The following is a 535,843-nucleotide window of genomic DNA, read 5'->3' on the forward strand; positions in this document are numbered from 1 at the left end:
ACATAACTGAAGACTTCCCTGGGAAAACTTTGGAAGAAATACTCCAAAGTGCAATACATTTATCACCAGGTCTAAATTTTATGTAATTCGGGTTCTTTATGATTATATTTCACTTGTTATACTGCCAGCCTTGTGCATTTTGTTCAGTGCCTGCCCATTTGAATGTTGTGTAATTGGAAAGCAGGATGAACAGTGGGGAAATAACTGTTACACTGGTGCTTTTATGGGCTCTGTATCCGAGGAGAAGGCAGCCATAAGGGACTCCCCCAGTGCCCTTCCTACCTCAGAAGAAATGTTCCACAGGGGTTGGTGGAGGAATGATGCAGATCATCTGTATTTTGTGGCCAAATTTAGAAAACAAAGCTGAAATATTTCTTGGATTGTCTTGCTGTAGTGAGGAAAGTGAATGAGGACTTGGGAAGGGCTGAGTTTTCTGTGGAGGTGCTGAATAATGCTGGGAGAGTGGGACAGTGCTGTGCCTGTTGCTGCCAGGGGGGATGGCCCTGAGGGAAGGGGGGCAGAGGCAGAAATTCCAGGGCAGCAGAGGGGCTCTGCCTGCCACTTCCCTGTCACTGTGAAAATGCTCAGCTTGTTCCTCTTTTACAGAGCTGAAAACAAGTAAACACATTTAAGAAGGCTTCTTCTCTTGCACTTAAGAGATACTTAAAAAAAATCTTTTTATGATCAAAAAGTTTGTCAAAAATTTGTTGTTTTCCACTCAGAAAGAATGGAAAACTACTGAGAGCTCTGGGTATAAACAGACAGGAGGTGGTCATACAGTGGCTTCACTCAGACATGGCAGATGCAGAGGTGAGAATTAATAAGTTTAACAAGAAATAGAAGAGAAAATGTGAGGACCCAAGAGTCTATGAGACAGTGTGGCTTACAGGGATGGGGAGGGAGGGGGGCTCTAGGGGAGAACAGCTTGGCTGTGGAGCTTCTGCCTTGGATCTGTGGGGCTGAGATTGACGGAGCTGGATGAAGAAGGGGGTGATGGAGAAAGAAACTGAAGAAGCAGTTATAGATATAATTTGAGGCATTGGGAGGCTTTGCAGGTATAGGGGAAAAAAGATTAGTGCTGGTTTGCAGAGAAATAAAAAACAGTCTAAAAGAAGGAACTCAGTTCAAGTTCATGCAAAGAGATGGAGAGGAGGGAGAAACACAGCTGGAAAAGTGCTTGGGGAAGGGAGGAAAAGTAGGAAAGGAGGTCCTGATGTTCTGCATGAGATCCCTTTGGTACAGGGATAAAACCTAACAGCAAGGGGACATTCTGTGGGACTGCCAAAGCTGCCTTGGTGGGAGGCACAGAAAGAGTGAAGCTACAATTAAGTTTGTAAGAAAATGTACAAAAGAAGGAGAATTCCTGTGGAGGCAAGAACAAAAGTGAACAGACAACAGAGCTGCACTGAATAGGTGAAAACTGCTCCCTTCTGCATCAGCTGTTCAATGGCACATTTTCTGTGGCACTGTAAGGAACACCTGCTCTGCTCCCCTCTACTCGTGATTTCTGTTTGAGGAACCACAATGCACATCAAAGGTCCTTTATAAGTGACCAATTAGAGGACAAATAGAAACTGTTTTCCTAGCAGAAGTGCACTTGAACTGCAGGTTGAACAGAATGCTCTGGGAGGGATACCACTGTCTCTGGAGACAGGGACAGGCTAATGGAGATGGAGCATTGCTGAGCAGCCCCTGCCGTGTGGGGAAGGGCAGGATGTGCATGTGGCTCTCCAAAGCCATCCAGCTCCATTCATGCTTCTGAGTTTCTACAGGCATCATTATTTTAGAATATATTTTTAAGCTAATGGAAAGGTTTTTAAAAATCTGTTGGGATTTGCAGACTTTGAAGAGAGGTTTCCAAGAAAGTAATTGGCTTTGCCTTCCTTCAGACACTGAAGCTCAATTTTCGGTGCAGGAGAGCATTAAAAAAAGCAAAGAAAAATGGCTTAGGTGCATATAGTTGTAATACATGCTGCATTTGTAGCATCCCCAACAGGATACAAAAACAATATAGCCAAGGCACTTTGCTAGCATGAAAGAGCATCATTCCTTTGGTATTAGTTTATAGCACATGGAGTCATCTCTCACTTGCAGGAAAAGTCACTGAAATAATTTATGTCACTATTAAACAGCTTCACTGCTGATCCATTGCAGCCTCAGCACATTAACTATATTTACCATCTAAGATACAGAAAGGATTCTGTCCTATCTGACGAGGAAGCAATAAAGTTTTAGTGAAATGGATGTAAATCAAAGTTTAAGTTTGCCCAGTAAAAATACATAAAGCTATGTTTCACATCATGTTTTATGCATGGCAGTATTCTGCATATATGAATAAAACCTGCATTTGTTGGTAAATACTGCTTCCATATTGTTGATTGTTTTGGTCTGTAAATTAAACCTGTGTACATGCAATGATCTAAAGAAAAATGCATTTTTTGGCCCATAACTGTTTGTAAAAAAGATGCATTGATTGGTAGGAGGAGGAGAGGAAACAGCCTAAATATGTAAAGCATTCTCTTTCTGGCATCTTCTTGGTTTCAAGTGCACAGTTTGCTGCATATACCTGAATTTCTACTTTTCTTTTTGGAGCTTGAGCTTTTGCGTTGAGCTGTCATTTTATTAAAATCTTGCAGAGTGTCTCTGTACGTGTCAGACTGGCCACAGGATGGGGTTTATTTCTGGAAGCGCTTTCCTGGAAGTTGATTTGGCCCCCAAGAACCCTTGTATGTATAAGGTAATGACACTTTTCTTGGTCACAGGGGAACATAATACATAATTCTTCTGTCCTTGCTTTGGTAATCCTGAAATTATCATTCACTGGCTGCCTTTGCTCAGACAGTTGCTGAAATTCTGGGATAAGAGCTGGTGGATGGCTGTGGCTGTTGCAAGTCAGGCCCAATGTTAAAATGTGGCTCCTTTCAGTGATGCCAAGGAGCAGCAGGTCTGGGGAGTGGGATCAGGCCTGGGTGTGCTCCAGGGTGGAGGGGCAGTGCCCTGGAGATGGATTGCAAAGCTGATGGGAGCAGAGGGCTGGGCGAGGCCACGGAGCTCGGAGGAAGTGCCGTAGGGAAGGCAGCAGTAATAGGTGTCTAAGGTCAAGGAAATTTCCTTTTTTTTCTCCATGTAATTATTTTGTAGTGTGTTTGCCAACTTGAACCACACAATGTGATAACTGCTGGCTCTCTGCGGCATTACCATCACTGTTTTAAACGTGGTGATGTGCTGGATGTTCTTCCATCCCACAGAGAGGGAAGAAAAGGCCAACCAGTGCCTAGAGAGAAAATCTAGGCAGACAAAGGGCTTTGTGTAATCTCTTGAAGAAGAAAGACTGTTCTTATGTGCTGGCCCTCACCTATCAAGGTAAGAACTGGGGAGGAATAGGATGCTTAATTTTGATACTATGTGATATTTCAATATAATCTATCATGGTTACTCTAATATATCCTTTTTCTGTGTATCTTGAAGGTTTAAAAAGTTTTCCTGAGACATATCACCAAGATAAAAGAAATGCTGAAGGAGGCAGGTGTCAGCTGTCCCAGAAAAAGGATATTCAGAATCCATCAGAATCTGTAGCCATCACCTTTTATATGGACAAAGTTACCATGCCTGGCAGGCTGTCTCACTGTGTCCAATTGTCTGCTTTAACAAACACATCTTTAGGCTTCCAGAAAAGTAAGGTCATTGCTTGGATGAGTAATCTGACACTTGGAAAGAGATGCAGTGGGATAGGTCTACTGCTCTCCAAACAGTGTGCAGAAAAATAATGGTAAAACTAAAAGATAACATATAAGCAATAAAAATAGCAGGTATCTCTTCCTAGGCACATCAATCCCGGCATCATCAGCCCAGCCACGAGTTAGATGGTGAGGGAAAAACAGAGACAAAATGTGTCTCATTTCAGCACTGAAGATTACATGCCATCAAAAAGATAAAATTACCTGAGACCCTTCCAGATCACCTAAAAGTTGGGGTTGTGTATATGCAGCACATTGGAAAACTAGCCCAATTTATCATCTTTGCAAGAAAGCAAATACTTGGCAGGTTTTGTATTTTAAACAGCACTCAAAGTGCATGAAAATAAATAAATAAGGTAACCTTAAAGTCTAAGCCCAGGAATGAAAATCTGAGCAGACTTCAGCCTTCATCATCAGCTTAGCTCTCTGGGTGTGACAGGCAATTTTCCTTTTTAATTTTCTCCAGCAGTAAGGAAGCTAATGGTACATCTTAAAAGAAATGACCTTATCCTTGTAAAGCTACCTGAAGCTTGGCAGAAAATAGGATGGCCACACTGTATAAGAAAGGCTGGCTTGAAGGGAAAAATTCCCTTCTTTCTTGCATCAATGGGCTGAAGAATGGGAGGGAATATTTTATTCTTGTACACCATTTTTATTCTGCTCCAGATATGATCCCTTTGGTGGTTTTTAGAGGTACTATTTTATATATTTTTGTATTATGGATGCTCCACATAGATAGATATGACTCTGTTTGGCCAGAATAAATATTGTTAGGGCCAATTTCTCAATAGCATACCTAGGTGCAGATTGTTCCTCCTCACAGTCTTCTTGAAGTCCACAGTCCGATGTGCATTCATAAAGCTGTGGGTTTGCTGGGCTTTAACATGGCAAGGGTTTTGATAAAATAAAAAGTATAAATTGCAGCCAGAGCTATTTCAGTGAGCAATCTGTCAAAATATCATTGGTGCTCCGAATCTGTCATAACTGTGGTGAGAGAAAATAGTAAATTCTGCTGGGTTTGTTTCTGTAGGGTTGCTGACCTGGATACACCCACAATTCATTGGTAAATGATACATACAACTGTATTAATTTTATATACATACACAAACATCCTTCTCTATCATCCTCTGGGGTTTTTAGCAGAACCAGGCATTTCCCCACTAGTTTTTGGCAGTAGTTACTCCATTATCTTATTATTTCATCTGCTGTCAGAAAATTAAATGTTTCACACCATGAAATTCCTTTTTTAAGATGTCATACAGGACAGAGCCCAGTCACAGGGCTGTAGTTACAGGATGAGTGTATTTTCCTTTCACTGCTCAGCTCTGCTGCTGTCCTGCTTTTCATTTGTATATTTTCATTAGAAATGCAGTGTTGCATCCTCTCATAATTCATGGAATTAATGAACTCTGAGACCTTGGTCTGTGCAAAGAGTACAATCTGGTACTTTGCAAATATTTTGAATGGATTTCCAGTCTTGTGGCCAAAAGCTGGGATTCCATGCAAATCCAACTGTAGATGGCAAGGGAGAGCAGGAGGCAGAGCTCTGCCATTCTGGCACCAACCAACCCCAGGTCCCTGTTGGGAGGAGTGTGTGGTTTCAACCTTCTGCCAAACAACTTGTCCAAATTCCCATTCTCTGTGTGCCTCAGCAGAAAACTAAACCTGAGCATCACAAATGCCAAAATAGTGATCTAATCATTGGACCGTGTGTCCTCTGTTTAACTTGACTTTAGGATTTGCACTCTGCTGACTCGATTAGGACAGCTCACACGTCCAACTACTGTTATTACAGGTGCCTAAAGACTTGAGCACACATTGATGCATTGCTTTAAACTCATTTCACATTTCAAAGGTTTGCTTTGTGATCAAAGGGGCTGGAAACTTCTTTCTAAATGAAAGCAGACATTTTGGGACTATTTTGTCACTATAGCCACCACTGAAAAGAAAAGGCTGTGAGGGAGGAGGGGGACTGGTAATCAAGTGAAAGCAGGCTTCTTTTTTTCTGGTCTGGCTCTGCAAGGCTAAGACTTGGTTGGAAAAAGGAGTATCTCCCCATTCTCTAAGTTTGTTTAATCAGGAAGATTTTGAAATGCAACTGGAAATCAAATGGAAATGAGAGTGCTTCTAATGGATCCAAAGAACACTTTTCTGTAAGAGAACTTAGTTCTCTTCTCTTAGTTGAGAACCTCAACTACAACATTTCAGAGCCTACCCCACCAGGGTAGGAGTTACTAGTTTGTTACCCATTTTCTTGCCTAAACTATCTGAAATGTAATGCATTTTCTTCATCCAAGGGCAAAATTTGCCCACTCTGGCTGGACTGGGTCCATGTATGTGATTCTTTCCAGTTTGGAGTGGATCTCCTGGAACCCAGGTGGCCTTCTGGCTCATTGCTCTGTTTGAAGAGCTCTCACGGATCTGGCAACTGTTTTTCATGACTGGTATCAAGATGATCTGTAGAGATATCAGGCAGAGAGAAGGAGAAGATTCAGATGCTGTCAGGGTGTTTGTTTATTTGCTTTAATAGTTGCAGTGGATGTTCTGGGTCATTAGTCTCAATTCAGGAAGATTCAAGCTAAGGTCACTTAGCCCAGCTGGAGACAGCAGCTCAAGCTGTTTGCCTCCACATGTGGGTGGTACAGAGGCAGATGTTATTTTGGATGACTTTAATGTTAGTTCTGCATCCTTGAAGCTTTGTAGTTTTAAGTGTCTGAAGTGAGTGAGTGTCCTGGTGCAGACCCTTGAAATTTATGGCATCTGAGGGTCATGGTTTGAAGCACGACTCTATATTATCTTCAGAAACACAAGGAAGAGATCTCCTGGAGATAATGTTTTGTCAGACAATAATAATTGACTGGACCTATCAACACTTGTTTGCTCTCTGACTGCTAACCCTGACTATTACTGATCATGTAGCATGTTAAAGCTGATGTCTGACTTGAGTGATGTATTGATAGGGATATTTCAGTGGCTTTGAAGTCTAGAAGGGTGATGATTTATGGAAGCTGTGCCTTTAGAAAGGGAGGAACTATGTTGCAACAACAGAAGCTCTCAGAGTGTGGGGTCAGTGGTTGTCACTCATCCCCCAAAGTCCCATTATTTGTGCCTTCTTCCAATAGCTGAGGCCAAATGCTTTCAGATATTTTATACCCCAGGACAAGCCTGTATTTTGGGAGCAAAAGTGAGTTTGGATGAGTTTCTGGGTTTGTATTTGCAATGCTCCTAGTATGAGAATCCTTCACCTCAGGTTACCTTTTGCAAGTGATCTGTGAAAAATTTGAATATCCAAGGACTATTGTAAAGAGTGCTGTGTAATGCTTATGAGCTTAATCCTTAGTATAATCCCTAAATTTAGTGTATCCTGGCAAGTTTCCTTGAATAAGTGTACTTTGCAGCTAGATCCAGAAAAAGAATAAACTCCATGAGTTAAGCAGAATGGCCAATATTCTCTTTTGAAATCAATTCTTGCTTATGTGGCTCTTGCATGGCAGCAGTTGCCTCTGCATTGAGTATTGAAAAAAATAAATGTTTTAAATCCCTCAGAATCTCTAACAATATTTCTGAAAATTAATGGCTTCATTTTTTCCTCTTTCTCTTCTGTTTTCTGCCACCTTTTCTCACATCTGTCTTAGTGGGCTTGTCAGAACTCAAGAAGTCAGCCAGTACAAGTGGGAAAGGGAGGCAGGATATCAAGGAATGTCTTTAGGACTTGGTAGATATTTAGTTGGAATGCTTTACAGGTGATTTGATGTGAGAGTATGGGTTGGTGCTTGTCACTTTTGATCTGTGAACAAGAATACTTGTCATGAACACATCAATCACTTGGAATAGGAAGTTGCAAAAGAACTTGATCTTCCTTTGAAATACCAGTTCAAAGCCTTATTGTTCCCCAAATTATCCTTAGGATGGAAAAAAATGGTAAAAGATGCTTTCCTGGTTAATGATAGGTAAAACTGAACTATCATTTTCCTTTTTTTAGAGCTTTGAGATAGATTTCTGGATGTATTGCCTGATTTCTTAATGTATTTCCAAATTGCACAAAATCTTACATATGGTTCTGGTTTTTAAACATCTTCATTCCGTGCTGGCCAGATCAATGCATCAATTCCATGAGCACAGAATTTCCTCCTGAAACACCAAGATCAGAAGAGGGTCCTAGGAGGTGGTGGCTCAGACCCTTTTGGGGGGAAGGGGGAGCACACCCTTGGCAAGGGGCTGGCAATCCTTTGCCTTGGCACAGTCTGCACCAGAGCTCTCAGGATATTGTTCTTAGTGAGGACAGTTCAACAAACAAACACCACAACTGACAGGGCAGAGCAGCTGAGCAAACAGACAAGGGTATAATTTATCCCTTTCCCTGGTTTTCAGTGTCTACTTAATGCTTTAGCTAATATGATCCTAACTGTGTGATGTCAGTTGTGACAGAAGCAGCCTCATCTGTTGTTTTTAGCTTGGGTTTAATTTAGCACAAAAGGAAGACATGGCAGGAGGTGGAAGGGATGGCACAAGAGAGGAAGATGGGAGGGCTGGGCAGAGAAGAGAGAAAGGGCACTGTCACCAGTGACTGTGGGACAGAGAAGTCTCTAATAATCTTGTCTAGGCTTTAATTACTTGTGCCTTGGCTACAGCAGATAATTTTCTCTGACCTTGACAATTGTAGCTGTGCCAAATGCCAACTCCTTTCCTATCCCCTTGGTCACGATGGATCATCTCTGAGGAGGGACAGATCATCCCACATCCCACAGCACCAGCCTGCCTTTGTTGCACTTACAAACACAAGGTTTTCTCTCAAAGTGCCTTCCCAAGTCTGAAGACACATCTTGGAAATGTTTTTGTTGCCATCCCTCACATTGCTCCTCATAATTCCTTCCTGATGGAGCCTGTCTTGTTCTATTGCTTTTCTGGCTTCCTCCATGGTAGGTCCTCTTTGACTTTGGGGCTGAATCCATCTTTTTATTATTTGTTTACAAGGGGTTTAGCAGAATGGGATTATCTCCCATGACAAGGGTTTTTGCACACCATGCTGATAAGCATGACAAAAATATATGAAAAAATGCATTGGCAAACAGCTTTTCCTTGTATTTTAGTAATGTTTTTGGATATCTCTGGTACCAATAACTCCCTCACAGTTAGGTGATGACCTCCAGGGTCACCAATACCAAATGCTTTTTTGTTTCATTTGGCTGAAGGTGCCACTGAACCTGGCTGCTATTACCACACTATTTCCATGTGAGTGCTTCTGCAATAACTGTGATTCACAAGCACATGCTAGGACACTGGAGAGCTGGAAAACTACTACCTATGAGGAAAATGAGAAGAAAAATTTCTGCCTTGAAATGAATTTATCTGATTCCTGTCTTCCTCAGATATACAGATTGAGCCTTAACTACACAGAGGAGTTTTTTATTGTTTCTGTCAAGGAGGATGAAGTAAGGATTCTGATTGAATAAATGATGTGTGTGAGGCATGTCTGATGACTAGCAATCATTGATTTACCCAGCTTTAGTTTTCAAACACTGCAATTGTTTCCCTATTTTGTGTCCACTGTCTCTGAAACTATATTATAGGTAAGTACTCTGAATATTTTATATTGCCATGCTTCTTTTTCCCCATGTTTCTGCCTCTCTTCTTTTATCAACATTGTAATGGCCTGGGCTTTGAATTGTTTTATCACTTTAAAAGAGATTGACTGAACAAATAATGTTGCTCTTTTGTTGATTGCCTTGTTGTCACTTAAATACTATTCCAATATAATGGGTAAGTTATTACTTCTAAGACAGATTTGCTACTACATTTTCTTTCTCTGGTTTTGAGAAGAAGGAAGTTATCTCAGTCAAATCTGTATTTCTTAGGAAGGAAGAAGATACTGTGCATTTGAACCTCATGAGAATAGTTGATTTTCAGTTTAGGCTAATACAGTCTTTAATTAATGAAGAGGAGACTTTCAAAGGTGAAAATGCAAGTGAGGCTCATGGTAATCCCTATGGTTTCTCTTTTTTTCTCTCATTGTATGACTCTGCACCTTTTTTGACTAGTGGCCCAATAAATAAATACTCTTTCATCTATATTGCTCTGATTGTCTATAACAGGAGGAATGCAGAGCATCCAAGCAGGAGGGGACCAAGCCAGCAATTCCAGCTCTCATTAGTGATGTTTGGCCACACAGGCTTTGCCCCAGCCTTTGAAAGCAGTGCAGTTACTCTGAATTTACTGTAAGGAATTTGCCACAATGAGCTGAGACAGAATGCAGGTCTCTATTAGATGTGTAAATAATTGCACATTTGTCACATGTGGAAAGCTGGCTTGATGTATGTGTAGAGATAACTGTTTCTTGATGAGCTCAAGTCCTTGAGTTTTAGTGCTTTAAGAGATTTATGGATAGTTGGCTGAGACAGCACAATGTCTGTGCTTGGAACAATGTACTTTTAGAACCTATGCATGCAGGTAACAGGCCTGATATTTACATCTAAGGGATACACCAAATGAATGCTGTAATCAATACCAAATCTGAAAGGTCAGCATCTCTGAAAGTTAATGCCCAGAAAGAGAAGCAAGTGGTTTTCCTTTTGTGAAAGAAGAAATCAAGAAATAAAATACAGAAAAGGAAAGAAGACCAAACAAAATCTCAACTCGCCTCTGCTTTTCAGAAAATAAGGGGTTTGTAAAAAAAAAAAAAAAATCTTTTTTTTTTTACCATTTATGTCTCTTCTAAGTGTGAAGGACCAGCTACGAAGAGGAAAATTCCCAATAAAAGGTGTCATATGTGGGAGAAAAGGAGTTGCTTGTTTTCAGGCTGAAAAGGTAGAGGTTAAGTGATAATTTGAAAACAGCTGACACTCATTCTATAAAAATCAGTGTTGTGTACTTATTTGGAAAGGAAAAGAGTCAGAGAAGAGGTGGTAATTTTTTTTTCTCTTCAAGGAAGAGCTATGTCTAGCCTCCTGTCAAAAATAATTAATATTGTGTGGCATTAAAAAAACAAAAGAACCCTCAGAACCCCCAAAATGTTCTTTGCTTTGTGGCTGCCTGTATCACAGTGCCCTGTAGCAGAAGCTGAGTGAAATCAAAGGCAGCTGTAGTGAGATTTGCACAGGGAGTGAGGCCATGGTAAAAAGGTGCATCAAGAGGGAAGGACCTCCTGCCTGGGTCAAAACAGCCTGAATCAGCTGCAGCCTCTCCAAATCGATATCCAGGATGATAAGGGGTGTAAAATTTCTAGTGTTGGCCTGAGGAAATAGTAGGAGCTATCAGAGTCCACCTGGGAGGCAGGTGAGCAAGAACAAGAGCAGTGGCAAAGGAGCTGTGCTTCCCTGATGAGGAAAGGGGGTGGCCCGGGTGAGAGGCCTCCCACAGTCACTGGGAAATGTCCCAGGAGGATGCAAGTACTGGTTCTGTGAGCTCTGCTCCACTGGTGAGGACCCTTTGGGTAGCTGATGGCACTGGGAACCCCAGGTGACTCTGACAAAGTGGAATTGCTGCCCTGCTCAGGACCCAGGATGCCAGGCAGTGGTTAAAGATGGCCACGAGGTTCCTTGTCCTGTCCAAAGCACATGGAGAGCATCCTGCAAACCCCTGTTTCATGACTGTTTTCATAGAACAGGATTTAATTTACCATGTGGAAAGCAGGAATGTATTATTGGGATAGGGTAACAGATGAAGAACACATCTATGAACATGAATGTAGAATTATATAAAAATAAGGTTTAAGGGGAAAAAAAAAGCAAATAGATATTAGATGTATTGCAATTTTCTTTTTAGTATAAAAATTATGTACTCCCTGCTGGGAGGGATTTTATTAGTCTATTTAAACTGAAGCTTTGCAAATTAATTATGGAGGCAACTTCTTTGAATGCAGCTGAGAACTGCTGGAGCTTGCATGAGTCTTTGTGTCTCTTGCTTGATTTTGAAAAGCTATCAAAAAGCAAGCAGTCATTATAATTTATAGGTAACAGTGTACAGAAAAGCTCATTTGTTGCTACTCTGCAGAGTTATATGCTAATTGTCAGCCACACTCTTTTCTCCAAAATATGAGTCTGTCTGTCTAACCACAGTGTGGCACTAATGGTATAAATGCAGCAGAACACAGATGGAAATTAAACAGCAGCTGGGTAATCATCTTCATAAATGTAATATTAAAAATATCCCAATCCTTTAATTTTTGTTCTGCTTATATAAGGCAGAGCTGCATGACAAATAGCTATCATAACTTTACTGAGAGAAATGCAGCTTGTGACTGCTTTAAACCAAATTACTCTTTTGCCCTGCTGTCCTCACTTGAGCTTTTGAGTACCAGTATTTGCAATCTGGTAAACACCAGATCGGGGTCATAAGCATTCATTAGCCTCTGAGAGCAAGGCCCCCTCTGGTTTGTTGAATATTGATTAGGAGGCACCAGAACATACCAGTCTGAAGCCACCAGGGAAGATGCTGAACATCTGAAGCATTCCCTCTGCGTTTCATGAAGCTCTGGGTCAAATCTGCTGTGACCACTTTCATTTTTATTTTTACTGACCACCTTCTTTGTCCTTCTGCTGTTCTACAGGGCTGGGCACTGTAAAAAGCTGATTGAACAATAAACAGAAGTGTTGCTGTCACCCTGAGCCTCTTGTGGGATGGAGGAGTACTCTGACAACTTAACTTGGCTTTTCCATCCCTCATGGACAAGCCTACTTCCTTTCCTTCCTCTGATGCATTGCAAGTGTAATGTGTCTTGTTCTGCTGCCAATACCACCACAATAGATTGCAGTGCTTCTCTGAATAGAGATACTGGTGAGTCATTTTCATCCCTACTGAAATTAATTCATACATTTTCCCCCCAGTTTGCATCAAAATCAGGTAACTTGACTGATTTAGAGTCCAAACTCGCAACTGGTAAATAGAGAAATCCCTTCTAAAGACAGTTTCTTGAAATTGGTAGCATAATGGTAAATACTGTTGAAGATGACCTTGAGGTAATAACTTCAAAAGCTGATAATAGGATTTATGCTCTGGTAGTAGAAGGTGTTTAAAAATTAAACAAGCAAAACATTGTTTCAGTATTAAAAAACCTCATATGTTGTCTTAATATGTGCTATAATCCAAGCCTGACTGTGCATAAGAAGCTTGTAATTCCATTGATCCATTGATGGGGAGATAACAAACCCCTGTAAATGGCAAATGGCTGGTGTGTGAGCAATGGGATATTGATGGACCTGCTGCAGTGCTGTAACTTTCTGTGTCTTGGCTGTGTCCCCATCCTGCCTGGGGCTGCCCTGCCTTGCTCAGTGCCCTCAGCAGGCTAGAAAGCCAAGCAGGGAGGCTTTGCAGAGGATTCCACCAGCTCAGGCTCTGCTCTGCCTGCACTGGCAGCCCTCACATCCTGTGGGTGTGCAGACAGTGATTGGTGAGCATGCAGAGCTGCATTAAGGGATCCATGACTTGTTACCACACAGGAGCCACACCAGTTCCTTGTGTTGATTGAAGTAATTTCCCCCATTTTTCCCTATGCTCAACAAGAATTTTCAAGGGGTTGACATTTTATGGTCATACACACACAGTGTCATAAGGGAGGTGACTTTTTAATGTAAAGTTAAACATGAATGCTGAATAAATCTGGGATATAGATATAAATGTTAAGTAAAGGGGAGTGTTACAGTTAAAAGGAAGTGTTTAATATGGTGAAATTAGTGGCAAAGGGAGGGCAAATTGCTCCTCAAATCATCTCACTCCCACAAAAAACTGCATTTAAGGCATGATCCTCCACTGTTGAAGTCAATGACAAAAAGAAAAAAAATTCCATACTTCTTTGATAAGTGAAGGTTGAAGCCTTAAAAGAGCTTTAATATCATCTTGCCCATAAGTTGTTTTGGAAAATGAAACAAGCTCCTTTAGACCTCTCTTCACATCTCCTATAGCTCCAAAATCAGCAAAAGAGATTATGGGCTAGAGATACAATCTCACTTCTCCTCTGCTGTCTAGGAAGTCCAGGGTTGTCTTTGCCCTTATGAAGCACAGCCCTACAGAAGAGGGGAAAATCTATTTAATTTTGTTTTGCGTTATACACTCCAGAAAATGCAACTTTATCTGTATAACAGCCTATGATGAGGCAGAGGGAAGGAGTTGGTCATCTAATAAAGTGCTTGTTTCCAATTCAGAATCTTGCCACACTTTCCTGAGGCAACACTGATCCAATCCATCCTAATTGCCTCTCTTAGCTCAGTGTGGACTTCATAAAAACTAAATATTGGGTTCATGCAAAACAAGTTTTGCTTTGCTGAGCATTAAAGTCTGCCCTTCTGATGCAGACCCTTATTTTTATTCAGAGAAAGTCAGTGGATGAGGCTCATAACTTTTTGGGAACATTTGTACCATCCATATGGTTGTTTTTTTCTGAAGAGCAATATGACTGGAGTTAAGGCATTTGCTGTTAAATAAATGTTTCTTGTTTTAATTTCTCATCACTCCCAAAGAGTTGGGATGGAAATCATAGTGCTTTCATACAGATGGAGCTCAGAGGTAGATTGCTGCAGTGATGAGGAGATATTATGGACTCCTTAAATGGTGTGTGGGTGTCTGGGGAGAGTGAGATACAGTCTGGTCTGGAGCATCAGACAAGGTGGTGATGCCAAGAGCTCTGGTTCTGGGCCCAGAGTAGGGGACACCAGCTGCCTTCTGCCCAGATGCAGGGGCTGCTCACCCTGCAGTGCTGCTGTGACACACTGGTCACCCTCTAGCTCAGTCATATGTGTGTTTAAGCACCACCTTCTTGTTAGGTTGGTGCAAGAGCCTTTATTTCCCAAAAAACCCTCACTGTCTCTATAATAAAGATTTTAATTCAAATGGAGGCTTCATTAACTGGGAAGTCTAGTTTATATATTTGAGCCCCTCAAGATGTGGAGAGGAAAACATTTGTCAAGGATTATCCCCAGGGCAGGATGACCAACGGGAGTGAGAGGGGGCACAGCTGAGATGCAGCAGAGATGCTTGGAGGGGTCCCTTGGATTCAGCTGGGTGCTCTAGACCCCAGCCCAGGGCTGCTAATGCCCAAAGGACAGCAGTTCCTCATTTTATGACCTCTTTCCTTTGGCTCTGGGGAAGGCTCTCCTGGGGCTGGCAGGCTGGGAGCTGCCCTGAGCTCTCCCCTGTGACTGCCCCTTGGGATGTGTCTGTTGAGGGGGACATGTGCACACAAATGAGAACTACAAATACACCAAGATGCAAAAGGTGAATCTTGCAGTCTGTGTGCGAGCTGTGCATACCTTGATATGATAAAGTGAAGTATTGCAGTGTTCAGATATGAGTTTGGTGGGAGGGGTTTAGAACATTTCAAATTAATGCAGTGTCAGTGACCTGTAACTCAACACTGCCAGATCATCTTCAAATCACAGACCTCAACCTGTTTTCTGTTCAAGATAAGCCTGACAGTTTTCAGTCTAAACTGTTTGTTACTTCCCTTGCCAAGATTGTATCCCACTAAAAATAGAGTTTATAATAGAAGGTACAGCTTTTAGCTATGAGGCCTTCAGGATGGCTCCATTATATTGCAGTTCTTTAAATTAAAATGAAGGGCGAAAATACATATAATAGGCTTGTGCTAATAAAGCATGAAATGAACAGTCTTACCCTAAGACACTGCTCTGTTTTTCCTCACTGTGTGAGCAGTTGTCTTTGTCTTCCTCAAAATACACTGAAATTGAGGGACGATTTTTTTTTAAAAGGAAACTTTTAAACCTTCCTATGCACTGTCATTCTGGCACCCCCTGATTTGTCACATAATTGTGTTTAGGCATCTTTGGGCAGTGGATGGGAGCACAGTGGAGCCTGCTTGAATAGGTGCTTCATGTTGAATTCAGATTGCCAAGTGCTACAGCCTGAATTGCTGGAGCTGCTGCATTAATAGGCTGGGATTTTTTTTCCCCTATGTGCTTTCAGGAGAACTTGTACTGAAAAATAACTTTCACTTCTCACCTTAAACCTGGAGAGTTTCTCCCATAGTCTGTGGTGTTGTAAATCTGCAATACAATTGGTAGACTCTTAATAGTGATCATAATGCAGAAGCAAAGCTTTTATATCAATATGACTATACCAGGAAAGAAAATTGAATCTTTCCTCATGTTTTCTGAATTAAAATTTAAAACATGCAGCAGCAGTGTAGATCTAGAAGCAGTAGGTGATGTTGAACTCCAATCTTTGAGCATGATATTATGCCCCCAGCATTAAGTTTTTTTGCATGATTGTACCATATTTAGCTTCATTCTTCACATGAAATCTATGCATTTATATTTTTTACACATTTCCACCCAACAGAATTGGAGCTCTTATGCAATGGATTGGAGTGACATCAGGTGTTCACAGGGTTGGGGACAATCATGGCTGCATTTAACACCATTTAAACATTTTATTTTGCTAATGCTTTGAAGTATTTTGTATTAACGTGAACAATGTCCACAAGAATATTGGTTTCTAAAAGAAAGAAATAATGCAGCTGTCAGGTTTAAATAAAAAGAAAGTTCATGCAGAAGTCAAGTTTGTGCAGGCTCTTTCCAGGAGAATTCAAAGGTGAGAGCAGAGCCCAGGGTTCACATGGGCAGAGTTGCCTGGCACTGAGTTGTCCATGGGACTTCTGCCACTGACAGAGCCAGCACAGCTTTCACATGGGCTATAAAATCCTCAAAGCAGAGGCAAGATGTAAAATATGTTAACTTCTGTCACTTGCAAGGCTCAGAGACACCACTGTAGAAATAAAAAGTAATATTCTGAGTAAACCAAAATGACAGAACATGCATTGCAAAGTGCTGCTCAAGCATATAAAGTGCAATCCAGCCACTAACTCGAATGAAATATTCTGCAAACTGTTATTGAGCACCAGCCTCGTGCCACAGAGTGTCTGCACAGAGGAGCTCTGGGTAAGAACTGGAAAAAGTTCTGATAACTTATCCAAAGAAGTCATTAGAGCTAGTAAAGTAAAAATTTTTGGAGTATAGCTGATCAATCCATCTGAAACTGCTGCTAAAAGGAAACAAAAATATATTTCTTGGTAGGAGTTTTGATAGCTGAAGTGAGGTTTTTCCAGAGTTGAAATGCATCAGGTTTCTGATAGCCATTATTAGATGAAATACTGTTGGGAGACTTCAGCTCTGAGCTGATCTTGTCCCATTTCACCAGAATTAAAGGGTGATTTGTGAGGTTGCTGTGGTGGGAGCAATAGCAGTAATTTTTTGTTGCAGGGTTTAAGATTTTATTGGGTGTTGTGCAGGGGAAAATGAAAAATCTCAATGTATGTTCTCAATTCTACATTTCTAAAATGTGTAACGATGGATCTTAAACTGGGCATTGCTTTTGGTGTGTGAATAGTGAAGAAAAGTCAGATTTTTCATCATGTACTGCCTGTGAAATATTTAAAAGTAATGAAAATAGTCTGGATAAAGATTTTAATCTCAAATATTAATGAATGTCTATATATTTGTCTGCTCAAACTGAAATTGGATATTAATAAAAAAAAACGAAACTCCAAACTTTCTAATCCTTCACTGGTAACAAGGAACGTGAACAGCACAGTGGGGCTCAGGCAGAGCTGGGCTGAGCAGGGACAGATCCACCTTCTCCCCACCAGGGATGGGACACAGCTGCAGCTCTTGGTGGCACTTGCCACCTTGTCACAGCTCCTTCCTGGGCTAAATCTCCCTTGCAGTGTGTGTTCTGTGTGAGCAGGACTGAATCCACTGCTTCAGGCTGCCAAGCCAGTGGCTCGTGTGACAAAGGAGGGTGACTGCAAGCCAAGCTTTTCTCTGTGACTGAAAGCAGAGAGTCACAAGTGGAGTTTTGGAGTCTCTTGAGAGCAGCTGGAGTTGTAAATGGGATGTGTCTGATGCTGTGGTGGGAAATAGACCCAGAATCTCAGGCTTCTGGGGCGAGACATCAGTCTGTAATCCAGTCACTAGGGACAGACATAATCACACACATTAAAGACTTATTTTATGCCACAGACTGTGTGACTAAATTGGCCTGACATGTTTATCTAGATCCTTGTGCTCACATTGCATTTCAGCTGTGCTGAGAGCTGCCTGGGCCCTCTCCTTGTCCCTGCAAGGCGCTGCTGCAGGCTCAGTGTCCTGACAAGGACGCCTGCCCTGCCTCTGTCACACATTTGATTTGTACCTTAAACTTGTGGGGTTAATTTCCACTGAGCTTTTCCATTTGGGTTGACATTTAGATTCTCAGCCAGTGCTAACTGGGTGTTTCTGCAGTTGTTTTAACAATGTTTTTCTTTGTGCAGTTTTTCCAAACCCACCTCAGGGATACAGATGAGATTTGAAACTGGGAGCCGTATCATTTGAGAAAAATTCAAACCCTTCAAAATGAAAGAAACAGCAGGAATTATTTGATTTTCAAATCATGTTAGAGGGAAAACTTTATACAACAAGAACAGAAACAAATTTGTTTGTATGTTTGGTGGGGTTTTTTTGCCAGGCCTCAGATTCAGGGTATCGAATGGATTATTATTGGTTCTTATCTAAGTTTAGAAAGAGCTGTGAATATATAATGAATACAACAGAGAGATTTCAGTGTTTATTGGTTTACTGGTTTATTGATGCTTCACTTGCCTGTCTTTGCAAGATGTGCCATTTATGAATACTTGGCTAATCTCCAAAGACAGTCGAGATTTGTTCCATTTATTGCTCTTCTGAGTTTGCCTTTTGGCAAAAAGTCTCAGCTCAGGAGCCGTTTGCATATCAAGGCTCACAGGTCTCCTTTGAAAACCTGCCAGGTCTTGGAAGTCATGAAGCCTCTCACTTTAAATTAAGGGAACAATAATTGAATGTATTAATTCTAATTCTTAACATTGTTTTTGTAACAGGCATACTTAATTTTGCCATAACTTCATGTAACTGAGTCAAGATGGCATGCACTGTTCTGTCTTTCACTCAGGGGAAGTACAGGGAAATGCTGCAGAGGGGAGATCTTTTGGACATAAGTTACAGCTAAGTTTGTGTTTATTATGCTGATAAGGGAACAGCCAATGGAACACTGGTCATGCTGCTGGTGGTGTCCATAGGGAAAGTCAGGCACAGTTGTTTCATCCCTTTCAGAGGGCTCTGAAGCTGCTTCATAAATGATGGTTTATGTTGGTCAGTGAAGCAGGGATTGCTGCACAGCTTAATAACAAGAAGCAGAGCGGGAGGAAAATGCCTTAAACATCTCTGTTCTTGGGTGGAAGCAGTCTGGCAGCAAAGAGAGCAGTGGAGCAAGCACAGCGTGGGGTTGGACTCATTCCCCTGGAAGCTGTGGGCTGGCTGGGCCTGAGCAGGCTGGAAGCACCTTGTGGCACTGGCCTCAGAGGGGTTAGCAAAGGATGGCTTTTACCTTCCCTAAGTGCCTAATTAGAAACATTTCTCCTGAAGGAGCTTCAGCCTGCAGAAGGAGAGGGAAAGTGCTGTGCAAGGAGGGGTGAAGTGGTGGTGATGAGCAGAAAAAGCAAGGATTGGCAAATAGTGGGAGCTGCAAAGGCACAATCAAATGCTTGTAAAGGGCACTCTTGGGTTTGAGAACAGGAGAGGGGGAGAGGATCTCCTGGAGGCACTGCTCAGGGAGCTGATCCACAGTCATTGAGAAGTATCTTTGCTGGCTACTTGCTGAAAACAAGATAGTGCTGCCTCTTGCCATTTTAGAAAGCAGGAACTGAGCTTCTCTCTGTCCAGCACCTCCTTCTGTTCCCACATCCTCGTTTGTGTCGCAGGAGAGCTGGACCTGTGGTTACAGAAAACACTGGGAGTACTCATCAACTCAAGCACCCACAAACCACTTGCCACTCTCCACAGCTCAGGGAGGATTGATGCCCAGGAAAACCCATCAGTCCAGAACAGCAAGGCAAACAACAGCCCCAGCTGCCCTGACTTATTTAATATTTATCCCAGACCTGTGCAGTGCTCCTCCCTCTGGAGGTCAATTCCAGTTTTTGCTCATTTGATCCATCTTTGAGCCAGAGGTGTTCTTTTAAGGGGAAAAAGAAAATGAGTGCCATCAGTACGGAGCTTGATGGCAAATGTGCACCTCAGTGTATTCCACTGTCTGTTCTCCCAAAAATCAATCTATGAGTGACCTTTCCCCTTTCCACTCTACTCTATAGTAGAGTTTTGATTTTATAAGCTGACCAGCTTCTTTCTGTTTCTCAAATCCTCCTATTGTGCTGTAACTGCCTTATTAAGATTTCCATGAGCATGTGAAATGTTATAATAAGTTCCTCAATATGAAGTTCTAGCAGTGACTATTCAGTTCTGTAGGCTATAGATCATCTCTCATATGCTTTTGAATCAGGTATTGATGTTGCTCTATATTATAATGGGGTTATATTTCATTTTCTTAATGTCACATTTTTATTAATTTCTGATATTGGAACCATACTAAGTATCTTATTCAAATGAGCACAATCTCTTAGGTCGAAGATATAATTAAATATGCACCAGAAAGGTGTGGCTTGCATCTTGATACTGAAAATGACTTCTAATCTTTATAACTACTACATATCTTATGTTTCATAGACAGGTGTGTCATATTCCACTTAATGCTCTGACAGTGAGGTTCTTCAGTTGTTGTAAAGTATTTTTGTGTATTCTGTATTTCCTATCAGTCTTAAAATTGCTGTTCCTTTCACTTAACATCTTCTTTTTGCTTTGCCTCAGAATTTCTCCCCAGTCTATGAATATATTGATTCTGTCACTCATCCTTTATTACCTAATTAGTTTTAGTTGCATTGGTAGGACTTACATACTAATTGTAGTCTCCTGGATCAGCTTTTCCAATGTGACACTGCTACTATGAAGGCAATGCTTAGCAGGAGAATTCTAGCAGTGGAAGTCACATGGAAGACTTGAAACAGTGAAATGCAAAGTCTCAAAGTCTGGGGAGCAAATAAAACCCCCTGAAATTTCAGTTTTGATGTGAAGGACAGCCTGAATTGGTGTATGCTGCCTCCTGTTATTGCAATAATACTGTGGGAAATAATGCTGTGAGTGACTTTCCTCTGGAACTGAAAGCAGGAAAGATGTCTGAGTGCAAATGGATACAGCTCCTGTTAGCTGCTGGTGGGCACAGAGGTCAGGGGAATTTGCTTGGTACAAGATATGGTTTATGAGACTTGTGATTTCCTGCTTTGTGTAGTTTGCCTTGCTTGGCATCTTCTGCTAAGATTAAGGGAGGGTGCCAGGTAGCTAAAGCCAAAATATCAGTTGTGTGTTTTGGAAAAAGGAAACATTGTAAGACTAAAATACTCTTACTTTAATAGTAGCTTTTTATCAAGGGTATAAGAAAGCCAGGCCTTGCATAGGGAGCTGGGGTGGAATATGGTCAACAAGGTTCAAAATTGTAAATTGGCTGAAATATGGAGCTAAATCTTGAAGTTTTCTCTCTGAATAACCTATTGTAATGGTCTGAGTGTCAGCTGCATAAAGTTTGCACTATTTTCCTCTCCTCAGACTCCAGCGATGACAAATGGTCTTACAAAGCTTTTGTTTTTCCAAATAGAAAAAGAAGTAATGTAGTTTCCCAGGATCCCTTTAGCAACAATAATGAATCCTCTGGCACTCCTTACAATGCATTTAATGTTCAAGTTTACCTTTCACCCTTAAATCACCTAGACATTAACTGATCTATAAAATTCACTTGAGGATTCATTGTCAATTATAAAACTCCTGTTCTGAAATGTAGACTTTTTTCTTTACATTAAAACATTTTAGTCAGTGAAATATCTTCATGTCAAACAAATGATGGATGAATGATTGATTGCCAATACATCTGGTTCATTCAGTTTTGTGTTTTATTACTTTGTGGACCAGGCAGATATTATCCAAATTCTTCTGTCAATGACACCAATGGAAACCCTGACTAATGGTAGTAGTGAATGGCACCGATCTGCATTTTCACACATCATTGACCAAAACACAGCCCAGAGCACAGAGGAAGAGGTGGCACTCAGGGAAAGCTGTGAAGGATACAATGCCATAAAGCTCAGAGCAACTGGGCTTAGTTAAAAATCCTTGGAGCCTTGCCTTGCTACAAGCAGATTTGATTTTCTATTTTTCACTGTCTTTTCACCAGGACTGAATGCTGCTGCTTGGTGGGAAACATTTGGTTTGGTCAGGGGCAAGCTAACACCCGTTCCTTGATGGGATTTGCACAGAAATGGGCTGGTCCTGATGTTCTGTGAGGAATGCAGCTCAGGGGGTCATCATGGAAAAGTCAAATCCTCTTCTTCATCTAGAATGAGAGGAAAATGTGGAAGCCTTCTGCTCTGTTTTTTGGTAAAAGTCTGCTGACATGTTTTATGGACTTGGAGGCAGATATGATAAGATTAAAAGGGAAAAGAAAAGTAAATGGGGAGTCAAGGGAAAGCTGCTTTTTGGGGCCCCTGGATAGGAGAGGAATGTTTCATGAACTGCTGTAGGGTGACAGTGCAGTCCCAGTGTCTGGCACTGCCCACCTCAGTCGGGTGTTGGCCCATTCCATCAGCTGCCACATGCACAGCCAGCCCCATCCTTGGGGCTCTGATGTTATTTGGAAGGAGCTCAAGGGAAAGCATGGTCAAGGCTCCTGTTTACCTTGAGGAAGGAGCAGAAAGAAATGAGGTGAAAGCTGTATTTGCAATGAATCACTCCCAGAAAATGGTTTATTGCAGAGATATCTATGAAGGGGAAGGCAGGATGAGAAGCACATGTATGAGCCCACCAGATCTATTAACTGAGGTTGTGCAGGGCAAGAATCAACAAGAGAAGATTTTGCACTTATTGCTGGAAAATATGTCAGCATCCCCTCGGGAATTCCAACTGCCCTTTGATAATAACTGCTAAAACCCAGTGTTTTCAGGATTTGCAGGTGTCAATCTAACTCATGTTTTTTTCTCACCTGTGATGTAGATTTCAGTTTATGTTTTTTCTCAAAGTTTCTTTCAATGTGCTGCAAAAAAAAAACAACCCAGTCCAAAAAGCGCAACACTGTTTAACCAACAGACATCAGCTACGTAGATTTTAAATGTATTTGCATTACACAGTTAAGCATAAAATGGGTTTACTCATGGTCTAGAGTGTTCTGAATAATAAATTTTAAAAATGCTTTTGTATTTTCTGGAGAATGAGGCCACAAAGGCAATTTAGATGTTTCTTTATGATGGTTTATCTCAGTATTTTAAAGAGGTGTATCATTGTGTGAAGGCTTTAAAAAAAGCCAAAACAACAAAGGAAAGCAAAGCATGGTAACCTCTATTTGTAGTGGCTGATGACAGTGAATTGGAAATGTTAAACAAGAAAAAAAAAGGCTGCAGTGTTCTGTGATAGTTCTGTGTATATTCTTGACAAATGCTTTGATGTTGAAAACTCCCATTGTGATATTTTTCAGAAAGGAACACTTCATTTTTTTATTATCCAAACTGCTTTAAAAGTATGTCATTGTTTCCATGTTTACACTTTATGTAGTCTAATAACAATGTTTAGGGAATAAAAGGCACCAAACACCTTCTTGTAGGGGCCAGAGACATTTCTTGAGAGTGAGTATTTGCAATATTAAACAGGTATTTTGCTTTGAAATGGGGAAGAAGAAACAGTCATTTTTGGGTTTTACTGTGAAAAGGGCAATTTGGCATTGGGCAACTAAAATACTGGTTGTACACCCATATATCAGTGAAATAGATTCTACAGCTGCTTTTCAGCTCTTGGTGCATAGCCAGGCTATGATAATGCCAGGAGTGCTTACCCTGCAATGCTGTAAACTCACCTGAGCTGCAATTACACACCTGCTTCCCGATGCTGCTGGGCTTAAAATCACCCTGGCTGCATCCTCTATGCTAACTGGTGTCTTAAATATGGGTATTTTTCAGTCTTTGTGGAGGTTTGTGCAGCTTTCCCTCAGGCCAGGAGCCTGAACACGGCTCCTAAATGCTGCAGTCTGGAAGTGCCGGTGGTATAAGTGCCTGTCATGAAACACAAGTTGCATTTTCTCACCTTGCTGGTTGATGTCTGTCAGAGCTGGAGGTTCAGCTGGAGCCCTGCACGCTGGGAGAAGTTGGAGCTGGGTTTGTTGGGTTTTTAGCTCTGGCTGAGAGGGTCTAAATGTTTCCAGAAGGAAATGACAGCCTTGCTCAGGGCTGCTCTTACACCTTGGAGCATCATGGAGCTCCCCAAAGTCAGAAGGGTTGTCCTGGATTTATACCCTGGTTTTCTTCCTCTGTTACACTCGAACTCTGTGTAGGTTTTGAATAGCTGTAGGTAGAGAAATTCACCCCCAAAGATGTTCTTTCCTTTGTCTGCAGAAGTTTCTGTCTTTCAGAGAAGGCAGGTACATTACCCTGCCTAAACAACGTCTTTGAGATTGACTGTGAGAGTACACTGTGAGGCAGCACTGAAGACACTATAAATAGTGAATCATCTGTCGAAGACAAACCAGCTCCTGTAATGGAATCACTTGGATAGGTGCCATTTATCCTTATCATTTTTCTAGTGAGAGTTTTACATTAGGGGAAAAAGACACGAAGAAATGTTTTCTAGCTGCCTGCCCGTCATCCTTGAACCAAGATTTACACAGGAACTGATCTTTGTATTTTTTAACATTTATTGGTATTAACAACACAGGAGTGTAACAAATATTCGGACTCACCGTTTTTACAAGATATCAGAGGTCAGGAATAATTTTTGTTTCTTTTTTTCTTTCTTTTTGGAAGTCACAAGGTCATTTATGAAATAATATTCAGGAGGAACATGAAGAAAGTTAGAAAAGCTGCTGCCTGTCCTACTAAGCTATTTAGAAAGATTTACTAATGAGCCACAGTGAAAGAGACCAGATGAGCAAGAATGCAATTATTTACACTAGATTTGCAACACGAGATGTGTAACAGCTACACCAGCTTAAGGAGCACCCAGCTGCCTCCCTTTGTCTCGGTTGGTGAATTCCCACCTGTGCTGTGGCTGTTCCTGCAATTGTTCAAGCGGCAGCACAAATTAGAGCAATGAAATTACCTGGGTGGGGTAGTTTTTAGCCTGGATAATTTTACTGGTCTGCAGTGTGGCACCACAGAGGGGTGGCATCACAGTTTGGTGGCAGGTTGACATAGAAATGTGAATGAACAGTTGAGAGCAGGGAAGAAGAGTAGAAATTTAGATTAATTTTGGTGCAGTCTTGGTATGTCCAGACCTGGCATAATTGATTAGAAGCACATGAACTAAATTCTCTTTCACTGTTTCATCTGGTTTCTTATTTTATTAGTCCATGTAGCTCGGAGTGAATAAAACCCAGCAGTTTGTCTCTAAATGCTGTAATTGTTCACTCTACCATTCCCTATGTATTGGAGTTAACTGTAACAGCCTGGTGGAGAAAGTGGTAGGAAAACCTGGATGAGAAAGATTCAAAACCAGCAACAGGGGGGGAGGAACTACCTCAGAAAAATAAGGTACTGTAGGAAGCTGGGTTTAAACACAAGTCGAGACTGATTTGCTGGCAGCAAAAAGACAAGGAAAAAACCAAATGTGAGATGCAATAAAAAACCAATGATGGCGAAAGTAAAACAAAACTGTTTTCTGACTTAAGATCAGTCATTTTATTGATTTTTAAAATAAAAGCTCTATTTTCTTATGTGTGCCTGAATATACCAGGCAAAACCTAAACCCTGAAATGCTCACATAGCCTCAGGCAGCCCCCAGCCCCCTGGCCAATAACTCTTGTCTGGCTCGTGCTGCACGTACAACAGTGTGTGTACTCTGCAAGGTCGTTTATCCACAAAATCCCAGAGAACTGCATCAAAAGGGTCAAGAACAAGCTCTTTTGGATCTACACTAGGCAAATCACTGAATTTTTGTTAAGACAATTGTAAAAAATCACGGAGAAAGTTAAAAAAGATCCAGAGCAAAGGCACATGATTACTACTGTGTGTGTCTAGAATTTGCTTCTTAAATGTACTTCTGCAGCAGTTAAACACTAAGGTACCCCTGGAGCTCACATTTGTCTGACAGAGGAAATCAAGGGATAAAATCTCTTTTCAGACAAAGCCATACTGAAGCCCATGAAAGAAAAATAAAGACAGATGATGCTCATTGGGGGTGTCTAGAAAAATATTAATATGGTAATGTCTTTATATCTATGGATTGTGCAATTCCATTGCCTTCAGTAGAATTACACCAGCTTAGCCTGCTGAGCATTTCAACCAGCACACCCAGCTCTGCACTGGATGAATCTCCTGATAACAGATTGGAGAGGTGTGATTCAATATCTCCTGCTCTCACAGGCGCCAGAATTCTTGTAGCACATCTGGGAATGCAGGGCACTTGATCCTGCCAAGGAGCCCTTGCTTCTGCTGAGGGAGTTGCCAATATAATTGCAGAAGGTGAAAGGGGTTAAGTCTGTGAGAGCTGATCACTTGAGCCCCCTTAGGGAGGTGAGAAAGGCACCGGGTGGAGAGGCACTGGCTCCACTCCACCCCAGAGGTGTGACTTGGCATCCCAGTGTGGCTGTGGCATCTCAGAACTGATGTGAACGTGATTCTGATTTCTAACCAGGTATTGATTGAGAAAGGTGGAGCCATGGGACAGCTGTGCTCATTTGGAGCAGCTTCTGGCTGCTGATGGGGTGGATTGGGGTTGGGAAAGAATTTGGTGTGGCGCCACTTCTTGACTGAGAAATGTAGACTTAACCCCACTAATTGTTCTAGTGCCCTAATTGTTCCAGTGCCCTGGGACTTTTTCTTTCCTGGGCCTCATTTTGACAGCAAGAGTCCTCTGTGTAATTACAGAGAGACAGAGTGACACAAACCCCCTTCTGCAATTGGAGGAGGAAGAACAATACATACGTGCAATTTCCATACAATCCAGCTCTCTCTGGTTGTTCTGCTTACTCCTGGGGCTCTGAATTGGAAACTTCTGCATTTAGGCACACACTGCAGTATTTTAGCAGTTATTTCAATTTCTTTCTGGATTTGCTTATACACGAGTCTTATTTTGGTTTTGCACTTTGCACAATATTTGAAGAAAACAGCAGAAAATCCCAAAGCCCTTAATGTTTCACTTTGGACTCTAAAATTAGCTTAATGCATTTCATAAAAACATCATTTGAAAGTGAGCCTTGTGCTGAGCAAAAAGTGAATTATTTTAAGTGAAAAGAATAATATAATGATTCTATTTATCGGAAATGTATGTATAATTAGTGCAAAAATAGATATTTATTGATGCTTTAGCTTATGTTAAAAAAGGGAATTAGTAGGATTTATAGCGATTTGAGAATTTTTCTTAATTTTGAGTGATCCTTGTAATAAGAATTTATTAGGGTTTTCTTCAAATGTATCAAATTGATCAAAATAAAACCAAAGGCTCTTTGGTACAATTCTCTGAGTAGGCCTAAGACTACTTAAGATTAGTACTTGTAACCAGCTTTTTTCCCTGTTAAATACTGAGGGCAGTTCCTGGGATCCCAGAGACAACTTGCTGTACCGTGCTTTCTTCCTGACACTGTGCATGCATTGAGTCACAGGAAGCTAATCAGATACCCTAATAAGCCATGATAGAAAATCCTACATGAAATCCTTATCAGAACACAGCTTAAAAACTGAAGCCCTTCCTCAGCTCAGATGGAAGCTCTGATATCAAAAGGAAATGGAGTAGAAATCTTTCCATGGGCTCTGTTAGACCTGGCTGCAAAGTACTCTGGAGGTACCTAAAAGTTAGCAGGCGTTGCTTTCTGGCTGATAGCAGAAAGAACAGATAAGTAAGAAAGAGTCATGGATGAAAGGGGGAAAAAGCTTCTTTCCATTTCACAAGATAGTGGTATTTGTTGGTGTAACTACAGCACCCTTGAGTAAGAAGAATGGCAATGTTCCTTGATAGTGCCCAAGACCTAAATTAAACTGTGCTTTGCTCAGGGAATGAACAAACTGAAACGCTTCTCTATTAACCATGGGCCATTTTGCTTGGCAAACTGCCTTGATATTTAAATGGTGAAATACTTGATAAGACCATGCTTTAGTCGGGTAGTGCTTCGATAAAATTAACCCATTAGTCAGCCCAGGACAGGCTGTCAGTCCCTCTGCAGTGATGGGACTGGTGTTGACTGCCAGCAGCCTCATCACTTCTTTTTCTTGTGCTATTCTGTATTACAAGAGAAAGTTAGCAGTTGAAAAGTTATTTTTATGCTAGTGCAGAGGCAATATCTCAGAAGGGAAGCTTCTCCTGGAATTTATTTTGCTTATCTGAAGCGAGATGTCCCACTGCAGAGCAGAGCAGCCACTACCTGTGTTTCTGTAGCATGGATGAATGTGTCAGTCAAGATAATGACTATTCCAACACAATCTGGTCTCTTCATTTCTCCGTCCCTTTATTCCTTGACTTGTCATCATACCCACGCCTAGAAAATCCAGGTCAGCCCGGCTCCTTTCAGGCAAAACAAACCCAGTAACAACCCCCACACTATTAGCAGGGGATGGGGACAATTTCTTGACGTGTGAGGAAGGTTCTCAAAATTCTCTTCCTTGTGAGTCATCGCGGAGAAGACCAGCATGAAAGGTTGCATGGCTCCCACACCCCCACCCCCCAGGCTCTCTTGTACAGACTCCTCATTAATGGAGGGATTGCGTTAAAAGGAATAAACCTTCCCTCAGAGGATCAATTAGCAACCTTAAAAATAGAATAAAGGAAGACAGAAGCCCTTGCAGAGCCTTTCTGCCAGAAGCTCTCCTTCGCAGTGAAAAATCCAGGAGTAAGCAGGAGTGTGACAGATGATGGAGAGGTTTCTGTCCTCGTTCCCTTTTAACACTTCCCTCTCTGTAATTACTGGAGTGTTACTGGTCACAGCAATGCAGTTAGAGCCGCAGCAGCTCTTCCATTAACAGTGTCTATTTCCAGGGCTTTTCTCTCAGCTGTAAATGCGCGCTAACGGGGACAGTTTGGCACACAAGGCCTTCCTGAAGGCACAAAGTTCAGAATGTTTTTTCCATGCAATTGTTCTAAAATCTCAACATTTCATTACTGCAACAAAATTACAAGTGTTGCAACAGTGTCTGTGTCTATGACTTCGGGTGAAGAGTTCAGATATAAAATCCAATCCATCCCTTGGATCTGCCAGAAATACCCTATTATCTCTACCAATCAATTGGCAACATCTTGGGAAATGAAAGTGTTTTGATAATTAAATATCAACGTGCAGCTGCAAAGGAATACTGAAATCTTTTTGATATGTATAGCAAAGGCAGAAGACTTAAAGTATCCCTGGAAATGTCCAAGGCAGACTTCTTTATTTAGGAATTCATCTAAACAGTCACATCTAGGTCACAACTAGATAGCATTGCCCAATGTGTCTTTAAAATTTCCTGCTATTTCATTTTTACTTTACAATTCATATTACTGCCCTCCTACAATTGGCCTTAAGTGTTACGCTTCTCAAAAATGTGAAATGTATTTTTCAACACCCTTTGCTATCAGTAATTTGACACAAAGGACACAAAGCAAAGATTTCACGAAATACCCTTGACTTTATCACATTTCATTATATAACATTTTGTGGAAGAGAAAAATGATTAAAATGTCTCAGTCCAAAAGCAGTTGGAATAAGTTGCAGATTGTGTATGTTCAGCTGCCCTTATACAGCTTTGATTTGTGTGGCCAGCACTTACTCAGCAGTTCAGTATAACTCTTATTGACCTTGGCAGCTGTCACATCGCTTGCTGGATTTTATGTCGCTGGAGGTGTCAGTGTTCAGGGGAAAGATGTGCAGAATATGCGTGGTTTTATTTGCAGGCGGGAATGAGGTAGAACCCAAACTGCATTTCCAACAGCATTATTTCACAGATGACAGTCACAGGAGACCTGTGACCAACTTTAACCTTTTAATAGTACGCATAAATTAAGGCTACGAGAGAATACTGAGCTGCCAATTATAGAAGCTGTAGTTCCAGGGTCTCTGATTAGCATATTCTTCCCTACTTGCCCCATGACAAAAATGAATACAGAAGCTTTATGAAACATTTTCTGAGAGCAGAAACTCATAGAAACTTATCTCCAAATAAATTTAGTGTGCAAAGTAGGTTAGTAAAGCTTCCATTAGCTACTAAATACCCAGAGTGAGAAGGTGGAGCAGAGTGTAGACTGAGGTGCCTGTTTCCTTTGTTCCTTAAACAAATACCTGATGGGTTTTTATTGGCCTACAACACCTCCTGCAGAATGCAAAGAACAAAGTCTGAGGTTGACCTTCCCCAAGGCAGCCAAGTTCATCCTGAATCCTTATCTGCATAATGGTTCAGCAATAAACAGATGTGGCTTTGCAGTATTTGTAATATAAAATGTAATGTTTTCTGAATGTCTTGGATGTCCTCTTGAGAGTGTTCCCGGGTGAGTTTGGATTTCAAGTCTGAATGCTGTTGCACCTCAAGGCTTTCTTTGGGAACATGTTTCTAGATGGTGTGCAAGATTCTTGGTGTCCACAGCCTGGTCTGATCCTTGTGTGCTGAGAAGGCTGAGCTCTGTGGGTTTGGGGGTTTTTTCTCGTATATTTTTCACTCTGTTGATCCATCAGACCTGTTGGTGCATGTAAACCACTGCTGGGCATGAAATATGCCTGAGAAACGGCTTGTGGATGCAGCCTGTGGAAGCTCCCACAGAAATGGCCTCAGCAACAGCAGCTGCAGCATCGTGCCAGCTCCTGCAGTAACTCTTGGTGACAGATGTCACCTTTTTGGAATGTCCAGAGCCATCTGTGACACTTTTATTTTGACCTTGTATTGATTAGCCCTTTGTTTTTTTTAAAGTTCCAGCAAATAACGATGCTAATCCAGATAAACCCAGTCACAACTGCAGGTCAGCATTATCTACATGTGAGTCCTTTCCTAATGGGAGCTGAAATGGCACCTGAAAGATTTTATGATTTTAGTGGGCTTTTAAGAGGGACTAATTTATTGACATAATTCCGTAAATGGTGATTTCAATCACTGTAGTTAATTGTGCATGGTTTCCCAATAGATTTAAACCCACAACATTTCATAAAAAATGAGTAAGTTGCAAAAATTTAGAAGCCTCAGACTGATTTCAATTGGTGTTACACCAGAGCATTTTTCTTGTATCTTGTGTTTACAAGTATTTTTTAATCAAGTATAGAATAAAAAGCAAAATAGCATGAAGACACTGAATATGACAATATAAGAAGTGCACATGAGCCACTGATTTCTACTACATGGGTAAAACTGAACAGTTCCATCATGCGTTATATTTTTAGTATTTTTAATGGCAGATATTGACTTAATTTTAGTGTGTGTGCTGTGAAAAGTATCTAGACCATGTCCTTGCAATCCCAGACATTTCAGTCTCTCAAACAAAGCTGAGAGAATTGCAGACTGATACACAAGTTTTGCACTATTTCATTGGAACTAACTTTTCATTGACCTTTGGCAGAGAAATCTCTTTAACTACAGTCTGGTCTTTTATTTCCTGGAGAGCTGGAATCAGAGTTAATGAGTGTATATTGAGGTGAGAAACCCTGGTGCCCTTTTCTTGGAAACTTGCTCCCCTCTCTACTTACCATTACAGGGTGGCTATTAGGAGAAGCACACCAGCACCACAGAAATAAAGAGCAAAGCAGATGCTCTCTCTTGCTTTCTTTTGGACAAGGAATTTTCAGTCTAATCCTAGTTTGGGGTTTCCTTTGTTTTCCCTTTTATTACAGAGAGGAGTATATTCAAACACATTCTCTAAGACCAAAATATACAAGGTTTTAGTTACCATGTTTAAACAAAGCTTGGGAGCCTTTTCTGCCCTTTTGCTGTACAAATGATGCCCTCTCTCCCCTTTCTGAACTGCTCCATGAATGCCTTGGCTGTTCAAGGCCGTGAAAAACAGAGTGGGAGATACTTTGAGCCTCACCAGCAGTGCTGTTGGTGTTGAACAAGATTCTGCCATTTGCTGCTGCCCACTGCTGTGCTGTAGGTGTGCCCCAGACACTCAATCAGACACATCCATTGCAACTGCTGAGTCAACAGAGTCGGGAGGCACAGGGTGGCTGTGTCATACTAAATAGTTTTCTTTGCAGATCCTTTCCTTCCTGAGTCTCTTTGTACCCCTGAGCTTATCGATTGAATTGGCTCTGCTAATTTAGCAGTCCTTTGGGCTGATGATCATAATTACAACACACAGCACAGCTTGAGTAAACAGGTCCATTGCAGCCCCAACGTTTTTGGCTGCCCGATGGCAAATAAACACGTTTGGCAAGAAAGTGCTTCTTTAATGACTTTCACTGGTTGCTACAAAGCTGGAGGAGCTGTTGCAGTGTTATGCAGAAAGGGGAGCTGATCTGTATAAAGTTCAGCTCCATACACTTTTCCATGCAGCTCGAAAATTGTTGTAAGACTGAGTTCTTTTGAAGCAGACAGACATTGACAGGATTCAAGATAATTTTTATTTTGCCTACCTAACTACAATCTTTCTATTGTTAATAATGAGGTAAATATTTATGCTTGATTTTATTTTGACAGCTATCTCAGAGTAGATGTGTCATACAGTTGGCAGAGTAGATTTTAAATTAACATGTTTGCTTTAAAGTTCAGTGGTAAAATGTAACTGCAGAGCAGAAAGTTGCATATATTATAGACAGTAATTGGAAATAATTATAAAATTCTCTGCTAGAAAATTGTGATGAAAGAACACTTAGATGAATGACAAATGAGCTGTTCAAAGTTCCAATGATGACAAAGGTAAGGCTGTGTGGGCAAGGTTAATTCTCTTCCTTTGTGCATGTGCACTGCAAGTACTAATGATCCCCCCTTGCACCTTGAAAGTTTTCTGCTGCAATCAGTGGGCAAGGCCCACACTCTTTATTATTTTATTCCTACCCTTGAAGGTGTAAAACCCAGTACCATTAATTCCATTTGGGGTTACAGTGTGCCCTGGTGCAGGCCCTCAGATTATCTTCATTAACTCAATACCACAACAGAACCTGGGCCATAAGCAAAAGCCCTTATTTTCATCATTATCTATTCCTATCCCAGTCACTCTTCCCTTAATTTAGCTTCAAGGTACAATAAATAATTCTGCTTTGCAAAATAAATGTTGTGAATTGGAGGGATTTGTGTTTTCCCTTCCTGGCATGCATTGCAGCCCCTGCCAGGGGCAGTTTGCTGGGGGTGGCCGGGGCACTCACCAGGTGAAGCTCTTGGTCCTGGGCACCCAGGTGACCACCCAGGTGAGGCTGATGCCCACCAGCTGCTGCCCACTCTGCCAGGTGGGTGAAGGTTTGACAACAAACCCACCCTGGATCCAGGGATTCAAGCCTTTAGCATTCCAGATGAAGTCCACAGGCACTTTATAGAATGTGTCAAAATCACCTCTTGAATTATCTTTAAAATTAATTTAAAACTAACATGCATTCAGTTCTTAAGTAGCACAGGTACTTGTAGGCAAGTATTTGAAAGGAATTTAGTGATCCAAGATATGTTTTTAGGATGCAGCAAGGAGGAGTGATCAGTGTTGGGAAACAACTGATGTGATCAGTTTTAGCAGCATATTTTTCTGCCAGTTTTATCCATGCAGCTCTTTGGATAAAATAGATTTAGTGGGAGTTCTGGGCATACTGTGATTCATCTGGCTGGAGCACTTAAACATGTCTCAGCAATTTGTTTTTAGTTTAAACAGCATTTAAACTCAATCTTTTAAGTAGGTACAGACATTATTTGTACATTATTTAATCCTATGCAAAAATTTCTTCAGTTTATTGCTAGCTGTGATACCCAAATCAGTTTGCTGCCAGAACATCAAGTACTGTTTGATCTAATACAGCTTTATTGGATGAAGATTATACTGTAAGTTAGGTTTACTTGTGAAAGCCTGTCTTTCCTGTAGACAAATATTTAATATCTGCACTCACTTGTAAAGCTCACTTTACAAGAGAGGTACTTCAGAGAAAAATGTTATCACCCCCAATGTGACTTTACCTGCAAGGAAAGAGCAAAACTAGAAACTGTAAGAAAATGAACAGAAATAGTGTTTTCTCTTGGGTGTGATCCTAAGACAAGTGCCAAACTGGGAAAGTCCATTTCTGGGCAGCTTTTGTTTTATTGGGATGTGGCTGTCGAGCTCTTGCCCCCGCTGAAGCCTGCAAGTAGGTCAGAGGGATTTTCCATTCCTTGGCCTTCTCTTGATTTGTGGACTGTCGAGGTACAGTCTGAAATGTGACAAACTGGGTAAGGAGTTTTTGGGCCACAGTAAGCTCTATATTTTCCAGTTAACCTTTTACTAAGTGTGAATCTACTTTTGGCATGATGGCCCTTGAGTAATGATCAGATCACTGTTATTGATCACTGCATTTTGAGGAAGAGTTCCTTTCTGGTTTTTTTGGGCTGAGTAACCTGTCTCTGTGAGCTGCTGCTTTGCAGAAGAAGAATCTGTGAGATCATGACATATATAGGAGCAAAAAGAAGAAGTGTTTCAAGAATGTCCTGCTGTGGCATTATCTTCCCTGCAGAAGACAGCAGCTGAATTTGCACTCTGTCAGGGAGCTGAGAAGTCAGGCTCTTTCATATGACCCACAACAATTTCCAGAACAGTCTGAAGAGCAAAAGGTGATTTTTTTTTTGATTCCTTTTACCTGGATGACAGGATGCAGACAGCCCAGCACAGATTTAGGTTTATGTGGAGGCATTCCCAGGCAACCAGGTACACCCTTTGTTTTTAGCCCTTCCTGCTGTTTGCACTCCTACACGTTTAAATGAGCAATGCATGCCTGACTGAGGAGCAGCAGAGAAGCTATCTGATATAAATGAGGTTTCCTCTCTCCTTTCTTTCCTGCCTGGAGAAATCTAAATGAAGGATCATCTTTGTTATTATGAGACAAGATGTGCCTGGTTGTTCTGCAGGATTATTTATGAAGTGAATGCCAACAGGAGAGTTAGCTCTCTGAGGATCAGTGCTCAGGTCTGAGCTACTACCTTTGGCACAGTAATAACATCACTGTCAAAAAGTGGAGGGTTTTTTTCCCCTTCAACCTACAAATTACTTACAGCACATCTTTTCTATTATTTAAATTTTGGTATGATGTAACTCAGCTGTGCAATCTTCCTTGTGATTAGGCCCTTAAATGCTTGGCAGTTCAACTTTAAACTCTGGGAAAAGTGTAGGCATCAAAACATTTTCATAGAGGGAGGGAAGGTTGGTGAATATTAAAGCTGTGTTGAATCTGTAGTCACAGGGAAGCCCTGGGATGCTGTGGATACAGCCCAAGGAAGAGTTCTCAGAATTATTGATATTCAGACCAATAAATGTCTGACATTTACCCCTTGAGAGGATGGTGACTCTTCACCTTCCAGGTATGCTGCAGCTGGAAACCTTATGCAGCCACTTCTCACAGAGAAGATAATTGAGTCACATTAACTTCAAAGGTATCACTCGCATCAGAAAATGAGATTTAGTGCAAGGTTTATAAATATGCTGTAATTAGACCATTAATTGTGTCATCTTTTTGGCTCAGCAGTTGGCATTGCCTGTTCCTGTAAGTATGTGTTATTTCATAGTTTGATTTTAACAATTGTTTTGCCTCACACTGAGGAAGTTTGACATATGCAATGCTGACGATGTGGAAATAAGGCAAATCTAAGAAGACATGGGCTGTGCATGGTAGTTAATTGCCAAATGTTTTTTTAGTTCCTTATTGCAAAAACTCACTTCTAACAATTATTAAAATTGTGTATTTCCACTGACTAAAATATTTGCTGGATGCCAAATGGATATTAGATCAATTTCCTATTAAATGAAGAAGAATGAATCTGAGTATGCAATGAGACTAGTGAGCAGCAGGGTTTATTTTTAGATTATACTTTTAAAGCAAAACACTATCTTTAAGTCCAAAAGGAATGTGCCATTTCTTTCATTACTTTTTTACACTTGATTTCTTTTGGCAGGTTAAGACAGCAACTTTACATGAAATGGATGATTGGTTGGGAGATTGTGAATCCTGGTTTCCAGGTTATTTCTTTTCTAATAAATCATTTATAGAAAAAGTGGTCTTCTGAAGTTGTCTCATTAGTCTTCATTTTTTCTGCCTTTTCTCGATTTTCTTTTAAAAAGACTGGTTAAATAACCACCATCCTCTTTCAAATTCATGGGTGCAACTAACCCCTCAAAATGAACAAATGGCCCCTCTTTGATCATTGCTGTGGTTGAGAATTTAGATTTCACTATGAATATAATACTGAAATCCTTTTTTCTAAAGCTAGAGATGAGTCCCTGCCCCTTACTAAGGTCCCTTTTTGCCTCCTTCAGTACCCAGGGCGTTCATCACTGGCTGTGCACAGGTCCTGCCCTCTGCAGTAGCTGCTGCAGCCTGTGCTGCAGTGATCCCAGGCTGGGAAATGTTCTCTGGAGCTTGTCAGATCTGGAAATAATTTACTGTGCTGAGGGTCAAAATGCCTTCTCACTGCCACTATGGTGGTGAGCACAAATGAAATTTTAAAACTACCTTTGTTCTGCTTTCCTTAGTAGAGGCACTGGAATCCAGCCACCTCAGGCCCTAGCCCAGTGTGTCTGCCATTTAGAAAGCCATGTAGGGTTTTTCTTTCGTTCATTTTGCTGCCAGGAATCAAATATTTAATTATTTACAAGGATCCTTTTCAGATTTCTACATGGATGAGAAGACATCAATCAAATTATGAGCACTTGCTGGCAATTATATGGACTTGATCTGCCTGCTAAGAGGAGCATGAATGAATTTAGAGTAACATTTAATGGCTCAGAAAAAATTTCTGTTTTGGTCATCCCCACATGAAAATGTTAGTGTCTGGATTCAGGTAAACTGAATAGTTTGTGACATTCTCTTCCAATTTCCTTTCTCCTCACTGTGTTTGCTCTTGAAACTGAAGGAATGAAATCTACAGGAGTCTCAGATTTTCTCTAAAACTTCAATCTATTTAAGCCAAGGTACCCTTTGTAGGAGTTGGGGGAGCACTGAGTTTCCCCTGATTTATTTTCATTTGGGCTCATGTAGTTCTAGATACAAAACCAAAAAGAAACATGTTTTTAATTCCTTCAGCACTGTTGTATTATAGCTGAAAATGGTGTGAAGTGAAGAGAAGTTGGTGGCTTGTTGTGGATCAGCCCTTTCAAACTGCAATTGTTTGTTACCACTGTCTTACTCCCTTGCCAAGGTGAAGCCAATCAGACCCCATTGCTGGCTACAGGGCTTCAGAGAGGACCATAGGAGACACAGAATGGTGGAGGCTGCTCTAAATTTTGTCTGGCAGTTGGGAGTGTTTGAAGGTATAAAACCAATTTGGGGCTTCCTGCAGCTGCTGGCAGCCTGAGGTGTTAGATGGGAAAAGTATTTATCAAGGAACAAATATTTTTTAACTGAATCAATGCCTCAGAAAAGAGAAAGTTGGTTTTGAAGGATTTCTGATGACTAGGAATAAGTTTCAGGGAGTCATGGAGGAAGGAAGTCTTTACAAAAAAATGTCTTACATGGTAAAGAAAACCATTACTTCTCTGGAGCAGCTGGGAACAACCCACCTTGTCTGATTTCCTCTGGGGACTTTTATAAGCAATTATTTTATTCCAGGTATGAAATTCCTCATCAGTTGCTACTGAGATTTAAATATATAGTTAAGTTTCCATCATTCATGTTTGAATGAATGATAGCATTGACCCTGTTCTTGCTTTATTAATAGATGAAAGTTTTACAGCTTTGATTTGTTCATGAAAGGCAGGGTGTAGATGTTCCTCCTTTAACATGATGGAGTCAGATCCACTGCTGATAACTGTAGAATAACAGAATGGTTTGGGATGGAAGGCACTTTAAAGACTTTCTCATTCCAACCCCCTGCCATGATCAGGGACACCTTCCACTGTCCCAGGCTGCTCCAAGCCCTGTCCAACCTGGCCTTGGACACTTCCCGGGATGGGGCATCCACGGCTTCTCTGGGCAACCTGTGCCAGGGCCTCCCCACCTTCACAGGGAAGAGTTTCTTCCTAATCTCTGATCTAATCCTGCCCTCTGTCAGTTTACTTCCATTCCCCCTTATCAATTCAGCCAGGGATGTGGCATTAGAGCTGTGCTATGCCTTTCCATATCCTGGAAGCACGTGAGGATTTACATGAATTGATCAATCTTGCATAAAGCCCACTGGCACCAGTAGCACTGGTTCACCCCTTCAGGTGTTTTGCCCAAGGGATGCAGGTGTACTTTGGTGGGTTTTTGTTCAGAGGCTACCTTAGTGTGTGTGTTACAAATGTCATTTAACTTCAGAGCAGGGGATCACCAGTCAGTGAGGGGTGTTACCTCATCTACTCAGTAAAGGTAAATGCACATGTACAGCACAAAAGCTGAGCAAATGTATAATTTTCCCACCTCTTTACATCCACTTCAAATATTTTGGTATTGCATCTTTCATTAAATGTTGTTTAAATCATCTTTTTACTGTGTAAGTTTTCGTAGGAGTGAGTTTTAGCAGGTTGCAGAGAGGCTGCAGAAAGGGAATGTTTTGCCCTTCAGACTGGTGAGGAAAGGCTTGTGCTGCATAAACAGGAGAGGGAATTAAGCCATGTCCCAGAGCTGATCCCAAAGAAATGAAGTTGCTTGTATATGGTGTGGCTTACCTGCCCACACTGCAAAATGAAACCTTGGCTCTGGTAGGAGCTCCCTCCTACAGGCAGTGAAACCTCACACCTTACACAGAGCACTTCAGTTACCAACAACAGCTCAGAGTTACATGAAACACAAGTAGGGGGGGAAATCTCCCTTAGCCTGGAACTTTGAGAGAATATAAATCTTTTTCACTTGGAGTAGTATTATACTTCTTGTGCTAGTATTTTTCTGGTCCTTAGCACAAGAGATGTCTTACTGATCCAACCAGGGATATTCTGTCTCGTATTGTCTTTGCTGGTGGCAGTGAAGGTGTTATTCAGGGAGTGCATGAGTGCCCTGCCCTCCTATGTGATCATTCCTCTCCTAATTCTCCAGAATAATTATTTGTGAACATTAGAGCATGATTTTAAACTGAAAATAGATGACTCTGCTATAAAATATTACTTATTTTGATACTGCATTCGTATTTGCAATGCCATCCCTTTCCACCCCAAATAAATAAAATCTGTTCACATGGGAGCTGTAAATATTGGGGATTTGTGATGACCCACAAAAAAGTGACAACCAACATCCACAATTAGTGATTGCTCATCATAATTTCATTTAAGTATACCTTTATAGTAACTGCTGTAACATGTGCATTCTGAAAATTATTATGTCATGGGTGATACATTAGGTGAAAGCTATCACCTATCTTAGAGGTGGGAAATGTGGGTTCTGTTGCAGAGCTTAGAGACCTATGCTAGATTAGGAAAACCCCAAATTGTAGGTAGTTTAATATTATTTTTAGTTAGCACAGATTGCAACTGGTGAACTACCATTAGTTGTCATTGGCTCACTGATGAATTCATGTCCTTTTAAATGATTTTTGAATGTGTGCCTACAGGCTCTAACAGGCTCCTTTGAGCAATATAAATGAATAAATCAGCAAGAGGTACCCACCAAACTATTACACCAGGGGGTGTAAATGGTTTAGAAAGGAAGCACTTACTTAATATCAAATATTTGTCTTAAGCTGCTTATAACTTCTGAACAACTGACTCTACAGCTGCTGTTAAAATGCTTATTTTTGTGTTGTAGACAGGGCCCAGGTATCTATGTGAAAACTGAAATGGATGTGGAGAAGAGCTTGTGACCCCTATGAGTTAAAAATGAAGTTTGGGGTGGGAAACAAAGAGAGACATTTTAATCATGGTTGCTGCTAGGGGATCCCCCCCCCCCCTTTTTTTTAATCTGAGTCATTGGGAGAAAAATGACATGATGACAGTTAATTATAACTAATCCTGCAGTGCTTCAACACAGACTAATATAAAGTTCAGAGAGTTCCACCAGCAGTTAGTTATATCCTTAGGAAGCAATGAGGTTTTGCCTAAAATAGTTGTATTGTTTCTTGGCATCTGAAAAGACCCCCACAATGTGCAGTAAATTAGTCTGATATGGTGCTGAAAACCAAGGATATAGTGAAAGAAGTGATTTTTTTGCATATGTATGTAGGTTCCAGGACTATGAAGTGTCTTTTAAAATAGTTTTTGTTAAAAAAAAATAAATTAGAGAAATGTCATTCAAAAATGAAACCCAGCAGTTAGTAAGACCATGGGTCAAGTGAACTGTTTCAACTTCTATAGGCATCTAGAGTGGAAAAGAAATAACTGCAAAGCAGAGAAAGAAAAACTAGGTGAGTATTCAGAGGAAGGAAAACATTAACATTAAGTTAGTAACTATTGCTTTAATCAGTCAGTAATATTAAGGCATTCAACACTCTGTGATCTTTGCCTTTAGAAGAGTTTGGGTCCATTATTCCCCATCCTGTTTCTCCTCCTGGATGTGCTGCATAGGATGGCATTGTGGGAGATGACTTGTCATGGAAAAAAAGAGGAACAAATACACAGAACTAAGTCCTAAATGCTGTTAGGAGGCTGCAGTGTTTCTCTGGCAGGACAGCCTGGGTGGGAATGATGTGCACAGCAAGCAAGCCTTCAGGAGAAATGGGCCTAAACCCCTGGCTTCCCTGGAAGTGTCAGACAAATTCACTATCACCCTTAAATACAGAGGAAGAAAAACACTGGGGATTTTTCAAACCTTCCTTAAAAAATGTAGCAAAAATAGTTTCTAATGTTTTGTGGCTGTTCTTGAACTTTAATTGAGCTCTTTTCTACATATATCCCACTTACACAGATATGAATGATGTTTGAATTGAATCTTTACTATTGAATTGAATCTTTACTGTTGGAAACTGGTTAAATTTTGTATATTATTTTCTATTAAAATTGCAAAAAAGTGCAATTCTAGAAAGTTATGAAAAGCTTGATAAGGTGACAGAAAATTGTGTACAATGCATTTATGGTGTTTGCACGTATAGACAGAGAGGACTTAGGTATTCTAAGTGCTTTTCAAAGGTACACAAGGTGCATACAAATGCTGGAGAGTGCTGTGATGTTTAGTCATTAAACAGGTAGCCCCTGGAGAAGGAAAGGGACCTGGTGAGAAGGGAAGGCTTTTAGCTGAGTTGAACATCCCTCTCATCTTTGGTTCTTTAGGCATAAAGTGATGACTGCTTTCTAGTACAACAGAAATCAGAGAAACCTTCTGAAAAATGTGGCTGAATATTAATCTGTTGGCTGAATTTCTGTTTGTTCTTTCATCCCATTTCTGTTCTGTGATTTTAATTTTTTTTGTCTTAAAAATTGCTGCCATTTATAGAGTGAACATTTTCCTATTTCATGGGGCTTTTTTCACGCTTGACAGGGAATTTAACAGCAGTCAATTGAAATAATAAATTGCATCAAGGTAAATGTTTAAGGCCAGGCTGGATGGAGCTCTGAGCAACCTGGTTTAGTGGAAGGTGTCACTGTCCATGGCAGGGGCTTGGAACGAGATGATCTGTAAGCTGCTTTTCACCCCAGGCCATTCCAATACCATGAATCTGTAGCATTATCAAGGCAGATTTTTTTGTAGTGTTAGAAGTACTTATGTGTACTGGCTTTGTAAAACATTCATGAGATAAAAGCAGCCAAATCCAGTGAAGTATGATAGAAATTGAAAGCTGCTCATTGTGAGAGTGGCTGAGCCAAACCAGATTTCTGCAGAGAGGCAAAAAGTGCTTACCACCACTGGCACGTTTGGAGGGACCATTCCTCTCTTCAGTGGGTCCCCAGAAGAATGCAACAGGATCCAACCTCCTTGAGACAAAGTCCTTCTTGGGAACCTCCTGTGCTGGCATGTATCTGCAGAGCCTAAGGTGTGACTAAGGATGATAGGCAATAACTAAGCAGCATGTTAAAAATAGCAAGTCAATTTAAAATCAGCATCAGAATGCCATTATTGATTGTGTAGAGCAAATCCCCTACCTTGTACTCAACACTTAATTAAAGCAGTGGAACAGAAGCACTAATAGAGAGGGAAAAAAAAACCCCCAAAGCAAAACCATAATGATTAGAAAATATCTTTAATTTTAGTGTTCTGCTCCATAGTCATCAATAGATTTCAAATCTAATTACTAGTCACTAGCATGAGCCTTCTTTATCTCTTGTTATCACTTTTTCTACTAAACAAGCAGTGCATTGGGACAAAAAACCCTTAACATTTGACAGGTTCCCAGCTGCTAAATTATTGCCAGTTACTATTTGCAGGGAGACCCTTCTTTGAGTAGGTGCTTGCTGCTCTTTCTGTAAAGCAAGACTCCAATCAGGAAAGGTTAATAGCTTGTGAAGAGCCTCCATCACAGCTTTTCTTGCCCTGCCATGGCTGGTGAATAGGTGGCAGATGCATTGCTTCATGCTGCACCCTACTCATGTTTTTCTTTAACCTGCACACCACAGTACTTTAAAAGGACTTTCTCTTACTCACAAATGCAACTGTCGTGTTTCTTCAGGCATTAACAAGGGTATCACAGTTTTAAGCTCTGGGGGCTCTAGCCAGCAAGATAATTGGTCTTTTGTAGGAGATCTGCTCTGTGCTTTAATTTGTAGTGATTATTTATTTGGTAAGTGTTCCTCCATCTTCAACCCATCACTGGCATCAGAAGGTCTGATCCTGCATTCTCAAAAATAACACTCAACAGGATCTTGATATTTGAACAGGACAAATAATTCCAATTTACACCCTCTACTACCTGTGCCTTGAACTATGGTGTGCAGTAAGGTCATGTAAAAAGGAGCTTTGTGTCCCTTGAGAAACACTTGCCACTATTTGAGGGGCAGTTGGGTGGAGAAGAATAGGAAGGGACAGCTGGGTTGTGGGGAAGAGGGGGCTGTTGTGCTGATCAGCCCCTGCAGGTCTGTGCCACAGGGAGGATTGATTTCAAAGCCTGGCTCAGAAGTTATTTCAGGTTCAGGCAGGGATGCGCACTGGGATTTGGGTACTGTGCTCACTAATGGGTGGTGGGTTGGGATCCAGCATTAACACTGGCTGGATCTATTCACAGAGGTGTGCTCTAACTAGAGTGTTGGTAAAGGTAGATATCCTGCCTGAATGCATTTCTTCTGTTGCTAAAGAAGTCATCATCTAAGGATATGATCACAACAGGGCTGCCATCAATTATGCTGGTACTCCATAATTAAAAATAAATTATGCTTGGTCCTTAATAGGACTAGTATTAAACTGAATGCCTGTTTAATCTCTGTTAAATCTGCCACAAAGAAATGACACCATGAGAAGTGTGAATGAATATCTTTTTTTTCCCCTTCCCTGATTCTAATTACACATGATGGCACTTGCAGTGTCCCTTGTGAATGCACAAAATTGGTGCAGCAGGGGAAATGCAAGCTTCCCTGTGCTGCAGTCTGTTCATTAGCATCGATTTCTGAGGCATTGCCCCTAAGGATGAGAGGATAATTTCTTTTTTCAGTTTCTCATGATCCCAGCTTGTAGTAGACTATTAAAAAGAATTTCTAAACCTCAGTGTAAGTTCTGGAACAGTGAGAGATGTACAAAACTCATAACCCTCCTTTCTATGGAACATTAATGCTCAACTAACCACTCCTACTTTGTCCCTGGCCTGTAACACTTACCTAAAGCTGTGCCTTTGAGCTCCAAATCCATTGTGTCAGCCTTTCATTGTCTGCTTGGTTTTCTGCTGCTTTTCCATGGTGCAGTATGAAAACTGATACAACATTCCATATGGAAAAAGCTGTCATTTATTTGGTTAAGTTATGAACATTCTGGTAAAGTTCACATAGTTCAGATTTCTTCTCCTGAGTTGTACTGGCTTTTGTGGTACAGTGTAAAAACATCACCGTGACCACATTTACAAAGTCTTCACTATCAGAAAAATAGAAACCTGATCTATTCATCCAGCTGGCTTTGCTCTGATTTGTACAGTCCCTTCTATTAACTTGGGGCACATGAATAAATGCTGAGTATTGATGAAAAGAGTCCCTATTTCCTGAGTTCCACATTAATTATTATTGCAAAAATTGCACCCAAGACACTTTCCCTAAGTTTTTTTTTTAATCTTTCTCTTTTGAAAAAAATGGCCACTGCAGAAAGAATAAAATTGAAGTCCAACTAGCTTCAGTAACAAATCATAGTGTGCATATTAATGATAAAGACTGAGAGAACAAATCATAGGTGCACCCTAATTTCGACAGCTCTTCATCCACATTACTCTAGTAACTACTTTTAGATAACATAAAAAGTGAATTATGAAAGTATTAAGAAAGACTTCCTAACAAATGCAGAATATAGGGACACTCTGTAACAGTTTGCTCACTGCCCATTACGGCTGCAGTGGGTGGCTTGTACCGTTTTGCTCTGAATCTCTGCTCCCTGAGAAACAGACAAAAACTTGGCGCCGTGTTTTTATGCAAGATTACCTCTTTGTTTTTAAGCCTGGAATGCCATGTTTTGAAAGTGCTCTCTGTTCCTGCCTAAGCTGTATTCCAGATGCTGTGCAGGCAGGTTGGTTCAGGTCCCCATGGTACCGAGGACAGGAGGAGGTGGCTGCTTTGCCCATCTTGCTGAAGATGGACCTGCCTGTAGTCTGTGGCTTTCTGCCCAGCTCTGCTGGAACTGGCTGTTGCATCGCAAGCCTTGCCAAAATTTTTCACAATAACAAGCTCCAATCTACATAACACCTGGCCTGTACAAACCAGGTCATTATGAACTTGATCCAAGCTGTCATTCAAGCAGCTTTGTTATTCCCTTCTTAGCCTGGGCCAGTCATCCATAAGCAGGAGCTGGCTTAAACCTCCCAGGCCTCGCAGCACTGGGGTTCCTCCTTTCTTTCTTTGAGCCCCACCAAGCAGGAGAAACCCACAGAACAAGAGGATCACAGGTAGCAGAAACATGAAGAAACAATGAGTGATGTGGGCTAAAACCCAACCTAACAGGTTACTCTGAGTTCCAAGCTCCTTCCTCTCTATTTTTGTGCTTTTATTTTCCTGTTGCTGCTTCTTGCTCTCATCCTTCAGCCTTTCTATTCAAATTGAACAAAAAACAGGTTTTACTTCATGTATTTCCTGCATATTCACTCTGTATTCATTTCCTACGCATCTTTTAGGTATATGCAGTCATCCATGAACATTTTGAGGTAAGAGAAAGTCCTGAGGAAGAGAATCAAAGGCCAAATGTGTGTGATGAAGGGAGCTGGCACTCAGCTGGCTGGAGAGCTGTGAGGACTCTCTTGCCCTCTTGTGCTGCCTCTTCTTTTCATTAGTGCTGCTCTTGGGGCTGCAGGGAGGAGCTCAGGCTCCCATATCCAGATGCTGGATTAGCTGCATTAATGCAAACTCTGCATTGGCAAATTAAGCCAAGAATTGCAGCACTGCAGTTCCATGTAGGCTTCAACTCCAGATCAAGCAGGAGGGGCAAAATGGGGTTATTTTTAGCAGACAACACCAGAAGGGCTGTGAGGAGGCAAAGAGAGTGCAACTGCCCGTAGTCCAGAGCCAGTCAGGAAAAAGGAAGTGTCACTTGCAAAAAACTCCTGACATTTCAAGAGGTGCCTCCCATTCTGTATCAGGCAAAAATGAGACCTTTAAATTTTTTTCAGTGGAAAAAAGAGAGCAGTGAAGCTGGGGCTGGTGCAGCCCTGGTGGGTGCCCTCTGCCACTCTCTCTTGGGGGTAGGGCTCTCTGACCTGGGAAAGAGCCAAGAAAAAATCTTCTTAAAACCAATCCTCTTTGGCCAAGTGTTTCCACTTTGACAAATACAAATTTTCACACAGAACTTTGTTTGGAGCACTCCTGAGCAGCTGTGTTCAATCTCTGGTGAACTCTCCTTCCCCAGCAAATGTCCAGGATTTTATAATTCATGAGAGCAATGGGACAGGCTGAACCTGGAGCCAGGAAGTTTGTGTTTCAATCTCTGATCAGGATTTCATATCTTATGATATGTATCATCTATCTCTTTGCCTTAATTTCTACTCCTCTGTCTCCCATCTTTGTAAGGTAGAACTCTCTGAAAGTAGAAACACTGTTTTTTTTAAAACATCATCTACTACAATGAAGTTCTGGTTTAATTTTGAGTTTGTAAATGATGTGAACAATCCTTGCATGAAGATTTGACATTTCTGTAAACAGAAAATAAACTGAGGATCATAGATGATGCAACCATGTCTGTTAAAATACTATGTATGTTGTTCTTGTTAAATGGAAAATGTCTAAGAGAAACTTGACTGAGTAGGCTATCCCTTGGGCTCTTTAACACACAAGGGATGTTCTGTTCTTTAACAGAAATAAGAACTGTGTGAAAAGTAGGAATAGATACTGTAGTAATTTCCTTGTGCACACACAGTCACCTCTTACTGTCTGACTTAGATATAGGCATTAATTTTTCCTGAATAACTCCTAAACTTTATGACTGTCAAAAAAAAAAAAAAAAAAGAGGTTCTGCAGAATAATGCCTATTTGAATTTTTAAATAGTGCAGATAAAGTAAACTGAGACCATTCACTTCATGTATTTAAAAAGTGATGGACTCAGTATCCTCCCTGCAATCAATATATGTTCTTTCCTTAATCGAGGATTTCCGCCAGTTTGGTGATCTCTTGCACTAATTACTTCCCTCAAAAATATGACTTAGATGAATTTGAAACTAAATGGGACCAGTGTTGCTTGGGCAAAGATGGTGATTCTGTGTTCAGTTGTTGGCCCTTCATTTCAGGATGGACATTGAGGGGCTGGTGCATGTCCAATGAAGGGAAAGGAGCTGGGAAAGGCTCTGCAGCACAGGTCTGATGGGGAGCAGCTGAGGGAGCTCAGCCTGCAGAAAAGGAGGCTCGGGGGGACCTTCTCAGTCTCTACAACTCCCACCTGGTGCAGCCAGTGTGGGTTGGGCTCTGCTCGTGGGTAACAAGTGGTAAAACGAGAGAACATGGTTTTAAGCTGTGCCAGAGGACCTTTAGGTTGGCTATTTGGAGGAATTTCTTCACGGGAAGGATTGTTAGACATTGGAACAGGCTGCCCAGAGAGGCGGTGGTGTCACCATCCCCGGGGGCGCTTGAAGAAAGCCTGGATGTAGCACTCAGTGCCATGGTCTGGTTAACAAGGTGGTGATCGATCACAGGTTGGACTCTATGATCTCAGAGGGCTTTTCCAGCCCAGTCCCTTCAGTAATTCTGTGATTACCTGGAGCGGTTACAGAAGCACTGCGAGCACCCTCAGCACTCTTCGGCGAGCAGCGGGAGGAGGTTGGTAACAACGCGCTGTTGGGAATCCGGTGCGGGGTAAACATACAACTAAAACTGAGCTTGACTAGTTTTGTAGCGCTGGGGCGTTTTTAACAACACCCGTGGAGCCCCCGGTCTCTGGAGCAACTTCCCGGCTCCCCTCAGCGCTGGGCCCTGTTCCGGCGCCGCCCGGCAGAGGGCGCCGCGCGCGCCGCTCCCGCGCGGGGCCGGGCGGGGGCCGGGCCGCGCCTCCTCCATCTTCGCTCCGCCCGCGGCCCCTCCGCGCCGCGGGGCCGAGCGGGGACCGCGCGCCCGTCCCGCCCCGCTCGCCCGCGGCGCCGGCTCCGCAGACCTCCCGCCGCAGCGCGCCGCGCCGGGCTCCATGCCGCGCTCTGGGATGCCAGGAGGTGCGGCCGCCCCGCTGCCGGGGGAGAGGGTGGGTCCGGGGGCTCGGCTCCGCGGGCGGGGGTGCGTGGATGGACGGACGGACGGACGGACCCGCCGGGTCGCGCCGCGCCGCGCGGGAGAAGTTGCCGCGGGTTTGGGAGCGCTCCGGCCGGGATTCCCGTCTCGCTGCTGGTGGCATCTCCCGCGCTGGTCCGGCTGCTCCGAGCGCCCCGGCTGTGGGAGCAGCGGGCAGGGCGCGGAGCCGGCACCCCGTGAGACCGGGGAAGTTGGGATAGGCACGGGCAGCGCCGGCCCCGGGCACCGCGGGGCTCGGTGCGGGCACCGCCGCAACTCCGCCGCGCCGAGCAGCGCGGAAAGTAGCGCGGCTGCCGCGGGCAGCGCGATCGCGGCTGCCTCCGGGCTCTCTGTGTCGCAGGTTGGCTTCCAAACCCCGACTTTTTCACCTGCCCACACACCCCCAGTCGCAGCATCGCAATGTGTTTGGGTTGTCTTTTCCCCTCCGTCGGTTCTTCAATCAGTGTTTTTAAACAAGGCACGCTTATACGCTCCTTCATTAACCATTCATTACTTTGATCGTTCGTTCTTAATTTGTGCTCGTCCTTGTATTTATTTTGCGTATTATTATTTATTCAAGGTCAAACCGTATAGAGTTGGGACTTTATTTATGTGAAGATATGATGAGGAGTCTGTAATGCTGTTCCTTTCCTCCTCCTCCTCTCCCTCCCACTCCTGTGCCTGCCTGAGCGTTTCTGTAGAAGGCTTTTAAAAGAATAGATGAGGGTCATAAAAAAGTACTTGCTGACCACTGCCTCCAGTTTTTTTTGTATAATTGAAATAGATTGGTGAATTCCTCTAATGAAAACAGAGAGCCAACTTAAAGAATTGATTGCCTGAGGATGTAATTTTTGGAACAAGTTGTAGAGGAAATGTCTGTTGTGTGTGCAGGTGAGTGGCGTAATCTACCTGTTAGAACTGGGTACCACTGAAAGTACCTGTGAGAGGATGTGATGGCAGAGAGCTGCTGTTTGTGCCTTGTGTCGCTCAGGTGCCTTGTATGGCTGCTCAGCTTGCTTGGTGAAATCGTCAAACTTTAAGGAAACTGAAAGAAGTAGTGAGCTCTGAAAAGATTCCAGTGGAGTTTAGGTAATGGCATGTCAGAGGTGAGAGAGATGGCGTTAAAGTGAGGTGCTGGAGTCCGGGGATGCTTCTCAAGGAAGGCAGATAGGGCTGGGTCGGGATGTGTGAGGTGTGCGGGCTCCGCTGGTTCTCGGCTGGTCCAGGGGGCTGAGACCAGCTCAGAATGCACAACTTTGTTTCTTTGCGGGGGCAGGCTCGAGGTGTTAAGTGCTGAATTTCCCTGAGGACACAAGCAGGGGGATGCTGTGCCTGCCTGTACCTTACATAGTGCCGAGCTGGTTTTAGAGCATTGTGCAAGTTGCTGCTTTTACTGCTGCGAACATCAGCAAGGAGAGCATGACCCTGCTGTGAGTTGTGGCAGTTTTGCTGCTTGCTTTGGTGGGACCGCATAAAGTTTCCATTGTTAATTATTACAAAAATTATCGAGACCCTGTTCTCAGCAGTCTTTTCTGCAGCACAAGGAAAGAGCAGGAGATTGTACACTCTGCTTTTTTGTCTTGGTTCTCTGAGGGGAAGCTGCATCTGTCTAGTCGTCTTCCTTCATGAAAACAGAGGATTCTTTTTTTTAGATCACAGCATTGAAAAGCATTTTCTGAAGAATCAGAAGTAAACATCATTCATTAGTAAACTTCCTCTTCTGCTTTGCCTCGATGGTGTTTCAAAGATCCCATTTCACTCTGGTAATGGAAGACCAAAAGAGCTGTTAAGCTCCATCTGTATGCATTAGGGTAGGTGGTTGATTTGTACCCTGGGGCCATATTATCTGCTATTTCATTACTTCTGGATCAGTAATGATATTCAGGAAAACGGTGTTTGTAGTGGCTGCTTTCTAGGGATGCCTGCTCACTAGAAAGCCTCGCCGATAAGATCGCGCCGCGTGTTTGCTGACGTGCTGCGCTGGCAGAGGCGCCCGGGCTCTGCCTTCAGTGGCACACAACTTCTGGGCTTTCTGAGAGAAATGGGGATTCCCAGGGTCTCTTTGCTCCTTAATAGAATTTTTTTGTTTTTGCCTAACCAGTATTTGGTGGCTTACATGCCCTGAGATGAGCTGAGCTCTTGTGCGTGTTTAGGCGCTTTCTCCTTTAGTGTTTGGGCACGTCAGCAACTACCCCAGTGGCTGGGAGCAGAGGAGAGAACATCAGGAGCCTGAGCTGGGCAGGAGAAATATCCCAGATGCTGCAGGTACCCTGTGCCAAGCTCAGTGCTGAACAATAGCACAAAGGTAGCCATGTAAGAGTGGTTCTGGGCAGTGGAAAACCCAGGTGGTGATTGTACTTGGAAAGCTTTTGCCTGCCTGTTGGTAGGTGAGCAGGGGGGTTGTGGTGGAAGATGTGCTGTGATGTGAGTGGTTTCATCCAGGTGTCCAAGGCAACTAAGCTTGTCTGGCTTTGTAGGCTGTAAGCAAAGAGTGGGATAAGAAAATACCGAAAAATAAATTACCCTGAGTTGACAGTGCTTCACTGACACCACAAGTACCTGTGTCTGCTGTGCTTCCCTGCCCTGCACTGCTGCTGGCATCCCTGTGCCTTAACTGGAGTGGGCTATGAAAGCTGAGCAACAGGGATGCTGTTTCAGATTAAAGAGGTGATGGAAATGCCCCCAGGCTGTTGTTCAGGGAGGTAAGTTTTTATTCCCCATTAGAGGTTTATGCTGGGCTTTAAAGGGTTGTGCTCACTGCTGTGGATGGGGGAAAACAGAGACCTGTCTGCTTGAGCCACCTGATACAGAGCAGCTTTGGGGAACTTCTCCAGGCGTTTTGTAGGCGAGGGAAACTGACCCGATGGACTGGCTCAAAGTGCATTCAAAAACTGTGTCTGGCTTGTCAGTTCTCAGGAACTTTATTGAATTTCGGGGGGCTTGTTCCAGTATGGTGAGACAAAAGCATTGTTTTCACAAGACAGAGCTGCTCTGTGGTTTGTTAAGGTAATAGAAAATGAAAATTTGTCTGGTTCTGGCAGCAGTTCACAGGCTCTGGTGCGGCCGAGGATGGGGAGTGCTGCTGGGGCTGCCGAGGGGTGAGAGCTTGTGTGTTTTCCCTCTAAACCAGAGAAGCTGAGAAGCTGTGGATGGGCTGTCATGCCTTGTTATAAGTGAGTTTTATGATACAATGGCATCAGACTTCATGGCCAAGCTCTGTGCAGTTATGGTGTGTTTCTCTGTGTGTTCTAAGTCCTCCCACACTGTTGAGTTTTTGCCCACACATCATCGCTTCAGTTCTTTACCTGAACTTTGAGAATATTGATTTTTTTTTTTTTTTAACTGAGATTGCGTTCCAGCTTTTCTGTTATTTGCCCCAGTATCATGTAATGGAAAGAAGGTGTGAAGGTGGGGTGTGAAATGGGGATGTGATTGCCAGGGGACACCAGGATGGAGCTGAGGGATGCTGAACTCTGCTGGGCTCTTTATGGAAGCTGGGCATCCCATCTCATCCAAAGCTGCCTCTAGGGTGATGAAGTGAGTGCTGTGGGAGGAGAAACAGATAAAGCACCACAGGCAAAAGAAGTACACTGTTTATTTGAAGAAAAAAAGAAAACCCAGGAGTTTGTGCCAGAGGATGAGAGCCGTGTGGGTCACTTAGAGCCAGGAGCTCTGCAGGGAAGGCAGGTTTCTCTGCTTGCTCTGTGCGGCTGCAGAGACCCAGCCTCTGAGTCACTGCTGACCTGTCCTACCTCACTCCTGTGTCTAAGCACAAGTGCCCACTGTCTGCAGTCTGGTTTGGAACAAGAGAGCAGAAAAACACTGTGCTTTGGACTGGCAAGCTTATCAAGAACATGCTGGTAATGCTCTTTCTGCTTTGAATGCTTCCTTATTGAGTCATCTTCAGACATTCTTTTGTACTTCTGCTGTACTTAGTTAAAACACTTGAGTATTAAGGACATGCTGCATCATTTTTGTTGGGAATGCTTTTAGTTGTGCTTCTTTTCCATTGTGGTTTTTATTTGTTAAGCTTTTGTTCTGATTGAAAGAAAATCTTCTGCAAATTTTTTTTATGGAAAAGCATCTTAGTTTTTCTTTTCAGTCCCATCTCACTAATTCTGATATTTGTGTCTTAAAATAAGGTAACTACTTTAAAAGGGGATTGTTTTTATTTTTTCTACACTGCCTGCACTGACAGAACAGGCAGCTGTTTTGAGAAAGTGCATGGAATGGGTAAGGAAAGAGGCTCAAGGGCCACCAAAAAGTGAACAAAAAGCTGTATTGGTGATGCAGGACCAGAATGTGTGTGTGATGTGTGGTGTCCATGTGTGTTCCAGGCAGGTGGGGAAGGAATCCCACACAAGATGAGCTGCTGGCTGACCCCTGTGGTGGCTCCCTTGGTTGATAAAGGCAGAATGTGCAAACCCATTTACAGTGCAATGAGGCATCTCATTGTAACCTGAAAAGATAGAAGCAGGAGAGAGGGAAAAGGGTTTTACAGGTGAAATGAAGATTTAAAGGTACTTAAAAACTAGGAGAAAATGGAGAAATAGTCACTTTCCTGACTCAGTTGCTTAAACAGAAAATGTTTGTGCAGGAAAGGGCTATTCTCCTAGGGAATAGTGGATATTTTTGAAAGGTTGAATGTAGGATAACTCAATGTGGCAAACTTTTGATCCCAGCCTTGTTAGGGACAAGGAGGGATTCCTTATGTGTCTTGAGGCTGCCAGGAATGGACAGAAAGACACAATGTGCCATTTGGCTCTGTCAGACTGGCATAGCCTTCCAAAAGAAAGATAAATGAAACAATCTTTTCTCTTGTTAGATATAATTGTGGCTGTTTCTGATCCATCTCCCACAATAACCTGTAATTCACGTTGGCATTGTTTCAGCACATGGTGACAGCAGTGGGGAATTCTGTCTGCTGTGTGTTCAACAGGGATTTCTGGAGAGGATCAGTTGCCACAGCACATTGTAGGATATATAAGTGTGTGTGTATATATATATAGATGTATAAATGTAATTTTTTTGTCCATGTATGACAGGACAGTGATACTGAGTCTTTAGATAGATGTTTTTATCTTTGCTTAAGTATGTGTTTTAACTGAAATGCTGGGTTTTCATTGCAAAATTGATGTCAGCAGATAGCAGAGAACAGAGCAGAGAGCCTGAGGGCACTGCAGTGTGGGGGAAATGACTCCTGGGCATTAACATATGCCTTTTGAAACACTTCTGAGAGCTGTAGGCTGCAAATATTTATGGTTCTGTAATTGATTTCAGGTATCTGTAGTAAATAGGATATACACCTTTGGTAAAGGAGGAAGCAGCAGTCTCTGTGATTGCCATTTTCTCCAGCAATGGTGCAGTTTATGGAGCATCAATTTTTAGTGAGTGGTATTTATTCAGGAAAGAAAACTTAGGTGGTGGGAGGCTTGACAGTCATGGCAAACTTTATTTTACAAAGCCCATCCTAACAGAAACATGCAATAGGATTTCTTCTTGTGCTGCCTTTTTTTTTTTTTTAAATCTGTGTGTGTTTTGTTTTCCTATTAAAAAATATCTATGTTTTGAAATAGTCAAAAAGATCACCTGTCCTGTGTAGGAATATATATTGAATTAAATGACAGTTAATAAAGCAGAGAATACATCAGCTGTAATGGATGGAGGAGCAGCCTGAGGATGTGGCACAATCAGGGTGAGCACAATCCCACTGTTAATGAACGGGATTAAAACTGGCATTTATGGGTGAGGGATGGAGTCTGTTCTGTGCCTGGCTTTTTGTCTCCAGGGGCTTGGAACAGAGCTCTCTCCCAGAGCCTTTCTGAAGCTCAGCACACATGATTTGTGTTCTCCCAGAGAGTAATTTGTCAGGAGATGAACAGCAATATGCTCAGTGTTTGCTGCAATAGGAAAGACAAGTCCAGCTAAAGACTTATTTCTTGGAGTAAAGTAATTTTTAAACTTTCCATCATAAAAAAAAGTCATAAATACCCCTGCCTGGCCTAGATTTTTTTCCATCTCAAATACTTGGTGGCAAATTCAGGTGTGCAGGAAATGAAGCAGCCCAGAGCTTCCAGCTGGGGAGGACACAAGGTTGGTCCCATGGCTCATGAGAGGTCACTGTCTCAGAAGTCAGATGATTTGGGAACTTGGAAAATTTGTCTAGACTTTGTGGTGTATTTTTAAGTAAAACTTTGATGCAAAATGGAAATTGAAACAAAATAAGCAAAAGGTTAATTTTCCCTGAAACAAAGCCATAATTTTTCTGTAATAAAACTTGGCTGACTAAATGAAAGCTTTACTGTTGATTTCTAGCAGAGGCAAAACCAAAATAAGCATTTTATTCTAGTTCAGTTTTTTTCTTTTAGGAAGGGAGGTGTGAGGTGTGTTGCACTTTTTTTCCTTTTTTCTAATTTTTTTTTCATTAACAGATATGCCAAATCACGTCCAGCTCTCTGATCACTGAGGATTTCTGTCTTCCTGTTGCTTCTTTGGGGCAGAGCTGGGAATAATTCTTCTTCAGTACCTGTGTAAATTAGGTTTTATGCCCAGGTTGGATGGGGCTCTGAGCAACCTGATCAAGGGGAAGGGCTCCCTGCCCATGTCAGGGGGTTGGAGTGGGATCATCTTAAGGTCCCTTCCAACCCAAACCATTCCATGTTTCTGTGATTCTATTGAAATTTGGTACTGGGACCAGGGAAAAGGGATGTGTGAGTGACAACCAAGAGAAGATGGCAGCTTGGAGTGGAGCTGTGATGTGATGGGAAGGAGATTTGGGGAGTGCCAGTGGGAACAAGAGAGGCAGGCAAGTGAGCTGGTGTTCAGGAATGGATTTGGGCTGTAAATGTGTTCAGAAAGCAAGGGGCCTGAAGCCTCTGATTGGCAGGGAGGGAAGAAAAGACATGAAAAGGAGACATGATGCAACTTCGATTTTAGTTATCTGCAGCAAAAAAAGGATGTTTTGTGCCACTTTGACTGTGAAGGAAATAGGAGCCAGAAAGGAGAGGTTTAATGAGCAACAGGATGGAGACAGACATGATGGAGGCTTGTCAGGGTTTGTTTTTTCCCTTAAAATCTGTAAAACCCTATTCCCATCCTTCAAAAAGCCTCTATATATTTAGGAACATCAATGGTAATATATCATGTCAAATTCGTTTGTTATATCTGCTTCTATCATGTCTAATTTTGGCAGGAATTATAACACTAATTACATTTACTGTCAAGCTGATTGCCCCTTCCCTGTGCAGCTCTAGCTGAGCCTGTCTTGCTCTCTGTTTGAATAGGTATAACTTTTTTCCCCTGGCTATTTGGAAGAGTCTTGGCTGTGGAATACCCTTTCTCTGGGTCTAGAGAAATATCAGCTTGTCAGTCTTCCAGATGAGCTGTAACGACTTTCTTATCAGGGGAGGTTGAAAGCAGAAAGGTATTGATGGACTAGTGTTATCAGATTTCCTTTTTTTTTTTTTTATTTAATTTGAGAGAGGGATTGGAATGGACAGGATATATATATATATATATCTATATATATATATTTCTTTTGGAATATGTGTATGAGGTATTTGCCACCTTGTAAAAGACCACCATGTGTTAATTACTCTAATTACTCTTTGAAAACAAAATGCAAGATGCTTTGTGGGGCAGTTTTGAACATGACATGTTCTTGGTTTTTCAGGGCATCAAATCAGCCTCTGTGTTTGACTACTTAAAATACAGATTAGATGACAGTGAGTAGTAGATACATTATTTTGATTCTGGGATGCTCTTTATGAATATTTCTGAAAGAAGCAACAGGGCAGCTGAGTAAGAAGCTGTGGGGAAAAAATGTGAGGCAGGAATGTTGAGTGGGGAGTGATGTGAGAAGGAATAAAGAAAATGGAACTTGGCACTGTGGCTTCACTGAAAATAATCATAGCAATAGGCATCCTCCTGCAGAAGATGATGAGGGGGGATGCAGCATGGGATGCAGAACTTCTATGGAAGCATTTTCAAAGTGTTTTGCCAAAATACCTCTGGAAGGCAGAACGTGAACTGCAGTAGTTTGGAAGGACAGAGTTTGGGAAGCATCTGATCTTGCAGAGGAGCACATTTGGAAGTGAAAAATTTGGAAATTACTTTTCCAAAATGAGCTCCAGTTTGAGGTTAGGATTAATGCCTGTCTGTCTTTAGGAAGATACAAATAGTTACTATTTTCTGCTAAAGTTGAAAAGAAAAATCCGAATAACACTACTGGGACAGAGTTAAAGGTCAGAAACTCTGAGTAGCAGCATTAATTGCTCCCTTTAAAGGATATAAAGGATCAGAGTCTTTCAGGGCTTGCCTAAGGAGGAGAGCAATATTAATGTCAGTAAAGGATGATGCAGCAAGACTCAAAAAGGGGAGGGAGGGAGGTTTTTTCATTTGTTACTCCAAAATAAGATGAACCTACAATTTACTTGGGTGTAACTTCTGAAGTATTGCAGTGTTGCTTCAGTTGTGTGTTGTGTTTAATACTTTTTATTCCATTGAGCAGCATCAAAGTGAAAGAAATATTACCAGCAGGATTAGATGTTGCAGTGCACACAGGATTGCCTTGGCCCATCCAGTGCAGTGAACTTATTTCTTTATTTTTTAAAGGTTTAAACTCTTTGTTGAGATTGTTATCACAGCCTTTCAGCAAATGATGCCACACTTGATTTCCCGCCTTTGTAATCTTCAGGTTTGACCCAGTCTTTGCAAGTTGTGCTCCATTCTCTTAGGTGGTGTTTTAGTGTTACTGACTAATTAAGAAATATGGGGTGCCTCAGAAAAAATGAATTATCTTATGCGTACTCCTACTGGTGCTGACCTCTTATCAATAGTTCAGGCTATGTGGGAAAAATGTAAATATTGAGGGAATCAGTGATATATGATAGAACTTGTTGTTGAAATGGATTATGCATTTTTAACATGGTGATAATTTTTAAGGAGCCCGGGTTTCTACAGGTGCCTGTGAGATTCTATATAATGATAATGAGGCTGTTTCTGCTTTCCTTCTCTCACTCATATATTCAGAAGATTACTTGGTTTTTCATGCAAGGAAGGGTTTGGAAATCAGAACTTCTCAGTGCTGAAGAAACAAATAAAAATCTTTGTTTTATCTACAGTTAGATTTGCAAAGGAGTCCTTGTTGTAAAAGCACTTGATGCTAAAAATGTTGTTGGGTTTTTCTGACTCGTTTTCTTTGCATCCCCTGCTACATCCTTTAGGAAAAACCCTCCTTTCTCTAGGGAATGAGGAGAGTTGAGGGGAAATTATCTTAATTTTCAAACAAGAATGCTTTTAAAGTATTTACATTTGTTTAACTTCATAGCCACGGGTGGCAGATTTCTTTTTCTTCTCTCGATTTCATTTATGCTTCTTGATGATCTGTTGAAAAAGATTCAGATTTGGCTTTTTCAGTTAAAATAAGAAAAAGTATTTGCTTGCTGACTATTTTTTGTTTAACTTCTAGGAGCTTGCCTTCACTGGGATAGATTTTAGATTTTGTAAGCAAATCCTGTTGGACTATGCAATGATGTGTTTGGATTAAGTTTCCTTCCTATTGCACATTCTAAAGGAAAATGCATTTTCTGTTAGTCTGGTAGATGGTTGTATAGGATAGATTTTGATTGCTTCTGAAACAGCAGAAGTCTCCTAGGCAATTCTATTAAATCCCAGGTAGTTCACAGGAGGGGAGGGAAAGGAGTTCACCTCCTCCCTTTTTCCTGAGGCTGGGCTCAGGTGAAATGTGTGTAACGATAAGAAACTTCTGATGCTGAGGATCTGGCCTGGAATGTGGTAAGTAAAACATAAGGTTGCATACAAAAGATGGTTAAAAAGTTGTATCCAATAGTTCCAACTCTTTGAATATACTTTGAGTACTTTAAATATACTTTTAGTATATTAGTACTTTGAATATACTTTTAGAGTTCTTGATTTTTGCATTTTTCTCTCTAGTTTTCTGAGTTCTCTAAAGATGGTGTGAGCTTGGCTGTTGGATCAAATAACAATGAAGAAGGGAAACAAGATTAAACTCAACTTTAAATACTTGAAGTATTTAATTATAGTAAGTGTATTAAAAAAAGTTCAGTTGATATTTGGCAGATCCAAGAGTTACATGCTTAGGATGGACAGTGCAGACATCAGGCAGGTGTTCAGGATCTGGTGTTCTCCCTGTAGACTGGATTTTTGTGCTAACAACGTTTGCAGTTATGCATTGTTGAAAATGCTTGCGTTTTCTGTGGATTCAAATCCCTGAAAACAAATGGTTGCAGGTTGAAATATTGGCAGCCTGGCAGGGTATTTAAGCTTGCACTGTAGATTACTGTTATATTTGTTTACTATCTGGGGATGCTGCTTGCAGAGCTAAAAACCCTCTGAGCTGATCATTATCAAGCTTGTAAAAGGAGTAGCAAAGGAGGAGTGTCAAATTCTGTCTGACATATGAATAAAGGATTTTGGAAGTGAACTTATCTAAAACCTCAAAAAATAATACAGTAACTAATGCCTGACCTTTTAATTAAAAGTTCACTACTTTTTTCTCAGGAGTTAGTTCTGTCAAGATACTTTTGCAGTGTAATGCTCTTGGTGGCAGAGCTTTTTGTATTCTCCTCGACGGATGAATGATTAATGATCTCACCACTGCCTTCTGGATCACCTTGTAAGAGGTCTCCTTCATCAATCTGGCAAGGGGATTGTATGGCAGTTTGCACCCTAATTACAGTCCCCAGCTGGGGATGTGCTGCTTAACAGATTACTTGCAGCAGAACTGGAGTCAGTGCAGATATGGATGGCCGTGGAGTTGTTTGATGCCGGGCTTCTAAAATTAGATTTCCTTCTGGAAAAAACCACCCACTTCATATAAGCAGTGCAGCAGATAAAAGCGTTTAGCTGGAATTAACTCTGTAACTTAAAGGTTTAATAATAACAGCGCTTCTGTGTTTCCCTGTTTTCATTGTTTCCCTTCCCTTCTCTTGCGGTCTGATAGACCAGGGCAGTATTGCAAGCCAGAAATTTTATTACTAGTGGAAACATTAAGGTATTCCACAGGGCAAAGCAAAAGTGATTCAAAAGGTGCTTTTACAGATAATAAGTTTTAGCGTTGAGCAGTTTACCCAGAAGGCAACAGATTATTTCTAGTGGTCTGTCGTTATTGTTGGCCTTTTTTTCTGGCTCATTTGTGGTGTAATGCTGCTGCTCAATTAAGATGTATTTCGGTGAGAACCATGAATGACAATGTCCACCAAGCATATTGCTAAGCATATACATCCCTGCCTGCTGCTCAGGCTGACAACTCTGAGTGTGTTGCTGAGAAACAGCTCATTTAAGGACTAAGGCAAGGAGGAAAACTTGCGCAGGATCCAGCCAAACACTAAAGCAAAGTGCCCATTTGGTGTTTGAAAATGGCAAGATTTTAGGCTTGGGAAGGATGTGATTGCCAAGTGATTTTCCAGGTACGTATCAGTGTTTTAGGAGTCAATATTGCCAAAACAGATAACATTGTGAATATCATGAAAATCTGGGAAAAAAATCTAAGTAGGTTTTTTTTTTTTTTTTTTTTTTTTTTAATGATAGGAATTTATTTTCATGGTCTCAGGTCTGGGCACTGGCAACTTCCCACTGGGTGATATGTATTGAAAGGATAAAGGCAGTGGAGAGGGGTACCAGTAGACTAAGAATGGAGGTGGAATATTAACTCTTTGTGCTTATATCCTGAAGAATATGAAGATTGAAGAGATTGATATTTGTGTTTAGGACAAACCTTCAGTAGTGCAGTGGCTGCTGTGAGGATATGGGAGTGAATGTTTGACATCATCTAACTTGAAAGAGGAAAAGAAGTCTTTACTACTCGGTGAAAAATTAGATGACTGTGGCTGACCTGTGTTTTAATGCTGTGGAATGGCAGAGAGTCTGGAATAATCTTCTCCCTGTCTGGGAGCTTGACTCTTGGAGTATGAGAAGGAGCTGATAAATGTGTGTCAAGCAGGAGTTTATCATGGTGTTATCCTAGGCTTGGAAGGGAATCTCTGAAGTTTTTACTCCTAGAGATGGTCAGAGATTGTTTGTGCTGTATTTACTCTTTCTAGGTTTCCCTCCCCCTGAGAAATGGAGGAGTTGACTGTGGAGTTGTACTGTCTGGAAATCACATACACTCTATGGTGAAAACACTTGCAAGAGATGGTTTGGAAGGCTCTGGTTTCTGTGACCCAGGTTTGCCCTAGGCTGAGACCCAGGGCTTCCCCTGCTCTGCTTCCCTCTTGCTCCTTTGACTCCCACCACAAGTGAACAGTCCTTCAGTGCTCCATCCTCTCAGCTCAAAACTCAGGGCTGGCTCTTCAGCTTCTTTTATTGTCTTGTTAAAAAGCAGATGCAGTGTTTCCTCCCTATCAGTCTTTTAGATGGGGGAGCAGCGCGCTTTGGTGTTCTGGTGAGCTTCATCTCTCTTCTGTTTGCAGAAGCAATTGGAAGGAAATGATCCAGGTCGTCGTTATTACTCATATTTTGTTTTTTTCCAGTTCTGCAGCTTCAGCTCCTTATTTGAGCTGCGTTGGCACGTCATGAAGCTCCACATTTCGGTCTGTAGTCGTGCATATTAATAGCCCAGAGCTGCACAGCCTCTCCCCGATCTTGGTTTTCCATGGTGGCTCTCTCAGGTTTTCTTCCAGGACGAATACATTGTAGGTACTCGAGAGGAAAACATTTTCTCCTAAATTATTTTAGCAAATGGAAACCCTCTTTTACTCTGGCTGAAGACTTTGTCTTGGCTGTAAGCCTGAGAGATTTAAACATTTGCAGTTCCTTTTATTGTTCAAACCTGTGCAGCATATTTTAAGTGAGCGAGCAGTCTGTCAAGTTACTAGAAATCATTACTTTGCCAGAGAGTTATCGAATGGATGTGAAAACAGGTGTTTGTCAGATTTTTACCTTCTGGCCTGAATATTTTTGATGTTTGGGAACTTTTATCTGTAGTCAGCCATTGTGCTTTGGAGAGGAGAAGGCTTAATTCAGATTATCTGAGCAATCAGGGAGCAGAGATGCGGGTCTGTGATTCATAATTGAAATTTAGCCTTTAGATTAACTTCATTAGTATGCTGTTGAACAAGGACAGGGTGTTAATAAATGAAAAAATCCTTCTGGGTTTAAGCACCAAGAGCCGCAATAGGGCTTTGCAGTTCATGAGGAATTTTTATTTTTGCTGTGACAGCGTTATTTTTGATTTGCCCATGCTCTTTTTTGTCTTCATTCCTCAAAATTTTACAGAGATAAAGAGAGAAAAGTTTTATCTGATGTGAGATTAAACCCAAAATTCTTCTAGTAAAGCCACGTTCATAAGCCCCCTGAGATCAAGAAAAGGAACATTAAAAAATAGACTTCAGTTTCCTTTCTAACTGAGGATTTAGAGTAATGAGTGAAACCTGAGTTACGTTCTTCAAAGACATGAAACTTTCTGACGAACTAGCAACTACAGAATCTCCAGTCATTATCTTATAAATGTTTATAAAATGTTTATTCTACTGAGATGACAAATACTGATTTCTGATTACTCTGTAAATTTTTGATTTTGAATTTAATTAAAGACCTTTTCCAACCTAAATGGTTCTGTGCACATCTCACAGTAGTCCACGGGCCATCAGCATAGAAGGAAGTATTCAGACTTCTCCAAGCAGAATTTTCTTGCATGAAATGAAGGCTAATGTAGTTGAGTTTTAAATGACTATACTGTAATGGAGGAAGTTATAATTGGTTTTATTTGTAAGAGGTTTTTTGCATTTTCATGCAATTTTTTTTATGCTTTTCATGGTTTTATGAAAGATTTTGATAGATTCTCATTCATCAGTTGTAGAGCACTACTAAGAAAGTAGGTTCACAAAAAAAAAAAAAAAGAAGAAAAAAAAGCCAGTTACCAGAATTGAAAAGAAGATATTAGGGATTTTTGGTTCCTTCCCATCTTCACAGTTGCTCTTGATCTGCCTAAAACCTGTAGCAGAATATTTTGAGTTGTCTGTACATTCTCTCTTCGGTGGAGAGTCGTGCACTTGATGTAATCCTCTGTGCTTTGAGGTGCTGAGGCATCTGCTTCTGCAGGCAAGGATTATGGATGTGGCTTTTCTTCCTGCATTCAGCCTTGAGGGAAACACAGATTGCTGAACAACAGAGCAGATTGGTGTCTGCTGCTTGAAAGGCTGGGAGCTGAGTTTGAACTCCTGCATGGAGCCTGTGTGGGCCTGCAGGGTTTGGGAAGCTTTGGGAATTGCTGCAGCTGAGGGTCTGGGATGAGGGCAGTTTGGAAAAGAGAAGTGAAGAGAAGAGCAGAAAGTCTGTATTATAATGAATAATATGTGGACTCCTTCAGTATTTCCTTCCGTACTAGGAAAAGCACAGATGCTGATCTCACATACAGCACTGGGTTATGTTGCATTTTTCCACAGGGCTTGGCATGGGGGAACACATGCTGAAAAAGTTCTAGAAAGTTGTAACTGAGAAAACGTAGCTGATATGGGGCAGCTTAAGATATATGGAGTCTAATATCTTCCATTGTGTATCCCTGTGGAAGATGAGTCCTAGCCAGCAGACATAGCTCACATCCCAAAATTTCTTAATTCTCACAAAAAGCTGTTGGGAAACCTTGACTTGAGATACACTGCTGGACTGCAGTGGGGGAAAATGGCACCATCAGTGGTTTCTATCTTACTACAAACACTCAGTAGGAGAATTGAAATGATCCAGGCCCAAAAATATAAATAAAAATAATTGTAAACATGCCTCCTGTATTTTTTTTTAAATATTTGCTATGTCTCTGCGCGGTGCCCAGAATATAACATATTGTGTTCAGTTTAAGTAGAGAAGCCTGATCTGTAACAGTTTCCATTTTTCTAAGAGAAAATGATGCAGAGGGAAAGAAGAAAGAGAGAAAAGGGAGTAAATTGGAGAACTATGGACTTTAGATAACATTCAGCTATAGTCCAATAGTACAAAGTTTGAATGATGAACTACCTGCTTGAAGACCAAAAGATAAACTCGATCTCCCCATAGTCATTAACATTACACCTGATAGATCTGTGAGAGCAAGCAGTGAAGATACTTAAATAAGGGATGATGATGGCTTTGATTCACTTAGTGAAGTGGGGTTTCCTCTAGGAAGATAGTGTGAGAGAAATACATGACATGTCTGAAGAGATTGGGGAAAAAAAATATTTGCTTTTCAGGGCACCACTGTTGATGTTTCATTTTGACAAGATGCTGTAAATAAAGTCCCTGGAGATGCTCAAGAGTCAAATATGCTTTTCAGTGTTTTGTTTTCTATAATTGAGAGCATTTCTGGTTGCCAACATTTTTTTATTCATCTTGATCCTTAAGTTGGGTGGAATCCCCTAACCTTGGCAGCACCAGCAGGGGAATGTGTTTAGCCTTTGCACACTCTTGGAAAACTTGGGTCTGAGCAAGGGCAACCACTGCCAGGTCTTGGCTATCCTCACTCAATAGATTTGCCTTGCTGAAAGAGAAATACATGAATTAGAGATCATGCTTAGTTCCAATGGCAAAATGCAAACAGTCATTTATGTACAAGATCTGAAATAGTGAAATCCTGGGTGGAGAAATGAGAGAAAATCTTCACTTCCTCGTTCATTCGCAAAGGTTAAAATGGGAAGGTTTGTCAGTGTTTGTCAGATGTGTTGGAGCCTCTCTTGATGTGATAGGGGTCAAGTGTTCCTCTTGCATTCTTGATGCTTCCCATAGTGTTAACTGGGGAATGTTCATGAGTATGCTGGTGTTTATAGCCAGTCTGATGAAAGATGCAGACAAATTTAACCTTTCAACTATAATCAAGTTTATTTTTCTTACTCAGGGGTTAGCGTGACCAGTGAACTAAAATAGATTGTGCTTTTTCTTTTTATTTATGCAGGGGAGCGGGCTTGAGGAAATGGTCTTAAGCTGAGATGGGGGAAATTCAAATTAGGTATAAGAACAAAGCTTTTCCAGTGTTAGGGTGGTCAGGCATTGGAAGAGGCTGCCCAGGGAGGTGGTGGAGTGACCATCCATGGAGGTGGATGATGAGGTTTGGTGGTTTAGGGGCACAGTGGCAGTGCTGGGCTGATGTTGGACTGAATGATCTTAAAGGGCTTTTCCAACCTTGACAATTCTGTGATCCTTTGCAGATCCAATGTGTATAATTTTCTATATTTAAGTGATTATTTAATTATTCCTTGCCTCAAAGAAGGATGAAACCCTACCCTTCTGCTACATCTCTGACTGTCTCTGTATAAGGTGTCTCCTCTACTGAATCTTGTACCTTGCTGTGCAGAAACTGTGATTCCAAACACAAATACTTAAAATACTCATTGCTAATTACTGGTCCTTGATTGACACCATGTCTCAATGACAAGTACCTGATGTAGAGTGACTGACCCAGTCCATAAAACCTCTAAGAAGCCATAACACATGGATTTCCTTATTCTAATGAAAAATTATGGTAATAAAGTTTAGTTTCTGTAAGACAAATGTGTATGAAATATAACCACAAGTGGAGACCTTTCAGTGAACTGACAGCTTTTCTGCTCTCTCCTCATTCTCTGTGCCATTTTTTCCCCTCATCACTTCTTTTCATGGACACATCCAAAAGATGAAATGCAAAATGGGAAAATGTGGAAACCCACTGAAGTCAGTATGAGATTTCTTGTTGACCTAAATGGGAATGCAAAAGCTAGAGGTCCTTAGCTTTAAATAAATTTCCCCCTGTATGGAAGCACTGTCTGGAAATAGACTATCAACATGCCTTGAAAGAATTTAAACAAAAATGAAAAAGCAAGAGTAGAGCCTGCTTACAGCTTTTAGTATAATAACTTTGATATTCCAGATTTTCATATCATCATTTTCTTCAGCACTTCACAGAATCACAGCCTGAGTTTTCCAAACATCTGCTCGTTTGTGGAAGGTATCCTGGTAGGCTGTTTCTGTTGAAACAGAGCTTAATCTCTGGCTTCACTGATCCTCTCTTTTAGTCAGAGCTGTCACTTACTTCAGGTCAGTTCAGGCACACTATAAATCAGGACCTTCTCACTAGTCAATCAGTGATTGATTTAGTTTTGCAGCACTCCAAAGGCAGTCTTTTCTGGTTTAAAACTGAGTTAATGTGGCCTAACATTAATATGGGGTTGTGCACATGGCTGGGAGCTTGTGGGTTCGGGAGTCAGGACTGCTTTGTTGCTGATTCACAGGGTGGGCACAGGCAAATAATTTTATGATTTATTGTAGCAATACTTGCTGTGCTTCAGTCTTTGTCTTTTCCCCCACTCTGTGTTAACTTGAGTTCTTTAAGGCCCTGGAGTTGGAGTGTTCAGAGTTATGTGGCCTCCCTAGTACCTGGAAGTACGTGGAGATGGAAAACCATTTGCCCTGGTTTGTGCCTCAGATGGAGACATTTGTGCTAATGGAGCTTTAAAAAACAAAAAACTATGTTTGCAAAGGCCTTTAACACTGTTGCAGAATAATTGAAAGTAAGACTAAATGGAATTTTTATTTTCTTTTGAAGGTGTGGAAAACCTTCATCCCATTCCTTGCCCTGTTTACACCACCACGCAAATATTGGAAACCCTCAAATCTTTTGCGGTCCTGAATAGTGGACAGCAAGTGCGTCATGATGGGACTGAACTCTGCATGATAATATTTAAAGTACTTGGGAGGGACCACATTCTCTGATGTGCAGTTTTGATTTCTGTGCTTCATACTGGATAAAGACTTACTCTCAAATCTTGGTATTCCTGTGGAGGGAAGAGCTGTGTGTGATACTTGTGCCTCTCTGGGTTTCAAAGTTATCTCATGTGTATGTTCTGTAACCTTTCCATAATCTCAGAAAATGGGAAAGCACTGCTGGTGTGAAGATGCTAAACATTTCAGTTTATTAGTAAAAATAAAAAAATCTCTTGAAAAACATCCACCTTTTAAAATGCAACAAAGTTCAGACTTCTGTAATTGTTTCAAAATTTAATATGCTTTATAAGTAATAACAAATGAAACCTGTTTTCCTGAGGCAGATGAAACTGCAAGGATAACCTATAGCAAATCAAAAGAAAGTAGGAAAAGACTTTCATCCTGCTATTTCCCCTCTTGCAGTCTGTGGGTCTTCCGCTGTGGTGTTCTCCTACTTTGAAATTGCCCCAGTTAGGTTGGTCTGAAGTTATTGTTGCTATGAGAGAAATGTTTTTTACATTACAAAGGTGTTTCATTTGACTAGCCTTAGAAGGTGGGTATTTTTTCAGTAGTAGTTCCATTTCCAAAAATACAGCCATCATCTCAGTGAGGGCAAGTAGGGAAGTCTAAGAAATACATTTTCTGACAGTACGTGGTATTTTTTTGTTTTTCAGGATGACTCTAAAATTCTGTTCTCTTGAAATAACAATGAGGAAATACTTCTGGTTTTTTGGTTAGGAAAAAAAGAAGTGAACTATTCTGTCTGATCTGTGGAATATAGTTGGAACAATTCCAGAGCAGTGAGGGATGCTGTGGGCAGCGAACAGGATCCTGCAAGGCAGGCTGCCCTCGGTGTTCAACAGAGCATCTCTAACTTGTTTAGCTCTTTTATGTCTCAATATTGGGTGTTTGCTGGGGAGTGATGGCTGCTGTTGTGTGCTGGGATTGCTGCTGGTGTCACAGGCAGCTGGATTGATGAATCAGGGCTCCCTGGAGGGGCTGTGCTCCCTGGGCCAGGCTGACATGCACACGCAGCCACATCCTCCTCCTCCTGCAAGAGCACAAGCAGAGACTCTGGCAAAGCTGCACATTAGTCCAGAAAGGTTCTTTCTGTGCATCTTTAGCTTCTTTAGATATATGCCTGTATTTATGCCAGAGTTTCCAAGTAATTATTCTGTTAAAACATGAATATTTGAAGAAACTAAAACAAATGAGGTGCGATAACGTGAAATACAAAGGAATTTGCATAATCTGTTTAATAGATAGGAATTGTTACTGTGTTTAGTTTAATTTGTCATCATTTGCCCTGCTTTACTATTGTTTTGGGTGCAAAAATTTTCATGTCTAAGTACTTACTCTTCCACAGAGGCTTAATGGCATCCATAAGGGAGTTGGCTGCCTGACTCAGGAATTTGTCTGCTCATGTTTCCACCTCACCTTCTCTTTCCTGGTTCCTTCTTGCTACTTTAGACTTTGACCACGACGGTACTTGAGTGGCAGCAGCTGTAGAGATGAGAATGAACTGAAGCCAACCCTTGTAAAGCAGGGAGTTAATAATATATTTATAAGGACACTATATATAGGTGCTTTGGTATCAATATATACTATTAAATAATGTATAAGGTATTTACAGGAAAGAAACTTCAGTTCTGCAGAAGCAATTGTAGATACAATTACATGGCAATAAGCATCACATGCTCTGTTGTAGGTATAGGTAGTGTTAGACTGTTTAAAAACAAGTGGAAAATTGCTCTAAAAGTCCAGAATGGGCTAAATGCCATGGCAGATCTTGAAGCAGGTTATAAAATTGTTCAGAGAAATCTTTGGAGGTAGTAAACAGAATTTAAAAGCTCCACGTGATTTTGAAGTTGAGAATTGGAGCATCTTCTGTGAGAGATTTGTCGGTGTGGGAGAGCAGTGTTTTAGTGAGCTGCTCCTAGAATAGATCCTGTGGGGAGCTCAGGATTATTGCAAACCTCTCCACCAAGTGCTGGGAATATTTGTTTGGCCTCACCTTCTTTAATGGAAGAAGTAAATGGCTGTGTGATAGGACTTTGGAGATTAAATAATGGTTTTTGATTATATGGAAGAAAATGGGAGCTACTCAGCAGTGTGGAAGATTGGTCTTCAACTCCAGTAAGACATGTGGCAGAAATCCCTGTGTAAATGTTAACACTTAATAAAATCAAAGCTTTTCTTGCTGTAATTTCACCATGTTTACAGTAGAAAGGGGAAGAAGAGGTTAATAATTTATAGTATGAACAATATGTTGGCTTAGAAGGCAATTTCTGTTCAAAGGCATTAAGGCATGAGTGTGTGTTCTGCTTTCATACTTGTAATCAAAACCAGATTAAAACAAAAACACAAACAAGCAAGCAGACCCCCCAATTCCCCCTAACAAATCCCAAACCAAAAAAAAAACCCTGAAAATCAGACCCAAAGGTCTGATAGATAGATGTCTGCTTTGACCTGGGAACTCTTGTCCCATGTCCCATCACCTCATATTTAAGCTGTTTGTTTTTACAGACATTTTTTTGAGATTGTTCTTGCTTGGAATAATATAGTAAGTAGTAGGATGAAAAGTTAAATATGGATAGCAGAGCCAAGAGGAGCGGTTGAGTTTAAGGGAGGTGGGGCTCCCTTCCAGCAGAGATGTCCCAGGTGAGCCCTGTGCTGGAGGCAGTGCTGGACACGTGCAGGAGATGCTCTTAAGGGCACATCCCTCTCCTGGGGCTTTGGAGAGAAACTCCTGCCCTGGTCCTTCTGCCTACAAAGTGCTATTGCCAAACCTGCTTGTTTTTGGGTCTGTTAGGAGGAGAAGCCACCTCAAAGAGCTGCTGGCAAGCAGTGCTATCTTCCAAGTGTTTCTTAATGAATTCCCTCATTTTTCTGCCACAGCTCCATCCTGGTAACCTCTGACAGGGATCCTTCCCCCCAAACAGCCTGACATTGAGTGAGGATAATACACTGCTCAACGGTGGTGATGATAATGGATGCACTAATGTTATTTGACATGTATTTCATGTTAAAATTAATGTTGTCTTTGATGTTGTGAAGGTTGAATTCAGAGAAGATAATTGATTCTTGAGCTGAAAAGATGTCCTCAGAGTTGTTGGCAGTTCCTGGTAGTTCAGGTTGCAGGTGTGTCCTGGCTGTCATTCCACTTGCAGACTATCCTGCAGCCTGGTGGGTCAAGTACCACAAGTGGACATGTCCAACACAGAGAAACAGCATAAACTCAGTGGTTTGAGGAGTTTTTTTGCCTTTATGCGAAAACCTCTAGGGTTTCTTAGAGTTACAAAGTGCCTGTATCATCTTTTTTCATTTAGAGCTATGTAAATTAAAATGTGTGTGGGAAAGATAGATAACTGATTTGCAACTAGTACTAGATAATTTACTAATTACTTGTGTTTTCCAGTGTGTAGGATTATCATTTTAGAATTAAAAAAGCTGCCTCCAGAAGCACTTTTGAATTTGATTTTCTAGAAGATAGTGAAGGTTTAGGTATTCATCTCTGGAAATTCTTTTCAAGGCGATGGAGCAGTCCTGAAATGAAGCAGTCCTTCATCCTCTGATTCTGTGTAGAAATACCTTGGATTGCTGGCTGCTGTGTTAGTTACATAATCAACAGTTTTTAGCCCAATAGCAAAGAATTCTGGCACTAACAGGTCCAATCTGTATTGTTAAAGCTTTTTGTGGTGGAAGCTATCATTCTTAATGTGGAATTGCCTCCTGCTGCTACAGCACTGGGCATGTCATCAAAATAAGAAAGAATCTCCAAATAATACTAGCCATGACATATTAAAAAGTTTATATGATGTTGTAGTTATTTAATAAGTATTTAAGGTCTTTCAAATGATACCTTTCACTATGAATGTGCTATGACAGATTTAGTTATTTAATAAGTGTTTGAAGCATTTTCAATGATACCTTTCACTATAAACATGTTATAAGAGAATAAATGACATCTTTAACATTTTGTTTCAAAGTTCCTCTCTATTTTCCTGAATAACCAAGTGTATTTTCCTTGTTACTTGATTGAGACCAGCAAAATTATTATTTTAATCCATTTTTGGATAAAGTAGTGAGACTGTAACATGCAGCAGTCTGACAAGATGTTAATTCATTGTAATATTGTTATCAACAGACTTCTAATAACTTTAAATACACCTTTGTCATATTAAATGTTCATGTGGAGGTAGAATGGGAAAGGTTGTTTTCAAATTCAAGGAAAGTGCAAAAGAGTGCTATTTGTCCCTAATTAAATATTGAGGACTTTTGTATTAAATATTTAATTTGCCAGCTGTACTGCAGTGGAGTGGTGGAGAAATGATAAAACCCTGCATTTGCACTTAAAGACTGTTTTTGGGCAGTCAAGTGACCTTTTGTTAAATGAATTGGAAGGAAGGAAGGGACTTAAATAAAAATACTTTTGGTGTGTTTCCCACCACTGCTGATCCAGGAAAAGGGCCCTTGATAATCATCATGTGGCTACACCAGGCCACATTTTATATATAAGGGCACTGAGGATCTGCTTCTGATTTCTGTTTTCTGAAGGAGTCCTGGAAGATTGGAAGGTCTCTAAGGCAGAGGAAAGCAGGAAATGCTCCTTCTGTGTGATAAGTCTGTATGAAAATTGGTATTAAACCCATGCAAATGGAAATGGTTCAGGTTGATGGGATCTTTGTCAGTTTTACAGACAACTTTGAAGCAGACAGTTACCAGAAGAAGTGAAGGTGTTCTTTCATGATGTGTAAAGCAGTCCTTGTCTGTTGAGGAGAAAGTGTAAAATTAAAAGAATTGTATCAGCCAAAACACTCAGGTCTGTTTTGAACACTCCACAGATCCAGTTCAGAACAGGTGACTGCACTATAAAAGATGCAAGGCAGAGCTTTAGACATGGCAAGGGACTACCCCTGTGAAATCGTGGGTCCATAAGGAAAATCAAAATGTACACGTGGTGTGAGGCTGTGCCACATTATCTGTTGGTCCAAAGCCCTGGAGTTTGGGGTTGTATTTGCAAGATTAAGTTCTGTGTTGCAGTAATCATGGAAAGTTTTGGGTTGGAAGGGACCTTAAAGACCTCCTGGGTCCAACCCCCCTGTCTGGGCAGGGACAAAAACCATATTATGAACCCTAGCAGTTGTTCCTAAGATGCCTTGAGGAGTGTATGTGTTGGGAACTCTGTGTGTGTGTCAATCCAGGTGTCATGAGAGGTGATGTGGTGGTTCTGCCCTATTTGCTTATCCTCCCTCTTCCATCCTGTCTCCTACCCCTCCATAAATTACTGATAAGGTGAAGGAAAGATCAACTCCACATCTCAAGATGAATGATGTGACAGCAGCTGACTTGGCACACATTTGTCAAAAATTATTTTAGCCTGGAAACTGAACCTTTAAACTGTAATGAGAGATGTCCTGGAATGAATGGAATCTCAGTCTGAGAAATTTTGTATCTGAAATCTCTCTGCTGCTGTACCCAAGGGAGTTTCACTTTGAGTCCATGGATTTTTGTGGGGTTTGGTTATGTTGTCTATGGTGTGTTAGATTTAGGTCACAGCAGATGTGTGCTGGTGTCTCTGGGCTCAGTTTAATTGGATTATGAGGCTTTAGGAGTGGAAAGCATGTTCTTCTTGAGCAAAGAAGGTGAGATTTTTGGCTTTCTTTGTAGCACATGGGGTCATGCTTGTTCCTGGATCGTTTGGGTGTTTGACCCAACGGATGGTGATGCCCATGATCTGTGTGTGCTTCTGTTTCACTCTGCTGCCCTGACTGCTGTGCTTTACTCTGGGCTTGGTTTGTTACTGGTGCTTGAGCTGCTGGTGGTGTTTGAGGAGATGCAGAGATGCTTTATGGTTTACCTGCAGGTTAAACTTCCCCCACACCTCTCTGGCTCTGGGACTGAGCTCACTGGTGCAGGCAGTTCTTCCTTTCTTATGTTCCTTGAATACATTAGCCAGAGTTTTTTCCAAAAGTGGTGCTGTTGTTAATTACTATTGTAATAAATGTTGGCGTTGAATTAACGAAACCTAAAAAGAATTCCAGATTTCATTGGGATGTCATAAAGCTCCATCTTTTAATAAGTGTGAATTATTGTAAAAAGTAGCAAGACTTAGTAAAAATGAACATAACACTGTGCAAGTGTGCTAGCATGCTATAAATTCTGCCAGTGTGTCACATCCTGACGTTTAGTAGTTTCATTACTCTGTTTGTTGGCCATTTCTGAGCAAAGAGTATTAATGAGAGCTACATGAAATGTTTTTTGTTAAAGACTGGTGACCACTTCAGTCTTGTGAGGCCACTTCATGTACAGGATTTGCACACTCTTTTTAGTCCTTTTTTTAAAACTAGTATTTTTCACATACTCCCTCTGAATATTATCAGAGTGTGTGTGTGATAATTGTTTTTGTATTTTAAATTATCTAAGTTTTGTCACATATAGTGAACAAGGTGGTCTGGGGTTCATAGCACAGACCCAGAAATGTTCAGTGAAGACTGTTGTGTGTCAGAGAGAAGAAGAATTGTTTAACACAGCAAATTGTAACTTGTGCTCATTCCTTGTGTGGGAAACTGAAATCCACTGAGTGGGAAAGTCTACCCAAGATTCATATTTATTTTCATAATACTATGTTAAGAGATCTGTCACTTTGTGAAGATTGTTTGTATTGCAAAGTGAGTTTCAGTTCTTCCTCTGACTTTACAAGTGATGAATCCTTCCTCCCCATTTCTGAATTGCATATGTGCACCCACAGGGACAGATTCCATCTTTTGAATGTCTAAAACTTTCCCAACATCCTCATGCAAAATACTTTTTTATCTGAAAACTCTAATTGCAACTGAGACTCCTTAATGAAATATTCTGGTCTTGATTGAAGTTCTTCAATAATCTTTTCATGTTCCCAGTGGAATTTCTGGTAATTCACCATAGAGACTGTAGTGGTAGGATGGGGGTGGAGATTTAGATTTACTTGGGATGAGGGATGCCTGCATTCAGATCAACTCTTCCTGGCTTCGTTCAGATCTAGGACTTGGATTAGTATTTGGGGATTCAGTTGAGTATTTTGAATCAGGAGCTGTGGTGAGGTGCATCTCTCTCATGTTTTTGATGTAAAATATATGTGAGAAGGATAACCTTCATAATCCGCCAGAATATTAAAAAGTTACAGGATGAAATAAACCACTCCAGTTTAGTTTTAATGACAGTCATGGATGAAACCTGCAGCTCCTGAGTGCATAAGGCAAGACTTATAACTGGGAAAGCTGCTTTAATTTGGCCTGAAATGTGGTCCATCAGGAAGCCTTATAAGCAACTTTAACTGTATTATGCAATGGAAGGAAGCTATTACTTATCTAATTGCCTGGATTTTCATTAATAATGTAAAATTCCCTGCTTTTTTATTCCTCCAGGTGATTAACTGAAGATTTTTCTCAGCAATCTCCCCTCTGTTTTGAGAGAGGAGCAATGAACAGTCCAATAGATCTTTATCTCTGCTTTAGAAAAAAGGAACTGATGTGATTAACCTTTAGCAAAGATACCATGACTGCTAACATCTCCTGTGGTAGCTGTGCTGAGCCAGTGCTGAACTGATGGGAAGAAGGTTAATGACTGATCCTCAGGCTCTAAAAGACTTTGGAGCTCTTCCCAGTGCCTGAAGGGGCTCCAAGAGAGCTGGGGAGGGACTTGGACAAGGGCATGCAGGGGTAGGACAAGGGGAAATGGCTGTACACTGACAGAGGGCAGGGTTAGGTGGGGTGTTGGGAAGAAATCCTTTCCTGTGAGGGTGGTGAGGCTCTGGCACAGGTTCCTGGAGAAGCTGTGGATGTCATGGAAGTGTTCAAGGCCAGGCTGGATGGGGCTTGGAGCAACTTGGGATCATTGAAGGTATCCCAGCTGATGGCAGGGGAGTTTGAACAAGGTTTTCTAAGGTCCCTTTGAACCCAAAGCATTTTGTGATTCTAAGTTGATCTCCCATGAATTAAATACAGTTGGAGACTGTTGGGTTTTCACTGCTTTTAACTTTTGGTCTAAAACAACAGCAAAACTTTGGTGACAGAACCTGCACTGAAATCATTAAATGCTCACTCAGAGTTACAGATGTGTGATTTTAGTGAGATACTGGGATAATTTAATAAATGATAACAGCAAAGCTTGAGTATTTAATGTGTTTACTGGAAGCTGGAGGTGGTGTGGGATGGTGGAGATGGTTGCATTATCTTAAATATGTTGGCTTATACTTAAATTTCACCTGAAAAGTGTCCCTGGATTGTGCACTGCTGTGATGGGTTTTTTAGGAGAGCAGCAGTTTGTTGGCTGGGTTGCTAATGGCCATGGTGGGATCTTCCTTCATGAATTACCTTTCTCTCTCTGGGTTAGTGCCATTACCTTAACAAAGCATGAAAACTGCTAATTGCTAGAACTAACAGCTCACCTTTGTGAGTAGCCACCAAAGAAATGTTGTGTATAAACCAAATGTGGTATGTTGTGGCATTAATTGGCTTTTATTGGTTTATCTTAATGATAGTCCATGGTTAACATAATCCCAGGAATCTTTTACCTGAATAAAGGCTGGGAACCATGAGCAGAATATCTGAATACAGGCATGGGCTGCTGCTCCCATTCAAAACATTGCTGCGCTCCAGCTGTCACATAAAAGACAGAATTCTCAAATGTAATATTTCTTGGAATTTATTTTTGTAGAATTGTTTCTATGGCAGTTGTTATTTTCTGTGCAAATGGTGTGGTGAAAGTCAAATGGGTGACTGTTTCCTGAGGCTGAAGAAGCTTAGCAGAGCAACTGTTGCTGACTTTAGAACAAAGCAATCAACATCCATAACTAATGGCTCAACTTTTTAATGTGATTTTTAATATTTAAGTAGGAAAAAAATGCTGTGAGATTGGATAATCAATGCAACTGATAGATTTTAAGAAGTAATATTTTATTGAAAGTACTGCTTTTTTTCAGGTTTCAATCCATAATCATTCAGTGCATTGTTTTTTCCATAACCACATGTTCATTATTTTGTTCAGCCAGCCTTGAACTAAAGGGTTGATGGATTAAACCTAATTCTAAGCTACTGCTTTATTTTTCTAGATACAATGTTAAATCCAGGGATACATTTTAAGTGCAGAAAGTTGTGATTACCATGGTTGTCAGAATCAAAGTAGCGTGTGCATTCCAAAGTGAGCTACAACTTTAAAACAACTTTATAATTGCTGTGATTTTGCTGTTCAGCTGTAAGAGGGGAAATCTTGACAGCAGGTCTGTGGAAGTTTAAAAAAAATAAACTGAAGCTTATACTTAAGCAGTGGCAATCACAAACCAATTTATTTTTGGAGGACATCCCCTGGGATGCAGGAGGACATCCCTAGGATGGGTTAATGAGTGAGATCTGCAGAGCCTCAGTGCTGTGTGCACATTTCTGTCCTGGTGCCTTGGATCAGTGTCCTTGTACTCCCTGCAGTGCTCTGGGTCTCCTCCAGCTTCCCCTGTGTGCTCAGAAGCTGCCCTACAGAAGGGCTGGGTTGCTGTTTCACAAAGGTTCAGTGTCTTCCTTGCCCTGCTGCTTTTTCCTGGAGGGAGTGCAGGGGTCATGGAGCGAGTCCAAGGACAGGGAGCAAGTCAAGAAGATGCTCTGAGTCCTTGGGCACCTCTGCTATGGACAGGCTGGAAGAGCTGGGACTGTTCAGCCTGGAGAAGAAAAGGTTCCAAGGAGACCTTAAAGCATCTTCCAGTGACTAAAGAGGCTCCAAGAGAGCTGGAGAGGGACTTGGGACAAGGGCCTGGAGTGACAGGAAGGACCAGAGTCACTGGAAGACACTGCCCAGAGAAGCTGTGGCTGACTCACCCATGGAAATGTTCAAAACCAGATTGGATGAGGTTTGCAGCAACCGGGATGGATGAGGTTCGCAGCAACCTGTTCTAGAGAAAGGCATCCCTGTCCATGACAGGAGGTTGTAACAAGATGAACTTAAAGTCCCTTCCAACCCAAACCCTGCTATGAGTCTGGGATTGGATTTCTTGGAATATAAGGTCATCTGTTGTCTTGTCCTCTCTTCTGGAACATTTCCAGCCTGATTTTCAGCTGGATAACCTTCCTTTCCAAGCAGGGTGGTGGCAGTGCCTGTTGCTGCTGCTGTCCTGCTGCAGAGCTCTAACTGTTTTTGTACAACAAAGTGTAAGTAAGATGCTGTCTGTGTTTTTTCCCAAATGACTTTAATACTCTGGGAAGCTCAGTGGAGAATTAGGTGTTTATGCATGGATGGGGAGAAGTTTAATGAAGAGGAAAACTACAGTCTTTACTCATTTCAGACTTTCTACTGTTTTTCAAATAAATCCACAGAGAAGTCGCAATATTAACAGCATGCACCTATTCTTATTGTACCTCTCAGCACTTTAGCATAGAAATTAAAGACAAATAAACCCCTCCAAACCAAACCCAGAGCCAAGCTTTGAAAAATGATAATGGGAAAAGGCCTCAGAGCACTGTGTGTTTCAGGCTTTACAGAGCAAACTTTTTAAAAAATGAGGGACTCCAGGGCTATGGTGTTGTAAAGTGAACCTCTGCTTTAATTTTAATTGCCCAGGTGTTGAGAAATGAGAAAAAATTTGAAAGCAGGGGTTTTGCTCGGGCACAATCTTGAAAATAAATAAAATAATACAGAAATACACACACATATCTATATGCATCAAGTGTTTAGTTGCTGAGGGCAAGACTTAAAATGCTGCTTGGCTTTATCCTGTTCATCTCCCTGCGCGCATTTTGCTTCCCTGACCGCATGTGAGAAGGGGCAGCGGGAAGGAACTTATTCCATAGCATTTATATTCATAATTTATGCCTGCAGCCTTGAAATAATCTCATTTGTCTTCCACTGTTACCGGAACAGTTTTGCTAGCAATGAAGAATGCTGGGAGCAGTGAGGGATTCTGTTGTTTCAGCTTTTCATTTGTCTTCTGTAAAGAGTGGTTTTGAATAAAAAGATGAATTGGGCAGCGCTGTGTAATGCAATTGCCAGGACGTTCCCAACCTGATTTTGAGGAGGCTCGCAGGACTCTGGCTTGTCTGTTCAATAGATAACCAGGTTTATTGGGCAGATAATGCATTTCTCTGGGGCCCAGGGAGGGCGCGTGTCAGACACCTTCTCCTGCCTTTCCAGGATGGGCAGTGCTGGCAGCAGGACTGGAGCCGGCCGTGGCTTTGGTGGGGAAGCAGAGCAGGATGGAGGGAGGCTTTGGGTCCCTGTGTGTCCCCTGCAGCAGCGTTCATCTGCCCCAAGCAAAATGCAAACAGAAAGAAGGCAGGGCTGTGATCCCACTTGCAGCTGGGAGTCATTCCTAAAGTGAGCTCAGATCAGGCAAGGAGTGATTTCTGTAATGAGCCCTGACCAGGAGGAAGCCCTGCCCTGTGCACCTGAACAGTGGCTGTGTCAGAGGTGACCTGGGGGACAGCTCTGCTTCACCTGTGCTCAGGCACAGAAACAGCCACACAGACTTTAACGTGAGCCAGCCAAACCATTAGCAGTCTGTCAGCAGCACTGTGGCACTCTGCGTGGATTAATTTTCCCCTCTTGTCAGTAGTTCTGTGATTGTAGAGCAGCAGTGCCCTGTGCCTGCAGTTTTTGTAGGTTAAACCAGCAGGTTGCAGACTGCACTGCAAAGTGGTGAACTGAGTCTGTAGAGAAAAAATGATTTAAAACTTTGCTCGAGAGGAATTTACGGAAGATTTTGGCTATTACAAACCCAGGAAACAAAAACGCTTGTGTTAGGCATTTTGTGTAACTTCTTACCTTGTTTACTCTGGAGTATATCTGAGTGAGTGCTCATGATTTAGGATCTATTTGGTGTAAATTAGATTAAAAGTCACCCTTGGGGCCTAATTAAGCCATGTTATAAACAGGGCAGTAAGTTAAACACTTGCAGTAGATTTTGCAGATAACAGGTACGAATAGATGCAAATAAATCTAAGTTTTCATTGATACAGGAATTTTAATTGCTGTTGTTGGTTGATCTTGGGGTGACTATTAAGAGCTCAGAACTGTGAGGCTGTGCTGCTGTCCCTGTACAATCCATGCCCCCCACCTCTGCTCGCTGTCTTTCATCTTGTGCTGGTTGTTTCCCCTTCCTCCTCTGCCATTGATACAAAAGAACATATAAATGCATTTTTTTGGTTAGTCTAAACAAGGGGATAAGATTGAAGAAATTTTCCTAAAGACTTTCTTGTTGTTGACAAAATATTTTACAGACAGGCTTTGGTTTCCCAGTTGTACCAAATGCAATCACTTGCTGACTGATTAACTATAAATTCTGCAGAATTGATTATTAACTCTAATGTAGTATCTTCTACTTTGTTCCTGATAGCTAAAGGCATCTGTGGGAAGTTTTTATCCATCTTCCCTTCTGTGTTCCTGTTGGATGTTTCTGCAGTCAGGGCTAATGTGCCCTGTGCCATCAGCCAGGTCTCACACACAGAGGCTCTGCTGAACCCTCAGCAGAGTCTCATTAGCTTGCCACATACTTATTGGGGGGCACAGAGACCTCACAAATGTGTTATTACTGTGCTTAATGAAGGAAACCACCCCTTGCTAGAGCACTGGCAAGATGTCTGTGTTTCCAGCTTGGTTAGTTTTATATTCTGTTAAATTTTAAATATTGCGTTGTTTTTTTTTTTTTAACTAAAGGCTCTATGGAAGTAATAGGGAGCTTGCATTTTATTTTGTTTGATTGGATCTTGAATTCAATGCTAAAAGTGCGAGATAAATTTGTATTAAAATCTCTAACTCTTTCCCCTAAGGAAATTTGATAACTAAACTCCACATATTTTCTTCTTGTAATAGCTGTCTGATTGGCTTTTAATAATCAGAGTGTTTCTGAACACTGCTCATGTAAAAGAAGAAAGTTGATAACTTTTAAAAGTATTTTTATTTACTTTCAGAGTATGATTGCTGCAAAGTGCTTTGTGCAGGTTTATTTAGTGTCACCTTGTGGTTACCACTGTTCCAGGAAGTTTGCATCTGATAGATTGATCCTGCTGTTGTTGGAGATGACAGCAAAACCTTTCCAGAACGCAGCAGTTCTGTAGCTGGGACAGGTGACATTTGCTCTGATGGCTGATTTATGGGCACTGAGGCCTCTCCTGCCCAAATCAGGGCAGGGGGCTGTGAGTGGTGGTGTGGTTTGTTGAGTTGTGGTTTGTTGAATTTGAGCTGTACTCCCTCTCCCCCACAGCAGAGCCCAGAAGTCCTTAGCTGTGTGTGTCTTCTCTGAATCTTTTCCCCAGGAACAGCTCTGTTGTTTTTATCACCCCTGTGCTCCAGTGAACGTGGCAGAGGTTCCTAGGGCACTGAGCTGCTTTCCCTTGCCATAAAAATAAAAGAGGGCCTGGGGAGCCCCTGTGCAGCAGAGGGGATGCTGTACCAGTGTGCCTGACTCGTCCTGGGAGCTTTTCCTCTGCTGTGAGTCTGTGCAGGTGTGCAGCAGCTCCAGCAGTGCTGCTGTTGGTGAGCTGAGCAGAAGGTGAGAGCAGGCATGCCTGGGGAGGTGGAACACCCCGTTCTTCTGGAGGCTCCCAAGGTGTGCCAGTCCCGCTCCTGTCCATCAGTGAACCCCAGACAACCAGCTCCAGGGCTGGGGACCAGAACCAGAGCAAGCCATGCTTCTGTGTTTTACATTTTCAGCTAAAATTGAGCAAAGCAGCAAAATTAACTTCCTCAAATCAGACCACAACCTAAAGTCTAACTTCTGCAGCTCTCCCTCAGTTTAAAGCATTTGCTCTGATTACCTGATTTGGAGGGCTTCATGGCTGATCCATTTTCTTTATTTGGATTAAGAGAATAACTGAAGCGAATCATTGCCTATAAGATATGGAAGTTCAAGTTTAGTTCACGTTTAAAAGGGTTTATAATGAACTTTGTTAAAACTATCTACTGATTACTCTGGTGAACTGAAGTGCATATTATTAAAGCCGCTAATTTAAAGTCCATCTTACATAAGCTTATATATTAAGAACTTTAAAGATTTTTTTCAATATAAATTTGGACCAGCTCTTAAAGTGAGATTACACTCTGGGTTTTTAGGATGTGGAGATTCCAAAGGTGTGCATCTGCACATTCTTTCAGATGTCGTTGTAGACCAGAAATCCTGTCTCTTAACTCCTAAGGAAGATTGACTTTATCTGTTACATAGGTAGAGATTTCCCATGAAGTTTCCTGGACACACATTACTCAAAGGGACTTGCCACTGTCCCTGCTTTGAAATGCTTCAAAAACCTGTGGTTTGACGTTAAGCAAAGGGCTGAATTCCTGCAGCCAGGCTCTGGCAGGAGTTCTGCATTCCCTGGGGTGGGTGTCACGGCACATGCACAGCTCCTGAGCCAGTTGTTAGGCTTTGCTCAGGAGTGGTGGAGCAGAGCATCGCCTGGTCCCTCGCTGTGCACTTCTGTGAGCTGCACCAAAATAGCCGTGTCTGTGTTCAACAGTAACAATTTCTGAGCTGTGCTGGGGGGAGTCTGCTGGAATAGAGACCTGCAAACCTTGGAAGAGCTCCTTGTGTAGAAGTCTGTCTGTGTGTGTGGGTTTCCCTTCCCTGTGGGGACTGTCTGTGCCTCAATGTGCTGGTGTTTGGAGCTGTAAGCCCAGATCCCTGGGGGAACAGCAGCAATTGATGCTGCTGTACTGCACAATGTCTTGTGGGAACACAACTTTGTCAAATGTAAAGCTTTAAGGCCAATGGCTCTAATTTATCCCATTTCCTTTTCACCTCAGGGATTTTTTTTGTATTTTTATTTTTGGAGTAAGCCTAATACTCACGAAGTCTTACAGAAAAATGGCTCACAATTATTTTATGGGTATCAAACACTGCAGAAGGAGTGTGATGATTAATACTGAAATAGTGAAACAACTGGGGGCCTTGTACCTTGGCTAGAAATAATGGACTCATTAATCTTAACCACCGCATGGGGGTCAAACATAGTTTAATCCTAATAGGTGGGAATATGCCAGATTACACTCCAGTTCTGACAGTTATTCTTCTCCCTGGAACATTTGCTAATATTTTTACAAAGAAATTAGGAAGAGAGTAGAAGATACCAAGCAAGGTCTAATACATATACTGAGACAAAACAGCAGTGAGGCAGAATTTAAACCTTTACAAATGGGATTTTGAGGAATATTAGATGAGAGCCAACAAATGAGAAAAAGAAAAGGGAAGGATGTGCCTTTTTTGGAATTTGATTTTGCCCTGTGCTGGTTGGATGCTGGTCAGTTTCTTATCCCATTCAAAATGGTTGTTCAGCCACCTACTTGTGAGTCTCTACTCCCTGAGTGAGATGCTTAGTGCTGTACCTCAGTTCAAAACAGTTTTTAAACTTGAATTTGTCTTCTATCAAATCTACATGTTACAAAATGCCACATTGCAATGTAGTGGTTGTTGACACGGTATTATAATTTAAATAATGTTTCTAACCATTGGCAAATACAGCTCAGGGTCTGGTAAATAATGGATGGAAATTACAGTCGAAATGGGAATGTTAAATAGCCATTCTTAACAGATGGTCATCAGAAATCATTCAGCTTATCTTTTATAGACAGCACAAACACAGATATCTGTGCTTTTGCTGAATCAATTTTTACGTGAGCTCCTTGAAATTGTGGAGCAGAGTCCCAGCACTAGTGGCAGCTCTGGGAAGTCCAGGTGATGGGTGGGTCTGTGTGTTCACTAGGCACTGAAACACGGATCTGAGCGTGGTGGATTGTGGATTCCTTGCCTTCAGGCTGCTGCTGTCAAACCTGTGTGAAAAGAATTGATTTTACTGAAGAGAAAGTCTTGGGCTGTGGGCTGAGTAAGAGAAGAGAAAGGTTTGTCCTTCCTCCTGGCCCTCCTGCTCTCCATCCTGGAGCAGAGGTGCTGTGTGTGCTTGGGCTGAGGAGTTGGGTATTACAGCCACATCTTCTCTCATAAATCAGGGATGATTGACACCTGAAACTGCTCCATGGCCACCAGTGGTGTGTTATGCACATGTTGAACAAAAACTGGCAGTAAGCCCATCAGGCTGGATTTCAGACTCCATGTAACAAACACTTCCCTACATTCCTGTGAAGGAAGAAGCTGCTTTAGAGCTCTAAGTGTATTAGTTACTGCAGATGGATTCTCCTTGAAAAGTGCTTCCCAAGCTCTGGTATACAAACTGTTTCTGTCCATGGCTGTGCAAGCAACTGGTTCTTCAGTCTGTATTAAATACAGATTTGGGGGTTTTTTTGGTGTGGCTGTTTTGGTTTTTTTTGGTTAGATTAAGAAGTTTGGAGAAAGTAAATATGAGCCATGACAGGGAGAGGAATGGTGTCTGCTAGACCTTTACTTTAAAAAGAGACAGCCAAAAGTAGGAGAGCACGGAGTTATCATGTTCTTGTTATCTCCATATGTATAGTTATGTGCCAGGATTGTCATTAAAGGTCCCAGAACAACAGGAGGAAGAGCCTTAAACATTCTGTGCTGCCTCAGATGCTCAGTGACTGCAGAAGTTCTTGGTGCTTTTGCAGATGTGAGAAGAACAGGTCCAGTACTGCCAAGAGCTCTGGTAATGATACTGCAGGTGCTGGTAGCTTTAAGCAAGTGAAAAGGCTGGGAAAGTTTTGTGCACTCTGTAGTATTGCTCTCATTTCCCCCAGACAGCTCGGGTTATACTGCAGCTAACCAGGGGATTGTAGGGACAAAAATGCTTCTGATCCCCAGGTGGAGCCAACACAGGAACATCCAGCAGTACAATGTGGTTTTAGAGATGAGCTTAAGGACTTTGCAGAGAAGCGTGAGTTCGGACATGTCGTTGGTAGTCACCATTATTTTTAAGCCAATAAAGTAATGAAGAAGGTGTTGAAATATAAAAATGCCAAGTGAGACAGGTTCAGAATGAGATCCCATTTAGCAGTGTTACGCTGCAGAGAGATGCCCATGGAGCAGGGGCTGTCAGCTGCTGGCACTTCACTCGACAGCAAACTGAAAGATGAATGCCTGTGCTGTCTGATACTGATGGTGGAGTCATTGGGGATTACAGATGTATGAAGACAGACATGAAAAAATCAATATGATTTGGGGTTCCAGAAGTTGCCACCACTTCATTAAAGTGATGCTCTGTGTCTCTCAGGAGGAAGAGGCAACTTCAAGGTCACCGGAGACAGCTGCTCCATGCTGTGGTGTGATAGGTGATAACACATGTGGATTGCAGGAGCACAGGTGATAGCTCTTGATGTCTCATGGGTTCTCCAGAGCTCTGGTAATTTGCCATGAGAAATGTTAAGGCTTCAGGATTTAACACAACTCAGACAAATAAATATGTTCTCCAGTGAGGCTGATTTTCAGGAGTGGAATTTTATCCCAGGAGCAGCCTGAGTCTCCTGAAGGACTAGCTGATTATTGTTGGCAAACTTGTGTCATAGTTTGGGTGTGCCCATTTAGATGGTCTGTATTGCTTAGTTACAGAAAGGAAAACATGGTGATAATTCTTGAGGACAGGTTCTGCCCATCAGGGCTTTCTCAGAGAAAACCCCTAAAAGGCATCAGAGATTGGACACAAAATACATCAGTGCTTCTGCAAGAAGGAGAAAGCAGTGAATTATCCCTGGAAGTGGCCAGATCTTTCCTCGATTTTGTCTTATGGTTCCTTGCTCTCAGCACAGACATACATTGTCAGAAACACTGATATCAAGTGAATCATCTGTGTTGTTATATAGCAAATAATTTTTGAGTAGCTAAAACAAGCTCTGTGCTGTGAGTCTAGTCAAACATATGTATGTCGACAATGATACATGATTACTGTTAAACTTTATAAATCATTTGTAGTGAGGTAAATGAGCTAAAACCAGGCTGGAAGAAGAATGCAAATTAAAAGTAAAATGGAAATGAAGAAGGCTAGAAGGGAAAGATACCCACATTTGTGAGAGTGCATTAGAAGAGGCTGTTCTTGTATAACATTTGAATTTGTGTAATGCAGCTCTGAGAATGGGGGATGGGAGATATTCCTTATTGTCCCAGCTGTCTGGGCAGCAGGCTCAGTGAGGATGAGGAGCCTTGCTTTGATTGGAGAGAGGCAGTGGAGATAAAAGCCAGAACTGTTGTGAGCAGCTCCATCCTCAGGAAAGAAGCATCAGGTGCCCAGCCCCAGCAATACCCCAGTCCTTGTCTCCAGCTCAGACGTGGTGCCTGGCAGGACAGTGCTGGGAAGGGATGGGTTTGGTAATGGAACTCTGCAGGGCAGAAGTGCTGCTGAATTCATCTTCGCTGCTGGTAGCTCGAAGATGCTGTGAAAGGAATCTGCAGCTAAAGAAGGACTAAAATTTTAGGTACACTTTGATATTTTTCCTTTGTGACACGTTTCAAGTGTGACCATTAAGCACGAAACCTTGACTAGTGTCAGCCTGACATTTTGTTCCCTGCCTGGTGCTGCTAATGGAGTGGTGATGGGCAGATCCTGCTGCAAGGGATGGCTCATTGCTCAGGGAGCAGGGGGACTCTCCTTCCCAGAGAATGGCATCTCACACCAGGGTTATGGACTCTCAAAAGCTGGAAGAACTTTTCTGTGAACTTGGGAGAATGGATCAGACTGAAGGATGCCTGCTCCAGCTGATGTAAGCCATTGGTATTCCAGCAATTGTTTGGACTGGCTGATGGGAAGATGGCCAGTGGCTTAGCTGGCCATATCAAGAATGACTTCAGAGAGATGCTAATTTTTCTTATGCATGTCACCCACAAGTTGAAGAAACTGATGTTTCTTCAACTTGTATTGAATCCCATCAATCACATCAGTTTATCACATTAAGGTGATAAACTTTGGGAGGAATGAAGGTGCCCATCAGCTACTGGAGGTGCTTCGAAGACTGAGCATAGTTCTCAGCTGGTGTAGTTGGGTTGTGAGATTTTGCATCCCCTGAGGAACATAATCTGCAGTGAGGGAAGGCAGATAAATACAGTGTGCCTGTAAGCTTGTGGCTGGTGGTTGGTCATAAGATGGGAACTCATCTAGGACTGTCACTACTGGCATTTAACTGGGCAGGAACCTTAATCCAACGTAAATTGTTATGAGGCTTTCAATTCCCTCAAATTAAGGCTTCAGCAGTAAGTTTCTTTCAAAAGACAGGAAGATTTCCTGGCGCTGCAGTGTGTGATGCATTATTTGTCTGCCCTTATGATCCAATTTTCTGTGTGCTGCTCAACTGCTGTGAGGAGCTAGGGGAAGCAGTTTGGTGTGGGAGAGCTGCTGCAGAGCAGGTTGTGCTCAGGCACCCCAGGAGCCCCAGCTGGGGCTGGCAGAGACAAAGCCTGGGTTTGGCTCACTCATGGAGCTGCTGCCCCGGGGTGGCAGCAGGGTCCCTGCAGCAAGGAGGCTCCAGGGCACCCAGGTGACAGCCTGGGGAGCTCCTCCATCCACCCCATAAAGCAGGTGTGCAGGGGCAGGGCTGCTGCTGCCTCCCTCAGCACCCCAGCAGTCCCAGGTTTGGGTTTTCTCTGTTGAGCTTCACCTGCACCAGCAGATCCAGGAGTGGATGTTCCTGCAAACCATCTGTGCTCCTACGGCTCTGTGGGGCTCTGGACCCTGGCCTGGATGCTCATTGCCATAGTCCTGTCTTGCAGTTTTGTAATGGGTATTTTAATGTAAAACATCAGGTTTGTATTAAAAAATTTTCCCCTCTCTCCCCACACTGTGCTCTTCTAAACATTAAAATGTGTTCAGGTGCTTTTAATTTTCTGTTGGATTTCTGAGCATCTCTTAGGATGCATTAAAGGTGATGTTTGCAGATTTTATGTTGCCACCATGAAAGAGACAAAACTTCTTTTGAGATAAAGGAGATTCTGATATAATAGCAGAATTTACAGATTGAATCCTTAAGGAAAAGAAACAAAGTAGTGGTGCACCGTAGGGGGAATATGGAGGAAATATTTTTCCTGTTGTAGTAGGAATGATTAATTTTAATTGTAGGTCTTGTACCGTGCCAGTTGCAGACAATCAATTTTGTATAAAATAATATAGAATGTGTTGCCAAATTATAAATGCTAATTGATTATGAGCTTGTGTGTAATGTGCTATTAAATTTTATTTTTAGCCTGGACTGTGCGTGCCTGTGTTCTGCTGCATGGTCTGAACCAAATTTCATGGTGGTAGGTGTGCCCAAAGGAATTTCATTTCTGTAATTGTGGAGAGGGGGCTGCTGTCTGCCTGGAGCAGGCACAACCTCTCTGCTCCCACGGGTGGGAAGGCTGCAGCATCCCGTGTGTGGTGGGCATCCCATCCATTGCTGCCACCTGAGTGGAGAGTGGGGGTGTGAGGAGGAGTTTGAGCTGATGAACCACCTGAGGTTGTGTTGGAAACTGGAGGGAAGCATCCTAGGGAGCACCCATACACATCCAGGCTTCAGTACATCCATGAGGCACCTCTTTAATTAGGTGAAACCATAAAGGAAATAAAGATTTACATTTTTCTCTCTGATGGGATTGTACTTGAGTTAATTGCTTCTAAAATGAGACCATAACTTTTAGCAAGGAGGATGGGTAGCTACTGTTCAGATTTCATTTTGATAATTTTCTTAATACTTTGTTTTACATCAGAAACCTAGTTTGAGATTCAAGAGGCCACTTTTATGTTTGAGCCACTGGCGCACTGAGAAGTCATGCTAAACAAAAGTCATGCTAAACTTGATTACTGATGGATTTTTTTCCTTCCATCTTTGCCCTTGCTGCAATACACGTGTGTTTTCTTGCTGTGATGTTTCTGAGAGGCTGTGGGAAATGGGGTTATTAATAAACACTTTCAGTAAGTACATTAATGAGTGTATTTTATGTATATGACTGCACATCTGCATACATTACATGCTCCAGGGCTTTATCCAGAAAGGCAGTTTTCCTTCTGGAAATAAAGTGAAACAAGTTTTAACCAAGGAATTTGTTTTAAGTGGATTAGGTTGCTAAAAAATTTCATTTGAGTTCAGTGATGGCAGACTCAGGTCCAGTATTGTAATACTTCATATCAAATGGCATAAATTCCTTTGATACAGGACTTATCTAGTAGTCCTTGTAGTCTTTTAAAGAAAGATTTAGAGAGAGCTTTTAATTCATACTGATTTTCTTTCTTAAAAGAAGTTGATTTTTTTGTCATGAAAAATTCATATATATTACACTAATTAAGAAGTGCATGCACCAGATCTGTCTAGACATAATTTTTGTAGGTTTTTTCTCCTTCCTCTTCCACCTCTCCTCTAGTGCAGACTTTTTGAACTGGCTCCTTTCAGAAGAGAGTCACTTCTTTACAAAAGCTTAGGTGTTTGCACAGGCTGGGCTTTTAAAAAACATTTTTAATCTATCCTATTATTTTCCATATCCTATAGCAATATATAATGGCCTTTATTAGGATGGTTACAATGTCTTTTTAAATCCCCAAATAACACTTGGCATGTCAGGATTATATATAAGCATAACCTTTTTTTTGAGCGTGTCTGGAAATCACAAGGAGCCTGATGGACGCTTATTTTTCACAGGCTGCTGTTCTAACCCCCCTAAGGCAATCAGGAGAGAGCTTGCAGTAGTGTATGTAATGTGAATAATTTTGGATACATTTCTTTTTCATTTCTCTAAGATGCCTGTAAAAGAGTCAGGCTTCTGGAGCTTCTCATCACCTGCTTTCTGCAATCCCAGCCCATTTGCTGTGTCTTGTAAGGAGCACCTGAAATCACTGGTCACATTTGAGGGTAGTCCTAAAAAGGTTAGAATGATTTTTCTTTTTTTTCCCCCCAGTTATTTTTTCCCATCAGTCAGAACTCGTACTGCTGTATTGGAATGGAAATGTACAGAAGAGACAGGGTTCACTGCTTACAAACCTGTTTGTTTGTTAATTTGGTTCTTTAAAATTCAAATTTATAGCTATAAACGATGCTTAACTGCAAGAAGAATTTACATAAATACACAATTTCTTGTTTCCCTACTCTTAACGCTTTCAAAGCAAAATGAGATCCATGTTTAAAGTACACATCATAGCTTCAGTAGAAGTTTTGGCATGCATACGTGTATTTTCAGGATGGGTCTTTGGTCTGTTTAATGCAGGAAGTGCAACAGTGATCTCCTTAAACTCTGTCAGTGTTTATTACAGAAAATAAAATCACAAATTTTGGGGGAAAACAAGCTCTCTATTTGTTCAAAAGTTAATTAAACAGTAGCAAACAACCTTTGAATGGGTTTTGAATTTACAGAAACTTTATTAGAATGGAAACAGGCATGGATGTTGAGCAGATTCTGGTGGGTGTGTTTGAAGAGCTGTTAAGGTATGGACTTGCATGAGGGTACTTAGAGAAGTGTATATGTACAAAAGCAGAAAGAGTTACACTGCTGTAACTTCATTCCCAATTAACCTGTTTTCTTGGAATATTATGTTTATTTTTATCTCTGAGAGCAACCCTGTCTTTTCTCTCATGAGAAATGCTATGTGAGACAAAAGGGAAAGTCGACTTTAGACTTATTTCTCTCTGCAAGTTGTTTTGCATTAATAAACAATGATATTTAATACTGGAAATGTGTGAAGGGAGGAAATGAGCAGTGTTTTCCCTGTGTTCCAGTGTCTGTATCTCAGTTTGGGTGCATAAGTGTGCACTGAAATTCCACAAAAATGGAAACATTTGCTCTGTCTCAGATCATGGATTGTGTAAAGGTTCGGTGTTAGCTGGTGGAGTGTGCAGGGCATGGCAAGATTGTGTTAGGCTGCCAAGAGATAACAAAACCATGCAGGTGAATGTTTAGGAGATTCACTGGAGCTGGTACGTGACTATTTACAGGCACTTCCATCCCTGAGAGGCCTTGAGAGGTTTCATTTCAAGTGATGCTCCTTACAGAGGGTCAGAGTCCTGATGCAGAGAGCTTCCCTTGCCTGGAGCAATGCTCTGGGGGTCTCGGTGCCTCTCTGTACCACTTCAGCAATCTGACAAACTGACCTCAGAATGAGATGGCTTTGCAAAGTCTCATTCTGATGCTGGCACAAGTTTTGTTAGAGATCGAATAATTTCCCAGGGTCGTCATTCAAACAGCAATTGGCCTAATCCAGAAGTAGAGGAGAAAAAGTCCTTTTTTCTTGTTGGGGTAGGATAGGCTATCAGTGTCTCTGTAATGTTCCCTCATGGATTAAGTGCTGCTCCCCTGTAGATACACCAGACATCAATCTTGCCAGCAAAGAAGGGAAGCACCTCTGAGCTGGCCATCAGTTCTGGGTATATGCTATCATCATTTCACTCTGGGGAGATGTGACATCTGTCACTTTTTCCTGTGGGATTTGGGGACTATTGAGTGTTGAGAGTGACAGCTGCTTCAGTGAGCCTGGCAGCATTGATCTGAGCCTGGAGAGTCCTCGTGGCTTTGCTGAGGTGACCTTCTCCCAGGGTGGGCTTTGCAAAGGGATCTGCAGCTTCCCTACGTTCTGTGTCGTTATGAACCTGCCTTTTCTTCTCCCTGGTGCTGACAGCTCGTTCATCTGGAGGTAGGGCACACATTGATATTCCAGTGCAGCTCTTCAGCTGCTGGAGGTGTTGGCACATCACAGGGATCTGTGGGAAACCCTCCCTTTTGTATGTGTGTGTGTGTGTGTGGGTTCCAGCCTTGCCCACGGAGCCACTGGCACCAGCCAGATCCCCCATCTGCATCCTGCACCCTCATCCCTGTCAGCGGCTTACATCACTGACAAACCTCCTCAAGTGGTTCCCTAAAAGCATTTTTTTTAAGCTCCTCCCAAATAAATTCCTTAAGATTAAAAATATATGGCTTGTAATAATGTCTCTATCTATTTTGTATGAAGGTGGTGCATAGCTCTATCTGCCTGCTAAATGCTGCATATTGTTTAAAGCCTGTCTTGTGCTTTTTCTTATTGATTAATCTAAAATACAAATTTACAATTGATTCTCGAGTCTTGGATGCTGCTGAAAACCTCTGCTAGGAATAGATTTATATAGATGATATTCACTGATGTTTCCAGCACATGGAAATATACTGAAGCACTATTTTTAGATGTTTTATATGCAGTCAAAAGCTTTTTGCTCACCCTCTCTCCTGTACTTTTATTTCTTGCAGTTTGGAGAGTTTTGGATTAAAATAAAGGGAAAATTAGGAACAACAATCAATTTACCCTTAGCCTTACAGTCCCTTATTACAATTGCTAATTTATCAGTGGGTAGGTACCTCTCTTTTGTAATGGATATTGAGGGTAATTTTAAATGCAACTCTTAAGCTTAACCAATTTACATAGTACTCTGGGAGATTAGTCGCTTCTGCATAAAGAGCTGTGTGCATTCCAGGGGTGTTCTGGAGCCCTCTTGTGTGGTTTTTTGAATGTTTGTTGTAATAATAATTGATTTCCCTAGCAAGGTGTTGACCTCTAAGTAAGTATTGTAGATGGAAGCAGTAAAACTTTGGAAAATTGCTTGGAAGTTTTTGGTTGGAGCAGTTTTTCTCAGCTCACAATTGTGTTGTGTTTGAAAGATGGGGTTGGGGTCCAGGAAAAGTGTTGGATTTTATATTCTGTGCAGGCTGGTTCCATTCTTCTGAGTTTGAGGTTCCTTGGTTTTGGTTGGTGTTATTTTGGTTTTTTTTTCTACCATCAAATGATTTTCAGTGAAACAGAAGCTGTATTTTCCTCTCTTCTGTCCTTCCCTTCTATCTCTGTATATTTACTCTCCTTGTTTTTTCAAGCCATTAACATCGTTAGCATCAGGACAGAAAATGTGAGAGCCACTAAATAGGATTATGTTAAAATGATGATTTAATTGAGCTCTTACACAGGATAAGAAGATTGTCTTGTTTTGCTGAGCTGCAGTTTATGGAGGTCCTTGGCAAGAGGAAGCCAAGTTGCTTTCGGCATTCATTAGCACCAAATCCAAATCACTGCTAAATTTGTTTAGCAGGAAAAGTAACAAATAGAGGAAAAGCAGAGCCCATGATTTTAAGTGTATTTATATTTGCAAATATGTGTTTTCCTGCAATTCAGAGGAAATTCTTCCCACAGGACAAAAATTCTTGGTTTTTTTTTCCCCTTTCTTTTAGAGTTGAAATGGTCCTATGAAACATTTGCTGGCATGACAAAATCCCACTCTTGAAAGTAGGACAGGAGACATTTTCCACTTTCTACAGATCAATCTTTTTGTATAACTCAAAGCAATTGCAGTCCTTTAAAAAAGGACTCAGGTACTGAGTAAAAATTACATAGTAAGTGGAGTTTAACTCTAGTTGTAACCCAGTTCCCTGCTAGTTTTACCACATAAAGAAAAAAGTATCCACAGAATTATGACCCAGCTCTTGTACCAACTCTGCCAAATATTGCCTGGTAGGCCAATTTTTAAAGAAATGCTCAAGGCTTGCAATATATTTATTTCTGCCATTTAAATTCTAATTTAATTTTAGATTTGTTTATGTAATCAGATATATTGGATTACTGCTGCTATCAAGTCCTGTATTTAGTTCAGACTCCCATCTTTCTGAAGGAAGAAAATGCTGCAGGAATGTAAAATAGTTCAAATAATGTGGAATTCAAGCCTTTGGGAGTAGATGCAGCTTTTAATACTGAGAGCATTTGTAAAAGAAGTTCTAAATACTTTCAGTTAGCAAGACTATTTTATTCAGGTATAAGTACAGCTTTTTCACTGCAGAAGCTGTTAATTTCTCTTAGTGTGAACCCACAAAGAGAGCTTCTGCCAGCACTGATTTTTCCAGAAGGTTGGCTCAAATTTTATTTAAATTCTGAAACACATAGAAGGGAAGGCTGGAGTCTGGTAAACATCCATCTGGGTGTGCTTTTACAGAAGGCTTTATGCATTAATTGACTTATTAATGCAGCTAAAGGGGAAAAGTGTAAAAAATGAGCAGGGAAACCTGCAAAAGCCTGATTGGTTTACCTTGGCTAGTGTGACAGATGTGTTTTTGAACATCTGTCTGCTGTAACCATCCCAAACTTCAGTGGACAAAGTGCAAATCAGGAATGGATAATTGGAACTGAGGAATTTCAGCAGGTTCCTCCTACTGCTGGGTTCCTAAAATACCCCTGTAGGCCTGTCTTGGCGCTGGAGTTGTTTTCCATCCTTGTCCTGAAACAGTGTTTTATATGCCTTGCTTGCAGCTTACAGGTGTGCCCTGTAGGACTGTCTAGAAATAGTTATATATGTTATATATATGGTATATGTATAAAATATATCTGTTTTACTTTGCTGTTAAGGCTGAGATGCAGTTTTAAATCAAAAGTAGCCAGTGAACATGACTAATTTCTCTAGCAGCATTTATTGCATAGGCCATGTCTATTCTTCCTTTAACCAGATGGAATCTAGTCCATACTGTGGTTATCAAATTTTGAGTTATTTAACCCCGTACATTTAAATAAAAAAGCCTTTTTTTAAATGGTGCACATAGCTGCTAAGAGTGAAGTAAATAACATTTTTTGTAATTGCAGTTATTGGATTTATAGGTACTTTCTGCCTGTTTCAAAGAGAAGGATGAGTAAGGCTTTAAGAGAGGGTTGAAAGCAAGTGTGATGAATAGATAAAAGCAAGAGAAGTCAAAGATAGATTTAAATTGTATTTTAATATAGACTTTAGTAATATGGTAAAAATAGATATAATCATGAAACCTGACTATCTTAATACATTCCTGCAAGGCAACCTTAATTCCAGGATTTCTTAAATGCTGATTATTTGTAACTGTAAAATTGCTATAGTATCCTCTTTTGGATATAATGTATTGTGTCTAGAGTTTCCTCTCCAATCGTCTCCAAGGGAGGAAAAAAAGGCAAAAAACAATAGAGAAGAATATGTGAGAGTGATGAAAATGACTCCCAGGGAATTAGAAAATAGAAGAGAAATGCAAGTGAATAAAGGGCTAGTTAGGAGAAGGAACAAAATGCTGTAGGGTGAGAAAAGGGGTAAGAAAACAAGCTGAGAAAAGGTGGTAGATGTAATAAAATTATATCTGTTGCCATTTGGAAGAAATCAGCTAGTTTAGTATGGGGGAGAATTAAGGGCAAAGGATAGAAAGGATTTGAGGATTAAGGACAAGGTGCTCAGGAGGCGATGTGCAGCAGGTGATGAAACAGGTGGCAGAACTGAATGGAGAAAGGAGAATGTACTGAGATGGGGAAAGTTCTGATTGTGGGACTTGGATGAGGGCAACCACAGCCTCAGATCTCATGTCAGTTTGCATGAGCTTGGCAGACTGAGCTCTGCTGGCAACAGAAACAAAACAGAATTTGGGGACAGGGTCAAGTGCCTTGTGAGATTCACAGCTCTCTGGTCCTGCTTTGAGCAGAAGGTTTGGCTGAAGCAGGGATGTGCCAGCCTGTCCTGTCCTGGGGGTGAGGAATGACCTGCCCTGGTGACTGTACCCACAGGGAAGAGTGGTCAGAGCAGGCAAGCAGCCTTTGGGGCAGTGCAGATAATTGTGTGATGGGAAAGGAGGTGGCTCAAATGAAGCTGTGAATGTGGAGCTGTGGGAATGGGCAGCTGTGTAAATTCACTGTGGTTCACTGATCACCTTGCAGAACTCAGGGAGGAAATGTATCTTCCTTTTTCCTCCTCTCATGCCTATCGTCTTCAGCAAATCTGTGCCTTAATGATATTAAGGAGACATAAAATAGAAAATTGTATTTGAAATCAAATTAATGTCCTATTTCAGTGAATGAGATTGTTGAAATAAAGCTGCAGAACTCATAAGGACACTACAATCACTGGGCAAAAATAAATCCACACAGAGCCATATCCCTCAGACACAGTCCCTGTGAGATCCAGTGGTGGAATAGGAGATGGAAGGACTCTGGGTGGCTCTGAGTTTTTGCTGATGGAATACATGTTCCTAAAGCAACAGGAGAGACTCAGAGGATAGGTGGAAGTTAAGGGAAGTCTCTGCTGGAAAGGTGCAGAAGGAAATGGAGGGAGAAATAAAATTTGAGCACCGGTGAGCAGTGTGTCCTATGGGGCAGGGAGACAAGACCCAGGCTGACACTGTCTGCAGTAGGAGATTTTGGTTTTGTGGAAGTGTTTCATCCAGGTTTGATGTTTGTGTGTATTTCACTCTGCCTGAATTGCCTCAGTAGTAGTTTTGGCCTGTTTTCTCTGCTCAGGTGCTTAATTTTTTAGTTCAGACCAACCACTGCTGAATGCATGAATGGAACCATTTTTTTGGTGGAACTGGCAGAGAGAAAATTCAAAAAGATTAATCCTTTTGGTGTGGGAAGGGTTGTTAATCAGGGACTCACCAGGAAAAGTAGTTCTGAATCCTTGTGGGCAGCACCAGCAGGGAAACCAGACAACAGTTTAAGTTGCATGTTGAAGCTCTGAAATATAAAATTAACTGATAATTTTCATAGGTCACGCTCTTTCCCATAAACCAAACTCATCTGCTCTCCTGGAGGGAGACAGAACAACTGGTCTGACTTCTCATTATCTCTTCCTATGGCGTTCCCTTATTGAATTACTGCCGGGTAGAGGCAGCAGATGCTCATCAAGCCACTGCAGGACTCCTCTGTTAATTGAACTGTGATGGGGATGACAGCAGGGAAGGTCAGGATGATGGCACCAGTGATGTAACGTGAACTCTGGTAAGAACAACCTGCACAGGCAATTGACCTTGCTTAAACAGTGTCACAACGAGGTCTTTTAGCAGTTCATATAATTATGGTTATTTTTTGTATCAATACTGCTATAGTGTCAGGGTCCCCTGTGCGAATCGTATTATATCGTGTTCAGGACAAATATATTTTTCACCCTAAAGAGATAAGATTTTCCGATGTGGTAAAATACAGTGAGGGACCATAGCCAGCAACAGGAGAAAAGAAATGGGAATGGGAAAGGCAACAGAATCACAGAATTCCTGACCAGATCTATGGTTGTACTCAGCTGTTGCTCCAATTGCTTTGACTAGTAGTGTCATCCTTTCTAACCACCTGTGACAATGTGGAGCTTTTTGTTGCTGCCGTGCATAGTTAATCCTGGGTTTAAAGCAAGTTCACTTTTAAATAAATGTGCAGGTATTATGAGTGGGTTCTGATAGGAAACCCCACATTTTTACACCAGGTTCTGCAGCTCTTGCCAAGTGCCTGGGAATGCCTGAGTTTCGGGCACACATCCCAGGGCCAGGTGCTGACCTGGAGCAGGTGCCTGGTGCTCTTCCCTCCCTGGAGGGGGTGATGGGGTGTGCTGCTGTGATGGGGCACTTGGCTACTCTGTGTGTCTTCTGGAGAGGCAAATCAATCCTGGGTGCTGCCATGGAGGGGGAAAGGAGGGCTGGAAAACTTCCCTGGAGTCCTAAATGTGGCAGTGTGAGGAAACTTGGTAAAAGGAGCAGCTTGTGCATTTCTGAAAATGAATTCCAGCTAAAACGCAGATGCTGCTTCTCAGTACAAGCCTTATACCACTGCACTGTGTTTCTCTTGGTGAGTTGGAGTCTGTGTGGCAATCAGTAAAAGCTGAATTCAGAGTGCAGTGTGTGCACGTTGGCATCTGTGTGTGTGTGTGCAGGAAGCAAATTTTACAGGTTCTTTATACCAATATTTGGGTTTTTTAATATGTGTTTTTTAGCTTTCACTAAGGCTTTATTTTTTATCTTTATTTTTTATTTAATTTTTAATCTTTATTTTTTAATTTTAGCAATATGGTTTTTGAACCCTTTTGTTACAGTGTCTGCCTGGCCCACTAACATCAATGCTGCAAAGTAAATAGAAGGAGCATCAACAAATCAGTATTAAGGAATCACAAAATATTTTTTTATTAATTTTGACAAATCAAGGTATAATTTTTTAAAATACATGTTCTGACATGGGACCTGACTTATACAGGGTTTTATTTTGTAGCAATGATAAAGCCTTGGTTATAGGAGACTTCATCACAAGGTTTTGTGGATGGTGCTTGATAGGAAATGAAGAGATCCAGTGTCAGAGCTTGATGAACTCTGTAGAGCCTGTGTTCAGTGCTTGCCATGCATTGTGCTCTTCATTTTGCTCTTTATTTTCTCCTTTCCTATAAGTTTGTTCCTTGGTGCACTGAAATAAACAGCTGATGGCAGAGGACGCATTGGAATAAATGTTTATTTCAGCACTTTGGAAATGAGTTTTTTGAAATGGGATCTATTTTGTGGATGTGTGTGTGTGTCTCTTCTTATTAGCTCATTTGGGTATGGGCTACAGCTAGGTAGTGCAAATGGCAAAATGCTAATGACTACCTACAAATAGAGGTACAGATCTTGTGGGAAATAAATTATTCTTAGTGTGTGTTAGAGCAGGAGGAAAATTATACATGTAAGAAGTACTGAGGGTGGCCTCTGCATGTTTGGCTGGCTGTTTTAGCCAAAGTCACCAGTGGTTAGAAGTTGAACACTGAACCCCACATTGTCTCCCCAGAACTGATTAACAGGTAAAACAGTCAGATTTTCTGCCTATTTGCAGTGGTTTCTTTGGTGAGGGGTTTGGGTGTGTGCATTGCTCTGGTTGATGTGTGGAAGTGCAGAATGTAACAATTCAAATTGGAGATGAGCTTCAGCTACGCCAGTCCTGTGACAGGGAGGCAGATGGTCCTTCCCTGCGAAGCAGAGCCCAAGTCTTTGTGAGCTCATATGCTTGATTGTATTATTCTGACCTTGTGTTCAAGATTGATAAACTCTACGTGGTGGCCATATTCCAGTGAGGAGAGGAAAAAACTCCCTGACCTACAGCCTATGATGCTGTACTAATGTCAAATAATATAAAGTAATATCAGAATGCAGAAGAAAATCACTGCAGTAAAGCAATTTAATTTCTGAACTGAAAGCACTTTAATGGAAATGCTCAGGAAATCTGCCATTGTTCTAGCAGCAGAGGTTATGAGGTTGTTTATTCTTTTTTTGAAACTCTGCTGCCTTGTAATTGGTGACTTTGAACCTTTCTGTTGTTTTCCATGTGAATGGTCCTGCTGCTAAAGTAGGGACATGGCTCTCTACTCACTCTGATTTCCAGGTTTGCCTTTTAAAGGAAAATAATTTCAAATACTAGTTTTCAAATGGTATTATAATGCTGAATGTGCATTATATGCAATGCTTTGCCAGTGAAGTGAGAGTAATCCTCTTTGAACAAAAACTTGCAATAGCATTTACTGAAATGGTGTTGGAAGTATTGCCAGCTCCCTTTGCCTTTGTTTAATTGCAATTTAACAGTAATCCAAGATCTGTGCAACTGTGACAGCAATTCTTAGATACAGCTGAGTTTCAAAGGACCTTCAGTTCATCCATTGCCAATGATAAAAGCTTCAGCAGAGCAGTGTATTGATAATAGACTCAAACTTTTCTCTAGCCATTGAAAAATAAACAAAAAGAAACTTTTTTTGTCCCTCAAAGCTATGAAGTTTTGTTGTTACAGAAAGGATGTTCTATAATGTGAAGAAATCACAGAACTTCCAGGCTGTGTTCTGCTGTGCTGGCTGAGAAGGCTGGCATGAGGCATTCAGCTATAATGTGTAAGGGTTGTAAACATAACCTAGATAAAATAACCCCCCAAAATTATTTATCCCCCAAAAAATGGGCCTTTGTAAGTTTCTAGGGTGACTGTTGGTGTGTTGATGAGATGTTTGATTTGAGTTTCTGCAGCCTTTTTTTTGTATTTAATTAAATATATAAAAGTGCACGAGCAGCCTGAAAAGGTTACTTAAAAGTTGTTGGACACTTTCTCTGTTCTGCTGCTCAGAAAAAAATAAAATCAATTCCTGAGTTCAGGAGAGAAGCCTATTGACAGACTTGAGCATTTTGATCTTAATTGCTCTGCACTTGTTCCTGCTGCAAGGGGTATGATAATGGCCTGAAGCACATTTGTGAAGGTAAATTACCCTACTTTGAGTGCTGATACAACACCAAAAGGTCTGTGGCTCTTAAATCCCATTGAGAATTCCAGGGACTGGATTTCACTCGGGTCACACTGAATGCAGTGTGTAGAGGGAGAGGTTGGGGAGCTCTTGGTTGTTGAGCATCATTTCTGCTCTCAGTGGGCCTGGGGGCTGTGGGTGGCTGTGTCATGGACAGGATGGTGCCTTGCACAAATTCCTGAGTCCTTGCCTTGGAAGTCTCCTGCCCTTCTGAGGGAGTGTGAATCACCCATGTTTGTGTGCAAACGAAGCAAGTTTTGCTTCAGCTGTGTTTAACTGAACCAGGTTCCTGGGAAGAGTCTGCAAACCCCATTCACTTTATATTCTTGAAAGTCAAGTGTGTTCCCGTGGAGTCCATTGGAAGTACTCAGAGTGAAGGAGAAGTAAGAGCAGCATTGTTTAACTGAGCAGTTCTGCTCCAGCACTGTTGTAATTAAAGTTGTTCTACTGATGGAAAGTCTATTCTCTGGTGTTTTCCTTAATGTAGTCATAATGCATCAGTCTGAGCTCCCTTGCTGGAACATCTTTCATTATAATCCACTTAGCTAAGTTTATAATTAAGCTTCTAAATTCAAACCTGCTTTTGTTACATTTTTAGGTTGTGCAGAGACTGAAGGAGGAAAACTTAGGATTCGTGTTTTTTACCCCAAACAGGTTGATGTAAGTTAAGAAGCAATTAATTGGCAGTACAGTAGTTTCATATGTTTGCTTTTAAATTCCTGGGTCTTCTATAGCTTTGGAACAAGAATTGGATGCAATTGAATAGAAGAATAAAGGAAAATATTAATAGATTCTTACTGTTTTGACTATGGACATCTCTAAGATACCCAAGCTTTCAAAAATAACTGGTGATGATAGTCATGATTTACTGAGCTTTCTAGCAGTGGATTTTCGAGGAAGGTTGTTGAAGTTTATATCTGAAGATGGACCATGAAATTTCTATTGAGCTTTGCAGATTTGGAGGTTGTGCAGGATTCCTCCCACGCAAAGCAGGCTGGTTGAGACTGTCTGCTCATTGTTTGGAATGATCTTCTCTATGAAGATGTGTGAACACCAAATACTTTTTCAGATATTTTTTATCCTTACAGTTATTGTAGCAAATTACCAGAGAACTGTGCAAATTAATGTTTGGATAATATTAAAAATATCTGATCTCTTGAGAGTCACTTTAAAAACTTTAAATAAGTGACCACTTAGGACAAAAATGATAAAGGTGCTGTCAGCATTTGTCCACCTGATGTATAAATCTCGCTCATTTGCTCTGTATGTTTTTAACCAGGATTTTCTCCAATGCTCCTGGAAGAAGGGCAAATATTCTCAGTAATGTTTGGAGGTGAGGCAGTAGAGGTATAGAAAATGAAGCTGTCATTCTCATATGTGCAAAGTCACTCTGCTGAAATCACGGGGAGCGCTTGCAGAATCGAGTTTTAGTGTCGGAGCGTGACCTGGGGTGACTTTTTACACTGGAAGCTTCTGGCAGAGTTGGAAGTGGAAGTGGAGTGACCTTTGGGTGCCTCTGCTTTAACCAGAAGATTGTTTCCCTCCAAATGTGTAAGGGGAGAAATGTGTAGGGTGTGTTTTAGGTATAGAAGTGTAAGGGAAGTTTAGTGTAACTATGTTCATCATTAAATAAAAGACTGGGCACGTAGGTACTTATATTTGAGTGCCTGTTCCTAGTTTGGCATATGTGATTGTCCAAACATTTCTATTTTGTTACACTCCATGCCTTTTACACTATAGCATTTGTGGTTTTTTGGAGATCTCTCCCCAGGGATGGTGAGCAGTTCTTGTCTGTGGTGATCAGCCTTTGCTGCTACAAGCCAGGCATTCTGCTGCTTTAGAACAGAATAGAATTAGCTTTTTGGATAACAGCTTTCTGAGCAGGCAAGGCAGACTTTATCTGAGGATAAAGAATATGATATAAACATCCAGATTATCTTGGGATATCACAGGCAGTGGGTTTGTGTGTAATAGGCAAACAGTTGCACAGTTACTACTTACATTTGTATTAAGGAAATTTATTCATGATTAATGATGCTTATCTTTGTGCTAGACACCTGCCAAATGATTTATAGCCACACATATCATCTGTAATGGCTCTTCTTTTTTGTTGTTGCTATTCAAAGTATTTGGGATTATTCTAATTGCATCATGTGTTGGAAATGGAGAGAGCTACCCAGGTGTCCTTGTCAGCATTCCCATCTCATACCAAAAGTAGGTCAGATTTACCCATGATGGGAAAGGTCACAACTCCCAGTGAAGTCAGGGGGAATTGAGCTGATGTATGACAAGCTGAAATCATGTCTCAGGTTTGGATCAGTTTAAATTGATCTTTTTCTAAATTCAGTATTAAATATGTTGTAAATCCATGTTGGAGCAGAGCCAGGCTGAGCTTCCCTAAACCATACAAATGGAGTAGAAGGATTGGAGAAACCCCTGTCCCTTGGAGACCTGGAGAAAGAGCAACTGGTCCCTTCTTTACAGTGCATTATGTGAGAGTGCACAGTCAAATTTGGACCATCAGTCTTTTATTTTTTTAGTGTTGGATGATTTTGAGGACTCTGATGTGTCTTGGGCTAGCACAGTGCCTCCAAACCTGCCTTTTACTGCTCAGCAGTGGCTGGAAAATGGGAAAAGTTTCCCAGAGGCTTTTTCCCCTCTCTAGCTAAGCAGGGATTAGACTGGAATTTGGCTGTTGGATATTCCATTGAGGTTGAAAATTAAAATAAATTTTGATCACTTCAGCAATAAGATACTTGTCAGCTGCGTACATGTTTACTTATTTCCAACATTTTGTCACTGGAATGCCCTGTTTCAGCAGAAATGCAGGTTTTTAAAATAAGTTCGCTTTTCAAAACTAGTTTGATTTAATTCTGTCATTAATGGAATTAGCAGTGGATTAGAAAATGTAAATGCATGGTTATGATCATTATAAAACTTGCACGTGTCTTTTTCAAGGCTGCCTGGATATTCCCAGCCATTACAGCTAATGATGATATCCTTGTTTTTCTAAACAAGATTCCAGACCAACCAAACAAAGTGACAAGGATGCTTGTGGCTAATCCTCCAAATATCAAAACAACACCTCATTATTTAATTTAATTTCAAGGGAATCCATTAGTGCAAACTATGAACTGGCCAGGCCTGGATTATAAGGGATGTTGACTAAATCCAGATAATTTTGGAAGAGGGAGATATTTTTTCAGACTAAAGCACATATCTTGAACATATTTAGGAAATAATATGTTAACGTGAAGGTGGTGAGGCCCTGGCACAGGGTGCCCAGAAAAGCTGTGGATGCTCCATCCCTGGCAGTGCCCAAGGCCGGGTTGGTTGGAACTTGGAGCAACCTGGGACAGTGGAAGGTGTCCCTGCCCATGGCAGGAGTTTGGAATGAGATGAGCTTTAAAGTCCCTTCCAACCCAAACCATTTTATGATTTTATGATATTTAAGCAATTCCATGAATTTAATGACTAGTCTCGATGAAATCAATTTTTTAAATATAAATTTCATTTTTTTTTCTCCTTTTTCATCTGTGTTTGCCAGTTTACAGCTAGCCATTCTGACACATTTGGGAGCTGAGATATCATGTAACTAAATTTGATGTGAAGTGTTGGTGGCCTTCATAATGTAATTTATTCATGTTTCTGTAGATAGCATATGTTGCCTGTGCAATAATTTTTTATCATATCAGGACAGAACAGCTACTGTTCCAAACTGTGTTACACAAACCTAGACACACAGACAAATTTTCATTGTGCATTGCTGGGGTGCAAATCAGTGGAATCTATTGAGCTCTGCTGGGGTGGAGGAGATTAGAGCCCATGGCATGGTGTCTAATTTATTTCTGTTTTTTCTGACTTAATGTAATCTCTGTTCTTGCTCAGTGGGGAGCAGCAGCCGGTTATCTTTGTAGTCCTGCCCAAAGAATGAAACCCCTTGTTTTGGGCAGGAGGCTGCTGCTCCCAGGGACGTGCTGCTGTTTGCTGAGGTGAGGGCAGTGCATTCAGAAAGCAGCTCCTGAGCCCTACTTGTGCTTCATTAAAAACCTCAGCATCTTTATCAGCTGTTATCTGAGGTGGCCTTGGATTTGCCCATTTCACACCCCTTCCTGTTTAGGTTTTGGTGTTTTTAGGGCATTTTCTGGCCCTGGAGGGCTGCCCTGCAAGTGCAGTGAGTGCTGTCTGCGCAGGGCTGGGCGTGTGGCTCCCCTCCAGTGCTGAAATCTGAGCATCTGAATAATCTCTTCCCTGGTTTTGTGTTTTTGTATGTGAGACCTACAGAGCTGGTGTTGGAGCCAGTGCCACTAACTGCTTGTCCTTCCCTTGGCAGAAAGCTGGTGACTCTGTTGTCCCACCGCCATAGATGGTGACGGCGATGCTGAAGGCACTGGCCGAGTTGCTCCTCCTCAGCTCTTCTGTGTGAGGTGAGCAGCCATCCTGATGGGCAAAAAATGCTGAATTGCAGGGTTTCTGAGGGCCCCTTCTTCCCCACACCCCAGGACTTCACTGCTGCATTGGGTTTCTGAATGACGCTCAAGATTTCTGGGCTCGTGTGCTTCCTGTGAAGCCACTTGTGGTCTGTGTTACATTGCCTGGGTGCTGGGACTTGGTGGGCTGCATTCTGAATTAAATGTGAATTCTGAATAAAATTAACCCAAAAGACATAAGCAAAGCATAAATGTGGTCCCTTGCCCACGTTATTTGGTCAGGTTGGTGGATTTTTAGCTTGTGCACGAGATGCTGTTCATCTGAAATGCAGGAATGAGCTAAACCTGATAACAGATATTACATTGTATCTCCCACTGTAGTTAGTCAATATCTGATTAAATGTAATTGCATGAATTTATCATGATAGAAACTGTTTCAAAGTAATTTGAATACAGCCTGGAATTAAAAGCTCTACTGTGTATTCAGTGTGTACAATTTCCAGATTTATCTTCAGTTTCTTATCAAGAATGATGCTGTGTATTATGTGCTATGACAATGTTGCTTTTCATAAGGTTAGCAATGTAATAGAATTTTCTGGACTGAACCTCTAATAACTGATAATTTTAATGAAAATCACCAAGATTATGCCCGTGAAGACAAATCTTGAAGACAGGTATTATCTCCATCCTTATGCAAGTAGAGATGTGACATTTTTACCTATAAAAGTAGGATTAATCACTAATAACTAGAACTATGTGGAGAATTTAAGTATGGTATAAATACAAAAGCTGTTGCATCAGAAAAATTAATATAAATTAATGTAAATTTACATCAGAAACTTGTTTGATGTGGAAGTACTATGAATGTTTTTTGAGATTTCTAAATTGTTCCCACCTGAATGTGGATGAATCCAAAATAACTTCAAACTCAAGTAAAGTCTGCCTAAGTGTCTAGTTGGCCATCTTGTGGAATGAGAGACACAGAGATTGGAATTACTGGACTGAATAGGAATTTTTAAGATCTTATTTTATTGTGTGAGTTTGTTAATCTCTGCTGTTTGAAGCTTTTCTGTGGTATATAAACCATGTGGGTGTTTGCTGAAGCTGGCATTTAGGAGTTGGTCTCCTGCTTTGTATGGGAGACCCAGAGGAGCATTCCTCCTTGCTTCCAGCACCACTCAGTGATTATCTTAATGAATTGTGTAGTGTAAAACTGCTGCAGCAGCAGGACTGGATCCACTCCAGTCTCGTTCACAATGTGCCTCTGGTATTTGTCTGAAGTGTCGGGGAGCCTAATTAAAATCCCTTAGTCAGAGAGACCTCTCTGGAGTAATTGGTTGCTGACCTGGAGCTCAATGATCCAAAGGGACTTGAATGAGTGTCCCAAATTCCACAGAAATGCCTGTGTAGTGTCTGGTTTTCCCTCTCAAGCTGGTCCATCATGTGCTAATAAGCAACCCCTGCTTTTCCTGCTGCATTTCTGTAGTTGCTCTTGTGTATCCCATGTTTACACAGGGTTTGGAGCTAAAACACTTCCAGGCCTGGATCTTAAATGTAGGGCATGGATTTGGAGCTGAATTTTGTTCATGGAATCCATTCTCACTTTGGTTTAGTCTGCCTGTATCAAGATACCATTCCTGCTAAAGCTAATAGAGAAAAGAAGGCACACGCCACACGCTGCCCCTGGGTTCATTGCCATTTATTGCAATGGCAGAATTCTTGCTAAGAGCCTGCTTGAAGCATTTACAGTGGCTTTGTAGGGTGGGACTGTAGGTCCTCTGGGAGCTGGCCCCCTTCCCTTCTCTCTTCCCTTCTTCCTTTTCTTTTCTCCCTCTCCAAGTGAAGCACTGTAACAGACTTGTCCTCATCCAATCCACAGTGGCCACCAGGTTACCCTTAGGCTGAGCCTGTTGCCTTGGTGGTCTAAATATTTTAACAAGCCTTCTCTTTTGGTTTTTTCTTTTGTTGTTAATTCTAGGACCAAAGAATACAAGAGACTGAATTATCTGAATTATGCTTCTACAACAGAACTGGGTTTCTCCTCATTGGGCATGGCAGAGCCTGGGGAAGCCCTTCCTTTTGTTTGTTTTCTTAATGTTGCAAACAGCTGATCTGCAAGCCAGGAGAGGTCACCAGTTTGTCTGGAAAACAGGTAGGAAAAAGATATGTTAGCTTCTCTACTAGATGCTTGCTGTATTAAAGGATGACATGATTGTGCTTTCTGTTTTGCTTCAATAATAAGTTTTAAAAGTCTGATAATGTCTTCTGTTCTAATTTTTTTAAATTCTGAAAAATAGAAAGTTAATTTGTGTTTGACATTAGTAATCTACATGTCTGTTGCAATTATCCACCCAGAGCATAATTCTAGACTCCTTAATGCTTTTCATCTTGGAGTATTTTTACTAGATTATTATCCTAATATTGCTTTCTTTGAAATATTTAATAATTCTCTTTTAATTTTTGCATGCAAGGGCCACAGCAGCATCTCTCAGGATGAACTGAGTCAGAAGCCCATGCTGTTGGTCGATCTATTTGTAATTGCATTGGTGTATGAATTATTTCTGTCCCTCAGTCAGGCTGGATACATGCAGTGATTGAATGTGTACAAGGTTGGAAAGCTGTGAAGATGCTTTGGTGCTGGAGTGGGTGGGTGGGGTGGGGTGGTACAGCTGCACAGGACCAAGCATGGTGCATCAGATGTTTGTTTTGCAGCCCAACACACAACTGCAGAGAATGTTCAATGAAATGCAAAGATTGGTTAATTTGGGAAATGTTTACTTAAAGTGCTTAATCAAAAATACCCAACTGAACCAGGGGTTTCATTGCTCAGGATCCCCTTGAGGTTTGGCCTTTTGTGACTGAGCAACACAGCAATTAAATGTGATGGAAAAATAATTTCCCTCTTTTTTTTGTGTTTTGTTTTGGAGAGGTTCTTTGGTATTTTGGTTATTTATTTTTTAATTACATTTCTGTAGAAGGTAATAGACTGAATTAGTGAAATAATGAAGCAGTTTTTCTGGGAGAACTCCTGTTTTTCTGATAGGATCAACACAAACTTGCCTGGCTGCTGGTGTGGGAATGTGGGGAAGGGCTGGTGAAGTACAGCATGATACTGTATTATAAAGACTTTTTCTTTACACTGTCTAGCATGTGAAATGAGGAGGAAATAAACAATGACTCTCTTTTCTCCAATTCACTGTTATTTACATGATTTTTGAACAAGCTTTGAAAGGTAGAGTTGTTTTCTTAAAGACAAATTAGAGCCTTCGATGCTGTCTGTCTTCTCTTCAGTCATTAGGGCTGTGCGTTGTAAATCATAAAACTTTAATTTGACTCAATGATTCCAGCTGAAAATAAGGAGCTTTCAATGTTTCAAAGGCATCTGGGGCAGATGTAATTAGAGCTAAGAAAATTTGGTGTCCAGGATTGTGTGGGCACCATGCTCTGAAAGCCCCACAATAGGATTGTTGTTAAGGCTCCTCTTCCAGATGCACAAGAAAATTATCAGTTCTTGTGACTCCCACAGTGCATTAAAAATATCCGATCTCTCAAGAGTCACTTTAAAAACTTTAAATCCTAAGAGTATTTTGATGTACTTTCTCTGCATATGGAGTGGCATGAGGTAGAAAACAACTTTGACTGATATGTTTTCCAAATGAAAATACCTTGTGAGTTCCAGCTAAATGTATTGTCCCAACTGAAGAAAAAAGATTTTTCTCCAATATTTGTAAACATTACCCCTCCCTCCCTTTTTTTCCCCACTGAAGTATTTTGTTGAAAGTCAGATAAAAGTTACATCTAAGCCCCAAATGTTTAGTTCCAGATTGAAATGAATAGTATGTTCACCCAAAACATTTTGTTTTGCTGAGAAACTAAGTATAATTTGTGAAGCTCCTGCAGTAGTAGTGAAGCATCAGCATTTCTAAATCCTGAATCTTTTGTTTTTGTAGTTTTCCTGAGAAATAACAGAATGGGCAGTAAATGGCAGTCTGCTCTCAGGGTGGCATATGGGGCTTGATTTTGTGAGCATTTTCATACCTTACCTGAAAAGGTTTGTCACTGTGATTAGTCACAAAGGTGTGTCTTCCAGAAGATGAAAAGGAAGTGTTTTGGGAAGAGAGGGGCGGTGACTTAAATGGATGGATCTGGAGAGGTAGAAGAGTTAACATAACTCCTTGTGGTAAGATATTAATAATAAAGCAACTCTGGGATGTGGATCATGGAGATCTTGACATATTGAGACCTGTGGCTTGTATAATAATTGTATAAAAATCATCCTATATTTTGAGGACTTTTGTACCCAATACAAAATAATAAAAAGTTAATAAAAGCACAGCACAGTGAACCTAAATTAAGTAACTTCTAAAATAAAAGCTGAGCAGATCCATTCCAATAGAATGAAAACCTGCAGCTGCTGTCCTTTTTCTTAATAAAACAATCTGATGAGAAATGAACAGTCCATAATGGGAAAGGGGATGATCTGTTCTGTTTTTAAATCTTGAATTGTCTGTTGTAAGCATGGCAAGTTACTTACCTGCTGGGGAGAAATTCAACTTCTTATTGAAATGTCATGCTTTATAATTAAATAAGATTATGCTACTGAAAGCTCTGACTTTATGAAAATGAATTTTTATGTACTGAAATAAATTTTCCTAGCACACACAAATCCAGGGAGGCATCCCTAATATGGATGGGGCTGGGGAAAAGGAAAAAAAAATCATATAATTGCTGCAGTTCATAATACAGACCTTTTTTCAGGTAAATCCTTGACACTGTCTAATGAAGACTTGTACATTTTCATTCTTGGCTTGGTGGTCTTGGTCTAGGGGAAAACAACAGTACTGAAATCACTGTATCCAAAAAATCCCCAGGCTCTGAAATTATAAAACATGAAACTTTGGCAGTGTGAGGTAATTTTATACTCTTCCCTCAGCTATTCAGAGGGCTATCACTTGCATGTTGCTTATTTGTGACCTGTCTTAAAACCATTTATTTGGAGCTTTTGGCTTCTAGAAGTTACAAATTAATATCTGTACCCTGTGTCTTTTGGTTTTCAGACATTTCCTGTCAGATGCTCATTTAGTGGCCACTAAACATGAAAACAATAATCATATCAGCTAAATTACTCAGCAACATCAAATAGCTGAATAATTTTCTTGCACTTGCAAAATTTAATTGGACCTAAATTCTTGTAAATTGATAGTATTTAATGCAGTTGCCAATTAGCAATTTGAATATTTCACCATGTTAATTTTCTCCAACACTTGGAGTAGCCCTAAGAGTTCCTGGAGTGCCAGTATGCCTATGCTTTAGTGATTGCCATTCAGGCTTTTAAAACTGTGTATAGAATAGTAACACACACATAGTCCACATCATAATTCTAGGTGTTTTTTCTTTTTTTTTTTCTTTTGGTGACTCTCTAAAATCTCTAAAATTTAGCTCCAAAATCAGAATTAAGTGCAAGAAACAAGCTAATATTTTGAGTACTTTTCAGGAAGGGGCTGATAATTAGGGTTACAAGGTGATGGAGGGTCTTTTTCCAGATACTCTTTTTATAGGTCTTGGACAGGTTAGGCTCCCCTTCTCTGCTGGTGTCTTCAGCTCCTCCATAAACTACACCCCAGGCATGTGCTGTTTCCCCCAAAATACAAACAGAATGCAAGATATAAGGGACATAGCCCATAAAAGGCTCTCAGACCTAAAGTAATGGCATGGGTTTATTTTTTAATGAGGGAAATACTGTAAAAAATGTATTTTTCTAGATGGAAATGCGCTGATTTTTAGAAAACTGGTTCTTTAATCATGGTAGAAATGCTATCTATCATGGAAATAATCCTCTGTGTACTATGGAAGGGAGGAAGGGGATTGTTAGAAACCCAGATGTTGTGTCCCAGTGAGTTTTCCTGCTCTAGAAAAAAGGAATCCCGATGGCTATTTAGCCCAGCAGGGACATGCTCCCTGATCTGAGTGGAAGAGCACTGAAAGTGAGGTATCAGACTGGGAAATGGGTTTGTAATGATTCTGATCACAGCAGAGAGATTTTTACCTGAGGAAGAAACCATTAAATGTCTGGAGTTCGTGGGCTTTTGGGAGCCAGGTGTGTGAGCTGTAAGTACTCCTGCCTGAGGTGAACATATGAAAACTTTAATTTTGGAGTTACTCCCTGTATTTGAAAGTTGTCCTTAAAATAGGGTTAGCAGATGGGTTTTGATCTTTAGTCGTTCTTCAGAAACAATCCATAATGGAAAAGGGACAAAATGAACTTTTCAGAGAACAACTTCTAATGTGGAGGAACCTTTGAACCACCCGTGAGTGTGGGTGAGCTCGGCCCTGGCTATGATGAAAAAGGCCTTTTGTTCTCTGTTCTCTGATAATGCTGCCATAAAATGCCCTTTCTCAAGATTGTAATTTCATGAAGGTCAAGTGCTGGTTTGGAAGTGCCTTTGACCTTATGTCTTAAAAGACGAGCTTTTACCTACGTACACCAAATGTTAAAAGGAGTCCAGGTCTTGAAAGGACAGTAGAGCTCAAACCTGCTGAAAGGAGACTCAAAAATAGCTCTGCAACAAGTGAGGTATTCCAAAAGCTCGACCAAATGAGGAGTGATTATCTGTCCTAAATGAAGTGGTTTCTTTGTTGGATGGGACAACAGCTCATGAATGAAGCACAAATCCTTTTTAGTGATCTTTGTGTGGTGTCTGGAAGGTTTGTGGTGTATCTGACTGATGCTTCCAAAGTTCTCATTGTGTGGTAAACATTCTAATTGTGGCTTGTTCTTACTCTGCCTTGGTGGATGGAGTTTTAAATGCTGAAACTTTGAAGTGGAAATTTAGCCTTGATTTAATCAAACTTTGTATGATTCAAAGGTTCTTCACTATGCTAAGAGTGAACACAAGTGGTGCTCCTGGGTTACAGATTGTAGTCATGTAGCATTGACAGCAGAAGCAGTAAGTAGTTTAAAAAAAACCTATTATGTTCTGTTCTCAAAATAACCGGGGCACTGGCATAAACCTGATAATGAAAAGTTGTTCTGAAATGAGAAATCTTGTTTTTACCTTTATTCATGGTCAGTTTATGCTTGTTCCTGAGCCAGACTACTCTTTAATTTAAGTAATTCTTCTTTTGATCATTGCTGCTAATGTATTTATGAATTGAGGATACCAAGCTTCTGGACCTCTGTGAGTAAACGTATTTCTTAGAACTGGTTGGTCAAATGAAATCTTTTATTAGCACTGCTCCTCAGAATTATATCAGATCTCAATTAAGATTTTGCCTACTGATGTTTTACTGTATTTAATTGGAATTATAGATGTCTGGCTTAAAATATCTCAGAGTAATTTTTGAAAACAATGAATGGTTTTTGTAAAGAACAGTTTCATTTGAAGCAGTGTAGTTGTTTTTAATATGTTGGCGCAGTTTCATTATGTAGCTGTTAAAAAAGTGATTTAAATAAAAAAGTAGTACTTTAATTCTAAATTTGTCTAATATAATTACTTACAAATAATATTTTATGAGACAGTATAAATTATGCTTCTATTTCTACCAAACATTAAAAAACAATAACATTTGAAGATTCAAAGGAAGTTGTTTTGCAAAATTTTGTTAGGAGCAAAATTTAAAATGCTGGTTGATATTAGTCACTGATATTTGAGAGCCTTTAAGGGTGGCCTCAAAGCTAATCTCACATTTCCTCAGACAGAAATGCAGCTGTTTCAGATTGCTAAATATTTGGTTTTCTTTCTTCTTTGCTCTTTATAATTTCCTATCCACATTTCCACCCTTCTGTTCCATGACTCTCAAAATTTTATTACATTTGTTTCTGCTGCTCCATCCATCCTAATTCCACTTCTGATATTGTTATCATCACCTGGTCTTATTTTCTCAACAGCTGAATCCAGCTTGTCTTGGGATTGTGGAGATGCACCTGTTGCCTTAATTTATGACCCTTTTCAGGGGTTGGTCAATTCATGGTTAGGTGGGTGAGACTTTTCAAAGTTGGTGCAGACCTTGTGTCCTCAGCCAGGAAATACTGGGGAGTTTGGCAGAGAACAGGACCAGAAGAGTTCCATGAAGGCTGGAGAAGCTTTCTTATGCTGGAACATCATTTTCCAGCCTGGTCTTTTCTCCAGCTGCCTGAGGTTGGATAAATAGGAGCTTGAGGTGTCTGCTTTTGGGTTGGATAAATGCCAGGGCAGCCCATGGCACTCCCACCTGGATCCTGTCCTTATCCCACCAGACTGGAAACCTCATGTGTGGGACATGGATGAAGGATAGGGAGCCAGACAGCATCAGAGATGTTGGAATAGCTCCTGGAGGAGTTTGGATGCTGGTTAGAGATACAGGAATACTTAAACTTTTTTAAACTTTCCTTGTCTGTAAAACTTGGCTTGTTTATTAGCTCTGGTTTCCCGTGAGGAGCTGTGGACAGCAGAGGGAGGTTCTTGGTGGCACTGCCTAAAGAAGGAATCCTTGGGTTATGATATTTTCCTAGAAAAGCACTCCAGCAAGCAGGATGGGCAGCACAGAGTACAATCCAACTAAAAAGGCAAGCAGAGGAGCAACTGAAAGAGCCCAGAAATAAATGCAGAAATTAACACTTGATGTGCCTGGAGTAGGAGTGCTGAGCCTGGCTGTGGGCTGGCTGCCTTCAGGGGGGAGCTTTTGCAGCATGTGCCCAGTCATTTTGTTATTGTTGGGCGTGCAAAACTATTTCAGCAGGCCTTTTACAGTAAGGCTGCCTGCTTTTAGCAAACATCTTTGTCAACCAGCATCAGATGTTCAGTAGGTGGTGGTTTAAACTAGATTACACAGGAGATTCACACTAATCTTTTAATGTCCCTCTTCTCTTCTTGAGAATAATGGTTTTTGAGAAGAAGGTGCTTTCTTCTGTTTTTTTGTTGGTATTGGGAAAAGTATGTTAGGCTTCTCATCCTTTTCTTTCCTCAATAGTTACTATGGGAACAGAGCTGGGGGTCACAGGGGAAAATCTGCAAAAGTGGTTTCTTTTAAATAGTTCGTTTAAAAAAAAAAAAAGATAGCTTCTTATTGGAATTGTGGTACTTTTCATTCAACTTTGGATTGTATTGTTGTACATATTTCAGTCACAAAAGAAGCACAGTGAGTGGCAAGAAAAACAGATTGGGATATTTCTGTAGTTTTTCCTTGGGGTTAATTTTTTTTTAATTGAATGCAGCTGTTGGAAAGATTTCTGTTGTTATGTATAGGTGGAGCATTAAAAATGGATGATCACATTTCCAGCCTGTTTTAGTGGAGTACTAGATTTAATTACTCTGCTGCCCTTGTTCAGAACCCTGCAGGTTTTTTTAAAATAAGTATATCTTAAGGGTTTTACTTTGCCACTTAGTTGAATGGCCTCAGTATATAACGGTAATCACATCCTCATTCAGCTCTTGTGTTGAGCACAATTGTGGTGAAAATAACACAATTTTGTATTAGAAATCCCTAAAATACACGTTGTTCTCAGTATGCAAGTTATGCTGCTGACTCTTTCTAGGGACTCTTCATGAGGTTTGGGAAGTCTGCCCTCTGATACCCTTATTCCCTAGATGTTTTTTTTCTTCTGCTGCTGTTTTTGAGAATAATCCTGCCATTATAATTTTATTCATGTTTCTTTTCTTTCCAAAAAGAAAAAAAAATTACTTTGCATTCTTTCTTAGTTTCCAAAAATGTGGATGGCAAAAGCCAGGAACATGAAATAGAGAAATTGGAAGGGATATTTCATGATAATCCAGGTTATTTCCATAGTCTTGACATTGTTTAATTCAATCACCCTCAGCCAGTGGATAGATGTGATGAAATAACCACTTAATTCAGGAGTTTTGAATGTCAGAGCTTCAGTTTGCCTGGACTGAGACCAGTCCAAGAGCAGGATGTGATTCCAGGGGCACTGTCTGGTCTCTGTCTCTGCAGAATTCTGCAGTTCCTTCTTCCAGGGCCCTTTTAAAGCTCGTGCTTGGATGTGTCTCCGTGTAGTGCTTGCATGTAATAGTGATTTAGGATTATGGAGCTAAGTTTGGAAAAGCATGTTAAACCCTCATTATAGTGGTTCTAAACACATTGGTTCTGTGTGCTGGGGGTGAGTTGTAGACAGTTGCTGAAGCAGATCCAGCTTTTGTGTGGCATGTCCTGCAAGGCCAGCCATGAAAAATCACTTTTCAAATGAGAACTTAATAAAAACTTTGCTGCTCTGAACGCTGAGCCCTGCTCCCCGTGCGATTAGTGGTTTCATTTCTTTCCCAGCAGTTGGGTAATGATTATGGCTCCAGATGCTGCAGCAGTGATAAAGAGAGTGATTAATTTCACTTGAAAGGGCATGTGTTCAAAGAGGAGCCAGCCCAGGCTGCGGAGCGCGTGTGCCCTGGTACCCAGCTGATGCAGGCACAGCGCCAGGCTCCCTCCCTGTCACCCTCAGCTACACATTTGCTGTTGGTTGTTGGATTATTTTCCCAGGGTGTGTTTAGAAGCCCTGCACAGCTCTGTGAAGCAGTGCTGTCAGATTTGCAGCTTTGGGGAGGGGCTGATGTCACCAGCACAGCCCCAGGGCTGTGTTCATACCCTGCACAGAATTAAGTGGTAATGAAGGGTTCGTGTTCCCTGGCTTAGTCAACAGCAGCTTTAAAGGTGTTCCTACGCTTCATTTGCAAGAATAGTTCACACTGTATGCCTCTGAAAAATTCTGACATTTAAAGCATTATATTTTCAATATGCTTAAACATTAAATGGGCAAGGTAGATATTTCTTTTAGTCTCTATCAGGACTTTTTTGACCCATTGAATAAGTCAACAGAAATATGAAACATGACTGGGCGTGCCACCCATGGGGTTAAATCCAGGGGACATCGGGTGTTTGTGTTACCACCTGAAATTTTTCACTGTTTCGTGTCTTTTTGGGTTTATTCTGTCACCCCTGAGATCCAAAGACCTTCAAATTTCAATAGTGTAATCATATCCACCTACATGTGAGGCATGTTTTACTTCTCTACGTGGTGACATTTATAATCATAACTTTCACAGGTTTGAAACTGCTGAAGGGAAAACTTCAGTACTTGTGACATCTTTAACATCTTTTGACCCATTAGTTACATTTATATCACTCATCTGCTTCTAAGCAAAATAAACACTTTTCTTCTATCTGTTGAAGTGGAAATGCTGGATAGAGAAAAAATTATTTCTATACTTTAAATTTTCTATGCATTCAATAGATTTTGGTGTGTATTAGCTGCAGAGTTTTGAAGCAGCTTTCTGGATGGGGTACAGAAGTAGAGTTTTTACAGACAAGGATTAAAAGGAAGCTTTATGGATTAAACACCAGAAATTTTCTGGAAGTTCTGTTATTAACTATAGTACTCATAAGGTAGCAGTCATGTTTTTATTGTCATTCCCTTAATATTCTTGGTTGCATTAATAAAATAATTCTGTATCCAAGCAGAAGTGAAAATGAATTTCAGTGGATTGTTTGCAGCTCTGTGTATTAAATGCATATGGTATATCACTAGAATAACTTATCTAAACTTCAGTATTTTCAGTTAAACTAACTCAGTACATCTGTTTTTCAATTGGCATTAAATATTTCATAACTTCTGTGTAGCTATATCTTGACTTGAAATGTTCTTAGTGTGAAATTTGTGATTCTGCAGATTGGAGGTTGTGTCTGCATTTAACAGGAGGCTCACTTGGATTCATGTTGAAGTTGTAAAAATCTGATAATGACAGTTTATCCAAACTGTTAACTGTTATTGATCCCACTTTTCTCTTAAGGAAATACCAATTCTCTATCTTCTGCATTCCTCTGCAAAATGCCAAGATGATCTTGCTTTTAGGATTGTCCCCAAACAATTTTAAACACGAGAAAATGTGCAAAACGACCTTCCCCAAACCCTGAGTACATCCTTGCCTGCACAGCGCTGGGAAAATTATCCATGTGTCTGAGTGTTAAATACATTGCCTAGATGTCAGTGCCTGTGTGTGTTTATGTTTATTTTAATTTTTTGCCTGTGTTTTATGCCACCCGTGTATAATTACAGCGTTGCCACCCAGCCAGGGGCACTGGCATGGTGGCAGAAATAGAAACAGAGCTGCAATGTTTTGAGAAGGCTGGGGATGGATCAAATGAGAGACAGGGAAGTCAGAGTAAATGATGACAGTAATGTTATTGTGCCCTAAGGGTCTTGCAAAGTACAGTACTTAAAACCCAATTTTTTGCTTTGTAGATAAGTGAGCGTGTCTCGGTTAAATCAATATACGTGTGCAGTAGATGATAAAACTTGGTATTACATACCTCCTTTGATATTTTTCATACTTAGTGCTTTAAAGGTAGCATTATATTTATGTTCAGAACACTCCAAAGTACTTTTTGCCTTTTGTTATGAGATTTCTAACATGTTGCTTGGTTCAGTAATGGGAGATCAGGCAGTCTGAAATTGTCACTCTCATGTTGGGTGTTTATTGATGGTTAATTGACTGCTGACCTTTGCCAGGACTCTCTTCAAAGAGCAGGGAGTGATACCAGGGGATAGTAAATCATGGAAACTGAAAAGCAGGTGAGAAAAGGTAATTCTATGCAGTTACATTTAAATTTTGAAGTTTTTTTTTTAGATAAAAACAAAGGTCAAAATCAAACAGCTCCTCACCCCCGCTGCTTTTCCCATAGATATTCCAATGTGCTCCAATATAAAAAAAAGTTTTACTTACTCTTCTTCTTCACTGTGATTTACTTGTCCTTGATTGATTTTTTTTTTTAAATGGATGAGCCAGCTTTCAAAGTCTTCAGAATGATTTAATTATTACAGCACACAGGGCCCCAAATCAGATTTAAGGTTTTTTTGATATAGTTTATGGAATAAACCAGCAAACAGATGCCGAGGATGGAAAGCTGCTGGTACTCAAATCAACTAGATGATTCTGCAGGCAGAAGATTCCCCGTAGACCTTAGCTGAAAGGTCAGGAGGCAACCTCAGTGTGTGCCATTTAATCCAATGTCATTGGGATAAATGTGTTGTAACTGTGTGTCTGTGGTGTATCAGGAGCTAAGGAACTGGTAAAACTCACAGTGTTCTGACTACATTGCCAAATAAAGCTATGCTACATTCAATAAAGCAATTACATAAAAGGCATTATAGTCAGCTTCAATTCCAATACCAGCAGCATGATCAATCATTTTCAATCCAAGGGATGGTCTAATCGCTTTTCATTGCTGCTTTGAAAGGTTACATTACTCAGTTATCTTGCAGCTGGGCAACCTTTTCATGTTTGCTTCATGTAGGATTTTATAAATGTTCTTTCTTTTACTCTCAGTGTTTTGGTATGGCCTGTCTAAGTGAGAGTTTAAAAATTTCCTTAACCTTTCTGTGGAGGGATAGAATGTAAGAAAATCAAGATAGTGCAGAAGGTGGTCTCACACCTGAGGAGTTGCAGCTGTGCTAATCACCAAAGATTAGAAACAGACCTGCCCTTAACAGGCCACAGCTGTGTCCAATAAGAACATGAGTGCTACAAAAGGGTTAGCTGGTTGAGAAGAGAGTTGGAGTTTGTTGGTTGTGCTGTGAGGAAGAAGAAGTCAGTGCTGTGAGGAGTTGCCCATGAGAAATCACCAAGAAGGTATGAGAGCTTTGCAGTAAGATAGCAACACCTTTCCTCATCCCAATGACTTTTTACAGTTCTTAAACTTTTTTGGAGTAGAAGACCTACTTGTCATAATCAACAAACATTTTTTTTTTCAATCTGTTTATGAAATCCCCTTTTTTCTCCTGGTGCTGGTGTTGCCACTTCTCTTTCAGTGGATCCTGCATAAGTAATCTCATCTGGCTTCATCCCGTGCTTGCTGCTGTGCAGTTCAAGGACTTCTCTCCCCTTGGCACAGTCCAGCCTGGACTCAGGCTGTTGTTCAGGGTCATTCCTGTCACCAGGAATTGTTTCCCTCTCTGTCTCCCTCTCCTCTGCTTCGCTCTCAGCAGCATGGGCAGCGCTCTGCAGGCTCTGTTACTGATCCTGCCTGTGGGTATTAATGGATCCTACCTGGGAAACACTATTGAATTCCTTCGTTAATCAGCTAATTTGGGAAGTAGTTAAGGACAATTGGGTTATCATAATTAGGGCAGTGCTAGTGAGTTGATACTTCAGTGCAAAGACATGAGAGAATGGGGAAAACATTTCCATCAAGTTTTCCTTTTGCTTTGCCTCTCAAAGATAACAGATGTTGGACTGATAAAGTGACAGATGATCCAACTTATTAACTTTTTTCCTTTTTTTTTTTGTTTCCCCAGAAGTCTAGATACTTTGTGAAAGACCCTTATTTTCAGGTTTTGTGGAACCAATTCTAGCCAATACTTTTCTTTGCCACTTAGACAGTATTACTCACAATGCAAAAGATTAACTTTTAAGCAAAAGGATACCTCCTTTTCTTAGAGACAAACCTGAGTAATAGTTACTTGAATTACTGTACCCTGGATGCTGCTTGTTGGCCCATAAATTTGTTCCCTCCCTAGACCAGTAAAATAAATGTATTTTGCATGAATGAGAGCTGAAAGGTCTGTAGCATTTTAGTTGTTTTTTTCCCACGTAAATAGCACTCGAAGCAGCTGGAAAATTTTAGCTTAAGAATAAATTATCAGAGATTTGTTCCTTTTTATGTCTTTGGTATTGGCAAAGCTGTCTTGTCTGTTAATGTATTGCTAATGGATTTTTCATTTATTTATTCACTAAATCCTAGCAGTTTCCTTATGCCCAACTCAAATACACATTTTGGTGCCAGAAACTGGTTTTTTTTGTGCTATGGACACACAGACAGGTGTTCTGTTCTCCTTATCTTTAGGTAGCTGTTAACATGTGGAAGATACATACATCTGAATGAATGTCTGGTGTATTTTTATTTTTACTCTTTATCAGAACAAATTTATTCAGCCTGACTTCTATATGCATTGAGCACTGGCAGCTGCATGGAGGTGCCATAGAATGTCACAGGAATCTGCTGATTGTCAATGTCATGCATTATTCTGGATTTTTTTATTTTGTTCTTGTTGAACTAGGCTGGTAAATGCCATATGTATAATTTCTTAGCTTTTCCATAAAACCCTTCTAGTATCTTTCTGGAGACTCTGTTGATAAACCTTCCCTTAAGCTTACATACAAATTAAATGTGAGAACCTGCGGCTAAAAGAAGTTGCTCCAAGGCAATGATTCACAAGGATGAAAAATCAATAAAAGTTTCATTAAGAAAAGGGAAGGAAGTTTAGACAGGCTGTTTGCTTTACTTTCCTGTGAGAAACCATTTTATTCAACTTTATTCTTAGAAATAGGGATCACAATGTGTATGGGGCTATTTTGGAGTGTGCTGCAAGTGGAATTATCCTCTGGAGAAGCTTCCTTGGCTGGTGGCTTGGAGCCTGTTCAGGTGGGTGTATTTCTGCAGGAGGCTGCAGTGCAGAACTGCTGCCACAGGGAGATGTGTCCTGTCCTGGGCAGAGCTTTGCACCCACATCCCCACTCCTCACGGCTCAGGTCACATCACGCTGCTGGAGGAGCCCGTTTGAAGCCTGATGTGAGGAAGCTGCATTTCCCCCTATATTTGGGAGGATTCTCTGTTGAATCAGCAGTGTGCAGCAGCTGAGAGGGTGAGCAGTGGGAGGGCAGGAGGGGCAGAGGGAGCTGGGGCCGAGGTGTGCGCGCCAGCTCTGGCACAGGCGCCTGCTGGGGCTGTGCGTGGGAGCTCCTCCCTGCTGGAGTGTTGTCTTGTGGAAGCTGGACTTCTATAGCAACCATATTTCCCTGTCATAACTCTCAATCTTTGTTGTTTTTTTAGTTCTGCTATTAAAACTTGGTGATGACACATGTTAACAGTCTCCCGGCGACGTTCGGCAGTTGTACATCTGTTTGTTTTCATTAAATACTGTTTTTTGAAAAGTTTAAGGGCTGATCCGATTAAAACACAGTTAGGATGGAAAAGCTGGCGAGGTTCTCGCGGCCAAGAGCGAATTTATTTCTCCAATCTTGTTTAAAAAAGCAGGAATGCTGGCAGGGTTGAGTAGTAAATATGAGCTGTACATCTTGTTCAGTGAGCTTTTTCTGGATGCCTTGCGTGAACCCAGCAAGTGAGTTAAGTGAAACACACGTGACTGAGGCTGTGACAGGGTTGTGGTGACGGATTAAAATCAGATGAGTGAAGCTGCTGCCACCCCAGACCATCTGCCCCACTCTTTGTTGTGCATCCCAGAACAGCAATATTTGGTCTGTTCATGAATCAGCTTTTAGAAAGCAGAATTTAGCCTGGAATTTTAAAGTCATCTGAACTGCGGCTGGTTTGCTTTAATATGCTTCTCCTAAATGGTTTTGGGGAGCTTTCAGACTGGCCCAACTGTTTGATAAGGCATGCTAAAAATGGGCTGTTGTGTGTATTTCTGACCTGGGTAATGTGCTTGTGCTGCTCCCCCACTTCTCCCTGCTCTGTTGCTCTGTGGAAGTGCAAATGTGCACATTTATGTGGTTTCTTTGCTCTATGTCGTGTCCACAGCCCCTTGAGTGTCCCTGTGCCAGCACTGCCTACCCTGGGGGTCAGCACAAATGCTGCTCTCAGGCTAAAGTTTACTCAATCTACACTTGTTCACCATTCCAATCCCATGGAACCTCTGTGCAGCTTGTAAATATTATACCTTAAGAGCAAGCTGCTATTTTTTGCTTAAATATTTGTCTGATAATGTGCAGTGAGTGATTGCCTAACTTGCATCTTCACCTGAACTGTAATTTGAGGAGAAGTTGCTTGGTTTTAGAGCAGAATTGGATCAAAGTTGATTAGCTGGAGCAAATGTGGTGTACCATGAACTGATGCTGGGTTGTGTTGAAAGCAATAAACAGGAATAAACAATGTATGGGGCTGGAAATCCCCTGCCTGCAAGTGCCATGGGCTCCAGGGCGACCTGTTCACCTTTCCCAGGTTTTGAACAGTGGCAAATGAACAGATTGGATCAGATCTTGTTTCAGCATCATCTGTTTCCACAGCTGAAGCTCCCATATGATCAGATCCTATAAATTATTTAAGACACAGAAGCTGTGTAACCAGAGTCTCCCATAAAGGTTAAGGCTCCATCTGTTCTGCCAACCTCCAGGACTGTGCATTTCATGCCATTATCTCTATTGCTGGGTGGCATTAGGAAAGTCAGGAACATTCAAACCTTGCTTCCTATTTGCTGCACAGCACTGAAAGCCTCACTGCATTAGCACCATGCACCTGAGGTGCTCTTGGCCCATCTTCATCCTCAGTCAGTGAGAAAGGAGCTGAACTGGGCTGTGCACATCATCAAGAGATCTGAGAGGTTCTTGTACAAAAAATAAATAGGAAAACCCAAAAAAATCCAGTCTTTTGTGTTACTCTTGTATATAATCTGTCTTGTTCAAAACCTGCTTTCAGTTTAAAATCTTACAGCTAATCAGTATTTCAGTTATACTGCTCAGAAATGAGACCAGCAGAATTTCCCATATAACACCACTAAATGAAATGATTCCATGTGCAAGTGATGAGGAGGATAAGAATGAAATTTTGGAAATTGAAACTCCTTTTCCAAGTTTTTTCCTTTCAAAGAGCAGGAATCGAATTTCTGAAAAGGTCCCTGCATTTTTGCTTTGTGATAGTAAAATGAAATATTGACATTGTTTTCTGGTTTCTCCTCCAACCCAAGTGATATGTATATTCCTAGGTAGTTTATTCTGCATATATATATAAAATCCTCAGAGAAATGTATGCTCTTAAAATGAGCATAGCTTGAGGAATAGGCAAAGGAGTCATTGCAACTATCACAGCTGTTTAGACTGAAATTATGGGAATGAGGAAGGATGAAGTTTGGTCTTGTGGAGGAAGATGACAAACTTCTAAAGCTTGATTTTCAGAGCTTCATTTTCTCCTGTTCAGGTTATTGTGACCCTTCCTGGAGTCTCTTTCTTAAAGCTGGATGATTTCCTTTCAGTTGGAAACCAGGTGGGATTGTAGATAAAATATCTTCTGGGTAGCTCCTGTATAATTTTTCTAAGTATAATAATTATGTTTCAGTCTTGTATTCTTCTGATACAAAACCAAACCCCAGGTAGTGTTCCAGCTTTTTTTTCTGTGAAAATATAAAGCTTTAACAGGCATGGTGGTGACAGCTGCCTGGTACCTGTGAAGTTACTGGTTGTTAGAAATTGTGTTAATGGGCTCTGTTCTGGGGAAATTTATAGCTCAGTTTTGGGAGAGGTGGAGAACAACCAAAGCTAAATAAAGTAAGTTGTTTTCTTTTTTCTTCTATCTAATTTGAGAAGATTTTGTGGCAGATTATGTTTGGCAGGCTGGTCTGGCCTCATCCAAAGCTTTTTTTGTGTGAGTGTGACAGCTCAAAAGTGGAATGATTTAGACCCCCTTGCTGTCATATATTAGAGCTCAGCATTTTGCAGCTACTGAGGACAGATCAGACAGAGCTGATGTGCTTGGGTAGAGAACTCAGGTGGGAATTTATGTGGTTGCAGCAGCACAGGCAGTGTGGATCTCTGGAGAAATCCTGTTTGTGTTGTCTGTGGAGACCCTGCTGGGGTGGCCAGGGAATTGGCACCATGCCTGGCATCTCTGGGCCCTGGTCCTGGAATGTGTTTGGGCTGGGCTGTGGTGAGAGCCCAGGAGCTGTGCAGCACTTTCAGGGGGTGTCCCAGGTGTGCACCCCTACTGCAGAGCGGGTGAGACACTCAGTCTGCATCCAGGATTTATCTCAGAGCTGAAAAAACAAATTAAGAAGAGGCAGTTAAATCTCTCTTTATGCTTTCTGACTTTATGGGATTTCTTCCTTCTGTGCCATGACTGAGGTTTTTTGAACTGAATGCTGAAAATAGAACATAAAAGCTCATAAATTTAACAGAAGGTAGAAAGGCCATAGAATGAATAAATACATTTGCCTTCCAGGAAATACCTCAGCCAGGAATTTCTCTTCGTTCAGGTTGGGCTCCACCTTCTCTAGCATGTAAACTCCTGTGGATCTTGTTTCCAGAAAGGGATCTCTCCCAGAAGGCTTTGGTGGCTCCTTGGAAGGGAATTAACTAATCAGGGCAGGTGGGCATCCTTCCTAATTTTAATGAAATCACTTAGCTTCTTGATCCTTTTAAAGAAAGGGAAAGAGTGAGAGTGGCCTAGAGCTGCCATCTCTCTTCTCTCTCTTGCCCCTGTTTCCTGCCTGCTTTGTGTGGACCTGTCCTGTCCCTTTCCATCAGGGAAAGAGGAAAAAATCAGGTGAAATGAAGGTTAGTGGTTGTGCAGGACACACTGTGCTGAGGGCTCTGATGGAGGGGGAAGAAGGATGTTTGCCAGCAGGTTACTGTGCTCAGGGTCATCAATAAAAGGAATTGTAATTGTCACTTTTCTTTTACAATACTTTCCCTTGAATTGTTTTTCCCATTTCTCTGAATTCATAGCTGTGACAACAAATGCTGTTTACAGGGACCAGTCAGCAGAGAGTTAAACTCTGGTAAATGGTCTATAGTTCACTTAGGCTTAGCAGAATTGCAGGAAAACAGAATTTACAGGAGAAAACGAACAATAAAATCCAACATAACAAATTGGGAGTTGCTAGCTGCTGCTGTTGTGCAGGCATCCTCCTGCACTGTGACCTGCCAGGTGTTCTTTGTGCTGCTGTGAGTACCTGTCTCTCTGGAGGGAAAACAATTCAATGAACAGACTGAGACAGAAGAGAATATCTGTGCTTTTAATAGTTTAGACAGGCCTCTGCTTATTCTTAGATAAATTCTTTAATGGAAGAAATAATAAATTTGATATTAAAATGCATCAGCTGCCCAAAAGCACAGTGGGCTTTTATGTATCTGAAGAGTGGTCAAGCTTACCTGAAGTCAACATGGCATTATTTTTGCTCATGCAAAGATATTTTGCTCCCTCTAAAATACTTTTCTCCCTGGTCAGTCCTCAAACTGATCAGTAATTTCCTTCAAGGGGCTGAATTAGCAATAAAATGTTTGCAAGTACAAATTTTGTGGAGCATATTGTTTCTCAATTTGTCAGAAAGACGGGCAGGGAAGGCTGTGACACCTTCCTGCTGCAGCAAGGAGCTGCTCAAATAATCCAACATGAATCAAATCAGGATCAAAGCACTTCATTGATTTATTAATGGGATGTAATTAACCAGCAAGCAGTGAACTGTATGTTCAGGGCCAGTATCAGTAATGCACCAGCTGAGCTGCAGTACAAGAGGTTTAATATCACTTTATAAACACCTTTCAAGTTATAATCCCAAAAAGTTTCTAATCACCATCCCAGCTCCTGGTTGTGGGTGGGGTCTTCTCCCACAGATGATGTGGATGTTGTGCCCTGTGCTATCTGCCTCCCACAGCTCTCTCTCCTCTGCTATAAGAAGGAAAATCATGCCTTTTAAAATACTTTTCAAGGAGATTTCTTTCTTTGTTTCAGAGGTCTATATAATTCTTTGGCTGCTAGTTTATGGTCATCCTCTTCAGTGTTGGACAAGCACCTTTTTTGGCAGTTTTGGGTGCTCACAGTGGCATACAAAACTCTGATAAACTACATCTTGGAGTGGTTCTTGGAGCTGCTTTTTCTGCAGACAATATTGAAATCCCAGCCTTGGGATTACCTTAATGTACTAAGCAATGTGATACAGCTGTGGCTGCTCATCTCCCCACTTATCTCCATTGGCTTTGCAGCTGTATCCATTTCTGTTATTTGCTAAGTGGCCTTTCCATTTATAAGGGAATTCAAGAATAGATGAGAAAACACTTGCAGTTTTTTGCTGTATTATACCTCGCAGTAAGAGACCAAATACCATTTTCATTTTAACAAAGAATACTTAGTCATGTCCATAGCTGGCTTCCTCTGGGTAAATAGGCAGTTTGTCTGTAGTAATTTCAGAGTGATGGAGCACTCAGATAAATTTTTGGTATTTTGTTTAGTTCAGCTGATGTAATCTCCAGTCTCCCACTCTGTTTTAAACCAAAATATTATTCTGGATATCAGTTTATATTTCTGGCTTATTAAAGAAACAGAACGTTTCTTGGCAGGCTATTGATCTGTTGCCAATTTGCCTTTTCTTCCCCTTTTATTCTCCACGTTCACAGTGCAGCAGAGTTCTGTGCTCAGAGTTGTTGCTGGTGGGAAGGAAGTGTGGCACTGAAACTCTCACAGTGTCTTGCCAGTGCTGCACTTTGTGCACTGACAAGGCTCTTTGAAACATCAGAAACAATGGTAGGAATAAAATATATTTTAAAAAAGCTTTTGGTGCAGGGCTGTCTGGGGTTTCCAAGAAGAAATGTGTGGAGCAGAGGCTGTAATCAGGGCAGTGCTCAGGAATATCTGATATCTGTGTGTGTTCTGGCCACTGGGGTGTCCTTCAGGGCACAGTGGAACCGAAGTGTTCGATCCAGGGCAGGGAATGGATCACTCAGTGTCTGAGGGATGGGGTGAGCTTGTCTAATGGCGACTCTACAGGACCCAGGAGGCACTTCATCATATTGTTGGCAGCATTCCTTTGGCTCCTGATATTCTTGAAACCTCATCTGTTTCTTAGCCTTCATTCTAACCAGCTTGCCCATCTTTTTCTTTACTATTGTGGTAAGTTATAAAGGCTAATCTGTGTTAATTTTTTTATCATTTACATCTCTTGTAAAGATTTTGTTCTATTTGATTTGGAACAAAATAGTTTCACATGTACAGACATCACCCTTTTAACAACAGTGTAAATAGATATTGAGTTGGTAGGCACTTCAGTTCTTTTACTGATGATTTTGCCATTAAGTCAGAACTACTCATAAAGCATAGGCTGCTGCTGTGTTGGAGTTTCCTTCTATTCTTTCTGGTGCAAATACCAGTAGCTGAGGCTCTCCTGGTAACCCCAAAATCTGTGGAAGAGATATCTGAAATATTTAATCCAATTACTGAGTTTTTAAAGAAATATTTTACAGGCAATTAACCATGACTACCAGTAATTTTTTGAAGTGTTATGTTGTTTTGACTGCATACCTAATGATGTTTTAATAGATGTCAACTCCTATGCAAATACAAGAATTAGAGACAAGGGTGGATTTTTCAACAGCACAAAGGATAATTGGGTGTCTGACTCATATCAAAAGTTAATACAAGTTGAGTGCCAGGCCCTTTTTGTGCCTCTGACTACCTCATACAGAAACAAAACTAGTCAGTGCTCCCACTATATGACCCTGGAGCAGTTATGTGTTCATTTAAGATTAATTTCTATTTTGGTTTTCTAGCATTTTTCAAACTTAAATGTGCATGAGTTGACTGAAGTGAGTGACACTTTTGTGTGTGTGTGGAGTAAGAAGTGTCCTGTGGGTGTTGGCTGGGGGTGATGGGTACAGTCAGTACTGCCAAGGTGCTTCTAAAATCCTTGTTGGGAGTGTCAGCTTGAAGACATACTCTTGGTAGCTCCTCTCAACTAACTACAGGCATTTCATTGAAGGCTGAACATTTTGATAGCCAGGTGTGTCAAAACTGATCAGCTGCAAAATTGCTATTTGCGTGTGTTTCTTGAAAAGTGGTGTTATCTAAACTTTTTTATTTTCTAAAATAATGCTGTTAAAATGACTCAGCCAAAAGAACCCTCTGCTGACAGTAAAAGGAAAAGCCAGACTTTGAGCCTTAGATGACATTCCTTGTTATGGTACAGGCTTTGTTTTGGACTTCATGATTTCGTGATGCCTGTCAGAATTCACTGTGTTGTTCTTTTTTTCTCCTTCAGTAATCAAGCTGGAATCTCATTTGACCAAGAAGTTAAACAATATTTCCTCCCTCAAGCTGTATAACCACATCTTTTTGTGGATGTGCTGGCTCTGGTCCAACGTTTGAGTCAGCAAGAATTTCCCCTGACTTTGTGTGAGGTCTGCGGAAACGAAATGATGAACACCACAAACCCAGGCACAACTTCTGACAAATGGTGTCCCAGCAGACAGCTTGATTGCTGGGAAACATTAATCACATAAATGCTTCTTTGTAGTTTCTTTGTTGGTGTAAGGCCAGGAGATGATCTATGTGAGAGCAAAGGTGTGTTTCTTGCTGACCTTCAGCAAACCTTTGTTTTCCCCTCTGTCCAATGAGTCCAAGAGAGCAGCAGGGGAGGCCAGCCCAGAGTGCCCCAGTGGCTGCCCCTGTCCCCAGCACTGCCCACGCTGGCTGCCTGTCATCCTCTGTGAAAATGGGGAGAAAATAGAAACTTTTTGGTGTCCCCTTGCACTTCTGGCAGCCTGGAGCTTTAGGACGCCCTGAGCTGCGCCATTGTGAGGGATAATCACCTTCACTGCCCTGATGAACTCTGCCATGAATCTGCCTAAATGACTCTGGAAACAATTGGTACTTCTCACATCCAACCATCTTAGAGCAGCAAGGCCCAAAATTTAATTCATTGCTATCCTGCTGTGGCAAGGCTGAAAGAGAAGTTTTGCTAACTGTATCATTTGGGCTAATAAATCATCCTTTTCCTTACAGGTCTTTCTTTTTAACTGAATTATGCCTCTCATTTTTGTAAGGTTTTAAGAGTGCTGCCTATCAGCTAGTGATGCAGGGTTAATATTCCTTTTTTTTCTTTTCCTCTTAGTGGTTCTCATATTGCATACCATAGGCAGTATTTGAAATATTCCATCCTGAAAACCTGAAGCATTCAGTGGCACTGAACGTGGGACCCTGAGATGGTTTTTCCCTCTTTTATATAACCTCAGCAGCAATCATAAGTACCAAAGCCAGCTCTGAAATTTGTTTTAATAAGTCTTTAGCTGTGTTGCTCCAAATGCCCTGCTATTTTCAGAGCCAGGCAAGCAGCACTGGCATGGTAGGAGCTCTGCTGCAAGGCTGGGAATGAAAAGGGGAATTGTCTCCCCAGGAAACAGAGGATGCACTGGGAATGCTGCACAAAGCCAAAGCAAAGGTGATAAATAGACTCCTTGAGGCCCTGGATATTGCATCCTAAAGCTGAAGTCCTCCAGGGCTGTGTAGGTAGTTTGGTAGCACAGCTATGCTCTTCTTAAACATTAATTGAATCTACTGGCAACTTGCAACGTTGCAATTTTTGTTTTCCCATTCTCTTACTTGGGAAATCTGTTACATTTTCCCTACATCTCTATCTCTGGTTCTGTCTCTTAAATATGTACGTGGCTGCTTGCTGCCAAATTACATGTTTAAGAGGTGAAAAGAAAACTCAATATCAGCCCTGTCATGGACCTTTTCCCAACCTTGCTGTGTAATGCCCATCTGTTGACCAGACTGATGGAATGAATGATGAGAGATAACCCTGTGAGATGTGTCAAGCTATTGAAAAACATTTTTTCCTGTTTCCCCTTATTGTAATAAAAAAAACAAGATCATTAAAACTGTTTTATGAACGTGAATGAGCTAGAAAATATTATGACAATGAAAGTTACTGAAGATAGAGAAATGAAATTTTAAGATGAGATTTATCTTCTTACTCTAATTTGTACTCCTGCTGTACTGTAAATGTAATAACCATCAAAATGAAAAATGCAACAGATTGATAATACCATTGAGTTTTAATTAAACCACTGAATTGAAAAGGGCCCAGATGGATAACTGGAAAATGTAGTTATAAGCCTGGTATGAAAAATGCTGGATTGCTAGCAATATGTCTTACAAATAAATGCTATGCCAAAAATAATCTCATTTTTAGAACATCTTCCTAAAATTAATCATTAAAGTTTCTAAAACAGATGGTTTCTAGATTTTATTTAATTTGGCTGCCAAACAGTTACCCCAGATCAGGAGTTGTGCTTTTAACAAATCCCTGTCTGAGAGGCTTGTCCAGTGCTGTGGGGTCCCAGGAAACACAGAGTAGTGCCAAGGAATGGGAAAACTGCAGTGAGTAAAATCATACCTTAAACTATTTCAGTGTGAAAATTGCATTGATTTGGCACTCAGAGCTTGACACACAAAGTGATTTGACATGAGATAGTGCTAAACACTGCCCAAGCAAAATACATCTTTTACTCCTGATATTTATAAAATTGTCATTTCAGTGGAGACTGCTAATCAGAGGTGGCTCCATGCTGAGACCTCCCTGGCCCTGTGTCCTGGCACATTATTCCAGGTAATGTTTTTTTTGCCACTAAACAAGCTGGTGTGTGAATTCATACCTGAGTGGGCGTGCACAAGTGAGTACAAAACCCTGGAAGTTTTCCTGATTTTATTTTCTGATGGAGTCTTCTGAAGTTATTGTCAAATGGAATCTTCATCCTCAGGTTATTTTTGAGATACCTTGAAGGGAATCTTCATCCTCAAGTTATTTAGTAGATATCTAAAAGTAAAAAAGCACCAGTCAAATTAAATTAGCTGTGATCAAATCCTAAAATTAGCATAGAAAGTCGCACTAATCAATATCTTGTTACCTTCAAAGCTGTTATCTGTACCTTCTCATGAATTAATTCTAGAAACTTTATGCTAAATGATGTAAAAATTGATCTAAAGCTAGAAAAAAAAAATTAGTGATCAATAAATTTCTTCTAGGCGGAGAGAAATTCATTAAATTCTATAGGTATTACATTGCCAGATATTCTTACCCTGCTCTGTTCTAATCACTACATTATTCTTGACTGAAAGCACATTAGCTGTAAAAATTCATGAAATGAGAAACAGAACATTATAAAGATTTTCTTGGGATTTTGTCAGTAATGAGTTGTGCAGAAAAGTGGAACACACTCTGCTTGCCAGTGAAGATGTGCTGGGTCTGGTGCTGCTTTGCACTTCAGCATCACTGTGCCTTTCATCATTGCATAAGGAATTATTTCCTGATAAATTTGGAGAAGCATAAAATACCCTTTTCTTTTTCCTACCAGAGAGATTGAGCTTGTCTTTCTCTACCTAAATATATTTCTTGTAATAAAATTGGGGCAGGAGTGATGAGGTTCAGCATGTCATTCAGAGGAGTGGTTGATGAAATACTTGTTACTTTGTTGGCTTTCCCTGTGGTGATCACTTGTATAATTTTAGCCAGGTTTTAGTGACAATGGGACACCTTTTTTGGGCTGAGTCACCTGTTTCAGTTGCTGCCCTGTGCTTTGGCTGCTTTTTGAATTATCAAGTTTTATTTTCTGGCCCTGTGGCTGCTGTGTCTGTTCTCTGCAGCTGTTTGGAGCTGGGTTGGGATTCCTTTGCTGATCAGCAGAGGTGCCCTGTGCTCCAAATTAAATCATGTTTAGGAGCCCCCTGGCTGGATACAGTACTGGGGAGCACATGCCTGTGTGTGTGCTCCAAGGAAACCCCTCTCCTCTATTAATTACCATTTTCTTACCCTCTTTTACCTGATGCCAGATGTTTTTCCTATCATGCTGCCTGCCCTCTGGCCTTTCTTCCCCTGTTCTTTTTGGTATTATTTTTCAAAACTTTGGCTTCTCTGTGGATGTCACTAGGAGTGAAAAATAGGAGTTGTTGATATTCATGTAAGTCACTTCCCTACTACTTCAGCTTATTTTGATGATTCAGGAGAGCCTACACATTATGTAAATTGAATAGCAAATATGAATTCCTATTGACAAGACAGGAGAGGTTCAGTCTAAGAAAAAATGTAAAGCATGTGCCAAATAATAAATAATTGAAAGGGACTGAATTGTCAGAAAATACTGGTTAATAATTTTTGACTGATGTGTAGTACTATTGTAATGAAGAAAATTTCTTTTTTTGTGCATTGTGTGTCATAGAATAGACACATAAACGCGAAGGTCCTATTTAAAGCACATATATTAAAAAGCCCCAATTTGACACTTTGCTCACAAGTGGGTGCTGGTTAACTGATGTTATCCTCTCAGAGCAGTTAATAGAGAATAAGATACAATGGTAACATGTGAACTTTATCTTTTCCTGAATCTTGTATGTTTTTGTTTAAAGAAGAGCTGCAGTGTGGGTTGAAGTGAATTTACTTGAGCAAGTCTGATTGAGATTGGATGAAGCCCAATAACACTTGTTATGTCTGTGACAAATTTTGAGCAGTCACACTTAAATTGTCACAAGAAGTGGCCTTCTCTTGTATATCAAGGTTTCTAATGGATTTGCATCAGCAGAAATGAAGTGGAAAAATTCACATTTTTAATCACTGGAATCAACTTTATAAAGGAAAGCATTGCCATCTGTTAGCAGTTTTATACTCAAAGCCCCCTGGTTGAGCAGAGGGAGATGCTCAGTGTGTGCTGAAACTCTTATCCTGGGGAAGCCTTCACTGGCATTTACCAAAAGGGCTTTTTATGACCCAAAGTATTTCAGTACCTGCGAGCCCAAAGCTGTGCAGTTTTGTACTTCAGAATATGTGTGCTACCTTTATTTCATAAACCAAGCTAAATTTATGCCTGAAGTGCAGTGACTTTGAGAATATTTCATTAAACCCCTAGTTTTGTAACAGCCCAGTCTCACAGATATGTTTTTAAATGTCTCACAGGTTGTTTCATGCAGCTTGTGAGCAGAAGGCAAATCCAGTCTGTGAGCATTTCACCCCAGCAGATCTGGATCTCCCTGTCTGCAAGTGAAATGTTTTCCAAGGGTAGATCTGAGGTGCCAGCCACAGTCTGCCTCACATCATTCCTTCTGTAACTTCAAATTAAGCTTGTGTTTAGTTTCCCAATGATTAAAGTGCTGAAATATTGATATTATAGATGCAGTATTTAAAAATTGCAGATTAATTATTAAGCTGAAACTTTACACTCTTCCTCCTTCGAAGCTGAAGTGTGTGGTGAATGAATTGCTTTTAACAAGGCCACAGTTGTATGTTAGCCTGAGCCAAAAGTTTGACAAGACGCATTAAAAAAGCACCTAATTACCCTGTAATTCAAACAGTATTATGGAAAGCATTTTCTTATTTAGACTCTCTTACTGTGTTTACTCATCCCACTGCAAGTTCACCAATGCATCATTGTGCCCTTGCCCTGGTTAATTTGTGCAAACATGGCTTTGAAGAACACTTTCAGAGGATGAAGGTTATTAAGGCTTGACAATTTAAATGATGTTTACTGATGTACTGCCATTAGTGTTAGACATTCCTATATTACAGTGAAAAAATTATTTTTTCATGCATATTCTGTGGGGCTTTTGTAGTGTCAGAGCACATCTTATCTTGCGTCCTGCTCGGTGTTTTGGGGTTTCCTTGTGCTTGCTGTTTTTCCATGGGATTTGGGAGTTAATGTTACTGTCAGCCTCTTGGAGTTCTTATTTATCTTTACTTGGAGGAATGAGGGAGAGAACCTCTGTGTGTCACCTCGCCTCTGATAGCAACACACCTCTAAATTTACTCTGAATTTACTCAGATGTAAGTGCTGCACTCTTTCAGGTTATGGAATAATTTGTAGCTTACAGACAGTAAAATTTGGCTTTGAAAATTTTGGTTTTTGACCTTTCAGGAGAGTAGTGTGTGCTTCTATGTATTCCAGGTGTTTTAATACAAATACTACAGTGTTACAAGCTCTTGTAAAATAGTTTTATCGCGAATGTAAGGAGGTGATGGGGATGGCTACAGCAGGATGCACCTGCTGGGGGGCAGTTTTGATATAACATGTAGCTCAGTAATTTTGCAGAAATTTAATAATGAAAGCGTATTCTGTCATTCTCTGTTCCCATGACATTTAAGCCCAGGAAATAAAGGCAGGCATTTAGTCCTTCATACTTCAGAACACTCTGTGGAACCACTGCCTGGTGAGAATGAGTTGCCTTTAGGAGCAGTGAAATGACTGAACCTCTGAGTCTCATTATTTTTTTTTTTGCCCATGATCTTCCACAGCTATTGCTGTTTGTTAATTCATTTGTAAAGCAGGTGTCCTGTCTGAAATTTTCTGAACAGCCCATCTAGTCAAAGATAAAATCAGATATGAAATAGCTGTACTGTGAAGTACAGAAAACTTTTATATGCAGTAAAATTTACTGATAAAGCTGGTGGTAGGCTTAATAAAAGGCAGTTGATGAAAGGCAACATGTAGTCTCTGATATATATGAGGGAAAGTGATAAAAAATGGTGGCTTGTAAAATACTCTAAGGAGGTCTTTTCCTGCATTGTGAGGAGCAGCTGGGCTTTGCATGCTTCAGGGCTCCCAATCATCCTCCTCAGAGCTGTAGATGAGGGGAGAGCAGCATTTGGAGAAATCTAGCTCCAGAGTGGCAGCATCCTAAGGCTTTTCCCATTGTGAGTGGGGTTATCCTGCAGTATCCACCTTGTTCCAGCTGGGACTGATGGTGAAGCTTTGGCACCTGCAGCTCTGCTGCCATGCAGGGAGGAGCACTGGCTGTGGGACCAGCCCTGCAGCAGCAGGAGATTATTGTCCCTTGAGATTATTGTCCCTATAGCTGCTGGTTTGAGTTTCTGCAGTCTCTTGTGTATGGAAGGGGTGAGCTCACACGAGTGTGGTAGCAAATATGTGATGGATCTCCCATTCCTGGATGTTCTTCCCTCCATGGAAAGGGAAGCTTTGAGCAGAGGTGTGTGCTTTTAGTATATTCAGGGCATTTCTTTGGAGAATTAAAGTTCTCTGACATTGCAAAATAATTGCATTAATGCCTCTTTTTAAGAAGAAAGCAATGTTGCGAGAGAAGATTATTTGTGTTTTATGCAAAGTTTTGGTCCAAGTGTAAAGTGGCAAAATATTTGTAGTAATTCTCCATCTGTAGTAAACTTTTATAACCAGTGACCCATCTGTTTCAAGCTGCTGCTTTGAAACTTTCAAAGTGCTGCATCTCAGCCAGAGCCAAGACACTTGTGCATTTATAAATTCAAGAGTTTTGCATGATGCATTCAGTTAAAGAAAGGCACCTGACTTACTGGGTTCTTATTTTCCCCCTGTACTGTAATGTTTCATGGAGTTTATTAATAAATAGCATTTTGTTACTTTTTGCTGAACATTCAGTTTTTGGGGAAGAAAGCAACCATTTCTAATAAAAGCAGCTGATTGTGCTTTGTCTTGCAGTTGTGACAGGAGTTCTGAACTGCTTGAAGGGAACAGTGCTGGGCCTTGTTATTAGCATGGAAAACCATAATTATGTTTGCTGAATTTGAAGTCTGAAGTTCTCAATTCAAAATCCAAGGGTTTTTTTTTTCTTTTCGCCTAATTTATGAAAACCTCATGGGAACTCATGCTTCCATCTTCTCTTTGGTTCCCCCCCAATCTGCATCATCACAGTTTTGCTCCATTTATTTCCAGAGTTGTTCTTTTCTCCTCCTTTTGCTTCCTCATACCTAGAGTTCAAACATAAAAAGTTCTTTTAGTACTTCTTTTATGAGCTCTATTTTTGGTTTTCAAAGTTTTCAAGGACTCACCTGCACACCAGACAACCTCTTAATCATTTTCAGTTTTGTCTTCCAGTCATTACAATAATGAAAGATTTAGGAAATGCCTCACCAGCAGCATAAGCCATCAAGTCCAAAGATGTAAACACATTACAGTTTCACCCAATGTCAGCTTTGCCTGCTCCACCAACATGCTATTTTACACCAGACTTTGGAAATCATTTAGTTGATTGATACAGCAATAAAAAGGCACTTAATAGCAGCCAAGATAAAAAGCTTTGCCTGATGTTCTTAGTCATGTGATAATGATCCTCACAACATTCCAGACCTCCTTAAATGATGGAAGTATTGTACATAAAAATGCTGGTGGAAAAAATTGACAGTTTTTTCCACTCTGACAATTCCTGCTACGCTGAGAGGACCAATTAAAAAAGTTCCTGTTTCCTCTTGTGACACCTGTCATTGCAGGAGAGTTTGGAATTGAGTGAAATTAGAGGAAAATGAACTTTGGAAAAGTGCACCTTTTTGGGGGTGCAGTTATTTCCTGCTATTATGCACTGAGCAGAAAAGGTTAAACAGCAGTCAAAATAAGGCTGAATGTTGCATGATCTCTATTTATTATATCTATAAGTTTGGTTGAGCAATACAAGCATTACTTTGCCATAAATATTTTCTGGGTTTTTCTGTCTCAGACTAGATGCAAATGTGTACTTTCTCCAGAGAAGGGGCTGGGTGTGGAAACACAAAATTGTGGATGGTTGAAGATTTCTGTTGAGGCAATTTTCACTGTTTCAGGCAGTCCCCTGCAGCCATGGCCAGGTGGGATCTCCTTCCCAGTGAAAATGAGGTGTTTGTTCCTCTGTACTGAGCTGCACTTCATGGTGAAGAGCAGGGAATGAGTTTGGAGCTGCTGTGTGTGTCTTAGGAACACATTATAGGCTGTGGAAAATATTGAATGAAGGGCTTAAGAGATTATATGTATGAAGGGGAAAATAATCAATTTAAGATGCAGAATCAGGGATTTTGCTATGCTGGTGTATTCAGTTGATCTCTGCTGGTAGCATATTTCTTGCAGGATTGGGGCAGTTAAGATAGAAACAGTGGAATATTAGTGGACTTTTTCTGAGGGGCAGACAGAGACTGAGAATAGCACTGCTAGGGCAGAACTGTGGATTAAATCTGTGCTTTTTAATTAGGAGCTTATTGTTTGGTGTGGATGGGTAGTGGCAAGATTGCAGAAGTGAAAATCACAATTCAAACTCAGATTCAAGGAGTTTTGACTGTTTGGTTTCTGCTCAGAAAGCTGTTCACAATGGAAGTCATGTGCATGTTTTTCCTTTTTCTTTTTAACCTGGTTTTCTATCTTGTAGTAAATTAAGTCTTCCCCCATCTATCCCCATGAACCTGCCCAGTTTTCAGCATTTTGTGGCTCAACAGACCATTTTGGTACCTACTTCTCAAGGCTCAAAAACATTCCAGGCAATTAATGGGATATGCCTCCTGAAAGTAAGGATTTCCCAGGTAATACCTACAAAATACCCTTTGAAAGGTGGCTTAAATGTGTATATTCCTACAGAAAGAGTGGGAGAATTCAGAGCTTTATGTAAAGACAATCTTTGCCCTCAGCTGTGTCTGTGTGTTGACAGAGGTGCTTCTCTGGGCAGAAGTTCCACATGTGGCCATGACCTGGGTGCTCCCTGCTTGCTGCTGGAAAAGCTGATTGCTCTCAATTAACCCTTGAGGGCCTTTGTGACCAGTCAGGGCATGTTCGTACCCACCCCATCCTCCCAGCAGCAGTGTTTTGTTCTTACAGAAATACCACAGGTATCTATCACAGGCTTGTCTCCAACTCCTGACACCTAGTCAATAAAAATTAGTTATGTGTGATTCCTCCTCCATCTGCACTCTCATTTAAGCCAGTTCGCAGAAAATCTCGAACAAAAGTGAAATTGCAGGGCTGTAGGTGGCTGCAAATTCCCAAATATCAACAGAGGACATTTAAATATAATATTTTGCCCTTTGAAAACACTGGTTCACTTTTGTTTCTACACTACCCACTACTACAAGGTGATTTCCATTTCATAGGGAACACATGATCTGCCCAAATGTGGGCTTGGAAAAACTCTTCCCTTTGAACTGATATTTGTGGAGTTGAGTATCAAACCAGAAGGAAAATGCCTGAGGTGTTGGTGTCTAATTGACACTGAGTCACACTGCAGGCATAGAATTTTTCTTTTTTTATCATAAAAATAGAGAACAAATATATCTAAGCATTCCAGTGACTTTCACAGGCATTGACTCAGACTGTACAGTGTTCCATTTTGGGATGAAATAGTATTCTGGTTCAGAACTGGCACCAGTCATATTTAAAAAAAAAAAAAAAAAAGTACTAAAGTACTTAACCTGCCCTTAAAGTGTCTGCTGTGCAGAATTATCTGAGACTTGAAGTCTCAGATAATTCTTGAAGCGAGTGTGTATCCTGTGCTTAGACCTCCTCATATATGAATATATATATATATTTATATATATAGATCACTGATTTATTAGTTCTGAAATGTTTAAAGATCAAGCAGCATTCTAATTGTTGCAGTTCATAATTGACAAGTGTGATTAACAGCACAACAGTGGTTAATCCAGATGCTGCTGCCAGTGCAAGGCTTGGTGGGTGTATGAGCTGCTGCAAATAAATTGACAAACACAGGCAGTGCTGATTTATTAGAGGAAGCTTTATTTTTATTTTTATAATAAATATTTGAAATTAGTAGGTATTCTATATATTGCAAATGACTGTAAACTACTGTTCTGGGACACAAGGTGCCCAGTCTTGGGTGTCCAGTGGGGCTGGAGAGTTTAAGCATCACTGCCTTGAGCTAAGTGGCCTTGATCCAAGATGATTTTGGTATTCTTTCCAGAGAGTAGAAATTAAAATATATAATGTATAATTTAATAAGTGATTCCCCATCCTTCTCTACCCATCCGTGCTTCCCCTCACTGAGCTGAACAGTTCAAACTCATGAGGATACGGAGCCCTGCTGGATGAGTAGAACAGCAGAGGGGAAAAATAAAAGGTTTGGCAGTTAGTGAATTAGCACTGGAGATGGGAAATTATTGCCATTTCAGTTCTTAAGTTGTCACTGGAAAACAGGATTAGAGGGGGAAGGATTTCTCTAAGCCTCGGGAGAAAAGCTTTTGCAGTGGAATATTGAAGCAGGAAGCAATGCCTGTAGTCTGTGCTATTAAGCACACTTACCAAATTGTTCAGTGCCAGTCACAGTTGGCTCTTCTGATGTTTCTCTTATGTAATTCCTGAGAACAATCAGAGGAAGCTGGTTTGTATAAAGTCTGCCTTTCCCTACTGTGGCTCTCCTTGGTGCCTGTGAGGAGGCTGATGGCAGTGAAGGTGTCCTGGCTCTTTGTGTCCCTGCTTGTCCCTGCTGCTGGAAGGGCTGTCCTGCTGTAAATATCCCAGCAGAAGGGTGGTGCTGGCTGGCATTTTCCTGATCTGCCTTTTATTCCTCTTTTTTTAGGGTACTTTATTTCCAGTTTTTGTGTGGCATATCAGATACTGGGTCTCATTCATCAGAACTACAAAATGCTTAAACAGTGTGGTGCAAGGAATAGTGGGATGTTGTCTGTATTGTTTGGAAACAGCTGTGCAAACAGACATCCAGTGTAGATTGACTAGCTAAACATTATTTCTCAAAATTGAACATTTTTTAGAGTACTATAGTGGAATTTGGAGCATGCTGTATTATCTTGGTTAAATGCTAGATGGTAAATCAAAAGGCTCTCTTAAGGGGGAGCAAATGGGGCTAAACCAGTGGCAGTGATGAGATGTTCTCACTGTGATTACCTGGGTTCTCAGGGGAAACTGTGGGGAACTGTGCAATGGAAATAAATCACATTGTGGCACCCATCAGTGTGCTGTGTATTGCTTTTCTAAAGCAGGGCTTGGAGTAAGGAGCAGACTAAACCCTGTAAGGCTCCTGTCTGGGCAGAGAAAGAAAAGGAGCACCTTCAGGATGACAATAGAGAGAGTGAGTGACAGAATGGGGAAGAGAATAATTTGTTTTACCAGCACCGAGGTGGAGGTATTCTAAAAATGTATAAAAGAACAGAATAAGGTGTATGTACATAGAATCCATTCATAGGGACTTCTTATTGTTTTTACCTTCCAATCTCCATGTTAATACCTTTGGGTGAAAGAATAAATAATTATTTGTGCTGTGGAGAAATGGTTTTTGGACTCATTTTAATGGGAAGTGTCACAGTGTTGTGGAAGGGAAAGAATTAGAGGTGTTGTGTTAACAGGGTTGGGAAGCAGAGGCAATGGCCCAGAGAGCTATTTTGGGACTGGGTGATTTCACCCAGGAGGAGGAAAAGGCTGCACAATCCCTTCCCCAAAGAGGTGAATACAGAGGAGCCAGAAGGAGCCCAAGGATCAGTTCATTCTGCCACTTTTAACACAAACTGGTTGTTTTAACTCAGGTATTTACAAAAAAAAAAACGATTGGAAAATTCATGCAATTTGCTTTAATTTTATAATTTGGAGTAATTGTGATCAATAAGCAGGCTGCCTTTTGGTTATAAGCTCTCATCACCAATAAAAATTACTTTGTATTGTTCCCCTGGGGTTTTAATTGCATTAAGAAATGATTGGCCCTAATAAACTTCTCCAGTCTGTGATAATTATAATCAAATAAGATATCCATATAAAAGCACAAAATTATGCTGGAGCAAATGCAATCTTGATCATTAATTAGTGAACTATCAGAGGCCTTGCAGATGGTGGTAGTTTGGTGTTTTCAGAGTGAAGCCTGACCATTGCAGCCCCAGCTGTGTGGTGTAAATTTCTCTTTCAGTTATTCCTGCATCAGTAGATGCCTTTGGCTGTGTTTATATGCATGTGCTGCATGTAGTTCCCTGTTGTTTTTCATATGTGGAAATGTCACCAGGAAGGATGTTGTTGTTTCAATAAGACTGTGACCCTGCACAGTGCTTTGCAAAGCTGAGAAAGGGATAAAGCTGCAGGTAAAATATAGAACAGCAATTCACAGGTAATGGTAAAGAAGAAGATTGGCATAAGCAGTGTCTTTCTGTAGAAACTGCTGAATTTTTGGGGTTCTGTGAAGCAGAGGAGTTTGTATTTGGTGGCAGATTGTGCCATGTTTCAGTGGCAGCATAGGAAAATGAGATTTCTTTCCTGTGAGGGTGGTGAGGCCCTGGGACAGGTTGCCAGAGAAATTGTGGATGCCCCTGGAAGTGTTTTAGGCCAGGTTGGAGCATTGTGATCTAGTGGAAAGTGTCTCTGCCCAGGGCAGGCGTTGGAATGAGATGGTCTTTAAAATCCTTCCAACCCAAACTATTCTATGATTGTATGAAAGGATGAATGAGGAGAGAAGGAAAAATGAGGTGGTCTCTGTGTTTGGCAGCCAGCAGTGAAATCAAAGCTGTGCTCTGACTGTGCTGGGACACCACGTTTGGTTTTTGTTTGGCCTCCTCAGAGGACAGGGTGGGAGAATGGATGTTTTTCAGCTCTGGGCATGTTGATTCCAACCCAAATTCTGCCAACATGGAAATATTTGAAATGAGGTAAAAGTTTAAAGGCACAATATGCTTCCTACCTCTGGAGTCCTTGGAGAAATACTGGACCTACAAAAAAACTGAATCCAAAGCATTACCAAGGGCAGGTGAGCTCATCTGCCAAAATCCTGTGAGATGCTGCCACCAAAAGTGTTGAGAGTAAAGCTTTATTTACAAAGAATGCCAACCAGCATTAAAGATCAGGAGCATCATTAGAACAAATTATCTTAATCTAATGACACATGGCTCTCTTGTGAGTGGTATCGAGATAGAATGTGACATTTTTGTCTTACAGTAAGTTCCCCTCTAGTCAAATGGGCATCTCAGCTGTCTTTGAGTTGCAGGAAGACTTTGATTCCTAAATCCCATAAAGTGGATTTAGGTCCCAGTTTGCCTTTTATTGATTAAAAAGTTAAATTTAATTGCTTACGCAGTGTTTTTTTCCTATTTTACACATTTTATCAGTGAAATACAGGCCCGCATCTTTGACTTCAAACAATTCCATTTACATAATCAGCACATTTACCACTCTCCCTCACAGTTTACATATTGGTTGAGCTTGTCTGCCTGCAATGTGATCTGACCACAATGGCTAACCACTCCTCAGAGATAATTTACATTATTATTGCAATATGGATTAGGCATCAGTGGGAGGCGAGTCTGAGTCGATACAGAATTCTTTCCTGTGACTTCTTGAAAGAAATTACATAACAGCCTGATACCCATTTGGAAATTCAAGGAAGTTACTGAGAAATGTTTCTTGGCAAGCTGAAGTTCATCAATGAAACCTAGCAATTAGTTCAGCATCCAAAATGTAGGAGAGAGTTAAATGAAAAAAAGGTAGGAATGAAATGAAAAGCAGAGTAGGAATGCAGACTCTGCTCACCTCAAATTGACAAAATAGAGACCAGTTTGTCCCTGTTTCCCTTTGGAAGATGATGCCATGGATGCTTCTGTCAAGTGTCTGCTGGTCCTGACACTGCAAACCCCCTGAGTGAAGAGCGTGGATGTTGCAGGGGGAGATATTTATTCTTGCTGTAAAAGTGTTTTTCTCCTTGAGCTGGCAAACACATTTGCTAAAATAGACTGGAAAAAACTGAATTCTTGTGCCTGCCCAACCAATTTATTTGTCTGGGGCTTGAATTCCCCAAAGAAAGGAAATATGATGGATTCTGCAGGAAATAGCAGCTGTTATTCCTCCTCCCTGGGGCATGGTGATCAGTAAACCCCCCTTACTTTTTATCAGTGTGATTGGCACTGGTATCTTGTTCTAATGGTCCAGCTGTTGAATGCTGTAATCCCTGCTGGCCTGATGGCACATGGTGTTGTTACTGCTGCATGCCCTTTATTTATATTCTTGATGCTGAGTTAATAATTTAATGTAGCTTGTATAAGCAATTTCATTATAATTGAGTGATTTTGAAGGGTTTTTTAGGGTGACCATAAAAAGGTGTTTTCAAGCCTCACCAAAGCTTCGTTAGGGAAAAATCTGTTTTTCCCATAAATTATGAATATAGAAAGCCCTACAGACTTGTTGTTATGGATGGGTATATTAACATATGAAACTTGAGAAGGGCTTTAGTACATCCTTAATCTAAGGAAGAATTTATAATATGTTCTGATTAGTTGGTATTTAAAAAAAATTAAATCAGTTCCTATCATGTGTCTTTGTTATGCATAGTGTTCTTTGGCTATTACATGTGAAATGGAATGAATTATTTGAAAAGATTAAGGTCTGTTGCAATACCCAAGACTCTGAACTTTGCAGTCAGGGAGCCACAGTGACTTGTTTTTCCAAGGCATTGCAGTATCTTATAAATGTAAAGACAGTGAGGGCTGATGCAAAATATCTTTATTTCTACTTACTAAGGCTGATTTATTCCCAGGACTCAGGATTTGAATGTGTTGCATTACGGATTCAGGCATTTGTGTGTTTACCAGTGTTGTGGCCCAGTGCTCTGCCTGGGCTGGTCTGGCAGAACCTGGTTCCCTGTTCCTGGTTCATTGCAGTCCCGGTGGGATTTGGGATTGCAGTTTCAGGAATAAAACCACTCAGATCTGCATGGGCTGAGAAGGAGAGTCCATCTCTTAATATGGGTCCAAGTGTTGCAAGGCAAATTTTTTCTCCTCTTGGTCAAGGAGGAAGAGATAAGTAAAGCCAGTTAATTAATGGTAGTGTGGCTGAAGCTGTGAGAGGGTCATCAGTGCTAGACCAGATCTAATCCTCACAGAGGAGAAGAGTAATGCAGTTATTGTTGCACAGCTCCCATCCTGTACACCTTTCCTGTGTTACTGTCCCCTTGCTCCCATGCCTCCCAAGGCTGGGGGTGTCACCCTGGGGAGGTGATGGGTTGTCAGCCTGGAGTCTTCTCCCAGGAGAAATGTGATGCTCATGTTGATGGTTCCTCCTCTAGGATCCTGTGGATGCTGTCCTGAAGGGCCAGGAAAGTACAGGGCAATGTAGGAGTGCATATATTGTTTTATTTTCTCTTTATTGCAAAGTTTGGTGTGAGGCTTTCTGGACACATGGTGGGAAGCTTCTGCTCTCATAGTCTAGTGCAAACTGATGGCTTGTGGAAATAAATAAGGCTGTCTGTGGATATGGTGTGTGACCACACATCCGTCTTTATCAGGGGAAAATTCTTTGGGCAGCAACTGTTATAACCAGGCAAATTTAGATAAATGGAAATGGTGACTGAGTAATCATTAATATTCTGGTTTTGCATGAGTAAAAATGACTGTGGAAAGGTATTTAGTTGCTTAGTTTGCCTGTCAAGAGTGTTTATTGGTTTAAGTTAGAATACTTGGGAGAATGGGAATATGGTACAGTGAAGTGGTTTGAGAAGAGTGATGGGACAACAAAACTGGCAGGTCTTTGAGTAAAAGAACCTGTGACAATGCAGCCTTACAGTGACCAAGCTCAGAGGTCAGGAGATGTTTTCCTCTTCTCTGTTCTTCAGGCATTAAAGTAGAAACAGTTTAAATTTAGCATACCAGCTTTAAGAAAGGATTTTTAAAAAACACATCCTGTGAACAGTAAATATTGTCTGAAGAAAATGGAATTTTTGTTTGTTTTAAAAAGACCTGAAGTTCATGCAAATCATTAGCCATATACAGCCTGCTTTTGCTTTCTGTTTATGCTTTTTGGAACACCTTTCTATATGTGCAGCAGTATCAAGATTAGATATAGACTAAAAATCTTTCTGCATCATTGCAGAAGGAATACAAGTCATTTAAGATCAATTTTCAAAGATGATGAATATCTTGAATTTCTAAACTTCAGATAGGGCAGACTGTAAATGTTTAAAACATGTAATGAATATGGATTGCATTTTCTTAGCTGCCTTTTCTTCATTGATTTTTACATTTGACCAATAATTTCTCTTTGTATATGTAAAATATATGGCTTACTGTTCAAAGGATCCCAAATCAAATTGCCTTTATTTACCTCAGAATATTCTGAAATATTGTTATGGGAGTCATAAGAAAGCAATAGACATTTATAATAAAATACTGTTTTCAAGTGGCTTCATTGAGTTAAAGAATTCCTGGTGGAATTAAAATTCAATTAAGAGCAGTTATGTCAGTATCCTTAGTGGGAAAGCCAATTTTTTTTTATTTCAGAGAAGTACCACTCTGATTTGTCTGCAGCTGAGTGTTCCCCATCTGCTGTGGGTGTAGTCAGGTTTCTGTGGCTTGTTGATGGTTACACAAACTCTGCTCTGAACTTTGCAATTCTTTAAACCAGGGGAGAAGACCAAGAGCTGGATATTTCCTTCTGGAAGAACCCAGATAGCCCTTGCCATTTCTTAAGGAATTTATTCTGTAGTAGTTTATTGTTTTCTTGTGGTGATGCTGAATCTTCATGTACTGGTTAATGAAGCAGCTGGGGCATGCTAATGAGCTGGTTCATATGGGAACAGCTTACTCACATAAAAGCAGCAAAACTAAAAGCCACTCGAAATCTGTGGTTCAGGATTATTAGCTAAGTGTTTTTATTGCCCTGTTCCCCAAAATCACTCCTCATTCTGCCTGTCTGCATTCCTCTCAGGGGATTTGGAATAATCAGGTTACCAGATTTCAGTGTTTTGTCCATTGCCTGCCATAATCTGATTTTCAGCAGTATCCACAGCCTCCATCATGACCTCCAAGGCACTGTGGAAGGGTTAGGAGCTGGCTCCAGTATTTCAGAGCCCATGGTATGGAAATCATGGCATTTGACATATGCTGTGGTGTGTTGGATGCAGACTGAGATGGAAAACACTGGTTGATTCCAAAAGGTGAGCAAAATGGGATAATTTGGATATAAATATCTCACAGCTCATACTTACATGTCTGTCTGTGTGTGTATTTAAATCTTTGACATCAGTTATGTACATTATGCAGAATCACACATATATCCTTTTCCTTTTATGAAATAATTTCTGATTTTTCTTAATCAGATGTGCCTTAACCTATGAAGGGGAAAGGGATATTTGTCTTGGCTTATCTTTTCTGCCATTCCTGAGCTTGAGCAGGTGTTGGAAGGTTCCTTTGATAGCATCTCCTTTCAGTCAGGACTTTGGGCTCATCCACTCCTTTGATTAAACACTGGGGCAGCAACATCTCCTGTCAATATTTGGTAAGTTGAGGGATTTCAGGTGCTATCTGATGAACCTAAATGTGACCTAAATTGAACTGAAAGCAGCTGGAGGCAGGAATGGCCTTTTATCTTCTTGAATCGTGTTTGAAGTTGTGCTAGTTCTTTGAGGCGTATTTAAATTAATAACCACAGCATTATCTTGACAATACTGGTAGAGATAATGTGGGATTTTCATTATTCTGGCCTGGTTTTTGATCATTTCCCAGTTACAGTGAGGATGATGAATGAACATCACCAAGAAATTATATTTTAAAACATTAGTTTTGCCATGTAGTGCCACAGAGGGCCAGAGATGATTACCAGAGCTGATGTTTAATTTAGAATTATCTAAAAATTTTTACTTGACCCCTTTATATCAAGGTGAACCCGAGGCTGGCTTAGTTTATGCAGGTATCTCAGGCAGTCATGACATCAGTGTAAGTGTTAGATTTATTGTGCAGGCTAAATTATCGTTTTATATATTCAATAGAACCACTCAGGAGTACAAAAGACGACTCCTTGCAGTTGGGTTTTCATGCAAATATCTTTATTTGTAGTGTAAAACAGTAGAACAGATAGGTGCTCTTGTGCAAATTGCTAGCACTGTTTGTAAATATCTCTGCAATTGAAAGCAGCAGAAGTGCCAGATGTGCAATTACATTAGCACAGATATTCTACAGAAAGCTGCTTCTGTGAAACAGAAACAAGCTTAATGTGAAAATCTTTGCTTTTGAGAGCATGCATGCTATGCACATCATTAACCTGTTAATTAAATCTATTAAGGGCTGCATTTCTGAGGCCTTGTTAAATGATTACTTATGTGTAAGAACGTCTGTTTCTAAAAAATCTTCAGTTGCAAAGTGTGGGCTGGCATTGTGGTGGCAGATGCCTTTGTTTGGATGTGAAATACATGTATACCATATGTGCATCCATAACTGATATTTTCCCATGTCACCATTCTTTTATTTCAGACAATCAGGGTGTGAGATCTTTTATAGCAACAGTGACCAGATTTCTGAGTTCAAGATTGTTCATCTCTGCTCAGCAAACAGAAAACCTGAGTGCTGCCTGCCACATCTGGTAGTGGTTTTTGAAAGAAATATGGGGCTGTGCTAGCAAAAGCAGCCTCAGGATTAGGTATTATCAGCTGTTTAAACATCTCAGAGGAGGTGGTTTTATCCCTTGTGCTGAAGCTGTGAAAATGTGAGTAAAGGTGTCCATCTGTTAGGATTTCAGTGATAGATGAAGGCTATTCAGAAATGCAAAACCACTATAAATTCGGGCTACTGTGAGCAGAACACCTGCCAAAGAGGTAGTGAAGATCTGCCAGTCGGGTGAGGCTGACCCCTAAGTAACTTCAGGGTGCAGTTTGATGTTTGAACACTTCCATCTTTGACTTACTGGAATTGATGCTCTACTTTCAGCTTTCTTTGTTTCAGAAGTGCAGATACTGAAAAAAATCATCCCAAACTCTGCCCCTTCCCCCAAAGTGCTTTTTCCCAGCCCAGACTGTGGGTTAACACCTTGCAGAACTTGCAGCTCTTGAGCTCCTGACACAATTTGTGGCCCAAACTATGATACTCTCTTCCCTGTTTATCCTTAGGCATTACTGGCTTTTGCTCTGTGGAATCAATCTCAGCTGGAAGAGGACAAAAACTAAATTAAAACTAGTAGAAAATTTCATGGGTTAATACAACCCCTTCATATGATCCCTGGATCTCAGTCTGGCCTGATGTTCAGATCTTAACCTGACCATATTTTGCTCTCCCTTACCTGCATGTGCAGTCGTTTGGAATGATGCCTGGCAAAATCTGCCTCCAGATGGGATGGAGATTTTTCTTTCTTCACATACTCATTCAGATATGATGTGCTTAGTTATATTTTGTAATTCTTGGCACAGGATTCCCAAGACTTTTCTTATCTTAACACCTGCAAGCCTGAATGAGGTAATGTAATCATGCTCCCTGAGTGCAAACTGAAGTATTTTAGTATTCTGTTCTGCTGTCAAGAAGCAGAATTCATGATGTGATGGGAGTTTATTTCGATTAGGACATTATTGTCTTTGTTTTGGTTTTCCTATTACATTAATTAAGGAATTTTTGTGAACTAGATTTAGTTGTTGGATATTTTTTTATTTTTTTTTATTTTGGATTTGTTTGTTTGTTTTGTTTTAGTATGTGCTATATGCCTGTCCTTCTTCCCTGAAGGGAAAACCAGTGGCATATCAAAACCTTTCCCCCTACTATGCACTGGAAACTGCAGCTCTTTGAGAGCTCTTTGAGTTTTTGCTCAGCCACCCTCCTGTCAGCAGCCAGTGCTCCCAGTGTGTGTGGGACAGTGAAATTGATTTACTGCTGGAGAACACTTATATTCCACATTTTGGCATAGCTTCTCATTTGATTTATTCCTGCACAGCTATTTTCACACAACACAGAGAGTTGTGCTTTTCCAAAACGCTTTCCCTCGAGAATATGGAGTGTCTAGAGTAAATGGAAATTTAATTATTAATAATTGAAAGGGGGTAACTAAATATGGACGGTAAAGAAAGTGAAAATGCCCAGTAAAAGCAGTTTGTAGAGTTCTACAATAACCTCTGTCCAGTTTTGATAGAATTGATAATGCACGTGTTTAAAAATAGAACTTTTCATATGAATTAATTATGCCGTTGCCAGGCAATCGTTATTATAGGTGTTCTCCATCTTTGCAGAAATACTAATTAGCAGCAGTTGGGCTCCATGGGGCTCCTGCCCATTGTATAGCTCTTCTCTAATGTTTATTAGGAATAATGAGTGGCCCATATGGTTGGGAAGGTATTTCTGTAGCAGTAATGATGTCTGTGTTTCATCTTTTCTGTTCCGAGTGCTGTGGGCAGCCCCACTCCTGCCCCAGAGCAAGGGGACAGGGGCTGCTCCAAGTGGGGCTCACCAGAGGTCCCACCTGGAGAACTTGCCCAGGAGGACACATCTGCAGGTGCATCAGCTCTGCAGGAGGCTGAGGGACAGGTGAAGCAGCTCCTCTGTTCCACCCCAGCCAGACTGGGTAGCTCCTCCATGTGCAGCTCTGGATTTCCATCCCTTTACCATCACATATTGATTGCTGCAGTAGCTGAAAATGTTTGTGGGCTTCTGGGCTGAGGTGGGTTATAAAATATGTAAGTTGGAAATAGGATGAAGCTAAGCAGAAAAATTATAGTTCTTCCTTAAAATGATGTCTGGAGGGGGATGCATGCGTTTCTGTGATAATGTGTTTGCGAAGTAAATTTGGATACTTCAGAAAGGTTCTGCAGGTGTGCAGATTGCTATATTATTTCACAACTTTTTTCTCTGAAACAATTTTTTAATTTTGCTGTTATTTTAATGAACAAACATAATTTAAGCTTCATGAAAGAGTAAGAAAATTAGAAACTGCAGTTGCCACAATTTGGAAGAGGGGTTGGGCTCTGTCTTTGGTGTCTGCTGGGTAATGAATTCTTACAGAACTAAAATAAGGATTCTCTGTGTGTCTTGAAGCTCGAATAAGCAGATGTTGAGCAGCTGCCTCCCCCAGCTGTCCCACCCAGGCCTTGTCTCAGAGCAGTGAACCTTTGGCAGAAAGTTTCCTGCTGCGGTTCCCTCAGGAATCCATGAGTGGCAATCTCCCCTGTTCATGGGTTCTTCCCTGTGAGGGGGGTGAGGCCCTGGCACAGGGCCCAGAGAAGCCATGGCTGCCCCATTTCCCTGGGAGTGCCCAAGGCCAGGTTGGACAGGGCTTGGTGTTACCTGGTCCAGTGAAAAGTGTCCTTGCCCATGGCAGGAAATTGGAATGATATGGTGTTTATGGCCCCTTCCAACCCAAACCATTCTGTGGTGTGTTTGTTGAGGTTCCTCGTGAAGAGGCAGATGAGGTGGACTCTCCAGAGCTGAGGGCATCCCAGCTGGGCTCTTAGAAGAACATGGGCATGGGGTGAAAGGCTTCAAGCAGGCTTTGCATGCTTGAAAAATATCTCAGAGTGACTGCCTCTGTAAAGGGCAGCAGGGGAGAGGCAGTGTGTGGGAAAAGCAGAAAAAACTCTGTGTGAAGCTTGCTGGTGTGAAAGCAGTGGTGTAAGGAGCTGCATCCAGTGGGAGAGACTTCTGAATCACCCAGTTCCTGGAGCCAAGTGAGAAATAACCCCATTCACAAATCTCTCTCTCTTCCTTCTACTTGCCTGCAAATATCAGAGTGGACCTCCTCAAGTTCTTGTTTCATTGTGCTTGAAGGGATCTGAGATTTCCTGTGGAATGGGGAAAGGATTGAAGTGTGACTGGGGGCTCAGGAGAAGGGGCTGCTGACAGGGGTGTCCAGCAATGCCCAGGATTTCCCCACAGCCCCACTGGTAAACTGGTGGTTTGTGTTACAGGAACTGCTGTGTAACCTGTCTTGTGTTGATTCTGGGTTTGGTTTTATTTCCCACTGAGAAATAACAGTTCCTGTTGGGGATTACACACCCCAGAGTCAAGCTGGAGTGACTGAAGAAACATTTCTTTTGCTCTTAAGGTTACATTTGCAAACACCTCACCTAGGCTATTATGTTTTAAAAAGAATTGGTTTCCATAGATGTTTGGAATTCCAAAAAGGCCAGAGTTTGATTATAGCTATTTATAATCCAGCACTGAGGTGGTTTTAATCTCATATGCAGTAAACAATTTAGAGTTGTAATCTGTTGATAAGATCTATTTATTCTTTTTGTTTTTCAATGCACAAGCTTATATACATTACTTATTACTAGGTCTCATGTCCTATTTTCCACTGCTGTCAAGGCCAGAAATCTGTTCTCACAGACCCTCAAAATGTGTTGGATGAATATGACAGAAGTGTTTTGGAATATGTAGGGGTATTTTTTATTTTTCTGTTTTTAATTGAGAGTTGAAAGGAAAGAATATTTTTCCCTGGGCTGTCTCCAGGGTGTGGGCACATGATTGAGTAGCTCAGCTAATACCATTTACATTAGTTCTTAATATTGGGAAATCCTGCCTTCCAGTGCCAAGGGGTTAGTAAATCTCTGTATTTTCATAAACAGCAGTGTTCATTACATTCTGCTGCAGAATGTCTTTCTTGCTGGAGTGTGTCTAGAGTGTTACAGCATATGGATAATAAAGAAAAAACCTGAAATGTAAAATGGGAACAAACTGCTGCATGCCTGTAAGTCACTAAATTTCACATTTATTCAGATCTGAAATAAGATGAATAACTAAGCTGCTGAATTGCTCGTTTGTGTAGGTCATGAAAGTTTAAAAAAGTGCTGCATATATTTAAAATTAATCCCAGGAATCAGAGGAATTTTTTATGCCCTGCATGACACTCAGCAAATAGAACAATAGTCTTTTGTATAGGATCTTTCATTCAGATTATAGTACAAAGGGATTTAATGAATTGCTGTTAATAATAAATAGGAAAATAATTGAGACAGTTAAGAATAGGCACGGAAAATACTCTATTTTGGCTGAGATGTGGCAGCAGATGGAGGGCTCTTTCAGAAGGCAAGGGAATGGGCAGTTCAGCCAACTACAGCCATACTAACCTTCCTTTGTATTATAAAATACTGAAACATCCCAGATCTGGTGTCCTAGACTCCAAAGATTTTAGCCTCTTTAGTCTGCAAGAAAATATGTGGCTGTAGGATCCTTATCTAAATCTTTAGAATTATTTTTCTTGGCATAATGTGCCAAGAATCCCAGTGCCTTTGTATCATGCCAAGAAAAAAAAATATTGGTGAGGACCTATGTTATAATTTGTGTGATCTTCAACAGCTTTGGCATATGAGAAATAAATATACCTCCAAATCTCATAAAACATGCATAATTCTCATAAAATTACATTAAAATTACATAAATCTCATAAAACCTTCTCATAAAACAACCAGTTATTTTGGTGAAACATATTCAGTGGAATTTATTTTTTCTGTCTTACTAATGGTGAAGTTTAATTAGCTGTAGTGCCATTAGGAATAAGGCTCATGTGTTCTCTGAGTCAGTTGTTACCTGTTCTCAGAATTCACAGGCTGAGTTGGAGCTCTGCACTTCCCATAGCCATGCTCTGGTGGAAGGATGACATTCAGAGGGCTTCTGGGACATTTCAAACAGAAGTATTCAATTAAAGTGGATGCTGCAGGGATTTTGGGGAGTTATGTCCCGTCTGGTGGAGTTAGTCCTCAATAAATGAAGTTGTACATCTTTGTTATGATGGATAAGAATTAGCAGGTTCTGTTCAAAAACAAGTTTTTAAGGTCTTGAACGATTGCTCCTAAATTTGATACTTAAACTGAAAAAGAGGGTAAAAATGGGTAGAAAATAGGACTATTCCAATGGTTGTCTATTAATTTTTTCAGTGTTCCTTCAGTGGGGCATATCTCTTATCTGATACAAATTACTAACACAATATTCTGTTTTACTGATTGCTCATCTTCTGCTAAGTTTGCAAATCAGAGCATAGCAACAGGGACAGAGTCATTGTGGGAGATGCTTATTATTGAATGAATTCTCTGACGATGAAATGGTTTCAATTAAGCTAAAATGTCACAATAAACAGAGCATAATTATTCTAGCAGTTCTTATAAAGCAATAACATACTTACTAAGCAGCTCTTACTGGGATTCCTCTTGTAAGTTTGGTGTTCAGTGGTGTTTTATTTTGTCTGTGAAGTGTAATTATTATCTGTATAGCCTGCTTGCCTTCTGTGTGTGTGACCTGCGTGTCAGAGAGCAGATGTCACTGCATCCTTTCAGACACAATTATGGTGCACTTGTAGGTAGGTCTTGAAGGCAGGAAAAACAAATCAGTGCACAGTGCATCAAATAAACTCCAGTTGCTGTGCTATTGCATGTTTTGAAAGGGGTTAGAGAAGCTGAGTGGGGTGATAGTACAGCTCCTTCTGGCTGATCAAAGATGAGAAACAAAACAATGTGTAATTTTGCTTTAACAGATTGTCTTGACTTATTAATCCCTTTCATGTCATTGCTTGTAGTGTTACAGATGCTCTGGAAGAAACAGTGGGGTGTCTTTGTTCACAGTTGTTCCCAAACAAAGACACTTCATCTGCCTGTTACCTTTTTTGTGTGAGCCCAGCAAGTTTTGTTTCACTTTTCATTTTTGGAAATAGTGATTTGGTTGAGCTTCTCTTTAGCTTGGTTGATAATGGATTTATTCATGCTGCTGTGTGTTTATTGGTACTTTGCAGATCTCAGTGGTATTTATTAGTGAAAACCTTTTTTTTTTTTGGCATTCTTCTGGAGAAAGCCTTGCTGTGAGTCAGATGCTCCTACGCAGAGAAACCCAGGTGGAAAAGGACCACAGGAGCTCATCTGGCTGAACCTTACCACAGAGCAGGTTCAGCATTGAATGCACACCCTGAGGTTCCTCAGGGTTTGCTCAGTCAGATCTTGGAAACCCCCAGGGATGACGTTCTGTTGTCCTTTGGGGCAGCCTGTCCCCAGGGTTATCCTCACAGCAGTGAGGATTTTCCTTACACCCAGCTTGGAGCCTCCCTGTTTCCATGTACATCCACAGTCTGCGTCCTGCTGTGATGAGATCAAACATCCATCCAGCATCTGATTAGGGTACAATCCATAGGAGACAGACTGTCAAGCCTTTATCTTCATATTTTTGTACTTTCTGTAGACAGATCACTGTGAAATTAATTTCCTCTTATTTAGTTTTCTTCTTTAATTACCAAGCAGCCTTCCTTTCTAGATGGGGAGTTGTAAAGCATGCTTCTGCAGTTCAGGCTTCTGATGCCTGAATTCCAGTGGGTTTATAACACAGTTAATATTATAATTCACATTGTGCTGAGATGTTTCTTTTAATTGACTCAAATAGATTTTGAGAAAAGTGTAAATTTAATAGGAGCCTTCTAAAAATAATTAAATTCTAATTACAAAGCGGACCATTGACTAGAAGTATTTGCAGCATTCTCCTCATTTGAGCTACTGAACAGGATATTTAACCAAGCAGTGAAACACTGTGGATAAGTTTACTGCCATATCCTGAGGAGATTGTCAGGAAGTGAAAAAAATCTATAGTAATGGGTTTTGCATCTGATTTTTTTAACCTTATTTTTCATGCTTCTTTTTCTGGTATGCCAAGAGCTGGCTCTGTTTTTAGCATGTTTGCCAGGGAATAATTGCAAATTATAATGTGTCTAACGACAGTGTAATTACTTACAAGTTCTTGCTTGGTGGGTTTTTTTTTTTGATTTTTAGTAATTTTAGATAAAATGTGAATTCTAAATTCACATCTGACTTTAAATAATGGCCAGTTCTTGCTTTCTGGCTTCAGCTGAGTGTCTCTGTATCCTGTTAATGTTTGAGTGATCATTCTTCTGTTCATGAGTAGAGCAGTTCATGAGCAGCACCCAGGAGAGTTCTGTGCGGTGGGGAAAGAGCAGTGCTGGGTTTGATGAGTGATCTCTGCTGCAACTGCTTGGCATTCCTCCATGGGGGGAGGGGGTTAATGCTATTTTAATGCAATTCACTGTCTTAAGAAATAGTAAACCCTTGATTGGTGTAATGTGTTTCAAGGTCTTATTGATGTGTAAAATTTTGTTCTGTTTAATGCTAAAGGGATTTTTTAAAAAAATTTTTGCTTTAAATAAAACTGATGAAAATGGAACTTCTTCTGTACAGAAACTTCCACACCTCTAAAAACTAAACTGTCTTTGCTAAAGTGCTGCGCAGAAATAAATAAGTTCACGATACAATTATTTTGTGATGCTTAATCATTGTTACTTTTCTCTGTTATAGAAAGCCACCCAGGATTTGAGGTCTGAATTTTGACTATTACCTTTAGATGATAGTAATTGCATAATCTGATGTCTGGTTTCAAATCTTGGTGGCAGTAGAAAAGATTATTCTGTTAGATCAAGGTGAGGTATCAAGGACGAATGTTTAAGTTGTCAATGGAACTCTTCCCTGCAACTGAACTTCAAAAGCATATTTAAAGGTTAATTTTTTTATTACTTAGTTTTTAAGCACACTGGATTCTGCTGAAAGCCTGTCATTAGTGTAGGACAGCTTGTAGAGCACACGAGAGTTTGATGCTGCCTTTTCCCATTCACGGTACCTGTCATGACTGAGTCCTTACCTTGGGCTGATGGCTTTTGGTGAGAAACAGGCATTAAAAGGACACAGATTTCTGCACATAGCCTGAGGGATTCAGCAAAAGCTGCAGCTGTCCAAACCTCGAGGACTCTGCCATCCCCTCTTGCCCCAGCCTGTCCACCCCTGCAAAAGGTGCCTGACTGAGGGCAGAGCTGCAGCCCTGGCTTGGAAGATGGGGCAGGAGGAACAGGAACTATGGGATCTATTGGAAAAGAAGTTTAGTTATATCCAGTTCCTATCTGCTTCTCTCCTTTCCTAAAAATAAAAACATCAGGAGTTTTTATTTATTTATTTTCATTTTTCATTACACAGTGTCAAGCCCCTGTCTCTGGAGGATCAGCTCCTCTATTCACAGAGAAAGAACAATGGGATTGCCAACAAAACCACCATGGCCAGAAGAAAATACCTGGGATTATAATAGCAGCTGTTATGGGACTGGTTTTGGTTTTTGTGTGTGTTTGGACACCTAACTGATTCCGGTAGTTTTAAAATCAATTAAAAAAAAAACTGACTGCAGTAGCATTGCTTAATATAAATCGACTTATTTGTTGCAAGTTCATTTTCTACCTTGAGAAAACAGAAACTATAGTGCAGTTGCAGTGTATTTTCAGGCAAGGATTACATATGCAATGTTTGTAGTGAACAAAATGGCTCTTTTATGAGGTATTGGAAAGTTTTTAAACTTAGGAACGAGATAACACCCCCTTGAGAGGATCATCAAAATCCCTTTAATAGTTAAGATTCGGCCTGAGTGCTTTTCTCTACCTTTGCTCTTCAGTTTGCCGGCAATTTTGTACTTTATAGCCCTCAGTATTCTTTTGATTTGGTGGATTTTTATTGAATAATATTTTCACAGACAAATCGTTCTATTTAGCCTTGTCTGATTGCTTTCACTTGTAAATCCTCAAGTAAATTTCATACAATTACGTATGTCTGTTGGTGTGCTCCAGAACTGAAAACTACATTGCTGGGTTTTATTTTGGTTTAATTTCTCCTCCTGGATGATGGCTTTGCTGTGTCTCATAGTGCCACGTGCTGCAAGTGGAAACGATTTACTCAGTGTACCTTGAGGGTGATTATTTTCATGTATTTATCCTCACTGTTTTATCCCTTTGGATGATGACTCTGCTGCTTCCCAGTGCAGTTTATTCTGTTGACTAATTGCTCTATTAAGACTATTTTCCTCTTATCTAACTTGACTTTCTTTTCCTATTAGATGATTGTTCTTTTATGATCATTTTTATATTAATTTGTACAAATGAAATTAAATATTCATTTGGGATGAATTTTACTGCTGCAGAAATTAAAGGCTCGCCTTTAATTTGAAGCACTGTGAGGCATTTTCTTTTTTCCCCAAACATTCTCCATGTGAGTATACTGGGAGAAGCGACTCGCAGCCTTTAGGAAGTACTTAGCCAATTTTAGCGACCAGCTGGTAGTTATTTGCTTTTTAATACATGATGGGATATGGCTTATATTTTATATAGGTTTTATATTTTTTAACATGGGCAGATAGTGATAGGAGAAGGAGGAACATATTGGAACATGGAACATATGCCATTAAAAGAGGCAGGAGGGGAGAACATATTGCAATGTGGAACATATTGGAACATGGAACATATGCCATTAAAAGAGGCAAGATTTCGGTGAGAAGTTAGGAAGAAATTATTTAATCAGAGGGTGGGGAGGCCCTGGCACAGGGCGCCCAGAGAAGCTGTGGCTGCTCCATTCCTAGAAGTTCCCAAGGCCAGGTTGGAGGGGCTTGGAGCACCCTGGGACAGTGGAAGGTGTTCCATGGCAGGGGGTTGGAATGAGAGGAGCCTTATGGTCCCTTCCAACCCAAACCGTTCTGAGTTGATGCCTTAGGGGTTGTGTGATGTTATGCCGGTGTCAGGAGGATCTGCAGGGCAGCATTGTGTGCTATTTCTGCTGGTGTCAGGAGGTTGAAGATTTTGCAGGGCAGCATTGTGTGCTATTTCTCACCAGCCCCTCTCTTGCAGGTCACTGGGGCCGCTGCATCGGGGACTGCGGCTCGGGGGGCGTTCGCAGCCGGGCCGTCTGGTGCACCCACGCCGAGGGCTGGACCACGTTCCACGCCAACTGCGACCAGCAGGACAAGCCCGAGAGCCAGCGGAGGTGCTTTAAAGTGTGCGACTGGCACCTGGAGCTGTTCGAGTGGGAGGTTTCGGGATGGGACAGGTGCGGGCTGGTCCCGGCCGCGGGCGCTGAGGCGGGGGCCGAGGCCTGTGTCACCGCTCAGCACGGGCTGCAGCGCCGCAGCGTCCGCTGCCTGCAGAAGCTCAACAGGACCGCGGTGTCCAGCGAGATCTGCGAGCACTTCAGCCCTCAGCCGCCCGCCGAGCAGGCCTGCCTGGTGCCCTGCCCGCGGGACTGCGTGGTGTCCCAGTTCTCGGCCTGGTCCCCGTGCGGCCCGGGCTGCGCCGGGAGCCTGCAGCACCGCTCCCGGGCCGTCATCGCTCCCCCGCTCTACGGCGGGGCGCCGTGCCCCAACCTGACGGAGTCCAGAGCCTGCGGGGCTCCCGCCTGTCCGCTCGGGGAGGAGCAGCACACCTACAGCCTCCGCCTGGGCCCCTGGGGCCAATGCCGGCTGCCCCATCCTAGAGACGCGGAGCTGGCGGGCAGGACGATGCTGGATTTGGGCTCGGACTCTGGAGAGCGAAGAGCGGCCGGACTCGGCGGCTCTCATCCGCAGCAGCCGGCCGGGGAGGTGGAGATCGGGTACCAAACCAGGCAGGTGCGCTGTGTGCGGAGCGATGGGAAGCACGTGGAGCTCAGGTAAGGCTGATTGCCGCTCCTGGCATCCCCGCTGCCTTTGTGTGATGGAGCCCTGGCTCTGCCTGGCAGCGCCACGGTGAATGAATCCCGTTCTTGAGTTTTAAACGCAATTTTTAATGTGTTTTCTTTATGAGCCTTTTCTTCATTTAATTCCTTTCTAGCATACGTTGAGGATTTTGCATTCTTCTACGATTTGTGACTGTTTAAATTCATTTTATAATTTTTAATAATTCTCTTCTGGGTCTCTTTTTTGTTGTTGTTGTTTTGAGGAAATGGAATTATATATCACTTTGTGCTGTTGCTGGGCCCTGGCTGTGGGAGAGGGAGGATCCATTCTCGGTCATGTACTGCATATATTTGGTATAAGAGGCTAAAATTGCGTCAGCTTAAACTCCTTCATTCTTATGAATCAATACAGGGTAAAATAAATCTCAGATATTGTGAATGTGCTAGAAGGTATATTTTGGAAAGAAATCATTGAGTAAACCTGGGATTGTTATTTTTATTGAGGAGCCTTCCTGTCTGGATGTAACTCTTGGGTGCTGGTACAGCACAGGTGACTGGCACGTCCATCTTGGATACAGGTTTTTGATTTCTGTCCTTATCTAATGTTTTATCTAATGATTACTCTTTGTCCATATATATATAGGCTGCTTTGCTGTAATTTGAATGTGAAGGTTACAGTAATGTTCAGCAAATAATGGAAAGATTTATTCTTTCTATTTCTCACATAAAAATTTAAGCTGAGCTCTGCTGTTTGACTTCAGGTTGGATTTGGGAAGGTGCCAGTAGCTACAGATGACTGATAAATTGATTGACTTATGAGAAAGTCAGAATTTCTGGAGATCGTACTGTGTTCTGTTTTTCAAGGAAATTAGAAGTTCTTGAAAAATCCTTCTCTTGAATTTTGCAGAAATCAATCTGTTTCTCAATAATTCATAGGTCCTGGCACCTGCACAAACTCAAATGGCAGAGAGAAGGGGTTATTTTACATCCAATTCTCTACCCCTGTTAATTTCTGCAGTGTTTTTGCACACACACTGAGGTGAAAATATGAATTCTAACTGTTTTTCTTACCCACTTCTATTACACCCATAACCAAGTATGAAGTATTTTTTTTATCACTTGGAAAAAAGTCAGGCTTTGTGAAATGTTCCAGCAGTTTCTAACATCTTGACTTTATTACTCGTCTCTTATTATATGCTGATTCTAAATATACAGATTTTATGCTCATGTAGCTGCTTGACTTTAATGAAATCACTTGTGATTTATTCCACAGTGTGACCAGCAGCAGCTTTATGTCTGTTAACACTTGTTAGCTTTCTCCTGCCTCTTGTATCTCATTTCTTATCAGAGGCTCTGGGAGGGCAATCCTGATTTTGTTAAAATTTCACTTGGTCTGCCCTCACACACTCACTGCTATATTTGCTCTAATACTGGAAATGGAAACTTTCTATAAATGTTTTCTGTGTTATACACTGAGTTTCTGGATGACAGTGCAGAGTTTTAGTTTTAGTGACAATCCCTGATCAAGCTGTCTTTTTCCTTGTTCCTCTCTGAGTTTTTTGCTGATCTAGCCCCCTTTTTGGGAGTGTACAGCTCCATTAGCCACCTCCTGGCAGTCTGTTTCTGCTGAGCTTGTGTCTCAGATTTACTGCAGAGCTGGGCCTGACCCATCCTTTACTCTTACTCTAAATGCAAGAGCAAAGCCCATTGATTGAGTAGAGGAGGAAAGGTCATGTCATGTTACAGCATCCAGACACTCACACACTTCTCCTTTCTCCTTTTGGGCCTGAAATTCAAAGCTAAAAATCCAGCCCAAAATCCACTCCCTGTTTGGTTCCAGGGCTGGAGTGTCACAGATATCAAATCCTCCTGACAGTGACTCCCTTTAAGCATCCCCTGGTGGTGTCCTCCTCGTTTTGTTGTGCAGCAGATTTGCTGCCGTTGTTGTGAAGAGCAGCCCGATCTTACAGATGTTGCTGTACAGCACCGGTGGTGTTTTGGCTACTGATAAAGAAGAGTAAATGCATTTGCATAACCCCGTGGTGGGGACTGGCAGGCAGCCAAGTGTCTGCTGTAAACCAGGGGAGAAGTGCCTTATTTGTGCTCCTGCATTTTCCTGGCTGATGTTTCCCTTTTTTACTAACGTTGCTAACTAAGCAAGCACCACTGTAAATTAAACTTGTGGAAAACTGAGGGAAAGGACAGGAATATCCCAAGATGTGCTTTAACAGCGGGGTCTGAGCTGCTGGGCTTTGCCTTCCACCACTGCCCAGTTCTTGCAGGAGAGATCAGCTAACCACCACCAAGGGCCACCAGAGGAGAGGGGCCACGTCCTCATCCTGCCTCCTAAATCATAATGAAACGGCAAAGATGCCCAATTTATTACCAAGGTTGTTTAATTTGCTGGTGTCTGACTGCAGAGCTGTAAATAGGAATTACTGGGAGAGGAGCAGGAGCATGTGGAAAGCTGGACATGCCGTGCCAGGGAAACAGAGCTGGGGATGTTTTTGATCAAATATCTTTTCAGTCTGGAGGTCCTGCATTTCTCAAAAGAGAAGGAAAAGGGACAAAGGAAGAGGAAGGGGAGGGACAGACCTTTTTGAAAACACCTGAAGTGACAACAATTGAACAGCCAAACATCAGTAGGCTTTGAGAGGGTTTGCTTTTGCTCAGAAACGATTTTGGTGTAGAAACGTTATATTCATGAAAATAAAAGGGGTAACATCAAAATAGAATGATGTTATGGATCTGGTTTGAACCTTTTAAAGTTTTTTTTTATTTAAAAAGTTAGAATTTTTTTCATACTACTGCAGATAGAATTCAGGTTTCATTTTAGTTCAGAAAAACGTTGTGGTGTTGCCTTAAGCCTTACATTCAATAACAGATTCAAACACAACCACTTATATGCATTAAAAAAATAAAAAATCTCTGAAAAAGATGCAAGAAATAAATGTGAAAAAAATGCTACTATTTTTGCATTCCTGTCTTGTCACAGTTGTAAAAATCTACAGAATAATGAGACAAAGGCACTTGAGTTCCTTTCTTTTTTTTTTTTAGTAAAAGGTTGTTTAGGTTAGATACTAAATTGCAGTTTGGTAAAATAAATGTGCATAGTTAGACATTGAAATTCTAAATAAATTTAACCTGATTTTCTCATCTGATGTGTGTGCTCAACTAAGCATACTGAGAAGTTAAAGTCAGGAGCAAACACTTAAAAGGTGGTTTTTTATTATTATTATTTGTATTAGGAGTCTTTTATGTATGTATTTCTTAAACTCTTCACTCTATGTGTAAGATGACAACAGTGATATAATAGAGTTGGATTTGGGTTTCTGTTTACTTTACTTTGTAAGTGAAAATTCAGGTCAAACTCAGTCAAGGGACAACCCATCTGTCAAAGTGGAGGTGGAGCAGCATTCAACTCTTTTGTTTGCCTCTGTAATTTAAATTTCCATTATCCATTTCCTGGTGGACTGTGCTTAACCACTTTGCTGTTGTATGTTTTTAGGAAAAAAATATTTGCAGTTTCAGTGTTGACATTCTTCTGTTCTCTGGATGAATACAAAATTCTGCAGTCCGGAGGTGAAAATGCTGTGCTGTAAAATGCTATTTGATGGTTGTGATTCTGATCTGGGAGAGAAATTCTATGTTCACATTCCTCCTGGCAGATGTAGGAATCAAGCCTCAGTGCTCAGGCTTGAAACAAATCCCTGAGCTGTTGGAGAAGAAGAATATTCTTTTCAAAAGTTTTGTCTCTCATTTCTTTTGCTTTTATTTAAAAGCACAAGAAACAAAGGAGCAGTGATGGCTTTTTTAATTTCCATGAGTAACAATTTATTGGCCAGGCATTATAGGCTGCTCAGGGGATGGTTCAGAAGGTGTGTGGATGTGGCACTTGGGGATATGGTTTAGTGGTGGACCTGGCAGTGCTGGCTTCATAGCTGAACTCAGGGATCTTAGAGATCTGTTCCAGCCCTAATGGTTCTGGGGTTCAGTGATTTTAGAAGTGGTGTCCAATAATAACTGTGGTTTTTCTCTTGTTCCCAGACTGTCCTGGGAGGCAGCTGCCTCTGTAGCCCCAAGATGTCAGAGTCTGCCAAGGTAGTGCAAATGGAAGCCAGCATTTTATTTTTAATTAAAACAGAGGATCTAGTGCATTAAATTCTGGAAACACCAAAACTTTGACATCTTTACTGATGTTTGTTTGGATTATAGGTCTCCCAGTTCCCTTTCCCTTAGGTCAGTTTTGTGGCAGGCAAATATTCTCCATCTTCACCAACCTGGTGCAAAAGGGGCTGATGTTTCTTCTGCCAAAGAAACCTCTGCTGCACAGATTGAATATGTGGCATCCAGAACAGTCTTGGCAGCACTTGAAGACCCTAAAATACATTAGGAATTCTCAGAAGTGTATTAGGAATTCTCAGAAGTGTGCCTGTTAACACTGATTGCCAATTTCTAAGGGAAATAAGTGTTTCAATGCTGTTAGAAGCATGGCAAGACTGTCCATTATGAGATGTTAATATTATTGACCATGTGCAAAGAGCAGGCAGTGTGAATTCCAGCAGCCTGTAGGGCTGGGTCTTTAATTACAGAATAGGAGACAGTGCTGAAGAAGAAGGAGGAAAAATGGAAATGGGTTGTTAACTTAGCTCACTTCAGGATTGCTCTGCAGTGGATTGGATGTGGATTTGAACACAAGTTCCCTGGCCAGGCATGGGACTCCCCAGGAGCCTTCCTGAGCTGCTGGGGACAGCCTGGCTGTGGATGTGGCACCCTGTGCTCCTGGTGCTGCCCCTGTGCCAGCAGCATGGCCATGGTGACAGCTTCTTAGTGCGCCCAGTTTCTTTGCAGAGGACGCTTTCAGTGTGAAAGGTTTAACAATAAGTGCCTGTCTCATCCTGTAAGTAAGGAAATGCACTCACCTGTGCTTCTGAGTGCCTTGGTACAGCTGGGAAGGGAAGTGGGGGTGACTCCTGTGCTGTGCCCAACCTGATTTACTGGTGCACAGCTCCAGGGTGGTGTTGCTGCTTTTTCCAGCTCATGGACCTGTTCCCACTCATTCCCGTGTGGTGGATGTGATGGCTCTGTGACTGCAGGGCATGTAGCACAGGCACTGAGCTGTTGGAAAATGTGCTATTTTTGGTGAGCTGCTTTTTGTCCAGAGCAAGAAGGAGGTGTGGTTCAGCTCAGGGCTGCACAGCTCCTGTGTCTCATGGGTGTGTGTGTGGCTGGAGATGGAGGAGATCAGTGGTGCTGCTCTGGGGGCAGCAGCCTCAAGTGACGCAGCCCCAGGGATGTGGAGCTGCACAGTCAGGGTGGTGCCCTGGGCTGCCTTCCTCCTCCTCTGCTGCTCTGCTCCAGGACTCTGGGAGTGTGAAACAGACGTGACTAGGTTTCCTTCCTAGTGCTTTGTGTTTCTTTAATAAGTGGTTTATTGCCCTTCAGCACATGAGAGGCTTAGAGGGCACTGTGCCACTTGAGCGAGCTGTGCTCTGTGCTGCTGCTGGCTGCTCACTAATGGATCCATCCTACGCCGCAGACGCCGCAGCGTGGGCTGGGAAACAATTCCTGGGGTTTTACAGTGTCAATCCAAGCATGTAACACACAAAAAAGCAGCACTTGTGTAAGTACTCTGCTGTATCACCGTTACCAGATCGACCCCCAAGTAGACAATCTAACCTGAGACATGAATATGTCAAAAATCAGTTTTAAACTGATTTTAGTCTATCACCAGGGCTGATAGAGTACCTCCTGTCCCCAAGACCTCGTTCCTGTCCCTGCTGGTCTGGACACAACCACAGCAGCACAAATCTGTGTCTGGTTTGCAGCCCCAGATCAGCGAGTGTCTCGCAGGTCTGGGCTTTATCTGTATTAGATCGTCCTAAATACATCTGCGACATGAAAGGCTGTGTCTGAATTTCATGCAAAAGAGTGTTTTTACATTTGTCTTTGTGTTGCTCAGTGTCACAATTAATTTGACTTGGAGGCTCTGAATGAGTAGGTACAAGTTAATTAATTTTCTTTCTGTTCAGCAGTTGCTTGTAATTCTCCCTCAAAAGCCTACTTGAACAGGGTGGAAATTGCCAGCTCCATGTCTCATTCACCTTGAGGTCAACAAAGTTAGCATCTTGTCTTTTATAGCAGGAGCGGTGGGGGAGATTTTCAGGGAAAGGAACAGCTATTCAGCCTCTGGCAAAGGCTTTTGCCAGTGCAAGGTGATTTCTGGGCAGGGGTGGCTTTCCCAGCCAGAGGATTGGCACAGGTTTGGAGAATCCATTAGGGCAGGTATTGTCTGGCTAAGAACTGGGACTGGCAAAGATCATTTGAACCAAGACTCCAATCCAGATTTTTAAAGGCTACATTTTAGTTGGTGTTTCAATAAAGATCAGGCAGGACTGAAGTCTCTTTGGCAGATTTTGGTGCAACCCCAATAGTGGATTTTGCTATTCACACTATGGGGAGTTTTGATTGCTTTGAGAAGCAAGATCAGTTACCTTCCCTGCCCACACCATTCTGTGTTCTTAGACAAACTTCAGTTTTCTGGTACCATCAGTTAGGACAGTGTCTTTTATGTGCTACTGTTTTATCTACTGAAAATCAGGAATTATTCTTCCTTGTTAATGTTTTAGCATAGGGGGCTCCCCTTTTGAAAAAATATTAAAAAGGAAATAAAGTGGCCATTCATGTGACTGCACCTAACTTAATGTTCCAAAAATCACTCAAAACCCCTGTGTTAGTAGATACCTATATAATGATTATTACTTTCCAGGACCTTGTTTTGATAGAACTGACATTTTGTACCAGAGATAGCTTTGTAATCAGTTCAATTTGACTTGTAGTAGAGAAATGAGGCATGTTTTGCAATTGTAAGCAAGAATAGTTTCATTTTGAAGGGGTTACATCACAGGCTGTTTGTACTTGTTGAAGTTGTTTAAATAAGCCTCAGTAAATTCATCCTCACAGCACCTGTGAGATTACTGAGTTTTATTCTGGGTGAAGAAATCAAGACAAAAAGTTGTTACAGGTTTTTTTTTGTTTACTTTGAAGTTCAAATAGAAGCCACTAAATGCTCTATTTTGCTGGCGATTGAGGGTCTAGTCAAATTGATGTGTTTCAATGGGAATATTCCTGTTGACCAATGTGAAAAGGGGACCACTTTCTGGACTGGAGAAGGGAGTGAGTGCCCTTTATCTTCTCTGCTCTCCCCGTGAGGCTGCCCAGCAATCCTGACATGATTGCCCCAGTCTGTTTGGTTTAGAGGGAGGTAGTTTGGCCAAGCTGTGCTGTAAGGAATAGCAGGAGGGGTAATGGCTGCTTCCCTGGCAGCAGCCCTGGATTTCACACCTTTTAAGTGTACCTGTGTTTGCTCCTTACGGCTGGCAAAAGCTTTGACCACAAGCAGCTGGAGGCTGGAGAAGAAAAATTAGAGTTCACACTGAGTTCATCAGGTGTGGTCTTAATTTCTGAGGCCAGTTTGCACTGTCCATATAACACTATACAGAAGTCAAAATGTGTTGTAGAGTTGGAACTCTTCAAAGTGTTATTCTGGGACTTTGTATCTTGATACCAAGTCTCATCAGTTGGTAGCCCTTAGAATTTGGTTTCCCATTGTGTTTGGCCTAAGGCACCATTGAAGTGTTACAGAATGAATGAGATCATGTCCTGATGTCAGCAGGAGTAATTGAGTCCCAAAATCCAGCCCCACTTGCAGCATTCCCGAGTCTCTGGTTATCTAACAGGTTAGAAAACCCTCTGACATTGTTTGACAGCACGTGTTTGATAACAGCCTCATGGAACTGAGACCTTTCTTATTAGTGTGGGATTAATTAGGTTTTGAAAGAGCAGAGTTGCTCGGATGGATGGATGGAGAGATGGAGAACATCTAGTCCTGTGTGTGCGATGTTGGATTGGTTACCTCTGGCAGTATTTCTCTTGGGCTTGGATTTTGTTTTCCATCCAGGATGAACTGTGAAATTCTGGCTACACAGGTGCAAGTATAATACCTTGTGCATCTGTTTTAACTTGAGATAAATGAGATACAATATTTACAAAGTACTCAGCATGCAAGTTTGCGCCCAGAGCTCATTGGAAATGTGTTATATGCCCTGCATTAAAACTTCTCTTATTCCCATTGCACTGGTGTTGATGTAGATCTTCTGACTGAATGACCATGGATTTCTTGTTGGGGAGTATGGCACGGAAAAGAATCTCATTAAGCGAGACCTCCTCAGCTGTTGTCCTGTGTTCTTACCACAGCCTCTGCCTGCCAGACCCCGCGAGCCCCATGACCTCCAGGTCCTGTGTCGTCCCCAAGGACTGCGCCACGTCCGAGTGGTCGCCGTGGAGCCGCTGCTGGCGCAGCTGCGGCTGGGGCAGCGTGGCCGCGGGGCTGCGCAGCCGGCGCCGCCGCGTGCGGAGCGTGCCCGTGGGCACCGGGGCGCCCTGCCCGGAGCTGGAGGAGAGGGAGGCCTGCTCTGGAGGAGGGAAGGCACCGCTGCAGCCCTGCCCCAGGTATGGCCAGAGATGCTTCTCCCCCAGTTTTGGAGGTAAAGAAGCCCCTGCAGATCCTCCCTGCTTGGTTTGTGCATGGAGAGGGGTGCAAGTGGTGCTTTCTCCGTGTCGGAGAGGTCATCGATTTGGTCATTGTTAGCTGTGATTATTGGTATTATTTATGGTTACTAATACTCTCTTTCAATTATTGTTATTTTCATTATTCCCATTACAATAATTACAGTTAAATTTATTTCTACACATGAATTAGACCCATTTCATATGTAGTTTACATTTATCATATTTTAAAAACTGAGAGCAGTCGCTCTTGCTCTCTGAAGTGGCTTTTGGCCTGATTGCTGTTTCAGAGAATTTCATCAGCTGTGCAGAGACTGGGCAGGTATAGCCAGAGATGCTTCTCCCCCAGGTTTTGGAAGTAAAGAAGCCCCTGCATTTCCCCCCTGCTCGGCTTGTGCATGGAGAGCAAGTGGTGCTTTCTCCGTGTCGGAGAGATCATCGATTTGGTCATTGTTAGCTGTGATTATTGGTCTAATGCTCTTTTAATTATTGCTATTTTCATTATTCCCATTACAATAATTACAATTATGTGTAGAAATAAATTTGAATTGGACCCATTACATTTCATATGTAGTTCCCATTTATCATATTTTAAAAACTGAGAGCAGTCGCTCTTGTTCTCTAAATGGCTTTTGTCCTGATTGCTGTTTCAGAGAATTTCATCAGCTGTGCAGAGACTGGGCAGGTCTCCATGGCTGAGCTTTTATTGGCTTTGAAATTTTAATTTTTACATAAGATTTAATGATTCGTCTTCATCTCCCCATAAAAAAATCCCAGTCTTGTTTGAGGAAGATGGGAACTGCTCAGAGGTAATAGATTGGACTCAGCTTCCCTCTGTGTGCTTCCTGAAATGGGAAACTTGGCAGTCCCTGAGAGCTTGCTTGGTTTGTGGTGTGAAGGAGAGGATCTCACCTTTCTGGTCTGCAAGTCCATGCCATTCTGCTTGGCCAGGCTAACAGAGGAGCTCGATAGTGTGCTTTGCAAAGACAATAAAATATTGCTTGATTTTTCGTGAGACATGCTCTGAGATTGACTGTAAAATGCTTTGGGATTGATAGAATTTTATATGCATGCAGAAAAATCTCCCTGTCTGTGAATGAGTGTGTTTAATAGGAGAGCTGTTCAGTGCTCAAGTCATGAGTTTCTGGGGCTTTTGCCAGATACTGCCAAAACCTTCTATAAAGCCTTTGCAAGATACATTTCTTAGAAAGGCATCACCTGTAAAAGTGTCTCTGTATCACTGGGCTCATTCAAAATCAAATGCTGATCATTTTTATGCACCCTGCTAGCAGAAGAGAGGAAGTATAAAAAAATATTCTGTTGCTTGATTACATTCTAAGGAAAGGCTCTTACAGAGTGATTTTTGCTCCTGCCCAAGTGCACATCAATTTCAAAGACAATAGATTAACACATTGTCTTGCTGATTTTGTACAGGAGCGTGGGTGCAGGTGATTCCTGATGGGGGGAGACTGGCTGGAAGTTAATCAGGGAGTGAACAGACATGGGTCTGTCCCTAGTTTCTCACTTCCCCTTTTTGACATTGCACTGTATTGAAGGGCAAACGGTTGTGTAGAGCCAGGAGAGCACAAAAGGTGAGAACCTGCAAACCACTGATAATTTTTGTAGGTGCCTCCCTCTCTGTATAGAAGGAAAATCTGTTCTTTCAGTGCATTGCTGCTGTGCCCAGGTTTTCATGAGCCTGTGAGCTCTGAAACCTTCCCCATCCCATTATGCCTCCCTACCTTGAGGCAGCACCTCCAGGGCAGCACCTGCATGAGGGAAGATGAACTCTAATGTGCTAGCTCAGAAAAATAACATTAAACTTGCAGGTTAATAGAGCTACTTAGCTGAAAATATTTAAAAGTACAACTCTGGTATTTAGTTAATAGTTATTTCTAGGGATGTAATATCTCAAAATGCAGGTGGTAGGCTATGACCTTCTCACACAGTGCAGAAGAATTTTACAGCAGTGCCTGGTTACTAGACTTTGATTGATTCACTCAGTATAAAGAAACAAGCGAGAATGAAAATCCATAATATTGCAGTATGTGCTGTGTCTACTGGATGTAAGGCTGTGGGGACCAGGATTTTGTATTAATGAATAGAAGTAAGAAAAATGTATGTTATTTAGGTTTCAGCAGTTGGTAAAGGTTGCTATTGGTCCATATTTCAGTTTGCAGCCTGGTGATTTGGTGTTGGTCCTTGGGAATTGGTGACTGAGCTACTGGAAATAGCTCAGATTGGAAATCAGTAGCTTTCCAGGCACAGAGATGTAGTGTTAATCCTTGTGAAATAATACAAGAAACTTTAGCTGTTTCTATGCTCCTTATTTGACCACATTCTATTTGTAGGGTATTACCTAGAAAATTATGCTTTTTCCCCATTAAATATATGCCATTTCATCTGTAGTTTGCTTAGGTTTACCAAACAATGATCTTTTCTTTTTACCCCTTAAATGATCATGATGACTTTAAGGAGCTTCAGTAGCAGAAATGAAAGAGGCTGTCCTTCATTTGTCTGGTCTCAACACAAACCACTCCTTCTTTTTTTCTGTTTGCCTAATCAGATTAGGTTTTAAATCCTTTAAGGTAAGACTGCTGTTTACTTTCCAAGTTCCTAGAAAACATCTCTTTTTTTTTTTTTTAGGTTGATTTGGAAACAAGTAGCCTTTAGTTTTAGGGCAAGAATTTTCCACAACATGCTTCAGCCACAGCAAAGAGAATGGGCTAGGAGATAGATCAGAACAAGTTGCTGAGCAGAAGGAATGGGATTAAGAAGAAATTAATATTATATTTAGAAGAATATTAGGAAGTAATTCTTCATTGTGAGTGTGGTAAGTCGCTGGCATAGGGTGCCCAGCAAAGTTGTGGCTGCTCCAACCCTGGAAGTGTCCTAGGCCAGGTTGGATCAGGCTTGGAGCCACCTGGGATAGTGAAAGATATTTGTGCCCTTGGCAGGGGGTTGGAATGAGATGATCTTCAAGGTCCCCCTCCAGCCCAAACCAATCTGTGATTTTTATGATTTTCTAGAGGCTGTTTTTAATGCAGGGGCAGAGAGCACCCCTGACAGCATGGAGGTACACACTGTGGCCTTCATCCACTGACATAAAAAAGCAGCAGCTTAAGAGGTTGCAGAGTTGTACTCCTCAGAGGGAGGTGGGTGAAGTTATATTCCAGTCTCCTAAAAGGCTCCAGAGATGACAAAAATACTTTAAGCCTCGGAACTGCTCAGTTAAATATAACCTCTATGCCCCGGGCAAAGCTACAAGTTAAAGGTCCCATCACAGGTAGGTGGCACAGGTGTAAATTTGCTGTTAAATGGGAAGGGCTTTTAATTTTATGGCTGAAGTTTACAATAACATCTATAATCAATAGTCTAAATGCAAGAAAATAAAACACTTTAACTGCATATAAGACTCCAGAGCTTTGTGCTTTGTTTTACCTTTGGTTATTTGTTCTGAAAGGATTAAGTGCTTAAAAAGCTTAAACACATAGGAGGTGATTCTACTTTCTTTTATTGTGATATAAATTTGGGATAGTTCAATTAAAGTGAATGGGTATATACAGGTATAAAACTTGTGTAAACACTAAGAGCATAAGTCCTGCAGACTAAAGAGACCGAGAGGTTGCTGTAAATCGGAAAGATATTGAGCCCTTGTTTGTTTCATAACTGTCACCGAGTCATGAGTTTTAAAACAATGTATTATATCTTTTTTATCCTTGATCTGTTGCTTTCATGTTCACTGGGAATAGATAGATTTTCCAGAATTATGATTATGTCTTCATATCATTCATTTTGGTTGTGGTTGCTACGTTACGAGACAGGGATATAGCAAAAACTCTCCTTGCTTTGTTGGAAATTCAAAGCTTTTCAGAAGTTAAATGATGGAAAATGGGAATGTTTTAAGACTTGATTCTTTAAAAAAGGCTTATTTCTGAGATACAGATATGATGGTATTACTCTGTAAATGAGGTTTATTATGCCCAAATTAAAGATAAGGCATTAGTGTGAAGTAGTAAAGACTGGAGAGGAAGTGCAGTGAACTGTGCTGAAAGGCTCTGGAGTTAGACTTGGGCAGTGCCCTTGAGCCCTTTGACCTCCTGGTGGGCTTGTTAATGGCTATGGAAACGTGTCCCTTTTTATGCCTGGAGGTCAGGATTTGTTTTTGGAGCACTGGACATGTGCAGGTGGGAGCAGACAGGGCTGAGGCTTGGAGCTGGTGCCAGTGGTGCACTGGAGGGCTGTCCTTGCACATGCCCGCACAAGTTACTCTAGGAGAATATATAAAGGATTTTTTTTTCTTTTTAATTCAAGAGCTGATGAAGTTTAATTATCTCTCTGAGCTCAGATTTAGTTATTTTGCATAATTTTAATCACCGATGGCCTAATTTTCATAGGTGTTAATTCCCGCAGCTCACACTGAATAGGAGAAGCAGATGCTCACACCTCTGGAAATGAGTCTTTAGGATCTAGAGTTCACAGCTGACTTCCTAAATCAGATATTGATAATGAGTTTTACCTTAGTCCATTTTTGTTTTAAGAAATACTTCTTTAAAACAACTATTTCCATGGCTGTGGAAAGATGCATGTGTTCTATATTTAAGATTCTAATTTCAAAAGTAGACCTGAAAAGCACAGATTTCTGAAGGGATGTGGAGGAGGAATCCCCTTCACCTGTTTTTTTCTGGAGAGCACTCTTCATTGCCTTTATGGTTGCATTTAACACTGCAGGCCCAAGAAATGGGATTAGGAATTCCCAAAAGGAGCTAAGGAGAAGAGAAATTCATGACTGTGCTTTATATGTTGTGGGAGTTAGGTATTTGATACTTGTCATGTGAAAAGTGTGCTCTTCATTATTTTCTTTGGGGGTAATGAACCCTGTGAGTGTATCCAGATTTGCACAAGATGCTGTGAGTTACTTAAGAGAGCATGACAGCTCATCTGAACAGTACTTGTAAATGCAAGTAATTGGCAGTATTCACAAATATTTTTCATGAATACATTACAAAACTTGGGGCTAAAAAAAAATCATTCACAAAAAAAATTCATTCACAAAGTAAGTTGAGAGAACATGTGTACTCCAACTAGTGTGTTTATTTTTCATATAGTTTTGAGATGCAGGTTTGCTTGCCATAGCTGTCAGGAGCAGATACTGTGGAGAATAAACAGAATTATGATGTGGAAGGCTTTTTGTGCAGAGACGCCCCACTGTGTTTGAGTTTACAGTGATCAGTCAGCAGTTAAGGAACATATGTAGTTTTAACAACTGTGGACCTGCTGTAAAAGGAGAGAGTATTTGTCTTGAGAATAAAGGAAGGAAATTATTTTACATAGTTTACATTACACAAAACCCAAAGATTCTGTGGTAAAAATAAACTAGGAAATTTAGAGGAGTGGAGGCATAAAGCAGCACAAGTGTGAACAGATTGGTTATAAAAACAGTATTGCCTGAGCTTTGTGTTTGGGAAGCTTGGGAAGACTTTGGGCTCTTATTTATTTACTCCTCTCAGACTGTGACCTGTGAATCAAAGCGAACTCTGCCTGTGGAAACAGTTGTGTTAGAAGTATGCTCTGCGTTTTCAGTCATGATGGGGCAATAAATTCTGCTTTCCATGGATAGACAGCACTGTTTTCCCTGTGGTTTTAGTAAGTTGTTCCTGGCATTTAAGCTGATACACACCAACAACTGTTGTCTGTACAACATTCACCTACCTGTGTCCCAAAATGTTGCAATTCCTTGAGAACCTTTAATGATCTTTAGGTGTGAGTGGAACACAGAATGAAAGCATTTTTTGTTTTGTGCTTTCTATGTTTCACAACTTGTGGAAAATGGAATTAACTGAGATGCTTTAGCCAATCCCTTGAAGGAACTGGCAGGACCTTGGGCACATAGAAAGGTGCCCCCTGTGGAAAAGCTGCAAGTGCTTGGAGCTCCATTACAAATGCAGGATTTCAGCTGTTAGAGGCGTTTCAGAGCGAGGTGTTCAGCTCTTGGCAGAGAGGGGTGGTTTAGTGCTTTGAGACACATGTTTGAAAACTGCTGTTCACACTTAATCAAACCTCTTAATCTTCACTCATTTTTTACTCTGTGCTCAAAGGTGCTGTCAGGATGATTTAGTGCTTCAGAATGCTTTGGAGATTGGTGCTCTGTCAAAAGTTTTACACAAGTGCTCCAGACAAATAGCACACACTTAACCTATGTAAATTTAACACTCAAAATGTTTCCAGACATTCCCTGTTTTGGATAGGAAAGTGCTGCTATAAAGATTAAACCCAATTGTATTTTGTTATCTAGTAAAGTACCTCTCCCTTCCTGTAGTCTTCAAGAAACTAATTTTACCTGTTCTCTTTCTATTCCCAAAGGTTTGCCTGGAGGACTTCTGAATGGAAAGCTTGCCAAGTGTCTCTGCTCCTTGAGCAGCAGGACCCTCAGCAGCAGAAGCAGGCAGGGCTCTGTGGAGGTGGGATCCAGACCCGGGTGGTGTACTGCGCCCAGATCGTCGCGGAGCTGGGGACACACCGGCCCAAGGAGGGTGCGTGTGCAGGGTCGCTCTGAAACGCTGGCCTGAGTGCATCTCAGTGGCAGAAACAGCAAGAAAAAAAGTAAAAAACGTGGGGTCATTGGTAGCCTTTAGCTTGCTGGTGCCCTCCTTGTGTCCATGCTCCCACAGGGAGGTGCTGTGGGCACCAGAGGGAGCTCTGAGGAGCTGCCAGGAGCCGCAGCCTCCGGGGATGAATTGCTGCCAGTTCTGTTGTTCGCTTCATTGGGAGAGTTACAAAGGATGAAGGAACTAAATTATGCTTGGAGTTGACTTTTCTTCCTCTGTCATATATCAGGAAACCCAGCCCCTTGGTAGCTGAGTGCACTTATCTTAGTGTAGTCTTAGTTTAGAATATAAAACAGGTTGTCACACACCATTCCGGATATGGCTTTAGCCTCTGCTTCAGGTTGATACACAATCTTTCTTGTGATTTGAAGGGGAAAGCAAAAATAATATTGTCACAACTTTTGAGCAGACAGACGGGTTTTGGACACTGGAAGTGAGTTATATTTCCTTTAGAAGAATAATAAGTAGTTACAGATTCACAATGAATAATTCATCATAGGCTGTTTTATTTACTCAATGTGGTGCTCTTGCAGAATGTGTTTTTGAGCAGAGATGTAAGATAATAACAACACAATATTGTATCTTAGATTTTTTTACTTAGAGAGGAGAAGCAAGAGTTTCCTGGATGCCCAGTGTGTGTCCCAGCATCCCTCACAGACTCTGAGGTCATGGAAAACCAGACCTGTTTTAATCTTTATTCAGTCCATGCACAGTGGCTGATTCACCTCTCCCAGACATCTGGCACTCCTGTGCTCTCCCAGCACAACTCCTCTCTCTTGTTCCACCCAAGTGTGGACTTTCAGAGTTGGAAAGGGCTGTTGATAAAAGCTGTGTGGCATTTATTGACTTTCTTCATCCTTCTGAGCCTTCCTATGTTCCTTGCAGCCATTGTGGGGCAGGTTGATGAGCAGAGAGCTTGAACTGACTTCATTCACACTTTATTCTTTGTCAGAATTGTGAATTTCTCAGCAAGACTAGAGGAGTGCCTCTGAATTCCTTGAGCATTTCTGTATCTCATGACCAGAGTGGTGCTGCATACCCAGTGTGTGACCCACCTGCAGCTTTTTCCCTTGCTCAAAGTTCAGTTCAGCTTAAAAGTTGCCAGCCCTCTCCTCAACTAAAAAAACCCCACAAACCAAGCAATACCTCTTCCTTGTATTTACACTTCTAATCTTTAAAAAAAAAAAATTCATATAGTCAGCTGGAAAAACCCAGCTGTGCAGAGCAATTGTACTAGTTATAAACTATTACTGTAATTTCAGAGCAGTAGTGCAGATGTACAGTAGTGCTTGGAAAGTGAATATCCCCTCTACTGTCAGCACAGTAACATGCAAATGGAACAGGGAAAGCCTTCCCTGTTATCCCTCCTCATCCAGTGATATTCAGTGTGTCTCATTTACTAGCTGAATAATTTTTGTTCTTTGAATAAATAAAGAATTACATATTTTTTTGCCTTTTTTTTTGGCAATCAGAACTGGCAGAATACTTTTATTTATCACTATCTCATCTTTTACTGTACCAATTTTTCAGGGATGAGAAGATGAAGAAGTTAATTCTCTATGTATAAGCAAATATAGTGTCTAATTGCTACCATCAAAAGCACAGTAATTTTTCTTTCTTCACCTCTTGAGTGTCCTTAAAGGGATCATTCAGGAGTCAAACAAGCAAGTCTAATGGAACATTACCATCCATCATAGTTGTTATTCTTCTGGTTACTTCCAAAGAGAATTTGGAGCTGGGCCCAATGACATATGTGAAAGAAGATTTTGTCCCGTGGTCTCTCCAGTAGCATTCTGGGATAAAATATGTTGAATCCTAGTTGGAGACAGGTACCATCTGTGATGTGTTTATACATACTGCTCAAAGCTCTTTTATCCCCCAAGGATGTCTCTCCCATTTTTTATTTGCCTAGTCTTCCCATCTATTTCTTCTTTTATTAAAATGTGTGTTTGGAAAGGAAGCACCTGTTTCCTTGAGCCCCTATATATCAGCTGTTCAGAAGGTTAAGTCGACTGAAATCTTTCTGTATTTTGATTATAAGGTTCCAACTTGAAGACACTGAAAATGGAAAACTCTCACTCAGGTATTACTTTGAGAAATGCATTGATAAGATTTCGTATTTTTCTCCCCCAAGAGATGACGTAACTAAGAAATCCCTGTCTTGTTCCAAGTGAAGTTATATGTTTTCTAAGCCTTGAGGAGGATGTTCATACTATTAATATGAGTATTTGGAAGGAAAAGATATTGCAGTCTTTGAAGTGCTTGGTAATATTCCTGCCTTCTGAGGCTGTTACAGCTAAATTTACATTTTACATTGGTAAATGTGTAAAGTGCTGTGCAGTTCAGAGGTCTGTGAATGTAGATAACCCTAAGTGAAGAGACTCTGCTGGTTTTAATGCTGGCTGTTCTGTCCAAGGAGTCCAATCCCTCCTCACCTGGGAGGCTTTTGTTAATTTAGGCTGAACTTTAACATGATTACCTTTTACAGATCCTGCTGTCTTTAAGTATCTCACTGAATTTTAAGGTTTGAATTTATAATGCTTAATTTTCACAAAGATGTTGTAATCTAGTAATTCCAGAGATGGAAGTAGCAAATCTGCATGTTTGAAATGATGTTGCTTTTAAAGAGGAGACACATTTTGCACAAAAAGTAGCACAGAATATGCAAGTGAGCTGCTTGTGGTACAGCCCTTTCTGCCCTTCAGCTGTGATATTCCTTCATCCCTGTGCCTGGAATCCCATTTTTGGAACAAACTGTAGGCGTGGTGGTGACCACCCTTCTTTGTACTTCTTTTTAAAATTAAGTCTGTTCACTCATATGAAAACTCTCTTAAGCAAAGTAGAAATACACATCATTAATTTATTTTCAAAGTCAGACACTGCTACCATAGGACACACATGCTTTCTTCTCCTCTATAAGTGGGCTTATAAAAAGAGAAAAGATTTTTGGAGTTTTATAAAATTTTAGCTGAAATATATTGTTCCATAATAAATTTTAATTGATCTGGGTGAATATCACTAACTAGCAATCCCCAACAAAAAAGACATCTGGTAGGGAAGAATATTATGCAACAATCTGTTTATGAAACCTCTCCTTGTTTGGCAGTACAACTCTCCTCTCAATAAATTATTCCACTGATATGGGAATGAAAATTTCTCTTAGAATCTGGGACTGGTGTCTGTATTTATGTTCAAAAAGTTAGCAAACCTATGTAGTTCCTAGATTTAATTTTCTACCTCATGATTTTTTTACCTTCTTTTCTGAAGACCAGGGAGTATCCTTCTGTTTTCTAATTAATTTTGCTTTTTGGCTTTATCTGGAAACTGTATCTCATTCTCAGTAGTCTGGGAGATGGCAGTCTTTATAAAATACTCCAGAAGTATTTCTTCTCTTCTCTGAACTACTTACCTGCTGTCTCTAGTGGCTGGGATTGCTGCTCTTTCCATATTTTCTGTAGTTTTCTAACTAGGGTTCTGTCTGCCCTGTCATTCTTTCATAAAATTTGTGCCTTATATATCTTGACATTTTTCCTTTTTTACTTGTTTGAACAAAATCCAATTCACATCTTTGCTTTCAGAATTTTCTTAGAGTGTTTTGGGAGCCTGTCTGCTTAAGTTTTAATTATAGGATTGAAAAGACCTTTGTGAAATAAGGCTTTGCTTCCTTGAATCTTCTTTGTTGTTTACTCTGCATAGTAAATTTGGCTAATAAAATGTATCTCTTACTACCTGCTCAGCAGAAATCATTGCAGGTTCCTATCTTCTTAATCTTTGTTATTACATCTGAAAATCCACATAAAATTCTCATACCTGTACAAGGCTCTAAAGTTTTATTTGTATTTTTTTTGCTTAATGATTTTCTCCATCATATTTGTCTCCATATATTTGTTTTTATTTGAGCTTTAATTTCAATAGCAGGTATGTGACACAGCTGTGCCTTCACTGTTTTTGGATAGCTTTTCGTGTTACTCTTCAAAACTCTTTTGTGCAGAAGTCTCTATTATTTTTATGTTCCTCTTTCCTTTGAGAGACATTCAACCCTCACCTGTTAGCAGACATAGTACCTTGCCTTACTCCCCTGCAGTTCCCCAGCCTATCCTAATTTTTGCTTTATTTTTAGGATACAATTCCACCTGGTTCATTTTACATCAGATTGGTTTTTTATAAACTTGTGTGTTGCCAGCTGTAGTAGCAAAACCTCCTTTAGTCTGTTTACAGCTGAGGACTTGGAAAATCCTCAAGTACCTGTTCAGGTCTAATGGTTACTCTCTGATCCATCCCTCTGTGTATTCCCTTATGTAGTTTTGTCTTACAAGCCCCTTTACTGACAGAATCACAAAATGGTCTGAAGCTGAAACTGGTCCCCTGCACTTTCATCTGAGTCCTGCTTCTACAAGTCTCAAAATGATTATTTTATGGCCTTTATACATTCTTGTTTTCCTCAAAATATTGAACTTTCTCCCTACTGCTGATAGACAAAAATGCCTATTCCTTTCTTATCTGATGAGTGGTTTTTTTAGACTCGTCTTGATTCCCATATGGGAAATATTTTGGCATTGTGTTTTGTTTTTCAGATGTTGGTGCCATTTTAGACTTGCACAGAGATTGATTTGAAGAGTCCTTTCGTAGATATGTTATTCTCTATTTATTTTCCTCCCTTTCTTTCTGCCCTATTGTCTTATTTAGCTCCAAAATGTGCTGTTTTACCTCCTTTGCTCTGTTTCCTAATGAGGGTGCCGCAATTTTTTCCCTGCTAGTTCTTTGTTCTGCTCTGAATCATGACCTTCCAATGTGTGTCTCCTGGGGGATTAGTGTTTCAAACTGGTGCATGTGGCATCTGTTCAGTAAACTCTGGTTTTGGGAAGGGGACAGTGCCAGTGGAAAGCCCAGTTTGAACATGCCACCATCCCTTTTCTTGTGGAGCACCAGGTCCAACTCTTCAGGAAGTGGAAGTTGGTTGTGCAGGTTGTTGTCATTTATGGCTTTTGCCATACTGCATGTTGGATGTACCTCCTGCATATAAAGGACTGTGTTGATGAAGATAAGCTGCCTGTGGAGTTTAGGAGTTGATGCAGGTTATGCCCTGTTGGAGTGAACCCTGTGGGGAGTATGGGCACTATATTAAATGCACACTTCTTCTTTTTTTTTTTTTTTTTTGTAAATTTATGCTGGTGAAACTGCAGGAATGAGAAGATTAATTTACTCTACGGAAATTAGAATTTTAGGACTTTGATGTTCAAATCCTGTTTTCCTTGTCTGGTTTATGAAATTGAAAAGGAATAGGTTAGAATATATTAGTAATGAGAAAACTTGACTAGGACTGTAGGAGGGAGAGGAATAATGGTCAGCAGTGGTGTGAAAAAAGCTTTGTTGAGCTGCTCCTGGTGCAGCAACAGGAGCATCCAGCCTGGAGCTTAGCTGACCTGAATCAGCTAGAAGCCAGATTCTCAGGTGGAACCTCTCCCCCCCAAGGATCCCTCTCATCCCAAACTAGTTATTTATCACTGGGATGGCTGTATTGGCTTGAAAAGATAAGAAATACACCTCTGAAGTGTGAAATATATTCAGGGAAGTCTGTATCAGATTTATATTGCTGTGATGCCAAGTTATTGATCTGTAAGCTCACCAAATGCTGAGCAGATTTATGAGATACAACTCACATAATGGAAAAATAAATATGTAACAGCTGGCTTCTTCAGGGGAAACCCTGTAGAAGCAGGAGAGGAAATGATTTTATTCAGATTGTTGTACTGCATGACAGTGGTATTTAAATGTGCAGTTCAAAAATTTGAGTTTGAATCCATTAAGAAAGAAAAACCCAACATTTTCCCTAATGTCTTTCAGAGGTCTAATACTTTTAATTCTTTCATATCTTAAAACTGATTAAACTAAAATGAAGTGAGTAATGTTTAAAAAGACTTTGACAATGAAAAGAAGTGAGCCTTTTAAGAGGTGCCTTATAAAAAATAGGCCTTTTTTTTTTTGTCAGTAAGCTATTTGCTATGACCCTGCATAGTTATCACTTTATAAATGCCTGAATTTGTTTAGCTGGCTGTGGTATGCAGCAAATAATGTGTTGCCCAGTGAGTTCACGAGAGATTCTAGGTTTTAGTCCAGGCTTTTATCTTTGCAAGCTAACATTTTAATTGCATCTGTGTTTTTATAATTATTTCCTGCCACTGGAACTGGATTAATTCCCTCCCAGACAGTGATGGTTTGTTCTGTGTAATTTTGTCCTGCTGCTGTTCTGAGGCTGGGGAGCTGCATTGTGTTCAGACAATAACAGGGAGAGAGATGAAAAATTAAAAGGATTTGTGTGCACGAGGCTGCGCCACAAACTGGGACATTGGGGAGAGAGGAGGGAGCCAGAGGTGTCTGGAGCAGGGGACACTGGAGATAAATGCAGTTTGTGTGCCAAGGCCAGCCTGGCTGCTCCCAGCATCCGTGTCACCAGCTTAGCTTTTTTAGCCACATCCCGGTGTCCCAGGCACATCCACAGAGGGGCTTCTGTTGTGCCAGTCACAGAAGAGGTTCCTCCTTCCTGGGGAATGAATGCTGAACACAGCAGTGGGCAGAGCTCACACTCTTACAACGATTTCATGAAGTTTTCATGGATTGTCTTCCTGTTTCGTAGGTTTTCTTCCTTGTTTTCCTTGTATTTTCTCTCACCCTGTCTGGTTCCAATGATTTTCAGCATTTTCTGGCTAACAGCCAAAAGGCTCAAATATCCTGCAGAATCCTTTTTTGCTTTCCATCATTGGCTTTGCTGCCATCCCAGCATCCCTGTTGCCTCTGCTGTTTTTCCTGGACACTCTTAATGAATTGTCACCTCTGATCTGCTCAGTCATGTGGCTGCTGGTGGGGAGCCCCGTGCTCACTCTGAATGTTTGCCAGATATGTAGAGTGTTGTTAATCTCCACAAGTTCTGCTGTAGCAAAACAATGCAGTATCCCAGCTGAGATCATAGTCCTGTTGAGCAGCAGAGGGAGGACACAGGGATACTTTTTGTCTGTGTCACTTTAATAAAATTGTGAGGATTTTTATTGTTCTGAAATGCATTAAGCCATTGTTGCTCTTGGCAATCCACTATTAACCCTCTTTCATGCTGTGATTAGCTTTCTATTCATACGTTGTTCCTTGTCTATTAAATGGATTTTAATTGAAAATAGGCCTCCAACTTTGTACTTAGTGGCTTCAAAACTAATTGATTTTTCCTGAACCCATAAAGGAACCCTTTCCATCAGACATGGGGTGCATTAGGCCCTTAATGGAGGAGTGCAAGGGACTGGGGTTGGTGCCATTTCCAGGCTGGTCAGATGGCATTCACCACTTCTCCCTTGTGCAGTATTTTGTTTTTGCTATAAAAATGTCTTTCAGGTTAGAGAAATTGCTTGCAAATGTTGTGCTGGGTTTACCCCTATTGTGTTTTACACATGAAGGTGTTTTTATAACATAACTCTCTCCTTTGTGGTTTTCTCAAGTAATTTCCCTTTGTATTGATCCAAGTGTCTTTGGTTTATAAGTCCCAGCAAAGGCAGTAAGAGCTTTCACAAGGATATGCCATCCCTTTCTCATAGCTGCCTTGTATCCTGGCAATCTTCAATTTGGATTAGTTTTGCCATATGGTAAACATTTGGATTTATTGCCTTGAGAATTGAGTGAGTATTACCTGAAATATCTAAGAGGCAGACCTGATAATCTTTGTGTGTATTACAGATATATTAGTGATATTTAGAAAAATCTCATTTTAGTTTTAGTTAAAAAATACTTGGGTTTTCACTGTAAAAGGAAAATGTAGTTAAAGTCCAGGAAAAAAGTGTTATTTACCTCCTGAGGAGTTGAAAAACCATATTTGACAGGACCCCCTGCAAACAAAATGCCATCCTATGCATTTCTGCCTCTTGTTTGGTCAGCATTGCTTTTAACAGAGTGTGAGTATGTGTGCCTGCAAGGATCTGTCCACATGGCTCTATTCAAAGATAATTTATTTATTGGCTTAAAATTGCATTATGGAAATAATCATATCAGAGCTGATTTCCTCTTCCTCCAAATCATTACCTCAGTAAAAATATATAGGGAAACAAGACACTTTAGAACCCAATTTATTATCTCCTGCTGGTAGCAATAACCTGAAAATAACAGCAAATAGTAAAATTCAAACTTGAGGCAAGACACTGGTGCTGGGAACAGCTGCAGTTGCATTTATGAAGGATAGATTCAATATAACAGCTATAGAAATGTGCAATGTTTCAGAGGCTGCCAGATTAGTACTTGATTGCTTTTTCAAGTTTATTCTATAGATTGGAAAGAACACAGGATTTTAAAAGGTATGAACAAGTGTCATAAATAAGCTGCCACTTGAATCAGAGATGTTTCCTCCCCCTCCCACTTTGCTTTCCTGGCTTCTGCCTTTCACCAGAAACATGGCTAAGGTTGTTCCAAGGAAAATAATTACACAAAAAGCACTTTTTCTGTATGAATGCAGGAAAATGCCACTACAGAGTCAATTATTGAACGAAATCAGAAGGCTGGCCCATTCCTAAAGACCTTCCTGGCAGCTCTGGTCATTTATCATAGGCATAATGTCAGGTTTGTTCCCTGAGCAGGACATGCCCAGCCAGGCTGCCTGTGCCATTTGGAGGCTGCTGTGTGTGAGAATTTTGGCATTTAAAGGGTTCACAGAAACATTTCCCCTTATCATTCCTTTATAATTAAAAAAAAGACAAATTTGTTAGAGTATAAAAGAATGACACTGGAAAATCACATAAAGCTCTGAAATAAAGCAGATGGAAATCAGAGTTTTTAATCAAATGACTGAAGAAGAATGAAATTCTGTTTTAAGGAGGACCCTGCTGGTTCATCCTGTCACTCTGGGTGGAAACTGTCTCTCTACACCTGCCAGGTGTTGGAAAAGGATGGCATTGTATATGCATTTATCATTACAGCTTGGGCTTTTTGTTCTGGTCTTATTCCTGAAGACTGACTGGAGGACTGCAGTCAGTATAGAGTGAGGAGCAGAAGCTGGCACTGACTTGGAATGTATTTGGATATTTGATCAGAATGGTATTTTCTGATTTACCTTTTATAGAATGCAAAGAACTATGTAAGGAAGTGAGCAAACAAGCAGCCTTATTCCAGTGCCAAATGGGAAACATTTCCTGGGAAAAGAGCTTCCAGTGCTAGAATTAAACAGGGCATCAGCCCAAGGGAGGAAGAGGAGCAGGAGGGTGGTTGGCAGGGAGAGGAAGGCAGGAATTTCCATCAGAATGGGAAGAAGTCATCCATGAATGTGGGATGAGTGGTAGCCCCTTTGACTTTTTGTGATCAATTTTTCTTGATTTTTTAATCCAAAATCAATTTAAAATCATCTTGGGTGCACTGGTTGGTTTTCAAAGAAGGAGAACCATCCAACTGTATCTAGCCTTCCACATTTAAATAGTTAAATTCAGTATAGAAACAAGCTAAAAATCAATGGGGAGGGAAGAGCCATTCCTGGCAACAACACCTTGAGTTAGAGCAAAGCAGGACTGGACTTTATTCCTTGGGCTGACCATTTGTACTCATTTTTATTTCCTTTCATTTCTCTGAGTGAACTTCCAGAAAACGGATACAGTTTTGTAAAGCTTGATGCTGAGAGGCAGGTTAAGCCATGCATGAGACTTCTTGGTAAAATAAATATCTTATCCTTAAAACTCTAATATTTATCTCGTTCTGTCTGTCACTTCACTTGCAAGGTTTCTAGAAAAGGTCTCTTTATGTGAGCATTCAGGTGAATTGGATTTATGCCACCTTGTTCTAATCTTTAAATGAACATGTCAAAGGCCTTACAGGGTCTGAGAAAACATTCAGAAAATGGTCTTTTTTACCAATATATTATCTTTCAGCTTAGAATTAAATCACACTGTTGTTTAATCCTATTATTCTGATGAGTTGGAATCGTAAGTGCTGATCTTGGTCTGAATATCACTTTAGACTGATAAACTCAGCTTCAGGATGTGCAAATCAGAATTCAAGGTTGTGAATGTTAAATTCTTGTGTCTAAAACAAAAAAAAAGAAGTGTTTGTCTTCAAATGATTAATTGTGAAGAAAATGGTGTAATATCAGAAAAAGGAAAGATTACTCATATGTTGGGCATGTTTTTACAAATTCTTTTAAAATCAATTCCATGCATGGAAGCAAAGAAAAACAGACATGAAAAATAAAAATGAGGATAAAACAAACTCAGTAGCTATAAAAATTAATGAAGTCTTGGTAATGCCATGGCAAAGTAAACTCAAACAAGCCTTTGCCTTTTGAAAGACTGCTTTGATATTGATTTATCTAAAGAGACAGCCAAATTCAGCCCATAATGTAATTGAAATGCAATATCATATAATGACTCAGAGGACAGATTTAAGAGTCTTTCTTTCCCTTTCTTTTCCTTCCTCCCCCTGCCCCAAATAAAAAGGTGAGAGAAGTTAATTGAATCTAGAAATCTCTTATGATAAATGAAAATACAAAGAGAGTCACCTTTCCAAATCCATTGTCAGTATCAACTAAACTGGAGCTTGGCAGGGTTTGGGATTGGCTCATTTCTGGGATAAAGAGGATTGGAGATCCATGGGTGCAGGCAGCTCAGGTAAATGTCTCTCCTCCCATGCAGCAAAGATGCTTTGTGCTTGAGTCTGTGTAGAAGAATCCGAGAGCTCTGCTCAGTTTTAGTGAAAGGAGATGAAAAAATTCCAAGGTCTGGACACTGCATCCATAATCCAGAGATGGCAGGGCCCTGAAGGGCATGAAAATTGGGAGAATCCCCTGTGCTGGGGTTTTACTCACCTGCCTCTGCCTGGCTCCCAATTGCAGTGGGAGTTTTGTGGATTCCCTGCTTAGGTGTCTTTCTCTTTAGACCTCTCTAAAGAGGTCTCCTTGGCCATAAATGTGGGGATTAGATCCTGGTTTGTTACTCCAGCACTGCTGAAAATCAGCCCTCAATCTAGTTTTAAAGCACCTGATTGCAATTAAGCATAGTCTCAACTGGCTTGCTGAATAAGGGTCGTTTAGATAAAACTCATAAGTGCCTTTCTAAACACAGGATTAACTTTTTGCCCTGGGAGATAAGACCCTGAAAAATCACTGGATTTTGGTGCATTCTGGATAACTAAGTCCATCAGGACAGAATTACAGCCTTGATTTTCTTTTTTCCTCTTTTTTCCTTTCCCTCAGTTGCCAGACCCGTGGATGGGAAGCTTTGCCAGGGTGCTGCCCCTGGCAGCTCCCAGCTGTGCCAGCTGCCGTGCCGGGCCGAGTGCGCGGTGTCCCCGTGGGCAGCGTGGGGTCCCTGCCTGCCCGAGAGCTGCCAGCACCGCCACGGAGGGAGAGGTGAGCCGGAGTCCAGCCTTGCACAGGGACTGCAACAGCAGGGCTGTCACACTGGACATTGGGGCCTAATGTGCTTTTTAAAAAAATTAATCTAACACAGGATGAAGCTCTTGAGTGTGTGTAGTGGAATCTGACCTTTAAAAGGTTTTTGCCATAATTCATGTGAGAAGAAAAAGTAAGATTTTTTTCCAAGCTGATTCAGGTGCTTTTGTCCTGCACTAAACCTTGTGCAGGATGATTTCTTGGGCCAGCAGCTGCCAGGCTGCCCCTCTCTGATCCCCTTGGAAATCCTACTGCATGCCTGGGTTCCAGGGCAGTGTATCAGGATGGAGGTGCATCCCACAGCCCTGAAATCTGGACTCAGGTGGACCCAAGAGATTGTTCTTATTGTTGTGGGTTTTGGTTTAAATTCCTGGAAGAAGGATATGCAAATGTAATTCAACCTCCCCTGGATTTTAATTGAAAGCTATACATGTTTGTTACTGTGACACATTGAGATTCCTCACAGAGCCTTTCCTAAGGCTCTAAGTTGCAAAGATGGTTCTTGGAGTGCATGTCAGGGAATGGATATTGTTGTTTAGAAATTAAGCTCTTCTGAAAACTGCTTAAGTCTGTGAAATGATTTCAACTGGTCAAAAACTTTCAAACAAAAAGCGATATAATAAAAAATAATAATAATTGCAAAAGCATTTCATGTTTAAATTGTTTTGAATAATTTCTTTTTGCTGATTTGAGAACTGGGGAAGTTTAATCTGTTATATTCTCTGCAATGTGTTATTTTTAATTTTATTTTCCGTTTCATGACCAAAGCATTTCCATGAGGCTTCTACTAATACTGTATATTTGCCCCTGCTCCAAGACTGTCAGAGGAAAAACACTCATGTATTTTTTTCTGCCTTTTTCTTAGAATTCTGTGTCATTTACATAACAGAACTGGCTGAAAGATACTTGTGTATTAGTTCTGCATTGTGTATAGCAACATGACTTTTGGTTTTATTCAGGAGGAGGTAGATTATGTAATCAATTCTATGATTATTTCTGTAACCTTTTTCTTCCACTTTACATTTGAATCTTCCAGTTTAATAGGATGTCATTTCAAAGAGGTCTGATATGTATTATGTATCAGAAAACCTTATGCCTTCATGAAACAGAATACTAATTTCTTAGTAAACTGTTCTGCTGTGTCTCAAAACAAATCCTTTCGTTAGGGGATTCCCAGGCAGAATGGAGATGTCATTTATATCTTCAGTTCCTTAACTGTTCCTCTCTTTTTATGTTAATGCTGTTATAACATTAATATATGCATTGCTGGTAGATTTCTATATCCTGACATGTGTACTTCTATCTAATGCTGATGGAAGGGGAAAAAAATGTGAAAAATGTGAGTTTCTGGAATTCTTTGCACACTGTTAGATTTTGCATGCCTGGACACCTACAGTGCTGTCCCAATCAACCCAGTTTGTAAATATTGTTCACTTGTTTGTCTTTAAATCCCCCAGCTCCAGATGCCCCATGTAGTCCTCTCGCTACTAAATTATTGCATAAATATTTATTTCTGTTGTCCAGTTAATCCAGCTGTGCTTTTTCCAGGCTTCAGGATGAGGCAGAGGCAGGTGGTGGTGGATCCAGTGGGCGCCCTGGCGGGCTGTCCTCATCTGGTGGAGTCCATCCCGTGTGAGGACGCGCGGTGCCACGAGTGGGAGGTGTCGGAGGGAGCCTGTGTGACCGACCGAGGGCACTGTGGGCCTGGGCACCGTGTCCTCAAGGCTGTCTGCAGGAGCAGGAAAGGTGAGCTGGGCTCTGCTCTTAAAAACCCCGTGGATTTTTGTGCCTCCTAAAACAACGTTTTGTTCCGGAGCAATTGGCGCTTATGTACCATGGCTCCTTACTGAATTTTTTATGAAACTTTCAGATTTTTGAGTTGGCTGTTTTGCTCCTTAAAGCCTGGGGCTGGTAGAACCAAGGATTTTGCCTGGAGCCTTCTGTTCCATTTTATCCTAAAGGGAATGGCTCACCAGTGCAGGTTCTGTATTGTCATTTCTGGCCTTATTACCACAAAAGTGGGATATTTGTACTAAATCAGGGCTCTCACTGAGGTCAGCAGCTCCATGGTCATTTAGAATATCAATCCAGCTCCCAGAACTCTGGTTTTAGCCTGTGGTCTGAATAATTCTCTCATTGGGATAACACTGTTACAGTCATGAGCAGGGATGCTCGGTTGTGCTGCCAGAATTAATACAGGTCTGAGATGTAAATGAAATGATTGTACTGAGTAATCCTTCCCTTGGCAGCAGTTTGAGACCTGCAGAGTGTTCAGTGTACAAGTTGCTAATAATGAATAAGTACATTTTTATGTGACGTTTACAAACAGCCAGCAAGATGTTATTTCTTGTGTGTGGTTTGAACCTCAGCCAAAAGTTTCATTTCTTGATAAGGTCACTGTTGTCAGATCTTTAGATTCAATTACATGGAGCACAATTTTGCAGTCCTTAGTCACAGCAAGACTGTGCTATCATCTCAAAAGTGGCAAAACTGTACAACTTTAGAGCCTGACGTTGTATCTGCAATGGAGAATTCCTCTTTTACAATTTCAGGGTGATAACAAGTGGTTAATTGATAAGTGGTTAATATAGTGGGTTGTTTATAAGGCACTAAAACCTGGCAGAAAGAAATAATGGCTGCTTTGTCTGAAAAGCACAGATTCCCTTGAAATATATTTAAATCTGTGTGGTTTTCTTGTCAGTTTGTGAGAATGGGGGGAATAAAAGAAATCTTCAACTGCTACAAAATGACACAGAACATCAAGGAGAGCAAAGAGCTCACTCTGGATTTTGCCCGAGTGGTCTCTGCTGGTGTGTGATGATTCCTGTAGGTCCAGGCCAGCAGGATGAGTGCAGGTGGAGGCTGGCATTGCTGAGGAGCACCATGCACATCACAGTGCTGAGGCTGTGCCAGCATCCATCTCTGTGCCCCAACTTGTGCTGGGGACAGCAAGTGTGTTCCATGGCAGGTGCTCACTGATCTCTGATCACACTGTTCTCTGTGGCTATGATCCTTCAGAAGCCAGGCCTTTGAAGTGTCTCTCTTTCACTCAATTGTTCAACAAGGTATCGGAAGTCACAATAGGCTTTCCATTTCAGTTATTCTGTGCATGTTCTAGTTACAAAAAAAAAATATTTGGTGGGACAGTCTTCCTACCCCACCAGTCTGAGACAAACATTGTTACTAGATGTGATCAGGGTTCACTTAAAACTGAGAAGGTTTCACCAGGAAATGTGAAGGGAGGTTACCAGGCAGGTTGGAATCACTGCTTAGTATTATTCTGTAGACTTTCTGGAGTCTTGATTGAGTATGAGAGGTCTGGAAGAGTCCTTACAGTTGAAGCTAGAAAAAGAGTCAAATTGTTTCTTTTCTTAATTCACTGACGTAGTTGCTTTGTTCATAACCTTATTTATTTCCTTCTGTAACATTCTTTTACCTAGATTTCCTTTGCAAAAAGTAGTCTGCTTTGTTTTTGGATAGAAGTTGGAGTAAGTGTCAGCTTTGCTTAATGTGTTTTACCTGGAGTAGCTGGTTAGTTGGCAGTAGGAGGTCAGAAGGGAATTATGTTAAACTGAGATGTGTCATTTACAGGTGAAATAGCATGAGGCCTTTGTCCATGCTTAGCATTGTACACATGCTCAGTATTCTGTGCAAGCAATGGCCCTGCTGAAAGCTGTGTTGTGTGCTGCTATTTTCATTTACTTAAGCGTCTTTTGTAGAATTCAGCTCTAAAATCCATTGATTTATCCAGTCATTCTGTCATCCATGCTTGGCATTATTGCTCAGCATTCCTACTGAATGCCTGAAGGGATGAAAAAAAAAAATTTGGAACCTGTTAAATGCCAAATCCAGTATATCATCAACTTAACAGTTCATTTGGGCCTGGAGTGTGTTGGTTAGGGTACTTTGGGTTGTCTCTGTATCCCTGCCAGCAAGATGCCTTCATTTTCATGTAAATGCCAAACTTTGTGATGTGGTGCTCTCCTCGTGTTGCTGCAGTTTGCTCCCTTCTCTTCATGAGCAGCTTCAGTACTGTTGATGTCAGCTGTGCTGCAGAAGGGTTTTCCATCAGGCTTCTTGTCCTTCCCTCCCTTCTCCATCCTCAGTGGCTGAACCTGTGTCCTTTGCCACCTGTGCTTTTCTGTGTAACACTGGGCTCTCCATGGCTCAGGCACAGGAGGCCTTTTCCATGTGGAGTCTGTTTTTTCACTTGCCAAAAAGGAGCTTTTGGCCACCACATTTTCCTTCTTCCGTGTACTGTCCCCGGTTCCAGCCCATGCCATGAGAGAGGTGAGTGGGGTGCAGGGGCTAAAGAACTTCTCTCACCAGCTGAAGCCTCACCTTTGAATCCCTTGTAGTCTCCTGTCCTTCCATGGTAAAGAGCCATCACTTCTGGTGAGATTGTTACACTGGGCTGGGTAACAAACTGCTGCTGGCCTGAGCTGGAGCTTGGGCAACTTGGGAACAAGTCACAGCTGGGTCAAGCTCTGATTTGTGGGGTTTCTCTGAAGGCTTCCCTCTCTGTGTAAGGGCTTGTGTGAAGTTCAATGATATAACACTTGTGCTCAGCCCAGAGGTACAGAAATGACTTTTTGCTTCTTAAGTAGGTTAATTTGTAATGGTGAAGTGGTTCCACAGAGCACATACTATGGCCAACAGGGTTTTATGTAGTAGCTGGAGTCTGTAATTTGTGATTTGCAGTGCTTTAGCGCAGATGAGGAGTAATGAGAAGACAATAGTAATCTCATTACTTTGTCATTATTAGGTGTCTGCTCCCACCTAGGAGTGTCTCTAATCTCTGTTAATAAGTTACTGAATGTGTGCAAGATACTCTTAGTGTCTGGTCCATATCCCTTGAGTGCTTCTCTTCTATATCAAGAAAAGGCAGTAGTGTAATAAGTCAAATTAAATTAAATACTGTGTAGAAACACAATGTCAAGTAATGCATAGAATAGAAAAAGAGTTCTTTTGTATGCTTCTTATAAATAAATTTTTTATGGATGGTATCTTTTATTTAGCTGGTGAAGGTCAATAATAGATATATTTGGGAAAGTCCGTGAAGCCAAAACAGTATAGGAAAATTGATGATTGTACTAAAAATTGGACTGTGTGTGTCATTGGCCACATTGATCTATACTTCAGATAAAAGAATTTATTTGAAAGCTCTTTTTTTATATTTGCAGACACCTCAGGAATTATTTGTGATTTTACTCAGAGCGGGTGTTTTTGGTTGTTCAACAAGGAATTGAATAATTGCCAATTGCCTTTTTGTAATGTGTTCTTGGGCAGATAGCTGCAAGTGTCTGACATTTGATTTTGGGCAGCCTTGATTAACACTGACAAACATTATTGTGCATTGACCAGATGAAAGGAACTCCCTGAAAACTTTCCACTTCACAAAACATGAACGTGGTCAAAACTTTTTCATTTTTAAATGCAGCTGTGCAGTAGCCAATGCTTATTGTGTTTCATTTTTTTTTAAGAGAATGACCCAAATCAGCTTTTGCTTCTTTTGTCTTTGTAAGTGGTACAAGCACTTTGAGTGTGGTGGGTCAGGGGGCATTCAGACAGCAGGGCTTGATTCAGGGTCAGCAGGCAGAACTTCAGTCCAGATAGGAGTGCTTGTCCTTCAGAGGTAATTTCACAGTTGTTTGATTTAGGTGCTACAAAATAGATAAACATGTTGGGTTCAGTCTGATGGAGGAATTCGGACACTCATTTTATTGGCATTTTCCCATATCTGTTTTAGGCTGCATTGATAACAGAAAATGAGATTGAAGCAAAACAAATGTGGAACCAGACCTTGTTTTTAGAAATGCCTGTTGTGCAGCTTGTGCAGAGCAGTCATTATGGTAAGGAGTACAACCTGAGAACACATACGTAAAAGCAACTATAACAATAAACTCATGAAATAACAAGTCTGACTCATAAAAGTAACAATTCATTTTCCAAGCATTTTATAAATGTTTCTGACGGTGCCATAAGCAAATTCCTGCCTATTAGCAGTGCTCTTGAGTAGGTCGTAAAATGTTATTATTCAGAATCATACCCACAAGTCATCAATCTATTTCAGTGGAATTCCCATGTCATCATTTATTAATTCGCTTTTGCTTGTTCAGATTCCTACCAGAAGAACTATTAGTAGCAGAGAGGATTTCTCTGAGACAGAGAACAGCGTGGTATCTAAGTAATCAAATATATGAAATCAGTCATACCCAAAGGCTTAATTGTTTTAATCAGAAAATTATTAGCTCAACAACAGGGATTAATGCAAAGGTCATGTGATTTTGCTGTATTCAGGCTCTTCTACTCTACTCCTGGTTAACAAATCTAAGCACAGCTCAAAAGCTGCTGAATATTTGCTTCCCTGTACTTGGGTTTCAGGGTTTCTTTTGTTTGTGGGAGTTAAAATTCATAGAAAGGTTTGAGTTGGAAGGGACTTCAAAGATCATCTCAGTCCTCTCTGCCACGGGCAGGGATGCCATGAGTTTGGACAAACAATCCAGACTTGTTGTAAATGGTGTCTTCATTTTAAGGACAGTATTTATAAGAGTGCTGAATAATCTCTCTGTTCCTTATGCAGAGTTCAGGCAGGGTCAGGGAGGTGCAGGTGCTGAGGCAGAGGAGCAGAGCCCAGAGGGGCCTAGGATGCTGCTGACTCTCCCCTGCAGCACTTGAAGGGCTGGTGCTGGGGCCTGTCACAAAACCTCCATCCTCAGCACCTCCTGCCTCACCTGGAGCTCTGAGGCACCCTGGGCGTGTGTGTGCATCCTCCCCAGGCTCAGCTGATAAATGAACAACACCTGGCAGCTCTCAGGACTCACAGCTGGGGGTGTGAACATCCCTGCTATGTTCCATCTGCCACAGGGGCAGCTCAGGAGTAAAACACTGCAGCAAGAGGGCTTCTGGCAGTGCTGCTGAGAGGAGCTTCAGCACAGCAGTTCTGGTTTGTTTTCCTGTGCCATCTCTTTGGTTCTAGGCAGTTGGAATCTAGAACCTGCTGCTTGCCAAGGAGAGAAGAGGATTTTTGTTTTTCAGTGTTAATAAGTTCACTGAAAAAGTACATTTGGGTTGAAATACATCTGTTTCTGAGTTTCTGTTCCATCTGGCAGTTTTATTTGTAAAATTGGGGAATAGTATTTCAGAGACAAAATGTTTTCTTTCAGCATTTTTTAGATCAAATGATTAATGTTTTGGGGTTTTTTTTGGCAAATGAACTAGTCTTGAACAAAATTAAGAACTCAAAATATTTTTAAAAGAGGTTGTTAGCAAAAGCAAAATATTCCTTTCAGATTAAAGCAACATTTTGCCTTACATTGATTATTTTTCCCTAAATCCTCCCCCAATCTCTCTTCAATTCCACTTTAAACATTAGTTTTAGTTTCCTTTTCCCTTTCCCTTTTTTTTCTCTCTTTTTTTTTTTTCCCCTTGGTTCAGTGCCCAAACAGAAATCCATTATTCACACAACTCAATTGCCAGAGCAGACACTGAAATCCTGTTGGAATTGAAGCGAGGAGTAAAGGGAAGTAAGGTAATCAAAGCAGTGTTAGTTTAAGATCCAATATTACATTCTGCCAGGGCTTGACAGTGAAGCTCTGCACTTGGAGAAGCTGAAGACTCTTTGTGGGTAGAATATCAGCAGTGGTGTGCTCAGCTTGCCTGTCTGTGCTTCCAGGTCAGTGCCAGTGTGTCCTGTGCTCCCCAAGAGTGTCTGTGATCCCTGCTCTGTGCAGAGCATCCCAAGGGCTGGAGCATCCCCACCAGTGAGCCTGAGTCCTGCAGGAGGAAGGGGCTGCAAGGGCACAGGGCAGATGCTTTTCTTCCTCCTTCAGGGCATTAGGGAAGCACCCACCTGACCAGTCCTGTTTTAACAGGAGTCATAGAATCACTTAGGTAGGAAAAGACCTCTTAGAGTCCAGTCTCAGCAAAGCCAAGTTCTTCCCTGGGTAGAGTTCATGATTTTTCATTTTGCTATGGATTGATGATGTAAAGTTAATTTGCAGATTCTATTCATGCTTCTCAGAGAAAAGATATACCATGTTCAATGTACTGAAAATAAGTTTGAAAAAAGTTCTTTCCTCTTAGTTCCTGAGTGTATCTCACTGTACCCTGTCACTGAAGCAGCTGATCCCAAACCAGTGTGTTTTCCTGACTTTTAGAAATGCAGATCCTAAAAGGCAACATGCAAAGGTTTCTAGCAGTTAGGCAAGATCCATATTTCTCATTTAGCAGCCATGCAGGAAGAAGGATATTGCAGTGTAGTAGCAGGGCTGAGTATTATGAGTGTTTGAGGAATCCTGAAGCATGATGTGTGAGTTGTTCAGTGGGTTTGGGACCTGTGTTTCTTGTAGTCATAAAGGTTGATGTTCTTTTTGAGCAGGCTGGTTGTTAACGAGCCAGGTGGAGTGGATTTAGTTGCCTCCATCAAGCCTTACCTTCCAGCAGCTGGTACCATGCCAAATATTTGATGTCTCCTGCTGGAAGCATTTAAAAACTCAAAATGCAGATTGTGCCCTGCTCTAGGACTGGTGCACAAGCACTGTGAGGACAGACACTGCCAGGTTCAGGAGAATTTACTGTCTTTGAATCCTCTGCTGAAATTGATGTCTGCAAAAGAAGCAGAAGATCAGCTTCAGGTTGATTTTAAGGTAAGCTGCTGGAAAGTTAGAGCTTTCTCTGCTTAGTCACACTTTAACAGTTTTATTTCATTCAAGATTATAGCAAACATGTGGCCTGCCAGCCAAGGAAAAGAGAAATGGAAAAGTCTGTAAATGATTCTTGTAGTAGCTGTGTGTGTGTAAATAACTGTCCTGCAGTCAGGAATATTTCTCTAAAGTACAGGGTGAGGTATCTAATGCTGGACAGGTGGAAGGTCGTGGGCTGCAATTGTGAGGTTAAACTCAAGCATGCTCTGATTTATTTTCTTTATCTTTGGTTGCAGATATGTTGCATGATTTCCAGCTAAGCTGTGGCTGTGCTTTTTCAAATGCTGGTGGTGTGTCTTGTGTCAGTCACCCAGAAGGCAGCTGCAGTTATATCCAGTGGTAATTTTAGCTCCTCATATTTGGCTGATGGAGATGTAGTGGGGTTTATCAGGAATAAAGCCAGCTTTCATCCTTCCTGTGCTGTCACTATAAGGTATTACAGCCACCTGTGAACTTATTTTTTTTTTATTACCAGCTAAGTGTGAGCTTGTGGTCAGTGCAAAATGCCCCCAAATGAATTGCTATGCAAAACCACCATTCTTTTCAGTATCTAGTGCTCCTTTTTGATACACTCTGTCTCCAAGAGATGTTTTACAAGACTTCAGAGCATTGCTGAAATGGTGAGCGCAAAGGCTGCTTCTTCCCTGTGGCTGTTTCAGCAGAGAGGAGCTGGATTTTCAAATACCCAGCTCCCCCTTTGCACCGTGAGAGGGAGCAACAGGTGCTGATGTTTTTTTAAAAATTAACCTGAGCTTCAAACACTTGTAGGTCAGGAACAAAGGGTCGAGGTAGCCCTTTCAGAAATGGGAGCTGTAACATTAAGAAAAATATAAACATCAGTTAATATGGCAAGATCTGTACTGCCCTTTCTTTTTTAAATGTTAAGGAATAAGTTTGACCTATGTTGATCTGAGCCTTGTGATAAAGGTTACCTAAAGAGCAGGGGGGTGTGTGTGACCTGTAGGTCTGTTACTTTGGCGCAAGTGCTTTGAAGAAACTTCATGGAAGGATTAGCATTTATATACCAGGCTAGTGCATATATATGTAGATTAAAACTTTTTTTTAATCATCTGCTTTTAATGTCTTGGGAACCTTTATGGAGTTTGATGCTTTCTAACCTTTTGATTATGAGACTGAAATAAAGTTCTTGTATTGTATTTTGTAATTGCTGAAGTATTTAATTTTTTAAGTCTGGAAAAGGAATTGCATAATAGTTTTCTTTGAGTTTGTCCCTATTGTATAAGAAAAGCCCAAGTTGTTTCAGTACAAAACTAGAAAAATACCTGTAAGTACCAACAGGAATTCCTGTTTTCTCAGTGAAATGAAGCATAAAATACCAGCTTGGCTGTTTTCTTTAAACAGAGCAAAACTTCACATACAGGTAGTTCATGTTCTTTTTGGAGGGTTATTGCATTTCTTAGGGAACTGTGATTCAGAAAAACATGTGAGTGAAATGGGATTGTTCTAGAAGGGTGTTAAGAATGTAGATTGATGACAATTCTAAAATTAACTAAGTGGGTGAAAGAGGAAGGAGGTTGGAAGGATTTGTTTGAAAAGTATTACTAATGACAAAATTCTGCATCTGTGACTCAAATGTGGCTGAATGCACCAGGAGGAGCAGGTGGAAGATGTGACAGTGAGAGTTCATCTCATTCATAAACGTTCTGTTTTCTTGGATTAAGTGGGTTCCAAAGGGCATTAAGGATTTCCTGGCTTTTTTGCTGAAGGGTTTCTCATATGTAGATATGATAGATGGCAGACCGTACTCCTTGACCATGATTTGAGACTTTAGAACTCACAGCTTCTTGGGGAATATGAATAATGGGGATACTTCATGTCATCTTTTCATCCTTCTCATCCCCAGTGGAGTTTCTAAGGCATTTGGGTTACTTTAATAAAATGTTTCAAAATTTTCTGGGGTGCAGTTAATGGAGAAACTGTACAATGGCAAATTCTGATTTTCTTAGGTTGCCAGGCTGAATCAAACCAGAAAATAGTATTTGGCACATGTGATATTTTTTAGATTCTAATAGAGAGAAAATTGCCCAATTCACATTTCAAAATTATTTTAGCCAGTACTTTTTTTCCTAAGAGAAATAGTCAGGACAGTATAAAAGGCTTAAATTAAACAGGAGGTCATTAGGGTGAAGAAATGACTGGCTGTATTTTATTGCATTCTGTGTATGAGGTTTAGTGGGATGGAGTGCAAATCCCATGACATGACTCATGGAAGAAAAAATGTTTCAAAATAAGCCAGTTAAGTCCTGTATGAAGTAGAAATAAACTGAACCTGATTCTGCAGGCAGGAGGCTGGTAGTGAGTATGTGTAAGAAGTGGGGCTGGGGGCTGCCCTGCAGCACAGTCTGCAAGGGGGGTGGGGTGAGGGAGAGGAGGGATGTGGAGGAGGAAGGGTTGGAGCAGCCAGGGGGTCTCAGTGCCCCCTGTTCCTCGGGCAGGAGCTGCGCCCTGGTCTGGCTCTGTGCCTTGCTCTGGGTGTCAGCACCAACCTTCTCCCGAGGCTTAAACAAGGGAACAATTCCAGTAACTTCAATAGACAGCTCCTCACATTGATCCCTGACCACAGCCCTTCAGTGGAGGGAAAAAAGCAGGGATTTTTTGTGTATTTAATCCTTCCCTGCTGGGTGGCCCTACAGAAAGCTTTTTCTGTAGCTGAAACTCCTTCGGTGCTGGACAGGAGTGATTGTGAGAGCCACCTTTGTGCACTAGTTCTGAAAGCTGTTGAGTGGAAATGAAAGATAAGTCTTGTACTTTCTTTGAGTTTTTTTTTATCAAGCTGTTTATGAAGTAGAGCTGATTTAAAAACAATTTAGTCACTTGTTTTGAGGTTAATGGATGCTGGAGGGGAAGGCTCCTGACATAAAATAAGAAGTTTTGACAAACTTTTAATTAAGAATTTGGAACGTGGAAATTTTGGGGTAGTTCTGCACTACTGAGATTGGCTCTGGGGCATATTGGTTGGTCAGGTTTTTAAAGTAAATCTTCCTCTTAATTCTAATTAAGTATTGTAATGCCAGCACTCTTCATTAGGCAGCAGTTTGAGATTAGTCAGGTGGTAGTAATGAAAAGAGAAAAACACATATGAAGTAGTAGAGAAGTTGGAGAGCAGGGAAAACAGCTGTAAGATGTGGCTCCTAAATGTTCTTCAGCATTCCCTTGTTGGCAGATTTCCCACGGAATTCAGTGAGTTCTGTGGGACAGGATTCAGTCCTCACACAGTTCCTGCCTTGTGTGGAAATGCAACTTCAGAGCACCTTGATCACACAACCTCAGCTCTGAAGTTGTGACAAGAAATGATGCTAAGAACAGCTATAAAGAGGGAAAACTCCTTATTACCCCCAAAACTTTGAAGCCAAGCTATTATTTTAAGTGTAGATTACGTTATTGAATTGTTTATCTGTGGATTGAATCTCGTATTTAATAAATGGGAGCTGTTGTGAAGTGCTGGAGTGAATGTGAATTAGTGAGTTGAGAAAGATTAGCTCTGTGAGGAGATTGAGAACAATTTAAAATTCCATTGTGTGGTGTTTTTCTTTCTGTCTGCATGAAGTACGGCTGTAATTGCCTCAAATTAGGTACTGCCTTTGTCTAGGAGAGTTAAACAAGTAACAGGATAAGATATTTCATGGTCCTTTTCTAAATAAACAGCTTGTTCAGTTTGTATCTTTAGGCAGCTTGCAAATGTCAGAGCCAAGTTTGTGGAGAGAACATATATATATATATATATATATATATATATATATGAGGTGGAGTTTCCTTAGAAACAGAATCATCCTGGATTGTTGGGATGCATTTTACAATTTGAAGCCTGGTCTTTCCCTACTGTGTAATTTTAGAGTCACCTTTTGTCATGGTTCTTAAAATAGATGCTTTATTTAAAAATTCCTATGGAGACTGGACTGTAAGCACGAATTTCCCCAGCTCCTTTTTGATAGCTGAGGTTTATATTTTGCCATGAGTTACCTGATGGAGTTGTTACCAATGAACCCTCACATTGACCTTGTAATTATCAAGACCAGAAAGAGAAAAAACTGATAAAAATGAGCCACCACATCCCCATGGACTGGGGCAGTAGCACATTGACAACACTGCTTTTTCCTTTCATATTACTGAGAAGGAAAAAATAACCCCACAAAGTTCTTGGGTTGGTCTTGTGGGCAGTGCTGTCCATGGGGATTCAGGCACTGCATCTGGAGTGAGATGGTTATAAAGTGACTTTTCTGGAAGGAGGGAGAATCCTTATCTGGCAAGTGAGCAGGGAATTTTCTGGGTCTGGATGAGCCCAGGGTGCTTTGCTGGAGGAGCAAAGTCACTTCCAGCTGGTGTGAGGTTCATCTGGCCCCTTCCACATCTCCTCTGGTGCTGTACCTAGGTTTGTCCCTGCCCTGGGGGTTGTTTCCATTCATTACTGGCAAATGTGGTCAGGACATAAACAACCACATTGGTTTTGTACTGAAAATGTAGCAGAACTCGAGAGTCCTCATGAACCTGATCAGTGTTGGGCAGTTCTGTAGAAAAGGCTTCAGAGCTGCTTGAAGCAGGGAGGAGGTGGACCTTGGCTGCCCACTGTATATTGTAAAACCCAACATCCTGTAAGTTCAAATTGCATTTTTTGTTGCCACATGCAGAATTTCCATCACTCCCCTGGCCTGGTTTCAGCGGATTTCCCGTTTAATACCAAGTCTGCACTGTTTGTTGTACACTTACTGCTGTGTCAAAGGGGACTTAGAGCCAAGAGGGTGTTTTTTTCTGTTTCATGGTGTTTGCAAATAAAGCTGAGTGCTTTGGTAACTCTCTTGGAAACTCCAAGTTGGGTAGAGTGCTCTCTGGGCATGCATAGATCTAAGGATTTCACTTTCTTGCCTATCAGTAAGTATCTTAAGGCTTTAACTTTTAATGCTATATATGACTAAAGTCCCAAGGAAATAATTCCACTACTGCTGTTCATTTATATCATTGGAGTCTGAATTAATTCAGCCTAGGCTAGGTTTTCTAATACATTATTTATTTAGGCCTTCAAAATGTCTGTGGTGCTGCATGTGGTTGACAGAGCATGTTCTTGTTTGTTAATATTATATGGCATCCCGTTTTCCCAAGACACTTCAATAAATGCATGTCTGTGAATAAAGCTGGGATTTTAACAGGCATTTTTTCCTCTTGTGTTGCAACTGTAGCTTCCCAGATTCTTAGCTCTGATTTCTCTTCTCTACAACCACCTATTTTAAACAGTTCTGGAAAGATCTGCACTTCTTTAATGTTTGTTGTTGGGTATTTTTTTCTTTTTTTTAATGCTTGTTTATTGTTACTGATAGGTAAGGCTTTATAAAGTAACAGTTTGTGTCTTGATTCTAAATATCCCACTACCCCCAGGCAACAGAAGTGTATAAATACCCTTAAATTCAATTAAAAAATCCTTGACATGAAGGGTGGAGCACTGAGCTCATATTTTCTGACAGCCCACAAAACTTACAAATCAAAAGACATGAGTGCTGTGTAAGTGAGGGTGAAACAAATGCAATACAATACCTGGAAATGAATGAGTCCTGTGAATGAACATTGGCATGTACATCCCCAGCCCCATATGAAGATTAAAGTGACTTGTCTGCTCTAAAATTGCATAATTGCTTCTGTGACTGATTTGGTGCTGCTCCATAATAAGTTGTGAACACTGTATGCTGACCTGGTTAATGGGATGTTTACTAAATGGATATATTTGTGTAGTTTAATAGGAGGATGCTTGGAAAAATTAGCAGGATGAGAAAGAATGGCTGGAGAGAGTAATTTTTCAGCAAGTGCTGGCTTTGTGAAGAGGAAGGCAGAGGCTGCCTTGCCATTGGCATGTGGGGGCTTGGAGGGGGAGATTGGGTGGGGCTGGATCCCTGATTTTCATGGAGCATCCTTGCCCTGAATTCCTGCGGGAGTGGCTGCTCCAGCTGGGGTACCCAGGCTGTGCCCCCACTGAAGGTGCTGCCCCGTGGGGCTGTGTGTGCCCCTGGGAGCAGCCTCATCTGCTGCCCTAACAGCTTCATTTGCTGAACTATCTTTCTGGAATTCAGCTGTTTTAAGTACTATAGACTAAGATAATTATTTCATGAAGTAATATTATCTGTAAATTAACCTTGGATCTCTGTGGAGGTTCAGAAAGAGCAAGATAAGGAGTTTCATCACAAATTGCAGACTTACTGGGTTTAACGTAAAGGCTGTGGCAAGTAATACATTTAAACTGCATTTAAGTAGTAAAGACCAGAATATCAAAGTCTAAAAGCAATAAACATTAAATTATTCAGAAAGTTTTTATATTTTCTTTCTAGTTTATATGTTCTTTTCACACACTGTCATTTAATGAGGTTATATTCTGATTAAAGTAGAAAAATAAAAAAGTAAAATGTTTTATTTCAGCAGATAAAAATGTAGCTTTTAAAATATATCAGCTTGCCCTGTGTAGTCTGAGCTGACTGTACAATTTCCCCTTCGTTCAGCATGGTTGCTAACTAACGGATTTTGGGGGGAAAAGTGCCCCTTATATAGAGTTTCAATTGAAATCCATATTTTAATTTTAAGTGACAACTAATACATTTACTGTAATCCCTTTCAAATACTCTCTGGCAGGGTTCCCAGACATATATTTTTGAAGGTTAAATGGTTTAGGATTTATGTATTGTACTATGTAGGTGTATTGGCTTTGAGTGTCAAGGTTTTGGTAGCAAGTGAGCTACAGGGGAGGAAGAGAAAATCAGGATTAAAGAGAAGCCTGGAGGGGAGGAAAAGCGCTTTAAGATTTGGGTTTATTTCTCATTATCCTGGTAATTAAATTGATCTCCCTGAGTGGAGTTTGTTTTGCCTGCAACTGGTGAGTGATCCCTCTCTGCCCTTAACTCACCTCATGAACCTTCCCTGATAATCCATGATAATCTCTCCATGCCCAGCTGAGAGGGGCAGTGGCAGAGTGGCCTTGGTGGGCCCCTGGTGCCCAGCCAGAGTCAGCCCAGCACAGCAAGTCAGTCTGAACAAGGTACTGAGTTTATAGGGCCCCCTCATTGCCAGAAAGACCAGTTTGCGGCTCAGAAACACCACAGCTGCAGCAGCAAAAGTTCCTCTGGCTAATGACCTGTGTTTTGAGGGGCCCAGGGTGAGGTGCTGGGCTGAAAAACTGCATTTTGCTCGTTGCAGGGCTCTCTTGGGTATCATTACACAGGGCTGATTCATGTAGTGTGGATGTACCTTTCTGGCAGCTCAGAGTTTTGACTGTCCAGAAACACTTCTTTTTTTTTTTTTTTTTTTTTTTAATAGGCTGAAATTGGCATGAATAAGCGGCAGTAATTGAAATAATATTCCACAAGGTTTGCATTTTAGTATGGCAGTGTGAGTAGAATTGGTCCTGCCTTTTCCTCTCCCTGGGGAGCCATTGTGTGCTCCATGGCTAATGAAGTGGAATGAGCACTGTGATCAATATTTATGGTATCACTCTGGGCACCTGCACTTCTTCCAACCCTTCTTGCACTGAAAAGCTGGAGTGGAGGTTCCTGACTCGAGCTGTTCATGGCTCACCTGCAGCTTGAGGAGAAGGCTGCAGAGACTGCTCCTGGTAGTGTTTCTCATGAGGGTCTCATTCCACCTGCACAGATTTGTTAGTTCTCATTACTGACTGACAGAAGTAGGAACTTGATTTTCTTAGTGATGTGCCTTCATGTCTTCTAGTCATCCTTTGGTGTTTGGGTTCTCCCTGTGTTGGGAACAATGACCCTTGGGGTACTGTATTTTGCCACTGAGCACGCAAATAAGATGACATTTTTGGACGTCATCTTATAGATGACAGAGTTTATAGACTTTTTGCACTCCAGTTTGCACTACAGGTTCTGTATCTGCTGAGTTTATAGGCTTCTGCCTATGACTTTTCCTCTTTTTACACCCCAGTCTGCACTACAGGTTCTGTATCTGCTGAGTTTATAGGCTTCTGCCTATGGCTTTTTTTCTTTTTACACTCCAATCTGCACTACAGGTTCTGTATCTGCTGGGGACGGTGTTTGTTGAATTCCAGCATGATGCTGTGGAATATCTACCCTGCACTTTTGCACCTTGCCAGTTTGAGAGCTGCTCCCAGCTGTGCCAAAATATCTTCCTGCAGCTGATTATGAAGTCTGCAGACTACTTTCTGTCCGAATCAGCCCTGAACTACTTTATTTTCTTGTTTCTTGACCTCTTCAAGGCTTTCCCCAAATAACAATATCATCTCTGAACTCTTGGTGGGTTGGTTTGTTGCAAAGTTTGCCCATTCCCTGGCAGTGACAGCAGCTGGAGGCAGTCCAGTGTAATTAGTAAGTATTTTGGAGACTTTGCCTTGGCAGCCCTATTAAATATGTGCAGTGAAAGCAGGATTAGGATGTGGCCTTATCTTTTTTTTTTTTTTCTCATTAGGGCATCTCGATGATCTGTAAGCTCATTTAATTGGAAATTAGCCATTCTTATTAACACAGGAGATACCCTGACATTGGATAAATGTATATAGTTTCCACTAAGGAGGAAGAAAATGCATCCATATACTCTAGGGTGGAAATTTGCCCTTTTGTGTCCAGTGCAGTTCTCCTGGAAGAGAATTTCATTTTCTAGTAAAGGCAATAAATTTTCACTGCTCAGATAAGTGACTACAGAGGTTCATCATCAGGATTTGAAGAAATAAGCCTCCTAAGAAGATGGATGATGACAAGGGGAGTAAGAGTTGTTATCCAATCATTTGTCATGGTCCAGAACATTAAGATGTATTGGTAAGACCCCAAAGGTGTGTAGAACTTCCTTTTTTCCCGTGTGTAATAAGTTACCCTGTGCAGTCAGCCAGTATTGCACTGTCTGAAAACTCATTCTGCATCTTTTTGTATACACAGCACACAAGTGTTAAAATCCTATATATTGCTGGGAAGTATTCTACACGTCATCCAGATGTGGCCCCACAGCTACTGAAGAGAGAGGCTGATTTCCTGGATCCTCACTTTCCTGCCCTTCTCTCCCTCCACCATCCCACTCCAGTTGTTCACATTTCTGCCTTTCCTCTTTTGCTGTGAGTGTTCTGCTCCAGGCTTTCTCCAGAGACTTTTCCCTCTGATTTTTCTGTGGTTCCCTGCTCTGCAGCCCTTGCCTTCTAGTTCTTCCCTTGTCTCAAAGCTTCAAAACCAGAGAGCAGCCATGGGGGATTGTGTCAGCTAGTGAAAAACTGGATTAAACATTCATGGCCGTAGGAGTGCTTGTTAGCTTATATGTATTAATTCAACATTTCCTGCTGGTTTTCAATATGTTGGGAGGTTGTGTTGCCAATGAGGTGACTTAAAGTCTGTAATGGAATAGGTTCCAACTAACTGCTTGAGACCAAGTAAAAATTTTGTTCTGCTTGTCTGGTTTCAGAGAAAAACCTTTCTCCTTACTTTTTAAAAGAGTATTCCTCTCTAAAGCAGACATGGTTGAGACTACCACATTTCTGAGGTTTTTGTTGAATTCTGGAGTGGTAGCTGGGATAGCTGATTTTGAAAGTCCACCTTCATATAGGAGAGACAAACCATGGTAGTTTGCTGTGGTGAGCTGCTCCCTGCATTGCTCTTTGGTGCTGGGAATTTGTGCAAAGATGAGGTTTGACTTGTCTTGTCTGGGCTTTTTACACAGAATGGCTCAGTAGCTTAAATTTGATCTGAAATTGAGAGCTGGCACTGCCTGTCTCCAGGAGGACCCCATGAGTTTGGGAGCCGTTTGCACCATTTCTGGCAGCATGTCTTCAGGTCCTGCAGGCATTCTGCAAGCTGGCCGTGGTGGGGAGACCTGTTCCTGTGGGTTGAGGTGTTAAACACATGGCTGTGTTTCCAGGGAAGCAAAATGTAGTTCTTCTGAGTCCCAGCCACATAATTACAGCCACAATAATAGCTATCATTTTTGATGCCTCAGTGCCAAATGTAAAGGTTGTTGTTTCTGTTAATGTTTTCAGAGGACTCTGTTCTGCTGCGTTTTCCCTATTTGTGCCTTATCTGTGACTGAACAATTACCAGGAATGTGATGAGGACATGGTATGCAGAAAGTCACCCCCTTGTCTCTCTTGCTGATGGCTCAGAGGAGTGTGCAGTGCTGCTATCTCAGCTGCTAATCAATGGAGCTGGAGCTAATGTGCGCAGTGACCTTTGCAGGAGAGAGGAGCTCTGCCAATACTGCACTTGCAGTTTGACTCAACTCTTACACTTTGTCATCCACTCGACTGCAGGAGCTCCTCCCTCACCTGGATTGCTGGGTCAGTTGCTGCTCTATCTACCAGGTTAAGAGATGCCCCAAATTTCTCTTGTGTGTTAGTCCTGATGTTTTCCTTGGCCAGGTGTCATTGCTTTATGGGTGACCCCTCATCCTCCTGGTCTAAATTCCTTTTGTGCTTTGTTAAGTTCAAAGTGATCCTGCATAGCTGAACACTTCACAGTTTGGGGAAGTCAGTGAGATTTTCACTGCTGGAATTAGACACAATTTACAGCAGCTCATAGGTGTGCAAAGGCTCTTCTCTAGCATTTCCCCTCTGCATTTTTATAGTGCTTAGGAGTCTGATGGATGGAGCTCTCAATTATTTAGCATCTATCAAGTTTTTGCTTACAACACCTAAACAAACACTAATATTACATAATTTTTTCTGAATATATAAGATATAATTTCTGCTACAGCAATTTACAAATGTATGAAAAACACATACTGTTGCTTAACCATCTCTTTTAAGGGAATAGCTTTTGGATTGAAATTTTAAGTATGCATGAAGACAGTAAGATACCATTTGCACGCTTAGGATTTCAATAATGTATGGAATTAGCAGAGCTTTATTATATTTCTGTGCCTGCATGCCCTTCATAGAGTGAAAGTTGTAATAAATATAAGTTCAAAGGTAAAATTTTATTGCTGTGCATGAGGGGAGAGAAAATAAATTAGAATAATATAATCATGCTCATATATGTTATGAATTTTGAACAGTGTCTATTAGAAAGTTTGTCAAAATGTGCTTAGCTTTGAAAATACAGATTAACGCTGAAGGTTTTAATATTGTTCTTCCTTATATTCCTATTCCTTGCAAATATAAGTGTAAAATATTTCCTGCCGAAAGCAATTGTCGTGAAACGACACTTTCCTATTTTAATAGCTGAATAATCAGAACAAAAATATTTTCTAAGTTGCAGGGAGGTTATTGCTTTTTTCACACAAAGAAATTTAGTGGTAGAAAACCAAATTTTAGCCGGATATTCTTTGCTTTTTGTCTTTCTATTCTTATATGTGAAAAGTGTGTCCAAATGTCTCCTGACAGCTTGACACTTCAGGGTGATTAAAAATGGGGTGAGGTGTGCTCATCTGATTCCATTTACTGATTCTGTATTTTCCTTTAATCTGATAGCAAAGTTAAAATAGCAGCTCTCCAACAGGACCTGGAAAATCTGTTTGGGGGGAGGATTGGTTGGTATCAATCTGGACCCTTTGGGTTTCTTTTTTTTTTTTTTTTTTTCTTTTCTACTTTGGAGCAAATAAGGACCAGGTCAGTGTGGGAGGGCAGCTGCTGGCACTGAACCCAGCAAACATCAATCATCAATTGTCTGAGCTCCCACCTCAGCACATGGTCCTTTAGCCAGGTTGGGGAAATTTTGACAACAAAGGCAGTTCCTTCTCCTGGGTTTTATTCCCTCACATTCCTTTTTGTTGTCCTCTGTCATCTCCCTCTCTTCTTCTGTGAGCTCTGGCTGCACCACGAGGGCACTACAGAAGCATTGGCAATGACCTTTTTTTGACATTTTTTCATACAGTCTTCAGGTGTTAGCTCTGTCACTCAGTTTGGGGAAATTGAGCAGCTATTGGTGCACACACCCCCTATTTTTTTAATGTGTTTTGAACAGTTTGGATGCTGAATAATTGGGAAAAACATTGGTGGATTTTTTTGTTGTTTTTTTGTTGTTTTGTTTTGTTTTCTTCCTGAAAGCAACTGTCACCTTTAAATCTATAGAAACTTTCTGGAGAGAGAAAATATCAGGAAACTTTTCTAAATAATCAATTTTAGGTCATAATAAGTGGTTCCTGCCTTTAAATTCTTCTGTTGATGCCATGGCAGCTGAGATGCAAGCAGGATGAGGCTGCTGTTCCAATATAATCAGTGAACCAGTTCCAGAGGGTGGAGCAGTTTAGAGACCAAATGCAGTTTAAATGGCACTAGAGGAATGATGCACTACTGTCTGAAAATGCAGGCATTGTTATTAATGATGCAATTAAAGTTCCACCTCATAGGCAAAGTGGAAGCACACAGAAAATATTGTTAATATTGTGTTTCCTATATTTGATTTATCCCCATTTTAAGTACTAAATGAAGTATGCAAAACACAGTGGGAATTAAACACTCTGCCTAAAATTCACAGCTTTATTATGTAAAAATGGTTCAAGCAGAGGTCAGGGTACATTAGCCAGAAGTAACTTAACCCAGCTGAAAAATGTCTAATGCACTTTACATGCACAGCTGCTCTTGGCTAAACCTGGGTGTACAGTGGGAAGTTCTCCTCAAGAACCAAAGGTCATGGCTTGCTGTTTGTGTTGCTTTGGTCAAGAACAGATCTCAGGCATTCATCTAGACCCTTCACTGATGATCATCTGTGCTACTGGGTGTATTTTCTTTATTGCAATTTTTAAAAGCTCAGTTCTGAGATTTGTGGATCAATTAGAGACAAAATTGAAAAAGATAGTAGTAATAATAAAAATAAAAAATAGCCTGGTATTTGGTCCTGCGGATTCTGAACATTTCCTGATGGATAGTGGGAGCTCTCAGAGTTGCTTTATGAGCTTAGGCCAGACTCTACAGCTGAACTAGAACACATTTTTGTGTTAACTGCTTCTAAATGAGCTCTTAGTTTAAAGTAGTTGGCATAAATCTAATTTTAATTTACTGTTTTCATTTTCTTTTGCATTGATCCCCTTTTTTTGTAGAGATTCAATTGCAGACTTGGAGAAAGAGGTTTTTTAAAGAGTCCAGATGGTATTTCCAATTATTTATTATCATTAGCATTCACTGTATCTGAAAACAAGACTTTTGCCAACTTAGATCAACCTCATCTGCTGCACTATTGTTTATGAATTTTCAGTGTCCTGTGTTAATGCCAACTCACTTTTGGGGTAGTTTCTGGGGCTACAAGAGAAAAAGGGTCTGCTATTGCCAATATATTGCAAATTGCCAATTTACTTTGGGAATATCACTTGGATAACAATCAGTGATAGGTTTATCATGCTTACAGGGAAATGAGCAGGGCATGTCATAATTAAGAGTAGCATAATCTGAAGAAAAATCATAATAATCAAACGAGAAGGTACAAAAGATTTACATTTTTCCATGTCTGAACACAAAAGTTTTCTTTTTGGGGTCAATGGCTGTGTGAGAGCATAATTTGTTTTCCCTTTGTAATAAGCCCCTTACAATTTTTTTTCAAGTTTTGACATTGAAGATGGCACCTTAAGTTGTCAAAAATAAAGAGTTTGGAAATTCACAGGTGTGATGCCTTGGGTATAGAATGCCACCTTCCCTTTTTTTTTTTTTTTTGAGCTAAAATGCCTGAATTCTTCCACTAAAATTACTCTCCCCAGTACAAAGATGTAAGATGAAATGGATCCTGTACACTATTGGAGTGAACAAGTCCACTTACATTTTTTTTCCTTAAAGTTTTGAAAATATATGTATATTTTATAATATTTAAATACATTGAAATTATTTGCGTGATTAGTTTCTACAATATTTTGTGTTGTTTAGCATTTGGAACAAAGCAGTACAGAGCAAGAAATAGAGGGACACCTGTTTCAATTACACCACAGCAGCAATTTCAACAATAAATCTTAATTGCAATCAGTCTTGATCAACCCACCTGTGTAGATTCTCTCATTTACAAGGAAGAGGGATAATGGAGAGAAAATAAGGAAAGAATTGAAAAGAAATAGAGGAAAAAAAAAGCCTGCAGAACACTAATATGGATTATGTTATGTTCTTTAAGTTTTCAGATTGCTCTGCTATGTTAATTATTATGAACAGCAGCCTGAATTTCCCTGCTTTTCTCTGGGGATACAGTCAACCCTTGTTTACTTTCAGCTGCCACTTGAGCAATTTCTCTTCCATTCAGGAGGGATTGTGCAAACAACCACGAGGTACAACTAATTCTGCTTCTATGCCCAAGCTCAGCAGGTGAAGGTGCAGCAAATTCCTTTGTTGAGGAACAAGTTGTCTTTCTTGTGTGGGGTAGGAGGCACAGCAGAGCTGATGTCTCTGTGGGTTCCCTCCTGCAGGTGTGTTGGTTGTTCTAACCTTGAGTTTGGAGATGCTCTGCCCTGAGGTGTTCTGGGACCTTCTCTGCAGGCCTGGCAGCTGCTCACTGACGTGTGCTGAGCTTCCTTGGACTCACAAATGAGTTTTCTTAGGTGCATTTGCATAAAGAGGGAAAAGAATTGTGGATAAACAGTCCAAATTGCAGTAGAGGATGTATAGGGAAGGAAAACAGATACTGCTTTTTTTTCCTATACTCGTCATCATCTTTGTCTCATAACCTCTGTAATGATCACTTGGACATAGGTAAGGGACAGGATTGTGGCTAATTATGCAGGGACTTGAGATTTTGTAACATTTTTCCAGACATACATTGCTTTCCATATTTATTAACATTGCCTCTGTTCCTTCTTTATCCTTTTTGCTTTTACTTTTTCCTTATACTCCTGCATTGTTATTCCCTTTTTCTTCATTGTGCATTATGTGATTGAAAATGTTTTTGTAGTGGCATTTGACCAAGTCTTTTGACTCAAAACCTTAAGGATTGTCTCATCTCTTTTGTTTTCTTCCCCCCCTAAGGAATGTCCAGGTTTATTTATGTTTGTTTCCTCTTGGCTGTTGTGAGTAGCTTGTTCTATTTCACAGCTTCACCTTCTTTCACGCTCTCGACCTCCCTTCCTCTTCATCTCTTTTGCATCCTCTTCCCCTCCGTGGGGCTCTGGTAATCGTGATGGACCAGTGCAATTAAATTTATTCCATACACCACTGCTTTCCCTGACAAACTGACACCTCTCTTTTCTGCTGTTCTTACCTGTTGACTGGCATTAAGCAAAGTCAGCCAGGAGCCACGATTGCAGTGGAGTGTGACATTCATCTGTGGAGATGACTGAGCATGGCAAGTCCTGGATGCTTTCTTGTCTAAAGCTGGCTGTGCAATGTGGGAAAAAAAAATAAATCTGTGATGTTGTGATGAGATGAAGATGTTCAGGAGGGTTGTAAGAAATTTCTCCTATTGCAATTTGGTTGTTATTGCATTTAAATGTAACATTTTCCTTAATTGATGAGATGCCCAGGCCAGGATCCTGCCAGCACACAGTTTCTCTGCATGCAGTTGCTCTCAGCAAACTGGCATGCAGTCAATAGGAATCCCTCTGAATTTACTGCTGTCTGTTGACATCTCACTCTGTTACAGGCAAGTATTTAATCAAAGTTTATTGTCATTCTTTTCTGAGATTTAAGTGGGACGTAAAATTTTACGATACGTATAGTATTTTAGATGACAGCTTCATTATTTCCACTGAATAATTTGAAATGCTACAAGGAGAAATATTGATGGCAAACTGGTAATTGTCATTAAATATGCAGCATTTTTGCAGCAGTCACTTGTGCAAAAAATAAATTTTCTGAACTTCTAGGTAGCAGTGCAGAACGGTCTGAAATGCAATTCCTGTCTTGGGTCTTTTCCCATCATGGAGGTCACTTGAGGCTCCAAACATGTTCAGACATGAAAACTTCAAAGTGACTTTGCAATTTTTCTTTCTAAAAAATGAGCATGGTATCATATTATTGAATGTCAAAAGGAGAACACTCGGTTTGTTATTGAGTTGATCTTTTGGTTCCTGCTGCCTGATGGGATTTTTATTTTTGCTGCCTTAGTTGTCTCCTGTCCAGTGGACATTCCCTTTTTCCTGAGCCAGGAGGGATGTCTTTTGCAGGAGTAATTAAAAACTGTGTCATGGGAGGTGGGCATAACAGGTCACTGGGAAGAATGAGATAGTGCACCAGAGCTGCATGGCAGAGTGTAAAACAGACAGGTGCAGTTTATTATTGGAATGATTCCAAACAAAACATTCCTGTTGGTTCAGTGCCTCACCGTGGAGTGCATTACTCAGGACTGTGGGAGTGGCTTCTCCTTCTGGAATGCAAAAGACAATGAAAAAAGAAATTAAGTTTCTGGAAAAAAGCCAAGCTCTTCAGTTCACGGAGGGTTTTAGGTCATTCCTTATTTTGTTTCTCTTGTTGGGAAGAATTTAGTTTGCTTTTAGGTGAATGAAAAAGTCTGCTCAGGATGGTGCTTCTCTGTTTCTTTGTTAAAGAATTCGAGTCAGAGACCAGTACATTAGGTCTTTCTTAGCATTTGTGAGCAACTTTGTTAGCAAATATATTTACAAAAATGCCATGCTTGTCTTCTCTTTTGTAATTACTATGCCCTGACATGAAAGAAAATGGATGAAATCTTTCCTGTAAAATGCTATCTGTTTGGTGTATCTTGAGTATTCAGCTTTATAATCGCTAAACTGTTCAAGTACAAGGCAATCAGTTTAAAAAAATGCCATTAGAGTTGGTCAGGATGCTTGCAATAAAGCATTTTGAATAGAAAACTGTAACATTTTTCTTAACTACAGCTTCTTTTAAGAAAGCAAGCATTCAGTGAGGCTGAGAACAATCAGTGTTTAAGGCATGAAAAAAGAGCATGTGAGGGGGATCAGCTGGCTCTGAGGATGCTGAGGGTGCTGTTGCAGTTCTTATTCCTCAGTCAGATCAGAAGCTGGCTCATGTGGGTTGTGCTCTCAGGTGATGCTGTCTGGTTGTGCTCTTTCAGCTGGTGCTGGCCAGCACCCACAGGTGCTTTTCCACTGGGCACCCTCCAGCCTAGAGAGGTGCCTGGGTTTTGTGATCCAAGTGCAGGACCCAGCTCTTGGCCTTGCCAAACCTCACACAGCTGCCTCAGCCTTGGATCCAGCCCGTCCAGATCCCCCTGCAGAGCCTTCCTGCCCTCCAGCAGATCCACAGCCCTGCCCACTTTGATGTTATCCATGAACTTGATGGGAGTGCCCTTGATCCCCTGGTCCAGATCATCAGTAAGGATGTTAAACAGGGCTGGGCCAGTGCTGGGCCCTGGGGAGCACCACTGGTGACAGCCCCAGCTGGATGTAACTCCAGTCACCATCACTCCCTGGGACTGGGTGTCAGACAGGCTTTTACCCAGCACACTGCACCACCATGAGCAGTTAGTTTCTCCAGGAGAAATCTGTGGGAAGTGCTGTCAAAGGCTTTGATAAAGTCCAGAAAGACTAAAGATAGATAGATCCATAGCTGTTCCCTCATCCACTAAGTGGGTCACCTTGTCATAGAAGGAGACCAGGTTGGTTAAGCAGGATCTGCTTTTCCTAATGCATGGTGGCTGGGAATGATCCCCTGGTTGTGCCATAGATGCTGTGTGATAGCAGTCAAGATGATCTACTCCATCACCTTCCCTGGTACTGAGGTCAAGCTGCAGGCCTGACGTTCCCTGGATCCTCCTTCCAGCCGTTCTTGTAGCTGGGTGTCACATTTCCAGTCCCCAGTCACCTCGGGGACCTCCCTGGATAGCCAGGAATTCTGGTCAGGGATGGACAGTGGTGTGGTGAGCTCTTCTGCCAGCTCCCTCAGTCCACTTGGGTGGATCTCCCATCTGGCCTCACAGAACACACTTGTGCATGTGAAGATTATGGAAAGGCCAAGAAAGATTATTCAGCCATATGTGAGATAAGAATTACACTTGCAAGGTACTGAGTGGACAGCTTGGAAACTCTTGAGAATTTAATATTCCCTTTAAATCTGCGACAATGCATAAAGCACACTTCAGCTATGTCCTGTTCTAGTATTTTTTCATGGAAAATTAAAGATTATTGCCTCCCTTTGTAGTATAGAGTAGTTTTCTGAGAATTCTCTGCCAGGCAGCTGGTACAGAAGAAATTCCCCTTCTGCAGTAATAGAAGGCAGTTATTAAACCTGAACACAGCAAATGGAGCTATAAAGTAAATCAAAGTGAGTGTTGAATTGTGCCTTCGTGCACCCGGTGGTAAACTCCTCCTAACAAAGCACAAAGCTTCCTTTCTTTGCCCAGGAACTGTGAATTGCAGCCTCTGTTTGCAGTGTTGCTGTCACCTGCTGTAAATCCAGTCTGAAAAGAAACTGTGGAAGGAAGAAGTTGAAAGTGTATTTGTCCCCCTTCCCCACAGGGTGGTCACCCCACAATATGTGACATGTGAGCTTATGAGTAGCAAAAGCCGCCTCAAAGGGGCCCCAAGTGTTTTAAATCCTCTTCTGAGAGGAGTGGTTTGAGTTTTTAAAGGTCTGATTAAATCAGTGTAAAGGCTCTCTTGGCTTTCAACAAGTAGTTCTTCTCTGATGCTTAGATCTGTAGCACAGTCTGATTGGTGGAAAATAAAATGGCCAAATTCAGAATTTGGTGAACATCATGGCACTTTCTGGCCTTGAAGTCCTGATGTAGCAGATACCCTGAGCTGTGGATGGAGGGACGGGGCTCATGCTTTCAGGGCCAATGTCCCACCTCGTCCTGCCTGGTTCTGAAGCTTGTCCCTGGCTGTCCTGTCAGTGATGGGAGAGGAGGACAGGTGTTTCACCCTGCTTCACCAAAGCATGTAATCTCTTGGTGCTGCTGCACCGCTGACTCCTAAAGCAGCCTGCCCTGGCTGCCTTGCTGCCCTACAGACAAGCTGTCAAACCTTAGCAGGGATTTTGATGCTTAGGTGACCTGGGAAGACAGCTGGAATAAGCCTAACAGGTTTATTTGCTGTTTTCACATTGGTTTTTTTCTGAAGGTAGTTTTCAGCATTAGGTGAGCATCCAAAGCAGCAGTGCTGATACAGAGGCTGCTCAAAGTGGATTCAGCTCAGTTTTCCTTGGGATGCCAATTGCAGCACCGATGGATGGGGGCTCTGTGTAGAGGGGTGGCACACTGAGCCTTCCAGGTGAGCACAAAGGAAAGGGAGCATAAAACCAAAGTATTTTTAACCATATCTTGCAGTCTGATTGCCTGCTGGATCTGCTGTTCCTTCTCATAATACGCTTGAAAAGTTTTATCTGTGCCTCGAGGGTGATGAGCCTGTCTTCATTTAGGGATGCAACTGCAGATAATAGCACTGTGCTCTTGACAGCTTTATGTGCTCACAGCCTGCCTCTCTTATTTACTCACTTGTAGATGTGGGCTCTTGTAAAAGCAGCTCAGTTTTCTCCCCTCCCAGTTATAATTGCTTCCTGGGCTGCCTTGTTACAGAGCCTGTTACTGGAGCGTGAGGTGAAAGAGGCACTTTCTGCCAATAGAATTTTTTTTTTTAAATGTATAATTAAGGCTGGATAGTCATTATGGTTTTTTTCCCTAGGTTCATAATTAAAGAAACCTTGAAGGAGGGGTTTGTAACTATTATAGGGGCAAAAGAGGAGGTAACATGTGATGGGACCCTTTTGTTTATAAACAGTTGAGCTTCTAGAAACTTCAGATGTAGCTGAAGTTTCTTGAGGGTCCAGAAGTGCTAAGTAATTGAATAATGTAGCAAAGTCAGTCATGACTGTTCATCACTTAAAACACATTTGTAAGACACTGGGTGTAATTCAGTACTAAAAGAGTTATATTTTATGACTTTTTATGAATTATAATGTCCTTGTAAATTCTATGTAATTACTCAAATTTCTTATTAAAAATAGTTTATTTTATTTTCCTTTCTAAAAACAATAGTTCCCTGTGTTGTATTCCACATTACATCCCTCATGTGCCTCCTTTTGGTGCTGATTCTGGCGGTGATTCTTTTGGTTGGCAGGTTTTCCTGACTGTCCTTGTTGAAAGGGCTTTTGGAAAGATGCTTCTCATCAGAATGTCTGCTTTGGTCCAGTTCTCTTGGTTCTCTGCAGCAGAAAGTATTTCTCTCTTGGATGGTGGTGGCCCAATAGATTCATAATTTTAGATCTCCTAGCTTTTGGGTGAGAGGCAAGAGTCAGAAATAAGAGTGGCTCATTCTGGTGAGGCTGAAGGGGAAGGACCAAAACTTCTCTGGCCTACAGGAAAAAGTAATCTGACTTTTGGGGATCTGCACAATTTGTACTGTGGAAAATAAGTTCTGGAGGTAGGGGTTGCTAGAAAATGTGGGGCAATTATCATTAGTTCTGTTGAGATAATTTCATCAATAGAAAGCTGTAATATCTCATTCCTTTTGCTTACCTCCTTCAGAGAGTGGACTGCAGCCAAGATGTCACACACTGAGCTTGAAACACATTTTTTTCTTTGCTTTCCTGAATAAATTTTTAAGATAATTGTTCAAGTATTGCACTTTGCAGCCTGAAGCCTCACCCCATGCTGTTCTGTAGCATATTCCTCCACAGGCAGGTGGACGTGTGACATCAAGTCAGTCTGTTTGGAGCAGGCTGTGGGTATTGAACCAGGCTGTGCCTCCCTCCATGTCTGTCTCGTTTCATTTGCTCCAGGTGAAGAAGTTCCACATCACTTCTGCTCAGAGCTTCCCCATCCCGAGGTGGTGGCTTGTGAAGTCCCTTGTGCCAGGGACTGCGTGCTCAGCGAGTGGTCCCCGTGGTCCCCCTGCTCCCACTCCTGCTCCAGCAGAAACGCCGAGGGCACTCAGAGCAGGAGCAGGTCCATCGTGGCCCTTCCAGCCGAGGGTGAGTGCTGAACGTCTCTGGATAATCACTGTTCCTTTAGTGCTCTGACTCACTTTCCTGAGCCAAGAGCTAATCCCAGTTCCTCGGGAATCGGGGACAATACTGAATGCTTGTCTCTGCCAAAAGACTAAGAGATCTTGATGGGCTGGAGTTCATGTGTCACTTGGAGAAATTCTGTCACTGCTGAAAACTATTTACTTCAGCCTCTGAATTGCTGTCTGTTGAGGGCCTGTCTGGGTGTGAATTTGGTTCTGGAGAGCTTCATGCTCTACCAGTAAAATTGCTGCATGACAGAGTTGTCATGCAAGTGTCTTTATATGGGAACATATCAGTAATGATTTAAAAGCAGTGAGCTGTGAAAAATGAGAAAATGGAAAAGGACTTGCTTATTTATTTATTTTTTAATGTAACACCTGGAAAGTGTTGACCTGCTTGTTGTAGTAAGTAAATAGCTCTTGATAAATACATGTCATTTCTTCTTGATCTTCATGGACGTATGATGTATCTGTTTTTTTGCATATTAACATCACTGATACAGCTATTTAGACAAAGCTTTTTGTATTAGAGGTGTAGTCTTCTAATTCAGTTACACATATGGTAATTAATTTATGTGTTGGTTTATCTCACAGGATTTGGAAGGTCTTGGATCAAGTGCATAAAAATTCATAGAACGTGAAGAGGTCCAACAGACTAAAGCCTTGTTGACATAAAATACTTGCTAGTGCCAAAACTAGGTGCAGTTAATGCAGCAGCAAAACACTTTTAGATGCAAATCTAGTCCAGGACAAGTTCTGTTAAATGCTATTTTGTAAATTATAATTAAAGCCACCCACTGTTTCTGGACTAATGTAAGGACTTGATCTTGCAAACCCTTACTCATGTGAAAGGTCTGTATTCACATAAACATCCTCATAAGCACTTGTGAAGAAAATTGGGACCCTTCAGGATGAAAATAATTGTTGATTGAATGATAATAACTACTACTAAAAAAAGTCTATGAGATAGAGAATAATTAAAATGAAAATACAGGTGGTCTCATATTTTCCATGGATATAATGAATCCAAATAAAAGGTAAAACGAGAGTGAAATGGTGAAGAAGTGAATTCTGGAAGTACAGAAGCACAATCATCTTAGCCTGAAAGGCACTAGCCTAAAAATGGTGTACTCTGAATACTTGAAGTTTCTCTGAATTGAATACTTGAAGTTTCTGAGGAAGGAATAATTAACTATTAAAATCAAACTCCCTGAGTTTTCTGTGCATCTTTAGCAATGATTTCCTGTGCAGAGTGCACATCTGTGTTCAGATAGTGACTGAAATTTGGGAGACTGGAAGTGGAGTTAATGCCATTATCACTGTATTGTTAAGGCAATTTTGAATTACCTGCTTTCTCTACCTTTTCCATACCCAGCTCACCCCTGACTTCTACAGAGTTCTGGTACCTTTGCAAGGGCCATTTTTGTCCTCTGTCATTGGAGGAAGTGTCAGCTGTGGCTCTACTGTTGAAGGACTTATGGAAATCTTTTGCCATTTTCTCCAAGCTCTTTACCTGCTCCCGAAATATAACCAGGAAGCTATTGATGAAACCTGTGGGACTGGATTTCAATCAGGTTTTAAAGGATAATTCTTTACACAGCAAGTCTGAAACTTGGTACAAGAGGATATAATGGAGCAGACACTCCCAGCAGGTGTAAAATGAATTATAGGAGCTGCTGAACATCATAAATAATCTTTAAATGGCTACTGGAATGGCCAGGCAAGGGCATGCTCTCCTGCTTTCTTTGTACAAAAGTTATCAATGAAATGCAGAAAGTGGCCAGGCCCTTGTGGTCTTTACAAAAACAGCATCTCCTGCTTGCAGTGTTGCAGGCAAGTTTGGATAAGACATTTTCTATGTGTTAAGTTAAATCTGCCTTGTTTAGAAGAGCTTCATTAACATATTGTAACTAACATAATATTAAAAAAAAAACCACCCTAATTTTTCCCTGGGAAGTTCAAAATTTGAGTTAGAAATGTTTTTTAGTTTTGCTTTTTTTTTTCTTACAAATGGATCAGGCATTTTGCCATTTGCTTGTTGCAATTTTTTAAGTTGTATTTCAAACACACAAGAAAAAAGAACTGGTTTGTGTTTTTCCTGCCAAGTCAGATTCTTCAGGAAATAAGCTACCTGGGACATTTTCTACTTCATCATCATTCTAAACATTTCTGAGACTGAGCTCTGTGTGGAGCAGTCCATTTTCATGAAAAGATGAATGGTAATGTGACATGATTATCCAGTGGGTTAGGCAGTTTGTCTCTTTTTCTTTTCTCACTGCTGTTCATTGTGGCCATTTGGGGCCTTGCCTTTTTTCAGGAGGGTCAGTCCTGCAAGGCAGTAGGCATCCCTTTGACATCCCTTCATCTCCTGTTGATTTTGGTAGGGTGTAAATCTGCTCTGAACCTTGTGGCATCTGTCCTCAGCACTTCAGCTCTTTCAAAACCTCCAGCATTTTGGCTGTGTCCCAAGTTCGCTGGGTCCTCCCTACTGGAGGAGAATGATTTTGATTTTGGTAATTTTTTCCTCTTTCTTCCTAAAATGACAATGCTTACTGTTAAATTTCACTGCATTACTCCATAGCTTTTGAGCTAGGATCATCTGCTTTTATGGATAAATTCAGGCTGCTGGCTGAAGTGTTTCAGCTTCTGGGGAGGCTCCTCAAACTCCTCAACTTTAGGGCTTTGTCACCAATTGCTGACAAAGTGCAGCAGTTTGGCAAAATCTTTGGACATGAGTTCGAAGCATGGTCCTTCAAAGAAGTGAAGGCTTCATGCTCAAAACGTGTCTTTAAAGTTTTCTCCTTCCTTGATTTGCAGATGTGGGTTTCATTTGATGCATCCTGCTGTCATTACAGTTCAGCTTCCTCTGCTGCTCAAATCCTTAAGGGAACACGTGAATAGAGTCCAAATATGAGAGAGAGATGTTCCTTCTTGGGAGATTAGCAAGGAGAATGAACATAAAAATAATGCTTAATTCGTCTTTAAACCTGATTGCATGTTTGCTGAACGATACTGGCATTTAAATGGAATTAACTTGGCTGTGTGTAGGAGTTATTGATAAAGTAACTCAGAAATACACTTTGCCTGTTTTTGTTTCCATTATGCATTGGAATACAATTTTATGCAAGGCTAGTTTAATGAGGAAACAATATTTTAGAAGGTTGTTATTGCAGCCATAAAGGTCAACAGCTTTATTCAAGCTTTATTTATTTATTTACTTATTTCCGGTGGGGGGGAAGAGAAGGTATTGTGCAAACCTGACTTTTTAAGAACATGAAATGAGGATGTGGTGTTCTCTTGACCCTTTGCAGGTGGAAAGGGCTGTCCCCCTGAGCGAGCCCTGCGGGAGCAGCGGGCCTGCAACGAGCACCCGTGTGTGCCTTTCTTCTGGGACGTGTCCCCCTGGAGCTCCTGCTCCGAGGACGTGCTGGGCACTGCCCTCAACGCCACCTCCAGCTGGAGCGGGGAGCCCGCCTGTGGGGTGGGCATCCAGACCAGGAAAGTCTTCTGCAGGAAGAGCAGCTCTGGCCAGGTCACTCCCAAAAGGTATTTAAAGAAAGCTTGCTAGTGTTTGTTTATAATATACATGATGTGTAAAGGCATTTTCAGCAAGTGTGTGGACTCTGCAGCGTTGAAATAATTTCATTTCGGGACTAACTCTCCAGGTAGTACTCCATCACTCTTGATACAGTGATGTAAACAAACCAAATATCCAGCCCATTTTAACTTTCCATGTAAATCCAGGCCAAAAACATGCTTTCAGTGGTGGAGATTTTTTGCTGTAGCTCCTCCGCTACTCTAATTTACAGTTTTCTGCAAATATTTTCCCCGAAGGACGGGTGTGAAGAAAATATGAAATACATTTGAATATAATGTTCAGCAACTCCTTATTAGCAGTGCTCTAATCAAATAGAAAAAGTAAATAGATTTTGCATTATATTTACACTCCAATAAGGCAATACCATATGTGTGATCTATATTGTTCACTTGTTTTATTTAGCTACCATAATGTGATAGCAACACAGCAAAATTACGTATTCTGCAGTAGAAATATCCCAAATTTTGCTTTGCTTTGCTTTACTGAATGAGGAAAATAAGTAGCACAGATGTTTTCCTTAATATCGAAAAATCAAGACGTTGCTAATTATTTTTGCACCATTAATGAGTCTAGAGACTGAGAACTGAGTTTCCTTTCCTGTTGTAACTCTCAAAACAATGCTGTTTGTGTAAGCAGACTGCGCTGATTTCAGTAAAGTTAATTAACATTCTTGAGGTTAATGGGGTTAATTAAATAAAAGGAAAGAAATCTGGTATTCATGTATGTCTCAAATGCATTGATAAGCTTGAACTTTACCTAATTAAACATATTGTTTATAGAGTTATGTAATGCCTAAAATAGTTGTTTGCCCCCTCCACTCTGGAGGTGGTGTAAGAAGAAATGGAGCTGAAGGGGGTAAGTAAACACTTAAGTAGCTGAATCATGGTTTTAACATTTTTTTTCTTGTATGGATTAATGGCACAGTCCCCCTTCAAATGGGATCATTTTGGGTTGCATGCATTACCCAGTATTGTTGAGTGATCTTTTTAGTAGAAATTAATAAGGAGTAAGAAAAATTAATTCCCTTCCTGTTCATCCACTTGATCTGCAAGATCTGACAGATCCCATAAAATTGTCCCTTTTCTGCTCTTCAAGTCTTCATATATTTACTGTGTCTGAAACTTTTATTAGAATGTGTATGACATGTTTTCCATGTAGGAGTTAAAATGAATGAAGAAAATCACAGAGCTCTTTTTACTGTATTGCACTTGAAACTATTTTTGTGTTCCTTGGAGGTTGAAAGTTGAGGAATATGTCATCAGCCCTTACAGACAGGTGGTTTGAAGGCTGTTGCATGTTGTGCTAAAACAGGACTACTTTAAAAACATAACTACTCACTTTCTTTGGTAATAAATATATCTTTTTTTAGTCCCATGAGCTTTGTGGTTTTGATGTCACAGACAGAGCTACATTTAGCCTGTAGTCATCTAGCCAAGCTCCCCATTTTTTAAAACAATTATTTTTTTTTTCAAATTCTTGAAACATAATAAACTCAGCTGAGTTGCATGAGTGAAAAGAAAAATAAGGCTTGCTCTGGCCAAGAGTGGTATCTTTGATGTGGCAGTGTGCTCACAGCCTTGTGAAAGTCTCAGGAATGAATCTTTCTCCGTATTTTTAAGTTTTTATTGTGTTTTATCTGCAGGTGTCCGGAGTCCATCCGGCCCGAGGCAGTGCGGCCGTGTCTCCTGCCCTGCAGGAAGGACTGTGTTGTGACACTGTTCAGTGAGTGGACACCCTGCCCCACAGCCTGTCAGCCTGGTATGCCCTAAAGAAGTCAAAACTTGGGGGGAAAATTGGAGCATTGGCCTAGAAACCTGTGGCAGATGAAGTTCACACCAGTCTAGTAACTTTTAGGGCATTCATCTGTGTGAATTTTGGACCTAAGGACTTTGGACCTTGACTTTTGAGTTGATGTTCTTGGGCAGGTGGGATCCTTGTGAGCAGCTTTGGACATGTGAATTCTCTTTGCCTGGAAAAAATTCCGTCTGAGTTTCTGCCTTCAGAGTCACAGCTCCAAGGCCCCTGTGCTGTATGGCTGCACATGGAATTGCACATTGCTTATTGCAGTTACATATCAAATGTAATTTTCTCAACCAGCCTGGGTGTACGTACAGGGGTGTGCAAGTACCTCCTATGCTTTGTTGTTTTTCAAGGGCCAAACATCTTTGATCTTGTTGGTTAACTTTGAGGCACAACGAGTGTTCAACAAAGTTTCTTTATAATCATATAGTGTTGGGTTTTCTGACGAATTTGTGTTTCATTAATTGTTCAGATGAAAGTCTGCTCAGTTATCAGAATACTTCATTATTGTTGGTAGTTTCCTTGCCCTTCAAAGATTATCAGCGGATGCTTTAGTGTAGTCCTTGTTATATTTTACAGGAAAATGAGTTGCTTTCTAAAACAGTGAATCCTGTTTTAATTAGCAATTTATTTTTAGACTTTAAATGAGCTGCCTATGAAGGAGTAGAATAAATTACCTGGTAAATTACTTTGTTTATTAAATAATAGTCTACAATTAAAATGAGAAGAAATTAATTATTTAACCTCCTTGGCAGTGTTATCATTTTAATATAATTCTAAATTAAAACTTCTTAGATGAGGGAGTTTGTTTTTTGCTAAATCTGTTATTGATATGGCTGCATTGCAAGATTTTTTTTTTAATTTGCATTGCACAATTAAAACCTCAGCATGATAATGAAATTTCAAAGCCACTATACATACATGAGTTGTTAGGGGTGTTGTGGTTTTTTTATAGAAAAGTTGTATTTAATGAAAGCAATATACAGATGGTGAATTACTAATCAGATCAAGCAGGAACAGGTATTGCCTGGCAGATTTAAAATTAATTGTGTACCAGCATAAGATCAGAACTTAGACAAACATGGTATCACTAAATCAGCTTTACACAGAACTTTACCAGTTGAGCTGTTTGTAGTTTATCTGAGGAAATACATCCAAGTTTATCATCTCACAGTAAAAAAGCCGACATTTTCCCTACATTTAAATGTCATCAGACAACCGTCTGTCTTCTGGCAGAAGATTATCTGCTGCCTCAGGAGGGCAGACAGCACTGAACTCAGGGCGGTAACAGATGGGTGGACAACATAATTCACAAAGGAAGTGCCACTGAGTCCCAGCACCTGTTGGGGAGGCAGGAGCAGGGAGCTTGTTGCAAGTTATTGATTCTCTGCCATTTCAGATACTTACAGGTGGCAACTGTCTACTGCAATCTGTCTGTTTTACCTGGGCTTTGAGGATGGATTGAAATCAGAATCAAAGGAGCAGTAGGGTGGTGGATATGAAGTGGTTTGAATGAGCAGCAGGTGGATTTTCCTCTGTCACTTGCTTTCCCTGGGGTGAAGGTGGCCTGGAGAGGTAACTGCTTTCAGCATGGATGAGGTACTCCCTGGTCTGTCAGCATAGATTTAAAACAGGGAGATTAAAAAAAGCAAACAACTAACAATAAATAACATTTTTCATCTTCCTTCTGAAAATAGATGGTACCTGTAAGTACCTCTTCTCTTCTGGGCATTGGCTGTCCAGGAGGAAGGTTAGAAATTTCAGTTACTTAATTCTCTAAGCAAGTTTACATGAAATGTTAGATAGTAACTGTGTTATTTTTTCCCATGCCTTAAATCAGATTTGAAATGAGATGGGGTAAAAGTGGATAAGATGCATGGTGTGCCACAATAAGAAATTCCAACAACCTCTACCTTGTGTCAGAGAGTCCATGATCTGCCACTTCCAATCCTCATAAACACAAAACAAGAACTGGTCAAAGTGGAAGACTTAAGAGCTCTTATCTCTACAAAGGTATTGGAGATGGCACTGATTTTGGTGACTAAAATCCCAGAAAATCTCAGAAATTTTGTCCATTTTTTTTGTGTGAGCAGAATCTCATGTTGACCAGACTCTGGCTTTCCATCTCCTCAGGATCAGAAGCTGGATGTTTTCTGGGGAAGCTGGACCTGGTACAGCACATGTTCCAGGAGTGAAAAGGGATTTTTTTTCCTCACCTGAGAATGGTGGTGCAGCTCTGTGAGCCCTGGGGGTGACAGGCAGAGGAAGGAAGGATGCAAGATCAGGGAGGAGTAAGAGTGGGTTTGGTAGGAGTTGTGTGGCTCTGTAAGGGAGGAGAATGGAGGCTGGTGGCGCAAGAGAGGAAAGTGGAAGCAGAGTTAAGACATCCCTGAAATTCTCAAACAGCATTATCTGAGTTGCAAAGTCAAGGACAGAGAAGTTAAGATGGTCCTAAGATCTTGAGGCTTGACTTTTTTTCAGGAGGGCAAACGGTCATAGCCATGCTGGAAATCAGTTTGGCTTTAAAAGGACAGACCTCCATAGTGCTGGTACTCTGGAAAAATCAGGCAGTTTTAACTGAAATATAGAAATTATGCTCATTAGCATTTATAAGGAATGCTATCGAAAAGCCAGGGTGGAAATTCAATTTTGAAAATGGGGTTTTAGTAAGGTGCAATAAATGTTGAGGATAATTTAGTTTCTTGAGGTGGAGAAAATGACTGTGGGAAGCTCATTTAGATTTGGTACTGATTAATAGGAAGGAAATGGGTAAGATTCAAATGGTGGTAGATAATTTGAATGAAAATCATCACAAAGTGATAGAGTTCATGGTTCTTGGAAAGGAAGGATGGCAATATCAACAAGACATTAGAAAAAAAAATAGACTTCAACAAACTGCAGAAATTGGTATCTACACCTCTTGGAACTTGTTCTATGCAGACAGGAGTACAGAAGACCTGGAAGCTCCAAGAGAGCTTCTCCAAGGGGCTGAAGCCCTCCTGGACTGTAGCTCCTATTTTGAAACTGTGCTAATAGCAAGCCAGTAGCACTGGGAGCAAGGCATGTGTAGGTCTGTATGTGATTTGCAAGTTTCAGGTTCAAACCATCAAGAGGAGCACCACACACATCTAGAGAAGCTCTTTTTTGTCTTACTGTCAGAGCTGTTCAGGATCTGGTTTCCTTTTTGATTCTCACTGTGTTTCACAAAGATTAGAATTAAGAATGCAAACTAAGCTGGAGGATATTAGACAGTGAAAATTGCATAAATGGATTAAAAATCAAGGGGAACTGAATGAAATGTACATTCTGAGAAATGGGGGAGGTACAACATGGGGAATGTGGAGTTGTTGCCATTGTTTCCTGTCTGCAGCCAGGAGAAAAGGAATGTTTCCAATGAGTAGCTGTTCCCATGTCATTGGGGTTGTGTGAATAAGAAGGAAGTAGTAAAGTAATGCCAGAGCATCAAGTGACTCTCTCATGGGTGAGAAATTAAGTCATAAAAAACTAAAACTCAGTAATAACATGGCAGACCGAACCAAAAGTCTCCCTCTCACCTCTGCTCCTCCAAAAAAAAAGGTCAAGAAAATTGTAGATTACTCACCCTAGCTTTGTTATGTAGAAAGCCACAAGAGCAAGTTATTACTCAAGATATAAACATTTCAAGAATCAGATTGTAATAAACTGGCCAGTAAGGATTTATTGAGCACAAATTGTGCCCAATGAATTTAATCTCTTCTTTTTTTTGACAGAGTAGCTGTTCTAATTAAGGGAAGTGGTAGATTTTTGACACATTAAACTTTTATCAGGAAGCTGAGGAACAGTGACTTAAATTAAATCACTCTTAAATGGGTACTCAGCTGCTTGAAAGATATCACAGTGAAAGTAGTCTGTGTCTCCTTTACTGCCTGTTGTAGTGTATTGATACACACTGATGAGATCCTGTGAGCCTTCTCTCCAAGCTGAAGAGTCCCAGCTTTCCTGGTCTGACTCTGTGTGTCACATGCTCTGCTCCCTAAATAGTCTTTGTGGCCTCAGGCACCTCTGGAGATGTAATGGACTACAAAATGAATGGAAGTCAGCAGTTAGAAATGCTGACACTCACACCAGGCTTGTCAAATTCCAGGCATGTTGTATGTGAGACCCCTGAGGGGTCACTGCACTGTGCCCTGGGGAGGCTGCAGGTCCTTGGGCACAGTGTGAAAGTGAGCAATGAGAGGAATTGAATTGGATCTACAAAGCTGGATTTGCTTAGTTTAGAGAGGGGAGCACTTAGGATGGATGCAAGCCGTTGCAATTTTGTAAATGTTATGCATTAGTTGACAGGTATAAACTATTTTCTTCATGTAGTGGACAGAAGATGAAAAAGTTTAATTTCCAGGAGTGATGGTGTGGGCTAGGTTTTAAGAACAGGCTCTTAGTGAGGCTTTACAGGCAGCAGATCAGGCTGTGAAAGGAGGCTGTGGAAGCTGTAGAGCTGCCTCAGGTATGGCTGTGAAAGCAGCAGGAGAGGATCTCTCTGGATGTGCTTTTCCTGCACCAGGGCAGCAGCTGTGCTGAGCAGCCTCCTGCCAGTGCAGTGTCCCTTGCAGTGATCTCTCAGGGGTGGCACATGTGCCAGTGGAAGCTTGTGTGACTTGGTATTTTTAAAGTCAACTTTTTTCTTGGATCTGTGCTTGTTCTTTGTGTTCATGATGTGACTTCTAAGTTTTCCTTCCATTCTACTACATTGTTATTTTGCTGCTGCAACTTTGGCTGGAAAAATAATACTCACAGTGGTCTTATTGGCCCACTCTGCTTTCCTCTTTCAGACATATTTGATGAAGTCCATTATTTAAAGCTTTTTACAGGGTCTGTAACATCCATTAAGGAGTTCTCCTGAGATCCCTTTTCACTTTTCTAGCACCTGTTTTTGAAGTGTGAGTACAGTACCCAGAGAATGCCATATGCACTGGTTAACCCAGCTCTCATTTTGCTCTTACCTCTTACACAGCCAAGGATTGTGTTTCCTTTAGCTGTAGAGACAAATAAATAAATCTTGTTCTTGTCATTCCTGCTGCATTCTGTGCATGGATTTTGTGAACTGTGTTCCTAGATGGATTGGTCTTGCATCAACTCAGGTTAAGTAGGGAGTTAGCCTCTGTTGGTTGCAATGGTTTTCCCATCAGAAGTTATCATCTCTGATTTCTAGAGCCATAAAGATGGGTTACTGGTAGCAGCCTGAGACCCCCAGAATGTGTTCTTAGAAACAAAACCTTCCTTTATGACAGTTTGTTTCTTTGGCTTTTATTCTTTTTTCAGTTAAAGTGTTTATTTTCTTATTTATTTATTGTCTTACTTGATTTGGTGTTCTGTTAAACAGATGCTTTTTGATGCATTTCTTAGGCTGTTGATTTATCATCCTTCCAGCTGCTGTCCTGCTGAACTACTGATAATTTTAAAGGGACAAATGTTAGAATGCTCATAGTTTCAAAATATAAATGAAACATAGAGCATGTTTCTAACCAAGGCAGCTAAATCATTAACTTGGGATGACAACTGTGTCTGAAAGACAATTTATTTTTTTTTGTTTTTGCTTTACAGGCAATGCCACTGCAGTTAGGCAGTCCCGGTACAGGATCATCCTTCAGGATTCTGCGAATGGGGGACAGCCATGTCCAGACACCTTGTATGAGGAAAGAGAATGTGAAGATGTTCCCATCTGTCCAGTGTATAGGTAAAAACTGTTAGCATGGAATCTGTCTCTAGGGGGTGTTCCCTTCTCCAGAAACGACTCTTGTCCTGCACAATTTTCACCAGAAAATAACACAATTTTGGAAAATGCAGAGTTTAAAACAAATAGTGTACCTTGCAAAATGTGTAAAAGTAGAGCTCAAGCTGGAGATTTCAGTAGATCTGACATCATCAGAACAAGCACCAACAGACACAGCTCCTAGAAATAGTAACCTCAGGGTCTGATCTGTGTAAGGAAGCTGTTACTGGGAACTCCCCCCTCATTGTATCTAAAAATCAACGTAAGCTATTTTGGGACCACAAGCCCTAGAGTGCCTGAATCATAATTGCATGGTTATTGCAAAAACTCTTGTCTTTTCCCCTGGTACTCTCACTCCAGTGAATAGTACACACTTAAAAAGTTCTAATTAGACAAATAATACTATAGAGCAGTTACTCACTGCTCTTCATTAAGATTCTGTGGTCCATCTGTTGTGCAGTATTAGTAAATAGAAAAGCCATTATATCTTTGCATATGAATCTCCAGCCTGCACATCCCATGGAAGGTGGTCCTGGAGCAGAGTGTGGAGCTGAAGGCAGTGCCAGGCAGGGGACAAAATGCTCTCCTCTGCCTGATGCCATGGCTGTGAGCATGGAAAGCAGACTGGGAACAACATCAGCTGTATGAGAGCAGGAGGACAGCCTGGTGACAAAGCCCACTGGAGCTATTTCCTAACTTTGTATGTTACCTAACTTTGAAACATGCCCTGCAAGATGAGAAAGGGGAACCTTGTTGGACAAGGATGCGACTTCCTAGAAGGTGAACCTGGCATCTGAAATCCAGTTCCCGGTGCTTGTGTCAGGAGTAATTACAGCTTTGTGACTCCAAATGATGGGTAACTGGATTTTGTGCTGAGATTTGTTCCCTGTTTTCCAGTTTGAAGTGCTTCATTGTTGGCTGTTCTGCTGCAGGTGGAAGAGCCACCGCTGGAGCCCCTGTGTGCTGGTGCCAGCCTCGGTGCGCCAGGGCCCGCTGGGGCAGAGCGAGGCATGCGGGCACGGCCTGCAGTCCAGGGGTAAGAGTCTCCATCCTGCCCCCAGAGCTAAAGGTGCTGCACATGGCATTTGTGTCTTTGCTCTTTTGCAGTAGGTAATTTGGAAATTAACTGAAGTACTTTACTCTTCTGGTTCAGGGCAAATTTGGGAGAGAACCCCCAAACGGGCTCCTCTAGGAAAGCAGATTCAATTGGCCCCTCCTCACAACCAGTCCGAGAGAAAATACTTCTTTGGAGAAAAGTGAAAAAACCTGTTTATTAAGCAATAAAACCTAATCAATAAAACCCTTTGCTGCTCCAAAAGAGATGACAAACTGAGGAAATCCCTCCATGGGCTGTAGCTCAGCTCACTCAGTCTCTGATCAGTCCCTCAGTGCTGGAAATGTCGCGGCCCAGGCCCGGCCCAGTGGGCCTCAGGTGGAGCTGCCGGTGCTGTGCTGGTGTTCAGTCCAGAGCAGCTTTAAACAGGTCCAAGGAAAAGGGAAAAAGGAAAAAACTACAGTCTAGGGAACTTCTTTGCCTCAGCTAGCTAAACTAACTAACTGCAAAGGAGAGCTCTGTCCCGCTGTCTGTCCATCCACAGACAACAGTCAGGAGCAGGAATGTGGAGGAGTGAGTGCAGTGTATGAAAACAAACTGCTGCTTCTTCTCTCCCCACTTTGCTCTCTGGAAAACATCTAAAGGTGCAAAACTTATTATTCAGCATAAACAGAACATGACAATTGGGGATAAAAGCATCATATAGTCAACCTAGGACATTTAGAAAATAAAGTGTTTGGAACTGCTTCCTTTATAGAGTTGTTCTGCTGTTCTGGGCATTAAAGTACCACTAACACAATAGCTTGGAGTATAGGAGGAGATCTGTGCTTGATGTTCAAATATCTTAACCTGCTTTTCTGCCTAAAGCTGAAGTGTGTGAGCTTTAAATGAATTATCTATAGGCCTTTATGAAGTAATCCATTCTTTGTGCTAAAAATGGAAAGGATAATTTCCTCATGATTTTGAATTTTACTAATGATTTGCCTGCGGCCTGATTTTCATTAAGACTGTTGAAGAAATTCAGCATGGGTAAAGGCTTTGGGCTCCTGCCCTTGGCATAATTAAGCACTTAGAAATTAGTGGTCCCATTGTCTGAGCAGAAGTGTTGAGAAGAATGTTCAGAGTATGCATCAGTCTGTCGTGGTGCCTGCAGATGGCTGGAGATGTGGTTGTTATCATTCTCCTGGAAAATACAATGAAACCTTTAACAAAAGATTATTTTTATTGAAAAAAAATTGCTATACAGGTATGCTAACTGAGGAAACTTGACATAATAATTAACTCCTTCACAAAGGCAGAAGCTATTCTTTAAAGATGAAATGAATTTCTTATATAATTTGGAAACAAAGGAAAAGAAAGAAAAGCCCTGACAGTATGTGGGATGTATCTGGAAGAAGAAATGTGTTTTAAACTAAAACTCAAAGGAGTAAATATCTTTAACTAGGTTTTGACCACAAACCTTTCCACAAGGTTTTCAAATCTGTAAATTGTATTGTTCAGTCTGTGTGGAGGGATGGTAATCTTGATGTTCTAGTAGGTGCATGAACTTTGTGTTAATCTTACTATGACAGAATTAGAAGTATAATAGAAGAGTATCACACTTACTTTTACTGTATGGAGAGCCCTCCAGTAATTACCTAGGCTATGTGCTGTTCTAGGGTAATTGTGAAAAACCTACCTGGGTGAATTTAAGCAAAAATAGTTTCAGTGCCACGTTCACTTTTTTGTAATTAACTGTGGCTTTTGTAACAGCTTCGGTTTTCATAATTACATATAGTGATAGAACCACTCTTCTGGGTATTATTATAGATGAGTGAGGTCTCAGAAAAAGGAGATCTCTGATGAAACCAATGGAAGAAGATTTTTAAAGATATTTTGTATGAACAGGAGGAGTGATCTCCACAGAGAAGGCAGCTGAAACCCAGCTGCTAACTCTGACCATGCTGTGTCAGGAGAAGAAGCTGCTGGGTTTTCAGCAGTTCTGTATCTTATCTGTAGAAGTGTTTAGTAAGAGAAAATTTCATAAAGGTTTTGTTAATACCTCTCCTTGCTGGTACTTGAGCTCCTCAGGAGTGTGCAGAGGTGCTCTGTGTTGTCAGGGAGCAGTCCTTTAGGCAGGGGAGATGTTTGCTTACATGCCTTGCAGGGGCTCTTCAGCTTGTAAACCTCGACCCTGGAGGACTTCTGATCCTGTCATTCTTCACTGGAAGGGGGTTTTGGACAATTTTTGAATTACCATGTGAGGTGAGGCTGGGGATTTCGGTTTATTCAGCCTGGAAGAGAGTCTAGTGTGGAGTTCACAGGTGAGATGGAGCCACACTTACCAGAGATGCACAGTGGATTAACAGAAGAAAAGTCAGAGGCTGGAGTGAGAGAAACTCCCAAGTTACCCAGAGAGACTGTAGATATCTTGGAGATACTGAACACTCAACGAAAAAAGGTCTTGAGCAGCCCTTTCTAACTTGGAGATTGACCCTGCTTGGAGCAGGCACTGGATCCTCAGAGGCCCCTTGTGTCCTAAATTTCCTTGTATGATACTGTGAGTCTGTGGATGTTTGAGGGGAATCTGGGCCATCACTGGAAGAATCCCAGGTGTAAGAGATAGTTGCTGCCTTCCTGCAATATTCAGGCATCCTGTGAATGAGCTTGCATTCGAGGTATCACCACCACTCCACACAGTAATTGCATTACATGAAATACAGCATCTCTAGCCAGTAAGTGCTTCTTCTCCAAAGAGTATTCATATGAATTTGGCTGGTTCCTTTTTTGCTGTGTGACAGCAATTACCCTTTTACTTCTGAAGATAATCAGTCTCACTGTTCCTTGGAGCATCCATTTTTAGCTTTTTTTTTCTCTCCATACCCTGTCGTATAAAAAAGAGGATTTTAGTTTTCAGTGACTGTCATATCTAGCCAATTATATAAGAACGTTGAATTCATATAAATTATTTCTAAAGGAAAAAAAAAGTATGTGTTTATGTGTACCTATTTAGGACAATTACTGTACTGATGGAAAATGAGGTTTGAAATGACTTTCAAGCTCTGTTCTTTCTCTTGGCTAGATTCTGAGATAGTTACTTAGAGATCCTGTTCCATGAGCATTTTCACTGAAATTGCAAGTAAACGTACTGCATAATATGCAGAAGATATCGGAGTTTGTCTGTGAATAATAAGCAGAATAGCCAAGGAGATGACAGATGAAGCTGCAGTTTTTTATGGTTTTTTCTTGGAAAGATATTACACTAATTACAATAGCCTTTCATTTTTTATGTCAGCTTCAATGGACTAACTTATTCAGCAAGCAGTGCCACAGGAAAGAGAAAGGTAGCCTTTAGAACTAATAAATATAGTTATTTAAACTTAGTTGAGGCATGATTGGCAAAAAGCCCCCAAGATAGGGCACTCAAATAAAACAGGGTGAGGATGTTGCTTGACAGTTACATAAGACAACATTACTATCAGTAAATGAGGATCTCTGCAAGCTTTTGTGTTGCTGTACAGCTGTCATTTGCCTCCACCAGGGACTAATTTACTAGGAGATGTCAAGATTGTGAGAAAAGGTCCCACACAGGGGTGAGGACAATCCCAAGCAGAAATACAGGCTGGGTGAAGCATGGAGTGAGAGCAGCCCTGGGAGGAAGGACTTGGGAGTGTTGGTTGATGAGGAGCTCAGAGATGGCAATGTGCACCTGAAGCCCAGAGCACCCAACCTTGTCCTGGGCTGCATCCAAAGCAGTGTGGGCAGCAGATGAGGGAGGGGATTTTGCCCCTCTGCCCCACTCTGAGACCCCACTTGGAGCTCTGCATCCAGCTCTGGGTCCTTGACATGAGAAGGATGTGGACCTGCTGGAGCAGATCCAGGGGAAATCACAGAGATGCTCAGAAGACTCAAGAACCTCTGTTATGAAGGCAGGCTGGGGTTGGTCAGCCTAGAGAAGAGAAGGCTCCAGGGAGATGTTGGAGCCCCTTACAGCCCCTTCAAGAGAGGTGGAGAGGGTGTGGAGTGATAGGGCAAGGGAGAGTGGTTTTAAACTGACAAAAAGTAGAGCTGGAAGAAAGTCTTACCTTTGAGAGTGGTTAGGCCCTGGCACAGGATGCCCTGAGATGTTGTGGATGCCTCCATCTCTGAAGTGTTCAGAGATCAATCCTGGAATAGTGGAAGGTGTCATCGCCCATGGCAGAGGTGGAACGAGATGATCTGGATGGTTTCCAATTCAGACCATTCCATGGTTTCATGAGAATTGCTGCTTCTTCAGGTGCTGTTTGGTGACTTTCCCTTGTTTTGGATATTTGTGATGGAGGATCCTTCAGGAATGACCTCTCCTTTCAGTGCTGGCATGAAGAGCTACCTGGGACACACAGTTTTTGGGGAAAAATGTGTTGCTGATTACAAGGGATTGTTCAGGTTTAATTAGTGGATGGAAAGCCTGTTTTAAGCAAATGTCTTTGAAGGTTGCTTCAAACGCCATTGGTGATGTAAACAGACATGTATTAAAGACCAGACGGGTCTAATGAGACTCTGCTTTAAAAACTGGTCCTGGAAATACACTGACAACATGATGATGAAAAAACAAGCTGTTTTCCAAAAGCAGGGAGAAGGTGCAGCAATGGAAAATGCCATGTCTTATTTCTCCTGCTCCTGCCACTTTGCTTTGATTCATTTGGAGTGTTTGACCATATTTCCCCCTGTTAATGAGACAGTAAGTCCTTCTCAGAGCTGTAGCTCCCCATCTCAAGAATACAGAAATGCTGTGACACAGAGCAGGAAATATTTTTAGAGATAGTTTATTGATTTATGTACAGGAAAACAACAATGCACACTCACCAATGCAGTAATAAGAAGCTATTCCTTACCTTTGGAGAACAGAACTCTCCCTGTCTCACCGGAGGTCACGGGGCAGATCAATCCTGGAAAGCCCCATTGAGCATCTCTGGGGTGTATTTCATTTGCTTGCTCTACTGTCAGACCACACAGGATGCATTTCCTTTCCTGCTTTAGCTGGGTTGTAAATTCACACCACATGGATTTTGCGAAGATGGTTAGTGTTAAATATAATCTGTTACAGTTGAAAAGTTGATGTATGAATTGACAGTGAAAACGTGGGATGCAGGCAGCACCAGACTTGGGCAATTTAAGATTCCTGTCTCCTTCATTGCAGGTTTCTGGCTCTTGCTCTGGACCTTTCTGATAGCTGTAGGGACATTGCAGACCAGGCTGGTTTTAGGCTGATTCAGACCAAGAGAAAATAGTCATAAGAAAAAAATGGTAACAATCTGCTATCTGAGTTTCCTGAGTATGTCTAAATACAGTGATAGTTCTAGTGAAGTCTTATATAAAACTTAGGCAGTACTGTGATCACAAGTCTAATAGTGACCAAGTTAATGCATCATATTAAGCAAGATGAAAGGATGAGTTTAGATATAGCCCGTTAAGATGGTATCTACAGAAATATTTCAAACAGGCATCCTTTAGCTATATTATCTGATGTATTATCCACAAGTAACTCAATATAATGGCCATATATACTCTTGTTGTTTCTCCTGCAATTATTTTATGGTAACCTCTTTATAATGAGATGTGCCATCAAAAAAACATCAGTGTTACTTTTTTTTTTTGCTCATAAGGTAAGTCACCGAACAGTTCTTATTTTCTGTTTTGTAGATTGTTAATATAACTGCTGATTAGCTAAATGAACACATCAATGTGATTTGAGTTGCAGAATGCTTTTGCACAGAATTACCAATTTCAGGAGGTACCTATTAGAATCTTGTGACAGTTTACAGGCTGAAGGCAATGTGATAACCTGAAGTTTACAAGGAATGCAATTATGACAGTAAACGTGGCAGAGACTCACCTGCTTCAGTTTGGTGGTGATGTTTTTTGAGCAGGGCTCTTGGTGCAGTCCTGTGTCACTCTGTCCAGCTGACAGCAGCTCACCTGTCACCAGCGGTTCCCTCCAGTATTAGGGAGCAGGTAGGGCAGGTAGGACAATGGCACCTTGAGCTTTATTCTGAGGAATGCTGGGTGTTCATTTGTTGGTCAGTGTTTTTCCTGGTGGTTCTGGTCTAGGGTGTAACAGGGGTTACAGGGACACAAACAGAGCTGAACTTGAGTGGTCCCAGCCACAGTCCTGGTCTGGAAGACACCTGCCTGGCAGCTGGTGGCATTGGGAGCAAATAATTGAGGGGGGAAATAATTAACAGTCAGGAGCTGAGTCTTGTTTGAGATACATTTGAAAAGAACGTGAAGCAGAGTTTACCTAGGATGGCACTGAGGCTTAGGAAGGAGATTGTCTTTCCAGAATGAAGAGCCTTGGTCTGTTTATCAGCCATGCCTGCCCTGTTGGCTTCACCAACACTTTACAGATATAATTCCTCTATATCATATTGCAAACTCACAAAGATGTGTTGTGTTGTTTTCCTCTTCTTGCTGATAATGCAATTTTTAGCTTAAAAGCACACGGAGAGTACTTGGAGGGTAAGAAACAGCCAAACTATAATTGATTCACTATTCTTGCTTTTGATAATCTGAGTTCTTTCCTAGACAAGGCAGTGGGCTGGAGGTCAGGCAGTAAGGTAAGTGAAAAGCAGCACAGATAATATTCCTTAACTTCAGGAAGACATTGAGTCCAGTCCCACATGAAACCCTCCCATGTGCAGTACCAAAGTATGACCTAGAGAAATGCAGGGTGAGGTGCTTGTGCAACTTGTTGAAAAATCCCAATCCAAGCTCTGTTATCAGCTATTTGCTGTCAGTCAGGAAGGCTGTTTCAGATGGCTTCTGATCAGATCCTGACAGCTTCCCACGGGGCACACACACCCTGGACTGCCATCAGTGCTGTCACTAACAGTGTGGATGATGAACTGGAGAGCACATCTGTAACACATCTGGGTAACTGCAAATCATGTGTACTTTGAAGGGCAGACCAGAAATACGTGTTGGATAAATTTGAGCATGCTCTGAAATCAGAAAAGTGAAATTTTCATTAAAGAGAAAAATGTAAAATGCAGCACTTGCACTGTAGAAAGGTGGGCAGCAGTACTGTAGAGGAAAGTCTGGAATTCAGACTTATATTTGGCATTATCCTGTGGTGAAAGAACACCCATCATAAAATTATGTTTTGCTTACATTTTCCTTTGCATCTCCAAGTTCCTGAAATTTATTCTTCTGTTGCATAAAACAGAATCTATTTTATACGCAATCCGCCCTTTTATTTTTGTTCCATAACACCTTCTGCCACTATAAGTAATGACAAACAGTTGAGGTCAGGTAAAAACACCAAAACTTTCTCTTGAGTAATTCCAATTCCTGGTTTGCCAGTAGATTCAGAATAGATTAGAAACCTTTTTTTTTCAAAATATCCAAATTTCATTAACAGAAAGAAATTAAGTATTTAGAAATCTACCTCTGGTGAATAGCACTGAACAAATTAAAATCTCTTGAGCTTAATGAAACCTTACCCTTGGTTTTGCATTTAAAACTAATCTTCATTCTCAGTGAACTGTGTATATCTGCACACAGGAGATGGAGAGAATGATCACTGCAGTATGGATGTGGGATTACATGAGTCCAGATTGCTTGTGTCAGATTTCTGTCAGTTTACATATAAGCTTTGGTCTGTTTTTAACTGTAGATTTGATAATAGATTTGCTTCATGCAGAAATGTCTGTCAGTGTTTCACAAAGGGGGAAACAAGGAAAAATTGAGGGGGAGACAAAAATGCCATACTAATATCATGCATGTATATATGTATGCATTCTTAGCCTTCCCTGCACCAGTGGAATGAGGAAGGTATCCTCTCCCAGAGAGACTTTCCATGGGATTAATTTCAGTTTTGTAGCATTAGAATTGGCTGGGAGCAGGAGGGGAGGGGAGGGTGCAGATGAGGCGATGTAAGGTATAGTGGACCAGTCTCTCTGAGCATTTTGGCTGCCTTTGATATTCCTATAGTTTAATTTATGAGAAATAAAATCACCTGTTTTTATAGAAATCATTCTGAGCAAATTTCTTAAAACCTGGTGCTGTGGCAGAGGTGTCTATGCTAATGTGCATGGGCACTGCAGTGGGACATGGAAATTTGTCCTCATATTGTATTACATCCCACTGATCTTCCAGGTAATATGTTCCTCTAGATCAATTTTTCTTTCTTTGGGTGTGAGTTGATAGGACAAGGGGAAGAAAGATTGATACTGGTTTGCCAGTGACAGGTTATTCACAGAAGAGTGATGGTGGACTGCCCTCCTGTTTTTAATGGGGGATATCAGCAGGCATCAGAGGACACTTAAAACTATATTTCAGCCTGGGTCTGCCCAGCTTCCACCTCAGGTGCAGCTGCTCTAAGAGTATTTCATAGGCAGGGGGAGAATTGGCAAGACATTGCTTTATAGACGTGAACTAATAGCAGGAGAGACTCTGAGTCATTTCTGTCACTGTAGCCTTATGCCAGCAACATAAAAATTGAGGAGACTCTTAGAGAATTTGTCCTGACAGCAATCTACAGTGCAGCATTTTATCCAAAGGCAACTCAATGATCTGTAGACTTTCCGTAAAATAAAGATGATGAAGACTGCATCAGATAAATTACATGTATTTGATTTCCTTCAAAACCAGGACAGTATATTCCACTCTGCAGAAGGGAATGAGCAGGCTCTCTAGCTTAACTATATATCTGAAAAACAAAACAAATATCAGCCTCTTAGTGCCACACAGAGCATTTGTTTTCTGGGGGAAAGGAATAAAAAGCCTTAATCAAGTACAACAGTCTTTTGAAGCCAGAAGGCACGAACCCTGAAAATGTACACTAAGGGCATGTACCAATAGAGGGATTGTTAAAAGATCAAAATAATGAGAAGTAAAGCAGAGGGACATCAAAGCTTGCCAGGCTGTGTATTTCTGCCTTGATTAGGAGGAAGGAGGGAAGAAGGGGGGAAAAAGGGTTTTAGATCAATAGGAAGTGGCCCGGTCACCTCAGACAGCACCATACAAATGTGTACAATTTACAGGAATTGCTGGAGCATCTCAGTCATAAAAGTCCCACAGGATCTGACAGTGCTCACACCATATTTAACAGGCACAGAGGGAGAGAGTTGAGATCGTCTTATCTGAAGGAAACTCCTTTTTTAAATGTAAGGGTAGATAGATTTTCATTTTGTCTTTCATCCCTCTGATTAAGTTCAGCTCTCTTTGGTCCTCCCAAGATTTCTTTTATCTAGTGTGGAGTCTGTATGATCTAAGAAACTATCGTTGGCAAAAGTCGTTTTTGGGGTCCTTTTTTAAATGATGGATTGTCATTAAACAGAGTAGAGTAGATGAAAGAGGTCCAAGGAGATCCAAACTGTGCTGAGACTTACTCAGGAGGATGAAAGGCATAATGAGAGACATAATGAAGGGCAATCTCTCCCTCAAACTGGAGACAGGCCCTCTCAATTATGGCTTGTTTTTAGCACTAGCTTCCAGTGATTTAAAATCCTAGTTATGAGCAGTTGATTCAGACTTGGCACACAAATCCTGAGAAATTAGTATTCTGTGAGCAGTAGGCCTGGGTGGTGAGACGTCATGGCTTGTGCAGAGGATGTTACAGACTGAAACAGCAATCTTTTCTGTGGCCATGGGTGGGTTGTAAGCAGACCTGTTCAGAGAGTCTTCTGTGTGCTCTTTATCAGAAATACAGGAGCCACTTCATCCGAAAACACTGTTTTCTTCACTTAGAGCCTGAAACATGAAGGTTTCTAATCCTTAATATTTTAAATGAGCTCATTTTAGTTGCTGGTTTTTGGCCACTATGTGTGTCTGGCATACCTCAGATCAATGGGGTAACCCTGCAGTGAGCAAACTAATTCTAATTTCTTGATGATTTTCAATTTAATTGAATCATCCTTTGTTCTTGAGGCATTTGTGTCCTGGTTGATCTCCCTTTTTGTTTGCTATTTTATATAACACTTTCACATCCTTCTTGTTCACCTCTCCATGTGGAGGCAGGCTCATTCAGTACTGATTTAGATCTATTTTTGCTTTTATAAAATTTTAATTTCCTGTATGTCACAGTTGTGCTGTTTACAACTCCAAAGACAATTCATGCCAAAGCTGCTGTGGTTCATAGGGAAATTGTTAAAAATTCATCTGAACTGAGCAGGATAAGATCCAAGGTCTCTTGAAAATGGCCTTAAGGAGAACTTTTTTTCAAACAGACACTTTAAATAGAAAAGCTTGAAACATTACCAAAAATAAGCAAGTTTAATAAAAAAGCTTTTATACTATTAGTTGTCAGGAAAACACTAGAGATGTTACTTTCACAGTTTTTAGCCAAATAACCTCTTTCTTGTCCATAATGGTCAAGTGGATTATCAGTTTCTGAGACAGTCAAGTGGATTATCAGTTTCTGAGACATTCCAGAGCCATTAATTGGAGGAATGAAGACCAGTTGTTTATTCTTACAGTATGGTAGAACCAAAGGGGTTTAATTTGAGATATAGACAATACTGGGTTGAAATGTTGATCCTGTTTAAATCAATGAAACATTCAAGGACTCTGTCAATTGTTTTGACTTCCCCCTCTTACCTCCTGGGAAAAAAACAAAACAACAAACCCAAACAAGTAAACAACATCCCCTCCAAAAAACCCTGAACGAAAATTCAAACTAGCAAACAGAAAAACAAATCAACAAACAAACCCAACTGTTGGTGAAAGGAAAATAGGGATGTTGAAAGGAATGCAGAGTTTGATTTATAGCATGTATTGTTCATTGTCAGACTCCTGAGGTTTGACCTGTCTGGGGAATTTCCTTCAGAGGAACGTGATAAAAGTCTCAGTTTGCATTTTCCCTTTTTCTGCATTACTTAGAAAGCATTTCTTAATGGAAATTATTGAGTGAAGTTTCTTTCAATAATTAAGAACTAATACTCACCATGAATATTAGCATCCTGAATGACAGAGCTCATCAATATGGCTTACCATAAATCTTCAAGCACAAGATTTTTTTGAAGTGTCATGACACAAAGGTGTAAAAGGAATCCTGATGTCATGTTTGTTGACTCTGAATTTGTATATTAATGTTACTCCAATTGCTTTATGTCTGCAGTAGAGGTTTTAGACATCAGTTTTCAATTTCAGAATAAATGAATAACCTTGAATCAAACTGTCTTTCAAAATTCCCAGCATCTGTCTTTCAAACAGGTGCACTAAAGTGACAGAACAGTAACTGGAAGTGACAGGGATGCTTATGAAGTGCTTGCACTTGTGAGAATACAGCAGGTGTCTGTGAACTGGTCGATATTACGTTTGCTGTGGGTGTCCAGTGGTGCTCCTTTCTGCTGCAGTTTCTAAATACGTTCAGAAATATTAAAAATTCTGAGTGGTGTGTTTAGCACTTTCTAAACCAAGTCTGATGATTGCAGTAGTAATACTTCCAAACATTTTTCCTGTTGGAAACAACCCTTCTCCACTTCCCTTATTGTCATCCATTTGGTTCTGAAGAGACTCAGGAGAAGATTCCGTTTTCTTTATTTTTAATAAATCAAGTGAAACTTCATCCAAAAAATTGGAATTCCCCTGGAATAAAATTACTACAGAAGAAAAAGCCATCTCTATACCTTGATGGCAATAGATAGTAATGAAAAATATGTCACCTTCTAACAAAGGTTTTTCTAAAGTCAATTTTTTTGCTGGCAGCTGCTGGTTTTACCAGGTGCTTGCATCATTTATTAAAGGATTGCTGATATTGGCTTTGTGAAATAAGGAAAGCTTTGAATAATATATTCTGGTATTTGATAGACTTCTCCTGAAGCAGAGTATTTTGTAGTGTTAAATTTGGATCTTGGATGTGAAGCCTTGTAGCAAATGTTACTTTTTACCGCTTTTGTGATCAATTCAGGTCAGTACTATTGTTTCTTTTTGACAGTTCACAGAAGTTTCAGCCCTGCAATCATATATTTGTTTTCTTTGATGTGCCCCAAGGTGATTGAAGTTATATCTTTCCCACTGTCTTTTAGATATCAACTTTCTGTATCTAAGTTTTTATCCCAGTCTTTGTGTATGCAGAGGAAGTGCCTGAACTCGAGGTATGCAGTATGAGGGGATCTTACCAAGCTATTAAAATGTGATAGGCTTGTCCAAGGCCATCTACTTTAGCCTGTGTTTAATTCAGGGTGAAGGAGATCAGCGCATCCTCGGGGGATGCGGGACGTGCCGGGCAGCGCTCCAGCTCCAGTGGCCTTCCCCAGCCACTGCCCTCGCTGACCACGGGCCTGTGCAGCCACTTATTTATTCGTTGTGCTCCTGGAGGGCAGCTTCATAATAGGCACTTAACAGCATTTGAGAAAATCAAGCATAAATAGGCCTGCAGAAGTGAGCAGCTACTGCAGACATGAACTCTTGAGGGCATTTGGGCGATTATCTCTTCTGTTGCATTTTAACCCCAGAATACAGGATGTGGTCACAGACATTCACTGGTCAGGGCACAGTGGAGAATTTGTGGGACTGATGCCTCAGGTTTTAGCTTTTATATTTTTCAGATTCTGTGCTGCTTTAGTGTGTACTTCTGAGCTTCATATTAGGGGATTGTGAGCTCTCTTCATAGAGTAGGGAGACAAAACAACATTCTCTAGCTGGGGACCAGGGACAAATGATTCAAATTTCAGACCCAAGAGCACAAACAACGTGGGCTGGAGAGGAAAAAAACAAGGATGGGACTTCATGAACTAAAGCTGTGATTGGACAATTAACTCCAGTGTGCAAATGGAGCAGAACTTATAAAAGTGAGAGACCCCGTGACTGATCACCCATTTTGTGACATTTTGGTTCATCTTGGGTGCAGCCCTGGCTGGGCTCTTGTGCTGCCCAAGGTGAATCCATTGAGGCCTTCTAATAAATCCCTACTTTATTCTTTAGCTCTGCCTAGTCTCTGTTCTAGCTCAGCCTTCACAAGGCATCAGGACAGATCAGAACTGCCCTGTTGGTGATGAGTTGCTTTCACCAGTAGGTGCTTTTTCAGAACCTTTTTACAATGTTTACTTCATGGAGCACACAAAAAGCAGTGCTGAGCTCAATCCTGTGGGATTGGATGGGTTTTCTGCAAGCCACATTGCTGATGTAGTTGCATGTGAGCAAACCTCCAAACACACAGGGACAAATTTATGCTTCATGGATAAATACATACCTTCAGTGCCTGGTTTCATGGAGTACAAATTTTCCTGTAATCTAAGCACATCTGCTCATTATAATTAACTTGTGTGATGTGTGAAAAGAAGAGCTACATCAGCTCTATGGCATGGTTAGATGGATTGCTTCCTCTCTGTTCATCACAATGATTAATTGTAGCATTTATAGGAAGATGGCTGGTTTTTTATTAATTTTTGGATTTAGATTATATATCTGGCCCTTTTTAAAAGCTTGTTTAAATGTTAATACTCTGCAAATCTGATATAAAAGCATAAACTTTGCAATTTTAAATACTTTGATGAGAAACAGGGCAAAATATGTCTGCTCAAATTGTCTTATCTGAAGCCTTTCAAAGATGCCTTTCCTTGTTAGATGAATTTCACAGGTAACTGTAAATACTGGAGGCAACCATGAAAGAAATGTAGAAGGATTATGGAGTTTCATTTGACCCTAATTGCTGGTGTTTCCAAGGGGCAGACTTAATAATATTGAAACATACTATCAATTTGCAGATGGTTCTGTGGTTTTGCAAGTATTACATTTTTGCTATGAATGAAATAATCACCTAATGTGTTTCCAGAAGTTAAATACACTTAGTTCTTGGGCTGTATTTGAATAAAATTTGATTATATGCTTTGTGGAATGTAAATGTTCAGGCTTGCAGTGGAATAAGTGATGGGTACACGAGTACAGCTGTCAAATAGGTTGATGAGGGGAGCCCAATGATCCTGTTGTATTTTCTCCCAGTGCAGTCATTGTCATCTTCCATTACTTGCAAACGAGTTAATGTGTTCTGTAGATGGAATTCAGCCACAGGTTTTTATTGCTGTTGAGTTTGCACAGTCAGAATGGCAGAAGCAAAAGAAATGATGTGTGGAGAGTATTGAGCAGAAGCCTGAAACTTGGGTAAAGTTGCAGGAGGAGTGAACAAAATGTAGCTTACTATTAAAAAATCTTTCTGGGTTGCTCAAATCATATTGATTAAATGATAAACAAAGCACTTTCTTGAAATCTCAGTTAACTGGCATAAACACCCTGATTGAATTATGCTGCAAACAGAGCACCATAAGGGAAAATGTCTTTACCAGTTACAGTTATATCTTTTTTTTTTTTAGGATTTCTTATTAAAAATTTCATCTCAGGGTTTGCTCAGAAGATAAACTAGACTCAACAAAGAAGCTAATGCAAAAATAAGCTATTGCAGTGGCATCAATGAACAGATACAATAAGCAAATAAGCAATTTGCAGATAGAGAGTCAACATCCCATGAAATGTTTATAAAGGTAATATTTAAGATCTCATAAAATCAAATTGTATTCAGATACAATAACAAAATTCAGTAATAAAACAGTGGTGAATAGTCAGAGATTATCATAAAGCAAAAGGCTGTATTCCATTTCAGAGGTTTCCTTTAGTGCTAAGCATTCTATGTGTTTTTATGTCAACTCCACCCAATCTTTGCATACCCAGTTACTCCTGGTTAGAGTGTGCACATCTGAATCAAACTCCTGAAGGCATGTGCTTTTTGGTGCAATATAATTTAATTACTAAGGATGTCATTTGGGGTTCACGGTACTGATTTTTAGGATTTTTGTCTTTAGGGAAACAAACTATTCTAAAATAAGGTCATTGTTCTTTTTGTTTCACTGTGTCCATCAACCTAGTACAGAGAGAAAGTTGATGTATTTAATTTTTTCTTTTTTTTGGCATAGCTGTCCCAAATGTTTTTGTGCAAATCAAAAATGAGCTGACACATGGAGATCCGTTCTTCTAAGTTTGCTAGAGCCAGGATTCATTAGAGCAGACACTTTTGGAACAGCTGGTTTATCCTTGATAGCCCTTTCCCTGTAAGGAAATCCACTCCCAGGAGTGCAGCTGTCCTGGCCTGGGGAGGGTGGTGAGAGCCTGGGCCAGGTTTCCAGGGGTGGATGGCACAGTGGAGAGTGTCTGGCTTTTTCCAGAACATTTGCAGGAGGATCCTTTGTTACCTTTAATGCCCATTGCTAATTCTGATTTTGCATATTTGTGCTGCAGCCTTCTGCTAATCCACAGGAACCTGACCTAATTTTCACCTTTTTTGTTGTTGTTGTAGTTCCAAGGGCAGTGAATAACTTTTGGCTGAGCTCAGCTGATCTCTTATACTCCAGATTATCCCCATTGTGGTTGTGCCCATTCCGTCATAGGAGAGCTTTCACTTTGATTTTTCTATTTTTTTTCTGAGTTGCACCTTTCTTCAGTTTTCCCCGCCAGCCCAGCTTTCCAGTATGCCTTACTAAGTTTTAAAGCAAATATGTTTATATGAATGTGTTTGTCTACGTGCCCATCCCAGCTGGTTCCTGCTCATGGCTTACACTCTATGCTGAGTGAAATTTACTCTGTCTCCACCCAGACACACCAAATTTTACCAGTCATTCTCTAGAAACTGTTTCAAAGATGGAAAAGATGTAAAATTTCTAGATAAAATACTTTTCACCATCATTTACATGCCCTTACAGAAGTGCTGTACCCCCTTATGATACTATTCCAATCATGTGAATTCACCTGTTAAATATTGGCTGCAACAGGGTTTCACCCCAAAAAACATGTTAGTGTGATAACTGTGTAAAAATTTTTAGTCTGTTTTTAATTAAATATGTTCATATTGTGACACCTTAGTTATCTGAGATGAACAGTGATGTGAAGATGATGGAGGAGCCATCACAGTTTGGCAGAGGGATTTAGGTGTCTCACCTGGCCCTGCCTCTGTATTTCACAGTGTGGGTACATTGGGCAGCCTGTGGGGCACAAAAATCAGGTCCCACTTTTTTATTTCCTCATGTAAATTGCTCTGAGAAGAGTTGTTTAACACTGGTAGCAGGTGACTGTTTGCTGTTCATTCAGTGTTTCTGTAGGTGCAACAGATTTTTGGTTGATAAAGAATAATTTGATTTTGGGAGGTGATTCTATATAACATGTTTGTTTGAGGTTGTTGCTGAAGACTCACACTGTAGCTGTAATAGAAAGTGTATTAAACTGCTTTTTAAACATATACAATAGAAAGGTAGATAAGCATTAGAGAGTTAAATATTTCCTCACTTCTTCACAATCTTTGCTCAGGCTTTTACTATGAGAGAACCAATAGAACCAATCTTTTAACTTAGATGTAACCCATGTCCTTACTTCCAGTGAACACTTATGTTTTTTAGAATAATTTTATGTAGCAATGTGAAACAAGCTGTTGTTATATGGGACAAGACAGGATACAAGAATCTGTTCAAAGCACCATATGAATCTCAGGGGTTTTTGTGTTTTTACTGTATTGGAAAACATGGGAGTTTCATCAAGACTTCTCATTTATTGATAGACACATCAGTGTTGGTAGTTCATTTTTTTCCTTTTATTAGGAAAAATTGCATTTACTAAGTTGAGCAGAGAAAGAGATTACATCCTGTGTATGTAGTTTATACAAGTGCACAGTTCTCTTCACTCCCAGGAGATAATGGGGTTTGGGGTGGGATTTTTTAAAATTTCACTGTATTTTTACAGTTTTATAAGTACCTAGGACAGTGGGTTAATAGTTAACATAGCCATTTTATGGATTTCTTTCATGATTTTCAGCAACTAGAGAAAAACTTTTTTTTCATCTTGATGTAATCAGTAACTCTACCAATAGTACTTTTGATACCTTTTCTTTACCTTTAGACAAAGTCCAAATTTGTATGTGTTAACCGTATACATCCAATATATGGTATTTAATACAATATAGGATTATTCTTTTTCTTTGGAACCTTACATGGAAGCCTGTGAGGATGTCTTTGGTTCACACACCAAATGCTTTATGAGACAAAAAAGTAATTCAGGCTCTGTAGTTACCATGCTACGTAATGACTGAGTCATAATTTTTGAATTGACAGTCAACATATATTAAATCAGATCATCTATTTGAAACAGTTGTATTTCATAAGCTGTAGCTGACAGTTTATTATCTTATCTGGGAGAACTCCTTTCTTCCTTCATCTTGCCTCAAAACTAATACCCGTAGAACTGAACTTTTGGTACAAGTCAAGGTCACAGCTTTGGAATAAAGTTATATATGGGAATTGCCTGTCTTCATGTTGAAAAGGTGAGTAAATCAAAAGTACTGATATGGTAATCTTGCAGTGTGTTCTCTTGCATTTTATTGAAACAAAATAAGAAGTTTTCTTGACTTTCAAAAACTGGTCTTGATGAAACTTTCTTTAGAAAGCATCTTAATAAGCCTATTTCAAAATGCCCTTAAAAAATAAATTTTAAAAAATCAAGAATGGCAGTAAATTATAAGATGTGTACCTATATATCTTGATGCCAGATCACTCAACTTTTCTGGAAGGACAGGAATCAGGAGCTTGAGGTTGTGATCCTCTCTGGGTGGAAGAGGTGTGCTTGGAGTTGAGCAAGGGACTGCTGGATGCTCCCAGCCTGTCAGGCTCCAGTTCCCATTCAGATTCTTTATTATTTTTCTATGTTTCATCCTTTCCACTGCTGGGTTTTTCACTGAAATTTTGAACTGTGGGCAAAATTATTTTCAAAAACTGGCTCTCATTCAATTCCTTCTTACTCCCTTTTTTTTAGTACACAGCAGTGAAATCTGCTGATGTGAGCTGAAGAGTCAGTAAAATAGAAATCAAATCTGCCTCTGAGGATCTTCCTCTTCTTTATTTGTTGATCCAAACTTTCCAGCTTAATCAGTTTCTCTCTTATTCCTTGTTGGCACCAACCTTATAGGCCTGAATGAAGGCAGTGGTTTTCATTGCTTCTAGTATGTTGTTGCTAAATTGTTCATTAATTTGCAGTGAAGAGCCTGTACATTATATATACACATACAATCTCCATACTTCCCCATTAGTGCTGCCTTGATCAGTTGAAAAGTAGTGTTACAGTCAAGGGGTTTTTATGGGGAGGTGGTGGGGGAAGAAAAAAATGTCTTAAATGGCAAGATTTTTTTTTCTGAAATGAATTATGCATTATTCTGAATAGGTGAGGACCGTGGATGAAAGATTGGCATTTAATAATGTAATGCCAGAACCTCCTGGCATAAAGTTCAGTAGCTAGACCAATATTTAAACTGTTGAGCAACGTTATTGCTCTACTAAACCTCATCACTTCACATTTCTCTCTGCAAGACCTACTATTGCCTCAGGCTGTAAATGGAAGATGAGATTTTATTATAAGTCTCCTGGATTAGGTACACAGGAACCACACTGGTTGACACTGGCTTTGATATATATGAGCAAAAGTTTATATAGTAATTTTTGCTGCGTTTCCATTCTAAAAGTTAATTAACTGATAAGATATAACCCTGGAGCGTGGGCCTTCTGACAGGACAAGACAAAGGTTTAGAGAGAAATTGAGACAAAGGTCTGATGCAATGAATGATGGAGGAAAGGCAAAATGCCAGTGCAGTAGCTCAGAGAATGTCTCACTTCTGTGTAGCTGTACAATCTGAATTTATTTGCCTGTGCCATGTCAAACTTGCTCATAGAAACAAATTACTATGAATTCCTGCTATGCTGTATTTATGCTTTCATTATAGCAACAGCAAGAGTTGTTCTCCCAAGTACAGCACATTTGTATGGAAAGTTCCCTTTCCTCTGGGCTTCTGATGAATTAAAAAGCTGCTATTTACTGTTTCTTTGAAATACACAGTTAAAATTCCAAATACCAGTTCTTGCCTCTGAAAAGGAAATGTGATGTGAATCGTGATGTATTTTCAAAGTATTCAGCTGGTTTTGCATTGAATTTTGTTTCCTAAATAACTTATACTAAAATGGAAGAAATAATTACTGCTTTGGGAAATTTTGGAAGTCCCTCTGGTTATGTTCCCTTGTTTTTAAGTGTCATGGTAGTGCTGGGCATGACTGGAGATAGAATTTTTTCCCTCTTCAGGAAGGAAGGGTCAGATGTTCCTCTGGGGTTCGTGTCACTGAGGCAGCCTCAGGTCTGGGTGTGCTCCTCAGGGATGCCCTCCCTGGCTGGGTCCTGCCTCTCCAGAGGGGAGCACAGCCCCTGCTGCTGCTGCTGGGCTGTGAGGGGAATTTCTGCTCTTAGAGGAGGTGGAAGCTGATGATAAATCCTTGTGGCCCAGCCACTCTGAAATGAGCATGTGAGGTAAATGTGGGTCTGCTGTTGTTGCAGTGGTGCAGTGTGAATAGCCACCTCCACTTCTACAAAATTTTATTCCAATTTAATTTCCAAAGATGACCTTCCCCTGCTTTAAGGGCTCCTCAATTTGAACCTCTGATCTTGTAATGACAGTTGGCAGAAACCTTCTGCATCAGGAAAGATTCACACAGAGAGCAATTTTATGGGGGAAACTGCTCTGAGCTCCAACAAAGATGAACAAAACTTCACAGGTGAAAAGAGGGTATAAGCTGAGAGTCTAACTGGTGATTTATTATAGCCAAGATTAAAATGATTTGTACTGGAAATACTGTAATAAAAGAAAATGCAGCATAGTGCAGTGTCCCAGGCTGTGGTTGCCTGGAATGAAGATTACTAATCCTAATAATCTTTCAGCAGGGTGGAAACTATTTCCAGGTCTGGTGCAATTTATGTTCTATTGTATTAATTTTTTTTTTTTGCATTTGATTGCTTTTTTCAGTTAAGTAAGCCATCAATTCTGTTATCTGTACAAATGGTAAAGGAATAATGATAGAGAACTTTCTGTGTCCAAATGTTGCATTTGGTATACATGACTAATCCTATTGTGATCAGTGTTTGGATTGTGTAATTTCTTTAGAAACAAATGCTTGCAAACAAATGTTTTATTCATAGACGAATCATTAAAAAGAAAATATAATAGGGTCTGTTGTTTTCCGGTTGAAATAATTGTGAGTTTTCCCATTGTTTCAGCAGTAATGCAATCTGCTTTATAGCCCCCCAATTATAACAAGTTAGTGAAAATTTAAGATGAGTAGCAGCAGCCAAATAAGAAATGTTTCTATTTTTTCTGCCCATAAGAAAGGAAGAGAAGATCATTGCATGAAAACCTCAAAGTCCTGTAAGATATCTCCCTTTGCATCTTCTCTGATCTTCTGCCTTGTTTTCAAGAGATGAGAAGGAAAAAACAGATAGTCCCTTTAGATCTGTTAGCTTCAAAAGAGAAGTAAAAAGGAATGTACTGGCAGTGAGAATGGTCTGAACAGCAAACTTGAAGGAAGATGGGTGTAATTATTTTTATTATTTTTAAGAGGCAAAGCTATTGGATCTGCTTCATTCACACATGAAGTTCATTTAGCATGAGCCAAGGGAATGCCACTCCTAATACTTATGGAAATCAGGGTCTTTTGCATGCCCAGTTTAGAAATACAGCCTTCTTGGACTATTTGTCTCTCCTGGGGGATTTGGGTGTCTTTTTTGGTTTTGTTTGTCTTCTTTTTTGTTGTTTTTTTTTTTTTTTTTTCCCCTGATGAAGAATGGATTCCCTGACATAGGGTTTCCAAAAAACACTTTTCCCCTGCGCCGTAGGAATGTTGGGGAAAAAGTAGGAAAAGCCATTCTGGATGGATAATTTACATATTATGTACATATGCATGGAACTCCCACACATCAGAGTGTGACTCTGCTCTTCCTGGGATTCCAATCTGCGTATTTAGTTTTCCCACTGGGTAAATCTCCTGAAAACTCTCAAACATTTCATTTTTCAAGGCTGTAGGAGGGAAATTTTTCACATTCTCTTTCACATTCTCACTGCCTCTGTTACCTTTAATCTAAATACAGTGTCTTTACTGTACTTACACTGTGCTGACCCTTGAATCTCAAGTCCAGTATCTTTATTTTTCTCTCATGAGGTGGACAATATTGTATGATGGCTGAAAGATACTTAATTTAGATAACATGAATTATTTGAGTATGCGTTTTTATTAGTTTCAGTCAAAGTAATTTCAGTTGCATTATCAGTTTTAGACTGGAGATGAGTAGCCAGACTTCAGACCTCAATGCGTTTAGTATTCTTATCTATTATTTTATGGTAGAAAAGTGATAGTTAGAGTGGAAAGTTTTATGCAGGGCCGTATATATAAAATCCACTGGTATTTCAGAAAACTTTGGGAGCACTTTCCATGAGGTGAATGTAGATTAGGATGAGTTGAAAAGCTGTTGAAGGGCCTGTGTATGTCCCAGTAGCTTTAGCTCCTGGTCCTGAACAAGGGGGCAAGAGCAGTGTGAGTTTGGAATACCAAAATGGGAAGAGCCAGAGCTGGGGAATGGGGAGCTGAGGAGGAAAGGTGGACTCAAGTCTTGAGGTGTTACCTTGGACCATCATATTTTAAATCTAATGTTGGAGCAGTAGTGAATATGTGGGTGTATTAGTGTTGTTCTGGATTTAGTATCTGTGCTTCACTGCAGTGGAAGTCAGTGCTTGCTTAATCAGCTGAGTAATTTTCCAGCTTGAGTTACTAGAAATACTGTAATGTTGTGTTTGTTTTCCATTTTCTCTCTCTCTCGTATTATTTGGCATATTTGATTCTCTGTATTTACTGTCATCTCAATGCATGTATTTATAGCAGGATGGCTTAGTCTTATTTTCAAGTTGTGCAATAAATAATTCATCTTAAATATAACTTGATGATAGGCGCTACAAAGAAATTGAACTCAAGTAATTTTGGTAATTGTGGGCCACAGAAAGAGGAAAAAAATTAACATGTTTTTGTATTTTATGTTCTCAGAAAGGGGCATAATTTCTATCATTAATCATCTAATGCACTTCCATTGATTTTCTTTTTAATAGAAAATGAAAATAAAAGCAATTCAAAACCTATAATAATGTTTGGGGGAAAAGGGAAAAATTGTGAAAGATTCTTTAGACTGATTGCATAATGTAGAAGCACTCAGATTGCAGCTATTCTCTGGACAAAGTAAATTTGAAACATTAAAAACTCATATTATTTTGCCTTCCTGGCCAGGCAGAGTCTGAACCACTTAGAATATGAAAACACTTGTATAAAAATAGTTCTCAGCATTAATTTATCAATCCTGTGTTCTGTATTCAGTGTGTGGGTGGGAGGAGGAATGGGCTTTACAGCAATGCACTTCTCTCCATCTCCTCCTCAAACAGTGGGCAGTTGTGGTTCACAGATGAGGAAAAATAAAACCTCAAGTCACACAGCTTGGCAAAATTGGCATGTGCAGCTCAGCCCTTAGAGCAGTTCAGATCCTGTATTCCCAACCAAATAATCGATCACCCACTCCAAATTAAAATGGCACTCTGAGGAGTTATTTTAGATGGAACAGAGGTGAATCCAATTGAAGGCATTAAATGGTGCTGGAGGTGCCCTCCCACCATGCTGGCCCTCAGCTGCAGCTGGAACTCCTTCTGGGGCTTCTGTGCCTGCATTAACCCCATGCACGTGTTACTGTGGAAAGGCTGCAGAGAGAAACCATCCTAAAGAGCAGCCACAACATGGACCTTTAGCTTGAGAAGGATGTTCATAGTTTTTCATTCTGTTTGTCCCTCCTTTCTTAATTCTATCCCAAACTTCTCCCCTTTCCCATTACAATCTCTTCTCCATGCTGATGCTCTGTACCTGACTTTTCTGCCCATTTGTTCCCTGACCCCTTTTCATGCAAATCATTTCAGTTGCTTTCCTTTATCTTTCAGTTGGTATTTACCATCTTTATTGCATCCCAAGCTCATCTCGGGTTCCCCTTGTTTGTTTATAGAGCCTGTTGGTTGGGATCTGTGTTTATTCAGTGCTTTGTTTGCATGGTGGAATTTGTCAGCCCTTTAGCACTTCTGTCAATATCATTAATAATTACAGAATGGGAAGCTGGTGACCTCAGAGACAGTTTTCCTGCTGAATAACTAGTTGTCCCAGCTCTTCCTCAGTTATTTTTGCGAGATTGGTGTCTGTGATGTCCTTGCTGGCATCATTTGTTCTTTTCCTCACTTACTTTTAATGGTTATCTTATGGTAACCATTATGGTGTGTTCTGTAAGTCCAGACTTTGGACACACTTCATGGCGGGGAGTGCTGCCATCCAAAGGGGCTGCCACAGGGATGGAGTTAAGTGTATGTTTATGTCCTTACAGAATCAGGACTTAAAACTTCAACCTGAGTCTCAGATGAGCCTTGTCTTATGTCTTCTATTCTGTCTGCTTCTGGCCTGCTGTAATTAGGGGTTGCATTAACATACCAATAATAGTGTAAATGTTCCACCTGGGATTCTGAAGAAACTTGTTGTAAGTATGAAGGAGCATCAGTATAGAAAATAAATGAGGTCATCACAAGTTATGGGAGTATACTTACAGTAAGCATGTCTAGACCCTTATGGTATTTTATTCTTTATATATATATATTCTTAATATATTCTTGAGATAATATATTATCTGAACTTCTTTTTCACTTCCCAGTAGTGAAATGTGTAAGCAATGATGTGTTCTCTCATTACATTGAGGGATACCAAGAATAATTATGCAACAGAAATGAGGCTTTTTCTGAACAAGAGGGTAAAGAGCTATATTAAAATAATAGCTTTGACTTTACATGCTGGCTTTGATTTTTCAACAATTCTTAGAATTTGAAGACAGGGAAGATTATGACCTTATTTTGCCTACACCTCTTGGCATTAAAGCTCTTGTCTAGCCTCATAGCTCATCCTATTGTTCCTGTACTAATTCCAGTCATTTCATTTGCCCTACTGCATAGCTTTAGTTTTAGTGTTTGGCCTGAGTGTACCTTCCTGGAATTATCAGTCATGTTTTTCAGATGTTCTAATGACATTTAATTCCAGAGTTTTGAAAACACCAATTTACTTTTCTCAAATTGAAAGTGCCATGGTACAATATAATTTTACTGGTTCATAGTTGATACTCTCAGTCTTTAGCTTTTTACCCTTTGGAATCTGTTGGAATGCATTTTTAAAGGAGAATTGATTGTAACTTAGGTAAATGAACATGATTACAGAGGCTGTCTGTAATTGGATTTTTACTTAAGAGGAATTAAATTTATGTTATGTTTCCTTATTGGAGGCAGTGCTGTGCCTGTACTCTTTCATTCTCAATACAATTCCTTTTTTTAGGATCATCTTCAATGCTCTTATGCCAGGCATGAACACCTGAGAGCACCTGAGTCCCCTCAGTCTGATGCTGACACCCTGCTTTGGTGATGCTGTAACATCATCCAAGGATGCCTTCAGTGCCTCTGCAATCTGACAGTGTGCAAACATTTGATTTCACCATCTAAAAGTTTATAGGAGAAGTGTCTGTTATTTACTTTCAATTTAGGAGAAATGTAGTTACAGAATGTAGCTCCCATATGCTTGTGTGTGCCATATGCTGAGATGCTGGCACACAGACACACTCTTGTGGGTGGGAATGCAAAGCCAGAAGACAGAGACTGTCACACTGCATATCCCCTTAGCAGTCCTTGCTCAGTCTCCTGGCAGGGCTCTGTAGCAGCAGAAAGGGAAATTTGCTCCCCAAGATCTACATTTAACATTTGACTTAAGCCTTGAAGCAAAGCATGCAGCTGTTTTCATTGCTCATATTTATTGCTTTGTTGTGTTGGCACCTTCATAGGTGCATCCACACAGTCTGCTTAACAATTCCAGCCCTTCCCTGAATAAAAGGGTTTTTTTTCCAGCCTCTTAAACCTGGCTGCCTTTCATTTTAATTCATGAACTCATGGTTATTATTACAAGAAAAAGTGTTTTGGTTTTTATTTCTTTTTTGTGACAGCAGTTCTTTTTAGGTCAGTGGAATTGCATTAAAATGCCATGCCATAGTTTGGCCCCAAGTGTTTAATTCCAGTTTGGTGGGGTTGACTGGTGGTAATAAAAAAGAATAGTAGGAGTTCAAGAAGAAATCCTGCATTTCCTCTCTTGGTGGGAATCAATATTATAATTTGAAGGCCTTTATCTGGTAGTGTCCGATTATTAGCAGTTTTTGTCATATGTTTGTGTCCGTTTTAAATGCTTTAGAGATGGTAGAAATCACACATTATGCCTAGGAGGGATTTTTTACTGTGATTTTTTTTCTCAGTGCATAGGGCTGCAAATGGACTGCATTTGCTCTCTGGGGGTATCCTGCTTGAAAAAACAAAAGAAATGTTGACATAACAGAAATAGCTTTGCGGTATGAGTTTATTTAAAACCATTGTGACAGAACTGAGGATTAAGGGGAAATATTTTTTATGCAGCATAAACCACATATGAGCCAAACCAATCAGTAGTTTGAAACCACTGAGGGTAAATAATTTTATTTTCCTGAAGGTTCACTGAAAACAAATTTCTCTCATTCTCTTTCCAGAACTGCCTGTATATGAAAATATTTTTCTCTTAGAAGTTAAAGCTAAGTAAACTGGGAAGTTTGCAAGAAGCAAAAATGAGGGGATTGGTTTCTGATGGAGCCACTGGAGTTGGGTCCATTTTCTCTGCTGCTTTCTGCCTGCCCCCTCCCCATCTGTTAAAATGCCCTAATGGGCTTTTGCTTTATCATTTTGTTTATTTTAACAATTCATGCAGCTCGCCTCAAGCCAGGTTTTAAGCATATAGCAAGAGTCATGGGAGATCCTCCTCCTCCCCTCCTTTAGGGGTTATTTCTCTTATCAGAGTATACATTAGACATTATTTTCAGCCCCTTCTTGTCTCCATGTTTATACATATCTAATTCACTAAATTATTTGTTACTTTAACTTTCCTCTCTCATGTTTCAATTGTCAATTTCTTTAAGCTCCATAATCTCTGTCAAATATTTGCCCTGATTTCATATGTCCTTATATATATATAGATCTATTTTAGCATCCAAATAGGCTCAGTGAACTTGGTGAATTATTTGAATGCTTGAAATTGTGGCCGTTTGTGCAGAAGTTGGGGTGGTTAGACAATAACTGATCACAGCAGTGGGGTGTCTGGTTTGACATCGATATCTAGAACTTCTATTACTTGTCCTGACATCATTAACAGTGTCAGGAATGAGCTGTGCTTTTCTGGCAGCTCCCACTGAGCATGGCTGTGGGGTGGTTTGCTCTGGAATCACAATTCCTGCTGTGTGGGGTTGGCAGTGGAGGACGATGTTCATGTCCCTGCCAGCTGCAGTCACTGTGCTGAGGAGATGCTCTGCATCCCCTTGGCCACACCTCACGTGGTCACAGCTGTGTGGCCAAGCCTGGGGTGTCCTTGCTGAAGGTAATGAGGCTACACAGACCTTGGCCACCAGAGTCTCTCACGTGTTTAACCTTCCTGAAGAGGCAATTACGCCGTGTCCCCGCGCGGAGCTGTGACCTCTGTCCCGTAATGAGGAGGGGAGGGCTCCGGGCTCACAGCTGGAGCTGGGAAGGGTCACAGCATTGGAAGTGAAAGGCAAGGATCAGCAGTTTAGAGGTGGTTATTAATATGCTGATTTGCTGTCACTTGGGTCTAAAGAGACATTTAACAATTGCTTGCCTTTTGCATGCTCTTCAAAATGCTGATTTTTTCCATAGAATCTAATTACATTTTAATAAGATGTTTTTTTTATTTCCAGGTGATTGCTAACCCATTCCTTTGTCCCATACAGTGCTAAAGTTAAAACCCAAAAATCATTTGTATTCATTGCAGAGTTACACCCCAGTAAATCCTTTAACTGTAAGAAAACAGAGTTGTTTTTACCTTTCTTTTCATGCACTCTTACTCACATTAAATGCTGGCAACAAGGAAAATATATGCAGCCTCAAAAACCTGAATTATTTAGCAATTGTCATAAAATAATATCACAGGTTGTTAAAGTTAAATAATAAAATCTGTATGAAATAACTTCATCCTTAGTAGTTTTATGATACAATGTGTGGACTTGCTTAGAATCAGAGAGCCCAACATGACTAAAATCTCATGGCCAAATTCAGTTCATTACTCTGTCCCTGAGTTTATTACCTTAATCAAGTCATGACCTGCCTTTGCTTTGTTTAACCTACACTGGAGGATATAAATAGCCTATAATCTTGGAGGTTTTATGAGAATTAATTATTACTAATGAAATGAAAGACTCCATGATGTGCAGGCTATTTTTATTTATTATAATTACTTACTATTAATTCACTGTATTTAGCAAGTTTTATCCTAGGTTTCCTGTGACTCAGATTCATACATTGAATACTTTTGTTCTCTATCATGGCTATACAGTACCAATATCCACCGTGAAAAATTAATTATTACTTCTGAAAAAGGACAGCAGACAAAGTGGGAGAGTCTAAGAGGTATTACAATATTTAGGGAGCTCGATGTGGAGGGGCCAGATCTGGTACTTACACCTTGCTGAAGGAAGCATTTAGCTGTAGCATCTACTCAGTCACTCCTTTCACCTGAAATATGGAAAAAATGATGGTTTTGGAAAAAGAAGCTTTCTTTTATAGTTTTTAGGGGCTTTTTTTTTTTTTACCACAGTTTCAATTCCATGAATAGCAAGCACATCACAGCTTGTGAATCCTGGCCTCGACCAAATATGTTTTCTGGCACATGGCCACAGTGTTACCTATTTTCTTGCTTGACTGTACAACATATCATTGGTTAAAGTGTTCCCACAACCTTGCCCCTTTAAAATGACTGCTCCTTGAGAATATTGAGTTTATATCATCATTTAGATAACACACTGGTCAAACAAGAACATGTCTTTATGGTTTTGTGAAGCTTCACTCACTGAGTGACACACGAACAATGCCCTAAAACCAAATCAGCTCCCCTGTTAATCCAGGGGAGAGAATCTCACACAGAACACCAGGACTGACTGCCCAGAGTGTAATGCAGTGTATGCATATGAGAACATAAGGCTTTCTGTGTTTTCTGTGCCCTTGCTTGCAGCTGTGACGTGCCTGTCGGAGCAGGGCGGCTCTGCCACCGTCGGGGACTGCGTGCGGTGGGCAGGAGCGATGCCAGCCCTGGTCCAGGAGTGCCACATTCCCTGCAAGGATGACTGCACTTTCACACCCTGGTCTAAATTCACAGCCTGCTCCTCTGACTGTGACACAGCCAGGAGCAGGAGGCGCTTGCTCACAGGTATTATCTTTTACAATATTTGTCTGATTGGGAATAATGCCTCTGCAGTGTTGGAGTGGTGGGAAAATCCAGAGCATCCTTCATTGCTTTTTCATCTGGTACTGATCATTGCCAGCCTTATACACATTCCAGTACAAGAGCAGTGCAGAAAAGGTATAAAGGTTTTAGATGTAAACCAAATTAAACAGGGGCCAGGCTTTGTGCAAGTTTATCTGACCAATTAATCTGGGAAGCACGCAGAAAATACATATACAGGAGTACAAATCAGTGTGATTTTCTGGAGGAAGTTTAAAACTGGGAGTTTTGTGCTCAGCGGTATGCCCCAGTTCAACAGGGCAAATTAATACCGTGAATAAAGAAAACCCAGTACCATTAGAGCAGCTTTGTTTGATCTTTTACATGTGTTCATTAAACTCACCAGTTCAAACCATTTGATGGATCGGTCTTCCATACTTGCTGTTGAGGTTTGTTATTATGTTATTTGAATGCTGACCAAACTGAAAAGCTTTAAAACTCCTTAATATGAATAGTTTGGAACTGCATGTTTTGCTGGGAGTTGTCTTCCCGCACGTGCATAGTTAGGTAAAAAAGAACTATACTGTGCTTACATGGTTTACAAGAAATTTGCTGTTATTGTTCTTCTCAACAGTCACATCTTTTCATGTTTCTGTGTTGTGTTTGAGAGCTAATATGTACCTGGCTTGAGTTGCTCCTTTAATAGGGGTGAAACTTCAAAGATTTTGACTGTGGAGTAGAGTGCTAAAATTGCTGTAAGAATATCTGCTGAGATAAAAGCTGGGACCTGAAGGGCAGCAAAACGTGGTGGCCACCACTGCTCCTTCCTCCTAGACTCACTTGTCCTTGGCTGCATGGCTGTCTTCTTACTCCATTTGTTACTGCTGGAATGTTCTGTATGTTTTACTAACTAACAATTACAGCACACATTTATACTGGTTTCAAGCTGCCATTTGTCAGTGTGGCTCATTAAAGGATAAAGATTTCTTTTTCACATAAAATTCTCCAGTATTATACAATGCTCTGTAGTTTCTGGCAAAGAGCATATTCTAAAGTGTTCTCTATACCTGTAGGTTTATAGTAGGAGAAATGCTTGATCCCTAGCGAAATAATAGGTGCCTGGTCTACAAAAAATATGTAAAACATAATTAATAATTACTTACAGGTAGTTCTAAATCTGATTTTTCTTTATGAGCATTGTGCAAGTTACAAAACAGTACAGCCCTACCTATCCCCTTTCTTACTCTGTTCTACATCAGATGGAGATCTGTTCAAGTAAGTGGACCAAAAATGATTTGTAGTGCCCAGGTTCTGTTGGTTTGTCTCCTCACCTGCACTGCATTTGTGACCAAGCACCACCAGTCTCCCCGTCCGACCTTGCTGGGTTCCATTTTTCCTGCCAGGATGGAGCTCATGGTCTCAGCCTGTGGCCAGTGAAGGTGTCCTGAAAAGCAAGTGGTGAACATGCAGTGAGTGTCCCAGGTGGAGACGTGACAATGCCCCAGAAAGGAGCAAGGGGGACCCAAATCAGACACTGGCTTTGTTTTGGCCCCCTCTCAAAAGGGGAACTCAGTGAGACAGGTGCCAACTTGTATTTGCATAAATGCTTCTTGAGAAATAGACACAAGTCTTGAAAAAAATCTCATCTGCAGGAACTCAAAGATTAAGCAAAATGCTATTTTCAAAAGTATTTTGTGGTGTTAGGAGACCTTCATCCATTTGCATTTCACCTCTCTGTAAGTGTGCATGAATTGTGCGTCTTGTTCATCAACTGCGTGTGTCTATTCTCAAGTGAATGCTTTGGCTTCATTATAAGAGTTCATTGATAATGTCATTTAATGGAAATCTTCTAATTGTTTGCTGAATATTTGCTTGCCCTCCACTCAATTTTAAATGGTATAATTCATTTTACTTTGTAATTCATCATTGACTCTACATACGAAACTAGTAATTACTTAAGTGAAGGACTTATTACAGAACATATCAAAATTCAAAGACATTATAATGGAAACACCGTTTTTAGGTGAGTCTTCAGTTAATTAATACAGTCAGTTAATTATCTGCATTATGGATACAAAGCACTTTCTGTATTTTTAATGTTTCCCATAATTTTTATTTACAGTATGTACTACCTGATAATATTTAATATATAATGTTTGTTAGTATTCAGAAATGTAAATTAAAAAGAAAATTCTATTTAATTGATGGGTTTATGTCCTCAAAACTTTTGGAGGTGGTATTTTTAGCAATGATCTTTAAAGCAGTCTGTAAAGATGATAAAAATACACTACCACTAATTCTAAAAATATTTCTATGTGAAGAGTATGGGATCAATGTCATTTTTCCCCTTAAAATAGGGCTTTCATAGCAACTTCATTTAGGGGGACGATTCCAGCAAAACAGATGGCAGGGCAAGTTGTTAAAAAAAAACCAGTCACATAAGTATGAGATTGTTAACATCCTTACCTCAGTGTGTTGTGCTTCGTGTCACGGTAGCAAAACATGGGCAAATCCCAAATTCCCATGTTTACTAACACAGTGCAGAGCACACAACTGAACATAGAGTTTGTTGCTCCTCATGGAGAAAAGGCTGGAAATGCCATTAGAGAGCTCTCAATCGAGTTAAAGTCTCTTAAAAGACTTTCCTTGAAGTATGGGGAGTTGTACCTGCATTTCCTCATAAATATATTCTTAAAATGTAAACATGGATTTATCTACCAAACTATAAAGATGCTGATTGATTTTTTTTTTTGGCATGATTTTGTGCTGGCAAATTCTACATTCCCCAGAACTCTGAAAATACCATTTTGAAAGAGCTGGGGCTTGAAGGATGGTGATATTAAGGGTCTACAGTCAGGGGCCTTTCCTTGGCAGATACATATTTGTGTGGAAACAGGCATTGATAAGACCCAGCTTGTCTGTGGTGAAATGGCTCTTGGTTCCAGGCTGGAAAGGAGATTGTTGAGTTACATAACTTATCTTTTGGTTTTAGTATCTTATTGGTGTGCAATGAAGAGAAAACATTTATTCTGGCATCAAAGCTTTAAAAACCTTCTGCAAAAGTGTTTTTAGTGCATCCAAGATTCCCAAGGAATATTTTGAGGATGGCATACAGGTACAGTTTGTTGCTGATGTGAAATGCAAAGACATTCCTGAGCTCAGCCAGCATCAAGATTGTTCCACGGCACGGTGGCTGACCTGTGCCAAGAAAAGCATTGATTTTTATCTTTGGAGGCTGTGTACAGACATTTGTTCCCTTGAGCAGTTGTAGGGATGCAGAGAGCTTGAACTGTCTGTTTTGCATTATTTCTTCTTGTACTGGGGACCGACCCCTTCTCATGCCTTGAAGTCCTGCAGGACAAGGGCATGGAGAGTGCAATTGCAGAGAGCTGTACTGTGGGTTTATTTGGATGCAGCTGCTGCTTTCTAAAACTTCTGAAAGAGCTTTCTTTTAAAACCTGTTGAAGGAACAGAGCAAAGGAAAACATGAAAGCAAACACAACCATTGAAATGCTTTCCAGCACTAATAATTTACTGAGGATTATCTTTTTCTGTTTTCTTCAAAGCATGGTTTGTGTGCACAGCTCATCTTTAACTAATTTGTAAAGAAATCTCAAAGAAGTTGTAGCTAATTTAAGGTCCTCCGGAAGTTGTCCTGGCAACCATTGATTGCGAACAAATAGAGAGAAAACAATCAATTTATTTCCATCAGATAATTAGGGGAAAATGATATTATATGAAATTACAAAGCAGTTTCTGGGCAGACCATTTCTAGAGTGAGACTTTATATTTTACTTCTTCATCTACCCATCAGAACAGTATTTCCAAGTTCTCTGGTTGCCCCTGGAGATAAGTACGTTGTCCTTGCATGCCAGAGCACTGGCAGCAGCTAATAGATGCTTCAGAAACAACCCTGAATATTAACATTCAGATTGTCTTGGTTCTAATGTGTTGAATTCATGCAAGTATAAATACTATGACGTGTTGTTATCAAGAGCAGCAGATGTTGAGCTAACGCGCCGATTGCTGTGGTCGGAACAGGGCGAAGCAGAAAGCGCGACAAATGCCAGAACACGGAACTTTATCCTCAAGTTGAGACGGAGCCGTGCCCCTGCGAGGCCTTCACCTCCCAGCCCCATGGGAATTGGTCTGACTGCATTATCAGAGGGGGTCCAGCCGGGGGTCCAGCCGAGCTGCAGCTGGGAATGCCGGCCCAGGGAGCGGCCGGGGAGTGTGGCCAGGGCGTGCGGCTGCGAGCCATCGCCTGCTACGACAGGAGCGGCAGACTGGTGGAGCCATCTCTCTGCAGCACTTCGGGTAAGGAGTGTGGAACAGCACACACCACCTGTGAATAGCACTCTGTGGCTCATGGTGGAGCTTATTCGAGGTGTGTGCTTGCTGGAATAGCTCTCACAAGTTTGTCCTGGGTGTGGAACACAGTTCTTCAAATATCTTCTTATTGCTCGTTAATAATGGGGTTTTCCCCAGTGTCAGGGTCTGCTGGCATTTCTGCTATGGAAATGAAGCACAAGAAGGCTCAGGTTGGCTATAGTGCCAGAATACCAGAGACATTTCCCTAAAAATCCCATAAAAGTAAAAGCTTCGGAGGAGGTGTATTTATTTCAGTCAGCATTTTGTTAGATGATGTCTCCTACTTCTGCTTTTACTTGTTTAGAAATTTTTATTTCCTTTCACTAAGTTTGGAGGTTTGCATGGTTGTTTTCAATGAAGGAATTTACAATTTTCTAGAGACAATTATATTTAATTACAAAATGCCTGTGATGTCACCTGCTGTCCCTCATGCCAGGCATGCACACATGGCTTCAGCAGCCAGTGGTCTCCTCCCACAGTTATGTGCCCATGTTAAGCTCAAATTCACAGAGTGTATTTTCATAAATTCTTAGAGTAGATTTTCACGTCCCTGGGACACTTACATTTCTTGTATAATCAAGTAACCTATATCAGAAAGAGGGCAGAATTAAAATCAGGGAGAGCAGGATGTGTCATTCCGTTTGGGTGTTTTTTCCCATTTTCCGTGATATGCAGTTCATTGAATGGTTTAAGTTTGACATGACCATAAATATCATCTCATTTCAGCTCCCTTCCACTATCCCATGTTGCTCCAAGTGTTCAACCTGCCCTTGAACACTTCCAGGGATGGGTCAGTCACAGCTTCACTGGGCAACCTGTGCTAGAGCTTCACCGCAGTTAAGAATTTCTTCCTGGTATCAAATCTAACCCTGATACCTGTGCATTTGAAACCATTTTTCCTTGTCCTATCACTTATCACAGACATAAGCCTTTATTTTAGGAGCAAAATCTCCAGCTGGGCTGCCCCCAAACCACTGCTGCTCTCTGACTTCCAGCCAAAAGCCTTGGGTCAGCTTGGAGCTGGATGTAGCAGTTTGGAATTCTGCTGATGAGCTGTATGATGGGAGGGGGAGAAATGATGTCTCAGGAGGAGATTAAGTCATACAGTGGGTACCACAAGTGCTCCTTAGGGTATGAGGGAGCAGAGAAATCACCTCTCTGGAGGGTCTTCATGGTGGGGATCAGCAGCCTGAGCCACGTGTAATAAAAGGAGAAAAACCCTCCACCTTAATGAAGTGATTCAGTCCTGGAGTGAATTCCTCTTGCAGCTGTTGATGGCTGTTCCAGCTGGCTGCACAGGTTCATAAAGCAGCTTTCCATGGTTTGTGTTTCAACAATGTGCTTTTGTGCCAACTGATTGTGCCTCTGTGGCCCATGAAGGAGGAGTAGTATACCTTTCCCCCACATTACCTTTTCTCCTGCAAAAAGGGAGCTGCTGGGTTTTGAAGGTGGATTTGCCTGTGGCATGACTTGCTCTTTTGAAACACTCAGGGTTTTTATCACTGTTAAAAAGGGGAGGTTGTCTATGCGTGGGGCTTTTCTAAATAACCTTGAAGCCTGTTTTCTGCCAGTGATATTTATGTGGCATTTTTAATGGTCTGGCTTCTCTTAGGGAGGTAGTAGGGAGTGGTAGCTCCAGGGGAATATTGTTCACTTTGTTGTCTTCAGGTTTTTATGTGAGCAAAAATGATTGTGGCACTGCCCTGGCACAGGGCCCACGTCAGAGGCAGAGGGGTGGTCAGTGACTTTGGGCATAGACTGACTAAAAATGGGCAGAAGCTCCACAGGCTCCACTTCTATCACCTGGGACCTGCCTTCCAAGGTTACACAAAGACAAGTCTGATATTTATGGTCTCTAGAGCTGGGAACTTTCAAAATGCACTTCTGAACACCTTATTGAATTAGTGATAGAAACAAATCATTATCCAATTAATAATTAGCAGAATGCTTTTCAACCATAATGGAGAAGAGCAATTTACAGAAGCATGAAGAATTGCTAAGCCCTCAGAAATTATTCATGACAGTGTTTTTTTTAAAACAGCTCAGTTTGTCTTGCTCACCGTTAGTATCAAGTGACCTTTTAACATTTGCTGGCTGGCCATGATTATGGCTAATTAATCCATTGTCTTATATATGGAATGCCAATCACGCTGGTGTCTGGGCATTGTTCTTGCTTTATGAGGTGGGGATGAGCAGCTTCCTCTTTTACTCCTTTCAGGTCTTCTGACTTCTCTTTGTTTCCTACTCTTTTCCTTTTGCAGGACAGTGCTTTTCCTTCCTTTCCCTTGAACTAGAACAGAAGTGAGAAGTTGTAAGACTTAGACCTCAGCTTTTTGATGGGTCCTTTTGAAGAACTGCAGAATGTAGAAAGAGAAATGTAGGGATGTAAATTGGCCCTCAAGAGTAGAAGCAAATTTGTTCCAGGTTTGGTAATGTCCTGAGTACATGGTGTAGGACAATAAAAATGCTGTAGAACAGAATAGCTTGTAGCTTTTGTGGAGAGCAAACTCTGGGCTTGTGCCTCCTTGCTGCTGTGATTTTCATTTTCCCTGACTGAAACCTTGTGAACTTAAACTTGAGTAAGGTTTATTTCACTTGGTCAATGTGACCTATTATGTGAGAGTATCAAAGTTGTCAAGTGAATGTACAGTTCACTTGAGTCTGGTGTAGAAATAAACTGCTCAGAAGGGTTCTGGTTCTGGGGCCCTGCTCTGACGCTGACTTTTTGGAGTGATTCTGCATTTGCAGCTTGGAGAGCGAGGGGGGAGCCTAAACAAAAACCCAATTCAGTTTGTTCATCTGTATTTCCTACAAGTTTAGACTCCAACTGTCCTAAGCCTATTATCTACAAATATATTAACCCTTTAAGCATACCTTCCCAACTGGAAATGCACAATTTCTCCCCATTGGTGTAGTTACTGCAAGCAGAATATCCCAAGGTCCAGAAAGAGTCAAGACAGAAGCATTCCAGCTGTTCCTTTTTGGAAATGCTCTATCTACCTGCCTGAGGTCTACAGTTTGTTCTGTCAGGACCTGAAGCCCAGGCTGCAGGGAGGGACCTCTGCCCTGAGCCACCAGAGCTGAGCAAGCCTGGTGTCAACACTTTGGGTCAGGTGGAGTGGGCACACTGATCACCACTGACTGCTTTACCCATCCTCACTGCTGTTTAATTGTGTGTTAGCTCGTGGTCATTAGATATGACAAACTTAAAAATACTAATCACAAGCTTTTCTGAATTTTATTCCTTTCTGTACCAAATCTTTTCTCCAGGAAAAATTACACTTTTTTTTCCCATGGCTGGCTTTTGCGGTGAACGGCTCTATTTTTGTGGTGTCACCTTTTTACTTGATCACCCATTCAGTAAGCTTGAGAAATGAGTGATCTGCATTTTCCAGTTGAGCTGATGATTTGTCCCAGGTTCCCTCACCCTTGTTTTTTCTTCCTTTTATTTGGAAATGCAGCTATGAAATCATGGATAGAGGTAACAACCTCTAAATACATTACAAAATTATAATTGGTAATTTGCCTCCATTTTCCTTCCCATCAGAAATATTGAGTTGAGCTCACTGCTAGTCCAGAGGGTCTTCATTTTCTTACTGTGTCTGGAGCATCCTCCTTGGCCATGAAATTGTCCTTTTAATTGCAGTTCATCTGCTTCTCAATCTGTCATCTGAGCTGCTCATACTATTTTTGAATTTCCATCTCCTTTGTTTTGAACAATTTCCCGTCGTCCCTTTCTTTCTGTCTTGTGTGCGATGCCAACAGGGTTTTTTTAATCTTAGAGGAACACAGGGTGCCTCATCTGTTCCAAAATCAAAGCTGGAGATTTCTGTGCGCTTGCATGGAGGTTCTGCTTTTGATCCGACTAGCAATTTATGGAAAGCAGGAGTTTATGAACAGTGCTTATCCTATTCAAATTCTGCTGTGCTCACAACAACAGGAACCTGGAAGAAAAAGGCACCACAGACAAATAGATCCTGGTTTTAAATCACTGAGTGCTTAGCTGCGACCTGCACTCACCTTAAAAAGCTTTAATTATCTCTGAATTTATGAAGGGCACAGCAGGGATGCTCAGACACCTCCTTACTCTAACCAGTGCAGTGTCTCCTTCTGTGAGCTCCAGCTTCTGGTGGACTAACCCATCCTAAAATGAAAAGGCTGGGATTGACTCCCTCCATTTTAAGAGAAAATGAGCTGTTTTCAGGTAGTTTTAAATCCCTAGATTTTAATAAGCATTCTGCAGTTTTTTATTTGCATAGCTCAAAAGCCATAAGCAGAGCCAAATAGGTTAAAGGAATATGCGTCAGATCTGTCCTGATCTGAAAGCAAACTTGCTGCTTCTACAAGGTTTGGGGGGAAAAATTTAAGTAAAAAGGTTGAAAATGCAACACTGAATAGGTGCTTGTTTATTTTTGGAAGTGTATCAGTTTTAGTACTGTGGTATACATTTTTGCACATCCAGTAAATTTTATTTTAAGGAGTGAAAATGTAGAAATCCCTGATTTTGAAAACCTTCAGAAATACGAGCTTTTCTGAACAGACATTTCTCTGTGTTTTTGAAAATATTCCAAAGTTTAATTTTGTTCTTAGTCTGAGTGACATTTTACATTGAAATTTCAGGTTTTAGTGCAACCTGTTGATTTCAGAACCCAGCTAGGCTCACTGTAATCACTTCCCAAAGATAACAAAGACATCCCTGTTTTATCAACATTACAGCACAAATCCAAAACACAGCCCCATATCAGAAACTGTGAAGAAAATTAACTCTACTCCAGCCAAAACCAGCACAGTCTCTCTTTGTCCTTTTTATTACATGACTGGATTTTATTAATGGCTGAATTGCTACTGGAAAGCTTTTCAAAGACTGCTTGAGGAAGAAACTTCAGCTAAAAATTGAGACCTTATTTTCTGTCTATCCCACCCCCTGACATGAGAATTAAGGCTGGATCACAGGACTGTCCTGCCCTTGAGTCCCCACTTCAGGACTCTCTGAAGCCACTGCCACCTTTGACTGTTTTCTGCTCTCTCACAGCTAAATAGCTTCTAAATTTAGCTCTGAAATCCTGGCTGGGTTCTGCTCTGGACTCTCTCTGGCATTCCTACATGTCTCCTTGGGTGTGTGTGACACTTTTAATTACAGCTGTGGCTGCCAGGGGAGCTGTAACGCAGAGCCTTGGAAGGACCTGGCCTCCACTTCTTGTTTGACTACAGGATTTTTACATATTGCTCCCAAAACAGTGCTCAAAGAATGATGATTTATTCCTTATCTTTTCCTTTGCTGCTTTTTTTTTTCCTTTTTCAAAATCTGTTCACCATGAGAAAATTTGGCCACGGTTCTTCCTTTATGGATGTTAAAAGACTTATCAAATGAAATTGGATCACAGGACAACTGTTCAGACATTGAGTTCTCTGTGTTTTTCTGGCAACAGAATCAAAGATAAACAGCCATCAAAAAAGTTATTTCTGAATGGGTCAAACTGGCTATCAAAGAAGCTTATTTAAGGCAAGGTGAGACTTCCCCTGAGGCATTAGTACACAGAAATGCACATTGTTCTAGGTCTTTATCTTCTGAGAGAAAGGAAGCATGCATCTTAAGAAAAAATATTTAGAGACTTGGCTTTTGGAGCAGCATCTTCTGTAAGTGCTGCATTTAGTCAGAGTGATGTCTGTTGTTGCTCCTTGGCTCTAAATACACATCTTTATTGCTTATCTTCTTGCCCAAATTTCTTTTATGCTTTTTGCTGCATTCCATAAAATGACCCCTTGGAAGAGGTGGCAGTGCCAGACTTTGTGAAGGAATAGCTTTTTACTGTCCTCAAAGAGACTTTCTCATGTTTGACATTCACCATCAGCTGCCTCTTGCTGGACCACCTCTGCCCACCCTCGCTCATGTCCATCACTTTTGTTTCTATTATTGGGCTCAGTTAGGGGATTTTTTGTTTTGTTTTTATTTACAGATTGATTAAAGCTCTTCCATGGGGCTTGGGAATGTTTTTAGTGTAGAAATTGTAACTCAGTGTAGAAATAGTCTGTGGGAGCTTTAGGAGAGCTGTGTTAGCAGGTTAATGCACTGGATGATCTCCTGCCCTGATTTCTGCAGCAGGCTGTGGAAAGAGAATTTCCTTGAAATGTGGCCCGTCTCTTCAGCCTTAATAACACATTTGTCACAGCCTGTTATGAGGCAAGGCTCTAATAAAATGTTACCATACAAAGATAGAATTAACATTTTTCTCTCCCTACATGTCATTCCATTTAATATGCTATACTGGAAGTCTGAAGAAATATTTAGCCTAGTCCTGTTCATGAATTACATATTCTAGTCCTAAGACCTCTGTCCTTCTGCTGCTCATGGAGAGCTTCATGATCCCTCTGAGATGTGTGGCTGCACTGGGAAGTGATGTGGGAGTTCATAGGATTCCTCTCATGTCTTATGTGGGGTTTTTTGCAGCTTTTTTTAACCCTTTTGCCTTTTATACAGCTCTGATGAGCAGGAATTTTAAGCAAATAAAAGGATGACAAATAATTTTTGAGTGGAGAGTGACAGTTCCATACCTTTACCCCTGTTGGGGAGCCCTGTGGCAGGTGGACATGGTAGGTACTGTGGTGGAGTTCAGTGGGCATTAAAGGGGTTAATGCCTGACACATTCTGAAAATTTTCAGAAGCAACTTAATTAAAATTAAACCTAAACTTCAGCTCAGTCTGTTCTGAGGATTATCCTTGTGATACTGATGAGTAGTAGAGAATTTATCCTACCTTAGTCTGTTCCTGGGCCTGAAATACACTTTAATAGCTCTCTGTCCTCCAAGGTTTGCAAATGAGGATGGTGCAAATTAAATTACTGAGAGGCTGGTTTGCAAATCTTCAAATATCCCTCAGTACAGACAGATATTCCTGCTGTGACATCTTGGCTCTCATTTGTATTTGGTTAACATGGGGGAGTGACCACTGACAATGGTGTTGTTTAACAGGATTGCATTGCCTTCTGCTGCTGAATTCACTGAAGTCCTCCAGCACAGGAGATTTGCACTACACAAGCAGGGAGCTCAAAGTCACACTGCAAAATGGAAACAAAAGTCTATCAGAAATTCAGTACATCAATACTCTGTGCTGGGGCCTGCTAGTGTCACAAAAACGTCCTGTTTCCCTCTCAAGGTTTTCCATCATATAAATGAGTCACTGCTCTCCCCGTGCCTGAGCTGTGGAGAACCAGGACTGTTCCCTTCTGCAAAATTGTGTTTTTGTCAGATGTTTTTTATAGTACAGCTTTATTCAAGGAGGTCAGATGCTTCTGCAGCAAGGTGACCTCTAATAGGTGGAGTGAAACTCCTTATGCAAGCAGATGGGGCCTGGCAGCAGGTACCTGGATTTTGGGAAAGCACTCATGGATCTTCCTGGTGCTGGTAATGGTTAGTGGCATCCTTAAAACAGCACCTTTATAATTAAAGTGTGCAGCTGGGCTTCTCATTTAGTGTGGATGGGAGAAGGGATTGAGGCAGAGTATTGATTTTAATGTATTGATTTGAGGGGTCACTGTGTCATTCACCCCCTGTGACACTGGGGAGGGGGCTGTGGAGGTCACAGCTGGCTCACAACCTTCCCCTGCCCTTCCAGTGCCTGTGTGACCTGCTCGTGAGCAGAGGCCCTTGAGTTTGTAAATTAAAGAACTAGGAATGTGCATTTAAAGAAAAAAAAGTTTTTCATGCTGCTGTGAGCCCTCTTGATAGTATTAATTGTGCACTGATCTAATTAGTGTTCCTGTCTTCTGCAGAGACATCTGCTGGTTTATTTTGTCTGAAATAAGAGCAATATTGTAATGCAGAATACATGACAATTATCAGGATGCAGGGAGATGCATCTCCGCGTCCCATTCTGTCAGATGAAAGCCATAATGCTGTTGTCCAAGGCAAGTGTCTAAATGAGACTTGTCTGTGTCTTGGGGTCACAGCTTGGCAGCAGAATGAGCTGCCATATTGTGTGGACAGTGCCCAATGTCATGGCTTTAGAAACTGGCAGAAGGATGCTCCCCATGGAGAGCCCCAAAGTCTGAAATCGAGTTTCTTGGTGTGCTCCAGCAGAGCCTGAAACCATTGACCCTCAGGACATCTATGATTTACTGAGGGGGGTAGATACTTGCAGTGACATTTGCTGGCAGCTTTCTCCCAGTGATGGACCCTTGGCTCTGGAAGATTCTTCCTGCCAGGTCCAAATTGCCCAAGTCTGTATTGATCTTCAGAGCACTCTGCAGTGCACATCTATTTTCAGAGCTGCTGTGCCATCAGGCCTCTGAGAGAAGTCAGGTGTAGGAGAAAAGGGAATTTGATGGTCTGTGGACAATTTGTGTTCAGGCTTTAAAAAAAGTCTTGTTTTCTTGTGTAAATAATAAGAATAATAAATAAACACAGTTTTGGGTTTGTTTTAAAAACATGCTTGTACTATTAATTGAGTAGCCTGAAAAAAAAATATATGGTAAACAATCCATAATAAAATACAGTGGGCTGAGTCTTTTTCCTGATGTATAGAGGATTCCAACACTGCTAAGGAGAAAAAAAAAAAAGCTACTCTGTTTTATTTGAAGAAAACAGATTATTTTCTCAGTGGCAGAGTGATGAGCAAAGTATACAGAAAAACACAGCTGAGCTACTCCCCTAACTGCTATTGATCCCAGTGGATGGTTTTTTATTTGAGTAAGGACTTTGTTAAGATGTCAGGGCTCCCAAGCAGCCAGGCCAGCCCTTCACCATGGGAGGGCAGCCCTGGGAAAAGGGAGCATCATTCCCACAGTTGGTTTTGGACAGACTTGTGCAGTGGATTTCTGCCCTCCTGCATCACATGTTCCCTGTGAGATGGATGTACAGTGTGCAGCCCTATTTATTTGCTCTATTTATTTGCACTCAGAAGGCAGCAGACGAGGCTCCTTCTCCGGAAGAGTTCTCAGCTTGTTCTGCAATCTGTTACAAGGAAAGTGCTAATTAATGGAGATTTCCTTATTGAGTTAAAAGATTAAATATATCAACTACCAGGGCTTGTATCTAATGCCAAGTGTATGCTTGGAAGTTCTTTAAGGAAGAAAACTGTAATGCAGAATCAAAAGAAATTAGAAATCATAATGCAAAGTCAGCACCAACCCAACTGCCTCCTTGGGATTTATAGAGTCTGTGAAATTGAGCAATAAAACCAACCTTTGGATGAATTTCAATAACAATAATGTTGAGTTAAACTTACCAGCCTTCTTTACAAGTCCTCTCTGGTCTATTTAGAATCTCTAATCAGTCTGCTAGGAGATAACGTGAGCGTGTGCATCTTTTGTGGAGTAAGTGGGAATAAATTAGCTAAGGGTCCATTATTTGAGCCTTGCAAAATATTTGATGTGGAAGTTATTTTTGCTGGGTTTTTTGGCTGTGCATTTACTGAATGTAAATTAGATTATCTCCTAAATTTCTCAGCAAACTAATAATGTGTAAAATCTCTCAAATCCTTGTGTACTGTAAAAAAAGAAGATTAAACATTTGTTCTGTGGCAAGATTAAATCCTTTTCAGCTGCAACTCGAGTTTTTAGCAACTTAAGTCTCCCAGACTTACTATGTTTAGTTCCCTTCAGTTAATAATTTTCTGCCTTGAAGCAGGATTTAGGTTTTGAGCGGGGATTATTTGGTACGAGGTGCTCCTCTTGCAGCTCACAAGCTTCTGGAGCTTTGTTTGTGCCATGTGGCCCGTGGCCAGTGGTGGCACACTGGGAAAGCCTCAGCCACAGAACTATGATCAGCTGGTGGAGTTAAGTCTCTGAGCTGCAGTCTGTACTCCATGCTGAGTTTCAACCTGAGGTAAAGCAAGAGGTTTGCCTTGCAGGAGATCCCAGAGCTTCAGCTGAGCAGAATTTGGCCCACCAAATGCTGTGGTCCACCAGGTCTCCTTATAAAGTCTTTAGCTATTACATTTTTAGCATTACTTGGATTTACTGGTGTTATTTTGTGATATTTCACAGTCAGTAATCAAGTGAATGTGAATATTAATTGCAAAATGAATCAATTTTTTTCCCCCTCTACCTTTGGTCTGTGTAATTAGAAACATTTCTCCTGTGTCACTGTCCACTCTGCTGCTCCCTAGTTTGTTAAAGGGTGATCTCTCCTGTCCCACAGACTCCAAGGGAAATTAGCAGTGTTATTACCAGTGGCAGCTGTAGTGATGCACAGAATTGTCCCTCTCACAGTAATGACCTTGAGTTTTATGAAGCACCTCAAGGTTTACTAACAAGGGTAGAACTGCTAGAAGTTTGTTAATTGAAACCATGAAATATGTTAGAGAGGATACAAATGAGTTTAAAGCCAATTCAATTAGAGGTGCATCTGTTTCCAAAGCTGCTGGAGAAATGTTTATTTTCACATCACTTTTAAGGCAGCCTCTTGGAATGCTGCTGGCACTGTTGTGTAACGCTGTGTGCAGACCTTGCACCCACAGCAAATTTATCTTCTGGAAGTGCAACGGTCAGGTGGAAGTGTCCCTGATGTTTGCTTGTAAAACCACTGATGTCCTTCTCCCAGCACAGCCCCCTGTGGCATCACTGACATCCCCCAGCCCATCACCCAGCTGCCTCCTCTTGCTTTGGCTCTGCTGGGTGGCACAACAAAAATGGGACAATAAGAGTTTCTGCACCATGTATTTGTGCCTCTCTGACACTGGCACAGGGTGCCCAGAGGAGCTGTGGATGCCCCATCCCTGGAAGTGTCCAAGGCCAGGTTGGACAGAGCTTGGAGCAACCTGGGGTAGTGGAAGATGTTCCTGCCCATGGTAGGGAGTAGAACAAGATGAACTTTGAGGTCCCTTCCAGTCCAAACCTTCTGTGTTTCTTTGACAGCCACCAGAGCATGGTCCTCACTTTGTCCACCTGCTGTTGCATTGTCTCTGGGCTGCACAGGAGAATTGAGGTGAGTCAGGGCTGCCACATTGAGCCTTCCCAGGACATCCTGTGTGATCTGTGGGTGCTTTGTTTGCTAGAGACACTTTAGAGACTCCATTTGTGGCTTGTTGAGCAACAAGCACACTGTTCTTAATGAATAAATCATAGTAAAATGAGCTGTGCAGTCTAGATAAATGCATTTGCTCATCCCACTAGGTTGACAGTGTCTCAGTAGAAAAACAATAGCATTTAAATGTAGAAAAGGCTTATTTGGTCATTCAGACCAATTTTCCCTGGCAATTCCCAGTAGCATGTTTCAAAGTGCCCACTTAAATAACCTGGAGTTCTTGTCATTACCTCCTGTGACATCTGTGTGTGCAGCTCCAGCTCTGTGGCATTCGGGAGCCTGCTGATGGCCCAGGTGGGACAGAGGTTCTCATCTGCTTTGTCTGAATCAAATGAGCTTTATTTTAACAGTGTTTGAGACTTTGAGGAATAATCATAGTAATAATAATTTTAAAAAGGAGGTAAAAGGAAGCTTCAGTAAATAATCTACGAATACATGGAAAGCAGGCTGAACATGGCTGAAAAGTAGAGAACGTCTTTTTCTGTGGAAACAACAATTGTTTGGTACCAGGTTTTACAGAAGGGAGAAAAATGAGGGATGTGATGGATGAGTGGGAAATTTAAGGATGACACTGACAAAACCAGCTGTGTAAACTCAGCCTTGAGTTGTTCTCCCAAGCTGAGCAACAGTAGCTCAGAAATGTTATTTACTTTATTCATATTTTGTTATGGTAAGGTTATTTCTCTGGATAGTGGCTTGAATGTAGAGTTCTTTATTAATGGATTGTTTTAATAGCACATTGGCCTTGGGGCTTTTGTTTGTTTAGTATTGTGCATCATGCCAAAGCTACAAGTTTTCTAGGCATGCCAAAGCTGGGATTATTGTGGGTCTTTTTAGTCCCTTGACAACAGCAAGTTATTGCTTGGCTCCTACAGAAAAAAAAAAAAATCCTGGTTTCACAGGCAATGGATGAGCTGAGTACAATGTTATTTACTACTCATCATAAAAAGCCATGAAGGCATTCTCTGTCTGAGCAGAAAGGGCACATCACAGGAACATTTTTGGAGGAAAATTTTGGTTGAATGAAATCTTTGCTCTTTAAATAAATACCTTGGTGTAGGATTAACCCTACATGGTTGATAGAAGAGTAATGGCAGTCTGTGAGGAGAGCTTGAAGGAAAGTTACGTTCCCATCTTGATTTTGTAGTATGGACAGTCAGCTTCCACTGGACAATATGGAAGTATAGTGCTCTGTAGCTGGCCAGTATTTGATTATAATTGGTGTAATTAAGAAATATGGGTGAGAAAACTGAAAAAGAAATGAGCAGCCTCTTAGCAATGTCTTTGGAAATTCTGTGGTTCACTGAGGGATAACTCACAGCACTTCCTGGGGATGGAATACAGGAGGTTCTTCAGTCTTCACAGAACAATTTGTATTGGAAGGGACCTTTTAAAGGTCATCATGTGAACCCACTGAGCTCCACCAGGTTGCTCCAAGCCCCATCCAGCCTGGCCATGAACACTTCCAGGGATGGGGCATCCACAGGTTCTCTGGGCAACCTGTGCTGGTATTCTACCATGTTCATTGTAAAATCTTCTTTCTTGTATATAAGAAAGATGTTTATTATAACTACTTCTTCATCTTATTTTTTATAGTCTCTTTTTTTTTGTCTTATATTTCTTTTTATTATAGACATAGATCTTGAGCTGCCTGAAGACTTAGCCCGTTTTACCTTCTCTGATAAGTTGATAACCCCTCTGACTAATCCTACTTTGAAACAAGGCACTTTCTTTGTTTCTGTTGAGAGTTAATTACCCAGGCTGTCACACAGCCCAAGGAAAGATGATATTTCATACAGTGGTGGAACAGAACTCTTTAGAGAACTGCCTAAGAAATGCTTCTCATAAATCTATCATGAGAAAATTTCTTTTACTTATCATAATGTATTATGAATTACTTTGAGTGGCAACCTAAGCAGGTGGAACAGAATATCAGTGGGTTATTTGAGATTTTTATTTGGGGGAAAAAAGTGAGTCTGTTTTAGAAATATTTGTATATGTGTGTGCATGGATGTCATCTCATTGAGGTGAGCATACAAAGCATACAAAGTTGAAATATCTCAAACATTCCAATATCACTGGAATAGATTCAGTCAGAAATAATTAAGATACCCAATTCCAGTGAGTTTGGAGCTGCAAATGAAGAGGTACACAGCAGAGAGAGATCAGAGGCAGCAAAGACAACCAGAGCACTCTGAATGGGCACAGGTCTGCAGCACTGGGGAAGAGTTACAGCGTGAGTTAGGGGGGGAAATGATTGCAGCTGTCAGGCTGCAGGGTGGCCGCTGTAAAGAAGCAGGAGCAGCACCATCACAGGGAATCAGGAGAGGAGAAATAGAGCAGCACTGAGCTGAAGGAGCTGTTGCTGCTGCTGTTTTTAAAGGCACTGTTTACAAAAGCAACATCAGTATTTCTTGTACCTCTAGAAGGAAGATATTTTCCAGCGGATGGATGGCTAAATAAACCTGAAACCTTTCTTGATACTGACTTCAGAGTGAAGAGCAGGAGGGAGGCAGTGAATTGCTGCTGTGGGTTCATGCCCAGGCTGTAACACAGTTCTGGTTCAGAGTGACCAGCAGGCTTGGGCATGGTTCAGCCAGTAAATCCAGCTCTGAACCAGAATAATCTCTGTGCCTCAGCCTTGGTGTTCAAGGTTGCCTGGGGTTGTTGTCTGGGGGTTTTGGACAGCAGCTGCTTCTGGGTTGAGTTTTGTTGTTTGGGTGTTTTTTCCCCTCCGTGCTGCAGTGACTGTCACCTGGGTAGATGGGGGAAACCCTTCCTAAAAGAATCATAAAATGAGTTAATTTGGTATTCTCTAGGTGAGGAATCAAGAGGGAGTGTTCACATGATGAAAACCAAACAGAAATAAAGGGCATAAAAATGAGAAACATCGGAACAGTGGTAGGGATGAAGTTCAGTTATTTCTATAACCATCATTGCCGGAGCTGTCAGAGGGATGAAGCTACCTCTAATAAAGGCTGATCTGAGCAGCCACTGGCTTTCATGATCTAATATGAAATCTCTTTTTTGTTTAAATTAAAATAATACATACAGACATGACAAGCAGATAATAGGAACCAGGGGAGAATGAATGCAGCATGGTAAGTAGGAAGGTGCAGGAATTATTCCACGCTGCCAACCCAGGACTGGTGCCACTAATTCCCTGGAGATCCCCAGGGCTTGGCCACCCTCTGCTGCTGTTCTGCATACCAAGAGCTCTACAGGCACTGCTGGGCTCTGCAAAGTCTCTTTACCCATATGCCAGCTCCTAAAACAGCTGTAGGGTTGTGCCCTTTTGGAGGAACCTGTTGGCTTTTAATTCATGAGGTGCTGGTCGTGCAGATGTCTGGTGTTGTGATTTTAAGAGATGATGGTCTTGTGAGAGCTTTCATGTCAAACCAGCTTAAGGTGCAAGTAAAGCTTTAAAATGCCATTTTTGAAACCCATAAAAAGCAAAGCATTTGGAAAGAGGTACAAAGAGAACTTGTGAGGTGGGGGAAGCAGGTTTCATCTGCTTCTCCCAAGAATAAATCCCATACTGTTCCAGCTGGCAGGCAGGTCCCTCACACATCTGATGGGAGCTGCCAAGAGAAGAGCTCTGTTGCCTCCCCATCCTGTTGTTCTCTCTGCTGGGGAGAGAGCCTGTCTGTCTCCTGCCTGTGCCAGCCCTGGAGATGGCCAGTGTAATGCAGAAGGAATACACAACAGGGCTGTACACTTAATTCTCCAGAATTTGTCATGGATGGCCACAGTCTAATAAGGAAGGTAATTGCCACATATTGATGACCACCAGCTTCACAACATGTACTTTTGCCAGCTTGTGTCCTTTACATCATTCCTTTTTATCACTGCCTTATTTGGACTAAACCAAGTAGAAATTAATTATAGTCACTGCTGTTCTTCACAAATAATGCCATGACCTCACGTTGGATGGTGGTGTCAGTCGGCCAAATGCCTTCTCCTTAGGAAGTTCTTGTTTTGTGTTGGTTGCGCAGGTCACATCAGAAGATGGGAGCTGGTCAGTTGCAGTGATTAAAACCTGTCTTAAATCTTTGGTTTAGGTTTCATTGAAGAGCCTTGCACGGTCCCGTGCCCGTTTGATTGCAGATTAAGCGATTGGTCCAGTTGGTCTCCTTGCAGCTCCTCCTGTGGACCAGGGGTCAGAGTCCGATCCAAGTGGCTCAAGGAGAAGCCCTACAATGGAGGTCGTCCCTGCCCCAAGCTGGACCTCAGGAACCAGGTGAGCCACGTTCTGATAGCCAACAGAGCTCTGTGTGCTGTGTTCTGAGTCGGGATCCAGAGTTCCTGTGCTGGTGAGGAAGGTAAAGAGAGGAGTTATCTCTGGCACCACACCCTGGGTCACCTTTTGTAGGCAATCCTTGACCTTCTAGAGGACTGAGGGAGAAATGCTCACATATCAGCAGAATTTGACCTGAAGCACCATATTTCTTATGTGAAGAAATTGTTATCTCCCAGAGCACAGGAAGCCCTGGAGTAATAATCCTACCTGGACAGTGTGTAGACATCAGAGAACTCAGATATCATGGATATTTTCAAAACTTTTTCATTCTTTCTGAGACTCTGGTTGCTGTAGAAACGTTTGTTAAATAAAAATTGCTATTTTTAGCAGCATTTCCCTTCAACACAGCACAGGTTCCCTTTAACATTAATCTCTGTATATTCAATATTGAAGTATCCCATCAGAGGAAAATAATCTTTAAATTACTACTCTTAAAGGAAGATCAGCTTCTATTTAAATGCTACTTAATGCTGTATGCATTTCTGCAAAGTGCATAGTGATTTCCTACGTTTGCTGATTAATTCTCTAACACTAATTAACACTGATGAAGTACTGTTTAGTTTTGTCTGCCCTATATTTCAGATTCAGCCATGAAAATTAATTAATAGGACAGAAACAGTCATGCTGAAGGAAGTCCATATATATGTTAAGAAGAATTTGAATATGTATATGTATAAAATATGTGATGTGTAGAAGTACTTCAGTGGAATCATACAAAGATTTATTTGGTAGGTGCTAGAGATGGTGGATTCAGTTGTTTTTCTGCACAACTATTGCTGCAGCAGTCATGTCCTGGAATGCAGCACCACTTCCAGCTCCTGACTATGAACTTGCCTCATTTTCCTAACAGTTAATTTTATTTTCCTGTGAGAAACTTAGTAAATACTCCTTGGATTTTTTTTCCTTCTTCTTTTACCTTATTTCTATTTGAAATTCATTGGAAGTAGGCTAACAGAAGCAGCAGGGACTACAGAAATATAAAACTGCTATAAAGTGTACGTTGTCCATAGCTCAGTGCTTTCCTTAATAGATCAGACAGATCACCAGAGAGGCAAAGTGAAATCCCACAGTAAGTGATAAGGTAACAATAAACTCCTTTGTAATGAAAAGATACTGGGGTTTGTTACCCACAGACACAGCAGACTCCTTCCATTAATAGCAAACTTATTGCCATCATGTGTTGCTTATTCCCACACACATTAGAGTTGCCAGTTTCAAAAGCCTTTCAGAGGATATTAAAGGAAAGAAATTGTTCAAACTTGGAAGTTATGTCTTTGCACAGTTTATTGGTGCACAGTGCTTGCAAAGTGCCAGGGCTGGTATTAATATAAACGTGGTTGGTGCTTTTTGCCTCTTTACCAGGAGCACATGTCATGATCTAAAACCCACTGAATTCATTAGAGGCTTTCTGTTGTAGGCTGTAGTACAAATAAGGTAGAATTTGTGTTCAGATTTGTTTGTTTAGGTTTGTGACCTCCTGTTTTTCAAGGTGTTCTTTTGGTTGGTTGCTTTTTGGGGTTTTTGTTTCTTTCCTTGTGAGTTTTTTTAGGATAAAACAGAAGCTGTTTCTAACTGATTTGGGTTTATCTTCTTGCAATTCACATTTAAAGCATTGAGTGCAAGTCTATATATTTCAGAGCTTTTAGGGTAAGAAGCAATGGCTGTGCTAATAAGAAAAGTGTGTATATATGCACACAAATGCACATGTTTTGCCTGTGAATCTGTTCATTGCCTTCCTGAATGCTTCTCAGTACTTTGTGAGCTTCAGAAGGAGTTTTGCTCTGCATCCACTGGGCTTGGACTTCCAGCCCAGATTTAACACACTGAGGTCCCTGGGCACGTTGCAGGATGCACAAGTTGCCTACCCAGATGGTGAAGTAAATGAGCTGATGGCACTGCTGCTGAGCTAAGCTGGACACATACCATTAATCCACTGTCAGGCAGATTGTCTGCTGCTGTTCCCTCTGCTCTGGGCAGCTTTTAAATCCTAGAGCAAAGCTCTACAGATTCATTATATATAAAAATGTGACATCCTAATTATTTTGTATAATCTGGATTAAATACCTGCAGTAAATGCTGGCTTTTGTTTGGTATCAGATAGGGGAAAACCATATAAACTATGTCTATACTTTATATGTATATAAAGCAATATAGCACCATTGTGCTGAGTTTTACTTTCCAGTGGCTACTGTCTGGTGTTTTATGCATTTGGTAAGATTTTACGTAACTTAGAACAAATAACGAATTCCTCCAGGTGCTAGTAGATTTCACTTATGATTTCCATTTTATTTTCTTCAGTATCTTTAATTATTTTGCTTTTGATTATTGCTTCTGAAGTTGGGTCTTGTTATTGCTTAATCAGTTACTTTGGAGAACTCTCCATTTTTCCTCTGTCTTATAATTAAATTTCTCAGTCATTTTGTGTCTTTTTCTTAAGCCAGATAATATTTTCACCTCTTTTTGTGCAGGGTGCTGTCTAGGCTTGGCAGACCCCTGTATATCCTTTTCAACAGTGCTTTTCAGATATTTGACATGAATCTATCTGTAGTGTTACTTGAAACACTATTCTAGCAATTCTTTCTCACCATTTCATTTTCCACCATGTCTGGAACTCTGCCAATACAGATATTTAGTCAAGCTACTCCTTTGGACAGGGGGACAATTTGCATGATCAAAGAAATCTATTTTGTGAATATAAGTAGTTATTTGCGTCACATAAACTGTGTTGTAAAGACTGTCCCCCAAGAGTCTGTCCAGTCATGGTACTGCAGCTTGCTTGTGTATTAAGGATAGAATATTTTAGGAGAAATTTGATTTTATACAGAAATAATGGCATGTCCCATTACTGCATGATATTCTGTGAGGTTTGTGCTCCTTACTCCACAGAGAGTTTGACTCTTCTGGAGTATCTTGAAGCCATTCTTTTGGATGTGTTCATCTGCCTGTAGAGCCTCTCAAGCAGCCCACTCTTTTTGCAAGAGTATTGTGAGAAGTAAACTCAGAGTTAGGAGAATTAATTCAGCTTTTTTGTATTTATTGTTCTCATTGTAGGCGGTGGACGAGGTTGAGCCCCTCTAGATTTTATTCCAAGCTATTTTCTGATAGAGGTGCCAAACATTTGCATGGGCTGAATGCTCATGGTATTCTGATAAAATCACTCGATCTTATGTGGTCCCTTTTGCCTTAAACTCTGTCTGTGTTGCTGCCCTGTGAAATTAAAGGATAAATTACAATATTTGGTGGAAGAGATGACAGTATTTTAACACAGCTCCATGTAATATGCAGAATTACTTTTGCCTTTTACCTCTCTTTGCAAATGGTTGAAGAGCTGGCTAACTACATTTTGCTTCATCTCTTAAAGAAAATGGGCTTTGCATGTAGGGGCTGTGCAGCTCTTATCTGAGGATGTGATTGCTTCTGAACAGCCGATTGGATTAGGGGGTCAGCTGGCAGATGTTCTTGGCTGTGCTGTGCATGTTAAAAGAGGTGTAGCATTTACATTTTCCCATCCCTGCTCTTCTCTGAATGCACTTGCACAGCGTGCAGTTGCTATTTAATATGTAGTTCTACATGATGAAAGGTTAAATATGAGTTAAGGGGGGTTTATTGCTTGAATATTCTTTTATAGGTTTTTAGGATTACTGTGAGAAAATGCATCTTATTTTCAAGACTCATGAATTCCGAGGATTATTTTTTTATTGATTGCCCTTATACATATTCTTGTCAAGGTTTTCCCTCCTTCTCCTTCCTCCCCCTCTCTCCCTTAGCCAATGCTGCTAAAGGACAAATATCATAGCAAGTAGTTTATTCCCTCTCTTTATGCTGTATATATTTAAGCAAACGTTTTTAAAGGATTGGGAGCATTTGTAATGGCAGGCATAGCAGGAGAAAAATGTAGTGTATTTAGAATGTAAACTTACTGCTTTCATTAAAATGAATATTTTATTCTTAATGACATTTTCTGGTGTTCACTGTAGAATATGAGAAATACAGACACTTTGCACATTAGAATTGCAAGTACTGCTCCTGAAATTGCATAGAGGAGTTTAAGGAAAGGCAAAAGGAGGGTGGTGGTGAGCTTACAGACCTGATCTCTCAGGTGTAAAGATGTATGAATTTCTGGAATTTTTTCATACAAAGTAGCTGCTTTAGGTCCATTTGCACTTCAGAGAAAACAGTTATTTTCAGCATTTTCAAAGCTTTTAGACTCCTGTATTAACAGCTAAGTTTGAACTGAGCATCTTCCATTGCTGTCACTGAATTAGCTCCCATCTAGTCCCTGACTGGTGAGTCCCATGTATAACCTTCTCCTTCCAGCATTAGGAATTGGCCTTCAAGAATATCATTATTAATGTACTAACTATAAATAGCTCCTGCTCAAATCACTTCCTTTATAATACAGATTTCTAATTTTCAGAAAAGTCACTGAACTTTTTGAGGCACTCAGAATCTCTTCCTCTCATGGATTTCAGGTGCCAGTAGTTCATTCCTGAGCCTAGAGCTGTATCAGTCCATCAGCTGTGTCAGATCCCTTCCTGTGCCATGCAGGAAATCATCTGACTTGCATTTTTATCTGGCTCTATCAGCACTCATTTGCTTCAAGTGCAACTTAACTTTTAGGGACAAAAAGAGTCCTATTCCTAATCTCTGTTTTACCTTCAGAAGATCTGATTTCCTCCCATTCTGCCTTAAAGGGAGGAATTACAGCATAAAGTGTATCTGTCCTCTGATTCTAGTGCAATTTTACCGCGTCATAAAAATGACAAGTTTTTTTGCCCACTGCACTAATGTGGGAGAATTTTCAGTGTCAAAAAATAGCAAGAACCTCCTGTTTCCCTTTACACTTTTCTTGCTGCAACTGGAAGTTTTGGTACTAAGCTGCAATTTAGTTTGTCAAATGAGCAGAAGTAGGAGCCAAATCTGAGCAGCCTGAGCAGTGTCTCACCTGCCTGAAGTGAGTTTCCATGTGGGTGGGTGTTGCTTCACTTCCTTGGGAAATCAAACCAGTCCCATGTTCTCCTCCAGGAGAATAACCCTGTAGTGTCTACTCTAATTCTCAGCATGTATTAATTTTATATTCACCTTCCATAGCTATCCACACTTGATTTTCATTCTTCCTGCAGGTTTTCTGTTGAGTAAAGAGTCATATAAACATATTTTCACAATTGCCACTCATAAAAAGCTTTAGCTTCAGAAATTGAGCTGTTTAACAACTCCCTCAAAAATATTTTTCCCTTGGCTTTTTTTTTCCTAGATAGCTTCTTTAAACTTCCCTTTAATAAAAAAGCAACTTGATGTATGTTGTAATGCTGCTTTCTGTAATTGTGACAGAACATTTGCACTTTATGAAGTTAAATATGTTACAACGTCAATCTCCTTCCTGGCATTACTTTCAAATCCAAAAAATTAGAATCCTTGTGCTAATTAATTAAACTACATTTTTTCTGCCTACTACAGCCCCTACCAATTTTTAATGAGATATATACCAAAGCTTGAATGTTTGGCTTAAATGAAATTTATGTGTTTGCATCTCTGGAACTAGGAATGGAACATAATTATTTCTGATTCAAATAGAGTTCCTACGTTTGTTGTTGAAAGGAATATTTATTGTTCAATGTGATAGCTTTTTGCAAAGTACAGGAAAAGGCAGGAATTATACCTGAAGTGCTCTGTCCTTTTGATTTCTTGCAGAGGAGATCGAATTAAATTGGAAATCAGCCATAGAAAGCTGGTGGCCCAGTGAAGAAAGTATTAGCATTTCTCCTAAGGAACTGAAGTTCAATTGGTTTAGGCAATACTTTTTTTTTTTTGAAGGGAAGGAGTGTGGTTTGTGCTGAATCTCTGGTGGACAATATGTCATGTTGGAGGACCTGCAAACAGCGTGTGCCATAAATCAGCGTGACAGCATCTAACACTGAGACTGAACTTACTCTTGCTTGTCTTTGTCTTAGGAGCAGGAGAACAAGAAGGATTGATGCCTTGGTTATTCCATGGCAGCAGTTTTAATCTTGGTTTGTTTGTTTTTTTCTCCTTCCTCATTTTAGGAAGTTTTTTTTATTTCTCTTCTACAAAGTTTTGTGATTTGTTCTCAGTTTTAGGTTTGCAATCGTTAAGGAAGGGAAGATGCTGCATAACAGTGAAAGTGAGGACCTAGCATCTGTTCTAATTAGAACAAACACAAGAACATTCAGAATAAAAAATGTTGGTACATCTTCACCTTTTCATGTAGTAAAAGATGTGAGAAACAGTTATTTTTCATCTTGCATTTTATCACACATGATTTAGTCTTCTGAGAGAGTCAATTACTTCAGAGAGAGTAAATTACACTTTTGGCAAGTTAAATGAAGATTTTGACATGTTTTCCTTTTCTTTTCTCTCTTTCATTACTCCTTTCAAAAATTAATTTCCAAAATATGATCTTGTAGATTGCAAAAAATAGTTTGCTACAACACAAGACACAAATGTGGAAATTTCTTTTGTAATAGATTCTACGCCAAGTCATGAAATTCATTACAGCAATTTATAGTTCTAAGGACCTGCCACATAAAACTTCTAAGCTTTTTGAAGTGTGAATGCAACAAGATGTTGGACAGGAATGTGTTGAGCAGGAGGCAGCCTGGATCTGTCCAGTGTAGGGAGCTGCTGTGTAAATCTGAATCATGGTGCAAAGCATCCAACAGGAATGGAGGTGGGGCTGAGTTGGTAAATGAGGTGCTGGTGTTGCCCTGATTTGGCATCTATTATCATCAGAAACCACTGGGAGGCTGTTGGTTGTTCATGAAGATTTTGCTCACTTCTTTCCTTTTGTTAGTGGGCAGCAATGTCTTCAGAAGGACTGAATTTTGTCATAAATATCTAGCAGATTCTGTGTGTCCCCAGTTTAAAGCTGACCCCATTCCAGTGGATGGCTTTATTCCTGGGAGGAACAGGGGTTTGTTAAACATGGTCTGACTCACCTGCATGCTGTGAATATATCCTGAGCATTCAGAGCAGAAAATTTCTATTTTCCTGACTCTCCTTTATGAATAAGAAAGAATAATTGGAAATGAAGTTACTGCTCAGAGAGGGAGAAGGGACATGAAGATGTATGCTGTGTGAATTCATCTGTCAGAGCTCCTGAGCAGCCAGGAACTCTCAGGAGCCTCTTGCATGATGGTCATTAAAATAACCTTGGCCTTGACTCTTTTAAAGTATTTAATATTGTTCTGTCTCTGTTGCTCTGTCTAGAGCAGTTCTCATTGATTAATACTTAACAAGTGTTAATATTTTTTCTGCTGCAGACGTTTCTTGTGGCCATTGCTCAGAAATTATAACCAAATGGTTTGTTGGGTTTGCTTTGTTTTATGCTCTGCAGCTGATTGATAGATTCAGAAATGGACTTCATTTTCTTTTTATGTTGTTTAATTGGTTTCTTCCTCCAAGACAGCAGAATAAAAGTGCAGATGACCTTCTGTCCTCCTCTTGATGTCCCCCCACATGCCTGGAAGGATTGTGCCGGGTTTGCCGTCAGCTGAATGTGAGCACTTGAACCGCAAGCTGAATACATGAATTTTGCATCTTCTTTAAGTGACAGCATCAAGATCATCAGCATTACCAGATTGTTGGCTGGAATATAAACCACTCAGGGATTTCAGATTTCAAGGCCCAATTACAGCTCTCTGAGTGGTTGTCAAACACAGCCCCTGTGTCAGGGCTCCTGTTTGCAAGGGCTCTTTAACCAAAGTCGAAATACACTTTAGTCGCATTCAGGTGGGTTTGGGGAGGGAAAGGAAAAATTTGAGACATCTCCCCTTTACAGCAGTCTGGGGCTCTCCCTGCCTCCTGAACTCCTTGTTTTAGCAGGGCTACCAGGAAGAGAGTTGTAAATATGAGTTTGCACAAATTCAGCTAATCCTTCCTCATTATCTATAAATCATGACACATTTTTCAGTTATAAATAAGTGTGTTGCAGGCTATAGGCACCTCTAGAAAAACCAAAGGTGAGCAGATTTTTATGTATGAATGAAATGCCAAAGGATAGATTCTTCTTCTCCAATAAGATGTATATTCTGTCCATTCGAATTTTATTTACTGCTTCTCACTAGAGGATTGCATAAATCAGCAGTCCTGTGCAGTTTGTTGTGATTTATTGTTTAATTAAAAGTTATGAAGGTTTTTAATCTGTCTATAATTTATATTATTTTTGAGTCAGCTGTTTCCCATATTGTAACAACCAGGAAAATTGCATCCTTTTATGAAGGGAGCATTTTGTGAGCCCTTGGATTCATTAATAGGTGTGGCCCATAGTGATGCCAGATTGACTTTGGAGCTCAAACTCAGAGCCAAACATAATTAAATATTAGTGCACTTAATAAAATTTCTCCAGCATCAATTACAGTTTGATGGCAAATGTAGTCTACATATTTTTTAGAGTTACAGATTAATTTTAAAAGGGATGCAACTCGTGTGATTTCACAATGAACAGATGTTAGCTACACGTTAATAATTTTAAAAGCAGGCTTAAAATGGTTATGTAGATTTTAATGGGGGATTAATTTGGTTCTAGTGCTGGACCACATGCTGTTGTCAAAACAGAAGTTTTAGTGTTTTGTTTTAGTTTAATTGTTGGGGGATTTTTTTTTTTGTTGGTAGATTGCTGCTGTGTTTTTTCCATAATTAAAGTTAGAACAGCATACAATTTAAAAACAGACTTTTTTTTTAATGTATGAATTTCTATTGAAGAACAAAAATGCTATAAAAAATTCAATTTTTGTAGTGATGGCAAGGGCAGCTGGCTTGAGAGAGAGCACTCATCTGCTTTAAACTTCGGTAGGTTTGTCTCCCTCTTTCTCAAATCTCTTTATTATTTGAAAAGACATACTAGTTTCTCTAGCAAAGCTTTGTCCAGTCCTGGCATTATAGTTTTCAGTTAGAAGTTTTGAGGTCAGCCTGGATTTCACTGATGGCACAGGTTTTGGCAGGAATAAGGGCTGCCTTTAGCTGTGAGGCAGCTGCCCTCTGTTGGTTGGCTCAGCTTGGCTCTGGTTTCATTTCTGATCTGTGTGGTGGGATGGATGGGAAGCGCCTTCCCTGAGTCCCAGCTGTCAGTGCTGTTTGAGAGCAGGAGACCCCTCTCTTCTTTGTGAGATGTTACCAAACTCTCAATTGCTCTTAATCTTCTTTTAAGGTTTTCCCTACATAACTTCGTGTGTCATTGCAGTGGTGTCGCTGCATGGGCTTCATTGTTTCTTAAACAAAAAATTTGTTCCTCAATTGGTTTTTTTTTTAAACCATTTTCTTTGGAATAATATTGTAGAATCATTAATAAAAACCATTAAAGTTCTTTCTATAAAATCAGGTAGAAAATGTTGTATATCACATTAGGTAAAAGCTGTAGACATCTTTTGGGTAGTCAGGAAGATTTTTATCCAGGCTATTCTTTAGCACTTTGAGAACTGGACAAATATAAGTTAGAATGAACTTTGGCCATTTGAAATGCCAAATCAAATAATATCTGTCAGCTTTGCTGGCCAGTCTCCATTCAAATTCCAGTATCTGTTAAGTTTAAATGTCCTTTATGCTCTTATAAGTTAGATTTAAATTATTACTTTGAATTTTAAATTATTACTTCACTAAGTGAAAGTGAGAATTTTTCCTTGTCTAAGTGATATTATGAGGTTCATAACTTTCTAATTAACTACCAGGCATAAAGATATTTCATTCTTGTCTGAGCAAAAAGAATAAGGTGGAAAAGGTTTAGCAGCCTCTTCTAAGCAAGACTTTAAAAAGGAATTAAGATCTAGTCGTATGCTGCTTTTGTAGTGTCTTATTGTATAAATATTTAAGTGGTGAAAAGAATTAGTGTCTGTTTGTTGATGCTGTTATGTAGTGTTATATTTAATACATGGAGCTCATGTTTTTCCTTCAAAATTAGAAGATCTTTGCTCCTCAGTCCATGCTTCCAGGTCCTGCAGCTGCAGTGTTTGGACAACCCTGAGGATTGTCCTGAGGTTGGACATTCCCTCAGCTGGTTTTGATTTTATTGGGAATGCTTAGTGGTTACTACATCCATCATATGGCTCTTTATCAATGTGCAGCTTTTCAGCATTTCTTAAAAGAAAGCCAGTCTTTTTCTTTAATTTCAATTCTGTGTACTCTCAAGTGGCCATGTGGAACATAAGTTTTTCTTTCTGCCACTTTGCAGCCAGCATTTCAGATTCTGGGGGCACCAATGTTTCTTTTCATGTTGCTTTTCCCCAGTTTGTAGCTTGGTTGTGAAGCTGGGCAATAAATAAACTGATCTGTGATTGTTGGAACTCAAACCAGTGGGTACTTTAGCAACTGGAGTAGCAACAGATATTCACTAGAAAAGCCATTGGAGTAATCAATTATGCTTTGAGTTTGTCTTGTTGAGAAAATATAAGTACTTGGGCCTTTCAAAGGAGGTACTACTCCAGTGATCAGCAGGTGGGCAGACAAAACAGGCTTTATGGAGAGTCTCACAGGTGAGTGAAATAGTGAGAAAAGATTAATTTTCTATTCTGCATGTTCCCAGAGCAACCACTGACAAAACAACAGGCTTTTTTGAGAGTGAGATGTGTAAGATTGTATCTTACAGTGCACAGAACATGCACAACTCATTGGGCCTGAGAAAGGAGAGTCATGATTAAACTCAGTTGGATTAAACATTTGCATATAAAAGAGGTTTTTCTTAATATTCATTTCAGGTCAGTGTTTGATAAATGACTCGCAGATTTTCATCAGCGTTCTCACGTCTTGGCTTTTGCATAATAAGAATCCTCACAGGAGTTGTATGCAAACAGCAACATTTCAGCCTAGTTACTTATCACACTGCAAATTCAAAGTACAAGTTGTATTTGGGTCATATCTACATGCTAACCTCAGAAATTAATCCCAGCTAGAGTTAGAATAAATATCTTTTTAACCTTACTTCTGTGTTTTCACCCTGTCATAATAATGTAGCATATCAGGGTATCCGGGAACTTGGCAAGGGATGGGAACACAGATGATTTCTGAAGTCCTTCTGATAACACTAAAATATTTATTTTTTTTGAAGTAAAACATTTATTCTAGGCATTTCTCTTACTCTAGTGATGCTGATTCTATGCACCTGAATGAAAATTAATTTGTGATTAAATCTCAAGAATAATCAGTGCTTGACAGGCATTGGTTTAAAACTGAGGATGAAACACTGCTTTTAATGATGTTAAGGGAGTTATTTCCTCTCCATTCAGAGCAGCATCAGAGAGCAGTTCTTCCCACAGCATCCTGTACCAAAAGGCTGTGTTTGAAAACCAACTGAGAGGTTTGGGTGTGGATCCAGGCTCTGCATGGCTCATTTTCCACCTCCATTAGTACTCCCCTTGTGTGCCCAAACCAGTGATCAGCTCTTGGTGGGTGGTGGGACGTGTGCTCCAGCTGCTCCACGTGCCTGCTGGGTGTGCTGGCATTTTGTGGCAGCTCCTCACTCCTGGAACATTCCCAGGAATCCCTGGCATTTGGTGTGGCAGCAGATGCAAACACCAGCTTTATGTCCTGTTTTCCACCCGGTGTTTTTCTAACTACTGTGCTGTTCCAACCAAATGTGTCCGTCCCAACTCTCATAATTTAATTAAATAAAGGCAAATTTCAATTAACTTTTCAGACACCTGGAATTGGCTCAGCATTGTTTTATAAAGCAGTATTAAATTAAACAATATTTCCCTTTTTCTGGTCTATTCAGTGCAGGTGAGACTTTGGATCCAAGTTAGATGTAAAGCCCTAAAATGTGGCCTCCCTATAGAATAGTCAATCATTTCATGTACCAGGAATTTCCATGGTTTTGCTGGGTTGTTATCCAATCTGCAAAATGGGCAACAGATGACATTTGATTTAAACAACCAAAAGATAATTTTTTTGGCATGAGCTAATGTTTATCAATGGAGTTAATAATGAAAGAAACAATCAGTCTCCACATGCTTCCCTGAAATGTGTCCAATAGTATTTGGAACACTGTTAGAATATCATTTAAATGGTGAAATGAGGAGCATTTGGTTTTTGTTTTTTTTTTTTTTTAAAGGGTTCATGTGTTGCAAATGGGAAAAAAACAAATATTTGGAGCATGTCTCAGAGTCACACAAGTATGAGATGCTCTCAGGATTGTATTGCAAACATCCAAGGGAAAGGAGTACTCTTCATAAAAATTGATTACAGCAGAGCCAGGTGAGGCCAGAAAAACCTGAGATAATGTAATTATATTTAAAGTAAAATAAAAGTATTGTCAGAGGTCTGTGCTTCTGTTTCCTTAGTTTAAATTCCTACTGTTAGAGTTCTTTCCCTCCATTGTGCTTTGGGGGAAAAAGACTTGTTTCTTTTCAGATGTTTTTACTTATGTTGTGTTACTTGAGGTGTATAAATAGATTTTGATTAGGGAAAACTCCCACTTTTCAGTTTTACTATATGAAACTGCTACTGGTTTTGTTATTATGTTTGATGTGTATAAGGGTAACTAAATCATGGAACTTAACACAGCTTTCCTAATTTGCTGGGAGGTAAATGCTTCCCTTAAATAATAGGCCTTTTCCTATTTCCATTAAATTCAATTTATTAGATGTCCTAATGGCTTGCATGGAAACCAAAATGGGCCACTTTTGTGATAATTCCACACAGCCTTGCTTGGTTCCAAAATTGAAGCTGTTGCAAACAGCTTGGATTGGGAAAAAAATAAGCATTTTTCATCTAAAGGCAGTTACTAAGAGCAAATATGTTGGTTCAATGTGGGTTTTTAAAATTATATTTTGTAATAAACTGTAAAAAATGAGTGTTTATCTTAGTAGCTTTACATGAGTCATTGCTTAAGCCAATTTATCTTTTCTCTGATACCCCAGAAAACCTATTAAGAGCTGCTAAAGACAAAACCCAATTCATTACCTACTTGCAATCAAAGATCACTTTCTCAGTGGTCTTGAATTTAATTTGCCTTTAATTCGAGGTTTCATTAGGATAATTGTCTATTGGTTCACTTCTGTAATTGAAGGTTTGCAGGAAAATTAATGTGTGATCAGCTGAGGGAGAGGAGAGGTGTCACACTGCCTGTTCCAGGGTCACACATGAAACACTGGTGGTGTTTTCGCAGGACACAGGACTTACCACAGTCACAGAAGCTGCAGGCAACTGCATTTCCAGTTGAAAACATTATTAAGTTTTGCCTTGGCATTAGGCAGATGATCTGCATTACTCCTGAAAGCCTGGCCCATCCTCTGCTGTTGAAAATCATTCCCTGGATGAGTGGATGGGTATTTTCTTCTGTCTCATCTTTGCTGAAGTTTCCATTAGTGCTAAAAGCTCTGCTGTCTGGTGTTTACTTTATAGGAAAAAACCATCTCTATTCTCTAATGATAAGAGAGGGATCCCTTGCAGCTTCCTGTCTCTGGACATACTGAAACCTTTTAGCCACTCCTTGCAAAATGTGAGCTTCATTCTCAAAATTGTTGTGTTGTTTTTCTTCTGCATTTCTTTGTGTTTGAATTTGGGAGATTAAGTGTCCAGATTTGTACACTGCACACCAGAGAGGGTCTTAGCGGGGCTTTGTAAAACACTGGTAATTGCATCCCACCTTCTAGGGAAATTCTGAGCTAAAACCTTCCTCAATTGCATTTTTGCCTGGTTTATTTCACATCACATAATGTTTCATCTTGTGATTCCCCCCTGTAGTATCCCAAGACTGATTTTTGGGGTGTTTTTAGTCTCCAGATATGTAATCAATCCATGCTCTGTTCTCCTGAACTGCAGCCTCTCTCCCACACTCTGTCCAGCTCCATGTGGATCTCGCTCCACACTGTCCCACTCCTCTTGTATAAAAATGTCATTTTGCTTCTCTCTTCAGTAAAATTTTAACAGGGCCATAGCTATTTGTGTGCCAGTATAATTGGTGAAATATTATCCAAGGCTGGCTGTCAGAGCATTCCCTCAGCAGTGATGCTAATAACTTCCCTCCAGCCTGACGTTCCCCATTTCATGCTGCTGTTGCTGTCCTACCTCTAGCCATTTCAGGCCAATTTAAAATTTCTGTACTAATCCCCCATCTTCTTCAATTTAACTAAAAACTTCCCAGGTGACACAACATTAAAGCTTTCCCAAAAATCAGACTGCCAAGATCAATTTAATTTCCTTTCTCTGGAAATTGAGAGGTTTTTTTTCTCTGAGAAAGATATCAGATCAGTGTGCCTTACCTGTATTAAATCTATGTGGTATTCCCCCCCAAATTCTTTTAACTTCACTGGCTTGGATTATTCTTTCCTTAATAATTGTTCTAATCCTTTACTGCTGCTAAGCGTAGAAGAAAGGGCTCTTAGTTGCTCTGATAACTCTTTTTCCTTATTAAATATAGATGTGACATTTATTATTTCTGATTGTATGATATTGTTTGTGTCTTGTTAGATTTATTAAACTTGCTACCCCACATGAAATTTTGTATGCCAGTTCATTCACTAGTTTGAATGGAAATTACTTAATTTCTGGACTTTTTTTTCCCTTGAGCTTTGTGTTCATCTCAACCTTGATACTTTGTTTGATTATAGTCATTGGTATCAATGAGAATTGAAGCATGTATTCCTGTAATTTGGAGTTACGTGCTGCCTTTGGTCTGCACTCCAGTGTAGCAGCTCTGCTCCTGAGCAGATTATCTCTTCATGTAGCATTTGTCACTTTCCATCACTTCTTTTAATACCTTCAGAGCAGCTCCCTTGTCCTGGCTGTGGCAGCTGCCCCTCGCTGCCTCCCCTGCTCTCCTCCTCTGCCATTTCCAAACCCTGAGGATGGGCTTCCCTTCCGTGCTTTCTTCACCTCCTCTCCCTCATCCCTGCAGGATTTGCTTTGATCTCCTCAGCAAGAGAGCTCTGGGCACGCTGCCTGTGAGTTTTTGTTTCTGACTGAGGTGTGGATCCCTGCAAGTCCCAACTTCTCTGACTGAAAACCTCCAGTCTCCTTCGCCTGGCAGATCCTCCATCCTCGTGAGCAGTGACTTCCCACCTGGGTCCCTCACTGTGCACAAGTTGCCCTTTTGAAGCCAAGAGCTGAAAATGCCATGCTGTCTTTTCTAAGGGTTCTGTGAATGCTGGTGAATACTTTAATTTGGAATTGTCATATTGTCATCACGTGCTTCAAATTTATTTTTATAACCAGCTCTTTGATTCCTCTTCCCTAGGAGGAAAAAAAAATCTGAAATAGCACCTTGTTTCAGTGGCTGAATGAAACTGTCAGTGACTGCTTTTGGGAATATCTGATTCTAGTATTTTTTATTAGCAGCATTTGTTCTGCAATAAATGAGAAGTCTTTTTTAGAAAATAGTGGCCCAATAACACTGTTTTCATATGAAAATCTCTCTCTGGAGGTCTGTGGTATGTTGCTCAACAGTATTATCACAGTGAAACCGTCCCAGTGTTACCTTCTGGTCCCATGACAATTTCAGCCTGGTTTTGATAAACTTCTTCAATAATTTAATTCACTGAGTCTCATTTGCTTCTCACTCTGGTGAATCTACATAACATCGGGTAAGTCCCTTCTGATTTATATGTCTGTAAAAAGAAACTTGAGGTAGCTACATATCATCTTTATTTGAAGCCTTATAGAGCTGCACTGTGCTGCTTCTCAGCAGGAGACACAAACATTTGGATTTGCTTCTGCTGTGGGAATTGTAATGTTCTAGGAAGAGTTTAGATTGTTCAGTGGAACAACTAAAGAAGTATTTTAGTATGAATTTTGACTTACAATATGTATGTATTAGTATGTCCACAGATATACACAGAGAATATCCTGGAGAAAAAAAATGAAATTATGAGCTGAATTGAACATACTCTGTGTACTTGTTTTGATTGACCTAAACGGTCAATTATGGCATAAATTCAGTGAGAACTTCCAGTGGTCAGTTGGAAGGAAATACCCATATAAGATACTGAGATGAGTTAAATCCTGTTGAGATGTGCAGAAATCAATAGAGCACTTTGGTTTTGTTGCAACAGCTTTGCTGAAGCTTCTCTCCTCCCTTTAGTCAGGCATTTGGTCGTGCATTCACCGATTCTGTGCTCAATCTTGCCACTCTTCAGCCTTAAACACAAGTTTGAGTATGCAACTGCAAGTGCCACATGGGAGATGCAGAGATGTTTAATGAGTGATTGATGTTTTTCACCTTGTAGTTAAATGTTATCTGTGAATATTTGTTCACATGAAAAATAAATAGGAATCTATGATGTTGGCCAGCAGGTCCTTGAGAAAATTAATGATGAGAAAAATTTTCTCAGAGGTGCTGTGGAAAAATTAACTGCATGTGTTAGTGGCCTGGATGCAATTACTGAATACAGCAAGCAAATATAAATGTATATAAATTTATAAGAGAGAATGTAGAAAAGTTTAAGAACTTTCAGTCATTAATTTATCCTGTTTGCTGGGAGCATTCACTTTTGGGGATAGTAGCTCTGAATTCAAAGATAATAAAGACAAATCCTCATGAACAGTTTTCAAAAAGGTCTTTCGGTTCTCAATAGTGCAAATCTAGGGAAAAGAACTTTTTTCCTGTTGGAAAATACCACTGTCATTTTTTTCTCACTTAATCCCCAGGTTGTAGAATGTTGAAAGGTCAGGTTTGATGGACTCATTTGGGAATATGTGGTGTCAAAGTAGAACAAAATGGACACTGTCAGTGGAGGTGTCTCTGTTCTGTCTCACCTGTCTGTCTGTCCCAAATACAGTTAAATTACAAATTATCTGCAGCTGGAATGCTGATCCTGGCTGCATATTCATTTCACCTCTGGTCTTCTACCTCAGACTGTCATTAGCCAGCCCAGTCACTTGGTAGAGTGATGGGTTTCAATAAAGACACTCATACATTAAATTCTAGCTGCACCCAAGCAGGGCTTCACTGCTAAATAGCTGTGACATTCCTGAAGTGAGTGCTCCAGATTGGATAACAAGTTTGAAATAGGAGAGGCCATGATTATGAAAGTGCTTTCTAAATCATCAATGTGCAACCTAAGAGTTACACTTCTTTTATTTCTCGCTTTAAAGGTGCTTTGTAGGACTTATTTCTTCTTTAATCAGCTGGTAAAAGCCATTTTCAGAAGAATATTCTCTCCTTTAGAAGAGAGAACCTGTGCATTGCAGTGTTGTTTATATTGACTATTAGAGAAACATTAAACTGTTTTGCAAAGCTAATGGATATACCCTGATAAAATGCACTCAGGCCCTTACCCAGCACATGAGAAAATCTGATCAACTCAGAATGGTTTAGATAAAAAACTAATGAGCATGAAGCCTAAGTAATGACTGCCAGGTTGGGATCATTGTGTGTCTGGTGCTTTGGGCTAAAAAGGGGCTGTTTATGATCTGCAATAATGGCAACTTTATTAAAAGTAGCATTGTTTTGGTCCCAGTACAAATATCCAAATTCCCTGGACAACTACCTTCTTTTTTTTTCTTAATTTGAAAGTCCTTTTACTCTTCAAAATTAGTGAAGCATTCTTCTCTTAGTCACATAAAATCCACTTTTTATTAATGTGCATCAGCTCTTACCCACAGCCCTGACACTTCACCATAACACAGAAGGGGATAATAGGCTGAATTATCCTTAAGCAATTGCAGTTGTAACTATTTCATGTTTTATTGTGGTATGTAAATTTGATTCTTTGCCAGGTCCCATGGACATATCTTCATTCTGACTACTGGAAGGCACAGTGGGATAAATGGATTAAAGTGGAACTAGCTCTTAGCATTATTTCTTATCACTTTTATGGTAATGTCTTCACTGATGTAGTTGCTGTATGCACACAGAAGGCAACTTTCTTTCCCAAAAGTGGGAAGCCCTTTCAGTATTAAACCAAATGTAAAAAACCATAAAACAATGGGAAAGGATCAAAGAGCAGTGAAAAGAGTGGTAGTGCAGAGATTGTTTGGTCATTCAGGTTAATAGCTGACACAATGGGATGTTGATGCTATTTTTACCAGGTTGTTTTTTGAAAGAAAAAGTACAGTAAGTAACAACCAGTATTACCAAGAGTTGTGCAACCAAGATGTTGAGTCTGAGTGGTTTTGGGAGGGAAGTGAGGCTTGCAGCAGGAATGGATCTCAAGAAAGTACTGAGAGCTGGGGAAAGAAATGATATTTCATATTAATTCCAGTTAAGTATTCCAGGAGGGTGGCATAAAGCAAGGTATAACAGAAGTTCAGCCCTGAGTGCCCCTCAGTGGTGTCGTTGATGGAGCGAAGTGGGGACAACTGAAGTGAGAGAGAGATGAGCTAAAATAATGTGTTGACTGGAGAGGAACACTTCAGCTATGACAGCCTAAGTGCTGGTTGAAAATGAAAGTTGAAGCCATGGGGGAGATAAAATTAGCTGTGGACAAGGGAGGGAGAAAGAAGAGCAGGCAAGCTGAGGGATAGCTCCCCTGTGCCCAATAAAAAGGAGGATAAGTGGAAGGAGCAAACTTATGAAAGGCATAGCAAAGAGACAGCTAACTCCTGCTCTCAATACAGTTATTCCTTGGTGCAGTATATATAAAATGGGATGTTACATCTTTGCATTAGAGACCAGCTTTTTTTGTTCCTTGTTTGAAGCTGAGGCTTTTAACGCCTCACAAACACAAATCACCAGTGAGGTGCTCTGGCAGGAGCTCTACATCTGGGTGGTGAGTAGGGCACGTGCTCTTGCCTGTCTGCTCAGCCTGGGAGGGCAGTTTTGGCTGGCACTTTGTGCCTGCTGGTGGTACTGCCACTCTGGAGTGTTCTCCAGCAGGCAGGGATGCAAGGCTTTTGCCTTTGCAGATGGAAGTTCCTCTGCAGGGAATGTTTCCAGCTAGGAGGAGCAGGGAGGGGAGAAGTTCATCATCACCAGCAGGTGGGAAATTTTGCTACTGGCACTTAGCTCATAACTTCAGGAAGTTTGGCCCAGCCTGGCACAGACCTTTGTCATGACCATATGCTCTGCCTTATAACACTGCCCTCTCTAAGTCTCAGAGAAGATTTTTCTATTTCACTGGTCCGATTAATTATGTTTTATTAAGTGTTTTCTCACCAGGTTATTCATTGTTATGGAGTGTGGAACAAAAGTGGGAATGTGAGACTGATGGGCAAGCTGCAGACATAGTTGAGGGGTTGTTCCCCAGTCTCTGGGGCTTTCCCTGTGCCTGTGGGAGCAGGGACCAGCTGCCTGGGCATGGGGGACAAAGCTGCTGTTGCATGAAGGTCAGGCAGGAGAGTCCCTGCAAGGAGCCAGAACTGGCATTCCCTGGTGCCTGAAGAATGGATGCTCCCTTCCTTCAGCAGCCTCTAAAATACAATTGTTCCCCTCCCCTCAGCCTTGCCTCCCAGAACTCTTGCTGGCTCTGTCAGCCCTCTGTCCCCTCCCTTGGATCCAGCTCTGCTGCTGCCACCAAATTCAGATTTTCAGCCTGCAGAGTTAGGGCAGAATTACTCCTTCAATTTTGCCTCCATTACTGATCAGCCATGGGCTGCCTCAGAGGGCAGGTGGGTATTTAATGTGACATTTGCACTTCTGTAGTGTTCTGGCAGTGTCATGGGGGCCAGCTAATACAGGTGAGCAATTGCCAGTGGTGGCTTGGTCTCGTGAAGAACAGTAATATGACAGTTTATACTCCAGGCTTCTCTCTGTGGGATGACACTGCTCAAGGAAATTAAGCCTAAGAGATAATTTGGCAACAGGCTTATTTTAAATACTGATTAATGACTATTGCTTTAGTGCAGCTCCTGCTTTACTCATGATGTTTTAATATGGCAAAAGAATTATGATTAGTGCTCTTAGGTTTTTAATGTTCAGATAGTTAAAATGTCCCATAATAATCGCTCCCTTTAATACTCAGCATAACTATTACAGAGATATAACTGTGCTTTGGTGTTGAAAAGAAGAAACCAGGATCCCAATGTGATCGTGAATGCCTTTTTCTGGTAGCTTAAATCAAATCCTTGAATTTCAAAGTCCTTGGCAGCAAGTTTTAAGAACTTTAATTAAAAAAGAAGTCTTCCATAAATAAAAAAAAAAAAGATAATTTGTTAAAAGGAGTTACTGAAATATTGCAGTAAAAATATAGTGGAATATATAGCAGGAAGTGCAAGTAAAAGCATCACAATCAGAAAACAAATTCAGATTCAGGGTGGCTGTAATCTGAGATGTACCTGTATAGCATACAAAGTGCCTCCAAGATTTGCAATCATTATTCTCGTGACATTAACGTGGTTTAGATCTGATTCTGCAATATCTCACACCACTGGAAGTCAGGAGCGATTTTTCTAATAGAATTGCAAAAAAACCCCAATAAGAATAAGAACAGGCTCCAACTCTGCCAATCTGGCTGATCCTTGGAAGAAGCAAGAAATATTTGCATATATTTCCCCTCTCCTGCCTCAGAGGTGCTATCTTGCATGCAGCAGTTCATTGTTGCCTCACCCAGCTTGTAATTCTGTTGCTTTGGGTTCTCCTCTGTGGCTTTGTAAACCATGTTAAGAGTGAAAGGAGTGTGAACTCAAACCTTCCCTTGAAAAGAAGAATCCCCCAGTGCCTGAGCAGGACTCCCACAAGGCTCAGAGCAGCATCTCAGCATTTGGAGCCTGGGAGTGCTCTGGGGCTGCCGGTTTGTCTGAGGGAATATTTTATGTACAACTGTGTCGTGCAGGAATCACAGCGCTCCCACACAGCCCCAGAAGCTCTGCACCAGCCCACTGAGCTTGTCCTTGCCTCTGTCTCTCTCCAGGGAGTGGCTCTGGATACACTGTGGGTTTTTCCTGCCTCCCATAGCACCTCAGCCACCCATTTGGTGCCCCTGCCCCTGTGCACCTCGGGTGATGTCCCACACTGCTTCAATGCATGGAAAAACCTTCTCTCTCTAGTTCCTTAAAGCCTGACCTTACCTTCTTCCATTTGCCATTTTAAGGTGATATCCCTGCTGGTTTTATTGAGTTCTTTCCATGATGTCCTCTTCCCCATGTCCTCTCTTTGCCTGTTTCTCACCTGTCAAAGGCTGCTGTGATCTCACCATTCTTCCTGAAAAAGTGTTAATAGTTCTTTATTTCAGTGCTGTTTTCACTGATGGCTTGGCTGGTCTCGTCCATGTGTTGAAGTACCACAAGTACATGGTCCTTTCTTCCCCTCCATGTGTGTTTCTTCAGCTATTGGTTCCTCTTTCTGCTCCTTTTCTTCCTTCATTTGCCATAAAGCTAAATATGGACAATTGATGACCCTCATTGGTTACTTGGTGTGGCATTTCCCACTTTTTCAGGATGAATCCAGGAATGTCATGTGTAGTTAAAGAAAGCACCCGCTGGCATTGGGCTGGCTGCTTATTCCTATAGGAATACACAAGGAAGGGTTGGAAAGGGCAGGCAGCAGTTTTGTTTATACAAGTGAGAAATTACCCATGGTGGGGCAGTTCAGCAGCTTCTGACTTTGCTTTGTGTGTTGGTCAGGTAAGGATGAGGTGGAGAAAGGGGAGGTAGGTGAGTGTTTTGTTTCTCATGTGAGTTTCTCTGTGCACCTTCCAGCTCTGATAGAAGCAGTAACCTCACTGAGCTCATCACTGACAGCAGAAATGTGTAGGACTGGCTAAAGAAGGGACTGGAACACTAAATGTGACAGGGAAAGGAGAAATGGGAATGGTTTAGTTTCTAGAGTAGGATAAGTTAGAGATTAAAGAAAAATTAGGGGGAAAAAAGACACTGTAGAGATATTCCCATTAATCTTTTAAGCTGGAGGCTGACATCCTTACATAGTCAATGGAAGGAGGTGAGTGCCTATAACGTGCCTTAACTAGCAGCCTAAATTGAGGGGTTTAATGCCACCTGTTTTATTGTTGTGATTCATGATCTTATTAACACAGTTTTAAAATAAAAAGAAGTGTCAGGCATCAAGAAGGATAAGGGGTAGGTGGAGAGCCTGAACATCTGGTAAATGTTCTGTTCATTTTAATAATAATTTTGGGTGTTTTTTACTTTCCTCTTCCATTATTTTTAGGTAAATGAGATTGTAGCTTAGCATGAAACTGATTTTGGAAATAAATTTGATGGCGTGCTCCTTCTCTTGCAGAGGTGGCTTGATCTCTGTATGGAGTTTCTTGCATAAATGCATGAACCTTTTTATGTAAGTTTATTGCTTGTTAAAGATGTGTCCTCAAGTGTATATTACTACTTTAAAGTCTTTGTCCATAGCTGTGGCCAAAACCATTTTTTGGGCTGTTTAATTCTGATTTGTTTAAGAAGCTGCCTTTACTGGCCACATATTCTAATTTTAATAAGAGCTGCTGCTTTTTCTTGTATTCTTGCATTATTGAGCCTCTGATATTTTGGCAGGGAAATACACATGGCAGAAAAATTTACACACCCAAACACAGCCCTGATTTATTGGCAACTTTAAGAACTTCACCAATGTGTTAAGTGTTTAATATGTCTGAATTCATTTTTCACAGAAAGTCAGTAGGAAATAGAAAAATCCTCACAGAAGCATCCAAATACAGCTCGACCAATTTCTGCTGTGTTCAAATATGTCACAGTGATGTCTGGAAAGTGAGTGCCTTCCATTAGTGCAGCGCTGCACCTCAGACAGGTGCCCCGCTGGTGGCTGACCCCAATATAATTGTCCAGGACCTGCAGCAGTCAGTTGTCCTCTGGTGTGTCTCCCCCAAACCATCATCTCTTCCCTTAACTTTTACTCTAAAATCCTGTCAAGCTCATAAACGCCTTTCCCATTGCTTTTCCTCTCTGAGGGCTAACTCCTGGCTGACATGCTGATGGATTTGTAAAGGAAGCACTGATGGAGCACATCCCGACCAATTAGCGGCGCGTCCGGCAGCTGTCCCTGGATGGCTGCACAGGCAGGAGCCCACTCAGGATGAGAAGTTAGCACTTACAAAACAAATGATGCCTCACATGGGTTGGTAATTACTGGCTCCTTCAGTTCCTGTGCTGAAAATCAAGATAAAAATGGGTTTTAGCCCTTGTGCCAGTTTTGGAACTGCTCCCTTCAGCCTGTGAAGTTGGAACGCTCAGAGTGTATTGGTGATGTGCTGTGTGTGAGTATCTGGAGAGGGTTTATGGACCCACCAGCCTTCAGCTGTGAGCTGTGTTCTCCTGGGGATGTGTTGCTGGTGATGTGTTTGCCCCTGTTCACAGGCAGAATGGGAAAGGGGGAGTAAACCACAACAAGGAACAGAATAATGAACAGAATCCAGTGACGTGGTGATGGTCACTTAAACTGTTAAAGCAGGAGCTCAAGTAATCCTGAGTGGTCACCCAAATTCAAAGCTACATTTATTGAAACTGGGGCTAGAATATCTTGTCCCCAAAGGATATCTCAAAGCTCATGCTGAATGAACATTGAGGTATAAGTTGAAATTATTCTTTTGACCTTGGTAATCCTTGTACTTCCTGAAAATTGTACTGACACTTGAAACATCAAATTAGCCAGGAGGTTTTTCAGCTCTGATTTCAGAGATCTTTTATGCTGAATATTAAGGAGAAAGGAGCTATGCACAGTAAAAAAAAAAAAAAAAAGGAAAAATCCCAGGTAACTTGATGAAAGCCTTATAAATAACTGTTTGAAAATAAGACCTTGTCATACTGAAACTAATACTGCTATTGAACTAGTTGGAAAGTTATATTGACATTATTCAAGAATGTTTTATCTCTAGTACTTGTGATTCTAAGCCGTGCATTTATTGGATGTTGCCATTGGGAAAATGGACACCTATTATATATTCTTCTAAGAAAGGACAGTCATCCGGGATTCAGCACATGGCTGAGCAAAGGAAGCAGAGAGAAAATTAATTTTCATAGGGAAAGTTGGGCAGAAGATGAAAAAAAAAATACATTAGAGAGGTGGCTGAGTGGAATAAGATAATCTAAAGACCAAAGATCACCTGTTGAACCAAATAAATAATTCAGGAAAACCCTTGATGCCCAGGGACCCTGGGCTGAATTGGAAACTGAGCTCTCCCAGTCCTTGCCTGCTGTTATGAATCAGTACGAGACAGCTCCACTGCACTGTGCCAGAGGCTGGGATCTCCCCCAGCTGATCCTGGCAGGCTCTGCCAGTGGTTTGTGCTGCCCTGAAACAGCCATAATTTCCCTGCCTTGCATCATGATGTCTGCTCTCAGAAATTACCTCCCACTGAACTGAGGGCCAGCTCACTGACCTACTTCTCCTCTAGGAACTTCCATGCCCTACATATACCAAGCTGAATGTTTTAAATAAAGATTTAACATGAATAAAATACCCATCAGCCAGCTGACCTGCCTGATGTGGGAGCCCAGGCAGGGTGATGGTGTTTTGGGCTTAAAGGTGCCTGCAGGGTGAAGTCCCATTGACACTTAGATTCCCAGTGCTTGGTCTGAAAGTATGATTAAAGATTCTGAGGTGACTTATTGCCTCACACTGTTCTTGATGCTCATATTAAATAGCCACAATCTCTGCAGGGAAATGTGCTGCAGCCTGAGGAGAGCTAGGTCAGGCAGTAGAGGTTAGTCCTTGGGTTTCTCATGATTTCTAGGAAATCTTGGACATTGCCTTGCCCCCAGGTTTCTGAAATCCAGTGCTGTGATGAATCTCAATAGTTGGCAGACCAAATGATTCTGGAAAACCGGCCCAATTGCAATAAATGCTTTCAGATTATTGTCCCAAATGCTCTATTGAAAAAGGAACAGTTGAAGGCAAGAGTGAGCAAATGAGAGCATTTTCTGAAAGAGCAAATCACAGAGGGAGCCCCTGGCCATTTTTCAGGCTCTATCACATAATCAGAAGCATTCAAAAGCAGGAAGTGTTGGAGGGAGATAAGGGACATGTACATGAGGGCAGTGAGGTCATCGGTAATAATTGGCAAGAACCTGAGAGAAGCTGACCAGTCTAACCTCCTTAGGTTTATCTCAGAGAGGAGTAAAAACATTTATGCAATATTGAGATACCCAGTTCCAGTTGGTGGGAGGATGCAGATAAAAGCAGCACAGAGCATCTTAGGAGCCAGCACGGCCTAATTAAGAGAAAATACTGAACGTAATCCCCTAAGACTCCTCTCAATGGTTCTTTGCTCAGGCAGCAGAGTTCAGCATAAACAAGTTAAATATGCTGATATAAAACTGAATTGCATAATAAACACTGATAGAGAGCTTTTCTGCCCTTTTAATGCCTGGGAAGAGCACAGCAAGTGGGCTAAGGAGCCAGGGGAGAGCAAGCAGTGTGGTGTTTGAATGGTATGTTCCCCTTTTCCATCAAAGTCTGGATTCAACCCGTGTGTGCTTAAGCTAAAGATTTCTAGGGCTTGTCTTTTCTAGCACCCTTGTGCTGCCCAGGCTGCTTCTGAATGAGAGTTCGGGCTGCAGGTAACTCAGCTGTGTCATCCCACTGCAGGAGGGGGAAGAGCCACATATTGGTGTGAAAAGGCATCTGGGGCTGAGCAGTGTCTGTGGGGGTTCCTAAAGACATAAATATCAAAGAAAGACACTGGTTACACAACGTGGTGCTTGGGGGTGTAATGGTGATGGGATGGAATTCAGAGGCTGACTGTAAGGAAGAGTCTTCCTAGCTAATCAGCCACTGCCACAGTGCCCTTTCCAGAGGGAAAGAGCTGTTAAAACAGGACCAAACTAACTCTTCCTATAGGAATTTCTCAAGTTCATTAGATCCTACCAGAGGCCTGGGCGTGGGTTACTGCTGTGTGTAATTCTGCTGATGGAGTGAGCTATGGAGAAGATGAATAACCACGTTCATGGTCCTGTTATTTGTGCTGTGTCAGAGCAGCACTTGCCTCTGCTGCCGTGCCAGCCTGATGGAGAACATGACCTCACAGGAGATGTGCTCACATCCCCTGTCTGCTGCTGCTGTGTCTGCACTTCTGGTGTGCTTGTGGTGCAAAGGAAACAAAGAAAACAATCCAAAAGAGACAATATAGCAGAAAAAATCCTGAATGCTTAGTCTCACATTGCTTTGGGATAAAACAAGATAGGCTTCTGGAAGCAGTCAGTCTGAGGAGAGTAATTCCCAACAAAAGTTGGGAATGTGTTGTTACCATTAGAATTGATGAAGTTGTCATTTGCTGTAAGTAGGTGTGCTCTGAAGGAGTCTGCACATGTTACTGTACTGAGCAAAGATAATCTTGCCTCACTGTATCCTGATCTGTTCTCTGTTTTAGAGCTTCCCTTGTATTCACCATCAGGGGCTTCCTTCTGTACTTCTCCTAATTTTCTTTAAGCCTCCCATAATTGTTCCCCAAGGAAAGGTGTATTTTACCCACTGTGGCATCTCACCTCATCCCCAGGAGGTCCTAAAAGCATAGCCATTACAATAGTGTCTGTCATCAGCTTTTTTAGCCATTACAATAGTGTCTGTCATCAGCTTTTCCTCTGCCCCAGCCCTCCCTGCTGGTGATGTGTTTTGTTGATTCCAGGAATGCAAAAATCATCAAGACTATAAAAGCATCCAAGGGAGTTTTCCAGTAGGCAGGGAGGAGTGTTGAGGTGACTTTCTCTCAGGTGAATGCTGTGGTCCCCCATGCTCTTCTGCACCTGCCAGCACCTCTGGGTTGCTGCTGTAGAGGGCTGCAACAGTGCTGGATGGGTTTGATGGCATTCCCCACTGGACAGATGGGATTTATGTGTTCCTGATTATAGGTGGAAATCCCAAGTGCCAGCAGGAGGGATATCCCTGATGTCTACTGCTTGTGTGAACTATGCAGCTCCTGCCCAGTGTGCCTTTAGGCTTTTTCCTTTACCTGCTTTGGTTTCACTCTGCAGTGCTCAGGTGCAGCCATGATTGCTTTGTCTGGATGAGTGAGGAAAATAAATCCTTTTTCCTTTTGTGTGGGGAATCTCATGTCAGAGATATTTAGAAAGAGCCCTCTGGCTGGCAGTGCTCCACAGCTGCCTTGTGTTTAACAGGAGCACATCCTGCTCCAGAGACCTCTGTCCAGTGCTTGAGGAAGCCAGGCAGGAACAGAGAGACATAAATTTTGTGGTTTGGGTTGTTTATTTTGAACATCCTGTTTTGCTGACCATCACAGTGAGAAATATGATTTTTGTTGGTGTCCAGCAGTTGCCTGAGTTAGAAAGTCAGGCACTGTCCTTGAGAAGCATCTTCCACTGTGTTTAGAAGGGGGAAATCCTGCCTCAGGTTTCTGTTTTCCTCAAAATTGCAATGTCTTTTGTTTTTAATAAGAAAAATATTTCCATGTCTAAACATGCACGAGCACAAATAAAAGTTGATTACTTCTTTTTCCATTTCCTTGGTGCAAAAGAAGAAATTTGTTTGGTGCTTTTCCTTCTCTGATAGTTTTTGTTGATATAATAGAAGGTAACAGAAGGCAGCTCAATTTTTCGATTACATAATCTGGAAAAAAAACCCCAAAACAACCAAAAATCCAACCTAAACTATTATTTATTCCAAATGCAGTGGATTTTTCGGGGATCTCTAGCAGGCTGTATTTCTCTATACCCATCTGAAGCAATGTGCTTTATGCTGGTCCTTCATAGCCTAGACTTGCCAACATTTGGCAATTAAAAATGCCATTTGGAAACTGTCTGATGTCCCTATAGCAAACACTGAGAGGAATTTACTGCCATGCTCAAGTATGTTTGAATGGCTTTTTGAGTGAGCAGTAGCTTTCTTTGCTGTGGAGTGTTTGTGTCTAAGTCTAAATGAAAAGGCAGTGAAATGTAGCTTGTTCCATGCCCCATTATTTAAAGGGTGGCTACAAAAAAGGTGGAGGCTACAGAGAAGGAGGAGTTGTATGGAAAAGGCAACAGGTAGGAAAAAAAGGTTTTTCCTTCCAGCTGGACACAAGATAACATTTTCACAGTGAGAATAATGCATTGGAATAATCTGCCCAGGGAGGTGATGCTTTCCCCAGTGTTGGACACTTCTGTGATGCTGGGCAGGGTGCTGGGCTACCCTGTCTGGACTGTGCTTTTGCCATGAAAAGTTGGACCAGATGATCCCTGAGGTCCCATCCAACCTTGTATCCTCTGATTCTGTCATTCTCTGAAATTTGTGTGTCTGGACACACGCACTGGTGTGCAGCTGCTCTGTGGGAGAGGTTTGGTACAAGCTGAATGGAGCTTGGCTCTTACACCTGCACTGCTTGCTGGAAGCAAAGATTTCCAAAGCTGGCTTTGTGAAATAAGCTGAAAATAACCACACAAGTGTTGCCAATAGAGCAAATGATGGTACTAAGGTCACTATCAAGCTGTCAGTAGATGTACAGGCATTAGCCTGTTAAGTGTTGCTGCTTTTCCAATTTGTCTGTTTATTGCATGTGTCTCACACGATCAGAGGCTGTTACAGGACTGGCCAGACCACAAAGAGATGGCCCAAGTCTAGCCCAGCAGAGTTCCATGGATTCCCTGTTGCAAATAACTTTGTCATTGCTTCTCCATGCACCTCTGTCCTGCCTCAGACATATTTTGCTTTTTGTTATATTTTTTGTCAAGCCTTTGTAAAACACAGTGAGCCTCTTCCTTTAGTGTTTTCCTTTGTCTTTTCTTTGCCTTCATCCTTCACAGTGTCCCTTCCAGTATTCCTTGTTACCATATTTCTCCTCTTTTTCTTGCTTCCCCTGAAATGCACGTCTGCACAATGAATATTTGCCCTTCTTTGCCAGTTATTCTCTCTCTTTCTTTTCACTTTCCTGTCAATCAGCTCCTGTTTATTCCTAGTGATATCCATGCATACATGCATATATTTGTCCACGTGCCAGGTACTCTGCACTGACCCGCAGGAAGGTCAGAGGTGCACTGCAGAGTAAGGGGTCTTAGTAATAAAAACCAGCAGGAGCAGCTGTCTCAGAAACGAAACAAAGATCTGGAAGCCTCTATCCAGAGACAGGAGACTCCAGTTTGCATTTCCAAATATTCTATGTATTTTACCTACCCCAGAGTTACAGTTGAGAAATGGCAAAATTCATAGATGAATAAATGCAAGCAAGGGAGTGTTTTCTTTATTTAAATAATTACTTTTTTTGTTTTCCTGCTTAATCCTGATGGTGTTGGTGCCATTGTGACTTAGCTAAGAACTGTATTCTCCTTCTGAATTCCAGCTCCTGTCTTGCTTAAAATTTAGTAGCTAGAGCTGATGCAGTAAATAAAATATTGTCATCTTTGGGGGATCCACATTTATGGGCTGGAACATGAACTGCCTGAACTCCAGTGTGCCTCTGATCTATAATGTAGAATTGTGGTTTTTTTAGAACCTCTCAAAATGTACGTGAAATCCACACAAGAATCCCCTCAACTTCAATGTTCAATTTGTATTTAAAGTATCTAGTGTGGCTTAATAAATGTGGTGCTCACTGGATAATTGATACATGATTTAGAAGTCTTCTGTGGAGTTCCTCATTCAAAGATCCTAAAACCAGGGGTACATGATGGTGATGATGATGATGATGATGAGGGTCTGCTTTGACCCCTTGTACAGGATAAGCTCCTTGTCTGCAGTCAAATCTCTGCCTAGCTGGGGAGGTTTGTGGAAAGGCACACTCCTTGGCTGGAGGAGGAATAACCCTGGATAAACTGATCCAGTAGTTAATTTCTTTCATACTTAAAAAGTTCCCTCTTTGTTTATCATTTTAGGTTGAATTTGTTTAACTGAAGCTCTCAGCCTTGGGAACATGCATCTTTATCTGCTAGCTTAAAAAAGAGGTCATCTAAGAGAAATTTTCTCTGTATATTCTCAAAAATAATTGAATCTCCTTTTTCCCGCCTCTCATCTGAACCAAAGTAGGTTCCTTAATTTTCCTACTTTTAAGCAAGTGTTCCGGACTTCGAATTATTTTCCCGGGTTTCCTTTAACTGCTCTGTCATTATCAATGCTTTTACAATGAGGAGCTAGGACTGTAGGCAGTGTTACAACAACCGTGTTGTTAATATTTAATATAATGGAAATTCTTCCCCCCTATTCCTCTATGAGGTATAAGACAGCCCCAGGTTTCCAAAACAGAGTCTGGCAATCTGTGATTTATTCAAGGCAGCAGTGAATAAGCCAGCATAGAGCTCAGTGATGCTGCAGATAGATGGTTTCAAGCTGCTGGAAGACCTCTTTAAAGCTCTCTCAGGTGTCTTTTTGCTACTCTGCATCTGGTGTGATACAGCAGAGTTATTTCTTTTTATGGCTAAGCATTGCTATTTTATCTGACAGTGGTACCACGCTTTGTTGACAGACCTGCCATCATATAGATGGTAACTAATTATATTGGTGTTTTAAATGTTTGCCTGTAAAGCAACAGAGGAAATGCCACCACTCACCTTGGCAATTTGATTCTGGTCTTTATAGTGTTACTGCCATCAGTTGTTCCCCAGTTGGTTCAAATCCTTCAGATTTCTCGTCAACTTGGATACCTAAGCCTGGCTGTGCTTCCTGAGCTGAATCTGTGCCACAGCTGAAGTGGTACCTCAGTGTTTTACAAACTCTGTATTTGTCTCATCATTTTACTACACTATTGGATCACATTCTCTTTATGGCTCTCTGCAATTCCTGGATCCAGGACAGTGGTACCCCTGAGTGGCTATTTGTTTCTCATCCTGTGTTCTCACTGTTGTCTGGTCAGTCTCTGGTCACTGTAGTTCTCTACTTCTCTTTCAACCGATTTTTTCATTCCATGTCACTAATTCATGAAGTGCATCTTGAATTCTTGAATTCCTGTTCTCCAGTAGCCTTGCTGTCCCTCTCACCTTGGCAGCATCCACAGTCAGTAAGAATCATTTTCAGTCCATCAGCCTTACATTAATGAAAAGAAGGGATATGACTGGATACAGAACATAAAGCTCTGCAGAGCCATGTGTGTGGTTTCTTGCCAGTTTTACACTTTGCTATTCTGAATGTGATTTTCCAGCATCGTACTGCAGAGTATTAGATTAATCCAAACCATATTTCCTTAGCCTGAAGGTTTGTGAAAGGCTTACTAAGGTCGACATAATACCTGCCATTTCATCCCTATCCGCAGCATCTCTTATCCTGTTACTGAAGAACATTACAATGATTTCACACAGTTTGTTCTTGACAAACCCATGCTGCCTGCTACTCATCTCCTTGTTATTTTCTGCTGCTTATAGATGATGTCTGTAGAAAAATATTTTCTGAAGAATAAAGGTTTATATGACTGCTGTGCAATTCACTGTTTTCCTCATTTCTTCCTCCAGCTCTCTTGCATCTTCTGAAGATTCTGGGCATCTTGTCCCTGTCATTCCTAAATAACCCCATTGAAACAGGAGTTATTTCAAGTGTCTCTTCAAGTTTGCCCTCCTTGTTGGCAAACTTTCTGAATCAGTGCCTATCATAAAAAGTTTATCTCGCCTTTCTTTGCCTTCACCCTGTTGATCTTCCATTTTCTGCCATTCCCTCTATTGTAAATTGACTTGCTTTTAGTGTTGGGTTTTCTCTGTGTGGCTCCTGTGATAGGTAATGGTGTTTCCCCTTATTTTTTAACTCTTCAGTTCCTTTCAGATCTGCTATTCAACATCAGTTTCTTGTCTCTGCCTTGTTAATTTTCCTTACTTTCTCATCTGCAATGGGCTGAGGGAATACTTTCCTTTAGACCATTTGCATGATCTTTAAATTACTGCATCCTCTAATTTATACCACATGCTATTTGCTTTGTTGCATTATTTAATTCTCTAAAAGTTTTCAGGTAGAGTGGTTCACAAGTACAACACGCTGCAAAGCACAGCTGGGTTGTGTAGTCTCCATGTGCATTTGCTTTCTATTTTCTCCTTTTACTTGCTGTTTTGGGAAACAGCCTTTTTCACTCCATTATTTCCAGAGTCATGGATGCATGAAGGTGCTGCTCCAGGGAATGGCAGAGGTGTGAGAACTGCTGAATCACTCGTGCCCTGACATCCCCATCCTGAATGGTGGTACAGAGCAGGACTTGGTGCACTGGTGGTGCTTATTAGAGGGTACAGGGCCTTCTGGTACATGAACAAATCAGGAGTTCAGTGTTCTGGTAGGGTTCCTGCAGTCAGACACTCATAAATTCCTTAAAACTAAGAAAATATAGCTATGTGCTTGATGCTGGTGTTTGCAGACTATGGGCACACGTGCATGAGAATTATCCTGATGTTCCCTCACAGAATTATGGAATAGTTTGGGTTGTAAGGGACCTTAACGAATATCTAGTCCAACCTCCCCAGCACACCCCTAGGGATGTGTTCCTTGTCAGATTTATTCAAAAACCCATCTATTTACTTCTTATATAGCTTCTCATTAATCAGCAATATATAGGCAGTATTGATGTCCATTTAAATAAATACATATTGCAGCGAAAATGCACCATGATCAATACTTTTTTTCCCCTAAATTTTAGTGAAGCACCTATAAACGTTCAGATGTTTCTTGCTTGCTGCAACACATCCCAGTGGAATTCAGTAGAAGTCTGCATTGATTTGTGTAGGTTTGTGCAGGTCCCTGTAAAGCATTTAACCTCAAACTACAGGTCAGTGATAGAAATGCAGGAATCTAAAAATACATATTCCTGAATAATACAATTCATTGCCCTGAAAGAAAGGAATGGAAACAGAGAAGAAAGGAAGGACTGGAAACAGAGAAGATGTCAGCTACCCCACAAGGTAGTGGCTTGCAAGCAATTCCCTCTTATCTTTTGGCTTGGGGACAGTGTGTATGCTCTCTGATGTTTGAAGTAGGTTGGGTAGAATTTAACTTCTGGCTCAAGGGAGCCTTTAGTTTATTAAATATGGATGTTCTTTCAGGTAGAAACATGGTTTCTCTCTGCAGCACATCACTTTCCTTGAATATATGCATTTGGGGAAGAAAACTCAGCTCTTCTGTACCTAAATCTTTTCTGTCTGGATCCACCTGCAAGAAATAGCAATAAAAACTGTCAGATTGTAACAATTGCAGGATTTTTAAGTGTGCAGTGGTGTGGCTTTAGCTGCCTTCACATCTGTGGAATTGTGTGGCTGGTCCCAAGGCTGGGCTCAGTGCAGCACTGCTGGGGGACCTGCCTTTGCCTCACCTGTAATTACAGGGAGAAAATCACTCGAGTTATTGCCGCGCCTAAACGCAGCGCTGACGTCTGGCAGTGAGACAGCTCCCACAAACAGGCCAGCAACAGGCTGTCACATCCCCTGCCTTCTGCATTATCTTGCTCTTCTAGGGAATTTTTTCCAGCTCCAGTTGCTAATCAGGCTGTGGGTGATCTCTCTGGGCTCTGAAGCAATGGGATCTATCACTCATCCATCAGCGCCTGTCCCGCTCTCCCTGCGAGCATCCGTTTCTGCCTGGCTGCTGCTGAGGAGGAATGAGACCTGCTGCTGAGTGGGCCGGCGGAGAGCCACAGCCTCATCCTGACAAAACAATCAGGTTATGGGCTGGTTTGCATTTCTATTCCTGCTTTTGCAGGAACATAAACTGGACTGCTTCTTACTGTGACTGCGGGAAGCCTCAGGAGCAGCTTGCTCCTGCTTCCAGCCTTTGGTGTAGCCTCATGGAAGAGTGTTTCAAAAAACGTAACTTTCAACTGCCTGACACTCCCCAGTCTCTTCTATCTCTTGTCTATAGTGCTATCAATCAAATTGTTCTTGTCAGTTAACTGGTTTTAAATCTTGTGTGGAAGAAATTGTCAGTTCAAGATCATGCTACAGTAAGGACAGATGTGACTGCTCTTATTGCGTTAATTCATTCTTGCTTAAAGATGTGAAAATAAACTGATAGAATATCAATTTGAACCTCTTAGACCTTGAAATGATTTAAAATCTCCTAAAAGAAAGGCTAGGGCTGAGCTTTGTCTCCAAGGCGTCATTTTTAACTTAGCCGGAAACTCTGATGGTCTTTCCTTTAAATTGCCTATTGTCCAGATGCCTACAAAGAAAGTGCTTCTGTGGGACTGTTTGTGTTTAGCGACGGCGTTTATTTCATCTCGTGTGACAGATGACTTGGCTTCTGGATCGAGTAATTACTTGCTCACATCCTGCTGGGGCAGGTTTCTGACCTGCTGGAGCAGTGACTGGCTCTGGGAGTGCTGGCTGGCTGGGCAGGGAGCTGCCGTGGTGGCGGTGACAGGCTCCAGAGCCCCGTGTCCCCATGCTGAGGTGGCAGTGACAGGCTCCAGAGCCCCAGGCTGGCGTGGCAGTGACAGGCTCCAGAGCCCCGTGTCCCCAGGCTGGGGTGGTGATGACAGGCTCCAGAGCCCCGTGTCCCCAGGCTGTGATGGCGGTGACAGGCTCCAGAGCCCCGTGTCCCCAGGCTGAGGTGGTGGTGACAGGCTCCAGAGCCCCGTGTCCCCAGGCTGGGGTGGCTCTGCCACTCCTCTGTGGGGAATTCTTGGGTATTTCAGTCAGAGCAGAGGAGAGGAGAGGGACATGGCTGCTGCAGGCTTCACTAATGACAGAGCCACCCCAGATTTATTAATATCTAAATACCTGAAAGCCTTTCTGGTCCCTTACGACTGATAGTCCATAATTGTGGGGTGTCTCACCAGATTTCAGGATCATAGATTTTCTTAGATTTTCAAAAAAAATTTTTTTTATTATCCTAAACTTTGATTGTGAGACACAGTGATGAGCTCCTGAGGATTGCTGGATGGAGCTGAATGAACTCTGCTTTATTCTTCAGCATAGTAGAGCTTTTCATTCACTCACAAAGAAATGCTTGATTTCTGCTTGAGGTAATTTTTTTTTAAGACGAGGTAATCAAAGCATTGAATGCAACATTACATTGTGGCAATTTTATTTTAAGCAGATTTTCTGCCTTTTTTTCCTTTTTTTTTGCAATATTATCATGCAGCAGCCAAACTAATGCATATATAATTTTCTTTCCTTTCTGCTTGTCATGCCCTGCTAACATGGACATCTACAAAGGCTCAGGTTGGTGTTGCAATCTGTCTTCATCTTGTTGTTCTCATCTAGTAAAAAAGGGCTTCGATGTTTTCTTCATCAATCAGCTTTTTTTTCCTCTTCCTCTCTTTAAAACTGGATCCAACATTATTATAACATTACAGATTCATCCAGAGAGGTGCCACATTTGTTTGTTACCCCTGAAACTCCAGCTGCAGCAAAATGTGTTGGTTCAGAAACAAGGGATATTGATTTATTTCTATCTACTTAAATTTTCTATGCTTGTCTGGCTTTGTGACAGGGAGGCAGCAGCACCTACAAGTTCTGAAATCTGCAAAAATGCACTGAAACTCTCACTAATGAGTTTCTGCCTTGTCTTAAACCCCTGTATCTGACATCATTGCAAGATGGCATTTGTTAGTATCTTACCTGGATTTAGTATTTTCTTGGTAGGAATGAAACATAATTAAAATGTAAAATAAAAAGCAGAGGCACAGGAACTGGCCCTTTGTGACTGTATTCTCATAAACCCCCCTTCCCACTTTAACTCCTCAAGTTTTTTTGAAAACTCTGAGACTAAATTGTCTTGCCTGAGTATTTCAGGTAGAAGTAAATACTCAGTATGTGCAAGGTTATACTTTGTGCTATGTCCTGCTCCTCAGAGGTTCTACTGACAGTAAAATCATGAGTAAAACCAGACAGGCAGGTTTGGGGCCAGGAGCTGCATGTTTTTTCCTGATTTACTCGTGTTGAATGATGCCAATTTGGTGTTTTAATCTCTGAGAAAGAGCACTCATGCTTTACCCTGTTACCACTTGGTGTTTCTAGTGCCTGCATCAATCTCACAGCAAATAAAACCATTTACCACTTGTAAATATGAATTAATAAGCCTTGCTGAGCAACATGGTAGTTCTATCAGAGTGAGATGTAATGGCTGCGTTTCGACAGAGCTCGCCTCAATTAACTTTCTAAACAAGGCATTTTCCACTCATTGCACTTAAGAATTTGAAATAAATCAGTGTCTGACTTGGAATATTTAATTATCCATTAGAAGAAAGTAAGGGATTTACTAGGAGCATTTTGTAAAGTCCAGCAAAAAAATAGATGAAGTAAAAGCATCTAAAGGCCATGGTGAGGGAAAATGCAGCATCCAGATGTCTTTATAGCAAGAATACCCTGCTGCTTTCCTAATTTCTCCTCTTTTCCTCATTTTGCAGCCAGAATTTTACAGTGCTGCCTTTTTTGATGGCTTCATCCTGAAATGTCTTTATCTGAACTTCCCAGGATCTGATTTAAGCTGAGATATCATCCAGTTAGTGCAAGAAACTGGGCATTTCCAGACTGAGTCCTCCACTCCCCCAGGGCTTCCTGGCCACCCTCTAGTACATCACTCAACTCTTCATCCTCAGTTGTCTCATGTGTAAATTAGGATTAAAGTTGAGCAGTTTTGAGGATTGGGCTATAAATAGATAATTAAGAGCAGGAGAAACTTCAGAGCCTTGATAAGTGTTTTCACTCTTTTCAGAGAAAATAATTTTCCAGCAGTTTTTGAAGTAGTGGAGGAAGGGTGAGGGGTCTTTGTGCAGGGGTTTCCATTCTGCCCACAGGGCAGATCCTGGGAACTGGAGCAACTCTGTGTCTGTGCTGTTGGAATTGCTGCCCTGGCTCTGAATTTAGAATACAACAGATTTCATCCTTTTGCTGGATAAAAAGTTTTAGGCAGTTTGAGGTTTTTTTGGTTCAACACCAGTGAAGGCTTTTCAGAACCTCACAGAGCTCTAATTGATTTTCTTTTCTCCACACCACAAAGAAGGTAAGAAACACAAACTCCTTTGATTAGGGTGTAAATAAAAACTAAAACTGCTGAATTTGTTTCACAAGTATTTGTGTAGGCATCTGCTAGAGGCATACAAAATTCAGGAATTCTGATAATTTAGAAGTCTTACCACAGATCTGTTCAAACTTCTGTGCTCTAAGTCATTTTGAGCAATTCTTTTTTAGTTTTGGTGACTATTTGCTGCAGCATCCAGATACCTAAAGACAAATATTCATCAGTGAAGCTGCTGCTTTGCAAAATCTAATTTGCTTGAAAATTAACTGTTCAACCAGGTTTAATACTGGTGAGTGGTTAGCATATTTCTGGCAATTGTGATCAATATATAAACTAGCATGAAATAAAATCAATTTTATTTTAAAGAGAACTATTTAATGTTGAAATTTTAATGAGATAATTTCTGTGATGTAGTGTTTGTTAATGTACAATTGCTGGTTCTTCAGATATTCAGTTAATTCAGTAAAGCTTTTAAGAGCATGCTTAGATCTGCCAAATCAAACACGCAGTTAAGTAATTAACAAAGCAAGTACTCAATTTTTAATTCAGTTTTAAAGAACTAAATAAAAGAAATTAATTGTTAGAAATTATCTGGTTGCCATTAAACAGAATGTGAAAGCAGCATTGGAACATTATAAAAGTTATTCAGTTAATATATAGACATCTTTCAACCAAAGGAAAGATTTGGATGAACGAGATGGAGTCAACACAGAAGTCATATTTGTAGATAATTACAGTGAATGGACATTTTCTCAGATGTATTTCCCACCATAGTGTAAATCCATTTGTGTCAGGCAGGTTGCAAGAGAAATGCTGGCTGTGGCCCATGTGTCACCAGCTGGTGGCCATAAGCTCCAAGAGGAGGAGAACATCCCACTGCTGCCTCCTCTTGCAGCCTGGATATGCAGAGAACATACAAGTGGTTATGCCAAAAGTGTTACAAGTGAGCAAATTGCTGTCCAGTGTCAGCAGCAGTGGTTTTAGCCCTTACCAGCAAGTCTCTTTGCAAACCAGAGCAAGCTCTCTTTGCCATATGATATCTTCTCTACTGTTATTCATGGTGGTCTCCACAGTTTGAAAATGGGTTGTTATTTCTTTGGTTCTGACTGTTTCAATGTATTAGGTCTAATGTAACCTTCATGTAAGGGCGGCCATGTGAAATGAACTTATGTTAGCAATGAATTTAGCCCATTTGTATTAGAAATGAATAGCACAGAGGTAGTCCTCAGGGTCTCAGGCAACTGCTACAGTGATCAGTTTGGTTGTTCTAATATAATAAGCAGATATTGACTTAGTTGGAGTGAACACCAAGATTTACTGTCATGAAAGCTAAAATATCGACTGAGGGAAAACCAGAGTCAATATTTACCTTGAGGGACAATAAATCTTGATGTTCACTGAAATATGAAGTCACTATGATTTTCAGAAGTGTTGAACCTCATTCTAGTTTATTCTGCAGGTGCTCATCAGACAGACTACCTGAAGTATAGGTAGAAATTTCTTTTAATGAATAGCATCAGTTGAGCAAGTGCATTTATTTCTATAAGTCCTTTGCAAGCCTACATGTAAATAAGTAAGTTAGAGAACAATATAAATCACACCAAAGCTCTTGGGTGGTTAGATATTTGGATTTTTCATTAAAATGCAAGTATCAGCTATTAAGAGAGAAAATAAATAGATTAATGCTTGTATATCTTGTTAAAGTAACTGTCCACATCAATAATGCATTAGCAAGGGCTCAGGATTTGCATTGGAGTGAATGGGAACTGGGTTGTTTTATTAGGGTAAGCTTTAGCAGTCTGTCTCTTAAAAGGCAGCTTTTGTCCTTTTTCCCTTTAATTTATTGAGACCTGTTCCCATCAACTCGATCTTGGGACTCAGGTGTTAGAGCAGTGTTCTGGGTTAATTCAGGCTACAAAGAGAGATACAATGATCCTGTGAAAGGCAGCAGCAAAACTCCCTTTGGCTTCAGACAGGCATCATTACAGCCCTTGGTTCACTGAGCCCAAAACCCAGCAGGTAAATATGAATAAAAACTGAGGAAAGCAGTTAATTTGCTAAAATTCCCAAAGACTGTGTTTATTTCTTGAGGCGGTGAGGGATGAAGCCAGGCTGGTTGCCCTGGGTGCTGATCTCTGCAGCTCCTCGCAGGTCACCTGTCTGCAGCTTCCAGCATCATTCTCCCTCCATGCAGAGCAATGGGTTCCTGTGCCTATTGCATGGAATTCATTTTATTTTTGTCCTTCAGGACATGGATTGTGGCACTGCAGTTCCATACAGGGGCTCAGTATGAAGGGGTTTGTAAATGCACTGTCGTAGCAGGTTTGCATAAGCTTGGGGAAGGGTGAGCATTAAGCAGATGATTTTCAAAGGAACTGTTGTCTTTGTGCTTGGGAAGAGAAGTGTCCCAGCTTTACAAGGGACTTCTGTATCTGCAGCAGAGTTAGTGGATGGCAAACTTGGTGGGGGCCAGGAGACCATGTGTAATTTGAAGGTTGGATGCACTCTGTAACAGGCAGGGATCCATGGGAGCACATCCCAACACCCTCCAGTGTTGGGTGCCTTGGGATCCCGGGTTGGTGGGGAATGAGAACACCACATCCCATCCCAGCCTCTGTTCAGGGTCAGGACAGGGGTGCTCCCATGGACCCAGGACGTGAGAAGTGAACCTAGGGCCCTCTGTTTTGTGGGACCCACAGAACAGCAATGCTTAGTCAAAACTCTTTGAAAATGAAAAACCAAGAGCATGTCTGTTTGACTACCTTAAGTAGCACAGCTCCTAGCAAAAACAGAAATGGAAGGCTTCAATGTTTGCTGTAGGTTTTTTCCAAATTAAAAAAAAAAGAAGAAGAAAAAGGAGGAATTGGAGGTGATTGAAAATAAATTCTGGCAAGCCAGAAAGGCTTGGAGAGAAAACAGGAGGAAAGCATTGTCCTGTGGAGGAAAGAACCACATGCCGCATCATTGTGGTTTTTAAATGCAAAGATGGAGTTACAAATTGTATTCACAGCTTCCTGAACTCATTCCCACTGAGTTCCACCCGTGGAAATCTTGCATCTCCTTGAGACTCCCACTTAAGAGCTTAATGGCATCCACGGGTGCCTGTTGTAACTTGTTCTGAAGAAATCTGTCCCTCCCGGTGACACAGGTGGTTATTTACATCTCCCCAGTGTCCCAGAGGTGCTGCCAGAGATGGCATTGCTCAGCACTGGCACAGGGCAGAGGGGAGAGCTTGTTCACAGCAACAGTGTGCTGTGGTGTCAGCACAATATCTTAGGAAAACAGGTTATTTGGGACAGCTGTAATTCAGGTTTTTGATGGTGAGTGGAAGCTGGGGATCCTGACTGAAGAGGAAATACTGCACAGGTCAGCAGCAGATCACTGGGGATCTGAGGTACCCCAGGGACAAGCAGCCAGGGCTGTGTCCCCTCCCTCCTCCAGCACAAAGTGGGATGTGTCTGTCTATTGGAATATTAATCCCAGTATTACCAGTTATATTGTGCCTGGGCCAGTCTGACCCTCGCTGCTGGGCCAAAGGCAGCAACTGTGGTGTAATCACCCCAGAGATACCTTTGGCTTGCTGGAGGTTGCAGCTGGGCACTGAACAAGTCCAGGCTTGTTAGGAACTCCGTTTACCTCAGGAGGAAGGCTTCAGGCGACGGTGAAGAGAAAAAGGAGATGAATTCTGCTGGAGGGTTTATATCCAGAGGTTTATTCCATGGTTACAGAGGTCTGAATGTGAGCAACTGCTCCAACAGAATAACGACCGCATGGCCTGATTACCTTTTTAAGCTCCCGGGGCAGGGGAAGGGGAGGGGACAGGTGAGCGACCAACCAGGTGGAAGGGGCAGGGTCTCAAGGGACGAGGGACACCTAGACAGGCCAATGACCCCCAGGCCTGAGGGGCATCCTTTGAACTTGACCAACCACACGATGCTTTGCTGGAATGTTAAGTCTGATTGACAGGACTCACTCAGCAGGGGGGTGAGGGGGAAGAGGTATAGGCACCCCTGGGAGGTGACCTGGAAGTCTAAAATGGGACATTACAGCACACCACAACATCTGTCTGTCTGTCTGTCTGTTGGAGGAGGAAGAGAGCTGATGGCACTTCACACGTAATTGAACAGGTTTGACACACAGTCAGACAGTAGGCTAGGAGTGCTCTATTAATGGCTTTGCTATTGTGATCCTCCTTGCTCTTTAAAGAGCACATTTGAAGTATCACTTCACATTATGTCTGTTTGTGTCAGTGCCTATGGGATTTCTGTTTTGGCTCACAGGATTCCTCAGATTGATTTTAGTTCACGTGGCATCCTGTGCCTGCCCAACTCCGTCTGGTTTTCCTACACAGTTACTACAGCACGTACATGGCACAGGAGGTTTTGACCACTAAAACACATTTATGGTAAATGCCTCATATTAAGCCTTTGCTGGGTTTTGCTGGTTAGTAGAGGTCTGAGGTTTAATAGATGTTAAGGTGGAGCAATTAGAGGTCACTGAGACAACGAGATGGGATTCCCAAGCTCTTGGCCTCAGCCTGGCTTCAGGCAGCAGGGTGAGTGCTGGGAGCCTGCAGGTTCACAGTGGTATACCCTAACCCTGAGGAAGGGTTATTCATTAGAGCAAGGAAAAGAATCTTTAATCCCCAAAGCTTCTGTTTGTGCTGGACTGGCCTGGCTGCCCTGCTGTGCCTGTGGAGGCTGGGAGGGAGGGAGGCAGCAACCCCTGCCTGCTCCCAACCTCAGCCTCCTCCCCAGAAGTCTAAAAGCAGGAACAGACCGCCCACCTCTTAATAGAACTTACTTATTAAGTTTTACCATCCTTGACACTGCCCTGTGAGGCACCTTCTCACTGGGCTGGCCCCTGGCAGCCAGTTTTGTCCAAGCTTGGCTCTTTGCTCATTCCCTCTTTGATGAGGAAAAAACTGATCATGCCTCAAGCACCTGTTTCCCTCACTAATCGTCTCCTGTGGATGACAGGGTGTTTTATCAGGCAACATAGGCAGGCTGTAGTTTTTCCTTCCCCCTGTGGAGCAGGGAAACTAATAAATACTCCCTGACTCTACATCCATCTCCTGGATGGATGTCTGTGGGGAACACAAGGGCTTTGCAGTGCCTGAAGAGGGATTGCTGTTGTCCCTGGTGCATGCAGGGATGTGGCTGCAGGAGTCAGTGGAGGTGACAGGCTGGTGGGGCAGGATGGTGGCTTCAGCTGTGTCCCAGCATCCATGGGCTCCCAGGCTTGGTGAGTGCTGCTTTTCTGTGCTCCCATGTACACAGTTAATGATAACGAGCCTGGCTGTTCAGCTAATTAGCACTGCTTGTGGTGCTGCTTGCTCAGCTCTGAGTGCACTTTGTACAATGCACAGACACCTGTACGCTCTGGAGTTGGCCAAGTGCCAGTGCCTTGGTGCACAGCCCACACAGAACCAGAGAGTGGCTTCAGTTCAAATGGACCTTAAAGATCATCTTGTTTGCAGCTCCCCCATCATGGGCAGGGACACCTTCTGCTAGTTCAGGTTGCTCAAAGCCACATCCAGGTTTGTAATTTGTGCTTAACAATATGTGCTTAATAATAATGTGCTAATGGTATGGCTGCCTTTGCCCCTTTTGTTCCCTTCCTCTCACCTCCTCTGTGTGAAATGTGATTCTCTTACTGGTTTATATTGTCCTTGCCCTCACCAGTTCAAACTTTGATTTCCCTTTTCCCTGTGTTTTCACCTTTACATATTTTCCACTTTTCATCCTCTGTTATTCTTCCTTCTCTTCTAAACCTATGCACCACATAGGTTTAGAAGAGAAGGAAGACAGACAGACCCACAGTTAAAATTTATTTCGGACATTTTCTGTTTTGAAGACTTTTCCTTTTCAAGTTGTCTTTCTTCCATTTGAAATGAAGGTGATTTTCTGATGGGACACCAGTTTTGTTTTCAGACTGGTATCTGAATTTTCTTGTCTTTCTACCTCCAAATATTATAAAAAGGATTTATTTTTTCTTGTGTCCACAACATGTCTAGTCATAATCTGCTATTTTAAAATGAAGCTGTAAATTATTAAACGTGTCTGAATCTTTTTGGGGGGTATTGGGAGGAAGGCTATTGATTTATTCTACAGGTGAGAATGAAATGGCTTCACAGCAGCAAGGCTGAGGAGGTCTTGGTGTGTGGAAGAAGGAATTTTAGGTGTGTTGTATTTTTCCAGGGCAGCACATTATGCTTCATGCAAAGCAACAGGGAATACTGTATCTTCAAATCAGCTTCTGCAGACAAACCAGATTCAAAATAAATAACTTTTATTCATCACTGTAATAGAACTGTTGATGCATTCATTTATTTAAACCTAAAAATCTGCTGAAGTGCTATATCTCAGTGTGCTGCTTTTAACAACCTGAATATCTGGCTCCTTTTATCAAGCTTTTGGCTGTATTTTTCTCCCTGTGTAGATACCATAGTTCAGGTGAACACGCTGTCGTGTTTGATTAGGAGATATGTTAGAGATAAGTCACTTGCAGGCAAAAAAGCGTTTACCATTTTTGTGTATAAAAATGAAATTTGTAGGAGGCATGAAATTTCATTCTTTTATGGTAAATGGCTTATAAGAATGCATTAGAAGCAAAGGTAAATGAGTGCTGATTTTAAGTTTGTACCTGCTGAAACACAAAAGGATGTGGTACATACGATCTTGGTGAATGACATGTGATAGATTATCCTGAGAGCAGGCAGAGCAAATGAAATTGTAATGGAGTTCCTCTTCTGGCTGCAGGAAATAGCTGTTATTTATCCTGCTTCCGAAGATGCTGCATGCATACTGCCGTTCATTATATACTTAAAAATCCCTTGGCAAGTCAATAATGAATAAATGAACTGAAAGCCATTACAGCAGCCTTAGCATGGGGAGTGTAAGCCAGGATACTTTTCAGTGTGCTTTTTTGTGGGTTTGTTCTGCAGTCATGCTAACCTGGACAGTTCAGCTGAAGAGTTTGGTTCTTTCTCCTTCAGGTACACGAGGCAGTCCCATGCTACAGTGAGTGCAATCAGTATTCCTGGGAAGTAGGACCATGGTCTCCATGCAAAATCAGCAGCGAAGAAAATTCCCTCCACTGTGGAGAAGGAATACAAACGAGGGAAGTCAGGTGCGTGAAGACAAAAGCTCAGGTATTCCAGATCAAAAAGGGCTGGTGTGTTCTTGCATAAAGCTGCAATATCTGGCCATCTGACAGTGAGTGTGTTGCTGAGTCCAGTGTATTGCAAATGAAAAGAAATGTGTGTTTATGTGCCATGGTTTACAGGAAAAGCATTTCAGAGATGCAGTCTTGGTTTTTCAGGAACACGGCATGATATTTAAATTAGTATTCTTCAACCTAAATGCCATGTATACATAAAGCTCCCTGAGGTGCAAAGCCTCTATATTTTGATTTGCTAACATTTTCCCCAAGTAATAGCACTGCATGCACCAGAGTGGCATTCATTATTACTGAATATTCATTCCCCAGGCATGGGGAAATGCTGAGTTATTTCCAAATGTTCAGATGTTACTAGCAGGAGCACTAAGATTTGTTCTCGCTGGTTGTCACTTTCTGTTTGCTCCTTTGTCAGCCGATCAAAGTTAAAATCCCTCTGTATGAAGTAACAAAAGCATGTTGTGCACATAGCTGATTTCCATTTGCATTCGCATATTAGTTTTATTTTTTGACCAGCCATGCTGCTTGTATCTGTTGTCATGTCTATGTCCTGTATGGGGTGGAGAAAACTTGTTGATACCCATCATACCTGTGGTACTCTAATTAAAATGTGTGCTTTCTGTGTAGGTGTGTGAGCACTGCTGAGGACCACGGTGTGGAGACTGTGCCCAGCGCTCTGTGCAGTCAGGCTGAGGTCCCAGAGGCAGTGCAGAAGTGTACCTTGTACTGTCCCAGTGAGTGTGCAGTGTCTGACTGGGGACAGTGGAGCCCGTGTCCACAGGTAGGCTCTCCTGCCCGTGTCCCTGGCACTGTTCCTCACGCGGCAGTCTTCACTTCTCCTTCAACTATTTCATGGCCTAGTTATTTTTTAGGAAAGTAAATTATTTTCTGAGGGATGGCAGGCTTAATGGATCCTGCCAGGGTGGTTGAATCTGGAGATATTTATGTCTCTACAGAGACAGAGCTATAGAAAGTTGGTTAGTGAAACACATAGTTATTACTGTGGCAGTTGATTCAACACATCCCTCCCCTTGTTCTGCTGTGGGAGAGGGCCCACAAAGCAGAGTGGGTGAAGGGACAGTATTGCAGCTGCTGAATGCCTTAGGAAGTGTTTGCAGGGGAGGCCTCTGTCAGTGGTGCCTGACTGCCATAACAGCCTGCTGGTAAACCCTGGGGGTGACACTCCTCTGGACAGGTCCTAGTCCTCAAGGAATGACAGCTCTCCCTTCCCAACACACACTGTTTCTGTCCAGTGTTTCCTCCTCCTCAAACACTTGGGGGAAGATTTGAGGCAGCAGCAGCAGAAGGGTATGACAGCAAGGTGCCGGAACAATTTGTCATGTCATGAAATACTCAAAACTTTGTGAATTATGCAGGGAATTCAAGCCACTGCAAAGCGTTCTGTGTTTTCCTAAATATGCAAGATGGAAAGAAGTAGCAAATTCTGTGTTATGAAAAGCCTCTGGCCTCAAACCACGTGACTTCAGATCTATTGTTTCTCCTTGATCAGTGTTGAAATAGGTGCCAGGTTTAATCTCAGAGGGGTTTTTTAATAGACTTGCTTGATGTATTTAAGTGACAAACACATATTCATTGCCCCCATGTTAACAGGGCCATTACCAAAAGTTGAGTGGTTATTGGACAGGTATTTATACCAGTGCTGACACAGGTAATTTCCTTCCATAATATTTTGTGTAGCGTATCAATATACTCGGTAAGAACATGTCAAATAAAATCTTGGGTTTCATTTCCTGCATTCACCTCCTCCTGAGTAGCGTGGTTTGATGAAGTATAACACTCTTGCAACTCATACAAATGCTTGGATACCTTTCAGAGTCCCACTGTGGTTGGGCTGTTTCTTTGCCATTGACTTTTCCAGGCATGGATTTTCTTCATTTTCGCATGCAGTGAGCTGATGCAGATATCCCTGAGGCTCTTGGATGTCTCTCAGGTGCCTTGGTGGCAGTCAGTTGGTTATGTAGGACTGCTTGAAGCTTTAAGCACTCTCATATCCTTAAGACAGCCAGGCTTTTTGCCTGAAGGCTCCCTTTCTTTGGCAATAGCGAAGCCTCCGTAGCCCACAGAAGCAGGAAAGGGAAGCCCAGAGCTCGTGGGCTGCACTCCATCAGGCAGCACATCTCTTGGCAGGCACAGGGCCACATGCCACAGTCCCTGTGTCTCCTTGTACATCCCTTTACCATGGTGGATGTTAATTCATAAATGTGAGGGCATCTGCATGCCAATGCAATTAACTGAACAATATGTTTTCACAAGCTGTTCTGCAATGCTTTGTTGTGAAACTGAGATGACTGTGTGCTGATGGAGCATGTGTTCCCATAGTTCTGTCCAGATACAAGAAAATAAACAGCTTGAAGTTTTATGGGCAAATAAAACCCTCCCTTTGATGAGTTTACTGCAGTGCTGTCTCCCTTTTACAGCTGCTCTGGCTGTTTGTGGTGGGTTTTGAGAGGGAACCACACAGCACAGTCCCTCCCAGATGCTCCACATCTCCAAGGCGAGTGCTGGGCTTGCTGTTGGTGCAGAATGGCTGTGCTGTGCCACTGGTGTGTCTGTGGTGGATGTGGGGCAGGGATTGAGGGAATCGTGGTGGCTGGAGTGTGGCGCTGCCAGCACCAGGGTGATTAATGAACCTTCCATCTCCTGAGGCACCAGGAAAGGTGGTCAATTAGGACAGCTGTGAGTCGAGACTCAAAAATTCCAAAAAAATTTGAAAGATCACATCATATTATAATGAACATTTGGAAGATCACATTGTATTGTAATGAAAAAACAAAACTGCATCCTGGCTGCTCTATTTCAAGCACATTTACATTTCATACCACAATAGTTGGCACTCTTTTAGTCATAGCACTCATGAGGCAGCTGCCAAAGACCATTCCAGGAAGTCTTCCTGTCGCTCTGGTCATGTTTGGCTTGCTGGAGATAAAGAGGATTTATGAAACTTGACAAATTCTAGTTTGTAAAAAATGAACGATCACAATTTCAGCCTCATCTTTGCCTGAGGAGCTTTTTGATTTGAGATATTTACCTAAGATTTTGGTCAGGTGAGAATTCTTTTCCAGTCGCTTTGGTGTTCTGCTCATGTTTTACAGTGTTGATAATAAATTCATCCTGATAGCAGAATAACTAACTCTTATCAGCTGAATATAAAAAGGCCTTTTAGATTATCCGTTGTACCTTTGTCAATATGTCATTGTACTCTGGATACTTTCTAGGGTATTACTTGGTTTTATCTTGTAGCAATATTCTTCCCATGTGAGTTTTCCACTTCCAGGATGGTAAATGATCTTGAATCGTGTTGAAATCAATGAGTCATAAAGGTGGCGACTGCTTTGTCAATGGAAAGTATTTTCTTCAATACTTTTTTCTGCTAAAACATTGTATTTCTTCTACCTTCTTTGGCTGCGTTTCCCTTTTGCTTTTAAACACTTTTGTGGTCTTTTATAATTTCAGATGCTCCCACAATTCTTTTATGTGTGTTTTTCAACTGAATTACGTATTTTGCATCTTGATTATGGTGCTATTTAACACTGCAACACAAAGGTAAATTTTAATGTTTCATCTAATGGTCAGAAATGAAGCTGTCAGAAATACAGTGCCTCAAGGTTGCTTTGAGGTTTTGTCTCTCTACTGGATCCAAGAATTGCATAGTAACTGAATTAAATCTTCCCTATTATTCTCACTTTTTCTATTGAGAGATTAAAACCATTCAAAATGGTTTTCCCTGTGGTTGAAGACTATTTTTTTGGCTTCTAATGTTTTGTTCTTTGTCACTAAGTAACATCCAAGTGACTTAAATATCAAGCTTTAAAGTCATTTAACATAACAGTTTGAAGCTTGCTAGTTAAAAGCAACAACAAAAAAGCCAAAAATAACAAGGAAAAGAAAAACCAACAAAAACCCACAAGGAAATTAGGTTGACTTGCATTTTGCTTAAGAGATTTCATATTTGTTCCAGGGACAATAGCCTGTTCAGTCAGACATCATCACTTGATTGCTCAAAGACCCAGCTAAACAATCTGGGAACTGAAATCCTGTCATCTCTGTTACATATTCAGTGATGGAATAACACACACTTCCTGTGGCGTCTTGACTTTGTATTCATCTGACTTGGAAATGTAATTAATTGACTTCAATTGAATTCATCAAAGCATTCTTAAAAAGATTTAATATGCGAGTGGTGCTACAAGTCCCTGAAATAATTACCTCAACTCTATTTCGTTAGCTCTCTGTCGGCGGATGGCTGTCGCAGCCCCCGGTGTGGATTGGAGTGGCCTCCTTGCTTGCCTCAGCTGTTGGCATTTCTAGCAGCTAATTCCAAGAGGTCTGAAATTAGTTAATTATAGGAGGTTGTGTGTGTGGTGAGTGAGAGCAGCTGTCTCCATTTCAGCGAGCGTTTTCCTCACGGATCGATGGCGATGTGCCGCGCTCGGGACTCGCGACAATTGAGTTATTATACCCTGGAATCCACGGAGGGAGTGGGACACCCACAAGTGACCGGATTAAAAGTGTCACCAAGCGATACACAGTGCTCCCAGCTCTGCAGTGACTTTCCTTGCGGATGCAAGCTGGAGTTGTTGCATTTTGGAAATGCCAACTGGAAGGGAAATTGTGGACTCCTGTAGACTCTGGGAGTCACTGTGTGGATTATGAAAGCCTCCATCACAACTGGTGCCTGAACTCAGAGCAGGCAAGGTTGGAAGGACCACTGGAGGTGATCTGGTGCTTTCTTTTCAAGCAGGATTCCCCAGAACACATTCCTCAGAACTGTGTCCTCAATCAGCTTTTGGATATCTCCAGAGGAAGCTCCCCAACCTCTCTGGGTTTGGCACGTAAGTTTGGCAGAGGAGCTGTGTGAAGTGTGAAGGCTGAACTGAAGAGTGAGGCTCGCACAGAGTTGTCTTTCTAGCCCAAGAGATAATTTATTCAAATCAAGCATGAGGATTCTGCTGGTCAAGGCTTTTTTGGAAGAAAATGCTCTTCTCCTTTTGCACACCTGTGACTTGGATGTTTTTGTATGTTTTTGTCAAAAAAAGTGGGTAACTGCTGCATTTTTCATATTTCTTTTTTATTTTTATTAACATTTGTTAACAATCACTTTTTTAAGTGATTTAAGTGTGGAGGCAGGCAAGGTTTCAGAACCTGGATGCATCTGAGAAAGAAAATTTATGCAAATGCATTTTCATTTCAAAAGACTGCTCGTGTTATTGTAAATGGCTTGTTAAATTGTTACAAAACATCCACACTGGCATGAACAATGTAATGGTTCATTGCTCTGTTAAAAATAGTCAAATACGGTTGCTGCCTTTGCATTTACCTTATTTTAAGGTTGTATGTTTGCTTATGAATAGCCAGTTAAGAATAATGCAGCCAGCTATTTATAGTGCAGGATGCATTATACAAGCTGCCTGATAAATTAAACCGCTTAAAGGGCCCTATAATGGGTTACAGCCTCTGTGCTGTACAATTATGATGCATATGAAAGCCTGGATCAATGAACAGCTCTTAAATTCCATCCCAAAGAGGGTCTAATAGTGTATATTAATGTGTGATATGTTAACAGCTCTTAGACTGGAACTTAGTTTCATAACCTTGTAGCTTTATTTTATTTTATACCCTTCTCTTCCAGAACAAACTTCCTGTGCTTTGTCAGTTCTGTGATTGTCTGAAGCAAAGGCTGCATGCATCCTTTGTGTATGTTTTTGTCCCTCACTTTTTATGTTAGCTTTAAATAGTGACAAGTGGTCATGGTGGAAAAATAGCTTTGGCTAGAAGAAATATTTTAAAATGCAGTAGTCAATAGTGCCAGAAATTTCCCCATAGAACCAAGATGGCTGTTATAATTTCTAAATGGTCCTTTGAGAAAAACTTTGATTTATTCCTGCCTTAACATTTTATGGACCTCTCATTGCTTCAGCATATTTTGTTTCTGTAGAGGTTTATATAATCTCACCTGTAGATCTGTGGCTCTAGCTCAACTTTTTCATACTATATGGAAAAGAATAATGGAAATGGTGAGGTTTAATACTATAAAGTAGGCTGGAACAGTACAGTTATACCCATAAAGAAATCTACTGTCTGTGTATGACATGTTACTGCTGTAGGCTATTGATGTGCCACCTGAGGTGGCACCCCATTATTATTTTCATCAAAAAATTAATTCTGTTCCTGTTACCAGTTCCAAAGGATGCATATGGCAGAATTACCAACCCCATTGCTTACAGTCATCAACAAAGAATCTGAACAAGCAACATAGTCTGGAAAAATTATTAGCCAAACTGATGTGCATCTGATCTTGAAGGTGCATAGAGGTCTCCAGGCCTCTGACCTTCCACCTCTGTGCACCACAGCTGCCTCCATTTCTTAGGACTTGTTTCCTCCCCTGTTATTTATGGCCAGTGGGCACCCATGATCATTGTCCTTCCTTGATCCATAGATCTTTATTCCTAGTCTGGGTGGTGTCAGAAGTGGGTTTCAGTTTCCCAGAATAGGGAACATTTTCTGTTACACACATTTCTGTCCCATGGTTACATTCCAAATAAAGGCATAAAGTAAGTATCATGAGCATAAAGAGATGATCTTAGAAATACAAGTCAAACTCCCACTCCTGAACACATCTGTTGTTGGCACCTGCCTTTCCTTCTGCTTCCACTGTGGAAATGTTGGCTGATGCTGAGCACAAACCAGTTGCAGTAGCCTTACAAAAGGCAATGGCTAACTTAATGTAAAAAAATAATTTTAAAAGCTTCATCTGTCATCAGTGAAAGCATTAGTTACTAAAAGAGCAGTAGAAAGTAAAATAATGTCTTTGGAGGTGTAGCATCCACTCAGTGGGAAGACAGGAGTTGTAAATGAAGATACTCAGTAAAACATTGCTGAATCACAATGGGTTTTATTTATTTAAAACCCCAGAAACTGAGGATTCATACATGCTTGTGATTAGAAACTTGGATCCCTTGGGCAGACCCAGCCTTGATCCATGTACCTTCAGTGTTTTGTATGGAAGATCACTTGAGCAGTGAAATTAGTTTTGTCATTTTCTTCATTTGTGAGACTATTCAGAATCAACCTGTTATCCGGCTTAAATCTTAATCCCACAGCAATTTCTTACTTTGGGTACTCAAGAAATATTTCTTTCTTTTGCTGCCTTTTCTCTAAATTGATGGCTGCCATTTCTGTCCTGCCTCCTAAGCCTGTGATTTGCCATTGATGGTGATTGGTTTTGCTCTCAGTATTTTCTAAGATCCACATTCAGGACTAGACATGCCCCTTGGCATTGCTTGTTAGTACCCTCACATCTCTCCACTGGCAACAATCCCTCTTCTTTACTTCACTGTTCACATCTCCTAATGACATCGAGTCTGCCAATCCATTCCTCAACCTTTGCTATGCCATAAATATTTGATTTTTTTGTTCCAGCCTGGGTTTTTGGAGGGGTCCTGCAGGAACTGTGCACCCAAACCCATTGAGATTTCAGGGTAGCTGGATACTCAGCTCCCTCTTGCTCCTTTGAAAATTCCAGCTTTCATCTTTTTCTTTGCAAGTCATTCCCTCCTGCTGCTTACTCAGTTCCATATATATTTGGCTCAGTTTTTTACATGGTTAACTTGAAAGAGCAAGGGCAGAAAATCAATTATAAAACTAAATTGACTTCTCAATTGACGTTAAGAGAAATTCAACAAATAATATTACAGGATATTAGTTACAGTTTGCCAACTTTGAATTTTTGTATGTTTCCCATGTCCTCAGCTTGATTAAATGAATGCTTTTCCTACAGAGATTCCTTATTATTCAAAACTAGTAAAAGTGAGGGGCTTATTGCATCAGCTCTGGCTTCTGAGCCCCATGGCTCATCAGCACAGTGAGAATTCTGGCTTCAGAGCATCAGTAAACCAGTTGTTTGTTTGGATCCTGGCAAACACCAGAGAGATTTTGACCTGTTAGACTGGTCTGCTGCCTACCAGGAGGAAATCTGAGAGGGAGAATGGTCCTGCCAGCCAGGAAAGCTCTGGGGCTCTGTGACAGCACTGGGCTGCAGCAATGTCCCATAAAAGAGCACAACAGGGGCTGTGCTAGACAGGGAAAAACACTATTTTATTAAAAGAATTTACTTATCTACAAATGAGGCATATTTTCTGTCTGCAGGTTCTTATTTTAAAGGGAGCAAAAGCTGGTCTTTCTGAGCTGGCACAGACAGCTTCTGTCACAGCATCCATTGATTTTTTTTTTCCCCCTTGGTAACATAATTCAGAGAAACATTAATTAGGAGTAGCTGCTGAGATACATGCTTTGATTTTTTTCCTTAGTCATTTTGCTTTATTGGCAAATCATTTAAGTTATTAGTGTTAGTTGTGAGAATGAACAATCAGATTAGTTGTGAAAAAGGCAGTAAACTATTGGTAAACACTTAGCATAGGTTTAATTTTCAGATAATTAGAAACAATTGGGTATTTTAGCTGACCAAGGGTATTCAAATAAGATTACCATTTAAAATGATTTGACAAGGTGTGTGTCAGCAATAAAAATGTAATGGATTTTCCTTCATGTAGTGTAAACATAAGGAAATAGGCCCTGACAATGTATTTTAAGACCAGACCAGACTTTTTTTCCCATTTGTTCTGATATTTATTCTGTTCAGTTTTGCTGTCATCTGTGCAGCTAATCCAGTTTACAGCAGCCTGAGATCCAGATTTATGCTGCAAGGCCATTACATTTCCCTTTAATATTCACAATACAGGAATTATCCACACTTCCACCCGTGCAGTGTTCAGTGTTTGCAGGCTGTTTGTTGCATGGTAATAACCCCATGGTTTTAAACTGTTAGTTATTTTTTGTAATTATAGTATTTCATAGAAGAATCGTGTTTTAAATCCCCAAGCATTTATGAAAATGTGGTTCTACGTGCATTGTTCTGGGGTTTTTTTGTTTTGTTTTCTTTGCTATTCCTGAGCAATCCTAATGAGAAACTGTTAGGAATTAAATGGGTCATCTTGTTCAATAAATAATGGTGAATACTTTTAATAAGGGATTTATTTCCATTAGGTTTGCTGTGACCACCTCCACTCATCTATTCCTGTTACTGGATTGTGGGAAAATCACTCTGTGCTGCACTGCTATGAGAGTGAGGATCAAGGGCTGCTAAAAACAAACAGTTTTCATGCCTGTGATGCACAAATAGAAATGAAAACCTGCCTCAGTTGGTTCATATTCCTGTGAAAATGTAAACAAGCAAATCCTGGTTTATAGGCAGCTGGACATCAGTATTTGGTATCACATACTCTGAAAAGTCACCTCGTCTTGTCAGCATCATAACTGATATGCAATTACAAATGTCCTTCCTTGAAATGAGTGCTTTGCTGTAACATCAGATACTACTTAAAAATGCATTAATTGTGACAAAAATCCTGTCCTGTTATTCAGTACTGTGGCATTTTACTGGAAGTCTTGGAAGGAGGTGCAAAGCAGGGCACAGCAAAGTGATGCAATCTTTGTCCCAACGTCCCCAAGGATCCTTATCAAAAAACATGGAAAGTGTAGTGTAGCAGGGCTAAAATAGCCAAATCTGGGTGGATAAAAGATGACTTTTAGTAATTCTTAACTTTGAATCATATTTCTTTTCTTTCATGTGTTTTTAAGTATAGTTAGGACAGGAGTGGGATTGCATCCTACCTCCATGTGGCCGTGGATGTGCGTGAGCAGCCCTGGTCTGTGGTGTCTGTGTGGGTTTTTGGGGTCAGTGATGTCTGTGTGATTTACTGGGGTCTCTGTACTGTCCATCCCTTCTCTGTCCAGGTGTGTGACCCCAATATTATGCAAACCCGAACCCGACAAGTGCTGAGGTCTCCTGTCAGTTCAAAGCCCTGCCCTGAAGTTTCTCAAATGAAGCCATGCATTCTTAATCAAAATTGCTTCCAATACCAGTACAACCTAACAGGTAGGTACAAATTTTCAATATACCCTTAGTATGTGTTTTTAGTTGTTTCTTCTGGTGTTGGTTAAAGCCTTGACATTGTTGGTTTCAATAAAGTTAATTACACGCCTGTATTTTTACACATTAGTGGACAAATGCACAATTTCTGTATTTAAGTTGTTGTTGCGAGCACATTGGAAATAAAGCATGCTAAATGGGATTTTCAATGGGTTATCAACATAATTAATTACAAAATTCCAATTAAAAGAGTGTCATCTGTGTGGTTCTGGTGAAGCCAATAATAGCAACAGAAATCTGCTTTGAAGGCAATATGAGTTATATGGGTGGGCATAGGGTATTCAGAGCAAAATGCATTATTTAGGACCTTAGAAGCAGTTGGTTCTCTTGCAAACAAATGAACTAAACAAAACCAAAAAATTCCTTTTGTTTTGACCAGCTGAAATAAATGAGAAAGGCATACAGAGAAGAGATCTAAGAGGAGTTTGGGAGCTGGTGGGAAGGGAGAACAAAGCAAGATAAAATATATGAATATAAACTCAGCCTGTTTGTAATAAAAGCCCTAGAAACACAGGCAGCAGGATGATGCCTTTTTTATCATCACATTTCAGAAATGCAGAACATTTATGTGTTCATGTTTATCAGGGGTGGAAGACACAAAGTAATAGGTTTTCTTCTCATCCTTCTTATTTATTGGTGCTGTATGGAAATTTTAGTGGCTTCTGTTATGCTTTTTGTTTATTTTAAATGGTGTTTTAAAGCTTATTTCAGTTTAGTTGTATTCTGACCAACATAATTTCAGACACGTAATAAGATATTAATTTCCTTCCACTAGAAATACTGCTTTTATTTCATGACTATTAGAGTTTAGTTTTAAATAATGGATAGCTTTGCCTGGAGACAAAAACAGGTTAAACCAGAGTTCCCCTTCAGAAACTTCCCCAGCTGCTTTATCAAAGTGGAATTTTACTTCAGACAATAGAGCCTTGTACCTGTGCCAAGTGGATTGAGCTGATAGCCTTTATCAGTGTTCAGCATGTGCACTCTGATGTAGCGGTGTCATCACGGGATGCGGTATGGGACTGCGGAGAGAACGTGTCTCCTCTGAGGCTTGCCTGGCTCTCAGAACAACTTCCTTTTGTGTCGGGGGTTGTTCTTGGCTGTGGGATGCCCTGACATGGGAAGTGCTGCTGTGGGTGAAGGTAACACCCATGTTCAGGGCTTCAGAGCCAGCCTGGATGGGGCTTTGAGCTGCCTGGTCTAGGGGAAGGTGTCCCTGCCACGGCAGGGGATTGAAGCTACACAATCTTTAGGGTGCCTTCCAAGCCATTCTGTGATTGCATGACTCTGTGCTGGGTGTAAAGCTGAGCTGCAGCAGTGCACCCTTTGCTTTGTGTCTGCAGGCTGGAGCGGGTGCCAGCTGGGGGCCAATGCCACCTGTGGTCACGGCGAGCGCCGCCGCCTCCTGAGCTGCCGGCGCAGCGACGGCGCCACGGTCAGCATGCAGCTGTGCCAGAGGGTGAGCAGCCTGGGACACTCCCTGGGGTTCCAGATGCATGGGGACCTCCTGATCCATGCTGAGACATTCCCCATAAATGGGGAAAAGGTTTTGTATGGTGCTGGGGGCTTTGGGAAACAGGGGTGTCCATGGGTGGTGTCACTCCTTGATTCCAACACACGGGGCACGGCTACCAACCCTGCACCATCCCAAAGCTGGGGACCAGGGAGGGGATTGTGTCCTGCTGTTGGAAATCTAGGGTTGTCCTTTTGGAATGAGACCCAAACACTGAGGGATGCTTAGATGTGAAACTCTTCAGCACTGAAGCAGCATTCACCCATTTCACCCTTTGGAAAGCTCCACATAAACACCATGGTGGTGCCCTGCAGAGCTGCTGCCAGCTCTTGCTTGGGTGCCTGGCAGTGGCAGGAGGTGGCTGGGGCCCGGGGGAGCTGATGCCTGTGTTTCCTGTCACAGCTGCACCTGGAGAAGCCCGTGCCCACGAGCAGCCGGTGCGTGGTGCCGTGTGCCGTGGACTGCCAGCTCTCGCCGTGGTCAGCCTGGTCACAGTGCTCCCACACGTGTGGCGCCGGCGGTGAGTCCCTGCCTCCCTCCTGCCCCCCACAGCCCAGCACCCACGGGCCCAGGTGGGCTCAGGTACCCTGAGTAGGGATGCGGAGCTCAGGGAGAGCCTCGAGCCACACCCGAATCCTTCAGAGCTGGTTTTGGACACTCTCAGGGTCCTGAGGTGGTGGGTGTTCAGGGCAAAGCAGGCTATTTTCAAAGTATTCTAAGGTGAAAAATGCACCTTAGGGAAAAAGTAGTCAGATGTCTGGAGGATTATTTATTAATTAATTCAAACTCTCAGAATTCAGTCACAGCAACTGTTAACCCCAGAGATGGGGAGTATGTAAAGCTAGCAAAGAGCTTGGGAGTGTTAAAAGATTCTGAAGAGATTAATAACTAAATACAATTCTCTGGTGAAGTAATTTTTAGGAACATAATTGTATCTATTGAAGAAAATACACAAATACTATTTTTCATCATTTAGTGTATTCTTCTGTCTCCATCTTACATCCACAGATCCCTTAACACTTACATGACCCCAGTACCTTCAGCAAGACTTTCTATAGCCAGTAGTGCTCACCAGCATACAAAAAGTGAAAGGATTAGGACCTTTTTCAACTTATGTGATTTAAAATACCCTTTGAGTATTGACATGAGGAAATGCATTGAAGGTTTTATTCTCAATAAGCTTGGGATTTTATTTCTCAGGCCTCTGATGTGCATTAGATGTACAGCTAATGGTCTTTAAGATTCAATAGCTATAATGTATATTTGAATCAAATTCACTTAAGGTCAAAAAGAAAAAAGCTCTTAACTTGCATAAAATGATTCCTTCAGATGGATTCCAGAGATCAAAGCGTGTTACAGAAAAAGCTTAATATTTGGATTAGTGCTGTTCTTTCTTTGCTGAGCTTTTAGCCCGTTTGTGAAGTAGTGCTTTCTTAACAGAAATGAATAATTCATAGACAGTGTTTTAACAACAGCACACTGAGAGTACTATTAATTCCAAATTTTTTTTCCTTTAAAATCCATTTTGGATTGTTAATGCTTGTGTTGCTGAATAAACTTAATTTTTTGAGTGTTCTATCACTTACTAAGTTAAACAGTACAGCACAAAAGCAGGTTGCAATGTTTTTCTGGCTTTTAGCATGCTCAAGGAGCAGCTCACCCTGAAGGTTTTTTCATCCTGAGCTCTTATATTGCATAGTTTGCAAAAGGAGGTACTCAAGTGAAGATGTGTCTTGTATTCAGCCCCTGATCCTGAAATGCTTGTGCAAATTCCAAAGACTTGGTTGGTTAAAGAGCTGCCAATGAGTACAAGGAGTTACTTCATGTCCTAAATCAGAGGAAAGCTGGAAACATTTGTGCCTTGCTGAAAGAGACTTTCCAGTGGGTGTCCTGGCTTTGGGTGCCAAACCTCATTGAGGCTGCCTGAACCACACAGTCAAGCCCAAGCTCAGCCTGGTTTATGGATCATCCCTGATCCTCAAAGACCATAACCCTGCCATGCTGCTGGTGAGAGCTGTCTTGTACAGGCCACTGTACTACTGCTGTTGTTTAGCTTGGATTTAAAAAGCTGGAGAGCCTGCAGCAGCTAAGCAGCTGGGAAAACTGTCTTACAAACTGTCTGAAGAAGCCAAGTTTTGCTCAGTCCTTCTCTACCACTTGAACAGCTTTGCAGGGACCCAAGGGTCTTCTGAACCTCATGCCAAAGCAGGAGCATCAATGAAATGGAACTGCTCTGCATCCAGGTTATTGAGAGCACATTTTATTTTCCTGCAGCCTCAGTCCTGATCTGACTTTTGCTGTATCAACTCAAGAGCGTGGAGCTACTCTGGACAAAACATCCCTGGTGGAGGGACCTTGGCACCAGTCCTGTGGCAGTGGCCCTTGTGTGGTTCCAACAGCACAGACATTGTCACTCCAGCTGCTTCACCGAGTGCCAGTGGGTTGATAACAACAACAGAAAAGATTTTACTTGTGGTAAAGTGCTGGGGTTCCAACAGCACAGACAGTGTCACTCCAGCTGCTTCACCGAGTGCCAGTGGGCTGTAAATACTCCTGGATGATAACAATAACAGAGAAGATTTCACTTGTGCACTCAGAGGAGCACAGCAAGGGTTTCCAGCCAGAAGGGTCATGGACTGTGACACCTTTGAAGTCACCCTGGGTTTCTCAAGGGCATTCGTGGGAGTAGGATGGAGCCTTAAATTAGATAGGAAAAAACAAAGGATGACAACAAATGAGCTGTGGGAATTGGCTGTAGTAAACACTCATAACTGCTTCCCTTTGCCAGTAATTTCCCAGTGTTTGGTACAGCTAAAATGCAGGGCTGAGGTGCTGGGTGTGCAGAAATAACTCACAGCAAGTGGAATGCAGCATTGCTGGGTCAGCTCACAATAATATTTTGTGTTTCTGGCTTTTTTTGGAGAGTGTGCAGAAGCACCATAAAGGACTTCAAAGAGAAACATAATTTAAATATAGTTCAGGTCAAAATTTAGTGTTGCTGGATGTGTATTTTCACCTGTTTTTTTACTCAAGGATTGTTGCTAACATTTTTATTCTGTTTTTTTCCAGTAATATTTTGATGGGATATATTTTAATGGGCGATATCTTTACTCAGGTGTTATTTTATGGAATAATGCATTTAAGCATGAAGTGGTGCTGCTGTGCATGTGGTGCTGGCATCTAACACAGTTGTGGTGCACAGCAGCCAAAGGCTAATATATTGATTTTTATGAATGATGATGAATAAAGCAGATCTCTCTCTCCTGCCTGTGCTGAGCCTGTGGAGATGTGTAACTGATGTTTGCCTGTTGCAGCTGTAGTTTGGGCAGCATCTGCTGAGGATGCTGGATAGGGCATTAGGCTGACACTGGGTTATATATAAGGTTCCTTATATCAGTTGCTGTACAGCTATGAAAAGATGTATGGAACTGCTTTAATGGATGATGCTTCCCTGGCCTGAACCAAAGTTACTGGAAAGATGTTTGGTAAGGATAATCCCCGGCAAATTAAATTTCCTTTGTTAAGGCAAATGAATATATGAGGATGCTGAATCTTTCTACACAGACATTTTCCAATCCTACATGGCTTCTCTCAAGGTCTCCAACAGGACTGCTAAACTATAAAACCACCTACAGCTGTGCTTTGCCACTTACAAAGCAGACTTTATCTGATAAATAACAGGATTTACCATGTTGCTGTTCCTCACTCACTCCTCAGACCCCCAGGGACCATAGCAGGCTGCAGAGATGTGAATCCCAGCGCCAGAGTGACCTGTGGGATTGAAGTGAAGGGGCACAAGGATGCACACAATGAAAAATTTTCTTGTTGTACTCTTCCCTGGATCATCACCAATTTGGGAAAATATTTTTTGGTGTTGCCTTCTGAAGAAGAACTCCTTGTGATGCTTTCTCCCCTGCTACTCAAACTCAGCAAGCTCCAGTCTGGCAGTGGGAGATGTTGCTGGGGATGCTCCAGTGCTGCTGGAGGGCCTGGCAGTGGGAAGGGGATGAAAAGCTCTGTTTATCACCTGCCCCACTTGCTTGTGACTGGACATAACCAGACCTCCAAGGCTCATTTCCCTGCTCTGATCTTGTGGTTCCTTGATAGAGCTGTGTTTTATGCGCTCTGCTCAAACTCACTGAACTGGCTACAACATGGTGGTCATTGGGACTGGGATGAAATGCAGCAGGAATTTGAATCTTCTTGGTTTCAGCTGTGACACATCACTTTGTGGAGATAAAGTACAAGTAATGGCAAGAATTTTTTAGGGGGGTAAAAAAAAATCTTCTGATTTGAAAATATAATCCCATATTCCTGAGATGCAGTTCTTGCTGCTGACACAAAACAGAATTTTAAGTGACCAGCATTAACAAGACTGGCCTCTTTTGTTTTTTTCCCTTTCAAAACTAATTTGAGGATATGAAGAAATGTTTATTTTCAATTTCAGCACACGTTTATATCACATAACAGTGCAGAGCAGAGGAATCAGAGATGTGGCCAATTCATTCAAAAATTAGAGAAAAAAGTCAAAGGAAAATTAAAGAAATAACTAGGATTGCTTCAACTCTTCTAGAGTTTGTATTGGAAACAAATTAATTTCAGATGCAGTGAGATTCTGTTCTGAATAGGCAGCAAAAGATAAGGCATTTAAAAATTAAAAAATGGAGTTTTTCTGCTACTTGAGTGGTAATCGAGCACCTAGATAATGTTTTTGGAGTAAAAAAAAATAGAGCCTTAAGAAACTCACTGCAATCATTGTGCAAAGAAAGGTTTCAATGAAATTTCTTTCTTCAGTTATTCATTCACAGTATTAAAAGAAAGTGATAGACTGAGTCAAGCCTGACCTCTGGGACTGTAGTGAGTTTCAGTAGTTTGGATAACCAAATGCAGGAAACCAAAATGGAAAGAAAAGTTGTTAATTCTTCTTTCTGTTCAATAATCTTCCTATTTACATATTGCCAGAAACGTATTAAACAGAGTGTATGAAAGGAAATTATTTAGTTAATTAAAATAGCTTGATGAATGCTTCAGGCTTTCAGGTCCCTCCTAATGAAATTGGATCTTTTAACCTGAGGAGACCTCCTTTTCCCTAGCTCCATGCAGGGAGCTGGTGCCTGGCAGGGTGCCCCAGAGCCTTGCAGCCACAGGCTTCTTCCCACAAAGACCCTTTTCCATTGCTCACCAACACTCAGCATTCAGCATTTAGACAAATTTGGCAAATTTGATCTCTCCTGAAGAGGAGGGAACAGCTAATATTGGCCAGTTAGGCTGGGGAGAGCTGTTGGGGTGTTCATCCAGCAGCAGGCTGGGAGATTCCTCTTCCCTTGCTCTGATCTCCCAGGTAACAACAAGCGCTTCCCCTTCCCCTTTCCCTTTCCCTTCCCCTTTCCCTTTTCTTTTTCTGCTTTTCCTGTCCTCTCCTCTCCCATCCTTCTCCTCCTCCTTCTCCTTTCCTTTTTCCTTTTCTCCTTCCTTTCCTCTCAGCTGGTAGGATCTTTTCCACCTCCTAATGTGTCTGATTCTGTGACGGCTGAATGCACAGTCATGTGGGTAACAGCTTTTATCCTCACTTCTGTTACAAACTCCCCAGGTCTGGGGGATTAAAACTGGAAAAGGAAAAGTCTTAAAATTGGTTTTAATGTGTTTAAAACCAAAATTCAATGGGTCAGAGCAAGGGAATAAAGGTAAGAGAGCTTGCTAAGGTATCCATCAGTGCCTTTTCCAGGTGTGTCTGCTTTTCGTTTTTATTTGCTAAAATGTTTTGCTCTGTGGATAGTCACAATGACAGATATCAGAGATGTGCCTTACACCTGCAGTGTCCTTAATTAAAAATCATGTGCATAAATAGCTGGGAGAAGGATCTGGCTGGGTATTGCAGCCTCCCTGTTTTGCAGGGTGTTTGCTCCCCCTCCAGACTCCCCTCTGCTCACAAAAGCAGCTGAAGGGCTGTGATCCAAAAGGGAGAGCTCCACCACAGCACCTTATCTCTTCCTTTGCACTGGCTTAGCAATTACCACTCGCCTCTGCCTTGTTGTATTTGTCTGCCCTTACTGCCCAGACCTTTCAGTTTTTAACTCAAACCCACACATATTGAAAGACAGGGCAGAAATTTTATCCCCAGCACAATCTTCTGCATCCCACTGCATAAGGGCTTTTTCTTTTCCACTTTCTTTTTAATTGGAGATGGAATTCTAATTGAAACATTTTGAGTGAAAACATTCCTGGACATAAATGGACAGCAAAGGAGGCAGAAATGGAATTGCCGTAAGTTTAATGAATATATTCAGTTTTATTAGTTCAAAAGTAGTACCATAATTGCTTTTTCCATTCAGTGGCTGAAGAAGTTTTCACCAATAATAAATAGGTTTTTTAATGGAAATGGTAGAAGTGGTTATGGACGGTAATAGCCACTACAGTGTTTGCAGTTTTCAAATTAGGTCCACATAATTGCTCATAAAAAGAAAATTTCATTTGTTAAAAATCTCTGAAAACATATTGAATGTGTAATGGTAGAAATGCTACTGCCATAGGAATTATTTTCCTGTCATATTTAATAATCAGGATCTAGTCAAGTATTTAAATGTGTTGCATAAACAAATACTATATTTGGAAAACATACAAAACCACGTTTAAAAAGTGTGCTTGAAAATATCAGCGCCCGCATTTCTTAGACTTAGCAATCGCATCCCTATTATCCAAACAGTCTTCCCAATTAATTGCTTTTTTAACAGATTTTAGCGCTGGGCAATGAACCAGGAATGCTGATAAATTACAAAATCTGTCTTTCTTTCCTCCTTTCCCTCCCTGGCTGTGTCTCCTGGCTGTGTGCTGTCTGTCCTAGGCCAGATGGTGCGTGGGCGCTCGGTGGTGCTGCAGGCGGCGGGCGAGGGCAGGCCCTGCCCGGAGCAGCTCACCCAGCACAGGAGCTGCCCAGTGAAGCCCTGCTACAGCTGGCTGCTGGGGCCATGGTCTCCCTGCACGGTCCAGGTAGGAATTTCTCCAGAGCTTCCCCCTGCCCGGGGTCAACGGCAAAATCCACCCTCACTATGTGGGATTAATTGCTGGTCGTGGGCTCGAGGTGTGGCTGCGGCTGGTGGAGGTCTGCAGGGAAGAGGGGAAGTTCAGGAGTGGTGAACCCCTGCCCCTCAACTTCCAACCATCAGCGGCCATTCATGGGAGGTGATATGGGTTGAAGTACTGCGAGCTCATGGAATTACTGTAGGGGATTTATGGAGTTAATGTGTTTGACTGGGCATAGTCATGGTGACCTATAATTTAATTACATAAAATATCTCTAACAAGAAAATAGATGCACTAGATATCAAGACAGCTTAGCCGTTTTTATCTTTTTTTATTTCCTTCTTTTTTAAAGGACTGTGCAGCAGGTCTTCCCCCCTAGGTCTCCACTACAATAGTGTGAGTTATTGTGTGAAGGGCTGGTTTCTGCTTTCTCCTTACCCTGGCTATCTTTTTAATGATCTAAAAATGTCTGGATTCAGTTCCCATGTGCTGCCCCTATGCCTGCCACCTTTGCTCAGCACTGGGGTCATAATTTTTTCACTGGCAATGACTTCCATCAAGCTTGAATTGACTTTTTCTTCCCCTCCATGCTTTTTCTTCTCTCCTTATCTGTTAGATCACATTTCCAATATTAAAACGTATTAGCTGGTAACCCAGTTTAAGCAGAGGTGAATCTTTCTCAGTGAGGTTTATCAGCCTGCTTAAATCTGGCTTTGGTGAGATGGAGGCAGGAGAAGTGTGGTGGAAACGAGCCCTGTCTGGTCCCAGGGGACAGGACCTGGGCCAGACCTGTGGCTGCTTCTCCACATTATATTGTGTAGGAGATTGAAGCAAATAATGCACATAAAGGCACACATCCCTTGTGATTTCTGCTCTGCCAGTGCCTTGAATACCCATGTGGTTTCTCAGTGGTGGAGGGATGTGAAGTGAATATGTGAGTAGCACAATAAATACCCAGAATTTTTTCAGGTTTTCATAAATGAAATCTGGATTGTGACAGTCCAAGATCAGAGAAACAGAAGTATATTTATATTTTCTCTAATTAACAACTCACTGTAACTACTTATGTGAATGTGGTCCTTATATGTGCTGTACTCAGCATGTATAAAATGGATAAAACATATGTGTAACATAAATACAACAAAATGATAGCATCAGCTGGTATTTTTGTCTAGCTAACATAAGCAGATTCTGTTAAGCATCAGGAAAGAGACTTTCAACCATAGGAGCTAGCACAGCTGATAAAAAAATTAGTAGGGAAGCTGAATTAAGGCCATGGCTTACTCCAGATAAATAACACATTGTGCAGATTAAATTGTGCCCATCCCAAACCCAGCTAAATTCCAGCTCAGAGCCAGTAATCACAGCGTTCTGTAACCCAGATACCATCCCTGCATTCAGTGAGTTAGAGCCTGCTTCTCTCCTTCAATTACCACAGAGCAGTTTCTCTCCCCTTTGCTTTGTTTTGGAGAGAAGCCATTCTATTCATGTTCACTTCTCTTTAATGAGGTGCTTAGGAATTAAATGTAGTTCATAAATACAGGGTGATTTATTCCTGTGCTTTACCCAAAAAGAAGCTTAAGCCTGTGCTCTAAAGAAAGCTTTCAGAATTCCTGTTTTCAAGGATGCTTTGTGAAATAAGGTAAAGCATCCTATGGTAAAGCCATAATGCATGGTGTGAAAGTGTCTTCCTGTAAAAATAGAAACGGGACAATTAATTATAAGGCTAAAATATTTTTTCCTTGTATTATAACTGAGACTGCAATTCCTAGTTGTAGGAGGACTATTTTATGCTAAATTGACTTCATGTGAATAATTAGAGGTGTCTTTGTGGGTAGGAATAGAGCCTGCTAAGTGTTCTGTGTTGCTGATTGTCACAGTATGGAAATCAGTGTGTAATTGCACACATCCCAGGCACACCTGTGGCAGCATGGGGCATTTCCCCTGCATTCAGAGGGGTGCAGAACTTAGGAACTGGTCAGTACATCCAATTTAAAGGGTTGCAGGACATTTATAATTTCCCTCCTAGAGTTGAAGTGGTTTACTCTGATTAGCTCAAAAAAAGCGGGAAAAAATAGCAGTGTCTGACACTGTTCATTATTTTTTCCATTAAGGGAATATAAGTGGAATAGCCAGGCATTATCAAACACAAGCTGGCTGACATTCCTAAAAAGACTAAGAACCTTTCCTTTCTAATGGTTTTAAAAGCACTCCCTTAAATGTGATCACACAACACTCCCTCATTAGAGAGACTTCTACCTGATTAAATGCTCATCAACCTGTGAAAGCATTGCCCAATCAACTCTTTACCTAAAATAATTGTGAACACATGAACCCCAGTAAAAGCCAAAAAGGGAAAACTTTTCTTCAAGGCACATCTGGGTGAAGCATCTCATTAGGGCTGTTACCTCCTGTCTTGTTAGGGTGTTCTATGTGGGAAGCATCAGATGTGATGGAAAGAAGGCTCGTGGAGATGCTGCCTTACATTAGTGTGCTGCTGAACTCCAGGAATTCCTGACTGTCCAACACAGGAGGTGTAAACCTTCTCCTCATTTTCCCACCAGGGTGAGAGGTGGAGGCTCCATGCAGGTGCTGGTGGAAGGGCACATACATCCTGTTTTTAGGAAACCCAGCATGGGTTCTGCACCCTCAGTAGGGGCAGCATAGGAGTTTTTGCAGACAGATGGCAGGAATCCCTTGTGGAAGTCAAATTCCCACATATTTCCAGCAAGGACACAAGAGGCAAATCCTGGTCCTAGGCAAACCTCAGAGGATCACACCTTCCAGAGAAGAGCATTTACAACAAAGAATTGATTCCCTGAGCTTGGAATATATGATGGTTTCCTTGGCAGCTCTCCTCTGATTAGCAGCCATTCCCTGCATCCTCGGTGTGCCATTTCTGGCACAAACTTCCTCTGGTTCCACACCTGTTGATTAGATCTTCAAATGTATAATTTTGGGGACATGAATAATTTTAAAGACGATAAGGAAGTTAATGCAGTGCTCCTGCATTGCTCAAGACCTTTTCAGATATACCAAAAAGCATCTCCTACTGTAAGTGACAGGGTGACATTTTAAGTGTGTTCAGTTGATTGTAAAAAACCCATTGCTGGTCTTGAAAGAAAAAAAGCAGGTGGGAACCACTGTTAAAAAGCAAATCTTTCTCTTTGGGATTGTTTTGAGAATTCATAGGTTTGGGTTTTGTTTTTTTTTTTTATTCTAGACATTAGAAAAAATGAATGAAGCTCCAATATAGTGTGATAGAAAAATGGAGAGTGTTGCCTGTGGCCTTTCATAGTGGAAACTGTTGCACTGAAAAAAATTTATTGTTTTGACCTATTTATTTCTCAGTATTTTTATTATTTATAAATTGATGTGTATATAAATAATTATATACTGTTGTAGAAGAAGTATATTTTTGAAAATTCTTCTTCATTCTTTGAGTCACTTCAAACTGGAGATACTGCAGTTTGATTATTGCCCATTTCCCCCAAGAATATTCTCCCTTCATCTTCTGTTCCCACCAGCCGTTTCTAAGCACTCTAACCCAGTGGACAGCTGCATGAGTTTTTCACACACCATTAATCTCAGACCACAACAGAAGTTTCTGTAGTGAAACAGTAATTTAGAACAGTAAGTTACACACCAACTAAAGTGAAACACTGTTAAAAACCTGGAATCTGGCTGCATACAGTAAATCTACACCAATACTTCTTTAAGATGCTTTAGATTAGCAGCTGCTCTAAATCCAGCTAGTTATTTTTTTTTATTGTGGATCTGCAGCAGAAAGGAAGGAGGGAATGCAAAAGCTGCCAGGTGTGTGCAGGAGAGGCGTTCTTGAGATTCCTGCTAGCAAACCTGCTGCTGGATGAATGCACTCAGTAGGAGCCATTCTGTTCTGCAGATGAAGTCCATTATTTTAAAAGAATCCACTGCCAAGAAATCCAAAGGAGCATTTCCCTTGGTTATATAAAGGCAATGTTTCTTCCTTCTTCTTGAGTTTTGTTTACTGAATTTTTCTCAAGTGCCGTTTCCACGAGGCTTCAGGCGTGCATTCATAAGGCATCATGCAGACATGAGGCACCTCAACAGCACCACAGCTCTTCATCTGATGGGAATGAAACAATTCCACTCTCTAGAAATAGCCTCAGTGCTTCATCTCTCCGAGCATCCTCAGCCCCTCAGCCCTTGATCATAACTTTAGCCCAGGAATATTGATTTTCCACTAAAGGATGTTCTCTTCAGTAGTTGGGTGTATGCCAGGGTATTTCAGGACTGGGATGATGAGCATGGAGTGGCCCAGATGGAACCTCCTTTTTCTTGTTCAAATGGGGTTTAGTGCTGACAGGTTGGTGTTTTGGTAGAGTGATGTGAATGGTGATCTCTGCTCCAGATCAGGTCACTGCCTTTAGAACATGACACAAACAGCCCACAGTGCAGTAAGGACTTTTGCTGGGTTTAAATCATATGAGTGCTCTTCTTGGGCTGTATCATCAAAGGAGGGTAGAAGAAATGTCTGTTCCTTATGGGCAAGCCCTGCTCTTGGCTTCTTAAGAGAAGCCCAAAATGTCTGTGCTCATCTAATTCGGCACTAATTAAGAATCAGTAAATTCATTAATTTGAGTAAAAGGCATGAAGGGCAGACCTCAAAGATAGTATTAATCCTTTATGAATGTATCCTCTTCCACACCTTTGATAATTACACACTTTCCTGTGTGGCCCTGCCCCTGCTTCCAAGCTTCTGTGGAGAGGTGTGCAGAGGAGATCTCCAACTTTCTTCTCATAACTGGGGATACTATTGCAGACCAAATTTGTACCTTTGAAGATTTCTCATATAGAATCAACTGTGTTTCATCTGTCATTTGCTAATTTCATTGATGTGTGCCTCTGTTCCCTTTCACCATCCCCTAGGGTGGACAGTGTGGAGATGGATTGCAAGTCCGCAACCTCACATGTGTAGTGCATGATGCATCAGTTTCTGCTACATCCAGACCAGTAGAAAATGCATTATGTGGTGAGCTGCCATCGAAAGAAAGTGTGCTGCAGTTACCCTGCTCTGTGCCTTGCCCAGGTAAAGGCTTTGGAAGGTCATGGTGAATTTTCTGCCTGTGGTTGCTGTCTGAGGTGGACATGGTCCCGTAGTTCTGAGTACTGTCAGGCCTTGTAGCACAAATCTGTGCTTCAGCAGATCAGATAAATGCTCAGTCTGCTGTTTCTACACCATCTAAGAAAGTCTTCCTTTGTTTTTTTGAGAAAATGAGATACGCCATGAAGCAGAAAATCCAAATATTGTTTACTTCAGAGAGACATCCTAGGGATATTAAAGCTGATGTATGCTTAGGTTAGCCTTATGCTTATCCTTCCTCTTCAAGACTAATTCTTTTTGAAAACCCGTGATTTCTTGTTTCAATGTGCAGGCGACTGCCACCTGACAGAGTGGTCAGAGTGGAGCTCCTGTGAGCTCACCTGCATCAGTGGCAGGAGCTTTGAGCCCGCCGGGCGCCAGTCTCGATCCAGGGCCTTCATGGTGCAGGCTGCAGAGAGCCGGGAGAGCTGCTCGGGACAGGAGGTGGAGACACGGCCCTGCTCAGGTAGCTGGCCACAGCTCTGCTCCCCGCCCACCAGGGGTTTGTCCTGGGCTGGCTGCAAGGTGAGGAGTAACTGGTGTTGGTGTTGCAGGAGGGAAGTGTTACGACTACCTGTGGCAGAGCAGCCCCTGGCGGGACAACGCGCGCACGGTGTGGTGCCAGCGCTCAGATGGAATCAATGTCACAGGTATGTCCCCTCATGGCCTCACACACTTGTGAGTGGAATGTCTCCACAGAGGCTTTTCTGCTTCTGCATCTGTTGCTCAGAGGGAGTTGGGCATCCTTCTTCGCTCTTCCAGAATTTCAGTTTGGATTTTTGTGCATAGGGAAGATGGGTGGGAGCTCACCAGCCTTGCTGTCAGCTCAGCATCACACACATATTGCACAGGAGTATTTGGGCTAATTGCCCTTGCTGTCTTGCTGGTCATGGGAAGAAATGAGTGCACACATACTGAAGGGCTTGCACAGCCCTCAGTTCAACCTTCCTGTGGCTGTGAAGAGCAGAAGAGAACATCACACACCTGGTAGAGACCCCATCTTCTATACCTCCTCTTCTTTTCAAAACACAGGAGTCTCAAATCACTCAAACTGTGAGATTCCTGCTGTTGCCGTGACCTACAAATTCTGCCTGTGAAGGATGAAAAGGGGAATTCATGGTCAGAACTTTGAAGCTCCGTGAGATTGACAAAGGCAGTAGGGCTGCATGTCCATGGGATCTCTTTCAATATGCACAGGGTAAATGAGAGGAGAGAGTGGAAAGGAAAACGCAGATGTTCATGTCTAGTTCTATTTATAATGACTAGTTAGGATAATAACAAAAGTCTTATGTGCAAAGGTTGCCAAGTATTTAAGAACTCATTAACATGTTTTTATTCCTATAGAAGCACAGGCTTTCCCAAGTGAGGATGGGCAAGGGCGTTATGTGGATTATGTCTTTTTATGTAGATAAGCCATTAATGAGGACACAGAAGATCTGCATCTAATTCTGGATTCTGTCCCCAACTTCCTATGTGGCCAATGGCAAATTGCTTAAATCTGTATATCTCTGTTCTCCATTAACAAGATGGGTATGATAATAATTCCCTGCCTTGTTAAGGCAAATTAATTAATGCGATGCCTACAGATATTATGTTAATGTGCTTAATAGACTAGTATTTAACTATATAAAATAAGCAGGCAAGCACTTCTTACACTGTGGTGATCTAAGACAAAAACATTTTGAAACCTGCCCTTGAAGGCACTCAGTGTTTTTTTTTGCAGGAGGGTGTCCTCTTCGGACAAAACCTGCCGAGGTCCGGCACTGCAGCCCGCCGTGCAGAAAACCCTTCTCCTACTGCACACAGGTAACTGCTCGCTGCAGAACAGGGCTGGGGAATTCACTCTGCAAGATTTAATCAGATTGCATCTTAGATTGCATTCCAGGACTTGGAAAATTGTTTAGTTTGTCCGTGGTACCACCTCGAGGATGTTGTGGGAATTTCATCCTGAAAGAAAAGCATGAAGCTGCACAAACGATGTGGTATTGCAAGTTTGGGTTTGTTCTGTGGAGAGGTTTTGGTTTTAATTTTAAAATTAAACCTCTTAGTTTAATTTTAATTGAGTGCTGTTGTACTATTCTTTAGAAGAGGGACTGTTTAAAACTTTTGTTAAAGAGGAGATAAAGGAGCATCAATCACCTGTTTGGATCAAGAGTATCAGACCCTCAGACAGACGTTGTAGATATAAGACAATTTTATCAAAACAATATTAAAAAGCCCTTTTAAAATAGAAACCCAGAAAACTGAGTATGTATTTAGCAAACCACAGACTTCTAAAAAGCCTCTTGAAGAAACTGCTTAGTCTGATCCAGGGTAATGGATATTTGGTCATAAGAAAGCTTAATTTCAGATAGCCCTGTGAAATACTGTAGTGGGAACATGTGAGGAGGGTTTGGGTCTGCAGGAGGATTGGTTTTGGTTTGTCTGTTCTATTACCCAGCAGGGTCAGTGGGAAAATTGTTACTTGCAAGAGGAGTTTGCCACAGATTCCTGTTGTAAGCCTGTTGGGATGAAAATGTTTATATGTTGGACTTCTCTGGAATTACTGACTCTTTTTCAACCAATTCCCCAAATATATTTGTGGTTTTTTGAATTGAAATGGGCTTGCAGGTGCCAGTTCCTGGCTGGTTTGGTTTGGTGGTGGTGAATTTGCACGTGCAGGTTATACCTTGCAGTTTGTTCAAGCTTTCCCTGCAGTGTGCACTGTTCTGTGAGGGGGCAGTGCTTGGTTTAATGCTGAATTCCCTTTTATCTGCCAGAGAGGAGTCTGTGGCTGTGAGCGGGGATACACAGAAGTAATGAGATCAAATGGGCTCCTGGATTACTGCGTGAAGGTACCAGGTTTAGAAGATAAGAAAGCTGATGTTAAGACCATCGCCGGAAAAAATAAACCTGTCAACTCCAAAATGCATGACATTTTCAAAGGATGGTCTATTCAACCTTTTAATCCAGGTGAAAAACTTAAATATGAATGGAATAGATTGTCTTTAGAAGGTTTCTGTAGAAGAGAGGTACAAGCTTTTTAGATGATAGCATCTGAGATTGTGCAGAGCGACCTCCCAGTTTCCAGCTCATGTGCTGTCTTTCATGCCTTTGTGCCTGTACAGAGGAATCACAATCTCTTATGTTGGGAGACAGCAAAGACAGAATGAAGCAATAATATTGTGCAGAAGTATGCTCATGTGTGATTTGGGGGCATGTTTAGAACTACTATCTGATGATGTTTCTGGAAGTAATATGTTTGGCCTAGGAAAGATATTGATTACTAGTGCTTCAGAAATTTCAGAGCAGAAAGTGCTGAAGATTTCATTAAAGAAAACATTGGTTGTTTCTTGCCATATTTCAAAAACATATGAAAAGAACAGGGTAGACAGTGTACAGTTTAGTCTTGAGGGTTGAAGTTACAACATTTGAAGTGTCCCACAAAGGCAGACAAGCTATTGTGCCCAAGCAGCTCCTCCCAGGTGGATCTTTGACATCCATAGCACAAAATCCTTCCCAGCTGGAACCACAGACTGCATGTGCCCAGACTGGTCCATTGCTCTAATATCTGGTTCCCATTTTGACTGTTGTTTTGAAAATGAATTCATTCAAAACAAATTTCTGAAATGCAAATAGGACTTTAAAAATGGGAAGCAAATGTGTCAGGCACATCAGGTTTTACTAAAATGCAGCTGTTCTCCTCGTGTTCTAAAATACTGGCAGTGCAGTTCCCCCCGCCCCTTCAGGTACCTGACATTGCATTTGTTTGCAATGAGTTCCTAATGAACACGAGACTTTAGAAAACATGTAGAGAAAGGTTCTGTTAGGGGGTTCAGGGAGCCATAATTCTGTCTGATATATGTGATCACACTTTGAATGTTACATTTACATATTTGATTTGCAGACAGTGGTTAACCTTTGCGTTGACAGTCTCTGGGCTCACAGAGCTCAGTCCCAAGCCTTTGAAAGTTGGCTGCTTTTCGATCAAGCCCTTCATCCAGTTCACCCACACAGTTCACCTGCAGTTTGAGTCACAGGTGTGGGGTCAATTGCCTTTTTGTCAACACCCCTGCCTCTCTGTGGGCTGTCTTACTTGAGTTTCATCTTTTTGCCTGGTACCTTTATGGGGTTAGAAAAAGGGAGGGAGGTGTAGGTAGATGCTGCAGTACTCCCTTTTTAAATCAGCATTTGAGTCTGCAGCACTAAAAGCTTCTGGAGGGCTTTACCTCAGTGCAGCACCTGTGAGCCAGCTCTCACCAAGGGTCTGCAACAGAAACAGAGACTGAGGCACTTTTACAGAACAGGGTGTTGCCTAATTTACAGCAGAAATGTTATAGAAACAATATATGGGAAGGGAATAAAGGTGCCCCATGTGTGCTGAGTGTGTCACCAGCCTGTGGCATCCTGCAGTTAACTCTTCAGTCTGTGTGAGCTCCTCAGACCCCAGCTCAAGGCTAGTGCTCTTCAAAACCCTCCCCTCTGACAAAATGTGTAATTGCTCCTCTCAAAGAGGCTCTCAGGCTCACTAGCCTGGGGATTTGCAGTGGTTACTGCTGGCTGAGCCAGGAAACCACTGCTACCTCCCCATTCTGCTGTGAAAGCAGGTCTGTGGTGAGAGCTGCCTGTAGGGATGGCATTTAACACCCTGCAGCACCACAGTCCTTGACATTGTGTTGCTCAATCAAAGTACCTGTGCCTTCTCCAGCTTATCTGTGGTTTCCCTTTCCATTTACAGTTTGGAACACTAATTTTATTTTGATTAAATGAGGCTGATGTTTTTGTTCTTCTGTAAACACTCTACAGGAGTGCACAGAACTGATTTCAAATCAGGCTGTGTTTTTCCTCTCCTAACTGCACTCTGAGAGGCCAGAGTTCAGGAACAGAAACTTTTCTTTGACTTGAGAGGCAATTTAAATAGCATTGTTTAAATTGTCAGGTGACATGGTCCAGTGCCTTTCTGCTGGGGATGGAGAGCAGAGCTGCCTTCAGCAGACATGCTGTGATGCTTTTATGGGGCTGTGACAGTCCCTTTGCAGGATTGCTAAGTATTTCTTGGCCATCTCCAGGTGAGAGGGCAACAAATTTCATACCTAGGCTTCAACAAAAGAACTCAAACCAGGCCAGTCCTGATGAACAGAGCTCTTCTCACATGGGAGATAGCCTGCAAGTGTTTTGAGGAACAAAAAAAATCTGTGAGAGATTTTTGCAGCCTTTCCCCAAAGTCTGGAAGAAAAATGAGAAAGAATGGGATCTGATTAAATGTGTTTCCCTTTGAAAAAATTTGTCATTCAAACACAAAATGAAAACCAGGCTCAGTGATTGTCCCTCTCACTTGACTGGATTTGAAATGGCCTCTGTCAAATCGTGTCTGGGGCACAGCACAGGTTCCTGCTCCTGCCTGCAGTGTGTATTTGCAGCTCTGCTGATGTGAATCAGCTCAGACTGCTGCTGTGGCAAAGCACCAAAGCTGCTCCCTGCAAGGAAAGCTGTGCAGCCAGAAACAGAGCCAGGAACAGAAATATTGATCTTTCCAAAATTGCTGGTATTATTAATGCAAAGCTTGTAATTAAGGAGCTGTCCCAGTGAGGTGTTCTGAGACAAGGGAATGTTTGAACAGACCCAAGCCCACGTGTTCATGGAGGGGTTCCTGCAGGGCTCCTGGCTCACTGCAGCCCAAAGAGCCCAATCCTCAGCCTTACCTTGTCTAAAGCCACTTTTGTCTGCTGCTCTGGGCCCCAACCACAAAGCTCTTTCCAGCTTTATCCCTCTTACTGTTACAAAACCTATTCTTGTTTTTATTCTAAGCTGAATTTATTCCTATTTGCTGCCCAAGTGTTTCCCAGTTCTAAGCAGCTTTTCCACTTGTGCTTGCTGGTGTTTACCCCAAGTGACCCCCAAGTATTTATAGAGAACAATCCCATCCCTTCTCAGCCCTCAGCTAAACACATCAGATGTTGCCTGTGTCTGTCTGGGTCAGCTCAGCATTGAACTGCCTCTGCCATAGCAGCCACTGGGATTTGGAGGGAATGTATCCCAATTATCCTGTGCTTCTGCCCCTCTCCATTAAAGTTTTGTATTTAAAATTAAGGATTTTTTCAGAAATCTTCCTATCAAAAATATGGGGTTATTAATTATAGCTAGTCCCTGCTGTGTTCTCCATCAGTGATGCTACTAATTTCTCTTTAATTGATCTCTTAAAACTTTGTGTATTTTAGAATAAAGTTTTTTATTCTCTCCTCTTCTTCCTCTGTCCTTTTTCCTTGTCTTCCAACAGATGGTAAACTAAAGATATGGGTCTATGGAGTATCAGCTGGAGGGTTCTTCATCATAATTTTCCTAATTTTTACATCCTACCTGATGTGGTGAGTATGGCAGGTGTTCTGTCCTTAAATAACAGCTAGTTTGCTTTTATTTAAACAATCCAAAATACCCCACAACACTGCACTGCAGGCATTTAATGCTCAAGGCTTCAGGAAAGGATGGAGGCTGGACTACCTGAGTGCCTTCATTTGTCCCCTGCCTCAGAGTAATTAAAACTCTCCAAACTGTAAATTTTAGCAGCTGTTACTGTGAAGAAGTTTGGTGGCCATGCAGGGAAAGAATTATTTTTGGTTATCAATAGGCCCTTATATTTATTCAGCTTCTGCTGGGACTAGAAAGGGGTTTTATTGTATTCTTCAAAAAAAAGATGAAGTAAAACTGAAGAAAGGCAAGGAGAGTGATTGGAACAAGGAGCTGGCTTCTGCTCAAGGAAGGACTAAATAGAATAGGGACATTCAGTTGAAAAATGATGTTTGATGTGGGAATACAATAGAGATCTATGAAATCATGAATGGGGGAGAAAAGGGTGCTATGGAATTTTTATCTCCCACAATAAAAGAAGTAGGAGGCGTCTGATGAAATGGTTGTTTAAAATAAACAAAAGAAATTATTTTTCCCACAGTGCATTATTACCTTGTGAGCTTGCTGCTGCCAGAGCTGTGCATGCCAGGAAGATAAATGGATTCAGAGATGGCTTAGGAGTTCATGGGAGATTGGGTCTCTTGGTGTTAATTGTGGTTTCTTGGCTGCTCACTACAGCTCAGAAAATCCCTAAATAGGTTTTTGCAGTGAATACTTCCAGTGAAAACATGTCCTGTGTCTAAAGCTGCTCTTGCCAGCCATTGTTAAGGACAGGGACCAGCTCTGCACCTTTGGGCTCTGGGGTTTTGCTGGGGGTCAGGGCTGTGTGCCCTCCTGCAGTGCAGGGGAGGTGAGCCCGGCCTGACAGAGCTCTCCTTGCCCTCCCTGCTTGGAGTGCTTGGGATGCCACTGATGCCTCTGGGGGGACAGAAAGGGAGAAGGGGAAGCAACCAGGGATTCCCAGGGATTGGGCCTGAATTTACAAACATTCACAGTGCAAGCTGGCCCAAGCCCTGTCCAGCCAGGGCAGGCAACCAGAGAGTCACAGCCATGGCCTGACAGCATCACTGCCCACTCCCATCCAATAGTTTGTACCCCTCCACTCTCTTGGTCTTTCTCTCTTTCTCTCTCTTGGGTTAAAAGCTCAAATAATTGCAGCTTAGGAGCTGCAGCTCCCTTATTTTCCAAGCCGTGTAGCTCCATTTCTCTGTGGCTTCACAGCAGAGGATACAGAGGATTTTTTAAATAACATTACACACTTCTCCATCACTTGGAGGCTGCTGAGGAAATGCATTTCTCAATAATAATTATTGTTGCTTCAATACCATGCCAAAGAAAAATGAGAATATCCCACTCCCAGACAGCTCATGTTCCAGTTTTTCTGCGAGGTGTTCCTTGCTTTGTCAGCTGTGAGAAGAGATGGGAGACGAATGTGCTTTATTTCCTCTGCAGATGGGGAGCACAGCTGGCTGTCCCTTTCTGCCAGGCTGTGTGTCCACACCACACACAGGAGAGCACCAGAGGGGCCCTGTGGTGCCCCCCAGTCACAGCATTCAGTAGCCACTATGGAAAGTTGATTTTTTAAATTGAAGTTTGGGGCTTGAGGATGTTTCAGAGCTTGTTACAGTTTGTAATTTTGTCTTCTGAAACGCTTTTCTTGCAGCAAAAAAACGAAGCAGCATCAAAGCCCTCCACCCCAGCAGAAGCCTCTAACCCTGGCCTACGATGGAGACATTGATATGTAACATAAACAAAAAATCCAAATGTAGACATCAACTGCCTTAAATGCTTTCTTTTTTGGAACTCTCCGACTTCTCAGTTTTTTGAGGAATCTCCTGATGTATAATATCCTGGGCAGGACAGAAGTATTGCAAGCTGAAAATTTTGCCACCTCTTTATTAAAGAAAAAAAATGGAGTAAAAAACTTGGATCTTGTGAAACTTTTCTGAAGAGAACAGCAACTACATCCCTTCCTGTTGAACAATGGGAATAACAAAAAAAAGAAAGAGAGAATCTACAGACATCAAAAGGAATTAGTTGAAAAAAAAAGGCATGACAATCCCAAGGAAATTGTGACATTTACTGTAAATGACAAGTTTGACACAGCATCATTATGCACTATATTAGTGCAGGGTTCTTTATTCTTCACATACTTCAACAATGAGTTTTCTAGTGTTTACATTTCGTTCAAAGACTTTAAAACCAGATCATGTATTTTGAGAAATGCAAGGAAGAATGAGTTGAAGTGTCTGAAGTTATCAGGTTTTTTAAAGTTTCTTCCTTCTTATCCTGTTTTCTAGTCTGGAATATGATTTTGCTTCATTTCCACCTACTGGACAGAATAAGGATCGTTATGATAAAGCATAGGTGGTTTCTTAACCAAGAATATTTTCTAAAGAGCTGAGTAGATAGGTGTTTTGATGAATGGCTAGAGGATTTGATTGTTTAAAAAGGATTTTAAATTAAATTAAACCATGTAGATACATTATGGCCAGTTTAAATTGTTATTCAGTTTAATTAAAACAAACTCTGCTTTTGTATTTAAATTTTCTTATCTGAAATATTTATAAATTCCTTTTTTTGAATTTAATTACCTGACCTCATTTAATATACATCAAACACAAATGCAGTTTGTAGAAGGTCTTGCTTTTTTAAATGTTTCAGAACCACTGAGAAGTTACATGTAAAATTCTGGGAACATTTGAAGAGGGTAAGTGTTTATAATAGTGTGTGTTGCAAGTAAGAAAGTGCCATCTTGTGGTATTGACTTGTATTTATAAGCAAATAAAATGCTAAAGAGAGTGAGAAAATTGCTTCTGGTATGTTGAATTAAATGTGTGTAAACGACTTGTGTTATTAGTCATTTACTGAGCTGAGATTGGCCTCGGATCTCAAATCCTCTGGCATTGTTTTGTGCTGCAGTGATTAGTGAGAGAAAGAGCACAGACAAGTGCAAGTGGAGAGAATAATTGCAGGTCTGGAGAATGCTTGGTCTTATTTTTAACTCAATGCTGCTGCTCATTCCAATAACCAGAAGAGAAAAAGAAGAATTGTTACCAGCCCAGCACCTTCCCCATCCAAAGGTCCCTGGATCATCACAGCAGATGGGTATGACTGGGGCAGAAGGCATTGCTCATCTTGTCATGTGGCTTTTCACAGCTTTGTAAAGTGGTTTGAATGTTATGGTTTTATTGAAAAAACGATGGAATTGTAGACAGGGTTCCTCCCCTAGGTTGGGATCCCACCCATCCAGCATTGCTCCTGCAGCATCCAGCTGAGATGGCGTTGTGCCACCAAGGCAGGGTTAGGAATGTGCTTTTCTGTGCTTTTCTCTTCCCTCATTACAAAGAAAGGCTGATGGAATTTTGAAGGGAATTTGTCTCATATGTTCCTGGCCCTGAAGATGTTCTGCTGGCCTTGATTTCCACCTTACAGCTGTAACTGTTTATGGAATATAAAGCAGGATCTGGCGTTTCTGGGTTCCTAAACCTTTTTTCAACAGTGCCCTGCAGTGAAGCATTGAGTAACATCTACAGATGAAGAATGACAAGGGGAGTGATGGTCTGGTGCCATTAGGAACAGCCCTGACAGATCTTAACATACTTTGTCTGTGGGATACCCTGTCAGCAGAGTGGTACTCTCTGAATAATGAAGGAATGAGCTCAATTAAGCCTGTTGTTCAGCAAGGCATTGGAGTGGGCAAGTTGGTGTAATAATAGCAAAAATGACAGCTGGAACATGTGGTCATTGCCCTCAGCATCAGGGTAAATTACAGTCCAAACCATGATGAAGAGAAGGCTCTGGGGAGACCTCAGAGCACCTGCCAGTGCCTAAAGGGAGCACCAAGAGAGCTGGAGAGGGACTTTGGGCAGAGGCATGGAGTGACAGGACAGGGGGCAATGGCTTCAAACAGAGGGCAGGTTTAGATGAGGTATCAGGGAGAAATTCTTCCCTGTGAAGGTGGTGAGGACTTGGCACAGGTTGCCCAGAGCAGCTGTGGCTGCCCCTGGAAGTGTTCAAGGCCGGGCTGGATGGGGCTTGGGGCACCCTGGGGTAGTGGAAGGTGTCCCTGCCCAGGAGGGGGGCAGACCCTGAAGCCCCCCTGTGACCCAAGCTGTTGTGTGACTCAGAGATTCTGTTCCCAGTGCGGGACATGTCAGACCCTGGGGGAGCTGAGGAGCTCCAGGTGCAACACTGCAAAGTGTGTTCATATTGAGGAGATGGATCTGGGGTTGTGGTCCAGTTTGGGGCCCCTCTCCCTCTCTGTGTCCCCACCTGGGCACATTCTGGCCACGGGGACTGGCCGTGGTTCCTGCTGGGGCTGAGAGCTGCGGGCAGGGCTTGGTGCATGGGGACGAGACCAAACCTGCTGCAGAGCTGTTGCAGTTCCCTGGTGCCCTTCAGGGGATTGCTCAGAAATGCCCAGGAAATGAGTGCACCTGTCTGACTTGGTAAAATAAAATAAAATAAAGCAGCAGGGAAGGCTCGTGGGGCTGCTGCTGGAGGCAGTGGCTGCTGCTGTGCACTGTCTGAACGGGATCTGTGTCTGCTCCTCGTCCAGCTTGGGCAACCTGCTGATTCAAATGTCACCAGGTAATTTAATTGCATGCATTTGATAATTTGGGATTGAATTAAGCTGTGAAATTGAACCAGTGGCCCTGCAGGGTCCATGAGGCTGAGAATGCAGCACAGTGCAACAGCAGGAATCGGTCACTTAGGCAGATGCCAAGGTTATTGCTCTTTGTAAGAGCCCTGGGTATCCTGCTGGAGGGAAATCCCAACCTCCTGTGGGAGCACTGGAGTCAATTCCTGCCTTCCATTGTCCAAAATGAGTCCTGACATGGAGAAAGGATTACTCCAGTTCTTGCCTATTTGGGATTTCTGAACTTTTTGCTGAAGGAGCTGGGGCTGGTGCTGTCCCCTGCTGAAGACAGGAGAGAGATTTTGGTCCCTCAGGAAGGAATTCCTCTACTTCCAGCTCGGGCATCCCATGAGCACATGTATGTGTTGTGAGATTGTGAGGGAAAGCATCTGAGGGTGAATAATTTCTTCCTGATACCTAATCTAAATTTACCTTCTTCAAAACCATTCTCCCTTGTGCTATCACTCCATGTGTCTGTCCAAAATCCCTCTCCAGCTCCCTTGGAGCCCTTCAGGCACTGGAAGAGGCTCCCAAGTCTGCCTGGAGCCTTTTCCAGCCTGAAAAATCCCAAATCTTTCAGCCTTTCTTCATAGCAGAAGTGCTCCAGCCCTCTGATCGTATTTTTTCTAAATGTATGATGTAATTTGCACTTGTGAGGGGAAGAAGCAACATAGTTTAAATATAATTTTAAGTCCTGTTTTCAATTGGGAGGTCATAATACAGAAAAAAATTACCTCACTCAGGACCTTCTGAAAGATGGATCAGGCTACCTGATGTATTAAGGTGCCTCAGGACAGATTATGGTTCTGTCTGGTTTAAAATGTAATTTAAATGAATGAACTTCCACGTCTCACAGATGTGACATGCACCTGTCCTGCTCAGGAGCTTGATTGATGTCACCTCTGTGGAGCTCTGTCTGAGGCCAGGCTGTTATGTGCCATCCATATGGATGTGCTCCTTGATTCCCGGAGCCACGGCCTGGCAGGTGACTCCGTGGCTGTCACTTGGCTGCTGACATGGCTCGTGCCACCAGCCGTGCCAGGAGCTATTGAGATGTCACAGGAGCTGATCCCAAGGCTGGAGACGGGCTGTGCCTGCTGCTGCTGTCACACCGGGAGATTCAGGGAGCCCCAGGTAATTCCTGCTGGCTTTTCCTGCACAGAGGGGGTGCCAGGGAGGTGTCACTGCTTGGGAAAGCTGTGCAGGTGTGAGGGTGCCTTAGAGAAATCTGTTTGACCCACCAGGATAACCAGGATCAGAAAGGAGAGTGTAAAACACCCGGGGCATTTGAAATCTGTTTGACCCACCAGGATAACCAGGATCAGAAAGGTGAGTGCAAAACACCCGGGGCATTTGAAATCTGTTTGACCCATCAGGATAACCAGGATCAGAAAGGTGAGTGCAAAACACCCGGGGCATTTGCATGAGCTGCCCCTGGATAAATGGAACAGCACACAGCATTCCTTGTTCCTGCCTGGGAGGAATGAAAGAAGTGTCTTGCTGTGAAATCTGAGAGCAAGGAACCCCATTCTGCCTGGGAACAGGTTTTTCCTTAGATATAAAGATTACTTTGTGATCTGGTTGCATTTACATTTGGGGAGAGAAGAGTAGATTTGAATGAATGGTTATAGCAGTAATCACAGCAATGGGATGCTTTCTGTGGAAATTTTTAATGTGTGCAATTTCATCCCACAACCTAATAGAGCTTATTCATATTTTTAAATGTAAACCAGTGGTAAAATGGTCACATATGAAATAAGAAAATAACCCAAACCCCCATATTTGTAGACATTGGTAATTATGCTCATTTGCTTTGATTACATGTTTTGTTCCAATCATGATGGGCTGTAGGCAGATATGCAGGTTAAGCAATTTATGGGATTTATCCTGCCTGTGAAGAGATGTTTTGATGGAATGAAAAATCAGATTCAGTTTCCTCCAATAAGAAAAAATTGTTACTATTCTGCTCTGCTTCATGACAGTTCACATGCACGTTATTAGTGTTGGGGTTGTCACCTGCCAACATGGCACTTGGAAAAACTCCTCAGACAAAATAACAGTGAAGAATCTTTCAACAGCACAGGGGTGAAATGGAGCACCCAGCATTCATTCTGCAGATGAGAAAGATGGCATTCATAATTTTATAATTTATAGTGCAATCTGGCTCCTACCCCACGTGAGCAGGCTCCAAGTGGCCTTTCTTGCAGAAGTGTCCAAGCAGAGGAGTGCAGCCCAGAAATGCTGTTTCCAGGATGCTGCCATTGCCCAGGGGTCACAGCACTGCTCAGCAGCCAGACTGGAACAAGGGATGATGTGGCATTTCCTCTCTCCATTGCAAATAACCTTTGGTAACTGCTCTGGAGCTCAGGTTCAGCAGGAATTCACATTCTCTGCCACTTGTAGCATCAGGCAAACCCATAACTGAGGTGGCAAAGGAGGGATGGATCTGATCTGAAGTCAGTAAATGATTCCTATTGACTTCATTCCATCTCATTTAGAGATGATCAGACCGTTCATACGTTGTTATCTGCTGCTTCCTGAGAGTTTTCCACCTTCACTGAGCTTTGTGAATATGAGTGCATTGATCCTGAAGGGCCTCATGTGGCAAATGAAGTGATTTAATTACACAATTTGCGTTTGCTTTCTACATTACAAGTCAATTTACTCAGTGACTGGATTAGAGACAAACATCCCAGCAATTGACAGGTCAGAGCAGTGAAAGACACAAATGTTCCCTGGGAAACATTGCCTGTGGCTGCTCTTCTGGAGTGGAAGGGTTGAGCTTCTTGGCTTGTGTGCATTGGGTACACCAAATATATCCAAATTTGGCTACGTGAGGTACCTGGGGTGTACCTGAGGATGGAAATCCAGGATTGCTTCACTGATGGGATGCAACAGAGATTCAATTTATGTCATCTGTGCTTTGAGAAAAGCGTTTGTATCAGTCAGCATCTGTGTTTTTCCTGTTAATAGTGGGTGTTTTAAATCTTTCCTCTGATGAAACAGAGGCCTTGTTCTGCAAGCAATTGTAAGCAGGACTTTGGAGAAGGGATTCCTCTGTCACAGAGGGTTTTTTCTTCCATGATACTACACAGAACTTGTGGGTGTTGTAGCACAGCTGAAGCAGCAGTGAAATGTTTGTTTTGAGAGATGTAAGAAGGACATTTGCTGAGACCCTGAGAGTGTGTATGAGCCATCCCTGCCAGTGACAAACCTGCTGAGGGACTGCCAGGCAGAGTCACGGCAGGGCCAGGTCATACCTGGGCAATGCACAGCAATCTCTTGTTTTCTCCAATGGCCCCACACCACCTTTTTAACTGGGCAAACCTCTTCATCTCTGACAGTCCTGGAGCAGAGAAAATGGGCTTTTATAGCTGAGTCCAGTCCTGTCTCAGGTCAGTATTGCAGGGCTGGGCAGAGGAGCAGCAGACACATCCATCCCTGTGAGCTGTGCCCCTGCCTGGCACTGACAGCACTGACATTCAGGCTGGCTCCTCAATGCTGCTTCTCCAGGGGAGATGGGCTGGAAATATCACTGCATATACCAAATTCAGGCAGCTGATGGAGCCTGTTGAAGACAGAATTGAGATGAAAAGCTGTAATGCAGATGTGTCACATCACGGTTGTGTTGTCACTCCGTTTCTTTTTATGATACAGCAGATCCACAGCAATTAATTTTAAATGCAGTCTCCATTGCTGCAGAGCGGTAACTTGAAATATTTACTACTTTATTTGCTTCATGCCAAGTGACATTTCACTCAATTTGTCATTAGAAACACTGTTCTCTTCTGAGGAGAGAGTATATTTACATAAACTGCTCTCCAGTAATTCTGTGTTTTCTGCAGGAGGAGATTACGTGCACAAGTCTGCTGATGAGCCTGTGGGACTGAGGACAGATGTTGGGGAAAGAGCAGATCTGTTCATTGCCCTCAGTGGGCTCTAGAAAGGCCAAAGAGATCAAACTCCCGTTCCTTTGTGACTCCTCTGCATGCAACAGGAATCCTCACTGACCAAAAAAGGCCCTAAAACCAGCAAAACCCTGACCTCTTCATTATTGCAAATTTGTGCAGTGTTTTTGATGTACCAGCAGAGCATGATTTGGAAATGAAGAGCTGCCATCTGCAATGGTTTCCTTGGATCTCTTCTAAAGTCTCTGAAAATCAAAAACCAGGAAAATGCCTGTCTCACCAAATCATGTGAACCTGGGAAGTGGATTTTGGGGGAGAGAGGCTGATGGGAGCGAAATGCTGTGAAATTTGAGGTAAAATGGGGAATGTTGCAACCCAGAGCACAACAAGGGGATGCAGTGCTGGGTGTAGGACCAGCTCCCTTCTCTCAGCTGCACCCCATGGGAATGACTTGAAATTTGCCTGTCCTGTTGTTTTACAGAGAGAAATGTGTTAATTTATAGATCTGTAGAAATGAAAAATACACACAGGAGGCTCAGGGCAGTCCTTATCACTCTCTACAACTCCCTGGCTGGAGCCAGATGAGGACCAGGCTCTCTGGGTAGCAAGTGACAAGAGGAAACGGCCTCAAGATGCACCAGGAGAGGTTTGGGTTGGATGTCATGAAAATCTCTTCACCAAAAGGGTGGCCAAGCATGGGAACAAACTGCCCAGGGCTGTGCTTGGGTGCCATCCCTGGGGGTGTTTCAAAAGCCACGTTGATGTGGCACCTGGGGACATGGATTACTGCTGGAGCTGATGATCTCCAAGGACTTTTCCAATCTATTCTATTCTGTCACCAGTCTATCTATTCTGTCCTCTTCTCCCTTAAACTTCTGCTGTTCAAGGCATGAGATTCTTCCCAACCTGGAATCAGCCAGGCTTTATTCCATGGTGCTGCAGTTCCATGGGTGTGACTGTTTGGGCACTGCCTTCAGGGCTGTGTTAAAACTTAAACAGGAAAGAAAATTCTCTTGTGTTTGAAGATAAGCTCTGCTGCCAGCCCTGGGCCAGGGACAGCAGTGATGCTGGGCCAGTGCTGGGAGCTTTGGGAAAGAAATCCCCATTAAGATGCTGTCAGTGCCTGGATCTGTGGCTTGGTGCAGTCAAGCATGCTCTGTGTTTGACATTTCGTGTAATATTAGACACTGGCTGCTGCATGCTTTGTTTCTATTAATTATCTTTCATTTCTTATCAGATTTGCTTACCTTTTTTTTTTAATATAAAACTTTGGATCAGCTTTCTGAGACCAAAAAAGATTAAAGTGGAGTTTTTTTCCCCTTGCTGACACTGAAACAATGAATATGGATCAGAATTTTCATTTCCTTTTTTTTGCAACATCCATTTGCTTGATAGAACAAGCTTACCAGCCTAGTTTTACTTTGATAAACCTAATAAGGAAAAAGCACTTTCTACCTCCATATTATTTTATGCCTTGTTTGTGACTTCAGCATCCCTTATACAGGTTTAAAGACAATTTATTCTTTATTGCCCTTGAGTCATTTTGGGAGAGCATTTGTGTTTTTCCCGACATAAAAATGTCCCCCTGTAACATGATGAATATTAAATAGGTGCTTGGATGAGGATGGATCAGTGTGCTCTGACCTGGCAGCTCCATTTAGGGAGCTGAATCCACAGGGAGAGCTGAAGGGCTGTCTGGCTGTGGATGTGGGGCCATGCACCCAAATCACCTCCCCAAATGACCAATTTCACCATGCTGATGGTGTGAAATCCCTTCTGTCCTGCTTCCCTAAGGGGAAAGCACTGCCCAGCTGAAAGCAGAGCTTGGCTGCCGAAATACAGGGCTGGTTTGAGCTCCTCTGCTGTCACTGCTCAGAGTGGGGCTGGCCCAGGGGGCTCTGCCAGCAGGAGAGAGGGGAAACACCTGGGCACACACCTGGGCACACACCTGGGCACACACCTGGGCAAACATCTGGGCAAACAGCTGGGTTCTCTGGCGCAGGGGATGTGCTGCTGTCAGTGAGCCCCTCACTGTGTCAGCAGCTCCCTCCCCACTTTACCCATTTCTCTGTGTGAGAGGCACAGGGATAAGCATCAGCTTGGGAGCAGAAAATACCCAGAGGAGGTTGAAAAGCCAAGGCAGGGAAGGGGGAAATGTGCAGATGAGCAGAGGAGGAAATGGTGGGTGCCTTGTGCTGGGCCCCTCAGCCCCTTCCTGGGGCTGCCAGTGCTGCTGGGATGGGACAGCTGCAGGATGCCCTGGAGCCAGCACCCCTGGCTGTCCCCTCAGCAGGACAGGGACAGCTCAGCTGCCACGGCTCCTGTGTGAATCACCCCTGAGACAGAAAAATGCCTGGCTGGGATATTTCCCTCTGCTGCCAAGACAACAAACTGACACCCTCCTGCCATAAAGAAGAATTATGGGGAGGCGAAATGCTTTCTCATTCCTGTAGTCCAAGGACAAGGGATGTCCAAGGAATGTGAGGTTTAGATTGGGTATTAGGAAAAAATGTCTTCAAGGAAAGAGTGGTTGGGCATTGGAGCAGGCTGTGCAGGGAAGTGGTGGGGTCACCATCTCTGGGAGTGTTCAAAAGGCGTGTGGCTGTGGCACTTGAGCTCATGGTGAGCATGGTAGGGCTGGGTTACAGCAGGACTTGATGATATTGGTCTTTTCCAAGCTCTCTGATTCAGTTTTTCAGTGATTTTGTAACTCTCTTTTTCAGTGATTCTGTGATTCAGTTTTTCAGTGATTCTGTGATTCAGTTTTCAGTGATTCTGTGATGCTGTGGCACTCCTGGAAGCTCTGCCTCCCCTAACCCTCCATGTGCTCAATCTCTCCTCATGCACAGAGCTGTTACTGAGATGTGAACTCTCCCATTCCTTGTGGATACATCCACAGCTCTCCAAGCAGAGGGTGAAGCAGAGAAACCCTCCTCACACACACAGGGCAGCACTCCATGTTAGTGCAGCCTGGAGTGGCCTTTCTGTGCTGCAGCAGGTGATGAAGGTGATGAGGGTGCTTTGTGTGCCTGGATTTGTTATTCTTTTCTCTCTAGGTTTTTTCCTGAAAGCTGCATTGCATGAATTCATATTGCTTTTTCTTCTGTTCCATTTGGGAGCTGGTGGGAAAAGGCTGTGCTAAGGGTGCAGCACAGGTGCCCTTGCTGAGCCAAACATGCTCATGTTATGAAAACTGCTTTTCCATGTGGGAAGCATTCCTTTTTAAGGAATAGAAAAATGACAATATCTTCACTATCTACAAATGCAAGGGCGACAACCAGGTTAATTATGGCTTGCTTTAGCAAAAATAGCTGTGTAATGGTACAGGAAAAATAGCGTGAACCTGCCCAAGATTGTTTTAACTAACACATTCTCTCAACTAAAATTAAAAACTGTGACACAGGGAAGTCCCTTGGCCACCTGCAGCAGCAAATGTGACTGCCCCAACCTCACTGTCCTGATGTGCTCTGAGCCCTCCCTGTGCCTATCCCTGGCAGTCCTGCATTCCATTTCATGGGAATGAGAGAGCTGGCAGCATTCTCACTGCTCCCCATTAACACAGAATTAAATTCTGCAAAAGTATTGAGCAATAATAGATCTGCCAGAGCTAATGTATTAAGAACTTCAGGATAATTAGCCAAAACAGTGTCTATCTGATAGACTCACAGAATCACAGAATGGTTTGTGTTGGAAGCACCTTAACAATCATCCAGTTCCAGCCCCCTGCCGAGGGGATTTAGTGTTAGGAATTTAAACCCAGTGTGAATGCAGCAAAGCAAATGAAGATTCATGGTGATTCCCTGCACCAGTCAAGGCTGCAAGAAAAAGCAGTGGGGAAATATCCACGTTCAATAGAGACACATCCTACTCCAATTTGTCAGGGCTGTTAAAGGTAAGAGCAGCTTTGCTTTGCCTCCAGGCCAGGCTGGACTCACACAGGGCCTGTGTGCCTGAGCTTGTTTGTGTGCCCTGATGAATGGCTCAGCTGTTGGTTTGTTGTTTTTTTTTTTAAATTGACTTCCCACATCTTCCAGAGACTCCTGAAGAAGTCAGGCCCTGGCACCATGGAATGTCTCATCTTTCATCAGTGGCTCTGGGGTGAGTGGGTGAGAGCAGCCTCCAGGGGCTCTGGGGGGGATTGTGACGGTGTTCACAGGGGTTCCTGGATGAGGGAGGAGATGAGGATCTGACTCCATGTTTCAGAAGGCTTGATTTATTATTTTATGATATATATTACATTAAAACTATACTAAAAGAATAGAAGAAAGGATTTCATCAGAAGGCTAGCTAAGAATGGAATAGGAAGGAATGATAACAAAGGTTTGTGGCTCGGCTCTCTGTCTGAGCCAGCTGACTGTGATTGGCCATTAATCACAAACATCCAACATGGGCCAATCAAAGATGAACATGTTGAATTCCACAGCAGCAGATAACCATTGTTTACATTTTGTTCCTGCGGCCTCTCAGCTTCTCAGGAGGAAAAATCCTAAGGAAAGGACTTTCCATAAAAGATGTCTGTGACAGGGGATCCCAAAGCAGCCGGAGGACACTGAGGCCACCCTCAGTGGAGGAGCCCCAGTCCCTGGAGGAGCTGCACGAGAGCAGCAAAAAGGGGAGACCTCAGGGCAGGCAGGGAAGGCAGCCCTGCTGTGCTCAGCAGTGGCAGAGCTCAGTGCCTGCACACTGTTGGGTTTTAACACCTCTCCCAAACTTCTATTGCTTTCTAAACCATCAGTCCTGCCACATGGCAAGGCCAACCACAGCTGCTGCTGGGGGTGCTGGCTGACTCATCCTGGCATTGTCATGAAGGTGGGATCTGCCCTGACTCAAAATGCATCTCCTCTCTTAACTCTGACTTTTTGGTGCATGCAAAGATATGGCAAATCCCAAAATACAACATTAATTGCATCCAAATCTGTACAGCCTATCACAGAAATACATGATAAATGTTGTCCCTCCTGTATTTTGCCACCCATGAGGGCTTTGTGAAGGTGTTTTGCCCCCTTGCAGCGATGGCAATAAGCCTTTAAGTGAGCAAATTGGTTTTGAGGTACTGGAGTTTGTACCTTGTTTGCTGCTGCCTTTCCTGCTGTTTCCATCCTGGCTCTGGGCAGGCACAAATAATGAATTAACTGCTGGATAAGCCCCACGCTCCCCTGAGCAATTATCCTGGCTTCTGCCAGAGCAGACTCAATTTGTCCTGCAATAAGTACAATTTTCTGAGAAGTTAGTTCTGGTTCAGGTGCTAATCACCCACATCTGTGCAGTGCAGGTATTTTTGCGGGGAGGACCCAGTTGTGGGTCAGGATGCCAGGTTGGCACATCTTCAGAACATCGTGGTGCTTTTGGGGGTGCAAATGCCCTCCCAGCTGTGTGTGGCATTAACTCAATTAATAGAGGGAGGAACAGTGCAAAATATCCAATGACCTTGAGCACTTGGTGTTCCCAAGCTCGCTTCCCCATCTCAGGGAGATCAGAACTGGTGATCTAACATGAACTTGAATCTCAAATATGTAAAAATTTATTTGCAGAAGGTGCTGGAGGCTGGGAATGGAGGTGCTGGTTAGAAAGGTGATTTCCTACATCTGCTAATTAGTTCTGGGCAAGAAGAGTCATTAGACAGAAAGCAAATCATGGCAAACAGCATTTGAGCAGCAGTGGACAGGCACCTGTAAGCCTCACAAATCCTAAACCCCAGCTAAAGATGAAACTGGTGGTGACTGGGAGAGCCCAGGCTGGGCCATGCTGAGCTGTTCAGGGTTTTCTCACTGTGTTGCAGCTTCAGGATGCTCAAACAGTGTAAAATGGGGCAGGGTTGGACACAAGCTCCTGATCTTGCTGTGCCTCAGGTTTCTGGGCCAGGATTGTGCACAGCTTTCTCCATTTCTCTGGGATCCCTGGGCCTGCTGAAGGGCAGTGGGGATGGGAGCTGGGGGAGGTTTGGATACTGGTCTGGGAGCTGCCTGGAGGGACAGACTGCTCACTGCTGTGTCCTCAATCCCCTGCACATCACAGGCAAAGGGCCCTGACTGCTAAAAGCCTTTTGGGGGAAAAGAGGAGAAAAGGGCTGTTCTGTATCTTCCCTGAGAGATCCAGTGTTATGGATTGCACAGCAGCAGGAAAAGCTCCCCAGGGCCTCCCCTGGACAGGGATCCACAGCAGGTGCAATGACCCCCCTGGTTTTGTGCTCTGGACGGGGTGAGAAATTTGGCAAATTGCTTCTTTGCTGGCCCTGGTGAGGTCTGTGAGAGTTTCTGTCATTATAATCAGCTTCCTTCTTTGCATAATGTTTTGATGAGTCAAAATTGCCTGGTGTGTTAAAACAAACGATCTCTGCACACGGTGATAACTATCTGCATAATTGGTGTTAATCACTGCTGAATCCTCTGTGAGTCTCTGTAACACAACCCCTGTCCTGGCTGCACACACCGATGGCTTGGTGCACATACCCTGGACAGAGTGATGCTCCCAGTGTCCAAAAAGCAAAGTCAAACGCTGAAAGGCTTTGAAAGTGAGATTTTATGGTCTTGTGCCCAGCCTTTAAAGAGATGCAGAATCACAGTCAGTGTTATATCCTGTTTACTCACTTTGAATATATTATTAAGTGTTTATTGGTACCAAAAGAGCATAATTAAATAGCATGTCAACTGCAGATCAACACTATATTGATGAGGGCTTGTGGCACAGGAGATGTGTGAATTTTATTAACATTGTCATTTCCAGTCCCCAGCATCATAAAGGACTTGGACATTTCCCATTACAGTTGCAGATCTACCTTAACATTGCTAAAGCAATCATAGTGTGGGAAATTAGATATAAACTGAAAAATAATTAAAGGCCTGGTGACAACTTGATAACGCTGAATAATTGAAGTGCTGGTGACAAATCCTGAATTCTAATTTTCTCCCTGTAGCTGATGCTAGTAATCAAGATCAAAAGCATCTTTGTTGCTTCAGGAAAGCTCTCTCACATTTGTAGCATGTAAGGAGGGGAAGCAAGAGAGATGGAAACCTTAGGTGTGGGTTTGGTAACAGCTCAGAATCCCACTAAATCCTACAGATGGGAATGGGCCAGAGCTGACCAAGCTTCTCCCCTCCTCACTCTTAGAAAAGCACAAAAGCTGCAGGAGATACCTCCAGGAGCCTGTGGAGTGTTGTTTGGAACACACACCCTGGGGAATATGTGAGTGCTAGCAACCAAGGACATCCACTCTGAGGGAAATGTCCCCCCAGGGAGGGCAAACACGACATCTGTGTGCCTAGGCCGGGATGGGCAGGATGGCACAGAGTGTGGCTCAGCTCAGAGGGGTCCAGCTTTCACCAGAGCTGCCTCATTTGCTTTTGTTCCCTGGCATTTTGAAGCAGTTGTGGTCCTGACACATTGAGGTCAGTGCAATCTTGGTGCTGGTGCTCTGTGACTCCTCACACCTGCCTGGAGCTCTGGGCCAGCCGCTGCCTCAGCAGTCAGAACTTTCAGGGGGGACTGGCTAAAATCTGGCTGGGGGGGGAAGGAAATGAGATTTGTAGCCACCTGAGAGAGCAAGGATGGATGGAGGAGCTGGGGCCACCAGGACCTGTCATCACCTCGGTGGCCATGAAGGACTTTGTGCAATAAAAATCACAGCTGCTGTAATGATAATTCAAATAGCATCCTTGTCTGAAAAAATATTAAATACCTTAATGCTGTCCAGGGTTCATGCTGCCCACTTGGCCTCCCAGGGGTGCTGGGGCTGATCCTGCAGCCCTCTATTGCCAAGGTCACCCCAGACAGTGACAGGCAGCCTGCAGGGATCTGCTCTGTGCTGCAGATGTGGTGTCCAGATGTGGATCTGTGCAGGTGGCAGGACACAGGGAGAAGCCATCAGAAACCGGTCATGGCTGGAGGGAATGGCAGGGGAGCAAACAGCACTGAGATGATCCTTTTATTTTTTCAGGATTCAGGTGAACATAAATGAACTGCTCAGGTGTGTCACAACAGCACCCAGCTTAGAAACTGGACAGCATCCAGCACTTTGCAAGGTGACAGAAGGTTGCTGTGCTTGATGTTTGCAGCAAAAATCCCTGTTTTTCTTGAATATCCTGTATATGCATCCACATGAACACAAACAATTTTAAAATTACCTCTTTGCTCCCTATGCTGAAACTAGTCATCACTGTACTTTTTTTTTGTCTGATAAAACCATATGATAATATTTTGACATAACTTAAAAGCCATATTTAACTAAAGCTGTTGGAGGCTGTAAGTCACCATCCCTGGAGGCATTAAAAGATGTGGTGCTTGGGGACATGGTTTAATTGTCTGGCAGTGCAGGGTTAGCCATTGAACTTGATCTTAAAGGGTTTCTTCAACCAAAACAGTTCAGTGATCCTGTGACTCCAGAGAGGTGAAAAGCCAAGCATGTCCCTTTGCTGCTGGCTGTGTGTGACTGAAGGCAGCACAGAGCCCTGTGCCCTCCCACAGCAGTGCTCCTGGCCTGGCACTGGTCTGTGAGTGTTTATTGATCAGTTATTGACCTGAATTTGGCAGTGCAGGGAGTGGGGATCACTTACAGCACAGTGAGGAGCATTTTGGCTCTGGCTGCACATTTCAGACTGGAGGCGAGTGCCTTATCTCCTCCTTTATCTCATCCACTTCTGATCCCTTGTCAGTTATTTTAACATCCTTTGTATCCCACCTGACCCCTCATTTGGAAGCTCTTTGAATCAGGGATTGGATTTGCTGTTCAGTGCTCATTTAGCATTGCAGCAGAAATCAAACTGTAATTAACAAACAAGGAGGAAGTGTTTCCGTAGGGCTGGGGCACCAGAGGATGCTTGGGGAGGGACAGCACACCCCACACCCAGCTGCCTCCCAAAACCCAGGAGATTTTGGGATGAAATGAGGCACAGACTTTGCTTTGAGGGACTGATATTCTCTGTGAGCAAATGCAAGAGCAGTTGGGATGCAGGGAGGAAAAGGAAAAGGGCTTTGATGAGGTCTTGCAGTAGAAGCCAACTCTGCCACATGGCATCCCCTCTTCTCCAGCAGAAAACTGGAGAATATGGGATGCCATGCAGCTGCATTCTACTTTGGTACAACACAGGCACAGCAAATAAGAAAAGAATTGTGTTTTCCTTTCTCTGAGGTTCAGAGAATGTGAAACCCAGAAATATTCTTGGGAAGAATTGTGCCTTGCTTTTCCCTTTGAAGAGAAATGTGGCGACACCTGGCACACTGCACGTGGTGTCAGTGCCTCGTGGCAGCACAGGGCCCTGCTGGCACTCCCTGCTGCATTTTGGGGCTCCCCACAATGCCAGGGGGAGCTTGGCTCCAGGAGAGAGCAGACACATCCTGCACAGCATCCCCGTGGCCCTCGCCAGGGTGCAAAGCCAAGGGCAGGATGGAGGTGCATTTTTCACACAGGGCTCTCACAGGGTTTGGCTCTGCTGCCTCTGCAAGGGCTGAGCAGCACAGCAGCAGATTGCAGAGGGACACAGGGCCCTGTAACTCTATCAGCTTTGATCAATTTTTCAGTCGAGTTGGGAATACACCAGAGAGCGCGTCAGCGTGCTTTATGGAGGGCTGCAAGTGCCCTCCATGGCTAATCCATAAAATGGGTTCCTGGAAAACAGACATTCTGTTGTCACCATGAGGAGACTGCTAAGCAGTGAGGGAAAAGCAGAGAGGAGGAAGAGCTGGAATGTGCAGTGCCTGCTGCAGCTGCTGGGCATGCCCTGGCAGGGAAGGTGGGCAGCCCGTGGTGTCCCAGGCACAGAGGGAGGGACACGGCCCTGCTGCCATCCCAGGGCTCCTCCAGCCCTGGCCCTGCAACCCCCTCACCCTCTGGCCCTGGAGAAGCAGCTGCCCTTCTGTTCATGCTTAATGAAGCAGAGCAATCTGGTTTTGGCAATTAGTGGAGACCCAGCTGAAAACACCAAACAGTCCCCAGTGCCTCTGTTCTACCAACCCTTAAACACTGACTGCCATGAACTGGCAGCTTTAGCTCCATAATTTGAGCATATGGAGTAGGGAAGACATTTATTTTGATAATATTTGAATTGTTCTCCCATTTTCCTGAATTTATTGTTATGATACAGGAATAATTTGCCTTCAGGGTATTTACCAGAGCCTTTTTTCTCAGACTCCCAAAGACATCCGGACACCCACTCTTCCTCCCTGCCAACCACTGAAAGCATTCATGAGATTGCTCTGAAATGAATCAATTTTTGGATTTCTTTCAAAGCATTTTCTGTGTTTTGAAGCCTGGAGTGCATTTTGGGTACCTTAGCATACTCCCAAAGCTGGAATTTTGCTGTTAAATATTTCCTAGAAGAGCATTTTGGTTTTTTTTTTTTTCCCCACAGTTCACCTTGACTTCAGGAGCTGGGAATTAATATAAGCACCAAATATCCTGATACTTGAGATAAAATAGTGAGAGTGGGTGCTCACTGCACAAGGCCAAGGTGACTGGAGGTCAGAGCTGACAATTACTGTAGGGCTGGAGCCCTCCTCACTGCCACAGCATTCCTGATGCATTGCAGGGACTCCTGCAGCCTAAATGTGCTCCTGGGGCACCTCTGTGGAGGGATCCTGCCCTGGAGAGCAGGGCTGGTCCTGCCTAAGCCTCTGCCAAACCAACGCTCCTCATCTTGTCTTGCTTATTCTTAGGGCAACTGTGGATTTCAAAAGAGGAGAAACAGCAACAACAAAAAAAAAATTACCCAGAGATTTGACTACTGAGGAAATCTGGCTTTTTCCCCCAGTTAACTGCTCCAAAGTATGGACATTTTCAGAGATTACCAGTTTGCTGAATACCATTTTCTCCCCTGTGCTCAATCCCAAGTACCTTTTCATTCCATGGCCTATAAAAGAAGACTAATCCACAAACTGAAAGGCAAACCCTTTCTCCTCCTAAGTCTTGGGGCAGGGAATAATATTCAGCAAGAAGCAATTGCACCCAAACTGCTGCCTGAGGCCTGATCCCTGCAGGATGAGAACTCAGCGAGTGATAAGTTTCCAAATGACCTCTGTCAGCTGCTAAAGAGAAAAAGGAAAGACAACAGCAGCCCCGGTGAGTGGGAAAGGGCAGCTCCTGCTCAACGTGATGGGATCCAGGCATGGCAGAGAAGAAAAGTGTCCTTGCATCCCCATCTAGTGGCTCTGGGTAAAATAAATCCGTGGTGCCTGGTTGGGACCTGCTCTACTGCGCTACTGCAAATGCACATCGCTAAATTCCGTGTGCCAAAGGCGCTGGGTTTATCTGTTTGTGTAAATGTTCCTCAGGGTTTGAGAGATGACAGAACGCCAATGGAAAAGAAGCTTTGACCCAGCTGTCAAAGAAGAGTGAATTTAGCTGAGGTTTCTCTTTTTGAGAGTGGGACAGACCAGAAATGTTCACAGAACAGCCAAATCCTGTGAAAGGTGAGCGTCCCCCACTGGGCTCAGGCCCACTCTTACACTGCTGCTTCTCTCTGCTTCCCCATGGAAATGTGGTTCATCATCCTATGTACATTTCAAGAGATATTCCAATTTTTCTAACACATTTTTGCCTGGCAGAGCGGCTTTTCCTGGGATGTTTGGCTGCTTGGAGCATTCAGATCCCTTCAGTTCAGATGGGGTGTGATGGCTGGGCTCAGTCTTGCTTTACCAGCAGGTGAGTAAAAATAATTTAAATTCTGATCCTTCATTTCCTGCCCCACTCAATTCATCCTCCTGAACTACAAAAACCTCCCAGAGACCAGTCTCCAGCCTCATTATTTGCCCTGCTGACTTTGAGCTAGGATAAAATCTCTTTTGCTGGCAATTCCTCATATTTTGGTACAGCAGGATTTGCAAATACCCCTGTTTTAGAGTGCTGTTCCCGTTGGATGTGTTTGATCCTGCTCATGCTACTGGCAGCAGCACAGGTACAGCCACAGAAATTTAAATTCCAAATGTGCTTTCCTGGCTGAAGACTTGTGAGTTTTTGAGGGGTGAAAGGCACATTTTACCATATCTGTCTTTGCTCTCAAAGACATATTTTTTTGAATACTGGGTGGGTTGTAGAGCAAAGCGGATCTTCACCTTGAATCAAAGAGTCTTTTTTGCAGGCAGCCACATTGGACTTTCCCTCTGCCCTTACCTTGGCTCTGTAATTACAACTACATGAGTTAGGACCTCTAGTCAAATGGGTTGGAAAGGGTAATTTTAAAAGGTCTGGAAGAGCTGTACCAGGACCCAGGCTTTAATAAAAAGGCAGGAAAGATTGTGTTAAAAAAAAAAAATTAAAAATAGCACCAAGACACAAATACTTCAGGTTTTTTGGGAGGTTAAGCAGAAATATGTCTGGAGCCCAGCAGCAGTGAGGGCTGCTGCCCCCAGAGAGGGATGGGTTCTGCTTCTGCAGTGCCTTTTTTTCAGTATTTATCAGAAATTGTGTTCTTTTCTCCATAGGAAAATATCCTATATAAACATATTTTTAAAAATACTGTTGCTCAAAGTCCAAAATCTACTGCTGCCCAGGATTAAAGGATTAAAGAAAAACAACATTTCTTCCCTTAATTAGAAATCTTGTTGTTAACTGTCAGAAAAATGGGTGCTACATATTTGCTGCTTATCCTTCTCTCTACCAGAATTTGGTTGATGGAGAATAACATGTTTGCATGGAATATTTCACCTAGGAGAGTACAGAAACTACAGTGCTTGAGACGATTAGTCTAGAAAACTGAAAATATCTGACTGATGAAAATATTTTCATTAAAACAGGAAACTGCTACAGAAGAGCCTTGCACACAAGAAAATCAGAGTTACAGGAAAATCAGAGTTACAGGAAAATCAGAGTTACATTACCTGAGCTTTAATCGATTATTTGATTTGGAAGAGTCTCAAAAAACAAAGTAGTACACAGGGAATCATACATTGGTTTTGGTTGGAAGGGGCCTTAACCATTTAGTCCTAAACCTTCTGCCATCAACACTCTAAAAATGCCAAGGACCTCCCTGACAATCATCAGCCTCAAAGCTGATTGCTATTTAGAAGGAAATTCATGGAAATTTGATGTCAAACCCAGGCTTTCCTGCCTGGAGATGCAGGTCTGAGCTTGTTGTGGTGGGCTGATAGAGATGGAAAATGAGAGGGGCTCGGGCCATGGGCAACACCAGCCTCAGCCAGGCTTGCCCTGGGGAGAGTGGATGACCCATTTCTGCAGGATCAGCCCCAAACCGACCTCGGGAGCTGCAGAGCAAACACAGTGGCTTTGTTTTCCTCTGCCTGCAGCCACCCTGCCTCTCAGTGAGCAAAAATCGGCTTTTTCAGCTGGCAGGGCACACAGGGCTGGGAGCGGATTGAGTCACGAGCTGGGCAGAGCCCGGCAGGCAGGGCTGGCAGAGGGACATCCTCCGAGGGCACCGCTGCCAGCGGGCACTGCCCACAATGTCCCCTTGTTGTGGCCAGAACAAAGGCTGCTCTTGGAGCCTAATGCCGGCTCGGGGGGGCTCAGGGACACGGGGAGGGAGCAGCACCCGTGGGTGTACAAGGAGGCTCCCCCATTGCAGGGCTCCAGGCTGCTGGACGTGTCTGGGCACTCTGGGAGGTAGGGCTTCCTGTGGGACCCACAGGGTGCCCACCCTGGCTTTGGCACGGGGGCTGGGGGTGGTGTTGGGGGTCAGTGACGCTGGGACAAGGCAGAGGTGGCTGGGGGACACGAGGCTGCTGCTGGGGCAGTGCTTGGGGCTCGGCTGGGATGCTCCAGGTGCATCACCGTTGGTGTATGGGATGGAATCTCTGGTGGGACTGAATGAACTGATTAAGATCACTGCCCAAGCAGTCACACCAGGAGCCAAAGGTGCACTTTAGACCTAGCAAAGAGGTTCTGGTCTTCCCTCACCTGGAATATATTGAATATTTTTTTGAAGAGTAGCAATGCAGTTGTTTCTGGCTTAATGTGCTGCTGCGGACCTGCCTTGGGGTGGATAACTTAAATCCATCTGGAAGCTAAATCTAGTGCAAACCAAGGCAGGTCACTTGATGGTGAAGCATCTCCACCTGAGCTCCCTGGTCTAGTGGATCTGTGTGGGGCAGGAAGTTTTCTGGGGGTCTCAGCAAGGTGGGAGGTTTTATATGCTCAGTCGGTTTTACCTGTTGTCGTCAGGGAATGGGAGTGATGAGGATCCTGATGCTGCTCTTCCCACTAGTGGACCTCACTTGCAAATACAAAGTCTTTAAATCCTTTCTTTTTTACATTCATGTGATTAGATTTTTAGGCAATATGTGCACCAGTTCTGTGTGTGAAGCTAGGGGGAAAATCCAGAGGCAAGTGCAGGGAGCACCCAGGATTTTCTGTATTTCAAACAGTGATCACTGCACCTTCCTGGGGACCTCCAGCCACCTCTGCCCTGGATAGCTGTCCCCAAAAATGCTTCCTTGCTTTCTAATCCCTGCGGCTTAGCAAGCAGAGTGACCAGGCTGGGCTCGCTGCCCCCGTCCCTTTTGTGGGGCAGGACAGGGGGTGCCAGGCTGCAGGGGCTGCAGTGCTCGCTAGAATTTCTGCCACTGTGCCCCATTTCCCCCTGAGTGACAGACGGAAAAATCGCTTGCTCAGGTCTCCGGGCAGCCAAGGAGCTCCTCTGATCCCTGGGGAAGGCAGAGATCTCCCAGCGCATCCCGCAGGCAGCAGCGGCCAGGATGCAGGGAAGCGCTCCCTCCCTCCTGCCCCGAGCCGGACACACAGACCGGGCTCACAGCTCATTAAAAAGGGACGGAAAGGTCCCCGCTCCGCCCGGCTCACACCCCTCAGTGGTTCGGCAGTCCCAGGGCGTCGCTTGTGTCTCCCTCGCTCCATGAGGACACGCTCTGCCCCTGGGGCTCGGGTTTCCCCCTGTCCCTGCCCCGGTGACGCTGCTGTCCCCACAGGTCCGGCAGAGCCGAGCCGAGCCGAGCCGTGCGGGACACGCTGGCCTGGCCTGGCTGAGCTCGGCCCCGGCCCCGCTGCCGGTCACGGAACCGCAGTGACCCGGACCCACGATCAGGATCATCAGCCCAGCCCCGTGTCCGGACCCACGAGGATCTGATATCAGCCCAGCCCCGTGTCCGGACCCACGATCAGGATCATCAGCCCAGCCCCGTGTCCGGACCCACGAGGATCTGATATCAGCCCAGCCCCGTGTCCGGACCCACGAGGATCTGATATCAGCCCAGCCCCGTGTCCGGACCCACCAGGATCTGATATCAGCCCAGCCCCGTGTCCGGACCCACGAGGATCTGATATCAGCCCAGCCCCGTGTCCGGACCCACGAGGACCCTCAGCACAGCATCCAGCCAGCATGGAGCCGGCTCCGGAGCTGAAGAGGTACCGGCAGGGAGCGGGATGGCGTTCCCCACCTGCTGGCTCTGTGTCACAGATGGGTGTGCGGGAGGCGGGAGGAGCAGCAGATGTGCCCGTGGCCTGGGAATATTTCCCCCTTAGCCCCTCCACAGCCTAAGTTTAGGAATAGTGAAGTTTTTAAGTTATGAAGATATTCTTGCAGTTTGTCTTCCTAGAAAAAACTTTTTCAACTAAAGAGGCTGCATCACCTAAAGTAGTAATGTGACTTCCCTGCAGCTGCTGTCCATATTGAACCCAGCTCTGCTCACAGAGGGAAGAGGTTTAACCTGGGAGCTGTGGCAGGACCAGCTGCCCGTGGGCATCCTGCTCCCTGCCAGTCCCTGCCTTAGTCCTGGGTGTTGGGGGACCAGAACCAGCCCAAAATGTTATTTGCAAGTTTTAGGATCTGCTCTGGATTTTAAGCAGATTTTAGAGGAAGTCCATTTGTTCCTGTTTCACCTTCCCAGCAACACGTGTGAATCAGTCTCAGAATCTAACCCCTGCCCGCAGAAATGGCAGAAGTGTCAGTGGAAGAGATCTTGGCATCATCTGTGCTGGTGAATGCTTGTGCTGAAGTCTGTTCAGGTCCCCTGGCAGGTCTCCTGGCATGGCTGGAAACATTTGACCTGTCAGAAATGGAATTCATGTTCGAACTGTTCCTCCCTGCACAGGAAAAGCCACGCTACCCTTCGGCATTTGAGTGGGAGATTTACTCTGAAAAGCACCTTGCTGGGCTCACCCAGCTGGGGGGGACAAAATAACCCTCTGGGGGTTGTGGTGGGTTTTGGAAGAGGCTGGGGGGTTGAGTGGAAATTGGAGGGAGTGGCCTGCAGCCAAGCTGGAGATGATGGAGATGGGCTGGTTCTGGCCTCTTCCTGATGAGCTCCTGAGAGCTCTTTCCTGGGGAGAAGGGAGGTCAGGGTGGGTGGAAGAGAGACACACCCCATGGACATGAGTTACATGACTGTGGCACTGAACTCAGATGAAATCAGCGGCTCTTGCAGCACTCTGGAAGTGCCCCAGTGTCTCAGACTTCTGGGATATCTCAGTATTTTCTTGCCCTCATTGACCAAAGCAGTGCAGTATTTGCACGTGGCCACTTCCCTGCCACATGGACAGCATGGTCCCTACATATTTGTATCTCAAAGCTCCTCTACAAACTCCCTTCTTTACTTTTCCACTTTCTGCCTTGTTTTTTTCTTCACTTGGGATTTTTTTCCTTGGCAGAGGAGACTATTGGGCTGGGATCTGCTATCTCAGACTGCCTGCCCTGAGGCATTTTCTCACAGCAAAGCCTTGGTGTGTCTAAACACATTATAAAGGATATCACCCCCAAGACTTGCTGTGCATCTCGAAATGTGGTTACCCAGGAGGTGACTCTTCCCTTTGCACAGAGAGCCTCATCCCAAGCCTGTCTTGGCTGAAGTGAGGTCCTTGCTCCAATTTAAATGCATCCCTTCCTTTTTGCCTCATCTTTGTTTTATATATGAGGCACATTGTCAAAGGAAAATGAAGAAAGGAAAATTTCAGTCTGATGCCTTCAGCTGCAATGACTGAACTGCTACGGTTCTGCAGGGGTATGAAAACCTCCACAGCACATCTCAGGCAAACACTGGAGCAGTGGCCACTTGTGGCTGCCCCATCCCTGGAAGTGTCCAAGGCCAGCCAGCTTTGACAGGGCTTAGAACAACCTGGGATAGGGGAAGGTGTCCCTGCCCATGGCAGGTGATTGGAATGAGATGAGTTTTGAGGTCCCTTCCAACCCAAACTCTTTTACTGACTCTAGGATTCTATGGCTATGATCAGCTACAAAGAAGTTTTGGCTTTCTCTAGTAAAAAAGAACAAAATAAATTATGGATTATCAGCATAGGAAAGTTTGTCCTGGAGCATTTTCCCTTTGTTCTGCATTTTCAGTGCAGCTTCAAAAAAACATACAGGTTCTTCAAATAACTGAAGTGCTATACTTTCCTTACAGGAATAGTTTCCCCAGCATGAACTTTGAAGCAGAGATTCTGACAACACCACATGATAATTCAGGTATTTGGGAGAAAAAAAAAGAAAAAAAGGAATGAAAGTAAAATGCCTACTCAGGTTGCTATCACTACAAACAGGTTTTAATTCTTTTGGAGTTAGAGATTGTTAAAAAAAAAAAAAAGACAAAGAAGCGGGATGGTAAACTGAGTGCAATTCAGGTTTCTGTTAGGGTAGAGTTCAAAGTGTTGAGGATAGACATTGATATCTTTACCTCCAATGGGGCTGGACCAGGAACACAGCTGCCAAGGACATGTGGTTTTGGAAAGAGCAGAGCCTTTCAATTTGAGATTGCAGTGTCCTGGATGAGACATACATGATTCTCTTATTAGTGGTGACTAAAAGCAGGTGATAAAAATGCAACTCTTTGAAAGGCAAATATGAGGATGAAGGTATTCTGCCAAGCCCTGTCCTTCATCCTCATTTCATTTAAGAGGAATAGCTGATTTTTCCCTCATTGAATGATGCCTTTTCAGCATTGAACTGAGACAGACCCAGCACAGCAGGGCACCTTCCCTTAGTCCTGCCTTTGCTCCTCAGCCCTGAGCAGCTGGCCAGAGCCTGAGCCCTGGCAGCTGCCCTGCCTTTAGGATGGGACAGCAAGAAAGGGAGACTTTGCAATAATTGCTTGGAAACCCTTGAGTATCCTAGGTTTTGGCTCAGAGAGAGAGAGATCTTGGTGTCAGTCACCCACAATTGAACAGGAGCCCATTCAGTGACATGTTTTGCCATCAGTTGCCCTGCTGGCCACGAGCTGCAGGTCCCAGCAGGGAATTCCCTTCCCTGGCAGCCCATTTCAGTCCCATGCTGTCCAGAGGCACCAGTGAGATGCACACGGTGGACTATTTTTGCTTCAGCTGCAGGTGGCAGTGTTTGTGTTGCATCACCCCTCCTGGGAGGTGTGCCCAGAGCTGCCCCTCTCAGTCACTCTGTCCAGCATGGGCACCAGTGGTGGCCACAGGTTTGGAGCCACTGTGTGACTCCCTTCACTTTTTCTTTAGTTTTCCAGAAAACCCCTCCAGTTCCATCCCTTGCAACAGAGAGCTCCCCACATCTCGCTAAACATTTTGGAGGCATTTTCCTCAGGCCCTCCTGTAATGATGAGTCACTTAGCAAACACGCTGATGTCAAAGGGTGCCCAAGGATAATTATTGAACCCTGAGTGTGAACAGTTTGGAAAGTGCATTGTCTGCATTGTTTTCCCAAATCCCTGTCTCTGTTGGGTTAGGCTGCGTTTCTCCCATGAGGTAAGTGCTTTGACCCCTCACATGCCTCAAAGCCTCTAACATGCAACCCCTGTTTGTTTCCCAAGAGCTCTACATGATCCCTGCCATGAGAAGCCTCACAGCTGAGGAGTATGTGGAGGCCTTTAAGGCGTTCTTGGAGCACTCAACAGAGCACCAATGCATGGATGAGTTCAACAGGGAACAAATGCCCACCATCGTGGCTGGGTAAGGAGCACTTCCCCCGAGGTGGGAAAGACATCTGTTATCCTGGGAGTCAGCAAAAACTTTTTTGGGGGCAGGAATGAACTTTAAATGCTTTTCAGTTTTAAGTCCCCTACTCGTGGCTTTTAGGATATTCTGTTTAATGACTCCAGAGTAAGTGCTGTTTCAATTAACACACTGTGCTGCCTCAGCTTATGTTAAGGAAAGACTCAAGATCTTATTCTCATGTCAATCTCTTTTCATTAGCTGATTTTCTGAGGATTAACGTTGGTTTTGTTTTGGTTTTGTTTTTTTTTTCCCTAAAAGAATGCTCTCTTGTGCTCTTTCCCTGTTTTTGCACATCCATCCAAACAGAAACACATATCAAATTCTCTCCTTGTGGCTAATTCATGGTTTTCCCAATCCCCTAAGACCTCCTTATTTCTATCCTAAGTCGATTTGCATTGGTTAAGTACCAAATGATAATCAGTTTTGTAAAGTATTGATGCAATATCTTAAGGCTGGATAACTGCAGACAGCTTCAGAGCTGCCTAGATCCAAAGCACAAGAAAGTCCTTTCAAATCTGGGTAATTTTTGGATGTTAGAGGAACTGTGTTTTACTCCATTGAGAAAAAATTTTACGCAGGCAAATTTTTATTCTACAGAACAGATATATATATATATATATATATATATATAATAAACAATAAAATAATCATCAAAGATTATGTTAAGAAATTTTAATTGTGAATTTAAATCATGGACAAAATTGTGGCTTTCTATGATGCTGATTTTTGGTTTGTCAAAGGGTCTTGACCCTCTTTAGGGCTAAGGCCCCTGGACTGCTCACACACTTCAGGACTTACTGCTCATCCCATTCCTGTGGAATCATTTCTGTGATGCCTCCTGAGACAGTGCTTGGGAAACTTAATCTGTTATTAAATACTCTGCTAGGAAGCATGTGACTGGAGTCTTTTAATAAGCAATTTTTCTAAGGTAAAAATTGTTGATGATTCAGACCTTCCTCCCAATTTCAATCCAGGATTAATGTCAATAAGAGATGATTTCCAGTCTCCTGAATAGCTTCATGATTTTGCTTTTTCTGAGTATTTATATCCAATATTCCCTCCTGAGGCTGCTGAGGCTTTCCCCAGCTCACCTTGTCCCTGCTTCTCCAGCAGTGCCATCCCAGTCAGGGACAGCCCCTTTGCCCTGGGCTTCCCAGAGGCTTTTTTTGCCAGCCACAGCCTGAAGAAATCTCCTTGGCAAAGGGTGAGAAACTCTGCACTGTGGCGCCTACTGTACTTTGAAATATGAGCTGGCTGAGCCATGCTGCTTATCACCAGTCTCAAAAGGGGTGATCAAATTTCTGTCCCAATTCATGTGCATAACATGAAAATTTCCAGGTTGTAAGAATGAAAACATGAAGTGGTGTGACACAGTGTGGTTAAGTAATTTTATTTATGTGTGTATTTGTGTATTTATCTTTCAGTCTGGGCACTGGAAAATCGACGCTCAGCGTTCTGGGAGTTGGGAGTGGCACAGGTGAGGAGTTTGGGGATGTGGCACAGGGGGACCTGTGGGCAGCAGAAGGAGATGCTGGAAAATTGGGCACTGAGGATTCCTCAGACATGAATGGCAGCATTGCCCACTGAAGCACAGAAGGGCAGAAGGAAGAGTGGAGCTGGGATAAGAGCAGTGCTCCTTCCCTTCCTTCCCCCTCCATCTCCCTTCTGAAACACTGCTGCTCAGATCTTTCTGGGCAGTGAGAAATGTGTGGTTTTAGCTTTGTTTCTACCTCTTGGTGACTCTCACCTGACTTCATTTGCCTCAAAGCAAGGACTCCTCCTTCTGGCTAGGTACAGGAGCATCTTCAAACCTTGTTGGAGAGAATTAGAGATATTGGAGAGGCTCTTTCCACCCAAAATCCTGCCTTAGACTATCCCCCCTGAAGGGATGTCTCCTTTTGCTTTGCTTTTAGGGATCCCAGAGGCCAAGGCTGGGCAGTGCCCTGCTCTCAGCACTGCAAAACCACTTGCCCACAACCATTACCTGCATCAGCTTTTTCAAGACATGTTTCTTTGTTACTCCTGTGTTTTTTACCCAGTGATAAGTAGGGTTTAACTGCAAATGATATTTTTCCCCAGAGAGAAACCTATCCTTTGGAAGAACAGCTTTAAAGTTGTTCTAAATGCATTTGTGTTTAAAAAAAGCCAAAACAACAAAACAAAAAAGTGGTGAAAGAGCCAACTTTGCTCCTAGGGAACCTGGGAGAAAATAAAGAGTAGAGAAAAGAAGCAGTGGTTTGATTTGTCAGACTTTACTTCTGCTTTGAAAAGTATTTTCAGCTGAATTTTAAGTGCTAATACTTTCAAATGAAAGCATTTTTCTCACTTTTTTTGGTTTTGTTTTCCTGAGTAAGAGAAAATTAGCATCTGATTGTTTCCCCCAACTGGGAATATGTTGGAGCATATGAGAAACCAAGCAGGAAGAAATGATTCAGTTCTCAATTACCCTCTATTTTCATTAAGTAATATAAAACAGAAATTCTGACTCCACAAAAGCACAAGGGGGAAATGAACTTTTAGCATCGTCCTTAAATTTCCTTATGTCCTCTTCAGAGGAGGTTTTAATGGGAAAATAAACTCTCTAAAATTCCCTGTGTTTCCTGGGTGATGCCAGGACAGGGGTCCAGACCTGCACCCACGTCTGCAAGAGCTGGGGCTGGGCAGGGAGAGAGCTGGGATGGCACCAAGTAAAAGGTTATATCTGATCCCTGACCTTTTCAGAGGTGGGCTCTGGTTTCACAGAGCCCCCAGAATTAGTTTAGTTGATGAAAATATTAATGGGGATTAGTGGCCGACTCCACACCCTGAAAGCCTCTGTTGTGCTCCAAATCACGTTTTTTCACCCACCCCATGTTTCCTCATGGCTGGTTGAACTCTGAGCTGGAACTTTCCAGTTGCAGAGAGGTTCCAGTCCTGTCCAGCCTTGCTGTGGTCAGTGCTGGGGGGTTGCTGCTGGCAGGGAATGCTGCAGCAGAGAAGTTCCTGCTCTAGAGGGCTGTTATTTTACTGCTTGTTTTTACAGACACCCTGGTTGAAGATGTTATTACCTGCAAACACTGCATTAAGGAATTTTACAAAGGTGGAGTGAAAAAACTCCAAACTTTAGCAGCTTTTAAGACATCCATGTGCTGCAGGTGCACCCATTTGCCTCCATCAGTGGCTCCAGGGCACGGGGCAGCGATGCTCTGCCTCTGGCCCTGCCCCAACCTGCAGGCAGCTCTGAGGGCTGCTGCTCCCCAAACCAGGCACTTGCACACTGGCACTAATGATTCAGCTGCTGGCTATTGGGATCTGCCTTCCTGTCAGCAGTATTGGTCCCCGCACCTCCAATGGGTGCAGCCTCAGCCTCCTCCCCTGAGCCTTTGGCCAGCCCTGCCCTGCTGCCACTGCATTCCTCACGGGCCTGGGGTATTTTTTTTTCTCACTTCAAAAGCCTCCTCCTTCCTTGGACGGCCCAGTAGTGCTGGCATGGCTGATATTTCCTCCCCTGAATTCTATGTACTGCAGCACCTGCCAAGGATGACAGCTCTTCCTGTGGCTGGTACATCAGCTGAAAGAGCAGGGAGGATGCAGGGTCTCGTGTCAAGACCTCTCTGTGTGACATTTGCAGGGCCAGGGCTATTTTTAGGCCCCACCATCAGCTACAGACAGGATTCTTGCAGAGGTCTCATCAAGGTGGTCACATGTGCTGTTTATTTACATAGTTTGAAGTGATCCAGGGGGACTCATACACTTGGCATTTCTGGGAAGTAAGCAGCATGACCTGTATCACTTCAAAGGAGGCTGGAAATTTCCCAGAACAGGAGAACAGACTGCTGCTTGCTCCTCCAGAGCTTACACAGCAGCACAGGAGCACCAATAGCTAAATTTGCAGGGCACTTCCAGACAAACATGTGAGTCTCTACCTGTATTTCCAAGATAACCATCAGTTAATTGATGCCCTGGGCTGAGGCCATGTGGACATACCCAAAGAGGGAGGATCCAGGATTCTGCATGTCAGTGGGTCATTTCTCTTGTGGTCAGTTCCCCAGGTGCTGGGGCTGTGTCACAGCTGTGTCAGCTGCCTCCTTGCACCCATTCAAACTTTTTGGGGTTGTTGAAAGCTGTTTTGTGGTTATTTTTGTAAACAGTGAGCTGTGATTCCTTTGGCCTGTCTGTCCCACGACCCAGGGTATTGCCATTAGCAGGTTTCTGTGCTGCTGCTTGTCTCTGCCTTGTTCTCAGGCTCCTCTGCACCTCTCTGTCAGCCTGAGCAGTTCAGTACCATGGCAGGAGTATCACCAGGCTCTGCCACATGAGCCACAAAGCAGAAAATGCCTCACTTCTGCTGGGGGATTTCCTGGCAGGAGTGGTGGCTGGTGCATCCTTCCATTGCATTTACCTGCTTTGTGTTTATTGAATAGGTGAGCAGGATTTGAAAATGATCAGGATACTGCAGGCTGTGCACCCAGGGGTCTTTATTGACAATGAGATTGTGGAGCCCAACCCACAGCACGTGGCAGCTTACAAAGGTAAGGCTACACCTGCTGCCTGGGTTATAGCAAGGACCATCCATTTCAATGATGAGTTTTTCTGCTATTTTATGAAATTCAGGGTTTTCTTCTACTTTTTGAAACAGAGCTGGTGAATCAAGCTCCAGACCTGCAGAATGTTTCTTTTATTTGGCACCAGCTCACTTCCTTGGAGTATGAACAGCAGGTGAAGGAGAGAGGCACACATAAGAAATTTGACTTCATCCATATGATCCAGGTAACGGCCATTGCTTTAACACAGGGCTATTGGATTTAACTGCCCCCTCCAGTTCTGCTCTCTGCTTGAATTTATGACCAGAGCTGAGCACTGCTCTCCCACAGCAATCCTGCAGAAGCTCTACAAACACCAAAGCTGGCAATGCTCAGTGCTGTGAGGTGTCCCTAAATGGGCATGTGGAATCAGGAAAGGCTGGGAAGCATCTGGAACAGAATTTAAAACACCTCTAAGAGAAAGAGTTTAAGCCTTTGGAGGGTCATTGCACTGTGGAGGAGGAATAATGGCTGTGTGCCACTGGCTCTTCTAGATGCTGTACCGTGTGGAGGATATTCGCAGTACTATCAAGTTTTTTCACAGCTGCCTTGACCATCATGGTAAACTCCTGATCATAATTTTGTCAGGTAAGGGAGACCTTGTATTTTTTTTTTTTTTTGCTCCACTGCTGGAGTTTTGAAGAGATTTGAAGTTTGAGAGCCACAAATATTTATCTGGGGATGTCAGTGGCGCTTATTTCTATAGTAAATAACTAAAAAAAAAAATGCTGGATTTCATACGGAGAATGCAATCTTGGGCATAGCCTTGGGGCCCAGTGTCTGATGGGACCACTTAGGCACAGTCTTTGTGCTCCTGCTTCCCTGCTTTTGGAATTGATGTAATAGAGAGAAGTGTGGCTGTCCATGAATGAGGGTCCATCCTTCCTCATGGTGAAAGCAGCACTGGAAAAACACAACCTGAGCTCTGGGTGGCAATGACCCAGAGCCCAGAAGGACAGCAGATGCTGCTGAGAGCTTCAGGCTTTATGGCAGGACAGGGAAAAAGGGGCACAACATGATGGCACTTCTTAAAAGAATTGAGTGTTTCATCCCTTGTGCCATTCATGAATCCCCAGCGCCCAGTGTGGTGGATAAAGCACAAATTTCCATGTTCCCCATAAAAACTGCCTCTCACATTGCCTGTAGGCTGTTTCCCTTGCTGTGTTTTTGAGGTATGTATTGTTCAATGAACACTTATAATTGAGGTTTGAGGTGTGAAAACATCTGCACTGCTTTGGCCAAGGCACGGTTAAGAGGTAGCACGGGATGTTCAGGCTCAGCACATTGGTACCTCTGTGTGTACCCCTCCTTCTGGGCAAATTCAGTCCTGGAGACATGTCTTAGGAGTTTCCTTTAAACAGGACAGTTTTGGAGGCAGGGCTGAGGGAAAGCAGAGTTTTATGAGGCGCGGGTATTTATGAGTGGGGAGAAAACTCTCCTCCTGCCGTGTCAAGGGCTGGGCAGGCAGTGAGGGAGCTTTTCCAGCTCGTTTCATAGTTGATTAGCCGGTCTTTGACTGCCTTGGCTTTGCCAAAATTACCTTCCCTTGTGCCCCGGCAGACAGCAGCGGCTGGGCCAGCCTGTGGAAGAAGCACAGGGACTGCCTGCCCGCCACCGACAGCGGCCACTACATCACCTGCAGCGGCATCACCGAGGTGCTGCAGAGCCTGGGCGTGCAGCACCGCGTCTACGAGCTGCCCTCGGGCTGGGACATCACCGAGTGCTTCAGCGAGGGGGACGCGGTGGGCGGCCGCATGATGGATTTCCTGACGGGCACCAAGAACTTCCTGGGCACGGCGCCGCCGGCGCTGCGGCGGCGGCTGCAGGCGGCCCTGCGGCAGCCCGAGTGCAGCAGCACCAGGGACGGCAGGGTCATCTTCAGCAACAACCTCAGCATGATCGTCGTGGAGTCCTAGAGCCCGCAGTGTGCCTGGACTTGTTTTTAACACCGTGCTCCTGCCCGTACTTTCAGTGGGAGTTGCACTTTGTGCGGGCAGCACGTTTGCACAGCCACGGACGGGTGTGCGCGGCCTGGGCGGCTGTGAAGGGGTGGCGGCCCCCTCACAGAGCTGCTGCTGCTGCCATGTGTGCCACTGATGCCTTCTGTCCCCTCTGGGTCACCAGAAACTGATGAATTGTGAAGGCTGACCTGGAGCAGAGGCTAGACAGTTTAAGAATAAAGTAGGGATTTATTAGAAGGCCTCAATGGATGCACCTTGGGCAGCACAAGAGCCCAGCCATGGCTGCATCCAAGATGAACCAAAATGGTCACAAAATGCACAACCAGTCACAGGATCTCATTCTTTTATCAGTTCTGCTCCATTTGCATCTTGGAGTTAATTGTCCAATTCCAGCTTCAGCCCATGAAGTCACATCCTTCTTGTTTTTCTCTCTTCAGCCCACGTTGTTTATGTTCTTGGGCCTGAGATTTGGATCATTTGTCCTTGGTCCCCAGCTAGAGCAGGAATTGTTTTGTCTCCCTACTCTGTGAAGAGAGCTTACTATCCCCTAATATGAAGCTCAGAACTACACACTAAAGCAGCACAGAGTCTGAAAAATATAAAAGCTAAAACCTGAGGCATCACCAGGACAAAACCAGCAAGATGTCCCTGCTGCTTTGCATCCGGGCCTGAGCTGCAAGTTGCTCTGCACTAGGCTATTTCACATGGTTTTATTGGCATGGACATTTACTGCCCCAAGTCTCAGCATCTCACAATATAGACATGTCTTAAAAATTTATCAGCCTTTTTGTTTGGAGAATATTTTGGAACCCAGGATGATACTTGCCCTGTGCTCTTTCAGGCAGACATTAATTTTGTTACTTTCTTACTACTGTTTGTCTCTATATAAAATAAAAGTAATCTTAAACCAAAATAAGTCACATCTGGTTCTGCACACGTAGTATTATAGAAAATGAAAAGCAAAGAGGTCATTGAGTTAAAAACCAAAAAATATGCAAAGTACCATTTTATGGAGGGCATTAAGGGTTTTTTGTAAGTGAGAAAGATGAGCCTGAGGATGTGGAAGAGCTGGGAGAGGGCTGCAGCTTGCCCTTCTGCTGCAGCCCTGGGAGGCAGCTTGGCTCTCTTGGAGCAGCATCACTGCAGCACAGCAAAACAGCACCAACGGCACTAAAATGTGGTGTATGTGGTTAAAATGTTAATATAGGTAAGTTGAAACTATTTCCCAAGGGCCCTGGGTTGTTCAGAGGGCTGAAGGAGGTGCTGTCGGGGCAGTCAGCTCCAAAGGGAGATGCCACTCAGGATGCCAGTGAGGTTTGGATTTGCATTTGGCACCGTGGTGCTGTGCAGACCTTGGACTGAGCACATGGGGAAGCTGCCTGCAGTGTCAGCAGCCTCACTGGAAACAAAATTCCCCTCTGAGGGGGGAAAACCCAGCTTGGGTGGGAAATAGCTGCAGGCACAGAAGCCATCTATCTCTATGTCTGATTTTTCTATGCTTAAGGTGAGTAGGACACACCTGTGTCCACCTGGAGGGGCTCAGGTGGAGGTGTGGTGTGGGTCAAATGGCTTCTTCCAGCACCATGAACATGTGGATCCTCACAGTGGCTTGCAAGAATTCCATGTCACTGTCACCCAGAGTCCTGCTGATCCTGCTAAAACTGTCCCACCCCACCCAGCTGAATGCAGTTACTGCCAGGGGCAGCATCACCCTGAAAAGGTAATGAACTTCTGGAATCATTGTGTCTCTGCTCTGTCCTTTGGGCTTTTTTGGGTATTTTTTAGGTTTGGGTTTTAGCATATCCTTTTGAAATGCAGCCATTTCTCCTGAAACTATTGTAACAGGAAAAATGAGCAAAATAATGGCAAAACAGCAGCATGATATCATCTCCCTGGTAGGACTGAGGCACCCTGGCCTGCAAGTACTATTGCTGTCAGTTCCAGAAAGGTCAGTCAGAACTGGACAGCCTCCTCCAGAGTACCCCATACCTGTGCACAAGCTTTTCCCTTTGATCCATCCTATTGTTTATTCCACAGGCATCCCCTTTGCTGGTGCTGGCTCCCAGCAGCTGGGCTGTTGGACAGGACCTCAGCACTGCTCCCATCACTGCTCTCCTTCCACTATGAATTCCCATGGTTTATTTCCAGTCAGCAGTGGTGTCTCTGTCTCTACCTGGTACATTAAGAGGAAAAACAAAAGGTACCATGAAACAGGCTTGCTTTTCAAGCTTCAAAGAAAAATCTACCTGTTAGTCTTTGCAGAAATTTGGCACAATACAGGTTTGCCCAGATCTTCCCCAGCCCAAGAGGTTTTCCACCCCTGCACAGACAGACACATTTCCAATAAGCAGATACTCAGCAAGACCCATCTGTGAGCACAAAATTTACCCACAAAATTGTAAATCAATGTGAAAATGCTCTAAAAAAAGGAGCACTTCAAAGCAGACTGTTTAGTGACAGGCTGGGGAGATGAAACAGGGCACCCCATTAAAAACACAGCTGATCAATGCTTTATATGTAATTTTTCCTTTGATTCTTCAAAAGCAAGTAGTTTATCAACAACTCTGCTTGTACACCTGGAATAAATAGCATCCTAAGTGTCCCATTTGTTTGTATATTTATTCTTTGGTGAACATGCTGTTTAATAACTATTTGTTTTGCTTTCTAAAGGATGCTGTCTTCCCATGCACAATTTCAGGCTGTGCTTCCCCAGCAACAGGAGTGTGGCCACGAGAGGGCTGCAGCAGCCAGCAGAATAAATCCACCTCAATCCACCTCCCTAAACTCTGGGAATGCTGAGCTGAAGCAGCAGAACCAGACAGTCAGGCAGACAAAGGCATCCAGCTTCCTCTGCTGGCTCATCACACCCTGATCCCAGCAGCTGGAACCACACTTTTTTCTGCTGCAGTCATAGGCTCTGACTCTGGGCTCTGGTTTGTAAAAAAGTCACGATGGCATAGCACAGCTGCCACAAGGAATGCACAAAATCTGCTTTTGGGTTGGTTGTTTTTCTCCCACTCAATGGCTAAAGTGCTACTGCTGGAGCTCAGGGTCTGCACAGGGACCCAGAGAGGGAAACACCAGGAGGGGATGGCAGGAGGGAGAGGCTGCTTCAGCCCCAGCTTTGAGCCAAATTAACCCTGCTGAGCTCTGTCCTGGAGAGCTGTGCTCCATTATGAGTCCCATGGCAGTTCCCATTAGTGAGGAGCCAGTCCATGTCTCCCAGAGGGATTTGTGATGCTCCATCAGCACCACTTTGTTCCAGCCCAGAGAGAATATTTTTGTGGATAACCATGCAGTAGGCTGCCCTGTGCTCTCTGCAGCAGAATCGGTGTCTGCAAAACCCAAACTATGCAGTTTCACATGGAGCAGTTGCAGATTTTTTCCTCATTTCCACTTCATAATCTGCCCATTTCAATGCACAGCTCTGGTTGTGTTACAGTCCCCTAAAAAGGAGCTATAGAGAACAAGTCTTTACCACATCAAGGATGGATAATTTTAGTTTTACTGGACCTATGTGCAGTCTTGGGGGCTGAGTGGTTTGCCTTTGAAGTGTTAAGGCTTCTCTACTCATGAATATCATCAGGGGAATGAAGGTAGCATGGGAACTGCAAAATCTAGGAGCTGATTTCTGAATAATCTCATTAAAAAACAAGCTCAGTAAAATACTGGAGCATATACTAAAAAGATTATACTTAATCTCAATAGGGGGGAAAATAAAGAGACTGAACTTTTTTCCCTCCCCCTTCAGCATTTTCCCACAGAAATCTATAGAGGCTTATATCAAGCATGTAGGATTGTGCTCACATTTTTGGAGCTTATAAAGGCCTTGATAGGAATAATAACCTCCTGGATAGAGCTCTAGAAAGGTATTTATCCTCCTGCTTTTTAAGCTGAATATTTTTTTCAAGATCCTATCCTCCAGACTGAGGATGAATATCTAATCCAAGTCTGAAATATCTTTATTATTGAGCATCGCTCCTTGTAGTCACTCCCCTCCCTTACTGAAGTATCAACAGAAACTTAAATCTTGCTAAATGGTGAAAGTCCTCTTAGGCAGAGAATGTGTTGCTCATCCCCCATTCTCCTTTAATTCCTTGTTAACAACAAATAAATAAAGAAAGAAACAAATCCCTCCAAGATAAATGTTTGGAGTAGAAGCTCCAGCTGGAAAGATCTGGTGCCAGAGGAGGGTGTGTGGAGCATGTGAGATGGCAGAATCCCAGTGGGGCTTTTCTTCTCATCTCTGAGAAGGAGCAGGGAAGAGCAGAACAGGAGTTTCATTTCCACTCCCCACTTCTGATGACACGTTTGATTAGAGGTGCCAGCAAATTGCTAGAGAAAGCATATGTTTTGTCATCCATTGTAATGATGGTTCCTCTGGTGAATTTAGAAGTGTGATAAGGAAATTTTCAGAGCGGTCTCTAAGTCCCTACTGCTTTGTTAACATTTTTTAGCATCCTATTAATCACTCTGTATGTATCTGTCAACAGCTGATATTATGGATTAAGGAAGATTACAGCTCATTGCTCCAGTGGCTGTTTTCTTTAGGATTTAACTCCACAGGCACTTTGTCACTTGCCTCCCTCTGACAAAACCAGCCCCTTGCTTTTGCAAACACTTTGCAGTGCTTCCCTGACTAAGAGTGGGTTTACTTTAAAAAGTATCAAAAGTGCTCACCCAGAAGGGAAACATTTTGATTTTATTATTTCTGGAAGAAGGGCTAGCACACTTTCAGTGCTGAACAAAGTGTCCACAAGATCCTGATTTACAGATGTTTCCATGCAGATTAATGTAGACTTTGTTTTGCCTTGCTTGTATAGATCATGTCACTTGTTATTTGGAAAAAGAGGATGTTATTTGAGGAAATTCAGAAAAAAGTTCTGCAGGTTCAATAAATTTAACTCATAGATTTTCTCCATTGTTTACTATCAGCTATAGGCCATTCTCCAGTTCTATGCATTTGTTATCCACTCTGGGATACAAAGAAATTCTTGTGACACCTATGATGTCAAAACAGAATTAACAGCCAAGAATCAAACAGCTCACCCATGAATAACCTTCAGATTAAAATTTATTCACCCAAACTTACTCCCTTGTGCCAAGACTTGTTTTTATTCATAAAAACAATAATGTCAGAAATACCAGTTTTTACCTAGACATTCTCCCTGAGCTTACTTAATTCATACATCTTGTCTCCAAGGCCTTGTCATTCCTTGCTCCCTTCTCTGGCAGAGCATCTCCCCACCACAACCTCATCCCAAACAGCCAAATTAAAGAAAACTTTCCTCCCATGCTCAGAAGGTGCAGGGTGATGGCCAGCCTCTATCCTAGCTCACTTGCAGTTCCTGCCAAATGTTAATGCAGATTTCTTGCTTCAGAGCCTCAGGTGACACAAAACTGCTCTGGGTGTTTTACTGGGAGCCTCTCACCCCATTACAAATGTCCTAAAACAACGAGCACTGCCAGAGCCTGCCTTCTCTGTACTTGATGTAAATTATCCCTGGGCCACTGCTTAATGTTTATTATTTCTGATGATTTGAAATTTTAAACTGAGGACATTAATATAACCTATTAGGTTATATTATCAAGGCCAGGTAAAGGGGGTTAATTGGAGAGGAAATTTTTGCTTTGCTGTATGGGAGAGCTGTATTTTACTCCTCCTAACCCCCAGTAAATACAGTCCCCAAATTCATTCTTGTTTTGGTGGGAATTTAAATGAATCTTCCAGCTCCATCACTTGGCCACGAATTGCTTCTAAACATAATTAGCCTTTCTACTGCTACTGGAGCCTTGTTTATTTATGTGTCAGTCCCTGGAAAGTGTAGGAATATATAAAATTTCACTCAGGCTTAGACAAAAACTCCTCCTTGGCCAGAATCCTGTACTTTCAAGGGAGGGAAGGAAAGTAAGGAATATAGAAAATAGTCAGTATTCTGTATCTTTCTTATACTTCCCCCACTCTCCCCTGCCTATTGCAAACCTGTCTGTCGGATCTTCTGGGCTGAAGGCTGCATCCAGGCAGTCATCCCTCCTCCTTACCTTTCCTCATTCATTTCCCTGATTTCTTTCCACATGTTTTGCAAAAAAACCCCCAAAATTAAGTCCATGTCAATACCTCTGCATAGTCACTTTTTATCTTGGTGAAAGATATCTCCTTTTTTTTTAATATAATTTCCTTTAATGTGAGGATCATCTGGCCAACTTTCATACACACCCTGACTGCGAAACTGTCACCTTCTGATTCCAAAATCAGGCTAAAAATTATTTCAGAGATAATCTGCTGTCCAAAATCTCTCATTTGGCTGTTGAACAGAGAAACATCGAAGTCTGAGAATGCAAAGGAAGGTTCATGTTTGTAATTAAGGGCTTCCCCTGTTCCCAGGGTATCTGTATTTGCATGGGGCCCTGCCACGGGCTTTCCCAGACTGGCCATGATCACTTCATCTTGCTTGGAACCAATTTTCCGTCTTTAAACCCTTCCTTTCCTTGCAGGCAGGCCATGAGGCTGGATCCATTACTGCAAGTGAGAGGTTTTATTACTGAGGTGATAAGTGTCATGCCAATACAATAGTAATAATAAATAACTTCTCTAGAAGTGTAAAGGGGCCTGACATTATTAATTGCATTTCAAGCTCTTGCAGTGTGTGTGGATCAGGATTGAATGCAGAACAGACCAAAGGCTTTTTTCTTGCTTGCATTTTTGCTCTTTGGACAGAAATGTGTTTTGGTCAGCTGAAATATCCCTGATGCACTGAGCCTGCAGCAAACCTCTCACGTGTGCAAGCCCCATCAGGGGTCAGATGTCTCTGCTGGGATGCAGAGATGGAGGGGCACCCTCTGACAGGCAGGGAAGGCCTTTCTTTTTCTTTGTTCCCCTTCAACAGCAAATGCAAATTCTCTAAATCTTCTCAGTCCTTAGCAGAGATGGTGTCAAATGGCTTCAACAGGAGGCAATGCTTTTAGGTGCTTTTGAAAGATGTGATTTCCTGCATCTCTCCTGCAGGCTGCCATTCACTGATGAATGTGCAGAGGGCCTCCCAAATGCCCCAAAAGTGACTAAAGCTCCTGGTTAAAGGCAGCAATTGGTCCCAGGTGCTGCAGGGCTCTGGCACAAAGCATTGCACGAGGCTGCCTGGTACATCTGAGCCGAGATGCTCACAGGTAAGTTCACTGAGCAAAAGCAGGTCATATCAGCAGATTTAAGGTGTCCTTTGAACCTCCTGCACCTCATTTTCTGCCCTCTGCTATAACATTTCTCTTGATCATTTAGTAAGGGGAAGTTGTTTCATTACAATGGAAATAAAAATAGTTGCCACAAAAGGGTGCAGTTTTGCCTATTCAGAAGGACAGTGAAAAGTTGCACTCCTGAGTTGGCTTGAATAGAGTGAGCATTATTAAGTGGTGACATGAAAAAGACCTCTCAAAGGAGATAATGCCTTCATCCAATTAATCCTTCCTAATGAACTTACCCTTCAGAGGTGGGCAGAACAGTTTCAGCATGAAGTTTGCTTCCTGTGATCATTTGTGCCAATAAAAGTCTTGCGAGGAAGCTGATGAAAACTGATGTGAATGTGCCTGAAGTGAATTTATTTTGATATTTGACTTGTCAGGAAAAGGAAAAAAAAAAGTGGTTTGTACTTTTCAACCTGATCTGCCATTGTGCTCTCTCCTGATGATCCCATTCTTTAATAACTCCTCAAATTATAATAAGGCTCCTGGGCATCTGCTTCCCTTTGAATTTGCAGCTGAGAAAATTCCACATTTGAGTCACTTGAATGTGGAGTTTTATTTGATAACCTGTATTATCAAGGTGGGTAACTACCTTGGTGAACACCTTGATGGTTATTTCAGTAATAGTAGTATAAAAATACTCTTCTGTCTCTGAGAGATTTGGATTGAGGAAAGAATCCTTTATCCACTGATACTTTATCCACAGTGATACTTTGCACTTGGGCACATTCTTTTATCAGCATGTTTTATTCATCAATGCACCAGGCCCTCGATTGGTTTTGTTTAATTGTGACTCTCTTTATTCTACAGGCTTGGAAGTCCAACTGTGACATTTTATTGCTGCTTTTTCCTGTGCTTTGGAGATCTCAAGAAAGAAAGTGCCAGAAAGGGGAAAAGAAATGGGTAAGTTCAACCAAAACAGAAGTTGTCAGATTAAAACAGGGAGGGAGGAAAAATGTCAGAAAAATTGATAAAAAGATTTTTAAAATCATATATTTATTATGTGTTGGTTCTTTTATAAAAATGGAAGCTCCTGTTTATCTCCAGTTAGAACTGGTTCTAAAGTGAGATACCACCTCCAAATGAGAGCACCCAAAATTATCTACCCAGCTCCTACCTCTGTTTTAATAACTCATATTACTGATCTGATTTTCATCATGCCAGTGAGTATTTTTGCAGCCTTGAAAAAAGAAAACATGCCTGGAGGTTAGGATTTAAGCTGATAAACTGAAATTCACGATTTTAAATATTGGCCACTACAGCTTGTCCACTGCTATAAAATGATTCAGTGAAGTCATCATGAATAGCAACTCTAAGTCTTCCCCATCTCCAATTTAACCAGCAAAAAAGAACTCTTTAATGAGGACAATGGAGCTGATAGCTGGGGAGAAATTATTTTCCAGCTGCTACATGGTTCTGGGGTCATGATAAAATTAACCACTTTGAAGTTGTGCAGCCTGGTTTCATACCTCAGACAAAGAATTGGGATAATTTTTGAGCACTGCAAGCTGCTCATACTTCTCCTACTGCTTGTGGCAGGAAGGAATAGTTTTTAAGTTGCACTTTGTTCAATATGGCAGTGGAAAAGCCAGTGCATCCAGCCTAGTGCATGCAGGTGGTGGGCACTGAATTAATATTTCTTTTCATATTCTGGAAGAGTGTCTCAATCAAAGTGAGACTTTATGGCCTGCTTTTAATTTCACAGTCATAAAGATGAACATGCAACTTTTCCAGAGAAATAATTAGGTATCACAGAATAAAGCATGTCCCCATCAAATAATAATAACACATTTAATTAAGTGAAAAACTATACTAGCTCTAACAGATTTTACTGTCTGTAATTTATTTCTAGATTAATGGGTATTTTCTGGTCCACCAGTCTACTAAGTATGCTTAGTGTATAATAATGCTTTTCTTAGTTATTATTTCTCTTTCTATTTCTACTCCATGTTGACTAAAAGCTACTACATCCATTCTTTTCAATTAATGCATTGCTATAGTTTCTTTTAACAAAAACATAGTTCTTTTGCTCTTCTTTTGCCAGACATTTAGCCCTGGGGCTAAACCAGCTGATATGTATTTTTGTTTCCCTGGTGGTCCCATGGATGAACTTGAGTGGGTGCTCATCTAAATGTAAAACACAGATAATCACTTGTAATTGCCTGGAAACTGGCAGCAGGTTAATTAGTGCAGACTGTGGTGCTGAGCTGGACATGCAGGTGGTGCAGTGGCTGTGACACCTGAGCCTAAGCCATCATGAGGTTCAAAACAGAAAAGGACATTTCTGCTGGCCCCACTTTTCTGTGTTTGATTTGATCTCCTCTTTAGGGAGCTTTGGGATGAGCCTTGGGCAAGGAGGGGATATGCTGCTGTTGTCTTCCTCAGGTCAGACAAGACACATCCCTGAGCTGGTTTAAAAGCTCAGAGATGCTTTTTGGCTGGTGGCTGAGCTGATGCTTGAGTGACTCCTCTGATGGTAAAAGACACTGATGCATCAGCACCAGCCAGTGCCAGAGCCATCTATTTACCCAGGGAAGTGCTGCAATAGATCAATGTTAAATGCTTATTTGTGCTTCACTGCTCCAAGGCACAGAAACTAATTACCAAAGATAAATTAGCCCTTGTGACAATGACTAAGAAACACACGTCCCAGGATAGACCACCTTGACCACAAACACACATAACTCTGCCTCTGACGAGGAGCAGCAGAGGGTTACACAGCTCATCCTTCACCAGAGCTCACTCAGGGTGCAGTGCTGCTGCTTTGTCTGTGAGCTGGAGAGCTGGTGACCATTTGCTGAGCCCCTGAGTCTTCCTTTTCTCTCCAGGAGCCTCTCACTTGACTCCCCTGTGTCCCTGCTTGCCCAGCTGTGGATCAGCAGCAGCAGTAAATAAAACACCTTCTGCAGATACCAGCAGGCCTGACTGATGGCAAACTGTCCCCAAAGGTTTTGAGTTAACACATGAGCTTATGAGCTTTGCTTTACACCTTGGCTGCTCAGGAACTGCAAGTGCCTCGCCCTGTGTCACCTGTGCAGCAGTCAGGAACACAAGGAAAGTTTTCAATTTTGAGTGTGGTTACAGAGTTTTTCTAGCTAAACTCTTGGTGTTTCTCATGGCAGCTGTAATCAGCAAATGAGCACTTGTCAGAGTTGCAATAGGTTTGTAATGCCAGTGCTTCAGTCATCCCTCCCCTGGACCTTTTACTTCTCTCTCCCTGCTGAATTTAGTGGATCTGAATCCAAAAACATCTGCCCTTACTCTCTGACTGGAGCTGAGGGGCTCAGGGTGCATCTCTGGGAGTGCCTGCAAGGCTGCAGAGCTCCTCTAAATTTTCCCTGCAAGGAAGCAGGAAAGAACTGCTTCTATTAACTTTTTACCCCGAGCCCATACAAAAAAATCTTGCTAGGCTGGGCACTGCTTTTTCCATGAATTGTATAAAAGCAGACTACAAAGCCATTATGGATTCAACCCTGCTCACTGTGTCCATCATACCAAGCTCAGGAGAGACCTGCAGGACTGCAGGAGGAATAACTTGAGTGGGGAAGCCTTGGGAACACTCACAGTGCCTGGGGGAGGGTCATGCTGGTGTCAGTATCTGTGGAAAAGCTCCTCTGTAAGCCAGGTTGACTAAATTGCTGTCAGATAACTCAAAAATGGCTGCACTCTTCCCTATCTATCTCCATGGGATGAACCCCTACCAACTGATATATCTCAGCATTCCCCTTGCCCTTTTCACCTGGTTGTATCTCTGTGGCACCACAGACCCATCTCATGCTGGAGCAGAGCAGTCTGTTCCCCTGTGCCATCCCTGGGCTTTCAGCTCTCAGGGACATCCATTCCTGTCAGTATCATATCCCAGCTCACCTCTGTACTGAAGGCACCCCCAGGTTTGGGCCATCAGCACATTTTCATCACCACAATCTTCCTTTCCTGCCAAGATCATTGGTGGGAATATTAAGCTGTGTGACTGACCCTTGAGGAAGACCCTAAAAAATGCCTCCAGGTCTGCTGCTTCTCTCAGCACTCCTTGTTGCTGGACCTCAGGTATAATTAAGAGAAATAACCTGTATTTTTATATCATTTTAGCAAGCTACTATTTTGTAGGTGTGAAAATCCCAATTGCTGCCTGAAAAGTGAAGCATCACTTTTGTCTCTGTGACATCCTCTCTTCCCAGCCAGCAGAGCAAAGCACCGATGGAGTTTCTGCAGCCAGACTTGTGAGACCCCCTGTGCTGGTTGGGGTGGGCACATCAGCTCTGGCTCCCAGGGGTGGGGACACTGCCCCTGTCTCTGCCAAGCCATCAGGGCAGGACTGGCTCCAGCTCTTAACCCAGATTTTACAGCATCTCGTCAAGTTTGCAAGGTACAAACCCGAAGGTTACACCGGGCTGGGGTTGTGCTCACTCCTCCAAAGCCTCCTGGCCACGTTAGTGCTGCCACAGGTAGTTTTCCATAATTTTGGTTTCCGGCAGCAGAGGTCAGCATTGCCCTGCTGATGGACGGCCACGTTCGCACCTGCAGGGAACAGCAAAACATCACAAAATCCGTTTTCATTAGTCCTTGCTCTCTTGTTGTGATGGATTGTGTCTTTGAGCTCCAGCAGCTCCTGGAGGGGCAGGTGACCGAGCCACCATCTGTGTCCCCTGGGAAGTGACACTGTGGGGTGGCCTTGCACATGCCATGGGCTGTTCAAGGTGCCTGGGGACAGCAGGGACATACTTGGGGTGCTGCCATGGGACCTGTGGGACATCTGTATCCCCCTAGAGTGACTGCAGGAGAGAGGCTGATCCCCCCAGCACCACAGACATCCCCAAACATGGACAGGGAATGGAGCCTGGGGGCCCTGGCCATGGATCTGATCGTGTTCCCTGTTCGTGTCAGGACTGCATTTTGTCCAGCAGATTTATGTCTTGTTAAATGGCTGAGGGATGTTATAAGCATGTGACTCAACTGTTATTGCATATGGATAATTGTAGCTCTTCTAAATAGCCTGTATTGGACACTCTAGTCAGTCCACTGAATAATTGCTCTCTCTTTGTAAACATCCTTTTGACACAAGGTGAGTGCAGCAGGGGAAACAGAAATGTGAGCCAATCCTCCAGGGATCTGTCTATTGCCTAATTGCTCTACTATGTCCCTAATATTTTTTCCTGAAATGGGAAATGAATCTTTCTGACTAGGAGTAGTCTTTATCTCGAAGTTCTTGGGGTTTTTACCTACATATTGAATGACTCAGCCAGGCAGTCTCCAATCCATATGTTCTGCACCATGCTGAAGTTACACCACCCTTGACACATAATGAAAATATTGCACACCAAAGAGCCAGGAGCTGTGCAAGCCAAACTGGTTGTCTCAGTGTTGTTCTCAGCCAAAATCCCAACCTCATAGCAAACCCTGGGAGTTGTTGACAGGGGTAGTTTCCATGCTGTCAGGCACTGATTGTGTGCCTCCACTTGGAGCAGGGGAATGGCACAGAGCAAAGCTGTCCCCAGCAGCCTGAGTGGCAAAGTGGCTTTGGTGCCTCCATGGATGGACAAGGGGCTGACCAGCTTTTAGTCTGGGTTGAGGGAAGTGGCTTCAATCTTCCCTTTTGCACTCCAGGAGGTACAGAATTTTAGGAGATAAATTTGGGCTGAAAGCCTAACAAAAATGATCAGTTTGAAGGCTGGATTTGGTGTGTCCTGGTAATGACAGGGAAATTCAGGTGCAATGGTAAAGCTTGGCCTTCAGCACTGGCTGTCAAATGAAAGATCAACATGAAGTCCCCTCAAAGACGTGTGTGATGTGAGAGAATTTGTGGGATTGTTCAAGGGAAGTTGCCCAGGGAGCCAAGGACTGAACTCTGTTAGAGGAGTGAACCCTTACTGCCATTCCCTCAGTGTCCCTCAGGCATTTATTGAATCTCACACACTTCTGTGCTTTCTTAAAATTTCCATCTCTTGCAGATGATTGCAAGGCCCACGAAAATTCTGTATTAGATCCCAGATGAGAAGTATGCCAGTGGCACAAGGATTAACACAGCAGCTTTGGTCTGAAGACATTTGGATGTGGTGCCACATGGAGATGAAGAACTCACAGTGTGGTGGGAGCAGCCTGGGCCCTCCCTGGTGCCCCCACCTCCCCACCCTGCAGTTTGAGAGGTGTTTTCTATTGAGTTCATCAAAGAAACACCACACAGAATCCCCTGGCTGTGGCAATAGATTCAATCAGTCTCAGTCCATTAGCTTAACTAATCAATAGCTTTAAGTGCCATAATGCTGTCTCCTACTTCATCACAAAAGCTGCAAACTTACAGGAGGCCACGTGTAATTACAGGCACTCTCTCCATTAACTTCAGGGAAATTAAACAGCCAATATTTGGGTGTCTGGCAGGTTACTTCTCTCAGGAACTCAAACAGAGCTGATTAATGGAAAAAAAAGCACATTTTTAGCAAGGCTTTTCATGATGTCATCATGTCACTGTCACCCCAGCAGCTCAGGATGTGTTTTGGATGGCAGACCTGCATCTCCCCACTGCACTTTGTGTTACTGGCCTCAGCTGCAGAGACCTGAGACAGAGATGTCCCCCTAATTTGGAATGACTGCAAATGACCCCACTCCCTTGCTCTGGGTGAGAAAATCCTTGGTGAAAATTGCAAGAAATAGCATCAAGGGGACAACCCCCCCCCCAGGTAATATTAATATATTATAAATATTACTATATTTTATAAAATTATTATAGTATACTTTATAGTAATATGATATTACTATTAAGTAATATTATGATATTACTATAGTATTAGTATATATAGTATGTAGTATAGTGTATATAATATGTATATTATAGAATAGTAATTAATGTTAATAGTAAACAATGACAACAGCAACAACAACAATAATAATCCTCTTCGCAACTTTCCTTTTGCTTGTTCCCATGCTGTAAGTCCTCTATCTGGAAAAAAGTTGGCTCTAAAATTTTATATTAAGCTCCCTTTAGTCTGCCTCTGGGAAGCCAAAGTGGACCACATTTGCATTTTCGTGCCTGAAGGCTGGAGGCTGAACCTTTAACCCTGCATTACCAGAGCCAGGGGGTACAGGCACAGCCCAGGTCTCTCCACTGGGCTCTGAGTTGTAAAACTCATTAAGTAGAGCAAGCCTGTGGGGTTTTTTCAATTATTTTGCCATAACTGTAACCAATTCCAGTTCTCTTTGCCTTTTCAGGTACTGTACCCATCCTTGTGTGTCCAGATTTGAAAGATATTCCCTGCTGCCTTCTCCCACTCTTCCCATTTCCCTTGGAATCTGGATGGGACTGCAATGGGAAGACAAGCACCCAGAGCATGGCCAGGAAGTGACTCCCACCACTGAAATCAGGAGCAAATCCTGAAGTGTTTCTTTTGTCCTCATTAACTCTGCCAGGGGTTGTCAGAGCAGAGACAAAATCAAACCCAAGCAAAACAGCAAATATGATCTGCAGAGCAGGCTCATCCCAGGGTAGAGATTGCAAAGAGGATTCCTGCTCAATAAAAGCATGAATGCACCTATATATAAAGAAACTCTGAAGCTTTTGTCTGTGGGAAGATGAGAGGTGAGTAGGGATCAAAATAACAAGATGGCAATGTAGCTTTCTAATAAAATTCTTCAGAGTAACTGGTCCCAGGTTTATTTAATCAGGAAAATAGCTGTGAGTTTAAATAACTTGCAATATAAAGCCTGCACAAAGGAGAGAGTGAGCAGGCTGGGTTGGATGGGTCTGTACCTTGCAGGAGGATGTGAATTTGAAAGAAGCAGTAACACTTGGAAACTGCCTACAATGGCACCAGCTGGATTGAGGGGAGAGATTGAAATGGTATTAAAAAAATATTATTTCCAGCAGCAGTTGCAGGCTTACAGGGCAGAAAGGGAAGGGAGAGCAGGGATCATGGAAAGAGATAAGAGGGCAGGTGAAGACACCACGCTGGCAATGGCAATTGCTGGGGCTGTAACAGGAGCAGGAGCTCAAAGGATGCAGTCAGGGACAGAGCTGCCTCCCCCAGGTCTGCAGAGTGACAGCCAGGCTCCCTGCAGGCATCCCTCCCTGCCCCTGCCATCCCACTCATGGCCTTCTGGAAAATTCCTTTTTATCCAGACACAATTCCTCACATCTGGCTTCAGAGCAAATAAACACACCTTCAGTTTAAGGCTTGAGGAGACAACTGCCATTTCTTTGGGAATGGCTTTGCACAGAGCGGGGGAAATCCACAGTTCTTCTAGGGAAGCTTTAAGATGGCCTTTTCAGCATCTCTGGCTGAAGCATGAATGGGCTCTGCAGGGAGGAGCTTCCAGTCGAGGCTCCTGTTGGCTGCAAATTAAGTTGTAATTAAAAAAAAATTAAATGACAGCACTATCCATGAAAAGCTCTTGTACATTTTCACTGGAGCAATGTTACAGCACTATGTCAAGGGCTTCTGCATGATCCATGTACCTTGCACTGATAAGTAGTAGCAAGTAAAAGCAGTGCTTTTGTACTGATATTTCACTGTGAAATCCCACATTTGCAACGTCTTTTGGCAGTAGGTGGTACACTCAGCTCCAAAATTAATATATTAGCTCAAACTGTAGTAAAAAAAGTAGTATAAATTAAAGCATGGCTGTGTTCACAGCCAAGCTTCAGCATGGCTTTGGAGAGCAACTTTGTGCATTGGCAGGTGGTGATGAAGCAAGGGGGAATGGTTTTAAACTAAAAGAGGGCAGGCTTAGACTGAATGTTAGGAAGAAATTATTTTCTGTGAGGGTGGGGAGGCCCTGGCACAGGGTGCCCAGAGAAGCTGGCTGCCCCTGGATCCCTGGCAAAAAGCCAGGCTGGATGGGGACTAGAGCAGCCTGGGATAGTGGAAGGTGTCCCTGCCTATGGCAGGGAGTGGAATGAGATGGGCTTCAAGGTCCCTTCTAACGCAAACCATTCTGTGATTCTCTGGCCACAGCAAACCCTGGTGGGCTGCAGACCCCTCTCACTTTCCACCTGCAATGGCAGATCCCAGGGCCTAACTGCACGTGACAATCCTTGATCATAACATCTGGCATTAAAAAAAAAAAAAAAGAAAGTGAAATGATAGGTAATAGCAGTGTGCAGAACCGTCAGTCTGTTTCTGTGGTCGTGCCTGCAGTTTGTTTAGTGGCTGTGAGTGGCACAGGGCCATCAAAGCTCACTCTGCTGGGTGTGCTTGCTGAGAGTGAAGGGCTGCAGAGGCCAAGGTCACGGCAGAGCAGCCCCCCCAGTCAGCCATGCTGCTTGCAGGATCACTTCATCTGTATTTTTCTTATTCCTCCACCTCTGACCCATTGTGAGGCCCGGGAGAGACAAAAACAGCAGGAGCTGAGCTTCAGCTCCCATCTGTGCCCCAAGGGGAGGCTTGGGGCCACACAGTTCCCCTGAGAACATCCAGGGCTGCTGAGCCCCCTTCCCACACAGGCACTCCTAAAGCTCACTGGCCCTCTCTTTCCACACAGATTCTCGACAGGAACCTGTGGGAACACCCCACCATTGCCATTAAGAGGACAGAAGGAGGACAAGCTTCTGGATTGTAAGGAAAAAAAGAAGAAAAAAAGGGAAAGAAGAAAAAGGAAAGGTAAGTGACTGGTCTGGAGGTGCTGGGTACAAAGCCCCATTTTCAGGATGCTGCCCTCTGTCCCAGGAAGCAGAAAGAAAGAAATGTGGAACACTTCAGAAAGAAACATGGAGCATTTTAGATCTAAAGGTTGCCATGGTGATGTAATGCCCAAAGTGGTGCACGGGCTGTGCACTACAGAGACACCAGGGGTGCCACCCCTGTGCTGGCACTGCCAGCTGCCATCCAGCCAGGACCCCACAGGCTGAGGGGAACAAATTTTGTCTAAAGGACACTCTTCACCAGGTCAGGGTAATTCACATGTGGGGTTTTAGCATAAGTGGTGGCTTGCAAACATCTGAAATGTTCCTAACACAACTTCACACAAAGATTTTGATTGTGAGAGCTGTAAGCAGCTACTGCTGCCATTGAGTGTGCCTAAACCCTTTCCAAAGCTTAACAGAAGCTCCCACAGGAAGAGATATGAAGGGCATGAAAATGTTACACTTCAAGCAGAGAGATTTAGGAGGCATGTGAGCCACGCCAAGGAGTTCCAAGCGGAATATTCAAATTATGCTGTGACGGGAGGCACTGCTCCCCCTGCATTGCCCTGTCAGAGCAGGGCACAGGCAGACAGCAGAGCCATGTGCTCAGGGGGATGATGCCTTTCCAAACACAGCCCAGAAGAAAGCCCTTCTAATTTTGGTTGATTGCTTTTCAAGTGTGGCTCGTTCAGATCTTCTTTGTCACACCAGCTCTTGAGGGAACAGCCAGAGGAGGAGGAAAGGGGAAATTAGTAACGTGGAGAAGGTGCCAGTGGGAAGTGGATATTGCAGAAATAGCACAAATATAGGAAAGACAGCGATCTTTTGAGCCAGGAATGTTGTTTTGGGAAAAACAACTATTGCTGTTACAAGTGAAAATGAATTAAAACATGAGCAGGTGTTAAGAGCTGCATGACTTCTGTCTCACTTCATGCTTTTATCATTCCTGGGGCTGAAGCTCCACTGAGTCAGCCTGGTACCAGGGGCAGCCCCTTATGACAGTCTCTGAAAAACAATGCCTAACTTGTTATTTTTAATTTCTAGGTTGTTGGGTATTTCCGTCAGTTCTGTCCTCATATCACGACATCTTCAAAAGAGAAAATAATTATTCCTATATATGGGCAAAATGCACTAACAATTGGGGTTTTTTTTCCATAATGAATGATTATTGTTTCCTAAAATGTGTAGAAAACCTGAATCAGCAGCAAAAGTGGCACAAATAAAAAGCCATCTCCTCTTGCCTGGCATAAATCTGCTTTCCCATAACATCAGGTCTTTGCTGAGTCCTTCATGCTTGTCCAGCACAGAAAAAGGTTTCTGGGCAGAGATTGCAGTCCCCAGGAAAAAATGAGCTGCACTCAGGGCTAGCAAGAAGCTGGAGGTTTTATGTCTGGATGATGTCCAGCAGCATCTCCTTCTACCAGCTCCTCCTAGTGTGGAGCACCTGTTGGTGAAGGTGTGACCATCCTCAACCCTTCCAAACCCAGGCACAATAATGAAATCCCCTTACCAATGTCTTTTTTTTTCAAATTGAATTTCTTTCTGAGATCAATTCAATTAAGAATTTCAGTTTCAAATTGCTAATTGAAATGCTCTAATATTTTGGAGTTTTTTTCAGTCTGGGAATAGAGCACTGATTTGTTTCACTAATTGCAAGCCAGGAATTTGGAGTGCTCCATAATGAGATATTTCACAAACAATTTTTGGTTCAATTAACTTCAGGAGCGGGAAAAGCATTATTATTTTAACTAAGGCACATGTTTGTAAAGATTTAATCTATTCCTCAGATGTACTGGGGAAGATAAAAAGACACATTTGTTGAACAAATCATTTCTCAGCAGACAAGTTCAGGTTTTGCTTGTTGTAGCTTCCCTGTGTATTATGACAACAAAAAGTAAAATACAGCTAGGTATTACTATTTTTGCTCTTTTCCTCCCTATTTTTGTTTTACTATCATCTGTTTAAAAAGCATTTGGATAATGTCCTCTACAAGATGCTTTAACTTACAGTCAGCCCTAAAAGTGATCAGGCATTTGGATTAGATCATCATTGTAGGGTCCTTCCAAATGAAATCCTCTCCTCTCCTCTCCTCTCCTCTCCTCTCCTCTCCTCTCCTCTCCTCTCCTCTCCTCTCCTCTCCCCCTCACAGGGCAGCCTGCACCCGTGGCCACGTATGTGTGCATGCAAAGCTTTGGAAATTTCCATTTTAATAAAAGTAACCTTGGAGGAGCATGAGCAATAACCTGTCTGTTCTTTGGCACTGACAGTTCAGTTGTCCTGACAAATGAGATTTTGCGGGGCCGGCGCGGCGCTGCCGTTATCAGCCCAGCTCACATCAGCCTGTGCTTTATTGGGACTCAGCAGAAATTATTCCTCAGACATTAAACAACGTCTTGCTCCTGCTTTTATCAGCCTGGCCGTGTCTGATTACATCAGATCCAGAGGTAAGCCAAATAAACTCCTGGATCTTTGAGCTCAGATGTTTGGGCCATCTACAAATGCTTTGAAATCTGGGAGTTCCTGTGCAGCCTTTCCTGCTCCTGCCTCCTTCCAGTTTCCTAGACCTGACCCACATACCCTGTGTAATATTAAGGCAGGGGGACATTACACATGCATCCATCTCCTGAACTTAGCTTTTCTTAGCTGAGGCTCCAGCCTCAGGTCCCTGCTCCAAAGGGATGGATCATTCCTCAGAGAAGGGTCACTGCAGCTACTTATGTGAGGGATGGTCTGTTCTGGCACTCCCATCCCTTCTGAGATAAAATCAACATTGCACAGCCATCATCTCCTCTCTTCATGTAAGCAGCAGCCAGTCCCAACACCCTGCTTGTACCCTGGTTTTTGCTACCTTAGATGGGGCTTTCATCTCTGAAGGCATCAACAGATCCATCAGCTAGCACAGCTCTTCTAAACCATCAGTGGATAATTATTTTCTGCTATTTCCACTTCTGCCATGGGTCTGATGAGATCCACACAGCCTATGGGAAATCCTGTGCTGCTGATGGGCACCCTGGGAGCCTGGAGCAGGGCATGATCCCCTCCCCCTTTCCTCCACCCAGGGCTGTCTGCCAACATCACTTCGAGCATCCCTGGAGAAAAAGGTTTCAGTGATTCATTTGGACCCTTAACTCCTTTCCCCTTCTTCCCAGAGTATAAATTTTCAGCCCAAACCCACACAGATGTACTCCAGAGAAGGAAATAATCTGCAGGTGTTGGCTGTTCCCACCTCTTGACTCACCTAAGGAGCCAGTGACAGCTACTTGTGTCCTTGCCAGCTTCCCAGGGGGACTTGTCTTACTCACAACTTTGTATTTCAGTGTTATTCTACCTCACAGTTGTCCAGGTATTTACAGAGCTGTGAATTGTCCCTTGAGCTGTCATGATAGAGAAATGTTTAATATATTATTTCCAACATATTAATGCCCTTAGGGCTTGTAGGATTTCCTCTCAATAACTCAGCCTCCTGCTATCTAGGACAGTGCTGTGTATAGGAGGCCACAGGGTAGAATGGGACAGGAAGGTGATTTTTCATAAATAAATATTAAGAATCTGTGGCTGCCCCATCCCTGGAAGGGCTCAAGGCCAGGTTGGATGGGGCTTGGAGCAGCCTGGTCTAATGGAAAATGTCCCTGCCCATGGCAGGGTTTGGAATGAAATTATCTTTAAAGTCCCTTCTAACACAACTGTTCTGTGGTTCTGTGATGGTTCTATGATGTCAAATAGTGTACAACCACCTTAATGAACAAACCCATAGATCTGCCAGGTCTGTGTGTGGCCAGCTCCTCTGCAGGGTGTCATTTACAGAATGATGCTCCATCCTGGCCCTGGTCCTTCTCTGCTGAGCCACTGGCTCAGCACAGCCCTGCCCTGGGCCAGGGATAGGCAGTGGTGCAGCATCCCCAAATCCCCAGTGTCTCTGCTCCAGACAGCACTGAGCACACATCACACTGAAATGGCTGGGATTTTGCTTAAAGCTCACACATTGAGTCCCCAGGGGAAATTAAAGAAGCAAATTAACAGCAGCATCTTTTATTTTCATAATGCAGTTAAAAGCCCCAGATGCATATAATCTTTAGTTTTGGCTCTCTGAACTTAAGTTTTCATATTAAATGGCAACAGGCACTTGGAAAACCCATACTTAATGCTCTACAGAGGGGAAAAGGTGTGGGCCAGATGCACTGAGTTTATTTTCTTTAGACCAGCTTGCACAGCTTTGGTGATACCAATTAATACAGATTTCTAGAACTGCACAGAAAACCAAACACCAGTGATGTTGCTGCCCAGCTATGTTTGGACAGAGTGCTTATCACCAGTACAGAGCCAGGACAGGGCTCCCTGAGTGGGAGCTGTGGCTGCAGAAGGGACATTTGCTGGGACACTGCAGGCCAGCAGAAGCTGGCTTGATTTGTGGCTGATGGGGTACTTAGAGTTTCATTTTCCTCAAAACACGCCTTGAAAATAAAGTCATAGAATTAGAGAACCACAGAAAAGGGCTTCCAAAGGACCTGCAAGACCACCTAGTCCTAAGCTCCCCTGCCACGGGCAAGCAACTCATGATTGTTGATTTCAAAGGGCAAAAGTCTTGCTGGTCTCCCCATTCTGCCTGTGTGGATTTGGCATCACTCTTTGAAGCACAGAATCATAAAATATGGTAGGTACTAAAACACTGTGGCATTGCTGCTCCTGGTGAGGTCTTTGATAAAGGGCTTTGTATCTCATTCCCTCAAACTGGAGAGGAAATGGTGCTGTGAACAGAGAGAGGAAAAATTGCAGTGGGTGTTGCCTTCACACACAGTCATCGTTCTGGCTGAACAATTTTAACTGTTGATATGAAATCTTCATTTGAGTAAACTCTCAGCTAAATGTCAAACTGCAGCCATTCTCCCTGTAACTGTGCCTTTGAAAGCATTGTTATTAATATTACCGGTATTATTTTATGTGACTTTTATCATGTGAACAGCTCATTTCTCCTTGAACAGTTCATTTCTTTATCTAACTCCAGAAGGAAAACTTCTTCGTTTAACTTAAAAAAAAAAAATCATAAACATGGAGAAACAAAGGCAAAAAATGGGGCAAATGTGTGGTGCCCTGAATACCAAATCACAATGTGATAGCAGACATGGGTCAGTGGTTTTATCCATACTTATGTTACTTGGGATAAAACTGCTCCTGACAGGGCTGCAGAGGGTGCACACAACTTGGAAAATGCTTAAGCTCTGCAAAGTAAGGGATAAGAAGAATATCTGCTGACAAGAAAACCAGCTAAAAAAGCAAAGTTTTCTCTAGTGGAAGGGTTCTATAGGCAAGCTGCAAATGATGCTGCCCATCACCCCATGCCACACACTGAGATAATTCTTTCCAATTTGTCAGGAGCTGCATTTTCTATTTTCCACTGGCAGGGCTTCATTTGCCACCCCTGCTGTAATTAACACAGGGGTAGAGCTCTGTGTCTGGATGTTCCCACATCAGGGTGGCCGTGCCAGGTGTGTCCTGGGGGAGAACTGGTGGGGAACACATGGAGAGTGGGCATGGATGTGGCAGGGCTGGAGCTGCCCCCTGCCTCTCCTGGCAGCTGGAGGGTCTGACTCTGCCTGCTCCATCCCCAGCAGCTGCTGCCATATGAGGGTCTAACTCTGCTCTTCCTGTGAGGTTCTAACTCTGCCTGCTCCATCCCCAGCAGCTGCTGCCATATGAGGGTCTAACTCTGCTCTTCCTGTGAGGTTCTAACTCTGCCTGCTCCCTCCTCAGCAGCTGCATGAGGGTCTAACTCTGCCTGCTCTTCCTATGAGGCTCCAGCTCTGTCTGCTCTTTCCTCAGCAGCTGCTGCCATATGAGGGTCTAACTCTGCTCCATCCCCAGCAGCTGCTGCCATAAGAGGCTCTAACTCTGCTCCATCCTCAGCAGCTGCTGCCATACGAGGCTCCCGCTCCTTCAGCCGCAGAGCCTCTCGCGTGACGCGGCCCCGGGGGTGGGACGGCAGGGATGGGACGGGATGGGGCTGGGTGGGAGGCGCCTGGACGGGAAGGTGGTTGGGTAAAAGGTGGCTGGATTGGGAGAGGGCCGGCTGGGAGCAGAGCCCGGGATCCCAGCAGCATCCCTCGCACAGCCTGAGGGGCACAGGGCACCCCAGGTAAGTGCGGGAGCCAGCGGCGATGGAGCGGGCTCGCTCCGGGCGGGATGCCGCTCTCTGTCGCTGGCACACGGGCTCCTGTGCTGGAAAACCCACCCTGCCACGATCACTTGGTTTGCTGCCTTCACGGGGAGGGTTTAAAGGGTTTTGTGGCGAATTTAAAGCAGGTTTCACTGTGCTGGCACCAAGCAGGGTCGCATCAAGTAACTGCAGCATAAACAGTGTCCGCTTTCAAAACTCCTCCAGTCTTCCTAGGATAAGTTTCGATTATCACTGAAGAGAACAAGCCCGAGTGAATATTATTATTATTAACCTTACAAGTTTCTATCAGCCTGATTCAGAAAATAGTCATGTTTTCTGAATTAAAAAAGTTAAAGAGAAGTTAAAAGAGAAGTCCTTTCCTTCCTTCTCTTTACGCATTTTTAAAGTTAACTGGCTTCAATTCAAACAGCAGAAAACACAGAACGAAATAAATGGGGCAAATTCCAACAGCCAAAAGTGTAATGAAAGAAATGAGACAAATTCCTTGAACTGCACCCAACATGAGAATGAATCTCGGCTGCTCATTAGAGACTGCTGAGCAGGGGATGTTGGCAAATTAAATCATGGGAAGTAGAGGGAGGAACAGAAAAAAGGGTCAATTATCTAAATCTCCTCTTATAAACTGCAAAACCTTGTTTTTTCAATATTGAAGGTAGTAAAAATATATTAGTGGCAAACAGCAAAGCTTCCTTATGCACTTAAAATAAAAAGCAAGGAGTCAGGCATAGCAAAGGAATGGGTAAACACAAAGTACACAGTTGTGTTTTCAGGGTGGGTTAGCAGTGAGTAATTCTCATCCAAGGTACATCCAGGAGTTTCCTTCTTTACTATCTCTGGAAAAATTCCCACTTGGATTCCCCAGGGTAATTCAGATGTTGTTGGGTGTTTGAGTGCTGCTTACCCGGGTCAGAGGCTGACAAAGTTTTTAAAGCTCTCCTGTCTACTTGTTACCAGTGTTGTGCCAGCTTGTTTTTCATTAGTGCTCTTTGAAATGCTCAGATTTGCTATTTTTTCGCTTGAAAGTATCCTTGCTGTCTGAGAAGATGGGGAGCAGGGAGTGTACCAAAGCCAGTCTGCCTTGGAGGCACTATGGGTGGAAAATCAACCTTGGGACCTGCTCCAGAGGTCACCACTGCTCTTTGGGACTGCCACAATGAGAGCAATTATCAGGCATTGCTAATTGATTATGAATTCTCAGCCATTGCCAATGGCTCTGGTAGCAGCACTCAGAGGGGGGAGGTGAATTGTCACCAAGCTTCACCATGCCCCTTCCTGCAGGAGCCTTTGGGATCTGAGGAGATTTGGCCCATGGGCTGTAAAATGAAAACGTGTCACAACTTGGATGTTTGTCATAGGCAGGGAAGGAAAATGGGCAAAGCCGGGCAGCTGATGCTGTCATTGGAAAGGGGCAGGAGAGGGGTCTGGGCAGCTGCTCAGCATGATGGCTGTCCCTAGAAATAGTTCCTAGAAGTCATCCTCCCTGCAGCAGAAAGAGAATAAGGTGATGGTCAGGCAATGTGGATCTATCAGGAAGAAATTGTTCCATGCCCATCTTTCTGCTGGTGTTCAGGGGAGAAGAAGATGGCACCATTCTCATAAACAAGTGAGGAAGATGTGGCCTTGATGAGACAGGTATTGGGTGAGTGGAAAACTGGTTGCACAGTCAGAAAATTTGTCAGAAGCTCACTGCCAGAAAGGGAGGCAATGGCAAATATGGATCTGAGCCTGTTGCTTTTGTTTCTGTTTATGGTTTGAAGAAGGGATGAGATTATTTGTGTTTTTTGATGTGCAGCTGGGAGGGACTTGAGCACAGCAGAGGCCAGATTTATAATTCAAAGGGACCAGAGGAGCAGTCTGGGAAAAGCCCCTGGTTTGAATTCCAGTCATGCTGGTGAGTGAAGGCAGCGGGTGCAAGGTCTCAGTGGAGCCAGGGAAATCGTCCTGGCTGTGCTGGGAGCCAGGAAAAGCAATGGCTGGGAGGGTTTTGTGCTGCACTTCAGCACCAATGGGGTTTGGCTGGAGACAGTCCAAAGGGAACTTTAAAAATAGCAAGAGGTGGCTGGGATTTAACCTCTGCAGGAAAGGCAGAGGGAATGGTGAGAGACACCAAGGAAATGCAGTGCATCCTTCAGCATGGGGCCCCTGAGGAGGGAGAGGGTTCCCCCTTCTTCTTGCCAGGTAGGACAAGATGTGATGAACTTAAATTGCAGTTTAAGAGAGGATAAAGACATCTTTGTGCTCTTTTTGAGGTACAGTCTGACACTTCCCCACTTGCCTTCCCCACTCTTGATTGCCTGTAAGCCTGGCTTAGCACAACATCTATTCCAGCAACTCACGTGGCTTTGGTGAATTAGCTGCTTAACCCATGGGAATTGTACCATTATCTTCAGAAGAACTAGAAAAATAAAGTGCATTTATGAGGTTTTTATTGTTTTCACCCCACCATCAGCATTCCATTTAAGAACATCAAAAGATTAAAAGAACAGATAGAGACATCTGCCAGCGTCTCTGGAGATGAGTGTTGCACTTTCTTCTAATCCAGAGCCATGCCTTCACAAAACAGAGAAATTTTTTTTTTGTATTTAAGAACCACCTAAAGACTCTTTTACTGTGTTTAAACAGAGTCCTGTGTCAGCACAGTTAAAAAATGCTGGCACTTGCTCTGCACAGATTAAAGATGATAAATTACCCTTTGCTGCTTGGACCCCATTTGCAGTTTGTATTGCAAGGTTGTGCAACACTCCAAGTGGCAGGGCCGGGGACGTGGAGCAAAGTCCAGGTGCAGGCTGGATTTTCCTCTCCAGCACTTTTCATTCCTTCTCTAGCCCGGAGAGAAGAGCTGCAGGGAGCAGCCTGTCCCCTCCTGCAGCCTCCCAGCATGGCTTCACCCATGAGGAATTTGCTGACAGACCTTGACAGATACGTCCAGTCCTTCCGCGTCTTCCTGGAGAGATCCACGGAGCACCAGAGCATGCAGGGGTTCGTGGAGAGGCACCTGCCCGATGTCATAGCCAGGTAACCCCAGCCTGGCCTCAGGGACAGCCAGGGCCACGGTCCCAGGGGGTGCTGGCCTTGGGACTGCTGCTCCCTGCCCTGTCTGCTGGCCTGGGATAGATTCCATTTGCACACACAGCTCTGGATGGTGGCTCTCCAGGATGGAGGCTGTCACAGATCTGTTTTCTGAAAAATCCTTTTTTAGGATTTTTCCTCCTGAGAAGCTGAGAAGCCTCAGGAACAAAATGGAAACAATGATTATCTGCTGCTGTGGAATGCAACAGGTGGATCTGTGATTGGTCTCATGTGGTTATTTCTAATTAATGGCCAATCACAGGTGGCTGGCTCAGACTTTGTCTGACACACAAGCCTTTGTTATCATTCCTTCCTTTTCTGTTCTTAGCTAGCCTTCTGATGAAATCTTTTCTTCTATTCTTTTAATATAGTTTTAATATAAGATATACCATAAAATAATAAATCAAGCCTTCTGAAACATGGAGTCAGATCCTCATCTCTTCCCTCATCCTCAGACCCCTGTGAACACCGTCACAGGAGGCTGCCTAGCCAGGAGGAGATAAAGGCTGCATTGTTTCCTTGCACACAAAAACAGCTGGCACTGAATCAGCTCTGAAATGCTCTAACAGATACTACATTCTAGCATCAAACTTGATGGAAAGCAGCTTTTTAAAAGCAAGCTTTTCAGGTAATATTTAAGGTTTCTCTAGGATGGCTGGATCGTGCTCCTGCTTTGCCTGCCAGTGTGTGTCCTTTGATGGACCCCTCACTTTGCAGGCTGGCCAGCATCAAATCCTGGCTCTGGGGAGGCTCTTCTCAGGGCTCAGGGCTTCCTGGCTCTGCCAAAGCCTCACTCAGGGATTTTTGGAGCATTGCACTCTCCTCTCTCCCTCCCCATTTTGCATAATGAAAAAGTTCTGCAAATAATTTTTAAGCTGCTGGTCCAGACCCCGAGGGCTCTGTTCCTCAGAGCACAGACACAGAGAAGGTGTGTACTTGCTTCTGCTTGTATTCCCTCATAATAAAAGCAAAATGCCACCTCTGCAAATTGCCAAAATAATCCAAAATAACAGTTTGGAAATCATGAATGTCCAAAGGGGAAGAGTTCTGAATCTGATCCCTCCTGCCCACTCGCAGGCATGCCTGTGTACACACACATTACATTTGGGTTTTGCCCTGCAAATTTTACTCTTAATGGGATCTCCAGTGTCTCACATCATGCATGGAACCCTCTCTACTGGGCAGCTCTCCTAAAATGTATAAATAATGTTTTTCAGTATTGGAAATGGGAAGTCTACAATCAATGTTCTAAGTGTTGGTGGTGGAGCAGGTACGTATGGACTTCAATATTGGTATGTCTTTTCCTTCATTTTTCTCCTTAAGAATAGAGGACTAAGAGTTGCAAAAGGAGCAGAATGGGAAATCAGTCTTTCCTTGATAAGTCAGCTCCAGAGGACAGGTGGTGTTAGTTGGTGTGTGACCACATCATCTGAAAACAGCTTGAGCCTCCCCACTCTGATTCCTCTGTGTCCTCCACAAAAACCTCTCCCTCTACACCATCACTCCTCAAAGGCAGAGAGAAGCTTTAACTGCTCCACAGGGTTTCTATACAAAACCAAGACAAGACAAAGCAAAACATAAGCGGCAAAAACCCCACCCAGACCCCAAACAAAATAATGACTTCGATTCCTCAGAATATTGGATTTTTACCTGCATTACAATATTCCCCCTGTACCTTTATTGAGGTGATAGCTCCCATCACTGATATGTAAGAGCCATGGCTGAGCTCTGTGGCTGTGTTTGCTGACCACCATCAGTGTACAAGTTTCTGCTGGAGCTACTGCCCCCCAAAACATTGGGGCTGAGCATGAGCTCCAGAAGAAATACAAATAATAAGTATTTTTTCTGACATTCACTGAGTGGAAAAACAATACCAGTAAGACCAAGTAGCTTATTTTCATTAAATTCTTGCTTAAGTGGCCCCATAATTAAAACCTATGTTTCTTTCTCTGCCCGTTAAGTCACCACACTTAAATTTTATATGAACAGTTAAATCTAATTTAAATGCTGTAGTCATACCATCACCAAAGACTAACCTCAGTTTTGTTAGTGTCTCCTCCGTAAAGTAATTGTATGTAAATGGAAAGTAATTGTATGTAAATGGTTGGCATTAGCTATAAAACAGACAGTGTGACAGAGCAGGAACATTGCTCTCCAAAGGCAAGCATTCCTCTGGAAAAAAGAATTAAGAAAAGAGAGAAAGAAAGGGAGAAAGAAAGAGAAAGAATGAAATAGAAATAGAGAAAATGAAATAGAAATAGAGAGAGAGAGAGAGCGAAACAGAGAAAGAGAGAAAGAGAACACAGCGTGGTTCTTCATCCTGGCCAGAGACAGTCCAGCTTGCCTACAATCAATAATGGGTAGGCAAAGCTCACTTTGTGATCTGAAAATCCCCAGATGACCCAGCTCCATCTGCTCACAGGTTTGTTCTCAGCACAGCCGTTGTGAGGCCTGGTGGGAGCCAATCCCCAAATCCCCCTTACAGGTGTGGGAAGGCAGTGATGGAGCTGCTGCCCCAGCCCCATCGCCCCTGCTCTTTTCAGGAAGGAGGCACAGAAAAAAAGCATTTCCTCTCCTTTTTTCCCCCTCGGGAGGCAAGAACCCATTAATGCAGCATCCCATCCCATTAGATCCCATCCCATTCGATCCCATCCCATTCCAGCTGCCCGAGCACCGCTGCTTTATTAAGTTCACGCTCCAGCGCGCCGCTCTCTGTACCTTTAAAAACCATCAGAGGCATCAGCACTGCTGTGAAGGAGCAACTGGGCTATAAACCATCCCGTTATGTAAAATGTTTAATTAGAAACTTAATGGCAAACATAGTGGTAGCCTTTAAAAGGTAATTGTGTTGGAGAGTTTAAATAATTCGGATAGCCTAATTGCCAAACTGTTGATAATGCAAGCTGCCACCGATCTGAGTGTAAAATGCCTCGGGACACTTGTTTGCATATAAAAGAGCTAAAAGTGAAGTCATTTAAGGCTGTGGATTAAATTATGAATCAAAGGGGTGGGTTTTTTGGTTAAAAGCAGTACAAGGGTGATTTGGCCACACAAGAGCAGAAGGGAATATTTTAACCTATCTGCATATGGAAATACAAAATCCAATTTTTTTTTTAATCAAGACTTGCACAGCCTTTTTAAAGGACTAATCATTTTATGGGAAGTTGGTAAAGCAACCAAAAATCAAACTATTGCAGTAGTTCATTTCAAATCCTGTGTTCCCAAATTTTACCATGGCAGACTACAGAGTACAGGGCTTGCAGCGATAGCAAAGCTGCAGCTCTTTCTGCTGCCTCAGAAATTCAATTTCCCTCCCTCAAAGAACCTGCTTCCAGAGATGCCATGTGAGGGTTGGTGTTGCTGGTTGCTTTAAGAAGGACACATAAGTCTGAGAAAATGCAACTCTTCCTCACTTTGTGTCTTATCTCCCCTGGGAACTAATGAGCAATTTAGTGCCCAGTGTTTGCCTTTTTTATATCAAATATTCTGCACGATGGAGCTAATGCTGAAGTAGTGGGAGTCCATGGCTCTGAAAATGATGAGGGTGGGCAGAGGCTGTGCAGCTCCTCCTTCCACAGCCCCTCAGCAAGGGCCTGTCTGGCCATCAGGGTGTTCTTCCATTCAGTGCAAAACTTTGTTCATTTGTAGGGAATTCTATAACATGGAGTTTGTGCAAGCACAAGTAAATCTTCCAGGGCAAAGCTAGATATTTACTTGTAATACAACCCCTGGATCTATTATTCAATATACCCTCTGTTTCACTCTTTCTTACTTTAATTTATTCTGCTGTTATTTTTTCCACCTAAAATCTATCCAAGCACAATAAGCAGAGGTTGGAGAAAGTCGAGCAAGGCAGCTGGATATTGTCCCTGGACTCATGCCTCAGTCAGAAATATCATCCCCCTGAGTTTCCTCCACTGCAGATGGGGTGAGATGGCTGAGAATGATGGAGCTATTTTTAAATTCTGAAATCTTGGATCTACCGGTACATCCATCAATAAAACAATTACAGCTGGCCTGAGCAGTGTTTAGAGAGAACTCTTCCTCAACAGAAACATGAAACACAGGAATCTCTGGGGTATTCTGTAAACAAGGGTTAGCTAAACACAAATGGTATGTGCTCCATTCATCATTCTTTTGGGAAAAGTCCCAGGACACTGAAGACAAACAGATATGAGTATTGTCTCTGATCCCAGTGTAAACGCAGATTCCCTTTCCCTCCTCCACATGACCTTGTAACCAGTAAGGTGCCTGGCTAAAAGTGCTCCTACTGACTCCTAAGCAACCCTGCCAAGTTTGCTGGAGCCATCAGAACTGGCACTGAGAGCCCTGTAGGATCTCCTCCTCGAGGTTAGACCATGTCCAGAAAAGGAGAGGTCAAGCATGACTGTGTCAGGTTTTCCCTTGGCTCAGGTGGTGCCAGTCAGAGAGGAGAAATGAAGAGATTTGGGACTGATATTTACATTTTTCTCAAATCCTAGAACTCAATCTTCAGTTGCAACCTACTGAGAATGCAAAGCAGCTGCTTGGCCCTGTGTGGTGCACCCGTACATAAATGGCAGAAATCAGTCTGCCAAGCTGGGGGTGTGATGGTGGTGGAGATTTCCTTTGCCTGAGCTTTGTTTTCATTCTCTGTTTTGTGTCTCCTGCTTCTTTAGGTGAGATGGACTTGCAGATCCTCTCAAAAATACGAGCCAGGTATCCTGGGGCCACCATCAACAACGATGTGATTGAGCCAAGTGCTGACCAAATCTCCAAGTACAAAGGTATTTTTACATTAAGTAAATAAAAATTACATTAATTATTTTACAGATATTTAAAAGTGCTGAAAAGTGGATGACCCTATGTTCAAATGCCTTCTTGTCAGAACTGTCTCTCAAAAGTTAAAAAATTCAAAATTTCATGCTTTTTTGCCATCATTGCTTCTCAACAATGTTCACTCTCATTGAAATCTTAGTCTCTCACACTGCAAAGATCTCTGAATGGCAAATGCTTGCCTAGATAGACTCTAAAAGCTATCTAGGTGGGAAGTGATGGATAATTTTATGGGAATGGAGTGAAATCCCAACATTTCAGAAAGTTTTTCCACTTCAACTTGTGTTGAATCAGGATCCTTCCTCAGTATCAAAGGGAAAATTTTAGTGTCTCATGGTGATTCTCTCACATCTTAAAAATCGTTTCAAACAAACACCTAAAGCTCACAGTGGGGCACTAAATTAGTAACCAGGCTTTGAATTAGAAAACACGGGAAGGGAAGCAGGAGTGATAGGAAAGGCTTTTGCTGTGTGCTCTGGGGCTCAGAGCTTCTTCCCTTCGCCAGCCCTAAGGTCTAAGCAGCATCCATGGAGGAAAATGGAACATTTTCCGAGGAGGATTGAGTGTTAACAAGGGTGCTTTGATCAAATTGCCCTACAAAGTGAGCATTAAACAGTAACCCAGGGTTTGATTATCACTGGATTAGAGCCCACCAGGCTTCACCTCCTGGTGGTGCTGAGGGAGGTGGCACCAGCCCTGAGCAGAGCTCACCTGGCCAGAGCCATCCCAAATGGATGTGAGAGCAAGGAATGAACCTCACCAGCTGAGTCTCTTGCTGGAAATCCTCCAAACCATGGTAAATACCAGGCTGCGAAACCACACTGTAAATCTCCAGTCTTGCTCTTGCTCAGGTCCTTAAAAATGAAGCATTCCCAGTGTGAATCCCTTTGACTTTGTGGAAGTCAAAGGAAAAAAAAGCAGCAATCCCTTTCTCCCTGCAGTAAGGTAGCTCAGAATCACTGGAAGCACCAAAGGCTCCCAGGACAAACCTAATTTTTTAATATCTCTCAATTTAACCCAGACCTGATCTTTTAAAAGATGCCTTGTGCAAAATCCCCAGTGCTCTTATATTCCTGCAGGCTGAAATGGTGAAGGGTGGGCAACACAGCATCTTCTGTTTGTAAGACAGTTTGTGCACTTGAGCAAGGAATTTCTGTCCTGTCTGGGCTATACTGGGCTGGATTTGCTCTGAATCTTCCCAGTGGTCCCACCATCCACCACCAATTAACTGGCAGTCCCATCCTACTGCAGAGAGTTTCTTTCCAGAAGAAAGTTAGAGCAAATATAAAATGTTGTCCTTATTTTAAATTTTATGCTAAACTAGAAATGAAATATTCATCTGAATTTCTTTCTTTAAACTCACTTATTTGGTAATTAATCATGTCCCCAGTAGCTACCATTAATTAGGTTTCTGAGGCCTAAGATTTTCTGCAGAGAATTAGAAACATCATCTGCACCTCTGAGGGTTCAGTAGTTGTGTTTTCTGCCTCACCAAATGCTTTCTCCATGGGAAGGAGAAGCCAAGCTCACGAGGGAAACTCCTTGGGATGTGCAGTGATGACAAACTCAGCTTTCTTTTAGGCTGTGGCATGGGATGGAGGCTTTCCTCAAAGCTTCATGGGCAGGCTGTGCCTTTCCCTCACTCCTGGTGGATTCCCTTGGTGGCCATGGTTGGAGTGTTGGTGGCCCCACATCTGAGCTCCATCACCAGTGCACAGCTGCCAGTTCTGATGGCACCCATCAGGTACACAACAGCTCCTGGCTGGGAAAAGAATCTGGGGTGAGCCCAGGGGAAAAGGAAGGAAAACTTTTCATAATGGGTTCAGATGAATATTCAGGCAGAAATTCACCACAATCCCATAATGAATTTCCATTTCCTAGTGTTTGGACTTTGAAGGCCTAGCCTGGAAAGCAATTCAGTTTTCTTCCCAGCTCCCCCTTGCAGACAGACCCACAATTAAACTGAACCAGACTGCCCTGGATTATTGGTGAGGGGATAAGAGCTGCTCCTGAGCTTAGAGCAGCAAATCAAATCTGGACTGCCAGTGCTGGGGCCAGTGGCTGATAAATGGAAGCTAACAGAGTAACAGTGGCAGCATCTGAAAGGGGTGGCCCATTTCCAGGCTCAGAAGAGAGGAGATAAGCACTGATGGAGCATTTCTCATCTGCCTGACGGGGACGTGTCCAAATCAGAGCCCAGAGGGAGGAACATTGTCATTAGTGCTGTAAAGGCTCTGGTCTTAGCAAACTGTGCTGTTCTGAACATGTGCTCTGTAGCTAAGGCTCAGCCTGCCTTTGGGCCATGTAAGTTTTAAATTGATGCTAACTCCAGTGAAGCACAGGAACTGAATCAGGGGCTGGTTTGGCCTGGAGCAGTGCTGAGCAGCAGCACAGTGAGAGGAGCTCCATATGCCAGCAGATGGACATTAGTATTCCCTACATTATGAAATTGCCTCTCCCTTTTGCTCCCATAAAAACAAAGGGAATGTAGGAATGAGCCAGGCCCTCAGTGTAACTTATTGTTTGAATCCACTTCTCCAAGATTCTGTTTTCCTCAGCTGCTGATGTGCATTGTATTGAGGTCTGAGGACACTCCATGTGTCACTCCTTAAAGCTCTTTGCTTTAAAACAGTCATCCCTTTTGCCTGAAGCAGCTGGTCAGAACTGTGGGCTCCTGAAAAGTTGTTTCTACAGAAGCCACTGAATGTCAAGAGAAGGCTCCTTGCTCCTTCCCCCTCCTGCCATCCCAGTTACACAAATTTAGAAGAATACATTTGCTTTTTCTGCCCTTCTCAACCTTTTAATTGTGCTTCTCTTCTCAAGAAACCCCTGCTTTGATCCGTCCTTGAGCACCTGTTTTTATTTGAGGAAAAACCTCCACCATGGCCTGACTCCTGCTCAGCCATGTGGGTTTTGTGTGGCCCCCACATACGTGCTGGGGCCATCAGTTCTTCTATTCCCCGTGAAATGTGCTGCTTGTGGCCTCAGAACAATTCATCCCGATCAACATCTTTTCATTTAGCTTGAGCCAGTCATGGGGAAGAAATTACTTCTATTTTTTTTTAGCTCAGGTAAACACCAGAAGAGCCCAAATGAGGGAGCAAAGGGAAAAGCAACAGACTCTCTTAAGATTTTGTCCTGTAAATCTCTCTACAGCCTTCTCCTCACATATGGGCTCAAGGTTTAAGATATTCCACTGTTGTGTTAAACTGGTACCTAAACTCTCTACCTAAATAGGGCTTTTGGATGTATTAAAGCTCTGAGTGGAAATCAGCCCCCTATTTGCAATTGAGATAACTCTGTCCTGCCTTCTCCTCTGTTTCAGAGCGTGTGACTCAGGCATCAAACCTCGAGAACATGAAGTTTGCCTGGCACAAGGAGACGGCTGATGAATATGAAAGCCGAATGAATGCAGAAAAGAAGACTAAAAAATGGGACTTCATTCACATGATCCAGGTAAGAGTCTCTGCAAAGTAAATGCTGCCAAAGACTCAGCTGTTAAAAGTATGCATGAAGTATGTGACCTCATTATCCACTTGTAGGGGAAGAAAGGTGGGTTTACTTCCCAGTAATTTGAAATGCTTTAGCATAAATGAACTGCATAAATGAAAAGCAGCTTTGAGCACAGTAGTCCTATTAACCAGGCTGTGGGTGGCAGTCAACTAAGAATACATTTTAGCTGGTGTCTTCAAAAGCTCCTTGTCCTCTCCATGAAATTGCCTTTGTGTTCCCAAAGCCTTCACTGAAGAAAGGCAAATCTCTTCCTCTCAGGTTGATGAATTGCATGAGCTCAGAGCTGGCAGTGCCAGAGAGCAGGCAGGGCATGACAGCCCTGAGCCTGCAGTGGGAGCCCACTGCCCACACCTTCCTGAGGTGCCTCATTGTCCCTGCTTTTCTGCAGGATTGCCCCCATTTGGATCCTTTTAACAGTGTTATAGTAGTCACCAGGATGGCACTGCTTGTCTCTAAGCATTTTCTGCTTTTTCCAGATGCTCTACTATGTGAAAGATATCCCAGCAACCGTCCGGTACTTCCACAGCCTCCTGGAATCACAGGGAAAGCTCCTCATCATCCTGGTGTCAGGTGAGAGCTGCTCCCCCAGCACTGCTCAGTCAGGAGAGGGCTCTTTGGGGCTCCTGTGTGTGGCACAGGCCACAGAGGTGAGCAGAGATGCCCTGAAACCTGCCCACTGCCTGTGTCTGTGTGGATTTATGAGCCAAAACCCCTCACCATGGGCACAAAACACCCTTCACTGCCTTCCCCATGCTGCAGCCTGCCCAGTGATGGATGGCAGCAGGGGCCCTGCAGCAGGAGAGGCTCCATCCTGCAGCTCTCACTCACAGGAGCCCCTTCAGGCTCTGCTGGAAAAGGTTTCCAGGCTGGGCTCTGCATTTTCTCTCTCCCAGAGACTCTGGCATTAAGCAAACGGCGGCGGGGGGCTCGGAAGTGCCATACAGCAGGTGTTGGAGCACATATGGTTCATTTTCTTTTCAAACTGCCCATTTCCTTAATATCATCATTTTGGGTACCAAACAGCGTTCTCAGGCTGTTTCAGATCTCGCAGAGATGCTCTGTGGTCAATCCAGCAGGAAAGTGTTGGAGCAGAGTAAACGACAACCTTTTAATGCTGTGGGCAAGGTATGCCAGAGACAGTGCAGTGGTGGAATCTAATTTGACTCTAGAAAGCCTTTAATTTGCCTCAAAAGCTATGGAAATTTCAGCTGTGTAAACAGTCACATCTAGCAACTCTGAAAGCCATGTTAAGCATTATTTGTTCAGAGGTTTAAGCTTAATTTCTCATTGAATTTGGCCACCTCTGCAAACGTGATGAAGTTCCTTTTATTTTGTTCATGAAGGATCCAGTATAAAGTGACACTTCTGACCTGAATTTATTCAACTACTTTTTTTCCCCCCAAATGATTTTGGTTTGAAGTGTTTTCAAGCACTTTACAACAAGAAATCTGTGTTTGAAATGAGTTTAAAAAACCTGTTCATGTTCTTTGGCTGAACAAGAATAGATCGCAATATCAGAGTATTGCTGATTACCTGAATATAGTTAATTAAAACCCTTCCAGTTGCTTATCCTGTCCCTTTGGATATTCATAAAATGTGAATACAGGAAAGAATGTGTGCCTATTCAAAATTAAAGTTATTAAAGTTCTGAGTTCATGAAAAGTATTTGAAGTCCTTTCTGGGCCAGATGACTCTGTGTTTTCTGATGGAGCAGAAATGGCTGGGAGCAACAAAAAAGTGGGAGAGAGGAGCAGGGCTCAGAACAGCAGAGGGGAAAAGAAGGGGAAAACCTTGAGAAAAACAAGAGAATATAGAAGGGACGGAAGAAGTGCTGTTAAAATGAGTGCTGAAGCAAATTAGTTACTGAAAGATCATCAGAACAAAGCTAACTTCACACAAAAGTAATGTCATCCCCAACTCAAACACATCAGGTAATTAAAGCCAGCCGGGGAGCAGGGCTGGCAGGAGAGGTGCAGGTGGCAGTCCCGATGTGCAGGGACTGTGGCTCTGTGCAAAACAAAAGCAGAGCCATGTGCTGATCCTTCCCAGAGCCAGCCCGGGAATGCTGCCTTCAGGTAGGGGATAATTGCTGGGCTCCGAGTCACACACACCGACACCAGAACATTTCCTGCAATTAGTGCTCACGTTCAGGTTCCACCGGGTGAAAGAAAATATTGTCGCCTCTCTTCTAAACACCAAACTGTTTATTTGACTGTAAATAACTGTTTGCACATAAAGCAACAAGTAACTGGTTTTAGTACCTAGGGAGAATTATTGTTGTAACTTTCAAGAGCTGCTCGTTAGGCTCAAAGTTATTTTCACCCTGTCCAGTCATTCTGAGTAATCCTTCTAAAAATGGCCATCCACTCAGCCACTGCTGAAACCTAAGGAATTATTCCTTAGGAATAGTTATTCCTAAGGAATAATCCAGAGCTACAGGTGCATCCACCATCTTCATTTGAAAACTCTCTGGAGACTAAACAAGCAAATTGCACTAGAAATACCAAATCAGAGATCCAGGCTGGGGGGAAAATAAAGATGTGAAGATGTATGTGGGGACTTTTTGACTTACCCAGCTGATTTGCTTTAAAATTTGTCTCTGGAGAAGAGGAATACAAGTGTGAGCTGCTCTGGCCTCAGCTGGAGGCTCAAGGAGGGTGCTGGAGCTCCAGGGTAGGTGCCCACCCACTCCTACAGCCCCCAAACCTGAGGAACAGAAGCAGGGGGCAGCCAACTCCACTGTGCCCCAGGACACGTCCCAGCTCTGGGAAGATCCCACTTGCATTGATGACAACTGCTAAAAAACCCAGAAAATCAAAACTGCTTTGAAATCGTGTTTTCCCTTAACTCTGAGTGTTTTTCTGGTGGTTTATCTCTCAGGAAAGAGTGGCTGGGAAACGCTGTGGAAGAAGTATGGGTCCTCCTTCCCTCTGGAGGATCTTTGCACCTACGTTTCCTCTGGTGATTTGCCCAGGATGCTGGATTCAGCTGGGCTCAAGTACCAGCTCTACGAGCTGCCATCCCACCTGGACATTACCAGCTGCTTTACTGAAGGGGACAAAGATGGGGAGCTCTTGCTGGATTTCCTGACAGAAACAATTGACTTTGCTAAAACTGCCCCTCCCGAGCTAAAGCGTCAGGTGATGGAGGAGCTGAGAAAGCCTGGCTGCAGTGAAATCAGAGATGGGAAGGTGTTTTTCAATAACAGCCAGGGTGTAATAGTGGTTGAGCCATGAGTTAACCTCTTCTTCTTGGTCCAAAGCAAAGAGATACAAACTGTTGAGAGCTGAAATGTATTTTTTCATCTTTTATAAATGGCTTCATTTACTTCAGCTCTGATGATAATTTTTGGAGCTTGTTAACAAATCAGTATTGACATCTGTTTTTGTAAGTGAGCTTTAATACTTGATTAATTCTGCACTAATCTATGACTCTGCAACTGACTAGGCAGTAAATTGTGCTTTATCATACAGATGTTGTGAAATCAGCTATAGCTCAGACCTTCCACCCAGGCACTGCAGAAACTGAAGGAATTATTCCTTAGGAATAGTTGTTCCTAAAGAATAATCCAGAGCTGCATGTGGTTCCATCATCTTCATTTAAAAACTCTCTGCACACTAAACAAGCAAATTGCAGTTTGTTGGTGCAGCTGGCAGGCTCAGAATGACCAGCCATTGGGTGGATCTTTGATGGGATTTCTTGAGCTTGTGGCTTCCAGATCTCACACCTGCAGCTACTGGAGGTGCATTCACACCTGCATGTTCAGTGTCTGCCTCTGCAGGCATCTCCATTCAATGGCACTGCTCCCCCTTTCTGTGTTTTAACTTCATGATGTTTCTGCAGAATAAGTTGTGTGGCACTACAGAGGGAAGCAAGGGAAGAGGGGTGAGGCACAGGGTTGGTGACAAATGTCCTGGAGAAGGGGATTGCAGTGCTGAGCCCTGATGCAGAGTCTTTGTTGGGAATGAGCTGCTGCAGCTGCACAGAGCTTTTTTTGTGTTTTTAATTAACCACACAATGCTTCTGATCCCAGCCTTCCCCTGGCCTGTGAGCTTTGTAATAAGGAAAATGTAAAAATAAACTCTGATACCAAAATGACTGGTTCCAGTAGCATTTTTTATTTTTTTCATTTTCAATGGCATTGTGTCAGGTAAATCTATTCACTCTACAAGGTATTCAGCAAGAAGGGGTTTCACCTCCTCAGCCTCTTCTCCATATGAGGCTGTTGTGGTTGATGCATTTGTTTTGCTAAATGATTTTATAGTTTTTAGAAGTGTTTTCTCTCTACAAGGCACAATACATAGTGGGATACGATAGAGATGCTTGAATGGATTTAACAGCCTGAATACTCGATTTATCCCCTGAGACAGGTGTGATTTCTGCCATTGCAATAATTTGATTCAGTGTTGAAATGGTTTACTTTAGGTAATACTTTAGCTGCAAGGAATTGTGTTTTATTTTTGCACACACATTTCTGATACAATATAGATTATTAATCATTTGAAGTGATTTCAAGAGATCATATTGGGCGTAATAGCTGTTTATATTTATTTTAGGGCAAGTTATTTGAAACACAAACATCTCCTGGTGCTCAAGTGTTAATTCAGGTGGAGTTTAGAACGTTTCCATGATAATCCTCTGTTGGACAGGACAAAATTTATTACCACTTTACCCACTTCTGTGCACAGGCTCCTGCATTAGGAGACCTCAGTGTATCTGTGAGCTGCTGTGGTCACATGCCAGAGCAGGAATGAAAGAAAATCTCCCATTAGAACAGATTGCTGCACACATTTCTAATGGCAAACAAATTAAAGTTACATTTATTTTCGTGGCTCTTTTGGGGTGTCAGTGACCTTTTCTAAATGGTGCCTGCAAAGCAGGTGACTCCTGAATATTGCCACATCAACCCTGTCAGGGGTGAGGTATCTCAGGGAGCCACAGAAATGCCAGAACAAAACCAAAAAAACACTAATCCAACAACAAAACTCAGCAATAAGATGCCCTTGAAGATCCTGCTGTTTTATTGTTTATCAGACTTAAAAGAAAGAAAAAACAACAAAATGAGAAAAAGGGGTTTGGTCTGAAAATGTGGAAGAGAGCTGGAAAGATGAGAAGCAGCAGAGCTGATCTGGAGAGAACAGAGGATGATTTGACCACACACACACACACACACAAATATTCAGTTTGGATGCACAGAGGGCTTCTTCCCCTGTTTTGCTTCTGAGGAGAATTTCATTAAAATTGGGAGGGGGAAAATACAGTAAACTCCATTTTGTATCTTGCAACTGCTTGTGTTGAAGGGCTGGGGGAAAACTGAATCAGCAGAGCACCCTTAAGGGGCAAATCAGTTTTAATTTTAAATTTGTAACACACACATTTTCAGGAAGCAAGTACTTTAAGTATTTTTAGAAGGAAATGAATGTGGGGAAGCACAGTTTTATGCTCATTTTACCATAAAAACTTAAGGACACTTTGTAAATCTCTCAAACAACTTCCTAACAGAGTGGAGAACCACATTTTCATGTGAGAATCACCCTAAATTGTACAGTGAGACTCTGCTATTCCACAGCAGGTTGGGAAGTACAGTTTGTCCATGGACTGGGATTTGCACAGCAGTCTGTGCCAGGGCCTCATCATTTCCCCAATTCCATGTTTCACTGGCTTGTACCCCTAAAAAAATAATTTGTGGGCTTTCTACAGTGGTTCATTGACAGTAATAGTATTAAACCAGCACAATACTGATTGGATCTAGTTTGGCTTCAGAATACCTGTATTAAAAATATACCAGAAATTATCCTGAAAGCTCTTCATGCATTGGTGCCTCTTTCTGGCTAAATATGTGTTTGAGATATGAAATGCGGCCCTGGGTAAATGCAATCCTTAATATTGCATCTCCATGTTTTTCTCAAAGATGGCTCTGAGCTGTGCTTGTTTTTAAATTGGGAGACTTTCCTTTTCATTTTATGAGCACATAAACCTGGAATAAACATTCTAATGCAGGTAGAGGAGAAAAAAAAAGCTGGAAGGAAGGAGGGAGGGGGAGGAAGAGGAGGGAGTCCTTTGAAGCAGCAGCAAACACCTGGGCCTGTGTCCCTGTGATAAGTGAAGGAGAGCTCGTGGCTCTGCTGCTGTGTGTGGTGATTGTTTCCCCAGGGAATTCCCTTTATTCACAGGTTTGCTGTGCAGGGAAGGAACGGCCCCATGTCCAGGAGTGGGGCACAGCTTTGGGGCGATGCCTCGAGGCTGGGGGAGCCACAGTGGGGCTGACCCCTCCAAAGGGCCCAGGCTCTGTGCACGTGTCCCTCCACATCAAACACATCTGCCCAGGCAGCTCCAGGGCTGCTCCTTTAAATCATGCACAGGAAAATATCCTCACTGCTCCGTTAATTACTCCAGCAAATTGAACAAATGCGCTCACAGCTCGGCTGCTGTCACCACTCCTGCATTGGGGTAATTCATGCTTGCAGCCCATGATAGGATTTTTAATGTCATTACACAGTAGGGCAAAGTCTTCATTTTTAATAAAAATACAAATGGTGAAATGAAACGGATTAATATCTAATTTTACATCTTCATTTACATGATGTGCAAAGTTATCTTAAATATTTGTTATGGATGGAGTGGCTTTCCACCAATTTAGGCTTCTTTTTTTTTTTCATACTGGAGAATGTTAACAGAAATTGTAGCATAAATCATTGCCTTGTAGAGTACCAGAAGGTGCATATAAAAACCCATATCTTTACTGCACATATTTCCCATTAACCATAATCTATTAGTAATTGAAGTTCATTACAAATTCTTGTAGACTTTATTGCTATCATGCTGCATGACATAGTGAACCTGGCTTGCATAACAAGAAGTCCTTGCTGGGAAATATCCTATTAACAATGACAGTGCATTTGTCATTGTGATAATAAATCCAAAGCTGCCTGTAGATTATAAATTATTGCGGCGCCATTTCCACTGTTGTAGTTTAAAAGTTTTGTCAGCACTTCCATTTTTCCCGCTCTTTATGGGCAGTTATAACTTGACCATAAGGATCTGCAGCGAGCTGAATCCCATCTCACAAGGTCTCACTCTCAGAGATTGTTTCTTCCCCCAGTGAGATTCATATTTCACCCACATGAAAACCTTGGAGGCAGAAGCTGTATTTGTGACAGATTTTTAGGTTCTGCATTCACACAGATTTTAATTGGAAAGCCCAGGCCATTTGACAAGTAATTTGTCCATGATATTTCTAAAGATTGTGGTGAAATTAAAAAAATTCAGTGAGACAAAAAGACGGGAGCTCGGCTGAGCTGAATGCTCAGCACCTGAAAGAGCTTCTGTCCTTATCTCCAGGTGCCAGAGACTTTGGGGAGCCATTGGGCAAACCCTGCTTCCCTTCAGAGGAGAAACTGCAGAGAAATGATTCTCCCCATAGGCCTCACAAAGGTGTTTTGAGGATTAATTACTAACACAGAAATCCAGGCACACACTCGAGCCATCCTTCACCACGTCTGCGCAATTCTTACAGCCCTGTGTAGGTTTTAAGTGTTATTAAAAGAAAATTGCTATAGAGTTGAACTTTAAGTGTTAATTATGACTCGAGATATAAATGACATCAGGTCAAATCTTTCACAATTTAACTCCCTAATTGACTTCAGCTCTCTGCACCAAGGGATATCTCTCTAGCTGAATGCATCTGTCCATCACATTTCTCAAGTGCCTATAGCAATGCATCCAATTAGCTGGACGTAGCCATTATGCCTCAACAACTCCTAAATAGTGCAGGATGAAACCTTCATCTCCCTGAAATAATCAAGGAAATTTTACCTCTCACCAGGCCAGGTTTTCACATCATCCTGCAGTACATGCTCTGTTTTTAAGTACTGTTTGCAGGTGTGGATAACAGATTCTGAAGTAAATATGATAATTTTCTTTTCACATCAATAATGCCCTTCATCTCACAGTGCCCCAGATTTCTTTAAAACCTTGATGTGCAAAATCACTTTGCTGCACCTCAGTGGTAAGTGGTCTCCTGTGTGAAATTCAGCAGCTGTTGGATCATCCACGGCACCGTTTCCAGCGATTCCAGCGATTCCTGGCAGGATGAGGAGGAGCAAGTTGGCAGTCGAATGCTGAGGAGCAGAAAGCAATTTCCTGGGCTGGTACTGAGCAGGGGCACGGGCACTCCAGCCCAAACTGTAATCAGCTTCCCCTTTCCTTGGCAGGAGAGTGGTGGGACATTGGGCTATGGGGTTGGCTCAGGGTGAAGCTCACACTGGTGGTGGGACAGAGTCTGCCATGGGTGGGCTTGGCAGCAGCTTGGTATGGGAGTGCCCTGGGGCTGCCCAGCAGAGCTCATGTGGAAGGCAGGGATGGATCTGATGGGTGTAAGGGGAAATAAGGTGTCTCCCCTTTTTGCTTGAATGGGGAGCAAATTGCTCTTTGAACTCACAGATGGGCGTGAATGGTATCCAACAGAGTATCCAGTGAGTGTGTGGTACTGGTGTGAATTACCATGGTGCTTTGTTCAAGAGTGGTAAAAAGCTCTAAAAAAATTATCAGAAAAAAATTTGTTACAATATATTGCAGATTTCTTACCCAATGTTGTGTGTTTTGTTTGTATCATCTGGCAAAGAACACCAAAACCCAATGAAAACAGAATTAAACAAATTAAACACTCTTTGAAATCCCTAAACCTAAACCATGTCATCTTTTTCCATTTTGAAATCCCTCAGTCCAAGACATATCATAGTTTTCCACTCAAGCAGAATAGAGAGACCTAATATCTTAATGCTATAAATACATTTTGATACTTTTATAACCACGATTTTACAGAGGTCACAGTGAGGCATCATTTATTTTGGTGAGGGTAAGTAGGCTATTGGCCAGCAGATATAATCTCTTTGTTTTCTCAGAAGAAAATGAAGTGACAGCGTTTGGAGGCTGTTTCAAGGATCCCGTGTGCTGCAGTGGATCCTGGCGGAGATGAATTAGTGGCCAGGGTATAGGTGATCTTGCCAAAAATGAATAGCAATGCAATTTATCATACCCTTCTGTAATTTATCTCACCACCTTGTATTAGATTAGATAAAGACAGAAAGACATGTGAATTGGATGGACTGGACTAATACTGAAAACTTACACCTGCTTTTATTGAGGCTGACAGGAAGATTTCTGTTGCCTGCATTGCAATCAGGATTTGGCTTCACATTTTTAATTTGCTTTGAAGTATGATCTTGTCCAGCAGCGAGGAAAAAAGCTAACTCAACATTAAAGTTTGTTGATTGTGTCTGCTATTTCTTTTTCAATACAAATTTGTTCCATCATATATTTCACATTCAATCAATTAGAAAGTGTAAAGCTAAACAAAAACCCCTCAACACTCAGGAGCTTAAAAAGAAGAGCAATAAGCAACTGTGAAACTGCTGCAAACATTCATTACATGCTACACCGTTCTCAAGGTAACAAACCAATAGTTTATTTTGTCCCCTTCGAACAAAATCCATACCTCAAAATCCACTTTTCTTACCAAATCGGTCTGTCTGTAAGACAAAGGGTGTGCAGCTGGGAGTGTTTACCTAGAACAGCAGAAAGATGTGCTACACTGCCTTCAATTCAGGAGCAGCAGCAGCAGGTACCTTCTCCAGGCTCGTTGGGAGCAGTGATTGATATCTGTTCCTTTGCATTGCTTTCCTCTCATATCTCTTTGTCCCGCTGCTATAATCGATCACAGATTTTTCCATCAGGCTTCATGTCAGATTAGGATAGTGAACATGACTGGCTTAGAACAAACTGCTGCCAAGTGCACCCAGGCAAGCCTGGGACCCAACTGCTCTAAAAGCCATTGTTGTGGGCACATCCACCAAGACAGTGCAGCCAGAAATGTGCTTTTCTGGCAGGGGATTGGGATGGCTGCTCTCTGTGGAACCTGCTGTGATCACATTTCCACTGTGGGATGGGTGTTTAAGTGAGGGGCAGTGCCTGGCTCATCATTTTCCGGATTCAGGCAGAAATTCCTGCTTAGAACTCCATGGATGTGCCTGGCAGGACCTGCACACGTTTTCTAACTGGGGCTGGAGCTGCACAGTCACACACAGCTGTTGTGTTTAGTGCTTTTGTGTTTATCAAGAACTGCAAGGAGGGAAAGCCCAACAACTTTCCCTGAGTAGAAATAGATTTTAAACATTCATTGAGACCAGTCTTCCCAGGAGAACTAAAATATCAGTCCCTTAGACAGTTCTTTGGGGGATTACTGCTTGTTTCTATAGTGCCTAGCACAATTGAGTCTCCATCTTGGTGGGTGTTTTTTTGGTGCATCAGTTGTATAAATATTAATTTTTATTTTAATGTGAAGAACAGAGCAGAGGGCTGTAAGGATTTGATCCAAATTTGGATCAGTGATCATGGATGAGCTTGCTGACAGCAGATGCTGTTGCTCAGATCTACAAATCCTGAAAGAGGAGTTGAACCATGGCAGCTGGGGGACCTCTGGGAATCCTCCTAGAAGAGGAACAGATATTAAACTTTACCTGGCTTGAAAAAAGACAAGTATGTAGTGAATGAGAAATGTTTTGAGGAGGATCACTCAGTGTCCTGTGCAGGACATCCCTGGCCTGAAATAGGTGCAGAATTACTGAGGCAAATTACCCCAAGTGCTTGCCCTGTACATATAAGATGCATAGGAGAGTCGCTGCTGGGTACCTGTGACCACAGCTGGAGAAATACTAAATAAATTATCATGATGGTCCAACCATTTAGAGCTTGTTGTAACCCCTGTAACATGTGAAACACATTGTGACACAGAGGTGTTGTTACCCATTTGACACAATAAACCCTTTTTCCTAACAGTGACTGGCATCTGAGCCCAGGACCAGCATCAGGAGCAGGAGCTCTGACATCCTGCATTTAATCCCAGGGAAGACACAGGCAGTGGTGCATTAGTGCAATGTTCCTAAACAAATTCTGAATAAAAGATGTTTTGCTCTACATGTGTAAAAAACAGGCACTCCTGGATTTTGCCATGTGAGATGGGTGCTAAGAGTGCCTGAAATTACAGCTTTCTGGGAAAAAAAACCCTGAGAAATCTTGAGAGTCAGCAGACACAGAATATTTCCATCAGGAGCTGGGACAGAGATCTTTCCAGAAAGATGTGAAGTGCTGCTGAGACGGATGTGCTGCCAGGGCAGAGGGCAAACTGTGAGATAAATACTCAGGTGCTCATGGGCTGCTGTAATGGTGCACCAGGTAATGGTCTGGGGGGGGTTAAAAAGAGAGGATTGAAATAAAGCACAACTGAAATCTTGCACTCTGCCAGAGTCAGGGTTTTCAGCACAGACTTTGAGGTATTTCTGCGTCCTACAGGTCCTGGCTACTCTTGCTCTTGCCTTGCAGAGGTTCTGAGGCTGTGCCTGAAGACAGCACTTGCCCTGAGGAAGGAACAGGGATCTGCTGGAAGGCAAAGGATGATGGCCAGAGAAATCTGGATTTTCTTACCTTGCAGGTGAACCCCAGGCTGAGCAGCTGATTTGAACTCTCGTGTAGCTAACCCACCCAGCAGGAAAGGCTAACCCAGATCACTGAGGGAAGCCTCATTGTGGGATGATTTATGGAGAGGGCACAACTGCCCTGTGTGTGAGCAGGGCCACAGATGCCAGGTTTAGTGTTCAAATGGCTCATCCCAGTGCAGGGTCATCCATCACACATTGCTCTGCACTCCCAGGCCAACACACATAAAAGTCTGTCTCACAACAGGCACAGCCTTTTCAGCTCCCATCTGCCCACAGCAGCCCTTCCAACGTTGCTAATTACATCCCTGCCCTTGATTTTATCAGCTACAGCTCACCCAGAGCCACAGCAACACTGGTGTGCCCCAGGGGAAATTGTGCTAATGAACAAAAACAAGAACAGGGTCTCTGTTGAAGAGCTCATTTCAAAGCCCAAAAGTTGGAAGCTGAACCTCTGGACAACCCCACTCCCATTGGTGTTCCAAGACTGCTTTATTTGTTTCCATTTTCTTGCTGTAATTCAGTTCCTCATGGATAAGTGGCAGGATGCTCCCACTAACAGTGCATGGAGGGGGGTCAGTGAATTTTGCAGAGAAAAAGGAGCAAAGAAAAAGGGAAAAAGGGAAAAGGAAGGAAGGAAGGAAGGAAGGAAGGAAGGAAGGAAGGAAGGAAGGAAGGAAGGAAGGAAGGAAGGAAGGAAGGAAGGAAGGAAGGAAGGAAGGAAGGAAAGAAGGAAAGAAGGAAAGAAGGAAAGAAGGAAAGAAGGAAAGAAGGAAGGATGGATTTAGGAATGGACTTGGAGAACAGCAGACATTCAAAAAGAAGCTTAGAATGCCTGGAAAGGAAATTTGGTGAGTGCACACCTTAAAAAAATCAGATTGCATCAACAGCGTGAACATAAAAGGAGCAGGGAATAGGAACTTGTGTAATGGAGTTCTAATTATAATTCCTTTTGTTTTCCTAAAGAACATTAAAAAGCCATGATGTGACCAACGACTCAAGCCCAAAGAATACTTCCAGTTTTATTTTTGCACTCACTGGGGCCTCTTGTTAATTTACAGCTAGTGAAATAATAAACAAAGCTGATCTCCTCATTTGCATCTGACACTATAGAAATGGTAATTTTTAAAAGGTTACCCAGAATCTGTGTGAAGCTTTGATTTCTGTCATTAGCATATTTAAGTCTAGCTTAAGAAGGGCTTCTTCCCTGAAACACACATTTTGTTAAAAGCTGTTTAATGCTCATAACCATTCTGCTGCTCTCAAAATATGATGCCCTAGCAGGCCAGAGCCAACCTGTGCACATGAAATAAGTTTAGTTTAATGTTGTGTTGAAAGGATTTGGTCTCTGGAGCAGTCACTCTGCTCAATAACATGTAATCATATGCCTCCTATTTAGTTTCCATTAAACTTGCCCCATACAAGCAATGAATCCAGTTTAATTAAATGTTCTTTTAAACAGCAAAAAATGACGCTGGTTTGTATTTTAAAAAACCTACACGCCACGGGGCACCCTCAAGACACAAAATCCTAATAAAGAGGCTGTAAGACACACAGCTAATAACTGAGCGCCAGTTTGACATTTGCAGGGTAATTTAGTGAACCAAGTGCTTCCTTACAGGCTTCGTGGGGCTGCAGTGCCATTTAATGGAAGATGAAGAGCCATGTTTATAATAATGCTAATAAACAGCTAATCTGGAAATTGGGCTGGCATGTGGCATGTGGCTGTTGTGCATGTGTAATAAATGCTGGCTGAAGGCTGTCAGCTGATGCTGGAGTCCTGCTGCAGCATTAATCAGCAGCCTGGGGTGGCCAGGCAAGGCTCAGCCTCCTGCAGCCCAGGCTGCACACAAGGTGGGCAGAAATGCACATTAACCATAAGGGATGATAATAAGGCCAGGAGAGGGGCACTGCAGATGCTCCTTGCAGAGCTTGAAACAGCCCTGAAGCCCTGACACTCAGGGGATGGCTCTGAGTTCAACAAGTGCTCAGTTCCCATCCCATAAGGGGTGAGGAGAGGCATCAAAGCCTTTGAGACCAGGCTGGATGGGGCCCTGAGCAACCTGGTCTGGTGGAAGGTGTCCCAGCCCATGGCAGGGACCTGGATTGAGATGATCTTTAAGTTCCTTCCAACCCAAACCACTCCATGACTGACCAAGCATCCCCTCTCTGCTTTATTTTTCTGTGATAGTGTAAATCTGGCCTAACCCTGGCCAATAAGTAATTTAAATCCTCTTTTATTGAGGGCATCATAAGGTAGAAGAGGTAAATGAGGTAGAAAGGAGTGGTAAATGCTTATTTTTCTCCTCTAGAAGAATCAGGATCTTTAATAAAGTAAGTATTAGGGCAATGAAGAAATAAACACTGAAAGCATCTCGCTCATTACTAAAATGAAAATGCTTGCTAATATATGCAGTGCACCTGGAAGTGCCCATTCAAGTAATTACAAAAGGGAAAAACACCAGGGAAACAGGCAAGCATGAAGACAATAGCCATTAGAAACAATATTAAATTAAGCACGCCTTTTGAGATCTACAAATTCACTGATTAAATTGTGCATTACCAACCCTGCCTTGACTTCACTCAGCTGGAGTCCTGGGGCAAACCTGCAACACATGAAAACAGCCTCTTGTTTTGCATTGAGATTAAAATTCAGGGCTGTTCCTGAGTCCTGGGTTTTTTAAAGACACAAAAATAACCTTTTTCCCCCCTAAACCCACAGATTCCAGCTAGCAGAAGGTATCACACTCCCCCAGTCTGAGCAAAACAAGGGCAGGAAAAGCTGCCATGCAGGTTTAAGCTTGGCAAATAGCATAAAGCCCATCAAAAATCAGCAGGATTTGACTTAAAGGCCCTTGAGTGGGGCCACCTGTGAGTGTTTGGGTGAGTTTGGATCCATCCAGGACAGGGTGGATGGATCCAAATTTCCCCATGGAGCCCCTTCCCACTCACCTGTGGGGCAGAGCAGCTTCTCACACTGCTTTGGCAAAACTCACAGTGGGGCAGAGCAAGAGGGGAATGAAGATATTCCCCTCAGATATTCCTGCACCTGGAACAGCTCAGGGGGCAGCAAATGGGCGCTGTGGCTCTCTCAAGGCACCCACAACTACAGGGATGTTTGTTTGTGCAAAGAAAGGATGGAATTGAGACCAAAACGTGACCTTCCTGGTGACAAAACTGTATCCTCTCACAGAGACATGAGAAATGAGTGAGGACAAGTTTATTAATACGTTTATTGGAGTGCAGGGTTGTTTATCACCATTTTCCTATTGCTGATGAGATTTCCAGGGCTAATGGAAACTCTCCCACTTTCTCCCGTTCTCTGAGAAATCTCCTGAAATTGACTGTGGAAGCCAGCAACCACTTCCAATTGATTTTGTGTCATTAAACATTAAAAACTGTGTGCAGCTTTCATAGAGTTATTTCTGCTGCAGAGTGGGCTTTTGTCTACCAGCAATCCCAGTTTGCTGCTAACAATGGATTGTCTGGGAGGGGTGTAAAATTATATAGAAAACTCTTTGAGGTGATACTTTCTTGTAACAACACACACACACACACGCACACACACGCACATAACCTGTGCTCCTTCCTCTTCCAAAACCCAATAGATTGGCAGTTGTTAATTTTTTTCCCAGCTTTTGGTTTTATTTAGTGGGAAGAGAAGAGCCAAATAATTTCTGCTCCCATCCACCCAGCTCCTCCTTGCTTTTCCCTAGAAAATGAGGTGCTTCTGTTTTGTTTGTTTTTAGGGAATCTCCTAACACACTTCCTGCCCTTTTTCCCTCAAAAATTTCCAGCAAGCCAGAAGGAAACAGAACTTTTGAGAAGCCTTTGGTCCCAGGATAGCAGAAGCTGGGGGCTCCTCCCCTGTTCCTCAGGTCAGTCCCTCCATCCAGAGGCAATCTGCAGGTGCAGACAGAAATTCCCATTGTGGCTGCTGATGGGCAGGGGAAGCAGCGAGCTCCTTGCAGGCCGTGGGGCTCATACCTGTTGCTCATCACACTGAGGCATCTCCAGGGACGTATTTTGGCAATCTGTGTGGGCAAATTCACCATATTTTGGTAAATCTGTGTAGGCTGGGTTTCCAAAACCCAGCCTGTGAGAAGAGAATTCAGGATGAATTCAGGATGACTCCATCCCTTTCATACGTAAATAAGAGAACTCTGTGGCCTGAAGCTGACAGAATTCCAGGAGAAAACTGGAGTCCCACAGACCCTTTTTCCTCCACAAGCCCATCCAGGGCTCTCCCACACCTTTTCTGCTCACATTTCCATCAGCTGTACCCAAACTCCTCGGCACTGATGGGCTGCTGAGGGGACAATGGGGAGATGACAAACCAGCCACCTGGAAGGCTGCTGAGGGGGCAGTGGGGAGGTGACAAACAGCAGGAGCAGCCACCTGGAATGCTGCTTTGCTCAGATGTCCTGGTCACAAATGGAGAACACTCTGACTGAGGGATGGAGCCTCCCTGAAGCAGGGAGCACATTCAACAGGACAGCTTTTGTGCACCACATTTCTGGCTTGGTAATTAAGGCTGGAATTACCCATAAAGTGACAGCTAACATATTAAACACCTTCTGTGTCTTAGGAAGCACAAAGTAGGTGTCACAAATGGAGGCTCATATGGCCCAGCTGCCTTAGGCCATATGGTCACCCTGCTCCTCGCTGTGACACAGCAGGGTGACAGTCAGGGAGCTGGCCTGGGCCAGGGGTGGTGGCACATGTGAGGATGACAATGGTGCCACCACGGTGGTCACAGAGAGCCCTGCTCCACGTGCTTTCTCTGTTAGGGTTTGTGGACTTGGTTCAGCTACTCAATTTGTGGTATGTGGAGCAGCCAAAATAATTCCATGTGAAATAAAGAGCTGAGAGCAGATGCAAATAGAGCTAATAATACAGTCATTAGGAAGGGAGCCAAGGCACAAATTGCAGAATTGAGTGTGAAAGGAGAAGTCAGGGGAGGGAGAGGACTGTACATAGCCTGTGCTGCTCAGGGGACACAGATATGTCCCCAAAGAGCAGCTGTCTGTAGCAAAGGGACAGCAAGAGGCTGTGTGGGCAGACCTGCTGTCTTGGCACAGGGCAGAACCCCAGCAGGATGGTGCTCAGGTGCAGGTTGTTCATGGCCCTGCCTTTTGGGCTAGAACCCATCAAAGAACAGCAGCAGGCAGGGCAGGGACATGCCACACCACACATTTGTGTCACCTGTGGGGATGGGACAAACATCCTGCTCTCACAGAGGTTCAGGACACACATGCAAGGGGGCATTTGTTTGCACCAACATGGGTCACCATTGAGCTGCAGCCAGGTGTTTCAAAATAGCAAAATGACAGCCCAGGAGAGTCAGGGTGGTGATGAAAAATAATCCCCAGTCCTTGGATGGGCATGGATAACTGCAGTGTGGGAGGGGGGACTGGTTTGTCCTGTCTTGGGGAGCCCCACAAACAGAGCTTAGCCCTGCTGTGCTTTGTAAGGCAGGCACAAAAAGTGGTTAACAGCAGCAGAGCAGTCAGGGATGTTTTACTGCCATCTGCTTGATAGCCAGTGTGTCTGATCCACCTAAGGTCAGCAGTGTATTTTGGTTTGCCCTCAGGTGAGAGCTGATGATAATGCAGCCTCTCCACTGGCCCTCCACTGCACCTATTTAAAGCTGCTCAAAGAGCCTGAGCAACTGCATGTCCTTAAGCAGAAAATTCAAGTGCCTTTCTGTGCCAAGTGCTCTTCAGATTAGACCAATCTTCAACTTGAAATGGGAGGAAAGTCCTTCCAAAGAGTACCAAGAGGGCGATTAAATATACACTTCATAGATTCATACAATGGTTTGGGTTCAAAGGGACCATAAAGCTCATTCAGTTCCAGCTCCTCTGCCATGGGCAGGGACTCCTTCCACTAGGACAGGTTGTAAAAGTCCCTGTCCAGCCTGGCCTTGGATGGGGCATCCACAGCTTCTCTGGGCAGCCTGTGCCAGGGCCTTACCAGCTTCACAGGGAAGAATTTCTTCATAATATCTAATTTAACCCTGGACTCTGTCAGTTTGAAGCCATTGCCCCTTGTCCTGTCGCTCCATGTCCTTGCTCTACATCCCTCTCCAGCTCTCTTGGAGCCCTGCTAAGTACTGGAAAGGGCTCTGAAGTCTCCTTGGAGCTGTTCCTCCAGGCTAAACAACCCCAAGTCTCTCAGTGTGTCCCCAGAGCAGAGGGGCTCCAGCTCCCAGAGCATCTTCCTGGCTCTTCCCCATCCTTGTTCCAACAGACCCATGTCCTTCTGGTGTTGGGGGCCCCAGAACTGGATGCAGAGCTCCAGATGGGGTCTCAAGAGAGCACAACAGAGGGGCAGAATTGCTCTGTTTTCTTCCTGGGAACTGCCCATTGCTGAGTCACATTGAGCTTCTCATCAGCCAATATTTGTCTATAACATCTTTCTGCCCAAGGTGATCAAGTCAATTCTCCTGTAGATGAGCATTTCTGCTGTAATAAAAATGCTGCGGAGCAAACACAATGCAAGTCCACACTTCTGAAGTATTGACTGGAATGATTTCTCTCCACTCTTCTTGCCATCAGCTTTCTCTGGTGGCTCCCATCCAGTCTATTGCATTCTTAAAATGAGTAAAAAAAATCCCAATTTCTTAATCACCTGTAGTGATTTCCATCAATATCTCTCTGTGCCTCTAGGGAAATATAGTCTAGGCCAATTTCTGGCATCTCTCCTTCCTAATCCCCTATGTATGCCAAGGCAGAAGGTTTATTTAGTGGTGTGGAAATGTCCATGACTTCAATAATTTTTGCCTGCTCTGTTGTCTCATTGCTGGAGGAAAAATGTTAAAGGATTTTTGGGTTTCTGTTTTCCTTTTTTTTTTTTTAATAACACTATGAACCTAAAAAATTAAACTTTTTGCTAGAAAGTTTTTTATTTACAAGTAACACCTAAAGTTGCAGTAGCAGAATGGAATATGAGACATATTCACACTCATTTGATTGTTCCCTTGAAGGATTCCAATGTACATAATGAATTATCCTGTTTTGCTGGAGCACTTGTGGCCTCTGCTAAAAGTTTCTTATCTTCTCAAAATTTTAGGCTAGAGAAATACTTTTCTCTCTATAATACAGGTGGGGGACCAAGATGCAAAGACTTGAACCAGATTTCTAAAATTATTATCTCTAAACATGAGAGCAAAATCCAAATAGCAGCTCAGGAGATCACACTGTGTGAAACCAAGAGGAGTTAGTAAGTATTTTTACATCTTTCAGTACCTGAATGAGGTGAGGACTGAGTTCACATCCAGAGATGATGCAGACACAGCCAAACATAGAGCAACACATGGAGGGAAGTGTCACACTCACATTCTCTGAAAAATCCCTTTGCCCAGGATGTTTCTCCTGGGAAGCTGAAAAGCCTCAGAGAAAAAGGAAAACAATTCTTATCTCATTTGCTTCTCCTGTGTTGTGCTCATGTGGAATGTGTGTGGAAATTGTTTACCCACAGGTGATTGTTTCATTGGATTCTGGTTTGAGCTGTTTTCACTCTTTGGCCAATCAGTGCCAAGCTGTGTCAGGACTCTGGAGAGAGCCATGAGATTTCATTATGATCTTTTTAGCGTCCTGTAAGTATCCTTTCTGTATTCTTTAGTATAGTTTAGTTTAGTATTCTTAAATATAATATAGTATAATAAAGTAATAAATTAGCCTTCTGAGAACATGGAGTCAGATTCATCATTCCTTCCTTCATCGGGGCATCCCTACAAATACAACAGGGAAGCACAGAGAGTGCTGAGGGTAATTAAACAGATATTGTGAGGATGTGTCACTGTATTTGCCCAGGTAGGCATGGCCCATCTTTGCCAGGGTAGCAAAAATGGCTCTTCTAAATAAATGTACAGGATGAGCTGAATCAGACAGGAAGGTTTCCCTCTCTCCTCTTCATTCCTTTTACTATGCAAAGCAGAAGATACCTATGCCAAAGCATTTCATTTCTTCCAGTTTTATTGCCAGCCTTCAGGCTGCCTCATTCTGGACCTGCTGCAATCCAATCTGCTCTTGCTAATACTTCAAATATAATATTTATAACGGCCCAGGTTGAACCAAAGGCTACTTGCACTGACAGATGTCACAAGCTATAGCTCTCCTTTCCATTTTATTGTTTGGTAGCTTCTGGCAAAGAGGGAGAGGATCTGGTAATGAAATGTTCCTTCTCTGCTTCAAACTCACAGGAACATTTTGCTGTGCTGCCTTTTATTCATGGGGAGTAATCAAGGGGTAGCTGGTTGGTTATCAATGTGTTATGCAGGGGAAGTTTATGTGATGGCAGAGGATAAGATATTTCTGATTTAATTATCAAGCTGCAAGCTTGATATGAAGTTTTATACTTGTGGTTTTGGGGATGTGGGCAAGCTTGCAATGCTATGGACAGAAGGGCCCTGTTCTGTAACAGGGGAGTGAAATCATTTCTCTGTAACTAAAGATAATGAGTTCTGCAGGACTATAAAGAGGCGTGGGGCTGTTTTGCAGATAAAGCATCTCTGTGGTACTTTGCTACAGCAGAGCAATGGGGAAAATTCTGCAGGGAACAATCTTCTCCTGGCAGATGGCTGGACCAGAAGACCTACTCAATATTTTTCATGTCTAGTTTTCATGATTTATACAGCATCATCCCTTGGAAAAGCAATTCTGAGGGGACATTATGATTCCATGATAATTCACTGTACTTGAGAGAAAAGAAAAAAGCCTGTATAAATATGTGTATCCCCTATGGTTGGAGCTAAGAGACTTCTTCAAGTCCTGTTCCAGTTTCTTAACTTTCTTGGCTTGAACCACATGGAGTTTTGTGCTAGCTGGCTGATTAAGCAAATTTCCATGGAATAACAGTGATTTTGGGGGGAGAGTTCAGAGAATGGTCAGAGGGGAGGAAGAGGGGATGAGGACAATCAGGACCCACTCTGTGCAAAAGCTAAGCTCAGTCTCTGGGAATTCCAGGCTGAAGACTCAGTGCCTCCTGCCCTGGACTTGTGCCACAGCCACTGGAGCACTTGTGAGCTCTCCCTGGGGAAAAAGGACCTGTTCTCACATAGTCAGAGAGAAAGAAAGGTGATGGAACAGCAAAAAAAATCTGTTGGAAGGAAAATAGGTTTCCTCAAATCTCTATTCTGCCTCATAGGGGACAGTCCTTCTGGTTTTCATTAGAAAGAGAAGTGTGAATCAAGGGAGAAAGTAAGATCCAAGGGGAACAAAAGGCTTCAGGGCAAATTTTTTGCCCTGTACAACTCAGTTTAATGTTGCTGGCACTGGGAGAGTTTTGCATTGCTCTGTTATGAGCTGTCACTCCACATTGCAGAGCAATGGGACACAGCTGCTGTCCAAGAGCAGCACTTTCCAGAAGTGAAGATGGAAATTGCCATGTTCATTAGGACTTCAAAGACCAGAAATAAAAAAATTTCAGATCAAGGAGACGTTGTCAAGCCAAACTGGGATGATACAAAAATGTACAGACCAAAGAGCCCATGATGGCAAATGGCTGGAGACAGATGATTTTGAAATTAACAATTAGCTTTAAATCAAACTAGCAAGTCACTTAGAACCAGACTAAGCAGAGGACAATTAAGTCAGTAAATACTCAAACAGAACTTTCCTTATGTTTACAGCTTCACTCTATCCCCCACCCTTGATCTTCCTGTCCAAGCACAGTGTGGAAAGAAGGCTCAGAGCTTTCCAAAGGCCACACACAAGCAGAGTGCAGAAATCTGATTATTTTCTGGGTTTAATCTCTCTTGATGTGCATCCATGGCTACAGCATAGCATCCACTGACAACTCCTACTTCATACTTTTGCTCTTTCCTGCAAAGGAACTGTGCTCCTCTAAATGCACAATTTTTTGCAAGGTGAACCACCCTGAAAGCTGGATGCCCTCATCTTGTGCAGATTTAATCTTAAAACCACAAAAACATTTAAAAAGGTATTCTGAATGCAAAGCAAATAGCAATTACCCTGACAGCTCCCCTATTTCAGCAATGGACTGCAGCTGTATTTGCTCTTGGGCAGGGAATGGTTTTCACTTAAGCCATGGTGAGAAGAGGACACAAATCCCAGAATTTCGTGGCCTGGAGGAATCCCCACAGCACGGACATTTGGGTGTGAATGGAGTCCTCTGCTGGAAAGGAGCCTGAACTTGTTCCTGCTGCTCTTGGACACAGCTGGCCAGGACAATTTACATTGCCTGGAAACCAGGAAAAAGAGCTTATGTCCAACTGGTTTTGCTTAACTACTATTTTCTAAAAAGCCCCAGCCTCAGCAGCCCTCAAGAGGTCTCTCCCACTCCTTTAATTTCTTAATACATGTAAAACCAAACAGAAGAAAAACAGAGCAGAAGGTTCACTCAGTTAAGCTCTAGATTGACTTCATCCAACTTAATGCTTTTTAATCACTTTTTGAACAAAAGATTTAGTCCTCATAATCCTCCTTTTGCTCAATTTGCTGCTCCTTACTTTATGAAATCTACTATTTGTTTGGTTCCTCTGATTTCCATCCCCTATATGAGTCTGTGGGAGAAAAAAAAGGGGCTAATACCACGGGGAATATTACTTTCAGAAATAAAATAGACCATAAATAATAGTGCCAGCTTTTCTTGTATGGCCCTTCATTGGAAAGGTGCATGCAAAAGGTCACAGAGCCCTTTCCACAGGGTAACCCCCTGAGCTGCTCACCAAAACTTCTCATCAATCTCCAGGAGCATGGCTACAATCAGACCTGCTGATTTCCAAGCTAATGCAACCCTTTCTTGGGGTGAATGGGATTTAATTTGACATTTAGAGACATTTGCAAAGTGATTCCTGTTGTAGGTTCTGCTTCTTGCCAGTGTCCAGCAACGTGGCCACCACTCTCCCAAACATTTGAACCTGGTTTTGCCTACATGTATTCTGACTGGGCTGGGATGGAAATTACCAAACCCAGCTGGGCTGGGCTGGGCTGTCCCAAATTTGGAGCCTCTCAAAGGCCCTGAGAGTCCCTGCAGGAGCCCCTGGTGCTGGGGGTGTCTGGCTTTCACCAGCTCCTGCCCTGCAGCAAAGAATAACCGTGCCCTGACAAATAAGTCAGTCTTTGCTTTCCAAACATTTATCTCTGATTCATTGGGCCTTCAGGTCTGCTTAGGAGAAAGTAATTCAACCTCAGGATTTCATCTGTGAAGAAATACACTTATGTGGGCAGGAGGAGAGCCAGACCCACAAATCACTGTCTCCCATCACCCAAATCCTGTTTTACCCTGGATTTCAGCTGGTGTGTTTTGAGCAAAATCCTCACAACTGTTTGCAAAGCCCAGAGCTATCTGTGCTCACACCTTTCCTAATTTTCACAATATCTATCCCAGGCTACAGACTTTCCTATGTGAGAACATTTGCAAAATAAAAAATTAAATGCATATTATCCCTTCTTAGACTACATAAAGCTAAAAATATATCTCATCTTCCATTAGTTCCTCATTTAAAATAAATCAAATATCACTTTTAAGATATTATGAACTATTATATACTTGAAAGCATTTATTCTCCAAGTTGATCACAAATAAGTGTAAATTAGTCTATAGTACTGAATTTTATCTTTCAATTAGACAATTTCAGTGGAAGTCCTTAGGAAAACTTATTGCTTGTTTCCTACCATTCCATAAGGTTGGACAGATGTGATCAAATACACCCAACACATGAGATATCTTCAAAATTCTCCTGCCATCATTTTCTCTTTATGAGAAACAGAGAATATGCCCTAAAACCAGGTGAAGGAGAATGGACCACACTCCTAGACTTGAACTGTGTCTGGATTGTTTTGGAAAACTGGAACATGATTTCCTCTGAATAACAGACAGAGCCCCAGGCACTTTATATGTTCAAAAATTAAACTTACAACTGGCATACATCTGGCAGTGATCCTGTACACGAAATCCATTTGGTTGGCCAGATGGCCTGAGACTTGCAGCTTTTTAATCTCACGCACAAAGCACTTTAGGCTGGAAAAAACAATAAATACAACATAATACAGCATTATGACAAAAATCCCCTTTTATTGGTTTTCCAGTTATAGGTACGGAAAATTATGGGCAAAGTAAGTCGTACTTTCACACTTTAACTTCCTAAAATGTGCTATATCTGTGACTGCATTCTTTTCACCTCTATTTCTTACATCTAACTGATCCTCAGTGAAGGGTGAGTGATGCCTTAGGTACAAGGTTACATGCTGGAGGCAGAGGATGAGTTGATCTTCCACAACTCTTCTTTGATGAGCAAGAGCAGGACTGCAGGATCCTAATATCTCTTTTACTTGTGCACTCTTTGGGATAAAAATCCTACATTGCCCTTCTGCACTAAAAACTGAGACAGCTTTAAAAAGTGCATTTTTCTACTGTCAGTATCTTCAAGCAGCCAGGGGCCAGAAAAAACAAACACTCAATTTCCTTTGCTGTGAATGCACATTTCTTTTTCTCAAATACCTTTCTGTATGTTATTGGGGGAAACCTTTTCTCTCATTGACCTCTGCAGGAGTTCTAGTCCTTCCCCTTTATTCAAGTGATCAGATCCTGTGCTTTTATCTGCTTTTTATGCCACATTCTATTAAAATCAGTGTAAAACTCCCACTGAATTCATGGCTCTGTGAACAGCCATGCACTAAGGCACCATGATTTGACCACAACCTTTCACCTGACCCACTCCACCACTAAATGAGTGGCACCAGGGTGGGAGCACCTTGCTGTAAGCTTGTGTTCAGTGCTTAGGTGTTCCCTGCAGCACAGCAAAAATGTTTGCACAGCTGTGAGTGAAGCAGAAGCTCAGCCTCCTGGTGTCCCACCCATTCTTGCACTAAAGCTGCATCTTACCTGTCACCGTGGTATTTTCTGAAAAATTCCCTTTGCCCAGGATTCTTCTCCTGGGAAGCTGAGAAGCCTCAGAGAGAAATGAAAACAATAATTATCTGATGGCTTCTCCTGTGTTTGCTGCTCTGGAATGTGGTCTGGAGACTGTTTATCCAAACATGTGAATTGTTTTAACTTGATGGCCAATCATGGCCAGTTGTGTTGAGGCTCTGAGGAGTCAGTCAGGAGTTTTTATTGTTCATTCTTGTTAAACCTTCTGTCTGTATCCCTGTCTTTCTTTAGTATAGTATAATATAGTATAATATAGTATAGTATAATATAATAAATATAATATAATTAATATAATATAATATAATATAATATAATATAATATAATATAATATAATATAATATAAATCAGCCTTCTGAGAGCATGGAGTCAGACTCTCACCTCTCACCTCATCCTGGGGACCCTCACAAACTCAAGAGTTACCCTCACTCATCCTTTCCCAGAGCTATCCCTTCCTCTCCCTCTCTTTGGAAAGGGTCATGGACCACCTTTGGCTCAGACTTTTGTTATTCACCATGCAACTAATTCACCCAGAATAGCAGGGTTTGGGACACACAGATTACTTCACTCACTGGCTCGTTTCATCTTCCCAGTGATGCCTTCCTTGCTGGCAGCTTCAAAGGCATCTTAGTGGATAAACTGCCTGACCTACTAAAAGAAGTACAAAGAGAATCCCCTTCTCAATTAATTCTTGCACTCCAAATTCATACTCAGATTTGTTTCTGAGCAGCTTTCATTCCTGTTAATCAGCTGCGACAGTTTTATCTCCCTTGAGTTGCTGCTTGGCTGCAGAGCTCCTCCTGTACTGTAAATTTCCCAATTGTTTTAGGAAATGCTGCTGCTGCTGAAATGGCACAGGCCTGGACCTCAGCTGAACTGAATCAATATCTCCACCACAGGAAATTATTTCAAATTCATTAAAGTTAAAGGAAGCAGATTTATGTCACCTGAGGCTTCTGTCCCTGAATGTTACAGAGATAGCACATATGTACTTATTGCCTAAAGACCTGATCCAAATGCTGCTTCACACTCTTCAATTCCATAGACACAGCTAGCTGAGGGGAGATCGCTCTACACACCAAAGATCCCACAGCAAATCTGTGCTTCAAGGCAAGCAGGTGAATATAACAAGGGATGTTCTCAGCACACATGGGAAATCAGCACTGCTGTCCTACAGACAAGAAAGTGGAAGCTTGGGAAAGGTTTGTCCAAGGCCATGAGGAGTGCCCAGAGTGGGGCTGGGAGAAGAGGTCAGTGACAGCCAGCTCTGTGCTCTCTGCCCTGAGCACTGGGCTGTGCTGCTGTTCTCAAGGGATGAGAGAAAAATGTGTGTTCAGAGACAAGATCTGAGGATTTGTAACAAAAAAAAAAGGAAAAAAAATAAGACAAAACTATAGCAGTTTAGCTACTGTCTGGGGTGGTTACCTACAGCATCTCTGAAGCTTGTAGACAAAGATTAGAGGTGAGAAACAAAGCCACTACTAAAGTCTTCTCCTCATTCCCAGTATTCCCCTTGCTGAAATCTCTTCAGCTGGACAGACAGACACACAGCCCAGCTGGGAGCAGAGGGCTCTAATTCAGACTCCTCACTGCTAATTTATGAACCCAACTCCAGCCAGGCAAGTTTGTCAGCTCTGGCCCCTGCCTTTAATGCTATCAGTATTCTGGAGGGTCTATTGACGATTTCATGCCAAATCAATTTTGGCACATTAAAGTGATTTGTCAGAAATCCAGCAAAAGAGCTTTCTTAATAATTCAGCTCTCTGACTCTGCAATGCTGGTGGGAAGGCACTACGTGCCTGCATAGGTGCCCTCAATTAGCTCTAAAAATTTCAGAAAGATTTTACTGGAATTTAAAGCATTTTAACACACTTATTTTAAACCTGTGCTTTTAATTTTAACACTGAGTTGTGGTTTACTTTAAGGTAATTTTAAAGAAAAGAAATAAATATCTTCTCTAAGGAAAAGTATTTGCATTTGCAAAAATGAATATTAGATTGTGAAAATGTACACTAGCAAAGTATAGTACTTGGTGTTAGTCAGGCAGCAGAGCTGTCTTTCTGCCAGAACAACAATGGTGCACAAATAATCAAATTTATCAGTGTCCTTTGTGGGGCATGTATCAGCTCCTTCCAAAATACTCAAACTGTTCACCCCATATGTGGATTCATCCAAATGTGACAACCCCTCAGTTTCAGGTTTGTAAATTATACATGTCTGAGATGAAGGATCACATTAGCTGACTTTATGGGAAAGGTTATTTACACCACACTTAAAGCTATGAAAAGAAGCACGAAATGCAAAGTTGCTCTTACCTTTGTGCTTGGGGTGAGGCAGGCTCAGAGGTTCAGTCAATGCTGACAGCTGGGAATGCCAAAGAACATGGAAATTCAGCTGCTCTCTGGGTTGGATGTGCATTAGCAGTCACTGGTTTGGGGTTTTTTGGTTGAATTATATCAGTTACCAAAGAAGCAGCCAAGGGTGCTAAATAGTTTGAAATGGGAAACCACCATCCCCTGCCCTGCCAGCTCATTTAATGAGTGTTGGAGTGACTGTGCTGCAGCACAGAGACAGAACTGTCTGGGGCCCATCCAAGAAGCAGTTCCACCCAAATTCATGACAGCTAACCATAAAGGAAAAGGAAAATCAACATTTCTGCCTTCCCAGTATGGGATTTACCATCTCTCCCTGTTTATGGGGCTTGGATAGGGCCCCAGCACCAGCTGAGGGCTTTGGGTGCAGCTGTCCAAGAGCTCTGGCTCTAGATGTCACATACAGGAAAAGTCAGCGTCTTTCCCTGACTTTCCACCATGCAGGATGGTCAAGGAGACCTTCACAAGGGGACTAAAGACAATGTCCCAAAAAACAAAGAGCTTATTTTGCTCTAGGTAAATGTACTGCTATGCATGGGTGGGTTTCCAGTTCTGGCACGTTGCTTTAATCTTTTCTTTCCCACCATGTGAACAAATGTTTGCTTGCTTCAAGTTCGAAACAGGCTTTCCAAAGCAAAATCCATCCAGATGGTCACCAGACTAAGGGGGGAGCCTCAGATTGCTCTAAACAAGTTTTTAAACCAAAGAAATTGTTTTCTACAGTGTTCCTCACTGATGATGCCTTTTCTGCTGTTGCTCATGACACTGATAGAATAAGCTGCTTTTGTTGATTAAAGCTCCACAATCCCATAGGCAGCCTAAATCCTATCAAAAGGTTCATCTTCTCAGATGTTCTTTTAAAGTTGTTTAACTATGGTTTCTGAATTCTCCCTCCTATTTCAATCCTCATAGCTAAGCCCTTCATGCTATCTTTATGTAGCTCCTAGGGATGACATGAGCACTGCATGCAGTGCACATTTAGCTCAAAACACCATCTATGTTATTTTTGTACAAGTGTCCCACACAAAATTGCACTCCTCATGTACTGCATGGTAGTGGCAGAGTCAAATTCACCTGTGATTAGCCCAAAGCAGGAGGGTCTTCATCCCATCCCAGCCCTCCACATCCTGAGCTGTTGTGCAAAATCCCCTTTCCAACAGGGAATTTCACAACCAATTCCAGAGTGCTGCAGGGCACTGTGTGGGCTGGGGGATGCTGGAGGAGCACAGGGATGCTGTGCTGCAGCTGAGGAGGGACCTGGTCACCATAAGGGAACCAAAAATCTTGAGATACCCAGCTTCAATCCCTGCTCCATTGCTGTGTGTGACCTTGGGAAGCACGGAAATCTCTGCCCAAGTGAAATGGGGGAAATGTTTTTCCCCATTCCTGGGAACTGCTCAGGGCCTGTGAACACAGTGTAAGTACAAAGGATTGAGAATCTTTCCATTAACTTTGGATGAGACCTTATAGGCACTGTGCATTTCTCTCAGTGCTCAAAGTAAGCAATTATCCTTATTTCCATCTGTTCTTTCTCTGCCTGTGTCCTTTAAAAGCTGTGGCAAAGGCTGACGAGGTCGAAAGTGCCTCAGAAATAAGCAAAGTGAAAAAAAATCCTTCATCAAAGTATGTCTGCAAAATATATATCTGTACATAGGATCAAGTCTGAAATTTTTGCAACTTATTTTTGTGAACCATCATGAAGATTGTCTTTGAGGCTTGGGTGAGTGATACCTCCTCATCAGTCTGTTCAGGTGAATTTAAATAAGTAATTTCTGGGGTTTAAATAAGTAATTTCTGAGTATTGACATGTTTTAATTACAAAACAATTTCATTTTACAATCTTTGTAAAACTGGCTTAGAAATGGACAGTGTGATTGACTTATTTGAGAAGAAAAACACAAAAAACTTACTACAGCTAGAGAAATCCAGTTCAACAGAAAGATCACTTCTGCCCAGTAAAGTCATGCTCACCCACAGCAATTGCATTTTTTACCAGATGTTAAGAGAGCTATAAAATCACCTGAAACAAGACAGCTAAGTATTGGCTCTGTATAAATCCAGCTGCAGGAAGAATGGGAGCAGCCTCTCTGTGAGAAGGGGAAAGGCAGGGTGGGGATGTGGTGCCAGCACAACCTGTGGAGAGAGAAAAAAGAGTTGTGACATCCTTAAAATTGTGGTCCTAAACCTCTCATGTACATGGGCTCTCTCTTGAACTCTGTTTAAGTGGCAAATATCCTCCTAAAACCTCTCCATAAATCTAAATTGCCAGCTCCTGGGGAAAGTGCAGGCTCTTACCTGTGCTAGAGTTTCTCTATTACTCTGCATGAAGGGCTGGGAAATGATGTTGCAGCCCCCTTTAAACACTGCTCTGTTGGTAACAACACATTCAGAGACTTGGAAACATGATGAATAGTTAGGAATAAATCCAGTTTCATTGCATTTGAGCCTTGATAGCATGTTTGATTTTTTTTTTTTTTTAATGCATTCTCAGCAAGCTTTAGCATCTTTCAAATATCAAAGGAAAACCTGAGCTCTGGGAAAGCAGCACTTGCCTCAGCTCTTCTGCAGCAGGTTCAAAGGATGTGGTGAAAGAATGGCCAGGGAGTTATTGCTTTTTCTCACAGGTGTCACAGGTCCTCAGGGGAGCAGAGTTCTGTGTTTCCAGCTCTACAGAGTAGAAAATCAGTGTTGGTGTAAAGTCAGACCAGAGCAAGGGTCAGGAAAGCTTTGAAAAACTTCTTGCTGGACACTTCTAAAACTGAACAAAGCAGGTGAGAGCAAGGGGAATGGTTAATTTCACTTCCAGGATGATTTCCATGCAAACTCAATGGGATCATGAGATGGTCCTTCCTCTTCCTAAGTGGGATGGTGTGAGGGATAAAGGTCAGACACTGCACACTTCCAAAGGACCCCATTCTGGCATGCTTTGGCTTTCAAAACAGTTTTAGAGTTGTTCAGACCCTGCTCAGAAAAGGACAGCATCACTTACTTCCTTGATAAGCATCAAAAGAGGAATAAACAGAAATTGACTCGTGACACTGAGGTTGCTCCTAAATTCATATTGCTCCCTTTATTCCATCAGTGAGCACAAGACACCTCAGTGCTTATGGAAGTCTGGATTTCTGCCAAAGGCTCTTGGGGGCAACTTCTTCTGTTAAAGAGGCTCAGCTTTATTTATCCAAACAAATCAGTTGGCAACAAAGGTGTTAAATTCCTCTATTCACTACCAGCAAACATGGGTAGGAGTGAAATGTCCATTTGAAAATGCATTTCCATTCGCGTGTGGATAGGCCTTGGTGTCTGGAAGTGTTATCCGGGTTAATTAGAAAAATTATCTCATCAGAACAGGAGAGAATCAGGTGAGTGGGATCTGTGTGCCTGAGCCACGCTAATCTCCCCCTGCTCGGTTCCGGGTGCAGCTGTGATCCATCAAAGTCACTTGGCTGTGCAGTCCCGCGAGGACACCACGAGTTCAGCCCACTGTGGCAATTCCTGCATTGCACCCTCAGTGTTAATGAACATGGGTGCCGCCACTGCTTCCTGCAAAACACAATAGAAAAAAAATTTAAAAAGCAAAGCTGATGTGTCCATGCCATTAAATACTGTTGCTCTTTGAAAACACACTCACATGTTGTTTCTCTCAGTGGTTTGGGAACACTTTCCCTCAGCTGAAAAGAAATCGTGGCCTTTCTCTATCTCCATTGTCATTTGATTGTTCTTATTCAACGTTTACTTACATGGTCTCTAAATTATTTTGTTTTCTTGTAATAAAATATGATGCCTGGCCAGGCAGGGCAGTGAATAGGAGGTGCAAAGGCACTGCAAGAGTGTCTTTCAAAAGAAAAGTTAATGGTATCACTGAGTCTGTACTTGCTCAGGTTCCACCCCACTACATTGTTCCTTTTTTCAAGTGGGCAGCCACCACCACTCATACCTTGATGGTTGTTCAGGCCATTGATTTTGAAATGTTCATTGTCTCCTTCAGTAAGATCTTTATGGATCAGAAAGTCTCACACAGCATGATTCAGTGCTCACCTGTCATGCAAATTGGGTACTAGTTGGAAAAGATTGTAAGAGAAGCCAGGTATTTCTGTTGTCAGCTACAATGACATTTCTCACACTCTCCTTTGGGAGGATTTTGCTGTGTCTCTAGGTCCCAGCCTTCTCTCTCATCATTCACAGGACTCATTCCTTTGACTTCAGTTTCAGGAGTGCAAGATTTAGCCCACCATGTCTCCTCCAAGATAAATAAACCTCTCACTCTTTTTTTTCTCTTTTGTGAGTCACCTACACATAGGATGCAGGCCTTTGCCTGGATGCCTCTGCTTGGACACCTCCTCACACAGGGTGGAGGACAGAGCTTCAAAGTGCCAGCCTGGGATCAAGAAGGGGCACAATTGTCCCAGAATTGTCAGCATCAAGATCTATTTTTGCATTTCGCTGCACAGCATCGCCATAAATAAAACGGAAAAATCACCGTTCGCTTTCTCCCTTTATCAGCCGTTGTCCTCTCTGCCGTGGCAACACAAAACAAGCAAGAGAGAAAACAAATTAAATTACTCTCTGGTGCATGAAAAAATAAAATAAAAAGCCATTTAGTCCAGAATTCCCACTGGAACTGTCAGGCTGCAACAGGGAGAAAAATCTCATAATATCACTGCTGCGATGAGCGGGAGCATTTAGGGCTTGTTGATCTCCTGGCAAGCACCGTGCACAGGAAGGCACCAGTCCCTCTGCAAGGGATGCAGGGAGCCATGGGACTGTGCTGCAGACTCTCCTGGGCGTTAGGGAGTTCCCACAACCATCAATTCATTAATCACAGCTGTCCTCACAACATCACCCCTACAGCTCCAAAGCCAGAGCAGCATTTCCAGCACAGCTCGGGCTGCCCCAGACACTCCCCAGCAGCAGATCAGAAAGTTTCCAATCTCCCATTTAGCTGGAGTGTAACACTGTTTGACTCCTGAAATGCATTTTAAAAACTCATTTTGATTCCAGTAGAACTCACAATCAGAGACCTTCTTCTGTTGTGAAGTGTTTGTTTTGTTCTGTGCTGATTTGCAGTGTCCCTGGTAAGCAGTTAACAAGATGTCAATTAATCATGCAAATGGGAAGAAATAGGTATAATCTTACCTGGAGCTAAGATTTGGGACTTCGTATAGTTACTTTTCTCTTATTTGATTTGGTTTTGCTAATAATTTGCATGACTTTCTACTTTTGCTGCTAAAGATAAAGAGATGCTCAATCCTTCCACTGTGTGTTTGTTTTACTGGTCCTGAAAAGACAGGACCAGTAAGAGTGAGAGTAGTTTGCTATAAATGGTGGAGATCCAGGAGATCCCTCCTGGCCCTGCATCACCAGTGAAGGTGAATCTCCTCCAGCATGGGCAGAAATGCCAGGCTGAAGGTGAGCAGGGCCCTAGAGGGACTGAGCAGGGCTTGGGGACAGCACTGGTGGCCACACAGCTCCTGCATGGCTGCTCCCTGCAAAGCCACGTCCTGTGCCACTGTCCTGGGATTCTGCATTCCTCACATGCCTTTTCCCCTTCCATCCATTGGGAGTTTCCGCTCATTAATTTGATTTTGCTGTTCGATGTTTTTCTGAGCATATGCACTGATTTTCTTTATTTTTTTTTCCTTTTCCTTTTTTATTTTTTTTCCTGGTAAAACTTATCCAGTGATTATTTGAAAGGCAGCAAAGGCATCTGGGGAGTTCCTCTTGTGCTGTTATGATTTAGGCTTGAAATTGCTTAATTGCTGTTTCCTATACTCCTCATTTTCAGTTCCCTAATGACTGTATCAATTTGTAGCCTATTATTCCCAATGACAGAGCAGTGTTTTTTGTGAGTGTTTCCACAAACCATTTTAAGAACTCTTCCCTATGAGCTGCAGAAGGATCCAGCTTTTTGTCCTGGTTTGCCCCCTTATTCCTGGGGCCAGGAGGAATTCCCACTCAAGGCACCAAGGGTTGCAGGCAAGATTACATTTGGTTAAAATTTCCGAATTCCACTAAGCATGCTCAAAGATTTACCGAGTTTTCCTATCATATATTGCTTTTAATTTAAATTATTGAATACTGACAGAATTCTATTGATTTTTTTTGTGAAGAATTACAGTAGTTATAAAGTTATAAAAATCTTGAGTTAAAATATACACAGCAAAACAAGGACAACAGATGCAGAAAGACAGGAAAGCAAAATCAGTGATATGAAGAAGTGAGAGTAATGGAAAATAAAATAGGCATAAATTAACTCACACTTATACTGGGTTAAAATAGAAATTAGTCCACAAAATTCACTGCTACAATATTTGTGAGGCAAATTATCCAATCCAGGATGTATTTTTAGTGTTGTAGCAGTTCTCAATCCTGGGACAAACACCCTGCATTTGATGCAGACCCCCAGGGTCAAGCAGGGACCCTTTTCAGCTCAAATTTGTGTAACAGACTTGTGACTGTTTGTTAGTGCAACAAGAATATAGCTTATAAATCACCTTATATGTCACTAAATAATTTTTCCCTTGGAGATAAACTCACTTGTTTTCTCTACTCATATTCTGTTGCATTTGCTTTTGAATGTCCAGTTCTGTATTTCAGCATTGAAAGGAATAAAGACATGTTTCAGATCTCTCTTTGCCATCTTGTATTTTCAAATGTTAATCTTCTAGTTTGTTTGATTTTAGGAGGGACTCAGAGTTGTCTCTGCTTTCCGCACAACCTCAGGTGTTGGTTAAAAAAAATCCTCATTTTTATTCATCCTTTTATGTTGATGGGCACTTTACCATGAGTCAAACACAAATTAAACTTTACCAGTTATAACTGTTACAAATGTATTTGCAAACAGAAATAGTACTAAAAATCTATTTTTGATTATCATGCTGATCATTGGGAGTAATAACATTTGAAAAGGGGCTATGATTAAAAGAAAGCAAGCTCGTGAATGGTGTCCAGGGCAGTAGCAGCCCTCTGGAACCACATGGCACAGTGTTTGGGGGATGACAGGTGGTAGCCAGTGTTGAGAAGGAGACTCCACTCAGTTCCAAGTGCTAGGGGAGGATATTCAGCATATGCCCCTCCAAGAAATCTGTGTGAAGTTGGAAAAGGAAATGCTAATGATGCCTTGGTGAATTATCTTCCTTCCTGGCTCTAATGGAGTAATTTCAAGCTTCTGACACATCAGATTATTACCTGATCACGGAACCCCACAGGAGCTGCTGACACTAATGGTCACTGATATTTCTTGACCAGGATTTAATATCTGCAGTGTGTGACAAGCACAGCTTCAGCCAGGAGGTGAGGCTTCCTCCAGGGCTCTGACCTCTTGTTGGTTTTCAATCAGGCTGAGAGAGTTGGTGTTGCCATTCTATCGCAAAGGTGTCACATTGTTGTCTCCTTATTGCAAGAGTTTCATTCCTCCTTGATATTTCTCAAAGGCACCTCCTCTAAGCACCAACTCTTCCTTCTTCTCATGGTAGCCAGCTAACTCCAGTTCCCTCTCAACCAACCACCCCACTCTTTTATAGCACTCTTCTTGTCATTGCTTACAGCTGTGGCCCGTTAAAGTCAGGCCTGCTCCTAATCTTTGATAATTGGCCCAGCTGCAACTCCACAGAGGTGAGATTACTTTCTATACTACCTTCATTTTCTTATATTCTATCCCCCTACAAGTTGGGGCTGCTCAGCCTGGAAGCACCCAAGGCCAGGTTGGATGGGGCTTGGAGCATCCTGGGATAGGGGAAGGGGTCCCTGCCCATGGCAGGAGGTGGAACAAGATGAGTTTGGAGGTCACTTCCAACCCAAACCTTTCTGTGATTCTGTGATCCTAACATTCTGCTTTTATTAAGCACCTCATTTACTAAATTTATAGTTTTGCCTAATTCCATTTCACCTCACCTTCAACAACCATTGGCATGGTTCCAATTTTCACAATTTAATGTCTGGATCCACAAGGCAAAGTCCAAGAGAGCTGGACCCACAGGGCTCTGATCTCCTCCACATCAAGTCCCTAATTTCAAAGGTGTCATCCCATATTGGCAATATTGTTAGCCTGCAAGTTATCTGGAAAGGTCAGATCTCAGCTCCATGACTCACACCTGAGAGCTCACTGTTCAGGGTATATTTCATTTTTCAGCACAGCTCTCACTGGAACTCCTGAATAACTTACAGGTTGCACTGTCATTTCATGTAAATTCACATACAGAGAAAGTTTAAAACTCAAAGAACTGCCAGCTAGAAACACAGCTGGACAAATGCCAATTTTTGTCCAATTTTATTGAAAGCATTTACAGCTTACTTGGTTACTTTGATGTAGTGCATTGGGTCAAAATACCCACCAAGCACTTTTTTTGTGATTGAGGCATGTATTTAGAATTAGCTTAGACAAGGTGCATTACCCTTGAATTATCTGTGTGAGCTAAAGCAAAGCAGATGCAGGAAGAATGTGATTATCTTGGTAATGTTTGCGAAGCAGATGCAAGTGCTAGCAGTGGAATAAAGCACCCTTCTCTGTTACTAATGTTGTTGCCACCAGGTTAATAACCCACTGCACATCCACCACCTCTTTACTCAGTCTACTGGCCAGACATGTGAAAAAAAATATGACGAGGAAAAGGTCATATCAGAAATATCTACTTAAAATTAGGTTTACCCATGGAAACATTGAACAGACACTCTGGCTCCTACAGCATCAAATCCCACAGCACAGTAAAAACAAGAATCATCTTCTGTGCCCTTCACTTTCTTTTTCAATTTATCTTCCCTCAAAAGGGGATACTGTAAAAGCACAAGCATAGGATGGGACCTAGCACAATGCAGGTTCCCCTCTGCAATAATTTTTTACCACAGGTTTGGTGATTGCTGAGCACAGAGGAGAGAAGAAAAGGAGTGTGGCTACATGTTCTCCTAGGCAGCACCCTGAGCCCAGCTCAGCCCAGTTTTGGGGGTGTCAGGGAAGGGTGGGAGCAGCCAAATCATCTCTGGGTTGGCAGCCAAGGCTGGCCTCAGTTTGTATTGCCTGAGAGTGATGAGGTGACGGGCAGGTGCTTTTCAAAGCTGACTGCACTCCATGTGTTTTTTTCTGTAAAGTGGAGGAATGTGCCCCCTTGTTGAAGGAGTGACCAAATTATTCTTTGTCTGCTTAAAAAGGCAAAAAGCCCAGAAGTTTCTCTCCTCAACTTGGTAAAAAGACACCTCATAGGACCTTTGGGGCTTCACCTCAAACCTAGGGCTACCCAATTGGACAGAGATCAGAAGGTCCTGCCTAGGTAATTCACTAAAAAAAAGAAGAGAATAAAGGAAATAATCACTTTTGTGGAGTGTTTAAGCAGGAGAAAGAACCTCTGCCCCTGGCTTGGTTTTTCTCTGAAAGAGCTTTGTTATTTTGCCTTTTATTAAACTTTTTCTGTTTCCAACACTACCTCAGAAGTCATCCTGCTAATTTTCTGCCATTCGAGGTAGCTGGGCTATCTCAGGTGTGACAGGTTCTCTGAGAGCTCATAAGACCTGGCTCGAGGAGAAACCTGTCAGCAAAGGACCTGAAAGAGGCCGGAAGATGCTCTGGTGTGATCACATCCACCTTGCCTTCCTTTTGTCCTGAGCTGTGTAATCTATGGGAGAAAATCTCCAAATACCCAGTCTTGCCTCCCTGGACAGGGCTTGGAGCAATCTGGGATAGTGCAAGGTGTCCCTGCCCATGGCAGGAGGTGGAACAGGATGAGTTTCAGGTCCCTTCCAACCTAAACCTTTCTGTGATTCTGTGATCCTAACATTCTGCTTTTATTAAGTACCTCATTAACTAAATTAAGGGACTGGTTTCACTGCTGTGCCATGGGCTGGGGCCTTGGCCTCCCTCCCTGAGCAGGCACTGCTTTCATCCTGCCTGCAGGTGCATCCTGCTTGATCCACACACAGGTGAAGCAGAAGATGAAGGTCCTTCATCCCTCTCTGTCGCTGGAAATAAACAGGAAAGGTGGGGAACCTAGTGCTGTGCAAGGCACTAAGTCATACCTGACACAAAGTTATAGTGTGAGATGAACCAGAAATGTAAGGGCTTTAACACTCAGCTCACAGCAGGCTGAAATGTGTGGAAATTTTTCTAGGCATGAGTCCTTCACAGATTTCAATCCCTGGTTAAAAAAAAAAGAATCCGTAAAGACATCACGCATTTGCCTACTAAAGGAAATTGACAAAGGAAAGATAAAAAACTTATATATTTCTATCACCAGCCTCCTAGGGAATAAGTACAGAGCTCTATCTTACTCCTCAGCACTGCATAAGATACAGAATGCAAAATTTCCTCCTTGAAATATTTTGGCATAAACAACTATTCTGCACTATTTGTTTAGAAATCCAGTGGGGCTTCACTGAATAAAAGCTAGCATCTTCATACTGGTAGTTGAAATCAGAATTAATTTCATGCACAATTGGCAGCGCAGAAGGAACCTCCTTGATATCCAAAGAGCAAAAGATTTTATGAGGCTGCATATGTATTTATGATTATTTAAGGCTCTTGTTATAATTGAAGAACCTTTAAGGAGAGGAGTTTTGTATTTTAATTTGCATAAAGACAATAAAAACTCTTTGAGAAGCAATTTCTTTCCATATAAAAAGTGAGAACACAGCACCTTAGTGGCACAGACATCTGTTACTTAAGCAGCTGCCACCGTGCAAACTCCATCGAGCAGCAAAACCCACCAATCAGAAACCACCCAAAATACATCTGCAGCCAAAATTCTGTGCGTGGCTGGGAGCCTCCAAGAGAGGTTGAGAAACGATGGGCTTTTACTCAGAGTGCTCATTTTACTGAGGGGTCCAGTGGCCCTTGTTTGTCCCTGGGTACCGAACGCCGCCGCAGCGCGCGGCTCCGGAGCAAAGTTAATCCCCCTGATCTGCAATCTGCAATTCCTGCCCGCAAGATTCATACCCACAGAGCCCAGATAAATCACCCCTTCTTTGTTTCTCATTATGGCTGTGCCTCAGCATCCTCACTTGGGAGCTGATGTATCAATATCTCTGCCAGAGGTTAAATATTGCCTGCTTAAGTGCTGCGTGCAGAGATACAAACTCGCAGGGCCAAATTCAGCAGCCCAGCAGCAGCAAAGGAGAAATCTGGGGCTGATAAGCCCTTTCTGAAGTCAGCTTACACTTTAAATCAGGAGTTCATGAAAGGCATTAAGAAAAACTATTATATTACTAGAATGGATGGCAGTGCAGTTTATATGTTACACCTTGAAGTAAGCAGCAGGATTTTCAATCACTTGATAACCTTGAAACTGCTAAGGTATCAAATTGCTATCATGAATATTGTACAGGAGCAGAAATAACTCAGAAAGCTTCCTTTGTGAATAATAATGTGGGAAAGAGCAATGTTCTTCTGGGCTAGGCTCACAATAGCACCGACAAGCAAATAGACACGGAGGCAAGGCATGTACTTAAACAAGCATATTTGCATTTGACTATATATCAATCAGTTATCAGGGCAGCTGCATCTTACCTGGCCCACAGAGAAAATAAAGAGCCTGCTAGATAACTTTGCCATGCAGGAAAAAGAAATTGCAAGGGACTCATGCTTATATATCCACCTGAAACCATTAGGATAAATGCCCTGTGCTTTGATGGGCACTATGTATTGAACAAGTATTTAACAGAACCACAGTACAGATCCATCCATGCAGGAATTTAATTTAAAGCCCCAAATCAGCGTGTCTTCCTGGTTTGCATGCAAGGGCTGTCAACGTATCTCGAGCCCTGGTTCTGGTTTCATTCACTCTGGGTGAAAATGCTGAGGTTTTCCTGCATGAGAGAAAGCTGAGCCAGCCCTCCAGGCTCCCATGTTTATGCCCCGAATCAGTGGAGTTTATACCAAACTCTGGTTTTGTTCTGAAGTACAGCATGGGTTCAGTCTTGTGGCATTTTCAGGTGACACAGCCTACTGAGATCATCTGACAGCCATGTGAAAACTCAATGTCTGGAGTGATTCATCATTGTGTCAGATTGTCCTGCACTTTGTCACAATGACTGACAATAGGGGAAACTTGGAAATAATACAAAGATTCAATGCTGGCTGATAATGCCTGCATTGTGATTAGAGCAGGCGCTGAGCACGTGAGGAGAATGATAATTTTGTCCCCCACCCCCAACTTCATACTGCTTGTGCTTTCAACAGCTGGGTGTCTGCACTTGCTTTCTTAATCTTCACTCCTGTGGCATTTTTAAGTGCAGAGCCTTTTTTTCCAGCATGTTAAAGAGCCATATTATTACAAATGCAAAAAGAAGTAATATAGTGGAAAAAGGTAAATTCTACCAGTACTGCCAGGCACAGCTCGGGCAGGAGCATCTCTAGTGGATGTGCCTGTCCCTCCCAAACCCTAACCTTATCATGGAACCTCACCAGCATCTTAAATAATGGTAAAAACATGTGGAGAAACACTTCCAGGAATGCTATAAAATCCAGCAAGCATAGGTGAATTTGCATGTAGAGTGGGATATTATGGCAAGGTCTTATAAAAAAATAATAATGGAAAAATATTCCCTTTTTTTTTGGATTAATTCACAACAAATGTTTAAGGTAATTGCTGGTTAGATAGGGTATTCACACTTGAACAGCCAGAAGAGGTGGTTGCAGCAAGTTACATGTTCCAAAGCTCTTCAAGTTTTATCAGTGTTCACAGCAACAACATCAGAGACCATGGACTTGCTGTGTAATTAATTGGGAGGAAAAGAAAAGCCCTTCCTTGTGCTCCAGCTGCCCAGGTTATTCTGTTGGGTAAAGAACAGGGGAGAAAACCAAACAGTAGCAAGGACCAACAAAACAGCCATTGCTGTGTCTACCACAGTAATGCAGGCAGCAGAATTTCTCCCATTTCTGAAAATATAAGAGGAGCAAGTGGCTCTGTCCCCTGTCCAGGGACGGGACAGTGGCCTGGCTCCAGGGTGAGAAGGATGGGACAATCTGCCTCAGTGGATTTTCCCTGCAGAGACTGGTGTGGCATGTGCTGCATCACCAGACAGGTGATTTTTAAAAATAGAGGAGTGCAAATTTCTCTGAAGAAACTTACTTGCTTACAAACTCAGAGTATATTTATAATTTCAGAGCTCATTCTCACAAGCAGCCCACTTAATTAGACGTGTGCTATTGTGCTTTAGAAGCTGGGCCCTTGGAAGTAAAAGAAAAATAAGTTTCTGTCAGAAGAAGAATTATCCAGTTATTTAAATGGCACTAGGAGTGTATTTTTCTTTAAGCAAATCCCAAATTTTAGACTAGTCAGAATTAAAAATGGGCAAACCTCCTGCAGCCTTGGTTCTGTGCTGTGAGTCACTGGCTCTTTGTTGAAGAACTGCACGATGCCAAAAGTGGTCCAACACATCAGGGTCTGACTCTGGCATTGCTTTTGCTGATTTAAAGCTGAAAAACCCACAGGCCAAGGTGAAATCACTCTGAACTGGTGCACCTGAAAGAAAACAAGATCAAATTAAAACAACCAGTGGAAGTTACCTAATTTCCAGTGACCACGGCTTGGTGTGGGTTCGGTTTGAGTGAGCTGGGAGCTGAGGTGATTGAGGTTGGTTATATTGGAGCCCAAAATGCATTTTACTGTGGTCACTGAGCATTTTGTCTCTAGCAAATATGGGCATACAGCTTGAAAGTGTTTAATGAATTGGTACATTAATTTAGGCTCAATGACACACTTCCATCCTAACTGTGAAACTGCTCTGTGAACACAGCTCTGAGCTTTATCTCATTTCAGAGGTGCTGGATGAGGATACAAGAACAGGGTAGATGCTAAAATACATCTACACAATAAATGATCCATAGATTACAGAGATGTCAGAAGCTTTCTGTTAAATAGAGGTCCACAAACATTGCAAGCTGAGGGAAAGAATGACTTTATGGATGTTGAAAAATCTCATCATTGACTTTATTTTCTTTAAAATGAGCAGTAAAAAGCCAGACATATTTTTTCACTCTGTTGCTTTGGCAAGATGAGTTTGAACCATCAGCTGAAGGTCTCTGGACCTTTAACTTGTGACAACTGTGATGGAAGATGCAACTTTCCCAAAATGTTTCAACAACCAGAACAGTATCTGTCCATGTAGATATTAAAGATATAGTCAGTGAAAACAATACAAACCCACCATGAGATTGCAATCTAAACATCTGGGAAACAATTGGTATGTTCAATCATTCAGGTGAAATCATGGCTGGCCTTTGGACTTCCCATAATATTATTTCCCCCAGTTGTTTCCTTCTTATAATTAACACCTAGTATCGAGTACAAGATTTTTTATTTTTTATTTTACAAAAAAACACTCTTCCATGTGGATTGCAATTATCTTTGCAATATTTTAAAATTGAGAAAACAGCAAAAAATGAAGAGCAGCTTCAGTTTTAATACTCTGGTTTAATTAAAAAATTGTTCAAGTAATTTAAAAATGTAGGCATTAAAATACCAATTAAGCTTAAGGCAATTTTTCCTATTAATTTTGATGACATCAGTACAGGGGTGTCACATAAAGGTGACCCCTTAGAGACAGGTTATTTTGAATTTAACATTTGACTGTATTAGTGCTGAGAGAAAATTAATTAATTTATGGAGAAACTACACCTATTTGGTTAATCCCAACAGGCTGAGCTTTGAAAACCACGTCACATTTCTCTCAACCAGTAATTTAGCAAATGTAACCTCCTTTGGAGGTTTTAATTACAAAATTTTATTTCTCAGATGTTCTTTTTGGGTGGCCACCTCATCGAAAAGTTGAAATATTTAAGTATAGTTTTAACTGTGCAGTATGAACAGAACTGGAATTTATTGTTTGAGATAAAGGCTATTCTAAAGTGCAGTAATTATTTCTAAAACTGTTTATTGTTCTAATTCTGTGTTGGTGGTTAAATGATAACATGATAAAATTCATTTATTACCAGAATTCTAATGCTGTAAGGAATAGAACAAGTTTTGATGGGGGCAGTAACACTAAAGAAAGCAGAAATTTCTATATCTAATTTGAGTATTTGCAATTAAAGTTTTGTGTGTAGCTGGACGCCCTAAAAAGCTCAGAATGGACGACCTTGCAGAAACACTTACTGGGAGTATCCTTATGGACCCAGAGAAACTAATTCTTCAAGCCAGCCTGGTTATGATGGATTTAAGTTAAATTGATCTCATTTCATTTGAGATCTTAAATTGGTTAATGAGGCTGAAATATGCTTTATTTCAGGGAAGTCGTACTGATCTGGACGAGGAGCAGAATTTATGCTGACGTTCGAGTCAAGTGCAAATACCACCATCACTTCTTCATTACCATGTTAACTGGTGTGATCTGTTCTGCTCAGCAGAACTCGAACAAAATGTCAGGTTCCTAAATGAAGAAGCTCCTGGCTCTCTGTGAGAAACTGGCTGATTGGTTAAAAGTACTTCAACCTTTATTTAATTCATGCCTTATAAGTGCTCTTTGGCAGGAGCTCTTGGGATCTGATCTTATGTCACACTTACTGAAACTCATTTAATTATTGCAGCTGAGGAGGGCAGGGAGATGGTTATCTCACCAGGAAAATCTAATCCTCTTCTTTATCAGCTTAAACCCCAGGCCGGGGAAGCTGGTTTGGATTCCTGTGCTTCCCTCAGCCCCACCCGCTGGTAACTGTTTGTCAGTACACGACCCTTCTTTTTGGTGTTTTTTATTAAAGGAGGTGATTTCTACCGGAGATTTAAAAGGGTTTTGCAAGCAGATGTCCACGGACTCCCTGAACACAGATCCTGTCCTGGAAATCTCTGAGCTGCTGCTCCCAGCCATGCTGAGGTCATTAAGGGTGGGATTGCAGATATCCCCAGTGTGCCAAATGAAATGAATGGGATAATTTGGATATTCTGCAACCCCAGGCAGCACTGCCAAGCCAGGGTCTGACTGTGCCTTCGTGCTGCCACGGTGCTGCAAAGGGGCTGCAGCCCCAGTGCCTCTAGAGCACAGGTTAATATTGAATTTTAATAAACACCAAACTCTGCCATAGATTTATAACTGCTTTTTATGGGTCCTTGCTAAAAAACTTTTGTGCTTTGTTCTAAAGAGAGGGAAAAGGCAAAACCACACATACTGTGCCCTTATGAGCAAAACATGAAATGGTTTTGATGGAAAGCACGTGCAGAACAAGGGATTCAGCCTAAGGCTAAAGACAGAGAATCAGTGGCTTTTATAGCTTTGAAAATTGGCCTTATGACCATCATTAAAGTATCTCTCCTCATGGGGGACATTCATTTCATCAGGGGCTGAACATCTCTTAGCACAATTAATCACCCCCCAAATGCTGCCATCATAAAACTTAGCATTTTGAATTGTAACTTAAGAAAACTGGAAAAAACCAAACCATTTTGAGTGAGAATGTTCAGTAGTGGCGAGTCTTGGACCAGGATGGTTACATTGATGAAAAATTCTTATCTCTGTGATTCTCTTGGTACAAATTCCAACCTGAGCAACATACAAAACAAATGGTATAAATGTTTCCTTTGAAAACTTTTGTGTATTTCATGATTACACAGCTTATGAAGTTTAGGAGCCTTGGGCAAGCCAGTGAATGTGTAAGAGGAAGGCTTAAGAATTGTTTGTATGCTTGATTTGTTTTACAGTGCATTTGGTCTTTAGTTTTGATTGGATTGTCTTACTGAAACATGAAGGGCATTTAGAAAGTAAGGAAGTGAATAGGATACATTTGCAACTATATGCCCAAAAGCAAGATCTTAATGTCAGAAGTAAATTATAACAACTTGGGTTACTGATGACATACATTATAATTCAAAGCTTGGCAAACCACATCAAGGTTCTTCATACCATGATCTGACAAAAGATCTTGTGTTTTTCAGGATTTATTTATGCTAGGAACTTCATAAATAAAAAGCAAATATTACAAAAGGTAAACCTATTCTTTCCAAATGTGTCTGAATCTTTCTAAAAATTAAAACATTAAGCCAATAATTGTCAGAGTAGGATGGTTCCAGGGGGTAAGACAGGTTTGGTGGTTTGGGGTGACCTTGAAGTGTTTTCTAGGGATGGATCTATAAAGGACTTAGGTCTAAACTTGGTTAAGGTATCCCAGAGCTGTAAACCCTTCTGCAGGGGGTGTGGGATGTACAAATATGGGAAGTTTTCCTTGTGAGCAGCAGAGAAGCACATGAGACTCCATGTTTGCCTGGCACATGGTGGCTCTCTGTGTAACCTGGAGGATTTTCCATCCCAGCACCCCAGGTCCCTTATCCGTGCAGAGCCAGCTGCAGGGCTGAGGCCAAGGGTGTCAGCACTGGCTGTCCCTTGGCACTGACAGTGGCACTGGCAGGAGCTCTGTCTGTGTAGCTCATTGCATGGTAGGAGCATCCATCCCCTCCCTGAACACAACTGCAGCCCCCACTAACCCACAACTCCTGCACTTTCTGTGCAAAGGACAAGTTCTCCATGGTCCCTACTCCTTAACAGATTTGTCTTCCATGCAGTTGTCAGGTCTTCCCCAAACTCTCTTAAACCTTCAACATCCACAGCCTCTTCTGGGATGGAGCTCCAAATTTAAATCACAGGTTTGGTGGGGGAAAAAAAATAAATGAATAAATGTCCTTTTGTTCGTTTTAAATCTCCTCTTGTTTTGGAAGGGGGACTGGAAAGTCCCTGCTCACTTTCTCACTGTCAGTGGTGATTTTACAGATGTTTGCCACATCCCCATCACACACTTTGCAAGCTGAATGGTTACAGTCTGCCTGCTCTGTGAAGGAAAGCCTTTCCAGCAGCTTAACTCATTCGTATCACAGGTACCTGCTTCAATGCCTGATCTCTCCAGTGGGATTAAACCACAAATCTCCCATTTCATGGTGGCTCAACACCAAGTTTGTCTCCTGGGTGAAGTGAAACTCTCACCCTGGCTCAGGTTTTATATAAACAGAAGAGAGAGAAAGCAGGGGGTGAGAGCAGCCACTTTCTGCAGGGGCTCTTAGGGGAATCATGGACTTGTGTTTCAGTCCCTGTTCTGCTGAACACTTCACTGTGTTGTGCTGATTGCTCAGAGCTCAGGCACCTTTTGCTGCAGTGAATGAGAGCCTGGTTTAGCTGCGCGGTGAGTGATGACGAGGAGCAAGGTGATTGCTCCCAATTTACTCCGGTGGAAATGGCTACCACTTTAGAATCAGGCCCTCTGAAAACCCAAAAATAAAAATATTCACAACCCTAACATATAATAAGTCTGATTTGTCTTCATTTCAGCTGCAATCAGCCAGAGACACCCATGCTGGAGTAAGCCTGAATGAAACATGAGATGGCATATTTAGGTTAACAGTGCCTGAATTACTCTGGGCTTAGATTCTGGTGCAGGGCTTTAGTAGGAAAGGATCCATGTCATCACTGTGTCCACACACTGGAACTGCCATCTCCTGGCACCAGGGCCACCACATTGTCACACCAGCCCCCAGCAGATGGGTTGTGCTGGGGCTGGACAGAGCTCCAGGCTGAATCTGTGTGGCTCTGAGCATTCCACAGCTGCTGAAGCTTTCACCAAGCCTGGATTCACACCTAGTTTTGGAGTTCACAAAACTCCATGGGGTTTTTGTTTATTCTGGGAGTGTACTCATACTGAACTAGGTCTGTTCTCTCAGCAGAGCACAAGAAATTTTTGTTTTAGAATGCACACAGTATTGCCATTTGTTTTCTGGAAATCCTAAATCTCCCCGAGGAAAGTTCACCAAAAGTAAACAAAACATAGTAAATTAAAAATCCCTGAAACCCACACTATTTAGCTTTAAAAATATTGTAATTTTTGTTTGGTATTGCTTGCTAATGGTGTTGTCTGTAGTGTTCTGCCTCCACTCTGGTCTGTACAGAAGAATTGTGTGTGTTTGTAGCTTGTTCACAGCTTATGCACAATAACTGCACTGTGCTCTGCTGGTCTGAATGAGAAATTAAAAGGGAGTTGTCATACAGAAAATTAAAAGTTGGTAAGAGGTACTAAAATCTATTTCATTCATGCTCCTTGTAGCCTCCTGAAAAGAAACTAATTACAGTGCCTGAAAAATCTTACAACAGCCCTGAGCACCCACCAGGCCAGCATGATTTGCAGTGTTATTTATATGTGCCTCAACTTCTGGAAGCAAAGCCTGGGCATGGTATTTCAAGGCACTAAACTCTTAGTGACTAATGCACAATGCCATTATCAGGCACTAAATGTTTCTTCTTCTTCTTCTGTTGGTTTGGTTTTATTTCTACTTTTGTACAGCTTCCTTTGTTAAGATAGTGGCAATGAGTCAGTCCTGTGCTCCTTGGGCCAGGATCTGGTGCAGTTTTGACTCTCAGGATACCAAGAGGAAGCACATCCAGTGCTGGCATTTTCCTAAGAACCCTAGACATCTCTGACATCATCACACAAGCAAGAAACATTCAGTTCCTAAACTGCTTTACAAGAACATTTAATTCTTAGGATGGGAATGCCTAAGCAATGCCAATTTATAATAGAGAAACCACAGAAGCCAGGGGGTTTGAAAGTGAATGAAATTGGTGGAAGATTAGAGTTTGGCCAGCTGGGATATGTCAACAAGAACACCTGACTGTTCAAGAGAGAATTCCAGTTCAGCCTGGATTGGAGTCTGAGAACCCCCTGGAGCCTCATCACTTTTATTTCTGCAAAACTTTCCTATCAATAAATCAGTAGTACAGGTATCACAGAATCCCAGGGTGGTTTGGGTTGGGAGGGACCTTAAAATCAACACATTCCAAACCCCCTGTCATGGGCAGGGAACCTCCTTCTAGACCACGTTGTTCAGGGCCCCATCCAAGCTAGCCCTGAGCACTTCCATTTCTAGTAAGTGTGTTAAAAACCAAGTCAAAACAAAGCCACCTGCTCTGCCTGTTCTCCCAATGCACTTTGGGCACAGGAAAATGGGAAGCCAGGAAGTTTAGATGGATTTAAACAAAATCCAGACTCACAATTCTGCTTCAGAGGATCAACCCCCACAAGTTAAACTCTTCAAGAGCCCAGACATGTAAGAAGCACTGAGCTCACTAAACCAGACCTGCCAGTCACTTACTATGTTTGATATTGATTAAATTATGAGCCTCAGGGATCATTGATCCAGTGCTAGACAGACAGAGTAGCTTTTCCTTGCATGGTCACTCCATGGAACAGAATTCTGGAAGGAAAGGAGGATGCCAGCTGGAAATGTTTCATCCAGCCCTGCAGAACTTGGGCCACCCCAAGCTTTGCCCCAGAGTGATCAAGGTTGGACGCCTGCCTCACCTGTCACAGCTTCCACACCTTGACTTGGAATTCCAAGCATTCTCCACAGCACACACTGAAAACAAGCAACCCAAACAGCAAGGATTCTAGAGAAAGCTGTAGTTTTCCCACTCAACACCTGTTGATATTTGAGGAAATTATGAGTTATTTGCCTCTTCCAAATACTCAAAAATGCTGCAGTGTTTCTGAAAGCCCAGGGGTGGGATCAAGGGCAACTCCAGATATGTAAACACCACCACTGTGTCCATTACACAGCTGACAGCATTTATGATCATTGGCTAATTGGGAAAAAGTAAAATGCAGTCTTGTGGCTGCTCTAAAGCACCAATGTGTTGATTTTTTTCTCTTTTTTTTAAAGAAATGAAATATATTTCCACATTATGTTAATTCTAAAGTAAATTTCTACTTGCTCTGTGAAAATTGGAAGTCAAATGAAAGGGAACTAATCTGGGGATCTCACTGTGGGAGAACCTGCAGCGTGAACTCAACCAAGCTATTAGACACTGGAGAAACCACATGGGAGGGAGCTGCTGGAAACAAAGCTTCATAAGTTCCACTGGCCACAGAATGACTCATTTCTTTCTTAGTTTAGGATTAGCCCTTTTAGGAGCAAATGGAAAAGCTGTGAGAAACTCCAGCAGGTAACTAATTACACAATGCAAAATCAAATGCATTCCATCAGATGTGTTCTTTACTCTTCTCAGAGTATGAAAGGGTACTCCAGTGCCAAAAAAAAAAAAAAAAAAAAAAAGACAAAAATTTCAAGGAATTTCCATAGATTTTCTGAAATTATGCCTTTTAAAATAATTCAGTAAGAACTGATGTTTTTATGAAAATATTAATTCTTTCACTGAACTGCAAATGCCACTTGCACAGGGAGGAAGGGAAGCATGAGCCAGATGCAGAAAATTGCTCAATTTGCTGGCAGTGTAGCTATTTATATGTTGACAAACAGTTGTGCCAAGAGCAGATGGATATTTCCTAGGACTGAAGAACTGCTAATTGCTTGCTGCTGTTCCTCTCAAGTTCACAGGGGAAAGCCACTGGTGTTCTGCAGAGCCAGGCACGAAGGAACCAGTGCTAGGCACGCATTTGGCAGAGCGGCCCAGCACATCCTCTGCCGGCGTGGGGGATGCCCTGCAGCAAGAGGATGCTCTGCCAGATGTCAGCTCAACAACTGCCAGCAAAGCACAGCCACAGGAGCAGCCCTCCCCAAACCTGTTGGAATCTATAAAGTTAGAGGAATCTATAAAGTTTGTCTCCAACAAATAATAAGCAAAAGTTTTGCAATAGAGCTATGAAATGCAAGTAGTAAGCGACAAGAAAATTCTAAGTTAAACAGAGAGGGGGAATTGTTGGAATCCATAAAGTTAGAGGGGTTTTAGGAAATGGTTAAAAAAGTATAGGCCTCAGACTGAAGTTTTGTTAGCATTGCAGATACAGCAGAAAAGTTTCCCAAGCAGTAGAGCATACGTGACAAATAACAATAGGCCTCTGTAGAATTGGCTTTAGGATGGCAACAAGGTTATTTAATGTACATCTTTAGAAGGTTAGCATGAATAGAGCTCTGTTCTTTGTCTCTTATGAACCAGTCTTTGTTTTAACTACCATTACGTGTTTTATAAGATTAGATAGAATGCTTGTCAATATGTGTTGTTCTATGTATGATTGGCTGAAATCTAGACTGAGATGGTTTTATGTCATTCCGTATCACCCCACCTTCTCTGGCATTCCCTGTGGATCAGCGAGCTGTTAACATCCTGTCTCCATTGTATAACAATGTCCTGAGACTGATGTGCAAATAATAAAAAAGGCTCTTCACTGGTCTGGTTTGTCCAGTGTTGTCCATATCTGGACGTAACTGCAGCAGCAAGTGGGTTCCTTTTTTAAGACGTGGGTTCCTGACACAATTGGACCTATATCTACCCTTTATCCCCATAAAACCCTCTGTGAGTCCTTCACTGAGCTGTACAAAGAGGGCAGAGGTTTTCAGCTCAGCCTGCTGAGCATCCTGAGCCTGTGAAGGGTTTACAGCATCTCACATGTATTTGAATCTTGTGGAAATAGAAAAGTTCTTACAGCACCACAATGCTGGATGATATCTATTTAATCTGACAGGGAAAAGGCATCTTTCCATAAATCTGTGTATGAGTTACCTCAGCTCTGCTTGCTCCTATCTGAGGCAGGCACTGCCCACTTACTGACATATCGGATCCTGCTAGAGCCAAGTGTGAAAAAGTGAAGGCAGATGAAGAGCAGGAAATATTTTGTTTTGTGTTTATTTATTTTTTTTTAACTGAACTGCTCTTAGCCCACTTTGGTAAAAAAAGTCGCCATCATGTGTCTTGATATTCTTATATATATCAGCACCCAAGCACAATTTAGTTAGCTTAAAAAAGTCTCAGGTCTGATTTATCTATGAGACACACTTCACAACACAAACCAATTTTGCTGTAGTAATACCATGTCAATATTTCTTGACAGAAGACAAATGTTGTTATTATTTTGCCATTTCTTACCTTTGTAAAAGTTTAGAATTTTATAAAATGACTCTTCTTTACATGTCAAAATGGTAAGTTGTTGGAAAGAAAAAGAATTGAAGCCATTCTTATATCTATCAACAGTGATGGATTCTACAGTTAGGTCAAAAATGATTCTGGCACAATATTGATGCTCAAAAAATAAAAAGTAGGTGATATTTTTAATGGATATGTACATTTTCCTATCCAAACTGAAGAAAATAAAGCAGGAGAAAATCCACAAGAGCTATTTTTCATTGTGTTTTTTGGTATTAAAAAGTATTTATCTGTATGCTGTCCGCTGGACCCAACTGTGCAATATGTGTAGACATAATTTCCTCTCCAAAGTGGTGATCTCCCGAAAAAGCAGCCTCTCTTACCTTTGCATTCATCCTCTCCTTGCCCCTTCGCTACGTGGAGAGTGACAAACATAAAATATCATCTCTGATTTAAATTGAGTTTAAGAGATTACTTTAAAAAATTACTAAAACTCTTGAAAGCAAAATATTTCAAGATTTTTCTCTGCCATTTTTTAGAAGTCTCTACAATGCTTAATAAATACAACTTTGAGGAACCATGCCTTGCACTTCCATATGGATCTCCCTCTCGTGCTGGTCTATTCTTGTTTCCACAATTAAATCTTGTGCTACCACAAAAGCTTTACAAGACATGCAAGAACCACTTATCTCTGCTTTAAACTGAAATATAAACTTCCAGGGTTTACCTTGGGGATACCTGGGTGTGACTGCCATGGAGGGGAGCAGATTTGTCCAGCTGATTCCAGATGTGCAGCACCTCGTCCAGCAGAAAGCAAGTGAGCTTGCACACCTTGTTTTGACTTAAACTGGTGTTTAACTAAAGTTTAACTGGTGCTTAACTAAAGTTAAGCAGAGCATAGGGATGAGGCCTCAGATTTTGTTCTGCAGCACCTCTGCATGCTGCTGCTCCCCAGAAAATGTCACATGGAGCACAATTTACACTTTCATCCCCAGGCAAGGCAGGATTTAAGGACAGGGTAAGGAAACTGTGTGATCACAACAGAGCACTTGGACAGGGAAACCCAAACGACTTTATCCACCAGAGAATGAGGGCATTACTGTGTAATAAAACATGGTCAGTTCTGACCTTTGCAGAGCATGTATGAATCAATTCTGTTGCTTGTTAGCCCACCCAGGATTCAGAGCTGCTCCTTCCCAAACCAAGGGTGAGCAAGTGGCAGTTCACAGGTTCCTCATGAGAAGCCTGACCCTGAGGTTTGATATTTAAGCTGTGCTCAGCCAAGTTACCAGTGACTGCAGAGACACAGCTTCAAATATGGGTGTTGAAGCACAAATATAAATATGCAGCTATATGATACCTGTATTCAAATGAATTATGCAGACCAGCTTCAAGAAGCTCTGAGTTTTTGAAACAGGAAGACCTCAATGGCTATTATGATCAAATTTAACCAAAGTTACAGTACTTACATAAATATTCACACAATTTTTTTTCTTCAACACCATCCTGATTCATTTTTAATTGTAACAAATCAAAGCCAAGAAAAACGCTGCACATTTCATTTCAAACTAAGGATTGCAGAATGAAAGCCTAAACATTTTCACTTATCCAAGGACCAGCTGCACTGAAATCACTGAAATTACAGCTGTGTTTTTATTTATATTGCAACAGCTATATTGGCCTAAAAATGACACAAAGGGAGAATTAGGCCATATATTTAGGTTCAGCACATTCTATGGCTCACTTTCATGCTGATTATTTTGCTATGTTTCCCAACTCCATGCTGTGTAAATAGTTGTGGATGATTATTTTACATTGCAGCAGCTATAGGAAAGGTTTATCAATTCTTGCATAAAAGTAAACATACCCTGTATTCTGAACTTTAGGAACAGCCTTCATTTTTGCCTTAATCCTATGCATTATATAAGCAAAACATTAAAAAAATTACCTTAAAAATAAATTACCTGGACTTTAATCTGAAAATGGCACAATAACCCAATTACCGTATTTCAGAGATTTTAGAATTATTTTTGTTTGCTTGTTTCCCTTCTTTATTTCCTTCCTAGCACAGGCACAATGTCCCACAGAGCACATTGCATACATTCCCAGGTATAAGCTGGGGATACAGCAGGGTCAGTGAAAAGCAGAGCATATTTCAGTGCATATTCCTGTAAAATTACCATGCTTCTCTCCTTCTTTATCTTCCACCAGAGACACTAAGCAGATGATTTTGCAAAGACTTATGGATTCATTAAGTTTGAACCATGCCACATGTTCCTCCAACTTCAACGGAATTGCTCACACACTGAATTTAAGCACATACTTAACTGTTTTCTTTATTAACTCTCTGAATTCTGCATGGAATTCATGAGCAGTTTTCCCCGTGTTCATGTAGGTTTCAAAAATGAGCAGAGAATCAAACCACTCATGATAAATAAAATAAAAAAATAAAATAAAATAAAATAAAATCTGTCAAGAAGGCTAATATGCTGCTTTACTACACAAAACATTTAACTTGATTAATTTTTGGGGAGAGGCAGTGACAGAATGTATTGAAACCTTAATTATTTTATTTATCTTTACAAAGATAAAGAGACTTATTTACCAAAGCACATAGAACCACAGTAGAAGGGAATTTTTCTCAATATTTTTTAACTTTTAAAGAATGTCTGGTATCTATTTTCCAGAACCTCTTTATGTACCTACACATGAAAATGCTGCTTTTTCTATGAATATAACATGTTATTTGGAATCAATGCTATGTGTTCCCTTGTTAGAACTGTAAAAAATTATACAGATAAACAAATTTGTACTGCAGCCTCTGATTGAAAGTAAAGATTTGTGCATAGCTAACTATACAGAAATTAATCACATGCATTTACCGGATACCTAGTTATTTTAAGTCATTTTTGGGATAAGTGTATGCCACATATGATAATTTTCCTATTGTTATGATTTCTATCAATTTCTCTTCATAAAATCGTGATTTTCTATATCTCTATCATATCTATTTGCAAAATGCTTTTGTAAAAGCTAAGAAAAAAAGTAATTAAATTTACATCCTCAGAACAGAAATGTGGTTGTGCCCCTGATTTGTTTCACCAGCAATCAGGAACTGCAGCTACAAAATATAATTTCATTCCTCACCACAAAAATCACCCACAATACAGACCTTCCCTTCTAATTTTAGTAAACGAATGTATTTCTAAATCCCCCAAGTTCCTGTTCTTCACTCCCCACCAATCTCAGCCTATTGCTACGTAGGAACCTGACAGGGAGCAATTAATCCACACTGCCAAACACAAGAGGAATGTAATGCTTTTTCAAATATCAAATCAGTCCAATTTCATTTAGACTTAAATGATTTTTCTGGTCCCTCTTCATGTAGATACCTCTGCAGTCAATTAGCATTGTCACTTTTAATCTGTAATACTCAGATACTGGTCATTTCCCATTAGAGGCTTATTAAATAGATTCTTATGGTCAGATAGAACCTTCTGCAGTGTAATATCTGAGAGAGAAAACTGACAGCCATTATGCAGCTGGCATTTACTGAAAGGTTAGGTACTGCAGGTAACCTTAATCACAAATTACACTGCATGCCAGTGAGCTGCCTCACCACTTCACAATTCCACCTGAACACTCCCCACCCAAACACTCTCAGCTTTCTGCTCAGCTACGCTTAACCATCTAGATGTTTCCTAATTAAAATCTTCTTGTGCTTTAGAGCATCAGGCTTTCATGTTAGATGGAAAAACCTTTTCAAGAGCTTTGCAGCTCCAGAGGATTCTGCTGCCTGTAAAGCCACATTCCCCTGAGCTGTGGGCACGTGTTCTGTGCTGGATCCCGCTGTGCTGCCCCTCTGGCTTGAGGAGAACCTGTCATTTCTGAGGCTGCCCCTGCTGAATGATTCATTTGGAGGAGTCCCACGAGCAGCTCAGCCAGGAGGCTGAGGGGGGACAACTTCTGGCACCAAGGGCCATCACAAGCAGCTGGGCAGTGGCTTCAGATGTGCTGCTCTGGCACGACATGGAGCTCACACAGAATCAGAGATTGTGAGAGCGATCTTTTCTGTACACAAAGATGACAGCACAGGAGCCCAGCTTAGCAGGATTTTGCCAGAAAGAACCCTCTCTGTCTTGTTAAAAGGTACTCAACACACTCTAGCCCTATTAGAAGACAAGGATTGGGCTTTTTTAAATAAAATTTTGATATTTAATGATTTTTTTTATGACAGATGATTTATTTTAAAAAAATATTTTAAAACAGCCAAGAACTCCTTTGAACATAAACCCAAAGGGAGTGATGGGTTGGCTGGGATGTAGGTAGATGCAGAAATCAATGCATCCATCATGTGGCCTTAAATAGTGACAGTTAAGTGCAGCAAAATCAGGTGATGAACTGTCTGATTTGTTTATTTACTGCCCTTCAGACTCAATAGAATCCCACTGATTTAATGAACAGCAGAGCAGATCTGTGTGACCAAAGTGCTTGAATCACTACTGGCTCACTGCGATGAGATCATGGCAGAGATTTCTACACAGCAATGCAGACTTCATCAGCAATGCTTGAACTATCAGCAGTGCTGGGGGCACAAGCAAACCTCTGTTCTCTGTTTCATTGTGGTGCTCATGGTTGTGATGGCAAACACAGGCAGGATGGCTTGGCAGCAGGGACAGGCAGACTGTAGTTGGGTTGTGGTTTGTGCAGTGTCTTTGAAGCCTTCTTACAGCATGGACGCCAGGTCTAAACCTGTGGCAAAATGAGGAACTGACCATGGATCTCCATGCTCTGGTTCTTAGACCTCCTCCCACTGCAAATCTAGGAAATACATCATTTATGCAAAAACTAACTCACTATTAATTAGTTACTGCCAGTCACTATATTCACACACTAGATATTTTCAATATGCAACTTTATCAAAATATCTCTTTCATCCTGAGCACTGCATGTGCATTTTTTTTTTCCCCTCCTCAGATTTATTTAAGTGATTGCCTCCCTGATCAGTGCTCCTGATTGTTTATCTCTGGTGGCACAACAGCACGCACGGAGCCGTGCTGCAAACTGACAGGCAGCCTCTCACTGTACGGAATAATTCAATGCCTCATTAAAAACGAGAATTAGACGTGGCTTTGGAGATTAGTGCCAAGAGAGTTTTGCCATTTTGCATTCCTGTTGATGCACACTGGAGGGATGTGGAGCGTGGATCAGCAGGGCTTCAATCAGAAGACTCCACAGAGGTCACTGTGAGCAATCCTGTGTGGGCTTTCTCCCGAGTCACAGGGAAATGTGTGGGTTTGTTTATTGCTGAAATCCCTTCCAAAGCACCCCTGTTTGCACAGCATTAGGGTGACCCAGGAGACAAAAAATGGAATAAAAGCCAAAAGCTCAGCATTAATGCTGCTCCTCGTGCTTACACATCAGAATAATTCCTGTCAAACCCTGAGACACAATAACACGTATAACACAGTCTAACTTCTCTGTGCTTTACAGATAAGTGCAATATACTTGAATTCTGGCTTGATTTTATGTTTGTGTGAGATCTACAAAATAAATTAAGGCAAAAAATTAAGCAACCTCCAGTCACCTTCCTCTCTGTCATATGCTTTTCCTATGAGGGATGAAGAATAGCAGCTTATGGGCACAATGAAAAAGATTTGCGCATTCACATTTTGAGGCTATCAGGGAAAATTTTGTAATGAAATGGTTTCCCTTCAATCTTTTAAAGTCTCTTCTTGAACCTTGAATTAAAAGCTAGAAAAATGCTCCATATCCTACCAGCTTCCCTTGCTGGGCAGAGAAGGGGTTACACCAAGGGTGGGGTTATATGAAGGATTATCCTAAAGCAGCCTGACTTTTCTGGCCATGGGGACTGACACAAGTCTCTGGGAAGAACCTCCTTCTATTAATCTCTCTGCAAACACAGGACTTGAGGTCAGAGAAGGACTGAGAAGCCCCAGTCTGTCCTTGCAGAGCCTGTGGACAGCAGCCAGTCACAAACTGCTCAGCACTGCTCACCAGGAAAGCTCCTTGGGGCAGGGAAAGGCGGCTCCTGCAGCACAAACCAGGATTGCTGCTCTGCTGCTGCACAGGAAAAGGACAATCTGCACAACTCCCTGCAGCCCACACGCTCATGATAACCAGAAAGAGTCTCTTTGTGCACAAGTAATACAAATATTGCACAGCTGACTACAGGGAATGAGAATGAGAGACTAAGCTCTAATATTCATTAACAAATAACCACTGTTTCATTAAGCTGAGCGGTGAGGACTGTGCAGAACAGAAAACCACAGTGATTTAATATAGATTTCTAGTTGGAACATTATGATACCTGTAGAATACTTTAGTAAATTACTGATGTCAGTAGTATTTCTCTTTGAGACTAGGGAAATAGGTTATTGGCACAATAAAACATCTAGAGGCATTTAAAATGTCAGTCTAATAGCAAGAACCAGTAAGGCTTTTAATTACCTTCTGTGCCATTTTTTTAATTGCTTCAGTGGCTGCAGTGCTTAGTGAATTCCTGACAGAGCAGCTGCAACTGACTTAATTTAAAATGTTTTTTGAGCTCTTGGAGGAAATATTAAGAAATACAACAGAAATGCAGGCAGCTATGTGGGATATTTTATGTGGTGCATGTGAGGGAATATTTGGCTGTTTGCAGCATGGGCCAGAATATTTTGAAGAGCAGGAATGAATGTTCACATCAGCACTCCCCTGCTCTGAGAAGAAGATCACGTTGGCTGGCTTTTGTAGGAGCTGTGTTTTGGCAATTCAATTCAGAGAAAGCAAAATTTATCCCTCATGGTCCTGGCAGCTGCAGAGAAAATACCAGAGGCTCAAGAGAAAGGCTGAGTGCCAGAAAATGTCCCAGGACCTGGGTAGTTCAAACAGAACTTATCCTTATCTTGCAGATGCATTTGCAGCTCTTGAGAGCAAACTCTGGTATTTTTTTCCTTCAGGAGAGAAAGCTATTCTATTAACTGGAAAAAAAAAGTATGAACATTTTCTCCTAATTTGCCAATAACTGGTGCACTCCAACCAAGGATTATCCACAGTGATCACAGAGGTGAGCCTGAAGATTACCAAATATCCAAGAGAGCTCACTTTTTTCCCAGCAGAGAGGAAACGGCCACCTGCAAAGGCTCAGGCCCCCCAAACCCACGTGCACCTCCAGTGAAGCTCTCCTGAGCCCACCCTTGCCTTGGATAAGCAGCTTAGGCTCAGGTCCCCCTGTCCCAAACACCTCCCTGCCACCAGGCTCTCACAGGACAGGTTCAGATGCTGGCCCAGGGCTGCTGAAGTTTCCTGGCAGGGGGAGGCTGGGACTGGGAAAATCACAGCAGAGTTCCAACCTATGGCTCTCTGGCAGGGCAAACCCATATGCTTTCAGGTTTATTTCATACTACATTGCACTCTGTTAATAAAATGGACTTTTAATCCATTTGAAAAACCACACGGGGCACAGATCCATCTTGCAAACCTCTCTTTCCCTCCTGGGGTTTATCTCTATTAGGCTGTAAAAAGACATCATTGAAAAGGATTAGCTTAACACCTCCTAGCATTGTTTCAAAGGGTGTTTCTACCCTGCAAAAGCACAGCAGTGTCACATTCTGGCTGGAGATGGTTAAAGGAAACTTTTTTGCTAATAACACTGCAGAGGAGATATTGTACTGCAGCACATGCAGGAAGGTGAGGATTTCAGCCACACAAGTTGTGTACAAACTAACAGTGCCTTATGTACTTCAGTAAATGTAGGCAGGGCAAATTCTTAGAGACATGAGGACACATCATAGAAACAGGAAAGAGTGAAATATTCTTACTCCAACATACTGATACTGGTGGATATTTAATGTCATAAAATAAAACTATTAATCAAAAAATACTGGATTTTTTGTTGTCAATTCCAAATGGAAAAGACATGCCTTTCCTAACTATCAATTTTGTCTTACATTGAAATTGGGAGAGAAACATAGACATGAGATAGAAATGTACTGGCAACCTTTCTAAACTGAGGCTTTAGTTAAATATACAGAGTAGTCCTTAGAGTGAATATTTAATAGCAATTTTGAAGGTCAGCTAGAGTCAGTAAACCATTTATAAATTACCCTGAAAAATTCTTTTGATGAGTCTTTACAATGAATCCTTTTTGTGTAAACTACAATTTATTCTACTGGGCCCTTTCTAATTTCATTCATACTCACATAAATCAACAGAAAATCCATGGAAGTCAATGGAGTTGCACTGAATACAGTGAAAATTTTTCATTTGATTTTTCTAGGAAGTGCAAATTCATTGCATCAGCTTTTCAGGATTAGTACAGTTTTAGGAGAACATGTGTTGGTGAAAAAATCCACCAGAAGATTTTATGCTCCAGTAGTCTAAAAATTCATGCTTAAGAAACACTTGTCATAATTTAAAATAGGAGGGGTGTGTGTGTCAGATTTTACAGGAGATGGGGGAACTGGACCAGCATCTTTAAGTGAGATGGTTTGATTTAAAGAGATTTTTGTCATTATTTTAACTCAGAACATGTAAAAAAAGTTTCAGTTTGTGACTGCATACAAGGCAGATTTTATTCTCCTTAGCACACCATGATGTCTTGTTTGCTTGAATATAAAGAGATTGCATCTTTTTAGATGTGGACAGATGCAAAGGAAAAGCCAATAAGTCTCTGTGCACAAAATGCATCATTTTCATCAGAAAAAAGAAAGCCTGGCCATGTGTGCATTTTTATTTTGGATTTACTCCAAAAGTCTTCTTGTAACTGGGATAGATAAATGATGCAGTACAAGCATTTCAGTGTCTTACAGTCAAATCTCTTTTCAGAGTGAGTGGGTCTCCCTTCTTTTCTTACCCACCTATTTTCACAAATGAGCACTCACTGATTTCTTTGTCAGCTTTGGTTGGACAATGTGTTCAAAAGCTGAAAGTCAGCAGGTGTGCACTGGAACAGTGGGACTGTACCAGGATTTGTTTGTCCAGAGGATTAAACCAAAATATCATTGAGTAACAGCAGCCAGGTGGACACCTGAGGAACCCCCTGGATGCAAGGAAACACATTCCAGCACAGTGACACCCAAGCCTGACACCCCAGAGTTCACAATGAGGATTCCCTCAAACATTAAAGCTAATCAGGTGCAGTTTTACTTATTTTAAACCACAAACATTCTGGTTTCTTGGTTGCAGTTACATTTTCATGAAAATTTGGTGCAGCATAGGCAAGCAAAAGAGTCTGGCAAATCACCTCCTAGAATTAAATACTCCTGTTAACACCTATTGATTTCATGTGGAATTAAAATATCTGAGGAGAATACACAGCAAAATCAAGTCAGCAAGGTACACGAGAAGAAGTCAAAGAGGACAGGAATATCTTTAACAACACCTTAACATTATAATACCATTTAATATGATAATTTCAGTTATGTTGTGTTGTAAAAGGATCCCTGGAATCTTTAATAAATGAGAGGAAACATTCCCATACTTCTCCCAGGTGTAGGGTGTGTTGTTTTACTCAGGGGTTTTTCCTCATGTCAGAAAAAATTGTATAAAACAATCTAATATTTAAGTACTGTTCTATAAATTTATATGGTAAGAGTTCCAGTGGACCCTTAAAAATTAGACATGTTAGAATAATTTTTCATACCTAAATTCTGAAACTCATTCAGACACCATAAGCAGTGTACTGGAAGGCTACATTTTCTATCAGTTATCACTATCTTCATTCATCTATCAACCTTTATTCATTGCTAGGTTCATATTATAGAATTTTATTGGATCATTGACTAATGCTTTCTATTTTTCTGCTTCTGATTAATGTGTTTATTGATGCAAAACCAAACAGATATTACTTTTGGGAATAAACAGCAATACACTGAATTGAGCTTTAATGTTGGTTTCTTTACCAAAGTGTCTAAAAATAAAGAATTAAAATATCTGCTTCCATTCATCATTTCACCTACACAAGTTCCAGTGTTCTATTACATGAAAGAGGTTTTGCACTTGAGACAAAAGTTTAACTATCAGGCTGCTGCTAGAATTGTGATGTATTCTGAGGTAGCTATATTACCTGTGATCTCCTAGCAGCATTTCAGTGTTTTAATTTTAACCAATGAGACACTTCATTTTACATCTCCAGAACCTTGTTAAATACACTGAACAACAACAAATTTTTTATTGATCTTAATGGAGGTGCTCAACGTTAACTTCATTTCACTCTGACATCCATTTAAATTCCTTTTATTCCTTGCAGTCTTTAGTTTGGCATAGGACAATACAATTCATTGAGGCTCTAATATGTTTAATTACGCTCCGTGGAAGCGTGTTTAAAATTCATTCCAGTTCTAACAGATGCATATAAGCCAAATGCTTCCATAAAAAGGAAACTGGAGACTTCACAGATTCCATTCCATGCAGCAGGAAGGGAGGGTAATCCCTTTCCCATCTGCATATTTTGATCTGTTTTGGTCTGTGAGTTCCTAAATCTGAGTTTATAACTTGGGAAAGGCAAACTCAGCAGTCCTGAGCAAGCTGGAAGCAGCAGGCTGCACCAGCCCTGCCTCCCCAGGCACAGGCTGAGCCAGGGAGGAGCCCAGATGGATTCCTGGAGCCTGTTTGCAGGGAGAGGCCACCTGCCAGTTTAAAGGTAGAAAGGTGAAGGGGCTGGGACGTGCTCTGCACTGCTCCAGAGAGAGCATCCCTGGAATTATAAACACGGGAGCTGCAGCAGATCCAGCTCAGCCACCACAACTCAGCCCCCTCCAACTTCCAGGGCGGTGCCAATACATGGTGTGAAGTTGGGTACAGCTATGAAGAAACCCAAGAGGCAGAAGCAGAATTTTATAGACAAAATCAGCATTAATTTCACAAATCAGCCTGTTCTAATTGCATTTATTCATAACTCTTGCAGTATCACTGCTGGTCACTGAGATCTGATAACCCCTCTAACAACGCTGGTGTTGGAGTTTACACTATACCCATCCCTAGCATCCAGTTCCCTGATTCATCAAAAAAAAATCCTCCTCTTTGACAGGATTTGGGCATGCATGAGAGCTCCAGGTAGTGCTACTGCCATTAACTCACCTCTTACTGGAATAACACATATAATTAAATGTGCATTTTGTTTGGATGCTGAATTTTGCCTAACTATCCACCCAGTTTTCCATTCTCCTCTATTTTCAGTCACAAATTCCCTTCACTGACAAGATCCTAGAATTAATTTGATTCTATTTTTTTTCTTTTCCCTTTGGCTGTTGTGAACTTGACTGTCATTTTATTTTTCTCTGTTAATGGTAAGGTTAACAGTCCTTTTTCTGGGTTGTTTTGGATCCACCTTCTCCAACAATTTTAACTTTCCTGCTTTGATTTGAGCAGTGTTATAAACAGTACTCTAGACAATGTCCAACTTTACCATATGGAGCCATAAAAGTTCTTGGATTTCCTTATGATTTATAGCACACAGGACGGGTAATTCAATTCACTCCACTGCTTGATTTGTTTTTCATTGCCAGTACACATTGGGATGAATACTTCAGGGATTATTTCAATGCAGAAACACCCAGATTGCTTTATTTGTCTAGATATCAGCACATTTTCCAGTTTATGAATGGCTTTTGGTCTCATTGTTTATTCATTTACCTGGGCTGAATTTCATTTGTCATTGGTGGGTCCCATCATGTCGAGTTTTTCCCAAATGAGCTGTGGGATTTTTTTCTTTGCACACTCAGTTACTTTTAGTCGGTTCTATTACTTGGAAATTCAGCATAGAATTAAGGGGATATTGTGCCCCTGCCAGCCCAGCCTCCCTCTGCACAGGACTATCATTTCCATCTGTCTGACACTAATTCAACATTTGTGTTTCGGCACAAGGCCACAACATTCCTGCTGAAGTCTGAGTTTGTGACACACAGCCACTAGAATTATTCCAGCTATATTTAGTTTTCACTTTTGACTTTAAAATCCCTTCTGGACTACTACAAAAAGTCTTCCAAGAATCTAAATGTGATTACCTCTAAGTCTTCCTTAAGGACCAGGAGAGCAACAGTTTATTTTCCTTATTAAATGGTTAGAGCTGCTTTTAGCCCTCCCCAGGAACTTTTCCCTGAGGGAGACATGACAATTTCATGGACATGGGCATGCTTCGAATTGCATCTAGCTATCAGCAAGCCAATAAAAGTCATTCAAATGCTACAAAACATTTAAAATGGAGTATTTTTTTAAATACTTTTTCCAATCAGAAGTCTGTCTGTGCAATACAGTAAGCTCAAACAGCAAACCAATTTATTTACAATGATCTAAGACTGCTTATCACACCTGTTGGAAATCCTGGTTTCTCAGACAAAAGAGATAGTCTGCAAAGACCATACTTAAATTTTAGTGCTTCCCTGAATCTCTAAATATGAGAATTTTCCTTGATTCAGGTGCACCATATTTTAAATCCCTCTTATCTTCCAGAAGTGTTTAAGAGATGACTCCTGCCATCAAAGTCAAGCCCAACATACCTATAAGATAAGAAATTCTGTCATCTTCTAAAGTAAAACTTGAGGAAATTACTAAAAAAGTAAAAAAATAATATAAAAAGGGAGGACAGATGTCATGTCACACATGAACACTAAAATCTAGTACCACATTATTCAAAGTTGGAAATTCCCTCCAGCAAGTGCAATTGGATACTTCTTTCTCTCTATTAATATTTCTGTTTGCCTCCAGACACTACAGAAGATAAATTTAGGTTAAAGTATTTTTTTTTCTCCACAGACTTTTCAGCAAAACTTTAAACAATCATTTTGCTTACAGAGGTTTGATACTACACTTCCCTAATTTTATATTGAACATTTGGACATATTAGAAAATTGTAGGGGTTTAGAGGAGAAAACAACCCCCAAATTTCAGAGGTAATCCTCTACTATCTATGGATTTCTCTACTGTTGGAAGGCAACAACAGCTTTTACTGCCTGTTGTGTCCTTTAATGCCTTTGTCTCTGGATTGCTGAATCATTTCACACCAGAGATGGTTATTTTCACTTTGCAATGCATCTGCCAGTGTTCTGAGCAGCAATGTTTGCTAAGGGAGCTGTGTCCACACAGGAAAAGAAGCAGTTCCCACTTCCCTTGAAATGCTAGAGTGAGTAAATGACACTTTTCTGATGGAATAATATGATATAGGATGGGATGCTTGAAGGAGGCTATACAGCTGTATTAGATAAAAATATTAAATAATGCAAGCAAGCCAATTCATGCAGATAATTCCACAGACCTGAAGCAAGACATGTCTACCTCAAGCTTTCAGTTTCTTGAGTTTCATGCCACAAGGAGAATCAAAGCACAAGATACAACAGAGGAGTTTGTTTTGCCACCAGTTTACTAAGAGAAGATTCAGCATGAGAATGGCCATGATGTACTATACAAAAAATTAAATAAAACACAAATTAAAAATAACGAGCTAAACACTTAACATTTGCTTAACACAAATAAAGCAATGAGCTGTGTTGCTTAATTTTTGCACTTTAACTTTCACAGAATCATACAAGCCTACAATGGTTTGTGTTGGAGGGAGCTCAGAGATCACCCTGTTCCAAGCCCCTGCCAGGGGACTCCTTCCTCTAGACAAGGTTTCTCAAAGCCCCATTAAACCAGGCCTATAAATTTTAAGAAGTCCCTCTCATTTACATGTTCACTACCCCCTGTACATTTTTATTCTCATTTTTATTATTATTTCCATCATGACTTGCAACTTGCAGGAGCTGAGCTTGGAGCAGCAAGCCAGGATGTGTCTACAGCAGAACAAACTGCACCGAAATCAGCACTGTATTATCTCTACAAACATGGACTGGTCCTTCCTCATTTTGCAGCTCTCAATCTAATGGATGTCAGGGTATTTAACATGGCCCATTCTTCATGGAGAATAGTCATCCCATTTGCTGCTGCGAGATTGATAGTGCCGAGTGCTATCAATCCCCAAAGCTCTGATGCAGGCCATGGACCTCAACCAAGAGATTCCTTTCTGTGCTATCAATCTCACAGCTCTGTGCTCTCTCCAAGTCTTAAATCAGTCTGCTTGATATCTTTCCAGTTTCTGTATTCCTGCATCAGCAGTCTGGCTAAACGTGGCCATCATTCACTACCTCAGTTTCAGCAGTGGTTACAAACAAAATATCGCTTTTATTATTGTCATTACTATTTATTTTTATTACAATAACAACACTGGGGTGATCAGTGCTTTTCAAACCTAGGAAAAAACCACAGATGCCATCTCCCAATACAGGGAGATTTTTACCAGAGTGGGACTTTGAAATCTACACAGCACAGATAAATACAAACTTCAACAGCTTTGTGTTGAATAACAGGAAAGTGCAACATTTGTTCCATTATGGATGTTTCCATCTTCAACTCACTGAGCTCTGAGGCACCACAGAAAGCTCCTTCTGTAGGAGTGGAAAGGGATAAGTGGCCCTGCTCTGAGCCCTGCTGGTTACTCTGCCTAATGGCCATTAAGCTGCCTCCCTAAACTCTTCAAAAGGTCTTCCATGTTTTGTGGTGCTGGAAAATAGTTTGTGTATTTGTGAACATTAAAATAAATATTAAATATGCTTTCCCATATTTTTTTATTTACATTATTAAATGCTTAGTTTATCCATAAGGAGTAGTATTTACAAATAGGCGCTCCATAAAAATACCAGCAGAATGTAAGTCTTGGAAAGTAAGAGAAATCTTCAGTTGAAAGCCTATGGCTCACACAGAGAACAGCTGAAATGTCTCTCATATTCAAGTCTTAATATAAGCTGATAATTAAACCCTTTACCATTATTGTTGAATGTGGATTTTAAATCCTTAAAATATGGGAATGTCAAGTCACCTTTCCCACTGAGACAATTTAACAATTGGAATTTATGAACCATATCCTTCATTACGACTTCCATTATGTAAGGGGATCTTAATTTTAAGCCCATTCAAATTTTCAGTGGAAGGAGGATGAAATAGTAAGAACCATAGCTTTTACAGAGCTGCTTCCATACAAAAATGATTAGATAATATCCTGCACGAGTATCTGGGTCTACACAATGATCTTTTATTTTTCACTTTTGTTCATCCTTCCCTAATTAATATGCACAATAAATATTTCTGCACAAGCACCCTGCTTGGAGTGCCAAGATGAGAAATGGGAATAGAAAATCAATAATTTAGTGGAGACTCTATTTACTGTTTATTTTTGCTGCCCACAAAGAGAGAGGCCCAACCATGCTACACACTGGGCAAAACAACTCCCTCTGAAATGTCAGAGTCTACAAGTACGGCTGACCATGGACAAACAAGGAAAGGGAAAATAATGCCCATAACCAGCTCAGAAAAAGGGGAAGTGATCAGAGTTAGACAAAACAGAGGTGGAGAGACAAGAAAATAAAGATTGCCAGCTGATGCAGATGGGGAAAAGTAGTGCTGGACTCATCCTGAGTTCATCATGAGTCCTGCAAAGGGACCCCAGTGTGAAACTTGCTTGCCTTTGATGGTAGAAGAGACATAGGTTCAACCATAAAGGAAGATTAAATTAAATACAACCCCTCCTCCAACATGCAAGGCTCAAATGAGAAGTTCAGCTAAACAAAGTGCTCCACCAGAAAAAAATAGTGATCAGTGAAAAAACAGGGAAATGTTCTTTTTATGTGATCAAGTTTTGAAATTATTTAATAAAAAATTGATAATTTAATGTAAAAACACACAGAGATAAAATTAAAATGTAGTATCTCCACTGGCCCAAAGAGCTGGATTAAGTAGATGGAAATAGAGATGTTTTAATTACTAAGGAAAGGTCTTTTATTAGTCTCCAACTTATGTATTGATTTTCTCTGATAAATTTATAAATGTGGTCTGTGGAGTACTTAGAATGCAAGTTTTTGTAGGCACTGCTGTAAATACCTGATTCCTCTCTCATCTCTCAAGGCCAGATTTCTTTATTTTAAACTAAATTTCTTTTTATTCTACAAAAGATCTCATCTAGTCACAACTTCAGTCTGCAATGAATGCATCTAGTGAACTAATTTATGCCTTTTTTTTGAATTATAATTACTCATTTTTTATAGAAGCTGTGATTCCTACAAGAAGAGCTGATTGAACTTTCACTGCTTGCAGCGTGAGCCTATAAAGATGCTTGTATGAATCTTACAGTAATATCTTTACAGAAGACAGAAATGAGGATATAAAAACCTGAAATACAGTTCACTTAGATTGCAGTTTAGTGGAAGTACATGACACTTTATCAGTTGTATAAGTCCTCCTAACTAAATTATGTTACAATGATGATGCCATTAATCATGCCTGCAGTATTTTCCTCATCGTAAGAGATATCTCCAATCCACTCAGGCTCTCCTAAAGAAAAATACCACACACTCATTTATCCTCTATTAAAGAAAAATAATGGCAGCAAGGTAATTACTAGCAACAGTGATGTAAAAACCAAAACATGAGCATATGCCAAAAACAATTGGGAAAAAATGAACAGTAAATTCTATCAGTAAAACTGTCCTGTTTTTCAGCAATAGAGCAAACTATAAAACAACTCCATAAAGCTGTTAATGCAATGTAAATCAAGGCCTCCAGAACCAAGGTCATGCAAAAACTGAACTTTCTAAAGTCAGGAGAGGAAAGTGAGGGGAGAAAAAAAAAATCATATTCTATGGTGTATGCACTATCCCATCTGTTAAATAATGGGGGTGAAGATGAAGTGAGAAAGGGTAAAGCAGCATACAGGGTGGGAATGGGACAGAGCAGTCATCAGTATGCAAAAACCATCTGTTTAAGGGAAGAATAATTTAAAGGTTATTTCAACAATAGCAAATTAACTGCAGAGTTCAATATCTGCTTTGTCATTACAATCCACCCTAAACATTAATGCAAATAGCTAGTAATTCTCTCACCTCATGTGATGCTGGATCACAGAGACTTTGGAAGAACCATTTAAAATGAGTTACTAAGCCCACTATGAAAAAAAAATATTGTTCCTTATTGGGTTTCTTTTGGAGGGAGGCTAGTTCTGCTGCATTGCAAAGAACAACCTGTGATGTGATATCTTACATCTGAGTCCTCATAGCTATCAAAAAAACCCCCTCATTTATCATAAAACTCTGACTATAACTGCAGTGGTTCAGATGCCTCTGCACAAAAAATTGGAATTGCCATGGCAGTGGTCCCAGAAGCCAGGATAAGTGGGAAGATGGGCAGGCACAGCAAGGGAATTCCAGGTGCCCCTCCACAGCACAGGCATCACATATTTATTACATGTTAACATATTTATTTATTACATATTCACATATCATACACCCAACACTCTCAGTGCAGCTGGCACTGCTCTAACAGGCAGCTCAGCAGAAGACAAATGAAAGTTTTATCAGCCCAGTTTATAACAGTTTCTATTCCTTCAGTGTTTCCTTAAAATCACCTCTGAACTGAACTCCTTTTTTTTCATTGATTTAAACTGTTTGAGTAGAAGTGTTTTTCAGGTGCCTATGCTTCTCTCAATGCAAATCAGTGTTTTTATACATTGCTGCAGAGAACAGCTAAAATTACCACAGTAAAGAAAACTATTTCATTTTCCTATATATCACTCTTACATTAGGCTGAAAGCTCAAACTGTTTTGCAAAGGAATGGAAATGCCAAGAATGACACGCAGAGGCTTCATCTTCCAAACCTGCAGTTGGTTGTTAAAGGAAACACAATTTTCTGGGTTTTACACAATTAATCCTGTTGCATTTACTTACATTTCAATGCCTGCAAAGTGTTTCTGTGCAAGTGCTGAAAGATGTGCATGCAAAAGCTAAATATGTGCAGGCAGAAATGCGTCATTAGCCTCTGCATGCACAGCAGAGAAAATTGGAACAAAAACACCCTAAGGAAAAGATCCCATGAATTTACAGTTGAAATGGTCAAAAACCAATGGCTAAAAAGCAACATTTAGCCATCCAGCAACACATTGTGCTCGTTGTTTGTTTTAGGCTTTTTGTTATATGGACTCCAGCATATGTGTGGGTGTGTATGCATCTTCTGGGCAGAATGTGAATTAGATCAGATAAAATACATATCAGCTCAACAGGGTGCCCCAAAACACTCACCAACCAACCCATCCATTGCTGCATTTGCCATCTTAAGCAAATTCAATTTCTTTCTTTGTGATAAAATAAGCCAGTTCAAAGCAGATAACATCTCACAGTAATGAGTCCCAAAGCTGCAATTTAGCACAAACCTAGCAATTCTATTATACAACACATCCAGTTCATTAAAAACAACAAGCCAGCTTGTATATGATCTGTATCACCACAAATCAAACATCAGCAAACCAAGCTGCTGGGAAATGCATGGTCCAGTTGAAAGAAAAAAAAATTAAGCCATGTAATCACCTCAAACAACAGCAAATTTAGATTTATTGTTTAAATGAATTTATGTTCATGAGCCATTAATTGTGAGATAAAAGCTGTTCTCATCCAGTAAACTTTAAAAGATCATAACTCTCCCTATATGAACTATAGTATATTCATAGCAAATATACTCACATTTAATGTATTATTCCACATATCTGAGTTTATTCAAATATATGGCTTACAGTATCAGAGGTCTGGTTAATCATGATTAGCTTATTTATTGGAAATCTGTGGGAAGGACAACAAAAATCCATTTACAAGGTATCACTGAAATAATTTGGACTCAGTCCTTCATTTCATGAGCTGCTGGACACCTGGCAACTCTCATTACCTTTAATGAGAAGCTTCCAAACCTTTTCAAAATATGAACTGGGCACAATGGGCCCCCAGCTGAAGCATCTTATATATTTTAGCATTCACACCACTATAATGCCACCAGCTATGTTGCAGTGTACTTGCTTCACCTTGCTTAATGGAAAGTATCTATCAGGTTTAATGCTAATGAAATATTTTAAAATTCCTCCAGGCTCAATAAAAGGCAAGAGACGTGGCCCACACATAGTGTTCAAGTGGTCGATTCTAGTTTTAAAGCAACAATATACAACTCTTTCTTACAGGTTTACCATTTTAATTGCTCTCTCTAATCCAATTTTACACCTAATAGGCCATTCAGGATGCCTTGAAAGAAGTGTACATGTTACTGCAGCAATTTGCTTACTGCCTCACCATCCATCTCCTGAATTATTCTCAGTGTGTTTGCTGCCACAATGTCTGAATATTCCCAGGACAAGGTTGGGAAGAGCAAAATGAGGCAGGGAATGCCCCCTCAACCCCAACCAGGCTCTGTGCCTGCACACATGCACAGGGGACATTCCTGGGATTCAAGATGTGCAGCTCCTAAGGCCATCCTCCCTTCTCCCACAGAGGAAAAGCAGGAGCTGGGTTATTCTGCTTTTCCCTCACAGGAAACAGAGGTTCCAATTCATTTCTCTAAATGCTACAGGCTGTGTCTTTCCATCACAAACAGTGGGATCCATGACAAGTACAAATCACAGCCAGTGACAGAAAAGGCCAAATCTTCCCAGTGATGATTCTTGTTCTTAGCTGCAGCAGAAGGCAAAAGGACATTTCTTGCCATAATCAAGGCTACATTACACCAGCTTAACAGGGAAGTGAAGGGCACAATATTAAAATCACCACAACAAACTGCTGACGTGCCAATGAGAGCAAAGCTGTGCTTATTACAAACTTAGCTCATCCCTAGAAAAAAAATCTACTTTAAATTGCCTTATGCTTCTGTACTGGCTGCAGAGGGAGCAGTGCTGCTGCAGGGCTGACACAGAGATCAGGGGGCCTGGAACAATCTGGCTGCCTGGTGGGATTTTGCTGTTGTGTGCCTCGATGTTTTGGGAGCAAACAGGCCAGAGCCGTGTGCCTTGCTCACTGCAATGGTTACTGAGAAGCTGAATGCTGTTTTCAGGGCTTTTGGGGTCATTAACTTGGGGTTTATATATTACAGAACAGATTTAGGAGGGTCCTCACAGGGTATGGTGTGGGCATTTGTGTACTGTGGATGATTGGACATAACATTCATTTCTATACTGGTAATGGCAGCAGGAGCAGAAAGGCAGTACATTAATTAAAATCCAAGTGATTTGGAGAAAACATGGTGCTGCAACTTTGGCAAAACCTGAGAAATCACTCTGCCCTCACACTACCTCCAGAGACCCCCTGGCCTCAGGAGGAAGAAGCAGCAACTCACTTTGCATGAGGAAGGGAGTAAAGAATGAGAAGCACCAGTACACAAGAAACTAAAATTCAGAAATTTCATCTTGCAACCATCAAAACCTCACATTCCTTCAATGTTTCCAAATGTTTTCAAAAGCTCTTAAATTCTCTGAAAGAGCAGCACAGCCAGACACTCTGAACCAGAAATGTGAGGCTTCCCAAAATACCCCAGGGTCAGGAAATGTCAGTCCTGGGTCAGTCCCCAGTAAAAGAAATTTGCCTGACAGGCTCCAACAATGCCAAGAAGCCATGAAACCTGAAGACCATGAAACCTCCACTTCTTGGAAGTGAAGGGAGGATGGATAGGGAAAAAAAAATCTCTGTTACATTTTCAGCTGGGATGTTCTAATTTTATGGCAACTGAATCTTCTCCTGAAAGAAGTGACTCTGATGGCAATTCCCCAGCCCTCAGTCCTGCTCTTATCTGCAATGCTTGCCTGAACTGAATGGACAGTGAGCAAAATCCTGAAGGCTTGGATCACTTAGGCAGATAAGGACACATTCTGCAGAAAGAGATGTGCTTCCATGGGCTGGAAAACATCACAAAATACACTGAAATGTGTCAGCTAAAAGGCACCAAAAAGCCATGGACGCCTTCCCCTTTAGGAGAGTGCAGAGTGCCAGGATTCAAAGATATGAGCAGTGTTTAACAGGCACCAGCTGCTGCCTCCTGTGCTGGGTGCACAAGGCTGCACATCACATCACGCCTTGCAGGCTGGATTCTGAGATGTTCAGCTTTGCAGCCAGGGAGTTTGGGGATTAATACCTTATTATCACAAAGACACATATAACTCAGCAGTTTGCTTAGTTTTGAGCAGAGTCCCAAGCCTGGCACTTTGCACTAAATCTGTCTTAAGCCAAAACAATTACAGATTTCCAAACAAGCTTCCAGTTGCTGGAGGGGGGGAAGAGAAGGGCAATGAAAACCTGTTCTAAATAAAATGGACTTCTAGTGCCAGTGAGCTGTACTATCTAGGCTTTGTATCTCAGCCAGGTTTTCAACTGTCAGAGATGGGATCTGAAAATTGAATTCAATAACAGGATTTTTAATCTTTAGAAACACTGCTTGTCTCTGAACAGTGGTTGAGAGGAGCTAAACAGAGGAGCTGATCAATGTGTCACAAACACAGGGTGTACAAACATAGATACTGTTTGGTCAGAAATGTTTTGCAGCACCATTCCCAATTCACAAAGGGCTTTTGGTTAGCAGATCTCCAGGTCAGCCAAAGTTTCATCACCACTGCATATTTCAGCTGCTCTAACAAACCCAGAGCAATGGTAATCCTTTTAACCTCTTATTTCACAAGTTTAAGTTTTACTCCTTAATTGTAAAGCAGTGAATTCCTACTATAATTCTTTCCAACCTGACACAGTCTATAACTTGAGCAGCACCCCTTTATGATACAGACAAATGTTACATGGTGCCAATACCATATAACATATCAGCTACTGTCACCTACAGCAATTGGTAGTTTTAAGTTTGTTGCCAAAGAGCCAAAGTGAGAGTATACTTGTAGACATTAATTTTAGTGTTCTGTTTCAGTGACTTAAAAGCCTCCAAACCTATAGAATTGCATTGATAGCAGTTACACACTGCCCTGTTCTTACTTTTTTTTTTTTTTTCTTTTTTTTTTTCAGGAAAACAGTAAGTCATTGCTACTTTGGCAAAGCTACAAAATGAAGTGACCAAGAACTACAGAGTTGGCTCAGAAATGTGATCTGTGTTTGCCTTGCTTGAGAGAGGGCACAGAAGTAAGGCAAGACTTCAGATATAAAACATACCACATACCATTCTCAGCAGAAGCTGTCAGCACTATTCCTCCAGCATAGTAAATTATGCTGGAAATTAAATGAGAAATTACTAGTGTTCCAGATTCTATACATTAAGAAGTGATACACAGTATGAAATATTGCTTCTCAGCAAAGCAGCAGCCCTTGCCTCCAACTCTATACCCCAACAGTCACCAATGAAATATAATTGCTGGCAAGAGAGAGGTAAAAAATGAATCAGTGGCTTAAGCATGAAACTGCCAGTAAGCAGGCAGACAGGGAACCAAAAGGAAGCAATCTTCTCACATGGATTAGCCTGTTTCTCTCTGCTAACTCACCACAATTAATACTACATACACCAACAACTTGAAATACAAAATAAAGAGAGGATAAATCATTTTGGTAAGCTACTGCTATTGCCTGTAACTGGAGCAAGACATGTAGCATCAATATCAGGCTCATTGAAGGACACATTAGGTTCCTCATTTTTGTTGTGCTTTTAATGCTTTATTTTTTTGTAACTTATCTTTTTGAATGGAGTGGAAGCAATAGAATGCAAGAGAGTTATTTTACATTGTTACCATGAACTCCTGCCATTTGCTTAGCTCTGTTTCCTCAGTAACCTCTTTGTGTTTTCTCATTTCCAAGCCACAAAGAACTCAGAAATTCTGGTGGATGCCTGTGCCTGGAGGCAGGGGATGCTGCTGTGACCCAGGGCACAGCTCCTGCCCATGTGGAGCTGCAGCCTGGCCAGAGCAGGAGGTGTGAGAGGGGCAGCACAACACCCAGGCTGGCTTTTGCCCTCGCTGGGATGCAGTTTCCACTCACAGTGTGCAGCACCTGGGGCTGACAGGCCAACACCAGCAGTGGATTAAAATGGTGAAGGTGAATGGTGCCTGCCTTGCAGCCCCCTGCAGCAACCCACCCCATGAATGGTGCACATCCAGATCCGGATCCCCTTATTTGGGCCTCCAAGGGTTTCCCATGCTCTATCCCACATTTTCTCAGCCATAAAGTGCTCCAAGAAGAGTATGGGAAAAGCCTTTTCATACTGAAGAACTTCCTTTGTTTTTCCTTTCATTTTTTCTATATGTATTGCTTTCAGAGCTGGCTCTCCAGCTTCTACATGATCTTTGCTGTGACTTGTTTCACCACGCAGCTGGAAAGCAAAACTAAATTTCTGGCCACCCCTACATTTGCAGCTGGCTTTATCCCTGCCTCTGTGATCTTGGGAGCCCCAGGCAGGAGCTGACATTACTCCTATGCTCCATACAAACCTATATATTCTGAACTCACAGACATAAAACCCCCCATTTTTAAAAGCAATTTTTAGATCCTGTCTTTGAAAGCCAAATGACAGCTGAAAACCTGGCCAAGATCCAGACTAGAGAGCATTGTCCATCTCAAGCCACTTCTCTGAGCATCTCAAACTGCCCTGTACAATTATCAAGTCAGTTAATTGCACCTTGTAGGTGGTCTGCATATGGGTTGGGACAGGCCTGATCAGAAGGCAGCAGTTTGCAATTTCTTTAATTTAAATTCAGAAATAATTTTAGCTCATCTTTTACCTGCAAGCTTACATATTAAACCCAATTAAAAATGCACTTTGTTCTTTAAAAATGAAACTCAATATCAGTCACTCTCCTTTTATCTCTTCGGTGCAGTGGTACTGCTGGAGAGAGAAGTAATTAATGAAGAGAATAAAAAAGTTTCCAAAGTGTTTCCTCTTCACAATATAATCATGATCATATTAATGTAGTGTTTTTATTAAATGAAAATCAAGCCAACCTAGGCCTGTGAGTGTTGCTTCACAGGCAAAGAAACCTTTATTAGCATTCCCTAGCTGCTGCTGCAATTCTTTCAGGGAAGTTTTATTGCTGCAATATATATTCTCAGGTCTGCTACTAGATTTTTGTCTTGTTTATGGAATTTAAATGGTGTATTAGACTAAATTCTTCACTCTGCCACTTTCCAGAAATGGAGATCCTAGACAGATGAGTTGATGGGAAGAAAACCAAATAGAAATGAACCCCCTAACAGTTTTGTATTGGAATTCAGTAAGCAGCCACATTTGTATCAGATATCAAATTCTCTGCTGACCTCTGCTGAAGTTGTTGTGGGAACAGGAGCACGGGAAACGTGGTCAGGGAGCTGCAAGAGCCTTGTGCTGCCCTGATCCCTGATCCCAGAGCCTTCAGGCTGTGAGGGTGCAGCACCAGAACTGCAGCTCTGAAAGCTTCAGAGCAGAGTCCTGGAAGTGTTAATGCTGGAAAAGCCCTTTAAGCTCATCCAGCCCAGCTGCCAAACCCAGCTCCACCACCATGCTCACATTAAACCATGTCCTCAAGAGCCAAAACTACACATTTTTAACACTTCCAGGGATGGTGACCCCATCCTGAGCAGCCTGGTCCAATGCTTTACAGCCCAGTCCATGGAATAATAACTGATCTAAACCTCAGCGGGTGCCATTTCCTCTCATCCTGTCATTGGTTCCCTGGGAGAAGATACTGGCATCCCCCTCACTACATCCCTCCTGTCAGGGAGTTGTAGAGTGAGAAGGTCCCTCCTGAGCCTCCTTTTCTCCAGGCTGAGCCCTGCCAGTTCCCTCAGCTGCTCCTCATGAGCCTTGTGCTCCAGATCCTCTCCCAGATCCATTGCCCTTCTCTGGGCCCACTGCAGCCCCTCAACATCTTCCTTGGAGAGAGGAGCCCAAAACTGAGCATGGAGCTTTCTCCTCCCTGCCTGGCTCCTGGGACACCCCCAGAGAACCTGTCCCATTCCAGGCCAGCTCTGCCACTCCATGCCCTGACCAAGCTGGGATCTCACGTGGTTTCAATGCAGGGAGCAGCCCGAGGGGTGGACCTTGCTCTGCTTCTGCTCTTCCCATCAAGGAGTCCTAAAGCAGAAGGGCCCTCAGTACCGGCTCAGCAGTGCACAGACTCTGTGAGTCACTGGGGTTATGTCCTCTGGGCTGAGATGTCCTTCCCCTCTTAGTTTATTTCCACTAAGCAAACCATCCCAAAATCCATAGAGTGAGTGCCAAGGTGCCCAAGGAAGAAATTAGGTGGATGCTTTTCTCAAATGGAGCTTTCTCCCCTGTCCTACATTTCAGAAGGGATGGGGCAGGGAGTGCCTGCCTTTCCCCAGGGTTTCTCTCCATCTGGCAGGCAGTTTATGGAAATGAAGCCATGCTGTGGCCCTCTCCTTGTTCAAATGGGAGCAGACAGCTTCTTTCCCTGCAGCATTTTGGGCCCCAGGGTTTAGGTTTAAAGCCAGAATAACTCTACTGAGTTCACTGGAGTTACACTAACATTAAAATGGAGGAGTCTGAATCTTTGCATCCTTAGTACTCCAGTCTTGCTGGCGTTATTTTATTTATTCAGCTCGTCTTTCCAGAAAACATCCAATTTAGATAATAGCTAGTGGGAGAAGCAATCCCCTTTAGGGATCAGCAGTGGTTGTTATATGATTTCTTAACAATTTTCTCAGTGGCAAACAAGTCTACTACTGAAATAGTACTTCTGTAGCATGTGAGAGTACAGCTTCCAGAATTACTTAGGTCTATTAGAGCTGAGGAAAAAAACCCCACAGATTCATAAATGCAAGATTGAATCATTCACAACAATTTCAGAGCTTACTTGGCCTCCTTTTCTCTTGGTTAGGTTGTGCTTTTTTGGCCTCAAAAGGCCAAGAGACAGTGCACAGATGTACCCCCAGTCCAAAAGGGGGCTGAGGAAAGCTTTTTTAATAATTTACTGCTGGCTGTGTTGGACTGCTTGGCACGTTGAGGCTGCAGCATTGTTGATGAGTAACATGGCTGCTGGCGCATGTAGAAGATAAAATGTGCAAATATTCTAGGGCTGCTGGAAATGGTTAATAACACCAATCAGTGCAATTAAATCTGATTGGATTTATCAGCCTGCTGTTATTTGTGCACCCATGGATGGGAAAGACAAAAGGTCAGAGTGGGATCTTCTGATTTTCCATTTCTTGGTGGTGACAAACTGCCCTGCCTAAAGCTCTGCTGTGGTGGGGGCTGTGTGAGGGTTATTTCTCCACACACAGAGTTAACGATTCAGCAGGTGGATCTCTGCTAAAAATTCCACTGGTGATACGCAAAAAGCACAGTGAATTTAAGCAGTCTTCTTTGATTATATGAATTTTCTGATAAAAATCAGAAAATAAATCAAACTAAACCTCTCTGCTAACATTTATTAGAAAGTCTGGCATTTCTCATTAGCTGCTTTGTCATTAATTCACTTTATTTTGGTGGGCTTAAATTGAAGCTTACTTTTTGACAGCAGACAGGAAAGCTAAGAAATGTGCAAAGAACGCATTTGTATCCAGTTTTGAGGGTCTGACTGAGTCTCCTGCTCATATAGACCCAACACTTCTCCAAACTTCATCTGATGCCCACATTTCAGGCTATAATCCATAACTTTGGGATGAAATGAAAAATTCTGACAACAATGAGTTGATTTCATCTGGAGAATTAGCAAAGTTCGAAGGAAACAGATAAATTAATAACAATAGATACATTAAAAGATGCTTATAAAATCTACAAGAAAAATTCAGAGCATACACAACAGCACCACCACTCAGGAATAAGACAAGCCAGATGAATATGACAAAGGGAACATTATAAAATTTAAGAAAGAGAAGCACAAATAATCCCCAAACACAATATTGGCTCTGGGAGTCTTGATCAGCAGTTGTATCAAGCCCTGAGCAGACTGATCTGACCCCAGAGCCGATCCCACTTTGAGCAGGAGTTTGGAGATTTCCTGAGGTCCTTTCCAACCTGAATAACTTGTATAAAACACTCAGAAAAGGTGTCTAGCATCTTGTTAGCTATTTAGACATCCCCCTTGGCCTAGCACAACACCATCCTACCAATAATCTCTGGAAGATATGAACTTGGGGAATGCTTCAGAGTCTGCTGATGGTTCAAACTACATGTGCAACACACTCAGGGTATCTTATACCTTCAAGTACACATCAGCTTATGCATCTCACATCCACATCCACAGTGTGATGAGAGTAAAAATGATTTTACAAAGACCTTTGGAATCACAGGCATGCCATTAACAATCTTATCAAAATCCTTGGCGCTAACACAGCCTAACTTTGCCAACAGTTAGCTTTTCTGCTAGCAGCAAACCCTTCTAAGGCAGACTTGCATTAGTCCTTGTGCACTCTTTGAAAAGCTTTAAAAAGAACTACAGGAACTGTATGCAGGTTTTGAAGTTTTCAAATCACTGGAGTTGTTGCAGCAGAGAGCTGGTTTGGAGCAATGGCAGGCACAATGGGTCAATGTTATTGTCAGGGACTTTGGGATAAATTGTCTTCAGGAAACAATTGCTAATTTCCACTGACTTGCATTCTGGGGGCATGCACAGCCTCATAGGAAATTTATACAAAGAACAAGATTCTCTGTTTCACCACTGTGTTTGTGGAGGAAGTGGTTATTACTGTAGATATTATCCCACTTTTCTGAGTGGGAAAGGTTGAGATCATTTAAAGAGAGGGCAGGTTTGCTGTTATTCAACAGGCAGAGTCTTTTTTCCCTTGAATCTGTGCAATACTCCTCGCAATCACAATTTCAGTAAGAAATGCCTGTACGATCACAGAAGCCATCACTAAACACCAGGCAACCACTCCTTGTTCAATTGTAGCATCAGATACACACAAATATCAAATACTATTTGCATGATATCCTTCATTAGCAAAGGTTAGTTACACCTCTTGCACTTGTAAGGCTCTTAGCTCTTATCTCTAATTACGCTCTGGCTTGCCCAGCTGCACAGGGAAATTGCATTGATACAATCTTTAGAACTCACTTAGACCTGCAAGAGCAGGTTTGATTTAAATTACACAGATATCACTGACTCTACCTCAGGAACCCTGAGATCAGAATTTGCTGTCTATTATTAATAATAAAAGGATTCAGAATGGATTTGTCATGGAATGTGAAGCAGGGCAGGCTGTGCCTCCTGGGACGTGACCTCTGAGAAACAAATTTACTCCAGCATATTACCTGAATAAAGGCCTGGTGTGAAACCCAGGCATGTCAATGCAAGGTGCTCAGGGGACCAGCCTGGCAGATCCAGAGGGACAGCTCTACATAGTGCACCAGCTCCCTGACAGCTCTGCCTGGCCTGGGCACAGCCACAAAGGCAGAGTTTGCAGAGGTGAGGAAATGGATAAAATGAGTGAGATCCTGAGGCTGGGGACGTGGAAGAAACCTGAGGGCTGGAGACATGGAGATCTCACTCATCAGACTCAGGGATCCTAAAAATGAGTAATAATGAGGATCATATGTTATAGCCAGTTGTCCATACAGCAGCCATGAATAGTTTCTTACTGAAAATGTGATTGCGAGGAGTATTGCACAGATTCAAGGGAAAAAAGACTCTGCCTGTTGAATAACAGCAAACCTGCCCTCTCTTTAAATGATCTCAACCTTTCCCACTCAGAAAAGTGGGATAATATCTACAGTAATAATATCTACAGCTAGCTGTAGCTGGCTGCAGTGAGGCAGCTGATGGGTTGAATGAGCTGAGGTTCTACTTTGAGCAGGAAGGATGGGTCAGGGTGACAGGGACACCACTTGATGAGAATTCCTCTGGAGATGGGATGGTGTAGAGGGCAAGGATCATGAATGAATGAGCTGAGGTTCTACTTTGAGCAGGAAGGATGGGTGGGTCAGGATGACAGGGACATCCCTTGATGAGAATTCCCCTGGAGATGGGATAGTGTAGAGGGCAAGGATCACGCTCTTCTCCACATTTACTGGACAAAGCTCTGGTGAAGGAACTGGGGCAGCCGGGAAGAAAATCAAAATGCTTCTCCAGTTTCTGTGCCCAGCACCTGCCATGCCATCTGCTGCCACTGCCAGTGCCACCTGGGCAAATCACTGCTTGGATGGAGCACCAGGGACTGCAGCCATTGGAAGGGCAGAGATGACATCCCACAGGCTTGGAGCCACAGTGGTCTCTAGAAACCACAGGCAGAGCTGCCCCCACTGTGACCAGATGTAGCACAGCCATCACACACACTGCAAGAGGTGGCTGAGTGGCATTTGACAGCTCTGACCTATGTTATACCTCTGCGCATAATTGTGTTTTTCATAAACCAGCTGAGATTAAATGAGTTCAGATATTGACTTTGATTCTCTGGCTATTAAAAACATCCACATTTGCATGTATTTCATATAACTTGGAATATTTTAATTCATCAAGAAATAGTGCAGATGAAAGTTCCCTGAGTTGGTTTGCTTATCTACACTCTGTTCATTTACATCAAAGACCTCACAAATTTCAGTGCTAAGTCTGATATATTTGAGCCACAAACAACTATTAAATACCTGCATTTTCAAATAAACAGATTACATTTCATAATTGCAATAATGAATATACTGTCCAATATTGTCTGACATGTAGAGAATCAACTTAAGTGTCCTCAAAGGGAAATTGATCAACCCCGACTTTGACCTGGACATGGTTTGTTTGAGTTTGCAGAGGCCCAGAGTGGAATTATAGCACTTTCTAACTTCCTAACGTGGTTTTTGAGGCTAGAAAATAACTGTTTGCTTTGCAGAAGAAAAAGCCAGAACTTAGATTTAGTAGATATAGGTATGGCTAAATGTTTGTGCTGTTTGTATGGGTAGAGCAGGGGAGATAGATAGGAAGTTTGACCACAAAATTGCTTTTTACCCCTTTTGAGACACCACTCCAAGATCCTGCTTTGATTCACACAACACAGAGCCTGAACAAATAGCAATTGTGTAGCTTGGTTACCATGTGTGTTGTCAAGCTGCAGTGAAGTACCTCTCACTTGTGCAGGGGGGGAAGAATCTCTGTTGTGGCTCTTCAAAGCTCAGGGAACTCAAGTTCACAGGAGAGATATCCCCCATGGCCCAAGTGTGTCTTGTATCCAGATGATTCCCCTGGAGTGATGAGCTCCCTGCTGTATTACATTTTATGGGCTACTAGAGGAAGAAAGATTTTGGTTCCAAGCGTGACAAGGGATCTGATTTGTAAACAGGAACCATAAAGAGTAAGCTGCTGCAAAAGATAAAATAGAAATGGTCTAAGTGTCATAAGCAGTGCCGGTGAAGGGTCAAATTTTTGGATTAAGAAACATTTCCGACACTAACCTCAGAAAGAGCCACACTCCTCTGACAATATCAAAATTCTCTTGATAAAAAGGAGCAATTTACTGCTACACAAGAGTTACTGCGCCTTTTTTAACCCAGGCTGTGTTATAATCCCTCCCTGAAAAACAGCCAAAGCCCCTTGGTGTCCTACAGGCCCAACACTTGTAGGCTTGCCAGGTTACCACATGGGAAACCAGTTCATGAAACCCTAAACTGCAAAGGAACCAAGCCAAATGCCATATGGACAAACTGCCAGTTCAAATGCTTTTGCGAGTCTTGGTGTTCCTTTGGAAGTCTGGGTTGAGTGAATTCTTCCTCCTGCTCAAATACTGTGTCAGGCATCTACAAGGTCAAGCCTTGGGAGCACTCCTGGACTTAATGCATTTATATTTTAGAACAGCAAGTTTACTGATTAGCAGACTTACATCAGAAATACTCAGCTGTTAAGTGTCCCCAACACAGCTGCCTCAGGGGAAGTGAGGAAAAGGTAAATAACAGAGATGGGATGAAATGAAACAGAGTCATACACAGGAACAGAAGCGTGGCAACTTCCACAGCTTGATACCAGGAGGTGCTGCTGGGCATCCTTCCAAGAGGCAATATTAATTAGCAAGTATACCCAGGCCCTGATTTCACAGTCCTCCAGTAATACTCAGTCTCGCAAGAGATTGCAGCGATCTTGGCAGCTCTTACGTAAGACTCACGTTTTGCAGAGGAAGCTGTCCACTCTGCTTCCCGGCTGAAAGCTGCAAGAACTTTCTTTCCCTGTCTCATTTCATTAGCTCTGACTTGCAGTGATCACCCCCGCAAGACTCCAGCCCACGCTGAGCAATGGCTGCTGGAGTCTCCAGCCACTTCTGAGTGACGCATCCCTGGCAGAGAGTCCAGGTCCAAAGGCATCACATGTATCAAAACTGCTGCATTAACAGTAATTTAATAATAAGCTATTAGTAATTTAATTTAAGTGACAATTTTTGCCCTTTTCTATCTTATTAAACAGATCAAGTTTGTATATATTGAAAATGTTCAGTTCCATTGTGGTTGCTTTATAAATATGTTCCTATTTCAGTGAGGTTACAGAGCACATAAAATTTTCATATAACTGAAATGAGCTGTGTAGGGTAAAAGTAAATGCCAGCAGGCATCTAAATATTGTAGCATCTGTTATATTTTACACTCTGTGATCACAAATCTTATAAAGCTTCGCTGCATTTTAGCAGCATTCTTCACAAACTATTGAAGATTGATGGCTAGTGTAATTGCCATATCTGATATGCTATCATTTTTAATATACTGAGCTACTGCAACTGCCCCTTTCCTTGTGCTATCAACCTATGTCTATTTTATGTTTCCACAAAGAGCATATTGTGCCAGCAGCCAGTTGTATTATTACCAACTAATATTTTACACACTGCAGTGTTATCTTAATTTTCACTGCAATACATTGTTATATGTAAGTACAGACAATACAGGATGGTATGCAACAAGATAAAAACATGAGCCTTCCTTTCATAAACAGTTACATATTTCAAAGGTATTATATTTTTATTCCTTTTCTTGTAGGTTATTATCTGTACTTTCAAGATAAGACTGGTTCACAATGTATTAGGCTGATGAAAATGGACTTCTAAATTTCATACACATTTGCAGATTATATTATCCAGGAAGAACAGCGCATATGCAAACTTCTAACCAAATTGAAAGTTGCTTAAGTAAAAAACACAGCCTGGAGTTAGAAGGAGATCTAGAATCCTAACAAAATAGTTACATGCATAATGAATATCTATTTAGAAGCACAAACAACTACCTCACTGCCTTTCCATCCATCCTGCTGACTAATGATGTGCACGATTTGAAGAAAAAAATTAGTTTTAAGGAGCAGCACTAGAACCTTGTTGATCAATTCAACAGGAAGCTCATTGAAAAGAAGCAGATAAAGCACATTTCCTTGGCTAATCAGATAGAGCTCTCATTTGTCATCCCCAGCCAGGGCTATTACTCCAAACCACATTTGAAATACATACAACTGCCTTTGCTTTAACTTCTAAATAAATACAGCATTTCTGCTGGTGATGAGAGCACCGTGTCAGGCAGAGCTAGCTGCTAATTTCCCCACCAAGAGAACTCTTTCCATTTACAGACAGCATCCAGTTGCCATTCTGTTAGCTCTGACTCCAGAATATCAGAGGTTTAAGCCAAGAAACATAACCTGCCCTTTCATTAGTTGTCTGCAGACACAGGACATGCTCACTTTGGTGAACATCTATAATGATTCAAGCTAAAATCTGGCAGCAGGAGCCCGTGTTTGAACCCTCTTCACACAAAAAGCACAGCTGGCTGCAGCTGAATTCCCCATGGGGCTAATAATTTCTTGGTTTGCATGAAAATGCTCTCAGGGCTCTCTCGAGAGCAGAAATTTCTGCAGATTGTTTAACTTGCTCATCTTACTCTCAGAGGGCTTGTAAATGTGCATTAACACCTATGGGTGTAATAAATTCAGAGGAAAGGTGTCACTCTTTGAGTAACAAACCTCACTCTTTTGAGCCTTGTTTCCATGAACAATATACAAAGTCAAACATTTCTCATTAGCTGAAAAAGAATGAGAATGCTTCAGAACAGCAAAAGTAATAAAAAACACTGAACATCTGCAGAGATATGGTTTAATGAACAAAGACTATTGAAGGCACTCACTGTCCTAATTTCCACTAAGTTGACAGACAATGCCCCAAAACTGCCTTTCATATCCAACATTAACTAATAAGCTAATCAGAGCAGAACAAGCCATTTGTGTAGGACTTTAAAATAAAGAATGGCAAGTATAGCTCTGTAACATATGTAGCATTTTGTTTTTGTTTTTAAACAAGAGAATGACTTGTTTTGCTAAAAGATGCACACACTTATGCTGAATAGTCTGTTCAGTATAAAAATGCCCAGATTTGTTTAAAATTGCCGTACATTTTATCTGAACTGCAATAAACTCCACAATTGTGAACTCTGGCCAAAACTCCTTGCAAAGCCTGTAAGATTCAGCTTGCCATAGTTCTGCCATTTGGCACTGAGCTGATTTTCTGTGGTGACCCTCTGTGCACCCATCAGTTTAGCTTCAATAGGTGCTTGGCAAAAATGTCCTTTTCAGATGCTCCACAGGACCATTCAGTGCATTTTGCTGCAGACACTGAGCTTTACTCAATAGAAAAGCTCTGGTTAAAACTCCTATTCCATGACTCAGTAGAAATATTTTATTAGAATTAGATGCCATAATAGAGATGTAAAAGAAAAGAGGTTTACTCTGAACTTATTTTTTACCCAGAACTGAATTTGCAGCTGTGACATTCATGTCCCTGGTGGCTTCAGACTTGGAAACTGATGTGAAAATGTGTTTGGGGAGATATTTTGAAGTCTGTCTTCTGTGGTCATTTGCTTGAATCTTGTATCCTCCCCATTTTCTCTAAAATGCCAGCTCTTTGAAGCAAAGGCTTCCATCTTCTGATTGTTGTATGGATCCCAAGACTAATGCTGGGACTGGTAAGTGTGGTTTGGGACTTCAGTGATGGTGTGGTTTAGTATAAATCACACACTGTGTAAGCGGAAACTATTCTAAATTATAATCATTATTGTAGACATTCATTTTTACTAGGATGAATCCATGAATGTACAAGCAGGCATTTAAAATTTAGCATATTCAACATAATTTTATCTAGTCAGTGAAACTATAGAAAACTAAAGATAATGAACTCAAAATTAGATTGATAGCTACTGAAACATATCCAAATACATAAAAATAGAGGTTATTGAGGGGAAAAAAAAAGTTTCAGGACAGCTTTTTAAGCACAGAGCTCAATCATTTACCTCATTTCATTTCTGAACTACTCCCAGGTAAGGGCACTTTAGGCCTTTCAAACCTGAGATACCACATTGCCCTTCTCCTCAGTGACCTGGGCTGTCCAGATAACACTGGGAACATGAAAGGTGATCATTTACCTCACACAAAAACTTCTTATCATAAGAAACAGTTCAAACAGGGAGCTCTGCTCACATAGGATAAACCCACCATTAAACACTGAATTAAATTACAATGGATCTCTGAATCTGATGTGCAGAAATCTTAGCAGGGGGTTTTGTTTGTGGGGTTTTTGAGTTTGTTTAGTTTTGTTTTTCTATAACAATTCCCCATTCCAATACACAGTGGAGCTGCAAAAACAACCATGCTGAACCAGGGGAAGGGCTGTATTTTCTAGCATCAGTACTGGTCTATGGCAGCTTAAGATCCCTGTGAAACTACTGATCCAGACTAAAAACCAAAATTTGTAGCAGAAAAAAAAGACACTGAAGTGAAAGCTTTACCTCTGAGATTAATTTAAACAAAGGTGTCCAGGTGCAAACTGGTAGTTGAGAAGCCCAGAGGCACAAACATGGTGTTTTATCTTATCAAGCTGTGGCATTTATGGAGAAATGGAAAGTTTGTATTTGCATTGCTGACTCAGTTACAAGGTATACAAAAACGCTGACCTTTGTGATGTTTGTTTTATGCAGAGGGTATAGAAATACACCAATGCTCCAGTTACAAATGAATCAGTTGTGCAGATAAAAAGTTTATATTGTATAGCTTATGACCTGTCTTTTGCTGTTTGAAAAGACAAAACTGTGTCTCCTGATCTTAGAAAATGGAGATGAAAAATGTCCCTCTGGCTGCTGAGGGATACCTTTTCACCCTGGAGGAAGGGGGCACAAGGAGCTGAATTTGAACTTTGTATTCCTGGGTCAGTGTGGGTACAAATACCGTTAAAACATGAAGGTCACATCTCAGTGTGCCAGAGGACTGAACCCAAGGCCTGCACCCAGGAAAGGTCTCAACTCAAAGATTTAAATTCTCTCTTCTCCCCACTTCCCCTTCTATATCATGGCATGAACAATTTTATTAAGCTTCTTCAGAGTCACGAGCAACGAACAGAATTGATGCTTGCAATGTGTTTAAACAAGGAGAAATGTGTGAGTGATAAGTGCTCTTGCAGTTATTGATAACACTGAAAAATCTGCCCAGGTGGAGGAGTTGGTGCCTCAAGAGCTGGGACTGCTTTTTAAAAGACCAAGATCCTGTTAGAATATATTGGGTAAACAAGGCAGAGTGAATAAAGGTCTTATGTGCAGTGCCAAGTCAACAAGGCTTTATTTACACGATCCCATCATTCTGCTGACAGATTCAGCAGCTGCAATATCTAATGCAAGGCTAATATGATTCCTCTTGTGTCTGTCAGCACTGACACTCTATGACCTTGGTGGAAACCAGAGAAGGAAGAGCACTGAGAAATCCTGTTAACAGAAGAAAAAACATGAAGAAAAAAGTGGAGCCAGCGGTTGTTACAAGACCCCAGGAGCAGCACTGTGTTAATAGTCCCACTGGGAATGCAGTGTGTCTGACCACTTGATGTCAGACTTGACCCACATTTCACTCAGCCTCCAGGGCAACAGTAGCTTCAGATTAATTTGATATAAACATTACTACACTTGAAAGATGTATTTGGAAAGGCATTTCTTTGGAACACGAGTTGTAGAAGGTCAAATATATGAAATAACATGAAAAGCAGTATTTGAATCCTGACCTACTCAAAGCAGCTAATAGAACTCCTCACGGCAAGAAACTCACATGGTGCTTAAATCTTAATTACATTGAAAACCTCAGACCCAAACATGTATTTGAACATAGGGAAGCTTGCTAAGGTTTCATTTCAGGCACAGTTCTCCAGAAACCAACCAGACAGAAATCTGGCATCCAGCACTCAAGTCTCTTGGAAATACAAAACACAGATTTCCTTTCAGTCCCCAAGCACTGACATTGATCAGCCAGTATCAAAGCATTTATTACTCTTTGCAAGGCAGAAAACTCTGAAGTTGTGACCTTACATCTCCTTCCAGGCACAGCTGTGCTGATCCCAGCCTGCACCATCACCTCCCTGTCCAAGGTCATCACCTTCTGAGCTTCTTGCCAGGACAGGCATGAGGTGTTCAAGCAATAACAATTTTTTCTCTTGCAGAAATATAGTTTAACAACATGGAAGAAAACTAATCATTATCTGCTAATTTGGGCAAGATAAGCCAATTCCCCATTGCAAATAGTTCCATTTAAACACTTGAAAAAGCTTTTCTGTCTTTCTTTCCATCAAAGCAAGCGAATTAACCAACATTTAAACTGCTTAACAAAGTCAGGTGCCTTGGATTTAAACCAGATAGAGAAATGCCCCCAACTGCTCCTCTGATGGATGAGTGGTGGTAAGCAGAGCAGAGGAAGGAGTGTGCCACAGGGCTCCAGAAATGGCTGGTGACAGAAGCTGCTCCCAGGAGATCTTTATCCACCACCTAAATCCCCAGCTCAGGAAAGCATTAACCAACACTGCTTAACTTGACTGTGTGCTTCAAGTTGCACTGTGTTCAATGGGATGGAAGCATTTCATAAAAATTACACTGGAGCTTAAATGACTTATGAAAGAATGAACTTAAAACTGTCCTGAAATACTTCCTGAATTATGTTTAGGCCTTCACAGAGACTTGGATAGCAAGAAAATTAGACTGGGTCATATGAAGAACTAAAATATTAGCACAGAGTGCAAGGCAGTGAGAAGGAAATGGACAACTGAGTGTAAATTTAAGCATCTCCCAATTTATTCACAAAGTCACCAATCCAAGACATTAGTGCAGTGAAGTTTGGCATGAGCTTAGATTTCAGTGGCTCTAATGGGGTTTAAGCACTTTATTTTGCTGCTGTCAAGGGTTCAGGGATCTAAACCAATATGGCCCTTAAGTACAGGATTCTCTGTATTTTTCTCAAGCAAATGAAATGGAAATAAAAAACCCAGAAAAACATTGGTTTCTTCCTTCATGCCACGGTGTGGGAATACAAGATGATTTGTGCAACCTGCAGCAGTGATGTTATCTTTATCAGAGCACTCAAACACCAACATTCATTACCACAGCCTCAGCGACTGAAATCACTGGTTTGAAACATGCAGTGCCATTTTCTGCTCTGTACACAGATTTTCAGCAATCATAAAAGACAGACCTTTCTAGTATCCAGTGAAGCAATAAAATAATCTATATTCCCTGTGCAGAAGTATAAAAAAACCCCACAACTGAAACAATATAATATTAGCAGAGTGTAACACAATAAGCATTAAAAATAAAGCAGGATGTGAATGATTGTTAGGTAACTAATAATAATCACAGGAGTACTCCTACTAATTAGATTTCAAATAAAGTCTATTAAAAACAAACATAGGAAGAGGTGGCTGAGCATTTTAAAATCCATTTTATTTAGTTATTGCTGCCTGCAATTTATGATTTGTTCTCTTTTTTCAGAGTAGAGTTTTATTTTACTAGCAGTAACAGAAGAAGGTAAATATACAATTTACCAGCTTCCCCACAAAAGGCAGAAAGCATAATGATTTCATATCTCCTAAAAAGGAGCCATCTCATTTCTCTGAATTTAGATGATCACAGCAGAGAAATGGCCTGTTCTACTGGAACAGGGAATTTATTCTTGCATCTCTTGGTCCTGCTGCTGGCTAGAATTCTTTTACATTCTAAGGGAAGATGTAAAAGTATCATACACCTGCTAGTGTCCCATTAAACAATGAGTGGAAGCAAAAGAAGGGTGGATTTGGGTTTTTTTTTCTATCTATTTCCTCTAATAATCCAGGTTTTACTCTGAAGCCTGAAGATGTGAAGGACCCTCACTAGAGCTGCAGTGCTCTGAAGGTGTTTGGCCTGGCAGGTAACAGCCTTTGGAAAATTTTGATAGAAACCACCTAGTGGTAACAGAGGTGCACAAGACATGCAAATTGTTCTGATTCCCTCACAAGTTTTTTCCTTGTGTATCCACTGCTGTATTAAGTTCAGCACAATTATAGATTCTGACAGAGGTTTCTTAGTAATCTGCACCAACACCACAACAACTGCATTTACAGCTCTAGAGCCATCTGCAACCTCCACTTCCAGGCAACAGGAAAAAGAGGAGATTTCCCAAATGGTATTCCAGGCAAACCCTACAGAGAATTGGAGCACGGTCCAGATTGAAAAATCCTAATATTCCACATTAGGATTTTTATGCTGGACACTATAAGCTTCTCCCTTGAATGCCCAATGTGTAGATGTCAGATGGTACATCTTGGCTATGAAAAGAAAAATTTTTCTTGATCTGAGCTGTGCCAGAGAGGCTTGGGAGAGTTTTCTGTGGTAGAGAGTGAAAAGTCTCACAGTGTGTATGGACAGTGAGCTGGAGTGCTTGTACCATCTGGATCAGTGCATTTATTTTCTTAGCAAGGCTCTAATATTTTCAGCCTTTGATCAGTTTATGACTTTTTAGTGCATGAGGCACTACTACTGCATTCCATAATTCCTCTAGTTTTCCAATTTGTCCCTGTGCCTAAGTGGAAAAGTTATGCAGCAGGGAGAGATCAGGTCATAACTTGTTTTGCTTAGATTTGTTCCTCAGAATTTCTGACAATAAATGAGGTGCAGGCTTGCATGAAGGTGGCCTGGGGTCAGTGGGATGGGGAGGGAGGAGATTCTTTCAAGAATGCTAATAAATGTTGCTTCCTGGGACAATGAATCATGTGGGCTCTGTGAGGGTGAATTTGTAGGTCTTTTATCCAGGTGGCTGAACGGATTGGAAGTAAACTAACACGTGCCTTGGAAAGGTCAGAACGGCCACAAAATTCAGTCCCTTCACAGCAAAACATGAAGCCACTGTTTCAGCCAAGCCCTCCTATACTAAAAGTAGGAAAAGTAGTTCTGTAGATGAGATTAATTCAGTCTTGAGAGTTTTCAAATTTCAAATTCTCAACATTTTTAGAGTTTTGCATGTGCCTAAATTAATTTGTGTATTAAAGCATCTTTGCAGTCAGTGTGATTTTGTGGCTTGACACCAAAATCACTTTAGCATTGATGCTGTTATGTCTAACTTCTTTTCTTGGGAAAATAAATGGCAAGGTACAAGCAAATAGAAGATTTCAGATATGTCATTTGGGAAGGACAAGATTCTGTGCTGAAAATCAGAGATCTTGAGGATGACGTAACATTTTTTGGGTCTAGAAATAAACTGCTTCAACATTTTTCTGCACTATGTTCACATGCACCAATGAAGAGCAGATGTAAAAGGTATAAAACCTGGTTGTTTTTTTCCAAATAAAATAAGTTAAAGCAACTATATTTTAGCCAAAAAAATCTTTTATGTAAAAGATCCTTTAGATCTAGAACACAAATGGAATATCAGCTATTTTTAGTAGCATGAAATTTTTTCTAACCTTTGACTCAGAACATCCTACTAAAAGCCTCCTTTGAAAAGCATGAAATATCTGTCTAAATGTCTATATTATTTAAACCAGCAATTAGAACCAGATGTTACTGCATTTTATATTTAGACACCAAATTTCAATATCTTCAACATAAAGAACTCTCTTGAAGGACAGAAGGAATAATTTTCAAATGTAATTACAGCATATTGTTGTGATTCTCTCTCATTAATTTACCTGATTGCAAAGTAAAATTAAGTGAAGTTATATTTAAATTTAAAATTGGACCTGTGAGTAATGTAACATCTTATTATCTTACTGCATGGGAAAAAAAGTAGTTTTAGTGTATATTTCACATTTCATTAAACTGTCTATGTCCTTCATAAAGCTGTTAAAAGACCTGGAGAATATAAAAATGCCACATTTATGAGTACACAGCATGTTACAGCAGTTTTGTAGCGATTCTCCCCAAAATGGCAAAGTGGTTTTTTTTAATATAAATCTCTAAATGTACTTTAGAAAAAGCATGTGATGTAAGTAATTGTGACTAAGAGCACACTGAGAAGAGCACTCCACCTGCCCAATGTCACACAGACTCTGTACCAGTGCTGAGAACAGAGCATCCATGTCCAGATCCCAATCCCAAGGGAAAAGTGAGCCAGCCAAGCCCTGAGCCTCAGGCACCAGAGGCAGCTCCTGAGTCACCAGCAATCCCTTGGGATCACACACCAGGGTGTGTGCCTTGCTCTTGGAGCCAGATCCAGGCAATGCTCCCGCCAAGGAGGCAGTAAGGGATCTTCACTTCACTTGGCTGCTCCTGGGAGCTCCTGGCTGGGAAGCGCAGCCACTGCAAGCAAACAAAAGATCAGTGTCACTGCTGGCAGCACCAACAAAGAGGAGAAGATTGTGAGGAAGTTATTCAGGGCTGGGGAGAAGCCAAGTGCTGAAATGTTGTGTTTCACTGGCAAGTAGGCATCTGCAGCTACCAACAGTAGTAAAAAGGGCTTATGGGTTTTAAAGAATTAAATTAAAAATTTACGGTGGTACTTCCAAGCTACAAAAATATTTAGAGAGCTGTAGTTTCATTTAAAGCCCGACTTTTGTGGACGTGATTGGAGAATCCCCTCAAATTTGATCTGATGTTGTTCTGCAGACATTTCAGTCCAAATCCAGACAAAAATCCAGACATAGGGCTGCTAACAGCTACCCAACATTTTTTCTTCCATAAACAGAGATTCCCATTTTGCTTTTCTTCATAATGCATCTTAATATAATTTTTAATCTTTAGCAACCAATCTTGTTCTCAGAAAAGCTATCTGCCACATTAGCAATAAAATAAATGGAAACAGGTTCCAAGCCCATGAGACTGCTGTGAAGACATGTGCACAGGCATTCCAAGTATTCCCAAACAAGTTTGCTGCCACCACAACTATCTTTGGAAAATGCTGGCACAGTCCCATGCTGCAGTGTCTAGGGGTTGATGAGCAAACACAATTTCACCATAATTCTAACACAAGCACTAAAATCTATTTTTTTTTGCTGCACCTAAACCCACAGATTAAACAAGACAGCTGGTGACTCAAAAAAAATTTACCAATTTGGGATGGAAACCTTGAGAGCATTTAAGGAATTCTGTCAGGATGATTCCTACAGACCTTTCTTCATGAAGCTCCTACTGAAGTGAATGGGATATAACAGATAGGAGGACTTCACAGGGTTAGTGTCATCTCTCTGGTAGATTCACTTCAGAGTAATACTTCTGATTTTCTTACATTCACCCTAAATTCACTTCAATGGATGCAAACCATCCATGTGTAGACCTTAGATTTCAGCTCATTAAATTAAAATCTAGAATATATTCTCCTGCCAAAAACTGTCCCTTAAAAATCTATTCAATTTCTGTTGCACATTTTATTCAAGATTGTATCATTTGACTCACACCACTGGCTTTTCTCTCCTCACCCGTGGTAGGATCTGCCACTCACTGGTTTGTTGCTGTGTTTATCTGGCAGTACCTCTGGCCAGAAGGAAGGAGAGTCAGCCATCCCACTGCTGAGGGAATATAGGGAAGTGTGAATAAGAACATTTACAGGTGGTGCACACCACCTCCAACACTCTCCTGCACCTTTTCACAATACCTTTCTCTGTCCCTCACTGAATTTACTTAATTAGAAAAAAAGCTCAGAGCTGGGCCAGGGTATGGCAGTGCTATGGATGGAACTGCACCATTCCTCACTTTGGGAAAGGTGTCCATCCATACAATTTCCTGCCCTTTTGTGTTGCCAGAGGATGGTTGGGTCCAATGTAAACCAATAAAGTAGGTAATGTGAGCAAAGTGCAGGTCTGAAAACAAAACCTAATTCTTCTGGTAGCTGAAGGTATTTGTACAAGTCTACCAGCAAGTACTAGCTGAGGGAATAAACTAAAGAAATGACAGGTCAGAAGTGTCATGTATATTTAAATGTATTCAAGTCTTCAGGTTCTGTATTCTGGACAATTTTCTCTATTACAACTCAAAAGAAAAGCCCCTACCTGATGAATTTTCAGAAGAGGAATCCATACAAAGTAATCCAGGTGCTTATACTGGAACACATATAGCTGTAACAAATTTGGAACCTGATATTTTGTTGTAGATTTTTATATTCTTGTCTCCTTTGAGAGACAGGCCAACTTGTTTTTTTTTTTTTTTGGTTGCTGAGAGCAAAACTGTCCCTGTAAAATTGCTGTCTTAAGTGCTCAGCTGACAGATTCCTTTGTCTGTCTCTATTTCATGGGGGTTTCTTCATAAGTATGTAACAAATACAAGAACTAATGCTTGGCTCAGGATTTATTCTTTTTAAAATAAGAGGAAGAATTTTAATAATCCTTTCTACACATTTATAGTCCTTTCCTCAAATACTTTTTATGTGGCCTGAGATAAAGTTATTTTCTTTCTCACCATTTCCATAAAGCTCTGTCTTCTGTTTGAAAATCTGCTTTTATTTTCCTCTCTAACACTAATCAAAGATCTCTAATTTAAAGTTTGTGTATGGCCCCTGTATTTAGCATCCACTCTCATTAGTTCAGGATCTTGCATACTTGCATAGGAATTTTTCCTTCCCTTAGGTACAGAGGAGAAATAAGTCAAAACTTTCTTTATAAATCATGCCTTAGTTACTAAATCATCCCAGAGTGCCCCTGCAGCACCTTCTCAGTATCTCCCTGTAACCAAGTGGCTGGAGCTGAGCACTGAGACCAGCAGCAGGCCAGAATAATTCCTGCAGCTTTACACACCCCACTGCCAGAGAATATTTCAAAATCTTGCTTGCTCCTCTTCATTTCTGTTATTGTTACCAGGAAGGAGTGCTAATGGTTTACTCTATTATCTGCAGTCCATTCTGGGTGTTTTTCTTACAATGAATTCCTTGTTGTGTCCCTATTTAGACTGCAATCTTTGTGCTTATTCTTTTAGTAATTGGCTACATTACTTCGCATCATGCTGCACTGAATTTTATGAACCACTTATCCACCCAAAGCCCAACATGCTTGTGTTATAAATATTACATTTCTGCTCATTCCAGGCAATGCTGCTATCACCTGTGTTTAAATCCCTAATCTATTCCACTCCCAAAACACCTCAGAGAGGGGCGAGCAGCTGCAGTTAAATGGACTAACTGCTATGCAGTCACTCATAAAAATGGGAAAATGCCATGGAGGATTAAAAAACCAACCCACATCATCTGTGAAAGCCAGGTTCTCCCAGTGGAGTCATTCAAGCATCAAGGGAATTCCCTGACTTTTTAGCCAATCACAACGAAAGTTAACATGTTTCATGAAATCTTGCCCAGTACCAACATCCCTCACTGCCCTCTGCTCACTCAGGGTATTCTTTAAAGGTCTTCTTCTTGGGACTCCAAAATTTTCAAAGGTTGCCTGACACCCAAGATCTCTTTTGCATTCTCTTTGGGTACTTAGAGCTGTGAGTAAGACTCAAATGATGCCTTTGCAAGGACTGCCATCCATGTAGCACAGATATCCACCTCTCCAGCTTGTGCTTGTCTGCAACCACCCAAAACAGCATCTTGGTCTTTCTCCCTGGCATCTCCTTGCAAATATTTAACTGTTATGTCACAATAAGGCTGACTAAAATATTGCTGCTAGCCCCCTTACTCCACTCCATGTGACCCTGCTACTCCTTTTCCTGCCTCTTGTGATGTATTTTGCCTGTCACTCAAACACTGAGAAGGGAGCCTGAGATGTGTCAAAGCCTTGATCCTTTCTACACAAGAACTGTGAAACTGCCTTTTCTTTCTAAAAAGATGCTAAAAATCATGCTGACTTACAGCTTTTAGCAATTTATTTTTTTTTTTTATTACAAGTGTAACTTTTGCCTCATTTTCATCCAAACAAGAATTTTTCAAGCTTCTCATTGTGACTCTGGTACCCTTCTCTTTTTTTCCCCTTCACAGGTCTCACTTCTTGGTAAAGTGCTTGTTCTCACTCTCATGTCCTTCTCAGCCTGCCCCTCACTGGAAACAACTCCTGCCCCCACTGGATGTTAGCAGGGATTCCAGGCTAACTATTCCCTACTGCAATCCCCACTTGGGATGTGGTTTTTTTTTAACCAAGCATCCACAGAGCTATCCCATTATCCTTCAGAACCATTCTTATCCCATCCCTTGGCTTGACATCTCTAATGGACAAATGTTAGGCAGCTGGTGTGCTGATACTGTTTGCCTTCATGCTTATCAACTGTTTAGGAGTTGCTTTGCACTTCACCATCTGTCCATCTCCATCTGGTGTCTCCTGTCTTATAGTCTGGATTTAGGCTCTGGTAGTGGGGACTGTCTTCTAATTTATTTTTTTTTCCTTCTGCTAACAGTGCAGCAAGCACAGGGGGTTCTGGTCCATGACCACCATTTGCTAGGTACTGTGCAAAGCTAATTATTCAGTCAGCATGCCAGTGGACTATTTGCTCTGCATGGAGCAAATATGGAACAGAGGGTGCTCATGGACTTCATATTCCTTTTGAACCTGTGACTAGCAGTAATTCCCTTCTCCTGTTGCTTCCCATTTCTCTGTTAATAGACAAGAAGATGAAGAGAGAGAAGGTAAACAGAGTCAATTAATATTTATCAGTTGCCTTTCTGCTTTCTTTCCCTTTTGTTTCACAAATCTCTAGGAAAACAAACTGAAAAATTATTTCTCCAGTTCCTCCTGAAATAAATGGGGGGGGGAGATTCAATGAAACAGAGAGACAACAATGACCTTGAAGGTCATGCCTGGTATCGAGAGTGGATGAGGGAGTTCTGGAAGAAACTGGGTGGTTGGTGTTAGCACAATGACCAGAGCACCATGCCAAGAGATATCCAGAGATGAAAAGGACAGGGAGAAGGGCAGGGATGAAGCATGGAGCTCAGGATGCACAAGGCCATGACCTGCACAGAACAGAACACTGTGTTCCCTCAGGGGAGAAAAGAGGCAAAAGATCACACTTGAAGAAAAACTAGGCCAGGAATATGAAGGGAGGACTATGAGTTATGACAGCATGAAAAGAAATAGTCTCCTTCCTCTGGAAGAACCTCTGGAATTCCTCCAGATCATCACTAATTTTTAATAGGAAAAATTATCCATATTTTCTTTACCTCTAACTCATGTCACAAATAAAAACAACCCTGCTTGTGGTGGTGAACACAGTTATTATTCTGCTCATGTAGTGTAGAGATCCTGAGAAAGACCAAGTATCTATTCTGAGGTACCTGGAAATCTTTAATGTCTCTGAAATGAGCCAGAAGTTTACTCAGCAGATCTGAAAAAGTGCTCAGTTCACTGTAGGATAGACCATCCATTCCCCTCTTTAAAACTGATATGTAGGGAAAAAACCCCAAATAACACCAGATGGGATTCTAGCAACTGAATTTTCACCCTCAAATAACTTCAGGCACTTCCCATGGTGCATTTTTGGTTGTTTGTTCAGGATTATTATTGAAATTACTATTATTATTACTATTTTCAGATGCAGAAATTACATGAATAATGAAATGCCAAGTGGTAACACAATACCTTTTTAATGAAGTGTTTATCTATGTCTTTTCCAACACTTTTTTTGCAACTTAGGATACTGTAAGAAAAGTTAGAGAAGATCCAGGATGAGTCTATTTTAAGTCAATGAGAAAATGAAGCTGAGTGGTGTTTAGGAGATATTTATGACATACCACATATATTAACCAGCGCTGACAATTTAGACGCAATCTATCTGTTGGTTTTGTATTTCAGAAGACAGATCAAACACAGCTATTTGAAACAGCTGCTGCTGGAAATCTTGGGAGCAGTCCTCAGCCTGTACAAGTCAGCACAGTTCTGGCAATTTCAGTGGATGTACAGTGACACACACTGCAGCAAACCTAGCGCTCCACTTTTGCAAAAGCTATTAAAATGCAAGCAGTAGATCGACCGTGGCTTAATGCTGCTAATCCAGCTGCCCTTGGTCTCTCTATTTTCTCTGCTTAGACTTCAGAGACATTTACTGTGTAGGTAAGCAGCATTAAATTAAGAATTCTTCAAAGAACTGGACAGTATTGATTGGCAGAGGTTTTAAAGGCATTCCTGTAAGGACTGTGCTCTGGTAGCAATAGTTTCAGCCTAATGCATCCAAGCCCCAAGTCTTGGAGCTCTCCTGGCAACTGAAGGGTGACTTCTGTAGGGTAGGACCCACTTGTCAGGATTCAGGGCTCTGTTTCTCACGAGATATTTCACCAGATGAAGCGTGACAATAAAAGCTTCAAGAATGGCCTTGCTCTGTGGGATTCATTGTGAATGTAGATGTCAGATCTTGTTCATAACTCAGTACCAAAATTCTTCCCTGCATACAACAAAGGACTGACAGGCCCAGGCTATATTAAAAGCAGAACCCAATGTTCTTTATCTCCCTTTCTTGCTCCAATATTTCCCTTTTGTTACCTTTTTATATGAAAAGAAAACAGAGTTTTACACAGTAGGCTGGCTGGACCAGGGACTACTGCCTTCTCTACAATCACAGAGCACAATGGGATTTCCTCCAAGCAATATAGCTTTTAATATATTTTCAGTCAGACACCTTGGTGGAGAGAATTCAGAAGTATCTCCCCATATGATAACTTGTGGCTTTTATATCTGAGACCAAATCTCCTGAGAGAAGGATCAAAAGAACATGAACCTGTGCCAACACACACAAAACAAGCTTTTTCTGTTTTTCTGTAGAGACTATCCTTGTCCCTGCAAATATCTCCTGAGAAGTCAGTATGAAAAGAGACCTGAGGGGTGAGGAAAAGGTTGTATTGCCTCATTTCCTAAAGAATGTCCCAAGAAGGTCTCTTTTCACCATGAGGAGATTATCTACTGAGGATCAATGTACACACATAAAAAATGTGCACTGGGAGACATGAGGGATTGATCCCAGCATCCCACTGCTGACTTATCTTCCCAGTTCTGGAAAAGCACCAGTTTTCTTCTAGAGAAAAACAAACTATTGCTTAAAAATATTAGAGAATATTAGAGCTTGATATTTGTTTCAGCTCTTGATTAGGAAATTAGTGCTGCCCCCTCCCTTCTTCTTCCCAAATTACAGCAATTGTACCTGTGAACAGGTGCTGTCAGAAACTAGCATCCATTAGTGTATTTTCTGTTTCATGATTAGCTGATACAAAACTGAAGTGTAATCAAGTAAGGATTCATTCATTTGATTAGCCATTGAAATTATTCTGTGCCTAATCAGATGCCTGGCTAGTTTGTCAGCCTCCTTTATGGAGTCTTCATCTCTGATGGATGGTCCAAATGCACTCACAAAGTGGATCTGATTTAAGTACAGTTAGGGTCCTCTGACTCATCTTAGAGAGTCAAAACAGAAAGATGAAAGAACACCTCTAATGTGAACTTATTTAATTTCTCACCTACAATAACAAAAAAGAGCAGTTTGGAACTGCAAAGCCTTATGTACAACAGAACAGGACTAAAGATGTTAACAGAGAGAACGATCCACTGCAACAAGTTCAGTCTGAGCTGAGCTATCAAAACAGATCTGCAATGAAACAGACCCAGGCTTAAGATCTCTGCCCTGATTCATGGTGGGGCTTCTCACTCGTGGATACCAAGGGTATCAAAGGATACCAAAGATCTTATCTGTATACTGTCAGGGAAGGGTTTCCTTAATACTGAACAACTGTAAAGAATGGGCATTTCTTTGAGTTCTTACCAGAACCTGTGATCTGACAGGTGAGGCAAGAGTTAGCAGGCGCAGGTTATTTGGGAAAAGGCTGCTCTCACCCTGGCTGCAGTTGCACAGCCTTTTCCCTCTTCCTGAGAACATTATGGCAGCATTAGTGCTGCTGCTGATGGGCTCAGCCTGGGCCAGCAGTGGGCCCACCCTGGAGCCAGCAGCATCAGCTCCATTGGACATGGGAGAAGCTTCTGGCAGCTTCTCAGAGCAGCCACCCTTGTACCCCCCAGCCCCAAAACCCTGCCAGCCAAACCCTACACATGAACTCTCCTTCTACCACTGTTGAGCCAATCCCAGCCAGGCCTACAGCAAAATTCATTTCTGCAGCTCAGAGCTGCGATTTTCTTCCTGCCTACATCTGTCCATAGCCAGACTTGCTCAAATCAATAGTAATTTTTCTACCTAGCTAATTATTTGAGTTATTCTACAGCCATTCCAAGAAATTAATTTCTTGCTTATCTTGCTCCCTCCTCATTTACTCTTGGGTTGTTACACTGCAATACGTGCAAGAAAACTGTTTCAGATGCGAGGTTACAGAAGAGTTTTTGAATCTAGTTAACACAGAGGTCAAAAACTTGCCAAACAGGAGCATGAAACTGGTTGTATTTTAGCATTCCCAAAGACTAAAAAGTCTTTTAAATGCTAAATATCCTAAAGTAGTTTTACCTCATTTCCACAGGAGTTATTAAAGCACAGAGATAATCCTGTTTGCTTCAGTATATTTTTTTCCAACTATTAAAAAAATTAACTGGATAAAATTACCATGTATTTTATTTTCTGTTATTTCTATTTAAAAAAGTCTCAATCACAAGTGATAGTGCTCAAATATCAGATCAAATATGAATCATGCTGGTACATGACAAAATAATCTTTCCTTTTCTGATTTTAGATGTTTTCTCATCAGCTGTTCCTATTTAAAAACCAAAAAAAAAAAGGCAAAACACTATTACAGCATCTCAAATAATTTCAGAAGTTAGAAGAAATAGAACTATTTGGGATTTTAAGTTCAGAAATTGATAAATACTATAAATACAGCAAATATGATGTATAGATATTAGAAAGCACTTTACTAGAGAAGCCTGATTGCAAGAATTCAATTGCGATTTTCTGCCTTTTAAACACAAACTCAATTTAAAAATGCTTCAATGCTGTTTACACTGAAGTCCAAGACCTGACTGGAGTGAACTCCACACTCTTAGCCTGCGGCAGGAATTCAAGTTCAGGTGCCAAAGGCAGTGCATCAACTATTTCAGCAGTCCCTCTTTGTAAAGAGAAGTGGTTTTCCAGCCCCTGGGAATTAACACCTCAGTTCTACACCGGATGTCAAGCTCTTATTGTGATTTCAGGGTGGAATGAAAGAAAACAAGAGTGCTCTCAGGGTAAGTGTACAGGAAATTGATAACTAGACTTGCTTCTAAAGTGGGATCTACTCAGCTCCACTGGCTTCACTCAAACAGTTTTTACTTAGAATGAGTCTTCAGATAAGCAACTCTCTTTTCCCTCAGCCACCAACAAAATCCAGCTGTCTCGAGTGGTATTTTAGAAAGGTTTAATACAGCTTGCAGTTTAAATTAAGTAGAATTCAAAGTTAAGATATTTCTCAAAAAAGGATCCATTATCCAGGATGGAAAGGATAAAAGTCAGAGTTTGTGTATTGACTCTTTTTCTATTTTCAGTACAAGGATCAGTTTAGCTTTGTATTAGCATTGCAAGAACTTCTCACTCTCAGAATCCTTTCTTTCCCCCCTCACCCACTGCTGAAGGATTCTGCCCTTCATGGTTAGAACAGCCCCATGCAAAGAGCAGGTGACAGGACCTTCTAAAACAGATCTGAAAAAGAGAAACCTGCCAGAACAGATCAGCTGCTGGAGTTTCCCACCTTATCACTTAACTTCTTCCCTTCCCCTTCCAGCTGTGTCAGATCATACAGCCATCTCAAATTGAGGAGAATTTGGATTACAGTTGAGTGCTATTATTTTTTCTCTGTTATCAATTACTAATAGAAGTTAAGGCAAAGGATTCTAGTTAGAACTCTAATTGATACTTTGTAATCATGTATTTTATGGCTGATTTAGCATTTGCCCCTTTGCAGGTTTAATACCTGAAAATTGATTTAGTACTTCTGAAATGAATGAACAATCTATTATTGACATCAGTAGTCTCATTCATGACTTTTAAAACTGACTAAATGTTAGTGATAACTTATTTAGTGGTAACCACCAACAAATGTAATTTTAAAAGTTCTTGTATTGTGCCCAATACCTGGTGGAGGAGGAAGAGGAGGCTGCCTGATCTTTTCTGAAAGGGGTTGTAACTCCCTCTGCTGCTCCCTGAGTTTTTTAGGTTGCCTCTAATCTATTTCTGCTGCAGTGAAACACAGGATAAAGAATTTGGTGTAACTATGAATGAAGTTGCACTATCATGGTATGTGCTCTGCAGAGAAAGGTGAGACATGAACATAGTACCTGCTTTGGGAATTATTTGGTATGATTCATCCAAACAGGGCTGCAGAAGTGCCAGGGACTTTCCCTTTGGGGACCCCTCTGTCCTCCTTTAAGGTGTCTCAGTATCCCTGGAGAGAAAGGCTTACATGCAATCAGGCAAAGCTGAGCTTTCCTTTACCTCAAAGTCTGCCAGCTGCCACTTGGGTTCTGAGGACAGTGAGGATTATCCAACTGTCCACTTCCTGCTGGATGGTTACAGTGGTGCTCCTGCCTCACCTGGGAGGAGTGCAGAGACTTCATCCTTCTGCTTTATGCAGACCCTGACCCAGCCTCCCTCGAGCCAGTGGGAGTTGAAGCAATGATCAGAGTCACCCATAAGCCACTGATCACATCCAAAGTCATCCAGCCCCTTCAGTCATTTCTTTAACAGCCTATCTCTGAGTACACTGAATCACAGCACAGGAATTCTCTATCTGGAAGGAGTGAGGGGAGCACAGCCCTTCAATTTTTTATGTGCAAAACTGTAAGTTATACTGAAATAGTAAAAGAACGAAGAGGCACTTACAAAGAGAAAGCTCACTGTCAAGATAGTAGGAAAAAAACCTCTACAAACCTGAAATGGAGTCAGTGACATTTAAAAAGAAAACTAAGAATCTACTGAGCTTGGCTTTGCAGTCCAGCAGCTTGGAAATGATGGCTCGTGAGATGTTCTGTAACAAACAAATGTACCCTCAGGGCACAATATATATTATCGATCCTCAGGCAAAAAGAGAGGAGATTGAAAAACACAGATTAGAAAAAAGGTGTAAGAAAACCTCCATTTCAATTTCTCTTTCAAGTTTTAAAATAAATGCAATTGCAGATGTATACTTGGGGAAAGTGCTTCATATTTTTTGACACAGCAGCTTCATATCTGCTGCAATTCCACACAATGTTGTAATTCACAGGGAATTCTCACAGGCTTCAGCTGTTGTGGGCATTAATTGGAAAATTCAGTGAACAACGGAAACTATAAAGAAGTTACACTTCAACACAAAATTGTGTTTTCAGAAAAAAAATAAAAAATACCCCTACAGTATGATGTAAACTCCTCAAAAACCTCACTGTCCTGCAAGGAAACTCAGGAGAGGCCTTGTACATTGTTAAACAGACATGATTGGCTTGAGTCCTGAAACAAAATTATTTAAACAGCAGAGTCTGTTTAAACCCACCCTCCCGGTGGCTTCTCAGTTAAGAGTTTATGGAAACAAATTCTGAAATTATTAGCACTAGATTTGGCCCAAATTTCATTATTCTGTATCTAACAAAATTTATTTAATAGCAACTCCTCCCAAGATAGCCTGAGAATGTGTTTATAGAAATCTTTTGTGTAAATAACAAAAGCAATTCTCCCCACAAACTAACCCACAGCTTTGGATAATTTGTTTCTAGCTAAGTGCTGCCCTCAGAAGGACACTTCTTAAATGTTGGATGAGAAAAGGAAAAATTTCAGTGCAGGCATGTAAATGTCTGTAATAATTAATAGTTCATTTCTTTAATCTTCCTATGTAACTGATGAAGTTTATATCTTAAAAATCAAAATCTACACATTTCAATTAAGTATTAAAGTCTTCTATTCAATTGTTGCCTCAACTGGACATGACCTGCCCCTTTAAAAATATCTCTGCCTGTAGATATCTGCAGCTCAGATCTAGGACTCATTCTCAAAACCAAATTTTTTTAAGAACAAGTCTTCTGTGATCAGGGGGAACAGAGACTAAAAATAATCTCCTACTCACAATTAATAGCATTCATGACTTTTCATTGACTTTCTATTAATGATTTCAGAGGTATTCCAACCGGAGTTACATTTAAATTAAAAATTAAAAGCACTTGCCATACATGAGGTAAATTCATTAGGATTCTTAGTTACAGAAATGTTTATGTGAGAACATTTTTTGCAGTATTGTTAAAATAGGCTATCAAGTTGCAAATGCTAAACCTATGAATAATTATTGTCAAACTGCACAATGAATTACAAGTTATTACACATCTTACACCATAAAGTTGTTGTGCAGTTTATTTGGCTCTGGAAAAACTGCCAGAGTTGGTGCTAACCACAAAATTGATGGGATTTCGGACAACAGAGTAATAAACAAGAAAACAAACCAGACATTTTAAGTAATTGTATGGATAAAGTCCCACTTTTCCAACACAAATATATTTAAAATTAGAGTTTATGCTCATATTTCAGCTAACTGGAAAACAGCTGATCTGAAAAGGTACAAAAACATCCTGGTCTAGTGGGAGCTGATATTTTGCAGTATCATCCAGCCCTGGCCTGCTCTGTTTAGGAGCTTATCATTAGCATTTCACATTGCAAAGTCTGAAAAACTGCCGACGGGTTCTTGTGCAGCATCTCTTGCTCAGCTCCACTGCTTTTTTATGGAACACGATAATGCTTGCTTTTTTGTTTTTCAGAGCTTCTTTCCTTTATAGTCCTTAGACTGAAGGTATTTCCTGCTTCAAAAAAATTTCCTTTTTGTGTTTTCTACACTGACAGCACCCTGTTAAGTCTCCAGAAATCAGCTGTGTTATTAAATGATTATTTATGTATGAGGTCACAGTAATTACCATTCCTAATGCCTTGCATACCCTAATACCTCCAGGCTGGTAATCTTTAGCATGTCTTCTTCCAGCAAGTGTTAAGAGGCTTATGCCTGAGAATTTCAAACAACTTGGAGAACAAGACAGAGTCCTGTTGCATTTCCAGCCTCCCTTTTAAGTGACATGCCTTTCCAGCTTCAGCTCTCACGTGTGTTATCATTCTTTCATCATCCAGTCTTTACAGCAAGTCCACAGGGCTCCATCAATTCTCAGACAGTCTTCCCAAACTGAGTAATACACCTGTTTAAATTCAAAAAGGATAACTTCCTGGCCCTATTTGTTTATTCTTCTTAGCAAGATCACCTGAAAAGTACAAACATCCTTTTCTGAAGCTGGAGACACTTTCCTGCAGCTTGTAAGAGCTGTAAGAGTACCCAGGAGATATATTGATACAGATTTCTGCTCCCCTGTTTGAGCAACAAGAATATTGCTACAACTTCACTCACCTTTCCTCATTTTATGTACATTGGATTAATCTACATTAACTTATTGGCATTGTGCTTATTTCATATTGCATTCATATAAGGCATTTCATATACCTTCCATACATGTGACTCCAACTCACATTTCACATATTTACCACTTGCTCTTTTTATTTTAACATCTTTTTAATGGTTTCTTATTTTCCCACAACAGCTCTTTTTACCTTATTATAAATATCTACTGGTTCCAGTATGTCTGCTTCAGCACAAAACCAAGCCTGGATGACTCTTTGCAGGTTGTCAAATCACCCCAGTAACCTCCCATTTTAACCATGGTGAGAAAATCAGTTTGGGTTCAAGGAAATAGTCAGAAGTCCCATGGATTTTCTCATCCAACTGCTGTTATCTCAGAGATATCAGCAGCGCTTAGAGGAAATGTTTGCTCATCACATACTGGCATGCTAATGAGGGAGCATCTCCATCACACCTTCAGCTCCTTTTTTTTTTTTTTTTTTCCACAGGAAACTTTAGATGAATCAGCTTCCTGTGCATCACTGGTGATGAAAGAGGTGAGGAATATATGGGTGGGAGGCCATGGCCCAGAGCTGATGTGGACGTTCACCCTTGCCCTTTCTTAATAGCAAAGCCAGTTTAAAAAGTTCCTACTCTTCTCAACCCATGCTTTCCTACACCTTTCTCATGTTTCTTCCAACTCTGATTTCTGTGCTCAGAAAGGGTGTTAGAAAAGACAGGCATTCTATGAATATTTCTATGAGATTTTGGAGGAGATATCCCCTTGTGCATCTGGAACAAATCAAGAATGCCTGCTTCTTAATGCTACATTGGTGTTAAGGAGTTTTTTTACTTTTACCAAATTTTTGGTAACAGTCCAAAGCCTTCTTCCCAAGGTAACATGGATGTATTGGCTGTATAGTTAATAGTTTATCTTCTCCAGGCCCAAAATACTGATGCAAACCAATCATTCAATAGCTACAACAACCTGCTGCCAGAAAAGCTAAGGATGACCCTGAGAGCTTTAGACATCTCCACCTGCTGGATTTGGGTCACCACCAAATGAGGTGGAGGTGACAGTGCTGTCACATTGTGGAACCAGTAATCCAAACAGATAAATTTGGCAGCTTGCCTGCAGGAGGGCAGGTACCCTCCCCTCTCCCTCTGCTTCTCACTGTGCCCTCAAGCCCCTGAGCCCATGCTGCTTTGGCCAAAACAATGTTAATTTTCTTTCTGGTTTATGCTTGATCTGTTCACAAAGGCTGGTGGAAGGGAAAGGATGAAGCCAAGCAGGGTTTCCCATTGGAGACCAGCAGGTTCTGGAGAAATGCAGCATCATTCAATAGTCCATGTTCATGCTCATGAGCTGCTTCAGTGCCAAGTCTTAAAGTTAAAACTGTGAACAAAAACCAACCCAGAAAAAAACTCATCAGCCTCTGGGCACTGAGACTGGATTTTTTTACTGCCAGCAAGAAATGCAACATCCAGCAGATGGGCAGAGTAAACAGCTGGAGGAAAAATGTAGCAACATATTTTGAAAGATCATGAGAAGATGAGTTAGAGCTCATCTCATCATGCTGTCATGACACTCTGAGCATTTTGCTGCTCTTGCTTCATTAAAAGCTGAACAAATTGCACAACTGAATCCATCAGCTGAAACTAACCACGTCAATCAAATCTGCATAAAACCACCCAAGAAATCAAAAGAACACATTGCTCTGGGGCCAGCCCCAGGAGCTTTGGCCATTTCAGTGTGTCAGCACTGCAATGTGCTGACTGTGCTATGAGCACAGGGGCTCTGGGGGCACAGAGGGCTGAGATGGCCCCAGCAGCCTGTGGCTCTCTGTCCCCACTGCAGGAGTGCGCAGTCTGCAGCCTCCCTGCCCCATGGTAACACAGAACGGGTGACAAATCTCTTTCAAAGCTCCCAAGCTGCACCCACTTCACAAGGTCTCCCTGCCAAGCTGCCCCTGCACAGAGCAGGAACTCAGGTGTCCCAGTGATGCTGTAATTCCACATATGGTTTAGGGCAGTGTAGGTTGGTGCTGCGTCCATATCCTCCACATTTTTAGCTTTCCTTTTCTGGTTTGTGCATCTTCCTTGTACAGCACAAGCACTTGTATGGTCACAAAGTGAGGTAGGCGAGGGACTGAAACAAACCTTATATGTTTTACCTCACCAAATCTGCTCTTTTCGACACAGATCTGTACAAATGCTTGTGCTGCCACGAGGTCTTCTCTGGAAACACTTCACGTTATGAGTCAGTGAGTACTCCTGGTCATGTTACTTGCAGCCTGAGTTTAGTTCCTGTATTATGTAGTTCATACACAAGGAGTTTACCAGTTCCTTCAGAAACTGATCTATTATTTACAAACAAGAAGCTTAGTTTAAGTTGAAAGAAAATGAGGCAAATTTTATCTGGCTTGGCAATCCTTTTCAAGGGTGTCTCTCTGCCTCTTCATCTCTGAAGAGTAGCTCAAACCAGAAAATAAGAAAAAAATGCAACGATCTCCCATTCAGAGTCAAAGTTATTTTTAGACTAAATAGTCACACTTTTAAATAGTCAGATGACAAACTGTCTCTCAATGTTCAAAATGGCTAAATATTAATCCCTTTTAAATAAAAGGGCATCATAGGTATTTATAATCCCTATTGGTATTTATAATCCTTGACATTAACACATAACCCTGCACAATATGTAATTTTGCAATTCTACTTTCATATTTATGTAAATGAGCTCTTCAGTGTAGTGCAGCTGTTTCCTCAGCCACATAAAGTGTTTGCTTGTTGCAGGAAAACATACATAATTGCGTTAGGTTGGCTGCCAAGAAATAATAGTCCTAGAAGTGAAACCTATGGATCAGACAACTGCTACATCAGCCTGTGTGTCACAGCACAGCTGCTGCAGCTAGGAGCTGTGGGATCAGTCCTTTGAAACTTTCCAGCTTTTCACAGGTTCATGCCATGCTGCCTTCCCTCCATCCAGCCTGATCTCTTAATGCTGTAAAAGCAGCACCCTTCATTTCTCCTGATAATGGCTTTTCAAAAGGCAAATCTTACAACTACCTCTCTTACAGACACTTTTCTTTCAGGTATATAGCACATTGCACATGCACTTTCCAGCATCAATTGGATTTTCAGTGGAGACAGTTATGAGGCAGAGCCTGACTGTTCAATTTGGGATTCTGGAAACCACTACAGAAATTTAATGGTGGGGACAGAGAGGTTTTGGACATTAAAAGTTTGGCTGCTCCTCTGGGCACAGAAGCTGTTCCAACTTCTCTCTGCAAGGCCTCCAAAAATTTCTGGGACCAGCTGTCCAGCAGGATATGTCACAGAACAGAAGCCACACTAACAGTTCTACCTACTTGTTGCTGGAAACCACACAGAATGGTGGCAGCTTATGAATCATTTAAATGGGATTCCTTAAATTGTGTGGGGTGGTCAACTGGAAGCTTTAGTGGGTTGTTTGAATCTCCTGTAATGCCAACTGGTTAAAACAAAGCACAGCTTGCACCATCCACTTTGCTCCACTCTGGGGTGCAGTAAAAAGAAAACTGAGACTCTGAGGTTGGTGTTTTCCACAGGGGCAGGAAGAGGCTGCAAATCAATGACAAGGAGGAGGAGAAGGTAACAACACATTATTCATTACAGCTCTAGGTGATCTGGGAAGCTCTGAGATATGATTCTAGAGGTTTCACATCAACAGAGCTCTTTTCTCTCCCACAAAATGTCCAGGCAAGTTTGTAAGGATCACCTGAATCAGAGAAGAAAAAAGTGATTACTGCCACATCCAGCCATGCCTGTTTTTGTGCATAGGTTTAAGACTGATCCACACTGGAGTCTCCAACTTAACCTTTTATACACATCAAATATTTTATCTGCTGTACCATTTTATGGTTTCCAGATTAAGGAAAATAAAATGCTTACAGCAACAAACAACTCAGCTGTAAACTGCTTGCCTTTACTTGCAACACCATAAGATCTTGAACCTTCTGTTGGTTCCTGCTTTGGTGTGGCCATGAAGGCTGAGGGTGTAAGCACCTTTACTCAGTATCCCAATACAATTGTCACACTGTAATAAAACACTTTAAAGAGTTAATGCATAAAGATATATGTGTTTCTCTAATTCCTAACTGCCTCTGTGACATTTAGACTTTAACAATTACTTTAGAAAATCTTTATTTTCTTTATTTATCTTTAAATAAAATCTTTATCTTTATTATCCTGTTGATTTTCAAGATTAAAGACAACCACAAAATATGCATTTTTTAAAGCACTAGCTCTTGACTCTGTGGCTATATGTGGCAAAGTTGTAGCAGCTGCAGAGATCTGATCTCATGTTGAATTTGGTTTGTTACAGATTGAAATTTATTTTTTCAGATGAAATAAGAAAGCTTGGTCAACAAGAGCATATATTTAGTAAAACCACCACCTATATATAAGCCCCTTTGCAAATTCCATCTCTCAGTTTCTTCTTAAGTGAAAGCTCACAAATGGAGAACAGTTAAGATCTGCATTTTGTCACAGCAAACTGTTTTTTCCTTTTGTCTTCTATTACCACATCTCAAAATCTGTCCTCCCTGACACTTTCCAAAAATGAAGATTCCTCCTTTCCTTCTGACAGCCTCGGACTTCCCCTTTCCACATAACTCACAGAGCTCTCACAGTGAATCAGCAATCTGGTCACGGGGAGCCTGATGTGCCTGGCTCTGGAGAGCAGCTGAGGTGCAGTGAAATGAGGCACATTTGCTCCAGCTGAGGATGCTGCTGCCTTATCAGCCCTCACAGCCCCTGCCAGTGGCTGACCTTGCCGATTGATTTCTGTACAGCTGAACTCTGTTCCCACGTTATATTTTCTCCCTGGCCTCTGCTGACAAAGGGGCTGCTGGTGCTGGATGTCCAGGGGTGTGGAACCCATGGAAGATCTGTGGGCCAGCAGGTGCTGCCTGAGTGCAGGGAGAGCCTCAACAAGCCCCCACCTGCAAACTCTGCTGAGACACCCACAGGCACAACCAGGTGAAATGCAACAAGCTGAGGTGCATGGATGTTGAGGAAAAGGGTGCCCTGACCTGCTGCCCATCCCATTTCAGAGCTGGGGAAGTTGTGCTGTTGGTGGTGCTGGCAAAGCCTGCCTGTCACATCAGCAGATCTCACTCACCTCTAATTAAATTCAATTTCCTGCTTCTAGAGCTAAGAAGAAACCACAGCCTCCCAGGAATTGCCATTCCTGCTAAAAAGCAAGTCAAAAATCACAAGAAAGTGTAGCTTAGAGTATGAAACAAAGACAACTGTTCAGACACTGTTTTTTTTCTTTTAGAGAGAAGCCAATACAGAAGTTTAAAGCAAACAACGGATTTGTGAAAAAAATTTTGATGGGGAGGACCAACTGCACTGATGCCAAGGATTTCACAATCCCAGGGAGGCATTCCACAGCACACTGTAAATGAACTCCCACTCATCCATTGTAGAGGAGACAACAAAACACTCATTTACAACACTGCACAGCATCTGCAGGTAAAACCAGTCTCTGTGAGGGCTCTGAACCAGGAGCAGATGAGTTACAGAAGCTCTTGTGAAAGAACAAGAGTGTTTCTGTTGAAGCCACCCAGTGCAGCTGAGGCCCGAGGCAATGACAGTAACATAAGAAAAAGTGGTAACCCAAACCAGTCCATCAGAAATTGCAATCATCCGTGGCCAGTGCCTATTTCAGAGGAAATAGATTGAGAAGCTGATAACTAATAGTCACAAACTAATCGTGACAAATCATGACTACAGCAATTGCTGCTGTCTAAGTAAAGCTATAGATCTACTAATTTGCCACTTACACAAGAATACATTCCTTTGTTAGAGCCTGGGCTGGATGAGTCCTGTCAGGCTTCCCCATCACTACTCTAACTGGGAGATCCATTTGCTCTAGAGTAATCACAATTAACCATTACTGTGTGCTGAGAACTGATTTCTCACACATCTGCATTGGGAAACAGTGAGCCTTCAGCTGCTTCTAGAATCAGAAAGGTAAAACACAGGCAAGCCTGGGATCTGTACCTGGAACAAAAGCTCAAGCAGGGCAAAATAATTAGAGCAAAGGGAAGTGTGTCATATTCATCAGCTTTACCCTAAAGATCCTCTTGTTTTCTCTTAAGGCCTATTCTAGTTCCTAACTTGAGAATTTCACTGACTTCACTTGGGCTGTGTGTCAATTTTTTTCACTTTTACTGCATGACCCAGATTTTAGACACTATGCTCATTAATCTATTCCAAATACAAGTTAAGCATATGACAAATTATTTCCTCATGTGTATTTTGTTCTAAAATCAGCCCCAAAACAGCTTAGCAATTTGCATTGTCAGTATGCTTTAAAAATTCCTCACTTTTTGTCTTCAGACATTTTTTGCTACTATTAGAATTGTCCCTCGAATAAATACACTTATTTAACCAGAAAAGAGAAGATCACTAATACAGAAAGAAGTTTTAATCCTACACATATCCACATAACTAAGGAAAAGGAAGTATCAGCCCAAATATATCAATTTTACTTTGAAGGACTTACTAAAAATCATGGACTAAAGAAGCTTATTTTCTTGGAGATGATTTTTTTGGTACAGCAATATCTGACATCAGTGTAAGGCCAGCAAAACTTCCTTAGTATGCAGTGAGGTGCCTGGAGTACTGCAGTAATTACACATTTGGCAGGACATGAACTCCTCTGCATTTGTGAGCAGCCTGCTAGTCAGAGTGCAGAATGGAAGGGGCACAGATCAAAAAGCAGGCTCAAACACCACATGGAAAAACAAAGTTCGGAAGGAACACACATGACTATAGCATCAATGGTCGACTGATCTGATCCCTCTGCACGTGGCAGAATAAAATCTGCTGAATCCAAATCCCTTCCCTAAAATCACATCACTCTGGGAGTGATGAATTAACCAGTGTTAATGTAGATGATGTCAGGCACTCAACCATTATTTCAAAAAGCACCATTTCTCTCAGAAGCACTTTCCCCAGGTCTCCCAGCACACCTAGAAAATTGGGAGATTTAGTGTCTTCAAAAAATGGTCTGTGAGGAAATGAGCTGCAGTGCAAAGGACCAAAACAGGCCAAAACTAAGCTCACAGATGTTGCAAAAGCAGGGAAAAAAATCAAGGAGGAAGACACAACTTGGAGGGGAAGATATGAGGGACATGGCATGGACACTTAAAAAAAAAAAAAAATCTTCCCCAAAGTCAAAGCCATCAAAAGGCAGGCCATATGCCATCAAGTGCAGGCACATGCAGCAAAGCTTGCCAAAACTGATCCCCACTGAAGGCCAAAACAGAAAAGGACTTACAAATACTCTGGAATAGAGACACCAGCAAAAGAATTGCAATTGAAGGAGAAAAAAAAAAAGAAATGTGGGAAATTTAGTGACTACAAGAAAATGGACTGGGATTATATCACATGCAGTGCAAAGGACCAAAACATGCCAAAACTAAGCTCACAGATGCTGCAAAAGCAGGGGGAAAAGGCAAGGAGGAAGACACAGCTTGGAGGGGAAGATATGAGGGACATGGCATGGATACTTAAAAAAAAAAAAGAAAAAAGAAAAAATCTTCCCCAAAGTCAAAGCCATCAAAATGCAGGCAGGCCACATGCCATCAAGGGCAGGCACATGCACCAAAGCTCTGCACTCTGTCATTAGACTGCACACTCCTTGGGCCACCAAGTGTCATTTTTGCTGCCTCTTACAGCACTAAGCACATTATTGAAGCTTAGCATCCATAACTATGAAAAGCAAAGCAAAATCCCACAAGTTAACTTTGATGTGGTAGCAGATCCCAGTCCTGGTCTGACATCAGGAGATTGGACTCAAAGGATTTGGGAAGGCTGTTAGAAAACATGGTGGGGATATTTAGAGCTCACCTACCGAGGGAAAAATGGGAAACTTGACATGGTTTACTGCAGTTTGTTTAACTTCACGAAACCTCTCCATGGGCACTTATAATCAGTGACTTTAACTTGCTTAGGGAGGGTGTCTCCACATAAAGAAGCTTTACACAAACCTGGGCTATGAATTTCTGAGTCTCTGATGGCTCTACAGTCACTTGCAGGTAATGATAATTACCTGAGTCCACTTTTACACATATATGAATGTATAAAAATCCATATATATATATATATAGACATGCACAAGCCATGCCCACACAGGGATTTAGCATAGGAGAAATAAACAGCATGTCATCGATTCACACTCTGCTGAGCAGCACTCTGATGTGTCAGATGGCAATGATAACAGTCAGATCTTCAGGGTATGTGTGCCTTTGTCATCAAACTTTAATCCAGTCATTCTCTGCCACCTCTGAGCCCTCAGTTATTTCAGATAGCTTTTCTTCCATGTAGCATGGGAAATGTGCAGGCTGGCACAGAGTTTTTCATTTCTAGTTTTCTATGGGGTGACAGCACTGTACCATCTAAGAGAATTAAAATGCCATCATGCTGGGTGCATGCATAATGCCACAGTGAGAGATTCTGTCTCATCTCCTACCATTGAATATTTATACAGAACAAGTGACTGGATTCCCCAGTGAAGTTTGGGGTTCTGTTGTGCTTGTGATTTTTTGCATGTCCATAAAAAGTCAATCACAGTCCTAAAATATTTCTCTCATTTGGAGATGACAAAATCCCAGGGAACATCTCCCTCTCATGATCCAAAACCCACATGACAGCACATTTTTGCAATGCTGGATACTTCTCTTATAAACAGGTTTTAAGGGAAGCTAAGGTTCTTGTTTCAAATTTAACTTTTCCTACACTATACAAGACATACTCCTTCTTGCTGTATCTATTTTCAGTGCAGTGGGGAATGTTTTTACTACAGTAAAAGCTAGGAATTAAAGGACAGCACACCATACTCTGCAACGTGCTGATAGTTGTGTGTAACTAGTGATAAGAACTCTGGAATGGATCATTGGATCAGGACTTCATCCTGACCTTTCTGAACAGGTCAGATGAGCTAAGTCCACCCAGATTTTGTCAGCACTATTTTAAACCAGAAACCACAAAACCACACAGTATCAAATGCATTCTCAGTTACTTCATTCCCTTGGTGCAAAGGAAACACCACTGATCTTTTCCTCAGGAGTTACATACACAGTCCTCCTATTACAAAGCAGAGAGACCAAGCACTTGTACCAAGTAATATTACATAACCATTCTGTTAGAAGGAGAAGTTTTAGATGTACTCTGCCAATTCAACCCAATTCTCAAGCAATACTGTCCTTCCATGCTATTAAGCATCTCATCCTCCCAGGTTATAATAAATGGAACTGGAATCCTCTGTCTTTTACCACAGCATTTCCCACTGATTTAATCAGTCTATTCATATTTCTTGCTGACCTGATTTTTCTCGCCTTTCACTTCTGAATCCTCTACTGACTTGCATTAATCTTGCAGAGTACAAAACTCATTGAGTTTTGAATACAATACCTAGTGAAAGAGGTAGCCAGGTGCCATTGAGAAAAACCACAGCCCAACACACACAAGCAGAGAACCAAAGTGATGGTTAAAGCAAATCTGTTCCTGAGAAACAACTTCAATTCAAGTCAAAACTCATTTGGGTGAAAGAGTACAACTTTGCATAAGAAAATTAATGACAGAACTGTTACTGAAATTAAGGTCCAGACAAGTTTCATAGGTACCAGACTTAGGTCCTGCAATAAACTCTCTTACTTCACACTGTGCCTCAGGCAAAATACAGACAATGCTCTGCAAATATCAAAATCTGTAACCAGCTACATTTAAATAACATGAAGCCATTTAACAGGATCTGATCACAGGCTGATAATTTTGACCCCATCTTAAAACTGGAGAATATTTACACAACAGCTGCCTGCTTGTACAAACAAGGACACTTCAGTATGATATAAGCTCATGCTGTGCACCTAATACAACCTCCCTAAATTAAAACTTATTAGTTAAGAGATTGTGAACAGAGGGCAATTCAAGCTGCTGCAGTTTCATGAGAAACACACTTTATTGCCTCAGTTTAATTGTCCCTTCTTATCTGCACTAAACTGAGCAGACAAAGAGGCTGCAATTTCATGACACAGACTGAACCTTTGTAATATAATAAATAAGCACACCAGGAACATAAATGCAAAACCTGGTTTGTAATAGTCACGTGCAAGCCCATGTATACTAGGAAAGAACCATTTTTCTGCAGTGGAAAGTGTGGAAACAAATGTCCACTGCTGCCTAGACAAATATGAAATGGCTCATCACCCTTTTTTCCTCAGTTTTAGTCTCACTCACGGTGTGGAGTTAAACAGTTCTTCCAAGTACAGCAGTCGTACTTGACATTTCTACTGGTATTTTATAGATGAGAAAATTCTCTCAAACTGGGGACAAGAAATAGCATGACAACACAGCACTGAACAACACAACATAGCTGTGATAGAAACCCCCACCACAGTTTGCCTTTCATGTGGTTCTTTGGTTTTGGGTAATTGTTCTTGAAGTGTGGTCTGTGGATCACTGCTAGCCAGCTAAGTCATGTCAGGGGATCTGTACAGCTGCACACTCAGTATTTGCAGCAAAGAATTTGACAGAAGTGAATGTTTCCCTGAGAAATTAGAAGCCTAATGTTGACCCATAATAACACACTCAACCCCTCCTCTCAGTTATAGGGGAATATCATCAGAAAGCAGCATTGAACATGTAAAGAACAAGGACTCAGGTTTCAGCTGGAAATAGAAAGGTTATAAATGGCCACAAGCTAAACTTTCAACCAGGGGAAGGTACCCTTACCCAGTTACAAGAAAACTTCTAGTCCCTTCCTGAGATTAAATCATTTGCCTACACTATTAATACTACCCCAGCAGTATTTTTTATCTAGAGAGGCAAAAGCCAGAACATGCAAAAAAGAGCAGCCCTTTGGCAAGGGAAACAGCATAAGCTTAAAGGCACAGAAGGCACCACTTAATAGCAGAAGTGTAATTAACAGGTTTTTATCCCACATTTTTTGCTAATTTTTTCTTGTATTTGTGTTGTATTCCTGGTTTGTTGTGGTTTTAGGGTTCTTTTTAATGGATTACTAAGAGTTTTGTGAGTTTCTGCCATGAAAAATATAACATAACTATTTTGCTAAGACAGAAACAAATGGAAACGCTTTTTTCCTTAAGTGCTTAAGACATAAGGGGTAAGGAAAAGGAGAAAACCATTTCAGCTGGATTTATTATTGCATTTAGCAAGAGCGCATGCAAAGATACTTATGAACACGAATTTCATATTACAACAAAAGGTTCAGAACCTTTTTGCTTATGTTGACAATTCTCCTCATTACTATATTATTACAATAGCTGTTGACAGGACTCTTATGAAAGTAACAATTACAGAAACTGGCACATTACATCTCATTTTCCTTCTTTATTCTGGTGCTTTGACCTTTGAAAGTTAGTGTAGATTCTCAGAGTAATTATGTAACTGTAAGTTTATGTCCAGTACCTATTGAAAGTATTTGCAAATTTAGGATAAATAATTTCCACCTTTAATTGCAATAGCAGAACTATTGCCTTATTACTATTCTTACTCACTTTGAAAGTGCCAAAGCTGCTGTGGGCAAATTGCCCCTCAATAAAAAAGCTGCACATGAAGTTGCTGAAATACTCATGCAGCACAGTAGGGCATTTAAAAATGAAGTAAAAACATTATTTGCAGATTCAGAGGGGCAATGAAAAAAAAATGAACTCCATCCCAGCCAAAACCAGAACAAGCAACACTAAGCACTTATTGGTTTTAAAGTTTTAATTCACCAAATACCACTTACTGGTATTTGGTGAATTAAGCCACACTATCTGATTATTTCAAATGTCCTTGAGAGTTCCCTGCCATTTGCTGTCTGAGAAAAGGCAATGCTCTTTTCCATCAATATGGGCATGAAATCCATATCAGATTTTCCTTTGAAAAGCTTATGTCTGTCAATAGAGTTTCTGCATACCACTGTTTCCCATACTGTAACAAATTAAAATTAAATGTCTGGTGAAGAGGACAACACACATGCATGCTTTTTGACAAAGAACATTTGAGATGTATTATTACCATGTCTTCACCAATCACAGGAGCCAGGAGCAGAGGAGTAAGTGGAGGAGAAGTAAGAGGAGGAGAAGGAATTTTAAATCCTTTTTTAAAAGGATTGGAAAAGGCCTAAAAGCTCTTTGACACCCATAACACAGCTTCCACCTCACTGGCAGAACACCCCTTACAGTCCAAACAAGCACTCTCCACATCCAAGGAGTGTTCTCCTGGAGTTTGAAGAAGCCAACTACTTTCCACAAGCCTGAGCAAGCCACAGGTGGCCCAGGACATGTCACAGGTGGGATGGCCACAATACACAGAATATCACTGTACAATTCCAGAAGGCTTTAAGCATTCCCAAACAGAATAACACCATACCTCATCAGAAAGCTTCAAACAACTTCAGAAGGCTTCAGGCATCTGCCCATACTGAGTAACACCATACCACCTCAGAAGGCTGCAAGCAGCTGCTTTTTCTTGCCCTTTATCCCAACCTTTTATACCCCTCATGTTCATGCACTGCACCTGTGTGCCTCTGTTCCCTTTGGTGGTTGGTCAGTGCACCTGGGCACTCCATAGCTCATTGAACTTGCTGAAATAATCATGCAGTACAGTATGGGCATTGAAAAATGAAGTAAAAACATTATTCACAGAATCAGAGGGTAAGCAAAGAAAAAAATGAACTCGATCCCAGCCAAAACTAGAACAAGCAATAATGAGCACTTATTGGTTTTAAAGGTATTTGGTGAATTAACCCACACTTCTTTTTTCACAAAACTATTTTTTACAACTGCCAATGCTGTTCTCCTGCTTCTCACAGCTGTAGCCATTGAGGATGGGGCTGTGTCACAGCTCCACTCCCAATCACCACAAAATGTGTCCCTACACACAGGTCCTCTGGAAATGCTCTCTCCAGCAGCATCTCTGCATGGCCACAGCCTCCCTAAGTGTTCCAGCAATGCAAACGCTGCTGACATTCCAACATGACAGGTCCAGCTCCTGGCTGCCTGCTCTGCTTTGCCCTTGAGACAAACACCACAGTCAGGACCATTAGTCACCCTGTTGATCAGAGGAAAAGCCTGGCTGAGTCAATGCAGTGTTAGGATCTAATCCTGCCAGAAGAGTGAAGAGAAATTTCTGGTCAAGCAGATTAGCCACACTGCATGTCTGTGATTAATTTCAAATTAGGCTGATGTAGTCTAAATAGAAGTGACAGCTAGAAAAAGCTGGAAACTGAACCTAAAAGTGAGGGGATGAACCACTGCTTGAACAGTGATCTTCCCACTCTATTAAATTAATTTATTTAATATTTTCATTGAATCACTGCAATTACAGTTAACTGAAGGGGAGGATTCCTGTTTTCTGAAGACCCAAGATATAAATTATATCCTTCACCCTCCTATCTATTTATTACCTGAATTTTCAAGAACTCCTGGCTCAATAAAAGAGATACCATTCCTCCAATTTCTGTTTTTATTTCAAATGTCTAACCTATTTGGTCCAGATTTCATGTCATGCTCAGTGAAAACAGCTTGAAAAGAGTTAGAGGTAACAAATTTATGCTAAGCCTTCAGGTATTAATTCTTATTAGTCAATTTGGCCTGAAATGAAAAAGGTATGAAAAAAGCCTCTCCTAAGCTTGAGACCATGAAGATCCCAGGTCTCAGCTTTTCAATCATGATCACAATTTAATGCAGACTACATACATAGTACCAGGTAAACTCAGATAGTTTAGCCCACCTAAAAGGAATACAGAAATACATACTCCAGGATGCAGCTTCAGTATTACATTTGAGGTACTACAGATGAACTATAACTTATTTGCAATTCCAAATTACTAAAATCACTTAGGGACAGTTTGGTACAACATTCAGAGCCTGATCACTGCAGAGATGGTACAAGAAAGGAACACTTGCTGCTGTAATGATTATCTCTGGAGACCATGCCTTTTGGAACTGTACAGATCCCATTCAGAACATTTTGCTTCCACTTGTGTTTCAAAGTGAAAATGGAGCTGCTGGAACACTGAAAAGAAGTCAGAAAAGAACCTTGGCTATTTCTCAGTTTTAGATCCCCATAAGCATTCAGATATAATTCACTTTCATATGTTAAATTGGAAAGGGGAAGACTTGAAGTTTCAAAGGCCTATTTATCTTCCTCTTAATCTGCCCTGCTTGCTACTGTGAAGTGAAACTCCTCCTGTTATCTGCTCCTGTCTATTATCACATTCTCCAACTCCCCTCTGGTGTTTCTGACCTTCACCTGCACGTGCTGCTTCTCTCATCCCAAGCCCCTCTGGGGGATACCAGCTCTGCTCTGAAACATGTGGCTACCTTTTTGTAAACTCTCTTTTTTGTTTTTTTCTTAAAATCCACATCCACTGTGATGCATGGAAACAATGACATGACTAATGACAGGTCTGCCAAAGGGAATCTGGGAAATGTATGATAGTGGAAAGAGCAACAGCAAAATTTATTCTTCATTGATGAGTTGTTTTAGGGCATTTCTGCACTGTAAAATACTACAGGACACAGGATGTCTGAGGTGCTACTGGATGGGACAGCTCTCAAGGACAGAGCTGATCAGCCTGAGCCCAGTGCTGTGCCAGGTGGGTTAGAGAAGGAACTTAGTGTGTCTTCATCAGAGCATCCATTAGAGTGTAGAATTGCATTAGCAACTGAGAAAATGCAATTCCATTGAAGCTAGCAAAACTCACATCATGCCTTATTTGTAGAGAGTTTTTTTCTTAAGGTCTTAGGTGCAGGCAAACAAATGCTTCCTCTGGTAAAAACCCACCAATTTTGAACTTCTGTTGGAAAACAGGGAAAGGAATTCCTTGACATTTCTTGAAACAACTACAATGCATCAATTATACTCTTTTTATGGTCTTTTGACAATACAGAAATTTGAATAACTATAAATTTAATTTTGAGAGGTCTCCCATCAGTGGAACAGAAAGCCTCCCAAGCAGAGCTGCTCTGTTGCTCACAGCTGTTCCAGTGAGCTCTGAAATGCCACTGCCCACCTGGGGAGGCAGAGCAGAGAGCTCTCCGTGCACCTCCATGGGGAGTGACCGGGCAGGGAACAAAGCAGCTTTAGGGATAATGGCCCGGGTGTGACCGGCTGCCAGCCCTGTCCCAGGGGTCACTCCCCCACGCTCCCGTGTGTGGTCAGCTCTGCAGCATCACAGCTATTTTTGAAAATTTAGAACTCCTACACTAATGGGATTACTTGTAATGCTGTGTAGTGAAACCAAAACATGAATTTTGATTAAGTGCATGTCCTGAATTTTTTAGCTAGCCAGTGCCACAAACTGCATTTTTATGACATCTTCATCCTTGACATATTGACTTCTATTTTTTCCAGGTGGGTTGCTTAATGGCCAATTTCCAGCATGCTCCCAGTGACTCAGGCATCATTTCTGCACCAGTCTGATCACCCTGTCACAAGTTCTCGCTCACACAGATCTCTACACCCACCTTCCATCTCAGACTGGGGGCCATATCTTATTGGCTGAACAGCAGGAAAGCATTAGCAGTAATTACAGAAATGTTTTTCCTCTGCTCTAATTACAGTGACATCAGCATTCTATTAACCTTTAAATTACTGGTATTTTTCCAGAGAGAGCTGTAATGAAAAGCAGTTAAGAAAAAGAGTTTCAGAGCAGAGAAGAGAAAGCAGAGGTGCTTTATGCTGGTGCCAGTGTAAAACCCTCCTGACAGTGCCCTGGTACAGATGGACACCACTGCCTCTCACAGGCCAGAGCCTCAGCCTGTGTGTTTTGGAACAGCTTCACTGATCCTCAGCCTGGGATCTACAGAGCACAGTTTTTATTTCCCAGCACTCAGATGTCTTGGGAAAAGCCACCTGGAGCTCAAAGTGCTATTGAAGGTACCTTGCAACTGAAAACAGTGAGAAGTTACCATCTTGCATGTGCTCCTGAACAGATAGAAAAATAATTTTTCTCAATAACAATAGACATTAAGTGCTGAAGAACATGAAAAAGAAATAATTTTTTTTCTTTTGTGATAGTCCAGTTTCATCTGTTATAAAGCTGATTTTATTCCCTTGATGAGATTCCTTAATTTCTTTTGCAACTGGTCTCAAAATGGAAATATCTTTTCAAGAGAAGCTATGGAAAGATGAGGCTGGCAGAAAACCAATTTTTTTTTGAGCAAGTCAAATGAAGTAACAGATATTTTTGTGTATTCTGAAAATTATGTTTAACATTTTAGGGACGCTTAGTTAGAGGAAATGATATTTTCTTTGTCCCTTTAGGCTTTCTAAACACTTCATTCCTTTAAAGGAAGTGTGTGGAAATACTTCCCATGAGAATATGGGGACTATTTATGGTGATAGATATTTTTTACTCAGTTGTTTCTGGCAGAGATGCCTGTTCCCCAAATACACCTCAGCATCCAGATACACAGTGGCAAGAACTTCTACAGTGATACAACACAAATTTGTGCTCACAGCATACACAGAGGCTTGGCACAGGAAGAGCAGAGGAGAACCAGCAATGGAGTAAAATAACTTTACTATCTCATGCACAGCTAGAAGGAGCCCAATGCAGATGATTCCTCATAGTAACAAAATTGTTCTCCTCTTTCAGTGACAAGAATTACTTTTGTAGATGCAGTTCTAGCTTCAGTGTAGAACTCTGCTGTGTATCCTTTGTAAATGTGCCGAGAGTTAGCACATTTATGTGAAATCTCTGGTTATCACATTGATTTGTAGCTAACGTATTTATGCACATGTATTGTGAACTTCACAAAATCCACTCCTGAAGAATGAGACCTGGATAAAAGAGTTTTGACTCAGATATTTTTTTTATTTATTAGAAGGCAATCCTTATTTCCTTTTTCTCAGTATCTTTCCAAAGAATCGTTCTAGTGCATGTAAATATTTAAAAATAATTGGACAAGGTGAAGTGGGTGCTATGACAAAAGATCTCAGCTGAGACTCAAATCCTTGACCTGAGCCAGGCAGAGAAGGGACTTGAGCCAGCTTTCTTCTCTTGCTGTGTGACAGAGCCACCATGCCATGGATAATGCTGGATTGATTCTCTCCCTTTGTGTTTGAAATTTCAGGCAGAATTTCAAGGGAATCCTTCACTGGCCAAGAATCACTGAAACTGCCCTTCTCAAAGGAGAAGTTTCAGCCTTTCCACAAAACAGTTCTGTCAACTGAACAAAATATCATGACCAGTGGACTTGTACCATTTCCTAAAACAGCCAAGAGGCTTCAGGACCATGATATTCATTTTCAGAACTTTATACTCTTAGAAACCTTAATCTTACTTCATTTCCTCGAGGGTGAGAACAGTCAGCATGAATTTACCACAGGTCAGGTGAAGATTAGAGCAAGTCAAAGGCAGAGAGGAGCATGCAACCTCAGTCCAACCCTGATGGCTTCAGGAATGTGGTGTTTTCTGAGCCTCGGCAGGGCTGACTGACTCCAATACAGGAGCTCTTAAATCAGCACACATTACACTTATTGGAAATGCATCTGCAAAGAATTTCCTCCTAATGAAGCAAGTCAAAAGAACTGAAATTGCTTAGTATATACCTTTAGAAAATTACTCATCTTAATGTTAAACCTTAACATATTGGCACTGCTACAATTAATAGCCTGTTTGAATTTCCCTTACGGTTTCTATTACAGGAAGCTCATAATTCAGGCATAAGAACCTTACTCTAGGCTGAAGCTTGTTATTTTTTAGTGTCTGAACCCATTTCATGCAGCTTTTCTGCACAACACAGCTCACCTCCCACTCCCTAAGAGTAACAGATGTGGGGTTCCCCAACATAACCTGCTGGTAAAGGGCCAGCCAGCTCAGGTGTAAAATTTGCAAGAGTGTATTTTTAAAAGAAACAGCTGAGTCTGTTCAAGAGCAGGTGGGGTAAGAGCTCAGGAAGTGGTTCTTCTATCTAAATCTCTAAACACAATCAGAGAATGACCCTGCTCAGGGACAGGTCAAAGAAATTAGCCAGAGAATGGAAACAGAATCATGTCTGGAGAGATTTTCACCACAGCAAAAGAAGTGATGACTTTGGGATTCCTTCCAGATTGGTCATTACTGCTCATTCTGGCTCAGGTTGTGACTGCAAACATCAAAACCAGATCTGGGTAGGATCAAACCACTCTGCCATATAAATCTGTTCCACCAGCCACAGATGCAAGCTGCACTCCTGTTGAATTACCCAGAACAATGATGATGCTGCGAAAGGTTTTCTACTATGACATGAAAACAGAGCATCCTAACCAGCAAATTAAATTTATGTGAGATGATGGTTTGCAGGTGGAACACAAGATTTTTCTGATTGGGCAGCTGGAGTGCAAAATCCTAATTTACTACACCCTCAAATCCACTACACATTTCCTTTTCCTTGAGGCATTACAGGCTTTCTACACTCTCACTTTTACAACAATTTCTTTGAATGTTTTTGATAATTTGCTGAAATTTAAAAGTCTATTCCTTGAACTCTCTTCTAATTTTTGAAAGTTTTAACGAGTCAGAATTAAGATCTGCTTTTTTGAAAAACAATTCTCCAAAACACTGCCAGAGTTTTACCTTTTACTTTGCACTAAAATTGCAAAATATTGGTAAAGGTGACTTAATACATCACTTATCATACTATCTGCAAACCCCCAAGGATCATGACTTTGAAAAAGCAAATTACGGAAAAATAAGTAGTAGGGAATGGTTGCCATCCAGTAGAATGGATCTGGCAGTAAAGATCTCCAGTTTCCATTCCCAGCCTTGCCTCTCACAGTATCACCATGAAAGTCACTTTCTTTCTCTGTTCCTCACCTTCCCCATTTGTAAAACATGAATATCGTGACTGACTTCACAGAAAGCCTCCATGATTCACTTAATCAAAATGCTCAACTGAAAAGTTTATATGAACCTTCATTGAGGAAAAGAAAATAAAACCTTCAGTTGATCTAGTTCCCAACAAGAAAAATCCCAAGAAGAAAATGAACTGTAAATTATGATTTTTGAGCACTTTACCAAACTGTAAAGGTTATGACCCATGACATCATGCTAAAACAGAGTTCATAGGAAAATACAACTCCACAGATGATCATTGATGAGCACTGAACAGGCAGCCACCAAGGAAGCTGTGTTTATAGGAATCACTTGATCACAAAACACAGTGTTCTTTTCAATTTCATGTGCATCATGTCACAGCATGATGAGATTCCACCTATTCCTGTAAACTGATGCAGATTTCTCATAAAAATGAAAATCTCCCAGGTTACATCCACATATTTTAAGTCAGAGATTGGCCGAGTTTTTCATTAGCCTTAAAATTAAACCTGTTTTTTAGGGTTTTAAAAAATCTCTTTTCTTGCATGAGAGACAATAACTTCTCATTTGCACTGTTTTGTGTTTTCAGTGAGATCACTGAGCATGGATTCCAGCTTTCTACAGTATGGATGATCATCTTCGGCCTGGAGTTCCCATTAAAACACTTCTTCATTTAGCTCTGCATTGATATTTAAAGTTTGAAGACAGAACTACCATTAAAAATATACAAAACATCAACACTGCAACACTTAGTTTGGATTGTTACAGTTGTTTTGGTAGTTTGTATCTGGGTAAGAGTTGGAAGGTGCATTTCTGATAATCAAAGGGAGAGAAAAAACCCAACTGAACTAGAAAGGTTTATAAATTCTCAGATGAAATGATATATTTTTAATTCTCAGGCATCTCTCTACAGCTCAGAAGCTTTCCTCTACTGTGACAGATTGGAAAACTCCAGTACAATTTGTCTTTTCAAGCTGTCCCTGGAAGAAGATTCTGGGGGAAGCTTCTCAAGTGCAGAAACATGTGCTGTGTTCTTTGCTTTTAGCTTATATCCAAGCCACTGAACTAAGAACATTTTATGTTCTGTCAGTTTTAATGTTTGCTAGTCTACTTCTGTAATTGTGGCACTTGTGAGATTCTGTTAGAACAAAGACTGGGGTTTGTGAAAATGTGAGGTGTGAACATAACACAGGAATTCACAGAGATTTGTATTCACAAAATTCCCAAACAGAGGACATGCAAACTCTCTGGTGCTCCTGGAAAGATTTGTCAACTCAGGCTTTGTCCTGTCTCTCATGTGGGAAGCGGAACCAGTTCTTTATTCCAGAGCAGCGAGTTCTGCCTGCTACTCAATATCAAGGCACCATTTTTCATTTTTGTGGCACAAGTTCCTTGATTCCCTTGGCCAAATACTATTTTGTTTGCCAAAATACTGAAGAGAACCCAAATTATTTGTGATTTTGAGTTATATTTTGTCTGGGTAAGTGTCAAAAATGGAAGGTAATGGGAGAAGTCAACGCATTTTAGAAGAAATACTGTGTCTAGGTTATACAATGACTTCATTTTGGTTTTTCATTAGGAAACATTTTAGAAGTCACTTTAATGCAAAAGAAAAAAGTAGAAAAAATTTAACTCAATTTGATTTTAGAAAAAAAATGAAACATTTCTATGGTAAATAAATTAATAATTCATCTGAGATTTACTCAGCTGTTTTGGGAAGCAGTTTTCTTGGAAGATAGGGTGTTTCTGTGCCAGTTGTTTAAAAATTAGGCAACAATCATGATCTTGTGATGAATGTTTTGACAGCCAGTCCACTGCAATGCTGAAGTTCTCTCTCATGGACACATACCAGTTGCTTATCAGTGTTGCTGGAGTAAGATTGCAGCTCCGCTGGTCAGTCAGAACTCAGCTTTTTACTGGGCTTACAGCACAGTGGCCAAATAACATCCAGGATTTAATTTTCTGTGAAAATGAAAAGTGTCCTTTCTTATGTCCACACATAAGGTGTGCCCTTTTGAGAATCTTGTCACACAACTTGTGTTTCTGGGTAGCCTCTGTGGGTGCTTGCACGTGTTTCAGTTTCCATTTTCTTTAGGGAACAAACACTGGGATATTTCCTCTGCCCAAAAAACCTCAGTAATATTTTGGGCTAAGTGTTTTAGTTCCTGGTTTTTGTGCATTTTCTCTGCCTTAAGAGGCAATGTGTGCTCTCTCAGACTGTGCCTGTCAGCTCTACTT

General features: G+C 41.8%; 3 protein-coding genes across 5 annotated transcripts; all 3 read left to right on the forward strand.

The window, feature by feature from the left end:
* The first annotated feature begins 47,220 nt into the window (after positions 1–47,220).
* THSD7B (thrombospondin type 1 domain containing 7B) lies at positions 47,221–346,524 on the forward strand. Of its 3 annotated transcripts, none has more exons than XM_054277755.1 (29): positions 47,221–47,308; positions 101,254–101,347; positions 103,329–103,502; positions 152,929–153,724; positions 161,987–162,241; positions 168,662–168,831; positions 180,110–180,265; positions 181,856–182,053; positions 209,573–209,764; positions 213,111–213,345; positions 215,040–215,155; positions 220,778–220,910; positions 221,879–221,982; positions 249,945–250,139; positions 254,196–254,471; positions 269,609–269,787; positions 313,479–313,612; positions 314,288–314,441; positions 323,474–323,615; positions 325,013–325,128; positions 325,585–325,702; positions 332,024–332,169; positions 337,114–337,273; positions 337,620–337,793; positions 337,882–337,977; positions 339,051–339,133; positions 340,087–340,279; positions 343,584–343,671; positions 345,375–346,524. In XM_054277755.1, the coding sequence occupies exons 3-29, from the start codon at positions 103,364–103,366 to the stop codon at positions 345,454–345,456; spliced, it is 4,830 nt and encodes a 1,609-aa protein (XP_054133730.1). In that variant the 5' UTR covers positions 47,221–47,308; positions 101,254–101,347; positions 103,329–103,363; the 3' UTR covers positions 345,457–346,524. The 3 variants fall into 3 exon arrangements, with proteins under 3 accessions (XP_054133730.1, XP_054133731.1, XP_054133733.1); XM_054277756.1 differs by having other exon boundaries at positions 47,277–47,337; XM_054277758.1 differs by lacking the exon at positions 47,221–47,308 and adding an exon at positions 86,722–86,785.
* A 20,915-nt stretch (positions 346,525–367,439) lies between these two features.
* Positions 367,440–377,586, forward strand: LOC128938214 (carnosine N-methyltransferase 2-like). Its single transcript, XM_054278347.1, has 8 exons — positions 367,440–367,565; positions 369,557–369,618; positions 370,925–371,063; positions 372,533–372,585; positions 375,512–375,619; positions 375,727–375,857; positions 376,165–376,258; positions 377,231–377,586. Exons 1-8 carry the CDS (start codon positions 367,540–367,542, stop codon positions 377,584–377,586), a joined length of 969 nt encoding a protein of 322 aa, XP_054134322.1. The 5' UTR covers positions 367,440–367,539.
* A 25,156-nt stretch (positions 377,587–402,742) lies between these two features.
* LOC128938117 (histamine N-methyltransferase-like) lies at positions 402,743–416,106 on the forward strand. The gene is made up of 7 exons (XM_054278159.1): positions 402,743–402,827; positions 403,475–403,664; positions 404,936–404,988; positions 408,377–408,484; positions 411,859–411,989; positions 412,523–412,616; positions 414,927–416,106. The coding sequence occupies exons 1-7, from the start codon at positions 402,743–402,745 to the stop codon at positions 415,280–415,282; spliced, it is 1,017 nt and encodes a 338-aa protein (XP_054134134.1). The 3' UTR covers positions 415,283–416,106.
* Positions 416,107–535,843: the final 119,737 nt, after the last annotated feature.

This window comes from Melozone crissalis, unplaced genomic scaffold (assembly GCF_028551555.1).
Source record: "Melozone crissalis strain CALT ecotype California unplaced genomic scaffold, PUWL_Pcris_2 ptg000023l_1, whole genome shotgun sequence".
NCBI lineage: Eukaryota > Metazoa > Chordata > Aves > Passeriformes > Passerellidae > Melozone > Melozone crissalis.

What these genes read in the sequence shown, in the direction of transcription:
- LOC128938214 (XM_054278347.1), top strand. Translation starts at nt 367,540, where the DNA reads ATGGAGCCGGCTCCGGAGCTGAAGAG. An exon ending in ATGCCCACCATCGTGGCTGG is followed by an intron (nt 371,064 to 372,532) that starts GTAAGGAGCACT and finishes TTTATCTTTCAG; the next exon opens with TCTGGGCACTGGAAAATCGA. An exon ending in ACTTCATCCATATGATCCAG is followed by an intron (nt 375,858 to 376,164) that starts GTAACGGCCATT and finishes TGGCTCTTCTAG; the next exon opens with ATGCTGTACCGTGTGGAGGA.
- THSD7B (XM_054277755.1), top strand. Translation starts at nt 103,364, where the DNA reads ATGCTTCTACAACAGAACTGGGTTTCTCCTCATTGGGCATGGCAGAGC. An exon ending in GCACCGCCACGGAGGGAGAG is followed by an intron (nt 180,266 to 181,855) that starts GTGAGCCGGAGT and finishes TGCTTTTTCCAG; the next exon opens with GCTTCAGGATGAGGCAGAGG. An exon ending in GCACGGCCTGCAGTCCAGGG is followed by an intron (nt 221,983 to 249,944) that starts GTAAGAGTCTCC and finishes CCTTGCTTGCAG; the next exon opens with CTGTGACGTGCCTGTCGGAG.
- LOC128938117 (XM_054278159.1), top strand. Translation starts at nt 402,743, where the DNA reads ATGGTGAGAGACACCAAGGAAATGCAGTGCATCCTTCAGCATGGGGCC. An exon ending in TTCCCCCTTCTTCTTGCCAG is followed by an intron (nt 402,828 to 403,474) that starts GTAGGACAAGAT and finishes TTCCTTCTCTAG; the next exon opens with CCCGGAGAGAAGAGCTGCAG. An exon ending in AAGTGTTGGTGGTGGAGCAG is followed by an intron (nt 404,989 to 408,376) that starts GTACGTATGGAC and finishes CTGCTTCTTTAG; the next exon opens with GTGAGATGGACTTGCAGATC.